This window comes from Syngnathus typhle, linkage group LG5, assembly GCF_033458585.1.
Source record: "Syngnathus typhle isolate RoL2023-S1 ecotype Sweden linkage group LG5, RoL_Styp_1.0, whole genome shotgun sequence".
NCBI classification, from domain to species: domain Eukaryota; kingdom Metazoa; phylum Chordata; class Actinopteri; order Syngnathiformes; family Syngnathidae; genus Syngnathus; species Syngnathus typhle.
Genome location: NC_083742.1, coordinates 7,792,107 through 8,327,803, shown reverse-complemented (window position 1 = coordinate 8,327,803; position 535,697 = coordinate 7,792,107). Strand labels below are relative to the sequence as shown.

Below are 535,697 nucleotides of genomic sequence, written 5' to 3'. Positions count from 1 at the left end.
AATGACATCCGAAGTGATTAAGGTTTGTCTTTTATTGCAGGATGCTTGGTCTCCATGTGTTGAAGCAGTTTTGAATGCTTCATTGCCTGGTTAGTTAGCCTGTCGCCACATATTAGCTTTGCGGGCTCGACTGGGGAAACATGTCTCGTGACCGGGACGAGTGTCTTGACCTGAATTAATTGATCGTCGATATTTTTTTTTTTTCTGTGCGGTTTAGCAGCCCGGTACCAAGTGACCCACGGACCGGTACCGGTCCGCGGCCCGGTGGTTGGGGACCACTGCTCTAGGCTATACCACCCATTTGAGATATGTGCAATATCCACTTCTATGTGCACATATTTTCTGCCCCAGTAACCCCACCCGCTCAACACACAAATGTCAAAAACAAAACGTTATTGGAGAGCTTTTCTGACAAAAAGTGACTCTCAGTGACTTTGAAAATGTAAGCTTTTAAAGGTACTGCCACGTTTAATGCAGAATTTGAACCCAGAAGCAGACAGCAGACATGAGTGAGAAAAGTCTTTACGTACAAAAATTTCAAAGTAACAATAGAGAGCAGAGTTGGACAAAATCTTGCGGACAGTGTAAGCGGGGTGACCAGTGGTGGTGGTGGGGGGCTCGGAAGTAGGGCTGAGGGGACTCGAGGACTTCAGGAGAGAGACATGAAAAGTGGGGGGTGGACCCAATGTGTAAAAGTTTTTGTTGAGTTGTTCACCTGTTGATTTTCATGTTTGTCACCACCATGTGGCTATTGTGTAGTTTCGTTCAAACAAAAGTTTTCCAGCCCCTCGCAAACAACATGCTTAGGGACAATTTTTAAACAGCCAGCTCTATGTTAATCTTTTGATATCTAGAGCTGAACATTGTCAAAACCACCACATCTGCAAAGTACCGGCTCTTCGCAGCTAATTTCTTATCTCATTTGTTTGGCTTTTAATAGTCCATGAAGGTAAACATGTAGAGTATGTTATGGTAAAATGTAGAAAATTAGAAAGTGCATATAGTGCAGAATTACACACAATCATACATTCTGAATTTTGGATATTAAATAATATATGACATGTGTTATTGTATTATGTTTTATTATGTATGAATTTACCCGTCCCACACACACACAAACACACGCACAAACACACTTCAGTGGTTTGCAGAAAGTTTGGCTGCTCTAAACAGAATTATTGAAAGAAAAAGTTGCAGTATGCATAATGCAGTTTGGATGGGAACTGTCAGCACACAATTCAAATTCCCTTCTCGTCATAAATCTCCCATTTGCCTTTGCAATCTTTCCATCCACATTTCCTCATGAATTATGTGTCTAGAAAATCATGTATTCATGTATAAATATTTGCAGAGCCTTTTTTTCAATCATGTAGAAGCAGACTTGCAGGCTGCCCAAAATGCACTTTGATCTTACAGTATTTCCCACCCATGCCAGGATCTCAAATTTAATGCATTGGATTTGTTTGCTGCATCAATCTAATCAGAAGACAACAAGAAGGCCACAGTGACCTCACAGGTCTTTTTAGGGGACATCTGGCAGCCGTAAGGTGTAGATTTACACTCACAGTAAAGTAATACTGCTATTAAGGAAGTTTTATAATTAAGGGTTAGAAAATATTTAACCATTTTTAATTTTCAGCTTGAGAGCTGAAGAGACTGGTATACTGGTGTACAGAGTACTCTACTATAAGTACAGAAAATTAAACATGCTCAGCTGCAGCAATGAAGAGTTCGATGGTCCTTACATTTCACCAAGTCGCAGAAATTATTGTAGCCAATGTTGAAGTGTGTGAACCAAAGTCGCTTTCTTTCCATTATGCACCCTTTGTGTTTTAATGATGTAGCTTATGCATTTCCTTCCTAGCTTTGCAGCTCTCATGTCTTTCACCTACCGTATATTCTGATAACTTTTGCCTCAGTGGAGTGTTTAATTGGGATTCCATCAGCATGAGTTCCACTACAAAAGCTGCAGATTTGATTTGAGGTCTGCAGAAAAAAAAAACTCAGAATGTGAGGGGAAATGGCTGTTACAACCACATCAGCTGCAGGGCCTCAGCTTAGCAGCTTAGGCAGCAGCTGCATACTCACTGATCCCTGTGAAAGACTCTGAAGATGTCAGCCTTCTGCATTCAGCACCCTGCTTGCTTGCGAAAATGCAGGGACTGGCACTCAAGTATTTTAGCCACATTAACCTGGGTCAGTGCCAGCTATCCCTTAGTCATCTCCCTAGCTAATTCCACATGAGCCAATTACCATTCAGTGGTAAGGAACATTTGTGCATCATATTCCACTGCACGACAGCAGGAAACCTGCATGGACATGCATTAATTCCATCTGTTTTGATTAAGAACATCTATTTTTCATTGTTAAACACGTGTAGTGCAAATTTAGAGTCTTTGTCATAGAAAGTAATAGTCACTTCAGTATAAGCAGAGGGTCTACAGATCCTCCAGGCTTCAAAAGATGATAGTAATTGAAAACTGTCAGACTGACATTAGACCCTATGGGCCCTACTTCCGTGCTCAGTGCAAGTCTGCCATAAAGTCTGCTGCTGTTACAAATGGGCATTTGCGCAATTGTGGGTGTGAGCACGGCCAATCTGCTTCCTGGCCATTGAAAGCAGCTCTCTTCCTTCTCTTTAAATTGAGCACAGAAGAGGTGCACACTGGAGTTGGAAGTGCAAAACGTACGTTTTCACAAACCATTATCCCAGAGGAGCACTGTCAAACCAGCAATGAGAAGCAGAAAATGGCTCTCCTGACTACTGCAGAAGAGCTCGATAATGTTAATCAGTAAATTGGTTGCTGGCCATTACCAGTACACACGGTGTGACATCAAACAGGTAAAACAAGATACAATATAAGTTAGTTATGTGAACAAAAAATAATGATAAGCATCAACACATCGTTACAATTGTCTACTGCGCATAGATTCATTCATCAAACATGTGACATGGATGTAATCAAAACATTGTGTTTTGTTTTAAATGTCATTACAAGCAGTAAAGAAATATGGACATCCTTTGTCTTGTTACTTAAAAATGGCCGGAAATATATATCTAAAAAAGTCTGATGATGTCATGATATTTTATTCATGAATATAACAACAGCCTGCATCAAATACTCTTGAATTATTGTTGAAATAAACTAACTGAACACGTCATTATTATTATTTGGATTATCATTTCAGACTCATCCCTGTGGGAAATGTATGGGTGGGGTGTGGAATGTGCGGTCACATGCATGACTGGGGGTGGAAGGCAGTCTCCATGTGCCCGTTTCACAATGGCATAACCTACATAACGTCATACGCAAGAGGAGATCTTTCAGTTCTTTCGAAAGGTCATTCACATGCGTTGATCTCCTCATGCACTCGAGCAAGTCCATTTAGGCTACCGCCATGTAGACCATGCAGCTCTCCTGCACTGATTTGAAAGGGAATAAGATGAGGCGCTTTTCATTAGCTGAAAAGGGCAAACACAATCCACATGGTTAGACTGTCCTTTGCGTTTGACTTGGTACTGAACAAAAAATTAGGGACCACGGTCTGCATTTATTAGGAAAGAAGACAACATGGATAAGGCTCTTATGGATTTTTCTAATGTGACATGTTGCTATAAAGTGTACCATTTTGAGGATCCAGTGTGCAATGAACTCATTGTAAGGATCCATCGTCACGTGCGAACTGGACGACTCGTTTTGTTCTGATTGATTTGGCTTTATGGCCGATGAATTATTATTAAACAAATATTTACCATGGTATTTCAAGGTTACTAACAGAATACAATGCACTTGTTTACACATGAATATAGGAATTAAACAGCTGCATAAGGAGGCTGACTGATTTTCATTTGCTGGCGTTGTACTTATGGCCTAGAAGTGTTTTTACTTTAATTACTGCTATGTTGGCTTGGGTGCAAATTCAAGCTATATTGCCACCATAGGAACTTAACTATGTTGGTAACCCAGGAAAGCTTGTATCCTGGCATCACAACCACGTTAAGAACTCACAGTGTGACCAGGTAGGATTGTGACCTTTCAACCCCTCTTGAATTCCAGTGACACATTTTACATCTTCAGTTCCATTCCACATTAGCAAAAAGGGGCTAAATTAGAGCTTCGAGCAGTAAGATCTGTTCTTGGATTGTCTTACAACATTGCATTTTGATGTACTGCAGTGACATCTTTGCATATTAAAAAGTCACACTTTCTCTTGTGAGTCATCTTTAATTTTACTCCTGGAATACACTACAGGCCAATAAAATAAAATGAGCTGCAGGCCACAAGTAGCCACACTTTGGTAGGCCTAGTGATATAAATAAATAAATAAATAAATAAATAAATAAATAAATAAATAAATAAATAAATAAATAAATAAATAAATAAATAAATAAATAAATAAATAAATAAATAAATAAATAAATAAATAAATAAATAAATAAATAAATAAATAGTTGTCTGTGTATCGTTGATTTTCTTTTTCAATCCAATAATGTCCATGATTGAATTGTTAAAATGGAACTTAATTTTAAATGTTGTTTTCATACAAAACATAAATAATAAACACTCATTTATCTCGCAGTGACATCAAGGTCAGTGCGACCAGTACTGCAAATTGCACCTGTCAATCAAGCCAACAGCAGCAGTGGTACAAACGTAACAAATCTTATCAAATAATTCATGTTTGTTCCTGATGACCTGCGTGCAGATTGGGTTCGTCACACACCGGCTGAATAGTAGCCACCATCACACTTGCCGGTCACTTATGCAGCGCTGTCGCCTCGCCCGCCAGCGTTAAGTTCATACATTATCACTTTGACCCTGAGGCTAACAGCTAAGCCCCAGTTCTGTCTGCCTCAACTTAACTCATTCACTTTACTCCTCCGACCACTTGGCCTCACTGCACTGCCGTAGGAGTTGGAGATTTGCTTAATACCTTAGCTAAATTAGGATAATAACCCTGAAGACTAGAATATTTAGTGTGCAGCTCTGGGAAAATGTTGAATTATTATTTTTTCGATCTTTGTTCGGTTATTAATTTTCAGCACTTGATTCACCACTGTATTGATTGGAATGGGAATGGTAAGTACAGTATATATGGAAAACCCACCCATCCATTATCTGAACGCTTATTTTAATGAGGGTCGCGGACTTGCTGGAGCTATCCCAACTGACTTCGGGTAGTAGGCAGGGAACACACTGAACATATAGATGAATAACCATTCACAGTCACACTCACACCTAGAGACATTTTGCAGAGGTCAACCAGCCTCAGAGTACCCATGCAGGCAAAGGGAGAACATGCAAAGACCACAAATGGGGACCGGAATCGAACCCTGCACTATGAGGTGACGTGCTAACCATGTGCTTCACTATATATTAAATTGTTCTGGACCAAACCTAATCTAACTGTATCTATGTGTTATTTGTTGAAGGATGGACAAAAGCCAATTGTGGTTTAGGACTTACCAAGACACAATGGGGCTCTTGACCTTGGCTGAAAAGTGTGCTTGTCTCCATAATGAATGACCCAGTGGCATCCGACAGATAGATGAAGCTGAGCCAAATGTTCAAACTACAACCAAGAAATTAAAATACCAACAAGTCAGAATGAATGATTTTGCAAATCGATATGAACGTAAGTGTTCCTTCTTGTGTTATTATACGTAATTGAGAATGAGCAGTCCATGTTTCTTGATTTATGACAGAAGTAATTACATATTGCCAGTGTGCCCATACTTGATGAGTGAGCCTGTGCAGGTAATTGGGAAGAATAATGAAAGAGGGGACCAAGGGAATGTATCCTGGCAGAAAAAAAACTAATCAAAGATAACAAACTATCCATATTACTTATGGTTGTGATAGCTGGAGGATTATTTAAAAGAATGTGTACGGGGCTCACGAAGGAGTCTTTCTCTTACAAAAGCCATTACTCTGCTGCCACCTCTGACTTGTTTACAAACAGATTGATATTCCACGGTTTGTGAGCCATCTTTCAATTTGTTTTCAATTTCTTTATGTGACAAAGGAGGCAGTATTTTCTTGAAAACAAAATGGATTTGCAAAACGGCATAGGAATCAAAATGTATTAAATCCCAAACATTAGAGAGCAGACACAGGATCAGACGTACCCATACACCCACAAAGAAACAAACAAGCATGTTTATTGGCAAAAAAAAAAAAAGACACGTTCATAGCCTGATGTAGCCTAACAAATGTGCAAAGGAGTGTGTGCTGCCCTATTTAAATAATCTCATTAAATTCACCATTGTAACTTCTGAGAGGATTTCTATACTGGGACAACAAATGCATTTAAAGTGGAAACAGCTCCAATTACAATCAATTCCCCTATAATATATCCAAATGTTGCTGCTGCTGGAAGAAAAACACAGACCGTATTTTCCGCACTATAAAGCGCACCGGATTATAAAGCGCACCTTCAATGAATGGCCCATTTTAAAACTTTGTCCATATATAAGGCGCACCGGATTATAAGGCACACCTTCATTGATTGGCCCATTTTAAAACTTTGTCCATATATAAGATATATACATTTGGCCCGCAAGCCGGACTTTGGACACGCCTGCTGTAGTGGCTAAATATTGGCGCACCTGATTATAAGGCACACTGTCGGCTTTTGAGAAAATTCGAGGTTTTTAAGTGCGCCTTATAGTGCGGAAAACACGGTAATTTGTTTTCAATTCTATACAGTTTAACAATGTAATGTATTTGGATGATTGAGAATTTCTGTAATGAGGGAACAAGTTTGCAAACAAGTGACTAGATATGAGTGAGCTTTGTTCACAATGCCCTGATAATCAAACATCAGATAGTTAGCATTACTTTCCGTTTTTAATAAATACAAATATACACTACCGTTCAAAAGTTTGGGGTCACCAAATTGTTTGGGTGACCCCAAACTTTTGAACGGTAGTGTATATATTTATTTAGATAATTATTTATAGATTATATATATAATCTTCTGTGTAAAAAATCTTATAATATATTTGTATACTTGTATTCATAGATTCTATATAATCTTATACAAATATAAGATATAATTTATAATATTTAATTCATAATATTTTATTATAATAATATTTACACTACCGTTCAAAGGTTTGGGGTCACCCAAACAATTTTGTGACCCCAAACCTTTGAACGGGAGTGTATATTTAAAAACTGTGTTTTTTTTGGAATTATTTTCAGTTGCTTATTGACATGGCAAAACTATGCTATTATCACGGTCCATTAGAAAGGTGCAAAAGGTTGTGGCTTATCCTTGTCATGGGTATGAATAATTTTGAAAATATAATAAATGGGGTCAGGCGGAACATCTGGTTAGCACATCTGCCTCTGTGTCAAAATGATTCGGGTTTCGATCTCGGCTCAGGCCTTGTTAAAAGAATTGTTCTCTCCACAGTTTCATGGGTAATTGCCGGTGCTAACTTTCTTTGACCCCCCCCCAAAAAAAAGTAATTGGTTTATTGAATGCTTTAACTCATAGGAATGAATTATTTTTATATTTACAGTATGTAACTGGTAATTGGCTGGCAACCATCTGCCATCAACTGGGATAGGTTCCATCCAGCTCACCCTTGGCACTAATAAAGATTACTGGTATGAAAAATCGATGGCTGGGTAAATCTGTCAAATTTGTATCCTGCGTTTTGTCAAAAATACATGTTGTCATCCCTGACTTTTTCGCCACACCAATAATGTGGGTTTTGGCCTTCGTCAGCCTCATGTCACTGTTCGCAAACCAGCCCCAACCAGCCCCAAAATTTCTTAATCTTTGGAGAAAGATGTAATGATCCCATGCCAACACTGATAGCAACTAGATAATCATCTATGGTCAACATTATATTGGCATTTTGCCATTTTCTGAGGGAAAACATAATGCTGGCCAAGAGCAGACAACATCAAAGCAGATTGCCTCCTCCCTGGAGTCAGAACCCCTTTTGCAAGATTGTAATTAAAGATAGAGGGCCACGCCGATATGTCTTGCAGAGGAAATAATTATATAGGTCTGCCAAGGAAAGAGGAAATGTGGGAGGAAGCAGAAAGAAAAGGAAGGTGTACATGAGGATGGCTGTGTTGTGCATAAGGTGCACACGCAGAAGGAGACGAATTGGTGATGGCGGTGGTGTGAAGGCCGAGGTCAAAGCGGGTGCAGAGAAGTGCGGGTAATTTGCACAGCTTTACATTCATAATCCTACAATACTCACACACGTACGTGCACACGCATACACGCCACACAGGCTGATTAGAGGGCAGTGAGGGGCTAGATGTAGAACTGCAGGGTGTGCGGTTGTTAAAGATGATTGTTTTGGTGGTGAGCTGTTTGCCGCAGCTGTGAAGAAGAATTTCATGTGCTTTATTTCCTTATGGTTGGCGGTGAGCAGGAAACATCATTTAATGTGATCAATAAAAACCCACATGAAAGTTAATTTAATACATTTGTGGCGTTGGGTTTTCATCGATTTCTTCCTCCCACAGCATACCAAGATACAGGTCATTGAAAAGAGCCATAATGAGAACACTTGTCAGATAGTGATCCATAATGGTAACCAATTAGCCTAGTGGAGCTACGCAGAAATCCGTCAACCAAATAAGGCCCGTGCTCTCTGGAGTGCAAAAGAAGGACAAGACGCACAGCCAGCCAGCTATATCTACTATGATTCTCCTTCAATATATATATGTAATATAATTTTTTTTTTTTTCTCAGCGGCCTCCAATCTTTCTGAATGTTCTTCAGGTTTCGCTTTTGAAGCAGCCCTTTTAAAAACTCAGGATAAAATGATTTGAACACATCTTTAATTCCTTAAAGGCATTTCTTCTCCTGTACATTGTATTGATCATTGATGCAAATCCAGAATGCTTTTGTGTCTTCTACGGACGTGATGATAAATTAAACTAGCTTTGTCATAATCCTAATTATTTGTGCTGACCAGATGGCATTATTTCAAGAGCTCACATGTAAAAATTATGTAAAACCCTGAAACCAGCTAATGGTTGGTTACGACATTAAAGATCTAAGATCATCCTGCCCCTAGAATCATTTATTATGCAGTTCACTGTGGAGAATCCTTGCGAAATAAGTGGACTACTGGTGCTCAAAATTGCCTCATTGCTTTTAAAGCAAAAAGGGACTGGAAGTATTTCTTTTTTAAACTAGTTTGACAAACTCCGTTAAAACCACAGATCGCTTGCTCTCTCCATTTTTCAGCCGCGACATCAGTTTTAATGCAGAAGAGTACGAAAGTCAATTGAAAGGTAATTCCAATGTGTTTGATTAATGGGCACTGGAGGATGCTCTGTAATCTCTGCGCAATTCAACTGTTTCGCATCAAGACGCTCAGAGGTAATTATTCTTGCCGTTCTCCTGGAGTAAATGTTTGTGCTGCATTATCTTCCACTAACATTGCATGTATGGCATCTTAAAATCTTCATAGAAAGATCTGCTGCTAGTTTAGTATTAATCTGAGCAAATTGAACATTGACAATGTTCATAATTACATTGTGATCTTACTTCTCGTTTTTTCTTAATAAAAATAAGGTAACACTAATAGCCTAGTTGATGCGTTGTCACTCAAGAAGCCGGTTTAATAGAATCCCTGCATTGCCTTCTTTCTATTATTTGATTGATCAGGGTTCATCACAGTCTTTAAAGTCAGAATACTGACTTTAACCACTTTCTGAGAATAAAGTCAGAATTCTGAGAATAAAGTCAGACTTTAAAGTCAGAAAGTGGTAGTCCTGACTTTAAAGTCAGATATCTGACTTTATTCTCAGAATTCTGACTTTAAAGTGGGAATTTTCACTTTAAATTCAGGATGCTGAGAAAACCCATCGAAAACCAAGTCTGAATCCTGTCACTCCCCTTTTCTTTTCTTCACTTGCCCTAATCTACTACTGAAGAGGATGAGCCCACATTGTTTTATATAGTCTAGAAGTAGGCAAAGGTACTGGGCTCCACACAGGCTCCATCATGAATTTGTAGGCGTGCTTGAGCTGAGTAAATGTTAGAACTGCCTGGACATCACCTGCCACCTATTCCCAATCAGCAGCTATTGAAGGGCAGTTTCAGAAATTTGCATCGCTTGTTTATTCTCAGAATTCTGACTTTAAAGTCAGAATACTGACTTTAACGTGAGAATTGCCTTGTAGTTTTTGAGCTCAGTTCTCTCGTGTTCTAAGCGGTGATTTTTGTATGTTCCATGGATTTAGTTTTGTCTTCTTCTTGCTTTCGTAAGTATATATGACTTTTTTTAAAAATTGTTTGTCTAGTGGTGCCTCCTTAAGATATCATTTTGTCAATCCATCTAACCTTATGTACATCCTCGCCTTTGTTTATTGTCACATTTGTTTACATGCACCTTAGTTTAATAAAAGTACTTTCCTTATTGGATCAAGTCTTCTGTCACCTGGCATTGCCGTCCTAGCACGTGACTACACCGAAGCCACCAAATTCACTTGGAGCCCACTTGGGCCTACTTGGTTTGTGCTTAATTTGTCCAGTGGGACCCCACACAAGGAACATTCAGATCTCCAGTTCAACACCTGTAGTCAAATACACATGGGGCTTAGGTGGGACGGAATTCAAATTCCCCATTTGGAAACCACCTACGACTCAGTTGGAGACCATGTGGGCTAACACAGGTGTGCCTCTTTTAAAACCCAAGAGCAAAACCAGATGACGCATCATAGGTTTTAACATGCCCATAGCTCATGTTAAAACCTATGTTGTATGATATCGTGTTCTATCATGCCAAGATGCAAAACAAACACCCCCTTCCACAAACTCAATGTGTCTGTTATTCTTGTTTTTATTCTCACATATCAGAACATGCTGGTATCAGTAAACAATGTTGGCGAAAAATCGGTTTTATAAGTCAAGAATATCTATCAAAAAATAAATTTGACAGAAAACTAACATTCAATTGCTTGTAAATAGTTGGTCTCTGGAAGTCATGTCCACCACCGATCAACATATTTGTTTAAAAGTTCATGCTTCTAATTAATATTTATGGTAGTTAAGGCCACTGATTAAGTAATCTTGGTGATCATGGCCTTTTTAAACATTTCTATTGCAGTAGCTTATCTCAGGCAAGCAGAAAATGCTTCCATCCTTTGGGGTCTACAGGGTATCTTCACTGGTTTTCTAGATGTCTTTCAATTAGCAATTAATGAAGACAGAGCAGAAACGGTTCGACTAATCAATTGTGCACATAATTAGATCAGGGATTAATGAGAAGTGGAAGTGAAGCTGCAATGAGGGAGAAGAGAACTACACAAACACTGTTAACGTGCAGCCGTCAAATGTTTTCCAGATCAATTCCAACATTCAACTGTCAGCGGCTCATCAAGTTCCTTATTGGAAGAAATTAAACTGAACCTGGAACAAAAGTGCAAGGATGCTCACTCAACAAGATTAACATGACCAATAAAAGAGCGAATGCAAAGGAAAATACTGCCCTCTGCTGCAACAACATTGTATTTGGTAAGACATTTATTATTATTATTATTATTATTATTATTATTATTATTATTATTATTATTATTATTATTATTATTATTATTATTATTATTATTATTATTATTATTATTATTGTTGTTGTTGTTGTTGTTGTTGTTGTTGTAGTGTTTTTGTGCTGCATGCATGCTCATTGTAATAATATACAGGATTTTATTTTGTATTTATAGTATCAGTGTTGCAGGAAGGATGATTTTCAATTGTTTTCATGATTGGGATTTACTGTTTAAATTCAATATGGAACATTGCATAATCATACTTTAATGGGAAAAAAAATGCTATAAAAATTTAAAAGCAATGCACAATCATACTCTAATAATTAACCAAGTACTTTAGAAGCACAAGAGAGGGGCATACATATGTCATCCTTTTATGTAATTATTTGGACTTTAACAGTACCAAACGTATTTCTGTAAGAGATTAAAAATATAATTAGGGCAAAAAAAAGAAAGATCCTCGCAATATGACCAGTTTACAACGTCTCTGCTGCCACTATTGAATTTGACAACCACCAGAGGCCACTGTTGCCTTGGCAATGGCTAATTCATTGGCAAGAATACAATTGCTAACAAATAAGACATATCATCCACATCTCAATAAATTTATTTAAAGTACTTCAAGCAAAATAATTGTATTACATACTTCTAAATGATTCACCGTATGTTTCAGACTATATTTATAGATTATATTTATAGATGCGTAGGTTTAGATTACAATGTAACACCAATTTCTTGTGATTCAAATGTCCTGTATACATTGCATAAAATTTACCTAGCAACTAGTTAATTATTGAAATAAAATACGTATTAACATAAAAAAATCTTATATATTTTTGAGGTTTTCTTCATATTTATGTTTTTACAAAACATGATGATGATGATGCCTGCTTGTGGCATATCACACCCCCTGGAAAAGAGATTAAATAAGAGTCGGAAATGGAGGTGTTTTTGTGCGACAGAGGGAGAAAGAAACTAGCGGGCACTTCCTTCTATAAAAAGATAATGTTGTTAGACTTCTCTGACAATTTTGTCTAGGAGATCTGGCACTTGGCTGATGGGGCAGAAACCTTAATCAGACACGACCAGGCTGCCTATGAATGTTTTGAAGATATTGCACTTCTCATTATGAAATGCTCTCTGGCTTGTCAAGATGGAAGCAACTCAATTAAGTTGTAGACGAAAAAATTGATGCATAAATCACATACCCTTGTAACAATAAGAAGGCTTACAACATTTCTTGTCTAAAGATGCGTACCAACTGGATGTGTTTTATGAATGACCTGCTTTAAAAAGTGGGCTATGTTATTGTCCAGAAAGCTATTGTGTTGAGAAACCACAAAACAGACACTCAGACCAATAAACACACACCATTTTTGAAAAAGATAATGGCCCCCGAAGCATTTGATTACAATGAGGAGAAAAACTTGAAGAGACAGCTTTACATTACATGCAACATGCAGCCTTTATGAATGTCCAAATTTAAATTCTTCTGGTACAACTTGGCTCCCTTACAAGCAAGCATCACAGTGCTGAAATGTTTTATTCAGTGTCAAGTGTAAAGGGAGAATGATGTTGAATACATTTGACACTGCAATCTGTGTAAGGTATTTTTAAATGATATCGAAAGACTGCTGTACCTTTCTCTCTGTCACCTTTAATTTATATTTGTCAAACTAAATGTGTGTGTGTGCGTGGGGGGGTGCATTACATCGCAAGTCATTTACATTACACTTAAGTGTGAGGATATATTGACAGAAGTTGTTTTGCAATGAAATCATTTTGTTCTCATCCTCAATCATATCTGATCCATGAATTGCCGTTCCTTTGTCAGATTTTTACCATCTTCTCCTTGTGGTTACAGTAACATTTCGATCAAACAATTGACCGTTCCAATTATGCCCAAAATACACAATGTACAATAATTTTGATATGCAGTGGAACCTCAAATTAACTGGTTTGTAACCTGAAACGTTCATATATTGCAGGAAAGCTTCCCATTGAAATGAATGGATATGCAAGTAATCTGTTTCAGCCCTAAAACAATGTTGAGTTTTTTGTCTCAGTCCCCTACAATACATCGAGTTGAGGTCCATAATTGACTTGACCAGTTGAAGACCTGATTTTTTGGCAAACAGAATGGAAAATTGCCTTTCCTATTATGTTCGTTAATGCATGCGCAGGTATGAGCATTGGTTTTAAATAGCCTGTGTGTCTGTGAATCAAAGTTCATACAGGAAACCACATGCATGATAGAATCACAAAGTGGAAAAAAGCTCAATGTCTCCTCTTGTATCTCACAGAGGAAGTGGTTCCAACATAACACTACAGTTCAACGTGGCCACAGGCTGTTTGCAACATCTGCATTGTGCAGGCACAAATTGCTCATGACATTACCGCTGTTGTCGATTCTCTATGTTCAGCTCATAAGTTTTTCGCTCACCTTGTTTTAAGTATTTTGTTCCAAAAAATAATAATTCATGATTCATTCACCAAACTATATACCTTTATCCTGGGTCTCTTGCTAAAACAGTCATAAAATGGGTACAAACATGATGCTTGTCTCCTCAAACGGATACTTATTGTTAAGATTATTTCTCAGATGCTTATCGGCGAAAATTTGATAAACCAAAAACTGGACTCTTTCCCTTTGCTATTTTTTGTTTATTTACATAAACAAGACTCAAGGTCAGTAAATTAATACAATGTGCTTGGAATATAAATGAAGTTGCTTGCCTCTGGGATTCTACACTATTAAAATGTGCTCGTCTTCACCAGAGTACTCTAGATGACCTGAATAACAATTAAAAAAAATAGCCTGGCTTCTTGTTACACATCATCCTATTGGCAATGTTATCTATTCAATTTGGTTGTTTAACAAGAGATGTTGAAATAACTCAATGGATGCGTTTGAACTGGTAATTCTATAACAAGTAATTCTGCTACATGTTCAGTGGGCATTTGTGGTGCGGCAGGTTTAGTCTGAGCTAATCATCCTTTGTCACAATTTGGGTTAGACACCGTTTAAACATACCCTGGGATCAATTATTTAAAACATGAACAAAAAAACTGACCAAAGAGTGCAAAAAGAACCAGGAAATTGAATAACCTAAACACTTGAGTTGGGTTCGGTGGTAAAAAAAAACATTGGTGACTCGTTTTCACAAGACTGAGTGATATTGTAGGTGGTAAAAATAGAACCATATGAATACAAATACAACAAGGGTATTTGTAACACAACACACATTTTTATTTTTTGTTGAGCCCATTTTTCGGACAAAAGATGTGTTCTAAGAACGGTTGATTTTTTTACTCAGCTCATTTAGTGTAGTCACACTTGAGCAAACTGAACATACCGTGAATTTTTTAGTGATTTATCACAACAGTTCTTTCTACTTAAATAAATAAATAAGTAAATAAATAAATAAACAATCTTCTCCATTTTAGGTTTTTTTTCCACGTATCATATTTATTTTCTCTTTAAATCCTATAATGTCTATGATATAATTGATGACATTGTAAAATTTTTACACTTACTGTTTAATAATTGGCAGTAAAGAGTTAGCTAGGCCTACATGTCACTCCTCAACTCACTTCACAACAAAGTTCCTTGGCACCAAGATGCCACAAGATATGCAGTATTACGTTATTGGTTTGGCCTGAGCACAAAAACCTAAAAGAAAATCCACAAATGGTTCTTTAGGTAATCTTTATTTAACCCGGCGTGGCATTTAAGAACAGATTCTCATTCACATTTCCCACATGGCTTCAGACAACAATTTGCTAATGTGGAACCGTAAATATGCGGTGGCTCACTCTCCCAGCCCTTTGGTACATTTCAATATGCCGTATTTTCCGGACTATAAGCAGCAATGTTTTGCACAAGCTTTGAACTCTCCGGTTTATAGTCCAGTGTGGTTTTATTATGGATTTCTCATTACTTTTATGATATTGTATGATTTGTGCATATTCTCTTACATATGAAAGTTAAACATTAAAACACCTGTGGCTTATAGTCCAGTGAGGTTTATATATGAAAAAAGCAGGATTTTCCCAGAATTTTAGCTGGTGCGTTTTATATTCTGGTGCGGTTTAAAGTCCAGAAATTACCATGCTTGATCTTTGATAGGAAAGCTGACACCTTAAGTTTGGCATATTTGTGGTGAGCATATCTTCTGAAAACTCTCTTCATTTCTTTTGGCAATTGTAATTTCACCCACCCCCAAAAAATAACCAAATCTGGGAAGGAGAAATTGAATACCCAGTAAATTGTGGATATTTAATTCTGGTGGATTCTGGAAAAAGTTGACCTGGGGACATGCTATGGATATGTGACGAAGAAAGTTCTTCTAATGATTTGGTTAGTTCAGATTGATGCTTCAGAGGTGTTTCCAATCCAGAATTTGGTCATTTCGGACCAACACTTGACTGCAGTTGTCCACGCATTGATTGGCTAAACTGAGCCCAATCACCCTTAGATTCTCTTGCCTAAAACTATACTTATTTCTATTCAACATTACTTTTTTAAACTGGTGAATTAAGACAGCAGAGGCTTGTGTTTCTCTTAGTATCATGAAACAGCTCTTTGACATCTGCACTTGTCTTTTTTGTTTGACTGCTGCCACTTATGGTTGTGCTGCAAATTACTAACATTTTTGCGTGCTATTGCAAAACAAGGATCCCTGACAGCAATTCACACTTCAAGTTCTTCAGAGACGCTTTGATGCAATAGTTATAAGAGTTATAACCCCAAAGTAAGGTCAAATTAATCACTAAAAGGCAGCTTCTCTAGCAGTGCAGCTGGTGCAGATGAACAAAAAACACAAAGCAGATGTCAAATGGTATCTTGGCAAAGATAATGCGACTTGAGTCCAGTATGAAGATGCCTGCCTTGGTATCATGAATACATACGCATGAAAGAATGTGGCTCCTCATTCCTATGTGCACATAACCTCCTTTTACTGTTAAAAAATGCAACAAAACAACAACAAAAAATGTCTTGATCTGTTTCAACATTGTGGGTGGGTTCACGTCAGCGGATAGATGTTGTTACGAAAATGCACACTAGGTGGCAGGCCGAGTCTTCATCTTGGGCTTCCCCATCTTTTACACAAACAATGATGTAATCCTTCTAAGGACATTTTACCACATGGATGTGCATGGCAACAACCATCCCCCCCCCCCCCCCCCCCCCCTCCGTTCATAAGGAGCCTTGTTGTGTCTAATAAAATCAAAGTCATTGCTTATTTTGCACAACCGCTCACATCCGGCCACATAGCCACAATTCTCCTCTCTTATGGATTTTAAATATGGCTGTGACCTTAACAGTAATAAAAAGCAATTCCCGCCGCACTAATCCTCTGCCCTGGTCTCACTAGCTCTTAACCTTTTCTGCCACCACATAAGTGTACTGAGCTGTAACGTCTCGCCCAACAACCATGAACAACCCCCACAAAATCAACACCTAATAACACTGCCTCAGTGGCTGACAGATTATGGCAGGAGAGCATCTGCCGGAGGGAGAAACAATATGACTGCTTCTTTCCCTTGGGGGCAGTGGCTGTAAAAGACAATCAGAGCAAGTGAGATGGGGATAGAAAGAAGCAGGGGTTCTCAGAAAAAACATGTAGGAGTCATAAACACACGAAGGAGGTAGGCAGCCTTATTTGTCACATAATTGGTAGTCTGTTATATTAAGTGCTACAATTAAATTAAGAGTAGAAGAATTCTCACAGAGCGCATGCTTTTACCAAGGCTTAAACATTTACCATTTCTACATGTTGTGAAAGACATTGGTATATGGTGGAAGCACTAAAGTCAAACATAAAGTGTACTAGAATGCTGGTTAATAACAGTGGTCACTGTATTGCTAAAAGGAGGACATGCATCTACACAAGATTAAAAAATGAAATGTTACTGTTCACAGGAGCAATTCATGAGGGCATAGTATTTTTAAAACGTGGTTAAAAAAAATGGAATTGTTTTCCATGTAAATGATGTTGTGACTTTCTAACTGAGCTATTAAAGAAACTTTACATTTTAAGAATTTCAAGTTAAAACTGCAGCTGGTGTGAATGAAGATTCTTTTTTTCTTTTGCTGTACATGTATCAATTACTTTCTCGCTTAGTGGGACTCACAGCTCGCAAAGGTTAATGAGCTCAAACACAGCTCACCGTGAAGCTCATTAAGGCGACCATAGAGAGCTAGAGGACAGCTAGGGTGGGAAGAAACATACTGTTAGGGTGCAAGGTGAACCACTGGACTTGAAAGCAAGTACATTATTCTGTTGAGGTGACTGACTCACAAAAGTGGCTTACAAAGAGCTACTGTATGTTTTATGGAACTTTCCACATTTTTACAGGGTACTCATTAAAAATAATAATGTTATGGACTTCCATGCAGCTGGTTGGATTGCTTTCAACGTATAGATATTTTATTTATAACCGAGGGATATCTTGATACCGATCATGCAGCAAAAACATCACTGTTATCTGATTAGCCAACAGATGTAGGCGTTCCTTAACCAATGCATCAAGAAACGTCGCCCCGTTTCCTACCTGAACCCAAAGAGAAAAAGGCAGCCTCCATCACGTCATTAAAATGCTCTTTATACAGTAAATTACAACAAAATTTAAATTTCAGCAAGTATCAATAAATGAAATAGTGAAACACTTGTTAAAAATGTTATCGAGTCTCTCCGAGTTGCTGTCTCACCATAATTTTGTAGTTAACTAAATTGGAAAAATTAGGGCAACAAACATTTTTTTGTGCTGTTAATATCTATACAGATTTTACATTAAAATTTCCTGTGATTAGTTCAGACTTCATATTTTGGAATACAAATGGAGAAAGTTTAATCACGGCAGTACCAATACTACCACCTATACCCCCCCCCCCCCCCCCCCTCAATTTCAGCGCACCTTATTCTCTGAATTGATCAACTTGAACACCATACAACAGATTGTATGTTGCTTTTTGTCTTTAACCCACACATGCGTGCAGACATACATGATAAAAAATGACAAGTGCATTCAGTCATAAATATTGATTCTAGCTCTTGAGTCAGATCACAGCATCTATTTGCGGGCAAACAGATAATTGCAAGCAATTCACAGAAAAATACTTGTTTTACAACACACTATAAATTCCCTTTGAACTACTTGCAGTGTTGGAAGCAAAGGAGACTTGGGATCTAATTAATGTACCCATCATGCCGGAATAGATACCGCAACAGTTGACTTTCCAAACATGAAAAAAATGTTTAAAACCTTGTTGGCACAGTCTGAGATTTTTGCCAGTGGTCAAAAGGTTATCACATGCACTAATGTGATGGCAACTAAAGCAAAGTATGAAAAATAACTGGACTATTACGCTGATGATAGAAGATGAGACTTCCAAATTTGACATATTCTACACAATAACATAGTCTAACTGCAATAAATAATGTTACATTTCCTCAACATAACCACTTCTATATATTGCCACTAAACATATAGTAATGGTGGATGGCATAATGCAATAAACTGCCTCCAGGCAGAGAGAAAACCAACACCAGTGACAGTTTGACATAACTTCCTCGCCAGAGTTGATAACAAAGTGGTACAATATTAATTTGAGATGTGATAGTTATGCAGTGCATGTACTAGCTGGCTATGTAAGCAATCTATCAAAGAATAAGTCTCCAAACACCAAAAATAATGAGGATTCCAATTACCGTGGCTTGTGTAAATCAAGGCAACAAATGTTTTTTTGCTTTTAAACATGATACCACATAGACACCCCAAATTAATAACATAATTCATTTCTTACAAACTGTACCAGTTCTGTCACCAAACCATATATGACTGTTGTTTGCGATCGTGTGTATTATGGAATATATTACTGTACGGTGACCGAATATATTTATGTATAGAGTGTATAGTTATATCTATATACACACACACACACACACACACACACACACACACACACACACACACACACACACACACACACACAAAGTCTAAAGCTCCAAATCCTGACATCCATTGATGCTAATAGTTCTCGATAACAGGTGGAGATGTGTCTCCAAATAGAGTTTGGACTCAGATATGCCTTCCTGGTCTGACAAATCTATTTTCAGCTTTTTCAGGGTGAGCAGTGTAGCTTGACTTGTCACAAAATGTGCTCAACCATCTGTCTCTGTTATTTCAGACATGCTGTTGTACCTTGGAATCTTTGGTTGCATATTTGTACAGCAGTGATAACTTTCCCGCATTCATACAAATGTATGCAGTAGTGTGATGAAGTGCTAGCAGTTAGTTCCATTATTTTATGATACATTTATTTCATTCAAATCTACTAACTGTGGTGTCTCACCCTTTCCAGGAAATGGACTCAAACAAGATAGCTTCTCTCGGCACTAATTTGCTGCAATGTAATCTCTTACTGTGTTAAATGCCTCGAGAGATGATCTCACAGCTATAAGGATTTTTCACATTTTACAGCTGCTATAGAGAAAATGAAAGCAGTGATTGAGTGAAATGGAGAGAGAGAGAGAGAACATTCCCAGTATTTGGGCCCTAGTATCGTAATTATATAGATTCATCCTTGTCGATTCAATTAGTCCAGTAGGTGTTTGGCTTGTGTACATAAACCTCCTGTTTTCTATTGTTACTGAGGATTTTTGTCATGAGATGGGTTTATGTTCAAAATGTACACTATTTAATTGAATGCTTTGTTTTTTTTTTTACATATTCCACTAAGAGTGCATTCAATAACTGAATCACATTGAAACTAACCTGATCACCTTAATCACCTGAAAACAAAACTATATATATATACGAATAGCTAAAGTGGCAATGTAGAGAGTTTTAATGGTAGCTGATTATTTTATTGAGTGATTATCAGAATAAAATAAAAAACGAAATGAATGATTTTACAGCTGCTGTTTTGTAATGAGCCTCCAGCACTGAGGTGCTGTCAATCTCCGCCGGTTACCGCTGCCTCATGCCATCTGCGTCCCTGCACCTAGTGAAGAGGATGGGGACAAGTCAAAAGCAGGAGGAGTAAGGTCATGTGCAGACTGGTCAACATACTGCCTTTGCTTTGGATTAAAACCTTATGGACCTTTTTTTGTTTTGTTTTTTGGGAGAGTTAATGGTGGTGATAGAGGAGATTCTGTCTTCAAACCCACAACCCCAATGAACTCCTCAGGAAATAGATCAACAATTGGTCTTTAAAACAAAACCAGAAAATTTTAGTACAATCTGTCCAAAAGCTGCATTAGATGATTTGTATCAACTCATTCCACTACTAAATGTTAGGTGTTTGTGTTGTTAGGGAGGCTGCACATTAAAACACAAAATGAGAGCAGTACCGTAAAGCCTGTTTGATTAACTAATGCTGATCTAAACAACCCCATCTGTGCTAATGTATTCGTAACAGTCTACTAATGCAAAACACATGAAGCCATAAATCTCACGCTCACTCACTGTGACTGCATATTTTTTTCGAATAAATGACAACTGAATAGAAACTTAAAAAATTGTAAAACAACCCCACATTCAAAGCATAATTATGCAAGCATTTATTCAATGAGTGATAGAAGCAATTAACGTATGGATACTCATTACAATTTTATAACTTACTACATCAGTGTTTATTGGTTGTGCTTACAGCTAAAATGCATGTTTTTTTCCCGTTTTTGTTTTTCACTAGTTAGTATGATTCTGGAAATTAATTTTATCAACATAAATATAACATACTACAAGAGTAATAAGGGAGGGAATATGATGAAATGTCACAAACCTCTTGTATTTTCCCTAACAAAAGCATAAGACACATGGGGCTACACGATATGTTGAGTTCAGTCTCAACCTTGTATAAGCCTTATATATACTATATGGAGCCAATTGTTGTATTATCTTATTTCTGTGTGTCCACAAGAAGAAGAAAAGGTCAGGGGGGAGGCGGCGCGTGGCACACAAATTGTATCGAGGGAGAGGGCAGTGTGCAAAAGCACATTTACCAAATACAGCCAGTCCTACATTGTTCCGACATTGGTTTTAGATTTAGTATGGGAACCTTATTGCAAAACATGTAACTGTAAATTGTCAGGCATAATAAGGGATGGGTACCCAGGCTCGTGGCTGAATTTTTGAAAACTGCAGGATTGATAAGTAGATGTGGGCAACGCGTTCCCGTGACGGAAAGGGTTCATCTGTCTGTCAGCGACCATTTTGCGGCCCAAGGACGAGGGATGAGAAAAGGACGGATTGAGGACAAACGAAGGTGGCAGAAGCTTTTTTAAAATATTGAGCATGGCTGATCATATTAGGATTGAGGATGGATGGACGAGGATGGAAGGGTGCCCACATCACTGACAAAAGACGGAAGATGGACCGGCAACATTTGGCAAACTGCCCACCTCTGTCGATAAGCTCTACCCTTAACTGTTCTATTGACAGTCCTGCAGAAATTACTCACTTAAGTTTCCATTTACCTAGGGTGTAAAATGCATGTCCATAATCATCAAGTTATCTCACACCACCATAGTGCTGTGGTGACTTGTCAACCATCCAAGCCCCACTTACTGAGGCTTCGAAGCCACGTCGTAATCACATCATTGGCTTGAGAGCACAGATGGTTAGTCAGCGTCTTTGAAAGCTCCATGACGTGAGGTTTTACTAACGTAAAATCAGACGCAGCACAAGATGGAGTCCTTCACATCAGTTAGCTCTTGCTATGAACGTCCAAGAGTTAGACTCTCTAGTCACGCTTAATCGATTTACACTCATGGCAACCATTATATGCCCGAAGTTTGGTGTGATAAGCCTCCGCATGCATGCATCCCTTGTGAGGAGAAGCAATTCAGAAGATAGACGGCTGGATGGAAGTTTGGTGATTCTTGGTTTGAGTTGTCATTCCTGGAGTGGAGCGGATGGCTTATGTCCCAATGTCTGTCTTCAATAAATAATGCAATCAATTATTGAAATGTCAGGGGGAAACCCAAGCAAGTTTGTGTTCCGGCCTTCCAATACTTTTATTTTAAACTAAATAATTGTTTAAAAGGTGACACGATGGTACATTGATTCACACATCTGCCTCACAGTTCAGAGGTGCAGGGTTCAATTCCGAGTATGGCCTTCCTGTGTGGAGTTTGCATGTTCTCCCCATACCTGCGGGGGTTTTCTCCAGGTACTCCAGTTTCTTCCCACATTCTAAAGACGTGTATTAGTAAGCCGGTTGTCCACTGCAAAGTGATGATGGGGTGGGGGGGATTGTAAGTGTGAATGGCTGTAAGCCTATGTTCCCTGCGATTGACTGGGTGTACCCTGCCTATTGCCCAAAGACTGCTGGGATAGGCCTCACCACGCCCTTGACTTATAAGGATACGCGGAATGAATTCTTCAAAACATCTATCTTTCTATAAATGATTGTTTTCCTTTATTTTACATTCACACAATTGTAGTTGCATGACAAATAATAACAGTGATATTTATTTTTATTTTTATAATTTTGCTTTGGTGTACCGATAAAAATACCGATAAGAATACTGTTAAAGTAGCGATTTGACGAACAGTGTCATTGATCAAATTTAGTAGTAGTGTTAAAATCTAACGAATATCCACCCCTTGAATGGCGGAATAAATCAGCGTCTTTCAGAGTTGCCATCTATTATTGTGCACGGACCCCTAAAGCTGAAGTAGTTTGTGAACATAGACAGCTGGATAATGAACATGCCCTCAGATTTGCCTTTAAGCAGGGCACAACCCTAAAGCCCACCCATCCCTTTGCTTACAGTAATTATGCACGTGGACTAAGCAGTCAGTCTTTCTCCATGCTGCTAAAACACTACTGAGCTGCTTGTTCGAGCCGTACAAGATGATTATGTTGCTTTGGGAGTCCAGCACTTTGAATTATTTACCATAAATCTCTGTTAAGATCGCAGTGCATACAACATTGGAGGACGTGTTTTTCCTCTGGCTTTTCACCTCACCAGCAACTTCCTCTGAATAGCGACAAGCATGCTGTGGAAATGACAACCCAGACCCTTTTGGAGGAAATAGCAGTTTTAATTCCCTCCTGAAACACACTGCTTTATGGATGTTTTGTTTAGTTTCAGAGGGGATGAGATTACGCAGCTGGACTATTGATTGTCACTCCGTAAATAGGTCCAAGTAGAGCACTGTTGTGCATCCAGAATCAGCCACCCTGGAGAACAGGGCTTGTCTGCGGCAAAGTGGTTTCCCAGTTCATACACACCCCTGAAAGAAAACACAATCAATGTCCTGCCGCATGCCTCCTGTGCCGATAAATACACTGTAAGACACTGTAGCAGTGTAAAGAAATGAAATAAAAATAAAGTTGCTGTGTCGTAGACAAGGTTCAACATATGTTACATCCAAACAACTGTAATGGTGTGTATGTGGTTTGCTTTTTGCAAATTAACATAATCCAACGGACGCAATGAGGAACAAAAATAACTGGTATTCATGCAGGAGTGTTTAAGCTTGCCAATTGTTTCTTTGTGCATGCTTGCTTCATGTTGGCAGCTGCACGTTAATGTCAAGCCGGGGAGTAAAATTCCGTGTTCTTCCTGTCAGCTCATGCTGAATTACAGTTAGGGGGTAATACAACAGAGGAGCTGTCTGTCAGCTGAGGACGAGAGGGAAAACGAGAGGCTAAAAGAGTGACATGCTCATAGTGAGTGAGAGATGATAAGAAAAGATCTTCAATTCACTCTCAGCCTGCAACTGGAATACATCCATGCATCCTCAATTGCACTATTACTGGATAGAGAGAAAAGAAGGGTTTAAGTGCTTTTTAAGCCACCAAGGGGGTGTGTTTGTCTGTGTTTTACTTATCTTTTAGTGTTTCGTAGTGATGATAGTCTACTCTGTTGTATGACTATGTTTATCCTATCCTAAGTGAGATGTACCGTGTACCTAGTCTGCATGTAAAGGATGTCTGGCAAACACTGCACTCACATTCCGATGTGATTGCAAGCAAAGCGGCTCAAATGTTTCTGCACAGTTGGAAATATTGCTTCATCGCTGATATGATTTTAAACCCACTTCAATCAAGTGATAAAAAGATCACATACAAAGACAGATACATTCCGCAAAATACTTAATTTATTCCCGGGGTACTAACACTGAGAATATTCAGCAGTCTGTCATATACACCCAAATTCAAACACACCAAATGAAGTTATTCCTCAATCATTGGTTGACTCCCTAAAGCCTCTGACAGCTTACTGTCCTTGTCTGCTGCCAGCTCTGTAGACTGACAGGTGATCTATGGCTGCTTGAAGTCAGGGATCCAAATCTGAAATGAGCTTAGCCACAGCAATGAGAATTGATAATCAAATGATGCTGAATGAGGAGACCTGTCAGTACATTGTAAAGCAGCTGACGGATTTAGTTAAGGGAGAAGGAAAGCGTAGCAGATGAATTTTGGCAGGATAAAGAATTGCTCAGCGCTGAGAGAGAAGCTGATGGCTGTGCAGCTTTCTCATATATTTTCATGGCTTGTTAGTATACAAGATGAATAGCTGAGGAGAAGAGAACAGCATATAATCACGGATACGAACACAACATGGTTCATTCTTAGTGAAGCTGACCACAAAAGTTGTCCATGGCGAAACCTTCCATACACTGTTGATTGCGTCTCAGGGAATACTATTTTTTATAGTATCATTGTAATCACTCAAATAAAGCATTTATACTATCTCTTCAATGAAAACATTACACTCTATACCAGGGGTCACCAAATCTGGTCCTTCAGGGCTCCTATCATTAATGTTGTATCCTTCATCCAACACAGCTCATTCAAATGATCAGCTCACAAGCTATGTACAAGCATGATAATTATCCTGATCATTTTAATCAGGCGTGTTGCAGGAGTGAGACATCTGTGCCCTGCTCTATGCATTGTTAATATGGTGAATGAATACCATCATTTCTGGACTATAAACCGCACCAGAATATAAATCGCACCAACTAAAATTAGGGGAAAATCCTGTTTTGTTCATACATAAAACGAGCTGGACTAGAAATCGCAGATGTTTTAATGTTTAATTTCCATATATGAGAGAATATGCACACGCCATACAATATTGTTAGAATTATGAATAACCCATAACCACACTCTCTGGAACTCTCTCCCCTTGACCATTCGTAACACTGACTCCCTGCACTCCTTCAAATGCCATCTCAAGACCCACCTCTTCAACTCTGCATACGACGCCTAACTCATCGTGTGTTGTTGTGTGTGTGTGTGTGTGTCACAATACCCGCAACAAAGCCAAAAACGTGACTTTATTTCATCAGGACCCCACTCTGTAATGTCGCCAAGAGTAGAATCAAATTGAAGTCGGTTATTGCGGCGTTATACAAAATATTCGGTCAGCAGCGGCGGCGTAAACCTAAGCAGACATGCTCTCCGGTGCAAACTGCTTTAATTTTTTGCCATGTTGTGTCGTGGGAGAAGCAGAGGTTTCCTCATTCAGAATAATAAATATTTAAATCTCATTAGCTGGCTAATTTTATATTCACATCCACTTAACTTACGGTCAGTGGCACACACTTCATGGTTAACATTTATATTCTGTGGTTTGTTTCCTTGTTCTTTTAGTCAATAAATACTTAGTATATACATAAATCATCAGGAATGAAAACAAAAAAGATACACATACATGCAGTATATATTCACGTATATGTGTATTTCTAACTATGGTTAACTAAGAATTATATCCGAATATGTATATTTCTAAAGTAAACCCCCCAACCGTGGCGACAGGCCAAACCCTTGAATGCAATGAAATGCAATATTAGGACCAAAAGGCAATAAAGAGCCCTTTTTGAGCTATTGTTGAAGAAAACAAAGATGAGATTAAACAGCTCCTACCTACATAACTACTTGTAATAATGGCTGTCAAAATCTTTGTACCAACTGTTGGCAGTGATTGTTCACTGTTTATCAGAGTGCATTTCAGTGCCATTATTCTCCCCATCATCAACCAGCCTGAAGTAGCCACCCTTCTCAAGAGACTGAATGCAGTCCTTTCATCTTCAGTGTGTGTTAACAGCACCACTGAGGATGCCCAATCAATCCACGGGGGCCAGGAGGCTATTCCTTCTTAGCAGGTTCATAAATGGTGTAATTACAAGAGGTCAGCGGAGGTGTTCAGACACAAGAGAAGGTTTGATATCGGTCTGTCTTGCTCGACTGTTAAATACACACATCTTTCTGATAAGCTTTCAGTGGTCCTTCGATTGAATGGGTGGCGTTACGTTTGATGGCCCATGAGATTGTGGTATTAGTAGCAGTCCATTATGTTCCACTTGAGAGTTTCCTTAATCAAATTAAACCACCTAAGATTATTCTAATCTGTTGAAGAGTAAAACAATCATTTTTTTTTTATATACAGCACCATATTACATCAGAAGTTGTGTCAGGATACTTGAGCAAATCTAAAACCACTCCTTCCGTACCGTATAACATTTTTACACTTTAAAATTGGCATTGGTCTAGACTAGAGTCACCTCGTTTGAGAGATCACATGACATTCCAACTTTCACATAATTGTACTATCCAACAATGTCAAACACAACTAACACTAGCAGCACCTTGCCCTAAGGACCCCTGAAATAGACCTGCAGCTGTATTTTTAGACAGCTATTAATACACTCAGCTAATTCATTTCATCTCTCTGGGCACCTCACATGGCCTCTCAATAATGGATGAGGCGAAAGTCGTTTGATGCTCTGTGCTCTGTGAGGATGCTGACTTAAGCGACAATGTCAGGGCACTCAACAGATTGCAGAAAGCTTACGGATAGCAGAGACAAGACCGGATGGGTAAAGGCAATCACAGTTTTGAAATGTAATATAACCTGAGTAGGACTTATTTGAAGATCTGTGTAGAAAAGCAATGGGGCTGCACTAATGCCAGGCAAGTCCCAGCTCATAGCACGTGTGGACTTTGTAATTACATGATCCCTGTACAGCCTGTTATATTTTTAGGATGTCTTCAGATTGCTATGACATCCATCCACCATCTATATTGCTCATCCAGGTCATGGTCAAAGCAAGGGGGCGTGAGTCTATTCCGACTGATTTACAGCAGAGTGGGTCTGCACTTGGACTTGTCACCATTCAATCAAACAGCATTTATGGTTAGAGCACTGGGTGAAACTTGATCCCATTCTGCTACGCTAGATGCATTGTTTGGTCACACTTATACTTAACTTACGTTACTTAATAGCTTACTTACATACACAATTACAGAGTGAAATGCGGGATGATGGATGAGAAGATAGCAAGAAAGTCCCTGCTTTGTTTCCAACTTGAACCATTCCAAACACCAAATTCAAGGACCTTTCTGTTCACAGTTTGCATATTCTGTCAATTTCTCTGTTGGTTTAAGTTTCCCCTCCAATTTTTTTTTTCCAGTCAATTCCACTGAACAAGAGGTTGAAACAAGCTCTGGATTTGGTCTATGGTTCCCACTCCTCACTCTTAACAATATTGATTGTATACTTATACCGTATTTTCCCGACTATAAGGCGCATAAGGCGCACCATTAATGCATCATCCAAATCAAATCATTCTCCATTTTATCTTTTTTATTTCAACTTCAGACGCAACAAATTACTTTATAATCACAAAATAATGAGCCGTAGTCTTTTTGATTCATGATTCATAGTCTTCAGCGGCCACTTATGATTGATTTCATGACACATTGCTTCGGGGCAGTTTAAATTTAGGAATTTGGTCCATATATAAGGCGCACCGGACCATAAGGCTTACTGTCGTCTTTTAAGAAAATTTTAGGTTTTTAGGTGCGCCGTATAGTCCGGAAAATACGGTACTTGAAAAGGACATTTAACTGTTGTATACATGGTACCAACAAGACTGCGTGGCATAATAAAGTCAAGAATACGTACAAATCCGTTTGGATGTATTGTGTAACAATAAAGCTTGGCTGTTATCTCATTTGCCTTTTGATTCATATTTGTGCCTCTCCAAACAGAGCAGATTTGTTTTCTCAGACTTCAAACCAGATCAGATGAGTTTGTTTGCCTTACAAACATCTTCTTCTTCATGTGGGGATACAAAGTCTAAAGCAAAGAGAAATGCTAACTACAAAACAAAGTCTATACTTGCATGAAAATGAATCAGTCCAAGGAGTACCCTGTTACATTCATCAGCAAGAAGAAATGCCTGCCAACTGCTTCTCAGACGGGGCTCTCCTGGTCTGCTATCAACGTGTTCATTACTCTTCTGGGCAACAAGGAGAGCATGTGGGTGAATTGGGTTTAGCTCCTGACCTTTTGGGTTTGATTAATGGCCATAGCACTTGGTAGCTCCAGCACAGGTACGGGAAGCTTCTGTGTATTGAGAGGAAGAAGTGACAGGCGAAGGAACAATACACAAAGCAATACACCCTCATTTCGGTTATTCGTCTTAAAGTGAAAAGGCCGGATTTATTCAAGAACTGATCTGAGGGATTGGGTCTATCTGCAGATTTCTTCAATCACCCAATAAGTCTTTGGCATAGTTTTTATATTCTCATCTCATCTTGCAATCTACATTATGACAAGCTGGTTGACTATGATTATTTCTATGTTCATGCCATCTCTGTCAAATTGAACAGTGTGAGAGCAACAAGGATGATTTTTGAATATCAGTGTCACTCGGTGTTAATGATTTGCTTGTAGTTTTTATTCTAAGGGTGTTCAGGGACACAAACACTTGGGAGCCTGACTAGCGTAAAACTGATTACTAACGGTCCAAATTCCAAATCGAATCCAGCTGACAATAGAAAACAGAAGAAGGCAGCAGGCCTCCTTAAGTAAACTCGCTCGGCTTAAAATTGTCACACAGTAGGAATCGGAGACCGAAAGCAAGACAATTATGTTTGCTTCCCCGTGTCTCACTATTATGACAAATTAAGGATGCCTGGAAGCCACATTTTCTTTAGGTCGGCTGTTTTTTTTATCTGTTAACAGACTGACAAATTGATTACTATTGATCTTAACCACAGCTTTGCTGCTGGCTGTCTTGCCTATAAATAACTATTATACACATACTTAACATGTGTTTGTTTATTTTTTTCAATGAAATCCACCCAGGTCCTTAATTAGACTCATAGCAACGTGCTTAACAACGAAAATGCATATGTTCTACAATCTCCCTCTCCGATTTCCCATGTCTTAGGCATCGGAAAAATACATCCAGACTGAAGTCTAGCACGCTCCAAGCAGATAAGGAGAACCTTATCCATGCTATGTCACCAGTAGATTTTATTATATACTTTATTATTGCAATGGCCTTCTGACTGGACCCCCTATAAAAAGCTGCAAATCACAGAATGCCACAGCTCAGGTTCTGACGAGAACAAGGAAAGGAGAACGTTATTTCAGGGTTTACACTTGCTCCCTGTCAGTTCTTGAATCGATCTTAAGATTCTGCGACTTGTCTTTAAATCACTCAATTGTTCTGAATACATTAGGGAAATGCTAATTGAATATACATAAACCCCATAGGCTCTTCAATTAGTGGAGCCCAGGTTTCAAGGCAAACATGGACAAGCTTAAGAGAGCATGGTTCAGGTCTCCTGTCTAACATATTCAATTTCAAGTGCCCATTCAAAGTTTGAGGCAGAACTCTGCACTCCACGCCACTCCTTTATCTATCTATTTGGTACAAACACGCAGTGAAAGTCTAGGTTTAAAAATATACATTTAGATGTGTTGCACTTCAAAACAAACACCTGTTATATTTTATTAAAATTGATGTGTAAAGAAAGAATACAGCGTTAGACCTACAGTGGGTTTTAATGTAAAGTGCAATTTACAACATTGTGGCTTTCTCATGGGTATTCATTGGCTTTCACATTTATCTTGAACTAAAATAAGTGTCAGGGTTGTGTGTAATTGTCGTTCAAATTGTCGTCACATTGAAAAGCAGATCAATAGCTGTGCCTTCTAATGATATAAAAATGCTTCAGGCAGAGATTCCTTTTTAGTTGAACAATACCATGAAGGTCCTCGACGGAAAACCTCATCACTGCTCGCTCTCTGCAGGTGCAGCTAATGATTATGTTCATGAGACAAGTTTGGGAAAACGAGTGGAGGGTAATCTAGGACCAGACATTCCTCTGGTTGTCATGGTAACAGCAGCAAGCCATTTCAGGACACTGCAAAACATCCCGGTGACTCAATATAAAATCCACAACAAATTTATTTAGGTACATAACAGACAAAGTGAAACAGAGTGTAACTGAGCTGAGTAAACAATCTGGTTTGGTGTGACTATTTTAGGCAATTCATGCACTTTCCCTTTCAGTAATGGGTTTAGAGCCGTGTATCAACCATTTTCCTTCCTCCTTCCTCTTGTTCTATATTTTTAGTTGTTAGTGCATTCAATTGTAATGATCAGTCATTTAGTAGTCATCACAACACATCATTTCATAGTTCCACAATTCCATTGCAATTTCTTTTTCTTCAGTTACATATTTTTGGTGTCTGTTCAAGGCAAATTGAAATTTCTGGCTACCGTCAATATGGAACACACCATGACACATAACTGTTTTTGTGCTTGGATTGTAGATGTGTTTATTTCAAGTTATTATGCCACAATTTTCTGTCATTTCCTCAAATGACAGTACTTCAACTGCAATTTTGTGGCATTACAGGAGACTAACTTTTTTTTCTAGGAGCACAGTGGTCCCTAATTTAAAATTTTAGGGGTGGAAGCAGAAAATTTAGGAGTGTACATCAAAATAAATTTCGTGTTTTCCTATCATATATATTTTATTACTGATAACTACTTTGACAATTAATGCTGAAGCTACAAGCTTATACACGCTAAAACAGCTAAATTGGACAATATGATATTTTGGCTATGAAGACGGTGACCATCTCACAGGTCACATCATGTACCAGCAAAGTAGACGCATAAGAATGAGTGGGTTATTCTTTTATTTATGTGTGCATATAGTATTTTTGTGTCTAAGACTTTAATGATGTCCATGTATATCATTCACTCACTATAAGACTAATTATCAATGCTGTTATGATGTTTCTTTTTGACTGTAATTTGAATTTATATTTGAAACACTCTTCATAGAAATTTGGATCAGTACAAATACTGTTTTTTGAAATGTCGCAATAATACGCTTAACGTAGCAGCTCTTGCGCAATGCATCTGGTGCTTCTTTCAACTCCACTGAGGCACAGAAAGAGAGAGTGAAATGCTGCTGACACAGCTGGAGCAGAGAATACATGCTTGGTTCCTGTCATTGTTATTATTTTATGATGGACATCCACATTGCCTGCTCACTCAGTGACGTTCTCTTTATCAGGTATAAATTGTTTTTAAAAAAGTATTTACAAGATATACTAGCTTGTTCTATAGAAATGGGGGTATGAATCATTTGACATATTTTCGTCGTTTAATCTCATATCTTAACTTTTCTATATGCAACACTCTTATAAATTCCCTAAGGCAGGTTTAAAATTGAGGAGAAAGATTTCCGTAATTTTAAGATGCATCTTTTGGCTATCAGCATAACATTGCCTACCACAAAAGTCACACAGTACATACAGTACTTAAAACGCATCTGGTTGGGGGTCAATGTTTATCCTGCATGCCTGGGAGGACCACATAAATATTGATGACCAAAAGACTTGGATGTGATGACTCATTTCTAATGAAGATTCTCCTGGATAAGAAACCTCACACAATTATCATTATTATTATCCATCCATCCATCTTCTGTACCGCTTATCCCCACAGGGGTCGCGGGCGTGAGGGAGCCTATCCCAGCCGTCATCGGGCAGTAGGCGGGCGACACCCTTAACCGGTTGCCAGCCAATCGCAGGGCACAGAGACAAACAACCATTTGCACTCGCACTCACACCTAGGGACAATTTGGAGTCTTCAATCGGCCTACCAAGCATGTTTTTGGGATGTGGGAGGAAACCGGAGTGCCCGCAGAAAACCCACATCAGGGAGAACATGCAAACTCCACACAAGGAGGGCCGGAGGTGGAATCGAACCCGCACCCTCTGTACTGTGAGGCGGACATGCTACCCAGTGCGACACCGAGCCGCCATCATTATTATTATTATTTTAATAGCAGTTTAGTGACAACCTACTTATGTACTACAAAAAAAACAGTTTCCGTTGTGATAAAGGTTTTACATTTTCCTCTTAATGCCTCATAAGTCCTGCGATTGGGTGGAGACTAGTTCAGGCTGTACCCCGCCTAACACGCTGCTAAGACTGCTGGGATAGGCTCAAGCATCCCCGTGACCCTCGTGCGCACATGCAGTTTGGAAGATGAATGAATGAATGCTTGTATTGAATTGTGTGTGGTGAATTCTGCAGACAATACTGTTCATCTGTGTCTGCCAAGGGAACAGCATGTGTTCCAAGGCTGTCTCAGGATTTTCATCCCCTCGATTACACTCTGTAGCTGCAGCAGCGTTCTCATTCCGCTCTGCTGCCATAAAGAACATTCCAGGTCATTTTGTTCTCCACAGTCTACATTTATTTTACTTGGTGCCGGGTTAATGTATTTCGTTAAATTTGCTGTAACAAAATAATCAAAGCAAGGACGTTTAGGCTGGCTACTCCTGAGCACTGTTGAATTGCTTTTGAGTAACGGATTAAAAATCCAAAACAGCTCAGGGGTGTAACATCATTAAACTCCCCGAGTCCCACACGCAGATGTGAAATAGTTATTTGTTTATAGCATAATTTGTATGCATTCCATACAAATACATTATAGTCTTGAGGGTGCAGAATAGACTAGAATAGAATAGAATAGAATAGAATAGAAAACCAGTAACAGTTGGCAGTTTTGTGTTTGTGTTAACTATTGTTAGTATTCTAAGAAGATTGCGATCGTAACTGAAGTAATTCAAATAAAATGCCATCTATTAGTTCTCTCTTTCACTGATCTGCAGCAGTGATCTACACTACATCACCACCAGTGCAACGGAGCAGGTACTACGTATGTTAGCACACAAACCCACCTCTCATCTGACAAGGTTCTGCATCTCTATTTTGCTATACTAAGCTCTATGAAGCACTACACATACTGTCAAGTTTAATACAAAACCCAAAATGGCCATGTTTTTGTTTCCCTGTGGCCCTCTTTAATGTTAACGTCCCCGTGAATTATTTATCTGTGTATGCTCTTCGCCTCTCAAGTTCTCTGAAGGAATAAATCACAAGAGCGAGGCACACAGAAAGGAATAGACAGGCGAGATTTATCATGGGGAGTATTGTTTACCATGGTGACCTCCAGGCCTTCCTATATCCACATATCTGTGCCATGCATTCAGACAGCCATCTTTCCTCACTGAACTTGGGGAGAAACACACACTTGCACATGTACACACATAGTATATGACTAAAATCAATATATTTAGTTGAGTGTGGCTATTATTTCTTTATTCATCGACCTATTGAGTACAGAAGAAATATTGAAGACCTCAATTGATTCATTATACTTATATTGTGGCAGAAGTGAGGAACACATATTTATTCCATGACTGACTGCCAACCAGTGATGGAAGTCAAGTCTTCAAAGCAACAAAGACAAGATGATGTAACAAAAGACAAACATATCACCACACGCCTAACTGCAGGCCTGCTGGGTGAAAGGCCTGGTCCTGAGGTAGGTAGGTAGGTAGGTAGGTAGGTAGGTAGGTAGGTAGGTAGGTAGGTAGGTAGGTAGGTAGGTTAGTAGGTCGGTACTTTAATGATCCCTGGGGGAATTAAATTGCCAGCAGTATTAATGAACAATAACTACATACATAAACAGTAACAAGACAAAAACGACAAAAAACGAGAGAGGAGAATAGATCCGCAGTACATGCAATAGATATCTGTGATTAAATAATTAAACAAAAGCAGAAGAAAGTGTCAATATATGAACAAGCAAGATTAAATAAACAATAAACAGCAGACAAAAGTGTGTATAAATAAACAAGATTAAATAAATATACAAGCAGTAGACGAAAGCGTCAATATATAAATAAACAAGATCACGACCGTGAACGCACCCCTAACCCTTGCGATGAGTTAAAAAGTCTCACGGCATGGGGGAGAAATGAACCCCTCAGCCTTTGCGTGTTGCAAGATGGTGTCAACAACCTGTCACTGAAGCTACTCCTCCGCCCGGTGACGGTGCTGTACAGTGGGTGGACGGGGTTGACCATGATGGACAGCGGCCTAGCCAACACCCGCTGTTCTACCACAGACATCATCAGATCAGGCAGTTCTGCACCCACAACAGAACTCGCCAAAGTTCTATCTTGGGATGAGAGCCTAGACTAGATGAGAAAAACCAGTATGCAGAACTCCTTTGTTAAACTGACGAATGAAAATGTAAGGAGCACCCGCTTGAAAATGTCGGGATATTGTCAAAGACTAGATTTTTTGTCTAACAAATCATGAGCCCTGTAAATTGGCTTCCCTCTATCTGCTGACATTGTGGCACATTTGTACCACTGTCATGTTGAACAAGTGTAAGGGTAGAGTTGAGAGTGCAGGAGAATAGAAAGTTGAGAATGAGCGAGGGTTGGACAGAAGTGAGGGGGGAAAACACGTTTACACAAAGTACAATTCTGAGTTCTTGCAAAAAGAAAAAACAGCACTGAAAACACACATTTCTGCCTCTCAAAGCACGCTTAACATGCTTTTTACTGTAACCTCTGCCTGAATGCTTTGTGATTCCTGATATTTTTTTCTATCAAACATTCTATCAGGCACATTTTTTATTGATCTTGTATATTGCGGCTATTGCGTACATTCTGTTATTGATTTATTGCCCAGCCCTAGATTGTTTACTTTGCACAAAAAATTATTAAAGCCTTGACATTACTGATTAGAGGTCTCATCCCCAGGCAGGCACTTCACATTCTGGGAACTAACTATTACATTAGAAGGGGCCTTTTAGGCACTGCACATTATTTAATGACATATCTAGAGCAGGACTCTGTGGGGCGGTGAAACTTCCAGGTCTGACGTTCTGATGTTACAGATCTGCCAGGCAGGCTTTGCCAGTAGAGTGGAAAAGAATAGCAGCTCATCATCACATGTACTGGCCTCTTTTCCACTCCAGCTCAGACCAGCCAATCCCAAAAGTCTGATTGGCCTACTTTAACAATTACCTTCCTGTGGTAGCCACTCTATTGCAGTGCGCACAGTTCAGCTGCCATAGAGCTTCACAAAAGTGGGGTGCAGATATAGGCCACTGATTTCTAACAACAGGATATTCAAAATATGAGAGACCACACATGATGAAGGGGAAAAAAAGCATCCATTTACTACACTTGTAGTTTATAGTGTACTTGATATGACCGACGGCATATCACACATATTTCACTGACGACGGTGAGGCTCTTCCCTTACACCTAACCAAATAGGCATGTAGGCACAGGGAGAACCTGCAAACTCAACAAACGAAGGCTGGGGCCATTTTTCTGCGTGCAATTATATATGTGTGTGTGTGGGTGTGCGTGTGTGTGGGTGTGCGTGCGTGCGCGCGTGAGTTTCCTAAAATGTACAAATAATTAAAGGGGTTATGAACTATGTATTTAACCTTTAAACAACACAAATCGTTGCTGGTGTGTGTGCGTGTGCGTGCGTGTGTGTGTGTGTGTGTGCGTGCGTGCGTGCGTGCGTGTGTATACGTCTCTTTGTAGTGCAGCACAATAAAAAAATGTTGGTAAGTAATACGTAACAAGTACAGTATATCACTGGTAGTATAAATAAATCAATGTTGTTAATATCATAACATTATATAGTCAATAGTCGTGTTACAGAAAATGTATACAAGTACAAATTCTTCAACAATGAAATCTCACATTCATGTTCATTCATTTTACTGCTGACTGAATATAGTTATAAAATCTGAGCGGTTCTAAATCATCGGGGGAACCTTTCGTTTGGAGTTTCTACTATTTGTTCTTAGTGTGACTCGGAGGCTCAGAAATTCTGGTCATAAAATATTACTGATCTTACATATTCACACAGGAGCAGCTAAGCTAATAAAAATACTCCTACGGCAATCAAGATCAACTTCTTCCGGGGTTTGGTGGGAGTTATGTCTCCTGCTTCTTTCCTTCACTGTATTGCTTTTTCTCTTTTTGTCTCCTTGTTTATTGATTCGACTGAAGGATATACTGCTGGGTCATTTTATTAGTTTGGTTGAAGACAAATGTAGCAGTATTCTTGGCGCAGAGAAAGCTTCCTCCACCTTCTGATTCACTTTCTTTTTTTATGTTGAATGCCGTCGCTGTTCAGCTTATCGCTATTCATGCGAAAAAGCTTCTCTCTCTGCTGTGCAATGGAGACAAGTTTGAATACACATAAAAAAGTAAACATTTCAAAATTTCAACTTGACCAGTTTGACCTTTTTTATATAATGTGAATGTGCATACTGACTACAAGAAGTTCAGGCCCCAATGATGAAATGGTAGCACTTTTATTTATTTGTTTTTTTGTTTTTTGCTGTACTGACATTAAATAAAAATCAAGTTTTGCACCTTTCCTCCCTCTCTAAATTACAGGGAAAAAATGAAAGCAATTTTTCTCATCATTAGTATTGTAAATAAAGGGCTTTCAAACTCTACAAATTTAATTGCACTTTCCCTGGAGAGATTTTTCTCGTATCAAGTCAATCACGGTACTCCCAGTAAAAGTAAAAATACACAAAAGAGAAATTAACTGAGAAACTCACAGTTGAGACATTCAATTCAGTGCTGAAATATTCTGGAGGATGGCTTCTTTCCGTAAGGAATTTGGTGGATGTGGCATTTTTGGGGAATTTTGCAGACTTTGAATAACAGACATTATAATCCTCCTTATGCACTAACCCACTATCATGGAAGAAAGCAAGCCACGCCATAAAGGCTGATTACGTACAGTAGTTTACCCACCTTCTGCTGACATTTTAATCAATGTGATATTCATTGCTATCCTTTATTCAGTGTCCCCTGTCGTCAGGGTGTTCTTAACAAGAAGAATCGTCAGCCGCAAAAAGCTTTATTCTCAGTTTAATTGAGTATATAGTCAGTTGCTGTAGTTTGAAGCAAACTAAAGTTTTGATGAGCTGTGATCAATGTTGAGTGTTGCATGTAGTGCTCATTAATTCAATCTTCATTTCCCAGAGCGTTGGCTAAGATAAGATGAGGGGAAAAATTATATTGATCCTTCTCTGGTATTAGGCCTGAAAGCGCACTGAGTGCACTCATATGACCAGACAGCAAAACAAAAGCACACAATAATGACCCTTCTTAAATGTTGCTTGAAAGCATAATAAAAAAAAAATTATTTGCAGACTTGTCTCGTTCTAAATACTCTAAATGTGGCATGAAATGCATTTCATACTTGTGATCATTTAGATCTTCATTCATTTTCAATAGCGGTATTCCAAATAGCCTGCAAATGACAAGACAGAGCTAAATGGAAAAGGCAGAAAATGCATCATGTTAGACATACAGTAACTTAGATCTATTTTAGTTTATCTTTTTTTCAGTGATACAAAAGAGGACACTTGGAGATGTGAGGAATAGACCATAATATAGCGACTATAAATTGTAGTAATAGTAGTAATGTTATCACTACAAAAATTAACTATGCTTATAATGTCCTGGTCAATACTGGCTCTGTTTGGAGCTGCAAACATAATCACAAAAGGAATGATGTGCACATAAAGATTAAGAGACAGCAAGCATCCACCCACTTACCACTTTAAGAGGATATCTTACTGGGTGTATTGAGGCACATCAAAGTATGATTCAGCTTTGACTGAAGTGATATAGAAAATGGATGGATCGTCTCAGCAATGGGATGTGACAGCAAAGATATAGACTGTTGCTGACATGCCTTCTATCATGGATTATCACTGAGTAAGGCTGTGCGGAGTTAGTTTTTTTTGGCAGTGACTCTGGACGTGAGCCAAGGTAAAATAACTTCATCAGCCCACACACACACCTCTCCTTTCCTGAATGTAGTGCTTCAGAAACGTGAAGCAGTTATATCCTGAGAGCTCTGGGTTTATACAGGCATTTTTCTTTGGAGGGTGTGAAAGTGACAGCCAGAGCCACTTAAAAAGATGGCTCACATATTGTGTCTTGGATACAAGTAGCCTTTAATCCAGTGCTTCTCAAATAGTGGGGCGCGCCCCCCTTGGGGGGCGCGGTGCTATTCCTGGGGGGGCGCGTGTGACCTTGGGGAACAGGCTTTTTTTTTTGGCAGTACTAGAATAAAGTGTAATTGCGCGTTTACTACAGCAGGGGGCAGTGGCGCTCTCATTGTTACTTCTGTCACGTTTGCGACAGTGCAACATTTTACGATTTACAAGACAAGTTAGGATAGTCACGGTGGGGAGGGGGGGCGCGAATAGTTTTCTTCTTGCTAGGGGGGGGCGTAACAGAAAATAATTGAGAAGCACTGCTTTAATCTGACAAGATATCTGAAACAGAACCAATGACATAACAAGCCTGCACAAACATATCTAACCTTTGTATTTTCACTTGTCATTGTCTAAAAAAAACATGCAGACTTTCAATATAGATGACAATTAGAATACGATTTGCGCAGAACAAGGAAATATACAATTTTACAGCACTTCATAGACATTTTGATCTTTCGAGAGCATCAATAGTAGAGCTTGTCTTCTTCTTTACCGCCTTATTCTTCTTTCTTCATTTTGTTGTTTTTCTTCTGTATGCAAGCTGCGAGGAGCATTTATCTCTATTTTGTAACACAAACGTGTGTATTACTAACCGACCCAGGTAAGCCATTTGGAACAAACGAAATAAAACCCCGTCGTTATAACAGAACAACGGCAATTTGTATGCTGATTAGATTATTACGTTTTCAATATATGAATATGTTTTCAAATAATTGAATGTCTGGCTATTTAGAATGTTTTGGGCAAAGTATGGCATAGTTTGACTGTCTCAAACTCCACATTGGATTCAAATGATTAGGATCATGATCAAGCTTTTGAATAATGAAGGTGACAAGGGTACAGTATAGTCTTTTTGTAATTTTTGTAATAATTGTCTGGAAATAACTTGTCATCTTTGTGATTCCTGGAACTTTGACACTTTCAAATCCAGTCAATGACAACAATTTGTTCTAAACAGTCAATGGGGTACTCAATTTGAGCAACTCTGAAACCCTGGAAAGACCTCAGTAACAGGAATAATTCACATCTACAGCGAATTCAAAGTTTAGAATTAATATTGCAATCTCTTTCAGGCTGGACGAGGAAGAAAGAGTTCCAGGAACAAGCATATCCCACAAAACATTGAGATTCTTCCTGTGTTAAGATTTCAATCCAAAATGTGCTACCAAAGATTAATAAAGCATCAGTATGGGAAACGTTTTTTTTTTATTATTAATCCACAGCTGTCAAGACTTGGAATGAATGAAATCACTTTATTGGGCAGCCCCCCCCCCCCCCCCCCCCCCCCCGAAAAAGCTTTTTTGGTCAGAGCAGTGTTCTGAATAACCTTTAATGTCCAGTGGTGCCCATTGCGTCGATCACGATTGACCAGTCGCTCACCAAGGGAGCATGGGTCGATGTCATGGGATTAACTCAATGGGGCTCAGTTTTATGGTATTGATGTAACTGTCTATCAACCGCACTGAATGAGTTTTTCAAAAAAACTAAACATCACCTAGCATCCATTGTAAATGTTCACTTGATTGATTTCCAGGGCAGCCAGTCAAATACCTGTTGTACGCATCACCATGGCATCTGGGTCTAGACTGAAATTGTAATACTGCAAAATAATCCAAATTTTTAATCAATATAACTGTAATCTGATTACATGCTTTTTATTGTAACTGTAAAAGAATCGTTAAATGTTTTGTAGCATGAATACGGAGTGGTAGTACATGTATTCCGTTACTCCCCAAGCCTGCAAGCAGCCATTGTGTTTAGATTGTAAAGTGGTCTTTTGTGCCTGCACGTAAACCTCTGTGTTTTTATGAAAACAATAACATTGAGTTCAATGAGAGCAGCCTCTTACTGAAGAAAATTCAATCAAGCAGACATTAATAAATATGCTAATGTTGTTTTGCTTTTCATTCTTTGCAATGAAAAACATATTTTAAAGCAACTAAGTCAAAAACGTCACCACTAACAATTTACACGGCGCACTAATTAGACAGCCTCCGAAACAGAAATTAAAATAAATTTTTAATCAAATAGGCAATCTGACATATTATAGTAACTTTCAACCTTGAAACCTTGTCATTTCTTCGAGTAACAATTAAATATGCGAAACCTCCTGGAGTCTCACAATCTGGTTTCTTTAAAGTCTACCTTTGGAGAATCCACATTGAAGTCTTGGTGGAGAAAGGGAGCAATATTGTAGGTGTTGTAAATTTGATAAATATCTGGTGTTCCCATTTTTTGTGTCTAGTCAAAACACTCCCCCTGGTTACCGTTTAATGCACGGCGACATGTTGGGCCCTTTTTTTATAGGGCAGTTTATTAAATTCACCTTGAATAAAAATAACCTTATTCAGTAATTCTTACAGATCTGAGTCAGTCTTACATTTTTTACAGCGTCAATACTGATTGAAGGTTTGTCAATCTGTACTTGAAAAGCTGCCGTACAATTGGGGGTAAAAAAAGGTCACTGCCTGCCACAAGGGTCTGCGCCGCCGTCGTCTGCTTCCTCATTCCACTTGAGATATCCCCGGCCAGTAGACAATACATGCTTCTAGCGTATCTGAATTATTCTCGCAATTTTGCAGCATCAATATTGACGCAAGGTCCGTTAATCTGTCACTGATGTGCTCTCTCAGTCACTCTGTCAGTATCAGACAAATGGGTGCGCCGCATAAATATTCAGCCCCGCATGAGTAATAAGCAAGCTCGTCACCGCTGCCACAACTTCTGTTTGCTTCCTCATTCATGGGCAATCTGTTGAATCTTCATTGCTGGAATTAGTCCATACTTTTTTATTCCACTACACTGCAGTCAACGTCCAGAAGAGTAGCCTAATATCATTAATATCCCAAATCAAAGATGAGCATGAAATCTACTCCACTAAAGAGAAAATACGCACAAGGATATCTGCTGTGGTCGTATCTTGGAATAAAAGATGTGCTGTGTCATTTTAAGCTGTTGAAGACCTCAGATACTGTATATCATGAGTCATCGTTCTCACTTTTATCACCGCGGTCCGCGAGGGACTCACAGAGAATTGCCCAGGCTGCCTTTCCTTCTCTTTTAGTATTGAAGAAAAGAGAAGGGTGCCATTCTCAAAGGCTGCAAGCGGAAATTGAAATACGTACTACCTACAGTAGGTACGGGCAATGATGTTCAAAATAATTTCGATTTTTGATGTGGACGGATGGCTGGACAGACGGATTACACAATACAGTTGTACATATTGTGTCCTTTTATTGGTGGGGATTGCCTCTTGCCTCTGCTGCTGGTAAAAAAGAGGCGCATATAGCAAGAAACTCATAAAGCAAAAGTGTATCGTGTCAGCATTTTATCCCAGCCGAGGAGTTGGAGGTTCAAAGGTCAAACCCATTGCGTTTGGAGACAATCACTACATTGTAGTGACAGGGCTATCTAAAGCAACATTCTCTGGATCAGCCATCAGCCAATACTCTTAGATGGCTAATGGAGCTGCCACAGCCAATGGGAATACAAACTGATGGATTTATTGAGCATCCCGTTTATAGCACTGCCAGCAAAATGCAGTCGAAGGGTGTTTTCACTGTGCGCCTTTTTGCATTTTGGAATATATCACCAAATGTTCTGTTGGTATAATGGATATTTTTATGTTACATTTTATTACCTTTGGAAATGAGAAGCTAAAAACAACAAACATGGCTATTTTGAGTGTACGTAATGTACAAGAATCTAAATAGCTTTATTAGAGCTTTTAATGTGTTGTTTGGGTTACACAACTTAGTTTATTTCTGCACTAAACAAATCCTGGTCATCCATAGGTATAGTGTCATCAAATTTTGCCATTCATTAAATCTTCTCATGCGTATATCAGTAACAATACCAGCAACATTTTCTTTTCTTATTTCTGTCTGGTGCATGGTTATGCAATCCTGTAGACCAGGGACAGGATTAAAGGCCTAATTTCTCTTCACAAATGAAAGATTGCTCTTGATCATTGTGTGGGGAAGTTGCCAATTTGACATAGCCTACCACCATTATTGGGGATCCATCATCTTTCTAATTGGTGGTCTTATCATCAACAGTGTTTATGCCAAACATTTAATATACACAAGACAGACACAAGTGGTGATTGTAGATTTGAATATGATGTTTGATTAAAGCATTAAAAAGTAAGAACATGAATACATTACAGATGATCAAGCAGCAAATCACATATTGTGAAAAGACACTTTTCAGACTAGAGGGAAATTTCATTTAAGGTTTAAACAAAAGTGAACCTCTGCAGTACTCTACAAATAACATTTGGCGCATTCAACTTGATGTAACGCGTGGGGAAAAATTGCACAATGTGAATTCCATTACAGCAGTAGTCCCTGATGCATCAATAGCCTTTCTCTCTGATTGAAGTGTCTGTGTCGTTCTTTGCTGAATAGGTTGTCCTTTGAAAGTGCCTGCAATGCCATGATCGTGCGTGATCGAGGGACACCTCAGGGCTGTCACAGCAGTTTCACTCCAGATGGGCAGAGGGAAACGTGTAAAGAATTCCCTTTGAGATTAATTTAATACCACTATTTTGTACAATTGTGTTCATATAGTTGTTATATACACACACACACACACACACGCACGCGCGCGCAATTGCTGGTACCTCTGTTACAAAAGACCAGAACACCAGATATCATGAATAAATAAATGAAACTGGCCTTGTCTGCTCAAAAGTGATGGTGCCCTATACTTACCTCATTGGTGGCTATAAATGCCAAATATGCTTTGTAACTGGGAGAGTTGGCAGTGTATTTTGTGCGTGCTTGTCACTGCAGATTGCTGCTAGAGTAGCAAACAACATAACCAAGCTTCCTCTGCTCTGTGTTTACACAGAGCAGAAGTGAAAGCTCCACTTTTGTCTCATCAGTCTGAAGCACATTCTCCCACAGGCTTGTCAATATACATTTTGGCAATTTCCACTACCACTGGTTGCAACTTATTTTGGTGACCTTTGAGGGGTTTTGTTTCTTTAACAGAAGGGTACCAACTATTTCATCCACATGTAAATGGGGTGGGGTGGCCCAATGCAAATAGTCCCATCCTTCCAGTATCAAGGGATTTTGTGCGGATTCATTTACTGGCGCAGCAGAGACTGAAGAAATAAAGCACTAAACTAGAAAAAAAACTGTTGAGATTTTCTTTAATCTAAATGTGTGCCTAGGCTCAATAAAGTGGGGAACGCTACCTGTGAGCTTCATGAAATAAGGTCAAAATACCATCGAGTCAGTGTTTGCCGATTGTTTACAAAGATTCAACGTTGTCTTTAAATGTCACCTGTCTGTTGTCACTCACGTTTCCTTCTTGTTAACTTGATTCCTCCTTGTCTGTGTCAGCCAAAGCAAAACCTGTTCTAGATCTAAATCAATCATGCTTGTCCTCTGAAGCTTCAGTCTTCCAGAATCGTCTGACACCCGTGAGCATAAATTTTCTTAACGTTCGTTTAATGAGCATAAAATGTAATCCATGTTAATTCATGATGTTTCTTTACTAAACATTCAACTAATTGACTGAATAATATTTAACGCATTTTTTTATTTTAGACCCAATTTATAGATCATGACCTCACTATAGTTAACTAACAATTCAAGAATGCACATGAAACATTGTATTTATGTCGTTTGTGTTATATGGATTTGGTCAATGATTAAAATTAAGATAGTGCTTAATCATTTGTGGTTTCATTTCTAGGAATCTTTTGAAGACCTATAGCTTTGGCATACACATTTAAACTATCATGTTTTATGCCAGTTGTTCATTTCCCCGTGTCCACTGTACAGTAAATAATTCAGTGCAACATTTATTTTAATCTTGAGAAAACACTGAGGGCAAGCTCTAAATTACAATTACTCCATTGAGAGGACTTAGGGGAGACACAAAATAACAAGAAAACAATATTATCAAAACAGTTTTATTTTAAATCAAAACAGTGCTTGATTATATTACGGTACACCATAAAAAAAAATTATATGAGTGTTCCGGAAAGATGCAGGAGAAAAACTAACTGTATCTTGTTGTACAGATCAAGGTGACCATCCCACCTTCTACTATAAAGTGCCATGAGGAGTGACTAGGGCTATAGTTTATGTTTGATGTGTTTTGCTAACAGGGAACTGAATTATAGCCCTCCTTCAGGTGGAGCGGCTGTTGCCATTTATAATTTAATCTAACTAGTTTTAGTGTGATGGCATTTCCACAGATAATCTTGCAATATTCCAACAATGATCAAGAGAATGCCATTTCCAACACACAAGGTAAACATTTATTTTGTCTTTGTGTACCTTGTTTACCTTAATTCTGAGTGTATTGATAAGACTTTAAAATGTGAATGTGGGGTCTGCCCGAATGCCCAAATATTTGGGTTCTGTTAGCGAGGTGATGAGTACATTTTTTTAAAAATAATCCTTGCGCTTGACAATACCATGGATTTGGTCTTATCTTCATCAACAACCAATTTCTGGCCACCAGAGATTTTTACAGTTTGCCAATGGCATGCTCGAGGATGTAATGACAGAGTTTGTGTTTGTGCAGAACTACTTCTTCTGAGCTGAAATGAGTGTGGCAGCCCGTTACGGAGAATGTGATATTACTGAATTTGTCAGTTTTTGGGGGAAATCCACTGATAGTTGTTGAAGTTTGATTTTTGTTTGTTTTTATGAAGTGGCACGACTGAAGAACTACAACAAAACGATGTTTTACTCTCACCAGTTGATTTTCGGCTCTTTGTGCTTCGTAGAGGCTTTTTAACAGAAGATGACATCAGGAAAGAGTAAATTGATTCAGAAAACCAGACCAGAATATATCACTTCAAACTGGTTTCCAGTTGCCATCAAGGTGTATTGAGAATTATCTAAAAGGCGAAAAAAAACTGAGGGATTTTTTATTTTAGAGTGATTATAATTTAGGCCTGCCTCAATTACAAGGAAGGGAGGGACAGAGCCAAAAGATGTTTTTTTTTTCAAATTTATATTTACCACCATAAAAGATGCAGTGTTTTGTAAGACAGCTAGGGATTCATTTGATGTGCTAATGTGGTAATTAGCCCTGGCCACCTAGTGTGCACCGCACGCCACTAAAGAATCAAAATTTCATGTTCATTTTGTGAGATTGCGTGCGCTGTTGGTGGACGTGATTTACTAAAATTACAATTTATATGCCCATTAGTGGGTGCTCTAATGGATTTGATTCACTTCCTTTCCCCCCTTAAAGCGCTATAGAAATAAAGTTGGGTTGATTTGAGTTCACATATACAGTACGCCCACATTATGTTTCCCTTGTCAAATACTGTCAGTTTTCCCTCCAGGACCTTTGTTACACGCCTCTGTTTTCCTGTTCAGCCCCGAACATGCCATCCTGTCTGGTGCTTAAGCAACTGTGACAGATCAACACTGCAGGATTTGTTCCTCTTATTTCATCCTCTTTTAACCAGACTGCTGTTGGGGCTCAACTCTCTCATCTGATTCTGATCTATATCACTGAGGTGAAGAGTTGGCACATTTTCCTTATCATTTTGATCAATAGTGTCATTAGGTTCTTATTGTTTGACCATTTTTTTCTGATGAAACATAAGGTAAATTGTTTGAGCTGGCTGTCATGGGTGTTCCAGGAGTTGAAGCCTCTTGAAAATATGCATGCATTCATTAATAGTACAGATTCGCTCCGCTATCTTAGTTTCAGCATTAGTTTACAACAGTCTGTATTAAGCCAAGGCACCCATTTTCTATTTGAACATTTTCATGGCACATTGCCAACCAAAAATGGTGCGAAAGTAATAAATAAATGATAATCACATTTTAATTTACTCACAAATTAATTTTTTTCCGTGAAATAAAGAAGTATTTGTAATTAATTAATATAGACTACATTTTTTGAGAAGTGGACTCCGATAATTTATCACGACACCTACAGTAGGATGTTGATCAAGTTGATTGATTCTTAAATTGATTAATTCTTAAGTAGCCAGATCCATGTGAGAGCTGTTTACTGCTTGTTTCAGTATTACATATATATTCCTGTGGCGTGTTGGCTCATTGTTCATCACATTTTGCCTTTGAATTATTGTTCACCATCATTTCTTTATACTTGCATGAGACGCACTCGCATATGCATTAGCTGAATGAGATGTACTGTAATGCACTGTAAATAAACATAATGGTCCTACTCTCACTCCCGCTCTCAAATCAAGCACCAATGGACACATTACCCCCGCTGGTGGCTCTGTAATTAATTACCTTTAGCACCATACAAATTTCATTATAAACTCCTCTTAGAGCACTAGCGTAGACGATCAATAGAATGGCAGAGGCCACAGAAAAAGTCTCATTTAGCTCTCTGTAAATGAAGCATGCAGAAAAGCTGACCCTGGGTGAAAATATGAGTCATGGAGAGCAATAAAAAGTGATTCTGCCAATAACAACCCCATTTCAATGGGTCATTACTCTCCCATTGTTATCGTGTTGCTAATCTTAATATGAGATATGGGTACAATCATCGGCTTATGTTTTGTGTAATTGGTCTCATACAAGCTCTAGTTTATTGCCTGTGCAGGTTTCCGTTCTGCTTTCAGTCCCAGGAGTCCGCGGGTATATTTATGTGATAAAGTCACAGCCCTGAACCCACCCCTATGAGCAAGCGAAGAAAGACAGCAGGAAAAGAGACAGTGCTGCCTTTTACCAGTCAGTTGTTACTGTTGGCCACTTCAGTATAGATGTGCCATTTGAACTGATGGCCGTTGTTGCCATTCTTATGAGCGAAAACAAATGCTCTGTTGGTGAAGCTTGGAGGTGAATGTCCACGGCAGACAATGTAAACGTTACATAATTTATTTGATGCCTGACAACACCATTGAATGAAGGAGACAAGCATTGTGGCATGCTTGATTTATTTTAGTTTTCACCTAGAGTTGGAAATCATTGACCAATCGCCACCAGATTTTATATACACAACTCTACTTAAGTCTACTTCAAAGAGAATATTTTGTGTATTATTGACAGGAAATGTGAGCCCTTGTGAGGAATTAGAAGCATATTGTGCCAGTCGTTTAGTGCAGAGGATGGATGGATGGATGGATGGATGGATGGATGGATGGATGGATGGATGGATGGATGGATGGATGGATGGATGGATGGATGGATGCATGGATGGAGGCATGGATGGAGGCATGGATGGAGGCATGGATGGAGGCATGGATGAAGGATGGATGAGGGATGGATGAGGGATGGATGAGGGATGGATGAGGGATGGATGGATTTTGTTCATTTAAATTTTGTTTATGATAGATAACCATTATAAATAGTAACCATGTTATAAAACGGTAACTCGGAGATTATAGCACAAGGTCATAGCGATTATAATTTAGGAGCAAATAGTCGAAGCAGTTCAATAGCTGTCACTTTAGTGTTTGTCTTGGCTGTTTAAAGATTGCATGTATTCATGATCCCGACTACGTTTTTTCTATTTGCATTTTCGCCCCGTGGCCTGCATGGGTTTCCTCCGGGTACTCCGGTTTCCTCCCACATCATAAAGCATGCATGGTAGGCCGATTGAGCACTCCAGATCGCCCTGAGGTGTGTGTGAATAGTTGTTCATCTCTGTGTGCCCTGCAATTATCTGGCAACCGATCCAGGGTGTCCCCTGCCTACTGCACAAAGTCAGCTAGGATAGGCTCCAGCACGCCGCCGACGCTCTTGAGGATAAGCGGTTCAGATAATAGATGGACAAAATGCAAACAAAAACAGGTTTGTATCCTTTTCATTTACACCACTCACAGTCGTATTGGGATCAGTGGAATGTCTACCAGTAGTAGATTGCGATGGACCGGTTGTGCACCACTGGCCATTGGCACTAATAGATACAATTTGTCAACCTCCTGTGACACAAAAGCACAAGTGATCAGGTTCACTGTCTTCAATTTGCTTCAAAACGAATAGACGAGAACAAAATGAGTGGGTTCACTTCCTCATTTGTGGTTGAACTGGAAGCCAATCTTACTTTCTGCCTGCAGGGCTGCCAGTAATTATAATGACAAACCCATTCACCTTCTGCCATGTAGTGTAAAACAGAAAGGGCTTATAATGGGATGAAATTCTCCATGAATGAAGCATGGATACAATTTGAGTGAGGTGAGGTTGTGAAAGGAGCAAAGCACGAGATTAATTTACCTGGTAGTATCGACAGACAACAGACAGAAGCAGAGGCTGATGGTGACTGAAATATCAAAGCTAGTAGTTTGCTGGGTAGGCTGGGAAGCGGCTCCAGCTGCTGTTTGATCCATCACACTAAAAGCTTTGCAAGAAACCTCTAGGACCTAGGCAGAAGTGAAGTGAGGTGGAGAATTCATCCAGTTTCTCTCCCTCGCTCTGTCACTTTATCTCTTCCTCTGCTTTTCAACGTGTACAAATTGTGAGAACTGCTTTAAGCACAGCTGGAAACTAAGCATATCTGAGACAGCACTCGCAAGTATATTCCTAACAGAACCCCATGTTCTCTAACACTCTTTTGGCTTGCGTTTATAAAAGTTTGAAACCAGCAGAATGCCTAAGAGAGTAGATAGACTCATCTTTTTCTGGTATAGAACTTTTCGTACAGAAGATCCCAAGAGACAGGCTATCAATGAGCGGAGCGCACACCAGAACCACCAAATGAAGACATCAACAAAGCCCTCTATTTGCACTTTTTCTTTTTTTATACTATATATCCGAGTGGCCAGAAATCAAGTATTTCAAGGGATCTGACTCATTATGGATGTCTATGCTTAAAGGTTCATTTTACCATAGTGGCAAGTCTTGAGGTATAAGTGGACATACATTTTGTTGACTTATCAATGCTTTAAATTCGTCAAATGTAATGAAATATATTAACACCCAGAAGCTCCGTGGTACAGGAAGAGTAGAAAACCCTCACTCAAGTGCTTTACAGTTCAAGAGTAAAGACTGAACATGCATACGCACACACAAACACAGACACACTATAAGCATAATCACTTGAGTCAAGGAAGTCCCGTGAAAGGTTTTGGACATAAAAAAGCTCCCCAGAGAGCCTTAGCTCTGAAAAGCTCGTCAGGCTGCAGCGGAAAGTAACTCTATTTCTGTTTCTATCCTTGTCATTTCCTCCCACAAGGGACATCCATGAGATTAACTACAGATCAGATGAGAAGCAGCAAACTCACTGAACATAAACAGAGACATATTGTGGAAGCGTGTCTGTCAACAACTCGGCTTCACACTTTAATCACGCTTTATTTACTTGCTCTGTGTGGACAATATGTGCATCTTTCTGCCTAAATTATTGGGCCATATTTGTCTGGGTGTCTCTTAGTGAAGGGGTTTTATTTATTGAGCATACCAACGCATGTCTATCAAAAAACTGTATCTCAAGAACAGAAAATATAGCAATTGCTGATTAATGTGATGGTACACACATTAGCTTGGAAATGACAATCAGCAAAATAAAACTTTATTCATCTTACATAGTGTTTGTTTTGGTCTCTTTGTTAAACCCCATTCACATGAAAGAAAACCAGTGAGCCTTGTGCTCTCATTGCTCTCAACCTCATCATTACCTTCTCAATCCAGATAATTTCCCTCACGGATCCCAGAGCCACAATGCCAAGCTGCTGATTTCATCCTTATCTAGACCATTTTGTTGGAAGTAATGAGGCAAGCACTAAAAACACAGAAATCGTGCTGGATAATTTAAGTATTGAGGAACAGTGCTGTAGTAGTGCAACACAATGAAAGATTCCGCCTCCAGGCAAATGAACTTGTAGTACATTAATAGGTTTCACTTAAGAAATTTCATAATCAAGTCTATCCGTTCCCCTCTACCTCCCTCCCTCCTTCTTGAGCCTATCCCAGCAGTCTTTGAGCAATTGAGGGGTACACACAGAACTGGTCGCCTAATCACAGAGCACACAAAAATAAAATGGTTACAATCACACATATTGGCAATTTGGACAATCGATGCATGTTTTTGGAACGTGGAAGTAAATAGCTCATTGTAACAAGTAAAGCGAGCAACTCAGTCAAAATACAGCAGTCAGGTGATTGACAGGTCACGTCACCTTGAATGGTGCGGGATTGCTGGAATTACTACAAGAAAGAAAAAAAACATCTTTCAAGTGAGTGACGCATATCCAGTGCCAGCTAACGTTGTGAAACCCTACACTAATGTTAGCCTTAGGATAGCTAGATTTGGAAATAGTGTAATTGTTGAATTTTAGTAAGTGTATCATTTACACAATTTGTAAAGTGTGCAAATTGTTCTCTTCGTAATATTATTGCTTGGTGCTGTAAACGGTGAATATCCCTGCTGTACCGTCACAAGAGTCTTCTTCTTCATCAATATAAATATTTTGGATTAATTAGTTGACTCATCAGGAAATATGAAACAATTAAGGAGCATTGAAAAAGCGGCATTGAAAACAATGTTTCTTTATTTGCCTGGAGTAGATAGCTTACAGTGTGTGAAAAGCCGAGTCTCTTTACATGCAAATCCAGCCGTGCCTATGAGTGTGTTTTATCTCTGGGCTGCTGTTTGCTCATCAAAAGCCTTGTGAAAGCCAGGGGAGCTTTCTGAGAAGCTCAGCATAATGGTCCTTCTCATTGCCTCTCGCTCTATTACAATACACACTCATGTTTATAGCATTTTAACTTTCAATCTGCGCATTGTTGATTCTCTACTCACTTGTTTGTTATTCTCAAAGCCTCTCTCAGTTGTTTGCCCAGACTCAATGAGATCATGTGTGCTATAGCAATGAACAAAGAGAAAGAGCAGAGTGAGGTGCATTGTAGCAAGTGTTTTTTTCTTTGCAAAGCAACCGTGACACACATTCTGTGGAAAACTTTCAACATGCCTGACAGTAAGAATTAATGAACGTGACTTGAAAAGGTGGCATGGTAGCTGAGTTCTTAGTGCAACTGCCTTCATTTCTCAGGTTGGGGGTCTGGGCTCCTTCCAATGTAGCGTTTGCATATTCTCCGTGTGCGAGCAAGGGTCTTCTCCAGATGCTCTGGCCTGATCCCAGACTCCAAAAAAATGTTTCTTGGGTAAATTGAAGACGTAAATAGTTCAATTAAATCCACCCTGAGCCCTCACATTATCGTGGTAAAGGGGTTTGTGTGTCCCAGTGATTTGCTCGGGGCTTTAGTGTCTGGCACGGCAACCCAAGGCAAGCAGCTTCTTGGTGAGGGCCCATACAAAGACCTCTTATAAATAAAAACTGTGTCCAGCGTTTTCCCTTGCCTGGATGCAGGCCACTGGGGCTTCCATCTGGAATCACCTCGATGGGGGGTGGTGGCTGGTGCCCAGGCCTGCACCAGTGTACCTTCTACCAAGGGTGTCAAACTCATTTTAGTTGCAGGCCGCATCGTAGTAACAGTTTTGGTTGGAAGGAAATTATGACCGTCAATCCAAATAAATGTATGAATGCCTCATATTATATACAGTATAAGCTACAAAACAAACTGACAAGTAACTCAATTTCAAATCAGACTACCGTAATTTTCGGACTATAAGTCGCACCGGAGTATAAGTCGCACCAGCCATAAAATGCCCTAAGAAGTGAAAAAAAAAACATATATATGTATATAAGTCGCTCCTGAGTAGAAGTCGCCCCCCCCCCCCACCCAAACTATGAAAAAAAAAACCCGACTTATAGTCTGAAAATTACTGTAGTAAAAACTGTTCAAATATTTTAAAAGGATGATTTTTAAACGTGAAGACAATTTTCAATTTTAATAATGACATGAATTTGATACATAATATGTCTTTGGAGGCCACATAAATTGATGTGACGGGCCGTATCTGACCCCCGGGCCTTGAGTTTGACACCTGTGTCCTAAACCATTTTCACTCTTTGGCGGTGGAAGTCTATCCTCACAACATTCAGAATGGCACGTGGGAGAAACGGTAGTTTGTTTCATTCAGCCTTAAACTGAGTTTTAAATTACCAGAAACACACAGTCATTCAAACTCCAGCAGCTGATGGCACTGGAAGAATTTATTTCAAAAGATGTGGATTTTTTTTTTCCTCAACATCCTGTCAGCTCTTCATTGATTGGTTCCTTCGCTGTCTGTTTGCTCAGGTTTACTCTCCATGGGGTTGCTCACGTTTCTCACATTCTGCTCAAGGGCTCACGCATTTTTTAGATTCTCTTGAGGCTTTCTACAGATGAAACATGAACACGAGGCTTTTTTATAGCACATTTGTGGCCGTGGCAGACTCAAGCTCCCATGCCTGCGCCCAGATTTATATCAAAGTCACCTAACTGGAGGAAATACATCATCATTATCTTCAAAAATGCCAAATTATATCGCCAATATAGGATCAATTAATAATCATTTAATAATGTCTTCACAATATTTACAATAAATTACATGTATGAGAACACCAGATTATAACAATCAATGGAACCTCTAAAGATATTTCCTAAGCAATGACAGTGACAGACAGAGATGGATCTTAAGAATGAAAAGAGCCGAGTGGTGAACACAATTCTAAGAAACAACTTCTTTCTTATCGTGACATTTAACATGACATTCAGCCACATCAATTTCTGCGCTCAAGTTATTTCGCTAGAATAGCAGGTCACACTGCTAATTTCCCTCTGAATCATGCCTGCAATAAAAAGCCCGCAACCTCTTCGATGGCTTCTAATAAATTAAACTCCTCCATCCTCACAGCTCAGAAGCCGATCGTTCTGTTTGATTAAACTTTGCACCCAAGCGGTTCAAAATATCCAAAGGCTCTTAGATTTACAATCTATGTCTTCAATTATTGACACCTTGCTACTTTGCAGTTGCCAGTTTCCTTCCTCGCTTTTTCTTGCTTCCTGACTTCTTTGAATTGATCACTGTCAACGGACTTAGTCCTCAGTGGCAACAGACATGTTTACATTACTCAAGTTAAGTCAATTTTATTTATGGAGCGCTAGTTCACAACTGAAGTTATCTGAAGGCACTTTATATATTGAGCAGGTCAAGAACCACACACATATACAACACCAGGAATGGGCAACTTAAACAATGGAGGGTTGGGTGAGGGGCAATCTTTGTATGCCAGCACTACTACTACACTTCCTAATCAGATATATGACAGAAATGCCATTTTTAATAAGCACAAAATATGTACACATCTGTTGTATTGAATCACTGTACAGAACGGTGTTTTAATATATTTTAATTTCCAAAAGCATAATATATGAAAGATGGACTGCTCAACAATAACAAAAAAACATACTTCGATTTTTTTTTTATTATCCCCTGTGCAAAGGGAATCTCACTCGAAGATGGCACAACACATCTGAACAGCAGACCCAAAGTTGTTGGAAGAACTCATTTTCCATGTTTTTACAAATATCAAGTCACTGAGAAATTGCCGTGAAAACGAAATGAGCCAGGACAAGTCAAGCCACCCCTGACTGTAAGCTTTATTATTAAGCAAAGTTTATTTTGAATAGAGTGTCTCTACCCTCCAGACTGAATCAGAAAGATGGCTCCCTAGAGAAGAGCGTGATGGCTGAATGCTTTACTTCTCATTCTTGACCAAAAAAAAAATGCATGGACATTTAATTGTAAGCTCTTTGATTGTGGCATTCTACTAGGTTGATAAGGCACCATGCGGTCTTGAATGTACAATGGTGCTTGTGTATGTAGTGCTTTTTATGTCAATTCTTAATTTTTTTATGAAGTCAGTGCAGAGATGCTACAATAGGAAAAATATGATCCCTCCTCTTGGTTCAGTTTAGGACTCTTGCAGCAGCATTTTGGATCAGCTGGAAGGTCTTCAGGGACTTACTATTTAGACAAGTTATTAGCAAAGAGTTGCAATAAACCACCACAGCAGGGTCACAAATGTATGAAAATAGTTTTTGAGCATCAGCCAGTGAGATGATGAACAATTGCTGTATGCCAAGATTCCTTACGGAGCTCCTGGGGATTATTACCAAGCATTCTAGACCAATTATATCATTAGAGATCTTGCCTCTGACTTGCTGTGAGTCAAGGACTTTGATTTCAAGTTGAGCTTGGTTAAGTTCTAAGATATATTAGAAGTCATCCAGTTTCTTGTTTCTTTGAAGCACACCTGGAACTTGGGTAGATGAGAGTGTTAATTCAGTTTCATTGTTGATTTCTGTGAAAAATCAAAAAGTAACAGAGTACTTTCCAATGCGTAATATGTCCTCAAGGAAGCATTTTTAGTCTGAATAGTAGTGGTTCATGTATGAATCCCTGCGGAATGCCATGGGTGACATCTACACACACACATTCTTTATTACCAATAGATACAATTTAATGGCAACCCCGTGTAATGATGTTTGTTTTTGTTGACTTTGTTTTGATTGGATTTAATTTTGATTCATGTTTTTCCTGTGTTCCTATGTCATGTCAACTGACAACAGTTCTTCTCGGTCCAGCTTCTTGTGTCGACTAATCAGCTTCCACTATTCATGTGTCGTTCAGGTGAGCCTTGTTTTAAACGGTGTTTAGAAATCTAAGATGCCGTACTTGCATTTTCAGAGGATTCGTATCAAAAGACGTGGGTCCCAAAGTGACAACAGTTGAGAACCACTTATTTAGCAGCACATGCACAAAAAACATAACAATGACTGAAATTCAAACCATCCATTATCTGAACCTCTTATCCTCACGGGGGTTGCGGGTGTGCTGGAGCCTCCCCCAGCAGTCATTGGGCGGTAGGCTGGGTACACCCTAAACTGGTGACTGAAAGTCTTCAAATTAATTATTTCTTTCATAGAAAGTCATTTAACTGTTTGCTAACTATTTTTTACACTCTTTGACAGAAAAGGAAGGTTGGATATTGGTCTGTAATTAGCCATCACATGCATCTTTTTTAAGAAGTGGTTTGAGTGTACAGAAGATAAATGACTGTAGTATATAGCCTAATCAATAACTATTAATCATGTTGAGTTAAATAGTACCAACCACTGGCAGAGTATTTTTGAGTGAGAATGGATTCGCTCTGTTACACACAGAATATATTCTCAGCTCATCGTCAGTCAGCCCATCTGTAAATGACTGCCAGCATTCAACATTTGACAAACTGCTGTTGATTTTGAACCAAAGATCTGCAGCACAGACAAAAAAAGTCAACATAACACTGGACAGGCTGTGTTGACAATAAGAAAACAAGATAGAAAAAAAGGAAGAAAGCCTGATACTAGGAGAAAGCAGGAGAGAACAAGAGAGGTAGGGAGGATATGTAAGGTCGGCTCTGTGGAGTGAGGAGGTTAATTTTTCATGCTGTGGTTTGCAGTGTCCAGACCAGACCAGGCCAAATGTATGGCTTGCTGCAGTTTCTCGAGAGAGCACTTGTTGTTTGAGGCCCCCCGGGCAGGTTTCTTGTTGGGTCTCTCCATAAATTGCTACCATACAAGTGAATTACTCCATGATGTGTCAAGGAGACAGCCAACAGCCCTATAGGCATTAAGCCACACACTTATTTTCTTTCCCCCTCATAGTAATTCTTCAATGACAGCTAGTTCAACAAACTGAGATAGCCAAGTCCAACAGTATGCTGAGCTAAACTGGGTTTGTTTTTGTTTTTTGGTGCTTAAATTTAACACAGCACTGAGATGTGTGTACCGTATTTTCCGGGCTATAAAGCGCACCTATAATTTTCTCAAAAGCCGACAGTGCGCCTTATAGTCCGGTGCGCCTTATATATGGACCAAATTCCTAAATTTAAACTGGCTCGAAGGATTGTGTCATGAAATCAATCATAAGTGGCCCGCTGAAGACTATGAATCATGTATCAAAAAGAATATGGATCATTATTTTGTGATTATAAAGTAATTTGTTGCGTCTGAAGTTGAAGTAAAAAAGATAAAATGGAAAATGATTTGATTTGGATTAAAAATCTGACATGATGCATTAATGGTGCGCCTTATAGTCCGGTGCGCCTTATATAAGGACAAAGTTTGAAAATGGGCCATTCATTGAAGGTGCGCCTTGTAGTCCGGTCCGCCTTATAGTCCGGAAAATACGGTATTCAGAATAATTAAAGCAATCTCAAAAGCTCAAAGTAACACTCTTAAAGCATTGGAGCAGTGAGGCTAATTCTACTACTACGGATGAAAGACAAAAAATTGCAGTACCTGCAGTTTATTTACCGTAATTTTCGGACTATAAGTCGCACCGGAGTATAAATCGCACCAGCCATAAAATGCCCAAAAAAGAGAAAAAAAACATATCTATATAAGTCGCTCCTGAGTATAAGTCGCCCCCCCACCCAAACTATGAAAAAAATCGCGATTTATAGTCCGAAAATTACGGTACGTATTATCTGACACTGAAAAATATTTCATTTTGAAAAATGACTGGATTCTCTCCCTTCCATCCGTCTATAACTTACTCTTGACATATAGGGTGGCTCAGTGGCCGTCTCCAAGGTTGTGGGTTCGATCCTCAACCCTGGTGACCCTGTCCAAGTGTCCTTGAGCAAGACGCTCAACCCTAATTTACTTTCAGTGGGCCTGCAGCCTCCCTTTGGTGTATGACTGTCTGTCTGAATTGGTTAATGTGAGTAAAGCACTGGACTGTAAGGCGTACCTTCAATGAATGGCCCATTTTAAAACGTTGTCCTTATATAAGGCGCACCATTAATGCAACCTGTCAGATTTTTAATCCAAATCAAATCATTCTCCATTTTATTATTTTTTATTTCAACTTCAGACGCAACAAATTACTTTATAATCACAAAATAATGATCCATAGTCTTTTTGATTCATGATTCATAGTCTTCAGCGGGCCACTTATGACTGATTTCATGACACAATGCTTCGGGCCAGTTTAAATTAGGGAATTTGGTCCATATATAAGGCACACTGGACTATAAGGCGCACTGTCGGCTTTTGAGAAAATTTTAGGTTTTTAGGTGCGCCTTATAGTCCGGAAAATACGGTACATAAGTGCAGTCCATTTACCATTAACCATATGTCATTTGTCATAGGGAAAACAATGTCAACATTAGAAACGGAATCCAAGTCTCAGCCACTCATTTGCTCATGATTTGCTTTTAAACGGTTGCCTGTGATCAGTATTTGTGCAATGACTCTGTTCCTCATTTTCTCATCCTAGTTTAGCAATTTGTAAGCGGAATCTTTCACCCATAGACAGTTTTCTGGTTTTCATGTAGGTTACACCTCTAACTGTATCCTGTGTATGCAAAAGTCCAAAGTCCTAAACTGAGTGTAGACATTCAGCACTGTGTATGGTTAGAACAATCAATAAGATATAGGACCAACCAGAACAACAAAAGACCCGTCTGTCTCAGTGCTTTAGCTCAAATGATAAATCTGGGTTCTAACAAAAGGTACTTCCAAGTTGTCTTATCAGATGCAGAATCAAAAAGATGAAATGCTGATTCATCTATTGATACTCAATCTGCAGTATAGCTAAATAATTAAATAAATAAACAAACAAACAAACAAACACAAACACAAACAAACAAATAAATAAAAAAATAAATAAATAAAGGGATTTTCTTTACTCAGAGTTGGAAATGTGTTGCAGGAACCCATAGATTTATTTTAATGTCTGCAATGTTGGCTGACCATCCACTATTCCAGTGTTTCCTCACCTTTATTGAGCCAAGGCACCCATTTTATAGTGGTAAAATCTTACAGCACACCATCAAACATGTCATAAAAGTACTTAAAGTTGAAATCCAACTGCAAAGGACAGTCTGCCGAGATGATAATTGGCATCCCCGACCCACCAACTCTCGAAGACTTGCCCTCTGTAAGAACTAAGACAACGGCTATCAAAATTCTATTGGACATCCTGGTCACTACATTTTCCAGCTTCTTCCCTCAGATAGGTGCCATTGAACCTGCAAACTAAAAACAGCAGACATTCCAAAAGCTTCTTCCCTTTTCCCATTAACTTCTTAAACAACAGACTTAGAATTCTTTTGTGAGTTTCCCAGTTTTTGCCCATTATGCACATCTTTGGTGTGATATTATTAGTATGACCACACCACTGGACAATTATCTGCATTATTTGCACAGTTTTATTAGCATTACCGTTCAACTGGTCCCCTTACATTGCTCGCTGACTCTATTTATGTAAAAGTATATTTTTTCACTTAGTGGTCTGTTTGCTGTTCAACTACCAGAGATACATTCCTTGCGTGTTTAATATAATTGGCTAATAAAGACGACTCTGATTCAGGTGATGATAATCTCATCTCAATTTACTCGCAAAGTGACTTGGTGTGAAATCTGGGATTTTTTTTATTTATTTATTTATTTATTTATTTTTTACATGAGGCTGCTACATATATTTACAGAAAGACACAAGTTGTTGTCTAAATGACAATGGATAAGAGCATAAGCTTATTGTTTTTTTTAACCAGGGCTCAATAGGTGGTTCAACAATGAAAATGTGTGGGTATGTAATCTGGTGTGGAACATTTGACTTTAATGCAGCCTTTTAGAGTTCATGTACGGTCATATTTTTCTCAACTGTAATTTTTTATAGTCTTGCGAAAGATTTTTGGTTGACGAACCTTATCATTTATTTCCCGTAGCCATGCTGTAGTTGGCAGACGATACTTAACCTTAGTTGACCAAAATCCACAATTTTACACAATACTTGAAATGAAACATGGATTTTTGGCCTCGATCTGTTACATTCCGGGTGTGGACAAATTGCTGTATATGTTATCCAACTAAATGATTGATGTCAACAATGACTTGCTTTGGCATATTTGTAATTTCTTGATGAATTGTGTGCAGTGTGTAAAAGCCTGGTTTCTATATTTTGGTGTGTGCTTGAAACAATTTTCTCATCTTCTTCAGATTCCCGCCCCTCAATCCAGAATCAACACGTTATGCTGTATTTTTCCAACCAATTTTGCATGCTAACTGTATTAACTGCATTAAATATTGTGACTATGGGAACATATTGAACCCATACCATGGAGGAAGAAGCAATGAAAAGCTGTTCTTGTACGCGAATATCATACAGCACGAGCATGACAGGCTTCCTCTTCTCAGTTTGCAGCACAGCTGAGACTAAGCTTTTGAAAGAGACTAGTGTTTGAATGGCTGCAATGTGGGGAGCTCTGAGTCTCTAGCTATGGATTAAGCTCAAAGCAAATAGTAGCATTGAAGAAAATCGAGGTAATCTCTTTGCTCTCCTCCATGGCTTGCTCTCTATACCTGTTCCCCTGTTTTTTTTTTAATCTCCTTACTGAATTAGTTTTTACAAAGCTGTTCCGAAAAGGGTTTGAGTTGCAGTAGTTACAGAGGTTAGCTTAACATGAGAATGATCTCATATCTGTTTCTCTTAAAGTCCATTTGCCAAAAAATTGATGCACTATTCATGTAGCGATTTTCCTTTAAAAGTAACATCATGGAAGATTACAGCGTGTTTTTGATAAATATGGCAGATCTTGAACCGAAGCCAGCAGACATGAACATCAAAGTACGGACAAGTAGCATTTGGAGATGTGCACTCCGCGACCCGACTCAGCGGTGTATCAGAACCTCTTCATCATACTCACTCACTAACTGTCAAATCCAGTTTAATCACCTACAATGCTCGAGATGATTTACCCCACAGCGCTCTGTATTAGCATAAAAGTACTTTCGTTTTGCATCTTGATGCGTTTCGTTCCTGTTTCACAGAAGATTCAAGGCGTAAAAGGAAATTCCCTCCCAGGAATCAGCATACTAACTGCCTAAATATTGCTTCTCTCCTTGTAGTACTGTGATGATCAAATAATAATTAAAATCAGTGAAAACAATCTATTCCCTGTTGCTTGCAACTCTTTTAATGAGATGATTAACAGTAAAAGCGTTTGATGTGAACGCTTCATGATTCACAAGGCGGACAACTAATGATGACTCAGAAGCAGAGGTGGGAAGAGGAGCAACAAATTCAACTCGAGAGGACTGTTGTTTCAGAATAATCGGACTCAAGCAAAAGTATTCCTCTTGAGTAAGATTAAATAAGTATTCTGTGAAAAAAAAAAACTCAAGTACCGGTAGGTACCTTCAGATGTTTATCTTCATCAGAGCGAAAAATACAAATAAAATATTGATGTGTAAATTCACCCATTGTCTAACAATGACTAAGCAAATGAAATCTTTAATGAAAAGTAACAATGGCATTTGTTATATTTCCATTCATCATCAAAGAAGGGGAACTTCTGTGGGATTCTTTTAAGTCTGAGTACTTCTTCAAATTGTCGGGTTGCATAATATGTTGACAGAAAAAATATCAAGGAGGCTACAGGGGAATTTATGACAGTTCATTGTGAAACTGTTACTGTTTGTGCACTTAAATGTAAACATGAACCTTATTTCACGCCAGAAGTATTCTTCCTGAAAATAAGTCAGATGCTGGTGCAGGAGTCTCCAACGTGGTTCCCCCAAGGACCACATGAGTAGCCTGTTTAAAAAAAAAAAAAGCTACCAATGATTTCTCAAGAGTGTAGTAAAAGTGATCGTTTGAAAATATAAACAAGGAGATTTATAGAAACAAAGTGGGATTAAAATGTTATTTCCTGATCAAGCATATCCTAATACAGTCCCTGACAAAAGGTCTGTCACTAGAAACAAAAGCCTACTACATCCTGGATTGAAATGCATCCATTGCTTTTTTAGAAATGACTCAAGAAAGCTGAAACTTTCCCAAATGAGGTGTGATGTATGAAAATAAATTTGCTTCACTGCAGAAATATTGATCATTTAATGAAAAACAGAAGGGCCAGATTTTGGCAAGACAAAGGTTTTGTGGCCTTGTCAAACAATGCACCCGTAGTTTACAGCCTCACCTGTACTCACTAATTGAATGGTTAATTAGTTGGTGTGTATAAAAAAATAAAATAATAACTGTCAGTTCGAATATTTTTTGTCTATTTGTGTCCTGTGATTGGATGGCAACCACTTAATTAATTAATTAGGAGTGTACAGTTCTTTCACCCAAAATCAAATGGGATAAGCTCAAGTGTCAGTTTGAATACGTTTTTGTCTTTTTGTGCCCTGTGATTGGATGGCAACCACCAAATTAAATTAGGGGTGTACACTTCTTTCAACCAAAATTAAACGGGATGAGCTCTAGCACACCTGCAACCCTAGTGAGGACGGACGGGTGGACGGACGGATGGATGGATGGATGGATGGACGGACGAAAAATGGATGGATGGATGGACGAATGGATGGATGGACTGTTCGACTAACTGTCACACTTCCCACATTTACTGCTTCATGCTCCCGGATGAGGTAAACAGAGCTAGGGACGAATAAGAGCATGAAGTAATTCTGTACAGGAAATGCACTCAAACTAGTTTGAACGAGTCGATTGCACGCGACTCAAGCCCCATTTCCCGCTCCCCTTCAAAAATGTTTATATTATTCCTTAAAATGGAACCGAACTAAATAAATCATTCAGTCATTGATACATCAAACTTGCTTTAGCCCAAGGGGGGCGCGCCCCACTATTTGAGAAGCACTGCTTTAGCCCAACATTTGTCCACTACACTACCGTAATTTCCGGACTATAAGTCGCACCGGAGTATAAATCGCACCAGCCATAAAATGCCCAAAAAAGTGAAAAAGAAAACATATAAGTATATAAGTCGCCCCCCCACCCAAACTATGAAAAAAAAAAAACGCGACTTATAGTCCAAAAATTACAGTATATTTTTAAAAATGTTCCCATCAATTAAATTTTGATACACATGTTATACAGGTCAGCAAAATGTTTGATGGTATTAATTTACAATATGGCCGATGACTGCTGGGATAGGCTCCAGCACGCCTGTGACCCCCGTGGGGACAAGCGGTGTAGATAATGAATGGATGGATCTAAAAGGTAACTCAACTGTTGCATTAGTGACTTAACACTGCAGAACCCTGTCCTGACACTGTCCCCACTGTCCACAGGTAAATAAATCTTATTCACATGGGAGGACAAAGTATCATGTTGACTTTTTTTCTTCCAGAAAACCAGACAATAAAATGCCACTTTTTGTTTTCGGCTGGGAAACCAGCTCCGAGGATAGGATAATAGTCAACCATTAAAAAGAGCTTGATAGGTTTGTGCGTGTGCGTGCAGGCGTGCCACCACTTCTGACAGTTTAAAATAGTGACATGTGAAATCTCGGGGGCGACAATTCTCGATTATGTTGTTTTTAATTACGTTGTATTCAACGTCAGCAACCTTCTGGTAAAGTGCAATCCATTAAAGTGCTGGAATTGTGGCTGGTTTCTATTAAGATTGACTGTCTCTTCATTTTGGATGAAAGGATGCGATGGGAGGCGAGAGAGAGAGGGGGGGAGAGAGAGAGAGAGAGAGAGATTTTAATCACTCCTGTCGCTTTAAGGACTCTTATCAAACGCTTATTATGCGAATAGAGAGCAACGTGAGCCACTGAGCAACCAAGGGACGGACTGGAGTGGATTTGTGGGGGAAGCCAACATTATCCGAGCTGGAATGGACCGCTACTCTGCCGTATGGAGTTTGATTTCACACTGGACCGCTGTCTGATTCGGACGCTTCGGATCGGTTCGGCTATATTGCGCACAAGTATCACGCAACACTTGAAGTACAGCGAGGATTAATATCTTCCAACTCAACACGCGGGGATTATTGAAGGACCACATCAGACCTCGGTTGACCACCAGGGGTTTGGTCTCGACCGGATAGTACCCCGAGCTCTTTTTGACATTGAATCATGGATCGGGGAGGTGGGGAAACAACAACGGCCAGAGACATGATTTCTCTGCACTGTTTGCGCCCTGCAGCGAGGTTCGGCGTTGGCGCTCTGTCAATGTTCCGATGCAACAAAAGTTACAAAGCGAGTCTAATTCGTGGATTTTGAACTGGATCTGCCATTTTGCACCTGCTTTAGCAGATAGCGCCTCGACACAGTGCAGATTCGTGACCAAAAGCGTGTGGCTTTTGCCTTCCCCTCCTCACGCTTATGTTTATACTTGCGCGTTTGCTTGTCGTAATGGAGATCGCCGAGGTTTTTTACCCAAGGTCATTGAGCGTCCAAGGCTTGAGTTACACACACGATCATTTATAGTCGTTGCAGCGTAGCCAAGGATCCTTCACTGTGTTTTGTTTGTGATTCCACGGCGCACACAGACAGCGTCTCGCGTGGAGTTCTGTTTGCATTGGTTTTGACACTCCAAGACCCCCCCGCCCCCTTTTCCTCCGCCCGCCTTTCCCTCCTCTTAACATGGATGGGAAATTGAAGAAGGGTCGGAGATGCCGACCCAAGAGGGAAACGGTGAGAAGGTTGCAAGAGACGGGGAGCAAAGACCCCCGCAGCCCCGATCCCAACTCCACGTACTCCGACAGGGAGGAACACAGCCCGAATAGGGACGCTAAAAGGGCGTCGCACCCCACAGCGGCCGCCAGATCACCGCGCACTCCCCGGCGGAAGAGACGGGAGTCCAGCTCGCAGGAAGAAGATATCATTGATGGATTTGCTATCACCAGTTTCATCAGTCTGGACAGTCTGGAGGTAAGCAGGATGCACGTTATTATCTCCTGTCTGCTCACAAAAAAGTACATTTCTCCTTTGGAGGTACAGTGGCTCTCCACTGAGGTATATTATTTTGCTAGACCAAGGAAGGCCAAACTTTTTCCACAGAGAGCCTCAGGAAAATGCAAAGAAAAGGATAGTCCATTCATCCTTTGTTGTGCAACACTCTAAAAGCATATTCTAAAATCCACCCAATATAGCCTACATGTTATCAGTGCAATGCAAAGGTTATCATTAGGATTAGTGTCATACCTGAAGTTAATGTGCAAAAGTTGTGTGGAGCAGCATGGTGGCCAATGTTGAAGTTGGGTGTTCAAATGCAGGCTCTTGAAGCTTTCAAGTTTTTCTTGTGCTTGGGTGAGTTTTATTTAGGTTTTCTGTGTGTGTGTGTGTGTGTGTGTGTGTGTGTGTGTGTCGTGTGGTGTGTGTGTATGTATGGTGTTGTGATATGTGTGTATGTATATATATGTGTGTGTATATATAGATAGATGGCTATAAACGTATATATATACCGTAATTTTCGGAGTATAAGTCGCACCGGAGTATAAGTCGCACCAGCCATAATATGCCCAAAAAAGTGAAAAAAACCCCACCATATATATGTATATAAGTCGCTCCTGAGTATAAGTCGCCCCCCCCCCCCCCACCCAAACTATGGAAAAAAACGCAACTTTATATATACATATCACTTTATTATGAGACTACACAGCTGTCCAACAAAAATTGGCAGTTGGCTGCAAATGGTCCCTGGGCTAGACTTTGGACACCCCTGATCTAGAGAGATTCCACTTAAAATTTATTAGAGTATATTGGATAAAATTGTCTTTCCCCCTATCCGTCCTTATGTCACAGTTTCTTTTCTTTTTTATAGTAAAAGATTCTCAGAAAGTCATTTATGGTGTATTTTTATTAACAGACGTGTTTTGATTTATGATGTGTTTACCGTTAGTCTTTAAATATGTCTTTTAATAAACGTATCGAGTGAATTTCAGTGCACCCTGCAGTTCAGTTTTTATGTATCAGTGTGAATGGTAGTTGAGTTTGGCTGCCACTGCACCAGTGAAGTCTGCTGCCTTGTGAATGAGACGTTTTGTACTGGCAGCACACGGGCCATTAAGGAAAACAAACAAGTGGTGTCGCTTGGATAGTATTGTATCCATGTTCACTCAGAGCTGGAAATGCATTCCTGACATTTTGCTCAGTGATGAACACCCTTTTGCAACAGTTAGTTGTGACAGGTTGATTGGCAGGTTACCGATAACTGCTTCTGCCATTACTTCTCCGTCTTTCTAAATGTTAGCAAAATGCTTTCAGGATTGAAAGACATTCTCCTGTGACATTCTCTTATTATCTCATTAAGTGGCAAATGAAAAATAAATCTTTAGTCCCAGTGGGATATCAGTCTTCCCGACAAGGCTGAAGTGTGCCTGTTTTGATTTTCCATGGCATTAAGGGTTGCCTCATTTGAGCTGAGTTTTTTTGGGCAGGATCTTTATAATAAAGACAGCATGTCCTTAGAGATCCATATTTTAAGATGATGACCTAATTTACAAGCCCAATGATGATACCACAAGTCACCTAATTCCAGCAACTGCCACCCATGAAGGCTCAGCAAAAGAATTAATCAGTCATGTCTCTTTACTCCCACTTAGTTTGATATGGTTAATGGCAGGGTTGCTGCAGAATAAGCTCAGGAGTGCACCACCAGAAAATAAGTCGATCAGTAGAATTTACCTGATGATGATCATCAGCTGGCCATCTGTTCACAAGTTTAACCTGCTCAGGTCACGGGTAATTCAATTGTTTCTGCATTTAACTGAACCATTCCACTATGCTTGGAGTGGCATAAAGGCAGTGAAGTGAAAGTGCTTGAACTCTAACCACCACCAACTACTGCGGCACTTTTGAAGTCCTGGAAGAAAGCATCTACTCTACATCAAATATATTACACCTCATTAAATCTGAGCGTGCAATTACCATTAAGCAGGATGAGCTTACTATTTAGTGCCACGCATGTCATAGCCGTGCTTACATTGTGACATGTTTATGAAGATGTGTGAAGATACCCTCATGTGCCATATCTGTGATTATTTCTGCCCTCTTGAGCTTCTTACAGCTGCTGTGTACTTTGAGGATGTCAAAGCAGCTAAGTACTTTCTACTGGCTTCTCCTCTGCTCTATGCGATTGATTTTTAGGATTCTCTAGCATGGTGCAATTTTATATTCACATTTGCCATTCTAGTTCAGCTTGTCTTAAATCAAACCGTGCATTATTTTGCCTGTACTATTATTATTATTCCAAGATTCCTGGAAAATAACGTTGAGATAATTTATTCTCAGTGAACTGCCTAATGCATACTGAATGAGAACAGAAATCAGTGCACTCTCCAACCAAGCTTTCATTTCAAGGCTAAGTAAATGAAGCAAGATATGGCTGACTACTTGTGGGTAATTGTTCTGATTTTCATATGAACAGCTCTGCTTTATTAAACGATGTAAGTGGACTCGGAGCTGTGATTTTTGCTTTTCCCTGATTTCCTCTGAAATAACTTATTATAATATCTATGGTTTAATAAACAGCAATCATTATTTGTTTACAGCTATAAACAGCAATATTGTTAGCGGATGCACTTTAAATGTGTTGATCATTAAATGTATGTTGAGCTCGCTTTCACCTTCAAAGTAGATGCCCGAAATGAGTGCGTGACCTACGCTACCGGTGCTAATTGCTCATGAGGCTGCTACTTGCAGCATTCTAGCATGGAACAGTGCTGACCTATTGCATCATGCGCCGAAAAACTGGTAAGAGTGTGTGGTTCCTTTTGACCCAGTCAAGGTGATCGACGGCCAGCATGATTGTGTTAGTGTAAGACTTCTGTCCCATTAGCATTCTGGAACATTTATTGAGGCATGGCATAAATATTTCCCCTAATTTCCTTTTTAAAGCACCTCAGTTTAACCTGTTTGATTGTTCTTGTTAAGGCCATCATCACCTCATTGTTCTGTTTTAGCCTGGGACCCGGGCAGAATTGTTACCGAACGTTCAGTAATGTAATGCCGTTGCCCCACCCCCCTTTCTTATTGCACATATTGTATGCTGTTTAAAAACTGATAGGTTCCAGCTCCCGAGATGCTGGCTTAGACTCGAGCATGGCCTGCCTTGATCTTGTATCCCAATTCATTACATCTGAAAGCCATTTTCCGCTATGCCTACATATGATATTCAGGCCATGTTTATATTTTTGCAAATTCCCCGTCTGTTAACCTGGAAAAAATGATGATACAAAAACAATTGTCATGGTTTGACATTGAATTGAATTGAAGAATCTGCTCTCTTTGAGACTGTGACGTTTCAATCTGTGTTCCCTCTTAACAAACTCAAATAATTGTGCCATTACCTGTGCTGAGGAGGTTTTCCAAATGCTGAGCAGTTAATTCCCATGGATAGATGAATTTCACCCGAAAGCAGTGTTCTGAAACAATTACTCTCTGCTTCTGCTGCTTTGCTGCTGGTATTGAACAAGTGAGTAGATGATAAATAATGTCACAGCATTAAAGATTTTTGATTTGTTCTGTTTGCTCTCTGAGTAATGTTGGAGTCACTAATCCCCTCTCGTTAATCCCAAATCCCGCTTTCCATCTGCTTTCAACATAAATTTATAGTGTAGATTATCTTGTGTGTTTTCTTTTTGTTCTGCAGAATAAATTGTTAAACCCACTCGGAGGTTTTAGGTTTATTTAATTGCATTTTAGTAGTGGTCCTTGACACCACTAAGACCTCTGAGAGTGAGGCAGACCATTTTATTATAGTGTCATTTCTTCTTTTGCTCGAAAACCTGTATTTTATAAACCTTTCTTTTTATTACTTCCGATAAGAGCAGTTAAGTGGGATTGCTCTTTTTTCCTTAAGGTTCTGTTTTACACAGATCATCCATTGTTGGCCACAATGCAGCTCTATAGAGTATCATGGGCAAATTATGTTTTCTGCCCACAGGGATCTTGACAGTAATGGTTAGGAAAGCTGAGAATTGCTGCTTCGCTTTCTGCAGCCATAGTTTCCCATCTGGTCGTCAAATTTAAGCTAGCAGCATTGCAGTTATAATTGTTTGTCTTTGAATGTAATTAGGACTGCCACTATTCAATATTCTATTCCAGACATTACTGGTAGTCATGATATGGGGGACATAATAACTTTGTCCACCGGTAAATTAGACTCATTCAAAGCACTATGACAAATACTGGGTGGTGGAATAGGCATGCCATGGAAAAAAGTGCCAAAGTAAACATAAACGTAATGAGTTGCATTAAATTTCACAATTTATAAAACAATCTGTTTTTTATTTATACTCTTCATATAACTTATAATTTTCAGTAGTACGTGGCATTAATTTAATTGATGGCAAAAATCTCATAAGCCCACAGCAGCATTAGACTTCTTTATATTTGTGTACACTGTTACAAATCTATTGTATTTAAAAGCCTATTGCATTGAGTGACAAACACAAATGTTGCATTCTCGTCTGGGTTTGTTCAAGGTCGCAAACGCTCGGCAAACAGTTGCCAGACGTTCGCACACAATACAATACATCATTACTCTTTGTAATTTTCTCAACACTGCATCGCGCAGCATTATCTGACCTACGTTTAGTAACAGAGGAGGTCGGACTGCTTGCTGAATAAATAAATCAAGTCGATGAGTTTACCAACTTGATGTAATGCGTGCTTCCTTAGGCTTGAATGGTTAAATAGGATGCTTTTTTTATGCATGCCATGATCTTCCATGCACTACAGTGCAGATAAATGGTGTACTGCATGTACTTACTCTCCAAGCTACGTGAGTCACTGTTGATGTTCATGATCAGGCAGCACTTTAGTGCCACCAGTCTTGTCTGATGTTGTCACTTTTCCCATTGGTGATAACGTTGATAAACAACTGGGCTTTAATTAAACAGGTAACCTCCCCAGATGCTCTTTTTCATTGGGTCAGAAAGTAGAAAGTGCTAGTGGGGTGTCCCCCAGCTGTCGCGTATATTAGCCGACAATCTTGCTGATAAATGTGCCATCATATACACGGGATTTTTTGTGTAACAGCGCTCAGCCATTAAACAGTGGCCTAAATACACACCACAAAGATTCCAGTGCCTTATAGAGGCTCAACAGGAGTTTAATCACATGCACGACCGCTTGCGCTACATTTGTGTGATATTCAGAGGTAGTGTATCATTTATATTGATTGTTTCCAAAACTGTGATCAGTCATTACAGTATGTAAGAGTACCCTCAAACTCATTTGGTTATGTCTTGGCAAAAAGTCCCTATGGTACTTTTTAATGTGTTTAATCAATCAATATTTTTTGTTCAATAAATACAGAGCCTGGAGTGTCTCTGGAAGTTGACCAGTAAATACATGTTAAAGTACTTCATAAAAACAACTTTCAAAACATTTAAAATCAATCATAAGGTGAAAGCACATTAAATGGGCAACATGAAAATATGATATTGCCCAGAGGCTGATAACATCATAATATGTTAATTTGTGTGTGTGTGTTTTCAATTTGTATTTCATACACAGGGCAACTCAATGTGCTTCACACAAGAAAGGGAAACAACATCTCCAAGCATTTACCAACCCAACAGTTAATGACATCCAGAAGCAAATAATTAACACATAAACAGACTAAACAGATAAACGCATGAACAGAAAACCGTTGAAACATTTAGAAGTAAATGAGAAAACTGCTTGGTCAGATGGAAATCTAATCACACAATAGAACCCACATTTGTTTTTATCTATTTAATGTTTTTCTTGACACAATATGGATTTATTTATTAATGATATCTATTTGTAGGTAGTTCTCACATTTTTTTTCCCAATTAGTGGCGTTTGTTTAGGAGGCAGTGGAACAAATATATTCGATTTAAGAGTTCTATTTTAAGCCATTCTATTTGTCTATTTTGAGGTTTATTTACATGGGACTACAAGCCCTCCAAATAAGACTCTGTTTTCAGACAGCTTAGCATATGAGGAATTTCTAAAGAGTACAAAATCGACAACATAACAGACACATATTAAGTGGTACATAAAAGCATGTGGGCAGCTTGTTGCAAGCATGTATATTTATATCCATTTCCTTCTTGTCCTCCCGGGCTGCCTTACATCTTCCTGCTTGTGTTTTCATTGCGGTGAATGGCAGGATGTAATTACGCTGTGATTAAGATGCTCTCTCCGAGCCCAGCTTTGGCGCTGCGCTGTTTGAGGGTTGCCTGGTAATTGTTCACTGCTGATTTGCCCCTCTTGTTTTGCTCTTTATGACTCTTAAACTGCTTGATAAATCTTATTAAAGAATTTTGAAAATAAACATTTCATCTGCTCATTTGTAGAATTGTACATTAATTGCATTTTTAAAAAAAATATATTTTACTTTGTCGCTTAGCTGTTGTAATTTACAGCTTTATGATGTACCGACTTAATATTCCTCAAAGTCTTTATGATGACCGAGTACATAAGGAGTGGAGAATTTGTAGTAGAAAATAATTCATGTGAAAGGCCACTCTGTATGTTGTTCATGAAGAAATGTCTGGTTTCCTATTCAGCAAAGGCTTTCATTGACATAGCAAGAGAGATGTTTAACCTTCACCATTATTTAAGTTCCTTTTTGACATTTAGCGTACTTTCAAGCGTGGGTGTCTTTTTCTAGCCTTGCAGACCTGTCGTTTGGTTTAATTGTGGCGTGTGCTTTTGAAGTGGGTGTTAAATGTGAGAGTTTTGAAAACTAGCCACTTTTATCAATGAAGAACATTTTTCCACTTTTCCTACAAAAGAGGAGCAACAATATATTTCCCTTTTTTTCTGTCATCATAGATCTGAAATATCATCATAGTATCAAAAGATACAGGTGTCAAACTGGTTTTTTTCGCGGGCCGCATTGTAGTCATAGCTTCTTTCGGAGGGCAATTATGACTGTCAACCCAAATAAATGATAAGCACCTCATATTATATACAGTAAAAGCTACAAAACAAACAAATAACTTGTTTTCAAATCAGCCGAGTAAAAACTGGTCAAATATTAAAGAAAAAAGATATTATTAAAAGTGAAGACAATTTGCAATTCTAGTAATGACATGAATTTGATGCACAATTTGTCTTCGCGTGCCACATAAAATGATTTGGCGGGCCGTATCTGGCCCCTGGGCCTTGAGTTTGACACCGATGTTCTAAAGGGTAGAATAATAAAACTAGACACACAGTGTGAAAAGCAAACTGTAGTCCGCTTTTTTTTTTTCCCCGCAATTTGGTAACAAGCTGTAAATGAGCCTCTATTAGACATAATCACTTGTTTTAACAATGATTCCAATGTTATTAGCATGACTCACACAGTCAGGACTCTTGTCTGCTTTAGTCATTGTTTAGTTGTGCATCTTCCTTGTTAAAACAATTAGTGATAACAGTTGTCGCCTTTTGCTTCTACAACTTGCCACCAACACCGGCTTGTTTTTTTCAAACACAATTTCCCCGTCTCCTATTGTATCTACCTCACTCCTTGTCACATTTTTACGAGTTGTTTTGTTAAGTGTTCGTTGAAGCTGAATGTGCATTTGGACCCGGAAGCTGCGAACAAATTGCCTACATAGGGATCAATAAAGCTGTCTGAATCTTTATCTCTTCACAGCGATGCCAGTTTGTCAGTCAGTAGCTAATTACACTCATAGTTAATTGATGTTGTGATTACATTTAAAGAGATGTCTGTCACTCTTTCTGAGTGTATGTGCCATCATGGCCAAGTAAGGATTATTGCTTCAGTGTTTTGCGTGACAGCTTTGGCAGCTGTATAATACACTGTGGCCAAGATAATAGAGCACAGAGGGTAGTTATGCAATGCAGATTTTCTTCCTTTGCCATTGCCACTTCCATTTGCTGTCTCAATGACATTTGCTTGACAATTCAAGGAGAAGCTGCCACATTCACTTTTCTTGCTGGATTGAAGTGCTTTGTCACCATTCCTAGCTTTACTCATCGAAACTAAATGGATGTTGGGAAAGGGGACTTTAAGGCAATATCAGATCAATTCCACTTGTCTGACATCTGCCTTACAACCATCTCATTACTCGAGATGTCCCAATCAAGATTTTTTGGATTGAAAGTTTTGACTTTTTCAAACTAGTTAAGATTTGGTGGAGCTGTCTTTTTATTCAGTCCATTACGGTACCTTTTTACAGTAATGGATATATGCACGTATATTTACCGTAATTTTCGGACTAAAAGTCGCTCCGGAGTACAAGTTGCATCAGCCATAAAATGCCCAAAAAAGTGAAAAAAAAAAAACATGTATAAGTCGCGCCCGGAGTATAAGTCTCATTTTGGGGGGCAATTTATTCCACAAACTCCAACACCAAGAACAGACATAAACGAGCAACAACAAGCTAAACGATAGGTATGCTAACGTAACATAAACACAAACAAAGAGCTGAGAGCGGGCCTGACGTAACATTCAGAGTTATTAAAAAAATATTGCATAAATAACACGTTTATAAAACCATCTGTGTCACTCCAATTCATTAAACCCATCGATCGTCCTTTGTCAACAATGGGTGAGCGCCGCTGACGGCGCTTGCACTTCAAAATATTCCACAGGCCCATATAACGATATATACATAAATTAGATATCAAATAACTATTATATAAGCAATAATATTATCAAACCAAGCTAATGGGACGTCAAATGCTTTGTGTGGCGGGCTCCATCTAGTGTGGAACCTGAGAAGTGCAACAGAGTTGAGCTCAAGCTTCTTGTGCGGGCCATATTCAATTATGTTTTCAGAATTTGCTGCGGGCCAATAAAAACTGGACCGCGGGCCGCAGTTGGCCCGCGGGCCGTATTTTGGACACCCCTAATTTAAACTTTAGCAGTTGGGTAACGCTTTATTGATTTTAGACCAGTTACTTTATTAAGACCGTGTCAAAAGGAATTTCAGAGTCATCCAATAAAGAATTATTTACATCTCAATTCACATTGACATCATACAGAAACAGAAGACAGATGGACTGACAATAGAGGCATCAGATGTTTCATTTTACCTTTCCCAATGTGCTTGTAAGTTGGAGGCAAATTCTGTTGTCGCAACTTAATGATTTGACACCTCTGTGTCACCGCTAAAGGCGTATTTTCCAATATCTTCTTATTACACCGCACCCAGAGGGGTGGTACAGTTGTGGGAAGAGGAGCACCTTGTTATTAAGTGCTTCCAGAATAAACAATGTTTCAGGCCCTGGTACATGAAACAAACATCCACTAAACTCACAAATCTATATTATTTTTAATCATTATAAAAATAGTGGCAATACATATTTGTAGCAGCTTAATTATTGTTTAAACTGTTTTAAAATGATATTCAGTATTGCATATTTCTAAAACCCTGCAGGGAACTCCAGCTTTAGGTGTTATGTTTTTGACAGGCTTGAGCGCTTGCCAGCTCTAATAGTGAATCATGAATCATTCAATAATCTTTAAAAGGCAATGTTGCATCTGTGTGCTCACCAGGAGTGTGTGCTAGAAATGCAATGGACTATACAGTATATCGTGATGCGACATATATGTAAGATACCCTTTGCAAGAAAATCTGCAAAAACATGACAAGCTCTGTCATCCATGGTTAAATCTACCATGTAAAATCATGCATTCTTTGGGAATGTCAATCCTTTTACTCACTGCATTGCTTATCCTCTCCAGTCAGCAATGACTGTTTTTAATCTGCTGGTTGCTCATGCATATATCAAAGAGAGTAAACTACATCTGCTTCCCTCCTGCAAACAGGCCACAGCTTATTTCAGAGCGGCCACTTTGTCAGTGTGTCTGAAATGAGGGCACACATCCCGGAACCAGCAGGATTTAAACCAAGCTGTGGAATGAGATCAAAATTACACGCACGCACGCACGCACGCACACAATGCCGGTCGCTGAGTCAATAAAGAAAACAGCCAGTGAATGAGAGAACAAACAGTATTCTGTGCCCAGATACTGTTATCAATCCCAATTTCAAGGCCTACTAAATAATCCCTGCATTACCGACATGCACTGTAGGTATGACTTGTGTTCCAAGTCTTCATTAATTTGACAAGATCCCAGGTTATGAAATTGAGTGAGTTAATACTGTAGGCACTGTCGGTATTTGTATGACTTGTGTTGCAGGTCTTCATTAATGTGACAAGATCACAGGTTATGGAATTGAGTGAGTTAATAACAAGGAAAGCCCTCAAGTAAGATTACTTTAAAGAGATTTGATTCTATGACTTGATGGAAATGTATTCTTTACTCTTCTTTTTTGGCTTTAGGTGTTGGAATGTAATAAAGTTAGACAGAAATTGATTCTATTGTTGAGCATTTATTGTTTATTATTACCTGTAGGAACAGCCCACCTTTAGTCATGGCGGGAATCTAACGTTAACACAATGTGCAAAATGAATATTTCACTGCCATTTGCCATAAACCTTAATAAAAGCGCTAATATTTTGTACATTGTTGTGTTGAACTGCTCAATGTGCCATCAGAATAGTAAAGGCTTGCTAACACCGGGCCTGGAGCCAAAGGAATATTGAATAGAGGTTCAGGTGGGGGACATTCATTGGATGTCTAATTGTCTCTTAGTATTTACATTTGGACATTCAAAATCCCGTAATAGCTACTTTGTTTTCAAGCCCCACAGTAGCAGCATCATATGAGACTTATAATTGTCTGAAACATCCATTACAAGACAATCAGCTCAATAAATACTTTGTAGAAAGGTAAACAGCTGAGCTGCCAGTGTCTCTTGCTTAGGTCAGTCAAGAGAAAATATTTTCCATCAACAATAGCTACTTTTACTCCGCTTAACCCTTCTCCTTGCCCAGTTCTGATAAAGCTACTATCTTTTTACATCTATTAGCTTCGCTGAGCGAATGGCCTAGCGATTAATGTACCGTATTTTCCGCACTATAAGGCGTACCTAAAAACCTTCAATTTTCTCAAAAACCGACAGTGCGCCTTATAATCAGGTGCGCCTTATATATGGACCAATATTGAGCCACTACAGCAGGCCTGTCCAAAGTCCTCACAATTCCCATGGCATGACTTCAAGTCACATGGCATTTGAACTTTGGGGCACACTATTTAACAAAATGTAAAATTACACAATGCAACTTTGGGGGGTTTTGAACTTAAAATACCACTGTAATATTTCTCAGGTCTCTTTTGTCTAGTACCGCATTATGAGTCGAGCACATCGTTTGAGCACATAGACAGCAACCGGAATACCATTTTAGTTATGGTGAATCAAAGAGGATAGTATCCCAGTTTGCTTGTTAATTGCTTCCTGGCAGCAGAGGAAAGCTTGTGCTCCGTACATAAATCCTCCTGTTTTCATTCATTTGCTTCAGGAGTTGATAAAACAATTCCCCTCCTGGATAATCATACTGTATTTCCCCTCTCTGACTGCCAAGACATCCAGCGGAAAAGGAGGAACTCCCCCCTTCTCCCGACTCATCATAGACTCCGCTAAGTTGTATGTGTGTGTGTGTGTGTGTTGTGAACTGCTTTCCCTGAATCAGTGACCACGTTTTTATGTTTGCGTGTGATTTGTGCAATGTCCCTCATGGGTCAAGCGCATTAGCTTACGCATCACTTCACATTTCTTTCAAATGTAAAGTACAACTACATTAATCATTCTGTGTAATGAGAATGTAAAAAAAAAAATGCTACATTTAATGATATTGTTTTTCTTTTAATAAAACTACTTGAAAAATGATATTTGATAATTATTAAATGCAATTGTGTCTCGACAACTATTCAGTTAAAAGCACAAGCACTTTCACAATAGAAGAAAAACTGTCAAGTGAAAAAACCTTGAACATAACCATGACTCAGCCGTGTATTGTAGCTGTCAGTTTCCTTTCTTGTGTTGACTGATGAAATGAAATGTTTTATGACCGTTAGAACAAGCTTTTTTAGTAGCTGACAGTCATTATATAGCCTTTGGCATTGCCTTTATTGGCTCTATAGCCCATAAATGTAACTCAGGGTCATATACCTCTGAAAGCTTTCCTAAGCCACTATATCCGTCAGAAGGTTGGTTAAAACGTGTTATAGTTTAGGTCTACCAAATATGTCAATCACAATCAACCACTTGATCGCAAAAGTGGTTTTGGTAGATTGCACAGAAATGAAACAAATTTGACCAACCATTCTGACTATTACCTTTACTACCTGATTGACGTAGTGCAGGACTCCAGACTAACATTTATTTACTAGGTGCACACTAGCCCCTCATTTTCTTAGGAGGAAGCAAATGTAGTGGTCCTCATGATGAAATGACACTGATACTGATAAATACTACAATGTTTTTAACGATTCAACACCATGTATAAATTATACAGCTTAAATGCTAAAAATGTAAAGTCAACGTTTTGGCTGACAAATATCAGCAAATTGTATAGCAATTTGAATACAGTTTGTTCACATAACGGAGGTGCAGGCAATGAGGGTTCACCCTATTAATCTGTCCGTCCATCCACCCACCCCGCCCGCCTGTCTTATAAAATTAATAAAGTATTTACTTTGTCAGTTTTATTTAGCATATTTAAACAACAGCAGTTGCGACTAGAATAATTGTATGTCATATAACAGAACAATGTCTGTGCTGCTCAATATCAAAATATCTGGATGTTTTGCCTGAATGCTGTGAAAAATATTTTAGCTCACAATAAAATTGAGCGCTGAACAACATCCTCATGTTTCATTCATTTATGTATATTGTGTAGACCGTATACAGGCAATTATGGTTGGAAATGTGTTTCCACAAGTACTTTACCTTTGGAACAATGACAATATGAAAACAAAGTATGTTCATTAGCGACTATATGAAACAAAATGTACACCTAAATCTTGATTTCACACGTACTTTGGGGTCCAGAATTTGGGAATCCTGTGCATCTGTGTGTCTTTTGTATACCCACTCTGTGGTATGGATACTGCTGGGGCCTGAATTACCCCACCCCTGGGGATCAATAAATATTCAATCAATCAATCAATCAATCCTGAAATCGTGTTGCATAGAAAGTTGTTTTTTTTAGAAAGGTATGTTTTTAGGCAGCCGAAGGGGTCCTTTGTTACGTTTATTTAGGTCAAGCATGTTGTTTGGTCTGTTTGGTGTCTGTCACCGTGATTTCTCCACGCACATCGAACATTTTATTAAAAGAGAAGCAATACGCAAATGACAATATCAGGCGGATGGAGTAAGTCATTTTGTAAATTGGATGGAAGAGAGAATAAAGCAGCCACTTATTCTACTACTGTCCGGCCATGCTCTTTGACGCGGAGTGAGTTTGTGGATGAGGTGCTTGCTCGAATTTCCCCCTTTCCGAATCAAAAGCAATCCTAGCGATTACGCCTTTAAATTGGTCACGGAAATTCATCAAATCACCAGCGCTAAGGCTTACGCGCTAGTCATTTAGCTTCATACGGTCCTCATATCATCCACTTAAAGTACTACTTTTTTGGGATCCATGACCAAACCACATTAGACAGAACGCCGCGTGGAATCGAAGTGTGTAAAATCGAGGTTCAGGTGTATTTTTCCTGAAATGCTTTGGTAATAGCATTATTCATATTGTAATGTTATTTTAGTGAATCCCCCTGGAAGTAAGCTTGCATGGGAAGACTGTTCTGCGGTTGAAATACTGGTTTTTCTGCTGCTTGTGTTGTGGTGGGTCTGAGAGGCAGCCTGTCAAAGTCAATCAGCCCATGACTGTTGGCTAAAAGCAGACATCCTGACTGCATTGCAGTTCTTTCTCATGCATGCACGCACGCACGCAATCCTGCACACACACACACACACACACACACACACACACACACACACACACACACACACACACACACACACACACACACACACGCACGCACACGCGCACACATACACGCACACACATTGGAAAACATGCAGATGCTCATATACTACATGCACAAAGTCTTGAAAAAAAGAGCTGCGTGAACAGATTAATACTCTCCTGGCTAGTCATTAGCATATGGTTGATTACATTGACTGAACCTGCAAAGATAAAATGTTGTCCTTAAGCTGTCTGACAGTGTAGAAAACCATTCAAATACACCGCACCATTAAGCAAAACTCATTGTAACTAATGGGAGGATTTGACCAGAAGTCTGTTACCGGAAGTTCTTCCCACATTCATTACAGGGTTGGGAAACACTGCTGTACGACATAAAAAGGTGTACTCACAAACCTAATATGCTAAGAGAAAAAAATAAAGACTTGGAAAAAAAATGATTGTATAGTATATTTTTAAGGGTGCATAAAGCCATCGCTGGTGAAAATTTATATCAGTGAAGTTAAACTTTTGAGTGCGTCTTATGCTACGGAAAGTACGATAAATATACATATACATAAATACAGTGGAACCCTGGAAGTCAACTGCCTCGGAACTCTACATATTCAGTTTTCAACGCAAAATGTCAGGAAATCTTTGTCCCGGTTCTCGGACAAAGCTTCGGAAACCTACCCGACTCACGTGGCTATTGTAAACAAAATAGAGTTTGTTCCACCTGTCCCTTGGTTGGCGTTGTTGTTTGGTGGGTTGAAGACCCCTGTAAGGCTGCACTGTACTAGAGAGAAGACATGGGTCCCAAGAAAGATGCCGGAGAAAAGCACAAGAGGAAAATGTCGAGAACGATAGAGCTGAAAAAGGCGATCATAGACAAGTATGAAAGAGCCGTTTGTGCGATGGACTTGGCAAGTGCTGAGATTGACCATGAATTCATTTTTGAGGAATACAAATCGCGAGTGTTGCTAAGGGGGTTATGAGGGGACCAGCTAGGTCCCAGTGGAAGAAACAAAGAAAGGAAAGCACAGACAAAATGCAGCCACCAGATTTTTCTCATTGGAGGAGTAAACCCCCCCCCCCCCCCCCCCCTTCGCATTTATAGAGTCAGCGCCAAATCAAAGTAGATCAAGAAATGTAAATCAAGATATGTAGATGTCAAATTTACTGTTTTACTGATGTGCTTCTTATTTCATTTATATTGCATATATAAAATGGGCATTTTCGCTCCGCAGTTGTGTAATAAAAAAGGCAACATTAGGGTAAAAACTTGGTGGCTGAGAACAGAGTATTTCGTTTTCAGTTATTTCTAATGGAGAAAATTGCACAAATTAGCATTGACATTCGATGTTCTACTGTCTAGAAAATTATGTGGAGGGACAGATCTGGCCCCCAGGCCTTGAGTTTGACACCTTTGATGTTTTTTCTGGCTGTAAATGTATATATAAAAGTATACTGTACAAACTTTCAAATACCTCACAAGAAATAGTAACATGTATGTCATTGCTGCTCATAAATTGAACAATGATGCTAATTAATTTTGACTGTAAGCTTAATTCAATAATATGTTGATAGATTTGGCAGTGAGATCAGAGCAGTGCCAATTATGACCAGAATTAATCACACATTCACCGTGAATTGGTAAAGCAGCGCACTTAATGGCTGAATTTACACTGTGGTTCAGTTGACACAATTCCGATTTTATGCTCCCAAGTAGCAGAACGGGTCAGATAAGTCTCATGGCACCGTGTCAAAAAAGAACCAACCAACCGCACAAGTAAAAAAAAAAAAAAAAAAATTTAGCATTTGCGTAATGCAGATACACTTTGATTGAATTCCAGCCTCTTTCAAATCTGTAACAAATCTGATATGCATTGGATATCTTGTTAGACATCTGCAGTGTAAACAGACATATTGAATGTACATCATCAACGTGAGCCCAATGTCATCCAAATATGGCAATGCTGCATTCAATTGTAATAAATCACTAGAACAACACAGACATGGACTATTAATTACGATGTCATTGTGGTACATCAGAAGTCCACACACCATTAAATACAGTAAACAATCACCGAGTGTGGGCAGTAGGGTAATTCTACATTATGGAGTCCATCATCTTCATATGTAATGAACATTGTGCCGTTGCATGATGAGCAGCAAGAGTGGCTAGTTCTCCTGCTTGTACATGCATTTTGCGTGAAATGGAAACGAGTGACTTTAACCTGAGGCTGAATGTGCATGTGAATCTGCATGTAGTGCACGCACTCCATCAGGTCACCCTCTGCTCCAGAGGAAAAGGAAAACATCCCCCAGTGTCCTTCCAAAACATCTTGTTGTGTTGCCGTTAGTCAGCTACTAATTAGAATGCAAGTCAGGAAACACTGGCATTAAGGGAGATAACTCCTCTATCTAAATATCACCACAAGAAGTGGGGTGAGCAAGTTTATGTAGATCTACTGACAGTAATTATGAAAGTGAAATTAAGTGGCATATGAATAATGTTATTAATTACATTATCCATTACCAAACTTTGGCCAATTCTGGGCAATTATTCTTTCGAATCTGGGGTTCATGTCAGTTAGCATGATTTATGCATCTTCCCCTTTGTCAAAAGATTGGACTTTTTTCATCTGCTTAAATATTTCATACTAATAACAAGATTCTGGTAAAACACTGATTAGTTGGTTATCGTAACTTCTTTTTGCCGAATGTCAGAATCAACATGGGCCTCAAAAAATCCAAACCAGTCGGGCACTGGTACTTTTAATAAATAGACACTAGGTGATAGTTCATCTGTTATCAATTTTGTCCATTGTGATTGGGAACTTTTTACCAAGCCTCGGTGTCCAAAGTTGGGCCTGGGGGCCAATTACGGCCCATGTTCAAATTTCCACCGACCTGCAGCCTCTGGTCTAAAATCCATAGGGTAGGCTCCTGTCGTCTTTGTTGACCACAGTTTAAAATACACATGTATAAAAAAGGTATTCTAATTTTCACTGGAAGGTGGCAGCAGACCTGTGTCTGTGTTTTCGCATACTTTCGGAAATGGGTGCTAAAAATGCTCTGCCTCTCCGAATACGCTACTCAGTCAGGTGAGGCGTGAGAGTGATTTTCTGAACGCACCCTTCAGTGTATGTATGTCCTTGTGTTGCCATTTTCATCCTAGTTTGAAAATGGAGACTATAGCAAAGGGAAGGGAAGTTGACACATGGATGCTTTCAAGACAAGTGGAAATTGGCAAAAAAAAAATTACTGAAAGAAGAAACAACTGTGTTTGCTGCCTAATTTGCTGAGATTGTGATTGTTTTCAAGGAATTCAATATTAAGAAGAACGCCCAGGTAAAACATGCAAATTACGACAAGGTGGAGTGACCACTTATCTATTCAACATAATTACAACATGTTGTCAAACAGTATGCCAACAGTTGGCTGTCATATTATATAGTCACATTGTGAAGCACAGGGAATTAAATGAAAATAAAAGTCCATTAGACGAAATGCATTTTTAATGATCCTTGTGGTGAAACTGGGTCATCACTGCTGCAGGAAAGAGGATAATGTTGTAGACAGGAACAAGACGAGTATTTATTTAACATGAAGGTAAATGCACAGTTTGAAGAGTAAACCATCGTTCTCCAAAGAATGCAAATGTCAGGGGAGGTCTAGTAAAATCTAAATAAATAAATAAAACAAAAGAGACCGGTAATAGAAGTGTAACTGGTCTTATATTGCTTTGTGCTACCGTGATTGCCTTTCTCAGATATGTGAAAGATAGAGTGCAGTGCTGATAGTGCAGAACAGCTTGCAGTAAATCCTTATCATCCCTGAAGGGCCATTTGCTTTATAGCAACCAAGCTGTACACACAGCTGAAATAAGTAACCGGTACAAAGTTGCACAAAATGAGCTCATTTTGTCTATTGGTGTGTATGTCTTCATTAGTTAGACCATGAATAAATTTGTCATTTGAACTTGTTAATGCTAGAATCAACTTAATTGCATTCTCTCTCTCTCTCTCTCTCTCTCTCTCTCTCTCTCTCTCTCTCTCTCTCTCTCTCTCTCTCTCTCTCTCTCTCTCTCTCTCTCTCTCTCTCTCTCTCTCTCTCTCTCTCTCTCTCTCTCTCTCTCTCATCATGCACACAATTCATAAACGTACTTCTGCCACGCTTTTAGTTGAAAATATATAATTGTGAGAAGTGGCTCATGTTTCACAACTTGAAGGGTATTTTAGAGTTTATTGACATGTTTCTGTATGTGTTGTGTGAAGGTGGATGGATATATTTAACACTTCAGTAGAGGTGTCAAAATTGAAACTGCTGAATAGACAACAAGTCAATTATGAAATTAATCACCTCGTGTTTTAATAATAATCGTGTCAACGTTTAAAGCGTTTGTTTAAAGATTGTCCAAATTTTCAGATTTTGCACTCTGAAAAGTAATAACTCCCAGATTTCTCTTGTCCTTCATGAAAGCAGAGTGATTTATCCATTGTGTTTAATCCAAACAAAACATTTGCAAACATCCGTTTTTACTTTGGAAAACAATGAGTATCAATGAGACAGTGTGTTCACTTACTCAGAGAGTGCTACATTCATGTGTTCCCTACTTTTTGATAATTGTTTGTATATTAGCTGCTATGAAAGACATATTGTGATAATTTATATTTTACATCTAAACAGATAACGCTGTATTACTTACAGTACAATTTATTATGAAGAAAACCTAAAACTCAGGGAGTAGTCAGCTTTATTGTGCACTTTTGTTAATTTATTACAAACTAATCCAAGATCAGGGTGCGTTTATTGTGTTTCATTAATTTATATTCCAAAGTGACTCCCCTGCTTTTTGTTAGAAATAAAAGACTTTCTTTAAAATTATGTCAGTGGTTTAATAGAAATTTTATGACTCGAATCTTCGAGTGGTATCGGTTACTTGGTATCGATAGGTTTTGGGCAGTACTCAAGAATTGAGCAATCATACTGGTATTTGTCTGGAAAAAAGGTGCTATAGAACATCCCACACACAAACACACACACGCGCACACACACACGCACACGCACGCACACGCACACACTCTCTCACACGCTCCCTCCCTCCTTTTCTCTTGGTACCATCTTGTATTCTATCCTTGAGCGTCCTTGTCAGTGTCAGAGTCAGCTGGTGCTATGGAGAAATGAAGCAAGGTCAACAGTTTATCTACCCTCTTTATAAATAATGTGACTGACTCACAAGCTGACACAATCGGTCGGGGTTGGAGGGGTAAAAGTGCTAGAATAGCGTATTTTGCTGAAACTCTATCTTAGCTTTATTTTGTTTAATTTCGTCTTCTTGTATTAAGTAGTTCCAATCCATTATTTTTCCATTTTTTTAAGCTGTTTAATGTAATTATACTTCCATATGTCTGAACCTCCCACCTATGTCAATGTGCCAATTTAAATCGTGTGTTTGAGACTTTCACACAATATTGCATTGCATTGCATGGGGACCTACTGTATTCAAATTAACAAGGAGGTATATAGAAAGACGCACATTGCTACAGAAAGAGGACGTGAACAATAATCATGTAGAAATTGTGGAAGGCAAGACTTGCTTGAATGAACAGGCATAGTTCATATATTTTTACTGGCCACAAGCTTTGCGGTTTATCCACTACTACATGTAAAATTATGAATATAGTCACCTTCTGTTGTAAAACACAATATATGAGCACCATACTATGTGCTTTACTTTATGGCTTGAATGTAAACAGCTGTCTCGCAACCACTCCCTGAATCACAAGTGGATTTCTTGTGGGTATGTTCTTCAGCTGCGGCTGCATGTGTCCATCGCTGACTTCCTCTCTGAGAGATAATTGTCATTGGCTGGCTTTAGCGAAAGCAGTTCGGATGGATGGATGAATGGACGGACGGATAGATAGATGGATGGATGGATGGCTTTAGCTGTCCATCAATACCAAACCTAAAAGGGCATAAGTTGATTGGGCTGAGCTTTACATGTAACACAAGCATAGAAAGTTCACGTGACTAATATCCCGATTTTGAGTATTAAGTTCAATTTTTAACATGATAACAATATATTGCCCAACCCTACTACAGGTTACGTACTATATGTTCCTTTTTGAGTTTTGCAGAGCACTGCTTGGTGTTATGGAGAGAAAGCCCAGGATATGTCAACTGTGATACTGAGCAGCTCATGTGAGTGGTGCGGCGTGAGGTTGGGGGCAGGTGATTTCCTGTGGAGGCCAGTCAGCTCGGGGTGAACACTATAGTGTTGTGTTACAACGCAATGCAGCACTGCACTTTTATCCGCAGCAGTGATTCTGTCAGGAAATCACATGCAAGTGTAATTACTAATGGTGTGTATGATGTGGGTGGTAATTAGTCACAGTACATGCACATATATACTGGAAACAGAATCGTCACAAGATTTTCTTTATTCTTCCTGTTTCTAAACAAGCTATAAAACCTTTTTCTCAAACAATAATAGAAATACTGTCTTTTTTTTTCTACAATGTAAAAACATTTACTTCCTCTTGGAAAATGACCATCTGCACTCCATTATCCCCTCACAGGCACCAGCAAGGTAAGTTTGGGTAAACTTTAACATTTTTCAAACAGTTGCCGACTTTTAAAAGTAAAGTAAATTATATACAATAATCTTGTACTGTATTGGATGGCTTTAGGCCACAAAAAAATCCTAACGGACATTCGGGTTTAACAGACAACCTGAACACTCCTTAAGTTTGTGAAATCACTGTGCCACTGTACTTCTCCCAAAATTCTCTTATGCTGTGATAGATGATGGTTACTTGTCTGACTTACGCCCGAATGTGCTTACAATGCCTATTCACCCCCCCACAAATACAGTACAAGTCAAAACAGGCATCAAATACAAGTGTCACCTTTGTCTCCACGTCTCATCATCTGCAGATTTTAGTCACCGCATGTATGTTGTTTTTTTTTTAAACTAAAATCACCTGCTTTGTGCTTCCCAAAAGTGCTCCCTCAGACAGATTCTACATGCTGTCTAGTTTGTGTATTCACTTGAGACTGAGTAGCATGCTTTTTTTAGTCCTTAGCTCCATTTCCTGCTACATTTGAAGTTATGCACTTGAGATGATGTTTGCTTGCAGATTTATCCAAACCAGTGGCTTTTGAGGTGCTTTTCAGTGGCTAGCGTCAACTGTGTCATGTATTCACAGCAGGTTTGATGTAACACATCCCTCAATTTGTCATTGTGAGTTTGCAGCAGCTCAGTCAAAGCTGCATTTTAAAATGCTGGATGCAATTTGTCTCATCTGATATTCATGACTAAGAAACATATTCAAAAGCTCGATGAATCAAGCTTGCTTGATTTTGTGTGTTGGTGATGCACAAAAAAGTATTTGAATAAGACCATCTACTTTGAACTCTTTGTGGAATGGTGAATCATGTGCCACTACAATTTCTGCAACATTAGCTCAGCAATATTAGAAAACTATGCTGTGGTAGCTGAAACAAGTAGTGGAAGCAGAATACAAAACTCCTGATTCTATTGATTGAGTAGAAAATGGTTGTGTGCTCGAGTCAAATCCATAATTGGCAAACCCAAATTAGTCATCTTATCCTTCTGAGAGTTAGGGCTTTTTTAGTATTTTACTGAGAATCAATAGGGTGTATTGAATTACAATTTCTAACTACGTACATATTTAATGGTTCCAATTAATCAGTGTAAATCATGTTTTTTTTTTTGGTTGTCAAATACATTATGCACGAATAAGATTAATCTTTAAATCAGAGTGGACCACCCTGGTAGAGAAACAGGTCAGTCAAAGCCTAGTTGTGATCTGTGAATGGTTTCAGGGAGCCCTGCTGCTCGGTTGCTTGCCCTGCGGCCCAACATCTGCTCAGCGCAGGAAACATTTGGAGAATAATTAAGAGGACCAGCTTCAAAGTCATTGTCATACTCCTATTGCTAAACAGCAACATGCTGCTCAACAACTGCAATTATTAATAGAGCGCATGAATATCAGTTTCAAATGTGAACAAGTTGATCATCTTGTTCAACACTGAAAGGGGTCTGATTGTTTTCTTTTTAATTGGGCTTCATTTGTGAAGAGTATTAATTCAATGTCAGTGGGTTGCGCTTCACACTGAGAAACTGAGTCGTCCAAGCTTTTTCCTCTAACATTTGTGGTCAAAGGAAGAATAAAACCTTTATTTTGAGATTATTGTCACTTCCTCTACCACCTGAAAGCTGAAACCGTCCATTGGCTTTATGAATTTCCTGTAGAAATTCACTGGTGGTTTTACACTCTGTATTGGTCTTGGCCTAACTGCAGAAATTTTACTAAGTTCGTTTTTGGTTGTGCTAAGATTGTCCAATTGCTGCAATGCTTGTGTTTGAATAAAGTCCGGCCAGCAAGCATCGCTTCAGCTTTCCTCCTTTGTGGGACACCAATGACAGAATAGAGGGCCAGCTGTTCTCTTCCTGCCAAGTCATGTGCAAGTCACAAAGCTGCAGCAGCACTTGAAAGAGAGAGCAATAATCAATTTTATAGTTTCCCTCAGAAAGCGTTGTTTTGTTTTCTCGGCCTGAAAATTTAAGACCGGGGGGCCAGCAGTTGTGTTTGCTGTTTAAATGGAATACACTGCGCTTTATTGTCCTAAACCCCATGCTGTCTAGTATAAAAGTCAATGGCGGGATTTCTGTATTATGCCAACTCTTTTTAGGAGCCCCAAATTTGGAGTCACATTATGTTTGCTGCTGTTTTGGCAAGTCAATGAAGTTTTATTTAACAGCTGTTATTCAAGGGTAAGACGCCATCCTGAATTTGAATTTTCCACAGTATATTCAGTATTCAGTAGGGTACTAAACAGAATCTAGTATTTTCTGTAGGTGATATCTGCAAGTGTTTATGGCTTCCACAATCGCCTTTTGTTGGAGAACACGGGTTGATTTGTTCTCAAACTTCAAAGTCTTTTGTTCAAGCCACGAAGCTCAAAGCACTGCTCCATTTGTGAGCAAGACAACAACTGCTCGTCTACTTTACAGGGAAATGGTCTGCCTGCTACATACCAAGAATAAGCCTTTGCTTATTTAACCTCCTACATATCTGCCTCTAGTAATTTGGCATTTAGAGAATTGTTTTGGCGTGATGCATACTGTCTTTTCCTGCGCAACCAATGTCTTTTCAATTGCGCAACCAATGTCTTCTTGACAAAATTAATGAACCCTAAAATTACTCCTCTCCCTTGTACTCTTTAAATACATGCCTATTATATTAACATTGTTTTACTAAGAAACAAATATATCTACCATGCAAAAATAAATGCTTCTTTCTAGGGCTACAATCACAACACAGTCATCGACAAATTGAGAGCTATTAAACATATTTACCATGGCAAAGCCTTGTGTGCACGATGTGTTCAGTGACCTTTGACCAATTGCCTTCATTTAATTACTGTGATCACTCATGCATTGTCTAGGGTATGATGACACAGTGTTCCCCAGGGAGCTGGTTCTGGATCATGTAGGTCACTTTCTCAATGACGCTCCTCCTCAACCTTTCTACTCTGCCAGTCATACTCAATTGGTGGCCCTGGGATGCATCTGGTGGCCCACTAGATGCTTATTTGTAGGCCCTGGTCAAACCTTTCAAGTTAAGTCCTAAGTGAGATTTTATATGCCGCCCTCTTCCATGGACAATTAACTTAATATATGCTTATGAAAGAAGTCAAATGTTTAACATTGGAAACATGTAACGCCATTTCAAATATTAGATGGGTGATTTTATGTTGTTTTTTTGTTATTGTCAAACAAATCATGCAAGCAACTTGCCTACTGTAATTGGGAAAACTGAAAGGAGCTGTAAGAAAAAGAACTTTAGCAACGTCATAAAAAGGCTTGTTTTTCAATTTCCAATTTTTAAGACAACTGTAGGATTGCTTGCCCTCATTCACTAGAGACAGCAACACTGCAGAAGGATGGCTTTTCAACACAAAAATACCTGATATCGATGTGCGAGTGGAAATCTTGAAATGGCATGACAATTGTGCAAAAAATAAATGTGCATATTTGGGGATTTGAAAGTCATGCGCAAATTGCAAATGTATCTGTGTGAATAATTTTGACACAAATCTCATCTTAGTTTATAGCTAACGTTAGTAAACCGTAAACCAATGCAAAACCAAGGAAACCTTCAACAGTGGTACATTAAATATTATATATAGACTTGGTTGTTGAAATATTGTGTATTCCTCTCCATTGCTTTTTGTCAATAGTTTAAAACGGAAAGAAAAAAAGGACATTATGTCCTAGTTCTGCGCAGTAAAGATGAATAACAATGAGGCAGACATTGAGACAGAGCCAAAAAAGATGAAGAAATGAAAGTTGAGAGCACCACAGAGAGACAGCCAGAGGACTTGGAAGACACTGTTTTTTTTTTTTTTTTAGACAGGATACAGAATAGAAAAGAGAAACGGAGATTCCGAACGTGAAGAGGATGAGTGTGAGATACAAGGAGTGTGTGAGACAGAGACAGAAAACACACAGGTATGTGCTGGATAGCATAATATTTCATTCATACAAATGCCAACAGCGTGCATTTCTAAACACTTGCAGATATCACCTCGAGAAAATATCCTCTAAATCATCGCAAGAAGAAATTCCTTGAATGTGTTAATATTACTTTTTTTTTTATACTCTTTTAAAATCACCCCACTGGCTGTGGCAAAGCTGTGGAGGGTGGGAGTGTAGCTCACACAAGACACGTAAAATCCATGTGGAAGGCGGCCTCCAAGTGTCCACCTCACAGATCTCTGATGACTTGCACCAAACACAAAAATAGTCTATAAACATTTGGCAGAGAGGTGTGTGCAGCTCTTCTTCAAAGCTCCTTTAACGCAATAAATATATTAAGTCAGTCCATCGTGTCTTCAAGCAATGAATAATCGCTATTTGAAACATGGTTCGGTCTCTCTACATTTTTACACTAAGCTTGTGTGTGCAATTGACTCTACTCACTATTCCACGTTCAGAGGGAACCTAATCTCTGGACAAGCATCCAAGACAGCCAAAAGGCAATACTACATTCATGCCAGACCGCAGGACACAAGTTGGATTAACTTTAAAAATTGAGAATGGAATGGTAATGGTTCAGTAAGATCTCCAGACTACTCTACATTGCTCTCCTATTATAGCTATCAGGTTTTCTAATTTATGTCATCTACACTACAATTTGAATTGCTACCTCACATTTATTTTAAAATCTGCATACAACAACTCAGTTTCCCCCAAGAGTGTTTTTTGTAAATTATTCACCATGTTTGTGTAGAACATACACAGCTTTCAGGCATCCACCATCTTTATTAATGAGGCGTCAGAGCTGTATATTGGACTGACAAATGTTGGCTGAAAAAAGGTTGTTGTGGGGAGTCAACACATGGAGAGCTTTTTTTCGAGAATTTTCCCAATATTTTATTCAATACAACAATTTTAAAGTTTTTATTTACATTTTAGCTACTGCGTTTTTTTTCCCCATCATTGCAGGCTATTGTGTTTTCTTAATTGCATCGTACAAGTACGGACGGAGAAATATCCTGCAGCTGTTGGAAGCTCAAAAATGTCAACAACAGACAGCAAATGCCATCACTGTTGTTGCACAGCAAAGCCTCAGTTTTGACACCGGTTGGAAATTAGTATAATTTGTGTGCGTTTAGGGTAGCACTGTAAAAAAATGTAAAAACAAACACGTTTTAATCATGTTATAGTGTAAAAGTTAGACGCAATCAACTTGACGCTCTGCTTCATATCGGTTTGATGTGCAGTCAGAGATGGTTTTCTCACTGTTCACTATATCTTTAAAAACACCACATTAAATTTCATCCTTGACTGCCTACATCTGGAGGGCTTTCATCTCCTTTAGCAAAGATGCATTAGCTGGGCTGTTATGAGCTTGAGCGTGAATAGGATATGATTTTGGAATGGCTTGTGGAAATGAAGGCGGCGGATGTGGATTAGATGGTTGGGTTCAAGTCCGTTTATTATAATAAATCTATCACGTGATAAATGTATACTTTGATGTACTGATGATATAATTTAAACCAGCTAGAAAGATCTGGATGGTATGGGTGTATGTTTTACTCATTTGTTTCCTAATGTGCACTTTTTAGCCATGTATGTGTAACTATTCCATTTCCGGTTAGGAATCTCTTTAGCAGACTTTTTAGTTTTGTAGCACACAACATCCCTCACAGTTGGTGCCTTTTCCTTTGACTCACAGTTACATGCTTCCGTACTGCAGTGAATGATTCTGGAAGTGACCAATATTACACCCATCATTTCCTCTGTTCTGGTTGTTGGCTCTTGGTTTTGAGTTGTACTCTTCCGAGCCGCAAGCCATCAAAATGCCTAAATGAAAGGAATGAGCATGGGACCAATGCAAAATGACATTTGGAAGCGTGTTTGTTTATACACCGTGGCTTGCTGCTATGACAGAAGCTTCACTCTGCACAGATTAGGACCAGATTGAATTAGCTGTGGGCGGAATGGAGAAAAGCTTTCAGCAGTTTGTTAGACACAAGGGTACATGTGGTAAGTGTTAGACATTTGAACGTCGAATGATAAAGAACCGCGTACAGTGTGTTAAAGAGGCTTCAGTATGTTCTGCAAAGCACATTTTTCCATCATCACCCTGTTGTCCTGTCTACAACAAAAACAGGAAATGCTAGACAATGTCTGGTATTTGGATACTGACTCCTTTTTGTCTCTATAGTAAAAAAGCAATAAGAGCTGCAGTGATTATTGATTATTAAATAGAGGTATCTTTTTCAAATTTACTGTTCTGTATCTTTTATTACTGCTTCCAAATAGTTCAAAGGTTGACAGGGAACATGTAGCAGCTGGAATTGATTTCTCCTGCATTATCCATGTTCTCTCCTCCAGTATGTTCTCATGCTTGGGAGTTACAGTCTTTCTGGCACTGAACCACTCTGGCTCCCTCCTCTAATAAATATTGCAGTCTCTTGCCATCATAAGCAAGACCTAGTCATGATATTGCACGACTTTTAGCACAAGAAGACCTTCCGGTTTCTGACTCTGTGGTGGTGTAGTTAAGTGACAAAGGTGTAATTGTTGGGCCGGGGTCTGCTATGTGCCGATCAATAGAAGATTCCTTTGACAGAAGAATCTTGTTTGGGGAGAAATAACTTTTGGTAACCATTGTAGGTTCCTGACTGAGGAAAGGAAAGTCAAGCTTGTTGAAACATTAAGATAAACGATGCACGTTGTACCCAAACAGCTCAAATTCCTGCAAGACTTATGGTACGATCAAAAGAATGCTCTTGGTCCATCACTCCATCTTAATTATGTCATCCAAGTTGGTCAGTGTTGTTTTGATATTCCTTAATGTGCCTCAGTGGATATAGTATGCCCAAAACGTACAGTACACCACACAGCTATTTGTTTTGAGTACCGTATTTTCCGGACTATAAGGTGCACCTAAAAACCTAACATTTTCTCAAAAGCCGATAGTCCGGTGCACCTTATAGTCTGGCAAATATGGTATGTATTTCTAAAAGGTGGTACAGTCCAGAGTGTAAGAAAAGAAAAACTGGCGATGGGTTTGAAAATAAGTGTATCCCACAATCCCTGACACATCATCCATAGTTGATGGTACAATATGTTAGCATACAGCAACAGGACATTGAGTGTGACATTCCATCCGACGCACATGGTAGTCTATACTAGGAGTGTAACGATTCATCGATACACATCGATGAATCGATATAATGCTCTATGATTTGTTGGCATCGATGCTAAACGTAAACATCGATCTATATTGCCCGTTTTTGACCTCGGACATTAGACGCGACTTTATTTTGAAATCCAGTTGATTGTTGCTTGCTTCCTCTTTCCGGGAGCAGTGCGCGTCGTGTTGTTTTGTGAGCTGAGCAGGCACGTGAAAGGGGAGCCGACAACTACGCGGCTCCTGGGCTGGTGCTATGGCTAGTGTCCAAGAAGACGAGGAAATTCGCTCCCCTTTGGGCTTCAAGTCATTCGTTTGGAAGCACTTTGTAATTTCCTAAATAAAGAGTTTGCAGTACCTTGTTGATTTTGCGTATGAATTGTTGTAAATCAGGATATTGTTCTATATCGATCGTAGAGCACTGTATCGTGATGTATCGTGAATGAATCACAGCAGGCTTTAAGATATCGGCAAATATCGTATCGTACTTCTGTGTATCGATATGATATCGTATCGTTACAAAACCCGCGATTTACACCCCTAGTCTATACGTCCTACTGTCGGCATCACACTCAAGTCATAATCAAGCAAATAAAACAATGAATATAACATGGCAATAATGAGCCAGCTAAAAAAGATTAGGTAATCCTAAATACTGTCCCAAGGCATTAACTCCAAGAGAGTATTTATTTGTGAGGTGTTTTTTTTCGCGATGAGATTGTATGAACATCAAATGAGGTTAATGCACAGATATACGTATCAGCGACACTGCTCAGGGGTAGCGTCTTACAGAAATAAGCATTTATGGCGCACTGCTGTAGAAGCATGGCAACATTCCACATTTCACTATATAATAATGTATACACAAAAATAATGTACATGACATGAAAATTACCAAATTCTTTGAATGGATATGCTTCCTTGATAGTTTTTTCATGGAATTTTTATCTTCAATCAATCAAATACTTTTTAACTTCATCTTTAGTTGATTGAATTATTTTTCTCAGTTTAAGAAGGTTAAGAAATACCAATTGTTTTGTGTAGTCTATAATTAATGTTGCTGTAAAATGCATAATCTCAATAGGTTTGTGTGATCTCAGTAAAATTGTGCTTTCATTGCTTATGAAGAACGGTTCTCTTCTCAATCCCTTTTCGCTACAATTTCTGTTTTCAGCTCATGCAGTCTTAAGTAGTTACTTAAGTCCCATTGTGCTAAGCTTTTGTTCATTTAATGTATATCGACTGTCCGGTGTATTTATTGTATGCTGTCAGGGTGAAGCACTGATTAGGTCACTACAAAGAATCACCTCTATCTCAAAAGAGAAAACGATTAACAGGCGTCACCCCAATGTAAAATGTTACTCCCATCAGTCCACATATATAAAGTGTGCTGTTAGCTGTTGAAACATATAAGCAGTTGGCTGAATGAGAAGAGCAACAGACTGCGTTATTGGATACACAGCTGGAAGCGCTGAGAGTCTCTCATTTGTAGTGCAATGATGGGAGCATAAACAACATTGTAATCTCTCCAACTGCAGTGATGTAATCAGCGGTAAAAACAGGGATTAAGCCTGCATTGCTGATGCAATATGGCTAGTTTCAATGATAGCACTTTGTTGTCAAGATCCCTTGCAGTAGCCTACGTATATGCGTGATGTCATCATCTGTGTCACGAGGGGCGTCCAAAGTTTTCCAGCAAGGGCTGCAGGCTGAAAAAGCAAAGGCTTCTGCTTAGACTGTCTTCATATTTATTTTATTAAACATGATCATTCTAATAAAACTGTGTCGACTTCAGCCGCAACATCTAATAATGTAATAATGTGTCATTCGAAAGCTAAAAGGGGTATCAATTTAATGTTGTGTTTATTATTGAGGTTCAAACGTAGGGGCGACTTTAGTGTCACCCCAAGACACAAAAGTTTTTGTGACTATAAATGTTCATTTTAGTAATGAGGTGTGCCCAGAGTTCTTTGGAAAACAAAACAACAACAAAAACATTTAAATAAAATATTTGCAATGGTGTTGCATCTGTGGGTACTTGTATCCCTTGGGACTGGTGTGTTTGAAACAGCCCTGAAGATTAGAATTAGACCTGCATTCTGAGTCGAAACCTTAACATAAAATGTTCTTCTTCTTCTTCGTTTGACACAGGCAATTGTTTTAGCCACAAATCCCTATCTAATGTTTGAAAGTCTCCGAGCACATTGTCAATAATGCATCACTTATTTTGAAATTCTCACGTCTGTCATGCTCGAAAACAAAATCCTGGTAATTCCACATACCAATGACAAGACCTAAAGAAGACGTATCAACTGCGCAACAGCCCTTCCGGCTCTAGTGGTTGAAACGTGGTAATGCGCCCTTATCTTAAATGGGTTAAAGTATCCTCTTTACACTGACTGATTATTGTGAGGATGTTGATCGGAGAGGTTGGCTGCATGGCCAATTTGTGAATTGGTTGTGCAAGGGTCCATTTAGCAGTGTGGACAAATCGCCAAGCCCTTCGTTAATATTACTCTTATGCCCAATGGTGGCCCCTGAAGCAGTTCTTGTTGAGTGAAAAGGCCCCCAACCTTAATGTGCTTGTATTTCTGATGGTGGATTGCAAAGGTTGGGAAGATCACAGAACAGATAAGTGCTACTTACCAGTCATTCCAACAAGATAATTAAATTCACCCAGAGACATACTCTATAAATAATCTCTTTCTGTTTCTTCACGGCTGGTTTAAGCGCCGGTGCTGAGCTTTAACAAGGCCGCTTTTGTCCTAGATAAAGCTTTCAGACAGTAACCATCAGTGCGATGTAAGATCGCTGCCTGCCTGAGCATAGAACGGTGCCGCAGGGGCATTTTATCAGTCCACCAGCAATCACACTTACCCGCAGAGATAGATGGGCTTCTCGGTTCTCTCTGTGGGATGTCCCTCACCCGAGATAGATGCCGTCTCTCTTCTGACTGGCAGCTTGGCAGAAAAATAAAAGGAACAATAAGCAAAACAAAACGGCTACTGACAGACACTTGCCTGCAATATATTGTCATGTTGAAACCTCCCCCTCAAAGTTCCAAAGATTGACACAATCAAGGAAAAGGCTGAAAGAATACTGGCATGCACACAACGCACACGTGAACATTTACACAATTCTGCACACGCACACACGTGTAATATTTATTTTTCCAAGACAATGGACGTTTGAACAAAGTCAGGGTGATAGATTAACGCAATATCATGTTGCCTGTGGAAGAAATGTGTTTTAAAGACGGGAACATATCTGGTAACAATCCACACCATCATCTCAAAGGTGTGTATCATTTCTTCCATTCTAGCTAGTGACAGTGGTCCTTATAGACATGACATTTGTAAACCGATACATTTAATGGAGTTTGGGAATTGGTCCATTAAGTTGTCATTTTCATCAGGGTTCAGGATTAAACTGATGTAATGGAGTGTGGTTTTTGAAATGCACTCTTAACTTTAACGTTGTTACACATAACAATCATCCACATGTGTCAAAACATTACGTATTATGACTGGGCGCATATATCAAATGAGAACTCCTGACTTAAACTGCGACGCCTTACAGTAATTTCATCATTTCGTTTGAATGATAAAAATACATGACATTTTACTGGTTCATTAGTTCAGGATGCTTCATATTTGTCCCATTTAAGGGTTGATGATTCTGGCACATTAGACAAGCAATTCTGTTGAGACTTGAAAGAGGGTAGAAAATACCAAACATCTTAACCATGCATGGGAACTGAATGCCCCAACACACCCACACCATTGCCACAAATGCGCAAGGTATCTGGGCTCATATTAACCTGTAACTTTCCTTTACATCACCACTTAGTGCATTTCCGTTACCCTCAGAAATGTGCAAAAGGCAAATCACAAACTGGTTATGGAAACAGAAATTTGAGAAATTTTGAGAAAAACGTTTTTGAGGTGTTTTTTGAGATTTGTAAAGATAGAAAAAGTGTAATGGAAGAACATGTTTTTGTTTATTGTTATCATAGTTTGCAGTGGTATGGAACTGCAGATCATGTTGTTTCAGTAATTTGATTTATTTGCTATTTTACTGCTGCATTGGAGGAAGAGCATATTAGCAACTCCTCTCACCACTGCTTTGCTATTTAAGAAATTGCATCTACAGGACTTTAGGATACTGCCATCATTAGAAATGTCTTATCATTTTACCTTAATTAATTTAAACTGTTGATTGTGACTGGCAGATGAATCAAGATTTTATTTCTTCAGTGTTAGTTTTAAGTCTGTGTCTATCCATCTATAAGGCTCTCTCACAAACTCAGTGAGTCTTGTTGGCATCTCACTAGATTTGTCGTGTGTTTTGTTGGGCCATTACTCAGGCCACGGCAATCACAGACACCAGATTCCAGTGATTCAGGCTTTTTTGAAGGAAAAGACGAGACGCTATGATGAATATATCACTTACCCAGCAGAAATAAGATAACATTTAAAGAGAATGAGTCTGGAGAATAGAGGACTGTTTGCTTAAAGGACAGTCAAGATGTTGCGGTGTTATGATTTGAGGTAAATGCCACACTATTGTCAACTCTATCTGAACTTATAAAGTGAGTCAGCTCGTAAAAGAGCAGACATTATTATAGGGCTCTCAAAGCGGACAAGACACCATTAAGCATAGACATAAAGTACAGGTACCCAGTAATGAAATTGCACTGGCCAAGAGAGTAGGTACACCCACACAATCCAAAGACACTCGGTATAATAACAGGACAATGAATTATGCCTAAATGAAGCTAAACACATGCACGCACACACACGCACACACACTGGTTAAAAATGACATAATGACCTGTGGCACAGAAAAGGATGAGGAAAAGCCATCTCAAATAGCCATCTACACAAGGAGCAAATCACAGAGCGTAGCCACAGGACACGGACGCAAAGCCCCTCATGACCACTGAGGCAGAACCATGTCCACGGCCCATTACAGCTCCCAATCCAGAGCGCACACTCCGAGGAAACATTCGAAGCTAATTCAATAATGTGCCCAAAAAGTATTTAGAAAAAAAAGCAAAGAAAACAGATGGTTTAAAACATACATAATAGACTTGAGCAAACAACTAAATTCAGAAGATAAGTCTTGACACTGAATTTGGAGCAAGGCCATGCTGTTTTTTTTTTTTTCCTCCACGGTAGCTTATGTGAACCCAACCAGGACACAATCAGAATGTGGCAGGTCGAGAGGTAAGGTACTGCCATCGTGTCATCTGAGCCTTGGGTACTTAGTAGTCCCCAATGGCTGACATCAGATACCGTGATAGAGTGTGAGAAATTTCACAATGACACACTATGTTTTGGCAAACGGAAGCATTAAGAATGTGTCGACAGAAGTCAACAAAGATCTACGTACCTACCTACAGTACCTAAAATAAAGTTGTTAGTTCCTGCTCTTTCTCCTTGTGTGGCAAAACCCACCCAGGCTGTGCTCAAAATATTGCTATGAAAAGTGTAATATGGAAAAAGGAGTCTTTCCAATGTTGCTCAGTCGGATTTATTTCCAGCTGTACTCCATTGATTTGCGGCTTGACTCTCCAGGAGCCAGTCTTTTGACTGTCAGTTATATAGATATTAATCATGTAAGAAGCAGATTGCCACGAATGGAATTGACTTTTCTCGCTTCGATCTGAGCTTTGGGTTTGGAAGGTGTGCTTGAATTGCTCTGGTGAAAAACAAAATGGGAAAACAGAGAGATACTACTTGGCTGAAAATTGGGATAGAATTGTCTGATCCAGGTTTATATAGTCTTTGAAAGGGAGTGGACCTTTTAACGTCCACATACTGATTTTTTATTAAGGACTCCAGGGGACGCCTGGTCGCGTCAGAATGGATGAGGTTCAGTGCAGTCCCCCGGAGAGCCAGTCAAGATGTGTGCTTCATCTCATTTTATGCTCATTGAATGTGATTGTTTGTGTGTTTTTATCGTGGCTTTAAAAAACACAATATATTGAGTCAAGAGACACAAAACCAGTTGAGCTGTGACCTGGGCTTGTTTTAGCAGGCCATGACACATGGCAGCTCAGCACTCGCTGTGCATACGTAAACACTCGCTCCAACTATGACTCAGTGTGCTGATTTAGTGCTCTGTACAATATTTTGGAGCTTGTCCGTGGAAATGTGTGTGCCATGTTCCAGAAGAATATTTGTTGGCTCTGAAGTCATTAGTGTTTGATCTGAAATTCTTCCACACCAAAGGCATCCAGCCTTTCCTTTATGGATCTTGGACTGGAACTCAATCATGATGGAACAGAAAATGATCTTCTCCAAAGTTGGAAGCAACGAGTTGTCCAATATAGCGCTTTATAAAAAAAAATCATTCCATCCATCCTTCCAGATTTTTTTTCTTAGTTAAATTGTTGTTTTCTGTTTACCGTATTTTCCGCACTATAAGGTGCACCGGATTATAAGCCGCACCTTCAATGAATGGCCCATTTTAAAACTTTGTCCATATATAAGGCGCACCAGATTATAAGGCGCATAGAATAAATAACTCAATGTTGCTCAAACGTTAATCCAATCACAATATAGTAACACTCGAAATAGTGAAAACAATAACAATATATCAATAACTCAACATTGCTCAAACGTTAATATGGCACAACACACAAAATAAACACGTCAAGCTTACTTTAATAAATTAGTCCTCATCCACGAATCCATATTGGTCCATATATAAAGCGCACCAGATTATAAGGCGCACTGTCGGCTTTTGAGAAAATTGGAGGGTTTTAGGTGCGCCTTATAGTGTGGAAAATACCGTACTTGCCTTCTTATGATTTTGGTTACTGTCCATTTGTGATGTATTCTCTTTTTCTAACTTTCTACGAGTCATCAAAATATTTATTTTTCCTGTGTCGATTGACTCAAATATTCTTTTGCGTGTGCTCCCCTTGGAGCTGCGGGGAAGACTCAGCTGTCAATTTCAGATTACAGCATCCCGTTGTTGAGGAGAGAAGGCATTGTGTTTATCTGCAGTGACAGCTGGCTGCAGGCAGCAGGGGAAATAGATCTGTCACTGCGCCTAGTTTGTCCGTGATCTGGCATCCGATCACACCGGCTATAGTTGGGCTGACTCCTGCAAACCTTGACACTGCCATGCTTCTCTTGTCCCCATACCTCTCTTTCTTTTCCTCTTTGGATGTCAGAAGGATTTCTTGAAACACTAGATGTAGCTTGTATTGACTGAGGTAGTATTTGTCTGTCCAAACAATGATCCATTTGCTATCTCAAATCGCATCATTTCCAAATACTGTATGAGTGCAATGTGGACAACATTGTTTGGACATTTGTACTCAATAGCTACAGCTACGTTTGGCTGTGACTAAGGCTTTATAGATGCTGAAACATTATTGGCCACTTCCATCAAAGCCTTTTGTGTTAGATTTGGTTTAAAAATCAAGCGAGCTAGTGTTCAACACTCCCAGCCTGTCTACCCCCAAAAAACATCATTATTGTACTTAATGCCTGTTGTTACTTCTCCATATATGAAAGACTTGGCAATCATGCAATGGGGAAAATTATTATGCAATTAATTGGTTAATTATTTTTCATTGACTGGCCTAACTGTCTGTAAATATTATTTTCCACTTTGCTGTGAATTGGGATTAGTGCCTCTGTGTCACAGTTAAAAATATAGTTTGTAACTCAACCAGATCAAAAGCTAAATCAAAAACATACATTTTATCCAGTTAAGCAGGTGGTCCAAATCTTCAGTATGCCTCGAGCATATAATGTAGGTCCAAGGAGTGTTGATTAGCTGCTATTATTATTCTCACCCTGAAGTGATTGGATTTAACAGAATTTAGCTTTTATGCGCTGCTTTCTTTATTGTAATGCTCTATTGGTGAAAACTATTATTTATAAAATGTTCAACTTGGGATTTTTCCAGATGTTTTTAAAATGTAGCCCACTTTTATACAAGTCAAGTCTGAGAGTGTTTATTCATTGTTTTTTTCAAGATGTTTGAATTTCTGCACACATGTTCAAACAATCCCCATTTATTATTGCGACACTAACGACTAAATGACACTGGCACTTGCACATACAGCTTTTAATTGTATTTTTAATATTCCACACTATATTTGGGTTGGAAACATGAGCTACTAATGTGTCTACACTGATCACAGTAAATGCACACTTGACTGATGTTATCAACCTCATTACTTTGAGAGGCACGCAAAAAAAAAAAACAGCCCCGAGTTCCGCTGTTGAACAAGGATGACAATAAAAATTGAAAAGAAATTCCTCATCATTTATTTCCTTTTGACAACTTAGAAGATTTTTTGTGATGATTATTATATTTTTCAATCCAGGATGTTTGATGGAGCTCTTGCATCAGAAATAATTATGGTTTTGTTAGGGACAATTTGCAATTTTCCCTCACGAGTCAGTCCTCCTCACGACCTCAGTCAAGGCTTCACAGGGACTGCACATTGCTGTCTGTGCTTGTTTTCTGCCTGTTCAGCAAGATGAATCACAGTTAGCCCCCCTGCTCTTAATTTTCTCAGATAGGGGGGCTCTTGTAATGAATTGCTGTCCCTGCAACAACCATGCTGCCCTCTTGTTCAGAGCTTCATCAGGCAGCCACATGGAGATTTGACACACGGTTCATTTCTTTTACTTCTTGCGGTCCATTTTTCGGTGCTTTGTCATGATACAAGTTGATTTAGCTCAGCCCAGTGTACCACAATAAAACACACACGGTCCTCTGGGAGTTTTGCAAGATCCACAACAGAGGAAATTCCTCTATTTGTAAACTCCAAGGTTTGTTTGCTTTTAGCTGTTTCACTAAGCACTAGCCGTCTATTCGCACTCTTACTGCAGCGTTTGATGTGTGTCTCTACTTGTGCAGCGTTGTGTTGACATTTGACCAGAGTGCCTCTGTAATCAGTTTTTCTCCTCTTGCTGCCTGTGAGCAGGAGCTGTATAAACATGTCTTTCCTCCACGGGAGGGAAATGGATCACTCCTCATTACGTGGAAGGCTAGGAGACGGAAGGCGCGCAGCTGGGTGATTCTGAGAGGAAGGAGGCGTATATGAAGCATGTGAAACATATCAAGATGCAGCAACATTTTGTGCAGAAAATTGCTGTCAGCAAAAATGCACTTCATATTAACTACTTGAAATCCTTATTTCAGATTGGTAATAGCAACCAGAAGTGCTACAGTACATTAAATGCTGTAATCTGCTATCAGACACATTATTCAGACCTACTTGGTTTTTGAGACAGGGACACCGGTGCATTGAAGGAACGTGAACCTGAAATGCCTGAACACCTATTTGGTTTTTACATGCTTTGTCTCTACTGTCGATGCTACAGGATTGCACCTAACCTGGCTAATGGGGAAGTAGTAATTGATGTCAAGGAAGTGTACGGAAAGACTAAATCCTTGTGTATGTCAGATAGTTTAGCCTAGGTTGTTAGTCACAGTTTAATAGAGTCTTTTCCATAAGTCCGTACATACATTCTAGATGTATAATAATAATAATTATTATTATTTAATCAAATTTATCAGTCATGGTTTTGTTGAAATATGACAAATATCTGCGGACCCCCGGGGGGGTCTGATTTTGAGAAAGTTTCTCGCCCAAATGTAAAACATATTTCATTTTTTTTGTCTCATGCCACTTTAAGGGCTTCATAGAAATCAGTCAAGGGTGTGTATATATATATATATATATATACGTATATATATATAAAAATAAATAATTTATAATTTTTAAAAATAATTTTAATTATTAATAATAATTATTAATAATTTTAAATATATATATATATATATATATATATATATATATATATATATATATATATATATATATATATATATATATATATATATATATATATATATATATATATATATATATATATATATATATATAAAGAGCTTTAAACTTGCCACTATATTTTGTCGTAAATGCAGTTACTGGAACATATCCATCAATCCAAATGACTTAACAAGAGTGCATCTATTTAATGAATTACTCAAATCACAAATTAAGAAAACTGCATTAATATTCAGTATGTATAAATGTGATTCTGGAATATGTGGGCTTGCTGTCCTGGAGGTGTTTTAAATGTTCATTAAGTCATTCACTTTGTATATGTAAATGAGGAGAATATGCAGCTTTGTAAAAGTGCCTTCCCAGCTGTTCATTTAATATAGATGAGAATGAAAATGTGGCATTATGCAATGTAAATAGGTGGCTACTTAACGTAAATGATGCTTTGCTTGCAGTAAATTATACATTAAGAACATTAAGGAAACAACTTGTTAGATTTACATAGTCAATTTATTTTCTGTAACATTGCTAATTCCTTGTGACAATTTCACCAATTCATTGTCCTGGTACTGCATGCCATACAAACATTTGTGATTTACTAGTATAAGTTCAAAGGGCAAAAAAAAAAGGGCAGCTCGGTGGAGCACTGGTTAGCACGTCCGCCTCACAGTTCTGAGAGTTTGAGTCCACCTCCGGCCCTCCCTGTGTGGAATTTGCACGTTCTTCCCGTGCTCGTGTGGGTTTTCGCCAGCCACTCTGGTTTTCTCCCACATCCCAAAAACATGCATGGTAGGCTGATTGAGCACTCCAAATTGCCCGTAGGTATGAGCGCGAGTGCGGATGTTTTTTCTTTTATCTCTCTGTGCTCTGCGATGGGCTGGCAACCAGTTCAGGGTGTCCCCCGCCTACTGCCCAATGACTGCTGGGATAGGCTCCCTCACGCCCGCGACCCCTGTGGGGATAAGCGCTACAGAAGATGGATGGATGGATGGATGGATGGATGGATGGATGGATGGATGGATGGATGGATGGATGCAAAGATCCAAAAATGCTAAATTGAGTACCGTATTTTCCGCACTATAAGGCGCACCTAAAAACCTCCAATTTTCTCAAAAGCCGATATATGTATCTTATATATGGACAAAGTTTTAAAATGGGCCATTCATTGAAGGTGCACCTTTTAATCCGGTGCGCCTTATATATGGACAAAGTTTTAAAATGGGCCATTCAATGAAGGTGCGCTTTATAATCCGATGCGCCTTATAGTGCGGTAAATACGGTAACTAACTGTAACAAACTGCACGTGCGGCCTGCTCAAGGTCCAGTTTGCGACAGAATCAGGCTCTTGGTCTCTGCCTATCCCTCTGGAATGAGTTGTCAGGTGGTTGCGTTGCCAGCCTTGACTGCAGACATCTCTTTCCTCTTGACACCCTTTGAATATGTTTCTCTCTCTCCCGGCTGATGAAATGGCTCCATTCCAAGGCCTCTGGCAATACCTTTCTCTTTTTTCCCCCACTCTCTCATCCCATCCACTACTATACCTGTTAAACACAGGATTAGAGTGCACTCGGCAGGGCACAATTATACTGCAAGCAGTGTTACATGCAGAGCCAAACACTCTGCTCAGTTGTATGTCACTACCTGGCGGTAATTGTATTGCTGTTGGCCTCTGGTTGATGAGTTGCCAGGGTAATTGTTTTACTGTTTGACCTGATGTTTTCCAAAAAGCACTCTGGTCAAGGAGCATAACCAGCCAGATGATATTTGAGATGATGTCTACTATAATCTTCTTCCTGTTTGTGTTTTGTAAATACTGGATGAATATGATCAACTCTCGTTTTGCGGGTAACGCGGAATAAAGGTCACGACTGCTGTTAGAAAAGTAACGCATTATCAAAAAGTCAAAGTCTGCTTTATTGCCAATTTCTTCACATGCCATCGAAATTACGTTCCCACTATCCCACGGTGACAAGACATAGTATACAATATACAAACAAGTAAACAAAGTTATATTAATATATTACATTTAGGCTGTCACAATTTAATACAACAAGATTTTCTACATTGTTTCTGTAACATTATTATAGTTGAGTAACGTGAGAGTTTTGGGACCACAATAAATATGTAGACACCAATTGTGGATTGCAGTCGAACAGATGGTTTACAAGATGTTCCGTTTATGATATAAACCACCCTCTACGATTTCTTGCCTCTCAGAGAAACTCTCATGGGAATTTGGAAATGCGTTGGAAAATTTTGTTCCGTCAGTTGCGGTATGAGAAATGTTGCTTGTTCTCCCTTTCTATTTATCTCAACCCAGTTAGTAGTGGCAGACGGCCACTCTGCACTGAAGTTTGGGTCAGCTTGAAGTTTTTTCTTTCGAGATTTTCACCTATTGTTTTCTCATGTGTGATTTGACTTGATCTGTTGATAAAGGCAGCAAGTGATTCTAGAGAGGTTGTACTGTGCCTACGAATAGTTCCATAGTTATTTGACGCAACATTACATACTGTAAATAAAAGTGAAATCAATTGAACTGAAATTGAATTTGATAAAAAAGCATGCAGACCACTGCAATTACCGTGATGTATGCTGTCTGTGCTGAGGCTTTTTTATAGACTCAAATCAAGGAGAGTAGTTAGAGCCGCAACGTTTTTTTTTCTTCTTCTCCTCCCCTGTGTTCTCTTTCCAGTTACGATCTCAGAGAGCCATCTTTGCGAATGCTGACAGGCCTGCATCCACTGTCTCCCCATGTTGGTCATTGTTTTTATGTTTCTTGCACAAATAGATCCTGTTAAGTACGTCTTACCTGGAAATGGGTAATGACAATAAAACTGATTGATTAATTGAATATCACCAATGTTTAAATTCACATTTCTTCCCTGTTTTCTGACTCTGATTTTCTTATGACAAATTGTACATGAGTGTACTAGCTGGTGGAATGATTGATTTTTAAGGTTCCTACCTGGATTACACAGAGAGAGGCTTTTTCTCTTTAAGTTCGGTCAGAGATGCATACTGAAAGAACATGACGCAAATACTGCAAGTGATTCTTTTATATTTCTAGTTACAACCCCATTAGTCCTATAAATCCTGTGATGAATGACATATAACAGAATGCTGTGACATTTAGAGTTTTTAGGGATTAAAAGACCAAACAGACTGAGACAATTACAAAACTAAATATGTTTGTTGGGTGTATGGTAGTATTTTTTTACTTAGGAGTAAAGATTTCACAATATATTTGGAGAGGCCTCAAGTTTGACCTGTTTTCCTTAGACAGGATCAGACGCAGATTTGTGAAGAAGAGAAGGTATTTTCTTTAGATGGACACAGGACCATTTCCAAGTAATCCTGCCTCTTCTTTGACTGTGGCTGAAATTCTTCAGTTGTCTGAGTCAATTTAGACCTTCTTCAGCTAAAGATCAAACACTTCTCTTATCCTTTGTAAATACTAAGAAAGGATCTTATTTTCTCATTTGGTGTTTTAGTGAACAGAAATTACAGTGTCTGTCAAACTGACAGAAAATTAAATAATGCAAGGAAAAATAAAAATCTAAATTGCACTCTTCATATGTGCAATTTCCAACTCTGCTGTCTCATTTTCCTGACAAAATTCAGTCAGTTTAGAAATATGTGGAACTGATTGTTTTTATTGAAATGTATGTTAGTCATCATCAGTAGGGATAAGAGTTGCCAAGGCAACACTTCCTCTCCCTGGAGAGTGTGTGCGTTGGAAATGACACCCGACTGTATTTTGGGCTGCGGTGTGTGGGCCCAGTAGCAAGCAGGGGGCCTCTTGTGACAGTGGGTGGCAGGTTCACAGGACATATTGGTCACAATGTCTTTCTACTCACAGCAATCTGTCTCCATGGAGGGCCTTGTTTAAACTATGGAGAAAACTGATTTTTTTTGTAGAGGGGAATCAATCAGATCAGTGAGTTTATTATGAAGTGGTGTCGAAGGTGTGCGACTCAGACTTCAAACAAATTCTAAAACTTATGTTTAGTTTATTACTATATGTAATAACTAGTAATTTGCATTAATCGTACATGTAGTATGTTTGCTATGGCTATGCCAAGGTCTGGCAAGAAGCAACAGGTTGTGATTCAATGTTGCAAGCTCATTTAGTTGACGTTACCCTAGTCAATATTGTGTTATCTTACATGTTATTGTTATTTGAAGTTGGAGTTTTTGCCATTGTGTCATATGCAATATTTGTAATATACCCTAATTATTTTGTGGTCAAGTACTACTGATCACTTTTAACAGAGGCTTAGGGGAAATCGCTACTGTGGTTGCGACGTCACTTCACGAGCAAGTGGAGCGTTTACGGGCTCGTACATTACAGTACTCCGAAGTACTTCTCTGTCTACAGCAACACTCAACAATAAAATGCGAAACATTTCATGACACCACAATATGTTATCTGCTTCTACAGCCAGTTATATAAATAATTTAATTAGTCAAACACAGTTCAATCATCTTGCTTCTTTCGCCGCTCCCGCATAATGCATTGCAAGTAACTATATTATTGATTAAATAAGCATCCACTCACAGACACCCTTACTTGTAAAGTCAAATGAACAGGAACATATACGGCATTGATTAACAAAAGTTAAAAAGGATGTACTTCATTTAATCTTCTTGCAGGCCCATTATTCAACATTGATCACTGACGAAATATCTGCCTTCTCTTGTTCACAGGCTGATAAGCCTTTTGACACACAATGTGGTTTTTTTTTCCTCTCTCTCTCTCTCGCTGGTGTAAGCCACTGATTATGTGCTTTGAGTGAGACAGGGAGGAGGGGTAATGAGTGTCTTAATCAAAGGGTTGTTTGATGAACCTGACAGCAGCATCCGCTGGTAAAAGTATGCTTTGGTGTCTACGTGCTTGTGTGCTTGGCCGGGACTGCATGATAAAAATCAATCCTGTCTAAAAACATGACAAGTCCCTGAGCTGCTGTAATGTGTACACAATCAGTCTGACAAGCGAGCAATAAATCCATGTACTTACTCTTCAGACATCTAAAAAGTGTCAGTGGTGATAGAAGACTAAAGTCAGTTGCATTTTCTCTGCTGTTAAATTGTCACAACCGTGCCAGAGCACGGGCTGCCTGCACTTCCCTCGGCCACACCCCTTTCGTTACCGTAATGTCTGTCACCTGGTTCCTCTTGTTACCCTGTGTATTTAAGCCCTGCCCGTGTATTTCTCCCTGTCGGTGTCTACTGCTGTGATCCGTCCCTGTCCGCGCCCAGTGTTCCTGTCGTTTGGTTTTCCTCGGTCTGTCTGGAGGCTCACGGTCAGAATTTTATCCTTGTCCAAGTATCCATGTATCCAAGTTTCCAAGAAGACTTCTGTCTGTTTGCTGGCCGTGAGTCTCTATCCCGTTTGTGTCTTCGTTTCCCCACCTGACTCCCTTCCCACTCCCTTTCCCTTCAATAAATCCAAGTTCAAGCTGCATTTGGTCGCCCTGGCTCACCTCATTCCTGACAGAAGACACCGACCAACACAGCGACCAGCGCTTGGACCCCCCCTCCACCACCAGCTTCCGTTGCCGTTGCCGTTGCCGTTGCCAAAGCCAAAGCCAAAGCCAAAGCCAAAGCCACAGCCAAAGCCACAGCCACAGCCACAGCCACAGCCACAGCCACAGCCACAGCCACAGCCACAGCCACAGCCACAGCCACAGCCACAGCCACAGCCCCGAGCCCCGAGCCCCGAGCCCCGAGCCCCGAGCCCCGAGCCCCGAGCCCCGAGCCCCGAGCCCCGAGCCCCGAGCCCCGAGCCCCGAGCCCCAAGCCCCAAGCCCCAAGCCCCAAGCCCCAAGCCCCAAGCCCCAAGCCACAGCCACAGCCACAGCCACAGCCACCGCCGAGCCAAGCCAAGCCCCATCTGCGACGCCATCGGACCCGTGGCCGCCATCGGTTCCCCAAGTCACCGCCCGAGTGCGGTTCATGTCCCCCAGGTCGCCGCCCGAGTGCGGTTCATGTCCCCCAGGTCGCCGCCCGAGTGCGGTTCATGTTCCCCAAAGTTGCTGCCGATTGCGCGTCAGGCCCCCAGTGTGTGCCGCGAGTGTGGCCCTGGGCCCCTGACCTCCGCTGAGTGCAGTTCTGTTCCCCAAGTTCCTGCCGATTGCGCGTCAGGCCCCCAGTGTGTGCCGCGAGTGTGGCCCTGGGCCCCTGACCTCCGCTGAGTGCAGTTCTGTCCCCCAAGTCGCCCCCGAGTGCGGCTCTCTGCCCCTAGTTGCCGCCGCCCGAGTGCGGCTCTCTGCCCCTAGTCGCCGCCGCCCGAGTGCGGCTCTCTGCCCCTAGTCGCCGCCCCCTGAGTGCGGCTCTCTGCCCCTAGTCGCCGCCCGAGTGCGGCTCTCTGCCCACCCGCCCCCCCGCGTGCCGTCGTGAGGGATTGGATTTTGGGACGTCGGGAGCCGTCCCTTGTGGGGGGGGTACTGTCACAACCGTGCCAGAGCACGGGCTGCCTGCACTTCCCTCGGCCACACCCCTTTCGTTACCGTAATGTCTGTCACCTGGTTCCTCTTGTTACCCTGTGTATTTAAGCCCTGCCCGTGTATTTCTCCCTGTCGGTGTCTACTGCTGTGATCCGTCCCTGTCCGCGCCCAGTGTTCCTGTCGTTTGGTTTTCCTCGGTCTGTCTGGAGGCTCACGGTCAGAATTTTATCCTTGTCCAAGTATCCAAGTTTCCAAGAAGACTTCTGTCTGTTTGCTGGCCGTGAGTCTCTATCCCGTTTGTGTCTTCGTTTCCCCACCTGACTCCCTTCCCACTCCCTTTCCCTTCAATAAATCCAAGTTCAAGCTGCATTTGGTCGCCCTGGCTCACCTCATTCCTGACATAAATTCCCTAAAACTCTGATGTGCTGAAGTGTATCCCTTGAGTCACTGTTGCTGTTTGCCACTGTGTTGTGTCACAGTGGGGATTTCTTATAAGGAAAACTCTCATATGACTAGAAACAACATGGGCCTTGTATCGTAATTGAGTTACACAAGTAGGCTTTGCTGTTCTGTTGCTACTGGTAACACATGTCTTACTCTCTGTTGTCATATGTCTTGAGTATTTGGAAAAGTTCGCTCTTTAAATTTTTGCTTGTAGAGGAGAAAAGTGTCTGTTTTTGAGTTGCCTCCTTTTTGTGATGCTGAATATAAATGAAGAAAATAAAAACTTTAAAGGAATGTCCATGATGTGCCTCTCGTGCATGATGGTGAGTTGGCTCGCCTCCGGTTGTGAAGATGCATCTTACACAAATATAAATCATTTCATTGCCGTTTAAGAACGAGGTCAGAGAAGTATAAGTTGCAAAAACATATAGCCTATAGCGCATACGTCCTAAATACATTGAAAATTGATTTGACTAATTCCAGCAACACCGTTAACCGAACCCTAAATGGTGAAGATGATAGATACCCCCGTTTTTAACAATTCATCCCCAGGCCCAGTTTTTGATCTTTGTCTTAGATTCTGATAATTATCACACACATTATACAATGCCATATGGTACCAGTCACAAGTACATACCGTATTTACTGGACTATACGTGACTTTTTTTTCATAGTTTGGCCAGGGGTGCGACTTATACTCAGGAGCAACTTATGCGTGAACTTATTAACACATTATTATATTATTACACATGTTATATTCACACAAGACCGCAAGAGGGCGCTCTAGGCCTGTAGAATAATTGAAACTGCAACTGATAGTCTGACGTAAGCGACATAAAAGAGGAAGAGCCGCATCGTCTACATCCGGTGTTAGCGGAGTTGTTTGAAAGTGACACAGAGGATGAAGATTTATATTATTAGATTTCATTGGATTTAGTGATTTGGAGTGACATGGATGGTTTGGTAAACTTGTTAGCATGTTATTTATATGCCAGGCACGTTTTCAGCTCATTGTTTGTGTCATCTAATGTTAGCATACCGTAAAATTATTCAGCCTGTTGTTGCCTCTATTCTATTTTTATTTTAAATTGCCTTACAAGTCGACATCTGTTCTTGGTGTTGGATTTTATCACATAAATTTTCCCCAAAAATGTGACATACTCCACTGCGTCTTATACGTGTCTTTTTCTTCTTTATTATGCATTTTATGGCTGGTGCGACGGAGTAACTTATAGTCTGGAAATTATGGTAGCCACCATGTGAACTTGACCTACGTGAGAAAGAACCACAGAGCTAAACAGTTCGTTCCTGGCCATTCAGTAACATCATGTTTAATCTGTAGTTTGCAGGAGTCCCCTCTTGCTCTAAGTGCAAATCCAAATTTTGCTGCACTGTTTATCAGGAGCCATCATGGTAACGCAATGCCAAGCTCACGCTGGACAATAGAAGGGTGGTGGTGGGGGTGAGGAGTGGTTACCCTGACCAAAAAGTACTGCTCCAAACAGGGCTGTTTGAAATTATAATTATGATGTAATCCTTGATTCCAACACATGTTACAAGACATGTGGCAACTGTTTCAGTTTGAGGAAAATTGGCATAACACATCTCCTTTAATGTGAGAGAGATGTGCTGATTGCAGCGTGTGACTTGAATAATGGCTTACGTCAGAAAATGTGCTACATGCTAAAAGTGCACCGCTTTCTACAGACTCTATTATGTGCCATTAGGGAGCGTATCCCAAATTTACACTCACTATTTATTCAACTTAATTTGAATTGTGCAAACACATTTCTCCCAAAACGGGAATTTATATTCACTTTTGTTTTCCTTACACTAGGCTCATTTTTTAGATTCTTCTGGCTGATGCTTTTTTCATGCCTCGTGAACAATCCTTGCAAATAACTTCAGTGCTGTTGACATTCCTCTTTGCAGAAAGCTCTAAGCTTATTTTTTCTGAGCTGGTTCTGCACTGAAGTCGCCAGCAGTGGTAAAGCCACAAATAGTCGTACATCGTTTTGTTGCCTTTATGGACTCTTTGCAGATTTTTTTTGTCTTTCTTCAGCCAGAGTGATCTCCTGTACCGTTGCCAGAGCAACATGATTAGGTCAAAGTAGTTGAGAGGTCTTTTGTACCCTCTCCTTACCTACTTTTTCTTGTCTCTCTCATCTGTGTGTTAACCCAATCTGCCATCGCCTGAATTGAGATCGACGAAGGGAGATTCACAATTGTTCATGAATCTGCAAAATTGTTTTGAGTAACAGTATTGACTTTACATTTTATTTTAATTTAATCCCTCTCGCACCATGAAGCAGAAGTGGACATTTGTGCTGGACCACATTTACTAAATACTGTGTTGAGAGTAACGTTGTCTCTTCTGTTGTGCATGTGAGTCACTATAGGGAAGCAATTAGTTCACACTCTGACTTTGATGAGAATGAGGCACACCACACGAATTGGTTGGGATAAAACTACTTCCTTCCATCCATTTCACAAGGTTTCAGACGGCCGATTCTACCAGCGCAAAGTCCAGCAAAGGGCCAAAATAAAGAAAACGTCACCCATGCCCACATTTACACTACCGTATTTTCTGCACTATAAGGCACACCTAAAAAAACTAACATTTTCTCAAAAGCCGACAGTGCGCCTTATAATCAGGTGCGCCTTATATATGGACCAATATTGAGCCAGTACAGCAGGCGTTTCCAAAGTCTGGCCCGTGGGCCAAATGTATATATTTTATATATGGACAAAGTTTTAAAATGGGCCATTCATTGAACGTGCGCCTTATAATCCGGTGTACCTTGTATATGGACAAAGTTTTAAAATGGGCCATTCATTGAAGGTGCACCTTATAATCCGGTGCGCCTTGTATATGGACAAAGTTTTAAAATCGGTCATTCATTGAAGGTGCGCCTTACAATCCGGTGCGCCTTATAGTGCGGAAAATACGGTACTTTGCACTAGTCTTGCGCCTGGGAAGCAAAATATAGCCCCGAAAAGTCTACTCAGGCCTTGTAAGTTTGTGTCGTTTGTATGTTCTTTTTTTATGTTGTGTTATGTTTTTCATGTTATGTACGTGTGTGTGTGTGCGTGCGTGCTTGTTTTGTCAATTTTTCCGACATTTTCCTGCAGTCATAAAATATATATGCACTATGTTAGGTTTGTTGACAACTCCAAATTGCCCACTGGTGTGGATCTGAGTGTGAATGGTTGTCTATCTCTATGTGTCAGTCCTGTGATTTACTGCCAATCAGTCCATGGTGTACCTTGCCAGCTCGAAGAGACTGCAGTTTACCTGTCACCCTGAACAAGTTCAGTGGTACAGACAATGAATAGATGATGCTGCTGGAGTGTACCTCCTTCTGCTCATGTAATAATAATTCTCTTTGACCATAATCTGGCACCCTTTCTTCCATATAAAGTGCTGTTATGTTCTGTCTGAACACATCAGACAGGAACTGACTCATTGTACATTATTGCTTCTCTATGGTCTTATGCGGGCATTAGAAGTGCACTGGAATGTCTTGTGTGGGGTGAGTGGTACACATGAATAATTCAGAATATGTATGTAATAATGTTGTGTATTTATATAGATGAGGTAAATCTGTGATGATTAGCGTATGATGACTTATAATTAATATAGGTCTGTGATGCATGACACCCTTTCCTTAGAAACACAATAATTGCTTGTGGTAAAGCTTTGTTACTTTGCTCTCAGCCTTTCTGAATGAATAATGTAGGTCATTACACGATGAGCTTAAGTCTGAGGGTCACAAGTGGTTTCCATTTTGCTCTTGACTCAATTCTCTGTAAGAGCCAAATTACATTAATGGCAACCAGAGTGATTTTTGAATTGCTGCTCTGATATTAGAGAGAGATGTTATCCATATGCATAAGATCATGAGTGACCACATGTTTAAATATTTGTTTAGAACTAGATTCCTGGTAGAGGATCCACCTATGGGGTAAAACAATTTCAGTGCGATTTGGAATTGTATACATTTAAAAAAATATACATTATGTATTGTTGTAGTTACACTAATTGACAAAATAAGAGTGGCAAACTCTCAGTATGATACATTGCACTTTTATTCCACGGAAAACAACAATGACAGCTTGACACATCATAGCCTGCTAGATGAAGATAATTAGACCAATCACTACTAACAATATTTCAGGGGGTGAGTTTGAGGGGAAAACTATCATGTAAGACACCCGACTGTTACAAATAGTGTTTGAATTCCAATAAACAAACGGCATTTCTAAGCAGGCCGTGACTGATGCGTGAAAGGAATGATTAGTTAAGGGAACTGGCTTGGTCACAGTCAGTATAAGTGTACCGCGAGTGTATTTTCGTAGTGTGTAAGAAGCAGACGTTCAGTTCATATCATAAGCTCATTATATCACAGCCATAAAGTGATTATGGCTCCAGTAAAGCATTGTTCTGCTGTTGACAGGATTAACCACGACTTTAGAGAGATACTGATTATGGTAGCTTTCTGCTCAAGTCTTTTCTTGCTTTGTTGAAGCAAATACTAAATCGGACTGTTTGCAGCTTGCCGTTTTACAGTTGTTAACTTCCTTACTGCTGTTATCATTGTCTTTATTCCTCTTCAGATCGTATAAGGTTCCTGCGATGTACATTAGTTATTTCGGTTCATTGAATCCACATTTAATTTATGTAATGGCTGAATAAACTTAATTTGATGAACTCATCACACACGATTATGAGCGACACATTACAAATGCACAATGTCATGACACTTGAATGAAATATTTTGTTTGATATACCGAGATAACAATTATAGTCATTGGAACATGTGGTCTCTGTCCAGTTTGAATTATCCGAATCATTCTCTAGCTGAATGATTTTTTTAAAAGGTCATGTCCTCGCACGGCATTGTTATTGTATCAAGGTTACTAATGTGCTCTCCGTCTTTTTTCCCAGAAGAAAACAGGGCTTCTGAAAACACAAGAGAAGGAGCGGTGGAAGGAGAAAAGGGTCGTGAAACGGCCCAAGGAAGATGAGGAGGTGGAAGAGGAAGAGGAGAATGTTCAGCCTATTGTCGATCCACTGGAGAATAGATTCTTTCATCATGCTCAGCGAGAACAGGAGAGGATGAACGAGAGGCTGCTCAAAAAAACATATTCCAAGAAGAACAAAATGGTCAGTGTCCTCTTCTTCAGATTTTTAGTGGGCATTTGCAAAAACTTGGCGGTTCTGCACTACATACGTTACAACAGGGGAAGGTATTTTTCATGTGAACTCGTCACCATATGGTCCCCAAATATTGTCCCCAAATCTTGTCCCAAAAGCAGATTGTTTGAGTTAATGCTACGACTCATAAGTCTCTTTAGATAACGTCCTACCCCACGACACGGCTTTGTCCCTTTGAGGCCAGCCTTTCCCAAATTTATAGGGAGACTTTTAATTTGGTCACATGTCAGGATAACATGCTTTAGGCTATTTTACTATCAAGTAAACATTAATTTTCTTGGCAGGGCTTGACAAGGTGATCTCCAGTGAATGTTATTCTTTGCATCATCGTGTTCATGCGTTGGTATTCATAGCGCAGAAATCTAAGGCGCCCTTGCTGTGATGTCGCTGATATGCAAGGAAGTCACCTATTGGAGCCCCAACCAGACATGAGATGAGATAAATATTGTCAGACTTGTAGTGTGGATGGGTTTGGTTTTGCATCACATGATGCAGTTGACTGACATCAATATGTAGTATTCATTTTGCAAGAGAACCTACAAGGAGGAGCAGAACACACACCTGGATGCGCATTTTCAGTCACCCAAAGTTAACTTAATATCTTATGTGCTGTTCTGCTCATGTACCAACTGCCTTTATTTACCCAGTCAATCAGTATATTGCTACGTGCCATCACATTTTATTTTTATCCATCCATCCATCCATCCATCCATCCATCCATCCATCCATCCATCCATCCATCCATCCATCCATCCATCCATCCATCCATCCCTCCCTCCCTCCCATTTTTCTTCACTGGCATGGTCCGATTAAGCGACCACAAAGTCAATCATCGAACTGGCTCCAAAGTTGGGGTCACCAGTGACCTATATCCAGGCGAGGAAAAACAGTTTGTCTGGTCTCATACTTAGGACCTTTTCAGAATGGAATGAAGCCCCAGACATTTTTTTTTTATTTCTGTAAATCTTACATTATTTACTAATCAATTATTGAAAGTTTAATTTGTTTTCATAATTGTAATTTCAAGACAGTTGGTATAGGCTCCAGCACGCCCGCGGCCCTTGCGTAGGTAAAATGGAATTCATAATCTGCATCGCAATGCATCGAAGAATGGATTGTTTCTCCCACCACTACTGACTGCTAAAATGTGTTTATGCAAAAAGGCCCTGTCACTGTTCCCGTGAGAGAACTGTCACTGTTAACAACTTGTTTAAATGGACGGATGTTTTCAAGTTCCTGTCTGAGACCATTATCCACCAATGTTCTATTGAGGAGGAGGGGAATTAGAGCAGAAAAAGCCAACAAAATAAAACAACTAATAATGTAGACTCTGAGCCTCTTCTTCAGATAGAAATATCCCGTATAGTCCCTGGGGAAGTTAACATGTCTGCAAATTGGTTTGGCTGCAATATTTAGTTTGTCCTAAGTCAAAGATGTCAAACTCAAGGCCCGGTGGCCAAATACATCAAATACATTCATTTTATGTGGCCCGCGAAGACAAATTGTGCATCGACTTCATGTGTCAATACTAAATTAAAAAAAATTGTTATTGCTAGCAATTTTTAATTCCAATTGTTTTTTTAAATATTTTAACAGTTTTTACTACTCTGATTTTAAAGCTAATTATTCAGTAGTTTGTTGTGTAACTTATACTGTATACAAAATAAGGCTTTGGCAGTCATAATGGCCCTCTGAAGAAAACTATGATAGGGCCCCGCGACAAAAATCAACACCCCTGTACTAAATAGACATATCAAGCTGACAGAATTGTGGCTCTCGGAAAGATTAAATAGACTGCAATGACTAAATCACATCTATCTGTACAGTGCATTTTAAATCATAGAAAACATTCTTGTCAGGACATCCAGCTATTGCCATAAATGAGATGTGCACAGAGACTGGGATGTGTAATAATTCATATTTAATATGGAGAGAGGACTGATTATCTGTATTATTACTCTCAATCTCATGATAATTATGTGTGAATGAGCTCAACTCGTTATTCACAGGCCATGAACTTGCACAATTGTCATCTTTTTGACTATAAACACCAGCACACTAGATTTCTTCTGAAAGGAAACAGATGTGCTTTAATTGCAGACTTTCATCTTTATTTTGGGGGGATTTGTGCTACATCCAAGCCAGGTATTGCTGTAGGTATTGTCACAGTCACGCCGGCGAGCTGGATCATGCACCCTGCATGCTAACATCCAATCACAGTCATTTGTAATAGGCATTTTTAGGGATAATACATTTTGAATGCAAGTTCTGTAAAAATATGTGACCAAAGCTTAATTTGGATCCCAGCACTGAATAGATGTCATTGTAATGTTTTATGCTTGCTGTAAAAAGATGCTTGTAGGATATTCAGCGTCATGCCATTGACCTTCAACGCGCTTCAATCGAGCTATGAATAACACATAACGCTGACCCGCATAAGCGACACACACGCACGCACGCACACACACACACACACAGACCACTGTTGTCCATTAGTGCTACGCTACACACACGCTGCCCCACACTAACAATATTACATTTGAAAACCCTCCAGACACCATACTCTATTATTCCAACCCTCCCTCGGGCGAACCTCTCACTACAAGTTCAGCCTGTGGACAAAAAGGGGTGGCTTGAGAGCTATGATGAATGCAAGAGCACTAGTGGCCATTGGCAGTTGGGGAGTGTGATCAGGATGACTGATACTGCGAGGCGTGCTGTTGCCTGGCATGGCGCCTGAGTGGGTGCAGCTCAACTCAGGATACTCAGAGCCCATTTCTAGCCACATTCATCTGCCTGCAGCCCATTTCACTTGTTGATCAAGTCAATCTGCACCATGAGTCATATTCACTAAACTTGGAGTCTTCTCTGAACAAAGGGTGTTGTAATGCTTTTGTAGCATCGTGTTTTCTGTAAATTTGCCAACATTATTGTATGCCACCTGCAAACATTAGATTTACTGATTACCCTGGATTATATTATTGTGTTTTTACAATCGTACAGTTTCGCAAGGCTCAAAGTAAGCGCTTTCGCATCACTGTTTACGACGTGATTTGTGTATATTGCCCTTGTGATGTTTTTACATTATTTGGCCTGTTGTAGCTCAGAGGCTTTAATTCCACATGCGTATGAGACTTTCAGACTCCGATAAGTCATCCGTTATTTTTCATTCAATCCCTCCAGGTCAAATGGCCTGCGGCTCGCATAAAGGAATTAAAACAAGATCTTGCGACGCACCTACTATTAGATCACCTGCAAATTTCACCTCCTTGATTTAATTACGGGCTTGAAAAGACTGTAAGTGGTAACCTCATAAAGGAGGCCTCCACTTTGGTAGCACAAGGATTGAACTGCAATTTAGCTAAGAGCGTTATTAGATACACAATAATAGGGAGAGCATGTCAGTAGTTGGGGCGGAGGCTGTGCTGGAGAGAAAGCGTGACTCAAAATTCACCTGCACGAGTCAGTTAATTTGTTGAATATATGACTTAGACGATTTTTTTTTTTTATCGCAATCAATTGCCAGTTGTAAGAGTACAGTCCGAACTGTCAAGCTGCCCTTATGCACAACTATGACACATTTTCTCTTTTTTTCTTTGGGGGAGAAGTGTTACACAATGGGCAAAGAAAATGTGAAACACAGCCACTCTTGATTTTTTTTTCACTTCTTGTGACGTACATTGAGGTCTTAAGATGTTATGCTCATGAATGATGGCGATTTAAACTCCTCGGAAATTCTCTCTAATATCATAGGGGGTTTTACCATAGTTATTAATTGTACAACTTTTGTAATGCTTGTCTTTGGAGGCTCCCTGCAGTTTCTAGAACTCTTCATTTTTGAAAATTGTATGCTTCCAAATATATGGCAACTGTATCAATCCTATATCCAATATCATCAATATAATCCAATATGAATCATTTAGAATCCTTTAGGTTGAACTAGAAAATAGACCACTTGCCTTTATACTCTCATGCAACACGAGTGACTTTCGTCACAGAACAGAGAAAGCTGTTACAGCTGTAAAGAGAGACCAACTTGTCCTGTTTTAAGTTCAACATTTTTTTCCTCTGGAAATTTAATGTGACAAGAAATTGCGACTCAAATAACATTCATACGCCAGAAATAGTGTCTATGAATTTTATTACAGTATTGTCCTTCAGGCTCATAGACACAAGACTGTGGGAGATGGGAAGAAAGACAAAGATACATCAATTAAGCAGGAGAAAAAAACTGTAGAAGTCAGACAATATCTGTGCCTGCTGTGCTTCTTCAGGTGAATACTGCATGGAACAGAGAGCAGTGATTAATGAAAAGACATGCAAGGCACTTGATCCACACACACGCACACATCTCCAGTGTCACAGACAACTAGCCATAATCATTGAGATATTTCAGCGCTAGCTCAGAGCAAAAGCTCAAGGGATGAATAAACTCGGGAAGATTAAATTAGCAGAGATCCATGGTCATGCTCGATAGCGAGCACACTATGCTGGCATTAGATTGAGAAACAGAATTCTCCAGGATACGTGACGAACAGATTGCCAATATTATTTTTATCGTGATTTCAATCCTACACTTACATCAGATGCATATTTTTCTGTGGTTATGAGACTTTGCCCATAGTGGGGAGGTTTTAGCCATAATACATGTAGTATGTGTAGAGACATTATTTCTTTGTGCTTGGCTGGCAGGGTCCTTGTGATTACTTTCTTTATTTACCTAATTTATTAAAAGTGAAACCACCCGGGGCTACATCATATCAGTTTTGTATCAGGTGCAAAATATGTAACTATAGCAACAGATACGTATACTGCCCCCGGTAGACATTTAATAAGAGAAGACAGCGGGGAGAGACTCTTCATTAAAATCAAGCCTCATGATTTACATGATCATTGTGGTGCAGCACAGAATAATGTGCGTTGTGTAATGTTAAGTATCAGAGGTGCCTACAAAGGCTCTCTCACTAGCTGGTTATCACAGTTCAGGCTGGAGTACAAATGAGCTCATGTTTTATTCTCAGCAGTTTTCATCAAAAACATCCATACACAAAGTCCACTACAGATCATTAAAAGGGTTGCCAAATGTTGTGATTTTCACTGAGGGAAATGACCGCATCAATTTCATAGAGAATGTCTTAAAGCAGCAAAACATGCAAATATAACCGCTTTCAAAAGCAGCGTGTCGGTTGCCTGCAAAAAGCACACCAGGCGGTAGCAAGTAAGCCGACGTTTGAAGTCAATCAGGTCAACCGAGTAGGAGAAGGAAGCCAAAGTATGACCCCCTGTTGGTGTGAAAAATGGGCCAAAATTACTCAAATACTCATAACTCACTTGCTAACCTCCAGTTTTCATCGCACCGGGACAGGGCTCCGATAAACCAATCTAAGGGGGCGCTACAGACTCTGGAGTCACGGCTTGTCCGCCCCTGCATTAGGGGTTGCATAGGTTACTCGACTAGTCAACGAAACACTATTTGTTCAGTTCTTCATGTCAAGTAGTTGCTCATTATGTGTTTTTGCCCTGCTTGATGAGAAGGCAGAGAGCCGCTTACAGCAAAAGATGAGAGGATTGACTGTCACCATAATTGATTTAAACGGTCCTCTTTTTCCGAATATGTTGCTTTGGTAAGTAAGAGTGACCATTAAAGCAGAAGAGAATAGGCTTGAGTGGGATTTAGGAGAAGAAAAAAAAAACATTTTGACCTGAAATATCAAACTCCAAGGAAAGCAGGAAATTATTCTACTGCCCACAGATGTCAATGATTATTTGCAAACGTGGTAAATCCCCACCATGCGAGGGTCGTTGCTACGGTGGGCTCAAGACTAGGACAGGTTTCCCCTTTTGGTCAAATTGTGCAAACATTACACAACAGTAGGTGGGTATTAACCCAGCCCTTGTAAACAGCTGAGTTGCCGTTTGGTGTTATATACGATTCTCTATCAATTTTGTTTATAAGATGTCTATTCTCAGTGACTATATTGCCAAGCATTCTTTCATTCTCTAATGTCTGAAAAGAAAAATCAATGACATCACCAGAGATGAGTCGATATCGACCTGGCTTTCATCGCAGCAATGTCGATTTGAAAAAATCTGCCATATAACTTCTTTTTTTTTTTAAATGGGAAAACATTGACGGACCAGCCATTCAAAACTTGATACTAGGCAATTTTGATATACATATGTCAGTGTCACAGCTGTATGGCTTGTATACGACAGAAGGAGCAGTTGTTTCAGATGTGCTGTTTCAAACTTCATGTTGCTTTCCACCATCATATGGGAACCCCGATTTTCTCCTTGTTAGATCTGCATCAATTTGTTTAAGGTAATTAGCACATCAATTATCAGCTTTTAATTGCCGCTTGGTTTGACAAATGTGTTTTTGCACAAGTGTGCCTGTTCAACATCTTTTGCACATTGCTTACTCACACTCACTGTGTTTGTTTATTTAAACATTCACTATCTCTGTGCCAGTGCCTTTCTTGCTGTGAGGAAATTAGCACATATAAGGCAGGATCTAACCATGTAAGTGTCATCTTTGCCTCTTCAGCCCATTTGACTCTCACATTAATTGGATCTGCTGTGGCTCCTGCCCTTGTTTTAGTAACCCTGTCTAGAGGTGCATTGCAACCAGCAAAACTGGACATTAACTCAGATGGATTAAATGGGATTAGATGTGTCACAGAGACAGATGTGATCCTTTGCATCTACTGTTCTTTGTTAAAACAGATTTGCCGTGGTACAATACTGACCCCTGCTGCTTGTAAACCGCACATCTCACATGCAATGTGTTGCTGAGTTGTATAACGCTTAGCCTGTTACCAAGTTGCCCAATATCGTCCATTGGGGGTCGCTGTTCCCATTTGGAAAAACATGGAGGGGAAAATATCAGCCACAATTCCCCCCCACCTCTGCCATCTTTGCATTCGGCTGAAGTCTGCCTGGCTGGATTTGCAATATTGAGCCCCGGAGGGGTGGGTGTTTTGCAGGTTCCATCAACATGTTTCCTGCAGTGTCTTGTAATGGAGGCTTCATGTGTCCATAGCCAGCATATTGCCATGAAAATATCAGCTTCGGAGATATTCAAATTCCGCCGGAACATGGAACTCTTGTGTGGGTGTTGTTGTTTCCACCATTTACTTGCCAATTTAAATATCAAGCAGTGTTGCTACACAAGGTCAAATATATGTATGTGCATGTATTAAGGACACTAATTAATAAGATGACGAAGAGATGAGATGATATAGGATTTACTTAAAACAATTTAAACAGTGAGGTTCAGATGACTCACATGCTTTTGCTGTACACCTTCACATAGCGTCACTTTTATTCTTTGTGAAGTGGTGCCTTGTTTTTGATACCTTGCACCACTTTTTAAAGGCAATTCACACAGTAGCAATTGTAGCAAGGTCTATAATTGTGTTTTCATGTAGTATAGATCCTTCCATTAGGCCCCTGGGTCTGCAGGCAGTTATACGATGACAGCTGACAAGGGGGTGTGGCTCCTTTGAGGGAGAAGTGGCTTGTATATGCGGTGGGGGGGACCACACGCACAAAAGCCACAATTACTTCCTGGAAGGTCCCCAGAGCTCAGTTGGAGTGTGTATGTAAAATGATGTGGGAGAGGCCATTTGTAAAACAAAGAGAGAGGAGGTGTATGTGTGAAAGGGGCATAAGAATGATTGCTTTTGCACAATAGCGCATGTATAGCCTGAGGCGGGGGTCGGGGTGTGGGGCTGGCTTGACGTGCCAGACGTGGTTTTGACATACCCCCTGGCAATCCCTAAAGTGCAGGACCAGATGGAGGTGTGGTTCTTGTGGTTGACCCCTTCGAGGGAAGCGGGTTAGAGTTTGTCCTCTGAGCCATGAAGGCAGGCGATTCCCCATGGGCTTGACCTCTCAACACATATGAGTCTGAAACTCTCAGTGGGTTCCAGATAAACTCACACGGTTAATATGTTGTTGTTATTAGCTTGTGTGCATGTGTTTGTGTATACTTCTTCTATATGCACTTATACACTATATATCTAGAGCAGGGGTGTCAAACTCATTTCTTTCGCGGGCCGCATTTTAGTCATAGCTTCTTTCGGAGGGCCATTATGACCGTCAACCCAAATAAATGTATGAGCACCTCATATTATATACAGTAAAAGCTACAAAACAAATAACTCGTTTTCAAATCAGACGAGTAAAAACTGGTCAAATATTTAAAAAAAAAAAAAAGGTATTAAAAGTGAAGACAATTTGCAATTCTAGTAATGACACACGAATTTGATGCACAATTTGTCTTTGCGGGCCACATAAAATGATGTGGCGGGCTGTATCTGGCCTTGAGTTTGACACCTGTGCACTAAATAATTCCTATGGCTACATTCAAGGTTAACAATGTATGTACACTCTTAGGCAACGTTCAGACCAACTCAAATCTTATTTTATGGGACCTGTATTTGATTTTTTAAAGACAGTCTGAATGGCTCAATTCCGTTTCTTTTTTCAAATTCAATCTGGGCTTGGCTCATTTCTCGCAAATACTGTATTTCCACCTCTTCCTGAATTGCTTCTCTGTGGATATGAGATAATAAAGAGACACTCCTGCTCATTAGCCCACATTTATTTCCACAAGTACTACACTGAGAGTAGCGTCTTATTCTTGTGCGCATACGGGTCACTTTTTTGACGCATATGTTCACACACTAGATGGACTGAGGGCGTATCTAAATATAGAATGTTTATGCTTATACACCAAAAATTCACAGTTCATTAAAAAAATTGATCATTAAGAAATGAGGTGCGAATGTAGCTTGGATAGTACAAGAAAAATATCCTCTGTGATGTAAACACTCTTACCACAAAACTGTGTCAGTTACAATCATACACATAAGACAGCACAGGCACATTGTTCATATTTCCTTTCCACTCACTCTCAGATGCAGTGAGCCTTGCAGAGGAGCATACACTTGGTTGCACTGTTCATCTATGTGTCTGTGCCCTTCAGACCTGACAGCGGGGCATTAAATATTAGTGACGTTTTACAGTGGGGTTTCTAACATGGTTATTCCAGTCAGTGGGCTTGTCTTCCCAGTGTCTGCACCCATGTGGGGCTTTGGTTTCACAGCAGTGGAGCCAATGTAGCTTCAGGGGGTCTGCTTGCAGCCATGTAGTTAACACACAAACATGTACAATGTTAAAACGGAAGCATGAGTGGGCACAGAAACACATACAAGTACAAGTAACGCGGATGCATCTTGGTACATTCTTAACTTGAGGCACACACCTGGCACTCAGTCGAGCACAAATCCCCTTGCGCTTTCTGTCTCAGCTGTTCTCATGTACCGTCATTTCCAGACTATAAGGTGCACCTAAAAACCTAAAATTTTCTCAAAAGCCGACAGTGTGCCTTATATATGGACCAAATTCCTAAATTTAAACTGGCCTGAAGCATTGTGTCATGAGACTAATCATAAGTGGCCCACTGAAGACTATGAATCAAAAAGACTATGGATCATTATTTTGTGATTATAAAGTAATTTGTTGCGTCTGAAGTTGAAATAAACAAGATAAAATGGAGAACGATTTGATTTGGATTAAAAATCTGACATGATGCATTAATGGTGCACCTTATAGTCCGGTGCGCCTTATAGTCCGGAAAGTACGGTAACTTGGTATAATCAAGTGACATACAATATTATGTGAATCCCAAAAAATAAGTTTAGTCATTTAATAGTTTCCAAAACAAAAGTAATTATCGCGATAGAGAACCTATTTTAATTATCGCTGCCTACCTGTGGTGAAAAACACGAGACTTCCCCCAACTGCGGTCCCTTCTGAAGGTTTCTTATGTTTCCCCAGATATATATTTTTTGTTTTTCCTTACCCTCCTGGGGTTTAAGATTATGGGATGTCGTAAAAATTGTCAACCATGGGCCCGTGAAGCCCTTTGAGACTTTTCTGCGTTTAAGGGTTATATAAATACATTTGACTTGACTTGACTTAGCTCCCCCACCCTTACACCTTGTTTCCCGGTCACGTGTTTGTCATTAGTGTGTTTATTTACTTCCCTTTTTAACTATGTCTGGGCATTGTAGGTGTAAATTCTCTGTGTGGTCAGTCTCCAATCCCCCACTCTTACTCTGTCTTGCCTGCTCCCCTGTGCTCGGGTCCACCTTGCTTCACTCTGGCATAACCAAGCCTCATTAAAAAAAAAAAGAAAAAACATCATGTTTTTGTGATTTGTGAAATGGAAGCCTGTAACCAGCAATTGAGTGTTACACTTTTAATTTGTATGATGTTCAGTTATGTGATTTATCTTTCACCATTTTCGTTTTAGGGTTATTCAGAGTCTGAACACAAGCGATCAAATTACTATTTGGATATTCACTTCACTTTTTGAGTGCAATTGCCGGCAAATCAAGGGAGAGTAAAACACATGAAAAAAAAAAGACTTTGAAGGACAGTTTAGGGTTGTGTTTAATATTTGAGTGAGTTATTCACAAGGAATTGAGGCAGTGCTTCGACACGGTCATTTGCCAGAACCTTTTTACAGGAAGTGTCAATTAGTCGCTTATTTTCCACTATTCATGGCAGCGCTTGACTTCTACTCACCATGAAGAGAGATTTCTGTCATCCGGTTTTAAAAGTGGTTTGGCGAAAATAATGATAGCGTAGAGCAGAAGAAATTCCATAAAAGATAGAGGTCATTGTTCCAGCTACTCTTTTATACATTTGGTGGGTTTGTCACATATGCCTCCTGGTGTTTCAGATGTTTTTTTTTTTTTCCTTTTTCATTGACAAACGTCCTCCCCAGTGCCACCCCAGCCACTCCTGACAGAATTGATCAGGCGTAATTGGAGGGAGTCAGAGCTCAGGCAAGTGGCAGTAAATAAATTTGCCTAGTGTTAATTGCAGATTTTACTATGTCAGTGTGTGGCAGTCTAAGGACTAGCAAAACACTTAGCCACTGGCTGACAATAGAAGATTAATTGGATGCCTCCAATGAGCATAATTAGACTGATTGTTCAGAGAGATAAAAGAAAGGTTTTATGTGTGCTGCAGCAGTCTCATCAGCGCTTACGTTCATCTTCCTCCCTTACAGTGAACGTCCCTGAGAGGCAGCTTCTCTTGTATCCTGTACAGTTCTTCCTCTCTAACTGTAAGAGTGTTGCAACCACTGCACACAGGCAGATTTACTGTTATTGAGCCCACTTGATAAAATCCCTTCACAGGAGAATGGTCCAACCTTGTGTTCTCGGTATAGTACAGCTTATGTATCCATGATGCGTGGGCATAGTGAACAGACCTGGAAACTACCAAGTGGTTTGTGCAAGATTTCCTATTCATTGTCCAGTCTGTTCCAGTCTGAGGCCATTCATTTACCAAGCACAAATTATTTGGAAGCCTCACTTGATTGTCTGGCTTTGCCAGAACCATCATCAGCTGCAGCAGCCAGAAGTGTTGGAGCTATTTCGCCATTTCACAAACTCTCTGGTGCTGGGATACACACAGATCTGACAGAAATATCTTGGACAGTATCCAACTAGAGAAGAGGCCTTCACACATTACTTCAAAAGAGGAAGGGAGAGCCAAACTAGTACAGGAGTCATGAGTGCTAGTTACCCACAAGTGGCTGTGTGGTAGCTGATACAATACATATAACATTTGAAGAGGAAATAATATAACACCACATAAAGATATCTGATATGTCATCTACTTTTAGATTGTAAGCTTTCCATTGAAATATAAATCAACATTTTGATAAGGTAGAATTTCCTTGGAAAAGAGGTGTCAGGGGTGCTATTCATTCGAAGGTTTTAAAGTGCTCACTTGCTTACTATAAAGTCTGCTGATGGGTGAGTGAATTCTGTGGGTCACAAATAAATAGTTTATAAGCCCAGAGAACCTGAGTGGCAACCCCATGACTGCCAAAGATAAGGGTTCTATGATTTAAAACAATACAAATACTGCTATAAAATATATTCATTTTTCTATCCGACCGGCTAGCTGTCTAGCGAGCCTAATAGTAGGGATTTGCCTAGATTTCCATTTTTAAACAAATCCAGTCATCTATTTTATGAACCATTTTAGGAGGGGGACACCCTGAACAGGTTGCCAGCCAATGGCAGGGAACACCTAGACAAACAACCATTCACACTCTAAATCACACCTACAGAAAATTTGAAGTGGTCAATAGGCTTACCATGTATGTTTTTGGAACGTAGGAGGAAATAGGAGTACCCGCAGGAAAACCACGCAAGCACAGGGAGAACATGCAAACTCCACACAGGAAGTCCGTAACCTCCGTAAAATTCTTATAAATTAAACGTTCAATAAGTGGCTCAACATAATCTGAGCAATATCCATTTATTGGCCTCTCTGTTCTAGTGAACAATGTGGTTGTCCTTACTTAAAAATATCGTCTGACATCTACAAAGAACCTTTTGGTCGTTGGTTGTTACCATGGACACCTGTCATGTTTCTGCCGCTATCAGAGTGTGAAAATAATGTTGGGTTTCTGACCTGAACAAAGAGACTTAAAAAGTCACCAACCTTTCCTGCTTGATAAGTAGATAGCCTGGGGGAGGTTGGCTGATCTGAGCAGGGCTGCTGGGTGCCGTGGGTGCCGAGGGTTGAAGACCTTGACTCCTGCACCTGTGACGTGATGGAGGGATTTGGCCTTGCAGCAAAAAGAGACAGAGGCCTTTGCTCAAAGCCAAAAGTACCTTAGGGAGACATTTTGATGCATGATGGATGGAATGAAATACAATAAAATGGGATCAACCAGAGCAGCAGTTATTGGTGAAGAGGAGGTGATTGCTACAGCCGTTGGCAATACTCCACTAAAGGCTGCTTTCTGTCTTACGCATTTCACCATAACGTATTCCCTCTGGTGCCTTGAGAGAAAACTGCCTGTTTTAAGACGTTCCGAAATACAAGCTCATCGACATCTGTTTTACTCAGTCGAGCATAAAATGGGAAAGTGTATCTCCTTCGAAGAGAATACTGGCCTTGGATAAAAGTCGGAAATATTAGAACGGCATTCATGGCTTTAGCGTTTTATCGTTGTTGTGTTTATGTTTTAGCTCATTTATTTAGTATTGTCTTTTGGTCATTGGCTTTGACTATATTTCTGTAACATAGCACCCGTATAATCTGCGATAAAAATAAAAAAGTTTGACATTTACCTATACTTAGCTCCAGAAGTTGTCGGACAATGAGCAACTTTGTCTTTATGAACATAAACCGGGATTGATTTGGGTGGAGGCGGAGGGATGAGGGTAGGGGTATCAGTTTAACATTACAGGCATTTTATAAACAGTAGCTTCATTTCAAGGTGCTCAATAATAACTGACATAATTGTAATGAAGAAAATATATATATATATATAAATTTATTTTGCTGAGATGCTTCGCTGGGCTTTCACTTGAGCAACCCTCAGTGGCCTAGTGGTAGAGTGTCCGCCCCGAGACTGGAAGGTTGTGGGTTCAAACCGGCCGGGTCATACCAAAGACTATAAAATTGGGCCCCATTGCCTCCCTGCTTGGCATTCAGCATTAAGGGTTGGATTTGGGGAGTTAGATAACCAAATGATTCCTGAGCACGGGACCGCTGCTGCTCACTGCTCCCCTCTCCCCCAGGGGATGGATCACAATCACACGGGGATGGGTTAAATGCAGAGGACAAATTTCACCACACCCAGATGTGTGTGTGACGATCATTGGGACTTTAACTTAACTAATTTGCTACTTGATTTTGGCCCTTGCTGTATCCACATTTGACTTTTACTTTCTGAGACTACATATACCCTTAAAGGTGACACAAGTTGCTGTGTTTGTGGTTAATTCCACATAATGTGCAAGCATTTAAGGAATTTTATTTTTATACCCATTTTTACATTTACCCATTTGCACAGAACAAGACACAAAATACTATACACAATGTCCGGTAAAGACACGTGAGAACAAAACATAGAACAAAAAAATAAGATGAAATAAAAAAATAAAATAAAATAAAACAAGCAAAATGCTTATTCATGCTTTGAATGTGTGCAAATACATTGAGGCTACAGATTTTTTTTTGAATTAGCAGACAGCTTCCGGAAAGAATCTTTTCCTCAGATTCGTAGTCTTGCTCCGTAACCTCCTGCCTGAGGGGAGAGGATGGAATTGTGTGGGGTCGGTTGGGTCCCTGATGATATCCATTTTCCACATTTACTGGTGAAGAGGTCTTTGATTGTGGTAAGGTTGTACTCTTTTGAGCAGCTTTTACTTTGTGAAGCCCTTCTTTCTTCAGCCGAGCAGTTCCTCTGCCACACCTTGCTGGTTCTGAGGATACTGTTCTGAGGTCCACCACTATCTTCTTGATCTTCTTGACATTTAAGCAAGATTATCTTTATACCATTCCACCAGATGCTCTACCCCTTCTCTGACTCTAACTCATCGTTCTTCGTGATGAGTCCCACAACCACTGTGTCACCTGCACACTGCACGTTCAGGAATTTCAGTATTGTGAACAAGAAAGGGTGCGGCACACAGTCCTTGAGCAAGCCAATGTTGAGGGTTGTGGACCCTGGCAGTCTGTGGTACATTGGTCAGGACGACCACAACCCAGTTCCACAGTGATGGACTCAGTTGTGTGGAAGACAGAGGAGAAATCAAGGAAGAGCAGGTGGCCATAGGGGTTCCTGTTTTTTGTTGGACCACTGACAATATGGTATTACCAGGAGAATGTTTCTTCATACAGGCGTACTGGTGAAGGTCCATAGCGATCACTAAATCTTAGATTTGACAACATCGTAGTTTGTACCAAGAGTTTTGTATTCATAAGGTGAGTGGTAGGGAAAAAAAACAAACTCTAACACATACCTGAAAGTCGTCAGCTCATGGTTTTGTCTCAAATGTTGTTTTATTTTGTCCAGCGGGCGTCCCCCTTCTGGTCCCACTTGGCTTATGACCACTAGGGTTGGCCGAGAAGTCACGGCCACTGATTAACTCTGCTATTTATGGCTCAAGCTCGTCTAACTGCAGCTCCAGAGATGGGAAATATTGCTCACTTAGCAGGATTACTGGGTGCTGTAATGCCCCAAAGGCCTGCTTTATGGCAAACCATAAATGTTCCCAGGGAGAGGCAGCGAGAGTCGGATTGATTAGTGCGGCGGAGAAAAGTCGATCCGTTACCCACGCCCTACGAGGGAGCAATGTGATGGATGCATCTGGGAGGTGGAGAGAGGCACTGAAAGCAAGGGGAGGGCACTTTGCTCAGCACCGTGCCACTTCTGGATACCCCCACAGTGACACAAGATTGAATGCCATCATTGGTTGCACGGCCCGCAGGAGCTTGTCAGGCAGTCACGTAGCTATAGCCCTGCTGCGCAGTGACCCTTCACTTTTCCACTGGCAGAAAAAATATGGAGACGACCTTGCTACGTTACGTGCTCCCATTTAGGAAAGTCCCCCATGATTTTTTGCATCCTGGCTGGATATGGTGCCATTGGAAAGCTAGATTCCAATGACAGTAGAGGTGACATAGACCTATTTTTTGATAGAAACTATTGGCCTGATTGTCCGGTTCAGTCGTTCTTTAATCATCTGGACTCAGTGATTCTTCAATCCAGACTTCGGATTTACCGCGATTAAGATGTGAAAGAAGAAGACTTTACCGAAGAGCTGTGGTTTATTGGCAACAAAGGCATTTGTTTTGGCTCTTTGGACATCATAAAATGTGGACTTGTGAATGTAATAAAAATATGTGAAAAGTCTAAAGCACACTTTAAATTTGAAAAGGTCTTTCAGCATGTTTTTATCTTTTATCAAATAAATCAAAGTAATTTAATCAGAACGACATGTTAATGATGACAGAGTTTTCTATCATGCTTTAGAATGTAGTTTGTTGAAATCATTGACACACATTAACACACTTAACCGATTAAGAACGTTGTAATGCTTTGCTACTAGCCAAAACATTGTTCAGTTCAAGTATAAAAGCATTTTAAATTTACCAGAGGAATTTAAGATTAAATGTTTTCATTTGTCATATGCACAATAAAAAAATTGCAAAACAAGTTTTTTTTTTTTTTACTGTAGTTCTGCATTTAGTCTCCCTTCTCTCATAAAAGATTACAAATGATTTTTAGAAAGAGCTATTTTAAGCTAAATAATGCCGGAAAGGAGTGGGCAAGGCAATGGACTTAATCATTTTAGTGACTTTTGCAAATGATTTTTAAAAAGAGTTACTCTAAGCTAAATAATAAAGAAAAAGGAGTGGGCAAGGTACTTAATTATTTTAGTGATTTGTTTCTAAATTCATTAAATACTATCTGTGCATCCTTAAAACTTTCTGAGCAGTCTGGAGGGAATTCCAAATGTTCTCAGTTTCCCTACAAAGTATAGTCCCCCATGAGCCTCCCTGATGATGAGATGTGTGATGTGGATAGCAAGGAGTTTAAATTTGAAGGTTTTCACCCTCTCCACCTGATGACAAGCGGTGCAAGGTTCTCTTTCTTGCACCTTGGGTCGATAGTAATCTCTTTAGTCTATAAAATTTGAAATGAGATTATCTTCATCGCTCCATGACACCAGCTGAGCCACCTCATATATGTAGGCTGTTTCTTCTCCACTGGTGACCAGTCCAATGACTGTCATGTCATCAGCAAACTGGATGATATTGGTGTCATCCTGGGAGTAGTAGAGATTACAGGATAAGGCTCAGCACAAAGACTTCGAGGCTCATCGTTGCCAACTCCGTCTTTTGTGGGGTCCAGCACCCATTTGGAGAGAAAATGTTAGTCTTCATGTAAACAGCATCTCAGCAAGCCTGCTGAGCTGATGCTGAGCTACAGTCAAACAGCAGTTGAACAGACATCTCTCCATTTATTTTCTTTCTGTGATGGCTGTATGGACGACTGTGTTACCAACATGGGGCGGTTCTCATGATGAGCAAACTGGATGGGGTCTAGTGACTGCCTTCTTTATTTGTGTCATAACTTCTTTTTCAAAGCACTCCAGTTGTACAGAAGTGAGTAGGATGGGGAGGTTGTTCTTCTTTTTCTATGGTGGTGATTTAGAAATAGTTGGGCCTAGATGATTAAACGAGGAACAAATTAAACATTGAAAACTTCAAAATAATTGTTTTGAAAGGTGGTGGAGGTGCTGGTGCAGTGTTAAAAGCAGTTTTGTTTGGTCTTTTGTTTAGTCATGCAGTTTTGTTCGGTCTGCAAGTGCTGATGACTGACTCAATGTAATGTGGACAAACGATACAGAAAATGAATAAATGAATGAAGCCTGTAACTATTTCATGCCTGGCTTTCAGAAAGTGGAATTGAAGATTGGATCAAAGTTGTTGATGTGTCCAGATGCTGTACTACAAGTCGTAGTTTGGACCCAAGTGTTAAAGGATTTCCTGTCCCTGTTTATTTGCTCATTTGTGTAAAAACGAAAAAAGAGAAGAAGCACACGTGTTAAATGATTTCCTGTGCCCATTTATTTTCTCATTTATGTAAAAACGAAAAAAGAAAAGGAAAAACAGATTTACGGTTTAACAGCATCGATAAATTAATTTTAGTGGCGGACATCAACCAGCTCAGTTAACACAGCTTCCGTAAGACCTGAGGGCCAGAAGCAATAAATACTACAAAAATAACAGCATGAAAGCTAAGTGGCAGGACATAATATACCAGCTCTTTCCCGGATGTAGTGATTTCTTTTAACATGACGCCTGCTAGACCTCTCACCTTATCCGTCTGGCTCCCTGCTGTTGTCCAGATCCGACTACAGTGGTCCCCTTTGAATAGCTTAAATGTTTTACAGCTGTGTTGGCTGGACATGTTTGGTTAGAAATCTTCAGTTTAAAGAATTTGGTTGAAATCAAAGTTAAAACACTACATAACATCAAAGTGGGGTATTTAGACTTATAAACCATGCTGTGCACAGTACATGGTGCATTTATTTGCGTCTTTATGTATGCTGTTTTACAGCTTATGAGCCCTACACATTATTAAGAAGAATTTATGCAAATTCCACGTGTCCTGCCACTTTTTTGGATTATGATCAAAACCATGTAAGCAGGTGTTTGTGGGGTTTTTTTTGGGGTTGTTTTTTTAACTCAAGCCAAAAGTGTCCATTCCATTTCCATGCTGGCTCTTAGTTCTCTCCTATCAATTCTCTCAGCATTAGAGACAAATATATATTTAGCCACACGTATTTGTCATTATTTTCTAGCTACTAATTCCATACGGTGTGACCCTTCTTTTGTCTGTAACTGACAATCCAACATGTTTTCATTTCATACTAAGTCCTTTTTCTTGTTTAACATGGTAAATCATAGGCCTGCCACCCAGCTAAAGCTGATTACAAAGCTTATCTGATACATGCAGACAAGTATGGCAGTAATGCAAATAGGGCTGGAGTCCAGATAATATAGAGCCCATCCACCATCAAAAAGCCTAGCAGGGGATAAGAGATAGCATATGGTCATAGCATTTAATACGACAGCCCATTATAGCGAGCTTATTGCTGTATTTCTCCTATGTGTCTAAATCAAAACGTTACACACATTAAAAATGTGGCACAAACTATCTCAGGTTTTAGGGATTTAAATTGAAATCATTTAAATGTCTGCTTTTGGAAAAAAAAAACTTTTATTTATTGGTTCAAGCAGTCCAGTAAAATTGGATGTGTTTGCACAAAAGGCAATTTGTAATTCACTTTGGTAGTTAGTAAAAAACTTGAATGATTGGAAAGAATAACAGCCATCCTCAGTCCCACAGTTGATGTAACACAACCTACTACTTCAATCTAGGAACATTTGGAGGACCATTGTATGTATGGACCACAGGAACGCTTGTTTAAATTTGGCCCTGAGGTAAGTCAAAGAAAGACCCTGCTCAGCTGATGCTTTTTTTTAGTTTGGATTTGTAGAGCTAGACTAAGAATAGACTTTGCTTTCAACGTAGGTACAGTAGAACCTCTGACTTACACCATTATTCGTTCCAGAAAATTGGTCCGAGTGTGATTTAATTTTTCCCCATAAGAAATAATTAAAAACTGATTCACTTAATTTGTTTCGGGAACACTTGGGGACGCGAAGACGCCGTCGGCTAGCCTCGACCCAGCTCGGAAAGCTGTTCAGGAGTTCGGTGTTTGGTTTGGTTTGGAGGGTTCAAAAGCTTCCAATTTTTGGTTCGAAGCACAGCTTAAAAAAGCAATCACGGTTTCAAAACTGGTGAAACTTTCCATCAGTGCTATGATTTTATTTTTGAGTTGTCAATGCAAGCTGATACGAGCCCTGATCCAACCTGTGCAGATTATCATGACCTGAATAACTGAGCATCAACAAAGACAGAAAAAGCAACCACATTGTTACTTTTTTTATATCATGTCAGCAAGTTCCAAATTACTTGGGCAATTATGCTATTAGTATAAAAAAATGCCTTCACGAATATTAAGTAAATTATAGAGCAGCAATGAGGATTTCAAGGTGTATGATCTGAGCTTGGCATTATTGTTGACACAGCACAGTCCAAGTAAATGTCAAGCAGAATCAGGCTTCCTCGTCTGCTGCTCCCTAGCTCGCTCCACTGGTTCATTCCTCCGTTGCTTTGTTATTGATTTAGGGCCAAATGTGGTTTCTGTAGATAGAGCCTAGCTTGGCAGGTGTAGAGAGCTGTGATTTGAATAAAAGACAACCCCAGTTCAAACAGCAAGTGAAAAGCCCTGGAGCAGATCAATCAGAATGCTGCATCCAAAACACAAATGCCCAAACATATTGCAGTAAAAACATTTAGATGCTTTCTCCAATCGTGTAACATCAGCACAATAGATTGCATTTTAAAAAGCATTTACAGGATGTTCCACAGTCGTCTTTGTTCTACATTTACCTCTATGTATATTATGTATAAACGACAACAACAAAAAGTATTGTCAAATAATACTATATTTTGGTAAAAACAACCAAAGACTAAAGACTACTTGTACATTTTTACAACAAGCTCTGCTATTTTATCCATTGGGGCACTTGAAATTATAAATACATTCACGTAATGTTGTAAAACACAATGTATATTTTCCATAACTGACATCATATGGAGGGGCGCCACAGTGGCACACTGGTTAGCACGTCCGCAGGTTCGATATTACCTCCGGCCCTGCCTGTGTGGAGTTAACATGTTCTCCCCGTGCCTGCGTGCAGAGTGTGAGGTACAGAGCTCAAATGAGAGAATAAGTGAGTGGTCACACAAAGTAAATGTAAAAAAGTATCTGGCCTTCTTTTGGGTGCATGTAACACTGGCATTTTTTGGTTACCGTTGTTAACTCTCTCCAGCTTCAGCTCCAGGCTCAAGCATTGACGGCTTGCTGTTGAGATTCAGCAGACAGGCACCTCCTCTAGGGAGCTGACATCATTAGAGCAGAGAGCAGCTCCCAGCTCCTCGTCAGTGTCAGTAGGGGAAAGAAATAGAAAAGTGTTGAGAAAGTAAGAGTGGACAGTGTTTTAAAGCAGTTAAGGTCAAGAATGTGCCACAATTACCCCGGCAGAGCCATACCTTTGGAGCGCATCTTGCTCCGGAATTCCCAACCTGCCAAAGTTGCTAAGGCCTCCCCTTAAAACAATTAACAATATCCCCCTGCCATTCCCAATATGAAGCATGCACAAATATTTCAGGTGGTAGATACAGCTGTCTGTCACAATTCTGTACATAATAAAGAAAAAAACTCAATCAAAAACACCATTCTCCATTTCCTTAAATAATATATAATTTTGGATAAAGTACGTAAAGGTTTGCGTGACTTTGGTTGAACCACATTAGATTCTACCAGACAACGCATAAAAAACAAACTTGCTTTCCCGGTTCTTTGTGTTATAAGATAACAAATGTATTTTCCTTCTGTATGAGATGCAGCAAGATTTCAGGTGCTGCTCTTCCATGGGTCTATTTAGTATACTGTACATTCTCTTCTCTGCATATTAGGAGACCAAGGTGACACGTGTTTTCTTGGGCAGTGGTTATGAAGGTGTCAGCATGCATTCATACTAAACGTTTACCGCTTCAAGGAAGAGTCAGTTTGCCAAAAAAGACTTGTGGTGACTCAGCGCCATCTTCATTTTCTTTAACCCCTCATGTCGGACCTCGTGTGGGCGGCAACATTTAAGGTACTAAAAGTGGGTGGTCCTTACTGTAAAAGGTTGTCCAAAGCCATGAAGTGGGCCCCATGCATTTCTCAAAAAAACACAGTGAACACTTCAGATTTCTCAGAACTTCATGAATTCTGTTATAAGACCCCACGGTAGTGATTTGTACATTCCAACAGACAACATCTTTCAGTAACAAAGTCATTCCAAAAAGAGTTGAACGCACCACAAGGTTCAAAAACCACATGTCAATGTTTTCAGGCCTCACGTTGATGCAAACGCAGCCACGTCATTAAACATAGCAAATCTGCATTTTCTAGGCAAGCAGGAAGTTGTCGTGCAGATGCCATTTGCTTTTCATCTTTTTTTTCTAACTAGGCCTGATTTCCATATAAAACTTTAGGTTCCTCTCATCGAATCGGCTTCCCTCCACTTTTTCTTCTCAATCCTCTCCTCCAACCTGTCACCGCAGGTCCAAGGAAGAATGATGGAAGTGACAGCCGAGAGGCAAATGATCCCCTTATGACAGGGAGAGACTTCCAGTTAAATGTTCTCTTCTCCTCCCCAGAATCATTTTTCTGTTAATCTTTACCAACTCTCCTCCAAAGCATACTAGAGGAAGAAGCTGATAACTTCTCAAAATTATGCCTCCCTCTTTCTTCAAGGAGACAAAAGTTCCCTTAAGAAGAAAAGTAATGATAGAAAGATGCGGGGGTTTTTTTTGTAAATATTATTTTTAATGTGTTGGATTAAAGCCAGCATTGCATTGAACGGGATCCTGCCCAGAGAGCTTTCCATATCTGGCCTGTATTTATTTTGATTGCCAAATAGTTTTGGCAGAAACACTAACACCTTGACTTTTTGCCTCAGCTGCTTCCACATTTGTTTAATTCCACACAATAGCCATATTTAAATGAATAAATAAATCAAAGCCTGAGACAACCCTATTACCATATTTTCTGATTCAGAATTCAGCATCTACGTAATATAAGACGCATATATGACTGATAGTAAAGTACTTTTAATTGTGACCTTTCCTGTAATTATTCCTGAATGTTTTTCAAATGATACATGAATATCTATTGAAATATTCCTCCATGAGTCGTCACCTTATCGTGGTGGAGGGGTTTGCGCGCCCCTATGATCCTAGGAGCCATGTTGTCTGGGGCTTCATGCTCCTGGTAGGGTCACCCATGGCAAACGGGTCCTAGGTGAGGGGCCAGACAAAGCACGGCTCAAAAAGCCCCTTATGATGAAGAAGAGATATGGAAACAGATTTCCCTCGCCCGGACGCGGGTCACCGGGGCCCCCCTCTGGAGCCAGGCCTGGAGGCGGGGCTCGAAGGCGAGCGTCTGGTGGCCGGGCCTGCGCCCATGGGGCCCGGCCGGGCAAAGCCCGAAAAGGAAATGTGGGTCCCCCTTCCCATGGGCTCACCACCTGTGGGAGGGGCCAAAGGGGTCGGGTGCAGTGCGAGCTGGGCGGCGGCCAAAGGCAGGGACCTTGGCGGTCTGATCCCCGGCTGCAGAAGCTGGCTCTTGGGACATGGAATGTCACCTCTCTGGCTGGAAAGGAGCCCGAGCTGGTGTGCGAGGCAGAAAAGTTCCGACTAGATATAGTCGGACTTGCCTCCACGCACAGTTTGGGTTCCGGTTCAAGCCCTCTCGAGAGGGGCTGGACTCTCTTCCACTCTGGAGTTGCCCACGGTGAGAGGCGTCGAGCAGGTGTGGGTATACTTATTGCCCCCCGGCTGGGCGCCTGCACATTGGGGTTCACCCCGGTGAACGAGAGGGTAGCCTCCCTCCGCCTTCGGGTGGGGGGACGGGTCCTGACTGTTGTTTGTGTCTATGCACCAAACGGCAGTTCAGAGTACCCACCCTTTTTGCAGTCCCTGGAGGAGGTGCTGGAGAGCGCTCCTTCTGGGGACTCCATCGTTCTACTGGGTGACTTCAATGCTCACGTGGGCAATGACAGTGAGACCTGGAAGGGCGTGATTGGGAGGAACGGCCCCCCCGATCTGAACCCGAGCGGTGTTCTATTATTGGAATTCTGTGCTCGACACGGATTTTCTATAATGAACACCATGTTCAAACATAAGGGTGTCCATGTGTGCACTTGGCACCAGGACACCCTAGGCCGCAGTTCGATGATCGACTTTGTAGTCGTGTCATCGGATTTGCGGCCGCATGTTTTGGACACTCGGGCGAAGAGAGGGGCGGAGCTGTCAACTGATCACCACCTGGTGGTGGGTTGGCTCCGATGGTGGGGGAAGATGCCGGTCCGACCTGGCAGACCCAAACGTTCTGTGAGGGTCTGCTGGGAACGTCTGGCGGAATCCCCTGTCAGGAAGAGCTTCAACTCCCACCTCCGGCAGAACTTTTCCCAGGTCCCGGGGGAGGCGGGGGACATTGAGTCCGAGTGGACCTTGTTCCGCGCCTCCATTGTTGAGGCGGCCGACCGGAGCTGCGGCCGTAAGGTCATTGGTGCCTGTCGTGGCGGCAATCCCCGAACCCGCTGGTGGACACCGGCGGTAAGGGATGCCGTCAAGCTGAAGAAGGAGTCCTATCGGGCCGTTTTGGCCTGCGGGACTCCCGAGGCAGCTGACAGGTACCGGATGGCCAAGCGGAACGCGGCTTCGGCGGTTGCTGAGGCAAAAACCCGGGCGTGGGAGGAGTTTGGCGAGGCCATGGAGAATGACTTCCGGACGGCTTCGAGGAAATTCTGGTCCACCATCCGGCGTCTCAGGAGGGGGAAGCAGTGCAACGTCAACACTGTTTACAGTGGAGATGGCGTGCTGCTGACCTCGACTAGGGACGTCGTGTGTCGGTGGGGAGAATACTTCGAAGACCTCCTCAATTCCACCGACACGCCTTCCATTGTGGAGGCAGGGCCTGGGGACTCTGAGGCGGACTCTCCAATCTCTGGGGTTGAAGTCACTGAGGTAGTTAAAAAACTCCTCGGTGGCAAGGCCCCGGGGGTGGATGAGATCCGCCCGGATTTCTTAAGGGCTCTGGATGTTGTGGGGCTGTCATGGCTGACACGTCTCTACAGCATCGCGTGGACATCGGGGACAGTGCCTCTGGATTGGCAGACTGGGGTGGTGGTTCCCCTCTTTAAGAAGGGGGACCGGAGGGTGTGTTCCAATTACAGGGGAATTACACTCCTCAGCCTCCCTGGGAAGGTCTATTCAGGGGTGCTGGAGAGGAGGGTCCGTCGGGAGGTCGAACCTCGGATTCAGGAGGAACAGTGTGGCTTTCGTCCTGGCCGTGGAACAGTGGACCAGCTCTTCACCCTCAGCAGGATCCTCGAGGGTGCATGGGAGTTCGCCCAACCAGTCCACATGTGTTTTGTGGACTTGGAGAAGGCGTTCGACCGTGTCCCTCGGGAGGTTCTCTGGGGGGTGCTTCGGGAGTACGGGGTACCGAGCCAACTGATAAGGGCGGTTCGGTCCCTGTATCATCGATGCCAGAGTTTGGTCCGCATTTCCGGCAGTAAGTCGGATTCGTTCTCAGTGAGGGTTGGACTCCGCCAAGGCTGCCCTTTGTCACCGATTCTGTTCATAGTTTTTATGGACAGAATTTCTAGGCGCAGTCGAGGCGTTGAGGGTGTCCGGTTTGGGGACCTCAGCATCGCGTCTCTGCTTTTTGCAGACGACGTGGTGCTGTTGGCTTCTTCAGGCCGTGATCTCCAGCTCTCACTGGAGCGGTTCGCAGCCGAGTGTGAAGCGGTCGGGATGAGGGTCAGCACCTCCAAATCCGAGTCCATGGTCCTCGATCGGAAAAGGGTGGAATGCCCTCTCCGGATCGGGGATGAGATCCTGCCCCAAGTGGAGGAGTTTAAGTATCTTGGGGTCTTGTTCACGAGTGAGGGGAGGATGGAGCGCGAGATCGACAGGCGGATCGGTGCAGCGTCGGCAGTAATGCGGACTTTGTACCGGTCCGTCGTGGTAAAGAGAGAGCTGAGCCAAAAGGCAAAGCTCTCAATTTACCGGTCGATTTACGCTCCTACCCTCACCTATGGTCACGAGCTATGGGTCGTGACCGAAAGAACGAGATCCCGGATACAAGCGGCCGAAATGAGTTTTCTCCGCAGGATGTCCGGGCTCTCCCTTAGAGATAGGGTGAGAAGTTCGGTCATCCGGGAGAGACTCGGAGTAGAGCCGCTGCTCCTCCACGTAGAGAGGAGCCAGATGAGGTGGCTCGGGCATATCATCAGGATGCCTCCTGGACGCCTCCCTGGGGAGGTGTTCCGGGCATGTCCCACCGGTAGGAGACCCCGGGGACAACCCAGGACGCGCTGGAGAGACTATGTCTCTCAGCTGGCCTGGGAACGCCTTGGGATCCCCCGGGATGAGCTAGATGAAGTGGCTGGGGAGAGGGAAGTCTGGGAGTCCCTCCTGAAGCTGCTGCCCCCGCGACCCGACCCCGGATAAGCGGAAGAAGATGGATGGATGGATGGATATTCCATTAAATAAATGTAGCATACGCTCACAAATGCATGCATCCATTTCTCCCTCTTCTTCCACATTCCTTATTTCCTCCAACCCATCACTTCTTCCAAAATCCATTGGCAGTACGTGCTGTGCAGACATACGATAACTTCTGAGACATTTTCCAAGGGCAGTACAAGCGCTCAGACATCAGACAGCAGGCACGTCAAGCCAAAGCTGATTCATTACACGTGTTGCATCTGCCTCCTGTTAAAAAGCCCAAAGCACTCTGGCTGTCTCTCTCGGTCTCCCTCTGTCACTTTCTGATTGCTTACCATCTTCTGAGTCTGAGCCCAGACCATCATCATTCCTTAAAAAAATAAAATAAAATAAAAATCCCTCCATCTGTCCTCTCTTCTTGACATGCATAATGCCTTCATTAAGTCTTATGAATTAGCCCTTGAATGAAGCGTTACGGTTTGAAATTGGACCATCTCTCAGGTTCATGCTGTATTATAGAATCCAAGATGTAGATTATTTGAAACATTTTGACGTACTGTCCACTAGATAATTGTACTCACTCATTTGATCACATGGAAAACAAATCATTCAAATGTGTAGTAAAAATTTTTCAGTAAAGATTTTTTTTTATTTCTATCCCAAAATAGCTTACCTTAACTAGAATCCCACAGTACATTTCAGCCAAAACCTAGTGGAACAATACAAATTTAAACCTATGTTGTTGCTGTTATTGCTCAAAACAAAAGTTGGCAGCCATGATGGATGCTCATCTTGCTTCTGCTTCTTCTTCTTTGATATCTTCATTGTCTTCGGTGGCAGGCGATATTTTCTTCTTATAGCCTTCATTGGCGCATTGTTTTGGGATTCGTGGAAATAACGGCAAGAGGCTGATGTTTGTAATTATTTGAATAACTCCTGTACTGCAACCTAGAGTCCTGTCATGGTTGTAAATGCACTTAGTAATTCACTTATGCAGTGACGTGGATGTTTTTTATATTTCTTCAGAACAAACAGAGGAAATATTTGTTTTAAAACAGATTTACCTTTAAAGAGCCATGTCCTGTGTCGATTGAAGAGCACTGTATAAAGTTAGATTAGAAGTTTCAGAGTTCTTCATCCTGCATTTGCTCATTTCCTTCACACCACAATCTTATCTTCAGTGTTTAATGGTATTGGGTGAATTATTGCAAGTTTCTAGGTGTGTATGTGTGAGGTTGTGTTCGTGGCCTTGTTAGAAGGGACTTTCTTGCAATGAGTGTGTCATTCTCAGCCGATAATTATTTCAGATTTCATTTGAGGATATTAAAAATGTCATAAAAATGTGTGAAGGTGACAAAGTTGTCAGGTGAAAGTGCAGTAGCCGTCACGAGTGTGAATGTTTCATTCCCAAAAATTACAGGCTGGTAAAAAGACCAGATCCAAGTGTTAAAATCATTAATGATGTGAGATACTGAATGTCGCTGGTTGTGAAATGTGGTGAAACGGACTTCATGAGTGTCGTGCTATTTTTCCAAGCGCAGTTGAGTTGCTGATCTCAACATAAGGAGCAACTCAGTATGTAATCCAACTGTCAGGATTCAGAGTGTGGAAATGGAGCAGGGCGACCAAGTGCAGCTTGGACCAGGGTTTATTGACAGAACTCAAAATACAGACTCGAAACCAACAACAGGACTGACCGGGACGTGAAACAAGAAGACAGCAGGACATGACGACAGCAACAGGAACCAAGAAGACATCGTGACACTAATACACAACACAACAACCCAATGATCCGACAGGGAGTGACACACAGACAGGACTTAAATACAAGACAGGTAACAAGAGGCAGGTGAGAATGATCAAATCATGAGCATACAGGAGGGGAGGGGCGAGCACACAGACAGAAACCACGGACATGAGCAGACAGGAGGGGAGAGTCGTGACAGATTGTGGGTTCAAACCGGCCCGGGTCATACCAAAGACTATAAAAATGGGACCCATTGCCTCTCTGCTTGGCACTCAGCATTAAAGCTTGGAATTGGGGGGTTAGCTCACCAAATGATTCCCGAGCGTGGCACCGCTGCTGGTCACTGCTCCCCTCTCCCCCAGAGGATGGATCAAAATCACACGGGGATGGGTTAAATGCAGAGGACAAATTTCACCACAGCCAGATGTGTGTGTGACGATCATTCGGACTTTAACTTAAAACTTTAACTCACTGACAAGAGTCACACCAGACTACAGCATCATGAAGGATCTCAATGCGCACACCAAACTGGGACCAGAACAGAGAGCAGGACGCCTTCTCAGATTTTCTTCTATCTTGAACAACGATACTGAAGCATTGGGAGAGTTGACCAAGTGGGGACTAAACTCTGACAAGCAGCTCCTGAAACTGACTGGCAGAGTCCTCCCACCATAGAGGCTTTTCCAGCAATCAAGATCGTATGGTTACAACCACCGGTCGAAAGAGATGCGTGGGTTACCTGTGATTCACTCTCCACCTCTGCAAAATTGGCTGCTGCTTTACACATGACAGAATAGCAGAGAAGCTCAAGGCCTCCTGGAGACTCTGTATAAAGCAGGGCTGTGGACTCGGTCGGAGTCCAACTATAACTCCTGTTATAAAAACGTCCTGTGTTCATTGTCATATATTCGTTTAGCTGTGCATTTTTTTCTTGCCATTTTGGCAAGCGTCTTGTCAGCTTTTCTGGACCTAATGGGCCCCCGTAGTCACAGTCGCCATTCATCAAAAAGCCAGCAAAACCAATCGCTCTGTTTGTCCCTCCTCCTTTGCGGGATTTCCCCTCACGCACATGCGCGTTTGACCAAAAACCATATTGAACTCAAGCGAAGCAAATACGCACGAAAAATAAACACAAATGTTTATTTTTTTTTATTGTCGGACTCGGTGGACTCGGTCAAAATCAGCACCGAGTCCGAGTCCGGCAAAAATTACAGAGTCCGACCGAGTCCGAGTCCCAGTCCACAGCCCTGAGCAACACCGATAAAAAGCTTTAAAAAAAACAAACACTTAGCATTCTGACTGTGCAGTCCGGTGTATTATGTATCTCACATGTCTGCTGCTTCCTCCCGCATTTGATAAACATGCATGTTAGGTGAGGTTAATTTGCGTGTGCGTGTGTGTGCATGTGTTGAATTCTTAACACCATTTTCTCACCCCTTACTTGTCTTGCTTCCTTACAACAGACATATGGCGGGGTTGATAGAGCGACCCACGGTCCGCAGGGAATGCTCCTTTGCTGCAGTTCGTCTGTTCTAAATGGCATCCCAGGGGACTTTAGGCTCTCATGGGGTCATTGCTGGCTGAGAATCAGACGGGGAAGGTGATTTCATTTTATAGGTTGACTGCGTTGTTATAGTAATAGTCACCAGCCGACCCAGTCAGACTTTCAAAGTGCATGATTTGACCGGCCTAATCCACCAGCTCTTCTGTTGTGAACCTCACTTGTACTCACTTTACTGTTATCGCATTTGGGTGTTGTTGCCTGATTGCAACTTACCACAATCTCTCATGTCTCATATTTGTGAATCATCTTACAAATGTATTGTTGCTCTGGGTTCACAAAGGAAGAGCGTTAGAGAAGCATTATAGGCATTGTATAATATGTGTATCATTTTTTACGTGGACATTTATTATAAGGCGAGCTCTATGAATAATGCATGGTTAAAAGGCGTAATGGATGCACTGGGACTCGTCAAAATAAAAGCAAAAATCCATTTGCTCTCCCTGTAGTAAATCCACTAGCTTGTCCTTGGGCTAATTTCCAACTTGGGACTTGTGGGGGGAGTGAGTGCACGCCTTGATAGCGATTTCAAGCGATGGAGGTGTTAGTGGTGCTGTAAAGTGAAAAGGGGAGGGAGGGGGAAAGTGAAATGAGACATGGATGAGGAACAAAGCCAGGGATACCGCCTTCTCTTGATGCCTCCCCTTCTTCATCTCACTCTCTTTCTCTCTCCTTCCCACACTCCCGTCTGTCTCTCGCCATAACTCCTTCCCCCTGCCTCTGAGCAGCTGCCACTTCTGAGCCTGAAGAAAATGAAGGCAGATGAATCAATTTGGCCTGTGGCCCTAAAGTGCACTTGTCTGCACCCCGGCCCAGGCGGGAGGGGTGTGTGTGTGTGTGGGGGGGGGGATAATGAGCCAATAGATTGGGCCCAGCATCAAGGTGCCTCAGCCAGCCGCACCACCGGGACCCTTCGCACACACAAATCTGATGCCTCCCTGAGTAGTGGTAGCCGGCTGTCACTGGGTTAATGGGGGTGAGGGTCCATTGCGCAGGACACTTTTCAGAACAAATTAGAGGAAGTATCCATATCTGTTCTTCTCAGCCCATCCCCCTATCCGTACTTGTCCCTTGAATCTACAGCACCTTTACGTTCAAACACCTGACGAGAGCATGCTAGAGTTGATCATGTGGGTGGGGAGAAAGCCCAAGATTAAAGGTAATGAAAACTGACACCGACACAAGGGTGAAGCACAACCTCCCTTACAACTGCTGACAAGTGATGGCTGACAAGGGAGAGACGAGAGAGTAAGAGGAGATGGAACTGGTAGGAAAAGCCCGGTTGGGGTAACAACTTCTTTCATCCCAGGGGAGGCGATTCTGGAAGACTGTGTAGTCTTCAAGTGTCCCGTTAAACCTCCTGCAAGGTGAATGAGGTTGTATAAGAAAAGGGGTGGGACAACAAAGAACCCCCCGGCAGCCTTGAGCCTACTTGTAAGGCTTCAGAGTGATTTGCACTGCCAAGACACAGTGAAAGGGAACGGAACGTTTTCCAAGCCTAACGTGAAGTGACGTGGACCTCCAGTGCCTCTGTCATTGCCTTGACAAGACCTTTGTAATCAGGGGGGAATTGTGACTTCACCCAGGGTTAAAGTATAAATGAGCAGACAAAGTCAGCACCACTCAACTTGGGGGTGTGGTGGGGGATTAAGATGCTGGAGGGTCCTTTGAAGATAATTAAAGCGCACAGAGTAGCAGCCTCCAGAGAAAGACTGGAGGCATGTTCAATACCGAGACTAATGGTACTAATTTCTTGTACATTATTCATGTAAAACACAGGTTCTCACTTAGCTAGGTGTGTGTGTATGTGTGTATGTGTATGTGTGTGTGTGCGTGCATGTGCGCGCATGCGGAATCTACAGGCCAAATACATAAACTAATCATCTTGGCATCAACACATCCTGTAAATGTACCTAAATCAAGATTAAAAGGCCCAATGCTCTTGGGCAAACAGGGTTTGATTTAGAAACACTGCACTACTTATACAACACATATTGGGGATCTACAAATGAGTGTTTTTTTTAACCCTAACCCCTAATTTCATTGAAGCTGGGACATTCCCTATTGAATAGCACCAACAGTGCAATCACAAATGCACTAGACTCTAGGAAACGGTACACCAACAATCAGGTCTGCTCTTATAACCTGACAGCTATGACAAACAGAAAGGTTTTAGGAACAAAATGGATCATTGGCTTTTAAGCATTGTCTTAAGTCTCAAGGAAAAGCCCTTGCCTTTGACTATAACAATATCACCATTACAACAAATCCCCTTCCCCTGTGAGCTCTTTTTTTACATAAATTATTTCAGTAAAGCGCATACCAACATACAACAGTAATCCATTTGGGATGTTCCAGGGCATATTAAATACCTCGCAAAATAGAGAATTTGTCCAAGGCTTAATCACAGGCAGCCGGAGGTGCCAATCCTTTGTCAGAACTGGTGAATTTCTGTAACAATCAATTGCTCTCCTGTGTTCCGTTGAGCAATTGCTCAGGGAATGGTCCATGCAGTCTGCATGATTAACTTTGATGGCTAATTAGATGCTTTGCTCTGATCAATAGTCAGCTCGATTGCTGACTGGCTGTTGTTGCTACTAGCCAAAGCGAAGATGGAAAATCTTTTTGCACCTTTTGGAAATTGCCAGCAGCACTGATGTTGGGTCAGCAAGATAATCCACTGCTCTATGTAATGCTGTTGTGACTTTGTCACTCTGGGCTCTATTTTTTGTGACTAGTTCAAATCTAGTGCCCAACGTGGCCTGAATCACAGAGGAAGATCTGTGCTTGTAATTTTCCAAATGTGCAGAAGGCAACATATTTAGAAAAGGGTGGTTTGCGCTGTTGGTGGTGTAATCACAGGTGACTCTATATGCTGCCAATCAAAGCATGAAGACATCTCTGTGACGAAAAGACCACATTGATCTGTGTGTGATCGGTGACAAGACAACGCAAGTAGGAGTTATCGCTATAATTGTGGTTGAGTGCCAAAAGAGAGAGAGATTGACCCGTACAACAAGCAGGTTGTTAACTAATTAAAGAGTGCGAGAACTCTTAATATATTTGCTAATGTCGAAAGTGTTGGTGTCTAAAGAAGGTTTTTTTGTGCCTTTTCCAGAGTGTGTCAATGAGAGTGGCAATTAATGTGTAGCATTCATTTGGTACCGATGGACGGCGCAAATTTTCACATTAACTGGGACTAAATTGGCCCAGCACATAATAATATTTGTGCATATTTATTATTCCTAAAAAATGTATAGCGTATTGATAATCACTTCCAAGTTTTCCCCAGTCAACAATGATGCTTTTCAGACTTTGTTTTCTCCAATTGTCATTCTCATCTCTTAAATATAGAGGTGTAGTCAGATCAGAATGACAGCTACAATTGCTTTCAGCACAAGCAGACATGGCCAGTGTGTTGTGGGTGTTAAACATGACACTCTGAACACGGGTGCCGGTGTTATGCCTCTCTTACACCTCTCATGCTATGTCAGAAGCTGGGAAACCCCTCATCCTCGATGAGTCCCGTGTACAAAGGACAAAGAGGTGGGAAAATCCTGGCATAGAAGGTATGCAAGATGCTAGTCTTGCCTCTGATTTGCTTTTTCTCTGCCTTTCACATTTCAAACCCATCATGTCATTCCTGACCTCGAAGCACTCTTCACGCCCTGTGGCCAATCGCCATGCTTGCCCAGCAGCAGTAATGTAATTAAAAGGGAATCACATCTACTTGGCATGTGAGCTTGTGGGCACAAGGGTAGATAAACACTCTCTCTCAGCTGCTTTCCCCACCTGCCAGGTGGCAGCGTTCGGGACCTGTCAGATTAGCTGATGACCCTTTTAATTCTATCCCAGCCGGGGGCCATAATTGATATTTACTGGGAAAGGTTAATTGTAGCAGTGATCTGCTTAAATTACAGTGGAGATCAGGAGACCAAGGCCAGTCGGAGAGCATGTCACCACGGGAGGTGCTCCATGTAAATAGCTAGTTGAATCAAATACACCCCGCAGCCATTGCCACTTTAACTCCAAGGTGGCAATGTAGCACGGGACACTGTGATTGGCTGGTGCTGTAGTGGCCCAGACACTTATGTGCTTAGCTTGCCAACCTTGCATCTGGTTGGAAATTTGGATTCATGCCAGCTGTGGGTCTAAATAGTCTGTAATAAAACAAGCCATCCACAATAGTATTTGGGTTACCATCATATGAATGGCTAAACACTGCTATTTCCATTTATCCTCAAAAGTTAGAAAAGTAGATTTTAAACCAGACGTTTTTGCCATCGTATAAGCATAGGTGGGATTTGACTCACACAGCACTGGCAAAATTACTAGTTGCCTTTCATTAGAGAAAGAATATCCACAGTGGTCACCAAAATAACCGATGTTACTAGAATACAGTGTTCCCTTGATTATCACGAGGGTTAAGTTCCAAAAATTCCAAAAAATGCCCACAATAAGTGAAGTACACGATGTAGAGGTTGATTTTATAATAAGAAGAAGAAAAAGAAGAAAAATATTTTTTTATTTTATTTTATACCTGGGGGGATTTACGCCTCTATTACGACATTACAAGCCCCCTCCTACCTCCAAACTGTTTCCCTTCCTTTTAAGTAAATTTAACTCCTAAAATGCTAAATGAAGAATAAATAACGAGCTGCAAGCTGTGAGAGGAGCATACTCTGCCCCCAGGCAGCGGACGAGTACGACGGAGCGTGGGCTTACTACTGTTAAGGTTTTTAAGTTACGAGCGCCCACCCACCCTCAAACGGTTCTCTTCCCATCGACTACGTTTACATGCAGTCAATATGCAGTCTCTAACTTCAAAAGCAGCATTAAAACTAAAGCATTCTGAAAAGAAGTGTGTAATGTCAAAAGGTTTGGTCACCACAGGATCCTACAAATAAGTACAGTACACAGAAAAAAACATACTGGGAAAAAAATGGAGGACTACACCATTTCAACAAGTTTGTGTTGTTTTAACGATAGTCCATAAATAGACATTTGATGCCATTGCATTGTTGCCCACTGTATACTGCGCTTCAATGTCGGGAGGAAAGGCATTTTAATTAAATTGTTGTTTTCCCTTGTGTCCTCCAGATCAAACCAATATTGCTCTGTCCAGTCAAATTTTGTAAGGATGAAACAGTGCCAGACTTCAGCCTACCTCAAAGGAGCTGCACCAAGGAGCCGCTGAATGAGGTGAGACACTTCCAAGGCCTTTGTGTTGTTTTTCTCATTTTCTAGAGGGAAACAATTGTCATTTTATAGGAATAGGCCCAAGGAAGCAAACCAATGGTTAACTAAGACAACAGTTTCTATAGTGTCCCACGTTTTATTTTCAACTTTTATCTCCTAAAATATATATTTGTGAAATCACAATTTAACTGGATGACCACAAAAAGTTATTAAGCTTGTCACACAGCATCTGGTTCATCTATTTCAACCATGGCACAGTTAAATATGTTGTAGACATGACCTAACAGGGTTTGCATGGCCTGACCTTGGCATGGAATGAGTTAAAGAAACTGTTCCAATTATCACTGTGACAGAATTCATATGCCAGCTCATTTAGAGGATGAGTAAGTGGCAAAGGAAAATTGAGGCCATGCACTGGTTCAACGTCAGGCTTGAAATAATGCAATTTAGGTACTGGAAAAGTAATGAGAATTTATGCAAAATCCAGAGCAGCGTTTTAAATGAATGTAGAAATATGCATCCCAACAAATGCCAGTCAAGAAGCACCCCAGTAGCCCCAAACTAAACTCAATCAGAGTGTTCATTTATCTGTCAAAAGCAGGAAGCGAGAAAGCAAATTCAGGCTTCCTTCTCCAGCGCTGGTGAATTGATGGAAGGAAAAAAGGTTTAATGAACTTGTTAAATACACTGTTTTAAGATATTCAGTGTTCCAATTGAAAATCCAGCCCTATTAAAATCCCTAATCTGTCACTTCCTCATAGTCATTGTTTCTACGTCTGTCTCGAGACTGACTCTCTCTCTCTCTCGCTCTCTCTCTCTCTCGCTCTCTCTCTCTCTCTCACTCTCTTTTGTCTGGTATAAAAGGATGTCTCTTAATGAAAAACTCAGACGGAAGAGCAGAACTTGTCAGATAAAAACACGACGTTGGTTGACAGCTCTGACAGGGATCTATGACAAGCTCTGAGAAGGAGGGGCAAGAATGAGTGACGGTAGAAGCAACGATGGTGGGGGCAGCGGAGGAGGGGAAACTGGAAATTGCCCGCTGCAGTTGCTGACACCGTTAGATGTGGAATATCTCTCTAATACGCTGCCAAATAGATGGCGCACAGACGCCGGTGTTGTCACCATGCCATCCACATCTACCCATGTCCAACCATCTGGCTCTCTTGGTATTTCTCATGTCTGTCCCTCCATGTCGGAGCTGGAGATTGTATTCTATTCAGCCAAGGTCATGAATCACAAACCTTGAGTCTTTCCTTAATTTTTTTCAGCCACTTAAAATCACTGGTACTGAACCAAGAACACAAATTTGTATAACACATGCTCAATCAGATCAAAGTCTCAGCAGCTTTAAGAGCTTCTAGCGAATAACGCCACGTCGACGACAACTGAAATGGATTTCTCTTGTCACGTCGCCAAAAAAAAAAAAAAAAAACTAGACAAATGTGACGTGAATGTTGTTGCCTGTCTGCGTTTAAAAACAGTCATGCATCAATTTGGGAGCTGAGAAATGCCAGCGATGCTGTTTGTTCATCGCCATGGTTGGCTCTCTATCTGTTTATTTTGACGAGGTAATTGTGCTTGCGGTAGAGTGCGGTGCCCCAGCACTAAGCCACGTATGGATTAGGGAAATATGGGGGGTTGGGAGGTTATTATGCTGAGGGCTATGCTGCTGTTACGGTCTTAACAAACTCCTGTTTCCAAATACACCCATCCACCTGATTTGAATAATTTCCACCGATGACATCACTTTCCTAGTTATTTCACTGGCACCTATGATGGCTCCACCGTTAAAATTCTCTAACAATAGGAACAATAATATAGGATGGGAAAATGTTAACACCGCCCACTCTTCTCTCCACTCTTTTATTCTTTATGCATTCTGTTTTTGTTTTACTCTTGGTGGAGGAGGGTGCATGGAAATGTGGAGAGGATTAGGGGGCGGATTTAGCAACATTTCTCTTCTCCCGAGCTCTTAGTTAACCCTTCCATGGCGCCAGCATCCGCCCTGTCTCTCTTTCTATCAACGGACATCGATGGATTCTCTCTCTCACATGCACACACACACACACGTCCCGTCACCCTCCCCCAAATTCTCACTCTCTGGGGCGGGTTCTTAAATCCTTTTGAAGTCCTAAGCACTGCAGAAATCCATTGAGAGCCATGTATAATGGCTTTTAAGAGAGAGTGTTTAGCTATATGCCGACCCTATGGCTTATGAACCGCTGGCATTTTAATGGATCCCCCTGCTCCCACCCCTCTTTTTCTCCCTTCCCCAGTACTAAATCCAATGGATTGTCCCTCATTATCATTTAAATAAGGCTCTCTTTTTACCCAGGATGCGCCATGTTGAGTGAAGTCTACATAGTTCAGCTAATTCCAAATGGCCTTGGCCCCCCCATCACCTAAGGCTTATGTCCTAAACACACATGTACGTATATGCAGGCTTACTTACACAGATGTAGGCAGCCTGTTTAAACTTGGCATATGAACACAGACACACCACAGATCTAATTTTTGCCAGAAAATACTTCTGTTTTTGTCCACACAATCTACCCCGGGTCTCGTTCGTCATCCCTTCCTCTTCTCCCCCTCCCCGGTTTGATAGTGAAGGGATCAGAGAGTTTGAGATGGACATGGAATAGCCTTTTGAATCCCGCAGAGCCTGCTTTCCGGTTCACGGCGGGACTTCTCCCTAATCATCACCACAGGAGCTGTCCTGGAAATCAGGGGCGCACACAGGCGTTGATGAGTGCTGAAGGCTAGAACAGGTGTGGAAGAATGGATGAGGGGCACCAGGAAAGGAAACAGTCCTGCTGAAGGTATGGGGGAGGTTGTTTGGATTGAAAGTAGACCCATGGATAAAATTGCTCGAGCAGAAAAGTTCCCTCCAGAGGCCAGGGGGACAAATTGCCTATCTAGACAGAAGAATAAAAGCAGAGAAAAGTGGAAGTAGAGGGAGGGATTCCAAGATTGCCGCTCCTGCTGGGTAAAGGCGGACTGTGCAAGAGAACAGAACAATATCCAGGCTTTTCGGTATGCATGCTATTCTTGCTTGGCATTTAGATAGCAAATTGCAGGATGGGGCTTAATGTATCCTTGCAATGTTTAGCTCTGATTATAGTTATTACTATATATTTTCTACTTCTTTGTTGCCCTTCTTGTTGGGTGTTTGTGGGGAGAGCCCTCCAATGACGTTCAATTAAAGTAAAAATGCCTTTGGAACACGAATCTTCTTCGGCTATTATTGTGTTTTATTTAGGTTTGCCTTGTGGAATATCTTTCTTTGTCACTGCTGATGGCATAGTAATGCTAGGGGAAGATACAATATAGCTCTCCCAAATACTTGTTCAAATTCAATATTTGCCTCTGGGTTAGACTGTGATATGACCTGTTTTCTTCACAAAAATCTGATGTCCACTGGATTACCCCCCTCCAAAAACATCTATTGACAATGACGTTATCAAATAAATTTTGGTTCCCTCACCCCCGTTGGTGAATTCATTTAATCCTGATACCAGCCAAGTTTTGATTTTTTTTCCCCAGCATTCCCTTCCACAGAAATTATATACTGTAAATACACCTCTTTTTTCCTTTTTGTCATTTTAAATATTTAACATTTTAAATAATTTAACATCGTATAATGGAACCTCAACCTGCATGATGTGACAAGTGCATGTTTGTCTTTTCCCATGTAGAGTTGTACATACAGTATACAAGGGGACCTATGCAAAATATTTGTGGCTTGGAATTTTATACTTTACCTCTGGTCACCGTGCGTTGGTAATGGTCAGCACGGTCGACTCTCAGTTTGCCTTCCGCCTCACTGCTTCAATGTCATACAGAAAACAATGTGAAAATGACTCACACTCATGTCTATTCTATTTTTGAAATGTCCTTGAAAAGTGGTCGCCAGAGGGGTCAGAAAAGTCCCAAAATATAGTGGTGGCAACTGCGGCTCTGCTTTTATTAACAAGCACATCTTTGTTCGCAGTCATGTTGTTAGTGTAAGCAGTGAACAAAAAGAATTGAAAAAAAATTAATACAATGGGAAAAAGAACCCTGATACAATCATCCATCCATCTATCCATTTTCTGTATCGCTTGTCCCCAAGAGGGTCACGGGGGATCGGGCAGTTGGGCGGGACACCCTGAGCCGGTCGCTAGCACACAGAGACAAACAATTATTCACACTCACACGGACGAGCAATTTGAAGTGGTCAATCAGCCTACCATGCAGGTTTTTGGAATGTGGGAGGAAACCAGAGTACGCGGAGCAAACCCACGCAGCCACGGGGAGAACGAGGCCGGAATCGAACCCGCAACCTCTGAACTGTGGGGCGGACGCGCTTACCCAATGCTACTCTGTGCCGCCCTGGTCAATTGCCTAATTATACGACAGGGTTTGAATTATTTTACCGCCCTGGTCAGTTGCCTAATTATACTACAGGGTTTGAATTATTTTCCTTTTTCGTTCTTGCATGGTAACACATATACAAGTCTAAACAATTTTGTATTGCTAATTTAAATAAATATTTAAAGTTTCACTCATTTCGCCTGCAAAACATACCAAGATCTATGAGCTGAATATAACTCATAGCTTAGCGCCATTGTGGAGGCTAGAACTTAGGGTAGCAGTCTGCTGCCACGGCATACATGGCGGGCTGGGTAAAAGGTTAACGTGAATATTGATATTAAAGCGGCGCTGCTTCATCATGTCTGTGTCAGGGAGTGAAATGCTCCTTAAAGGTCATTCTTGTTCTCTTCTCTCTCCCTACAGAGTTCCACTCACTCGCTGTCAGGCCGCGACTACTCGGTAAGTGACATTTTCATGCTTCATAGCTTTATGGCGGAATTACAATCTTCAACGACCCGCTTTATGGCCCCAGCGCTCCACATTTTAATTATATTAAATAGTGTAATGGAGAAATCATGATATTAGAAACATTAATTTTGTCTGACTGATTATATCGTAGCAAGGTGTCCTGCAATACCTTGGCAAAAAGAGTGTGGTTTCATTAGCATCTCTCTTGGCTCCTTCCACGTTTTAATTTTGCATTCAGTTTATTTTTACTTTGAATTCATGATTCCCTTGCATATAGCACAACATTGTAACATCAGTGTGAAACTAGTGTGCAGAGATTGTGGTTAGTTATGCTTTTCATCAAGAAGAAAAAAACAGCCACTAAACCTTCAGCTAATTCTTTCACAGGAGTCACACTAACAATTTGTTAGCAGGCTATTTTTATCCTGTTGAAACATCAGTTGTGTCGCCCCTTTGAGTTTTGGGACCGCACATTTGTGCTCTCATTTCGGTGATGTGTGTTGTCTCCTGGTAACAGAGACAGCAGTTGTCCTTTCTGTCCTTTGCGTAAAAATGAGCTCATAAGAGGAATATTCTTTAAAGCGTGCTACTTTTAGCTGATGAGTGACATATGGCGATTCATTTTGCAAACTGAAAGCAGCCATCCAAACAAACAAAACAACTACAATGGTTGACATGGTTTGTCATTGTTAATCGGCCTCAAAGCACTTCTATTAAAGCCCCTAACAAAATGTAACTTCAAAAGACATTGATCTCCATGCATTTTTTGAAATGTTGTTTTAATAGAGCATGTCACATTTCCCCGGCGGTTCACAGATGAAAACAACTATGTCCTTCCAAAAAAGCACGTGGAGGCCTTTGGCTCAAGCTGTCAGTTTGAGTCGGCATAGAGCGAGGCTTTCTCTTCATTTGAAAGGAGGAGGGGGGTCGGATATGGATGTGGCGAAGGCTCGGTGGGTGGTGATTTGAAGGCGGCATTGTGCAAGCAAAAGATAGACCGGTAAGGAGGGCAGGAAGTCTCATGTTGTCTGTCTCCACTTTCTGGCTTTCCGACATTGCTATCTGCAGTGTTTGTAGCCTCCGGGCATCTCCTGGGTACTGAGCTCTGACTCTCAATCTGCTCAGCTGCCGAGCCCACTTGATTTCTGCCGGCATCTTATCTGTAAGTGCTTCGGGCCTTACAGAATGATGGTTTCAAAAAGGGGGGGCAGAGGTTGTGGGGTCGGGGTGCTCCAGGGAGATTCCAGGCAAGGCTGAGTGGCTATGGGAGGAGGAGAAGGTCTTGGAGAAGGCCAGCGGCTGGACTGAATGTTATGACTGGAGGAAAATGGAGAGAGAGAGAGGCTATGCATGTGGGTGGAGGGCTATGTTTGAGATGGAAGGGTAGTGTAGGAAGGTCAGCCCAGCTAGTACAGTGGGGGGGAGGCAACCATTGCGACAGAAAAGACGGTTGAGTGCTGCTGCCTTTTGGCGTTTACTGCTCTGACTTTCGACAAATTTTCAAGCTTGTTTGGCAAGTTTTTAAATAGTTAACTGCCAGTGAAAAATGGGGTATCGTAATGTTTACGCTGTAATAATAATAATAATAATAACAACAATAATAGTAATACTAATATAATAATAATAATGTTTCAGATTTGTGGACACTCAAATATGCTTTACAATGAATACATTATTCATGCGCTCACACATTCACACTCTGGTGGAGTTAAATGACGTAAATCCCCTGGGGCAGGCCGACAGAGGCATGACTGCCAGTGTTCGCCTCGGCCCCTCCGACCACCACCAAACAGGAATATACCAGTGTGAGTGGCACTATAGCCAAGGTGTGTGGTGTCTTACCCAAAGATACAGTGACCCATGATTCGGACAGAGCAGGGATTTGAACAGACGACCCTCCGGTTACTAAACGCCCCGCTCTACAGCCTGAGCCAGGACCTCCACTCATGTTTTAATATTTTCTCTGGCTCCTTGCCAAGTTCAAAGCTACCTTGAAAAAATATTTAAATTGATTAAAATCAAGGATTGCAGACAACCCAAGTACAAGTATGAAACCCAATACCAATGAAGTTGGGAAGTTGTGTGTAATGTAAGTAAAAGGGAAGGTTTTGCAAATATTTCCAACCTATATTCAATTGAATACACTACAAAGACAAGGTATTTAATGCTTAAACTAATGGACATTGTTGTTTACTTTATTAATTTATTTAGCAAATGTTTGCACTTTATTATTTTGTTGGGCTTCTAAGTAATCACCTGACTGCTAATCAAGCTCCCAAGTGCTATTGACTCGTTTATCTGCTCATTGATATGAAGCACCAGTGGCCAAACCCAAACTGCGGCATGTTTTCTTTTCTGGACCTGGATTTGACATTTCTTAAGAAGCACAGGAGACACCTTTTCTTTTTCTTTTTTTAAATGGCATCGTATAATTAATCATGGAAAGCGTGGGACTCTATTAAATGCTATTGTGTTGATATTATACATTGATATTCTGGCTGTTTATTGGTAACAACTGTTTTTGAAGCTTTTAAAAGTAGAAAGAGCTCTTAATTACATACTTGTGTTGTAATGTCGAAATGGTCGCGACGGCTGTTTGTACCCACTCAAAATACATTCACACGAAAGCAACACCACAAATCTCAAATTGTTGATTTTATCCCTCCAATATGTCTGCAATATTGCAAGCCATAAAATCCAGCGATTGATCGTAAAAGAAAGAAAGTAATGACTCTGAGTCAGAGTTTGACCATGCAATTTGGACCACAGTTTCTGAGAATCATCCATTTATATTGAATACACATGCTTGTATAATTTAATGCCTAGCAGATTGCATACAACAATCAGTGCTTCTTTCCCCCCAAACAAGTTGTAAAGCAAGTTGTGAGAAAGACCTAGATAGAGAATTAAGCTGCACATACGTGTATAATTTAATACCTAGCAGATTGCATGCATCAATCAGTGCTTCTTTCCCCCAAACAAGTTGTGGAGCAAGGTGTGAGAAAGACCTAGGTACAGAATTGAGTTCATACATGTTGCCGAGACATCCTTATCCTGACCTTTCATCTCTGTCTCAGGTTTGATTGCTAATAGCGGGTCTGTTAAGTCTAGCAGCGATATGTCACAGTGGGACTGACCTCCTATCGCGCACCGTGTGAAGGGCTGGATATGGAATTGTTTATCAGGGCGACTCTATCCTGTCTGCTTTGCGCAGGCTTCATTACAGTGTCTGCCATTTTGGGGAGACAATATATGTGCCTTGTTTCCTGCGCTGCTACGGGCTTGTTGTTTCAGAGCGGATGGGTCTGGACTCAAGCGATTTATCACTCTCTCAGGGGCTTTTTGATAAAGAATCCAGCACCCTCCTCTGTGTCTGCGAGATAGGAGTTACAAGAAGCAGGGAAATTGTCAGAAAATCTCACTCCAACGATCTGCCCATTCTCTCACTGCCGCTGGGCTGGATATATACTACAGAGGAGGAAACAGTTAAGCTCGGCAAAAAAACCAACACCCCCCCGTTTCCTTTCAGATTCATTGAGTTAGTTTCCCACCTCCTTTCTTTTTACCTCCCAAGGCCAAACTATGGTTTATGTTTTCATGCACAATGAAAGCGTCAATCTTTGTCTATGCAATATAATCTCACTTGAATGTTTTTGCAAGCTTTATCTTTTGCAGACATGGATTTAAACCTCAGCTATGCAGTTTAGTTGAGTAAAGCTTACCCGCAGCTTCATTTCCACTGCTTGGGGTGTCATAATCACATTTAATGCTCAATGAGTCCAACAGTTTTGGAGGTGTGTATGTGTGTGTCTGTGCCTTTTTTTAAACAGATTTGTTGAAGTTGAAATTCACTTTTCTGTTTCAGGGATGATGTATTTTACAAATTATGCTGTAAATCAAATTTGGCTGTTATTAGCTAGAATTCAGTTCATATTCACTGGATTAGTTGTTAAACCCAGTAAGCTGAAAGATGAAAGAAAGGCTTCAAGGAACTGTCTTGCTGTATGGGAACTTTCTTAAACATTCTCTCTCGCTCTCTTTTTTTCTGTCTATAAATGCCTGTCTCTGTCACTGATTCCTTGTCAGGGAGAGAGGCGTGCAGGTGTCTCCACCATACGGGCTCTTCACATGGTGAAAATTAGTGCAGGGAACCAAGAGCGCAGCAGGAATGGGTCGGGGCCCTGACATCGTGCTGCTCTTGGGGTTGGGCACCGCCTGTCAGTGGCCTCTCTATCAGGGCTGTCTGCCATGAAAACCTATTTGTTTATCCCTGTGTGTGGTCCGGCTCCGGATTCTGGGCCCCGCTGCTCTCTACACATCACAAACCTGGGCTGTTGCCGTTAGCAACAGATAAAAATTGCTGTTAACCGCAACAGGGCCCACAACACATCAATCAGTGGGTCTGCAGATAAAGGCTTTGGGCTTCTGGGGCCCTGGCTGAATGGCTTGGCTGAAAATCCTTTTCCAGTGGCTGAGCACACACAGCTCTCTGGTAGTGGCGCTCTGCAGACATTCAGAGGTGTGGAGACAAGTGCGATTTTAAGTTATGCTGCTTGGGTTTTGACATAATGGAGATGCATTAGAAAGGCACAAATGCAAAGGGCACTGGGACAGGTCATTTAAATAAAGTGTGACATTTTGAATTTCTGTTGAGTCGGCCTCTGGAAAATACCCCAAGTTGCTCAAAACAAACTCTTAATGCCTTTGCCAATTGGTGTTTCTCTTAAGGCTGCTCATGAGTTGGTACATTCAGTTCTACATGACCTCTTTGTTAGATCTACTAAATGAAAATGATTAGCAGCCATTCTTCCAAAGGAACTATTGACATTCGTGCAAAAATATATTTTTTCCTAAAGGTGCCTTTGGTATTTCATTTTTCAATCTAGTTTTATTACTCATGAAGTAAATGTATGGTGGTGGCTTTGGACCTTGTTAATGGAAAAGAACAATACTAATCTTTCATTCTATTAAATCCAGTTAATGTATTTCAGCATATACCCATGTTGAAGTTGATCCAAATGAAACACGGGCTCTCATGGGTGAAAGCATTAGTTCTACCCCCTAAGCTAGTCCTTGAATATCATCACTCTCAGTTTGTCCTGGATGCACTGTCCCCTAGCTCACATTTGGCCCACTTATCCCCAACCTCCCGAAAAAAGATAATGTTGTAGGCCAACAATGCTCTAAGGATTGGTTTTGTTTAGGCTTTCTGCCCATTAAGTTTCACTGACACTGTAGACAAATAAAGTGGTAATTCCACTTTATCATATGTTACATATACCACAATCAAGCAGCAATTACATGCTTCTTCCATTTGTAAGCGGTCCCAATGCCGATGCGGATGTTTTAATGAGGGCTGTAATGAACGCTCAGGGTGTTTGGCAAGTCTCCGAGATTGCGGAGGCTTTTATGGCTCCCCATTATACGTACAATTTGCATCAGCAAATTACAATGCTCCATATCATTATCCTGCACCAAGGTTTGAACATAAATTAGAGCTCCAATTACAAACATCTATCTGGGAAAGGGGCACGCTACCATAGCAGCCCACCAGAGATAAGTTGAAGGGAGAGAAAGCCTCCTGCGGATTGCGAATAACCGTTCCATAGAGGTGGGATTGTCTCATATAGTGCACTGATGGGAACTTGGGGCTTACAAAAGGAAAATACTCTTTTGAGGAAAAAGAACATCTGTTTGTTCTGTTTTGTCTCTCCTACAATACACACGCACGTACACACACACACACTAGAAAACCCTCTACCAGAAAAGCATACTATTACTGTGCTTCAAGGTACTCTAATTTCCCTCATGGTGCAAAATATTCAACTCCATCTTATGTTTTCAAGTACAGGATTGTACCTTTTGGGATAAAATGGCTTTTCATTGGGTTTCATTCAACCACATCAAAGCAATGGAAAGTGTGACAATTTTGGAACGAAGGATCTATTTATGATCCAAGGATACAAGTCCATCTTTGAAACTCAGTGGAAAAGATGAAGGCGAGCACATTTTAAGTGACCTAAGATCCTTCACGCAAAATGCATGGGCTTAATGAAATGATATGTTAGGAGTGCCATGCTAGCAAAGCAGCAGCTTTCGTTTACCACCAGCCCAATGCGATGGAAGATTCCAGTGGCGGATTGTCAGGAGAGACTTCTTGTGGCATTGATGCTGGGAAAAGCAGCGTTGTAAACCCCTATTGATGATGCAAAGGATTGTATAGATTGCTATTGGCAGAGGTGGAAGTTAACAGCTGGTCAGCTGATAAAGGCTTGTTCAATTTAAGATGTAGTCTGTGTAGCAATATATCAATATAATAATTATATATAAATATAATAATTTGCAATGTGCTGTAGGTACATATTTTAAAATATATCATCAAGTCAAATATATAATTAATGGCTAATAAGAAAATAGTATACATAATAAAATAAAATGATAACAAAGCATGCAAAACTGTCAAGACCTTGTTGCAGTTATTCCTGCTATGAAACTTTACAACATTCATGAGTTAAAACATTACTCTCAAACAAATTACAGTCCTCGGAGGCCGCATTCCTGCATGTATTCAAAGTTTCCCTTGTTAATCACACCCAATTCAAATGATCAGTTCATCCTCACATCCTGCAGGAGCCTGATAATGATCCTGATGAATTGAATCAGGCGTGCTTATCGAGCGAAACTTCGAAAACATGTCGGAATACGGCCCCCCGAGGACTGGAGTTTGACACCCTCTAACTCCTATAGCATTGTTACCTTTTCTGGAATCTGCACAAACACATTGTACTAAGTAGGTCATGTTCTGGCACTTGTCTTCTAATCACTCACAGAAAGAACATCATTTCCCTTCACCGGAGCCCCCGAGCTTTGCTCCTGGGATTTCAGTGAACAACACATACTTATTTGACTTTTTTTTGTCTTGTATATCCTTTTGCTTTTATTTCTCTCAATATATTCCGCTTCTTCTCTTGCCAAGTTTGGATCTGACTATACAAAAGTAATATTTCAGTGTCTCAAAAGGCAACACACACAGCCCGCATCCCCTCTGGTGCAAGTGTCTGACAGGAGCAGCAGGTAAGCTATAAGATTACAGGAGAAGCAGGAGCAATTATACCTCCAGCTGATGCTGGTGTGTTTTATAAAGAGAGTAACTGTTAATGACAGTGTTTTGGTTCTTTCCGAGTCGGGTACACGGCGGAAGAAGTCCTACTGTTTTTGTCATCATGTAGCTTTTTGTTACATGGTTGTGCGTGAGGTTTTGTTTTTGATGCAAGGCGTTAGAACAGCTACTGCGATTGTATCTTTTCAGTAAACCAAGACACTAATTACCGCAGCCATATATTTTGCACGTAATCTCTCCATTGTATAAAAATGGTCCATCAGTATGATAATTCTTAAAGGGCTGATTAATCCAAAAACCAACCTGTAATTCATATTTTTTACCAGCCCATTATATGTTCAACAAATCACATTTAATATGGTTCATGTCAAGCCTGCATTCTACTTAATACTTTTGACATTGGGTAGAGCCCACTTAAAAAGCAGGACAAGACCAAAGGAAGAAGAATGGTAGATTTAGTCACTGTGAACCTGAAATGTACTACACGAGTACATAAAATGCGGTGGGGGGAAGGTATGACTGTTTAATATGCAATGCCATTATTGCTTTAAATAAAAAGCAGCCACGAATCATGAGTCTCGTATCGCAAATCTCACATTCTTTCAAGTGATCGATCTTGTATTTTTAAACAATCCCATCCAGTTTTGAGAACAACACAGCAGACATGCATAAGCTCGGGAAAACGTTATTCTTAGCTTGCGCAGCAGGCTAGTAAAATTTCATTTACCAGTAGTGACCAGCTGAACGTTTTCAATGTATAAGAGCAAACCAGCCCTTCTGTCTTCAGTGCTCCACCATCCGCAGTTTACGCGGTGTAAACTGCCACTGTGCCCTCAGTATGTGGTTGGCCTTGGCCCTCATCACACCGGGGCACATGGGAGATTAACTGGGCCGGTTTACTCGCTCAGCAGGTTCCCCGACTCCCTTGCACTCATCCTAACCCAATCTGCCAGCTAGCCTCCTGCTCCACCGAGCCATGGCAGCAGGGCACCACAGGCCCGGGCCGCCTTCATTACGCCTGCCAGATGGTCTGAGAATTAGATTTGAACTCCCACCATGGGAGGGGGGTGAGGTGAGAGATTGAAGAGGGAGGAGAGGAGGACATTGGTAGGTCTGAGGAAACTTGGATGGATTAGAAAGTAATGCTTTTAATTTTGCTTTGTTTTCATTTATGTTGCAAGTTATTCCACATTAATGCAACACCCTTGGGATCTGGCCGCATTAAAAGCCTGTCATTGAATAATCAACGCTAACTACAAGCAAATGCTTGGGAGAAATGAAATTAGCGAGCGCAGCAATTTGGCACCGTGATTATCGTCTCCTTGGAGGCACTTCCTGATGATTTAAGAATGCTAACATTTAAGCAAGTCAGATCTGATTACTCCTCAAGGTTAAATCGAGCTGTGTCGGAGGCAAAGCTTGATTAGGAATGTCTGTGTCTCCCTTCATCCCCCTCTCTTCATGCCCGTGTTTCTCATTTTTTTTCAACAGCTCTCTGCAGACAGAAAAAGAGCTCAGGGATGAAATCTGTTAGATCCTGATGGCATTTTTTGCCAGCTCTTAATTAGATAAGCGATACTTGCTTTCTGAGGTGTAATTTCTCCTTCACTAAGTACCATACCCATAAATGATACAAACGGTGCTTTGCTCACTACCTCGGTCAGACTCAACGTGTGTACGTATACCACACTTATACACTTTTGAATCTACCAAAAAATGTGTATTACATTCCATTCGGAATGAGAGAATGGATTGGAAACACAAACAAGGATCATGTGCAAATGAAAATGATGCAATGCTTGTCACACATTTTCTCTCACTCATTTTCCCTCAGGGTTTGTTCAAGGTCGCAAAGTTTGCGAAATACTCGCCAGGCGTTCACCAACAGTTTTAGTGAGATCTAGGTTGGACAAGTGATTGGTGATGAGAATGAGGATGAGTAGGACCAGAGGGGAGGATGCAGAAGCATTTTTTTGTGCCACATGTGCAAAATCCTTCTTTGAACGGTACTGCACACAGCAAAGTTGAGGAACAGAAGTGTTCTACTTTTATATCTACATACTCAATACTCCATAAATAAAAACACTTTTCACAACAGTAATAAACTGTATTTAAAGTAACACAGGAGCAACAAATCGACTTTGGGGAATCGGTCTATTAGTTTTTCCAAGCTGTTTTCTTATGCAGGGGTGGGAGGAAATCATTGCAAGTCAAATGTAATCATCCTGCCGTTGGGTTATACACTGTCTGGAATAATAATATTAGCTTGGCTGTATATCAGGCTTGCGATTTGAATTTGTGCGGTACACGTAAGGAGGCTGATGCTAATCCCAACCAATCACTGATGTTATCTGACTTGTTTTGACTTGTTTATAACAGTTTTTTGGGGGGGGAGTGCATCTTGAAATTTTGCAGAATGAATTCATTAGCTGTTGTGCTTCATGTAGTCAACAAGGGTGTCTGAAATGTGGCATTCTAATTTCTCCCATCTACAGGCTATTGTCACAGTGTAATATCTTCTCTGTATTATGTACTTACAGGGTTAAACATTTTAACCAGACTTTTTGACATGAAGCATACATGCTTAAGTACGATTAGAAGAGATTAAGGTTTGCCTCTGAGAGGACCCTGTGACAATTTTGAAAAGGATAGAGAGAAACCTTTCTTTTCCTAATCCCACGCCAAGTGTTCATGCTCACTTTTGTTAATTATTTATATTCAAGTTTTGGCAGAGTTGGTGACCCAAAGGTTAGTTAAACTTCAGAGGCCTTGAAGTGTTGAAAAGGACACACGTTTTTATTGGAACGTGTTCAATGATGTGTTTTGATAGTGCCGTTCAATAAACTACATTCATTAAAGCTTTGCATTGAGTTTAGAGACACTGACATCTGATTGCAGCAGTCACTTACACTTATTTTATTCTTCAGAGTAGACAAGATTCAGAATACATCCCCAACCAACAATGTGAATCCAAACCCTCAGTCAAGCCATTTTGTGATCATGTATCCTATTTCCATATCATCTACCTATCATGTAAATAGGCTGTAGGCATTGAGTGTTCTCCTTGGTGATGTGATTCAAAGATAGATTCATTTGTGGGTAATGATAAAAGATGGACTTGAACAGGGCTACTTATTTGACAATGATGAAAGTGCTACTGTGATAGATGGTGAAGAAGACCAACTCCCATTCTTCTTCCATACCTTAACCAATGATTCCTGTTCTGATCCCTCCGTATTTATTTTGCTCGTCCCAGCTCAAAGTCTTACCTCAGTTAAAAAGAGAGCAATTAAACAGAAATAAAATTCCTCGCTCACCCAAAACAGAAACCTGTGTTCCTTTGAAAACAGAAACCTGTGTTCCTTTGAAATCACACATCTGTTCCCACAACTCATAGTCACAAAGCCAACCCCCTCTGTCTCCCACTGGCCATGAGGTAATGTGAATTATTCATGCCAGCAGCGCCATGGTGTGCTTCATCATGTTAAAGTGCCCATGATAGCACTGATGTTGCCACTGATGCCCTCACACTGCCGCGCTTTGCTAATGCATTAGGAAGCGAGAGATAAAGGAGATGCACGGACACTGAAGACAGGAAATTATGACTACACGTTAGTGTTTTAGTGCATTTAGTATTAGATTATACTATTGTTTTTATCTATCTCTATTTTTAATCTATGTGAGTGTTCCTTTTCTAGGTTGAGTAAAGGCCAGTAATAAACTATGAAAAGTAATGTGCTGTGTTAAAGAATCTCAAAAATGGCATTTAAGAATTCACAATAATCTCCAACAGAGAGAGAATAATGATTTTTATTTTGCACATTTTCACTGACGTTTATTTTTCTTAACAGTTTTTGATGAACATCCTTCTCATCAGGATTATCTTTTTTGTCAGAGAGAGAGAGAGAGAGAGAGAGAGAGAGAGAGAGGGAGAGAGGGAGAGAGGGAGAGGAGAGAGGGGAGAGAGAGAGAGGGGAGAGAGAGAGAGAGAGAGAGAGAGAGAGAGAGAGAGAGAGAGAGAGAGAGAGAGAGAGAGAGAGAGAGAGAGAGAGAGAGAGAGAGAGAGAGAGAGAGATAGAGAGAGAGAGAGAGAGAGAGAGAGAGAGAGAGAGAGAGAGAGAGAGAGAGAGAGAGAGAGAGAGAGAGAGAGAGAGAGAGAGAGAGAGAGAGAGAGAGAGAGAGAGAGAGAGAGAGAGAGAGAGAGAGAGAGAGAGAGAGAGAGAGAGAGAGAGAGAGAGAGAGAGAGAGAGAGAGAGCACGTCTCAGTAGGATTTAGGGATTACTTTGTTTTAGTGTGCATTCATCCTGGGAGGTCTAAAGTTGTGTCCTATTCATCTGAAGCCTAGAATTCAAAAAGCCCAATTGAACCCAAGTGTCAAGAGGCCATGATTACAATGGTAAAAGTAGTTGCAAGAAGAATAAACTTTCACACTATAGTGGCCATATTATAGTTTCACTGGGAAAGACCATCATTCAGCTCCATTTTCTGTCCTCCGAATGTACGTTGTCGGGTCTGACTTATTTGTAGGCCAGCAAAGTCTCCTAGCTTCCCTGTACTTGCGCCCAATCCATCCTTCCAAACAGACCCTCTCAGAAAACATTAGCTGGCTGCAGCAAATCTTAAAACGAGCCAAAGAAGTCCTGCTGTACCCCAAAACAAGATAAAAAAGATCCACAAAAGTCTTTTGTGCTGTCATTCAGTGTAGTGTCAACCCCTGAGATTCACTTTGTGAATCCTGTCTGACTTGTTTAGAAACCACACATTTCCCTGGAAAAGAGCTGAGCGAGATGAGCGCAACTGATTGTGTGGTTCCCATCATTTAGCCTTCAACTGACAGAGGAGGCCGGATAAAATCTCACCTTATTGAAAAACAGAGAGTGAGACAAAAACGTATTGGCTTCATAATGACTCTCAGGTTTACCTTGATTTCAGTTTGGCTGGCAGCAAACAATCCACTCTGCAAAAGTGGGCCAACAAAGTAATGTGTGGCTTGATTGTCTGATGACAAATTTGAGATGAATAAAGTCGGGTTTAATGCATGCAACGCGATACTCTTATTTTGCAACACACTTTATTTAGTTGCATGGTGGTAGATAAGAACATGCTCCCCCATGAACTGGTGGATGAGCCAGGCACCACGTAGGCAGACTGTTTGGCCTGGAAATAGCAAGTGTCTGGCTCCTGGGAGCTTGTATTCTTTTACCCAAGAGATGCTATCAAAGTGGACAAGCCGTTGTTGTTTGCAGACAAGAGAAGAGAGGAAGGAAGATGGTAGATGGCATCATCCTGTTTGTTCTTTTTCTGACTTAGTTGTGCCTTGTTTGTTTGTTTTTCAATGATTCAATGTGAGGGATTCATTTGACCTCAAAAACAATTTGAAACTCATGGGAATGTCACATGAAAAAAATAAAGACTCAATTATTCTCAAGAAAATGTGGGTAATTTTTTATAGACTGTTCAACATAATGTAAAATGAAGAAATGTGATTGTGATTGTTATCATGCCCAAAACAATATTGTCGCAACAATAAACATGCACAAAAAAGTCACAAATACACACACTGAACACACTGCATGCAACAAATCAGCAGCCATATCTTATTTTTTTATATTAGAACAGTGTTTAGACTAGTGGGGACAAACACAACAAATTATTGTGAAGACTTCCCTTTTAACCGCTGAAATATAATCCATTTGTCAAAACTATATCGACCACGTCATTTGAAATATTCACAGAGCAAGCTGCTGCGGGTGTGACCATGTTGATTGACAACCTGGATGCTTTGAATCCCTCTTGGCCCTAAGTGCTGCATGTAGCTCGGAAATCTTCACATTTTCCAATCAAGATAATTGGGATTTTTGTTAAGCCTGTCAAACGTCAGGAAATTGACACCCCATGAATGGCTGTCCCCAACTCCCCCTTTTCTCCACCCATTAAAGATGCTTGTTAGCTGACCTGCCACAGGTTCTCATGGCTGTGACGGCTCAACAGCAATCTATTACACTGACTAGGAGCCCAAACATCTCATAACTGGCAGCAAATATTGGTTTTGCTGATAAATTCTTTGAAAAAAAAAAGAAAGTGCCGCATTAATGAGGAAAATACACCAGCAGGCATGTTGGCAAGATGTGGGTGGCTGTCCTATGGGAGAGGAATCTCTGGGATGTATAAATAGTTACAGCATCACCCAACAGGGGTCCTACCACCTCCCTTTCACAATCTATCCTGCATCTACAATTCCTCGCAGCTGACTCGATACGTAGATGACGGCAAGACAGTTACGCTTAGTACCATCTCCACAGCCCCACTCCACAAGAAAGCCTTAAGGGTAATGTTAGATCTTTTCATAAGTTACAAAGATGTAATTAGACAAATTAGCTTAGCAGACACCAAGGGTTGTGTCTTTAATGGTTGTGTGTTGCCAAATTTGTAATTAGCAAGCAGACACTGCTTTAAACTCCCATATTGCACCTGAGGCATTGCATCCATAACCTGACAGCCCGGTAATGAAGGCTTATATATCCCACAGGCTCCGCTTGTCTCTTGCCAGCCAGGTTTGTTGTTGTGTTTCATGCTGGGATGCTGTGAAGACATATTGTTTTGCCCAAGTATCCTTTCTTCCCATTTTTTCAGGCAGTCCTTTCAGCATAGTGATAGTCAGTTTTTGGTTCTTTTTCCCCTGAGAGACAAAGGTTTTCATTTTGGTCATTCACCTTAATGGCTCAATTCATCAGGGCGATGGCCCATCTATCCGGGTCTCTGGTTGTCGGTAACACCTTGGGAGATGACGAACCCTTCCGACATTGTAAGCGCCACTTTTAATGACTTGACGGTAGTTATTTTCACCTAACACTTATTAACAGGTAGGATGAAATCCCATATATATCGCCCGAGATCCTCTCTACGTACTTCCATTAAAGATTAAACGCATGCTTTTTCATTTTGGTAAATTGGATCCAAATAATGCGTCAACATAGTTTTCCTGCTCTCTTTAGTCTACTTTCAATTTAAAGATAATTAACACCACTCCTCTATTAAAATCTTAAGTCGTGGACCATGTGGCCTAACGAGAAAAAAAAATCTCATACAAAGCCCTTTGTTGTACTGTTCAGTTGTACGTAAAAAGAGGTCAAAGACAAAAGCTTTCTTGGTCATATTATGTACTAGACGGCCCCACTAGTCTAAGCACAACATTCTGATTCATATTGAATTTGCAGAATATGAGTTAAGCAGTTTTTAATCCATCTCAGGTGACTGCCTCACAAGAGCTCAGGTACGGGTGGGCGATATGACCAAATAAAGAAAAACTTGATACTTTTTCAAAACCTTTTCAATAATTTGACAATATTCTACAAAACATACTGTCAATTTGCACTTAGTACACGGAGCAATTATGACTAGACAGTGAACAACAGCTCTTTGTATATATTTTGAATTGCTTCATACAGCTGCAAAATGTTGCTCAATGATATTCTTTAATTCATGCTTAATTCATATTCCACAAACAATCTTAACTAGAATAACATTTTTACGATAAAAAAGTACTTAAAAAATCTCACACTCTCTCAACTGTGACTTTTGGTTCCATCCATCCTTTATGATGCCTGGAGATACTTTTAACGGAATCCTGCGGCACTTCTCTCGCACGGGCCATACACACATTCATGCAATTGGCCTCTCATCTCTGGTTTTGCCTTTGGCATAGGACTTGCTGGATCATTTGATTCCAGCTAATAACCAGAGTTAGCCCTAAGAAAGACATAAAAGAGTTTTGTTCTTTCTGAACCCCCTGCTGTTCAACTGAAGTGACAACTCAAGGCTCTCAGTTTGAGGGCTAATTGTGTCATCACGAAGCTGATGTAAAGGGCATAATACATTTATTCGGCCACCGACAGTTTCATAAAAATGAGAGAATGAATCATTTTCACCTCAACTTCAGCTTTCAAACTGAGTTTTATGCCCAGCATTTAGCCAGTTCACTGTCAAGCAGAACCATGCCATTAAACGTACCACTCAACCTCTAAATCTTTGTAAATATCTAAGCACATTGGTAATATTGCATGATTAGGTTTTGTAGTCCTACACAGTAAATTTCATAGAGAGCATTTTACTACTCAAAATACACCCACAAGAAATGAAAACATAGAACGCACAGCTCTAAAATCAGCAGAAAGACTGCCGCTAATGCGATGAAAACAAGTGCATCATAGACATGCAATAATATGAAAGGGAAATACAGGTTATTATTTTTGTGTCATCTCAAGCTTACCGCTTTACTGTGTCCGTCGTTTTCCATATATTGAAGGAAACGAACCATCAACGGAAGTGGATTTTCCATGATAAGTCTCAGATGTCAAATTGTCAGTGTGTGTTTACTAAGCAATTAGAACTAGACCAGAAAATTGTTTTAAAAGCAAAACAAATTTCAAGGAACAGTATCAAAGGCAGCACTGAGATCAAGTAGTAACACTAATGATAATGTTTGTGGGTTTCGTAGTAAAAGAGCTTCATCCACTTTTGTGAAGGCGGTTGCAGTAGAGTGATTGAATCAAGACAAACTGATTCAGTCGTATAGTATAGATTTATAGAGATGATGGAATCGTTAATTGGTTGTGCTGTGATTTTTCTTTTCAAGAATCTTGGACATAAAGGGAAGACGTAGCTCTTGTCTATAATTGCCGAGACTCCCAGGGTGGAGGTTGGATCTTTTAAGTAAGGGTCTAATCATGGCTGACTAACATTTGCAGGGAGAGCACCAGAGGAGAGGTAGGAGAGTGGGAGGATGTGAAAGAATGTTGAGTGCTTTAAGATTTAGACTTATTTACCAATGCAAAGCGTTGAAAATGTTTTTCTTTCTGATTGCATTGTCAAAGACAGGGCTCAACAAACATGGTGTGGCTCAACAGACATCGTTATTTTAGTTTCCTGAAAAGTGATGGTTTTGGATTCACAAGGTTTCCGCTTGACTGTTGTCTGCAAAACAATTTTGATTAGTCCTTGCAGTTTTCTCGTCCTTTTGCCTTTTGTTCATGTTCAGTGACAGAATGACTCCTTTCATTTTCTCTGCAGAGGATGGTGATATGAATGGTTATGGAAATCTATGACATGATGATGCTTACATTTGGCTGTTTCTGTTGCTTTGTTGTTGAGTGTTGGGATATTATATTATACTTTAGCTTCTGAAGAAATGTATTTCACTTTTTTTAGGTGTGCAGTATTGTTTGCAATGTTGCATATCTTTAATTTACCAACATTTAGTTATAGCAGTTTCTGGAAAAAGTGTCATATTTTGGCTCTTTCCTCCCCTGCAGAAAATGCAATAACTCTTTTGCAGGAGACGTGGTGTGTAATGTGCATGACACTGTATGTTTCCATCTTTTGTCATTTTTAATACCGCAGTCTTATCGGAAGAAATGACAAGCTCAAATGAGCTGGCGCGGCAATTACCGCAGTGTGAATAAAATGTGTGTGTGCCAGTCAGGTAGGGGGTGGGTGCTGATGGGAATATGTTCACTATATTTTCGTATCTTGTATTCTTCTAGAGATCACACTCCTCGGGCAGGAACTGTAAGCGTAATACGTATCTTCGTTTGGGATTCATTCAAGGGTCCTGGAATTATTTCCAACATATGCAGACTTTAGTTTTATATTATGTGTTTTGTTTTCATCAAAGTAAACAAGTTTTTTTCTTTTTGTACAACTGTTTTACTGGACCTCACTATATTCAGTATATTGAGTATATTAAAAATGTTGAGTCAATCATATTTGTAGCAGTATTGAACATACCTAAATAAATAAATAATAAAAGATGATGAGCTCAATAATAACATCTCCGTCCTCTAAAAAGGGAGTGAGGGACACATCAGCAAGAAAAGCCTGCATAAGTCACAACAATCAGTGGATGGGGATGTGTCAAACATGGAAGTGTCAAACAGTACCCACTCCCCTCCCCGACTGCATGTGTACGTGCGTTTAAAAGGGCCGAATGCGCACAGTGTGAGTCCGTGGGCGGCTGTCACCTCTAAACAGCAAAGTTTCCACATGACAGGTCTAGGCGATGACAGTTCGGCTACTGCCAGTGGGCAGGTTAGAGACTGTAGCCGCCCCCTCGCCTCTCTCCTTCCTTCCCCCGAACTGCTCCAACCACCCACACTGTCTGTTGTGACCACTTGTGACAACACTCGCAGGTTGTTGCTGTTTTCCTCTCTGCTTGTTTATTATCTCTCAACATGTTCTGGTGTCAAAGCACAGTAGACTGAAATTATTAGTAGATTAGCGATTGCCAAGCATGTTCAAGGAGAACGGGATTGTTTTTTGTATTTGATATTAGCTCTGATCGACATTTCAGGGTCATGTTTGTGGAGAATACTAATACTATGATGTTATGGTTTAAAAATGTGTCAAATAGCCATCATCTGTGTCTCACAAATCACCAACTGTTTCCTGTTAGTATGAGTTTCTTTTTTTATAAACATCAAGACCAAAACTTTAAGTGTTGCTAGTGTTGATCAGTTAGACATTTGAAATAGAAATAAACAATGGTGTGTTTTTTTTTGATTGCTCTGGGGCAGAAGGATTTTTGTTATAGTAGCAGAATGTGGATCTGAGCATTCAAGCTATTAGTTTCTCTGAATCAACAATATAGGATTTCCCTACGTGAAACTGCATATGCAAGTCATTTTTACGCTTGCCTTAGAATGCGACGCTAAGGCCATCCAATCACAAAACTCATTTCATGCTTGCTGTGGCACATCAGCTGAAGCCAGCCAATGACAGATATCCGAGGGCGGGCGCAACGAGTGAGACACGCATGGTGAATTGAAACGGAAGTCAAGCAGCGTGCAGAAAACATGTTGATGGATTTACTGTATAAAAAAAAAAAACATCCATTATTATTTTGAGCTATTTTGGATGGAAAAATGACATGTTGTGCAAAAATTGTGACCGAGCAAGCCAGCACAATGTTATGTTACTGTACTACACTGGAAACAAACACAACACAACAATGTTTGCAGGGCATTGAGGAACAGTGTAAATTGCAAGAAGGGGTCCTGTCTAAAGTCAGAAATTGTTCATGAGATACCGTATTTTCCGCACCATAAAGCGCTTTGGCTTAAAAGGTGCACACTCGATTCCGGGGCTTTTCTGTACTTAATCCAAAAATAGGATTCACCGCATTATAAGGCGCATGCATGCCATGACTTACGGTAAAAAAGAAAAACCTCACTGGATCAAGGCAGTCAGTTCCGTTGTACTTTATTCTACTATTTAATCATGTACTGTAACATAGTCACATTGTTAATCGATATTAATAGGCAAATCCATTATAATCCTCATCTTCTGTATCCAAATGAAACAGTTGGGCAAGTTCGCCGTTAAACATGCCAAGTTCCCTCACGTCATTGTCTCGTCTTTGTCACGTTGCTCATCTGCAATGATTCTGGCTTTCCAGAAAGCTCTAATTTTGCCTTGTCTCTGTCTATGCCTTTTGAGAGGGTCCTAATGCTGTTTGCTTTGCACAAACAATGGTATTTATCAATGGCGGCGGAGGTACGTACTCTACGTATTATGTACAGTCCTCTGATTGGTTAAAACGTAATGTCCTCTGTTTGGTTCATCGGGTCTACATATTATTTTTCTGTGTGGCGGAAGCCACACAAAACAACTTTACAAATTTGCACAAATGATAGTATTAATTTATAAAGGGCGGCGGAGGTACGTACTCTTCGTATTATTCGTATAAAAATATGAACAAATGAATCTATGCAGTGTTTTCTGTTTCAGATTTGCATGTTATGTTTTCAAACCGAAATATTATTACCTGTGACAATCACACATTTGAACATGCATCATGCATGATTTTCCACTAGACAAATTAGCATACATTACCATTTTCCGACTTGGCATTGCATTAAATGCTTGTCAAACACAACGCTTTATGATTACTACTTCTGGGTTATTTGTGAAACTGAAGTAATATCTCGAGAGAATTTTGGATAGAAAATACCATTAGCTACTGACAAAATTATACAGAATTTGAATTACAATAAATTATTCATTTGCCATTGTGGGTGACCTAATAGAGTAATAAAATTGAATCAGTATCCAAGTCTGCATCCTTGATATTGATGAAATTGGGTATGAAACTATGAGATGTATTAAAATTATCATACAAAATATACAAATGTGGTTTTGTTTTTCAAATCTTCTCTAAATTAGTCTATTCTCTCTGTCAATTATTAAGTAAAGGAAAAACTTGAATTATAAATTCATTTTAACTCCATTGAAAAATAAACATTTGACTGATGGCAGTCCATGATTGTTTAGTTGATTCTTAATTATAAGGGGGAACACAACCTCGAAAGCAAATGACCTGTCATTTAAATATTGGAAGACTGTGATGTATTACAACTGCTAGCATGGGAACTGATTTGAAATCTTAACAAAGCTGGTAAAAGAAATGGGTGGCTGGGTGGTGACAGATGTACTTGGAGACCTGGTTCTGACCTCAGTGACACAGTAGGTGAGTTGACTCAACTGATTGAGGAAGTGTATGGCACACAATGTGACATTAAGCGATGTCCAGCTCTTCAACTCCCAATGTAGTGATGTGCTGAATGGGAAAGTAATGTGTGTACCTTTTTTCTTGTTTAGCATGCGTTCTGCATCAAAGCTGGACAACTCATTGTACATTACATCATGTTGTGTTACAAGATGAGGCTCAATAAAGCTCTTGCACACATGTCCATCTGTGAATATAAAGTTATACAAGGTTAGCGTCAATAAACTGTGAGGTTACAATGCATTCACAAAGTAGAATACCATGTCAAAGGGCATTGAGATGTTTTTGTACCTCCATAAATAAATACCTTGTGTAATCTTGTGTGCAAATTCATTGGCTTTCCCATGTTTGTTATGTAGTAAGTGGAAATTTTGAAAAAAAATCACTACTGTGATTTCGAGTGACCATGAGCTACACCAAGCCTTGTCAAAGTGGATCAAACTAAAGAGGCGATTTCCTTATTTCTTTTAATTGGAAAAAAAGATACCCTTTGCTATCCTGCACACGCTACTCAATTGCGCTGCAAATTTCGAAAGAATAGAAAATAATGTTGTTGCTCCAGACAAGTGTCCTCGCCCTGACTTTTACAATGATAGGAAGGTTAAGTTAGCACTGTATTAGATTTATACTGCCTTTCAAGCATCCTTCATTTCCACTTACTGGGTATTGCAATCCCCAGCCAGTCTATAAAATCCCACAGCTTACTTTTCTTTAATTAAATGCCACTCGTAATGCTCCCGATGCACCCTGTATATCTGCAGCCATAGCCGATGTCTTTACCAGCACAGAGCTACCTTTAATACAGTGCCGTCAAGCTGAGCTGCTCCGGGGGACAGTCCAACCAGGCATTCAGCTTAACAAGGTCACACCGTTTGATTTTTAATATAACGGTCAGTGCGGAGGCCCCACGTCCTCCTTTGAAATATTAGCACTCATTACTGATGTGGAGGCTGGCCCGCCTTGCTTCTCCATCAGCAATTCTCGGGTATGTGCCGACTAATGTCCGCCTTTAGACCTGCTCCCACTCACTGCCAGAGGCGGTTCAAAAGTCTGCTTTATAGGCCCGCTTTATGGCATTCATTATGCTCACTTAACAGGCACTGTAATTCTTTCCTGTGGGTCGGAGAAATGAGGCGATTAACCATTAGGTCCAAATGTGGGTTGCCTGAGAGTTTGGTCTTTTGTTTTGGATATAAAAGACAATGTCCCTGCCTTTTAACCCTCCAAAGTATTTGCATGCCTATTTTGAAACCATGTAGTCAGGTTTCAGGCAAAGATGGTGTCTTTGTATTTTATTTATAAGATCTTGTTTCTAGTGCTACTGAAAAGTGCACTAACATGTGACTTTTTCAGAATATGGGCCATCTTGCTTTGTTTTGCTTCATGTTGCAAGCCAGAATTTGAGTTATGACAGAGATATCTGGCCGCTCAAGTAAAGCAAAAGTCTTCACTGCACTTTCTTATTTAATGTGACAAACAGACAAATACAAAATGAGAACACTGGCAAAAAGTAAAGCACGCCAAAATTCACCTCCAGACACTCAGACTAACTCAGTTTACTCATTAAATCCTTGTCCGAACATACTGTCATTATAAAAAGTCCATGCGTTCTCTTTTATTCTGTTTTATTTTGCGCTCAATCATTCATTTCCTGATTCTGTTCACGGTCATGAGCTGTGAACACCACATTCTTACAGAGGCAACATATACATTTTTGTTGACAATAAATTCTCTACCTTATACAAGTTTGTTCATTTTAAAAATGGGAGTGAAATGATGTTGTAAACATTCCCGGAAGACTCCTAGGCAGACTTCTTTGAGCAGAATTAACCTAACAAATTACATTAGCACCTTAACATTGCGTGAGTTATCCTGTATGGATTCTATTCCCTTTGTTGCGCGATTGTGTGTCACTTTGTGTAATTCCTCTAAAAGGCCTCCACTGGTTTTAAGATCAGCAAATGCTTAGGATTACAGGGTAGGGTTTTTTTTTTCTCTCCGAAATAACAGCTGCTGTCATCTGAAACGTTGGTTGTAAATCAGAGGCCCATGACCTTATAAAGGTGCTTGACCTTTCAGATGAAGAGACTGAATGGGCCACGCACCATTAAGCTGTGCGGATTTGGATTTCAAACTGTATGTGGTCAGAACTGTGCATTGAACATGGCTTTGATAATTTCATTGACATGAAGGACCGTAAGTAGGTCATACATTACTCTAGTTAATAGCTATGTAAAGTTAGACCCTCCTCAGGAATTAAGTTTGTGCAAAATGGGAAATGTCTGTAAATAAAGTTTTCTTAAACAAAGCCAATTAGTAAGTAAACAGCTAAACAAATAAATGGGAGAAAAGTCCCTTGTGATGATCTTAGTCTGCAAATTACCCACATTCCCCAAAGTTACTTGGGTCGGAGCATGGCAAGAAGTGTTAAACCAGGCCATCATCAGCTGTTGGCAGTTGTCACTGCTTTTTAAGAGGCCCACTTCAGGTCCTTTTTGTGGCCCCAGATGTTTTGTGTGGCTATTTATTTAGCTTGTAAAAAGCAACAGGCATAATGATGATGAGGAGGGGGAGCTGCGGTGACATTGGAGCTGGGTCTTACAAAAGATATGCCATATGCTTAATGTGATTTAGAAGCTGGTTCGGGGTTAGGGACTTTGAGAGGGAGGTTACCAAATTGAAATGCTAATCTTAACATTTTGAAATTCATTACGGTTGACACAGCCCAATGAAAAAGCAACAACAAAATGAAATGACATTGTTGAAGAGGGGCATGAGGGATGATGCAGAGCGCTCATCTCTCTCAAATTCCTTTTTTTCTGAAAGGAGTCCAGAAGAATGAGTCTGACCTTCCGACTCTGTTGATTATAGTGCAAGGTTTCCTTTCTAGCATTTCTTCTTTTAACGTCGCAGTGAAGCCAGACATCACCACAGCTACAATGAGTTTGCTTTGCTTTACTGCACTAATTCATCGAAATGTGAAAAATACTTTTTACGTGACAATGAGATCATATAGAAATATCTAATATTGTCTGTACAAACTAGATAGAGCATCATTATTTGAGTTCAACTCTGTGAAGATATGACCAATAAACATTACATATCTTTCCTCCATTAACCTTTTAAATAAACAAGAGCCGGCCGGGCCTTGTGCATGATGCACGAGCCGAGTTTGGCGGAACAAAACAGAAAAAAAGCCTCTGGTAATTTGGTTCACAGGAAACTTGTAATAAGTAACAGGAGCTGCTGAATTTTGCGAGCTATTTTGTGACCTTTATTGGTCCAGTCGTGCTCAAATGGAACACAGCTGTACCATGCAGCTTCATTTGAAACTATAAATCCAAATGTCATTTACAATGGGGACATTGGAGCACTTGAAGAGCATTCAATCTAATCCTTGCTTGACAGGTGGTTGAATAATTAAAGAACCATTTGACATCAATGTAAATTGTATTCAAACAATATATTTGTAATCCAAGTCCAACAAATAACACGATATACGTACAAATCATTCAAATCTGTGATTTGGCCAAACCATATGCGTTTTCAGGAGGGAAATACGGATTTTTTTATGGCCGTGTTTGACACAAACAATCTAGGGATCAACGGCAGATGGTTGTAGTTAGAAGGTTTTAGGCTCAAGGGATCCCAGCGCCTCAGAATCAATCGCTCACTCACACACAGATACCACATTATGAAGGCTCCGAACCTGGATTAGAGCCTAATCCCATTGTCAATTTTCCAGCTATAGCCTCAAATCTGTCTTGGAGAAACATGGAAAGATAAAACCGATAGTCTTGCTTAGTCATAGTCTTGTCCTTTGGGTCCAAGAGGTTTAGCTTGTGTGAGCCCAAACTGTGCTACTTCTTGCATAATGGAACTAAACTCTGAGCATGTCTCACTATTGTGAAATATTAAAGATGATAACCATGTCATAGATATAGAGTAACATTTTGTATCTTCTCTCTAATGTGGTGCACATTGGACTTCAACATGTGTGTGTTACCTTACAATATTTAGCTTTTTGGTGATTTCAAGCAGGTTCAGCATTATGCTTTCTGTACCTTGTCCCTTTAGCCTTGTGGCTTGCCATACTAAAATTTAGATAAGGACCCTGCTTGGGTCTTTTATCACCGCTTAATTGTCATTCAACAAACACGGTCAGTGCACAATATCAATGAATGTAATGGTTAGAATGAGATTTAAAAAAAAATACAAGATACAACTAAATAAAAACAAGTTATTCTTGATTGTACTGCACTATAAACAGTTTAAGCAACATTACAACACGTGTAGCTCAATGCCATTCTCGTGGAGGAGTGGGGAATAGAAAGTGGTGGCTTTTACAGTATTTATCATGTACTGGTGTTGAGCATTCTTTTGGCCAAGGGGAAGTAACTGAATCTGAACGTCCTGCTGCGGAGACTGCGGAGCCTCCTGCCTTATGGAAAGTCCATAGTGGGGGGAACGTCGGATTGGTCCAAGATTTGTTGGACTCTGGTCATGCTGGGATGGAAGGGAGCAGGGTCCTGATGATTTTCTCCATTCTACTCAATACTCTCAACTAAGATATACAGTCCAGGGCCTATTATGTCCCAAACCAGACAAGGCAAAGGTAATTTAAGTTTCTAACTTTACCAGCACAGGCATAAAAACGTTTGGAGGAATTTATTTGAAAATTAAGATCCTGGTCATTTCTCAGGGGCAAAATAAGACCCTGGTGTTTGCGTAATACTTTCATGAGACTAACTTGTTAAATGATGTAACATTAAAGTCCCTGCAAAATGGAAATAAAAATGCCATGTAAATTTAGAACGCCACAGAGAAAAGTGTGGTTAAAAACCACGCTATATTTTAATGGTTTAAAAAAAATCACGAGTAATATAAAATCAGGCTTCAAAATTAAGCCCGTCCCTCCACTCTGACAACTATTAATAATAATAATAATAGGGTGGTGCGCTGGTTAGCACGTCCACCTCACAGTTAGGAGGGTTTCGTTCTTCGTTCTTTCTCACATTTGTAGTCTGCAAGTAGCCGATTCTGAGAGGAGGGATTGAGCCCTACATTGTTCTCCTGTGCTATCCTGTTGACCCTCCCACCCCCAATACATGCTGTGGTTGTTTCCAGGCTTGCACAAAACCATGAAGAGGCATGCATAGTTAAATAGGCAACAATTTTCTGTGCATTATTGATGAACATTTCAAGGACATTCTATTCATGACTTTCTCATGTTTCTACCTACCATTATTGTCTCTGCTCTAGGCTCGAGCCTCAGTGCTCCAAGATTGCTACTATTATTAAACCCAGGGTGCCATCTGATGGAGTTATCAAAGTAAATGTGTAAGGTGTTTGATAGCATTTGAAATATCCTCTAGTGATAAAGCTCGCCAGGGAGTAATATGAGCTCTCCTTGTCATGCAAATACTTGATTTTCTGATATCACACAAAGTCAAACTATCTGCATTTACCGTTGCGATAATAACCCTAATAACCCCTTTGTGTCAATAAACCCATAGACCTCTTGATATATGGTCGATGTCAATGTTTGACTTGTTGAGAAAAGGAGGAAACTATAACTGTCATGCCAAGGACTTCACTACTTTTTGCTTTTTTTCATTGCTTTATATCATGGTTATGCCATACTATACACAATATAATTAAGATTTTTTTTTACACAATACAACAGCACATATATTTAGATTTTAATAATAATAATATAATAATACATTTTATTTATAAGGCGGCTTTCAAGGCACTCGAGGTGGCCGAATTTTACATGATTGCAAGTAACATGTACTTCTTACAAACATTCAAGCCACGCAACATGTATTGAAGCGACAGCACCGACTGTTTGGTTTGACGTTTTTAATAGCCATAACGTTATGCATTATTAAAATGTGTCTTACAGACATTGCCATTCCTTCATTTGGTTTATTATTCATTTAGCGAATTATCATTCAGAAGAGGAAGGTTTTCTCACCAGCCACTAAATGAGTACAAGATTAAAAGCCAATGAGAAACATCTGTGTCTTCGACTGTGCCTCGAATCTGCATCTCATTCTTACGGCCGGCATCCAAATACCGTTGTACAATGTAGGGAGGGGAAAAGTCAAACATCAAGGCTGGTGACTAGTGGGAGCGGTTGCCATGGAAACGCACACCTCACAAGTGTTTATGAGTTGCATCCTATCACATGCTATCAGGAATTACCATAAATCTTCTGGCGGTGGTTAAGGTGCACCTCAGTAGTGAATGACAATGTGTTGGTCTTCAGATATCTGCAGACACAGAAATTGCCTTCAGATTTTGCTTGTGACAATAGAAAACAACAAAATGGCTCTAATGTGTTTTCCTTTCATGCATGCTCACAAATACTGAAAAGTGGCTGAGGCGGGCTGTCTCTTTCTTCTGTGTATTTATGTCACTGTTGAGATGAATGGTCGTAAACCCAAACTTAGTGGGAAACAATACACAAAAACGTGCTACGTTTATGCCGGATAATCTTTGACCGGCTGTCATCACACTCATTGCATTTAGCCATCATGCAGCTGTGTGCACGTCAAGGAATTATCTCTGAGCACATCTCGGCAATCTTCACAAATGGCATCCTTTCTCAATCTCCCATCCTCTTCACCTCAGGCACGATGCGATGTCGCTGGGAGCATTATCTGATGTGTTTGAGCAACACCCGCTGGCATGACCCTTATGGGCAGTGCAGATATCGTGTGACCTTTCTGCATGACTCCTAGATATTAGTGATCTCACAGTTCCTTATTACCAAGGGAACGTTTCACTGAGTATTAGGCTTAATAAATGACTTTTGCCTCAATCACTCTTCTCTCTTTGACAGCCTTCTCCCCGTTCTCTCCTTCTTTGCTCCCCTCATTCTCTTTGCTCCTGAGCCCATAACCCAACCTCCCCAGCGGCTCGGCCTCCATAATCGCATCAGTTCACGGCCCTCTTATTCTAGCAGAATTGCTTAATTGGTATGTGTTCTACATAACTGTTGGAGTATTAGACTCACAAATGAAGGTTAGAACCTCACTCCTTGTAATCGACTGAAAGAAATTGATTTGTGCTCAGCTGCCCTTCCGGGACGAGACTTTATGGTTCTCTGAAGAAATGAGGCTTTTATAATTGTGTTCTCTCCCCTCCCATCCCTCCAAAGCCCCCACCCACCCCTTCTCTCCTTTTCTCTCTATTTTGTTGACATTCATCAAAAGGCAAGACACGAGAAACTTGAAGGTTATGTCTGGTCTTTCATGCTGCAGTGCATCTATACGCTTAGTGTTAAATGCAGGGAAACTAAACAGTGAATATGTATCCACGCCCGACAACACCCCAAAGGAAATCTAATATAGGACACACTAGGACTGCAGGAGTCAATCGAAATCTGATTGCACAATGGTATGGATGAGATATGCTCTGACATATATCAATAAATAGTCTTATGAGTGATCTCCTTGGACTACGTGATTTTGCCGTCAATTGGTGTCCGATTAACAAGGGGCCTGCTACAGATTTGTGCTTTGCAACTGAGCTATTTGACGTTTTGTTATCATTACCCTGCCTCTTGTCCCCAAAGACAACAAACGAGTGACGCCAGTGATGGAGCGGTAGAGGATGGATGGATAAATGGAGGGATGGATAGATGGATGGGTTAATGTCAGCTTTTTTGTTATTTGTGCACTTTAGGAAAGCTTTTTAACCTTCTGAACATGTAGTTGGGTAAACACCCGTAGAACATCCTGGTTGATCAAATTTTAATTCTGCACAGTTTCAAAGTGAGCTTTGATGTCCTATAAGAGCAGCACAGCTCAAAGCCAACCTTCTAATCAACCTGGTGATTTAACTGTGCATCTTCTGCATTAGTATTCAAGAGCTCGATTTTGCTTGGATCCGGGCTAGGATTATCCAAGCTCTTAACGTCTTAGCTAAGCTGGTTAACACCTGTTTTTATTGACAAGAACACCATCCTAAGGGCTTCATCTTCTTTGGTGTTAAGATCCTCTTTTGCTCACGCCAGTAGGCTTTTGCGCTCAACACAAATGACTGGTTTTCCCACCACAAACAGGTAAGAGGTCAACAACCTTGATGAGGAGATTCAGGTGCTAGTCAATACCTTTACAATAATTATAAACGTGGCAGACTATTTCTCATACAGTAGGTCTTAAAGTGTGAGGCAAGTGTTTTCACATCCACTAAAAGAATGGTAGACGTGAGATTCTTTTTAAAATACATGATAGTGCTATCTCGATTGTATTTCAAGAATCTTAAAATATTCCATAAATTATATCTTGTTAGATGTGTGATTAGCATCTAAGATGTGTGAGCAGGAATTGGAATAACAATATTCTTGTAGATCGTGGACATGATATCCCCACTGTAGCCAATATTTGATGTGACACTGTAAAATATCGGGGTTCAATGTTTTTTATTCTGTTGGGTCAATGGCACCAAGTGGATACACAGATTGATTTTGCCATTCCATTGAAGAGCAATTAGACGGTCATCAACAGCATGAAAATAATAATAATTAATAACGATGGTGTACATATACTTTTTAACCTAACTATACAAAACATAATTGATCGACCTAACCCAAAACGGTGAGCACATAACTATTCCAGCCCTACTAAAATAATACAAATATTATGGCCAATTCCTATTCTGGTCAGACTGAGTGTACTCTAGGTCCAGTTGCTATTATATTAACTTAGATTTGTTTTGCTTTATTTTTCCTATACAATAAAACTCATAGATATCTTCCTTATTCAGTCCATCATAGGCTCACACAGCTTTGTATTCAATTGAACCCAAACACGGTTAACTTGTTTGTTTACGTCACAATGTGACACAACATACAAATCATAATGAAATGTCTCCAAGCTTGATGCCAGCATAGTCGAGATGAATCGAAGGCAACATCATAACAACTCTCAGACTTTATGGCAAATATAGAGTCTGCTGTGTTTCATTTAATTATGTTCAGATGGTCGTTTAATTGAGCTGCATCCATAAGAAGATTACAAGACAGCAGGAGGTGAGGGATCAATTATACTCTACTGTCTACACTGTGTATACATGCAGTTACACAAGTGACAATATACCGTGCCAACTACTCCCCTTCCAAATTAACAAGTGTTTCCATCGTATACGGATTGTGAGTGCGATAAAGAGCACACACTACTTGTGAAACGATCCAAGTCAAATGGGACAAGCGTACTTGAGCATGTTACAGACGTATGAAGCTATCCAAGAAATGTATTTTTCCAACTTTAAATATGGGGTGGGCAAGCTGAATTTCTATACCAAGGTATCTCTGCCAATACTAGGTATTAGTGCTTGCAATACGGGTATCTGCTACCTTTTTGTGACTGTTTTCCAATCAGGAAACAGAGATTCATGTAATAAAATAATATAATATAGTAAAAGGATAGAGAATTGTATCGTCATGCGATTTTAAGGAATTCTGCTATTTTGAGATATGTAAGTCTTTAAAATCATCTGTCATTGTTTTTTGAGGGGAAATTATTATGTATCAAAGTACTAGTGGTATTGGTGCTTGGTATCAATATCAATGACTCCTCAAGATTTGAGTAAACGTACTGGAGGAGAAATAGTCCCAAATAAACTAAGACTGCAGTGTAACCTCTGTCTCCCTGTGGTGTGTGTTGTTCGCCCGCTGGGCTTCCCCTGTTCAAAATGTGTGACAATCGTAACCCCGTAGGCAACTCTGGCCTTGGAGAAACATCACTCTCCGTCTCCTGACTACGGTTATGCAGCAAGCAGGAATGGATGGACTTTGTATATACACTACACCATCTTTACCAAATTGAGTTTCTTATCTGTTGGACTATGGCTTTTTCATATTTTTCCACAACTGACGATGGCTGGACAGTTGGATCGGTGACGGAAAGCTTTTCAAATAATAAATGGACGGAAGGATGATTGTTATAAAAAAGGACGGACGGACAAGAATGGAAGTGCCCACCACTGATAAAGCACACATTTAGGTCAGCATGTTAAATCGTGATGTTTTGGCATCTGTGTTCAGTTACGAAATTAAGCAATTTGAGTGATCCCTCGCCACTTCGTGCTTCACCTTTTGCGAATGCGCTACTTTGTGGGTTTATAAGTGACGGGAGAACGGCGTTTAAATACACGCTGGTAGCGCAGGATGTGCCTCTGAGTAATGCGCGTCGCTGCGGACAAGCGCGCAAACTGCGACAGCCAGCCTGTCACAAACGAGGCAGGACAACCATGCGCATTGTTTAGGAAATGCAAAATGCGGCAGCCAGCCACGCGCACCAACCGGTGCAGAAGGAGTCGGTTGGGACATGTGACAATATCACGTGTTTGCTCTTTTATTTACTGTAAAGGTACAATACAAGGACAAAATAGTGTGGGACATAGTTATTAAGGCAATGGGAAAGATTTATGTAACCTAAAAGTATTGTGAAGGATTTAAAAAGCTTTAATATTGTGTACTGGACCACAATGCAATAGAAGATTTATGTGCAACCGTGAGTCACTTTGGCTTCGCTATGCATGATGTCCCCCGGTTTAGGATAGTGTAGTAATTCTCAAGGTGGAGACTGCATTGCTTTGGGAGTTAAATATTTCTAATTAACTTAGTATAATACAACCATGTCATCCTTTGGCCAATAAGAAACACTATGTGTCTGAAATTTCAACACAGTGATATTTAAATTTCTAAATAATGTATATACCATTTCTACTCGTGGATTTTTGTTTTTCGCGGGTGGTTCTAGAACGCATCCCCCGTGAAAAACAAGGGATCACTGTACTTCTACTTACTTTTAGATGACTGGTGGAGCCTAGTATAGGTATTTGTGTTTCTTCTTTTGAAATATTTTTCTTTATACAGTGTTAGGAGTTAACATAGCTCCCAGCTAAAGGTCTCCTCCCTTATTCAAATTTGAAAGCCAAACGTGTTAAAAAGCGATCACTTATTATGTTAAAATTTGAATGGCAAATGCATCATAGATGCTAATGTGTTTTTTTAAAATAGATTTTGGGAGGGTTCCAATTTTATTACATTTACCTTTGACCATCAATAACTACAAGAGTCACAAAATATCTGCATAAGGTGGAGAGAAAAGAGAGAAACAAGTGTCTGCCTTCATTAGGACAAAAGGCGGACGAGCAGGAGTGCTTCTGACAAGCCCGTAACGCCTCATTGTCCCTGATCTCAAGTTTCATAAATTTCCATAGCGCTCATTAAAAGAAGAGTTGTCGCCGTCACCAGGCGCTAACTCGTTATCTCCTCAACACTTTAAAATGCTGTAATTAATCCAACATTTCTCCTCTCTGGCCGCTAATTGCCACACATTGCACTTGATCACGAGTTGGCCTTTTGTATTTGAATTTGTGCAAATTAAGTATGTTTTTGTCCTTTGGCCTTTGGCCTTGAAAACAGATGAGAGAGTAGACTGGAGCTGAAAATGATTGAGAAGGCTTTTGTTGATGCTTAAGTACACAAAGATATACAATGAATAAGTTATTTAAACACTGCAGACATATTGATTCATATTGTGATCGGATTGACGATAGGTTAAATCAAATTCGATCAATAATCCATCCCTTCATTCTTTTTGCTATTCTGATATGGAACACAGCTTACTTATGTCTAATCAAAGTCAAGACGGACATAGTAATCCTTGACTTTGGCAAAACAAAAATTAATTGGCAGGGGTTCGTGCAAGAATTTCGAAACTGCACGATCTCTTCGCGTTTGTCGTAGGATGAAATTAGCCTTTTCCCAGCCAATTGTGTCAGCATCCTTCATTTACATTCAAATCAAGGTGGTTGCAGTGCAGTGAACTCACGTTAGCCGTGCTTGACCTCACGGAAATAGAAACAGACTTGCTGGAGCCTCTGCGTGACATTGGCAGTAAATTTTAAGATCTCCCCTTGGGGATAATGTAGTTGGCCATCCATGTGACATGGACAATTGGACACCGTGATCTGCACCTGCATGACTTTACGTCCCTGTGTGACCGGCAACCCCCACCCCCAAATAGTGACCGTTGTGCTCTGAAAATATTTTTAAAATGATAATAATGATAATTTGTTCAATGATTTAAATGATTCAAAGGTTTTGTCCCACACTGGTGTCATATTTACCGCATGAAATCCACTGACATCCACCACCGCCAAATTGATCTGCCTGCGCCAAAATTGCATTACACCGCTACGCTACACAAACGACCCCTTCTAGCTCATCTTAAATATAGTGAAGTCAAGTTTATTTGTATAGCCCTAAATCACAAGCAGTCTCAAAGGGCTTCACATAGACAGAAATTGACAATTATTCTCAAAGCATCCCCTGATCTTAAGCTCCCAAAAGGGCAAGGAAAAACTTAAACACCCCTACCGGGGGAAAATGAGAAACCTTGAGAAGGGACCACAGATGGAAGGATCCCCCTTTCAGGATCACCAGGTTGAAATGGATGCATAGTCTTTTTTTGTTACCATGATTGTGAGATATGTCCAGGCGTGTGGAAGTAACGCCCGGTGACCCGAAGTGTCTACTAAATTCACAAGCACACCAAACTAGATTATTCCGTTGACCAAAAATGGCAGGCCCGTTTTTGGGATGAGCGCGGACGAGCTTCTGTTACTAAATTGTCGGGTATGAGGCAACACCTTCAGCCAGAAAGCCCAGAGAGGCACAATATGGCCCCAAACACCTGGACAAGACTTGCGCTGCCACAGAAATGAGAGTACCACAATTTTTACGCTGATCACACAAGCACCAATCTATGAATGTAGATGAATGTATTGGTAACTAGATGGATATATATCAGGACAATGTGACATACCCATGAGGGAATTCCAAAATAGCATATAGTTTCTATGCTGGTTGAACTGCAAGTCTGTCTGTTTCATTCTCAAGGGATTAAAGGGAACGTCGGGGTAGGTTTTCTCACACAAGGCCCCAGGAGTATTATGAAAGGCACATTTTTGTGTTTTTAGTTGTTCCGGTTTATGTTTAGGTCAAAGGATACATCTTGCAGGAGTCTGGGGATTTAGGTGTGTATACTTATAATATAAGATACATGTGAAGAATACAAATTGATGTCAGTAAAGTTTCCACTTGGCCGTTTGCCAGCTAGGCTTCAATACTCACAAGTGGTGGTCAGGGCCGTTTTTGTGAAAATGCTAAGAGGCCAGCATAGCTACACAATATGGACCACTCTCGAGAGGTCGGTCAGCAATAAGTGGTGTAAGCCCAACATTTGATTGGTTCAAAACGATTGGACTTTCTGTGCAAGATCATGAACAAAACCATGAGGTTTTTGTGTACTCTCTGCCGTCACACTGTAGACTGGGTTGCATTAACCACATTACTGCCCACATTACCACCTTCCCAAGCCCCAAGGACCACGGAGCTAAGTTTGGATACGCAGTTAATTTTTTTCTTTTAAATACCGTTTTTTTCCATGTATAATGGGCAAAATGTAACTAATTTATTGTTCTAAAATCTGGGGTGCGCATTATACATGGGTACAATTTTTATTATTATTTTTTTATCCGGATATCATACGGAGGCCGCCATTACAGATGCGCTTTCTTCTCTGCTGTTCACTTCAAACACGCTCCATACGAACACAATGCTCTCGTATCAGACGCTTGCTCGATCACCTGCTCGTTTGCTGTCACAATGTACCCTACACAAATCCGAAACATTTCTTCGCTATTGAGTTTGCTATATCAGTGATACTGACCGGCAGAATAACATCCGGTTGTTCCCAAAGATGATCTTTTTTCTGAAATAATTTTATGTTTACGGACTTAAGTAGGAGTCAAAATTTGGGTGCGTATTATACATGGGTACAGGCTTTTTTCCAGCATCAACATGCCATTTTTAGGGTGCGTATTATACATGGGGGCGCGTTATACATGGAAAAAACGGTAATCGCTAGGATCCTATTATTTAAGTTTCATAAATAATGATGAATGAATTTTGTTGTCTGTGCAATTTCAGATGTTGCCGTTGACCAAATTTGAATTAACACCAAAGTACTGAAGTACTGAAGGTTCTGATAGTTTACTAATTTGTAAAAAAAAAAAAACAGGACAGACAGCTAACGTTGAAGCTATGATGACTGCATTCAGGATAAAAAATGTCCGTTGTCAGCCTTGCTCTTGTTTTACTCTTGTCGTACTCTCTTGGATTATTTACCAGATGCATCAAATTGCAAGAGGTGGGGGCTTGAATAACCATGATGTTTGTTGTCCCGTTGTGTAAGTCTTGTTATCCGGAAAAAGAAAAACTTTATCAGAAAGTTTATCAGAAGAAACCTTGTGCCAAACACTGGACTTAGACGTCTTTTATGAGTTTCTTATCCCTAGGCTTAAAAAGGCAATCATGTCAGCTGATGTGTAGAAGAAAGACAAATACATGTATTCATCATCAAGCAATAAATTATGTGCTTGATTCATTTCCATGCCTGTACTGCCTCAGATTTTATCAGTATCATTACCAAGACTATCTGCTGTCTTCACACTCAAACTTGATTGGACATCCTAGATATGCAAAAAAACAAATAAAATCTGTGACTGTGACATTTCATAAATGAAAAAGATACTGGTGCATCATTTAAAACGTCTTTTTGCAAACTCCATGAATAACGAGCAATTTATTCATCACTGGGGGTTTTGTGAAGATAGTCGGCATAAATGAGGGAAAGTGTCATCTGTTTTTTATTAGTTTGTTAAAGATTGATCTAATTTTAATTTTGGCTAATGCGAGGAACACTATCATCCATTGACCAAGGGTGTCTTATGACTGACTTGACGTACTTTGCTCAACAGTCTTGTGCTTTTAGTCGGCTGATTCGGTTCAGACAGCAAGTCAGATGAAGGGACAGGTTAACCAATTTTTAAAGTCCCCCATTCTTCTGGAAGGCTAGCTATTGGAGTCATCAAGAGTAAGTAATATGTCGCTTTTGGTTATGTCGTGTTTTACTGTCGTTATTCAAACAATGAGGGTTGAATTGCAGTTTTTTCTTGAATTCACTTTTCCACAGTGATGCAGTTTTGTAACGTGACATCAATTTGGAACAAAAGAGATGTACTAGAAATGTGTTTGTACCCTTTTTAGCCCTTTGATTCACCACGTATTTTTGAATGTGTGCCTGTCTAAACCGCCGACCTCTAACGAGGTGACGCATGCAAAGATCTGGTTTTCCGCCTGTTTCACTGCAAGGTTATCGCAAAATGAGCTGAGCTGTGTGGGCTCATCGCTACCTAATGTAGCAAGGATGAGGCAGCATGATTTAGCTCACATAAGACTGATGGCAGTTGTCTCAGCTGCACATTAACTCATGCCAAAATCTGACATCAGAGGTCACAACCATGACTTGGAAATACAAGCATCGTCTTCTCTTTCTTCAACATAAGAAATGCAAATACAAAAAAAGAAGGAGGGTGTCAATGGTGTTTCCAAAAAAATTAGCTGATCTGAATTAGGTCTGTTTTGCCGTGAGAGGCAACTCATTACGAACGACTGCTACTACAATTTGGCCTTGTTCGGTGTTCATTGTAATTCATTGACTTAACTCATTGTAATAGAGTGGTTTCGATGTCACAATTCAAATTCCCAGGCATTATTGTCCTGCAACTGCCCAACAAACTATTTCATTTTAAATTACATCTGAGAAAGGAGTTGAGGTCAGAGGTCAAAGCAGCACAGACAGCCTTTTTCAGGCTACCAGTCACAGTTTGGAAAAGAACTTTGTCAGGGATTACACTTCTGTCAGTGATTCTAAAGATGTAGATTTATAAGCCTATGTCTGGGTAAACTCTGACAGTTTTATAGATTGAGTTGTGTGGATCTAGATGAGTTTTTTTTTAATTTACTAATCATTGATTATTTTTCCAATCGTGTAAAACAAATGTTTGAAACCCCACCCGCGTCTATGTAGTAAATTTGCTGAAGACTGAGAGTCAGCATGTTTTTAAATGATCTTCTCTTTGACTTATTTTCCCTTTATTGTATTTGTTTTTTCCTCCACTTCTGACCTCTGTTTACCCAACATCCCCCTCTGTAATGGCGAGCCCTTTGTTCATCTTCCGTGTGTAAACTGCAGACAGGAATTAAAATGGGTCAAGACTGGACTTGCACAGTCACCCATGTGCTCTGCTTCCAAGCGGCTGATCGACGCAGCTCGTTTAGGTTACCTTGGCTTCTATTCCCTTTGTCCCCAAGCTCTTCACCGCCACCGCCCCCCGCGTCCTCATTTTGCCTGACTTAATTGAGTTCTCATATTTTGTGAGAAAGCGAACAGGAGGGTTGTGAAAAGAGACAAGTGTGTTAAAAGAATAATAGAGATTGGTGGCAGAAGCTATGGAGGTGTAGCTTTCTCGGGAGTTGGCAGTTACCATTTTCTTTTTGGACGGTGGTCTCTGTGACATGAGTAAATGTATACACTCATACTCAAAACTGTCAGCATTTTGTTCTTCAGGAAGGATTTCTAAGTCTATTGCTTGCTTGGTTGCCAAGTTGTCAACACTGAATCCATTTTATAACTGCATTTGGTACTTTGCATGTAGCTGAGCAAAAGAACCATTAGATACACCTCTAGAAACTCCAATTCTACGCCAAGGTTTATATACTAGATGAATATATGAGCCTGCCAAATATCTCACTTGCCAAAGTTTTTTTTTTTAATTGCGCACACTCTCCTGCTGCTACTGCTGCTGCTGCTGCTCCTGCCACGACTAAAACAAGATGATGACAGACTAAATTTGTGCGTACATTTTCATCAAGGCAAAGCTTGAATGTAAACATTTTCGCAAAAAGTGTGCTTTTGATGCACACTTTCAATGTGCAGGGGTAGAACCACCAAAGCTCCACTGACTGGCTTGGGGATGTTGATGGTGTTGTTTCAATGGAAACAACCAGAGAGCACTGTATTTTTCCTCCGTGAAATGCAAAGATGGAAGGGGCAAGAAGGATCCACTCTTTGAGACTTTAGCCGCGGCCTGAACCCTTTCAATTATGAACCATTACAACTTCTTCCTGTGCAATATTCATGCCGCGGCAGATCCCTCCTTCAGACGTCTTAGGTTGCTGTAAGTTGAGATAAACACTTGCTGAGGTGTTACAGCTAGACACCTACCTCTATTCATCAATGTCACTGCCTTAGCACTCAATAATTCAAAGCTGGGCGGTAATGAGCTCCCCACAGGCCGTGTCCCAGAGGAGTGCCTCCCACCCCCCTATGTCTCTGCTGTAATGTAGTTATATCTTGTGTCAGCTTTCAATTCAATTACATTTCTTTGTGATGGCTCTGTAATTGTGTCTGATTAAATTTTTTTTGGTAGGCCCACCAAATGTGAGTTTTTCTTACTAAGAAAAGTGAAAAAACTTTTATATCCAACTCGGGTGGAGGCTGTTTGGATCTTGATCCATGCAGTTGTGATAAGGACAACACCCATATAAGGATGAAATGTGTTTGCTATTGTTTTCCCCAAATGGCTTTTTTTTTTATTGCTTACAATCAAAAGATGTTTTAATTCGAGGCAAGGCAACTTTCTTTGTATAGCGAGCACATTCAAATGCAAGGCTAACCTACTGTGTATGACAAAGGGGGTGGTTAAAAACAAGAAACATGACAAAACATCAAAATAACATCCCAATCTGAAAGTAGGTTGCATATATAGATGAAACAATAAATCATGTTCAGAATTGAATTAAGAATGAACCCTACATTCCGATTTGGTTTTTGAATTGCGGTGACACATGGGGAGAAGAATTGCAATTGAAATTTGAATTGCAGGAAATAGAAAAAAAACTCTACCCCAAAGAAATTCAACAAATATGACACATCTTAGGCTATGTACACCATTGTAGACTTACTTAATAACTTAAGTGTTTATTTCAGAGAGTGATAATTAGATCAGGGATTTCCAACTTGTGGACCCAAGGCACTTATTTTACACAAGAAAAAAAACATACCGGCTTGGCCCTACTGGATTCGTAGTGCATCTGGGTATAATGTCTGGAAATATTAAGAAAACCTGCTACAGATTGCCAGTTGCCGAGGTCAGGGAACTATTGTATGTCACCTCATTCATGGTAGAATCAAATTTGCTCACTGAATATTATGATAGATGGGTGGGCAAAAGAAACCCGACAACGGTTTCTTGTGTGTACGGCCCATCACCAGACAGATGATGGATGGAGGGATGAAGGGATGGCTGGATGCACAGATGAATAGAAAGACAGACGGGATAACACAAAGGGATGTGAAGTGGAATTGTGATGTATGAGGACAACGTTGAGGTTAGGTGCATCTGCGACTGAATAGTTATGCATTTTGCTTGCACTACTAAGTGTACCAGACAGTTCGTCTTTAATCAGCTATCCAACTAAGTCTAGCAATCTTGGCTTCTGCACCTCAGTTTATCATTTTTCTGGTTCTATTCCTTTATTGTTGGCATTCTTGCCCTTTCCGCTTTTCTTCATTTTTTTACAAGGACTTTACCACCCCCCACCCCTCGTCTCACACTGTCTTTTGTGTTAACAGCTTTCCATTTTTGTGCAGTTGCTGAGCCACTGGGTGCACATCTACAATCTTGCCTTTCATTTCATGCTTCTGGAAATGGATGTTTTACTGCCTTCATTAAAGCGTGCAGCAGTCAGCACCGTGTTTTCCCTCTGAAGTTTAGCTCCATGAACCTCGCCATTAGAGGACATTATGGCCCCAGATTTCAGGACACAGAGGAAGACTGTATAATTTGATTAGTGTTATTAATCAAATGGAATTCCGCTTACCATCTCCCTCTCGGTTCAGGTCTTCAGCCCCTCTCTCTTTCCAATCGCTCTTTTCCCTACCCTCTTTTCTCGTCCACGCAAACACCTCTCTGTCATTCAGGAAGCAACCCACACACATTCAAAGTGACAAATACCTTGGTCCTTCTCTTTTAAAAACAATGATTTACCACTTGTTTTTCCCTTCCCTTTTTCGAGCCCCACCCGCCTTTAAGCCATGCACCTCCCGCTCCTAGCCGGGGACATAAATCAATTGAGATGAAAGTTCCATAATTGTGCTTGCTGGGAGGGATTTGAGCAAAATTGCGCTATGAATTTTTTAAAGGGTTTTTTTACTAGCTCCCCATCGGGACTTGGCCGGCGAAGGAAGGTGAGGCCACAAGGATTTATGGGCCTAGATTCTTCATTACTGAAGTAATTTTCCTGCAAATGATAGTGTGTGGGACTGATGCTCCATTTGAGACCATCTAATCCTTAGCTCTGTCTGTGATTCCTAGTAATTGATTGTTCACATTATATTCAAGGGTCAGTACACACTTCTATTTCATTACAGTGGCTAGTTTTATCGGGGCTGTGATGACAGTACACCATTTTAGTCAAATACTATGTACTGTACATTTCATCAGCAAATATTTGTTTTTGTTATTTCATTACAATTATTGTTTTAATTGCGAGTCTTGAGCTGGAATTTTTGAAGTGAATAACAATGGGAGTTTACATTTGAGAGTGGATCTTGTTTGAAAACATAATGATTTTATTTACTTTTCTTATTATGGTCACACATTTGTAGATGTGTGTGCACATGCTTATTTAGATGGGCTTGGTCAAGCTTTCTTCTTCAACTATGATCTTCCCTCCCTCCTCATCTTTACCTTCTGTTCCATCCAAAATGGCTGATATTCTGTCTCCATGTCTTTAGGTGCCGCCAGCAGCAGTGACCCTCCTCAAGGTTAGTGCGTCCACAATGCCAAGTTTCATTTTGAATCTTGCCTAGCCTCAACTCAATTTTACAGCTCAGTAGTTTGAGAAGCAGTGTGGGTAAATCTCCTGCAAGAAGGAGAAAGATAGTGAGCCAGGAGGTGAGTGTGAGAAAACTGTGGGCCCTGTCACCAGTTAAAGTAGATCTCATCCCTGGCATATGAACAACCCAGGACAATTAGTCACTTTGCACCATCTCAAACTTGGGACTCACTTAAAGACAAGGAAAATGTAGTGGACCCACAGGCTTTGCTAAGTGCTGCGGCTACAGTACCTTGGGGGAGAATGATGCACAATCCAACTGGAATAATTGCTTGATGCCTTTAGAGCAAATCAAAGACACAAAGAGAATAATTTGAATAGAAAGTACATAGTATATGGACTAGTCACCCTCATCATAACACTGAAACATGTTGCTAACCATTTCAGGGTTAATCAGTGACCCCTAGAAAAGTTTTAATGAAATACGTTTGAACGTTTCAATTTGTGATGTTTGATACCTTTTTGTTTCAGACCGATTACCAGTATTTGTACTGAATCGTTGAGTAGTCACCAATACCAAGTAGTGATACCAATAGCACTTTTGATACAAAAATGTTTCCTCCAAAAAACACAATTTTAAAGAAAGACATATGTATCTCAGTGCAGCAATTGTTCTTAAAATTGCAATAAATGAATGGCAATTTCATATTTTCCGATAATTCATAGTTCTTAATTGCAAAACAGCCACAAGAGAGCAGGTGTTATGAGTATGCATCCTTTTTGTCAGGAATGAGGTGAGCCAGGGCGACCAAATGCAGCTTGGACTAGGATTTATTGAAGGGAAAGGGAGTGGGAAGGGAGTCAGGTGGGGAAACGAAGACACAAACGGGATAGAGACTCACGGCCAGCAAACAGACAGAAGTCTTCTTGGACACATGGACACTTGGACAAGGATAAAACTCTGACCGTGAGCCTCCAGACAGACCGTGGAAAACCAAACGACAGGAACACTGGGCGCGGACAGGGACGGATCACAGCAGTAGACACCGACCGGGAGAAATACACGGGCAGGGCTTAAATACACAGGGTAACAAGAGGAACTAGGTGACAGACATTACGGTAACGAAAGGGGTGTGGCCGAGGGAAGTGCAGGCAGCCCGTGCTCTGGCACGGTTGTGACAGTACCCCCCCCACAAGGGACGGCTCCCGACGTCCCAAAATCCAATCCCTCACGACGGCACGCGGGGGGGCGGGTGGGCAGAGAGCCGCACTCGGGCGGCGAACTGGGGGACAGAACTGCACTCAGCGGAGGTCAGGGGCCCAGGGCCACACTCGCGGCACACACTGGGGGCCTGACGCGCAATCGGCAGGAACTTGGGGAACAGAACTGCACTCAGCGGAGGTCAGGGGCCCAGGGCCACACTTGCGGCACACACTGGGGGCCTGACGCGCAATCGGCAGGAACTTGGGGAACAGAACTGCACTCAGCGGAGGTCAGGGGCCCAGGGCCACACTCGCGGCACACACTGGGGGCCTGACGCGCAATCGGCAGGAACAGAACTGCACTCAGCGGAGGTCAGGGGCCCAGGGCCACACTCGCGGCACACACTGGGGGCCTGACGCGCAATCGGCAGGAACTTGGGGAACAGAACTGCACTCAGCGGAGGTCAGGGGCCCAGGGCCACACTTGCGGCACACACTGGGGGCCTGACGCGCAATCGGCAGGAACTTGGGGAACAGAACTGCACTCAGCGGAGGTCAGGGGCCCAGGGCCACACTCGCGGCACACACTGGGGGCCTGACGCGCAATCGGCAGGAACTTGGGGAACAGAACTGCACTCAGCGGAGGTCAGGGGCCCAGGGCCACACTCGCGGCCTGACGCGCAATCGGCAGCAACTTTGGGGGACATGAACCGCACTCGGGCGGCGACTTGGGGAACCGATGGCGTCGCAGATGGGGCTTGGCTTGGCTCGGCTCGGCTTTGGCTCGGCTTTGGCTGTGGCTTGGGCTGTGGCTTGGGCTGTGGCTTGGGCTGTGGCCCGGCTGTGGCAACGGAAGCTGGTGGTGGAGGGGGGTCCAAGCGCTGGTCGCTGTGTTGGTCGGTGTCTTCTGTCAAGAATGAGGTGAGCCAGGGCGACCAAATGCAGCTTGAACCAGGATTTATTGAAGGGAAAGGGAGTGGGAAGGGAGTCAGGTGGGGAAACGAAGACACAAACGGGATAGAGACTCACGGCCAGCAAACAGACAGAAGTCTTCTTGGACACTTGGATACATGGACACTTGGACAAGGATAAAATTCTGACCGTGAGCCTCCAGACAGACCGTGGAAAACCAAACGACAGGAACACTGGGCGCGGACGGGGACGGATCACAACAGTAGACACCGACAGGGAGAAATACACGGGCAGGGCTTAAATACACAGGGTAACAAGAGGAACCAGGTGACAGACATTACGGTAACGAAAGCGGTGTGGCCGAGGGAAGTGCAGGCAGCACGTGCTCTGGCACGGTTGTGACAGTACCCCCCCCACAAGGGACGGCTCCCGACGTCCCAAAATCCAATCCCTCACGACGGCACGCGGGGGGGCGGGTGGGCAGAGAGCCGCACTCGGGCGGCGACTAGGGGGACAGAACTGCACTCAGCGGAGGTCAGGGGCCCAGGGCCACACTCGCGGCACACACTGGGGGCCTGACGCGCAATCGGCAGGAACTTGGGGAACAGAACTGCACTCAGCGGAGGTCAGGGGCCCAGGGCCACACTCGCGGCACACACTGGGGGCCTGACGCGCAATCGGCAGGAACTTGGGGAACAGAACTGCACTCAGCGGAGGTCAGGGGCCCAGGGCCACACTCGCGGCACACACTGGGGCCTGACGCGCAATCGGCAGCAACTTTGGGGAACATGAACCGCACTCGGGCGGCGACCTGGGGGACATGAACCGCACTCGGGCGGCGACCTGGGGAACCGATGGCGGCCACGGGTCCGATGGCGTCGCAGATGGGGCTTGGCTTGGCTCGGCTCGGCTCGGCTCGGCTGTGGCTCGGCTGTGGCTCGGCTGTGGCTCGGCTGTGGCTCGGCTGTGGCTCGGCTGTGGCTCGGCTGTGGCTCGGCTGTGGCTCGGCTGTGGCTCGGCTGTGGCTCGGCTGTGGCTCGGCTGTGGCTCGGCTGTGGCTGTGGCTCGGCTGTGGCTCGGCTGTGGCTCGGCTCGGCTCGGCTGTGGCTCGGCTCGGCTCGGCTGTGGCTTGGCTTGGCTCGGCTGTGGCTTGGCTCGGCTCGGCTGTGGCTTGGGCTGTGGCTTGGGCTTAGCTTTGGTTTCTTGGGCTTGGCTTTGCTTGGCTTGGCTTTGGTTCCTTGGGCTTGGCTTGGCTTGGGCTTGGCTTGGCTTTGGTTTCTTGGCTTTGGCTTGGCTTGGACAACGGAAGCTGGTGGTGGAGGGGGGGGGGGTCCAAGCGCTGGTCGCTGTGTTGGTCGGTGTCTTCTGTCAGGAATGAGGTGAGCCAGGGCGACCAAATGCAGCTTGAACCAGGATTTATTGAAGGGAAAGGGAGTTGGAAGGGAGTCAGGTGGGGAAACGAAGACACAAACGGGATAGAGACTCACGGCCAGAAAACAGACAGAAGTCTTCTTGGAAACTTGGATACATGGACACTTGGACAAGGATAAAATTCTGACCGTGAGCCTCCAGACAGACCGAGGAAAACCAAACGACAGGAACACTGGGCGCGGACAGGGACGGATCACAGCAGTAGACACCGACAGGGAGAAATACACGGGCAGGGCTTAAATACACAGGGTAACAAGAGGAACCAGGTGACAGACATTACGGTAACGAAAGGGGTGTGGCCGAGGGAAGTGCAGGCAGACCGTGCTCTGGCACAGTTGTGACACTTTTGTCATTTTGCTGTTTTGTTGGTATACACCTGAATACCCAACTTCCAGGTTTCTTTTTTTGTGTAGTGTTTGCATATTCTCCCCATAACGCGTAATTGACGCTGACACTTGGGGTGAAGGAGCTCGGAGAGGTTACCTGAGGTGAGGCCATTTAACGATTTGAAAACAAATAGAAGTATTTTAAAATGAACTTTAAAATTTATTGGGAGCCAGTGTAGGTGGGCCAGAATTGGGTTGTTTGTGCTCCCTCTTACAAGCTCCAGTTAGGAGGCAAGCGGCAGCATTTTAGATTTTGATTGGAGACGCTTGAGGGAAGACTGGATGACTCCAAGATAAAGTGCGGTCGCCTAGCCAAGATGGTTTCTTTCTCTCACGGGGTCTGTAAGGAGGCCACAACACATCCGTTCCACAGTCAATGTGAATTAGTTGTAACATTGCGGGGTTTTTTTTCTCACTTCTCAGTTTCCTCCCCAACAAAATATTAGTTGTCAAGTTTCTTAGAACAAATTGTAGATTTTGTTTTCTAAGGAACACTGCAAGTTTAGTTTTTTTAACCACATCTAATTTCCCCGTGGAAATTAAAGTGCCTTCACTTCCATCCTAAAGATGTTTGATGGGGTTGAGGTCAAGGCTCACAAGTTTTCTCTCAACCGACTTGCTCAAAACCTTTCCCATAAAGTTGTATTTTTTTAATGTTACTAAAATGAATGATTTGGATGAAATAAGATGAATAACCGAGAACATTTTCCAATAAATTAGCAGTCCAATCCAAACCTACTGAACAGCAATTCTCACCCTCAAAACCAAACATATGCAGTATTCTTGCCTAGAAAATGCATCATCCATTAATAATGGTTTGCTGTCAAAGGTTTACGCCAAAGTTTCAACCAGCACATGCTCGAGAACTAAGATTAAACATGACTGAGGTGAGTGGTGCGCAGAAGATCAGGAAGTAGAATGAGGGAAAAGTTTGTCCTAGGCGCTCTAAAGAGACTCAGTGTGACCAATGGAGGTGAAGTGGATGAATGAGGCCATTCACCGGGTATAATGAAAGAGCTCCTGCTGGGCTCTAAATGAGGGTGGACCCATCTGCACCACATAGGCGTGCACAAACCAGTGACCTTGAAAATTACCCAGGAAGCACTTTGGGATAGTCACCCCAGCAACAGACTGGGGTTTGCATGGTAACCAGGCCCTTCAGTCAGTGCTTGGCACTTTCTTAAACAGGGCACAGCTTTTATTGCATTGAATAAACTCAGTGAAATCCAGCTGGAAGGGCACCCCAAGTTGTTTTTTTCATTGGCAGGGAGACTTACCAGTTATCCCAAGTGGATGCTTTTTGTTACACTTCTCAAAACATAGCTACCTGTATTTGCTGCCTGTTAACAGGCAAGATTTACACACAATGATGTGGTCTTAGACATTGTGATTTGGACGCGAATTAACTCCAGGCACTGTTTTGATAACTTGTGACTTGACAAAAACTGAAACACTTGAGATTAAAATCGGACTTTGGGAATTAAAGACTGCAGTCTTGACTTGAGACGTGATGACTTGAATGACTTGATTGTCGTTCATTTTACGTTTGTGTTGAAAAATATATATACATATGAGATCGATGATGAGCATTTGCCTGTCAATTTGGGAATGACAATGATAATTCCAGGACTAGCCTGTCAATCATTCAAACCTTATGCAAAGAAATGGATGGGTGGATGGATGGACGGACGGACGGATGGTCGGTCTGCCTCAAGTCCTCTATCTAATTATTAAGAGGCCATTTTGAGAGAAGTAGTTTCAAAGCAATTGATATAATTTTCTATGTGATTCTGTAGGTCACATGCAATCATTTTTCAATTTTGTCTGGGTTTAGCTGGACAAAATGGTTTTCTGCATCCCAAGACTGATCTGTTTGATACACTAACAGAGTGACTCCTCAGGCTCATGTTCAACTGCCATCAATTGCACCTAGATTTGAGTGTCATCTGCATAAATGTGGTAAGACACTTTGCAGAGTTTTAGCTGACCTAATTAAAGCTTGTGCAGATTTAAGATGTCACCTGGCTCACAGCTGTCTTAGTGCTGTGGTGTGCCCTAAAGCCTAATTAGACAGTGGATTGTCAGTAAGAGATGTTGTCATACAACAATTCTAGAACTCTGGTATGGGCCAGTAATTTATAAGTACGCTGCTATCCCACTGAGCGGCAAACAATTGTGAGGTTTCGAAGGCAGTAAATGTGTTCTCGTCAGGGTTTGTTGAAAGTCACAAATATTCACTAAAAATGTTCAAAATTTCCTTCAATCACAAACATTGCAAATGTTTGCAACCTTGAACTTCAATGACTTGAGACTTACAAATCTATGACTCACTCCCATTTGTGTTAATTAGGCCCAAAGCTACACAAACAAGTTCAGGAGGCGGTGAAATAGATCCATTGTCTAAGTTATCAAATGAGAGAAATCCCTCACTCTTGGGGGACTGAATATTCATTTTACAAGCATTCTCAAACATCAGGTCCATTGCATTCTGTGTGTGGTATTTGGCCTAATATATTCAGTCTCAATGAGCACGAAACATGCAGGTCATTGAAGTTCTATTCCCATTGCCAGTTCCCCTCACGGAACTTTTGACAGCATGAAATGACAATCCGCCCCTGCATGCATCTCCCACGTCAAAGAGTAATGAGATTGTGCTGCTGGAAATATTACTACAAAGCATCAGGCCCACACTCGCTTCTGACTGCACCTTCAAACAGTGCTGCCTGCCAGCTTGCCTGCCTGCTGGAAAGAAAAGGAGAAAAAAAACACAATAAAAATCAGAAGCAGAGAAATGGCAAGGGAAACTCCCTATGCGGATACAAACGTACACACCAAGGCCTTTTATCCTGAGAGTGATTAGAAACCTGAAATCATTTTAAAACCTTGCTTTGAGTGTTTTCCTCAAACGAAAGAGTTGCTCACTGTTTCTCGCCGCTAACCGCCAGTGATCTCGTCTCTAATTGTGGTGTCGTTGACAAGTCTAGTGTGGCTGGGAGCTTTTTAAACTGAGCTTTTTGCTAAGTTTCTTGTCAGATCCCTCACCAAAGGAACGGTGGGGCGAAAACTTCCTGATTCCGAATCTTATATTCCTACAGATTGCTTTATGCATAAATGTACGCCTAATGTCGACACTAATGGGCCATGCGCTGGCCTAATATGGCCACATAAAGTCTTCAAACAATGTGGAGAACTAAGTCTTTAGAAATCAGAACCACGTGACACCTTGAAAATGTGTTACAGAGTAAAACCATAAAAAAAGCAATAGTTTGGCAATTGTTTAAATGTGAATTTGGTGTTATAATAGGAAGGCTTTGGGCATTTTTACATTCCTTGCTGTTCAAGGGCTAAATTGTTGAGCATCTGAGGAAAGGAAAGAAAAGCAGCTTGAAGAACCTGCAGTGGTAAAAAGAAGAAACAGTAAGGATTAGTCAAGACAGCAATGCAGTGAAAGCATAGCTCATAAAAATCACTATCATAACAACATTAATTGATGCTGCTGAGTGCCATATGTGGCGCCATATGGAAAGGCTGCCCCCAAAGGCCCGCTTATAATAGACAGCCCGCACTGGTGCACACAACTTGGCACATTTACAAACAAGGAACATCCCAATAATATGAGCCACACAGACTGAGCAAAAGGAGTGAGAGAATGGTGGAGCAAAGATGGGTGTGTGTGTGTGGGGGGGGGGCACTTTTTTCCCATTTTCATTCATTTTCAATGATTTTGAGAAACAATTAGGTGTTCGGTCTGGATCTTGTATGCCTCGACATTAGTGAACTTGGCTGCAGACAGCAAAGCAAAACATTTTGATTTGATTTGAATTTTTTGAACTAGTTTGAGCCAGACTAAACTGGTTTCTGTCCCTGCATGTATTGAATATGTTTTGTGCCAGACGGCTTCAAACTGTTTTGCCATGTCTAGAAAAAAAAAGAGTTGTCAACCATCCTGTTGAGTTTCATCGAATGTGAGGTGAAACTAGAATAGCATTCAGCTGTTTCCTCGCTGCCACAAAGGAAGGCAGATGAAGAGGAACCCCAAGAAAACGGATGCACACTAAGGGAAGAAGACGGAGAAAGCTTTCCACTCTGTGATGTGCACTGATGTAGCTCCAGCTCCAGGTCAAACGCTGCCAGTGTTTTGTGTTCATCTTCATCTCATCTCCCCAGTGCTCCTCTAAATTATTCACAGCCTGAAGATGTGCATTGTGGCTCCCTCTCTCTTCTTTCGCTCTACAGAGCTCTCTGTCTTCCTCGCTCTGCTTCATATCATTTCCAGTTTGTGTCATGTGGAGGCTTGTTCCAGAGGCAACAAACTCCTCACACAGTGTGTTAATCTTCCCCTCATCTACCAACCACCATTCACTTTTCAACACTACCTTCATCCCTCAAACTCCTCCTCTCACTCTTTGTCTGGTCTCACATGCATCTTCAAGTTTCCTGTTTAATTCGAGACAGTAACTTTTTTTCTTAGAAAGTAGCAGTTCTTCTTCCACAAGATTTCCATGAACATTTCCATCTTTTTACTCACTCATAAAATATAAATAGTTTTTAATTTCCAGTGGGGCTGGCCAAACATGTGCCTGATTTTTTGAAAGACCTTTCAGAGAAGCTGCAAGGGACAGAATCGTGCTTGTCGATCACTATCATTCACGTTATGAACACTTGGGCCTGCTTGCAATTAATGAGATATCTACCAAATTAAGATGTCCTATTTTTTATTTTTAAACTGTATCAACAATGTTATTCTGATAATTACTAAATATTATATTGACCTTTATTGATATATTCTTATTGCATAGCTTGTTAGAGGAACCGCATTTAGCTTTGTGGCAAAATTCATAGCATCACTTGAGAGTTTTTAAAACGAATCATTTATTTATCCCGATGTTCAAATAGTTTAGAATGCTCAAATTTGTTTTTATTTTATCATATCCATCCATGCATTGTTCATACAACACACTATGCAGGTTCACGGGATGCTGTTGCCTAGCCCAGCTGACTTAATAATACATATATCAACAAACATTCACGATAGTGATTCCATGTTAACTCTGATCAAGTCTTGCTTGATAATGAGTACAGAGCAATCTTTGGAGAGAAGTGAACAGGAAGGCAAGATGTGTCCATTGCCATTGCCACAGGTTATTCATTTGTAATTCCACACCATCCCCACGATGGTGTTTGATCATTGCCGAGTGCAGGCAGGAGGTACAACGGAGGGGGTGCTGGTAAGTGGACCTTTCTGCTGGTTTCCTCAAACCAACTCCCCAAACTACCTACATACCCTCACAATTGCTGTCGCCCAGTATGAGGCCCCCTCTGGCCTGATGACAAGCCTAGCGTGAAATGCTTGGCTGCCCCCTTAAATTAGCGGTAGAGCCCCCCCGGCGACACATGCTTCTCATGACCAGCGCGCAGTGGGCCACCGCCAGATTCTTTTCATTACAACTGCAGCCTGCCAACCGCCTGACTCCCCTTCTGCCTCCCAACACCTCCCTCTCCTCTTGCTTTCCTCCCATGTGCTGGCCTAGCTCAGCGCACAGCATCTGTAGTGCTCATCATTTTACAAACAAAAAGGGGAGTAATAAAGAAGCATACATTTTTGTGGATCAAAACGTTTAATGGGGAGGCTTGGTTTTGTACTTTTTACAGAAGAGAGTGTTTGTATGTGCACGTATTGATAGTTATCATATCATGTATATGTACCATTTGATTCATTTTAAGACAGTGTGCTCTTTCTCTGGTTTTTCATTGACAATAAGCATACAAAAGAACTTTAACCACTATATTGGGGTGGTGGTACAGTAACAAAAGGGTGGAACTCGAATCATAATTTGCTTGTGACAAAAGAAATTATGTAGAAAAGCTTACCGAGTACATATAGTGCAATATATGTATATCGTAAATGAGTGCACCTACTTTGAAAACGAAGCTTTGTCAAAATCTTTCTAGACTCTAGAAAACCAATTTTGTAAAAAAGTCCCCTGTGGTTGAATCCTTGTAAACTGCATTTATATATATATATATAAATTGCACTCTGTAGTTTCATTGATTGTAGTGCCCATTGACGCCTGTTTGTCCGAATCTCCATCCATTGTCCAAACTGCTTATCCTCACGAGGACCGTGGGTACGCTGGAGCCTAATTTGTGGAAATATTCGACCAAAATTGGTTTACAAAAAATCTGTTGGGATGCACTTCTTTTTGCTGGCCACTTTAGTGGGTTTTATGGTTTAAAAACTGTACCTTATCTTCACAGAATTCATTGGAAGATTATACTTTTGTTTTGGTGTGACGTTACACTACTTATAGCTCTTAAAACAACTATCACCCTGTGGTGGAAACCGAACCATGTCAGGGTAGGGATTAACTGAAGTGTACTGCTTGGTGAAAATGTGATTTTAATTGTGAGCTCACTTCTCTGCCTACATTGGCATCACAGAATCATTGAGAAAGAGAGAGCCAGTTGAAGTAGCACAGAGTGAGAAAGAGAGCAATGAGGGTAGTAGCAGTACAGAGCGATGCCCGGAGGCTCAATATGTTTCTTGCTGGGCTACATCTGAGCTGTAGACGGCAGCTTGGGCCGCAGGGTACCCTCCACTCACTCCATCAAACTGTCAGGCATCCAGCGAAGCTGTGCAGGGACACTCTCTCAGCTGCCCCCAGGGCCAGTTCAAGTCAACATCCCATTTCCTTGCCTCCTCGCCTAATTTCTCCTATGCCCGACTTAAATTTCCAATGCCCGGTGTCTGGCTACAGCACTAGGCCTGGGGCCATGTCAAAACAGTGGGAGCTGCTAAGGCTAGCACATGTGCAACTGTGAGCGTTCACATCTGAAGGGGACAAAGCTGCAGCCAAATACAAATACATACAAAACACATAAATCACGATTTTCTTTTTCTTACTTGCATTCTTTTCCCTCTATCCTCAGCTTTATTCATTGTACGCTTTCGAATTCCCATGCCTTGAGAGATTCTTGCCATTTTCCCCTGTCTCTGAGCGAAAAAGATTTTCCCAGCTCCCTCATACATCTGCTATTACAGTCTGTTTTTTCTTTTGTTAAACTCCTCTAAGGATCACACCTGCAGCCCAGCCGATGTTCCCACTCCACCGCAGTGAGTGCTCAGGGATTTTATCTTGGAAATGAAAAGACAGTGTTTTACTTAAGTGGAGTAAGCGAAAGTAAGTAAGACGTTCAGGTTTAGCTCGGCCACTATTCTTGTCAATCCATGCGTACACTCTCCTGCCTCCTGACCACATATTTTGCACGGAAGTCAAGCAGATTGCTGCCAGATCTCAGCGCTGTTTACAGGGACTCTGGGTAATGTTAATGTCTGTTTGTTTGGCCTCAGGTCAGGACTATATCCATCCTCAATTGACTTGATTTACATGGCCTCCATTGATACTTGCCTTAGGTTTGTCAGCTTCAAACCAGAGGCCAATGTGTGTCTGGGTAATACAAAAAGCATTTTTCTTTGTATCGAAGCCATTGCTCTGTTTGCAGAGCCAGTCTGAGGTGCCCTGATGAAATATGGTTTCTGAAGAGGATGCTGAGTTCTATTCTGCACTTGCAATCATTTCTATGTTGGAAACGTCTTTAACCTTCATTAGCTCACACGTGAAAGCCAGATCTGGAATCGAACCTTGTGCCTCTGAACTGTGAGGCGGATGTGCTAACTAGTGCTCCATTTTTCCACCTTACCAGCATCAATATTTTCTAAATCTAGGAGCTGCTATACTCACCCCACTTTAATCATGTCTTTCTATGCAAAGGTCAGATGGCTGAGACAGATGTGATACTGTTAGCAAGTCTCATTGCTTACTTGTGCTTTCACAACTAATGGAGTCAAGTGCAACCACTTGTTTTTGAATTCTGTTTTTACTTTGAGCACCTACTTTGTGACCTGTGGACGATTGTAGTCGCTTTGCTCGTTTTAAGACTCACATGGTTGCATTACTGTTATTGCTGTTGTTATAATACATTCCTTTCAAACATTCTCTCTCACATGGATCTAACTTTTCAGTCTGATTTTTTTGACTTTACATAGACATCTATCAGTGGCCACAGCCAAGCTTTCTGCATTTCTGTGTCCACAGGTGGGAAAATGCTGTAGCAAATGCTTTTTGCTGCTATTATTCAAAAATTGTTGTTCTTCCAGAGTTCTCTCTCTGTCCCTGTGGCACAACTGATGCCTGACTTTCTTCAGACTGTGACAAGTGGAACTGTGCGATTAATTTGAACTGGTCGCTTTAATGTGTTCTGGGATGTGCAACGCTTATTGTCTTCACTCTACACGTCTGTCAAAACCTGGCAGAAAAACTGTCCACAGATTGGGATCAGGGGCTGCCTAGGTCAAGACATGATTATAATCAGATTTACTGGCGTAATAATTCTCTTGTCTGCAAAGTGTTCAAAGTTGTGCAAATATCAAATGCATCTTGATGTACTGGCTGATGGGAGAGTGAATCTGAGGTCATGTGTGCGCAGGGGGTTTTATGAGACATCCACTGAATCTGGTCCCAGTATATACAGGATGTGCAGTTTGTATGTATTTATGTATCTGTACCTTGTAACATTGTACACTCGCACAATTAACGAGCCACCTACAATAACATGCCCATTTGAACAATGTCCACACATTGCTCATGGCTATGTCTGAATGAATGTCTTTGTTATGAATGTCTTTGTTAAATTGTGCTTCCCATCCGTCAACAATCTGTCTTTTATTTTCAAGCAGGGGACAATCAAATGTGTTTGGGGCTTATTATGTTATTCTCAGCCATGGCAAATAGTTCTACAAGGCAATTGCGCAAAGCGATGGGAAAACAACTCAAACACCACTTCCACACAATCATCCCTTCATCTCTACACCACCCTCCTTGCCTGTTCTTATCAGTGTTGTGTTTCCCCGCTACATGTCTCTAACCCCTGTTGGGATCGGTCTTTTAGCTTTCATCTAGTGAATACCGTACATACTACCTCACTAAAGGTTCAACTTGTCTTCAGTGGTAGAGGTTAGCTTAGACAAGGTGGGCAAACGAAGATGCATCATCTCATGTACATTATGTCCTTGGGACTCAGAAAGAAATTTGGTCAAGAACAAAATTTTGGATGTGTTACTGAAGAGAGTTATGAATAAACACCAGAGAATAATTGTAGATTTAAAAAATTGTGAATTAAAATTGTTATTCCCTTCCTTAAGTTGTGTAGAAAAGTCTGGCAATTAATTTGCCCACAAAATAGTCTGAATGGAGACCTGAGGCAACTATACTCTTGGATGCTCAATTGTCTTTGGTAAAGATCTTTCGACAAAGCACCAGTACTATAAAGATTTTTGGGGGGGGGGGGGTTTTGCACAGAAAACTCTTCAATCAGAGTAGAAACCTGTTGTAAGAACTCTTACACCAAAATAAGAATGAGCTTGGACCAGGATTTTATTTTCAATAGCATAACAGAGACTGACATTCTCTGTAAACTAAAATCAACAGCATTCACCAAAACGCGTGAACAGTCTGTCAGTCTGTAATTCTAGCATACGGTTTTATCCCATGTTGTGAATTACCTGCGCAGTATTAATTTTTTCATATATAGACGTATATACACTTAATTCCAGTAAAGCAAGCGCCATTCCTTTTCTTTGCTAAATTGAATGCCTCACAAGGCACAGAGGCTCTCTGCTTCACCACTCCACCTTTGAGAGATCTTGGCCACTGAGCCCTTGCACTGATTACTCTTGTTACTTAATTATACATTTGGACCCACCACATTGGCCACAAAAGGCTGCTGTGCTTCCACTGACCCAGCTCCCTCCTTCAGATCCCAACTCATGAAGGGAATGAGACCAAATAAAGAGGGTCCACTTAAATCTTTTGCCAAAGAGACTAAATTGACAGATTGAAGGTGTTTTTTCCACGGGGGCCCAGCCCCCCTTCCGTTTGTGCAAATTGTGCTAATTCTCATGTAGCCTGTGAGTGTGACAGGCCTGCAGCTCACTGCACAAGTTACTCGCACAAAGCTGTTTGAAAGCGACTCACAGAGTTAAAAGGCAATCAAAGATCCATCAGTGACAGATATAATGAATGGAAGTAAGGAAGTGGTTTAATTTGATCAAACTTGAGAATTTTAATGTGTTTCTCTTCTAAACGGAAGGCCTCACTTCACTTTATACTTTATTTCAGATTCACTCAAAAATATCCTTTTTTTTTTTCCAAAATATAATATTTTTCATTACTGTACTGAAGACTTCAGGTACACCAGCCAGACTACATCCTTCAATTACAAATTAAATAGAAGACAAATTGTCCTTTGACCATGCCAGACAAGGCATATTTTTGAAAGCAGTTCCTTTAGCGTTTTTCAGACGCGAATACAACTTAAATGCTGGTGTTTGTCGCAAGGTGGATTGGTAAATACCACATTTAATAGGCTCTAAGGACACCGACAGTCAAGGCTCTGTGTCCTTGGGATGCTATTGTCCAATTTAAAAGCACAGTTAAAATGCTAAATGAGAAGCAGCCACTGAATGTGAAGTCATTGAACAGGCTCTTTATAAAAGAACTGTGTTGAATGTTTCACTTTTTTTATCTTTTATATGTATACAGTACAACATTGAATTTGTTACAAAAACATCAGAATCGCTCTGTACGGCTCTGTTGCTTTTGAAACTTGAAGACCTCTCAGAGACTACAAGACTTTTCTATCTCCGTTCAACCTGTCTTTTGTTCTGAAAGCTGTCAGCGAATGAGAGGTTGTACACAAAAATAACATCCGCATTGATTATGAGCTGCATGGGGAGCCTAATGAATAATTCCCTATATATCCTGTGTCTGTTTCTTTTGTCTTATAGTGTGATGGTGAGAGTGACATTGACAGCAAGGTAAGGCTGCATTCCCCGTGTTTATGCAACTGACAAAAAGTCATCTCGAAGTGAAGAGAGGAAGGAATTCATAGTTTTGATGAAAAGAAAGATGAGAAGCAATAGGCGTTCTGTCAGTCGTACCACTGCTGATAAATTTACAAGACTCTGATGTGAAAAATGCAGGGCTGTTTTTGGGATTAGCATTTCTGTGTGTAGAACAATATGGAATTTGTTGCTTTTTAGGTCACACGTCCCTAAATAACTTATGAAGAATAGTTTGTGATTCTTAACTTAATATGTTAGCCTCATTCCTAATTAAATTACTCTTTTTGATTTTCTGATATTATTCTAAGAACATATTGTGTACACGTGGTGAACACGTGGTGCCAGGTGGGCAAGTGAAAGCACTGAAATGGTTTAGATCCTATTTGACTGGCAGGACTATTTTGTGTTAACCTTGATTGGCTAAATCACACTTCTCCCCACTGTGATATGGTGTTCCGCAAGGTTCAATGTGTGGCCCTTTCTGTTTTTAATTGCTGGCCCTGGGTTCTATCGTAGGAAGGCGTGGTATGTAAGTTTTTCAGTGCTATGCAGGAGACAGTCAGAGCCACGTCCTGCTAAGCAAAAAGAATATTTGTCCTTAAGGTCACCTTTGTCCTGTTTTGAGGACAAAAAGTTAAAAAGAAAACAGAAGTTATGGTGTTGAGTTTCAGTCACACCGTGTTGGCTTGGGCCCTCGGCGTCTTATCTGAGGCCAACAGTCTCAAATTTGCATTTGAAATTGGACTGGCAAATTGTTGCTGTTGTCAAATTTATGTTAATTCTTTCAATTTTGGGCAACAGTATTTAGAACCAGTAATCCATGCCTTCATTACATCTTGGCTGAATTACTGTAATGTTTTTTATTTTGGAGTCGGCCAGTTCTTGCGCAAACATCTTCAGTTGGTCAAAAATGCTACTACTTGCCCCCAATCTGGAGCACGTAGGAAATTAAAGAGTTGATTTTATGATACTATTTTTTGTCTTTGCCTCTCTGAGTGCCTCATACCTCTACATACCTGCAGTGCCTCAGGTCAGCAGACCAGACACTACTAAAGAACTGTCTTTGGTTTTATCCATCTAAGTTTTACAACACTTTGTATTTTGTATACACTTGGTTTTTAAGTATAATTTTAAGTATATGTATGTATAAGAGTGCTGACCATCACCAAGGCATAAACCTTTATCACCAACGGTAGCATCACTGAGTAAATATAAGATTCTTAGCTAGTTTTAATGTTCGATTTCAAAAGTGTGCTGCAATATTTAGATGAAATATTGTTTTTATTCTTTAGCCTTTCCTACTCAAAGCAAATTCGAGGCCCAAAATTTAGATAGATACCTGGGAAAACTTTTTATGCTATGTAAATATCCAATCAAATGTTCCTTTTCACATTATCAACTCTTTGACATTTGACATCTGTAGTCAGTCACTCAAGCGTTGATGTATTTGTTTAGCACAGACTCGGTAATGGTTGGTTGGTGGCAGCCACCTGTTTACAAGATGCATTGCCTTTAGGGAACCTCACTACATTTTAATTATTTTACCATTTAGCAATTACTCCCGGGTAAATGAATGAGATAGCATGGCTGTAACCTTTGCTCCCAGTTCTGTAGTGCTGTCTACAGAGTTCCCTATAAATAATAAATTGATTGCTGGCCCAATTTACATTATGTGTAGTTCGGCGTGTCAATATTCTTTTATCTCTTTACTGAAGCAAGAAAAGAGCAAGGCCGCAAGCTAGGTCATGCAACAGTCACGACACAAGCCTGTCAGTCATCATGCAGCTCCCTGTCATCACTGCAGGGGTTGAACAAGAAAAGTAATGCAAGACGGAGGCTCTGAATGTTTTATTTTATTTTGTTTTGTTTTTACCCTAATGCCACTTCTATTTATCATTAGAAATACCATGCACAAATAGTGGGAACAACATCAAGTGTCAAAATTACTCAATCAAGTAAGAGCCATCATTTCAATTAAATAATCCGTTAATATTCCTCTGATTTCATCCTCTCAAGTTGATGTTCTCTGACTTTATTTTTTAATCCTTCATGAAAGCACACTTATACATAGTCTTCTGTGTTTATTTAAAACAAGATCTTTTTAAACATCTGCTTTTACTTTACTAGAAAACAATGACTTTTTTTTCCCCTGTTTTCTGATTTGTTATGGACCAAACCAGTAAATGAATCATGATAAAATTATTGAAAAAATTATAGTCAGTTTAATCCGTAGCATATATCAAACATGTAGCCCCTCACATAAATCAATGTCCAAAAAGCTCTCAGTTTCAAAAATGGTGAGTACAACAACCCTCTCTCTTGTGTAATATCTCTGAGTTGTTGTTCGGCTGATTTTGTTTCCTCATGAAACAATGCAAGATAAAGAACTATCATAAGCATAATTGGGAACATAATATTGTGCACATTTTAATGTGAAATATTGTCTCATACAATTATCTGAGTAATTGATGGAAAAAATCAATACAGTTATCAACTTTTGAAATACGAGTGACAGCTAGCTGGCTGTATAATAGACAAACCATTTATTTTTCTTTAAACTGTGGTTTTTCAGTTTTTATCTTCCATCATTCTTTTTGTACCTGCACGATTTAAAAAAAAAAAGCAGTGTTAATGATGTGACATCGATAAGCGGTATCATCAAGAATGTTTATACCGATACCGTCCCTTGTCACAGTCCTATTTTTCACTCCAACAAACAGTGCCCTGTTGGTGAAAGTGTTTACCACTTTCTAAGATTGTGATCTTTTACTAAGATCCCAATTGGTGGGTGCTAAATTGCCTGCTTGCTTGCTGTAACAGATTGTGCTGTTGGCAACAGGTGTAAAAGTGGTGAAGACTGCTGACTGCTGACTGCTTTAGGTTGCAACAATGGAACATTTGGAAGTGGGCCGTAAGCACAAAACGAAATTTGGAGCGATGGAATCGGAAGAGTTAGGGAAGATAAACAAGCATTTTACTGAGATGTATAAATCATTCTGATATTTCTTGGGAAGGCAATAACCAAATCAAAGCCATGTTTTCTTACTCATCCCAATAACTCATTTTGCGTAACCGTTTGTTTCAGACTTGGGACAGCACAACTGATCTCAAAGATGCCAGAAATTTGGGGAGCACTGCAAATTTGCATTGTGAAAGAGCCCATATATCCCATATTTTTTATGTGGCCTGAGTGGAAAAGGGCTAAACCCTCTATTGCTTCTCATTTAGCTAAATTTGACTTTTGGGCCCCATTCTGTTTAGTAAACAGACTGGGATGCAATTCAATATTTGGCCACCTCTGCCCCCAAGCATTCAGCTGCTGGATTGTCTAACTTTGTCGCATTTATTAAGCAGTTCATTATTATCTGTTTTGTCTGCACTCATCTGATTCGTCTGATGACTCATCTCTCATAGAAGGCAAAACAATACTTATTACTGAGTAAATTCAATTAAATTCCAAATATGCTTGTGCAGGAAAAACACATCCTGTTGCGGTCTGAATTTTTGCAAGGGCATTCCGGATCAACTTGAGAGTCTTTTGAGATTTCTTTGAATAGCAACACCTCAAAAAGATTGATCAAGCCAAGATATAATCGACACATTTTTCTAAATGACATTTTTATATAGGCTTAAAGGAAGTATCCTTCATGACTCAACTAGCTCTGAAAAGGTTATGATCTCGGACAAATCATAAAACGTTCTCTTTATTGAGGTTGAGGGTCTATATTACTGTTGAAAATCAAGGTTTCACAAAAGTTGTAATGTCTTTAAAACATATAGACAGCTGACTTTTAGCAAGCCTCATGGGGTGTCCTCAGCTTGATGAAAAAGATCTTTGTTGTTTATAACTCGTGTTTTAGAAAATGATGAACAGATTCAACATTTCTCTCTGTTTAACTCCAAGAGATGGGCTATTTTTCCATTCAGTAGTGAATGAAATATAGATGTGAAAATGAGGGGAAACTAATAAAACCCATGCCAAAGACAACATACGGTAAATTTTTTGTCCTGATTCAGTTTTGACTGAGGTCATCAGTAGCACGTTCACTTGTGCTTGCATATTTTTTTAATGCATTCTAGTTGGGATTGGAAATAAGATAAATAGATAAGTTTGATAAATGCTGTAAAATTAGAACGGGGATTTATTGTAGGCTTTAATAGCCAGAATGCTATTGTCAAAGTAACTCATGAAATAATTTCTTGCGAGAGTTATGTGATTACATGGATCAATAGCGCTGTGACTTGTTGTGATAAGAATTAATGTGACTTTTAGGTTTTATTAAAGAATATTAATACAGCAGTCCAGGGTTTATGTGTGAAACAACATCTGGGTAAAGGTTAAACCATTAGTGGCCTTTTCATTTCTTCAAAAACAGATATTACTACAGTACAATAACAGCAATGAAAACCATGACCCATTCACTGAAAATTGCTGTGAAATGTAGGGCATGGGTGACATTACTGAGACCAGCTATCATTTCACATGGAAAAAAAGTCAAGAGTGAAACAATGGATTCCACTCGATGGATGATAAAGCCTCTCATTTGTAATTTGGAGTACTCAAACTAAACCAGTTGAGATTATTTTCTGAAGCTGTCCACCTTTAGACTTCACCTCACTGCCATGCACACTCCAAAGACGCCTATTTTTGACACACTCGACCAGTGTTTGGCTTCGCTGCTAGTCAGTCTGCCTTACAGTCTACATAACATGACTTATAGAGAGAGCTCTTTGCTCACTGGCCTCTTTGTCTAAGAAAGAAATATAGTCTCTCTGAATATTCATTTAAAGGCCACAGCGGATTTAGGCTGAGATCAATTCCATGCCAAAGGGGATGTAATGTTTCTTCAAGGAAATTTTAACTCTAATGACAACAGGGACTTCTATATTTAGCCACAATTGCACATGCCATTTTGTGAAGGAAAATAAAACCCTCCTGTATTAGGGAGACCGCCTCAGCCAAGTCATGTCGGGAAAAGCCACGCAGTGCCAGCGCTTAACACACACAGTCTTGCATATCCAGCCAGGAGAAATGTGTAAGTCATTACTGTCTATCCATGTTTATTGAATAAAACTCCACTTAAGTGTTATGTTTATGCACGGTCAGAAACACTCAAATCTTACATCAATGCACACAAAACCATTTGTGTTTTTTTTCCTACTTGGTACAGAACATCTGGAGCCAATATTGAGTCAATTTTGGTTGTATTACTCTTGTGGAAAAATGTATACAGTGTTGTTATTCAATACGCCACTTAAAATAAGAACATGGTGTTGTGTCACTTTAAGACACTGTAGGCACACCACACGGGTTTTGTCTTGAGTTGCTTGTTTAACCGCACTCACACTGCTTCACTGGATGCGTGTTGCTTAAAGGTTTTATTGCGGACGAATCGAGACTGCATGATTCAAAGTGGGATAATTGGAGCTGTGTTTGTTTGATATTTGAACTTACAGTGATTCTTTTTACTGACAGCCTATATAGACAACAAAACTCACATTAGATTCATAGAGGTTTGGATTATATCGAATTAAAAAATAGAGACACGTTTTGTGTTACCACGACCAGCAGTGTTGCCACAGTTACCTTGAAAAGTAACTTTGTTTCATTACCGATTACTTAATTTGAAAAGTAATGTACTTTACTGGTGATGGGATTTTACTTAAGTTCGATTACGAGTTACTGCTTTGGTTACCTTCAGCAGCTGGTGACAAGTCTGCTTCAACATACAAATGGCAGCTGTTGTTTTCCATTTTATTGAAGTACATGTTTAACAATAATGTTTTTCTCAGTAACATTTTTGTTTTTTAGGTAATACTGACATCACTGATAATTAATAAGTGTACTGTGGTTTAAGCCCTTGTTACTCTGAGTCTTGAATCAGAATTTTACATTTCGAAACAAAAGCGAGTAAACACAGTACATTCTGGTAAAGTCAGTAAAAGTGTGTATTCAACTTAAACTTCATCACCAAGTCAAGGAAGGAAGCTCACTTTTCAGTTAGTCTTCAGATCTGTGGACACGATGCTAAATACAATGTCGATCGTGAGGTTTCAATCGGTCCAAAAGCTGAAAGGCTTGCTTCAACATACATTTTCTAACATAGGCTGTTCAGGGAAAATGTCCAACTTTATCTGTGGTCAGGCATTGCCCAAATCTGGGTTGTGTGTACCATGTCTGCTGCTCCACCATAATATCTTTGCAGACCATTTACATTATGATTATGTGTAAGCATCAGAAAGAAGCCACACTTGTTCATTGAGCTTTGCTCATATACTGACATCTTGGATAATCTACATGCTTTATAATGGTAACCTTCAGGCGAGTTCTATAAACAGGCTGTGGGTGCCACGTCACAGTGGTGCTGCTGCTTGTCTCTGTATTGCTTCATGAAATACATTGCCAGTGACAAGCCATCTTTGCTGATGTCACTTGGCTGTGTCTGCTCCATGACCCTACAGAAGCTACAAATCTTTCACTGGCATCATGCCTCCCCCTCTCAACTTGCTTTGGGGCCAGGTTTCACTGTTGAGCATGCCCTTTGACTCAGAGCCACAAATACGGGCACACATCACACCACTGACTGTGCAGTATTCCTGTCATCTAGATTTCAGAAACAAATTTCCTCTCTCTTCACTTCCTAGATACACTCTAAATGCACAGCAGATGTACAATATATACAATATATGTTCTTATTGTGAATAATATCAGAGCAACACCTGATGCAAATCTTCATTCATGCTCAAAGGTATAGTTGACTAGTAACCAAACTACTTTTGACCTTGCTGTTCTGAATTAATGAAGTCCCCGGGTCTAAATATTATCTTAAGCAGACTAAATCACCCTTGGGGGGGTAGAGTTAATCTTTCATACTGTAATTTGTCTTACTTGTCTTTTTATCGTTAAGTTAACCAATGTGAAAGAAGGAATACAAAGAAATAGACCAAAGGCTGAGTGTGCCTCAAAGTCCACATCAAGAAGAGAAAAAAAATGACATCTCCATATTAAGGCCTGTGTTGCTGGTGTCAGTTCTAATTTCTCAGAGCCTGTGGGGAGCTGAATGCAACCAGGCAGCTCGGGTCTCATCTCGTTCCTCCTCCATTTTGAATCAGGGCCGGCAAATCCCAAGCTGCGGGCACAGGAATATTACTGGCAAATTGGTTTTAGATTAAAGGAGGTGGTGAGGCTTTCTGCTTTCTCAGCTCTTTCCCAGGTGAACTTAATCTAATTTCATTAAAGAGATGAGGACGGATGATCACTTGTGTCGAAACATTAAGAAGGTCCATTTTTCCCATCCATATAAAAACTGTCAGAAGTTGACAGCGGCCTGGTGGGTATCCTGTTTGTTGTACAAGAGAGAATGATCTGCATGCATGGTACACTACTCATAAATATCGGAGTTAGGAACATTCCGACAAACTGACTGCTGTGTAGACCAAAATTTTGTTCGGAATTCAATACTACCACATTAAATTGGATACAAGATCATCTTTATGCTTTAGCTGTTTGTAATGTTTATTTGTGTCTTGTATCACTCCAAATCACTAAATCCAAAGAAATCTTCATCCTCTGTGTCACTTTTAAACAACTCCGCTAACTCCATAAGTAGAAAATGCGGTGTTTCCTCTTCGACGTCGCTTGAATCAGACTCTTCGTCAGACGCAGTTCCAATTATTCCAGCCTTTCTGAATCATGACACACAGGCCTAGCGTGTCCTCTTGCGGTTTAGTGTGAAAATAACGTGAAATGATATACCGTAATTTTCGGACTATAAGTCGCGTTTTTTTTCATAGTTTGGGTGGGGGGGGGCGACTTATATACATATATGTTTTTTTTTCACTTTTTTGGGCATTTTATGGCTGGTGCGATTTATACTCCGGTGCGACTTATAGTCCGAAAATTACGGTAATGTTGTGTTAATAATTTCGCAAATTAGTCGCTCCTGAGTATAAGTCGCACCCAAAATATGAAAAAACTGCGATTTATAGTGCGGAAAATACGGTACATCTTTTGAATCTGCATCAAAAATATGTTTAAAGACACATGCATCTCTGATGAAAATTTGCAGTCGACTAGTGTTAACTCTCCAGCGAAAATGTTGTTTGTTGTGATACCTTCAATGTTGGACTGTGGTAAACAGCAAATACCTTTCCATACTGTCAGCTGATGTTCACATGTGCGGAGTCAATTAACACCAAATCGCGTCGAGCTGCATATCCGTTTACTTCAGAGACGAGTGCCAGACCTAAAATCGTGCAAGGGCGAGCATCCCTTGGACTCTGGAGGGCATATTATGCGGTTGAACTTCTATGAAAAGTGGAAATCCGAGAAAGTGAGATAGCATGCTCAGAGGCAGCTGCCTTTAATTAAGCCCAAATCCTCGATCGATACGCTCTCTTATGCGCATAACCATGCTGCTTTGATCTCAACCAACTTGAAAAAAAGTACATGGCTCAGAAGATTAGTAAAATAATGTCTCCTTAAGTAGGAACAAGTTACTGGGGAGCAGAGGTGGGAGTCACATACTATGTGCCACCCTTAAGCAAGCCCAATTCGTAACCTTCAAGTTTCAAACACCAAGGTACTGTAGGAAAAAAAAGTCGAGTCTCCTCCAGATTTCAGGCAAGTCAAGTCAGGTCTTCACTTATTTTAAACAAGTTGTAATTTAAGTCATACAATTTTGCTCAGTCACATGTACAGGAGTGACAAAATATATATTTTCAGTGATCATAAGAGAAATGTTCATATTCCTAAAAATAAGTGCATTTACATCTTTAAAAATTAAAATCAAAATAGCATTCAATAAACGTGTACTTATAGGAATGCATGCTGTTATTATTTTCTTTGAAGAGCAATTTTTCTAATAAATGACTTCATTTAAGGGGCAATTTTATATTTTAGGAGTATTTTTTGCAGGTTACTCCCAGTGTCCTGAAGCAAGAGTTTCATTGAACAATACAAACAATATCACAGTATAACAGGAGTTTAATTGGGGGCTGCAGCTATCAAATATCTAAATATTCAAGTGTCCTACTAAAAAACTGCTGTTTTTTTCTTTCCAGAAACATTTAACGGTTGGCTAGATTGTCTCGAGGTGGTAACACTCCCATAGTCCGTACAAGCCCCCTTGCACTTATCTTTAGCACTGCCAAATCTATCAATGTGATGCCGTAGTGTACATGCCAGCGAGGTCAATATACCTTCAACGACACAATGCAAATAATCACCGGATCTCTTCGCCACACTTCCACTGACCCCCTAACAGTACTCGTCGGAATAGGCCTCGTCGATCACGTCTGCATCATTCAGGGGGACATCTGTGTAACCGAAGCAGATATGCTTGTCAGCCTGGGCTTCTGCAACTCTTCTCTATGAGGACTGAAGTGGCAGTCAGAGCAGCACGACTAACACAGGCAGCATCGACAGCCATTAAATTAATTTGACTTCATTAGTGCAGACCTGCTAAGCTTGGGATGCCCACAGCGATGCCAGGAGGAAGGAAGTAGGGATGCAGGGTTTTGAGTGACATCAGGCGCTGTGCTGTGAGGAGAGCAAACACATGGCACTGACGGACTGAATATGGCCCCAGTTGTTATGCTGGGACATGTGCCAAAGGAAGGGAACATGCGTCACTGGCTTTAGGGGAGCTCAGTCAACACGCAGTCGACGCTTTAATGCCATGCACGCTATGACACATCAGTGAGAAGGCCTGAGGTCAACGAACAGTATAAATCATGTTACAACACACAGTGAATTTGGCAAAGCGATATGACACAGAGACACTGCCATCACCTTTGTATCTCCTGACAGAAGCCCTTATGTTATTAAGTTACAAGGACCGAATTTGTCTCGTAAAGCAGTTGCGTGCCTGTGCAATATTTGATCAGAACAATTACTTATCATTCAAAATGTAATGTCATTTTGTAGATGCTCTTGATAGTTGAAGGATTTAAATTTTACATCTTAGAATGGGTGAGTCACTGATGGTGTAGCATGGTACGGACGCCAAACCTGGGTGCAGACAGTGTGGCTTCAGTTTCCATTCAGTGACGGTGTGAATGGTGTAGATAAAGCTCTATGTACCGTATTTTCCGCACTATAAGGCGCACCTAAAAAAACTCAAATTTTCTCAAAAGCCGACAGTGCGCCTTGTAATCAGGTGCGCCTTATATATGGACCAATATTGAGCCACTACCGCAGGCGTGTCCAAAGTCTGGCCCGCGGGCCAAATGTATATATCTTATATATGGACAAAGTTTTAAAATGGGCCATTCATTGAAGGTGCGCCTTATAATCCGGTGCGCCTTACATATGGACAAAGTTTTAAAATGGGCCATTTATTGAAGGTGCGCCTTATAATCCGGTGCACCTTATAGTGCGGAAAATACGATAAGTCTTCTGCAATTACTATTTGGGAACATTTGTATTCATTCTTTGGAAATACATCAAGGGTGCTGTGCGCACTTTAATTATAAAATCTGCACCACAATAAACTTAGCGATCCAGCTGCAATCACATGCCAAAATGATCCAACCGTATTCAAAACTAACAGATAAGGACCTTGATTTGCTTCAATGTAGTGCTGTTTATCGAGAGCAAACTGAATAGACAATAAAAAAAAAACTGGGTCAGTCTGGCTTGGCCTTTTTGCTTCTTTCTTATAGTTTAGTTATTATTATTCACCATTTATTTTTCTGTCTGCTACCAAAGTTGAAATAACTAATCATTTTCATGCTTGGCAACACTGCTAACCCCCTTCCTCCTTGTGCACATAGTAAGTTTTCTAACTTTGGAGTTGACCTGAGTTTTGAGGCAAGATAAACAAATAAATAAAATAATAAATAAATGAATATTGTGAGTATTCAGTCCGGGTAAGACTGGAAGGTAGCCTGAGGGTGGTAAGTGTTGTGCCTGACAGCAGCGAGCACTTTAATCAGAGGGCCCCCGTCTGAAGATCGTTTCCACATCTGCACAGGGGGAACGAGCTGTAAACTGCCAAGAAGCATTTTAATGACAGTTGGATTATAAAATGAAAGCGGGCTCCAGATGGCAGGCAAGGCAGCGGCTGTGGTTCTGGGGGGAGGCTGTTTAAACATTTTTTTTTTTTAATTGCTAAAATACAGGGTGAAAAATTGCACAGGGCTTATTAGGCATCCCACTGTGATGTTGCTCTGCTCGCAAAGCTGTTCACTATGGCCACCTTCCAAGCATGCCTCTATAAATTTTTATCTGCACCTTTAAATCTCAAAGATTCATGTCTGTTAAGTTCACCCAGGCTTCATCAAACCTCCACATCAGGGTTGTCCTTAGAATGCTTTCTGCTCTATTGTTTTTATGCTTTTTAAGACCAGCTGGAAGAAAATGGTACCCATTCAACTCAAATCAAAACTTATTCTTCAAATTACATTTATTATGTTTTAGTTTTGCTCTCCAAGTCAGACGAGGCTGGCCTAATTAATAAAAAAAAAAACGGTTGTTTTCCATTTGGGTGAAAGACAATGTGGCTCTTGACACTTGATAACTTGCTCCAGTAATGACCAGAGAGGAGACCCAGTTATACAGTACTTAGGGTGAACTCACTACCAAGTTGAAGTTTTAATTTATTCAATAGGCCCCACAAGAAAATGTCTGTAAATACTATGCTAATGAGTTCTCTTTTAGGATATTATCTATGGGCTTTATAAGTGACTTTTACTACAATACAAGAACTACATAAACTTTATAGTGATTGTACTATTTTATGAAAATGGAAGGAATTAAACAATGAATTAGCTTCATGGGCACATGGCAGGACTGGCCCCCTCTGTTTGGGCAGCTGGGTAGGTGTTTGGGCTCCCTAAACTCCTTCCCCGTGGCAGCCCTTGCGGGGCCCGTCTCCTCTCTTGTACCCCCCCTCCCACCCCACTTGTCCTCTTTTCCAGCTGTCATTGGTTACTGGTTTGCCAGTTGCCTCTGGGGTGCTGGTCGGGCCCCATTGGCAGGTGGGTGCTTGTTTGTCTCGTGGGGGGATTGGATTTGAGTTTGGCCGTTGCTCCGGGCGCTGGCTGCAATTGTTGTAAATTGAGGGTGTGGCTGATTGGTCCCCTTGTCTAAAAAAAAAAAAAAGAAAAACATGTACGAAGCACTGCCAATACCTCTCACATCCTCCATAAAAAATTCAGATTGTAAATGTTCACTTCCATGCGACATGAAGAATGACTAATACTCTTGCTGAACACCACAACACACGCAATTGACTTTGTTTACAAGCATCTCCAGTTCATAAATTTTGTTAAGTTCAACATTTTTCATTTGTGAATTATGGCTTGATCAGCATCCTGATCATTCCCAGCGGCAAGCCATTTTTTATACCAATTTGCATATATTTATGGGGGCGTGGAGAGGGAGGAATCTGAAACTTCATCTATTCTGCATTTGAGATTTATGAAAGAAGTCTTCTTGGATTCATGAGTATGCACAAATTCATGCATCTGGATTTGTGTGTGTGTGTGCTTGCGTGCACTAACAGACTGTGTGTGTTCCATCAGCGCACAGGGCGTGTGATGCGTCAGTGCAGTAGTGTTGGAGTAGTAGTGCCTGTAGTTTGTGCATGCTGCATGCTGCCTCTGCTTGCCACTTTTCTGCTTTCAGCTACCGCCACCGGCTAGCCCTCTGTTTCCGGGGGTGAAAAGAGGAGCCGAGTGTGTAAGTCTCCTCAGCCGGTACACAGCCTCTCCATTGCCAAGACTTGCACACGCCTCCTCGTGGCCACACACGGTAACTGGCACCTTGCGGTCCCAGGCTAAGTTGTGCAGGATCTCGGAGCAGCAGTGGGCCCCAGAGATGTGGCATGTAGGCCCACCGGTGTGTGGACACGCCCTACTGCCCATCAACCACTGTCCCGGCTGTGGGTAAACAGCTCCAGCTATGGGTAAATAGTGAAGACCTCAACGGTGGACCAGGCGGAGGATGATGGCTGACCTGAGGGGTGGCGTCACAACGGCTGGGAAGGCGGATGAAGGCTGCAGCAGAAAAGGGTCACCAGTCGTCTTGGTCTCCTTGCCACTGGACTCTGACCCCGATCTGTCAAGGACAGTGTGGTGACTGTCTGTGCACCAGTCTCCCCACTTTAAACAAAGTCACGCACAGGCGTCTTTTTCAGGGAATCCACCTTACATCCCGGATTAAAGTCCTGTGGCGACCAGTAAGTGGCAACGGGGGCAGGATTGTGAAGTCTGGAAGCCCCTAGTCACAAGCTGGCACATCAGGCGGTGGATGTTAGATGATCGTTGGGCTCCTGGACCGAGGCAGATAGAGCTCTTCGGTAGCTGCATCCACGACTGAGCAGCCCTTTTTAGGATCCACTCTGCTCACCCCTGATGGGGAAGGGGCTAGAAAAGGTGCCCTAAACATAGCCTGCCTCAAACCTCCCGACTGGATTACCGCGTTCAGAGGGATCACCAATATGCGGTCGAAACCACAAAAACATGAATTTTGGAGCATGGAATGTGCGCACACTAATGGACAGTGTAACCAGTGATAGGCCGGAGAGGAGAACCGCCATCATTGCCAGGGAACTGAGAAGATGCCGGATTGACATAGCTGCTCTTTCAGAAACCCGGCGGGCAGAGGAAGGTCATCTGAAGGAGGAAAAGGGTGGATACACTTTCTTTTGGAAAGGAAAGGCCACAGATGAGCCTAGGATCCATGGGGTTGGTTTTGCCATCAAGAACCAACTGATCAGTCAGCTCTCTGAACTCCCTGTGGGAATCAGTGAGCGCCTGATGACCCTCCGTCTGGTGCTGGTCAACAACCAGACGGCAACAGTTCTTAGTGCTTATGCACCTACCCTTGCTTCCGATGAGGACAAAAAAGAGGCCTTCTATGCCTGTCTGGATGATGTATTGTCAAAAATCCCCAAAGAGGACAAGATTATTATACTGGGAGATTTCAATGCCAGAGTGGGCCGGGACCACCACCTCTGGAAGGGCACCATTGGAAAGGAAGGCATTGGAAACATCAACTCCAACGGGGTTTTGCTTCTTAGCAAATGTGCTCAATATGACCTTACCATCACAAATACCATCTTTCGCCAGAAGAACAAACTCAAGGGTTCATGGAGACACCCTCGCTCTAAACAATGGCATCTTATTGACTATGTCATTGTCAGAGCCAGGGATCAGCGCGACGTGACCATCACAAAAGCCATGATGGATTCAGAGGCCTGCTGGACAGATCACCGCCTGATACGATCCACGATGTCCATCAGACTCAAGAGGAAGAGGAGACTCCAAAAGAAGCTGAGCCGGCAGAGACTAAACCTCGAGGCCCTGAACAACACTGCCACCCTGCAGCTGTTTCAGGCCTCTCTTGGAGAAAGCCTCATTCAGGAATACCCTGAGGACATCGAAAAACACTGGAGCCTGCTCAAGTCTTCCATCCTCGACACCTGCCGTGCCACTCTCGGGTACAAGGCCAGAAAGCATCAGGACTGGTTTGATGAGAACGACACAGAGATAGAACAGCTCATCTCCAAGAAAAGGGAAACCTTTCGTGTCTGGCAAAATGACATCACCTGCACAGCAAAGAGACAGGCCCACTCCAAAGCCAAGGCTGACGTCCAGAGCCGGGTGAGACAGATTAAAAACTCCTGGTGGACAGAAAGGGCACTGGAAATCCAGAGTTTGGCAGACTCTGGTGACACCAGAGGCTTTTTCAGCGCTACTAAGGCTGTCTACGGCCCAAGCCATCGCGGCCAAAACCCCCTACGCTCTAAAGACGGGCAGGAGCTGTTGAAGGACAATGAGTCCATAAACAACCGGTGGAGAGAGCACTTTCAGGAACTCCTCAACCGTGACAGCACAACTCAGTCAGATTTCCTCAGTCACATCCCTCAGAGTCCCATCAGGGAAGACATGGGTGAACCTCCCACTTTAGTAGAGGTCCAAGATGCCATCAGGAGCCTGAAGAACAACAAGGCCTCTGGGCCAGATGGGATCCCAGCTGAGGTCCTAAAGGAAGGTGGACTAGAGCTCCAGCGCCACCTCCATTCCCTCTTTCTGAAGGTCTGGGAAAAAGAAGTACTCCCCTCGGAGCACAGGGATGCTCTGATAGTGACCATTTTCAAGAAAGGGGACAAAGCGGATTGCGGAAACTATAGGGGCATCTCGCTCCTTTCAACAGTTGGCAAAGTACTTGCTCGTGTTCTTGCCAATCGCCTACTGCCACTGTCTGAGGAAATTCTCCCAGAATCGCAGTGCGGTTTTCGCCCATCTAGAGGCACTGCAGACATGATTTTTACAGCACGCCAACTCCAGGAGAAATGCCGTGAGCATAAACAGCCTTTGTTCATGGCTTTCATAGACCTTACAAAAGCCTTTGACACGGTGGATCGCCAGGCCCTATGGAGCATCCTCCTGAGGTATGGTTGCCCGGACAAATACGTCAGAATACTGCGTTTATTACATGACGGAATGACAGCCACAGTGCTCAATAACAGCTCCTTGACTGAGCCTTTCACTGTAGAGACAGGGGTCAAACAGGGATGCATTATTGCACCCACCCTGTTCTCTGTCTTCATTGCCGCCATACTCCACCTCATCAACAAAGAACTACCACACGGAATCCCAATATGGTACAGGACTGATGGCAGGCTCTTCAACCTTAACAGGTTCAAAGCCAAAACCAAGATCAGAACCACCACGGTCGTGGAGCTCCAGTATGCAGACGATAATGTCATAGCAGCACACTCTGCAGAAGACCTCCAGGGCATCCTGAACTCCTTTGCTAAGGCATACAGAGCCCTGGGTCTGACCGTGAACATCAAGAAGACCCAGGTGCTACATCAACCCCCACCCAACCAGCCATCTACTCCGCCCATCATAAATGTGGACAACACTGCACTTGATTATGTTCACCATTTCCCCTACCTCGGCTGTTTTCTCTCCTCCAAAGCGGACATTGACTCCGAGGTCAACCATCGCCTGAGCTGTGCCAGTGGAGCGTATGCCAGACTCCGGAAAAGAGTCTTCGAAGACCGAGACCTCCGGGTTGACACCAAGCTCCTGGTTTACAAAGCTGTGGTTCTCCCCACCTTACTTTACGGGGCAGAGTCATGGACAACCTACAGCAGGCACCTAAGAGCTCTTGAACAACACCACCAGAGAACCTTGAGGAAAATACTCCGGATCAAATGGGAGGACAGACGCACAAACATCAGCGTTCTGGAGGAAGCCAGGATACCGAGCATCACCACCTTAATAATGCAGCACCAACTCCGATGGACAGGACATCTCATCCGCATGGCTGACACCCGCCTCCCCAAACAGATGTTATACTCCCAGCTGGAGAGAGGTCCGCGAGCCCCGGGCGGGCAAAAGAAACGTTTTAAGGACAACCTCAAGACCAATCTCAAGAAATTCCAAATAACATCTCGGGACTGGGAGCGCATCGCCTTGAACAGGAACTGCTGGAGGGCAGCGGTGCAAGAAGGTGCAGCACATCACGAAAAGGAACTCCGCCGTGTCGCAGAAACCAAACGACAACTCCGAAAGGAAAGACAAAAACTGGCTCCAGCACGACCACAACCCACCGCCACTTTCCCCTGCCCACACTGCACAAAAATATGTGGATCCCGGATCGGCCTCTACGCCCACCTGCGGACCCACAAGTAGACGACCCTGAAAAGAAGACCGTCATACTCGTTCCGAGTGACTGCCGATGATGATGATGATGACTAACAGACTTTATGAACCTTGCGTTTCTCTCTATCTCCGCCCCCTTTTAGAGCTACATACTCCATTTCTTCATTGATTCAGTCAGCAGGCAAGTTTTGACATAGCATAGTTCTGCCCAGTCAGTATATGAGAAGTCCATTAGGCATAGGTAAAGACAAACACACCCTTTTGATAATGATCCCATGGATGAAAGTGCAGCATTACTGCACAGAGAATTGAATATTTGTCGGGAGATGGCCGCAGCCAGTTAATATTAAGCAGCTGTGATGCACTTCTTCCTGAATTTTTTTCAAACTATGAACGCATTATTATTTCCAGTTCTAGTGGGGTGAAAAACGCAGCCCTCCTTTTCCCCGTTGCCATGGTGATCGCCAATTCAGGGCTTCATTGAAGCTGCCTTTTCATAAACTGATTCAAATCAGCTGTTCTGAAACCGGAAACTCGAAGTTTTCTATCTCAGAGATCAATTCTCAGTTTAGGATTCCACTCAGAGTTTGTTGAACCTGCTTTATAAAACGGACCCCAGGACCCTGGATACCGTTTTTGGGGATCTAATGACTTTAACTTGAACTAATTACAACCTGAGTTCCTGCCTTGCTTCTCTTGTCTTGTCTCCTCACTTAACCACGCAAACCCTGCACCATGACACGTGTAGGGAAAATTAAATAGGTTATTCATCACTGGTGGTATTCTCCCATTCTTGTATGAAAGTACACGTGATAGATGCTGATTTTCACAAGAACCATTGATGTCCAGGAGGAGTTAATCAAATGTACTATGTCATTGAAACACAGACCTATTCAAAGACATAAATAGTCTTGCTAAATCATATGGTCGTCTGTTGTTATGGATGGAGCTGTGTCTTGCCAAAACTCCTTCAACAACGCGGCGTCAACCACTGCCCCGTTCTGCATTGTATTATGCAAGTGAGCGAGTATGGATATTTATTTGAGGATTTTTGAAACCGTTAAGTGAGTAGATTTTTGTGGGAAAAAAATGCACTGAATGAGATTGTGTACTTAATGTTGGTTTTGTGTGCAGCAGTTTTTGTGCTTTGTATGGGAATTGTGAAGCACAAGAGCCCTTTGCACTGATTAAAAAAAAAAAGTCAATTTGTTTGATTCACACTTTGTTGATGAAGAGTGGACCTTTCACACATGTATTTTAGCATGAACAATATTACGATACTAGCATTAGTTCATTGAAGGAACAGACATGTTTTGGTTTATTTAAAATAACATTTTAGCTAGTGTCAATTCCTATGTGGCCCTCTGGTTAGTGCTGGCAAAAAAGTGTGCCCCCCTCCATCTTTAAGGTTACCCATCCCTAGCCTATAGAATTTAGACATCTGTTCTGTCCTACTTGCTACATACATGTTGTGTTTCTACCTGACTGGGTGTGGCAATGCATTTTGTTTTTCTTCACAGATGACTGTGTAATGTTATAGTAGTTATATACTTGTATTGTTCTGCTTTTTATTCATTATTGTTCTCTGCTTGTTCTGTATGACTGCATCTCAGATAAATATCACAATACAAACAACCACAGAGAGAATATTTCAAACAGACAAATTACCACCAAAAATAACATTCTGCATGACCAAGCAGCTGAACAAGACGGCTTTAAATAATAATAATAATAATAATAATAATAATAATAATAATAATAATAATAGGGGCGGATCGGTGACGCACTGGGTAGCACGTCCGCCTCACAGTTAGGAGGGTGCGGGTTCGATTCCACCTCCGGCCCTCCCTGTGTGGAGTTTGCATGTTCTCCCCGGGCCCGCGTTTCCTCCCACAACCCAAAAACATGCTTGGTAGGCCGATTGAGCACTCCAGATTGCGAGTGCGAGTGCGAGTGCGAGTGCGAGTGCGAGTGCGAGTGCGAGTGCGAGTGCGAGTGCGAGTGCGAGTGCGAGTGCGAGTGCGAGTGCGAGTGCGAGTGCGAGTGCGAGTGCGAGTGCGAGTGCGAGTGGTTGTTCGTCTCTGTGTGCCCTGCGATTGGCTGGCAACCAGTTCAGGGTGTCGCCCGCCTACTGTCATTTTACCTTTGGCTAGATTGATCATCTGCCAGCGAATACACACATTAAATATGCTTTAAATGTGATGAGTTGCAACCACAAAGCCAAGAGTACATCATTTCAATAATATGGATCAGTGTAAGCCATCAAAATGCACGTTACACATTTGCAGATTGTGCTCTTCCCATCTGAGAAGTGTTGTTAGGCCTGCTCTCACTGCTAATTTAAAATCAATTTAAACTCATAGGGTGTTGCCTTAAACACATTGTGATGGCCTAACCCAAAGCAGACAGTGTTATTTTCTTCCTTCAGAAAATAGGCAAGGCCAATTTAGTTTCCATAACTATCACTTCCAAGCTGAGCCGCCGCAGCCCAATTCCACCTTCACGCCTCCCTGCGGCATCAAACGCAATTACTGTCGACGTCACATCAAATTACAAGTGTTGGTTTGTTTGTTTGGCTCATTATGTGACGTGAAAACTGCCATCTCCCACCTAAGAAACATCCCCTCCCATTTACTCTCCTCATACTACACTCAGAGGCAGACGGCAGCCTAATGGACTCATTTGTAATTGCGATCGAGAAAATTTAGAGTTGTTGGACGTGCTGTAATTTGACTGACAGGTTACCGCTTTGCTCGGGACCTTGACTCCTCCACAACACATTTCTCCCTCCAACAATCCCTCCCACCTTCTTCCTCTCTGCCATAATTTGATTCCTTTCTTCTCTCCATGGAGAATAGTCAAAAAGAAAGGTGACGGGAGACATGCTTTTGGCACATTGTGCCACTCAAAGCTACTGCTGCTGTCATTTCTTTTCTTTTGCACACCCCCCCCCCCCCTCCCACTCTCTCTGCCTTCACATGGATCCCATAGGATAGAATACGGAAAGTATCTCAGAGCATTCAGATGTGTTTGAAGTGCAGGACAGATGGAGGAGGGGCTCTAGGGACTGTAAAAAATGAATCAAGACAAGTAATAGGAGAGATGTTTTGAATCCTCTCTCCCATAAGTTATTTATCAGTGGCCCTTAGTGGTGAAGGAAGACTTCAGAGTGCTGCCTTAATGTAGCATCTGATGACTGGTAGGGGGCTGTTCCAGGAAACACTGCTGTAAAACAGGAGGGGAACATTAGCAGGAAAATCTCATAGGGCCGAGGCAAGGGAAAGTAACAACACGCAGGGTGTCTCTTTCCCAGCATGCAACGCAGGGTACAAAAGTGTACAACAAAATGTCCCGAGACCTAAGCCGCAATGTTACACAATGAGCAAGACATTGTATACTACAATTCCCAGGACGAAAAACGTATTTTTGTAGACGCTGCTCTTCAAATAGGTCTTATGATAAATAACACAAAGCAGAAGCAAATTAAAAAGGGTACCATTCTCATTTAGCAGTTAATTACAGAAAACATGAAAAGTGTTTTTAATGTATTTAGAAGCTAATTACATTAGGCAAGGTCACGTTTCTCGGGTAGTAAAATTATACCAAAAAAAAACAGTAGGACATGTTTTGAAGTTGGAAATGAAGACACCAAACTTGTACAATAATAAGAAAAAATTTGCAAAATGGGACCTCTTTACGGCATCAAGTAGAAATCATCATTAGTTTACTCTTGTGATGTTAATAAATATTAGAACCAAGCATTGACTTTGAGTTACTAGACAGGCGACATCATGAACTGCAGTAATGGCTTGAGTCGACCAGGGACATGTCTGATCACAGGAGACTAATGGCCTCTGAACCGATCACCGGGGCTAATAAAGACTAGCTAATGACACGGCCGCTTCGTTTGTGTTAATTGCTCTCCCTGGACCTTCGTTGTGGTCCGTCTCTCCTGAGCACTTGATACAATCGCAGACCTCGATTTCAACCTCAAAAAGGTGCTGGTGCCTTGCATACATTATGCATGCATGTTGTTTCTTGATTGTGATTCAGGCCTGCAGTTACTTATATTTTAAAACTCCCAAATTTCCTCTCTTCCTTGCTAAAATCCATCCATCCATCCATCCATCCATCTTCTTCCGCTTATCCGGGGTCGGGTCGCGGGGGCAGCAGCTTCAGGAGGGACTCCCAGACTTCCCTCTCCCCAGCCACTTCATCTAGCTCATCCCGGGGGATCCCAAGGCGTTCCCAGGCCAGCTGAGAGACATAGTCTCTCCAGCGCGTCCTGGGTCGTCCCCGGGGTCTCCTACCGGTGGGACATGCCCGGAACACCTCCCCAGGGAGGCGTCCAGGAGGCATCCTGATGATATGCCCGAGCCACCTCATCTGGCTCCTCTCTACGTGGAGGAGCAGCGGCTCTACTCCGAGTCTCTGCGGAGAAAACTCATTTCGGCCGCTTGTATCCGGGATCTCGTTCTTTCGGTCACGACCCATAGCTCGTGACCATAGGTGAGGGTAGGAGCGTAAATCGACCGGTAAATTGAGAGCTTTGCCTTTTGGCTCAGCTCTCTCTTTACCACGACGGACCGGTACAAAGTCCGCATTACTGCCGACGCTGCACCGATCCGCCTGTCGATCTCGCGCTCCATCCTCCCCTCACTCGTGAACAAGACCCCAAGATACTTAAACTCCTCCACTTGGGGCAGGATCTCATCCCCGATCCGGAGAGGGCATTCCACCCTTTTCCGATCGAGGACCATGGACTCGGATTTGGAGGTGCTGACCCTCATCCCGACCGCTTCACACTCGGCTGCGAACCGCTCCAGTGAGAGCTGGAGATCACGGCCTGAAGAAGCCAACAGCACCACGTCGTCTGCAAAAAGCAGAGACGCGATGCTGAGGCCCCCAAACCGGACACCCTCAACGCCTCGGCTGCGCCTAGAAATTCTGTCCATAAAAACTATGAACAGAATCGGTGACAAAGGGCAGCCTTGGCGGAGTCCAACCCTCACTGAGAACGAATCCGACTTACTGCCGGAAATGCGGACCAAACTCTGGCATCGATGATACAGGGACCGAACCGCCCTTATCAGTTGGCTCGGTACCCCGTACTCCCGAAGCACCCCCCAGAGAACCTCCCGAGGGACACGGTCGAACGCCTTCTCCAAGTCCACAAAACACATGTGGACTGGTTGGGCGAACTCCCATGCACCCTCGAGGATCCTGCTGAGGGTGAAGAGCTGGTCCACTGTTCCACGGCCAGGACGAAAGCCACACTGTTCCTCCTGAATCCGAGGTTCGACCTCCCGACGGACCCTCCTCTCCAGCACCCCTGAATAGACCTTCCCAGGGAGGCTGAGGAGTGTAATTCCCCTGTAATTGGAACACACCCTCCGGTCCCCCTTCTTAAAGAGGGGAACCACCACCCCAGTCTGCCAATCCAGAGGCACTGTCCCCGATGTCCACGCGATGCTGTAGAGACGTGTCAGCCATGACAGCCCCACAACATCCAGAGCCCTTAAGAAATCCGGGCGGATCTCATCCACCCCCGGGGCCTTGCCACCGAGGAGTTTTTTAACTACCTCAGTGACTTCAACCCCAGAGATTGGAGAGTCCGCCTCAGAGTCCCCAGGCCCTGCCTCCACAATGGAAGGCGTGTCGGTGGAATTGAGGAGGTCTTCGAAGTATTCTCCCCACCGACACACGACGTCCCTAGTCGAGGTCAGCAGCACGCCATCTCCACTGTAAACAGTGTTGACGTTGCACTGCTTCCCCCTCCTGAGACGCCGGATGGTGGACCAGAATTTCCTCGAAGCCGTCCGGAAGTCATTCTCCATGGCCTCGCCAAACTCCTCCCACGCCCGGGTTTTTGCCTCAGCAACCGCCGAAGCCGCGTTCCGCTTGGCCATCCGGTACCTGTCAGCTGCCTCGGGAGTCCCGCAGGCCAAAACGGCCCGATAGGACTCCTTCTTCAGCTTGACGGCATCCCTTACTGCCGGTGTCCACCAGCGGGTTCGGGGATTGCCGCCACGACAGGCACCAATGACCTTACGGCCGCAGCTCCGGTCGGCCGCCTCAACAATGGAGGCGCGGAACAAGGTCCACTCGGACTCAATGTCCCCCGCCTCCCCCGGGACCTGGGAAAAGTTCTGCCGGAGGTGGGAGTTGAAGCTCTTCCTGACAGGGGATTCCGCCAGACGTTCCCAGCAGACCCTCACAGAACGTTTGGGTCTGCCAGGTCGGACCGGCATCTTCCCCCACCATCGGAGCCAACCCACCACCAGGTGGTGATCAGTTGACAGCTCCGCCCCTCTCTTCGCCCGAGTGTCCAAAACATGCGGCCGCAAATCCGATGACACGACTACAAAGTCGATCATCGAACTGCGGCCTAGGGTGTCCTGGTGCCAAGTGCACACATGGACACCCTTATGTTTGAACATGGTGTTCATTATAGAAAATCCGTGTCGAGCACAGAATTCCAATAATAGAACACCGCTCGGGTTCAGATCGGGGGGGCCGTTCCTCCCAATCACGCCCTTCCAGGTCTCACTGTCATTGCCCACGTGAGCATTGAAGTCACCCAGTAGAACGATGGAGTCCCCAGAAGGAGCGCTCTCCAGCACCTCCTCCAGGGACTCCAAAAAGGGTGGGTACTCTGAACTGCCGTTTGGTGCATAGACACAAACAACAGTCAGGACCCGTCCCCCCACCCGAAGGCGGAGGGAGGCTACCCTCTCGTTCACCGGGGTGAACCCCAATGTGCAGGCGCCCAGCCGGGGGGCAATAAGTATACCCACACCTGATCGACGCCTCTCACCGTGGGCAACTCCAGAGTGGAAGAGAGTCCAGCCCCTCTCGAGAGGGCTTGAACCGGAACCCAAACTGTGCGTGGAGGCAAGTCCGACTATATCTAGTCGGAACTTTTCTGCCTCGCACACCAGCTCGGGCTCCTTTCCAGCCAGAGAGGTGACATTCCATGTCCCAAGAGCCAGCTTCTGCAGCCGGGGATCAGACCGCCAAGGTCCCTGCCTTTGGCCGCCGCCCAGCTCGCACTGCACCCGACCCCTTTGGCCCCTCCCACAGGTGGTGAGCCCATGGGAAGGGGGACCCACATTTCCTTTTCGGGCTTTGCCCGGCCGGGCCCCATGGGCGCAGGCCCGGCCACCAGACGCTCGCCTTCGAGCCCCGCCTCCAGGCCTGGCTCCAGAGGGGGGCCCCGGTGACCCGCGTCCGGGCGAGGGAAATCTGTTTCCATATCTCTTCTTCATCATAAGGGGCTTTTTGAGCTGTGCTTTGTCTGGCCCCTCACCTAGGACCCGTTTGCCATGGGTGACCCTACCAGGAGCATGAAGCCCCAGACAACATGGCTCCTAGGATCATAGGGGCACGCAAACCCCTCCACCACGATAAGGTGACGACTCATGGAGGGGTGCTAAAATCCAATGTTATTATTTTATATCCATCCTGTCAAGCCTATAATTTATTCTCTCTCTGTCTCTCAAAATTGTTTTGGTCTAAGACAAGCCTCATATGTACATGCGTATCATGGCATTTCAGGAAGTCTGTTGTGTTATTTTCATGTGCATGTAAAGCCAACGGTGGCATTTCTTTTCTAGTAGTTAAGAATGAGTGACGACTTACAGTCCAGTCCAATACCATGTCAATGTTCTGTTTGACTCCACATACACTCCCATGCTCAGTTACAATGCAAGATATATCACACTATATCACTATTAAATAAAAAAAATTAAAATAAGTTAATTTAGAAAACGATAGAGCCCCAGTCGTTGTTGATGCTAATGGGAAGTTACGATGTCTTTTTCAAATCGCCTTATATTCCATATGAGGCATTTTTGCATGTATATGTGTAACATAATGCCTATATTTATTTTCCATGCTTCAAGCTTGAAGGTACATTTTGAAGCAGTGGCCATTTTGAAGCACCGAGGCATGATGTGGCATTACAATGGCAGCAATTTGCATATCATTTCATGTTGGAGATATTAGATTAATGGCTTGTGACTGCTGTGATGAATACTAATTTAGCCTTAAATCATAGCTCTGTGCAGACATCAACAGCTTGGCCAACAGGCAGCAGAGCAGCCAGACATTTTATAAGGTCAGCTCACTTCTCGCTCCTCCTGTTTGTCATTTGTTCTGACGATCATGGTGCTTGCTATAAATGCTTGTATCCCTGGGACTGTTGGTTTCATTGTGAAGAGTATATATGGACCCACCCATAGACCATTTGCCCTATCACACAATAAAATTTGTGGCAGGTCAGCAGATCTTTCTCGCCAACGAGCACATACCTTTGGTATATTGCTATTTTTATCGGTTTGTCAGGAGGAGAAAAACTAGATCGGCTCATACGTGTTTTTTGAACTACAACAGCACTGTTTAGATTTGATGTCACCCCAGTGCAATTAAGCTTGATATATCTGCGTTTGTATCACTGCATTAGGTCTGAGATTATTATTGCGTGAGTTTCTAAACGCTATGCAAAACAACTTAATTTACTGCATCGAGGATGTGTGTCCGTGTCTGTGTGTGTGCTACAATAATTCTCCTGAGAATCGATGGCTAGCCAGGAGTATGGAGGGAGGAGGTGGGAGGTTGTCCAGAGGGAGCTGTTTGATTGATGTGTTTTGGGGGTAGTAGAGGAAAATAGAGGAGGGAGGGTCGAGGATGAGGAGGGGACAAGAGCTTGATGGGACACCGCAGCGGGAGAGGAGGCAGGGCACTTAAGTGGGGGAGGAGGGGGAAGGGGGCTTTAACAAGCCCTAGATTGTTAGTGACAGGCAGATACTTCAACACTTAAAGGAGAAGGTTTGATTTAATCACAGAGCTGTCATTTGTTATTTGTCTAGCTTGCTCCACCGGGGCCATGGCTGATCAACTGCCTAGTCCCAAGAGAGCCCTTTTTCCTCTGTAATGTCTAAATCCCCTGCACAAATTACAAACCAGCACCACCTCCCATCATCAAACCTCCATTCCCCTCCCTGTTGCAATCCTGCCATGAAAAGATGGGGACACAAGCGAAGCACTGAGAAATTTTCTGTTTTACAATGAGAGGGAGAGGAATGCCATAATCGGAGGTCGGCAATAGGACTGTAAAGTTGCTGAGCTCCACATAAATAAAAAAAATAGCCCCTCACAAATTCATGAATAATGTTTGCTGTGGCTATTCTGGTGTATCTTCCTTCAAAGGGAAGGTAATGCAAGGGATGGAGGAACACTTGGTGGTGATGGGGGGGGGGGGGGGCAATGCACCTTAATGTACTTCTGTAATCATGCAAGTAAAGCTTCCATATAATATTGAACCTAACAGTACAATGAAGATCCCATTCAGTGAAAAGAAATCAATTTAACATAGCCATAAGAGAGATAAGAAAGGATTTCACTAGTTTACCTTGCGTCTTATTAAAGTATATTTCCTCATTTCTGAAGGGGACAAGGTTTTTTGGGGGGTTTTCTTTGCCCAATATCTCTTGGGAGCTCAAGTGAGAGGAAAGAAGTCATCAGACGGACAGAAGAATGTGAATTGATGAGAGTAGTGGCTTGATTGTTAGAAGGAGATGGGAAGCAGGTTCAGAAGGGTCAAACGCCAGGTAAAAGCATTGCCTTTTAATTAGGAGGAAAGGATATGATTCTTTTATAAAGGCCAGGGGCCTTGGCACCGTTGGGGACGATAGCAGTCACTTGCGCTCATTAACCCACCTTCTCACGACATGACTCCAACGGAGAGGGCATATTATAAAAAGCTTAGCCCAGCCACAAATGACACGAGGCTGCTTTGCTTTCTGGCGTTGATACTCAGGATCACGCAATGAACCCCCTTACCCACTTTTGTCTGTCATGTATTGTACTTCAAGTTTGGTTTTCTCAGATCTGGGGTGTCCTGTGATTGTCGTGAATCGGAAAGTTCTGTAAAGCAGCAGCTGAACTGTTTTTTTCCATATAGGTCCCATATTAGCGTATTGTCTCGCTGGCCAATAGGTAACCCACAAAGATCCTTCTTATATGTTGAAACCGGATCTTTTGAGTGAGCGTGCAAAGGCAGAATAAGAGGGACAAACTTGCAGGACAGTAGCCAAAAACCATTATGGAGATTTTTTTCCTTCATACACTCTGCCCTTGATTAGGGGCCTTTAAATGGCCATCGATTGTCCTGCAGACTAGTCTCCAATCAAAGCCAGATCCTCTACGAGTGAGTAAGAAGGAAACATGGAGGCATTGACAGCATGTGGCTGTGTAGTGCACAGCAAGAGGTTGATTCGCCATAAGATGGACGGCTAGGGAATAGTATAAAAATGGAAAGGATGTCTTGGGATGGTTAAAGCCTGTGGCACAAACAATCATGCTCACAGGTAAATGAATTTATACATTTGTCTTGCTCTAGTTTTCCAAGCCAAATAGACTATAGCAGGTCATGCTTTCAAACAAGATGCATCTACACAATCACCAAGCCCAATCCCTTTCCACACATCAACATATCTTCATATCAAGCACTCATACTGTATTTAATACCTCTTGCGCCTAATCACAACATCCATACTCTTGAGATTGCACTCAGTCTTCAAGAGATGAACACACTGCAAGCAATTTATGATGCCTTGGATCAAGCCTCCATACTGGGAAGAGTTTTTTTTCCTTAAGACTTCCCTTTTTCTTTTTGGGGTACTGCCAAAAGAACATTCTGATATGTAATCTCTGGCGGGATTAATGGCAGACAGACACATGTGCTCACCACACATTTGTTCTCGACTCTTGACCTAAGATTGACTGGAGATGTGGTCTGATAGAACAGATGTTTCTTCTTATGGAGCAAAGATGAAACTCTTTGTGTAACAAATGCTCTTTGGACTTATTTGAGACTGATCAGTTCAGGCTGGTTGGGGCCAAAATAACGGCATCGGCATCAGCTATATGCGCACATGCTTTTTACCGGTCTTCGTGCTTGAGGTCCTTTTTTTTTAGTTCCAGGTCAAGCTGACAAATTGTTCTTGTTGAAGTATTGCTGTTTGACATCTCATATAGCTGCCTTAGGACTATAAAATCCAATAAAATAACTTTAAAGAGGATTCAGGCTGAAGTAGACTTATAGTGGGACCTTAGAACTCAAACACAATTCCTTCTGGGAGATTGTTGGATCATAAATTATCTCTCTTTTTCAGATTGTCAAACTAATGTTCCCCATGACAAATAGGAATCAGAAACATATTTCATTCATTCTCCAAACATGCTAGAGCCTAGCCCAGCTGTCTTTGGGCGAGAGGCAGGGTAGAATTTGAAGAAAAGCGTTTTACTACATAATCCCAAAAACATGTGAGAACCTTACCTTTGCTCTATAATTTATTTAGATTTTTTTTTAAATTATTTCACCATCATTGCAGTACTATTTTGGACTTTGTTCTCCATTGTGTTGCCAGTAAAGTGCCATTTAAGAGCAGATACAGAATTAGTTAATGTTAGCATGAGACTGAATAATCTACCATTATTACGTTGACCTTAACGGGCAAGTCTCACTGAGCAGTCTATTAGGATAGATATTCAAAGCTTTTGATGTTGGATTTCAAGCGAAAACAGAGTAGCGGCTCCCTACGCCCCCCTATCTCCCCACCACCACGAAAACGGAGAGGGGGGTGAAGAGGAGCAATTGCGTCCCAGCAGAGTGATGGCATCACTTCTCAAAGCACACTTGTTCCAGAGAAGTAAACTGAAATCATCATTGATGTTATTTATTTTCAAATGTTCTCCGCTTGACAGGCAACATCTTGTTCGGCACATGTCCCACGGGAGGCTGTGGTGCTCAGCAAAACTTGGCTCCATCACATGTAGACAGCCGCTCGGTGTTGACACCAAAGCAGTGCCACTCGTGAGAGACTTGCTTTGGAATTTGTCACAATCCTGCATCACATTAAAAAAAAAAAAAACAAAACATAAATGCACTCAGCTCCTTTTTTACACTCACAGATTTGTTGCGAAGCTTGTCTCTTACCTTGGTATTTGCCACCTCACTAGAATAAAGGATTTGTGGTCCTTCAAAAAATAAATATTTGATATTTTGAAGTTTAAAAAATTCTGCCAGAGACACAGGCTTCCTCTCATAGCCTGTCTCATTTTGATGTGCAGAATAGAATTCACCCACATGACCGAAGCTTATATTTTAGTCTACATGTCACCGTTTGCACTGGAGAAGATTGTGAAGGTTGAACCTTGCCAATTTTGCATTCTAATCTATCACAATAGTGATTCCAATGGCGCAATTCTATCTACCATCCGCCTCAGCCCCCCAGCATCACCCGTCTTAGGCATAGTGCTTGCACATTTGTGTGTCTTTGGGTGCCTGGTCCATCAATTCATCTGTACAGGGCCTCATTATCAGTTGCTGTCTGTGTGCAGAGGAGGCAGCGTAGATGAATGAGTGAGCAGGTAAACCATCCATGAGCTAACACGTGAGCCCAGATCCCCAGGCACAGCCCTGCTAAAGTAGTTCATTTGTCAAAAATGCCTCCACCATGGCTCACCAGGGAGTACAGCACTGACTGCGGTCCCAGCAGGAATGACTCCCAGCCACATTCACTCACCGGGCTTGCCGCCCAAGGTGCTCCCTAGCAGCCCAAGCCTGCACTCATTGGATTGGCTCATTAATAAAACAGCCCCGACCCCAGAGCAGGGGACATGCTCCAACGCTCAGGACATCGCTCTCCTCAGCTAATGGGTCAGCCGGGAGAGGCCTTTGTCTGCACCCGACTTCCTCACATCCTTCAACATGTCAGACAAGACAATGCCAGAATGGATGGAATGTATTGACTATGTTAAGCCCAGATCATGTTGTATGTGAGCCTGGGCTGGAGCTCAGTATTCACCGTGGAGCTCCATGTGTCTTCACCTTGGACAAGTGCCTAAGCTTTGCAGCATCAATTCCTCTTGGCTTCCCTTGGCCTTAGCCCCTCAATTGTGTTTCTTCTCCTGAAGATTATGGACTGTCTTACACGTGTCACTGCCAAAAGCCTCGCCACAAATTCTGTAATTGTTCACAGATTTTAGCACCTCGGTTATATTTTATTTGGCAGTGATGTTGGTTATTTTGTTTCTCCCCTCCCATTTTCCAGTTTCACATCATGCACTTGGATTGAATCTTGTAAGATTCACGGCCAGGGTCTTGTGGGATAAACATGAGTTTCGTATCTGTTGTTGTCCAACATAAATCTAGTCTTAGAGGTGGAGAGGGGGAAGCGAGGCATGCGGTTCCCTCTGGAGTGTTATGGACCTCCTCACTAAATAAATTCTAAATCGAAAATACATATGGACTTGTAAACCGTCCGTATAAAGGGATGTTTGTTCTTTTGTAGGAACATATTGGATTTACTGTCTTCACAATCTGTCTCCTGGATTCCACCCTCAACAGATAAAAACAGGCAAGACACTTGGGAGAAATTCAGTTAATGTACATAAAGTTTGACCACTGGTATGTTTATGTTTTCTGTCAAGTCAAGCGTAGTGCAAGGAGCTCTGTTTTGACATCCACCGCTGAACCGCTGCATGCAGTGTTGGTCGACCTTTTCTAGAACGCAGTAGCAACGTTTCCCTCAATGAAATCTCCCCGGGACCAAAGCCTGGGGCTGTTGAGAGAGCAATTTTGTTACCACTATTATCAAGGATATCTACTTCCCGTTAGACAGGGAGAGGGAGACAGAGAAAATTGGTGTCACTAGAGTCAGACACAACATGGGATGAGAGATGGTTTTCCCGAATCATTATCTTAGGAAACAGCCAAAAGATTTATGAAGCTCCCCTGGTGATTTAGAACAGGTCTAGTCACTTCCATATGTGACCCTAAGACTGAATGGTTGACAGGGGGCTTCCAGGCCGATTAGCGTTGCAGGCATTACCCGAGAGGCTCGCCTTGGTGGCAGCTCGGGGCCAGGGGAGCATAGCCTCTTGAGCTCGATTGGTAAAGATCACAGATGGAGAGGCTCAATGAGGACAACCGGTTGGTGGGTCGCCACAGCTTGAGAGACCCCATTCCTTGACAGTAGATTTACTGTTTCCAGAGCCCCTCTGAAGGAGAAATTACTGTGAAAGTGAGGGATCCAGTAGTGTTTGTTGATGTTTTTCCTTTCCTTAGTGAACCTTAACTCTGCTTCCCATTCTGTGTCTCGAAGTTACTGTAGACTTCTAATCAATTCCCAATACCTTTGCAACCAAGGTTCAACCAAATCTCACCATGGAACCATTTGACTTATTTTTAATTACAATTAAAAATATCATCGCCTACATTTTTACTGATGTTTACAGTGGAATGCAATTGCTACTTTTTCTATATTGGGCCAAATATGTTCTTCTTGTTTTACAGCAAATCATGTTTGTCTGTATTTCCCCTCCTTTTCTGTTCCACTTAAGTGTAATGCAATGCAGCATGCACTAAATTCAGCCATTTCTGCGTTATTTAATTTAGATAATTTCCAATGGGGAGAGCGCATTGTGCCGTTTTGTCTTTGAGGAGGGGAAACAAGTAATAAACTCAATTGGATTACAACCATCTCACATTTGAACGCACGGGGCATATTGTCTTATTCTAAGTTTATGACTGTTTGCGTCACAATCTTTTTAGTCCATCAAATAAAGCTAAGAAATGACTCTATGTTCAGTGTACAGGGCCTAGAGAAATTCGATGACAGACGACATTATCAATCTATAAGTAATGTTTAAGGCAGTCAGCTTCTGTCTCTGGGATATACTGTTATGATTAGCATTGAGGATACACAAATCTTTGCTGGCTCCGGAAACGGAGGGCCGGGGCAGACCACTTTGGGTAATGGGAAGAGTGATGTTGATATCCCATGAGAAGACAGGGTCAGAAGTCATGGCAGGCTTGTGGCCAGATGAATGTGATGAGAATAAGCTTTTCCGGGCATCATGGTTGAGCTGCCTGAGCTAAAGTACCTAATCCGTATGACGGGCACAAAGACTCTAAAGATAAGCAGACGTCACCATCAAAATTAATTCAAATTCATGAAAATTTAAGAGTCTACAAAAAAATGGAGTTTTAGAAGAATATGCTGAGTGAACATTTTCTTTTCAGGTTCTTTGTAGGTTAAGATATTCCGGGTGAGGAGAACCGTAACCCCTTGTGTTAAAGCCATTAGTTTAGGGGGCAAGGGTCCTCTAGCTAAGAATATTGGATTTAAGGAAGCGACACACACTGTTATGGGCTAAAATGGAAACCATGTGACTGGTGTTAATGTCGTAACTAATTTTAGGTGACTCTTTCCAGACTTTGTTTAATAACTAGGCTGGAAGTTAAACTTGATCTCCCTTGTTGTTGTTCCCTGAAGTAATTTACAAGAAACAAAATACAAATATATAAATATATAATAGTAGAAGTAGTTCACTGTAGTTTGTGCGTTTCATGTAAACATTTTTTTCTTTTAAACATGTCATGCTGAAAAGGTCCGCCACATCGTGGTTCACCACATGCATCGTTTTAAAAGTGGAATTAATTGGATTATTTTGTTAAATTTACCGTTTATGCAGTATATGCTTGGTGTTCAGATACACAGAAATATTATAGGGATAATAAATACTGGCAATTGCATGTTGACGTGTAAATATTGTCTTTGCCATTTTGGTCTTTGAATAAATACAATTTTGTATTTGGAGCATTTAGCATGAATGAAGATTTCTTCAGGAATATACCAAACGTGGGTGCTCATAAAGCGATGGAATGAAAAGAGTGATTCACAGAATCCCGTTTATACGTTGACTACAGTGAATAACTTCATTGGGCGGTTTTTGACGCTCATTGCTTATTTAATGACCATGAAATTCCAGCCTACCAACTATGCCATATATTCATTTTATCTTTGACGCTTGGTTTCGCAGGCTTCTTACTTCAACTGACTTCATTTAGAGTTGCAGACGTGTCGGTTGTTTTCCTCCAGTTTTCCTAATAGACCATGTGACTGCAGTAGCAGGCTGGCGTCTTTCCCTTGATTACCTAAAAAAATCTAACTGGTGAAAATTGTATTTGGAGATGATAATATTGCATTCTTAATTCAGTTTCAACTAATTTGTTTTTGGATTTGTATTTTTCAACGAATGCCAAGTGATGGCTTGATTCCACTCCTGACTTGATACTATTAGATTAGCTAATTTCTATTTCTGTTGTGTCACATTTAGCAACTGGAGCCCAACCCTGGACCTCAAAAGCATAATTACTCACTTTCCTCGCGACAGTCTTTGTAAATTGAAAGTTTAAAACCCTTGCTTAATCCATTACTTACATTAGTAATTAATTACTTATCTTAATTTATTTAGTTTCAAAATGGGCGAATGTCAAACCAGGTTCAGAGACAGCTGCAGCATTTCAGCGAGAAAGAAATGCCATATACACACAAACAACAAAGAGCACAATATCTCTGTTCCAAATCCCTTAGGAGACCAACATGAATCAATAAAATTGCATAGGGCATGGTTAATCTATCCACCACCATCCCGCGTGTATTTTAACCGTGAGACAGCAGCCATTTTGTTTTTCTAGTACTCCTGAATGGATTCTGTGAAAAGCCACCACTGGTGCATGCAGTTAATTAAGCTATAGTTTTTAGAGCCATAATTGATTGAATCATAAAGTCGTAATGAAAATCCCAGCAGCTGTGTCTGGCTGAATTGGAACCAGTGGCATCCTCTGCTGCTGCATAGATATGTTAATAAAGTACCGGTGCAATCAGATGTCGTTGTTTTTGTCATTTTTTCAAGCCTGGTTGGTTCTTCTTCCCCTCCCAACATTTTTTCTCAAGAGGTCTTATTATACTCTTCCCTAGCACGGGAGAGAGTGAGCGTACAATGCAGTGGGGAACCAAGAGACCCTCCCCCAGTTACGATAAATCTATCAAAGCATCTGCCTCTTGCATTCTTATATGTCCTGTGATGACTGGGGCTAAAGAGCTAACCTTGTACCATTCATGAACGCAGGTGCATTTCCATGCCTGACTCTAGTCTGACGCACTCCTGTGAGCTCTTGTATCCACATTCAGACCTTCACAGCAGCTTATAAATTGCTGTTTTCATGCCATAAGTACAACTAGGAAATACCGTATTTTCCGGACTATAAGGCGCACCGGACTATAAGGCGCACCTTCAACGAATGGCCCATTTTAAAACTTAATCCTTATATAAGGCGCACCATTAATGCATCATGTCAGATCTTTAATCCAAATCAAATCATTCTCCATTTGATCTTTTTTACTTCAACTTCAGATGCAACAAATGACTTTATAATCACAAAATAATGATCCATAGTCTTTTTGATTCATGATTCATAGTCTTCAGCAGGCCACTTATGCTTTATTTCATGACACAATGCTTCGGGCCAGTTTGAATTTAGGAATTTAGTCCATATATAAGGCGCACTGGACTTTAAGGGGCACTGTCGGCTTTTGAGAAGATTTTAGGTTTTTAGGTGCGCCTTATAGTCCGGAAAATACGGTACTCGTCGATTGCATGTAGCATGTATGCTTTCAACCGTTGCGCTTCCTTTCAGCACTATACCCTCCCAAGTTGACCCCTTTTTCAGCAGTGTTGTCATACTGTGGGGTAATGATGAGATATGGAGTTATAATGTCAGTTGTTAAACCTCAGGCCGTGCAACAAATGCACTTTGGAGACCCGGCATGTGTCTCTTAGTGGATTAAGTCTTTGTCGTGATAACCCCGAGCTCACTCTGCTAGAAACACCGTCTTTTCTCTTGGCAGGAAATATTAAGACCATGGTTCAACCTTTGCTACTGAAGTACATTTGTTTTCTCTTGATTATACTTTTCTCTGTCATGCAAAAAGAATCGAGGGGTTACCGAGGAGTTGTTATCTTGATTTTTAGGACTCGTTAGATGTTAGCAGTTGCTCTTATTTATAGCTATCTCTTGGTTAGCATTGTTCATTTTCTGGTCGCTTACTACACGACCAGACATTAACCTTTTTTACCATGTGCCCAGTTTATCTTTATTTTCATCAGAAATTTCCGTTTCCTAATGGGCTTTTTTATGAACTCAAACACCCTGACAGTTACAGCGATTTCTTCCAAAGAGCATCAGATTATAGAGTTATTATTCTCAGAGAGCAAGTCATAGAATGTTAATAAACCGGTGCCAGTCTGTACTGAATTATCAATGTGCATGAAAAATTCATCTCCAAACGTCTTTCACATTCTCTGAGTACCAGCACAATTCACTTTTATCTTGTTAAAGGAATGGGAATTTTATTACAGGGGGAAAATGTCACTTGTTTTCCATTTTATGTTTCACATCTTAAGCAGGGAGAGAGATGCGAGATGGCTCAGAATATTGCTTGGAGTTTTCTCTTATTTATCGCCATGCTTTGTTTGACCTGCATATCTCCGGAACGTTGATGCAAGCGACAAGTCCGTCCCTGATGAAAGCAACCTTACAATGAGGCATATCACCTTGTTATTACAGGCACGCTGTTAAGTGCCCATAAATTACTTGAAGATCCACTTTTTTACATTCCAATTGACATCTTTTTATTTCTCTGTGTAAATTATTCCCCTATGGCTACACATCAGATAAAATGCCAAGCAAGAATGTGGCATCTGTTTGTATGTTTACTCCACAAGAACAGCAAACTGTAGCTTTTGCTTCTGTCAATCTTCTAAACATGAAATAAAATCCATAGGTCAATAAACAATTGTGTATCAAATGCAGGATCTCGTTTGCACATTTTCTCCCGTCTTTGCTGCGAGCAAGATAAAGAATGTCAAGGTGACACATCCATGCTTTTGGTGGAAGAATAAAGACAGCAATGTCCTTGCTGATTCTATCAGTGGAAGCCATTCTTTAGCTTGTTCACTGAATGTAAGGGATGGGTGAGGGGAAGGCAGATGGGGATGAGGGGTCTGAGAATAAAAGAGAGAGAAAGCATAACAACCCTCCTACAAATGCTGGTCAATTTATACACTGTTATCAGCTCCCGACTGCTTTTTGTTCCTCATCGATCAGCGGCGTTGGGCGATGCAAATGTTTGCAGCTAGCCCAGGGTGGCCCTAGCATCAATGGAGAGTAATTATCTTTGGCAACAACCAATATTGGATTGGTGAGCCTCTGGATAAAGTAGCCAGGAGAGCCTTCAAACAGTCACTCACCTCTGCAAGCTTGAAGGCTGACGGATGGATCATCTGGGACGCGATGCTAGAGGCGCTCCTGAGGCAAACTAGCATGTTAGCAGCTCTCATCTCCCTCTGCCCCAGCAGTGCAGCCCTTTGAATCGCTGAGAAAATTCATTTTTAATGTGCCTGGCGGAGGGTGCTTTTTGTTCTACATAGCCTCGATCAATCAGGACGACTTTTCATGTCGAACAGGAACCTTCAGAAACATTTGTTGGGAGGGCTTTGATGAGCACTACTTCCACAAAGGTTCTGAAGGACCTGCCTGGGTACCTTTTATATGCAATGTGTTTGGAAATATGCTTGCAGAATAAAAGAAAACCTACTTATTCACCCAGCCACTGCAATGTTTTCAGAAAGTATCGAAAATTTCGCTTTCATCTTTTGAGTCTGCCACAGTGTCTGAAATCCTTGGTCTTTGTTTGCAGTGGCACTACTTGTATTCTGAAGTACGCCAGCACGTCAATGGATGGCCTTCAAATACAGTATTGTCCATATTGAAGAATGGTATTCATTGAAAAGGTGCTCATTCTCACTTCATTGGACGAGGCTACTTGAGCCCCTGTAATGAATAAATCATGGACTCTGGAAGGCCCTCTCCAGATAGATTTTACAACATACAGCTGGAGAAATGGAATAAAACATGACTGTTCGGTTCCCGTAGTGACATCTATGTTGTGCCTCTCCACCCTCATTACTTAGAATAGTCAGGGTTCAAAGGGGAAATAGCTGGGGTTAAAATGAAAGGTTTCGAGCACTTAAATGCCCCCGTTTGGATGGAGTGATAATATATATATATATATTGCCTGTTCTTGAAAAAAATATATAGTGTACACAAAACTGGTCAGATTAGAACTTTTGTAAGATTTGTGAAGTGTTACTTTTTCTTTGAGCCATTGTAAGGTCTCCAAGGCAATTTTTACTCATATTCATTCATTTGTTTTCCAAACTGCTTATCCTCCCAAGGTTTGCAGGCATTTTATGGACAACTACACACTGCAAAGAATATTCATATAATTTAACATTTCTTATCATCATTCATTCGGGTTGAGATACTTCTGTCTCCACTTGCTACTGTTCAGGCTTCTATTTTCGGACACTGCTGAGGAAGGAGGTGTACTATGGCAGATGCTATTTCCACAAGGCTCATATTTGGATCAGGCCTCAAGATCAAGTCAGTAAGCACAGTCTTATGTGAGATTAAGTGTTCTCCTGAATGAGAACGGTGGTATCAGTGTCAATACTGAATGGGCGTGAAGCGGAAAGCTGGGACACAAAATACACTCAAGCCCTATCCCCAGCTGGGTATACAGGTACAGATTGAGCTTTCACCATAGAAGTTACTCATAATACCGTCAACCAAGATGGAAATAGTAGCCTATTTGGCGTCAGCCATGGTTTTATAACAGTCACTGGCCACCTGATTGACTAATGAAGTTCATAGTTTTTATTTTACCGGTGTAGCGCACACAAAGCAGCTACATTTGTATCCTGCAATCAAACCCACGCGGAAACTGTGGGGAGTAGCCAAATTTTGTCTTTGTTCTCAACTTGACTTTAGACTTGCGATAAAACATTTTCCATGCCATCAGCTGTCAAATAACTTAAATATACACTACCGTTCAAAGGTTTGGGGTCAATTAGAAATGTCCTTGTTTTTTAAAATAAAATCGCCATTTTTTCAATGAAGATAACATTAAACGAATGAGGAATACACGCTATATATATATTGTTAATGTGATAAATGACTATTCTAACTTCAAACGTCTGGTTTTTAATACTATGTCTACATAGGTGTATAAAAGTCCTAGCAACCATCCCTCCAGTGTTCTAATGGTCCATTGTGGTTGCTATTTAAAACTCTTGAAAACTTTGCAATTATGTTAGTTTTCATGAAAAACACTAAATTGTATTGGTGACCCCACACCTTTGAATGGTAGTAGTACAGTCAAATTAAGCTCCCTGCGCACTGAGGTCCAATTACATTTTGGAAAGTACATCAGGACTTTAAAAATATTTTCTAAATTTCAGCGACGGCTCTGTCACAATAATGCGATCATCGCGGTGCAGTTGCGCGGTGGGTGACGCGCTACGTTTGCGCGTTCGGCGGTGCGCTTCAGTTGCGCGATCGGACAAAATTAAGCTCCCTGCGCATTTAGGTCCACTTAAATTTTGGAAAGTACATCAGGACTATAAAAATATTTTCTAAGTTTCAGTGACGGCTCTGTCACAATAATGCGACCATCGCGGTGCAGTTGCGCGGTGCAGTTGCGCTGTGGGTGACGCGCTGCGGTTGCGCGTTCGGCGGTGCGCTGCAGTTGCGCGGACAAAAATGTGGAAATGAAAAAATGCTTAAAAAATGCGTCGTTTTTTTTTTACTTGGAACGGTTAATTTTTGTCCCATTATTATGGGAAAACATGATACGGAATTCGAACGATTCACTTCTCGAACAGCCTTCTGGAATGGATTGTGGTCGAAAACCGCGGCTCCACTGTATATTGATCGCAAAATGATATAACAAACAATTGTAAATTGTATTTAGCTTTGATCAGGTGTTTTTCTTTTCTATAAAGTCATGATTTTAGCCAAGCCAAACACAATAGAAAATGCATGTCAATTGTTAGATGAGCTGGGCAGACAGTGTTTATACAATACAATAGATCAATCCCATCGATCTATCAATCAGTTTTCTGAACTCAAGAGGGTCGTGGGCATGCTGGAGCCTATCCCAGCTGTCATAAGGCGGCAGGCGGAGTACACCCTTAACTGGTTGCCAGCCAATTGCAGGGCACACATTGACAAACCATCCACGCTCACAAATCACACCTATGAACGATTTGGAGAGGTCAGTCAGCCTATCATGCATATTTTTGGAATGTGTGAAGAAACCCGCACAGGATGGGGAGAACATGCTACACACACATGCTGCACACACAGTATATAATAAAACTCATGTTATTTCATTGTAAACAAGACTAAATAATAGTGAAAATAATCCAGTCAAGCAAATTGTTACAAGATTGAATACCTAGATTTGTAGAAATTAAAAAAAAAACTCCATATTTGTGATCAGATCAAGTGCTCAGGCATTGGTTGCTCTGGTCTTGTCATGCAACAGCTGCTTCTCTCTCTCTCGCTCTCTCTCTCTCTCTCTCTCTCTCTCTCTGTCTCTCTCTCTCTCTCTCTCTCTCTCTCTCTCTCTGTCACTCGCTCGAGCCTGCGCACAGTCACGCGCAAACAGCGTCAGTTCTGACGCTCAGCGGTCCGTAGTCAGTCTCTCGCCGTCGTTGAGCTGAAGTCGGTGGGCGAGCGCATTCTGCAAATTTTTCCGGGACTTCATGTGTGTTCCATGGCGGCTGGACCTTCTGGATACCGGTCCAATGACACTCGCTATGACCATGATGGCATTTATTTGGCTATTGGATGTACACTGCGTCATAATGTCTGATTGAGACCGACTTGGGGAGTCTATTTGCGGACTATCTGTCATCGGCGTGTTTGCCTATCCCGACTGGATAGTCCTACACAGAAGATCAAGAGGCAGGACCAGATCCACGGTGTTTTCTCAGACCATAGTCTAGCAGAACTTTCGTCAAGGAAAAGAAAGAAAAGGAAAAAAAGGAAATTGTGATTTTTCTATTGTCAACGATCTCTTTCAGTTTTTGAGAGACGGACGAAAGCGCTGCCATCACTTTATTCATGTAATAGTTTTCTGCATCGTCCGACCTTCGATCCGTCATGCTATTTTGGTCCAAATTGGATTAATCAATTTTGTTTGCGTGAATCTCTTCATTTCTGCGCGTTCGGGTTCCCTGCAGTCTGGCTTTGGATATCCTTCACTACCACTCTCAGCGCACTGGACTCGGTAAGGTTTTCTATTATTTGTTAACAAACCGTCCGAGGTCGTACATATCTTAAATAGACTGCCGAGGTATTTTTCCCCTCCCATAAATTAATCTTCATGATTTGTACATTGTGGTGTTTACGCCGTCTCCGTTGGTGGCGGGCGCACATTTTAGTCAACGCTGCTTTTCAAGGCAAACAAAAATATTTGCAGATAGGATATACTCCCAAAAATTACTTACGGGATCTTCACTCTCCTGTTTTTTTTTTTTTTAATAAATAAATAATTTTCCTGTTCCGTTCCTGTTTTTTAAAATCAATTCTTTTAATTCACCCTCAGCACTCTTGGCCGTACATCAAGGACATGTAAACAAGTTGCAACTTACCGTTTGCGTAAAATGACATTTAAAAAAAAAAAAAACGCTTTGTGCGTTTTTGTTTCTCCTCGGTTTTTACCATCACTTTAACAGTTCCATTACTTATTGTGTTATATTTTAAACCATCATCAAACTTCGTCATATAATGCAGATTATAATGATGCGTTGTACAACTAAAATGCAAACCATAGACACTGGTTTATTTGTGAATCACAGCCTCATAGGGTTACTTTTTTAAATGCTCATATTTGCCTTCAGTCATGCAGGTTTTGGCATATATTATATTATATTATATTATATTATATTATATTATATTATATTATATTATATTATATTATATTATATTATATTATATTATATTATATTATATTATATTATATTGCATTATATCAGCTTTTTATCTACCCATATAAGCATATGGAATTTTAATATTAAAAGAGCATGGTTTTGGTCCACTGACAAAATTGCTTGTTTTTGAGCCATCCCGGAATTGAAATATTTTAATACATGCATTTCATTGAACACCCACCATTTGTGTTATAGGTTTTTATTTTGTGTGAATGGCGCTATTACTTTAAAAAATGTATTTGCTACGTGATTTTTTTTTTTCAGTTAAAAACATTTCTATTGTACTCTGTTAAACTTTGATTTCATTTTTTAATTCTGAATTATCGTTTCCAGATGTCATTTTCCATGCATAAAGAATGACTTCTAGAGTTTCACTAGCTAGTTATGTTGTAGATGTCAACTTCGATCATGCGGGCCTGCGTAAAAGAGGAAGTGTAACCAATGTGGTCAATAACAAAAGTCACCACATATGTAATGTTCTCACTCCATTTACACTTCTTATTACCTGTTAGCTCTTAGGCATTACGAGGAAATGACATTGTTACACTAAAATATTCATTAACCTGATACTCCTAGCACCTACATATTAAAAGATTTATATATTTCTCTGCCTTCCAGCACCTATCTGTAATCTTTCACAGATGGGACTCTGGAATTAGTTTGCAAAAACCTCTCTTATTCCCGTCTTCAAAAACCCATTTATCTGTAGGGAAAAGCTGATAAGAAACAGGCCTGCTTGGCAAATGTGATAAGAGGGTGAAAAATCCTCCAGCTATTTGTAAGGGAAGAGTTGGGGCAGATCACAGCTGGGGAAAGACATGACAAACCCAGCATCATGAGACTAATACCTTGTGCCACCTCAAGTCTGGTTACCAGATAGAGGAAAAAATGGAGATTTATTTTGTGCGTGACTGCAAGCCAGGAATAAACAAGGGAGGTTAAAAAAACACTGCACTTATGAGCCACAAGGATTACAGTCATGATAAAATACATTAAAACAAAGTGTATTTAGTAAAAAATGTCGTTCAAACTTTGCATAGGTTGTGACAGCTCAAATATATTGTAAATCCCAATTGGACCTGTTTAAAATGTGGAGCTTATCCAAATTGGCTTAAACGCTGAGACTTAAGCTGCCCTTTGAGAGAGGCTTCAAGAATTATGAAAGGGGGGTTGTGCTTGTGAACTGAAAAACAACACTCCTAACATTCTGCAGGTCTTTTGGGGCCAGGAGTAGGCTACTGGAACATCTTCACATTGTTTCTCACACTAGATTGGCTTCTTCACTTGACTTCAATTTGATTCTGATCCAACCATTCATAATGCGCTTTACATTCAACTTTAAGTTGTTGGTTGGAGCAGATTGTTCCTAAAACTAGAACAAACCATTAACTCTATAAGTTTGTTATTTATACTTTTTTCACACAATCATCTGACAGGGAGGCCAGTCGTTTTGTCATTCAGAAAGACTTTAATGGGCCACGAGAGACGTGGATTCTTCAGAGGACATGTCATTACTATATAACAGATGACACCAAGCAAGTGATGTGATACTTCAAGGACACTCCCTGAGCTCCACCATTTTGTAGTCCACAGCGGGAGATGGAGAATTTATGTTCGTCCCTGTGGCACTTGGATCTACATCTCAGGCCTGACAAGGGACTTGCCATAAAACACTCCCCCTACACCCAAAAGGAGAGGAGGAAGCATTTGGCAGGCTTTCTTTTAACGCACACTGCAGAGACGTCTCTGTTTTTAACATTTAAGGTTATAAATAACGCAAAGAGATGCTCAAGGCAAGCAGCTGTAAAGGGAAATGGAGGTGTTGGCGAAACAAAATACTTTCTTTTTCCCCCACCCTCACTTTTTATATTGCACGACAGTTCCCTCCAACCTGACTGTGTTATTAACTGCGCCAGACAGCATGTGATGGTCCAAATGGAAGTGACCAGCGATATTTTCTGCGGCATTTGGCAGCCCCCAAATTGTCAGACAATGGGCCATACTGTGACAATGAAACACAGTTCTTTCGTCTGTCATCTCTACTCGTGCATTGGTATTTCCTAAACATGTGCATCGTCCCCATAGGCTCGTGTTTTTTCTTAATTTTCCCTCAGCTGAAAATGTCAACCATCCAAGGTCTTTTGAATACCTCCAGGTGCTACTGATGTCATAGGTCAGCCTCTCACTCAGTCGGTGGGTAATGTGTGTTTCATGCTCTTGGCTGAGTGTGATGAGCTCTCTGCATTGGCTGCTTTGCGGGGCAGAGGAAGCGGAGCAAGTCGCTCCGCCAGGCAACTTAACAATCCTTTTCCTGTGCTGCTGTTGTTGTCGTTGTTGTTGCTGTCCCCGTAACAAAGTCCCTCTTTTCTTCAAAGAAGCTGATAAATCTGGTACTTGCTTGAAAACAGCTATGCCTTTTATCCTGCCAGCACTTCTGCTGTTCACCATTAACGGCTGTAGGCCCTTTGCGGTATAATAGAAGACAACTCGAGGTCCTTTGATTCTCAAGTACAGAGCTGCTTCTTGCTCATCGGGCCCGGTCTCAAGGACATGTGTAGACAAATTTGGCCTCTTTTGAAGCTTCTTGCAGAGGTCAACCTGTAAACCCGGCAGCTGTCCGGCTCCTTGCCTTTGTCTTGTTGCTGTCTCCCCTTCCGATTTCCAAACGGTGCTTCCCCAGGAGCGGCCCATGTCTTTTGTTACCTTTATGAGGCGTAATTAAATGTGCACGGCATGGCACAGTGTTTGAGTAGGAACCCCAGACGTGCCATTAGCCAGATGTGTCTGCTCAGACCTTAATGATAGAGGAACAGAGGCGGAGGAGACAAGCCCGGGAGTCCTTCATCACGCCATCCCGAGGTGTCATGTGGGCCTAATTGCCCCATCGTTTTGTGCACCGTACAAGGCCCGGTGACACCAAGCTTCATGCATTCATTATATAATCTCCCAGAGCTACTTCAGGCTGTGTTGTTCATGTGTAAGCGGAGGTGGGTGGTGCGCAGCAGCGAGGCTTTTAGCCATCAAGTATGATTCATGAGGGGAGTTCTTAACATCTTTGTTTTCAGCATTGCATGCAAGAAGTGGGGTGATGTACTGCGTAATGGAGTGCATTAACAGTTTACAGTGTCTCACTGGAGAGGCCTCATTGCCGTTTACGTTGTACTGTTAGAGGGATAAAAGGCACTCTTCTCTGGAGCTGCTGCAAATCATTAAGCAAAGTTACACATCATGGTTTGTTTTCAATTTAGCTTGAATCGCTTTTGGATAGAATCACATCCAGCAGTAGTGGAAAAGTGATGTACTACAAGCCAGAGAACTAAGAAGCCACTTTTCCAGAAACCGACCTGCTTGAAGGCTTTGAAAGACCTAAAGGATCACACTGACAAACGCTGACGGATCGTCTCACGTTCAGCGTTTCTTTCCAGCCTTGCCTGGGATCTTACTATTGAGAGGTCTCATATTTCCTTCTAAGCTCTTTCACCCGCGGCACATTAAAGCCTTCCATCCTACCCTACCTCCTTCATCGGCTTTTAATCTGGCTCTCGTGTTATTTCCCCCCTTCGTAAGCAGATTTGAGTCAGGGGCTTTAATTAGATGCATCTTTTCCAGGATGCGGATGTGTGTGATGGTCCGTATGCTGCCTGGGGAGCGTTAGGTGGAAATGGGCCTACATACCAAACATACGGCGCTCTCGCTGGAAAGCAGTCCCCTTCGTTAGTGAGGAACTCAAGAGCCGCTGCTCACATTTGGGTAATTAACACCGCCACAGATTGTCGAACAGCTGTGCAATTTAGCACTGTGGCAACAGCGGCGAGTCAAAAGAGACTCTGCGAGTGGTGCACGACTATGCGGGTGATTCATAGAGAACCTCGCTCAGGCCTTATTCAACTTCTCTCCAGTGGCCAAACATAGCCTCAATTACTTTGCAGAATAGCAGGACAAAATCATTGATGATATCCAACACAAGAAAATGAATGCTGTGTGTGCAATACAGAATCTGAGATATATGTGACGAAATGTAGTTTATGAACACTTTAGAAATAGAATATCATGACCATGCTTGAATATAGTAAAGCACAACTTGAAGCTACTACATGAACAGTATGTTGGTCTATTTGTGCAACATTTACAGTAATTTGGGAAGAACTGACCAAGCCGTACGAAGCCACTGCCAGTAATTCAAGTAGGCAGCATTTGAGTTGCCAAATTAAATGTGGGAAGTACATAAATTAAGCATTCAGTTGTTTTTGCTTCTTTGTGATTATGCTTGATGCGTTCCATGGCATTTATTTGGCCATTTTTATCCTTGCAGGTTTGGCTATATCTATCAGGCAGAGACATCATCATGTGGATATGCCACATTATTAGGTAGGGGTTTGAGGAAAAAGAACCTTATGGGTCAGTGTCACTCCTTGGGTCTTGGAGTTTTGAGCCTTGTTTGCTTCTCTCTCTGGCCCACCTAGTGTCAGTGACAGTGACATGCCCAGGGGTGTCTGCAGGCCATGTCTTGCTCCATCACTGTAAAGAGCCCAGGGAACTTGTTAAATTTCTGCTAACCTCGGATGTGCTGACTGTGACGAGACAGTCCCTCAAATCACATTCAAGAGCTTGGCTGCCATCATCAACCGCAATTCATTGACTGTACAGGGAAATTAGGATGATGTGATGGTAACAATGTGAAAAATGTCCATGTGCTGCAACGCCGAGTAAAGTCAAATGAATAGGTGGGTAGTAAAGCTCTGCTACGTATACCAGAGAATTGGACCAAGGCTCTCCAGGGCTGTCAGTAAGGAGAGATAGCATATGCCTTCCTCTACGGGTGGGGGGTGGACGCTTCTGGAGGCGCAGGGTATATAATTGGGCTGCTCTCACTCTTGACTATGACACAAATCAGACACATCCCCATTTCACCCAGCCATGTTGCTGAAAAACATCATACAGAAGATGCATTAGTTTTACCCTCTCAAGCCCCAAGCAGCGATGACCCTAAACAACACTTGTCATTTGTGCTTACATGGGCATTTTCATGAAATGAGTTTTCTGCTTCTTTCCTCGGCTTTCCTTCATTCCCACAAAAGCTTTCTTTTAAGTCTGAATACAGGAAGTCTAATACAGGATGTCTACTAATACAGGAAAACGTCAAACAGTTTGCAACTACTGCTTTACAAAGTCAGTGCCATACTACCATAATACACAGGTTAAACCAAGTATCTGTGATTATCAAAACACCTCAGTCATGAACATTTTTAGCAAGTTGTAATCCTATGTCATCCTTTTTACAAGAGATATCCGAGCGGACCAAACAGAACGCAGACGAACCGAACTGAAACTGTCGAACTTAACGCTTTTGACGCTTCTCGAAAATCATTCCACCCTTAATATGTATGAGACTAGCTGGATTGTACTACGTCTGCTGCCTGACACTGGCGTCCCACCAGGCTTCTGTCATCCCGGTTGACAGCATGGCCAGAGATCTGAATACTTAGTCATGTTAGGTCTGGAGCAAAGCATACTGTTTCCAGTTAATGCAAATGGGTGGGTTGGGGTGAATGCCACACAAGTTCACGATATGCTGGAATCCACCCAAGCGTGTGAATAAAACACTTATAGCTAAAGTCCTAAATGGAGCTGGAAAATCATCTTGCAGATATAATCGCTCATTGACTCATGGAAAAACAAGAACTCTTTGAGTAAGGTATAAGTAGAGTTAACCCCCTTCACCGTCCTACTCTACAATTGCAATATGTTTGTTCATGAGATGTCTTCTCACATACAAGGTGTGGAAACAGGAAATTCACTTTCCAGTGGAAAATGAGTCTACATAGTCCTTTTGGCTGGAACGGTCACTCTTATCATGTGGAACTACCGTATGTTTTCAAAGACTTCCTTCATCCTTCCATATGCTTCTTTAACACTGGAAGATATAAAATGCAAACACACTGCTTCTCTCTGTTCTAAATGAGTCACATGCTCTACAGACTTGAGGCCCTGGGGCCTAAAACAACTACTAATCCAAGGATTCTCTTAAATATGAGAAAAGGCTTCTTGAGCACACAAGCTGCTGCCTTGACTTCAAATGTTTGCACAACTCTTATTCAAATATAGACAGGAACTATCTGAGCTATGCTGACTATACCTCAATGTGCAGACATTAGAATTAAGTTGGAGCCCTGCCGTAGAATCACTATACAAAAACAAGCTTGATTTTTCACATTAGAGGTAATTAAAACCATTTTCCTGCCTGGCTCAAATACACTTTGCGAGAGCATGTGAAACAATGCAAACAGACTACGCAGCTTGTAATTGTCATTTTTGAGGGTGCTTTATTAACAGAGGACTGGTTTGTTTTGCTGAACAGTGGCAATTAAGAGTTTAACTATGATTTCCCCCTCACTCAATTAAAATCTCATGCAATGCATTATGCATACACACTTCGGTAACTTCACTGGAACAGGCAAACCAGAACAGGAAACAACTCTCCTCAGTACTGTATGTGGCTTGACATCCTTTTTGTTCACTTAGTGTGCTCATATGCAGATACTGCAAACAATAACAAAGTGCTAAGATATTCATTCTTGCCAACACAGACAAGCCCTCAAAAAGCGTATAATTGCTCCAGGGAATATCCTTTGCTTGTTGATGTTTTTTCTTTCACTTGCATAATTCAATGAGTTGTGTGTAAGACAAAGTTGCATTCACTAACTTCATTATAATTTAATCTCAATATAATAAGCAATTGATGCTCTGCATACTTTTGGCAAGGACGGAAACATTCCCTTGTTGTCCTTGCCATGTTGCAATGTTACTTGTCCTTCCCTCCTAAGTGTTTAGAAATTCTTGTACTGGTGCAACATGGTTGTGATGACACAATCGGTGGGTTTGCGCTGTATTGATAAAGTAAAGGGACCTCCGAGTAAGCGTACAACATATTCATTCATCTTCCAAACCGCATACCCTCACGAGGGTCGCGGGCGTGCTGGAGCCTATCCAAGCAGTCTTTGGGTGGTAAGCGAAGTACACCCTGAACTGGTCGCCAGCCAATGGCAGCGTACAACATTTTATTTTTACATGCAAATTCAGTAAAAGTAGGTCACTGTTTAATCGTGTCTGGTAGAAACATTATCCCCAAGTTTGAATGTCTGTTCATATCACTATACCTGAGTCCTACAGAGTCCATCAAGCATGTCTTTGCACTTGCGCATTTAAAATATAAAGTAAATATTTTTGTAATTGAAAGCCATTAAAGTATGGTAATTGTTACAGTATTGTTGTAGTCTGGGTGTTGCTGAGAATTAAGTATAAAGTCCAAAGCCGTACATTACGTTTGTTGGGTTAGTGGGAAGCAAGTTTTTGCTGGATTCATCTGAAGAAGAAAGTTCTCAGCACACTCCACTCAGTTAGTCCTAGATGCAAAATCATGACTGCGCTCTGCCAATTTCCTCATCGGCTTCTAAATGTAAAGGAATTCCAGTCAATATAAAAGAGGTGCTTCAACTGAAAATGGACCCTTGGATAGGCAACTGAGCAGTGAAGGTATTTCTAGTAGAGACTGGCTCTGCAATGGAAGTTCAGTTCAACCCTGCAGGGAGCAGCTTGGATTACACTCACCAGAAACCTGAAGCCTGATGTATACATCAAAAGTAACTTCCACTTAACGTGCCACATCCCTTTCGAACATGACCCCGAGGCTTTGGAGGTTTCAGTCTCCTTTATATAGTACATACTAATTTGTTTGTTTGTGCTAGCCTGATGCATCATGTCCCTTTGGGGGCGCAGGGGGACATTTGGCTTTGGATGCCAGTCTTATCCTGCCCCATTTCCAGTTTTCCACTCCCCCACTTGCACTCCCTGCCCTCCCTTCATTCCCCCACAGGACAAGTGGCTGTATTGATCCTCCTGCTTGGCGGAGGTTCATGCTCGCAACTGACATATGAGCAGGAGAATTCCTAAATCCCCAAAGATTCATTCCAGCTGCTCTTGTGGTTAAAGAGAGACGATGGCTCTAAACCAGCATCAACAGTTTCACACTGCACTAGCTAACTGTAACCTCACTCGTGAGCCAAGTTGAGAGATCAGATGTGTGTGTGCACAGTGTTGGGAGAGGCGAGTCTCGGACATTAAATCAATGTTGTGCTGCCTGGTATCATTTTTATAGTATTTATGTTATAGAGGAGGTGAGTCATATCGCTCAAATTGCCGGCATGGTACAGGAAGGATCTATTTCCACCTAACTATTTTCCTCTCATTCGAGATGTCCATGCCCAGCCGAGAAAACTCTATTTGCGGTACGTGGCACAATTCTATGCAACGCTGGCTTTGCCTTTCTTTTTGCGCTGTTGTACTGTAGGCAATTTGACTGTGTGTGGGCTGAGGTAAGGGAAAGGGTCACCGCTTTTTATCCCTGCATTATTTAACATCCCGCTGAGTTTGTTTTGTTTGCCCTGATGGCAAATTCATCCAAGTCAAAAGTGCAGAGTGATCTTAAAAAAAGAGAAGAAAAGGAAAATGTAACTTACATCGCCCAAGGTGGTCGATGACTCACCTCGACATTTTTCACATGGAGTGGGAGAAAAAGAGTTGAGAGTTTCTATTGAGCGCTGCTTAAAGACACCTTTCTCTTAACAAGCTGTAGTGAGAGGTGGTTTGCCTACCAAGCTTGCCTGCAGCTCTCCGCAGGGTGATTATGTCACAGTGGGCGAGTCAGAATGATGTGTATCTCTCTGTTAAAAGGCAACTCTACTGTGGCTATGGCTCCGACTGGAAATATTATCTCCTCCGTAATCCTCTCCGGAGCAACAACACTGGCTCCACTGTGAGTGCACCAAAGAAAGCTGGCTTTGTAAATCATTTTCCCCGTATTGTTATCCTGCTTCTCAGACAATAACCACCCAAAAAGGCTTGTCTGTCAACCGCACTGACACTGAGAGTAAAGGTTTTACAGCAATTGGATAATTTGGATATTAGGACAGTGTGACCTGTGCAATCTGAGCTCCCTGCAGCTGCCCCAATTGAGCCGTGATTTGGTTGTGTAGCTGTTTTACCAGCCAGTCAGGACCAGTGATGCGCTATCTGCTATCTCAGCTGCTGAGAAACCTGGACTGGCAAGCCAGTCAAGCTATCACGTTTTATTTTTTCCAGAGCCTGAGAATGATGCCAGACGGCTCCTTGATTCCCTAGGGAGATATCTTGTGGTTCTTATCATTGCTTGCACATATTTATGATATTAGAAAGAAAAGACACACACATTCCACAGAGAACTCAGGTATGCCAAGAGGCGCAATACCGATAAAAATATATAAGTTGTGGTCTTTGATAAACTTTATATAATGTATATTTTTTCCATTTCCGGGAAGGACTTCCAATTGCCTGAAACTGCCTGATAGTTACAAGTCAACATGGCACTTGTTTTGCTGCGTTATAGCTTGTATACATTTTCATGTAATACTAAGATTGTTTTAACACTCGAGTTCTCCACTCGACATATATAAAAAAGAAAATAAAAAGGGTTTTATAGTCTGGCTTTGGCTCTAGTGTTGGATTAATTGACTTAAATGAATCAATAAAGCTGATTCTGATCAGGAGTCACGGTGGTAGAGATGACTTTTATGCAATTTAGTCTGTGCTCCATCGCATTCTGCGACTAAATGAGAGCCCTTAGCAGCTGTTTTGGCTTTACTGATACTAACATGATCAGGTTCACTTCACAGGACAGTGGGAGCTTGCTGGCCTTAAAATCTTGCCAACTTTAGTTGTTAGCAACTGAGGGTAGGGTTCAGATTGGGTTAGTCAACCCGATGACTCAATTAAGAGTGTTGGAGAACTACTGACAATGTCAAATCAGTATATAAATAAAAATAAATCTTCATTATGTTCATGAGAAATTACAAATTGTTGTTGTCCTACTTGAGATTTTCTATTTTTTTGCAATGAACGTACAAATACGTAAGTTACTACTTGTACTAGGTTCATCTTGTTTTTCCTTTTCAATTACTTCACTGGTTCTTCTATATCAAACAATTTGTTTTAGGTTTATTTACCTGACATGTTTCGGCGGGTTCTTCCGCCTTCCGCCGAAACATGTCAGGTAAATAAACCTAAAACAAATTGTTTGATATAGAAGAACTAGTAACAATACTGACCAGCGTAAAACTGAAATGTCAATAATGTAAGATCCTACACTAGGGCTGTGCAGATCGATCCAAATATCCAGATTACTACAACGTTCCACATTGCAACTTAAAACAACATTGAAGATATTATGGCACGTATGGTTAAGAACTCAAGAAAGAAGAGAAAGTTCAATTTGCACAAACCATGATATTTAAAGGTGCCGGTATTCACTTGGTGTTTATCAATACCAAAATCTCAGGTATCGCACAGCTTTAACCTACTATAGTCCAATAGTACTATGTAGCAGGAAAAACAAAAAGTCAGCTTTTCATGTTAACACAGTCAAACCTCTCAGCGCCTCTAAGATACAGTGACAATAAAAAACTTTTTATTGATTATTTCTTTGTAATTTTTTTCTCTGATGTAATTTGTTTAATTGCTCTCCGTAATTATCAGCAGTATTTATGAAGGAGTTATCGTTGTTTTTTTGGCTGTGGAACGAATTAAACGAATTTAAGTTTATGCATATGGGAATATTTGATCCAACATACGACTATTTCAGCATATGAAGTAGGTCCCGGAACAAATTAAATTAGTATGTAGAGGTTTGTGTCTCCTAATTTCACGTTTTTCAGTACTGTACAGCATACAATAAAATGTGTGTGCATGCAGACACGCTTGCATATAATTTCGCCTCCACTTCAGTGTAATAGATTTTGTCCTAGTTCCTTCATTTCTTATCTGGTTAGTGCTGGCTGTAAGCCTTCTGCAGTTTTGGTTTGTGACCATCTCTGTCCACCGCAGCGAGATGAAACAGGCATTTGTGTTCCCCTGATAGACCGCTAATTTGTATACAAAACCGACAGGCAACCTTGATAAGTGCTAGCAACTACTGCAAGGCCCGGGGAGAGAAGAAGGTGAGCAAGAGGATGTGTAGTATTTTACAAAAAAAAAAAAACCTCAAGCCCCTGCCCCCTGACTACCAGCTTCTTTCACACCATTCATTTTACCCAGTCTGTTGCTAGGGCAAAAGCGAAGACTATTTGTCTGCTCTGCTGTTCTGCACACACTATAATAGGTGGCTGTAAAAATGCCACCTTTAGCTAAGCGTAAAGACGTTTATGTGTGCAGAGGGAAACCAGTGTATTGTCCATGATCACTATGGAATTCATTATCATCTTAATGATTCTACACTTGAGGCGAGTATCCATTGGCTGACAGTTGCGTGGGAGATTCTTGTCTTTTTGCTCTTTATGTTGTACATCCTATCCTACTTGCTGGGGGGTTGCCGTCTTGCTAGCCCACATCTGCTCTGGCACACGGGCAACCGTGATGAAATTGTTGATGCTGGGTTGAAATTGCATGTAAGCCCGATGCTTGCTGCCCTTCTCAGGGAATGTAAAAACCTGCTGAAATGTATAATAAACAACCGCTTGGGAGGTCATTCAGTTTTCTGGAACAGTGGGGAGGACAAATGCAAGCGAGATCATTAATTTGGTGTCTTCCATTGCTGGCCTGGAGCTGTGGGCTAACGGGGTGTTTATTGCTTAAAAGAAATTGTGAATGTCTGGGGTTAAAGATGACAGTCGTAGAGGGTGCTCTGAGTGGGTGCTGATAAGTGTTTACTGAAACACTGATATACATCCACAAGAACACAGAGAATAAGACCTCCCCTACTTTTACTGATAGTATTTCGTATATACTTGTAATCAAACTCGGCATTCCAGACAGACGCTGCAAAATTGGGAGAACAACTGTTGTCTACTGCCCGGGCCGTGTGGATTTTGGGTACATCTCAAGCCGAACGAGGAAGCAGCGTTGTCGAGTTTACTCGGCGGCTTGCTTGGCATGCAGTGGACCTTTTTCCCTCATATGGCGGTCAAAAGTCACCGAGTGGGGAAGAAAAGACGGTTTCCACCCTTAGGCAAGCAACCTACTCAATATCAGGTGGTGGGTGAAAGTGACGTCCCTGTCAACATCATGACGTCACTCGTTCCAACATGTCTCTGTGCATTAAACAGAAGAGAGGGAGGTTATTTTGGCAAATACAAGACTAGACACTAAAATGGGGACACAGATATCGACCAAACTATTGCTCCCTTTCCCTGACCTCAATGTGGCACCTCCACGGGTACACGTTAATCAGTGAACATGACTTACTTTATGTGTCAAATGAGTGTAAACTATGGTCACTGTCACATTAACACGGCTAAACCTAACGCGTTTCTTTGTTTTGCCATGCCAGCTGTGGCTATAACTATGCCAGACTGTGAGTAAAAATTGTGTCTTGAGTAGAGAGGGAGGGCAAAAGGTGTACATGCTTGGTTTTATTTAGTCTACTTTTATCCAAACTCTGACTGGCTTCCTTTTGGAGGTAATAATCACAGCTCCAATATAAGCTGTGCTTGCAAGATAGATGGAAATCCTCAGTATAAAGCAAGATGGGGTTTTGGTGAAGAGAGAAATGAGTCTCTCAGCAGTGTTTAGGAAATGGGGTTAATTGAATCTGGGTAATTGCTGACCTTCCTGTCTTGGAGAAATCACAGGCTTAACTGATCAATGCCTTTCATAAATTCATGCCTTGAAGGTCATTCAAGTGATTATACCGCTTTCCCTCAAAGTCTGCCTCGCCTGGCTCAGTCAGCTCTCTGCGCAATAATGCCGAATGGAAGTGGTTTAATATTTCCAAAAAGCAATTAGGCATGTGTCAGATTGTCGAAATTGATTAGCTTGCAATGTTTTTCAATACACGTTATCCAGTCCCCCCCAGCCCCCTCCACTCGTACCAACACTTGCTTCTTCTTGTCAGCAGATGGCTAGTAAAATGTAACCTCTGCTAACTGCTATTATCAAGACATTTATGCTGTCAATAAGTCGGAGGTATTCTGGGAAGTTGGGGGATTTTTAGAAACAAGCGGCAATGTAATTTGGCAATCACTAAATCTTGGAACTATAGTTCAGCTTGGGGCACCTAGACAAGTTAGCGCATTTATGCTTGCTTTTCTGGCCCAGATCCCGTGCTGCTGCAACCCCCCCCCCCCCACTTTTCTTTCCTTTCACGCCTGCTGAGGAAACAGGAGGCTTTCACAGCTGCTGAGAGATGGGCCTCGGCTGGGCCCTATGACCTCCTTCTTGCTTTTTTGCTCCCCTCCCTCAGCTTCATCCCTCTCCAGCAGTCTCTTTCCTCAGGGAGCTCTTGTGTGGCTCAGAGGAAGCTGAATCATAAAGCACAGCTAATGAATAGAACGGGGAAGGAAAGCTGAAGCCTGCTGACGGCCCTTGAGAGAGGAGGCCAGACCCCTGAAGCCCCAGGCCTAAATAGCAGACGGCCTACAAAAAGGTCAGGCTTCCCGCAGCCAACTCCAAAGACTTTTGGCTCCCAGGCAATGTGGCTTAAATATTTCCCATTAGTGCTTTTAAATGGGTAAATTACCATCCCTACCAAACTGAACTATTTATGTCTCCTTTTCCTAATACCAAAATCTGCCATCTACCCCAACCCTCTGTGTTTTTAATGGCAACAAAGAGAGTGAGAAGAATTTGTTATACATTAACCCTGTTCACCACAACCGCAAGCTGCTTCAATTATCAGCTTGGAGAAAAAAATCAACTTGACACGCAGAGATTTCCAAAAACAGCAGCGGGCCAAATGAAGACTGTGTTTTGACATGCCTTTTTAAACACGCTTTTGTAAGCCGACCTTGTAATTGTGAATTATAGTACAACTGACTCATGTAGTCTTGGCAGGTTCAAAGCAAAGTAATAAAGTCAAAGTGGTGGTTGATGATGTTGTTTAGAATCTATTTACAGTTAAAAACAAGTAACTGCAAACTCATGCACAGTACAGTTAACTTTGTCACAGTTATTTGTCATGTCTGTAGTGCTCTCAAGATAGCCGCTGCAGTCAAAACACTTATTTGAACTCTTGTCAATTCTGGCATTCCCCTACCCTCACGGACAAAGCAAGTCTCTTGGCCAGCCCCTTTTGTCCATTTGACAACCTTTGTCCATTTGACAACCTTCATTCCAATCTGAGCCCATATTTTTCCTGCCAGGATCCTCCGGGTCCATGATTCAGGGTTGAAGTTGCTACTTTAGTGCTGATCCTCAGTACTGGTATGTTTAACGTCATCCAAAGTTAACAAAGAGCTTGTGTTGTAACCTGGCACCCTGGTTCTGGAAGAATGAAAGCAGGCAATGCCTAACAATTTTTTTTCCCCCTCCGTAGTCTCTGACCATACTGAGAAACAGGTTTGAATGTCAAATTTTAGACACGCGGCCTCAAATCCTGAAAATTGTAAATGTCATTGACGCCATCGTCATTTATTTTTGTTTCCCTTTTCTTCCAGTTGGAAATATTTAAACCTGTCTTTGTGATATGACTAAGTAAGGCAGTAATTTAACTGAAAACTGTGTTGTCGCCCTCTGTTAACATTTCCTGTTAGATGGAGCAAAACAAAGCGTTGCTTTCACACAGCTTTATTTTGGGTACTGTGGTGGTTAGCACTGAGACAAAACACATACAGAGACAAACACTGTGGAGAAACGCAACACCAGTGACAGTGTAGGAGAAATTGGGAATTGTTGAAGAGAAGAGGACACCCTCAAAACATTTGTGAAAAACTAACAGGGATGCCAAGGACAGCCATCTGTGTTTACAAAATTATTTGCTTCCCCTCTCTGTGTCTGTCCCTCTAGTACTCTGATTCATTGTTCATTTGTTACATATGTTCCCTTTGTGCTAGTATGTAAAATACAAGCACAGCAGTCGAGGACACTTGCAACCGATGAGTGGAACATATGCTACCTTTTACATATGCAGCCATTCTAGAGGAGTGTTTGTGTAAAGAGAGTCAATGAATATGATCACAAAATCAGCTGGGATCTTTTTTTTATTGACTATTTGTTAAATTGGCAATGGAAGATGTGTGTGTGAATTTTGTATAATCAATTTATTTGATGCACAGGGCCATTTATGAAACATTGTAGTTCAATGTCAACTTGAAGGGAATGTTGTCTTCACACTTTGAATATTAAGTCATAGATGATTTTGCTTTTTTTTGACACCATGCATTTGACTGACTGCATTGTGAAGATATGCTAACAGATTGTGGGATAGTCTGGGATGTTGTGATTGATATTGGATTGCATGATCTGTTGCATAAAATTTAATTACTGGATATATCCAGTCATGTGCAGAACGAAAGATTTTTGAGCAGTTTCCTGTATTTCAACCATGATGATGCAGCATAGCTGCCTATCTGGGTATAGCATTACTTTTTTTCCAGGTGGCTCAACAGTGCCACCTAATGTTACCTCACCAAAAGCAAGTCAGGGACCATCAGGTACACAGGGAGTGTTCTTTGGAAAATTCTGACCACTTAAACCATATTTGTGACTGAATAACACTCAGGATTAGGGTTTTGATGAATAAACTAATTATCTAAGTGAGGGTTGACTGAAGTTTGCCACTGATTCATCTGCGTGAACTAATCTGCTAAAGCACTGCCTCTTCTTTTTGCAGGTGTCTGACGTAGGATCAGAGAAGCTCTTTTCTCCCACCACACCCAAAGGTAGGAGCCCACTTCTTTGTCTGTTCCCCCTCCTGGGTTTACGTCACTGTCTAAATCATGTAAATCCTTCTCCCCTATGAAATCCCACAGCTAACATTCAGATTTAAATAGGAGCATAAACAGAGCTGAGCAAATGCAAATGCCTTCGTTTTTTGCCATGGTGAGGAGTGGTGTTTCCTTGCTGACACTGCCAGAGGCTTAGCCCTCTTACATATTGGTTCATTAGAGGGGATTTAGAGCCTCTCTGCCACATGCTCCCTCAAATGGGAACTTCCCCTCAGGCAATACAAGCTCTCCGACAGCAGGCCTGAGCCATAATGGATGCCAAAGGAAACGAGAGCTCTTTTAGACGCTCAGGCTGTGTGTATTTGCCAGTACGTGCTTTGCCACTGCAATGCACGAAATGCAAACTTCAATCGTAGATATCAAGTTTGAGTGAGGTGTTGAATTGTTAAAGACTAGGGATGTCTGATCAAAATGTTTGGACTTTCGATCTGATTTTAGTTAGGTGTGTTTTTTCCAATACTGATCCCTATTTTTATTCTTTTTCTTTTGCTTCAACCTTAAGGAATCATATCTGGATTGAAATGATTATTTGTGTTTTGTTACACTTAAGCAAACCTACATTGTGAGGCAAGGTCATAATAAACAAAACAAAAATAATATATTCTAATCTTTTGCATCTTAAGGCTGAGCAAAACTCTAAACTACTTCACTGGTTCTTCTATATCAAACAATTTGTTTTAGGTTTATTTACATGACATGTTTCGGCGGGTTCTTCCGCCTTCATCAGAGTGACACTCTGACAAGATGAACCCAATACAACTAAAACGCTAAACTGTACATTGATAAAAGTGCTGGAGCACACTCGCAAGTCTTGTTGTACAGCTTCGTTAGCGCCATTCTTGTAATGTAATGTTGAGGAGAACGTTCATACCTTGGCTCCAAAAAGCCCATTAACAATGAACGTCATTGTTTTCCACGAGAGATGTTGGTTGATCGTCTGAAGCAATGAAATGACTCCACGAGAAACCGATTGTTTACAGCGTTTGTGTGTCACTGTTTGTTTTCATTAACAGCAGGCCAGTAAAACTCCTTATCAGAAGGTAAAACATACTGTAATTTCAGTTTAGACGATTCATGGCAACTTTTTTCTTTCTGACCCAAGCTTTCACAATGAAAACATAAATGAGAGATGCATTTAAATAAAATGTATTTTCTGCTGAGAACTACATGCACACACAAACGCAAAACCATTCTCCATCACATACACTATTTCAGTGTTAGCCTGAAACATAAGAAATCCAGGATCCTCATAAATGTGCACCAAAGGTTGGATTAGGACACTGACATTACGGCACTACAATCCAATCAGTCGCTTGCGATTGTGACTCCAATCATGTATGTATATGTGAATGTATGTAGATAGATAGATAGATAGATAGATAGATAGATAGATAGATAGATAGATAGATAGATAGATAGATAGATAGATAGATAGATAGATAGATAGATAGATAGATAGATAGATAGATAGATAGATAGATAGATAGATAGATAGATAGATAGATAGATAGATAGATAGATAGATAGATAGATAGATAGATAGATAGATAGATAGATAGATAGATAGATAGATAGATAGATAGATAGATAGATAGATAGATACTCATAACCATGGCGTACACTAAATGCATATTTAGTGATGTGATGTTTATCTGTTTTGCTTTGCTTGCTTCTCTGAATTGTGTGAACTGTATTTTTATTCCCAGCAATACGTGCAAACAAGTGGGAACAACCTGAACTGTTCCGAAGTCCATATTCTGTTTGACTAATGAGACAGACCAACATTGTAATCATTGGCCACAAAACCCCGTATTTACGCTCAAGGATGCTGGTTTGGGGGCCAGACATCATAGCCTTCAGTCTCTCATATTATTGACTTTTTGTCATGTCTGCTGTTAGTCTTTTGACAACTTGCTGTAGTGGAAAACTAATAAAGGAAGCAAACCATTTTCTTGGGGTGTTGTTACCCAAAGGCTTACACATTATCTTCTAGATTTTGTCTCTTCATTATGGGGAAGCAGAAGCCAAGTAAAATTAACTGGTGTTTTGGTTACCTTCTTTTTCTTAACTGACGGTCAAATATGGATATCAGGCGTATGCTATACTTAAAGTATGTAATGGAACAAAGGGCTTTTGTTATTGTATTGTATTTCAATTGACTGTTTTCACTTGCTCGAAGGTGAATGAGAAGCGAAACGTACTTGAGAGTAAGTACAAGGCACCATACATACATACATACATACATACGTACATACGTACATACGTACATACGTACATACGTACACACGTACACACGTACATACGTACATACGTACATACATACATACAGTATGCACTCCACTTCAAGGCCTAACATTTCACAAGGGTGTGCCTTTGGAAGTGATCGGAAGTTATCACCTACCTTACAGTGGCCAAAAATTTGAAAGGAATTTTTTCTGAACGTGTTGAATGATGTTTGCTTCGGTGCTGGAACATACATGAGAAGCAGGAGCTTTGCGGGCCCCACGAAATGCTTTGATAACAATGAGGCTAAGTGCCGTTTTTTGCGGGAATCATGGAATCTTGTGATGTTTTTTAAACCATGTCTTTATCACCAGCAGACATCCTGAGAAACATTGGGGGATAGTATCAGTGATAATGTTAATGCTCGCATGTATCCGTTATTGCAAATGCTACACATGGTCACGACAACAGTAAAACCGGGGGCATCTTGGGATAGTGGTGGAGAAAAATTGGTAGAAAACTTATCTCTGAAGTGGATTTGTGGCCTTGTAATCCTGATTAATTTTGACCCGTTGTGCTCATTTTAAACAGAGCATTACAGTAAGCGTGAACACAGCAAGCTCTGGGGTGAAACCGGGAGCTTAGCGGCTTTGGGAGGCTTAACTGCAGATGGCATTTTAAGCCGGACTTAATAAATTGTTTCCATTAAACTTACCGGCCCACACATACTGGATTAGAAGAATGGGACAAAGGAGAGAGAGGTGAGGGAGATGCACACAAATGCCATCATGCACATCTGACTCAGCTGACATCTTCCAGAGGGCACATGAGAGTTGAAAGCTGAGTAACTGCTGTGTATGAGGTCTCATTTCAGATTTCATGCTTGTCAGTGTGACAGATTTGTTTAACGGACATACTTCGGTTAAAATAATTGCGCAAGGCATTCTTCTCTGCCTCACGTAGCCTCTTATTTATGGGAAGAATTCAAGACGTCACTTTGTCTCATAGACCAATGACTATGGAGAGAAAATACATTTTTTAAAGAGGAGGGTAGTGTACTTCTAAGAACAGTTTTAAAAATGGAAACCAGTTTGTTCTGAAAACTGGCAAAGTTTTTATTTTCTTCTGTGTTTACAACGAAGAGAAAAAAAGGCAAAATCCATGGTCTCTGTGTCGAATCTACTGCCTATCTGGAGGTATATGGCCTTTGTTCGAACATAAACGTTTGCTGCATGTTAATAAACGTGTTATGGTCTCCCCCACTCATTGTTTCCTCCTTTCTTTGCAGCTCAAGCTTTCAGGAAAATGAAATGCCATTTTCACCGTCTGGATTGTGAATGCCAGAGAACAGAGTAGGGATCGTAAAAAGGGAGCAGCAAGGTCAGGTGCAGGGGGATTGAGAGCAACTCAGGCATATTGAAGTAGATGAGAGAGCATGTTTGTATTCGTAGGAGCAGCTCTCCCCTGGCCAGGTCAGTGTAATGTTTCACTAACCTCAGTGGTCATGATTCACCTTTTGCAGCCTCTCATCTATTAAAGACTGAATGGAAGATGACCTCTTGACCAACTAATCCATTTTTATATTGCCTCATCCAGTTAGAATAGAGCAAAGGTAGATAGAAAGTGTGGGCTGACGGGCAAGATTACTTCAGAGCAGACATGTTGAGCAAACAAACTCCCCAAAGTGTTTTAACATAGACAAACTGATGCATTCTGAAAACTGGCAATAATTTATCAGGAAGAGGTCATTGGTAATATTTGCTCCATTGGCCATTTTTAAATGGCTGTCCATCTCCTTTTGCCACTGGCGTTGTAATGCAGGCTTCGGTGTTTCATCTTCCAGCATGAACTGGTAGAGGAGGTGGGGTGTCCAAAGTTAAACTCAGTTGAAGGCAAGTGCTTAAAGCTGATCTATGGGCTCACTCTCCTCTATGGATTCCTCACCACAGTGGCTTTAGACTCTGGGTCAACCCACAATATCTTAGGGATTTACGAGTGTCATTCAAAAACCTTCAAATCAAATCCTCCTAGAAAAGACTGGAATAGTTCTTCTTCTTATTGTCAGAACAGAACAAAAATATCCGACTTGCATTTCTCTTTACCGTCAGGCTGCCTCCAGCAGGTACACAGCAATACTCTTCCTCCTCAACCTCCCGATGCACTCATCCAATCAGTCACGAATACCTTCAGGGTCACAAAGGAAAAAAACTATCACAGTCTTGCAACAATCCACCAGCAGGTTGGCGAAAATACATTATTCAAATGCATTCTCCTTATTTATTTATTTATTTATTTATTATTTATTTTTTTATTATTTTTTTTTATTTTTTTATTTATTCATTCATTCATTCATTCATTCATGCATTCATTCATTCATTCATTACTATATCCTATTCTTATATACTGTACTAGAGACGTTACAGTTGTGTGCATGAGTTTATTAACTTAACCCCTGCTCAGTGTACTGGGTCATACTGGGATTGAGTCACGACGTCAGTCAGGTCAATCTATTTCAGTGGCTGTTAGGTATTACATGTCAGAATACTTGACACCCGTCAGTTACTCCTATCAGTCTTTGTCCTCCATCTAAACCTGTTCACTGTGATATGCTGTTGTGACAGAGAGGGGTGACAAAAAGGGAAAATGATTAGGCCTCTGCGTGGCAGTGTGTTTATCGATTGTTATATAGATCCACATTTAGCTGTGGAGAAAGCGCAATTACACAATAACGAGCCATGAACATATTTAGGCGAACTTGTAGCGGTTGTGACCTGTGTGAAGGAACTAATCTAGCTACATTGCTGTACATACAGCCTTGAGATTAGTGGTGGGACAATTCATTAATCGACAACTAATCGATTAGCAAATGTATCGACGAGTTTTGAAATTAAGAAGTCGTTACCAGTAATTGTTTTAACATAACATTCTGCAAATCTTTAGAATTTCTGCGTCTCAGAAGGAAACGATCTCACATATCTCTAGTCCTGGTTTATGCTCGTCCATAAAAAAACAAAAGAAAATCAGCTGAACAACAGCATTGTTTCTTGAAAAACTCATAGACGGGCTCATTTCTGTCATGGGGCCACTGTATCTGATTTTTAATTAACGGGTGATCAGTCCAGGTTACCACCTCTTCTGGTTCTTCAATGAGACTTGGGAGTGAAACTGATTAACTTGTGTGAAGCAACAATGAATTGTTGCAACAAAAAAAAACAATATATATGTTTTTTGTATTTGTATTACATTTCCCCGCTGCTTCTATCCATCCATGCAGAGACTTTAGGCTTGTTCACGGAGTTGATGCTACACTGCTATGAAAGAAAGGACTTCATGTAAACATGCAAGTGCCACCTGCTAAATTGAATAGAACACTGCATTTTTTGGAGGATTGTATACAAAGATAGGGGAGAATTGAGAAAGGATAGCTGCAGAGAGCACAAGCTCTGCACATCATCTGTCACATCTTAATCCTCTTTCTCCTTCTTCTTCTCAGTCGAAGCTCAGCCAACTGCAGCAGAGAAAGCAGTCATTGTTTACTTGGAAGAATACATGACCAGTATCTGTCTTATCATTGCTGTCAGGCCTTACATGTAAAATGTTGCCCGTGATCGCTTTAGTGTTTTGTCTTGATTATACAACTCCACTCCATAAGATGGTGTTTTCCCTACACATTACTTTCAAGTCGTATTTTCTGCTGTGCACTAGAGATGCACCGATCCGATATCTGGATCGGATATCGGCCCCGATATCAACAAAATAGATGGATCGGGTATCGGAAAATACAGCCGATCTGTGAGCCGATACTTTCCTTAATCTATTGGGACGCGGGCTACGTCATACGTCAGCAGCACGTGTGCCGCATGCCACGAGAGTTTTCTAAACAAACGCAAACATGGAGCGAACGTTCGCTTCTCTTCCCCGGGTTGCTAAGCGGACGTCAAACCCTGCGCGTTCGCTTCTCTTCGGGTTGCTAATGGGACGTCAAAGGCTGCGCGTTCGCTTCTCTCCCGAATGGAAGGGGGGGGGTGGCGGAGGCTAATCGGATGTCAAACGCTGCGTGTTCGCTTCTCTTCCGGGGGGGTGTTAATGGGACGTCAAACGCTTTGTGTGGCGGGCTCCATCTAGTGTGGAAACTGAGAAGCTGAGCTCAAGCTTCTTGTGCGGGCCATATTCAATTATGTTTTCAGAATTTGCTGCGGGCCAATAAAAACTGGACCGTTAGTTTGGACACCCCTAATTTAGAGCAAAGAACTGTGTAGTCTGCCTGATGCCATTGCCTTTGGTCTTTTCTGTTCCACATGTAGAGTTATGTAGCTTGTTAAGTCAACCATAATGTCGGATCGGTATCGGGTATCGACCGATATGCAAAGCCACGGCATCGGTATCGGTATCGGAACTGAAAAAGTCGGATCGGTGCATCTCTACTGTGCACGTTTTAAAATCATTTTTGTTAAGTGGTACAGAACCACTGTTATTTGCAGATGAAGCCTCAACACCCATTTATGTAGACAGATGGTGGGAAATTGTGGCCAAACACAGTGCTTGGATGATGTTCAATCATTGGCAAAGGGACGAGTGTCAGCCAAGACATACTTGTGATGATATGAAAATGTTAATCCGCTCTTCTCAAACTCCAAATTAGAAAAGCATTGGCTTGAACAGAAAGGGTATACATTTCTTTAGATTTTATGATCAAACCCATACGTTAGAAATCAGTGACAAAGAGGTGTCAGGAAAGGAGTGGAACCCACTGAGCAGATCCCTAATCAAACAGACATTCCACCAGCCTGTCCATAACATACTTTCCAAGTATCTCCAGATGGGTGGTGGTTGTTCACTGTTTGTTTCGTATTCCCTAGCGCCTAGCATTACACCTTTCCAGTTGTAACATTAACATTCACGTTTCTGTCAGTAGGCTATCAGAGCCGCTCAGTCTGAAAGGAATACCACAGGCTTGGACTTAAACTGTATGCTTGGTGGTGGTGGTGGTGGGGGGGGGGGGGGGGGGTAAGGGAAGGTTTACTGCAGAGCCCAGCCAAAGGCCTGAACTTAACCCATGGAGAAAATAGTCAGCCCCCATGCTACATAGAGAAAGAGCTTATGTTTCGTCCATATTTCACTTGGCCAATGCATAATTAATCATCCTTGTGTTTGTTAAGTAGGTTATGTGGTAATTCGTTCAGACACACGGGCCTCCATTTCGGCCAGTTCAGGGAAGGCTTTAAAAAAGCATGCACCGTGTGGTCTCCTACAATAATCAAACAGTCATCTGTTTTAGTGTTGTTTTTGGCTACCGTTAAATTCCCCGCTCTGCGCCTTGGTGGAGGGGCCCCTTATGGCTTTGGACTATCTGTAATACCCCAGTCAACAGAGCATAGGGTCCAACCTCCATGGGGGTCGGATTTTTGCTGCAAGAGTGTGATTACAAGGCTGTTTGCTTTGGGAAGCAAAGAGGAATCATGGAAATCAGAAGCAGAGGGTTTGATCTAAAACGGCTCTCACTCTCTCTTTTCCACTCGTCCTCCCTCTTTCTTACTTTGTGCATGTGGCTTTGTCTATTAATCTATTATTCAGTCAAGATGACTCTCTTCAAGGGAGCAATTTGGGGAACAATCTCTAAATGCAGTGAATGTGTACATTGGCTATTGAAAGTGTTAGAATAATTAGTTTTGCTGAAGCGCTGGTCGGCCTGAAACCGGAGGTCACATATCTTCGCTCAGGTCAACATATGTGCCAGCTAGCCTTGGAGAGTCCTTATACTCCCTTCCTTGTCTTATCTGTGAGAGCCCCTCACTAGTTAGGAACAGAAAGAACATCTTTGTTCTTTGTTAGTTCAATAGAAGTCCTTTCTCTGTTAATTGTTTTTGTCCGAGACAGTTCTTAGTTATCCCATATTTACTCAATGTTTGTTTAAGTAGACTTCATGCAAGTTATCTCACATCTACTTAACGTTTGTTGGAGTGTATGCACAAGAGGGACATGGCATCCAGGTTTAGAGATTGCAGCCGGGAACGAGGCTGCCAACCATCTAAGAACAGACTCTGCATTCCTGGGGTCACAGATCGGCCAAGGCCGTGCGGCCTCGCACCACACAACATTATTAGCTAGCTGAACAGCGTTGCTACAGTCACACTCTCCCCTCCCTTTAGTGTAGCAACGCCTCTTGTAACCAGGGCAACCCAATATAAAAAGAGGAGATGACGGTAGGGCAGGTCAGAATTGGTGGAGGACTGTGAACTGGGCCCTCTACCTAATTCTCCTCGCGAGCAAAAGAATACTGGTTGTCTTCTCCTCTTTGTTTCCAGTTTGTAAATAAATGTCTGATGGTATTTAGACCTGACAGAAAGCCAGGGCCTCTCATCCAACATCAGTGACCTCTGACCATACAAATCTTGTTCTGGCTGAGTAGACACTTGAAATCATGTGCATCAACTTGCCAGAGGAGAGAAAGTAATTGTTTCTGCAAAGGATGGCCGATGCCATATTTTCTTTCATTCCTCTTAGCTTGTATTGCCAGGTGTACTATGAAGTTAAACCATGAAAACCATAATATCCTGGACTTTCCAAAAACATTTAAGGTATCACATCTCCCATGTATGGATGTTGACCCCTCAGCAACTGCCAAAGAGTCATAGATTCCTTACCGCATCATTTGCTGGCAGGTTGGCCTATTGCTGACCTAATCCCAGTAGCGGGTGCCATTGGAGTCTCAGAAGTGCAGTGTTGTTTTTCAGACAGAATGGGCCACCTGGGTCTCGATAGTTTATGGTACTTAAAACACACTCTCAAGTGTGACACTCCCATCACGTACCTTCACAATAATCTAAGAGCTGGCAGCAAAACAGAGAATGGAGGCTTTGACAAGAGTTTACAAGGTTTGATGTGGTGTGGCTCTCCGCTTCGACACAGTTTCATGAAGTGAGTCACACGCTCTAGGGTTTCATTTGAAGCCCTCTAATGCTTTCAGTGTTGTTTTGTCTTCTGCTGTCTGAAATATGTCAAGCGAATTTGTTTTGTCTTGTTTTTTTATTTTTGTTTTGGCATCGCTTTGCCTGGTTTGACGTTTGTCAGAAACGCTATGTGTTCGTGTGTGTGAGTGTTTTTTTTTCTTCTGGCGTCATGTTTCATCTTGCACAGAAATGGGTTCTTCTTCTGTTTTACTTTGCACCCTGCCCTCTTTGACCATACTCACACATATGTTCACACATTTCTTCATACTGTCATGCCACCACACAAATCAATCAATTATTCACTTAGCATCACACTTGGAATATCACAGTGAAATATGGTGCCCTTGAAATCAATCGACTGATGTGACTTGGTTTTCAGAGTAGAACGTTTGGGTCTCGTTTCTGTTCATTCACCTGACACCACCCTCTGCCCCACCATTTCGCTGGATTAATTCATGTAGCTCATTCTCCTTTATAGTGTTTCTGTCATTGTCTCTTTTGACAATCAAGATAGAGAATGGGGGCCTTGCAAATTTTTACTACCCTGACACATTATGCGGCAAGCCTTGAAATAAGCACTTTCGCATCTGAATTTGTGAGTCCAAATTCATATTTTGCACCCCACTCAAACATTAAAATTCAAAACTGGCATTTATGTGGGATAACGCAGAGCTGTCAAAACTTGTGAAGATACCTGAACACTAACTTGTTAAACACGTTTGTTCCGGAATATATATTTAAAAAAAAATCATCAGTGTGGCCACTTTAGATTTTACTCTTGTTTTCGCTCTGATCTGTTCCTCGGTCAATTCCTCATAACGGAGTGAGAGAATCCCGCTCGTTGTGAGCCTGTTTTTGCACCGAATTGAAATATACTGTGACATACGTAGGTTATGTCCATGGTCAATGTATTGTGCAATAGACATCAGTCATCACGAGTACTAGCTGCCTTCTTCAATTAGTTAATCCCCCCCCCAAAAAAAACACAATTGAAAACGATGGTAACATCTACATTCCTCACTTTCAAAAGTCATCAAAAAAACAGGACTTGCCCAGGCACAGCTTGTGATACTCAACACTAAGTCCGTAACGGTGTTTATCCTGCTCCACTCTTCCTTTTGGCACTATATTGCAATGCCTGCTTATGTCAAAACAATGAGCGAGATATAGTGAATGGTTTGGAGCTGTCAGCTCCCAATTGTTGCGTTGCTTTCAGACTGTGGAGTGAAAAAGGAGACGTGGGAGGAGGAAAAGAAAAACATGCAGGCTCTTTCAGGCTACTGTCATGCCACTTAGGATTTGTTGATGGATTTTCAGCCAACCATTTCCCTTCCATTGATAAGTAATCAGTATGGCACTGAAAGATAATATTATATCTACTTAGTGGCATGTGGGCTTTATACATGTTCATACACGAAGGAAGACTGAAAAGCAACATTTGTTTACATAGCTGAGCACTCATCCTCTCCACCTTTGCTTCGACTTGCAGGTAAACGCTCCCTTTTTTGTAGCTTTTACGTATCATTCTTTCTTCTTCCTGTCCTTGCTATCGTTTTTCCTACTGCGTTCTTTGCGGATTGTGAGCCAGCTGGTGGGCTAATAGTGGATGCTTTCCTGTGGAGGACCAAAGTGATCCTGCTAAGGCGTTATGAAAGCTTAAGTAAAGCTGACACGTTGCTGAAGAACTACAGCCCACACGGTGCTCCGCAATAGCCTGTGGAGAGATTCTGAAAAGGTCTTTAAATGAATAGGAGACACAGGGAGGCTGCCACTGTCCTCCCACCGGTGTCCCATGACACAGGAGGCTCTAGTTAAGTCCTTTATTAGAAGCGGCATGCGCTGTCTCCAGTCACCTTCATAATTGTAGGACCATGTTCATTGTCATAATCAATTGAGACAGCTGTCGCCGCGGCGTTCAAGTCCACTGGGCAGCCGTGTCATGCTAATTAATGAAGTGATAAGCTAGTGTTTTTAGCATTTAACAAATAACTCCTGAAAAGTCCCCTTCTTTTCAAAACAAATGTATCCCCAAAGTTCAGCAGGCATCAATCTCCCTGGCCTCTGGCGATCAACCCACAGAGGCCTCTAGGTAAGAGGGATCACTGGGGTCAGTGACAGTCAATTGGGTCAAATTCCTAGCTGGCAGGGTGGGCCATGCTGAACAACCATCCAACCGTGCTTTTCTGTTAAAAGTTGGAGGATGTACCCCTATTATTTCGGCGAGCATAGTGCCACTGACCTCAGACGACCTGACTATGTTCATAGGAAGCTGAAACTGATGCCGATGTCCCTGGAGCACATGAACATTGCTGGAAACTGTCCTTCGGGGGGAGGGGGAGACAGCGATTAAGGGTTGAGCGGGCAAGTGAAGGGAGTGTGAAGATTTATTGCTTGTCTGCAACACTTCATAGCAAGGGTTAATGAAGGTTTAACTTTGCTTTTAAACCCACTGGACTGTGTATGATATAAAATGATTTGGACGGTTAACATCTCCGCCCCTCTTCTTGTCTCTCTCTCTCTCTCTCTCTCTCTCTCTCTCTCTCTCTCTCTCTCAAGCTAAATGTATTCCCCGCCCCCTCCCGCAAATGCACTATGAGAGGTGGATGGCATCTGTGTTGTGCACCATATGGTCACAGTTAGAACTCGGATCTGATATGAGCCTGAAAAGCGGATTCAGCCCAGCTTGTGCTGCCAGCTCTCTAAAATGAACATTGGATTCTTAATGTATGCCTGGGCTTTGACTGCAAACGTGTTACAGCTTAACACCCGTCTCCATTCTGCTGCCAACTGACAAAAGGAGTGTATCCTTTTGTCAGTTGCTGTGTAAAGACAGCGGAATAATTGAAATGTCCCAGCTGTCCCTTGTCTTTAGCTATCTTGGCCAGATTCCTCCTTGTCCATTGTCCTATTAATGTAATTTGAAAAAAAAAAAGAAAAACATTGTCTTGGTGCAACTTGTTATCAGCTTGGGAAGATTAAATAGTGTGAAGGAAAGCAGGCCATCGCACAGTTCTCTAATGATATCAATATCGGCATTATGGCCAATCAATGTTGCTCAGCCCCTCTGTTCGTGTAATGTTAAATTCTATGGCTGAACACACTCACATCTTTCATATGGGTGTCTTTTAGCGCTTAGTGTTGACTGGGAAGTTCCGTGCCTTCTTCTACTCTAGGAACTGAGCTCTGTGCAGTTCATGCCAAGAGAGGAGCATAAACCAAGTCATCGAGCGCTCCTCCATCAAGGAGCATTAAAATATTCTGCCAACCAGAGCAGGCAGGGTAGGGATCAAGGCAGCGTGACTTCTCACATACTATTCAGCAACGTCTTTAAGCCGATATCCTAGTTTATTTAAATATCTGTCCGCTCATGGCCTCGTCTCATCAGTGCTGCCATGAATGGAGTCAACCACCTGTTTGCCTACTAAATGAGAACGCCCGGTGGCCTTAAGCCTCTTTTGACTCTCGGTGTTCTCACCCTCTCTTTTCAAAAGGAATCATTTCCATATGGCCGTTTCTAATCGGGGGAGAAAAAAAAGCTATTTGCATATAGGTTGTGTTTCCCTGTCTTTTGTATGAGACAACGTGGTGTCAACCGTGGACAAGTGATTTATGGAATACACTTATTTGCATGCTCAGCTTTGTTTGTAAAAGCTTTCATTCAGAGGTACATAATTATTCTCCTGCAGCTTTATTCGTAAGGTCGTGGGGTCCTTTTTCTAGTTAGCAAGGTGTGTGTTGGAAATAAATTGAAAATTGCTTCAAAAGGAATGCTTTTCAAAGGCAACCATTTTGGTATTCAAAGCCAGGTGAGTGGTCGTGTGCAGTACTGCCCTTCGGGGCTTTGACCTTTTGTTCTTGAAATGGAATGTGGCAGCACGCCTTTAAATTGATCTATTCTTGATGATAGCTACTGGCTTATCATAGTCTAACTGAGGCGCAGGACTTTCTCAATCGTTCGAGAGAGAAAATTTGCTTAGGCAAAGACAACATTGTCCTGTATTTGTGCAAGCTCGTGCATCTGTACCGCAGGGATAAGAGGGGGTCACAAGTGAAGGGTGTGGAAGGCTGGAACAGCTGTGAAGCAACACGGGGCTCACGTCTCCCGCTGGACACATTAGTCATTCCTAGGGAAGCTCAATGGCCTGTTGTCCGTCTGCTCCTTTCATTTGTCCCCCTAATCTTCCCACCCTTGCTATACTCTTCCAAAAAAAAGGCACGTGCACATAGGGCAAAGGCCCAATTCCCAAGTGCACAGCCCTGGCAAAACTATGAAAAGATCAATACTAGCATGAGAAGTCATCTGGTGGGCAGGCTTGCAACATTCCCCAAGGGACTTTTCGTTGTCCCCTCAGTGCGCTAGCCCAGCTCACTGGAGGGCTTCAGGTGACTGTGACAGGGGGGCATTCTGTTTTACCCACTCCTACCAGCTGCTAGCTGCTTAGGTTTACAGAGAATTCATTCAGCATTTGTATCGCACAACTGTCGGCTGCAATACGTTTGCTGTTTTATCAGTACATGACCTCAAGGAAGGTGCTTGTCCAGAGAAACAGAGAAATGGAACAATGGCAAATTTACTACTTTGGCAAAAGCTATGAGTGCTATTTGACAGTTGGTTTAGCTGTGAGTTATTAGAACATTTATCCCAGATTACTCCTGAAATGATAACATGTCAGGGATAATTTTATCCATATTTGAAATGATGCTTGATATTAGCAGTAATAATGTAGCTTACAACTGTAGCCCCATTTTTGTCTGTACTCAATTTTGTCCCCGCCTGTTTGTGGGTGTCTTGACTTGCAGAATGATTTTAATGAGGGTTATATTGCCTCCTTGCCTCTATTAGACCCCATTAGAATCATCGTTACGATATTGCATTGCTCATTGTGGCTTCACATTAGTATTAGAGCTATTTCTTTCTGGTGAGACTTGCTTTTCTAATAGTCGCCTTGCATTGTGTCTGGAAGATCACATTGCCATGGCAACATCTCCCAATAAAGACGTTTTGACCAAGAATATTTGCTTTTTTGCCCCTTATGTGCCATATTATGTCTCTCGTGATGTTTTGCTGTGTTTGTCAAACTAAAGAGTTTGTTCATGTGCGTAAAACAAATTCCAATTGGAATTTTGATGTTACGGTCTAAAACTTGGTTTCTGTTTTTGGTTAATCAGACTGCCACATATGTTTCATTATGATTCAAAGGCTTGGTAATGATGAGAAAGTGAAAGGTGTATAGACATGGCATGTTTCTCATGCTGGTATTGTAGATAATTCTAGTGTTCAATTGTAGCAATTTAAGAAAGGTAATTTGTTGGAGTGCTGATTATAAAGGCTCGCTGAAGGGACAGTAGTGAAGAGTGAAAACACGCTGGTGCAGTTCTAAGGCAGTTCTCATAGTGCTCGAATGCCATTTCCAAAACCTTCTGAAAGATCATATCCGGGTACACGAAGAAACGTGGACAGTAAGGCCACAATGTCTCTTTACAGCACAATCGAAACATTATCGTTTCATGCCTGATTTTGTGCTCAGCAAAGCTACGAATAGGGGCCGACATTTAACTTTAATTAGCTGTGATTTATTCATGCTGACTGGATAGCAAGGAGAAATTGGATCATCTGATTATAGTCAAGCATGAAAATGACCTGATTAAACACTTAACAGAACCAAAGAGGAGGGAGTCATGAGGAATCTGGAAAAGGAGACATTAGGGCATCAGCAAAATTACTAAGTTTTGCTCATCGTTGGTGTGGTTCTCTGCATCCACATTGGAACAAAAAAGTCCTTCCTCATAAAAATGCATACTTCGAGGGACATTTTAGGGGAGGCAGTTTGTTCTCCAGCAAGAATCAGAGTTGGTTCTCATTGTACATTGTTGACCTCTGACTCCAAACAATCATCAGCTGCAGCCCTTTTGCCCATAATCAGTCGAGTATGTGTCTACATTTGTTTCATACATTTTATTCTCACAGTGGTTTTGTGTCTCTTCTCAGGTGTGCCAGCGAATGAGAGTCTTGAGTCTAAGAGTTGTAGCTCAACCAAAGCGTCTGGTCTTCAGCGCAGTCGGGAACAGAACAATATTGAGGTGCTATTTGCACCCCCGCTGCCCAGCCCTACCCCGGCGTCAGCGCCAACGGGCTCTCCGGCCCCCGCTGCAGCTGCGGCGCCCCCGGAACCTCCTCGATCTCGCCTCCTGACCCCGTCTCCTCTTGGTGTCAAGAGAGAGCCGCAAGGTCCACCCCCTGTCCCTTCCCCTTGCCTGCTGAGGGCACCACCCCAGTTCTACCCTCCTCACCCACACTCACAGCAAGAGCCCTGCGTCCATCCACCCCCACATCCCCACCACGCCCGGCAAATCCTAAACCATCAAGTGCACCACCCGCTGCAGTACAACCTCCACGACATCAGGTAGGTGTTAATGAGGTGCAAATTGGTTACAGAGCTGTGTCAAAGACAAGAAGCTCTTATCCTCCATCTATGACCTGAGCAAATTATTACACAATAACTACATCATATATTTAGTGGAGCTCTTCACCCTCAGTATGAAACAACCCTTAAGTCTTCAAAAAGCGTCATGATCTTATTCCATTATACTTGCTGTGCATTACAGCCTCAATTTCATGCAATGCAGTAAAACCATTACATTTTCCAGTCGTGTATTGTAGCGGCGAGATACTGTAAAATCACATTCACCACACAATATTGACTTTTCACATCAAAATTGATTTTCAGCCACCCGTGCAAGATTTACTGTTTTTCATTTAACCGTTTCCTCCTTTAAAATGTCAGCGCAGTCTTCCCTCACCTCGGAAAGAGGCTTTATTGCATGATCTTTCTTGTCAACTCACTATTATCATTTGATTGAAAATGTTATCGATTTCCACAGAAGTGCATCATGCCAAAAATTTGAATGTAAAGTCATTTAATCAAACATTTGAACTTGAATCTTTGTATTCTGTCACCTTTATCTTCAGCCACCAGAGCAGTCCTGTTCTGCCTAAACACCACCTCACTCCATCTCAACATCACCCACTCAGTGGGCTGCCCTCCTCGGCCCCCACCTTGCCTCTGTCCATAGCCAACCTCTCTACCTCGCACTATTCCTCCCTACGGAGCCCGGCACATCGCCATTCGGCCATGTTCGCAACCCCAGCCACACTGCCTCCACCACCAACCTTACCTACCAACAGTTTAGTGGTGCCCGGGCACCCTGCGGGTACCCCCTACCCAGGTAATATTGCAAACGCCTCACAACAGATAAAAACACAGTTTATTTTGGGGTGTTAGTTTGTATATTTAAACATATTCCCACTACATTGAATACTCACAGCAGTGCCCTGCTATGCCTTTTACCTTTTGGGGCTTTTTGAGGCCATGCAAATATTTCTAAAATAAAATCTGACAATGCATGTCTAGATTTTGATTGCAAATTTTCAGCAATCCTCATCAAATTGTAAAAAAAAGAAAAAAGTACATTTAGCAACAACAAAAACTACTGGTTCCAGTACAGGTGTTTAATTAGTGTCTGAATGTCACATTCGTAAACCAATTACCACCATCCAGTTTGTGGATTACTTGTAAATGTTTTTAGGTTAAACACATGGCTCCTAAAACCTTCAGCATTTAGACTAATTCCTATTTCAAGTTTAAGGTAGGAGTGTAGTTCTCATCAAATGACACTTCTTCCCTCCTTTGGAGATTTATTCTTTTACGTGTAACAACCACAGCCTTTCTTTGTCAGGCCTAAACATAAACACAAGTTCTATAAATACCTGTACAGTAAAGTTGAACAATCTCAATTTCATGAGAGTAAATTGTAAATCAGCACATTATGTCTGTATTCTATTCTATTATCCAAGAATGATTAGTTGAAAGTGAGTTGCAAAGTAAGTACCAAAAAAATCAAAATCACTTCTAACTCATAAAAAAGACAAAAAATATATCTAAATAAAAAAGTAATGTGAAATGGATTTAGAGCCTCGGGCTCAAAATTCTTCAATTTACCAAGACATTTGACATATGATTTCAACTTTGGAGAAATAATTGATGGCTCTTTTTTGCTCCAGTGCGTAAACATGTTCATAAAGTATGAGTGGATGTAGGGAAATAACCCTTACCACAAACTCATCAAACATATTCAAGATGAACTAGAACATCTGAAAATGCCGTTGTGGATGAATGAAAACATTGGCCCACAGACGTACTCTGACATCATCTCAAGTCTTCTCAGAAGTGTGAAAGCTGTAACAGTTGGTGTGATGATGACTATCAGGAAAAAGTAAAACAAAACAAATACAGTAATCCCTCGCCACATCGCGGTTCATTTATCGCGGCTTCAGTACATCACAGATTTTTTTTCCAAATTAACCAAAAAATAAAAAAATGAACTTCTAAATTGAGGAATTATGGCACGAACGTTGCCCACACGCAAGCAGAAGCCAGGGAGTGCCCACACAATTGCAGTAAGTACACTACAAAAAAATTGTTATTATAATAATAATAATAAGAGTTCTAAAAACATATTTACAGTATTGCACCTTGTTGTAAAAAAATGTTATAATAATATAGTAATTCTAAAAACATATTTACAGTATGTACACTTGTACCTTGTTATAAAAACGTTGTTATAATAAGAGTTCTAAAAACATATTTACAGTATGTATACTTTAGCTAGTACATCTACATATGTTACACACACACACACACGTATCATATTCATATTTATATTATTTAATCATTATTTTCTGTATGTCATTTATACTACATATTAATATAGTATTTACATGTTTGAAACTATTATTTAATCTTCTAATGATAACATATGCACTTATATGGTTTAACGTACAATTATTGATACAGAAAAAAAATGCATGTATGTTAAAAAAAAGGATGACACTACTTTGCGGATTTTCACATATCGCGGGTGGTCTTGTAACCAATTATTCGCGATAAACGAGGGATTATTGTACTATGGCTGTGTATCACACAGTGGTTATAAAGGAATTCAGTAAATTATTTGGTTATTTTCATTCATAAATGTATTACTTTGAATACTACGTTTTATGTAGCTGCTGTGCTGATAACCAAGTCATAAGTAGGAAAGTAGTCTACCACTTTACACAGATGGAAAAGTACTTAAAAAGTATAGCTGTACCAATTTAATTTTGTGGACAGCTCTAATACCCATTGAGTTGTTAAAAATATGCTGTGGATCACAACATTCAAAATCACACACTGTGTTATATCCAAAGGGCATTTTATATGGGTGGTAATGGCACATAGTATCCAGGGTGCAAAATTGTCACTGAAACTGGACAATCATCCAAGCTGGAGAAAAGCAGCACTTAAAACACACATGCTGAAAATGCGCTCGATCAGCGACCTAATGCAACCACAATATTTAATCTCGCTAGTGATTGGTGGTTGTAATTCTTTCCTTAAATGCTTTGAAAACATTACCAAAAACAAGGACAGAGACAGTCGTCTCCAGCGATGATGCTTGTCCGTGAATTCTGCCTCACCGTGCATTCCATTCAACGGCAAGTGTGTGTGTTTTCTGCTGGGATGACTCTTGGTTCTCTCCTGTCTTTAGATACCAGCCTGTTGATATCATTCAACCAACCTATCATGTATTGCCAGCCTCATTCGGGGATTCTGATTGGCACATTGTCACAGGCAACTCTGTTACCACCACCAATGAGTCCCCACGTAGAAAATCCTCACAGCATGAGCTGGAGAAACAGAGAATGCCAGGTGACTATTTTCTTTCTCTTCTACCCTTGTTGTGAAGACTGACTGGGCGCCCGTGCCTTTTTTTTTTTTTCTTGTGTTCCCACCTTTCCCCCTCTCCCTGCCCCCCTTTTCTGTCCTTTTTTTGGGGGGGTTTTCCTCGCTCTCCTTTCTTGCAGAGCATGATCTACTGCGGCAGGAGCTGAACAACCGATTCCTGGTTCAGAGTTCAGAGCGAGGCCGGGGGCCACCCGCCTCGCCGCTGGCCCCCGTGTCGCTCCTGAGGGCAGAGTTTCACCAACATCAGCACATGCACCAGCACCAACACACCCACCAGCACACCTTCACGCCCTTCCCCACCAGTCTGCCCCCGGCCGCCATCCTCACCCCGCCCACCGCACCTCCCATGGTGCGTAACCAAGCCAGAAATGTGAGGATAAGTAAAAAACTAAAATTAGTAAATCAAATTTGAAAGTTCCTTCCCTTGCCACAAGTCCCAATCCCCTTCTTAATCAGCTCCCGCTATTTATTCACCCCATAATTTACCCATTACGTCCCGTTGCTGTAGGAATCCCACCCTTCAACAAAATAATCACCTAAAATGATCAGTTTAGATTTGTGATCAAATCCACACTGCTTCCCCCTTATTTGATTCACACACGCAACCATGCACAAAACTACATTGGACGTCAAATGTGTGTATACAAATTTATGTTACGCTTGCTTTTGTTCATTTCCATCACATAATTTACCATGCGTTGCGTTTCAAAGAGACTGTGTTGGGTCTGCTAAACAGGACCCCAAGTTTGTTCTGAAATGTCAGTCCAATAATATACATTATATTAAGGTAAACTTTGTGTTGACATGTTTTGAAATTGTGGAAGCTCTCATTGGCATGTTCAAAGTACTAACAGATTATCAGATAGGTGTACACAGAGGCACAATCCAGACGTCGCAGTTTGTAGAATGCCGCCACAGTTTAGGAGCTATTTTGATCCTGTGGTCGGGTTGCTGCTGTTGCTGCTGCTAACAGACTGCCATTAGGTTTAGCATGGCAGTTTATAGGGGAGGGTTAATCTGTATTTCCCAGACTAGTACTGAGGAAAAGAGTTTATCACTATTCATTCATCATTCCTCACATGCAGCAATTGAGGCGGGAATCACAATTTTCCTCTCATGGCACAAGTGTAATAGATGTCATCCGTCATCTCCCGACCTCTGATTAAGAGCATGCTGGTCCCATTAGTAGCTCACTTTAAAATTCCCTCTATCCTGTAGCTTAAATATCAAAGCTCCGGCATGGTCTCAGATAATTACTGAGTGATTTTCTGTTAAATTATTTGCCATTTGGTATGTTGGTTATCTTTGACATGTCAGGAATTCCATACAGTACACAGTCTCTGCTTTCATGATGAAGAGACTTGCTCACAGTCCAACATCTTGAGTTTTTCCTTTTTTCTGTGTTTCATCTTAATGTGTTTTCCTCATCCCTCCATGTTCGTAACAATGATTCTTCTCTTTGGATGCATGCAGAGAGCCGCGGGATTAATGATGTAGTTGTTGTTGCTGTGTTGTCAGGTGGTTTAACACAGTTTCTCTCTCCTGTCTTCTCCACACTCCTCCTGTTGGCTCTTGTATAATTTCAGCTGTTACACTCCTTGGCTAATGGCAGTAATTAATGAAATTACACAGCATCAATATTTGTTTATTGTTCAGTGGCCTCAAGCAGGTGGCTTACCAAATGGCAGCATTGACCCACACTGCCACTAACCAACCCAACCACCCCCCCACCCCCGCAACGTATGTGAGCAAGAAATATCGATGAAAGATAAGCTGTTTAGAATCAAATCGACAAGCATCGTAAATTCCATGGGTGAATTTCCCCCCTTTTCCCTTTACAAGGCCATAAAGCGACACTTCTAGCGTTAAGAATTAAGCAGGCCGGCACTTCAGTAATGCAGAGGAGGCATTTAATGAGCTCGAAAGCTGGCTCGAGGTTTCCTCTCAGTTGGCTGTCTGTCTTTGATTTGGGCTCATTAGGACCCATGAACGAACACTGCCGCCGCTGCTGCTATTTTTGTGCAGATGTGAATGTCCATGCCACACCAGAGGGCCTCCAAGTCCAAAGCTGTGTCCTCACAAGGAGTTTAGCCGACAGCTCAACCACCCGTCTCGCAGCACACATTGCAATATATATGTCCCGACTCCCCACTAAGTTTTAAGTCAACTAAAATATGTCAGTGCCCGCCAAGAGAATTTATAAACACACTCGCCAAAAGCACCTGCAAATGGTTTGTGTATTTGTGGAGCGGAATAAGTTACTGGCACTTGTAATTAGTGTGTTTAAAATTTTCGAGCCTGTATTGGCACGAGAACAGATGTACAATGCCGTTATTCATGTGTGGGACAACGTTTTCGCTGTCTCCTCCCCGTCTCAGCTTCATGATGAGTTCCTCGTGCGTCGAGGGCATGATGAAAACAACATCACAGTTGTTGAATGGCAAATTACTGATGTGGCTATTCTCCTAGACAAGAGCTCTCCTGCTAAAAAGCTTTCACCACATCACTTTAGCGTTTATAGATTGTTTTTTTCGGTGTATCAGTTACATGCTGATCTGTCTTGAATCAGCTCCTAACCATTGCTAACGGTGTGTGTTCCACTCACGTCAAATCCTAAAAGACAGACTGGTCACACAGTAGACTCCTGATTGTCTTTCTTTTCTTTTTTTCGATTATTCACAAAGATTGGATTTTTCCCTTCCTTAAATCACTGCTTTCAAAGTCTGTGTTGCTGACAAACAACTTTGTTTTCCTGCTGCCTTTTCAACTATATCTGCGGGGCCTCTTTTAAAAGTCCTTAGTAAAAACTATTAGTTTCACATAAATTCTCCAGTGGTCTGGTATATAATGATATAATTCCCATGATGAACACCCCCAACTCCACCCAACCACCGCCACCCTCGCCTTGTATGCTCAGTTGGATAATTTGCTCTTGTCCTGTTAATAATAATTTTACTGCCTTATCTGACAATTCAATCTAAATAACCCCATGACTGGTGAAAGCCAGCTGCTTCACTTTAGCGCTTAATAGTCTGAATCAAATCCTGCTCTTTGCTGTTTTGAAGATGGTGATCATATGTCTTGTTTGTTTCCCTAAATATCACAAGATGTAATGATGATAGTGTTATACAGTATGTTGGACTGAGTTAAATTGATCACGTCTAATCCAATTTTGTGTTTTTTGTTGTTTTTCTCTTTCAGTTTGACAAATATACTCCAAAACTGGATAATCCGTTCATCAGACATCATTCAAATGTAAGTCATTGTAATTTATCGGCATTTTAAAGGGTCAATATTTGACCTGTTTGTTGTGCCGTCCGATGATCATTTTGTTTTCTCCCTCCCCTTTCCCCCTCAGTTCTTCCCTTCCTACCCCCCTACCATGCCAGGTATGCCCCCGCTGCTCCCTCACTCAGGACCCTTCAGCTCACTGCAAGGAGCCTTCCAACCTAAGGTCAGTTCTTTAGTCAAATCGCATCCATCAGCTGAAAGAATTCCACACAAGATCACCTGTTTTGCAATTGTACATTACAATGCACTCACCAGCTATTGTGCAGTCAAAAAAGTTGTGTATTCAAATATACAAAGTACAGTATTATTTTCTGCTATTTCAGGTCTACATAGTCTGACTGGGCATTAATTTAAAAAATAAATAAAAGAACTGACGATCAACAGACTATACTTAAAAGGCATAACACCATGTACCACCAAAATACATTTAGTGGAAGAAAATGATGAAACGATCTTATTTCACGTGAATTTTATAATATTCTATATGGCAGTTATTCAACAAATTGGTGTCATCTCCTAGTTATATTCGATGCAAAATGTGTTGTCTGAGCATGCGGCAGCCAGAGCTGAGCATTGACCTGAGCCATGACAGGCAACATAAGATAGAGCATAAGATAACATCTGTCTGTCTAGGCGAGACAAGCCTCCAAAAGCTGCAGGGGAGGTAAAAATGGGAGGGATAAGAAGATGTGGGAGGAGGGTGTGGTTGTGTCTGGCAGATGCCCAAAGGCTCTGACCCAGTGTAAGCACCAATCAAAGCTGGCCTAAATCCCCTGGCCTTATTCCCGGTGGGTTCTGTCATGAAGAGGCCCTTTTGTTAAAGGCCCCTCCAGATGGGTCACGGAACACTCTTATATGTGGAAATCCTCTGAAAAGCATTCTGCGTGAGGAGCTCGGGGTTGAGATACGCGTGTGTGTGTTTGGATGTGTGCGTGCTGGAGAAAACCGATGACTTAGGTCAACCTGCAGGAATTTCCCCATCTGTGATTTAAGGCTGGATTAATACGGCTGATCCAGGCACTCTGATGACACGAAAAGAAGATCAGAGAGATCCGAGATGTGTTAGCCTTGCGCGGGTCAACAGCTCCAGCTTCATTGCACTTGTACTCATCATCAGCTTTGACACAGCAGTAGCTAAAGATTAGAGAGTTGAAAATGATAAATGGAATTGTCTTCCATTCGTTTGGAAATAGAATGCATTTGTGCACTTACATACTGCACCTTTGACTGTTGTTTCTTACCCTTCACTAGTACGCTTTTCCGGTCACCTTTTTCTGCTAATGTGTAATCTCTCTCGTTCTCAGGCATCCAATCCCATCGATGTTGCAGCACGTCCCGGAGGAGTACCTCACGCACTCCTTCAGAAAGATCCACGGGTAAGCATCGAGCCATCCATGAGGGACGAGTAGTTGGCAAAGCTGCTGTGTAGTTATGAAGTTGTGGGTTCAAATTTGCACTAGGTTTACAGATTGGCGTTTGAATATTCTCCTTGTGCTTGTGTGTGTTTTCTCCTGGTTCTCTGGCTCCTTCCCACAAACGGCCAACAAATACGGTCAACTAAGGTTAATTTAAGGCTCTAAATTTTGTGAATGTGAGCTTGAATGGTTGTTTGTGTAAATGGACACTATTATTGCCTGGCAACCAGTTCAGCGAGCATATAGAGATGGATGGATGGACGGACGGATACAATGGAAATGAGATGCACATGTATGTTTAAGAAATGGCTTTGTATTTAAGGCTACTTCTAACCCACCGGACATTTATCCATATGAAACTAACATTAATGCCATGAGCTGTTCAACAGTACCACTTATTTCTTCTTCGTAAAGCTTAGATGACAAGTATTGTCTGCTTCTCCACACAGATAACGGACCCATTCAGGACCAATGTTCGAGTAAGTTACAACTTTCTGTTCTTCCCGTTATAATGTTTCATGTCTCTGGCCAGGCCACAAAGTCAAACATTCCACAATAGTGGTTGACCAAGAAAATACAAGCTGCTGCATTTAAGGATAGCATTGAGATCGCTCTGGGTTATAGTCGTCGGGGTTAGATTGTGTTAGTCATTGCTTTGTTGAAAGCCACAATGACTTCCCACTTTGTAGTTTGGCCAGAAATTCTCAATACCGATATCCAATTTTAACTTTGCCTATAAAGGCCAGCTGGCTAACATTGGTTTCTCTTTAAATATGTAGAAACCTGGCAAGTGGTGTGCGGTGCATGTCCAGATCGCGTGGCAGATCTACCACCACCAGCAGAAAATGAAGGTGCGTGAGATGGAAACAGTTTTTGCTGTCACAAAAACTAGACGTGTAAATGAAACAAATCACACACAAAAAAGGTCATACAGTTAAGTCTCGATGTTAAAATCTGGAATTATGTTATTGAATATACCAAATGCAGGTGCTTTGATGCTCTGAAGAGAAATCATCAGTAACCATCACAATATTGAATAAATCTAACAAATTTGGGACGTCACTGATATATGTGGGATCTTTAAGACCCCTGCGCTGCTGGTGACGTGTCAAAACCTTTGTTGTAAGATGATACTTCATCATTGGAGATGTAGTTATTTGTTGCCTAGCAACCACATTTTCTCCTCTCTCTGTTTGTGCCTTGCTCTAATCTAGCAAATGCAGCTGGACCCCCACAAACTAGACATGAATGGGAAGCTGGATCTGTTCAGCCGACCCCCAGTCCCAGGTGTCTTCCCAGGATTCCCATATCCTCACGACCTGGCCCGACCCCTCTTCTCCTCTACAGGTCAGTGGGGTCCCTCAGCAGCAAAATACATGGAGGAATAATATCAAGAGACATCATTTGAATCATCGTGACTGACATCCATGAATAGCTTTGTTGCTTCTGGTAGTTGTACAGACAGAGCCTGTATGTGCAAACTATTTTTTGTTTTGCAATCGCAAAATAAAGTTTGCGATGTGAAGGGATGGATTTGGAAGTTTTTGTGAAAGAAACGAGCAAACATATTACCAAGTGACAGAAAATAAATTAATCCGTCAGACAGTTTTTGGCAAGCCTGCAGTCACAGAAAAGCTATGTTTTGTTTGACTGAACTGGTCCAGAGTTTCATAGCAATTCAATCCTCTTCTGCTCCAGGTACAGCGAGCAGTTCTATCTCGCCTTCACTTGAAACTTTTAGAAGCCTGTGTCTCAAACATGTTTTATCGATGCAAAACCAGGAAACCTGTAGAGACAGAAATGTAGAGTTGAAAGGACCTTTGGAATATTTGATATGACATAACTCTGAAGTAGGGGTGTAATAGGGGTGTAACAATTCATCGATACACATCGATTAATCGATATAATGCTTTACGATTTATTGGCATCGATGCTAAACGTAAACATCGATTTATATCGCCGTGTTTGACCTCGGACATTAGACGCGACTTTATTTTGAAATCCAGTTCATTGTTGCTTGCTTCCTCTTTCCGGGAGCAGTGCGCGGCGTGTTGTGTTTTGAGCAGAGCAGGCACGTGAAAGGGGAGCCGACAACTACGCGGCTCCTGGGCTGGTGCTATGGCTAGTGTCCAAGAAGACGAGGAAATTCGCTCCCCTTTGGGCTTCAAGTCATTCGTTTGGAAGCACTTTGGATTCCAAAGAAAAGATGTTGTTGATTTTGCGTATGAATTGTTATAAATCAGGATATTGTTCTATATCGATCGTAGAGCACTATATCGTGATGTATCGTGAATGAATCACAGCAGGCTTTAAGATATCGGCAAATATCGTATCGTGATTCTTTCTATCGATATGATATCGTATCGTGACAAAACCCGCAATTTACACCCCTACTCTGAAGGACTTGGATCATTCAGAAACTTGAAAATTGCATTACTGAATAGATATCTCATAGTCATTGTTCTTGTTTTTCTTTTATTTTGTTTCTTCCTTTCTTCCTTTCTTTTTATATTACAAACATTAACGTTACAACAAGAAAGCAAGAACAACATCCTTACAATCAAAAATCCAAAATAAAACAAAACACAACCACTGCAAAAAAAAAAAACAGACAGACAAAAGACCACATACACAAAAAATCAATGCAGTAATTAACAAAAGAAATGTACAAAACTAACAAAAAATGTAGTCTGTAAGTGGCACGATGAAGTTCAATAAGAATTTAAGTGCAGGGTGTCCATATTTGTCCTTATCCAAAACGTGTATGCGTAACAACCTGTCTGCACGGTGGTGAGAAGCAATGAGTTCCTAGTAGGTGTATGAATGATCATTAATTTTTTTTATTGGCAGAAAAGGTGAGTGTCAATATGGAATTTCGCCTAGGGGCATGGGGGCGTGGGCCGGCTCTGTGTCCAACATCAGATTTCATTTAGGTAATTGTGTTTTATCCTGCACCAAGGGGGATACTATCTGTTAATTATGCAGTCGAATGAGAGATATACCATTTCATGGATTTGCTGTACAGTCATTGATTAATGCAAAAATCCACTTTAACTTGTGCACCACTACCCAAACCTGAGGTAATTATCAAACCATCGAGTGTCTGATTGGAAACTAATAATCCCCATGTCCTCTTCTCTGCTAGGCTCAGGCCACCCAGCTCCCTCTCCATATGGTCCTGCTCCCCACCCCAGCGGTTTCCTGCCTCCTAGCCATTTGGCAGGTAAGTGTAAGTAACTCCATGTTATAAATGTCTTCTTTTCCATCACTCTCACATGGTGCATCCTACCTGAAATCATATCCTGTATTGACCAAGTAACCAAGAGTCAACCCTTATTTGGGTCTTTGGATTATTGAAAAGGAAAACAACTGGAGGTGACAAAGGGCCCTTTGTTACCCATATGTTCCTTATATGTTTGTTGATAAATAGTATCAACCATAAGCGTTAATAATCCCCCAACTCCTTTTTGGAGGGAAACTTGATCTGATGGTAAAGGTGTGGGAACACTAAGTGTATCAAATCTTTGATCTGATTTGGTCCAAGAAAATGAACACAGCCTTCAATCCATGTTCCCTCAGCCTTTCTACAGGCACTTTCTGCTCATTCCCAAGACCTCTTTTGCATAAAGTGGTGTTGTTGTCCGAATCCAAGAGTGACAAGCCACTCCAGTTAGGAGTGCTGGCCACTGCAGTATCCAGAGGCCTTGAGCTAGGGTGTCAGCGCTAAACAAAACAGCTCGCTTGTAAGAAAAAAGCTGAGTGGAACGGGTCGGTGTGGTGGTGATCACGGTTCGCCAGTGCCCCACTCCACCCCCCGTTTTTGCTAATCCCTGTTTGGCATTTTGCAGATCCTTTCAGTCGCTCCAGTTCCTTTGGCGGCCTCGGCAACCTTTCAAGCAGTGCCTTCGGAGGATTAGGCAACCCCTCGCTTGGTAAGCGCTGGCCCCCTCTGCTCCTCCAACGCTTCCCTCTTAAATCTGGCCCCTGTGGCCGGTAACATAACAGAGTAGGGAAAGCATTAGACCACAGGGAGAGTCAGCAGGGGGAGGAGAAAATTCAAGACACTTAGCTCTAGTTTCCGTGTCAAAGCAGCCCTGGCCAGGGGAAGCTCAACGGGGCTGTGCAACACACCGCAGCAGACTTCTTGCTGCCATTTCATCTACCAACTGTCCCCCCCCAACAGCCGGGGTTTAATCTCGAGAAGCCACTGCCAACGGATTCTCCCAGGTCCTCTGTTGGTGGCGATTCAAATATTAATTATTTGACAAACCCCTTCTGCACCATCGTGGAGTTTTGGCTGTCTTTCCCTTCATCATTCCATTTTTTAACTGCCAAATTAGTCGTTCTGTTGAGAAAATGGATGTGACTGGAATAGACGTGCTTTGGAATGCTCAAGTCTCTCCCTGAATGTTCACAGCCCTCAGCTACAGGGGAGCAAATGAATCGTCAGAAAGCACACCCTTTAATCCAACGGAAAGTTGTTGTTATTATTATTTGTATCCTGGGGGAATGCCATTAACCTGAGTGAGCATGAAAAGAAAATGAAAGAGAAAACTTTTAATGCTGAGTTGTTTCTATTTTGTTGGTCCCCCAAAGTGTGTGAAATGAACTCACAGCAGGTCAAATGTCTGTCTCCGCCTTCCTTCCAGGGTCCAACAGTATGTTTGGCCCCAAGGAGGGACCCGGAGGACTGCCCCCTTTTAGTAGTCCACAACATGACACCTGGAACAGGCTGCGACGCACGCCGCCATCTTTCCCTACCCCGCCGCAGTGGCCTAAAACTGCAGATGCCGAGAGGAGCAGCTCCGCCAACAGCCATGAGCGAGAACGAGAGAGGGAGCGAGAACGGGAGAGAGAAAGAGAGAAGAGAGACTCATCTATCGGAAAAGAAGAAAAGGATAAAGACCGGTGAGCTATTTTTTGTTCTTTGATTACTAGTAGACAGGCATTCACTCATGTGGAATTATTTACAGTATAATCAATAAGCAATGAGCAAGGTCTAAAAATAAACAGTTTAAAATATTATACAATATCATACAAATCCCAGTAAGGCGCAGGGTTCAAAACTTGTGCAAAAAGTTGTGGCTTATAGTCTGAAAAATACGGTATAAATTATTCCACCTGGGGTTTTTGTTTGTTTGTTTGTTTTCAACTTTTTACACCCACTTTTTGGTGCATACCTTATCCTCAGTAATGGTAAAAAAACAAATAAGAAACATTTTCCTACTCCTTTTTAGACTGGATAGTCCATAGTCAGGGTAGGAGGTTTATCCACCCACCCATTTTCTAATAGCGTTCACTCTTATTTGGGTCAAGGTTGCGCTTGTGCTTATTCAAGCTGCATCCCAATTGCAGGGCACACATAGCCAAACAACCATTCACACCCACATCCACACTTAAGGATAAATTCTTTAATTAACCTATGTTGTATTTGTAATTAAACCATGTTTTGAGATTTGTGGAGTAAAGTTTAAAAGTCCCAATGATCGTCACACACACATCTGGGTGTGGTGAAATTTGTCCTCTGCATTTAACCCATCCCCGTGTGATTTTGATCCATCCCCTGGGGGAGAGGGGAGCAGTGAGCAGCAGCGGTGCCGCGCTCGGGAATCATTTGGCGATCTAACCCCCCAATTCCAACCAGTAACCAGTGAAACCCCACGCACGCATGCATGCACGCACAACGTGTACTGTAAACTCCACGCAGGAAGGCCATGTCTGACCAATTACTTACCGTTTCTTCAGGAAGTGCGGTTTTAGTGTAATATTGTTAGTAGATTCACTCAAAAGATTTGCAACACAACTTACGGTTTGCCAATAGGCTTGCCGACGCAGACTCCAGAAGCAGTGATGTATTCCGACTTGAATAGGCACCAGGCTGCTTAAAGCAAAGAAATCTCTCAAATTAAAATCTCTTCAGTTGGAGACAGAAAGCATGGCAGCCCAAACTGAAACCTGATTTTCTTATCATCATAGAGATTCGGTGGAACGCAATCGCCACTCCAACCGGTCATCTCCAGCATCTGCACCAGTCAGCTACCAGATCAGCAACTTGATACGCTCCACCAGCCAGAATAGTGATACAGTTCGGCATCACAGTGGCAGTGTGGATCGGGTCCGCGAAACAGAGAAAGAGCTACTAGAGCGCCATAGAGACTCCTCCGCCCTAGTCGACATTAAGATAAAGGAGAGCCGCTCTCCTGGCAAGGAGATGCTTGAGAGAAGATCTTCAGAAGACTCTATCAAGCCAGTTCAGCGTTCTCCTTCTCCGTACTCCAAGGCAGTGACCAATGAGCAGAGCATGAAGATGGCGGGTGGGCCTATACTCAAAGACGGTGAGAGGAAAGAGCCTCCAAGCGGGGAACAGTTCCACAAGGTAAAAAATGATGACATGAAGATCAAGGAGGAGAGAAAAGAGGAGCAGGAAGTAATGGTGGTGAGTTCTGAGCCAGCTAACCAGCCACCTGCACAAGTGCAGCCAGCTCTTATTAGCCAGCCTGGAAATCCTCATCACCACCACCCTCCGCTGTCTCAGCATCCTCATCTTCCCTCCCCGCGTGGCAGTGACATTCCAGGAGCGGGTTTGCATGCTGTCCCCATGGCACACTCACTGCCCCTTTCCATGAGTGCCATGCCCCAAATGGGCAGCCTAAATGTTCTGGACCGGGCACGCATGGCTCCCTTCATGGGAGTCAGCCCGCTGGCAGGAAGAGAACGTCTCCCCCACCCGGCATTTCCTTGGGACCCTCTTCGAGAGGCCTACCGCAGCCTGGACCTGCAGAGGCGCATGGACTTCCAACTCAGGGCCGAACAAGGGCATCGCTTCCCCAGTATGTACGAACAGGAGCGTGCCTACCGTGAGCGAGAAGCTCACGACTACTCTCACCACGAGCACCTTTTGGAAGTACGCAGGGAGCACGAGAGGATGAGGCAGCAGGCGGAGGAGCGAGAGCGCCTCCACCTGCGGGAAGAGCTGGACCGAGCGCGGCTCCATCAGCTGCACCAATCGCCCATGGAAGGCCACCTACCGCACATGCCTTCGTTTATGCCCCACCTTGGTGGAATGCCCTACCCCAGACTCAGCCCCTCCACTGGGCACAACGGCCTTCTGAACAGAACCCCCCCTACTGCTGCTCTCAGCGCCCCCCCGCCACTTGTGCCAGCTGGTAGTGCCAGGCCAGCCTCCCCCAGGAGGACTACACCCCTCACGACCACCCAGGACCCACGGGACTATTCCCCAACTCGCAACCCCAAAGAGGTTGAGGCACGGTAGCTTCTTGGACGGAAAACTGCACTCACAAGCTCCACTTTCCCAATCAGAAATTGTCCTTTGAACTAAACGCACTCCTCTTCCACACAGAAGAGCAGACTTCCCCAAGGGAAAGGGTATGTATGTACAGTATCTGATTGAGCACATGCCATGACTCCTTTGTTGATTGAGTGTTTGACTCAAGATATTTGATGTTTGACACATACTATGTTTATAGCCACCGTAAATATTTGATAATTATTAATATATTAATCAAATGACTTTTTTCAGCTGTAAGTAGAAAAATAGGCTCCGAAGTGGTTTGTACATTTGCTATCCTTGTTCCATGTGAAGATACTATCATTTCTATTAATTTGATGTAATTTGTGTGTTTGTCACACAATATGTATCCCCATTGGTTGTGTGTTATATCCATTATGACTGAAAATACTAGATTTGGATTACCCTTGGGTAATTTAACCTCATGGTACCAGGATATCCTCAAAATGGCAATGTACAGTGTTATATAACTAATTTGTTTTGCCTCTGAGATATGCAGACAAATATATATAATAAGGTCTTTGTTCAGTCTCTGTACAGAAAGCTGATGTATATAACCTGTTAATATCCCTTTGCTGCAAAATGACGGTGTAAATTTACTAGGCTTTTTAACCATTTCTTTAAAAAACAAAAAACAAAAAAAAAACACAATTGAGTCCAATTTGTGGGATTCATCCTGCTTGAATATCAAGACAACAGACAAGCCATGCCAATAGATGTGAAGTGACGGTAGGTGCCGGGAGGGAGCCTAGGAGGATCATCTGCTATCTATGCAAAGCAGCAATGGCACACTAACTAGATCTCCTGGAGGCAGCGTACTGTACTGGTGACACCGAGAGGCTTGGGTAAACTATACCAATGATAGAACAATGGTATTATTTAAAGACTTCCATGTCATTAACTGGGCCCGAGCCAGACAGAAAAGAAGGACACTTTAAAGTGAGCAACAAAAAAGACTTTCTCTGTCAAACTTGTGGTTATGTGCAGTTGTTTTTCTTAGATTCTTGTATACAAAAGCAGTAGAGTTTTAGGCGTGCAAAGTAAAAAAATGAACATTCATGGTTTAAAATGTATGGAATAAAGTTTGGACCTAATGTCACATGTTTTCTGCCTGTCCTTTTATTACATACTGTGAGCTGCACCTGTGCAATGTTAATGTGATTTTTGTAGTTTTGCCATTAATTGGTGGCTTTTGGGATATCAGTATTTTCTCATCAGTTCATTACTTTGCAACCTTAATGATAGCGTATTTTTACCGAGAGGCCTCACCATCCGATCAACTGACCACGATTTGTCAAACATTTGATGCGGAGCTGTTCAGTGGGATCGATGAGCTCGTGGCCTGGCAATCTGGTGGGGAAAAATGGGTCATTGATTTTGTATGAAAGCAGGTTTTGAGTGTTTGTGTTTCAGGTAACCAGTATTGACTGGCAGCCCAGCAGCATATTGACCCACAGTCTGGGCTCATTAAAAGGAACAATGCCTTCGAGGCAGGCTATTGGTGGGTGAGAGGCTCTCTCCTAATGCGCAACCTCTCATCTGCCTTTCTAATGAGGCCCCAAGATGCAGTGGAGTGGCTGCGATGGGAGCCCCGAGGTGCCCTGTCTTTTTATCGACAAGACCTTGGCTACACTTGCCTCCTGTCCGGGGACGGCCAATTCATCCCGATAATGCCCTCGCTACTCATCTCACTGCTGTGTGCCGTGAGATCCAGCGATCCTATCCCATGGTATCAGCACATAATGACAGCGTGGGATCAAACTGGGGCCAGGTCATTAGGGGGTGTTATTGAAAATCCATGGCACCTCTGTGTTCCACACACTTGAGCTGAGTTTTTTTTAAAGGCTTGTTGCAACCACAATGAAAGGATTGAACCGGTGTATTGGGGAGGCTTAAATTACTATTGCTTTCAATTTAGGCTCCCAGAAATCGAGCCATGTATCGCTTAGATGGGTAGCATCTGTCCGCAGACAGCTTCACTTTACTACTATGTGCTTCTGGTCCTAATCATCTCGTCAGCAACAGGCACTTAACCCTCGTACTTGTTACTGCTTACTGATTTTTCCTGTAAGCATTATTTACCAAGCGCGCTGGTGGACACAAAAAAGACGCACCTTCCATTTGGGCTGCCTCAATCGCTATCTTGTGCTCTATCCATTTTACAGAGTGGATCGGACCCTCTGGAGATGAAAAGCTCCATCAGTTTCATTCATCATCTGGCAAGGTCAATTTATTTCGGCACACAGTCCATCATCAGAAGGGAATCAATTCACACATTGCCTAGGATGTCCAAACCCAGACGGGTTATTGCGCCGTCGGCAGCTGTCAGCCCTTCTCGTAGCTCTTTTGTTTCTTCCCTGTGTCGGGGCTTGAAGATCTAAATACTGCTTTCCTCCACAATTTCGTCATTGGAAAGATTTCTTTTAGTGAATTTTAAAACTTTTGGTGTCACGGGAAATGTAACAGTGATACGTATCTTGGCTCTACATTGTCTGGTATGCTGTATGCCAGTAATACGCAATGAGATTTATTTCATATGCTGGTTGGAAAATAAAAAAAACGCCGGTAAGATCTACTCGAGACACTACAAAAAAATCATAACTTGCAGGTGGACTAATTTTAATCGTCTCAAATCTTTTCTATGCACATGACCAATTCGACTGTTCCGTTTCAGTGCTTTTTGCACAAATTGTAGATGAACAGCAAAATTAACAAAAGGTTAATTGATCCATGAGTGGATCAGTAATTTTTCTGGTTCAATTAGAATGAATATTTCAATGATTATGCCTTAGAGGTATCAAGAGACTGGAAGAGTCACTGAAAGGCAGAGACGGAGACCTCATTTGGAAATGTTTATGCATCAAATACCTCTTATGAATTTTGCTCATGTATTCAAACAATGAACAGTTTGAATGTGCTTTAATTTTTTTAGAGAAGGTCAAATTCATGTTGTTCATGTAACAGGAAAAACTATATATGAATGTATTGGATTCATAACACTTTTTGTGTTTGCGCCGTGAAGAAAACGTCAAATGACCCAACTTCCTGAGCCGGTCCAATTTTCAACCCAGCAGTTATGAGTATTCTTTACAATGGTGCAAAAAGTATTTTTTTTTCCTATATTGTCAAAGATGGTACACTCAACATTTTGTTGGCCTCTGGCCAAAACCTATGTCACAAGTCCATAATTTATTTGTATTTTTTCCACAAATCTATACTGGTCAGTCTATCCATGTGGGTGTTATTTATACAAATTATTCACCAATCTAAAGTGTTGAGAATGCCCTCTTTGATGATGCAATGTCAATGGATGGACAAAGTTTTTGGGGTCTGCTGAAAAATGATCATTTCAGAGGTATAAGCATTACGACCAATGCCAGAGACTTAAAAAATTTTAAAAAATTGGAGGACACTCAATACGGCATATGAAACTGGTGGGGGTCGGTATCTCCAATAAGATTAAGAACCACTGGTCTAGATTGTGCTGGTGAATTTTATGACACAGCCGTGCAATATAAACTATAAATCAGTGAGATCTGTGGTGTCAGAGCTGAGACATTGTCTTACTAAGCTTTTTCATTTATCCATCAGAAACCTCAATGCTTTTGGTTTAGGATTGAATTTTCCTGCTCTCAAATACCTTCAAAAAGCTCTTGGCACAAAGCTCAGATTCAGCAAACAGCAGAACAGGCCTAAGGAGCTTTTGTGGTGCACAATAGCAGCTAATAACACAATGCCAAGCTAATAAGATGGGCAGTAAATGAATGGTTGAGTCCAAGCTCTTTTTCACTCCCTCACTCTCACATGAAAGCCTCCTGTACTGCAATGTAGTGCATCCCAAACAGCTGCCAGTGTATTAGTTCCCACATGAGGGCTGTTTTCAAATAGAGATTGATAATAAGATGCAAAGATCACATTAGGATACTCTTTTGGGGTTGGTGATTAGGGAGATTGGTGGCGCTGCTTGAGTTGACGTCCATGTCATTGCGGGGCTTCACAGTTCCCGATAAAAGCCAATTCAAAGCACTAAACTATATCTCAACTGGGAACCAAGGGAGTGAGGACTAAGTCAAGGGCCTTGGCAGCATATCCCTGTCACAACACTCTCATCGATCGGACAACCTAAAAAGGCCATCAGTGTTCATGCAGCCATATTGCCACCTTTTTTTAGATCGCATTGTCAACATCTAGGCGGCTGACAGAAACCAGACCAGTGAGCAGTTAAGGAGCAGACTTGGAAAGTGTCAAATGGTGTGAATTTTAAAACCTAGTGAGTGGTGACAAAGAGCTGTGACTGTGTAATGTCTTTGCACCTTTGGATCTATGACAAATATCCTGTCTGTCTTATGTCACCACCACACTGTCTGAGTGAGGATATTTAGAAATGAAAAATTGAAGAAAAACCTCAAAGGCTTGATATGGAACAAAACGGTTTTGAGATGGAAAACCAGGAGTTTCATATTGTTGCAGCCTTAGTACATTTGCCATTATAATTTTCCGACCTTTAGACGGAGCCTTACACTCTCCCACACTATAGAAATGAGAGAGAGTAGGCGTATACGGGATGTGATGTTAAAGGAAGCTCTTACGTGCTTGAAACTAGTATGCAATATGGAAAATAGAGGCCATATGTGATATTCGAGTTACTAGGTACAGCAAACATACATAAATATCAAAGGAGTATGCCCGAAATGCTTGTGTTCAAGAGCAAGGATGAGATGAGGTTCACCATTTTGGGAACACATGCAACCGTTTAAAAATGTGTGTCTGTGCACAATTGCAAGACATGTAAGAACTCCATCACAGTCCATAATATCATGAAAAGAGTCGCCGACTCTGGAGGACATAGACATGACATATATGTATTTTGGCATTATTTATTTATACAGATGAATATTGTATTTGTTGAAGTAATTATGGTACCGGAGGTTCCACATGTTCCAGAGTCTGGCTTTAGGTGGATCCTTATCATCACATTTGTAAACATTATGCGCCAAAGGTGGCTATAATAAGATGGTAAAGGTCAGGAAGATCATATCCTGACTGGCTTCTCAGCATTCCATTCCAGGCTTGGACTACCTCCCGAGCTCCTTTGGAAACGTGTCTGGCAGCAAACATGCTTTGAAAGGCTTATCTCCTATCGCAGCTAAGTTCCATGCTCCGAGATAACAATCCCCGTCTTATCTTGTTGTGTTCGTTAATATCAGAGCTTTGGGGGCTTGTTCTTCCACTTGCAATGGGAGCTTGAGGAGCGGATTGTTTGCAGATTAGTCAACATCAGCCTCAGGAAATTCTAGCCTTGCTGTTTTGTTGCATACATTGGTGAATTGCCTGCTTCAATTTAAGAATTATCATTCACTGGTTGGTATGCAACATTGTGCACGGTATGGTCGACAGTAGTTCTTGTCACATCATCCTGTTGTGCAAGCCAAAACAACCAACCTGAGGCTAACTATAATTTGTTGCTGTTTAGCACAGAACTATAATCAGCGTTTCATTCCGGAAACATTTATTCCAACTAATCAAATTGGGAAAACATCCTGGCAGGAACGTGCAGTTTAGTGTGTCCACATTCACAATTGTGGCGTTTGTGACAGACGCATGAGAGTAGGCAGAGTTCCATAAACTTCAACCATCTGGCTATCTAGCACAACCCTTAGCTACACAGTGGCTCACTCAGCGATTGATCGAGGGTGTTGAAGACCAGCTATTTAACACATGAGAACAACAAGTACTGCTATCAAGCTGGCCCTTCTCAAAACTCGTTTGTGAGAATGTCTCTTATCGCTTCCCTTCTGCTTGTCACTTTAGGCCATAAGGCATATGCGCTATTTCCCCACGTGATGCACCATTGGGCTTTTTGTTTCACCCTTACAGATACAGAAGATTGTAGCTAAGGGCTGTTTATGTAACACTATTCTCAAAGGGAAAATACATCAAAACTCTGGCCATTTATTTACACCGCATCTTGGAGCCCGTTATTGTCAAACTGTCCCCAAACGACATTCTTTTTGTTTGTGTAACCACTGAAAATTGTGCTTTCAACACCCAGCGTTCAATCTAACCATACGTGAACAGCAAAGGTGTATCATAGTAACATTTCATAATACGTCTCAGTGAACTGCACCACGAACGTGGCCGTTACTTTACATAAATCAAGATGGAGGGATGGATGGATGGATGGATGGATGGATGGATGGATGGATGGATGGATGGATGGATGGATGGATGGATGGATGGATGGATGGATGGATGGATGGATGGATGGATGGATGGATGGATGGATGGATGGATGGATGGATGGATGGATGGATGGATGGATGGATGGATGGATGGATGGATGGATGGATGGATGGATGGATGGATGGATGGAAAAGTGGAAGGTGAAATGTTTGTCGCCCAGTATCTCGTGACATTGTGCATTTTACACCATTTTCTGTCCATGTGAATAGGGTTCATGTTGTCAGTGTTTTCATATGTGTATAAAATGTTTAAAACCCCAAAGGAAAACCTTTTTACAAGACCTTTTGTGTAAATGTTGGTTCATATAAAACAGAAGAGAGAAAACCATTGTAAAAAAATGACCCTAAATATCCCTCCATATTGAAGCTGTAAATTGATCAACTATTATTATTATTATTTTTTTAAATCTCTCCCCTACACTGTTCACTATATGGAATGTCTTAGGGATGAAATAAAGCCTCCGTACCCAATATCATTAAATCCTCCACTCTCACCTGATTACATTCCTATTCATGCCACTATTATTCTGCCATTATTGTTACTTCTGGTGAAACAGGCCAGATAATGTGCATTCAATCAGTAGCTACTACATAACCTGCTCATTCTCATCTCTGATTCTTTGTTGCCATCAAATGTTTTTTAAATGAAAATTATGAGTGCGGTGTAATTATAATTCCGGTGGTATTATGAAATCAAATATCACAATGAATGTAATTTTATTTGCTTGTAATCTCTCTCACCCAGGCTAATAGGCATTTTCAAAGGGCAAGCTCAGGGGGGTTTAAATGGCCCTTGTATAAATTGAATGGCTGCTCTGCTCTCTTGCACTCCGTGTTCTTTTGTCTTTGATATGCAGGCGGAGCTTGACAGTCTGGGAGACGTGGGAGATTTGTCAGCCTCTGATCTCCATACCTCTCTGACAAATGAGCGCCTTTGGCAGGAATGCAAGTGGAACCTCTTCTCTGCCCTGCTATGGAATTCTGATGAGACTTAACTGCATCTCTTGGTGAAGATGTCAGGGCACACAATCATTCTGGAACCAGGAAAGAGGGTCAATTTGCACATATGTGGATCGAGTTTAAACAACCTACACCCTGAGCTGGATCCCTGTCACACCAGTCACACCGACAATTTAGTGTTTAACTCGCCTAAAATTTTCATTTTTCGCAACGTGGGGAAAAAACAGGAGAGGTTATTAAAAACTGCACAGGAAGAACCAGAGCATAGATTCAAACCTTGAAATGAGATTCCAACTTTAAGCACTACCTTTGTGTTGGAGCTTCACAGACCAAGGTTGGAGTACGATCAGAACTTAAGACCTTCCCAGCTCCAAATAGTCACAAACTAACTGGGATATAGTCTCCAGCTTCTCTGTCGGTGACTCTAAATAGGATAAGACGTTGTGTAGAACGCTGGTTCTCAAACTAGGGTCCCCGGATCACTCGGGGTCCATAAGATGTAACTTGCGAGTCCGCAAAATCCTTTGTTATATAGTATTATGTCATATCATTTGGTTGAAAGGGTATGCAAACAAACCTGAACATCTGATATTTGGATGTATTTCCCTGAAAGCATCAAGCATTTCCTGCTCTTTGACACACTTTTCTTATGTAGAGTTGCACATGTGACGCAAGACAACCTCGGCAACTTATTTGCTGCTTGTGAACGTTTCCAACAGATTGATAAATCTCTACTTTTGCAATGTATAAATGGGTATGACTTGGGTACGGGTACGGAAAACGATGTGAAAACAATTCTGCTTTTGTAAACTGTCTCCCCTCTGTTCACAGTCATGTTGTTTGTGGAATAAGTCCACATCAGTTCAGGATGATTAGTAAATACTAAAATGAATTCTGTTGAAGTTGGTTCTGTTTCTTTCTTTTAAGCAAGTGAGGCATTTATTGGTTTGAATTTTTAACAAATAAATGACATCTAGGGGTAACATGATTTTTTTTTCTCGGGTGGGGGCTTGACTGGGGTCCTCGTTCAAATTCTCCTCTGTTAGGACTCTCTGGATCAAAACGTTTTAGAACAAGTCATACGTTTGCAGTACATATACCAAAATTGTCATTTATGTTTGACAATATACAAACCGAATAAACAAATAAACAAACCCCTGCTACAGAAGATAGATAAATGAGTGGAGATGAGGAAAAAAAAGCACATAGTTGCTGGGGGCATTATTTGTTGTAAACATCGCTTGAAAGCATGAAATAACTGTAATCAGGGATTTTCTTTTGTTTTATTTTGTCTTTATTTTATTGTTTTCTTATAAAGAATGTGGTAACAATTCATTCACAGTTCATTGTCAACTCAAATGTATTTCTGTACAATCTATCACACATTAAGTTACATTTTCCTAGTAAGACGTTAACAAATGTGAATCATTCAATGACTAAGCTGCTCTCTGGGCTTCCTGTTGAGCATGAAATGTGTGTATTGATCCTTAGCATTCCAAATTTCAATCAGAGAAGTCTCAAACAAAAAAAAATCATCAAGATTCATAGGAAGTACAAGCACTACCCCTTGTGGCCTTTTGGGGCCAGTGCAGCATGTGGAGATGGAACCTCCGGCTGCTTCTGGGCCCCTCCTGATAAGTTAACCTTGTGATAACAAGCTAATGCCCGATTAATGTTGCAGTAATTAGACACAGCTTTTCACACTCAGTTAAGAGGACATCCTCCAGCAATTAGCCTGCACTGGAGAAAGATCATTTCGGAGAGCGCCGTGGAGTGATTCCTCGGCATGCTTCCATTCCCGCTTGGGTGCATTAAGGTTCATTTTCTCATTATTCCATCTAATTACTTGTTTGATATTCTATACAGCTGCCAACACCAATCTTTGATTCAATTATGAAATGCTGATTGATATTTTGGGTGTGGGGATTTAAGAATCTGCATTCGATTTGCAATGGTGACCGTATCAGAGGTTGGATAATGGTTTTACTGTACAACACTGAATGCCAAGTGAAAATATAATTTCCCTGAAGAATGCATTCTGAATAAATGGCTCATCTTTGTGTATATGTAAGAGACTGTGCAAGTGTGTGAGAGCTTATCGCGTGTGCATGTGAATGTCCACTAGACAAGTAATGAGCAAGACCCTTTTACTAACCACACAGCTCATAAATGTTCCACAGAAAGTAGACAAGGGGCGGTTACTCTGATTAGTCCTGCATTAAGGGACATCTAGTTGCAAATTGGTTCATGTGAAAGATCAGCCGGCTGTATGATAAAATGCTGGACCATCCCAAAAACTAGGTCTGTAATTTATTGTAAACTTGGTTATCCTACAATGCTTTACGTCTAAATTCTTTTAGTCATGCTATGACAAACTAAGCAAAACAATGCTGACACTTAAAATAGTTCAGATTGCAAGTACAGCAGGTCCGTTGATCTGGTTCGCTCAAGGCAACTTGGACTTGATCAGGCTGCTCCAGCGAGTGAACACACAACTTCCCTTCACTGGCTCCCTGTTCATTTTTGCATTTATTTTGATTATTTTATTTCTCTTTAAATGGTCTCAGCCCAGTGAACCAGACACAACTGGAGATACAGAGAACTAAGCAGAGCCTCAGAGGAGGGTGAGCTTCTTCCGTTCTCGCTTGCGAATGGCTTCTTGTTGAATGTTAGGCAAGCTCCCTCTCTGTCCATCTTTAGAAATCTTCTTAAAACATATTTTTATCATTATTTTTTTTAATTTATTGATTTAACTGTCTGTTTTTATATCTCTGATTTTTACTTTTGAACAGCACTTTGTATGCAGCTCTGGTTGTTTTTATAGTGTTCTATAAATAAAGTTTAGCTGAGTTGAGTGGTGTGAAGTTGTCTATAATTTCAATTTGTATATTTTGAAAATCAAAACATTAATAAATAAGTGGATATTTTCTGCATTGTGAATGTTATTTGCTCAATTAGGACAAGTGGTTCAAAGAAAGAAAGAGAAAGAAAGAGAAAGAAAGAAAGAAAGAAAGAAAGAAAGAAAGAAAGAAAGAAAGAAAGAAAGAAAGAAAGAAAGAAAGAAAGAAAGAAAGAAAGAAAGAAAGAAAGAAAGAAAGAAAGAAAGAAAGAAAGAAAGAAAGAAAGAATGAATTAATTCATTTAAATCACATGATTTTATTACTGAAGTTATTACGCCAAATTATTGGGATAAAAATGATCGTGATTTTTTGGGGCACAGTTATCCCTAAAACGTTTTGAACAATGCAAAATGCAGGTTTGATCCATAGTAAAAGCAAACTTGGATTACGTGACATTATCCAATGTCAAAATCAGTTTTTGCTTTTGAACAACACATTTTGAAGAACTGATCCAATCCATTGTCCAAAATCAGTTCAGTTTACTTTTGAACAACCGGGCCCGGGTTGTTAATGCTTGCCACCAGACCCTGAACTGATCATCCAAAATATTATGACCACTTGAAAAAATACCCGATACATAATCTGTAATTTTCTTAATACATTTTTTTTTATCAAAAGATGCAAGTACTGCAAACCTTACTCGATTGTTTTTCTGCGCTGATTCCGAATCTGCAGTCGTTTTTTTCTAGCACATCTGGTTTTCTAAATAATGATAACAATGATACAAAAATTGTAATATGGAATGTAATAATATATTTAGTAATATTAAATTACGGGTGAGTTTCAGCAAAAAGTGGACTTTTCCTACATAAACGTTATGGCTAGAAATGACAACGCACTGCGTGACGTAATGGAGTTAGTGTTTGGACTACAAATCCCAAGCATCACGCCTCCACGGCTGATAAGGGTAACAAACGTCAAAGCAGCTTTACAGGAAGTGGTGCCTGCTCCGAGTTGGAAGAGGCAAGTTAGAATTGTCGACCAGACTGTCGGGACAAGAAGCTCATCTTTTGACGGTACAGTAACAATTTCAGAATACGTATCACCCCAGCGTTGCGTTACGTATGATGCCCGATAAGTTTGTGTGTCTTGACATATGAAGGGATTGACAATAAAGCAGACTTTGACTTTGAAGTTAAACGACACAAATGGGTGCTAACGTTAGCAAACACCGTAGTTTTCTCTGTGGACGGAGTTGTTTGTACTCACTGATGCATTTGTAATTGCGACACAAATGCAAAGACTTTCGATTTGGGAGCATGTTTGTTCCTTCAGCTTGTCGTGGATCGTTTTTGTTAGAAAGTGACTTCAGGGAAACTTGCTGTGTTTCGAAAGCATAACTTTTATAAAATATGTTTTAGATTGTTGCGGTAAATTCATTCAACTGTGTTCTTGAATTAATGTCTCATTTAAACTTGAACTTAAACTCTGATTTTTGTCCACACCAACTATTACCCACGTAACCCCTTATTTAGTTCCAAATATCCGGAGATGGACATTAGAAGGCGTACACCATGGGGGAAGCTGGTCAAAGTGGATTCCAGTGCATCTGAAGTGCTGCTTTTCAACAGAGAATGCACCATAGGCCGGAAAAAGGGTACGAGCTTTATGTTAAATAACAGATTTGCTTAAAAAACTCTACAACTCCAGTATATTGGCTCAGTTTTGCTCCTCTTATTTATTGTGTTATTTGTTTATTATTTATTCATCACTCATTATTTATTATTTATTGTTTGTGCCTTCTTGTTTTTATTTTGTGTCGTCTACTTGTATGTCTATCGTGTACTATGTCTCGTCACCGTGGGTTAGGGAAACGGAATTTTGGTTTCTTTGTGTGTCTTGACATATGAAGGGATTGACAATAAAGCAGACTTTGACTTTGATATTTTGTGTGACTTTGACTTTGATATTTTGTGTGACTTTGTGACTTTGATATTATGTGTGACTTTGACTTTGATATTTTGTGTTTTGCTTTGACTTTGATATTTTGTGTGACTTTGACTTTGATGTTTTGTGTTTTGCTTTGAATTTGCCAATTATTACCGAAAGACAACTGTCTGTAAAGCAGACATCTCTGTCGGTGTTTGACCCCCCCTTCCTATCTCAAGAAACAAAGCCTTCAGTCCAGCAAACTTAAGACAGCCTGTTGTGGGTATAACAAAAGGCATCCATTGAGAACACGCATGCAGAATTTTAAGTAGGCATTTTTTTGTACGGGCCTGTATTTCATTGCTTTGTTGTTGAACAGTTTGTGGGGGTCTGTGCTTTTTGCTATGCAAAATGTCTACCCTTAATTGGAGAGCCTGCCAGTCTAGACATGAGTTACAATGACATGGCAGCTCAGTCAGAATAACTTATAAAGCTTTTGATAGTGACTGTCTCTATGGTGGGAGCATTTACAATGGAATTTATTCCATGCATTTTTGTGATGTGTTGTCTCTGTGTCAGGATGTGATCTGGCCTTTCCTACCAACAAACTGGTTTCAGGGGAGCACTGCAAGATTGTGCAAGATGAAAACTCAGGGCAGGTGTTGCTTGAAGACATGAGGTATGATAACTAGTCAAGCATTCATACTTTACATTAGAAAACTGGCACCTGTCCTATTTTCTATTTGCCTAACGATATTTGCTTTCACTACAATGAAATTTGCAAGCTTGCCTGTTGTCAGCATCCCTGTGTGGATTATCAGCGGGTACTGCTGTTTCTTCCCAAATATGCATTTAGTGTTAAAGATTGTCCTTGTTTATGCCCTGTGATTGGCTCAGTCAGGGTGTACCCTGCCTGTTGCCCAAAGTCAGCTGAGATAGGCTCCAGCATGCCTTCAACAACTGAGATGAGATCTACAGAAAAGTATATTATATGTATAACGACAATGATAAATAGTGATACTAATATTTTACTGACAGTGTCAATCAAAAGTAAGTATTATTATATTGCCAATAAGGAATTTCAGAGGAAAAGCTAACTAAAGCTGTTTGACTAACCAACCTTTGATAATCTCAAATGTAATACATTTATTTACTTCAATGACATGCATATATTGGCTTCCCTTTAGCACCAATGGTACAGTGATCAACACGGTCAAACTGGTCAAAAAACAAACTTGCAGTCTTCAAAATGGTGACGTCATCTACTTTGTATACAGGAAAAATGAGCCTGAACAAAGTAAGTTTTTTTTTCTCACTGTACTCCATATTTTCTTGTTATTCTCGATTTTTGATTAATACGAATTAAAAACTTATATCTTCTTGCAGATATTGCGTATGCTTACCACACAATCAAAACAGAGCCTGTAGTTTTTCAAGATCGTCACAGTAAGTAAAGTCCCGGTGTGACATGGTGTATCTTGTAACATTTCCAAGAATACTTTGAAGTAACTTTCCGATCTGCATCTGAACATCAGACATGTCAGCCCAGAGTTCTCCCACTTCTTCTGAGATGACGCTGTCCGTGGAGCCGGTCATGCTCACAAAAGCGCCTTGGGATCTTAATCAGGAAGAACCTCAGCCATCCACCTCTACATCCCACCTCTGTTTTCAGCAACCTTTTACACCCGGACCTCCATTAGCCAGAGGGTGTCTTAACTCTGGTGGGTTTTACTGAAATACTGCTTCAGCGTACTCCCGTGTTCTAAAACAATCATGTTAGGTTAATTGAAGACTACCTCGCCCATAGTGGTGAATGTTTGCCTCTCTATGCTGTGGGGTTGACTGTTGCCACTTGTTGGTGTTTCATGCTTTCATTGAACGCGTTGTCACTTCAAATGTACATTAACTTTACTGTTTATGATGAGAGCAGCTCAGATTATGTGAGCCTATAAAGCCTGTACACATGAAATCTGACGCCTGATTCGGATATTTCTTGTATCCTAAGTAGGCTGAAAAAAGTCTTGTGTAAATCCACCCTAAACACCATTTAGCAAGCTGGTAAAACTATTTAATGCAAGGATGAAGTCTGTTAATATCTTTTTGAAATTCAGTCTCAACAGGTAGCCACTCTAGTGATGATGTCCAAACACAAGAGAGAGCCCTCAACAATTTGGAGCCAGAATGCAAGAAGCAAAAAACCGGTGTGTTCGTTGCTGGCCTATATCCGCACGCACGCACAGTTTAAGGAAAAATATATTCAGTAATTATGCATACTGACTCTATTCAACTCTGTGCGTATGCACCCGTATAATTTGTTGATCTGGTGACCATTAAAAACAAGCTGCATTTCTTAATATATATTTTTTTATTTTTTTTTAGAAGGCAACATCTCTCGCATATTGATTGCTTTGTTTTATTTCCAGAGATAGGACCTTCAGCCATTACAGGAACAACGCTGCCAACTTTGTCATCAAGTGGAAGTCTTACAGTCCAAGCACCAGCAGAGGAGACCAAGACAGATAGGATGGAGGAATCTCTGAGTTGTATTATTTGCCAAGACCTTCTATATGACTGTGTCAGGTAAAACCTGAATTGCAGTTTGTGCATATTTCCGTATGTGCTGAAAAAACAAATGCTTCTGTTAGCCTGCAACCCTGCATGCACACGTTCTGTGCTGCCTGCTACTCTGGCTGGATGGAGCGATCTTCTCTTTGTCCTGCGTGCCGCTGCCCAGTGGAAAGGATCCGTAAGAACCATATCCTCAACAACCTGGTGGAGGCCTACCTCATCCAACACCCCGGTTAGTATCAAGAACAATTAATATACTGTACGGTTGTTTGTCGTATTAAAGCCCGACTGATATGGAATTTTTGGAGGCTGATGCCTATATTTGGAAGAGGGGAAGAAAATACACATTACAGAGTAAGCGGCCAGTTTTAATTTTAAAAATATATAATCTCTTTTTTTGGTCCCCTATACTGTACATAAAATGAATGACACATTTATTTTATTTTTCTCCTTTATTTTTAAAGTACAGTATTATATGGAGGACACACAATACAATGAACTCAAAGAAACACAAATCTACAATGGCTGAAAGAAAGTCCCAATCAAAATGTGGTTGTACAACTTCTTGGAATGCAGTGAATTAAATTGAATACTTAAGTACTTTAATAACATTTATGAGTACCTGCAATTTAACCACAGTTTTAGTTTTAAAGGCATATTTTTCAACTGTGTGGTCTCTGTCTCTTATTTATATATTCAAAATGCAGATTAATGTATGTACCGTAATTTTCGGACTATAAGTCGCGTTTTTTTTCATAGTTTGGGTGGGCGGGCGACTTATACTCAGGAGCGACTTATATACATGTATATGGGTTTTTTTTTTCACTTTTTTGGGCATTTTATGGCTGGTGCGACTTATACTCCGGTGCGACTTATAGTCCGAAAATTACGGTAGTGTGTTGTTTTTTTCCTTTTAATTTAATCTAGTACAAAGAAAATGTGATCATCTGGTTTACAGAAAAGTGTCGGAGTGAAGAGGACCTGAAAAACATGGACAGCTGCAACAAGATCACTCAGGACATTTTGCAGCCAAAGGTTGAGCATTGTTTATCTGATGACGAGGGCAGCTCTGATTACCTTTTTGACTTCTCTGACGATGACAGCGACACCTCAGACATTAGGTATACGTTTTGGGTATTCATCAGCTTTATATTTGGTTTGTAAATTCTCTTTAAATGTCACCTACATTTCAACACCAAAAATGACAATCGCTAAATTTGTAAATGTCCTCGTTAAATGTAGTAAACAAAAAAAAAAAAAAAGACTGATATATTGCAACAATTTCTTGTTTGTTTTTCAGTCAGCAGCCTCTAATAATATGCAGACAATGTCCAGGCTATAGGAGAGAGGTCGGTCAGATGCTGTTTGTCACAGGCTCAAACTACTGGCTTCCGGTTCTGCCGGTCCTGCCTTCTATGCCTCCATCTCTTCCACCTCCAGTCACACCAGCTGGAAATGAAACTTCTGCAAAGTCTTTCGGAGACGAGCCCTCAACGTCATCTGATAACCCAGCAGGTATTAGCAAAGATCATTTCCTCGAACCTTTGGGGGGAAAAAAGGTCATATCTCTGTCACGGTCTGCAGCTCCTCTGGAGTACCGCTGTCAACCTCAAGGCTATCATCTTTTTTGTGCCTGCTGCCTGCAACCAATGCCAGACAGACGGGCCGAGTTGAACAGCCAGCAGCAATGTAAGTAGTGTATTAGAAATGTATTGCACCAGTATGTACAATACATGAAAAGCTAACTTTTAATGATTTCAATATTAAACGGGCCATTGTGTACTTTTGCAAATAACACTTAAGTGTGGGTAGTGCAGGACCATTTTTGCTCTCAAGCATTGAAGACTAAAATTTACACAGAGCTGTGAATCGGGATTGTCTGATATTTGGGATTTTATGCAAAATTGGTGAGTGACTAATGTTATCATGTCCCTCCAAATTGCCACAAAATGGATACAAAACAATACGTTGATTGTGTTGCATTGACCACAAAAACAACCAACTGTTGAGTTTTTCAGTGAATAACGGAGAAAATCTTCCCAAAGGAAAAAAATGCAAACGTGAATTTGCAAATGCTGAGCAGTGAATGTGCAGGGATTCATTGCCATCTTCTATCTATGTTGAGTGAACAGAAAATGACTGAATAATTCAAACAGAACAGCCAGTTTTCCCTTTTTCAATTTTAAGATTTCTTTCTTTTGCTTTCACTTTATTAAAAACTCCTTTATGAGTGCAATCGACTTTTCATAATCACTGTATAATGCTGTTTAATATAATCGTAGAGTGCCATTTTTTGTGTGTAACTTTATTGTTCTGTCCAGCGTGCAGGTGTGATGTGTTGTTTGTTGGCAGGTTTGCGGTGCCAGCGTGTTTTTTGTCACATTTATTGGGGTTGCCAGAGGATTGGCTGTCAAGGCTGCCTGGTTCGATTCAGTGGTATGTGTCTGTTTTTGACGACATATCAATCTGCTAAATATTTGCCATATGCTCCTTTCATAAAAACATGCAAAAAAAAAAAAGTGTATTTACTTCCTAAATGTCTAATGTTACAGTATACAACACCTGCTTAGAACATGACTGCATTGCACATGCTGTATATTTTTACAATAATAAGATTTTATTATGTGCTGGGGAGCTTCATAATGTAAATGCAACTCAAGTTGATTAAAAAATAATAATAATAATGGGAAAAAAATGCACAACTGTCAATCACCTGTATGGACTAACCAGAAGTATTGGACTCTTCCTTTTCTTGCAGAGCTCAATCTGACAGACAAATGTCTGGATGGTGTGCTGAACAACAATAATTATGAATCAGAGATCCTAAAGGTGACATTTACTCATGTCAATTGATTTCCCAATCCTTACTGCGGGTGTAGTCAATGCTTGCTGTTGTACCATTACATGAGCAATACAATACAACTTTATGTAGACGTGAAAGAAGCACAAATCATTTTTACGCACGTACTTTGAAGTGGACTCTGGAGACTTGCATCAAACTGGTACAAGAGGTCGCTAGTGTTCCCCTTTCGAGTTTATTTTCAAGTTATGGTAGTTAATAGTTTACCTGAATCATTTTATGAATAGAAAGTTGTTTCATGTAATGCTATAACCCTTTAGTGAATTAAAACTTTTTGTAATGAAATCCATAATTGTAATTGCTAATGTGTGCCTTCATGCTTGCGCCAGAACTACTTGTCCTCCAGAGGCAAGACATGGAATGATCTACTCAAAGAGGCTCTTAATGACTTGCAACAGGGGAAATTTTGCCTTTCAGGTGAGCCTTTGAATCATGCTCTATTTTTGACATTATCTGTCAAGAAATGTCATCCACATGCCACCATCTCCTTAGATCCCCACATTTCTGCAAATACAATCCTTTGTGTGTGCTGCGGCCTGATGGTCTTCAAGGAGTTGGCGTACAAGTACAGACAAAATGTTCCTCCGTCTGAACTACCAGGTCAGGTTTTTGTGTGTTATTGTGTGTTTACATTATGAGGACACATTACTGAAGTCCTCAGACATACAAGAGGACACCACAAATATAATCCCAATTGCAAATGCGTTTTCATCGGAACCTTAACAAAATGTTACTTTGGATGGTTCGGGCTTTGGAGAGCTTTATATTGGTTGATGCATATAAATATGAACACGACAAACGCTGATTTGCCACATCGAATCGGTCTGTAATTCCCACTGAATTTTCTCTGTGATAGTAGACTACTTGTAAACCTCTTGAAATGAAAAATCTCCCATCCTTCAGCTGCTGTATTGTCTCGTCCCAACTGCTACTGGGGACGTAACTGTCGTACACAAGTGAAAGCCCATCATGCAATGTAAGTCATATATAACTTATAGTATAATAGACCTGTGTCTTTTCTGCTCCCCTGACATTACACTTTTTTCTTCGACATGTTGCATTATTATTACCTTAAGCATTTTGCATGGGCGATGTGCGAATTAATGATAGTCCTCGCTTTTTATCCAGTGTACCACTAGAGGGGGTGCTTGTATTAACGTGGGTCATATGCACCAAGTGGACAAGCCCGGAAAATGCTTCCTTTGGTCACTGTTGAAATTGTGACCAAAATACCTTGTGTATATGTTCATCATGTTCATCATTTATCTTGATCTCAGGAAATTCAACCACATATGTGAGCAGACCCGCTTCACGAGCTGAGCGACCAAACTGGTATTCAATTTGCAGCAGAATGGAGACGCGTCTCATCTGGTAGCTTTCTGCCTGCTGGATTTGACCTTTATAATGCACACAAAAAACATTATCCATTCAAAATGGAGTCTTATCTAACATACAGTTATATGAAGAAGTGTCATGCACATTACATTTTAAGCATGGAAAAAATATATATCTTGATTTTAGTCACTAGTGGCTGGTACATTTTTTTTTTTTTAATTTAGGAGTAAACCAGCAAACACCTTTGCTTAGATTATGGGCAAATGTGTGTTTTATCTCCTAGTCCTGATCTAAACCTGCTGTATTGTGTATTGTTTGTGATATTACTGTCAAATGAAGTGCCTGGCTTCAAATTCTGCACACTCATTGCAAAAATGATGTAAGACACAGCTTTTATGGATATTATCAGAGTACAGCTTCCATCATAGTGTAGTTCATTGCATAACACGATAGTAAAAGTGATGCTCTTAAGGTTTATTTTGTGCAAGACACAAACTGCCATGGGCAGTGAGAAATGTGCATCAGCGTGTTGCTGCATAAGTACACACAAGGTTGCCATGTAATAAAGGCTAAGCTGCAAGTAGCCAGGAGTGCTGCATCATGCTGAGGCTGGCTTTAGGCTGAAGTTGATTACTTTGACAATAGTTTTGTTTTACCTGAACGAAAAGCAGAATCAGCACAAACCATGTCTATTTGAAATAGAAATATGTTCTATTTACCAGATGCAGTTTCTTCACATTGCTTATAATGCAAGTTATGCTCATTGGAGTTTTTTTTGGTTTTTTTATATATTGATACATTTGGTTTCTGGGAAAAATTGTGATAGTTTAAATGTTATCTTGTTTCTCAGGTTGATGATGATGCTGCTGTAAAAGTTCTTTCTAGTTTAGCAACTAGAAAATATACATCGTGTTTGTGACAAATTATCTATACTTCTCAGCCAGGAAGCAGTTTCAAGTAGCTCCACATTATGCAAAAATGCATCATCATTATAAAATGTTTCTGAACATTGTAACTTTACTAGTCACTACCAGGTTGTTATTCTTATTAGAGATAGGACAGGTAATAGATTCAAAAGGCCTTAAATGTTAAGAAATAAGTAAAATATGTGGTTTTCTCCCCACGTTTGTTTGTGTGTAAAGTCCAGGTGAACATGAAGAAACTGTTAAAAACAGTCTAGCTGGCATTCAGTCAATTGAATATCGACTCTTAATCACCTTATGTTTGTATTAGTTGACCAGGAAAAAGTCAGATTTGGTGTTTGGAATAAAACTTGGAGATTTGCACAAAATTCTTTCCTTCATGCAACTTTATTTTGTACGCTGTCCTCAAACATAATTACAAAAAGCACATCTTTTTTTTCTAAATAACATATCTATATGGACCCATAAATTGGGCAGTTATAATAGTCTGCATCATTTTCATTCAAGTGTAACCAATAATTGGTTTGTTTTTAACCTTCAGGTGACAATATTAATATCCCTGATCCGGCGTGTGAACTTATTTTGAATGTACATTTTCTTCTGCCACAGGATTTAAATTAGTTAAGGCGTTAAGGTTTAGTTTTGTTTTTCTTTTACCCCCTTAGTCATGGTGTATGGTTCATTCGAGCATTCCATAGCAACTCAGACCCTCTGCACGAGTCCAGTCGATCCCCCGACAGAAGGGCTGAGTTTTAATTATTCCCCACCGGTGATCTGGCACTCTAAGCCAGTGCTTCTCAATTATTTTCTGTTACGCCCCCCCCTAGCAAGAAGACAACTATTCGCGCCCCCCCCTCCCCACCGTGACTATCCTAACTTGTCTTGTAAGTCGTAAAATGTTGCACTGTCGCAAACGTGACAGAAGTAACAATGAGAGCGCCACTGCCCCCTGCTGTAGTAAACGCGCAGTTACACTTTATTCTAGTACTGCCAAAAAAAAAGCCTGTTCCCCAGGGTCACACGCGCCCCCCCAGGAATAGCACCGCGCCCCCCCACTATTTGAGAAGCACTGGCCTAGGTGACTGATTCACAATTTGGTTTTGTCTGATATCAGAGATTAAATAAAGAAAACCAACTGGCTGATTGATTTGTTTTAATTGAGAGGGAAAAAAAACAGCAAAAGCATTTCACTAGCTGACCAGGAGATGGCGACAGCGTGGCATCTGAAGACCATGGATTGTTTGTTCTGCTATAGCCTAGGTGACTGATTCACAATCTGGTTTTGTCTGATATCAGATATTAAATAAAGAAAGCCAACTGGCTGATTGATTTGTTTTAATTGAGAGGGGAAAAAAACAGCAAAAGCATTTCACTAGCTGACCAGGAGATGGCGACAGCGTGGCATCTGAAGACCATGGATTGTTTGTTCTGCTATAGCCTAGGTGACTGATTCACAATTTGGTTTTGTCTGATAATAGATATTAAATAAAGAAAACCAACTGGCTAATTGATTTGTTTTAATTGAGAGAAAAAAAAACATCAGCAAAAGCATTTCACTAACTGACCAGGAGATGGCGACAGCGCGGCATCTGAAGACCATGGATCGTTCTGCTATGCCGGTTTAAAAAAAAAAAAAAAAACGTAATTAGCTAGGGGTCAAAGGTCAAAGTTTATGGTTCAAAGTTCACCCAGGGGTCAAAGGTCGGTTCAAAGTTCACGGGGTCATGTGCACATTTTCGATTTTTAACTAGAGTTGAAAGTTCAGGATTCAAAGGTCACCCAGGGGTCACCACGGGGTCACCACGGGGTCACCGCGGGGCCACGGGGTCACCACGGGGTCACCGCGGGTTCAAAGTTCAGGGTTCACTTTTTTTTTTTTTTTTTTAGGTTAACCTTTATTTAAACCAGTGCTTCTCAATTATTTTCTGTTACGCCCCCCCCTAGCAAGAAGAAAACTATTCGCGCCCCCCCTCCCCACCGTGACTATCCTAACTTGTCTTGTAAGTCGTAAAATGTTGCACTGTCGCAAACGTGACAGAAGTAACAATGAGAGCGCCACTGCCCCCTGCTGTAGTAAACGCGCAGTTACACTTTATTCTAGTACTGCCAAAAAAAAAGCCTGTTCCCCAGGGTCACACGCGCCCCCCCAGGAATAGCACCGCGCCTCCCCACTATTTGAGAAGCACTGGCCTAGGTGACTGATTCACAATTTGGTTTTGTGCACTGCTCTAAGCCAACAAAGAGAACCAAGCCGCTCCAATCAGGAATTGGTATTAAAGAGGCTTTGGAGTGGTATTTTGCAGTTGCCCCAAAGCGGGAGGTATATTGTTAACTAGCGAAAATGTTTACTCACAGTGTAGAAAGTTTTTTACCTACTGTAGCTGGATGGAAGAGCCATTGCTCACTGTACCTCATAGCAGCGCGCAGGAATGACTCGACTGGACGGGCATTTTAGATGCCTTCACTCAATAACAACAAAAGAGTCTCAGTAACTTTAATATTTGATATAATATAAATATTTGGATTTTACTTTGCCATGAAGCCCCAGTTAGATGCTGGTAGAATACAAGACAACTATTTAGCATCATTCCCTTGTGTTGTACTGTATTGGCATAGCTCAGATTGTTTTTCAGATGATTCTAATTTGTCTTCATAACATAGAATTAAAAAAAAAAAATACTGACAAACTGACTTGTTCCTGTCATATTTGCAATATGTCTTCAATGCACACTATCACCAAACATTTCCACATGAGAATAACAGCCTTTATTAAAATTTCATACTCATTTCACATGTGAAAGTTTTATAAATACTATAGTGATTGCTATATTTTCCACAAGATTTGTCTACTGATGTGCATATATTTTACAGTATTTTGATTTCCCTTTTATAATCCAGTAAAAGTATACACTATGTTTGCGAGCAATAAATGCATGTCCTATTCTTTGTGGAACATTTTTGGGAAATGAGGATTGGGGAGGGGGAAGACTAAGACTTTTATGACGATGATTTTACATAATACAAAATCCACACTGAATGAGTTATTGACAGCTATTGAAGTGTGATGGGTGTAATAATTAATCAAAATGCATAAAACTGACAGGAATCTGCTTTTAAAAGTGGTCCTAAAAGTTGGGGTTTTCAGAAACACGTTTTTCTGCGTCACAAGCTTTTCTTTTTTTTAAACCTCAGCAATAAGGACTTTAGCATCTAGTGAGCAGCATTCAGAAAAAAACAATATATTCCATAAGGTAGCAATCAATTTGCAAAAGTTGATTTCTTCCATTAAAGTAGGTAACATACAAACGATGGTTCAGGAATGCTTCACAGTCTTTTCAGCATTTTGAAGGTCACATGTGGTTGGCCACACTGCACAACACAGCAGGCTGGCTGTGTGGCAACTGGCAGTCATTGATGGTGTTTGGTTCTGTCATGGTGGCAGGTGTATTGGAAGGGAATGGACAAACCCCACCCGACACTTGACTCCCCCATGGCCGCCACTCCAGCCTGACCCTCTCATTCTGAGGGCTGAGGCTGTAGGTGACACCGGCAGGTCTTCTGCTATCAAATGTTCCCTGAACCAGTCCATTCTGAATGGTGGTGCCAGTGGTTTGGCCCAGGTGCTCAGCTGAGACCAGAGGTTGCCGGTCCTCTTCCTCAGAGATGGCAAACACTGGTACATTTATGTGATCGCTCTCCCCTGTGAAATCACGCCTTTTTGTTGCCTGGTTGCTCTCAATGGCAGCCTGGATGCAGGAAGAAGAGACAGAGTTGGGCTCTGGGTGGGAGCTCTGGGTGGAATTGAGATTGATCTTGCTGGTAGGGTCCGCCGTCCCAGAGAGCAGACCAAAGTAAGGCCCTGCGAAGCGGGAACGCCATAGGTTGCTCGCCGAGTTCAGGCGCCGCTGCCTCTGGGCCCCCTGAGCAAGTGGATAGGAAGCATTGCTGATGGACGAGTCAGAGATGGTACTCGTGTCAGTCTTGGTCGCTAGGTGAACATCTGAGAAAACCTTCCTGTTGTCAGACCCCAAACTGGGAGGTGCCTGGAATTGTAAGAGACAAGAGTAGTATGTCGTATGTAAAAACACAGCAATGGTTCTGGTACTGACGCTGTTTATCAGTTTGGTAAAGGGACTGGTAGAGTTCCAGCTGCACCACTTCTTATGGAGTTGCGGCATTGGAGGGAGGAATTCCTGAAAGGTGCGTACGCTCCACGCTCTTGGTCTGGCACAGCTACCACTTGCATTGATGGTAGGACCAGAAGGTGAAGAGGTAGAGTCAGGTGGGGGACTGGGACCAGTGTCACTGTGCCTCAGGAACCGCTCTCTTTGCTAAGACAGCAAAATGTCACGTGAGTAATATATACACAATGCAGGTAGGAAAGTTGTCCAAGGAGCAATTGATTGTGTATTTGTGACAAAATGAAGTGAAACACATCAAGAACTAAGTCAAATATCAGTTGGAATGAGAATAGGAAAACTAGCAATTTAGCCATTTACTTGCATGCACACAAAGCAACAAAAAGCTAATGTTAACGTTTAGAGCCATCATTTCCATCCATCCATCCATCCATCCATCCATCCATCCATCCATCCATCCATCCATCCATCCATCCATCCATCCATCCATCCATCCATCCATCCATTTTCATGTTTGAAGTTGAAATTACAAGAGCCAAGTGGAATTTTTGCTACCTTGCAGCAGTTGTTTGGGCAGCACAATACAAGACACAAAACAAGGGGTGAAAGATTTCATTATGTAGCACAAATATTTGCAGTGGCATTATGCCCAAACATTCAACTGCAGCTACAATGGTCAATGACCTGTACCGTGCAAAAGACTTGTGATTGAAGGAAGCACCCATCTCTAGTAACGAGGTTGGACATTAAGATCAGAAAGAAGTGACTGCACTGATCTTTTTTGAAACTATAACAATTGCCAATCCAACTATCACTAACCTGACTCACTTCGTCCTTAGACCTTCACTTCTCCGTACAGGCTGTTTTGTACTCTGTATTATATGAATGGATTATTGAGAAGGAAGTGCACCAATTTGCTTGGCATGCTCAGTGAAAAAGACGGCCAACTGAGTATGTTTGGCTCACAGTCAGATTCATTATTTATTAAGCCTTTTAAAAATGTCAAATGAACAGAAGGTGCCTTGAACTCTTTCAATTGCTGCGTTTAACAGAAACAGTTCAACTTTGCTGAGTCATTTCCGTACATTGGGTTTCAATTACACTTGTGTTTTATTTACCTTCTGACCCGTTTGGAAAAACATTTGTGAATTGAGACTTTTATTTCTAATACTGTATGAAGATACATGATATACTAAATGTATGTATATGTGCATGTATATTTGTATGTATATGTGCATGTATATTTGTATGTATGTGTGCATGTATATATTTATATATGTATGCATGTGTGCATGTATATATGTTCATGTGTTCATATGTGCATGTGTGCCTGTATATATGTATGTATGTGTGCATGTGTGCATGTGTGCATGTGTGCATGTGTGCATGTGTGCATGTGTGCATGTGTGTATGTATGTATGTATGTACGTACGTACGTACGTACGTATGTATGTATGTACTCTGTCATTTTCAGTCAACTGAAAGTGGCAAAATGGCCACTGCTTGAAATGGGTAGAATTTGCTACTTATTTTATATCCTACAAGTGCAATAACTTGGCCGAGTGAATACCTTGCATACAGATGTGATATATCCACTTCAATTTCCATGATGAACGTGTGATGCTAAACAATCCAACAATCTAGTTTACTGTTGAAATGATTTTGAAGCTATTAATTATTCAATTCAGCTTTATTTTCAAAGTCTAATTATGATTGACAGGCTGGACGTGTGCATGCTACATTATCCTTCGTGATCGGTCAGCTGCTATTATTCCGGGGAGGGTGAAGGTTTTAGGGGTTGCACCCATCAATGGGAGAACAAGTCCAGAATAATCCTTCCCACAGAGTCACTAACAGCTAGCTTTGTCTAGACAAGAATTAGCTGGGGGTTTAAATAAAGTGTTCCTCTGGTCACCAAAGCACCCAGAACACAATGAGTACTTTTAGGTTCGATACCCCAGGTGACAAATCAGCCTCAGACCGGAGTTTGCGTGAGAAATATGGGAGGGAAAGGGGTAAGACATGGAAGATCTCTGTTGAATTAAGGGCAATCGATGGAATGTGTTGGTAACATGCAACATGTTTTCAAAGAAAAAACATGGTTCCATACATTAATTCTTGGCTTGATAAAAAGGACAGATACGCCGTCGAGAAAGTCCAATTTGTCACCTCCTTGCCACCGTTAACCAGTGCAACTTTATATTATATTCAGGGGCGTCTACATCGAGGACACACACAGACAGACCACACACTGTGTGCCAAAGCATGCAGGCAATACACGCACACACAAACACACGCACACACACACACAACTGCTGCTGGGAATCTGGCTCTGTAGATAATACTCCATTAGCCCAGGCGGCAGAAAAGCTTGCCAGTCCTTCAAAAAAGCTGCCAGAACTGTTTATGCCAACGCTTATTCCAGGAGAACACAAAAGCAAGCACGTTTTCCTCACCATATAATGACAGTGTTTTCTCATTGAGGGCTGCAGAGGTTTTTTTTAATAAGTTTAGGCACATGTAAGCCAGTACCATTGTGTGAGTCTTTAACCCCTACCCCACTGAGGGGGCGATCATTTGCCACTGTTGGCAAAGGTAGCAAAATGCTCGTTCATATCAGCGTTTTTTCAAGGTCGCAAATGTTTGCCAAACGCTTGCTAACAGTTTTAGTGTTTTTTTCTTTTCGCTGGGACATTTTGATCATGGAAAGTGGCGAACGACCTTGAACGAATCCTGACAAAGGCAACATTTGCTACCTTCGCACTCGTAAATGTTTGCCGCTCAGTGGGATGGGGGCCTAAATATAAGCGCTGGGTCAATACAGAGCCACAAACATGAACATGCCTTTCGAGGGACGCTGTGTAGAATGTTTGTGATGACATTTTGCTTGCACCTCTGCTGAAGCGATTGTGGTAGGCTTATGGCGTGTAGTCTCTTTGTGGCATCGTAGTGCTTCAAACTTAGGTTGTTGCATTTATTAGTGAACCACTAGATGGCGCAAAATTCTACAAACTGTCCCTTTATTCCACAGAGCCAGGCCGAGAATCAGATTGCAAAGTAAACTGGCATAGGTGCCAGCTCGCCCAAGACCAGGGATGTCAAACTCTGCCCCGCGGGCCACATTTGGCCCACAGTGTAATTATATTTGGCCTGCCAAGACAAATTCTGCATTGACTATGTGTCAAGACTAAAATTACAAATTGTCTTCACTAATAAAGATGCTGCGAGCAAGTTTCATTACCATTTATCTTCGTTTCGTTTTGTTTATTTATTTCAAACATGTGAAAAAACATGTGAAAAAAGAATAAGCTTATTGTACACAATAAAAAGACATGACAAAATACATGCATATACATAAATACACATACAGACATATCTACATATACATATATATATACATATAAAAATATACATATGCATATATATACATATACACATACACATGCACACATCCATACACACAAACTACAAGCGTAGCAATAAAGATATAACCGCAAAAGAACCATAAGTCACATTCACATGTCTGAAAAGGAGTAGGAAGAAGTATAACTTATATAACTTAAGTATAATTTATCTTATTATCAATTAACAGTTTTCACTAGTCTCTGATTTCAAAACTAGTTATTCATCAGTTTGTTGCGTAGACTATACTGTATATATCAGGGATGCCCAAGTCCTCAAGAGCTCCTATCCAGCTTGTTTTAGATGCATCCCGACTGCAACACACTTTTTCCAAAGCTTGCTTATGAGCTGATCATGTGCTGTAGTAGGGCTTCACCTAAAACAGTGTGGATAGGGGCTGTCGAGGACCTAACTTGGGGACCCCTGCTGTATATAATATTAGACGTTCATACATCTATTTGGATCGATAGTCACAATGGCCCCCTGAAGGAAACTATGACTAAATGGATACTCACTTCATCAAGATCGGAAATATGTGATTCAAAGTTAAGGCTGCAAATAACCAATCAGAATTCAGATAATGTGTCAGTGTTTTTCACGCTATGTCTAAAAGCCATACTGCCATGAAAGCAGGTCTTACTGTGCGTGGGGAGAAGGATGGACTATTTGGGCTCGGTGCTGATGATATGATGAACACCTCATCTGGACCAATATCAAGCTCGGCCAAACCATTGGAGGAAATGTCCAATTCTCTATTCTGGGAAGTGTCACCACCAACACTCACTGAGGAAAGAGTTAAATATCATGCAGAAATACAATATAATATAGCATGTACAAAGAAGGATTTTTTTTATCCCTTTCAAATCCTTTTCAAACTGTATTCAATTGAATAAACCACAAAGACGCTACTGTATTTAATGGTCAAGCATTAGGGTCGCTGTTGTGCCCCCTCAACTGATCATTAGCAAATTGGAGAACTCATGGCGCCAAACAACCATTCAGACTCACACTTAAGGACAATTTGGTGGTCATAGGTCACACTGGTTGTTCTCACCTGTGTGCGGTGGGCTGTACTTGTTTGCCTGATCCCCGATCAACTCCTGGTTGGGATGACTCTCAGCCATCGGTTGTAGCTCACTTACCTCCACCCTAATGTTCTGAACTGCCTCTGGCACCTACAGCACAACACGGCAGGTCAAGCTGAAACCGCAAAACTGGCAACAATGCTTTAGGGTTTCTGTATGGTGAGTTGCTCAACACAACATAGTAACCCTTTGAAAGTACTTTTTTTGCTTTTGAATATTCAATGCATGTTTGAGCAAGTGAGAGCATTAAAAAAAATGTGCCACGACCACTCAGTTTATTCCCTGTTAGACAAATACGGTTTTGTTTTGGCTGAATTCAATTGACATTAGTAAAGCGAGGAAACAACAGAAAAAAAGTGTCGTGTTGTGGATGTACCTCAGTGCTGGTGGATGTGCAGGAGCTCTCTCTTTTCAGACAGAGTTTGGGCCTGTAAGTAAAAACAACTTCTTTTTTTTTTTTTTCAAAACGTTTCGAGCGTCTTTGTTTTGTGTATATAATCGGATTTACGGCGGTTTCATTGAAGCAATTGGTAAAATGAGATTCCTACACCATTTTCACTATTAACAGTAGATACAGTACACGTCTAATTTGATTACACTTAGACTAGGTGACATCTATGGCAACTACTAACTAATGGGGTATTTTCGATAACATTGTCAACATAACTGCCCATCTATTCACCCATTTTCAGTTGCGTTTTCATCCCTTTCTTAACTCTCAAATGAGCAAATGAAGCATGCTGAAATATTTGAACAAGTACCCTCTTATTAAAAATTGCTCTTACAGCTGAATGAGTCCATTACCAAACACCGGTCAACTGAGGGGAACGCCTGCTGCGACTCTTTCCCACCTTTGGCTGTTTTCTTACCAGAAGGGGCCTTGGGCGTTAATCTCAGCACCACTTTGCAACAGTCAAGACCTTGCCGCTCTCATCATCTTCTACTGATTTGTAGGAAGTCGTTTAAAATAATAAGAAACACTTCAAGAGGAAAAGGCTTTCACGGAGGCTGCTCGTGTGCTTTCATTAACATGCATTTCCTGCCTTTCAAATAATTTGGCTTGTTACTGTTGATTGTGGTTTCATTTTATTGAACATGTGCTTTTAATTTCCTCATCATAAATAGTTTGAACCTGAGGAGTTACCTGGCAGATTAAACACACTAGCCCTGATTTACTGAAGTGCTCAAAAAGGATGCAAACTTGTCTTGGCACACAAACTGATGGGGTGTTGCGTGTTGTGGAAGGAGTATAATTGCTTGATTTAGCATGCAGAATGTAATTGATCAAATTTGACGCAAATTGCAGTGGCTGATAGCACATCTGTGATTGGCTGTCGGCCAGTTCAGCGTGTACCCTGCCACTTGCCAAAAATCAGCTGAGATAAGCTGAACTGAGGAAATGCCATACAGAAGATGGATGGATGGAGCCGTAAAAAGAACATGTGAAACGCCGGTGTATCGCAACCACCAGATTAGTGCGGGGGGGAAAGAGAGACGGGAAAACTCTTTCATCCGTGGAAACAATTTTGAAATGCCACCGAAAACGATTGACACATACCACCTTCTATTTAGGGAAGGCGTTCTGAAGCTTCTGAATGATCCAAGGCTGGTGATCATGAGAGCCGACTAATGCATACTGATTATTGCAAAGGGCTGCCAGTTTAATATTCACTTCAGAAAGAACAAATTTGCTCACATTACCTGGAACTATCGTTGTTGGAAAATCAATGATATGTGAAGACTCTCATTATGTTAATCATTTCTCATAATAGTTTAAAGATGAATTAAGTAAGTTGAAAACAGATATCACTATACAACACTTTTAGAAATATAAACCTCGGCAAATATTTAAATTTTACCTCCACAACACCAAGAATATCACAATGTATCATATGATGATTATATGGTGATTTCAGCGCACTGTTGCACTGGTGGTGGCTTCTCCCTGAGCAGTTTGCCAGCTATAATGTCCCATATATCAGCTTATGTAGCATGGGCACATATGTACATCCAATTGCCAGGCACTACAGACGAGTTAAATGAAACAAAGCATGGCTTTTAGGCCTTTGCTGACCTAACTCTACACTCTCCTTGCTCTGGCTCAGAAGGGAAAAAAAAACATCTTCTTCAAACTAGTAATAGTATTACAAACCACTTAGCTCCCACAATTTGTATATCATTTTTAATCATGTTGATCTCTTTTTAAACGATTTTATTACGAGCGTATGTCTTCATAATTTGTTTTTCTTTTCTCTAATGCTTTAAATGTTTTATGTAAGGCACTTTGTCTTGTACGTGCTCTACAACTAAACTTGCCTTGCCTATTGTGTCTTGCGATGGACAAGCTAGTAAATTATACCCCTTGACTATATGACAATGCTACTGGCACCAAACCCAATTTTCTTTCTCCGTGTTGTGCATTTTTCACCTCAGTTCCCCGCCCATTCAGTTTCAGGCGGCCTGTTTTGAGTGCAGGAATTGAGGCCAGGTGCTGTACCTTGAATGCCGCACTGATTATGGTGAGAAAGCTTCACATCAAGAGAGCCGCACTGTTGCTGCCAAACCGAACTAATCACCACATCACGAACTGGGACTTCCAGCTGAGTCAACATTACACATTTGTGTATGTGCTAGGCTGAGGATTTACTATTAAACCAGCACACTTTCAACCATGGAAGAAAAAGAGATGCCTTGTTAAAAAACAAAAATAAAGGGGTAGGTCACTATCGTGTTTTCTAAGTTAACAGATATTACCTGAATATGCCGCAGAGAACACTGGTAAGTATCAAAGTGAAGAAGGCAGCTCCACTCACAGCAGCCAGTAGAAAGTCTACCTTGGCAGATGTGGAAACAAAGCTTGCCCGTTCCCCACCTGGCTTGGTCAAATTGTTGTAGTGGAAGAGAAGAGCAAAGCCCCGACCCCAGTGAGTGGTTGTGATGAGCTCCATGATTACCTCCACCATCTCCTGATTAGAGCCAAACATCAACTGGCTGCGAGGAGGTCGGTTTGACCCACAGAACCTTGAGGAAAAGGTGATGAGATCAGAGATATAAAGGACATCATGGGGACAGGCGTCAAGCCCTGACTGCTGCGTCTCAGGGCTCACAGGTGTCGTGTCAGTGGATTGTGGCAAAATCGTGCTTGGCATGGAACCAGGGTTGAGGTCCATGCCAAGACGAGAAGAGGAGGCCGTGTTGATGGCCTTATCTGTATTTGACACGGCTCCAGGATGGAGAAGAGGAGCCGTAGGGGGGAATGTAAGGCTATAGGAACCATCTATAGATCTTTTGGCTGAGTTTGACACTTTGGTTGACTCTTCGTGGACCACCACCGGCTCCATCTCACTGTCTTGAGAGGACTGCTGAATCTCTGGGGCATCCCTCTGATCGATCTGATCACTATTTTCTGATAAAGGCTCATCCAATGCCAAACTGCTCGGGGCATAATTCAACTCATCTCCATCATCATCCTCATAGCTAGAAATGACTGAGTATTGTGGGGAGGGCTTGTGGCTTTCAAAAACGTCAAAGTCAAATATTTCAAGAATAAGCTGATAATCCACAGGTACAAAAAACTGCCAAACACAATGGGTCCCAGAAGAGTAGTTGTAAGGGAAGCCAGGAGAGAGTATCAGTCCTTGTGCATCCACCACATCCACCTTGGCTCCACAGTCAAAGTACACCTGCAAAATAGATTATGAGAGTCAAAACCCTTCCCTAATGTTGGCTAGTTCTGAGGCGCATAAAGCTATGTTCAACAACTTGGAAATAAATTTGAAGCAATGTGAATAATATTGCGCTAACTAAAATCAAACTGTTACATAAAAACATGCCAATACTTTTGATGGTAGCGCTTTAAAATCTCAGCACCACATTTATCTTACGGCGTCTGTACAATTTTGTATTCAAAGAAAGCATTTTGGACTTGCTTTAGCTATTTCTTTTCCTGCAGATCTTTGAATATGGAAGTTTGTCTGCTTTCCCGTAAAAGGAAGAATGCTTCCTTTAAGTGGTAGGACATGTTTTTATATATTCTATCTACAACGGTTTTAACAAAATGTACGGTAAACTTTATACTGTTTACCATAAAGACTGAATCTAGTCATTTTCTCTCTCAACAAAGCATATGCAACAATCTACAAGGTTAACGTGAAAGGTTTGGATACCACAAATCATTTATTTTGGGCTCAAATATTTGACTGTTCATCTACACAAAGAGACGTTGTTTAATGGAACTTCACCAACCTCCGTTTGTATTTACAATTTTATTAAGTATGTTGGCTATATTACCCTCCTAAAGATGATTAATGTTTTTTCAATATTGGTCACAGTGTTATTAAGTTCTCAATGTCGATGGTACAAGCAACCAGGTTATATCATCAAATAATACCCTTGATTGAAGTCTAATAGTTCCTTAATATAAAGCAGCTTGGAACTGAACTATTCAACTGTTCTGCCTTTATATTAAGGCTCAGGGCGGGTTGCTTGGGTGACCTGAGGGATCTTTTTTTTTTTTTTTTTCTTTTTTTTTTTTTTTTGAACACACTTGGAGTAATTCTTTACAGGTGGTTGGGGAAGGAGGGAGACCTGGGGTCTAAGCAAAGGCAGATGTGTGGCTGGGCCAGGGAAAAAAACATCAGCACTTTGTAGGAGACTTTGTGTTTATGAGTTTTCAGTTAGTCTCACTTTTGGTCCGTGGGAATAACCCAGATCGACAAACCCCGAGACCAGACAGGTAACAAACAATGTGTAATTTAGACTGGACTAAAGAAAATGGATGGATGGATGGATGGATGGATGGATGGATGGATGGATGGATGGATGGATGGATGGATGGATGGATGGATGGATGGATGGATGGATGGATGGATGGATGGATGGATGGATGGATGGATGGATGAAGGCATACTGTATCAGACCGACCTGAGAAAATAATTTGTTTTGGGGAGTGGGAGAGGGCAAAGGGAAAACATGAGTCTCGAGTTATGAATCTAGAGAGGCAAATTAACAATCTCTCAGTAGATACAATTTAACAGAATGGTGAAACACTTTATCTGCACTTCCACCTGCCTTAGCTCCCGTACATTGTTTACCCCAGTGAACGAGAAGATAGCCTCCTCATGTTTACAAGTGGGGGAACAGGATCTGACTTTGGCATGTGTTTATGCACAAGGGCTGCATGATATTTTTCTGCCAAAACTAACATTACTGTTGTCCCACTTGTCACTGTCCAGTTGATGGTGAGATAGTTTTGTGGCTTCATGTGTAGTATCCTAAGTGGATGACTGTTTACCTAATAGCCTTTATGGGTTCAACTAAGCCTCAGTTACTCAGTTACCCGGCTACAAGCCTGGAGTGCTACTGAGTGGGCAGTGCAAGTGCAGCATGTCATGCTCTAATGCAATTGCCTCCAAACGTCAATTACTAAAGTTATTGACTGAGAAAAACTTCAATTAGGGAAGGAAGCTGATATTATTGATACATTTTCCCCAAAGGAACTCTTGGTTACGCTCTGCAAATATATAGTTTGTACTTGTAGTCAACAGTTTTTTTTTTTTGTTTTTTTGTTTGGATACACCACCTCAATAAATTTGATTGAACAATTATGATGAATGACATTTTCAGTTCATCACACTAATATCTCATTTACTATTTGAGAATTATATTATTTTTTGTAGAGTACCTCCATTGTATGGGGGGGTTAAACATTTGGACATATAATCGTTTACACACTGTGTTTAGGGTCATTCATAATTTTCATTGTGAAGTGCAGTATCATTTAAATCATTTGTCTGAATGTGAGAAGAGAGTATAGATCCAACACTTCACAATTTATCTTTTTTTTTTGTCATCTTCACTGCCTCTCCAGCACACCCTCCAAGAACTCCAAAAAGGGTTGATACAATAGATATATAAAAAATATATCTAATTTAGTTGCAATGAATGAGAATAAGAATACACTGAGATTCTTATTTTGCAGCAGGAAAATTTTAATTATTTCATTACGTAATAAAAATGTAATTTCTTCAGGTAGACGTTAAATATCGCAGTAAGATAGGCATTGCTTCAATCAACAACCATATTGCACATTGCACATTTTTCCAAATATCGTGCAGTATAGGCACATACAACAGTCAGGTCCTAGTCGTGTGGGAGCAAGCTATTTCCTTCCATTTCCTTCCAATGTTACCTCATTTGTGAAATTCATACTCTGGGCAACACTTTGATTCAGAATTTCCATTATTGCATCGATAATCTATGTAGTCATGCCAAAAAAGCCAGTTGCATTGAACTATAAGCCGATTTGAGTCTCGGAGTCTTTGGAGCAAGGTTGCGCAATAGGGTGAACCTATTCACAATGTGTCAAGAAGAGGAGTATAGTGGTTCCATTCTAAAGCTGAACTAGACAACCTCTAGTAAGTTATTCAATTGGATGATCTATTAGTTTTCATTTTTACTAAGTATAGCTTTTAAAGAGGCTAAAAATGTAAAGAAATGTTTAAATGACGAGAATGTACTGTCTCTCCCACTGTGATAGGGAGCTGGGAGGTCCCCTGCACTGGGATGTGCATGGTAGACTACACATGAAGGGGCCCCAGAGTGCAACAGTGTCCAATGGAAATGGGACATTCTTATAATGCCAAACATCTTAGTTCTGTTACATCACAGGTCTCTCTACTGGCGGGCCGCTAATTATTCAAAGATGCCTTTTCTCATGGCACAACAATGGGCTGCAGTGCCGTTTTGGTGAGCGATAATATTTTAATGAAGTGATGCTAATCAGTTGAAGGCAAGCTGAAAGTTTATATAAGAACCAACAGGTCATTGCGACCCAGTTGTGAGATTGATCGGCTGGCTCCTCTGGATGGATGGAAGGAATAGTTGGAGATCAACTGAAAACAATGATATGAAAAGGCCAGACTTGTTAAGTGAAACCTAGGACGAGCTTGCCGTTGGCGGGCTTGATAAGAGGCAACGTGTTAAAATTTTTATTTTAGATCATTACGTATTAAAATCAGAAGAAATACATGTAGTCCGTAATGAGGCTCGTAAAAGGATGTACCTATTGGTAAAAATGAAAACAATAAAAATAAAGTGTGTATTGAATGTAAAGCTGGTATTAGAAAAGCGTTGGTGTAATTATAAAGACAAACAAAACTATGGCTATACGGTATTGGACCTCTGACTTAATAGGATTAAGCCACACGTCGGCAATCTGACAGTCTAAATGTTTGGCTGCAAAAGGGATTTTTTTTTTTTCTTTCACCACCCAAGCTGACGACACCACTGTGAAAACTTTGCAACATGAGCTGGCTTCTGCTGAACCACACACACTCATCTGGCTCATAAACAGGCTGGCGGGCCTCTCAAAAGGGGGCAGGAATCCTCACCAGGCCTGTTTACTGGAGGAGAAAAGTGGCACTGCTTCACAGGCTAGCGCTTCAGCAGCAGCAGCAGTCCGTTCAGAACATCAATCATGTTGTTTTTTTTCTTCAGTGATTGCTCAGGACTGCATAGCACCCAACTAACTTCAAATTTTGTTAACCTCTTTTCTTTATCTTTTAACCCCCAAAAACATTTGCATTTTGACAGTAAAACTTACAAGAAATAAATCATAATGATTCTCAGCAGGAACAAATACAAAATGTTGTACTGTTTATACACATTGAAAATGTATACATTGAGTGAATTTGTGACTAATAAGCTAAAACTACTCAAAAGCTGTTTTAACTGTGCTTTAGTGTCAATTTCTAACGAAACTTTTTCTACAATAAATACTTCCATGTTAAATTGTGTCATTATATATTGAACTGATTACCTGATCCTATATCAGAAATTTGGACGTATCAGATGATTCCAGAAATTTAGAGAAGTTTAAGTAAATTAACCCACACATCAATATTTTGTGTATCTCCTTGCAATATGCCAATATCAGAGATGACAGAAAATATATAAAGTCTTACAGCTGTGGTAAGCACAAAAACACCTTTTTAACACACACACCTCGCCTGTGATGTCAATGACCCCCGAGGTGGGCATGTCAAGCTCGGAGTATACAAACAACCAAATTAAGCCCTGGCATTTCCAGAGTCGCCCTCGGTGTCCACTCAGGAGAGGGAAAGTGCGGGGGAGACAGAGGGACATAGAAAGAGTGAGTGAGTGAGTGAGTGAGTGAGTGAGTGAGTGAGTGAGTGAGTGAGTGAGTGAGTGAGTGAGTGAGTGAGTGAGTGAGTGAGTGAGTGAGTGAGTGAGTGAGTGAGTGAGTGAGTGAGTGAGTGAGTGAGTGAGCAGATGCAGGTTCTGCCTTTCATGACTGCAGCATAAACCTATTAAAATATTTTCTCTAGGAGCTTCTACTGCTGTGAAAATGAGCCGGTGAAACCCTGTAGAGAGTAGTTATCATTCACACACATGGTTAAAAGCAATTTTAAGAAATTGCTTCCAGATCTCTGATTATAACCTACTGTATCAAACAACACCTCCACTGAAAATCTCTACTGTGTAGTTCCATACTCTTCTCGTGGACTTAAAGTTTACAACATCATCATCATCATACAGATCATTATTCAGTCTTTTGTGTCCTCCTGATAAAAGTGTTGAAATAAAGGCAATTGTGTTTTTGTATCTTATGTCAATCCCAATTTTAATCAAATTATCAAAAAAAGAATGGATGGATGGATGGATGGATGGATGGATGGATGGATGGATGGACGGACGGACGGACGGACGGACGGACGGACGATCCTATCAGTGGAAAGGATGACTTGATGGACGTCCACTAAGGATTTCTGCCAAGGCTTATCCTTTCGATCGAAAAAATCGATAGATAAAAGAATTTTGCTGCAGATACAGGACATATGTTATAATTAAATTCTTCATTGAATTCTATAAATACAAAATCTATCAAATGTGCATTAGTTTACAAACACTAGCACCATCTACAGGAGGGGAACCTGTGAACTTTTGTTATCATTTTTGCATATTTTCAATTATCTCCCAAGCCTTCCATTTTAGTCTGTTTCTTGCTCACACACACACACACACACACTATGTCCAGTATTGCATCAGTCGGTAATTCATGGAGTGAGACTGCTAGCACTACTAATTGTTACATAGAGCTTAAACAATGTCCAATTTTGCAGGTCCATTTCAGTAGTTAGATTAAAACATATTTCATGCTCCAGTGACTATTTGCATGTGGGGTTTGGTGAAAGCAATCTAGAGAATGTGTGCTCATGGTAATGAAGCAACATGTCACCCAGTACAACACTTTGGCTCATTGATGTGTCTTTGATAGTTTTTGAACAATGGAGCTCTGTAGCAAAGGGGAATCCATCAGACTCTGGATGCACTTGTTAGTCGCTTCCACCCAAGATTGGAGTTGGCCTCGTCAGTAGATTTGCTGACAATAGAAACACTATATAACGCTGAACTTGTGTTCACAAAACAGATTTATATGATGCACTCACAATGACCTGGATGGGTTTAAAAGAAAAAAAAAAGTCTGCCTCTAAATTCCGACTATTGTCTTCATGACACAAGCTATCAACTCAGTGTCCTATAGCCTTTCCAGGATCACTTCATCATGTACTAAGAAAGTAATGTTACAAACCTTTCTCTTTTCAAGCGAGATGGTATCTTAGTGCCCTATTCATGTTCAACTGTGAGAGACTGATTTCAGTTCATTCAAGGGAGGAATCATGACAAACAAAGTTCACTCAGTTCAACCGGGGATGAATGGCCCCCTCAATTGTAAATCAAGCATTCAGACAACCACTGCAAGGCATCATAATAAAATCGGTACATACGTATCCCTGAAATAAAATGAACTGACAGTGACCACTGTTTCTTTCTGATGGGGATTGAGTAAATCCAGAGCTTGTTTATGCTGTTCCAAAAATCAACTTAATACAAAAGGGGAGCAGTGGACAAAGCCGTCATTTAGCATGCCCCCTCAGGCAGAAAATTGCAAAGATAGTGAGCACCCTATACATACAGGAACTAAAACTGCTGCTGAGCCGCCATTGCCCATCAGCGGAAAGGACGACTCTTGACAGATGGAAACCCTCTAAGGATCTCTGCCAGGGTTTATCCTTTGGTATGTCGACACCAGTAAACATGGCAAACATTAAATCTCTACCACATAAAGCAAACTAGTGGAGCAGAAAGGACCTACTTTTGAAGCAAACTGTACGCCATTAGACAAACACACCTCTATGTTTGTCTCATCATCAAGACCTACGTACAAGTATTTAGTGGCAAATTAAGGAAAATGTTGAAAATGTAATCTAGGGATATCGCTATCAATATATATTTAGAATGGACTTTTTTTTATCCATTAATTGAACAATCAGATGCAATTTTATTAATATTCAAGTGTAAAAGCACTTTCCTTGATTTACTTTTCATTGAAAATATTTTGTTTATTAGATATTATGTATTAATTAAAAATAACATCGAAACTCAGAGTTACGTAAAATCACATAAGAAAGAGTTGTTGTTTTCCAAAGTAAAATCTGAAGATTTGGGCAATGTTTTCTTGAAAATGTCTCCTGAGATTACTCAATCACTAAAAGGAGGAGATTTGACAATTGATTTGTTGTTGATTAATTGTTTCATTTTGACACCTCTCATGTGATCTTGCAATGTAAACAAGTAGTATAACAATTCCAGAGTGACCACCTTGAGCCAGATCCCCATCCAAATATATTTAGTTCTTTATCTAAAAAAAAAAAAACAATGTAGTTTTAAATCTGAGTAGTTTTCAAGACAACAAGAGTATTCTTTGAAATGACAATTCAAGTGACTTTTTTTCAAAAAGACAAACAATATGCCTTGTGACATTTCACCCCCCCCCCCCCCCCCCAAAATGAGATTGACTGTATAAAGCTTAGTCTGGCATCATAGCTGTGAGCACACTTGACCCAATTGCTTAAATGACTCAATTAAGGAGTAAGATTAATAAGATATGCAATGGAGTGGGAGAAATTGTAATTTCTACTTTATTGTTTTAACCAAATAAAATGTTAGAGATTCCAAGTTAGAAACACTTCCAACTTAAGTGGCAACTGGCTCAGTGACAAATAAATGTGACTCAGAGTTGACCCCTTACTGTTTACACAATTGTTGATCAAAGATAAATCTTTTTTAAACGCAATGTTTTGGAGCTTGTAGCAATTAGGTGTGCACAACATAAAACTGTTCACATTACAGTTTTCATTTCATTCAGCAAATAAAACTTTGGATTCTTCTGCTCAAATATGGAGTAGGGAAATAAAACAATAATCCTAATCAAATTCATGAAAGTTTTGGCAATTTTAGATTTTGTCAACATGCTCCGATAGGATTGGAATTCAAATTATGCTGGCACTGACACTGATTTGCAACGAAGAGCATTCATAAAATGATGGAATCTCACATTTTGAAAACTAAACTAAATAAAAATTGATTTAAACGTGCCACTTAAGCAAAACTCAAGAAAAAAGCGTTTTCCTATGTAGTTTCGCAATTCAGCGTGAATTTACTTCATGACCCCCTGCACACTAATCCTCGAACATTTAAAAAAAAAAAAAGAGGAAAAAAAAGCACATAATGAATGAATATTATCTTTTGAGTGAGCGTCTTTCTATTAAGATAGCGGTTGTAATTTCTGGATTTGGAATGTTATGAAACAACAGACAAGCACTGAAAATGAATTGAGACAAGTGCTCTGATTCGTGTAGTGCATGCCATGCCTACTTGTAATGTGCTCGCTGCAGCTTCCTTAAACGCTTATTTTTCTTGGGTGGATAGTGGCTATAGTTATTTTTTCAAGGCGCAAACAAATGTTCAATATAAATATTTACGAATTGAGTTAATGCCTTCTCGGTGCAACAGATTCTTAAGTAGGGCGAAAAGATCAAACTTGACAATACGTTTTACACTGTAAAATTTACAGTGGCCATACTTACTTTTTGGGCAACGCATCCCATCAGGAAAAGTAGATAAGCTGTGATAAAAACATGCGCTCCAATGCTAGTAGTCATTTTTCTCCAATAGTTTTGAATTAATGCGACGCACAGTGATCCGTCTCCCGTTCCTCTTCCCTCTCGTTCACCTGAAGTATCGGGAGCGCGCTTCCATCGTTCATGACGCCTACACAGAACCCAGACCCCCCTACCACTCAAATATGGCTTGACCACATCCTTTACAACAATGCAATTTGAAACCCACAAACACTAAGTTTGAATTGGATTGAACGGGTTATGATTTATAGAGTTCTTGCAATATTCTGCAGGAGATGCATGCATCATGCATGAGAGGTTGCAGCACCTGTCACTATTGACTTTTGGGATCTGTAGTTGTCTGACTTAGTTTAATCTTAAAATGAATGAAATACAGTAGATAAGCGTGGGGTGATGACAATTTGAGCTCTGACAAGAACGGTTTACGTGTTGTTGTTTTTATTTTGTTTGCCACTATAAGCCTATAAAATGTGTCCCTTGTTTGTTGCAATAAATACTAGCAACATAGAGTTACTCAGTGTTACACCGAGGTTTGGTCAGCAAGCAATAAGAAAAATACTATTTTATATTATGTCAAAATAATTACATATCGTCGACGAAACTATGCGTTATATTTTAGTACGTGTGGTAACTGTTTTATATGTGTCGTAGGTCTTTTTTTTAAATACCGCTAGATGGTGCCACCGTACACTTTGTAATATTTCTAAAGCATTCAAACGTCAGAAATTTACATTTTAAATCCATCGACAACCTTGATAGATTGGTTTTTTTTTATTTAATTTTATTTTTTAGGCTACTATTGATGTGCGTTTTACCCTCCACCCAGATCCCCCTGTTTGCATTGAGTGCAGTGGATGACAGGCCTACTCCCGGTTTATACGTCAGGCGTTATATTTAGTGATTTAATGTTTCCAGTCGGACATATTAAAGGACGGAACCCAAACAGCCACGTAGTAAAAGGCGAAGCTGGTTAGGTGAGCTTTCATTATAATTTTAATGCATTTAATGAATTTGTCATTTTATAGTCAGCCCGTGGACATTTAAATCCCGCTGGGTTGAACATGTTAATTGTGATATTTGTGTGATGATTTAAAAATCTAATCCACACTCGAGCTCTCACGATCGCGTTAGCAACTTTGATGTTAGCTTGACAGGTCCCCCGCCGCAAACATATTGCTAACTTTTGCGAGCACTACAGGCTAAGATGTAGTGCATATTATTTATGGCTGCCAATTACGTCTTTGGTAATTACACTTACTAAAGAATACATGCCGTTTACTTACCTGTGAGATTGTAGCTGTTGTCTGTTGATATCTATCTTAACTGCGTGTTTGTCGACTAGTGTAGTTCGGAAAGGTTCGATAGGACGAAAATTGACCATTTGCAACATCTTCAAAAGATGTTGCTAGTTTAATGGAGCATTGCTGCCACTCGTAAAGAGGCATTGCTCGAGCTGTAATATGGGACGTTTTTCTAAGTGTTACATTTGCTAAACTCAGTGTGATTTTTCTTTTCCGTGCTGTAGTACATCCTGGATCTTGAAAGGCACCTAGTTTCGATTGTTTTGGTGCTTTTCCAATGAAGACCCAGAAATATAATCTAAAAGCTATGGACATTACAATCTAATACACTGTTCAAATGGAGATGAATACCGAGCAATCTCACAGCACTTTGAAACTCCAAAGGACTGAAAGTGAGCAAAATTTGAAGCAACAAGGGCCTGATGGGAAACCAAACACAACTAAAGGGATTCACAACGGTGAGTGCTGATGCTGGTGGAATATGATAACAAAATGTCTGCCATTGTTTGAGCTCAGTGCTCGGGGTGGGAGGGAGGCTAGGCATGCATACCTTGTGTACACAGCCATTTTTTCCAACTGTCTTGGCTTACAATGACTGGTCTTAATAATAAAAAATGTATCCAATTGCACATGGTGTTTTAGTAGCATGGGGAAACGAGGTGTGAATAAAATTACTTGAGCAGCAGAGCCCTTAAGACCAACGGGTGAATTAGATTGTTGTCATAGTTGCTCAGCCAGTTTGCCAAGAGAATCACATTCACTATGCATTCAGGCCCACAATACAGACTATGACTCACTGTCACGTTCCTTGGGACTCATTCATTTCAGGTCCCATCAGCTCGGATCTGATGCCAAATGGAGACGAAAAGTCAGAGGGCATTGGTGCTGCTGCTGCTGGGAACTCCCATGCTAATGGGTCCCTGTCTCCAAACGCCCTTCTGCTTAGCACCAGCCCCCCGGTCAACTCCCAAAGTCAAGAGGGTTCTCCAGGTGTGACTGCTTATCCACCCATGATGCTTGAACCTGAGCAGGCTGTTGCTGAGGTCACGGGTCACACGGGTGATGCATTGCAGTCACTCAAACTCAGTATGCCTATGCAGGAGACTGATTTGTGTAAGCATAAATTTGTTGCGCGAATGCCCCCTCTGTGCTAAGCCTGTTTGTAACCCTTTCACCAAACTCCTATTATTTTACTGGTCTGTTGTCTTTGTTCTCTGGGTAGATGGAGTCAAGCACATGACTTTTGTTCAACTTTCATAGGGTTAATTAAAGGGTGTTATGGCATATTTTCCTTTTTTTTCCCTTTTGCTTTAAGGGATTCACAGTTTGCCTCTTTTCACAATGCTCACATGATGTGTGAGTATATAATTTAATTAATGTTTCCTTTTGGATGAATACTCTTGCTCTGTAGCCAACCAGAAGCCTTCATTGGAGCTGGAAAATGAGGAAAAGATTCGTTTGGAGGCTCGTCGGCGCCTGGAAGAGCAGCTGAAACAGTACAGAGTGCAAAGACATAAGGAGAGGGTGAGTGAAAAGTCAGTCACAATCACCTTCGTTAAATATTGTTTGTAGTTGACCTTTTAGACAACATTGTCACAACCATCATAATTTATTTTTTAAGACAACACTGTTAACGTATTGGCACCCTCCTAACATAACGGCCTAAGTAATTTTTTTCCGTTTTTTTCATAAACTACAAAAAACTGAATCAAATGCTGATGATATTTATTGATCATATTTATTTCACGGGTAGACTTGAATGAACTGCTTGACTAAGCATGAAGTCAGTTTTAGAAGAGGGAGCCAGCATTCCCAGGAAATGTTTAAGAAAACAATAAATAAAAAGAACACTTTTGTTTAAAGAGGGTGGTAACATGTAATACCTAGTACATGGGTTTTTAAATTTAACTGAAGCATTTTCTGAGATAACGCTCTTCATTGATAGTGTACAGCAGGCTTAGCAACTTGAAAGTGGCCATATTGCTAGTATAACCACCCAATTTTTTTCAGTCCCACCGCAGCACACCAAAAAACAGACCGTTCAGCACCCTGGATCCAGAGTTAATGCTGCATCCCGAGGCTCTTCCCCGGGCCAGTACACTCGCAATGACCAAGGAGTATTCTTTCTTGAGGACCAGTGTACCCCGTGGTCCTAAACTTGGGAGCTTAGGAATTCCCCCCACCAAGGAGAAGAAATCCAGATCGTCCCGCACGAGCAAGATCCATTCCTTGGCTGACTATAAATCTCCAGAGGACGATGTTGGAGGAGAAAGAGGTGGAATTAAGACTGCAGACAACACCATGGGCTCCGTCCAGTCCACTATCAGTGCAGTATCTACTCTTTCTGAGGTCAACGTGATGTCACAGTCAGGCACGTGCGAGGGAGAAAGGCGGTCTGGTGTTTTGCTGCAGGTGGGGGAAAGTGTCTCTGAGGTTGATGGTGGTGACTCAGGAGCAAGGACTGGAAATGATGGCAATGACAGTGACAGCTCATCCTACAGCAGTGCCTCTACCAGGGGAACCTACACCATGTTTTCTGCTGCCATGGACAGGCAGCAGGGGACCTACACGGTTGAGGGGCGGGAGATTGCGGCGGAGGCCATGGGTCAGTTTCCCTCCCTGCATGAAGTCTTGCAAGAAGCCAGTGATGAGCAGCATCTTCAGGAGTTGGAGCGAGAAGGCGCCGTAGAACCACGCAGCCGCAGAGACAGCTTCTCCAGCAGGTATTTCTGATGACATGCAGTGATTGTTTTTTTTCTACATATAAATTAAAACCAGTTAGAACAATTAAAGCAGCTTTTTTTATTATTCTTTATTGTAGACCGCTTCTCCAGCAGGTATTTTTGATGACATGTAAACTAAAACCAGTTAAAAATAATTCCAGCAGCTTTTTGATTGTTCTTTTGGCTTGTCAAATAACTGATGTTGTTTACATTGTTTAGTGTCTCTTTGGAGAGTTCTGTAATGGGCCACGATGAAATGCTGCAGGTGTTGAAAGAAAAAATGAGACTAGAAGGCCAACTGGAATCTTTATCATCTGAGGCCAACCAGGTTAGTGTGAAGTACTTACAAACACACTGACCAGCCACAACATTTTGGCAAAATACAATATTAGAGCATAGTTTTGAGTGAAATTGTCAGAGGTGTACTAATTATTAACAGTGTTTATTATTATTGCTATATTTTGGGGTGGGCTCCAAATGCACTGCATCATAATGAGTGTTTTGTTTTACTTCCTGTTAGTGTACACTATATTAAAACGTGTTCACCAAAGGTTCTCGATGTTTGACTTGTTACTGCTGTTTGCTGCAGACAGACATATTAATCGGCAAATGCTGTATCTATCATTCAGTAAACATTTTAATAATCCTGTCCTGCCCACCAGGCTCTAAAAGAGAAGACGGAGCTCCAGGCCCAGCTTGCCACCGTGAATGCTCAGATGCAAGCTCAAAAGGCAGAGGTTCACTTTAGCCAGGAAAAGCAGAATGTCCTCACAACAGAAGTCAGTACTTTGCGGCAAAGTTGTAGCCAACTCGAAAAGGCAATGGTGGAGCTCCAAGGCGATTTGGAGAGCAAAAATGCCAATCTGGCATCGTTATGCAATGACCTGAATGTGGCTGAAGACCAATACAACAGACTAATGGGGAAGGTGAATGAAATGCAAACGACTCTCGCATCAAGGGACAACACAGGTAAGCCTCCAGTCAGCCAAAAGTCCAACCTGACTGTTCTTATTTATATCAATATATCATGCAGTTCAGGAAATGCGACTGCAAATGGGTGGTCTTCAGAACCAACTACAACAGGTCCAGCTGGAGCGTAGCACTCTCCAGAGTCGACTGAAAACCTCCCAGGCAGAGATTGACTCACTCCAGCAGGTCAGGCAGTGGTACCAGCAACAACTTGGCCTGGCTCAGGAGGCCCGAGTGAGACTGCAAAGTGAAATGGCTAACATGCAGGTAATATTATTTATTTATTTATTTATTTATTTATTTATTTATTTATTTATTTATTTATTTATTTATTTATTTATTTATTTATTTATTTATTTAAAGTTCAAAATGTATGTCAAACAAAAAGTCTGACCTTCTTTCCTAGGCTGGCAAAATGACCCAGACTGGCGTTCTGGAACATCTGAAGCTAGAGAATGTGACCTTGTCCCACCAACTGACAGAAACTCAACACCGCTCTATCAAAGAAAAAGAGCGTATAGCTGTTCAACTGCAGAGCATTGAGGTACATTAAACATTTCGTGTTTGAACGTATGTCTGTTGAAACAGACCAGCATATTTGGACAAATCTAGACTGTGGATGTGAAGTCTACACTCACTGTTCAAATGCAATTTTTTTGTAATAGGGAAATAAATAGTTAAAAAATAATAATAATAATAATTTCAGAATGTTTTCCACTATGTACAACTCTGTCCAAATTAAGTAATTTTGTATTTTTTCCACATATCTATATTCTGTCTGGTGTTTTTACAAAATATTGGCCAATCTAAAGTGGCATACTCTTTGACGGTCCAGGTTGATGTGTGTTCTCAGATCTTGTTTGATTATTTACATGATTGCGATCGGGACCTTCTGCTCTTTGTGTTGTAGGCTGACATGATGACTCACGAAGCTGCCTACAAGCAGATCCAGGATGCCAAGACTATGGTGGAGGATGACCTGCAACACAAACTAGAGGAGTTTGAGGAAGAACGGGAGCGCTTAGTAAAATTGGCCAACACAGCCAGTAACTTGGAAATGGAACTAGAACAGGTTGCAAAATCTGCTTTCTTGGATCAATCCTTCATGTCTGTCTTTCAAGAGCATTTTGATATTTTTAATTTTTTTGTACCTAAATTGTAAATGATTTGCTTACCCAGGCCTGTTGCACCAAACCGCTAGCTGCTATGCAACAGTGCCAACCATTTTGCCTCTGTGTTGCTCTGATCTGTGGTTCTTTTTTTTTTTTTTTGTGTGTGTTCATTAGATGAAGTTGAACCTTTCTCAGAAGGACATGCAGCTGCATGCTCTCCAGAAAGAACATCTGGAGCTTATGCGCCAGCTGACCACCACTCAGGAGAACCTGCATACCAAAGAGCAGTCAATCAACCAACTGGAGGCTCGATACCTAGAGCTGGAAGCCCAGCTAACTGAGCTGCAGGCAGAGAGCAATAGCAAAGATGACAACATCCAGTACCTCCAGAATGAGAAGATTGTTCTGGAGGTAGCATTGCAGACGGCCCGAGCCGACAAGAACCAACTTGATGAAAATGCTGAACGGCTTGGAGAGGACGTTTTGGTGGCCTCAGATGTGTTGGATCATCTCAAACAGGAAGTGCAGGTCAAAACCAGTCAGGTGCGAAACTAATGAGTTGGTTGTGCTTTTGGGTATCAGATGTACATAGATATCAACTGAACTGAATTCAGTAGATATACAATTACTGTGACAAAACAAAAGGTTTTTGGTTTGTTTTATAAATCTGCAATATATTTGATGAGTGTTATTTATTTTTGTGTTTGATAATTATCTTTCAAGTAATCTGTTATGATTGGCATTTGCTTTCTTATAGATTGAAAAACTACAGCAAGAAAATGGTTCCTTGAAAAAACAAGTTCAGAAATTTAAGGAACAATTCCAACAACAAAAGGTAACAATTCTAAATTGTCGTAATGAATATGCTACATGAAAATATTGACAGAACTGTTGGAGAAAACTGTTGGTAGAATTTCATGGAAAGGTCTTCACAGGATTTAGCATTACAAGCAGAGAAAATAACATTCTCGAGACTTTGTCCGTTATTGCAAGACCTTGCTCACAAAATTGTAAACAAAAGGCCAAATTGAACCACGCAATTTAATTCCCTCCAACTATGGTGTGTGTCAACAAAGTTTTTGGAAACTCTTGAACGTAGAAGAGTATTTCCTACAGAATATCCCTACAAGAATTTCATACAAAATAATGTGAGAATGTTTTCATAGGAGGCTTTATTGTGCAGCTGGGTGGCTGTCACAGATAGAATGGTCAGCTGAATTGAAAAATGATAGATGCTGCTTAGTGCACGACTGATGAACAATATTACAGAATGATCAGTGCCTCGCTGAATGGAAAAATGATAGATGCTGCTTAGTGCATGACTGATGAACAATATTACGGTACGTCTTCCTTCACAGGTGATGGTGGAAGCCTATCGTCGGGATGCTAACTCTAAAGACCAGTTGATCAGTGAGCTTAAGTCTACGAAAAAGCGTCTTCTAGCAGAGGTGAAGGACCTAAAACAAGAGCTTCTGGATGTACACGGGGAGAAGCAAAAAGCTGATTTGGAGCAGGGCCGGTTGCAGAAAGAAGTACTCAGAGTCCAAGAACAGATCAATAACATGGAAAGTCATCTGCAAGACATTCAGAGAGAACGCGACCACCTCGAAACACAGATCCAGGTAATTGTGAATTGCTTCTATTTCTCCTATGCTAAATTCAGTTAAGGTCAGTGATGTTTTTTTTCAAGTCTTTCTATTTCCCTTCACAGTCCTTGCAGTTTGATCAGAGTCAGCTTGTAGCTGTGACAGAAGAGAATGAAAGTCTCAGGAAAAGAGTGGAGAAAATGGAAACAGAAGCCAAAAAGTGAGTCATGCTTTTAATAAAGCGAAGTAACAATTAATTAAGTCTGGCCTAATTTGTTTGGGCAATGAGAAGTATTTCTTCAAATTTATTTCTAAAATTAAAATTTCTTAATCAGAGGGTCTATTATCCTGATTAGCGACAGCACAAAGATTATTACGTTTACACACTTTAGCATGTCAAGTTGCATACATTCAGTTAGGGTCATTTCAGCTTTCCCCTTGACTTAGTTTTATTATTTTCCCAAAACAGAGCAATCTCGGAGCAAAAAGTGCGTATGAAGCGGCTGGGGACAGATTTGACCAGTGCTCAGAAGGAGATGAAGGCCAAGCACAAGGCATACGAGAATGCTGTGAGCATCCTGAGTAGGAGGCTGCAAGAGGCCCTAACTGACAAGGAGACGACTGAGGCCGAGCTGGTCAAGCTCAAAGCTCAGTTTTCAGATGGAGGACGCAACCACATCTTGCAGGTATAAACCTACCAGATCTGAACACTAAGTGAAGTACTTACCGTACTTCAGTGCTGTAGTTCAAGATCTGCTTGCTGACTTATCCTCATTGTTTTTAAAGGTACATGAAAAATATAGAAATGATCAAATTAATTATGGATAGAATATTAACCTTTTATTGATGGAATGGCTAAATAAGTGCACTATCCCTTAAAGTACAATACAAAAATATTTGTACACTACATTTTGTGAATTAAAGCAGTGCACATGCATGCATGCAGTGTGTTAGGTGTCACCAATATAAAAAGGTGACTAAAAGCCTTTTGTATTAAAATGCTGTTCTGATGACTATTAATTGCTCTTTGGGGGGGGAAATCATCCTGTAATTGCCATTGTTAAATACAAGCATTCTAAATGCCACAATAACCTCTGTTTGTTTGTTTACCCAGGAGAAGATTGAATCTCTTCAGACTGCACTGCAGGTTGTGACTAAAAGCAAGGCAATGTTAGAGAAGGAGCTTGAGGAAGTCATATCCCTCACTTCCACGGAGTTAGAGGAGTACCAGGAGAAGGTCATGGAGTTAGAAGATGAGGTGGGCCATATGGGGGACCGTGTTAAAAGTTCTAAATATAGCACTTAATACTTTCCTGGCTGGCCTATTCCGTCTTTGGCCTCCTTAATGGCTTTGTGATTTTTTTTTTGTCAAAAGCTTCAAGAGTCGCGATGCTTCAAGAAGAGGATCCGAAAACTAGAAGATGCTAACAAGAAGCTCGCTCTTGAGCTGGAACATGAAAAAGGAAAATTGGTTGGACTGACACAGTCCCACAGTGCACTGCGCGAACATGCCAATATCTTGGAATCTGCTTTAGCAAAGCGAGAGGCGGATCTTGTACAGCTCAACTTGCAGGTGAAGCACCGATTGCAACGAGTGTTGTTTGGTTAGAGTATTTAATGTGCAATGTATTGAGATTAAAAAAGTGTAAAAGATTATCTTCCTAATAGTGAAATAAATTGTTCTTTCATGCACCTACTTATTCAGGTTCAAGCTGTTCTGAAACGCAAAGAAGAAGAGGACCAACAAATGAAGCAGGTGGTGCAAACTCTGCAGCTTGCCTTGGAAAAAGAGAAAACCAAAGTCAAAGATCTTAAGGAACAGGTACAAGTTCTCCTGCACTCTGGGGGTGCCGGTTTTCTTTTAACAAGAGTATCTTGAGAGTCTTTTGGAGTTCTTCCAATAGCAGTTGTCTATGCACTTTGTTGAGTTTCTAGTCATTATTTAATTTGTATGTCCAGGTGGCAACGGCAAAGGCTGAAGCGGCACACAATAGGAGACACTACAGGGCTGCAATGTTGGAACTGTCAGAGATCAAGAAAGACCTTCAGGCCAAAGAGGACTTGGTCAAAGCTCTGCAACATGAAGCCCACAAGCTACAGTATGCACACTAATTTGTTACAGAATACAGATTTCGATGGAAATGAATTACATGCAGTAAATAGTGACTCTGTTGGAAATAACAGCTACGTAGAGTGGACCCTCGCTATTCGCATCCCCCCAGCTGAGAAAAAAGGAAAATCCTCAAATAAGTGACATTTATCATATAGTGTTGAAAATTTCTATTTATGAACTTTGCATGCAAATAAATGCCAAGCAGGGTACACAGTGCTCAACAAAAATAACGGTACAACTCATGCAATTAGAAAGCCTTGACTTTCCTTTCAGAATTTTTTTTTGATGGCATATTGTACTACAACTATTTCCATTATGTTATTGATCACTACTGAGATTTGTCGATCTGGTTACATAATATTTTCTAAAAATGTAATGTTTCAAAAATGAGTAAACACTGTTTAGGCTAAAATTTAGATTTCAGGAAATCTAATTCACAAAATGATTGTATAATCCATCAAAGCTCAAAACTGATTCCATTCAAAGCAACATGCACACAAAGCTAACGGCTCAAATGGGATGTGCGGATTTATGGAGCGCACTGCATGTGGGTATTAATAGTAAAAAATAGATTTGCGTAATTTCAGGTTTGTGTAAAAGAGACTTAAACGTTATCATCAACAACATAATAATGTTTTAAGTAAGTCACCGTTGCCACTATCAGCATTGTTTTCCACAGAAGTGTCATACTTCCTCAAATAAAAAGTCAAGTCACTTTGCTAATTTTTCCAAAAGGGATGGATAGATTTGCAATGAGAAGTTTTTCGAACTCTAACACTCGAACTCGAACACTATTGACCATCGACTCTATCCACAGATCTCAGGATGAGAAGCATGCTCAAGAGATCTCCAGTTTCCAAGAGGAGCTGGCTGAAGCCCATTCCCGCCTCCAAATCCTCCAGAAACAACTAGATGAAGAGCTGTCAAACAAGCCCCTCACTAACCAAGAGGTAAGGAAATGATTTCATTGTTTGAATTATTTTAATATTATTGGGAGACTGTTTTATTATCTGAAAGAAAAGCTAAGTTTTGCAGTCTACGTTTTTTACAGTTACAAATACCTAAAGTTGACTATTGATGGAAATGTGTAGCGACTAATAACACATTGTCTCGTCCAACTTCCCCACAACTCACAGGTTGAGGACCTTAAGTGGGAGGTGGAACAAAGGCAGAGGGAGATTGAGGATCAAAAGCAGCAATTAGAGATGATGGAGGAGTGTCAGCATAGGGAGCTGGACAACCTGCAGACAGCTTTGCAGGCAAGTATTTATTTAAATGAGAAATGTCACTTAAGTAACACGATAAAACAATGGCAGGGAAAAGAGTTTGCAAAGCAGTAATTAATATCATGATCGGCTCCTATTCTTTTTCAAGTGATTGGATTTATTTTAAGTCTGTCTGTCACAGAACATTAAGATCGAGTTGGAGACCATCCAGGAGGAGCTGAATGGTACAAGGAAGGACAAGTTTATGCTACAAGCTAAAGTGGGTGAGCTGAAGAACGGCATGAAGACCATTTTGCTACAAAACCAGCAGCTCAAACAGGACCTCAAACAGATCCGTCTAAGAAAGGTGATACAGCCTTTTGCTTGACTTGGTTTCATTGGGTTCATTTTGGTGCAATGAAGGATTCACTCGATGAAAGCATTTTTAGCATATAGAATTGAGCATATTAGCTGCATACTGTTTTGAGTTATTGGTTCTCTGCCGATGCAAATAATAATGACTAATACTCATTCATATCAAAATACTGGACTATACATAGAACAATAATTTTTGATTTTTGTTAGCATTTTAAATTGACAGAAGTGTGCACAAGTTAATCTCGTTGAAGATGAATTGCCATTAAATTATGACGTTGGAACAGCAACGGATGGAGTTGAAGACTGAAGGGACCCCATCCAACCCAGTGACGCCAGTAAAGATCCCCGACTGCCCAGTGCCTGCCTCACTTCTTGATGAGTTGCTGAAACCTTCAACTTCGGTCAACAAAGAGCCGCTCAACAACTTGCACAACTGTTTGCGGCAGCTCAAGTAAGATACTCTGTTGTACACTCGTACTGGGTTTCCCAAAATCTTACAGCAGAGTAATTTTTCCAAGGACCCCATATCCTAACGCCATAATTTAAACCAAACAACCATGATTGTGCACCTCTAAATGCCATACCTGTAGATCTTTTTTTTTTTTTTTTTAATTGGCTGTGTTCCATGTCTCTCAATCCCAGGAACAAAAAGGAACAAAATTTCCGCTTCAAACGCTTCAACTATTGAGGTGCAGTTGCCTGATTTCGTGAACTGCATTGACTATACGTATATGGAAACGGGCCACCGGGAACGCTGAGCACGCCTTTGGTCTGCACATAGCATAACTTAATAGCCCCCCCAGTTTGAAAACCACATGTCCAATATATTTTGCTCTTGTACACTTTTTTTTTTTTTTTCTTTTTTTTTTTTTTAAATCTCCATTTGAGGTGTGGAATACTGTTTCCAATGCTAGTCTGAATATGCTGTGATGTTTTTCAAATTATTTATTTTTTTGTCAGGGAGGAGATGGACAGCCTCCAAAAACAGATGGAGGAGCACACAGTAACAGTGCATGAGTCAATGAGCTCATTGCCAAACTCAGAGGAAGGACTGGCTCAACTGGGACTTGAAAACAACATATCTAATGCATGGAGCCCGCTGAGCAATACAGTGGTGGAAAATAACAGCGAAGCGGAACAGCAGCAGTCCTAAAAGCAACTTTTTTCAGACCATGACGACAGTGGAGTTTTATCCACAAAGGTGTTGTTTAGTCAATTTTTCCGTTTTTCTTTTAAACAACGGCTGTCAACATTTGGCATTTTTCTCCTATCATCACAGGTGTGCTTTTGCAGAGTAAAAACGTAAATCAGAGCTTTTTTCATTTTGCTCTTTTGTTATTTGACGTTTGTTTATACTGTTATGCCCTTGTGATATTTATTGAGCGTTAAAGAATTAGAGATGAACCACACCATTACAAATCCTAACCTTATTTGTTGAATCAGATGGAGCATTTATCCAGGCACGTTTAAGATAATAATAGAAGCTGTTCAGGTTTTCGGTATGCTTCACCTTCAAATTTGTAAGATTGATTGATTGACCATATGTAAAAAGATGTAAGCCACAATGGCTAAGACATGTTCTTCCATATCTTTGTGCCTGTACTTGGCTGATGTCATTCATTCAGGATTTAATTAACATAGTTACGCTAGTCCTTGACAGGTTAGCGTCTTGTCATAAGGTCATGCACACTAAACCTTTTTATTGCCTTTGTTAAAATGCAGTAGGTCTTCATTTTTATTGTAACCATTTGACCGCAGGTTCTTGGAGTCTCGGTTATGTATGAAGGTGTCTTGTCGAGCATGAACTGTCATAATTTGTGTGTGGGGGTATTTACATAATCTTACTATACTGTCATGGAATCTGGTTAAATTAGTATCTTATTTTGCTGAGGGTATGTGCAAGATGTAATATATTTCCAGTGTGTAAATCTGAAAGTATGCAGGGCACTTTTAACCGACAGCATGCCCATTGATAAAAATGTAACTGAAAGAAAGCAAGTAATGTTGCAACATAGTTACCACTAAAGGCAGGTGTCTCCATTTTATTTGTATACTGTACATGTTGATGGATCCATTTTATTTGTATACTGTACATGTTGATGGAAGGTTACTACAGTATCACATACTAATCTTGTATGAAAACTGGGTTAATTGTTTCCAGACGTTAATATATTTTTTTCTTTTTGTATGATTGTAAATTGATCATAAATGTTCAATATTGTAAAGGAAATACAAGTTACGGGAAACAATGTTTCCTGGCATTTTATCCTATTTCTAATACTAACGGTGTTAGAATTCATGCTGTCACACAATGGGGGAGGGTTATGTTCCTGTAGTTGGTGGGTAAGTACTTTAAGATGTTCTTTCTGTACGCTTGTTTAATTGAAAGGGAATGGCTTAAAATTCAACACAACTACTGCGTTTTGAATCTTTCAAACTTACTCATTTTCTATAAAAAGTACTGAGACTGTCTGTTGGAATGTTATTATAACAGGACAATTACCTTGCCGTAACGTTTTATATTCGGGATTTTGAATAAATGTTCCACGTATGTCATTATCTTTGTTCAGGCACCATGTTGGGCGACAGTGGGTCCTTGGTGTCTGAATTTTGAATATGTTAGGGATTTTTGTTCAGGCACCACGTTGGTCAACACTGGGTCCTCTGTCTGTATTTTGAAACTATCTGGTCGCGGAGAGAAGGAGGTGGTGGTGCGCGTGGTTCTTTTATTTTTATTTTTGGGGGGTCGGTCGCTTTCACATTAAATGTGTTTTGTTTTTAACGTAGAACAAAAACTGCGCTAGAAAATAACTGCGGATGAACGCGGACATTGAGGAGAAATTTATGTCGCATTGAGGCTAACGTTAGCAGAAAGGCACGCCTCAGAAAGCACACGTAACTTTGATCGTTTTAAGTCTTATTCTGGCAGCCAACTTCAACTATTCACAGTATGTCTTTTGGAATGTTCTGAGAAATGTCAGGTAGGTACCTGTCTTGCGTTTCGGCTCTTGAATGTTTACTTGTGTACTGCTTTGTAAATGCTGTACACTCTGAAAGTTGGGAGATGGATTGATTTTGACGTATTGAACAATAAACACATTACACAAAAGCTTACATTTTTGAGAGAAGGAAGATAAAAGCTATCATACGTCAAAGCTATTTAGACGTTCAAATGGAGTGTGGGGGGGAGTACAATTAACTTATCCAGGACCATCCCCGATTTTTACTGTTCAATCGTTTACGGGTTTTGATACGTGCTCTACTTATGAGCGTTTCATCGTGTTTCAATTAATTTAGTGTAAGGACGAAAATATCACCGAAAAAAACAAACTAAATGCCAGTATATTCGCTACTATGGACTCTAAATACCATATATAATTACGGTAACATTGTTTAAATGACCTCTTGTTACTGTAAATAGAGTATATACCTTTTCAAAATCCAAACGATAGGGAACGCAACGTTAGTACTGTTGAAACTGAGCATGCGCAAAGTACGTTGTAAACAATGAGACGAGACTATCAGACCGTCCTTAGCTTTGTGTCTGTCCACCACCTTGTGTATAAAACTAACGAGGACTTCCTAAAGCTCATCGTAAAATGCAAAACACGTTGCTCTGTGAGTATGAGTACTCGTTTGTTCAAAGATGTCAACAGATGCACTTTCGGTTTTATCGCCATCATCACTCCGAAGACGTATCAAATTTGGACGTTGCAGCCTGAGAAGCCTCATATGACAGTTGGGTGTGACAGCATGCGACGAACAGACCAATCCATCCGTTTATTGCAAAAAAATGTGTATAAAATTATGTAATGCACATATATTGATAGTCTCCCCAGATTGGTAACGTTTTTGCTTTTTTTGACCAGAATTTCATCAGAGCCGATTCTAGTATGCTAGCCAAGCTCACTACCCGGCTGCAAACTTGCTAGCGCAGGCTAGCTGGACGTGGTGCTTTTTTCTTTTTTTTTAAATCGATAATAGGTTTAATATATCAGAAGGTTGAAAGTGTCTTAACGCCTCTATTAGGGAGTGATAGTAATGACTGAAAAGCGGATAAGCACTTTGCTAAGAGTGTGATCGATATGTAAGTGCACAGTTAGGTGGCGAACCTCAACTAGTATATGGCTGTAGAAAATTGATAGCAATTGTTATGCAAACTTCCAGTTTTATGCTGTGCTTAACTCATTTTCAAACTTCCAGTTTATTTGTAATTGCTGTATTCAAATCAGATGTTATCCTGGTCAAATTTGAGTTTTCTTTTGATTCTCTCTTTTTATGATTATGGTAGTATTATGAGTAATAATGTAGATTGTGTGTCTGGCAGTGAAACCTTGGTTGTAATCGAGACGGGACCAGATAAGAAAGATTGCTTAAACCCGCTTCCCTTTTCGACAAGTCATGTAAAATGAAGCTGTAATAAGTGTGTTGTACTTCCCGAAACAAACAAAATCAAATCAAAATAAAAAAAATATAATGTGCTTATGTTTATAAAATTCTCGATTTGCTGTTAATTAATTAACTGTTGAAAAATCAAAATGCTTTTTTCATAGCTTCTGTGGAATTGGTGTCAAGAATCATTTAAACTTGCTCGTATGAAACCTCGTGTGTTGCTAAAGTAAAAAGTCAGTTCGGAGGGGGCATACTCATTGCATGTGTGCTGCTAGAATTATCAAGCCTTTAGGAACTATTTCTTATGTCATAGCCCTGCATGTGTTTGCAAGCTAGAATTCAACTTCTTGGCTGAATTTTCTAGCGTGCGATTTAGTGATTATTTTGTGGAAAGTGCACATAGTCATTTGTATTGTTTATTGTTTGGATTTACAAATCAAGATACATTTATTGATGTTATTGATTGGTGTTTGCTTGTCTTGTGTTTTCCAGTGGGCTGAAGCATGGAGGCAGTTTTAACCAGGCTGAAGGGCCTGACAGCGGATGAACTACGCGAGGAATTTGCCCGGGCAGACCTGAAGTGCGTCGCCATCACGGCCTCAACCCGATCGATCCTTGAAAAGAAGTTGGCGCGCAAGCTCCTTGAGTCAGCCAGTGATACCATTGAAACGGGCAAGAGTTCCTCTGCAAGGGATGCAGACGACGTAACTTCAGCAGCTGACCGTGACAAACCTCAACCGTGTGCCAAGACAAGTGTTGCAGCAAGCGGCAGCCCAAATGAGGAACTGGACTTTGGTTATGGTGTGGGGCTCAACCCGCCAGAGGAAGAGGAGATCTCTAACTCTCAATCCAAGATGAAAACGCCTTCAAAAGCAGCACAAGTATCCCCAACCTATTATTATGGAGTATGTCCTCCATTATGGGAGGACATGTCAAGAAAAGGTAAGAAAGCCTTGCTTTTTGTTTTTTGGAGACAATTGCGGCTTGTCCCATATTAGTGTCCTATTGTTTCACTCTGTCATCTTCGCCATACATTTTTTCACCTGTGTTGTCTATGTCCAACCTTCCCATTTGAACACTTCCTTGTTGCACAATTACTAAATGTATTTAGTGTTTTGGAAAAGCGGCCATAGGACCAGTCCCATTTAAAGCGAATCACAATGCCTCCTCGTTACCTCGGTGCAACTCAACACGTTGGTTAGTTCCGAGAATGTGCTTCCAAGCATTGACGTACTCTGTCTTTGAGCATTAGTATTTGTGCCACTCTCCCGTGTCAATGTTTATATTTTTCTAAAACTCCGTTTTGGTTTTGTTTAGCGTCAGGACAACCAGTTGACATTCAAGAACGACTTCACGTATAGCTGAAATACACATGACAATAAATAAGTACTCATGCTGATCATGGTTTGCCCATAGAAAGAGGAGATGTGTATGCAGATAAGAAAGATGCCCTTCAAGCTGTAAAGGCGAGAAAGGGATCACGTTTTAAAGCCTTTTCCAACCGTGAGGATGCTGAGAGGTTTGCCAAGGGAATCTGTGACTATTTCCCCTTTCTCAACAAATCCATGGCATGCGTATCTCCTGTTGAACCAGGCCAAATCATCAGCAAAGGTACAGTCTGTAAATCAGTATTTGGCTGAATGCTTTGTAGAATTGCAAATCAAAGCAAAGTGTCAAGCAGAAGTTTCACTGTTCACTTTGCTGAATATCTGTGAATTCCAAATAACCTTTCTATTGCTGCTTTTTTTGGCCCTCTGTTCATATTAGTAATATACGTGAATTGGCTTTATTTAAAAGCAATAATTAATCCGTGAACCCGGATTTACTGGTTGTTTAATCTAGCAGCTAAGGAGTGCTGGGCTCTCATTCAGTTGTCTTTTTCTGCACACAAGACACGATGGATGTGGATACCATTAGCAGGGAACGGGCCAACACTTTCAAGTGCCCACGCACCCAGGACCTTACGGCCAAGCTGAGGAAAGCCGTGGAAGAGGGAGATGAGAAAGAGTTTCATGCTAGTGTCTGGGGCAACCCGCGCTATCTCATTGGCTCAGGGGATAACCCCACTATCGTTCAGGTGAGTTGTGCCCAAATGAAACTCGTTATTTTCAACCTAATCTGTTTACCAACACTTTCTGGAATGTCTGTAAATTTTGAGGTTCACTGAAAATGAAGCTCAGAGCCATGCTTTCTTGGATCTTGTTTTGTGCAACAAGAGCCATTGCCAAACTGTTAGAACATGTTTAGTTCCAATCAAAGTGTTTTAGTAAATTGAAAAATAAAGATTACCTGTAATTTTACCGGTATCCCAAGATTTGTTGTCCTTGTTGCATATCGAGTGGTTAAATTCCAGTTGAATGAGGCTAGGTGAATGCTGTTTTACATGAGGCACTTCATTGTTTAGAAGAGTCAAAATAATCCTCTTCAGAGCATTTGATTGTAATGTGTGCTCAGGAGGGCTGCAGGTACAACGTAATGCATGTGGCGGCCAAGGAGAACCAAGCGGGCATTGCCCAACTTCTCCTGGATACTTTAGAGGACCCAGCGTTCATGCGTCTCATGTACCCCGATGACCAAGAAGAGACGCTGCAGAAGCGGATTCGTTACATTGTCGATCTTTACCTCAACACTCCAGATAAGGCGGTAGTTTTTTTGGTTTTTTTTTCTCTCAGCCTATCAAAAAACAAAGAAGATCACAGAATTTGTTTCTGCCTGTGCTCACACTGTATTGTGCTGTATGCCTATGTCAGGGTTGTGAAACGCCGCTCCACTTTGCCTGCAAGTTTGGATGTCCAGATGTTGTCAACGTGCTGTGCACGCATCCTGACACAGATAAGAACTGCAAGAACAGTGACAACCAGAAGCCTTGTGATGTATGTGACTATTCAAAATCGTATTCCCTGCTGGTTTTAGTCACAAGCCAACAGAATAGGTAGACATACAAAGTACACGGGATTTCAGCGAATCCTTAAAAACTCTTAAACGGCACTGAATCCAGAAATTTAAAAACAAGGTCTTTAGTGGCATTTTTCAAATGTCTTCAATGGTAACATGTTAAGTATGATTTTACGATTGCAAGTACTTTCAAACTTCTCAAATAAATTAACCTTCCTTTACCGCAGTGCTTCTCAAATAGTGGGGCGCGCCCCCCTTGGGGGGCGCGGTGCTATTCCTGGGGGGGGCGCGTGTGACCCTGGGGAACAGGCTTTTTTTTTGGCAGTACTAGAATAAAGTGTAATTGCGCGTTTACTACAGCAGGGGGCAGTGGCGCTCTCATTGTTACTTCTGTCACGTTTGACACAGTGCAACATTTTACGACTTACAAGACAAGTTAGGATAGTCACGGTGGGGAGGGGGGGCGCGAATAGTTTTCTTCTTGCTAGGGGGGGGCGTAACAGAAAATAATTGAGAAGCACTGCTTTACCGAATGACTCGAGGCAAACTAGCATAATCTTGATAGCAAAACCACCAAAATAATGATGAGGCTTTAGTCTGGATTGAAGAGTAGATGCATGTAATTTACGTGCAGTTTGGGACATCGTGTCTCTGGCCATGTTGTAGTACTGGGCCATTGGAATTAGATTATTATTATTTTATTTTTTTAAAGAAGAATTGCAACACTAATTGAGTTTTTGTGCATGTTTACATTGCCATGCAAACGTTTTTGGGTCAAAACGTCAGAGCTTTGTGTTTTAGTATGATTTTTCAGTCTTAACACTGTTCTGGTGGTAGATCTGGTTAGCCCGCTAAATGGCAATTGTCAACGAGTTCCCCAAAACCCCTTTTCTCAGGTTTGAAGTTAAATTTTGAAAAACGTCCTGGATGAAACAACTGGTCCAGAGCGCTCTTGTTCTCAAAGAGTGATGTATTTTGGTTCAGCTTCAGCATGCCAATGACCCTAAACACACAGGTGCAATATAAAAGGTGTTAGTTGGGGACAACTCTGTGAATGTCCTTGAGTGTCCCAGCCAGAGCCCAGGCTTGAAATTGAATGAATCTGAAAAAGGCTGTACACTGATGCTCTCCTTCCAACCTGGTAGACCTTGAGAGGTGCTTAAAAGAGGAATGAGTAAAACCTGTTCAAATAAAATGTGCCAATCTTGTTCCATCATAACAAAGTAGATTTGAGGTCATAATCACTGACAAAAATGCATCAACAAATTCAACATTGTGTTCTGTATTAAATATTATATAATATAATATAAGCATCTTCGGGTCCTTGAAAAGTGCTATGTAAATTGAATTAATTATTATTATTATTATATTGGAATGAGGCTTTATTGAAGGGGGGGGACACTCTAAACTAACTATATACTGTACGTGTTTTCAACTGAAGCAAAGGGGTGCCATTGTGGAGCACTCGTGTGTGAGTTTGAGAAGTTCTGACCTTAGGGCTAGCTCTCCAAATGTTTCCAATCCCTTCTGCACATTGTTGACTAAATTTAGACGAGCATAAGCACTAAGCCAGCAACAGATGTATTTTAACAGCTGTCTGTCTGTATTGTGAATTTTCGTTTCCCCCTTTCCATAGATTATTTGTAGCAGAAAGGACACAAGCCCAGAAGTGAGAGAGAAAATAAGGGACTATTTGGAGGGTAAGAGCAAACACATTTTGAACAATTTATTTCATAATTTAATGTCCATGCTAACATTTTATTATTTCTCAGAAGCCTGGCTCAAGACGGGCAATGTATTTAATGTTGTGAAGTAGAAATTGCAGTCTCCAAAGACAAAAAATGGATTGAGGACCAAAACATAGTGTGTCAACTGTCAATACATCACACTGGCCAGAGTAGCAGGATGACATCAGCACATCATGTTGCTATCTTTAAACTAGCTGACCTCTAATTACGCTTGCATTTTCTTTTTTGAGTCTTTATCTATTGAACAACGCTGCTCCAATTACGCACAGTTAAAAGAAGGTAAACAATAATAGAGAAATGTAACATTATATTTAAATAGATAATACTGAGGTGGAAGAGCAAAAGATCACTGGGAGGATTCTTCTGTGTGATGCCATCTTTCTGCTCATTCCACAGACCGCTGCTACATCCCCTTGCTTAGACCAGCCGATAACACGTCACAGCCCATCATAGGTGCCCCATGGTCGCCCGAAGCCTCAGAGAGTCTCTCGCTGATCCAACGACATGCAAAAAGCCCGCTGGATCCACTGATGGCTGTCACAGCCTTTGCTGGTCCACTGAGTCCCTCTAAAGTAAGAGTTTCCTTCACTTCTTATTTGCATTCACGTCATTTGTTTCTGGAAAAAGGTCAAATGTAGTATCATACCTAAACGACAGTATAATCGTCCACCTTAGGCGGGGGATTTTCGACGTTCCTGGAAGACCCCACCTCGGAATCGAGCAGAGCATTTCCACAACATTCTTAAGTCGGATCCTGACCGTGGTGCAGAGCGGGTTGGCAGGTAAGACAACATTAGTCATTGTACAACTGTACACTGTACTTTAATTCTAGTTGTTAAGTCATTGTGGTAGTCCTTTCATGCATTCACGTTGGGGCTAATCCATGTGTTGCATGTTTATTTGTCGCTTCACAGTAGAATTCTTAAAATTACTCGGCTCGATATTGATAGCATTCAAGTGTTATGGATGAGTTGTCATTTGAATATTGGGTCCAGTAGAATAGAATGAAATCAAATCAAAATGTGTGCACTTTTTATATGTATTTTCTAGTAACAGTCTCAGTAATTAATATTCACATCCTACAGAGATTTGGCTCACGAGATGGGTCATCCCTGGGCAGAATACTGGGACTTTCTTGGCAGTTTTGTAGATCTGTCATCAACCAAGGGACTTCAAAAGCTGGAAGAGTACCTGCGTAAGAGGGATTCCTTTCCACATACTTGTGAAGAAGGGGAAAATGAGACCAGCAACAGATTTAAAACTCCTTCCCCAGGTACTTTTACATGTTATTGATAGAGAAAACACATTGGTCACAAAAAAAGGGAAAATACACTATTCACTCAATTACTCCAACCTCGGATGTTATGAGCATGGAAGCATGAGGGGCTGGGCACAAATGCGGTGTTGTGCCTCACTCATTTGCATATCACCATTTCAGGAATCAAGTGGCGCCTCTGTAGCAATGACTCTGTTTGTAGTTTGTAAACTTGAGTCTGTGAATTGAGAGAAGTATATTTCTGCCAAAATTAATGGCACCACTTTATGAATTGATTAAATCTGTAGTTCTTTGGAATTGCACAACAAATTGCACAGAAATGCAAAGTTCTACACGGCTTTAGAACTTGAATGGAACACAACTCACGTTTTGTCATCGGCAAGAACTGAACAATGAGGCTAGCAAATGCTGGACTTCGGCATTATCTGTCTTTGAATGAACGTCTGTGCTTGCAGGGAAGCCCAAGAAGTTCTGCAACTCCATCTCTGTTGGTGCCTTCTTGGACGAGAGTGAGGACATCAGCCTTGAGGAGATGAAGAATAGGCAGAATGCAGCACTTACTTGCATCACCTCCTCCGCCGCATCATTGGACAACCTGAAAGGTGCAGTGGGAGGTCACGACTTCCACATCATGCCAATGGGATTGAAGTATCGTGGAGGCGACCTGATCGAGACGGCAGCCGAGCAGGATTTGCTATCACCCAGCGTCTGCATAGATGGGGTGTGCTCCTCCCCAAGAGATGGCATTTCCAATGGCGACACCATATGCCCTCGGAGCTCGCCATCTGCCTCCAACTTACTCTCACCCATCTCCAACCTCTCGGAGGAATTTGAGCGCATGTCGCTACAAGAACTGCCGGACAACCCAGACCGATGCAGGGAGCGAAGGAGCAGTGGCGGGAACCGACACCGAGACACCCTTGACTCCTACGGCTCCTCCATTAGCGTAGACCTGGGCGCTGAGCTGAAGCGGCTGTCCCTTGGTCACAGCACCCAAAACAACGAGGCCCTGAAGGTGGCTGAGTCAGAGGAACGGTGCGGCGGCAGCAGCTCCGAAGAGTTCTTTGAGGCAGATGAGGACAGCCTCGAAATGATGTGCAGGACAAGGGGGCTGGCCTCAGGGGTGCGCAACTTGTGTGCGAGGTCCAAATCGTGGGATCATGGCGGGAGAGACCTGAGCAGCTCGGGGTCATCAGGATCCTCCTATAAGTCTTTGGATAATTCTCATGAGTTCCTTCCTCGGACCCCACCTCACAGTAGAAGGGGACTCTTCATTGATGGGTGAGTATTTCTAGTTGGGGGCTTTTCTTTGGAGTTACTTTTTATTTTGTTTTGACTGTTGTTGTTTTAAATCCAGTTAGTTTTAATTAATTTTTACAGGAAATTTGTTAGCTTTGTATTTTCATGAAAAAGCTTGATTTGGGTTTTTTTAATATACAGAATATTTGATGAGTGCTATTTAAAAAAAAAAAAAAAAGGTCAGCAAGTAATGCATGATAAAGTAAACTACAATTGTCATTCGTTTGGCCTTCTTTCTGTAGGTACGGATGTACAGCAATATTGAAATAAACAATGACAACACCAAATAATATTAATTGGCAAAGACAAAGGACATGTTCACCATAATTGGAGTTAGTTTTAGTTAGTTTTGTAGACGTAAGAAAGTCGTTTAAATTACTTTTATGGAAAGCATTTTTGCTTTTATTTCATTTGTAAAACTGTATTTGTTAATAATAGTAGGTTGAAGCACAGGATACGCACTGAAATAAATAATTTCTAAGACGCCTTGTGAGAAAAAGGGGAAAAAAAATCAACCACAATTTTTTTTTTTTTATGCTTGCTCGATTTATGTATTTTAACAGCAAGTTAACAATTTTATCAAGTTCGCTGTAGCCATCTGGTGGCAGAGTGTCTTAAGCCTACTCGTAAGGCGGATTTTGTCGATCAACGCAACAAAAATTGAATGAGAGATTTCCCTGTCCCATGAAGAGTCTTAAATATAGGTGTTATTTACTGACGATTGAGGTGTCACAGATAAGAGGTCAGCCATATCGTCTGATGTTTTCGCAGGGATTCGCCTACCAAGTTGGACCGGGATGTGTTGGCAGCAATCGGCGATGTAGAGGTGGATCTCAAAAAGTTTCCCAGTATTCACAAGTGGATGAGCACAATGGAGTCCTACTCTTCCTCAGACATGAACAGGTTAGGTTTGTATGTGTCGAGGCGTCCACATTAATTGATTAATCCACAACAGACCGATAATCAAATGAATCGCCTTGATTTTAATAATCAAGTAATTGTTTAGAGTATCTATTAACCAAAGATTGTCCAAATCTTTCAATTTCAGGCTCTCAAAAGTAATTGTTTTCTCATTTCCCATCATTTCAGCAAATTCAACAAATGGCTATTTGCAGTTCTTTGCAAACTATCCAATTTGTATTGAAACACTGCTGTACAAATCATTTTGTTTTCTTGAAAAAAAATAGTTATGGTTGGGGGTGGTTGTCTGAAAACATTCCAATTATTCTCCTATGCTGAGTGACGTTTGCATCGACTATTTTAAAAATAAGAGTGAAAACATAATTTGCATAATAATTTAGACCGTGGTGTTAGTGTTCCTCAGTAAGCCTTTTACTAAAAGGAACAAGTATTCTAAAAATAGAATGTTGACCAATGCGTCCAGTTGGCCGAGCCCTGTGGTGGTAAAACAGCGACTCAGGGTGCAGCATCAGACTCCCGGCTCGCCGTCCGGCATCCTCACGTCTCCCTCGGGTCACTTCAGCCCCGCCCGCCAGGCCGCCTCACCGGATTTCAGCCCCAGCCGCTACAGCCCAGCCAACATGAGCTACATCCAACGCCTTCGCCTCAAGCGCTTGAACGAGTCGTCGATTTAAAGGGTCTACTCCACCGCCACATCATCCTCAATCTCCCATAACAAGCCTAAATTGAAGAATGGAAGAGCCTAGAAAAGTTCTCTTATTGAGCTGCAGCACACACAATATTTTAAAAAAATATTTAAAAACAAAAAAAAAGAAACTTCAGTAATGAGTGTACTTTCTCAGTGCAGACCGTGGATGTTATCTGTGACAAGTGTGGAGCACCTGCCCAAGTTGATGTTTTTTGGATATTATGATTACAAGCTCCAAAGTCTGTAACAAAAACACATTTCAGTGTGGGGTTGTCAGCACTACAAATGTTTTTAAATAGAAGAAAATATTGTTTGTGTATGTTGGTCAGTAGCACAAAAATGTTTTGTTTTTTGATGTTAAGCCGACTGCCATTTCCTGCATTTTCCTCAGTTCAGTACTTGCCTTAATGTTCAAAAGTAACGGACTCCTTCTGTCCTCTCGGACACATAATCTAGCTCACATCTGGACATTACTGGCTGTAGCAACACAGCAAACCCAGGAATACTAAATGAATCTTCCATGCTTTTATTTGTTCAATAAATAGAGTTGTTTTTATCTTTACTCAGTGGATTCAGGACATCTTGACTTTCCCTTTTAGAAACATGTTCTCATGGTAAAGTTTCAAGCCGCTTCCTATGGGGGACTAACACACGGACACAGGAGTCAAGTGTTATATTGCAATAAGAGATCAGAAGAAAACTTTTAGGACTGGCGAGTTGAAAGCTGATAACTGTCATACATTTTATTCATTAGTTTGGAGAAGTAATCTCTGGCTGACACAAGTGTGGCATTTTTTCACTTCCAATATACGCGCTTGTATTGGAGGAAAGTGTAAAAAAACAAAAACACAAAAAGATACCTGCCATAAGACAGAAAAAACATTTTGATTTAAAAAACAATTTCCACTTACACTTGATTTGTTCTGAATGTAATTTTTGGTGAACTCAAACTTTCTCAGAGAGCACAAACAACTTTGCTGAGGAGATTGTCATCGCACTTGTGCTCTCAGGTTAGAAGAGGAAATATTTTTCTCTGAATGTTTCTGAATGTGTGGAGCGTTTCAAATGTGCCCCTAAAAACTTCAACCATGCTTCTTGTGCTTTTTGCATTATCTCTCTTTCTGTATGTCACGGACGTGTTTGCTTTCAAGTAGTCAATAAAACATCACTCCTACTTTACTTCTATGATCTTTTCAATGTGACAAATTGCTCAGTGACAAATGTTTGTCATTGCAGGTTGAATTTCTTCCAACTGTGCTGATGAATGTTTGTACTGGTTCAGTTGCAATGTTCTTGTGCAAGTTATGTGTTGAGCCTGATCTACTGAAAGAATTTTTAATCTTGTGCACTCAGTTGGGCCAGAACAGGTATGTCCAAACCCAGTCAGTCCTCTGATGCCACTGCCCTGCATCTTTTAGATGTCTCCCGCCCCTAACACACCTGATTCAACTGATCAGGATGGTTATTAGGCTTCAGAGCTTGCTGATGAGTTGATCATTTGTAGTTCAGAATATGTTACTTCTCAGTAACCTCCCTTCTCTGTTAAATTAAAAATAATAATAATAATAATAAAAATTGACAGGTCAACGTCTGTCAGCGTTGGGATTGAATTACGATGTTCTGATCCGCTAATAAAGAGCTTGCTGATGAGTTGATCATTTGTAGTTCAGAATATGTTACTTCTCAGTAACCTCCCTTCTCTGTTAAATTAAAAATAATAATAATAATAATAAAAATTGACAGGTCAACGTCTGTCAGCGTTGGGATTGAATTACGATGTTCTGATCCGCTAATAAAGAATTTAAAAAATGCAAGAGGGTAAAATGCAAGTAGTGTTTGTTTCTGGTACGGTATGTGCAAAATGGGACCTGAAATGGTTTTCTATTGAAATCACAAGATGGTGTTTGGATGGGGAATGTGCATCCTCTTCTGAGAAGGAATGGAAACAGGTTCTACATAAGTTTTTTTTTTTTTTTTCATTATTTATTGAAGAAAAAAGGTGCAGCAACGCACACGCTTGCAACAGCACAATTAAGTGAACAACATGTCAGTCTGGTCAACTGAGGTGAACTTAGGTGGCTCGCATGATATGCTGAAACCACAACTGAAGACAGCTCCAACTTGGGTGAACAACCTCTGGGCTTGTTTGAGCTTCAATGTATCACTGTGCCACACTTGTATGTAATATTTATTGATTGATTTATTGATTGATTTAACTCCTTATGTTTTAACACCAAGAAAGTTGCTAACTATTGTTTGCTCTGCTAACAGTGACAATAAAACTACCCAATTCAATTCCAATGCTTACAGCTACAGAACTTTTTGGTTTGGAATTGCTCTCGTATAAAAAACATAAATTACATTCTGTTGGCGTTACTAACAGTGCCTCAATCACATACGGCGGCAGTTTAACAACAACACTTGAACGTCAGAAGAAAGACACTTAAGGAGAAAACTGAGCATCAACCCTGTGACCAGCCCGTCATCCTGACTCCGGTCCCGGAGGTGCGCCGTATTGGCCAATCAGGTTCGTGTTAGTTTGTCCGGGGGCATGAATCCAGCATCTCCTAGAGTTCGGAGGGCCACCCGGCCACTGGGGCGAATGGTAAGCCACGTGATGCTGCCGTTGTTCAATCCCATGCGTAACCAGCCCTCAGGTGGAAACTGCAGGGCCCTGAGAACAGAGGATGACACCTTTACTAACAAACAAGAATAGACTTAATCTTTAAACACAAGACGATATAGAGTACAACTGCACTGCCAAACAAAATCTGTTACATAGTTATTAAATATACACTGCTCGCTAAAGTTAGGGATACTCAACCTTTGGGTGAGATTTCAGGGTGAACCTGTAAATGCACTATTATCATTATGGTTTAATTAAATATCACCATGTTTTTACATATACTATATTTTGGAACTTGCCCTACCTTCCAAGGTTGAGTCCGCCCTCCTACACACTTACTCCTTTACTATTATTTGTTTTGTATGTAAAATATCTGTGAGTGTTTTTAAATTGTTAAGAGCCATAAGGAAGGTTTTTACATTTTGTCCTGTCAAGATACTTTTTGGAAAGAGATGAACTCATACACTAATAACAAGATAACAGTTGGTAAGCTAACATGTTGGCAGACTGCAATCTCAGTACAAAAAGCAAAGCCATAAAGTATTTTGCTCACATTTACTAGTGTGTGCTTATAGTGCAAAATAATAATTATAACATGGATAATAATGATGATAATAATAAACCTAATTAGACAGCGTAACAAGATTCTTATTGTAATACTTGTAACATCTAAGCTGGCTGCACAACCACACTGGACAAGCTCAGCAAATGACACAAACCTGCAGACAAAATAGCGTATGACATTGGCATGACACACTATGATCTCGTAGCTGTCCTCCTTCTGCTTCGGTTCTGCTCTGTGGATGTAGCGGCGGAAGGCTGCCTCGATACGTGCGCCATCTTCGTGGTACTGCTAGAGGATGGCAGAGAGGTTGAAAGTCACTGTGACGTCAGGATGGCAAGAGTGTTCTTTATTCAAGCCTCTTGTTTGCAAGTATTTGACCTGACGTGCACTGAAAGCGAACAAAGACCAAGGAAGGGGGCTTCTCTCACCACAGCATCAGGCTTCCAGTGAGTGACTGGTGGAACTGGCTCGATGGGTGCGCCCTCTCGGAGCAAATCACAACTCAGCAGCTCCACACCTAAAACACAGGAAACGTCCGGTGGATAAGGGGAAAACACAATGGTCGTAATGAGCATGAGCTGAAAACCTCATGATGCGTCTCCACTACCTGGAAGGTGCTTGCTGATGATGTGCGCCGTTTCTGTGGCTCTAGTCATGCTGGAGTGGATCAGAACATCGTAATTCAATCCCAACGCTGACAGACGTTGACCTGTCAACTCTGCCTGCTCTCGACCTGAGAAGACAAACATTGGGAAAGAAAAGCGGCGGACATCACATCAACTGACTTGAGGTAGAAAACAAGGAAGAACCATTTGTTAAGCATGTCGATGTCTCTAAACATCATGTAAAGGAGTCATGTGAACTACTACAACCCAGATACAACAATCTATTAAAATGCTCACTTGAGAGCAGGGGTGTCCAAAAACTGTCCTCTAGAACCACCATCTTGCCAATTGTACACATGTGGCTGTTTCAGAAGTATTAATTTTCTAAATAACGCGATTGATTTAATTAAGAAATGTTAGTGTTTGCTAGTGATTGCAATTGCTTCTCTCTTTTTTGTACCACTCAATCACGGGCCGTTAGAATCATCACTTTTTGCCCCCTGGCAGGTTCCCTGGCTCGTGATATATTAATGTAATGTGTTTTCATCCAAATAACATGAAGCAGACCCAAAGGAGTGAGGAATCGCTCTTTGTCACTGCTCCCGCTTAGGTTGTACTGGGAATGTCTGATGAGGAGGATGTTGCGTGTGGCTTTCGGTTTGCCGTTGTCCTGCTCTGAGCTGGGATCTTCGGTTACACTCTCCTTCTTCTTGCCATTGGACAGCGTAGAAGGTTCTCTCCTGAAAAATAGTGGTGAGCTTGGATCAGGGGCTTTGTCTCGTATGGTTATTTCAATCAGTGACTTAAATCGTGACAGCGACACCTAGTTTTTCCTATTGTTAAGCAGCGACCCACTTTTATTGGAGTGTTAAAAATACCCTTCAAAAGATAATGTCTGTAAATACATGCTACAGAGCACACCTAAGAAACAGAACTGGTACCAAATCTAGCAGCATCATGGGATGTATTTGATTTTCCCAGTGACATTATTTTACACTACTTTTCAAGCTATATTGTGGGTAACATCGAGTGCACACTATATAGTGATAAAGTACGAAGAGTGTCAGAAAGGTTTCAGGTCTTTTGTCAGGAATGAAAATTGCAATTACGGACTCTAAACAAAACAATTTTTCTGGAGTCTAACAATGTGGACAACGTTGCCTGTCACAGTCTTACGGACAACTGGAAGGATTTCGCCACAGCTCACTATAAATTCAAGACCACTTACAAAATGGCTAAGCCCCAGTAATGAACAATACAACGACACGCTCTTACTTGTCCCAGTTGACGTCCCACGCGTGTCCAGTCGGGACTGGCGTGATGTTCGCAACAGTCCACGCCGGTTGCGCGGCTTGAAGCACGGACAGTTTTGACCAGCGACCGTCTGCCTCGGTTCTTCTTTCTCCGAAATAGCCACGAGAGTCGGCAGCTGCAGCCGCCAGTACCAGAGCAGCAGAACCTCCGGCGAAACCACAAATTAGTTTGAGAGTTTTCCTGTAAGACATCCTGTCACTAGTTCCCCAAGATGCTATCAATTGCTAGCAAATTAGCTAAACTGAACTTGTGTCTCGTTAACGTTTCGTTACGACTAAAGGACAATTTTCTAGGTAAAATAGCAAATATTAGCTAGCCGAAGGCACCAGACACGTCAATATCAGTCATTCGACAGCCGTGCCACAGAAACTAAAAATACAGCAGCCAGCAAAAAGCTAAGCTTTAGCAGGTTTGTTTTACGTTGTACGGCAGGCGATTTGGGTCAAATCAATTTCGCTGAACGACCGAAGTTGATTGACTTACTGCAGAAATTGCACTGCGAAAAAACTCCCCTATTTCTCTCCAATGCAAAACATTTACTTGAATATTTACCCTGCTATTGCACTGTAAAATCGATTGAATTTATTTAATGCGTCGTGAAATGTGGAAGGATGAGATCAATTTGGAAACCGTATATAATTGTGAATTACTGTTATCCAAAATGTGTATGCAATTTTGGTGGCGAAATAAATGCGCTCACTGCCACACAATTTAGTATAGTAGTATTTTAATCGGTCACTTGATGGCGGTCTTATCCATACCACTAACAGGATGACAGCATAGCTCTGATTGCTCGACTTTCTGGTGGAAACAGCAGCGAGTGTGTATATGAGAAGGATTTAGATTGAAGCATACTAGTGACCAGCATTTCCTCTAAAATCAAACGAAAAACGCACGATCAAGGAAAACAAGGGGGTAAAACGTCGTTGTTGTGTAAATAATGAGTAAATAATGAACTAATGTGTTTGTTGCAAAAGGACATTGGCTGATGAACTGAGTTTGGTTTAGCTGCATCAAACTAATCCGTTTTCTCCGTTTCTCTCTTGGAATGCAGGCTACAGCGCCGTCTGGTTCCCGAGGACACTTGCGTGTAGGCTCCACCTTTTCTAGCGGTCCAGTGACCTCACCAGTGGGTTGGATTGGAAGGGTGGGATTTCCAGGTTTTCAGTCACGGATCCGTTCCTGACTGCAAGGGTCTATGCGGCTTCAGCGTTAGCAAGGACCGGACTGCCCGTACCAATGATCCCACCCAAAAGGCGACCCTGGATCATTTTTTCTCCACATGCTATTGCACCCGGGATAAACAATTAAGGAATGTGGACATTACAGAATGCCCACCAGCGCTGCAAAGAGATTTAAACCCACCAAATACATCCCGGTGTCCACAGCTGCCACTCTCCTTGTGGGATCGACGACTTTATTTTTCGTTTTCACGTAAGTTCCACTTGATCTTTTCGTGTATGTATATATGTTGACGTTTGCACGCGTGGATTGCAATCACCAGGGCGGAAATAATTCAGTGGAGTGTATCTGTCACAGTGGGGAATAGCATTGCGCTTTTGAGGTTGGGTTGCAAAAGCCTTCAGTCAGTCTTAATATTGAATGTGGAAGACAAACTTGCTATGAATGAAACATTTGCAAGTTGAAGAGTGCAGCCATCAAACCTGTGTTCCATATGCTCTCGTTAGACGTCACCAACTTCCTTCCCAAAAAAAAAAAAGCTTTATTTTTTTTCTTGAGTTGAAATGGTCGGGTTGGCTCACCGCGTTAAATCCACGTATTTAGAATGGTTACCATAGTCACTGACGGTGTTTGAATCCTCCTCACATCGCCAGCCAACGTTAGATATAATGAATGGCTTTACTGCATTTGGAATGAGGTTTTAGTGATTTAGTCGGTCTCGATCAAGGATGGAAAAGTCCGTTGAAATTTTAACCTCTCTGCCTCACTATTATATTTGAGACCCCCCCCCCCCCCCCCCACACACACACACACACCATCTGCACACTTCTTTCGCTATTTTGCATACAAAATATTGTTAAATTAGGATCGGCATTGTCAGTGTTCATTGTCTACTGCAGTGTGTTTCTAATATGTCAACCCACTCTAGCTAAGTGGTTCAGAAACTCGATGGATGGATGTTAGATCTATCTCGGCTGTGGCGTGTTGGCTCAACTAGTAAACCCACTGAAGGCATGCAAACTTAAGCTTTGAGGAGATGTTATCCAGCCTTCCCCATTATCACAAATTAAATGGTTTATTGGGATTTCTCCCCATCCAGAGCATGCATTGGGAGATGATTTGCTCCTGCATTTCCCTACTGGATTTTTGACTCATAGAAGTTCACAAATCTCTAGTGGGACGCTATGAGTCATTGTTTGTGTGCTTGAAAATTGAAACTGTTAACTGTTGTTTGTTGGATGCCGGAAAAACTGAACACACTTGATGTGTACCCCTGCTGTTTTGGCAGTCGTCAGTCCTTAAGACCGAGGCAAACATATGGTGTTTGTGATTTATGCAGGTAGCTTTGGACTGCAGCTTTAAAAGTCTAAGTGGTTTGCTGCCTTTGCATAGACAAATGACCTCATTTGCAAGCTCATTTGGGTTGAATGTGCTGTGATTTTTATTTGGCGAGGAAATGATTGGGGGAAAAAAAGAAATACTTTTTATTAGTCATTTTAAATCAGTATCAGAATTTCGCAGGTCACTTAGTGTCCATAAAGGTTCATGCCACAGCAGATGGTTCAAGGTTGAGGATTAAGACTTTACTCGGTTGCTCCTTCATTTTGTAGTTAAAGGCCTAGAGGATTGATTTGAGCAGAATGGAACACCCTGGGGAGCAGGCCACATCCAAACTTGGCCATGTCCCTCCATTGTCAAACACGTACCTTGGTCCCAGACATACGTTTACAATACAATCAATGGTTCATTAGTTAAGTAAATTAAATAATGAGTAAATAAAGTAAAAGTCATTATGCTTGTGGGAAAACAAATACCTTTTTACCTTTTTTGTTTCACCCCTATGTGTCATATATATATATACTATTTATATGTTGCATATAATACTATATATATATATAAATAAAATGCCACAGCAATGCATGATAAGAAAATCTGGAAAAAAAAATCACAGAATTGGGATAACGTTATCTCGGCTTTATCTGCATCGACTGTATTACAAGATTGTGTTCCATGGTAGAAAACTTGCTAAATGTGTTACTTATTGCTACACTTGGTGATTCCACCCGGTCAATAACCAACTAGAAAAAGAAATGTCGTTATCATTTGTTTGCAAGTCTAATAGGCCACATTTAAGGGCACACAAGGTTAGACGAATGAGAGCTATAAATTCGTCATTTAGAAATAACCTTTGTTCAGCACTTCTTGCACTCTGTTTGTGAATTATGAGAGCAGTAGTGAGTGTTGGCATATGGTACCAGTCAATCCTCCACCCTGCGAGCAGAGCTTTGTATGAGCATGGCCTGACAGGAATCTAATCTTCAGCTTCCACATCTGTTTCCTCCTTTTCATAGTACATCCATTCAGTCACACTTCATTCAGATCCTACAGAATGCATTGTTTGCCACAGAAACTCTTGAAGAGTTTTAATCTTTAGGAATGTCTGGCATGGTAGTTGATCGACTGCAGAGTGGCAGAAATAGGTGGGATCAATATTGTTGCCATTTAAAGTGATTTTGTTCATATTAATCTTTTCCTGGGTTCTGATCCGCTTCTTAGCATTGCACCGCCTTTTTTTTGGTAGATTTAAATATGAATGGAATTTCTGTAGTTTAAACCGCTGTTTACAATAAAATATTTCACTAACACTTATTTGGATATCTGCTGTTCCTTTAAGACAGAGTCACGCTCCTTTTAACGATCATCAGCAGTAAAAAAATACATAAAAAATCATACACGTTACTGCTCATTGCAGAGCAGGGATGGGCATCTGCCAGCTTTCACTCTGAGTGTCCCCTCTATTAATAATAAACCATTATATGTATGTCTCCACTTCTACAGTGGACCAACGCATACTCATGTTTCAGCACTAATGGATTGATCTATTTTCCCCCCCACAATATATTTTTCCATTGAAAAATTATCTTTAAAAATATATTCAAAAAGTCAGTTGCTGTATGAAGATCAACCAACATATTTATTGTTTCTGAGTATAATGACTCATTCATTGTAAATAATCCAGCACCTAAAATATATTTGGAAATAATAATTAAAGGAACGGTGCGTAGAATTTTTTCTATTTTCCATGTTCATTCATTTTAAGAAGCCACTGTGTATGTGCAACATATACACTTACTCACTTGAGGGAATACTGATTTTGCTTGTGCATTTGCTGAAGAAATCTGTGATTCTAATCTGTATCCTGTTTGTGCTTATATACAGTACTTGCTGACTTGCTGTCATCTTTACATCAAGAGATTGGGTAAAACAAGATTGTGATTAAAAAGGCTTGACTTTGAAGTATTAATGTCCATTATAGCGGTTCACATCCTCTCATGTGACGTTGACTGTAGAGCCCTTTGTATTTGGCTGGAAGTAAAAAGATGTTTAGTTGAGCGTTGGGTTTCTCTCAGTCAGATTTAATTGTCCATTTTTAAGTGTTGCTCATATGACATGGCAGGTGTGATATGTGATGAAGGTGTGCTGTGAATTTACAATGTTAATAGGGAGGAATAATTTATCGATTCAATCAACTTTTACTGTTAAGCTCGGGAACACACACTGGGTGCTTTTATATATTTTATATATGTATATGTATATGTGTAGTATATATATTTTATATATATATATATATATATATATATATATATATATATATACTACACAAAAGTGTCCTATATATATATATATATATATATTTCAAGATTCATGGAGTCATCCACAATAATGTAAAATGAAAATGAATTTCAATTTGATTGAAGTGGCAGGATGTGAATTTGAAATTGACGAATTTGTGCTGATTTCTGAATGAGGTGCAGTGACATCATCCAACAACCCAAAGACAAGGTATGTCCATGTCGTGTCTTGTGGATCTGTACGTGTGTGTATGAAGCACTTTCTATCAATGAGTCATAATTACAACAAAGGTCACAGAATTGCCTACGGCAAAAGCGTTAATGGCGTAGTCTTAACGTTATTGTTGCCTTAGTAATGTTTATTTCTCAGGCCTTTATACTTGATGAGCAGGATGATGTCATACACATAAGGGACTAGTTATCTCTCATGCAAAGTTAGACCGCAGCAATTCATTCTGAGGCTGGGCTCTACTGCTAGTAAAGCTGTGGTGCAATCACAGCAGAATAACGATATTGGTGCACAACCAGCAGCTGAATTGTTGATTATTGTCCCAACCAAAATTAAAAGTTCATTAAAGTAAATTGTCTCTGAGGAAATTCATATCCGTTTGTGACCTTTTCAGTTAGGTCAGTTACAAATATGAATGGAACATACTATGTTGTTGGGGTGACTTTCTGCTTGTCCTGTCTTGGGTTGCCATAGCAACAACACTTGGATCATATTTTTGGGGCACTGGATGATTTTCCTGGTTTTTACATTAATGTTACTGATAATGTATTGAATTGTAGTTCTCAATGTGAGCAATGTTTTTACTCTCATTAGGGGAAAAATGTTCAAGCAAAGCCCATAATTGCACCTGAAAGGTCAGGAATATATTCACTGGGGTAGGAAATGAATAAGATATTACTGTTTTTAAAATCATAAAATAAAATTGCTATGCATTGTGAGTTTATGATGAATACAAGCGTGTACTTGTTTTTATGAACATGTGCTCAAAGGTTGCACAGGGCCATAAGAACGGAACATATGACAGTTTTCAAAATCAGATGAAACCAAATTAGGCCTAAAGTAAACACAGAAATAAAAGGGAAGTCAAAAGAGACATGTTTTTATCTTTAATGATGGGGCATTGATATTTTATATTCACATCATTGTATTTGTACCTTTTCCAAATATTGCCTTGTGACAACATCCTTACATAAAGTAGATCAATATGGAGTTTGTGCACATTGTGTGTGTGTGTGTGTGTGTGTGTGTGTAGGAGGGGGGGGGGGGGGTGCGGGAAAGTCCAGCGAGGTACTTTCCGCCCCAGAAAGTTCATAGACTGGGGCCACCTGGAAAGTGTCTTCTTGGTCAGCATGTGGGAATCATTTAGTCTCCCACCCTCTCCCTCTACGGTCTGTCTCCACCCTACTTCCCCTCACACAATCTTTCAGCAAGAGTGAGGCAGTAGGTGGAGACCAAGAAGAAATTCTCTCAGAGAGAAAATAGGTAGATATGGACAGTGATCAAAAGGGCAGGTCGGCTTGGTCTTTGATACTTTTTGATGTGGATTGTATTTTAAATGGAAATGAGTAGGCATCGCTGACCAAACCTTTTATTTTTGTGGTCAAGTTTCAGACTAATCTTGCCATTTGTAAATACAAATAATTAAAGCCTTGTTAAATATGTTTTATATACATATATATATTGCTACACAGCCAGAAATTCAGTTGGACTGTAAAAAGTTGCTCCCTAAAACCTAGCATATTATAGTCATGAATTTATCTGGCCAATACTGCTTCTGACAGAGCTACTGCAACTTGGCTCATCTTTTGACATTAATAATGCAGGACACGTTGATTGACATTTTCACATTACGCCATCAGCATGATAGTAAGTCATGGGCAAACCTGTCATGCTGGGAACGGTGAATATCCAACAACCTGATTTATTGATCTTTATTACACAGCTCTGGACTAATTTTCCACTCTGCCCCTTCTCTTCCTCTGATTTGTGTCTGCCAACATCCCTTCATGTTCTTCCATACATAGAGTTGACTTAAACGCTTAAGAACGCAAGAATAATTTTCATGTCACGTTTTTTTCCTCAGGCATAAGGTTTTGGTTGTGCTTTAATTTAAGCATGTGGCATGCACTTTGTTGCCTCTCAGAAAATTTAAACTCCTCTCATGCATGCCTGTGGGTTTAGTATGCCTTGCATGATTTAGCCCACTTTGTGATAAGATTCAGGGTGCTTATCTGACAATGCTTCTGAGTAAATCCTTTCTCACACTAATGTGATGCATGTCAGGAATCGAGATGCTCACCCTAAGAATGTGTGCGGGATGATATTAGTGCTGCTATGCATTCAGAGACCTCAGTTGGTTCTGCATGGTAGAGACGGAAGTGTTTGTGGCTTTTCTAAGATGTATGAGTTGTATAAAGCATAAGACAGTCATTGTTGATGATGGAAACTTCAGTGTGATTTTCCAGGGTTCCCATGGATCTTTCACAAGTCCTAAAAGGCATTAAACTATAAATCTAAGAAGAAGGCTTAAATCAAATCAAATCAAAAGTCACACATAATAAGTAAGATTTTATGATTGTAAATATGAGGGCTTAAAGGCTTATGATAATGGCCATCACCTATGTCCATGATGGGAATTGTTCAATTTAATATTTTCTAATGACAGTTGAGCTGACTTGACAAATTGCTGATGGAAGAAATGTCACCTGTCTCTGTGAATCTCAACCAAAACAATTGCTGAGGGTGGTGTTGGCTGTAGGGCACCACAGCTGTCTCGAAGTTAAGTCGAGACCCAAAAGGGTGCCAACTGAATTGCTCAAATATCACATTTTCGTTAGCACGAAAAAGTGCCAAAATGTCAGCTCACCACAGGCAGTGATGGAGGATGGCTTGTTGTTGTTGGGTCTATGGAAGGCAGGAAAAAAAAAAAAACTCAGATGGATGGGGTGGTGGGAATGTGACAGCAGCTGCATGCACTTCCAAGTGTCATGGTATGCGGTTGAGGTGTGGTGACAGCTGGAAGGTGGTACTTGTCTATTCAGCACCTTCTCCATCTTTTAAATGAGATATTTTTACATACATTTTCACTATACACAGACTGCACTTCTGGTCGCTGGAAACCTTTTTGTTTTATTTTTGCCTGTTCGCCTAGTTTTTATTTTGCATATTGATGCTGATTTTGATTGTCTCCTGTTAAAGAAGTCACAATGTGTGATGACCAGTCCTTTCTTGATATGATTGTATGCCTTCATCGTTTTGTTTACTTTTTATTAAAGGGTAATAAGCAGACGTAACTGCGCTTCATATTCCATGCACTTTCTTCAATTTACCCCGATTGCTTGATTCAGGCCAAGGTGGGTCAACGGACCACATTTTTGAATTGGAACGCATTGCTTCTTATTTCAGCAGCGCTCGAGCAATTGTTGAGATTACCTGGGAATTGCATTTTCACAAATGAAAAACCATGGTTGTACATTCCCATGCTGCTTCCCATCTACCCATCACAAATATAAATCAAAGCATCTGCCTGTTGTCATGTTTTATCATGTCGACCTTAGCAAATGTGTCTGTCACAGCAGTCTGAGGTGTGTAAATTCTTTATGATGCATAATTTATCATGGTTACAGAAAAGAGGAGATGCACGCATGGAACATGTTAGCCCTACTGGTTCTATTACTGCGCATATTCGAGCAGAAAGGAGAAACAAAACATTGAAGAAACAAATAGAACTTGTCTGAATTATTCAAATTCAATTTTGTTTGAATACATACAAACATTGTTTCCACAGTCATAATTTCCTGCATTCACACGGCTTCTTGCATAATTAAATACTTCACTTTAAAGTAACCAAATTTACTTTTCTCAGCAACAATGGTTCGTTTCTGTTAGACCATAGAATGCAACCAAGCGAGACTGCAACTGAGTAAACTTCACTTTAAAATTAATTCAAAGTGATGAGACAATTCACCATAATGTGACTTTGCTGACCCAACTCCAGAGAAATTTTATGGTTGGCTTGTCAGAATATAGTGAGCAAAGGTCATTGCAGCAAAAAACGACAACATTTTGTTGAGCGTATATTACTAAATCGATTGGATAGAGTAATGTAAGAATCGTGTGTGTCTCAAAGCTTGACAGTTAACTCAAGTGTAACACTGCAGCCCACAGTTGCTATTTTAGGATTTAACTTCCAGTTGCACCATGTGGCAGTTTAACACGTGTGACTCAATTGTTTTAGTGGTACAATTCATAATCTTAAAGCTGCGGTTCATTTTCCGTGGCATCAACAGCAGCTGACATTAGCTTGAGTGTCTGAAATGAGCCACATTTTCTTCAAAATGGCTTCCTATACAATGTTGATGATGTGATATAGCGTGTTTAACTACTGCAACACAAGCTTTGTCAAGAGAATTGCTACGAGTTCATAGTGTTGCAGAGGAGATTCAAGCTGCCGTTTTAATCTTTAAAGTTGGAAAGAGCGGCATTAAAATCTTCCTTCCGTCGTCCCTTTAGCTCTTGTGTGGTCTGTCAAACATCATTACTGCTCTTCAACTTCAGCCCAGCAAAGAGCAAAAATCTCTAAGTTGTCTTGTGTTTTGTTCATGGATTGGACCATAAGAACCTTGAGGTGTTTACTAAAGCAGAACATATTCAACCGCTGTCCTTATCTGCACTGCATGCAGATGCTTAGCATGATGTGTATCCACACGCTGTTAGGAGTCCTACTGCTTTACATTCACCGCGTGTGAGCCGGCGACAAGGACCACTATTCAAGTACTTCAGTGTGTTCATTTACAATCTGCTCTCCGCATTGCCTGACTAAGTGGTGATTGATAATCACTGAGGCCTATTTTTAACTCGCCACCACTCCCTCCACTGTAACTGGAGCGCAGCGTTGAGGTCTCTTTGAAATGAGTTGCAATGCTTCACTTAGTTATAGTCAATCCTTCCCTCTGGGTTTCTAAAACAATTTCTCACTTATACTTTTGATGATTCTGCCGGAAACGTTTAGAAGTTCATCTTGGCAGTAAAACTTTGGACTCGCCATCTGTCACTCTGCATGTTCACTAGCTTTCCTCAATGGTGAGTGCACCTGCGCAATCTAATATTAGTGCAAAACACAATTCCAATGAAGTTGGGACGTTGTGTTGAATAAAATAAATAAATAACACAATGAAATTGTTTGCTAACCACATTTAACCTATATTTAATTGAATACACAACAAAGACAAGAAAAGTCATGTTTAAATCGTTAAACTTTTTTTTTTTAGCAAATGATCATTAACTTAGAATTGTATGGCTGCAACACATTCCAAAAAAACTGAGACAGAAGACAAAAAAGAACATTGACGAATGTTCATTAAACATCTGTTTGGAGCATCCCATGGATGAACAAGTTAATTGGGAAAATATGGAATTAAAATATAATAAATCCTTTTATCAGCATTTATTACTGAACATCACCCAGCTGATGTTGTAATTATTTGACAGCAATGATGTCATGATTGGCACTCACAAGTGCCGTACAAAAACAATTTTTCATTTCACTCATGACTGAACTACTGTATATACGTAGTTCATTAATAAGTATAAAAATCATAATGTAGTTATGAGGGACGAGAAGGGGTGTCAAACTAATTTTTGTCATGGGCCGCATCATAGTTATAGTTTTGCTTGGAGGGCCATTATATACATACAGTATAGACTACATAACAAACTGATGAATAACTAGTTTTGAAATCAGAGACAAGTCAACTTTTTTCCAAAATTTAAAAAAGGCGAATGGTAATAAATATTGCTAGCAATGTCTCTATTTTTTTAAAAGTGAAGACAATTTGTAATTTTAGTAATGACACAAAGTCGATGGAAAATTTGTCTTTGCGGGACACATAAAATGATGTGGCTGGCCGTATCCGGCCCCCGGGCCTTGAGTTTGACACCTATGGACTAGGGAATGAATAAATGATCCCAATCACTGCCTGTATGTAAATTAACACAGCTACGAGACCTCCTACAAACAAATCATTACACGACGTCAGTGCCAGCTTCTGGTGTGATGTATACAATTCGTGCAGGGCTGTGACAGTTGCTTTCAACGCAACAAAGCCATAATTGTGAGTCTTTGGTGTTAAACTTCACAGATCCCTGTAAAAAAAAAAAAGTAGGCTTTAGAGGGCAATGCAAAAGGGGCTGAGATGTTGGCTTGTCATGTTAAAACAACGTCAGAAGAACACAGTTTGAATCCAGTTTGAATACTGCTGACTTTTTAGTAGGATGAGGGAGCGTGTTCTCTCCCCTTTTACTCTATTTGGCAAATGGATCACACGTGGGTAGTTGCTGCCAAGGCTCGATCACTATACAGTAGCTTGACTGAGATAATCAGGATCCAAGTTGCTCAGCATGCATGCACTTGGCGTAACATCTATATGTATTACATCTATACATTTGTCGAGTTGTAGCGGCTGATTATCCTGTCAAAGCCAGAGAAAAACAAATTGGAACATTTTCTGCATTGTCATTCTATTGCCCTAGCCAAAATGAGATTAATTTGTTAATAGTACATTAAAAAGCTATAATGAACCATCATGATGCCGATGGATTCTGTCAATTGGAACTGTTTGTCTTAGTAAGTGATTTTGTTATTGGGACCATATAGGTCAGAGGTGAACTTTGGGCCTAAAACAGAAGTTGTTGAGAGAAAATAGCAACTGTCCTTTGTCTTTGCCTCGCATTTGTAGTCATTTAGACCCAAAATCGACATTGTTGGCAAGCATGTGTGAAACCGCCGGGTCATCAAAAGTCAACAGTTGAGTCACAATGCAGGTCAACCTGAGGGATCTGTGCTCAACCAGCTTGAGCTGGCCTCATTTGTGACGGTTTATGCAAGTGTGCGTTTGTGCGTGACCTGTGACGGCTCGATGTTAAAACGTAGCAAAGAAACACTGAGGGTTTTGTTTTCCCTGACTAATACCCATGCGCAGTGTAACTATCTTAAAGCGGAGGTCAACTCCCAAATTTTCTTTCCAGTAATATGTTGTATGTGCTCCCACTAGTTTAAACATGGCATTCTGATGAAAATTCCGTCTGTGCAACATGCTGCAGAAAACTGGTGAGCCTGCTTTTCAAAATAGGACTTCTTTCAGACTCATACAAAATGGCTGGTGCCCACCACCGGATGGCCCAGACTGACCATTTCAGCATTTGCTTCTCCTTGGCCTGCATATAGATAATTTTGATAGATAGTTTTTTTCGGTCTCTGTATGGCCAAATGACATTTAGCCTTTTACCAGTCTGCAGCCTCACAGTTTGAAACTCTGTTATAATGGACTTTTCTTCAAATTGCTTTCATTAGAGGGTATATGTATATTTTTAGTGTCGACAGTTTCTAGGTCCAGCATCATGAAGTCTGTTTGCACAAATCAACCACTACCACTTCAACCACATCTCATAGCCAGTCAAATATTGTTTTGCAATGAGTATTTCTGAACAATCCTTTTTGCCTTGAATAAACTGTGTTACTATTATAATATGACTGCTTTTTAATTTGATTGAATCTTTTAAAACGTAACTACTGATGGACAATCCAAGGTGTAACATCCTTGTGGCTCCAGCTCAACAATAACCACAAACAGAATAAGCAATAGAAAACGTGTACGTGGGTGCCTGCGTGTGTTGAGCAACTGATCTACAAAACCGGGGATTCCCATGATGGCTGGATCTGATCTTCCGTGTGTTTTCATGCTTCGTACCACCGATAACTCCCGAAGCGCTACAGCCCTTGATTGCTCACCGGTGGGCAGCGCATTTTGCGTCATCTGCATGTAATTATATGAGAATTATTGAACTCTTCCATTATGTCACTGGGCCGGCATAAATCAATGTGTTCACTGCAACCGCTGTTGAAGTCGGAATGCTTCATGAACAGGTCTGCTTCCTCATGTGGGGTTTGGATTGAAGGGGTCTTAAACTAGCTCAGCAACACCTCTTGTGATGTGGTCTAAAAGTGCTTCGTTGCATGCAAGTGCCTGAATGTGTGTCAGTTAAATATTGCTGAATGACAGTTCAGCCGGCCGACTGAAATAGAACAAGGTCCTCTTACATTTAGCAGATATAAATATTCAGTGGAAACTTTGTCTTTGTTCTTTGTAGCTGCAACAAGATAGATGTTTTAATCCATTTTATTTCAATATTACTAATTTGACTGTTTAGGCTCTGGTTCAGACTGCAACAAAACCATACTATATTGTCAGGAGAATCCTCTCGGCATGCTTGTACAAACAGTAAAATGACCAGAAAACATTAGTTTCACTTTTGGATGATGTTGTAACCAGGGATGATATCAATAAATGGTGTCATAAAAGTTCTCTGATCCTGTCCGCACCGATACCACATCACCAGCCTGACACTGTATATGTAACTTACTGGGAGGAATCATATAAGCCATGAATGACAACACTTTGAGGCAACTGTAAATTTAGTTCCGCAAAATGAATAATTACCAGTCCGCCCCGTGAGTTGCGGTGATGACCGCCAAGCTTAAAGTTTTCCAAGGCCTGTCAACCCAGCCACTCCGTGGGCGCACTGTGGTGAGTTGTCTTCCGTCTATGGTCCAGAATAGTTATTAGATGATCATATTATCTGCACTTTTTCACTTTACCATGCAACGTGCTCAAAATAACTTCCAATAAGTGTTTAACTTTTTGAAACTTTTTTTCCAGTTACTCGTGCGGTTATTATTTTCCATAGTAAAAGCCAATGTTTGTTTTGATGAAACACGAAAGATAGTTTGTTTCTTTTCATGAAATAATACACATAATGAATAATTTCTGTTGAGAGCCTGACATTAGAGGATTTGGAAGATTCTGAAATGGCTCTAAACAAACACTTGATTATTAAAGCAGTTGTCGGTTACTTTGATAACCGATTAATTGCCGATTAATTAATTTGATTTTGACAATTAAAGTATCATTGTATTTTGTTCATTGCTACATAATTTATAATCTACATATAATAAATGTTGGCTTGTGGTCTACTGAAGTTGTCATTATGTTTACACAAGCAGTCCCGTAAACAGTTCTGTGACCTACAATCAGATAGACTGTAAAAAAAGTATTTAAAAAAAATATTCTGTACAGTATCGTACAACAAATTAGAAAGGGAATAAACCTGTATTGGAATGCTTTATTTTGTAAGTTATACATTCTTGTAGTTTTAATTTTCATTTTTCTGTGTATGTTGTCCGTTTGTAATGACAAGTTGGCCCTCAAAAATGTGCAATATTTAAGTAAAACACATGCCATGTTCAAGAAATGTTGTGTTTTTGAGTTACATTTGATTTAAATAAAACACATTTTCATCCTGTCTGCAAGACATAATGGCGTTTTCAAGTAACAGTACTCGTTATTGCCAAACTTTCAAATTTGAAGATTTAACAAAAGCTCTCAAATGTTAGAGCTAGACAAAAATTTAACTGACAAAAGCGGTATCGGTGCATCCCAAGCTAAGCTCTTCTTTATGTAAAACACATTTTGCCATGTTATATATAGACGTGCGCCTTCCTAATAGCGTAGGGACCCGGTGACACGTATACAAGACCTGCTTGTGTGAATTACCATTAAAGGCACTTGAGTGTGCACTCTTGGGGAAGTGGAACTGAAAAGAACGCGACTAGAAGGCTTGGTGTGTTACAGTAGAAACTCACAGGGTGTTACATTTGTAATTTCAATTTAATGAGTGAGCTCTCCCGCATGACTGTCTGGCATTTTCCTTCAGTTCTGACAAAGTCAAGCTTTTAGAAGTGACCTTCACACTTTCAACATGGCATTCCACTTTGTGGTCCTTTTCCGATATTTGAATGAGGAGGAAAGAGCTACTCGAACCGGCTTTGCTGGCATTTGTGCTTCTCCACTGAAGCTTCAGTTGAGATGAAAAGAAAAAAGTTTAAATGATGTTAATAATCTCCATCTGAGGAGTTTCATACATTTGCTGATTACCACTGATATGTATTGCTGCTATATTACTCTATTGCCTGCATTCAAATAATACGGACCTGTTGTCATTTTCACAGCTGAGGAGCACTTGATGGATGCTTAATGGTGCAAACACTAGCACTGCACTGATTGAATTAACATATTAAGTTTATTTTTTAAGTGACTGTGTATGAATCGACAAAAGGGATTCCAACTACAGTTGTAGGATTTTTTTTCTAAAGGAGAATACGTCAGGCTAATTAAATACAAAGAAGTTACTAAAACAACTTCCCTATGAAAATGAGCCTTGGGGGCTCATGAATTCTTAAATAGTCACCAAAAAAATATATAGTCGAGCAATCGTCACTTCCAGCAAAACTTCAGGCTGACTTTATTTCTTCTCGCCTCACCTGTTGTGATTTCGTCAGTTTTAAGAGCAGCTATAACCTTTGGAACGTGAAAATACTGTCATACAGTCATTTAACATTTACGAGGACACGGAATTTGTTTGAGCTTCACATCCCTCTCATAAAGCCTGTCCTCTGTAGAAGCCTCTTTCTCTTACCTGCTGCTGGCGCGTCATATTTTCCACTGTGGGCTGACCATCCGGCCTCAATAGTACCTCCATTCATTCATTTCAGTGAAGGAGGGGCTGCGTCCTGACGTCTGCTTTTCTCCTCTACCGGCAAATAAGTGTGCACTTAAAACGTTCAGACTCATGAACCGTTCACTTTCTTCATGGCGCAAAAGCAACTGGGCTAAGGGGATAATCCAGACTCCCGGAAGGTTATGCAGAATGAAAAAGAGACTTGTTGCCTCGTGAAAGACACCGTGTCTACCGTGCTCTTTAATAAGAGCCATCATTCACAAAATGTTTACAGTAAAGCTTTCATGCTTGTTAGTGTGAAGTGAGGAAGGTGCCACATTGAAGAGCATACTATGCCGGTCTAACGTGCATATCCACAGATGGAAAAAAGCTCTTGTCTGATGAAATGAATCGAGCCACAAATCAGTCATGTATAGGTGATTTTAGACCTATGCACAGCTCTCTCATTATGATTTATGGCTCAGAGATGAAACAAGCGCCAGAGGCTGAAAGAGGAACAATTAGCATCGCAGACCGAATGAGCCTCTCACCCTCCACCGCCAGCAACTGTCAAAAAAGTGCTGAGCATTGGCAGTCACGAAGATAAATTTTGCTCCAATTAAGTCTTTTTTTGGGCTCGAGATTGTGCTATTTATAACCCAGCAAGGTGGATGCAAACTGATCAGGATTCAAAGGCATCCCATCATGTGACATTTTCTCTCCTGAACACAGAAATGCTTATGAAGACCCTCACATCGCACACACGCATGCAGACGCACACAGTATTCTGGAATGGAATATTTGTTCTATTTCTTGATTTTACATATATTTGTCTATGTTGGGTTGTCAAAATGGTTATAGTGTCTTCTTTAATCGTTGTATTTGTTTCTGTCACATTCTACATAAATTCAACTAACCGATTTATACTCCCATATAGTATATTTATTTATACTACTATTCTCTTGACCCAACTTGTCATTCTTACAGCATTGTACCTTTTGTTCAAGGGGAGTCATTTAATCATCGTAAGCTTGACTTAGATTACATTTTAAGAAGTGTGAATGGCTCTTATCAGTATGTGTCTTGCTATTGGCTGGCACCCAGTTAAGAACCACTACCGATATTGGGTGCATATAAAAAATATGATGAATGGGAAAATGTGCAAACTTTAGATTTGCAGAAAGAGGCATTCTACAGTTAGTACAGAGCAGCATCAATGCCTGAAACTGTTAAATCTAGGTCTTGACCTCTTCTCTTCATGGTGAAGTCATCAAGTTAGGCCACAGAAAGCTAACAGGGCTTTTTAGTCGGCTTGGAACAGCATCCCATACACTCTGTCCTTTTTATCCTTTGTGAATGTTTCTGGGTTGTTGCATTGCAATGGATTTTGAGTACAAAAAAAGCCATAGCACAAAATTCATATCTAGAAAGGTTGCGATTGTGCTTGTGTGAATAGCTGCGTTCTCAGACGGCCCCCAGGGCTCTGTCAACCGTATTCCCACTTAACATTTGTACCGCTACAATAGAAATTACAGTATGTCTGCTTCTTCCTTGACACATCCACACATTTTTAACATGCTAGGAGTAGTGTGGTTATCTTTTCTGCATTCAAAGCTACATCCAGACCCAACTGGTTCTTGGGAGAGCTTTCAAACCATGCCTTGGGCCTTTCTGTCAGGGTCAGTGGAGAAGCTTGGAGATACTGGAAATGAGACAAATTGCTTTCTGGATCGGGAGGGAGAGTATTATATTGAGCAAAGTTCTAACTCGGCTGCTTCTATAAAGAAAACGGTGTTTCTCCGCTGTAAGCAAAATATATGCATGTTTCTTTCTGAATGCACAGGTCAGCAAGCATTATCATTAGATACATCAAGGCTATGTAAACAGCTACTATACGATTAATACTGCGGAATTACAAGGGCATGTATTTGCCGTGTCTGTATGTACGTATGTTTAGCTCTCTTTACACAGCGGTGGTGTTTTCGAAACAACCTTGTATTTGTACATCCACTTTAGGTGTGATTATGCATTTGTTTCCATGCATCATTTTTATTTATGAATATGTGTCGCAGAAGGTAATGTGCACTTCACAATCTGTGCTTGGGACTGAGTTATAATGCAAAATATGCATGTAGTGATATTCTGCCCTTTAGCTTACCGTATTTTCCGCACTATAAGGCGCACCTTCAATGAATGGCCCATTTTAAAACTTTGTCCATATATAAGGCGCACCGCATTATAAGGCGCACCTTCAATGAATGGCCCATTTTAAAACTTTGTCCATATATAAGATATATACATGCCGCGGGCCGGACTTTGGACACGCCTGCTGTAGTGGCTCAATATTGGTCCATTTATAAGGCGCACCTGATTATAAGGCGCACTCTCGGCTTTTGAGAAAATTTGAGGTTTTTAGGTGCGCCTTATAGTGTGGAAAATACGGTACTAATGTTCCTTTTTAATTGAGAATCAAGTCTCAAGTATGACGCCTCAGCTTCCTAAGGACAAGCTGGGCTTTTTGTTTCTGTGATTGTTGACTTTGTATAACGGTAGGTGATGTTGATAGAGATGATAAAACAGTGCTGTTTCAATACTCTGACTAGATCATTGCCGTCCTTAATTGGCTCCCTGGTTGCACCAAAAACCTCCTGATAGTTTGTCACTAGTATGTGAATGTTACTGTCCTTACATGACCACATGCATCATAATCCTTATGAGGATGCATGACTATGGCGTCCTCCTAAAAGTGCTTTGGGTCACATGAAAATAGAAATTTGTTACGTAAACATTTCATCATTGTTTTTCCCAGCATTGTGAGACTGAGACTGATTTGTTTGACTTTCCTCACTAATCTTGCAGGACGTGGCGCTTTTGTCTCTCAGTTTGAGAAGAAGTGTGCACACAATGCTGTTGCTGGAAGAGCGAAAGCAGTGGCATTCTCGTGGGTGGATTGGAGAGGATTTGGTCCTTGAAATAGAAGCACCTGTTCATCTGGGATTAGTAGGGAGCAGAGCTCTATTTTGGTTCAGATGGGACGTACTCCCACCACACCCTATGCCCTAATGACTGCCTCAGAATGTACGTATATACTGTATACTATATACTTTTAAGTGAGTGGTTCTCTGGCGTGAGTCTGTGGGCTGTAGCGCTAATTATCCTTCCCTCGACCAACTGGGAGAAAATGCTGTTGGTAAAATTCTTGTTTGCTATTTGCCAGCTCAGACATGCAAATGCTTACGTAACTGTGTTAATTACTACGACAACTAGGCTGAAAAGCATTCACACTGAATGAAACCAGGATACATTAAGAGGTGAAAGGCCCTAATAGGAATGAGCCTCAGGCAGGGTCTAGTGATAATGAGGTGGCTCTGACTGTGCAGGTGAGAATAAGGTCAGAACTGTATAAACATGTTTAAATTCCAAGTCACAATCATACGCTTGAGTAAACTTTGCGAAGTTCATTTTTGGGCGAGGTAGTTGGCTTTATTCATCTCTAACTAGTTTCATGGGCTGTTTGCTGACAGACTCTTGAGGTTAAGCTCAAGAATGAATACTTTGATGTCTGCATCTAGGCAAAGCTCTGGTTTTCCATCTCCAACTTGTCATGGTTACAGGGACAAAAATACCTCGGCACCTTGATAAGCAGATCAGACTTTAGACATTGCGCTAGAATTTCATTAAAGCACAATTCACCAGACTGTCAGCACCTTATTGAAATCAAGCAGATGGCATGGCCCGAGTATCGGGGACATTGAGTGGAATCTTCGTAATAAGGGAAGAAACCAGCCGGCAGCTCGCAAGTCAACACCTTTTCATAAACTGTTTACCGGATCCTCTAATGCCTCAGAGCAGCTAATAATCAGGAAAAGTCAGCCTCATTAAACTGCTTGTAATGCATTTGTTTATGAAGGCAGCAATTCTGTATTTTTGAAAAATGTACTTTCTTTCTTTCTTTCTTTCTGTCTTTCTTTCTGTCTTTCTTTCTTTCTTTCTTTCTTTCTTTCTTTCTTTCTTTCTTTCTTTCTTTCTTTCTTTCTTTCTTTCTTTCTTTCTTTCTTTCTTTCTTTCTTTCTTTCTTTCTTTCTTTCTTTCTTTCTTTCTTTCTTTCTTTCTTTCTTTCTTTCTTTATCTATTTATCTATTTATCTATTTATCTATTTATCTATTTATCTATTTATCTATTTATCTATTTGATATGGACATCACAATAACATTGGACAAAAATCAGATGCACTGCACAAGTGCTAATTTTCAGCATAATTAAGAGTAGAAATCCTTTTTAACCGATTTGTGGAAGAATGGAGGCTCTTTTTTGCACACTTTGCCCCAGTGGGGGTTTAGCACAAACAGTCTATATTTACTTACACAACCTATATTTACTTACATCCCCTGGCAAAAAGGTTTGAATCGGCTGGATGATCAGCAGTGGCGTGTGAATCGGCTCAAGTTGTGAAAGAACATACTGACGGTCTCCCGTTATTTGTTAACACTGTTGCAATATCAATTATGGAAACAGTTTTGACGTGAATGCCCCCACTCATGTATGTGCACTTGTGCTGTCGAGAGCTATAATCTGCTGTATGCTGGAGCTACACAGCCTCCATTGACAGCAGGTCATCCAAATTTATTGACCGCACCCCCCACCTCAGTCTGGACCCCTCTTTGTTCCCACGTTCCCATAGAACCCTGGGGAGACCCTGCCCAGTGCCGCCAGCCACTGTGGCCTAAAAGAATCATTGTTTTGTCTTGGTGCTTGCGGCTCACTATATCAATGGCTCTCTTTGTTTCCTCTGCAAGCTTGTTAGACGTTGAACCTCATCCCAACATGTCCAAGACGCGGCAGACTACATTTGTTTCTTCTGCACCGCTGGAAAAGCTTGCAAAATATCCAGTCGCACATTACAAACAATCAAATAAAGGGGAGCTACAGTATGACATCATCGCCAAGCTGCCATACTCCATCTCCTCTGAGACTCCGCGCCCTGATTTTCTATTCTCCGGCTCTGTAAACGGACGTGCGCGAGATCCACAAGAGCAAGTTTTGCTCGTGCATATGATGTTTGCATATGATTATTGCAAGGTGTACTATATATGCGTTGGCATGCCATGCATGTATATGTATGTGAGACAAACCTCCCATCAGCTGACTGACGTCACCATCCTTCAGGCATTGGGGGGGAAAAAGCCCAGTATGACAATCTGTAATTAAAATCCCTGAAGAAGATGTGAAGGAGGCCACTGATGAGTTATGTGCAAGGGGGGGGATGAAGGAGGAGTGTTTAGACAAGGTGGAAAAGAAGTGCTCCGGGGAAGTAAAAGCACCTGCCTCCACTTCAGGAATCAAGATGGATTAAGGGGAACAACTGAGGAAAGGAATGCTGGAAGGGAATAAGAGCGGTTCTGAGCTATAATTGAAGAACATTTTTATCCTCAGTAAATTTGTTGCTACAGCCCGTTTGGCTACATCAATGTAGCACGGTCACAGGAGATGACGTTGATTCATGTTAAATCCGCGCAATTGAATAATTTCCGCTCAGGATTTTCTAAATTAATAAAATTCTATGGTTTAATCCTCTAAAACTAGCGTTACCGGATTTTCATATTTAGTGGTTTTGAAGTTGCTGGTGTAATTTGAATGGAATAAATCAGCACCGCATTTTGACAGTGTAAGTACTTCACTTGTGAAGATTAAAACCAGATTGACAGCTCATGAATCTCAATTGGATTTTACTTTTCATGCCAAATGGATGCTTTTTTTTTATGGAAAGTGGGGTTAAGTCGAGTTACTTGCTAGCACAATTCATTAGAAATAAAGAGGATGACGTTTTTAAGCATTTTGGAAGCAAGGAGTTTGGTGAACATCAATAGTCATCAACTATTAGCGTTCATTTTTTCTTCACACTCCCATGAATTATACGTTTAGAGAACTCTTCTACTTTTGTTGTGCATTGCTAAGAGTCAATCATTTACATAGAAATGCTTCATGATTATCATTTAATGAGTCGTAGTAATGTCACCTAACCATTTTTTTAAAACCTTTTTGTTCCAACTGTCTTATCTAAAAGGGAATATTTGGTGTTCTATAATTAATACTATTGTAGGCTACACACTCTAAAAGGATTGGATGATGTATCTTTGAACAAATGACAACACGAGACATTTGTCAGACTTAATTGACACAGCTAATCTTTCCATCAAGCAGTCATCTTAACAACCATTTGCATTTCAATTATGTGTATTAGTAATACCGGTCTTAAAATTTGTCATCGAACTGCCCCAGTTAACTGCGACATTTCGACTTAAATCAATATTCAATCTGACAGTGACCTCAATCTTTCAATCCACGCACTGAGCCTTATGGCATCGTATATGATTGCTTAGGGTTAATCATTTTTATATTACAATTTTTCTTATGACCCAGTCCAACAGAGTCACCGGGCTTACTTTGAAAGCTCTAAATCAGAGAGATGGAGGAGGTATTTGTCAGTGCAGCTTTGCATAGAATTGAAATAGAATTGTCGCATGTCACAGAAAGAGTTAAAGCTACATACTAAAATTAGCACTGTGGAAGTTGCCAAGGTTCATACAACTGACATTTTGGGAGCTCTCTTCTCACTAGTTGTGTGTTGCAATTCAGGGTTGATGTTGCTGCAGTGTACCTTTCCTTAAAGCGGCAGTTTTTTCTTTACATTCAAGAGAGGGACTTTGTGGATTTACGATTCTACAGTAATGTTGCGAGGTGCTTGGCAGAGTTGCTCTAATGTGCTGCTTCAGTCATTCTGTCTCGCCTAGGCACAGTGACCCTGTCTGGGTGATGTCCTGTTCTGAGACGGGACCTCTCCGAGGGAGTATGAATCACGCTGGATCGTAGCCCGGTCTCAAACACTAGTGGCGACACAGTAAAAATAAATGACTTGCAGTCTCCACCGCTTACTCTGGGTTACAACTTAAAAACAATACATTGTTGTCCATGTTCAAGCATGAATGTCGTGGGCACAGACCTTCATCGAGGCTTTAACGCAGGGGTGGGCAAACTTTTTGACTCGCGGGCCGAACTAGGTTCTAAATTTGGACCGGAGGGCCGGACAAGGAGCAGATGGACGTAGGCGTTGTGTGAAGTCATATAAGCGACCTGTAAAGGTCATTGCATAAAAGATCTTGGCCTTTAGTAGGTAGTAAAGCATGGATATTCCAAACAATTTTTTTGAAAACAAATGCATTTATTAACAGCATTAAAAAAATAATAATTCACTAAAAAACTGCTATCAGTGATTCTCATAAAATACGACACTGTTATTATGAATAACAATCTCCATCACTTCAGTGCCTGCAGGTCAGATTAATGAAAGATGTTTATCTTATTAGATCACATCAAACGGCAAACATTCTGACCAAATATATCATCTTGAAGAATCGGTGAAAGCATACATCCAAATAAAGTAATCAAAACAGCAACACGGTGAGGGGTATCTGAAAATCAGAGCAGAGTTTTAACTCGCAAACACCTGGTAACAGAGGTGAGGAAACGGGAAACACCTCCTTAAAGTAAGCCTTAAGAACTTTACAGGTTAAGATTAGTCGCAAATAGGTGGTGCATCAATGTCCTTGAGCATCCTGCATTGTTTGAAAATGAGAATGGTCGCTAGTTTCAATCCCTGCTATGTGTACAAATCATATTCAAAATGCATTTTTTTACAATAAACTTGAGAGCCTCCCGTTCATTTTCAGTGGGAACAGTGTTGTTGGTCTCCCTTTTTTGCTAGTGCGTCATAGTCTGGAGTAAAATTTGTTGTGGCAATTCTTAGGCGAGATCCGAGGTGTTGGTCCGTTTACCTTGATCTGTGACGGGTTGATGTTGATGTGGCTGAACGTCACGTCGCGTACGTCGAGCCAAATTGGCCACTCTTTTTTAACATTCGGCACTCACTTCTTTTTTTCGGGCCACTCATTTTAATGGAAGGATTCCAGGGGAAGGTTTGTGGGTGGCTGTAGCGCAAAACTGCATCTGAAAGCTCAGCGCGCGGATTATAAGAATGCTGTCGTCAAAGCCCACGCTCTAAATTCGGGACTGATACGAATAGAGCGAGAGTGCGCCAAGTCCGTACTACTGAGTACGTACACGCACTTGTGAGTGTGCACCGAGCTTTCTGACACGGCTTCCGGTAGTAAATGCGCAGGCGAGCGCTTCGCCATCTACTGGAAAAACGCAGTCATTGCAGGCAAAATGGCCAAAAAAAAAAGGTTTAATAATACAATTTGTTCAGGGTTGGCGGGCCGGATTAAACGGTCCCGTGGGCCGGATGTGGCCCGCGGGCCGTAGTTTGCCCACCCCTGCTTTAACGTAATGCTTGCAAAAACTTCACCAACTATTCTTGTAGAAAAAAATATGAGTGTAAATTGCGAAAAAAAACAACAACTGCATTCCCCGATGCTGGTCGTCTGCTTCAGTAATTACTTTTATTATTTATAAATCAAGTATCGAAATAATCAATTCCTGATGCAAACTGTTGTCATCACAAAGTATTTATTCACGGGACAAGTAATAAATCAACTACCACTATGATAAGACAGAAAAAAGTACAGCAAAATTTGAATTCAAAATGAAACTTTTGATAGTGAACATGGAAATAATGACTTTTTTATTCTTAACTCTCATACAAGTCCAGAAATAAGTGAAGCATTTGTGTAGTTCATTTCTTTGGCCTTTCGCTGACAGAGCTGAAGTTTCATAAAATGTGTTAAAATCTCATGATATTTCTGACCTCAAAGTTTGTGCGAGACCTTTTTTTTCACATATTTTGGTTAAACCCCAAATTATATGACTTCGGAAACATTCAACTTTGGAGGTTCCACTCTCGGCATGGATGAAATATGACGTATGACGAAAGATGTGGCTAAATGGTTGGAAGAATATTTGCATTTGATAAATTCAGGTTGACATATTAAAGAACTTTTCCTGTTGCTGCAGCCAGTTACGACCAAGTCTATAATTCTTTGCACTTTGCAGTTTTAACCAAGACAAATTCAATGACAATAAAAGTTTAGTGTTTAGTAAACCCCCAATATCACGAGTCGCGATATGCGGTTTTGGTGTGGTGGTGGGGGGGCACGTGCATGTTTGTTTTTCGGCCAACCTGCCCCACACAGGATTTGGCCTAGTGCTTTAAACTGATTGACGAATTGTTCATTAAGCTGATTAGTCGAGCAGCAGCAAAAATGTTCAAATATATCAGGGTTGATAGCAGTGGTAAAAAAAAGAAGGGAGCTGTGCAATTAAATGATTTGCTTTTTTTTTTTTTTTTTTGCTTGGCTGATTGTTATTTCAGTAAAAAAAAAAACATTGTGAACGTAAGGCAAGCAGCTGCTCCGTTATAGTGCCAGCATTGCTCACCAAGCAGCACATATTTGTGCCCAATGTCATTTATAATACAGTCTAATCTTATACTAGTGTGACAAGGAAGAACAAGTATGGCTCTTTTACTCGACAAGTTTGTTGAGAGAACTCCTATTTGTCCCATTTATATTTAACGCAAGTCACATCGGTGATCGTCAGCTTTTACAAACAACACGCTCAGCCTTATAAAAACCCGTCAACATAGTGTCAGCTGCAGGCTGAGAGGATTGCTCTGTTCTCTGGAGCGCGTGTGTTTGCGCCATGTTTATTCAGTCCCGCTCAATCTCGGCTTCCCGTAGGAGGTGCGGAACGAATCGGACTGACCTCACTGGTTGGGATTGAAGCGTGTGCAGATGGCACTAGCAGATAACAGCCAAAACAGTCTTGCACTGAGTTGAAGAGGTTTGGACTACATGGTGGTTGGTCATTGTTCATTTAGGCTCGTCCAATAAAGGTCAACAACCTCAGTCAGTTACTCTTCCCATCTTCTGTCGATACGGACTATGTCGATGGGTTCTTACTTGTCAAGTCCTGGCGAAGAATTAATGTCATGACATTTGATGATAAATGTAGTCAATGAGATTAAAATTGATGTGTTCAACCATTTGTAACATCTAATGGTGAAACTCGTTTAACTCGAGTTTTGAAAAAATAGTTTTGTTGTCTCCATTTCATTAAGGTTTAGGACTGTAAAATTTAAGCCTGTGTATAATGTCAAATGAATCCAAAGGGAAACTTATTTACCCATTTAAAAGTAAATATTATGGTGATTATTTAAACATTTTGCATTCAACTGAAAATGTGCTCAAGCAATGATGGCATAGCTTGCAATTTTCACATGGGTTGTGATTGCTTGTTACCTAAAGCCAAGTCGACAGTAAGTGGCAAAATGTTCTTAAAGGTGTTAATTGTACATGAAAACTAATGTTATCTACTTCACAAAATATTAACTTTTTACTGCTTAAAACCACTAAACACGTATCCTGTTGAATAAAGTTGAAAAGGTGCATACATTATGTACTTTATGTCTTTATAAACAATCAAAAGGCAGAGAAATGTACATTTTAGTGAGGAGTATTGCCATCTTTAATTTACTACTGTATTTGCAGTACAATATTAACAATACAAGTATATATATATACCCTGTTTGAAACCTCGTCAGACACTGAAAGCTGCGAAGGACGGTTACTATAGTAACTGTGGACAAAAGAAAGTATCAAAAGTAGTGTTTCTTTGTGAAGGAACGTCACCAACGACTGACCTTTCATACGTTGTTTGCCAGTTATTTTCAAGTCTATTTAAACATGGATCTTTATAAAAAGATTTTTTATTTTATTGATTGTTTTTGTGTAACAATACTGTGGGGGGTTGTGGTAGTCATTGCAACAGTCGTTTTATAACTTAATATTTATGACATTTACTGGAGGCTATATATTTTTCTGGGTGCCTTATGTATGCAAAAGCTATTGAATCCAATCCCTTATCTTTGTGGCACACTCTGCAAAACAATTTATGAAAGAGCCTTGGGGGCTTCCCCTGTCTTGGCAATGGCCCCACTTGCAGGTTCTGTTGAAAGAGAGGTTTAGGAATGTGACACAAGACAACTTCTGTCGGATTTACTTCCCTGAGTGGCCCAGTCTGAGCACCGCTTATGCACCTAGTCACAATCCGGCTTCTCAAATGTAATACCCAGCTTGGGTTTCACACGGTTACATATTTCTGGCTGGGAGAGCTTTACATTTACACACAGATTCCGGCACCAGCTGCACTTTAGCAGTGTTCAGTGACCTTACTACTGTGGTCAAGATACCAGAACATAGTAGCTGTACACCTCGAGTAAAGCCTTTAGTTCTTGGCTTATGAGCCTCATTCATTCCGGTTGACCCATGGCTGTGCTCTGAACTGAGTTTGGCAGCAATGAAGATGTGTCCTCTTGTTTGAAATGATTGAATTGGAAGAGAATAGTATGTTTCTCATGCTACACAAACATGGATGTTAGAGGTACCTTGACACAAGCATTTACAAGCACACACCCATTGTTCCCTCAAATGGGATTACTTGCATTAATTATGGAACGTTTAAAATATGTCCCGTCGACTCCCATAGTGCTAACTCAGATTTCACACTCTGACATCAGGGACTTTGGCTCGTGTTTTGTTCCTGAGTGATGAAAGTCAGATGATCATCAGCATCATTTCCAGCTACCCTTGAATCACAGTTTTGCAATTCACAATATTTAACGAGTGTGTCACTTAATAATGGCTTCAAAATTAGTACAGACATTTCCTGGACACACCATGTACTAATATTGTGGTGTCCAGCACTGCTGTCTACAGACAGACTAAATCCATCCATCCATCCATCCATCCCTCCATCCATCCATCCCTCCATCCATCCATCCATCCATCCATCCATCCATCCATCCATCCATCCATCCATCCATCCATCCATCCATCCATCCATCCATCCATCTATCCACCCATATGTCAGGTGAGCTCAGACTATGCCACGTTCTTGGCCCTCTCCTCTTTGCCATTTATCATCTCCCACTAAGTCATCCTCAGAGGATTTCCCAGGCATTGCTTCCATTGGGGGAATTACAACCACCTACATATCTCCTCAAAACCTAATGTATGTGATAGACGGAACCTTGAAAAAAATAATTGGATATTAAATGATGATTGCAATATTGAAAGAAAACAAATCGAAATTAGTTCATAATTGTTTAGCACTAATTCTCTTCCACCATCTTCCCTTACCAAAACTTGGTTCAGTCTCAAACTGAGCTTTTGCTTATCAGTTCTAAATCCACTTTGGCAAAATCAAACAAAATCTATTGCCCTGCCTCCCTTCAAGTTAAGAGTCAAAGCACATATCTAAAACATTACGCAGTTTGTATACTTTTACATAAACCTTTGACTGGTCCAAACCCCTTTTCTTCACAAGACTTTTCTGAAGCTGAATTGTGATTGGTTGTGACTTGAGACTTGAATATATTATTATAAAGAACATTTTGGGGGGTGAGTTCGCTGATAAATCAGGTCATTGAAATGTGAAATGGTAGCATGAAGGAGCAAAGCACTGCATTTCATTCTAAACAAACCTCTAATGCAATTACAAGAAAGCAGATTAGCAGTGAGCCAACGTCAGATGGAAATACGTACAGTGAACCTTGCTGCTCCAAACTTGCCTTCTCAGTTCTCTTGTGTCATTGTTCTGTCAAGTCTTCATTTTAGTTGGCAGAAATGAAAAATGCTTTTAGTAGTGTTACAAGTGTACATACACTAGGTTCTATCCTGACTGAATATTTCTGAACATTCTGAAGATGTCATAGGTACATTAAATCTTTCACAAATTGCTTCCTTTCTAAACAAATGGGTATAATCAAAGGGTCATTTATATTGAGTAAATCCAGCTTTCTTATAATTTGCTGGCTCATATCGATATATCATATCTGACTGTTTTTCACACAGAGGAAATGTATCACTCTGCCAGCATGAGAACCAAGATGCCGATTAGACTTCTTTAATCCTAAGTACTTTTGTCTGCCTTTCCTCTTGCCCTCTTCAAAAGCCAGGGATGCAATATGTTTTTTCTGAGCTTCTTTTATATTCTTTTGCATCAGTGTTGTTTATATGCTCCTCTTTTGCCATCGAGGCAATTTCAATGCTAATCATATCCGCTTCATCCTATTTTTATAAACATTTTGATTACTGCAGACAATTCTCCAACATAAATAATGTTCAATGTTCTCTATAGTTACTTATACCTGCAAACCAATTAACCAATAACTGTTATGTCAACTATTTTCTCAGTCGCTACGCTGTCTGCGGGCTGAATTCAAAATAGATTCTGGCAGTTGCACTTAATTTTCTCATCTCGCTTCTGGCTCGTCTGAAGACACAAATCCTGAATTTTTAGCTGCCAGAAAAATTGCTTTTCTATCTTGCTCACTTGTAACATTTTTCACTGTGTAAATGGTAATCTTTTAGAAATCGACTGAATCGATTAACCCATCGCCTATTCCATCAGTTACTCAGGTAATACATGTGGTTGACTTTATTCCCTTTCCCATAAGAATCAAGTCAATTCAAATCAGGTCCAGCATCAATGCGTGTATCATTCAGCGAGGGTACCTGAAAATACAACCAAGCCAAAACATTCAGTCTCAAAGCCAAGAAGCATGAAGCAAGTGTGATTCTTTTCTCACTCTGTGTCCATCCATCATCTTTTGATTTGAGTTTTGACCTATTTTGATCATGGGCGGAACTCACACGAATAACATTGCTTGAATGACTGAGGGGCGGCCTGCGGCCAAAAGAAAACGTCCGTGCTCATGCAAATTGTAATCATGGCTCGGGCCGGGCTGTATATGGTGAAAAGGCAGCAGAAGCATTAAAGGACTAATTGATCCGCACTGTGGAAATGATGTAATGTAAATATTAACAAGGAAATAAAAATTTCTGTCTTTTTTTGTCACTGCTGTATCATGCTTGTTTTTGTGAAATCAAACCACATCACCCTGTACTACTTTGCTCCCAGGAATCATGTTACCTGTGATGGTTATTGATTTGTTTTTTTTAAACAAGAACAAAGGCTCACTTAAGATTGCAGGCTACGCAGAGATGAAAACACAACACATAGAAACCAAGAAATTGAGCTTTATTTGTTCCTTCAGGTGCCCCTGGTTGACCAAGGTGATTTCACCTATCGTCCCTCTCTACAATGGCTTTGTCTTCCTCTTTGTCTTGGCCAACTTCAGCATGGCGACCTTCATGGACCCTGGTGTCTACCCCAGAGGTTTGTGTGCAGCCCTCTGCAACGGTTCCTTCTATTTTTTACAGAGGAAATTTGACAAAATGTTAAGCAATAAGCTTTACGCAAGACTGATTATTTTCCAAGAACATAAGAATCACTGTGGATCTTTTGGTTTACAAAAACACTGCTGTCAAACAAGCCGCTGAAATCATTTTTTGTAAGAACTTGTGTTTGCGGAGAGAATCGCTGAAGTCATTCAGCTTTTTGAATTCAGAACTACAAAGCTGATGTTAATTTATTTTATCGTTAGCCATTTGTTCTGTTGAGATATTTGACACAGTGACTAAGGGAATTGCCACTTTGGTGATGGCAAGCCGTCACCGTGGCATACGTAGTTAGTTTCATGCTTGTATTTCTATGGTACATGCCACATACTATCCTCCAACTCCCCAAGCAATTTATGATGTGCAGCAGATAGATGCCAAATGCCATTTCACTGAGTTTGCTGCATTTGCTTTATGTATACTCAATGGTTTGATTTTTTTTTTTTTCCACCAGCAAACTTAATCCTCAGATAGAGTTATTGGGAAAGGTTGTAGCTCTATGAATTTATGCTGTGCAGCAGAGTCCATGTTCATGACTATAAATATAATACAGGGGCTGGAAGGGAGAAATTTTCCTTTTTTGAAAAATATTACAAACAGCTGCTACTATAAATATTATTTTGTTGTTTGAATAATTGTCTATGTGTGACAATTAGCCTAAAAAGCACATTAGAGGTTGTGTTTTTGTTTAACTGTAACAATAATGACTGCTGTTTTTTTTTAATAACCTAAAAAGCGCTCCAAAATCCCTTGCCTGACTTTGTTCGTGTATGCACAGCGGACGAGGATGAAGACAAAGACGATGATTTCCGGGCACCTCTCTACAAGAATGTGGAGATCAAGGGCATTCAGGTTCGGATGAAGTGGTGTGCCACCTGTCACTTCTACAGACCACCTCGCTGCTCACACTGCAGTGTCTGTGACAATTGCGTGGAGGTGGGTGTCGAGAAATGTGTTTGAGAATATGAATACATATTTAACCACAGCAAGGCTCTCAATTGTAGTACGCTGTGGAAGTCCTAACCACCGCACCTCCGAACAGTGTGTGCTGGAAAATGATCCTGCCATTTAATTGTTTTGAAAGCTATTCATTAACTTTATGCAATTAGTGTGGTTCAAGTGCAATTTTTATAAGAATCTTAACACAAAAATGTATCAATGCCAAATGCATGTATTAGGCTAGAATAGTGTTTAGTGTCACTCTTTACTTTTCTTCACATTATTTGTAGAACTACACCTAAATCTCGATTTTCCTCGCTTTGATCCTACGCGACTTTCTGTCCTACGCGGTTTGGTCATGGACCTCTTCTTGTTTTTTGTGATAAATACATTTTCAAGTAGTATTTGAAATGGACGATATTAGGACCATATGAAGCTAAACGACTAGTGTGTAAACCATGGGTGTCAAAATCAAAGCCCAGGGGCCAGATACGGCCCACCACATCATTTTATGTGGCCCACAAAGACAAATTGTGCATGGACTTGATGTGTCAATACTAGAATTACAAATTGCCTTCACTTTTGAAAAATAGATAAATTGCTAGCAATTTTTTATTACCATTCATCTTTTTAAATAATTAGAACACTTTATACTAGTCTGTGATTGTGTGGGTGACAGATGGCAAAAGGACCCCTTTGGCTGCCCAACAACATGCCTAGATAAAAACAGATAAATTTTACTTTTTAACTCGTATCCCACAAATGCAATATTAATCAGACTGCCGTGTTTAAAGTAGTCCATGGGCACATGCAACATATCATTGTAAAGAACTTTTTGGGGTTGATTTCCCCTTGAAATAAAACGTGTCTTTCTTATTCTTAGGACTTTGACCATCACTGTCCTTGGGTCAACAACTGCATTGGACGCAGAAATTACCGCTACTTCTTCCTCTTCCTCCTCTCTTTGAGCATCCACATGATGGGAGTTTTCACCTTTGGTCTCATTTTCGTGCTCCACCACCAAGAGAAACTGGGAGCTCTGCACACCACCATCACGTATCCTTTTAACAATCCCTTTACCACTTTTTGATCAGTTGTTTTGTGAGCTAATATTTTTTGCTTTGCTTAACCGTTGAACACTCAGATTGGTGGTGATGTGTATCGCAGGGCTTTTCTTTATTCCTGTCATGGGTCTCACGGGTTTCCACATGGTGCTTGTGGCGCGAGGTCGAACCACAAATGAACAAGTGAGGGGACACATTGGATTAATAGGGCTCCCAAATACAATAATGGAATAGAAAGAAAAGGAACAGTCGATGTTTGTCATAATACCGGTCTGTGCTGAAACATGATGGTCAAAACTCTAAACAATGGTTTTTGTTCCTCAGGTAACGGGCAAGTTTCGTGGAGGAGTAAATCCCTTCACTAGAGGTTGTTGTGGCAATGTTGAGTATGTCTTGTGTAGTCCTCAGGGGCCAAGGTAAGATGCGTGGGTGTGTACGCGTGCGTGTATGTCCGCGTGTGTGTGTGTGTTGCATGCATACGTGTGTGTTCTAAAATGGTAGACGATGAAAGGGATCACGCTTTTTGTCTTTTACAATGCAGGTACATATTTGACCCACAAAAGAAGCCCCACCTCAAAATTCAACCTCCATTTATTCGACCAGACCTCTCAGACAGGCAAATCGCCGTCAAGGTCAATGACAATGGCATCCATGGCACCATTATCAGCTCTAAGGTGAGAGTTTTATACTCAATCTACAGCTTTTCCCCCTTTTTATTGCCGCATGAGATTAAATTGCAGCATGTGCCTGCCCGATATGCTTGTGACTGCGATTGCGCCACCAAGACAGATAAATTTCTCCCGCCAATATCCACACTATCACACCTGTTGTTCAGCCACCTGCTCAAGGATGTTCTTGACACTCTGTTCTTGTCCGCATAGTCCAAATGTAGCCTCGATGGCCTGGATGAAAAAGAAACGCAGCCGCCATTGCCACCGAAAGCTGACAGGTACAACCAGCTGAAAAACCATCTGACCTCCAGTGAGGGTAAGAACCACCAAAATCCCACATCCCAATTCTCCGTCCAACTCGTCAATTACTATTTAGACTTTACACCACTGCAAAAACTACAATCTTGGTAAATAATGTTTTCAATGTTGCTCTTGTATTGGATCATATCACAGATTGTGCAGGTATACCTCCATCAAGTATCTGTGGAGTGTCCCTTAAATCCCAGCCTCTTTGGCTCTGTGCGGTCATTGTGTTGTTTATGCAGCGGTCCCTGTGCAGTTGTGATTTGTTGCTTTTAAACCTTGTGAAATATCAACGTCATTAATCTCGTGTTGGCACACATGCTCGCACGAACACATGGTGGGTTCCCTCCAGAGACCCCGTGTCTTGGTGCATTATGTCAGGGAGGGAACAGTTTGCCCTGCCCCAAGGAGCAACACTGCAACCTGGTGGTAGTTTTATGTACTGCAGCAGCCTGCCAATCTCTTGTTCAAACACATCAACAATCAAATTCTCTCTCTCTCTCTCTTTCTCTCTCTCTCTCTCTCTCTCTCTCTCTCTCTCTCTCTCTCTCTCTCTCTCTCTCTCTCTCTCTCTCTCTCTCTGTATCACTTTGTCTGTATCACTCTCTCTCTGCATTGTACTGAGTAATTCATTTGTCAACAGCTGATATAATCTTGGTAATGTTCACAATCTTGCTTTTCTCTGTGTTTATCGATCTGTAGAAAGCTCACTGTCTGGTAAGACCCACCCGTCCACTCCAGCTATGTACAAATTCAGACCGTCCTTTGGCACCATGCCGAAAGTCCACTATCATACTGCAGGGGACAAGGTAAAATTAAGGCAAACTACAAATAAAGGCATCAAATAAATGCATCTACTAGTCATGCCTTGTGTTTTCTCATCAGATTGTCATGTCCGATGACCAAAATTCCTCAGCCATCTTGGAAGAGGGTGCTCGTGGCCACGACTATCGATCTGAACCAAACTTAGATCTGCCAGAGTACACTAATGCTCCCCTTCACCGCACTTTCAAGTCCTCCCCTTTCCAGCTGGACTATGACCCGCTCAACTCTCGGACTCATAGCCTGAAGCAGGCTCACCAACGATTGGAGAAGGGTCAGCTGGTGGGTCTGCAGCCTCAGACGGTCACCTCAACCCCTTATAAGAACGTCTTTTCTCCCAACACGCTCTCCAACCGTAACGGAAGTCTATCCTATGACAGCCTGCTGAACCCCAGTAGCACCCCACCCACCGCCAGTGAGTGCTTGGCCCACCGCGGTGTGCCTCCAGTAGGGTTCCACTCACCCTACCTGCCCACTAAAACGTGCCACAGGCGGGATCCTGAGATGCAGAGACAACAGGTTACCGCCACCTACAGTCCAGTTTTGTCATCCAGGGTGGTGGGCCGTCACTCTCCTCACCTTCGGGACAGGGACTCATCCCCAGTGCGCTACGACAACCTCTCCCAAACAATCATGGCCTCCATCCAAGAGCGGAAGGAAATGGAGGCAAGAGAGAAGCGCCACATGTTACACGGGCATTCCCAGACGCATATCTATGCCCAGGACTCTGGTGTGTTTGAGGGCCCCGGGGGGTATGGCCTCCCACCAAACCCCTGCTATCCGGATGGCCCTCGCTGTGCCGGTTCCAGAGGGCCGACACCTCCGGCCTATGGAGGCTCCAGGGACAACCTAATGGGGGTCGGGCTGAATTACGGCCAGAGAACCCCTGTCCTCTGCCAGGCCGGCTCCACTATGGGCCGAGCACCTCGGACTTCATCCAGCTCTTTACACACAGATCACATTAGTACCAACAACAACCTTGGAAGGGTCTCAGGCCCAGAGGGCTTTTATCGCTCCCCTGCCCACCGCCCCCACCCCCACTCCCCTGCCATGCACCGATCGCCATCCTACTCCCAGCAGAAACTCTCGTACATGAGTGTCCAGGAGAGGATGGACTCACCTCGCCTGGGGGGGGCAAGGTATGAATCCTAGCCCTCTGGTACCGCATGCATGCCCTGAGCCAGGAAGGGAAGGGGGGTTGGGCTTACGCAACTATCCCCTCCTGCCCCCATTGACTTCCTGAGCTCTAGTCTGTACCTCTTTCAAGCATGTAGCATTAAGTGTACAATGTTTTTGTCTTACTGTTTATTTATCCATGAAACCCTTTACCATTCCAGTTTCATGTGCTTCCAGCTGTCCGAATTAAGTGCTCGCTGAGTCTGCAGATATAATTGTGACGTAGAATATTAGGCATTATTCAAGTCTCCAATAACTCGTTTTTTAAAAATATTGTATTGTATGACCGGGCAAGTAGCCACAAGATGACGCAAAACTCCCCGGCAAACTCTATATTGCTGTCCGGCATACCGAATCCTGGAAAGTTGAGGAGTTTGCGAGGGATTTGCGCCACCTTGTCATGTAATACGCCGTTCCAAAACTGAGTTCCTGGACATTTTAACATTCATTTTAAGATACAATCTGCAGGCTCAGCGAGCACAAAAACACGAATGGTAAGGGGTTAAGTTTCATCTAAATTCATCAATGTGTTCTATGAATGGATTATTTTCTGCCTTAGAAAAAAGTTTTGTATTCTTCAATGACTGTCAGATTAATAAAGTTGCGACTTTCCATTCCTTCTTCTTTTTGCATGTCTTTACATATTCATGTGCAACACTCTTGCTTCTGCATTTCCATTCCATCTGGACAACTGAGGCATGTTCTTCCAACCCTTCATCTCTTATTCTTCACTCTCCATAGACCAATAACCTTTGACTTGTGTAGCATCTCTGAGTTGAACCCCATTCTGTTGCTTTTTTCTTTCCATTCAGAGAGGCCATGAAAGTTAATGGCCAGATGGATTGCCACCCCAGTGCCAAGGGTGTCACAGGCAGTCCCAATCGTCACGGTAACGTCAAAAAGGTGACTGGGGTGGGAGGCACCACCTATGAGATTTCGGTGTGAGCAAGCACGCCGGATTCACCTTCGGTGACAAGAACCATGTTTAGTTTTTCTTATCCTTTGTAAAGCAGCTCAGTTATGTTAATTGTTCAAACACAGGATCTGTCTGCTGCTGTGTGGTTGTCATTTGTTTGACTCCAATTATCAGTGATCCTCTGTATGGGTGAGTTTTCTTTTTCCCCCCCGTTTCATACTTTGGTCATTTTAATGGACCAAAAGATTGTATTCTCTTAGCTGTAGTGATGTGACCGGGTCTAAATGTCCTATATTGTGTACATGTTTATGCTCCAGCTGGTGCTTCAGTTGGAACAAAATGCCACTGAAGGGGGCAGGGGGGAGCAAACATGAACATCATTGTAAGACTATTGCTCCTCAAAGACTGACACCCTCCCTGCTTGGAGAAGAAGGCAACAATTTAAGGTGCTTCAAAATACCAGGCCCCTTAAAGTACACCTGGCACCTTTGCTTCATATCCAATGTATTTTTACTTTTTTTTAACCAAGAAGGTTCAATTTGATACAATGTCTCCCGCTGTGACTGAGTTACAAATACTTAGCTCATGTTCCTTTGGACTCTAGAAGGTGAAGGTTTCTTGTGGACCATCAGATTACCTCATACTTGAGGAGTTTAACAACCCAACATTTCACTGACAAACTTGTTATGTTTGTTGTCTGGTTCAGTGTTGGCTTATCAGAGGAATGGAAGACGTACAGTACGCTGGTAGTTAAATTATGACCAATTCTTTATAACCAGTAGTTTAATATAAACATTTGAATAATTGTTTGGTAAATTTTGTAGACTGTATGGCCAACATATCTCAATTACTTTTCCATGTGATCAATTATACAATTCAGCCAAAAGGGCTCATAGACCTCCATGTAAAATGGTATTCCAGCACAAGATTATAAAACAATGTGATGTGATATATCATGTATATCATACATATATAATATATATATTTAGTGTATATCTAATATATATATTAGATATATATATATTAGATATACACTATATATATCAGTTCTTGGACAGCCAAAGTCCACATTGGTTTAGCACATCATCAGTGTTCTCTTCCTCGAGATTTGTCATGAGATGTTCGGTCAAGTCTTTTCAGTTTTCTTTTTGAAAATATGTAGACCAGTAATGTGATGTACACACACAATAGCTGTCTGGTACAGCAAGATATCAAACAGAAAAATGCTTTGGAATTAGGGCTAACTGAATTTGATTCAATATGACAGACTTAAATGTTTGGTATGTTAAAACTCAGCCATTGTTGCCTTGTAGTAGAATGATGTAAGGCCACACCAGGTGCAGTGATGCCACATATAGCACATTGTGTGAAATGTTCATTTGAATTGTGTTGAATTGAGAGTTAACAGAGTGCTAACATTAAAAATAGTTTAAGAACTCATTCGAACTTCCAAACCAGTTGGCGCATACACAACACCGGTGTCCTTCCCTTATATACGGTACGTACTGCCATTGGCCCAACTGTATTTCAGAGAGTGGACCTCATTAGTACACTTCCCAAAATACTGCCAGAAGTCAACAATTACCCTTATTCCATCCACTCAGAGCTCATTTACTTTTGATAGACTTAAAATACAGAGTTCATCGTATGAAAGCCAATACTATCTATGGATGTTCCTATTTTTGTGAAGAAGAAACCAGATATGTCAATAAAATGTCATTTGAGCAAATTATACTTTAAAATGCGTTCATTCTTTCTCTGGGCAAGACAAACAAAAACAGTGGGGAAAATTATAATGCAAGGAATATAAGCAGAGAACGCCAAGCCCACTTGTTATAATAATGCTTAAGTGGATGCAAAAGTGGTTGACAGTGTTTTATTCAAAGCTGGAAGAAACATTTCCAATCATTTTGAGTGCAAATGAGAAGCAACATTTCATCCATGTACAAGTATTTACAGATGCACTGGCACTTGGATGCATTTTTGAGGTTCAGAAATGGTTGGTGAGAAGAAATAGAGGTGAGCAGGAAGGATGGCTGGGGACAGATTTCACATGCCTGAAGTAATCTGGGAATGTTACAGAGAGAATTCCTGTTGATGAGAAACTTCAGCTATGGCAAACCGTTGATTTTGGACTTACTAACGTTCAGATGTTTGAAACAAAATGACATTTAGACTAAGTGCATCTGATGGCCCTAAACTGCAGTGACCCTAAGCTGATTGGCCCCACATTTATGTAATGTCACAATGGGCCTGAGCGGGGAGAAAAAACATCTACATGTCTCCACTGACAAAAAATGTATTTACTTGATGCCAGGAACAGCAAAAGCATGGACAGGTCAAGAAAGCCCGTTGAAATGCATCATGGGATGTAACAGACAATGCTCTTCTATGATGCCTGGTCCCTGACCCTGTGCTGCTAACAAGCAGGCTACATAATCCTCTTCCTCACAAAAATAATAATAAAAAACCAAAAATCCTAAATACCCCAATGTGGGAATCATCTCTATCACAAGCCTCTTCACAGTTTGTCACAAGTAACATTAAAGTGTTGATGAGCATAATTGAAAAGTGTGGCATTCCAAGATAAGGGGTCAGAAGAAAGGTGGCTTCATTTTGATACTTTGATTATTTTACTTGTTTGTTCAAAGTGGTATTAAGGACTTGTGAGGCAAAATGGATCATTAAAAAAACTAATATGTCAAGTGTCCAAATTCAGTTCACTTAGAGTCTATTGTAGAAAAAGAGGAAAACGGTTCAATTGAAGACCGGTATAGAAAGTTCTTGCTTCTCAACTCTTTTCCTCAGCCTTCACCTGCTTGGTCTCCTCTTCTTCTCAGTCTTTTTCACCTTCGTTCTTGTCTTTTACCGACAGCTCTTCCAGTTTCTCCACCACTTTGATTGCACTATCAGCCTTGTCTGTGTTGAAAACGAGTCACAAAAAGTCAAGTTTGTCTCAAACGCGTACACACACCGGCTTCATCATTTCCAACAACGTTTGCCTGCTGGCGGAAGGTTATTTTACAACCAGGTGTGATCATTTTGTTGTAGCAGAGCAAAGTGAGACAGGATTTGACGCAATCCAGTCGGGTGCTCCACTCTGCATGTTCATGTAGCAGACATAAAAAGTCCTGAGCTGGAGTCAGCAGCAAAGAACAGAGTGTGTCTGCTGTTAATATGGATAATAGAGCTAACTTCAACCCGGTTCACACATCCGCCTCAGAAAAAAGTACAATTGTTGACTCAACATGAGTGTTGGTTAAAAAAAATATTGGCGTTGTATTACAAAAATATTAATGTTAGTGCTATTAACACTTGGTGAGTTGCTACAACGTAGGAAATGAAAAATGCTTATATACCTGATCCATCTTTGTTTTTGATCACACCTTTGCATTCATCAAACTTCACTTTGAACTTCTGCGCATCTGCGGAGAGAATAGGATTAATTCATTCAAATCACATTACATTGACAAAAACGAACTTCTAAAGAATGCAATTCCGCATCTAGAGGGGGATTTGGACCAAAAGCAGATTCAGTTTTGGACAAAAATTTGTGTGTGGCTTACTTTCTGCATTTAAAAACCGGATGGCCAGAAGTTCGGGTTTGGGTTCTTCATCAGCATAATCTGCTAGTGTGTTCCACACCCAGGCTCTGTCGCTGCCAGCGTTGGGCTTCAGCTCCATCATTGGTACAACTGGTATTCACAAGGAGAACCGCATGAACATAGATTAGAAGCAGGATGAATGACTATAGTGACATAGCTGCATTTTAATTAGCCAAATATTTTTCCATTTCTTTTCACTTGCACCACTCCAGTAAAATCATGCATTCTGATCTGAACAGACAATATACTTTTTGACATGTGATGAGTTGTTGACACTATAGATGTCACTGCGTGTGCGAGGATTGCAAAAGCATACAATGCAACATAGTTAAGCATTTCTCAAATTTGTTTTAAGCACTTTCCAAATTCGCTACTGATATGAAATGCAATGAAATGAGGCCCAAACAGTCATTAGACTCACTCTGATGATTGGCACAAAGCTTCAAAGTACGATCTCTCCTCATCAGAAGGCGGATTGTGCCCTTGTCTTTGTGTCTGAGCAGCTTGACATCACCAGTGCCTCTCTCCTTCCACTCAGGGGGATCAATTTCAGAGGCAAACCGGTAGAGTTTAGCTCGCCTGCAACAAAAAAAAAAAACCATTGATATCCACAATAATGACAAAATGCAACACATGAAAGACTGATCAGACTAGTATTGCTACGTACATTTTGAAAAGTTCCTCTTCATCTTCTTCTAACGTTTTCACTTCCTGCTCAGGAAGGTTCACGATTGGTTCAAACTGAGGGTCATGATTGGTGTCTTCTGGAATTTCTGCAGTGGTTTCATGCTCTTCTTGGTCCTGATGGTGACAGACAAGAATTTATTATTTCTGACGCCTGCTGCGAAACTGTTGTAAGAGTTGGACTTTGATGCTCATTTTTTAAAATTAATCAATAAAATAAAAGTTTATATCAGTCATATATCGGGCAAGTCATGGTGGACAGAAAACCATCAACTAAGGAGTGGCCAGCAGCACTAACAACCCCCCCCCCCCCCAAAAAACAACCCCGAACCACTGACTACAAAACGTAGACATTTACACAGTATATAAAACAAGTGGGTTCCTTGAAAGGTACACTAATTTCCTTTATTTATTTTTAAAGTATGTGTAAGGGATAAGTTACTCTAAAGTTAGCTCGTCTAGAAATGAGGCCTTGCGCGACGATGCTAGCAATGTGCTTTAGAAACGTGTGATAATAAAAGTCATTGACCGGCAAATTGCATGTCGTGAATTTATTTAGCCAGTCTAATCGTATAATCGAGATTGCGTAATCTGCCAGGTATTGTGAGAAACACGCTGATACATGCTAACATTAGCTTGATTGCAGCTAGCATCTGTTGTGCCTGCGGACAATGGCAAGGAAACCTTGCTAAGGCCAGTTCATACAACCGTCATAACCCAAACACTTGGTTGTACATAAGTGCGACATGTAGCTCAAAGGACTTTGGCAAGCTTGTCAATATTCAAAGAATAATTTAACATCGATGTAGCCATTAGCATCCAAACACGTTAGTAATGAGATTTGTCAGCTAGCGGTGACATGCTCACTGGCTGCACATTTGAGCGCTCTCACGAAAAGCACCTTAAAAACGCTTGAAAGTCAAGTCAACCCTCACTCACGGAAAAAGTTGAGCATAATATCTTATTCTTTTTAAAATGTGGGTAACGTATAGCATGAACTCCGTCAATTAGCTTTGGTAGCATCGCCAACTCATTGTCGGCAGTTTGAGTCGCAGAATCCTTTCCAACTTCGGCCAATTAGTATTGGTTTACTCCACAAATTCTCATTTCAAATCAATCAGAACCCTTTCGATGACAGACTAATCATGACCTCACCTTTGGGTCAGCCATAATATTGTAGATGTTTTCAGATTTTGAAGTTAACTTGAAGATTCAAATCCCAAACTGGCCGCCGTTTTTCCTCAACTCCTCTCACTTCCTGTTGCAGGTTTCGCGCGCCGAATTTGCCCATTGCGTCATCACCATCCGACGTACGTCGGGTGGCCAGGAAATACTTTTTCTGTAGTTACACATTCCCAAGAAACAAAACATGAGATATTCTTCAGTCAATTATAGCAACACCGTTGGTGAGTTTGTATTGATTGGATCTTATTGTTATGTAATCTGTTTTCCATGTAAAAAAAAGTTTTGTCTTATTAATCATCATCATCATCATCATCATCATCATCATCATCATCTGTTACTCAGATGGTCGAGTGTAATAATACTGTGCCCGTCTGAACATTTTTTCACATTCCTACCGTTCCTATATAGAAATAATAATATTATAACATATGTAATATATTACAATATTATAGTTTCAACAGGCCCCCCACTTTTGAAATACATGAGAAAAAGAGACCTCATCGGAAAGTAGCAAATGCGTGTACCACTTTAAGAAAGTTCAAAGTTCACAGTCAACGCTAGTGTTGACTCGTCAGTGAACGATCCGTTTGAATGAACGACTCCTTTCAGTGAACGAGAGCGAACGAATCATTTCCTAAAGTGATTCGTTCTTTTTTCAGTTCGTATGCCTTCAACCAGTAGGTGTCGGTAATGCGCATTGAAGCTGGTTCCACCTCGCCGTAAAACAAACTGAAGAAATTGACGTCTTCCCGTTCACGAACGAGTCGTGAATTGCATTTCCCGTTCACCAACTGAACGGATCTGTGAGTGAACGAGTCAGTGAGTGATTTGTATTTCTAGTTCATCGCGAGAACGGATGAGGACAGAGGCGTAGCCAGGAATTTTTCCAATAGGGGCGCACGCCCACAGGAAAAAAAATCTAGCATCACCCACGCCGTTCGCTGATCGCTAAAACAACATCCGGGTCGGGGAGGCAAACGGTGAATGGATAACATCGCGCACATAGAACAGCGCAAGCACATTCGCGCAAGACCGAAAGAAAAAAACGGCATGAAAATGAAGAATCGAAAAAGCTCGATTTTTTTTAACCGGGGCGCAGGGAGTCCGAACCGGGGCGCCGGCTTAGCTACGCCTCTGAGTGAGGAAACGAATCCTGACTTTCCAGTTCGTGAACGAGATACTGGGTGAACTATCTTCCCGTGCATCAACGGATCAGTCAGTGAACGTGTTGAGTCTCCTGGCGTGAACTACATAAACCAGAATGTAGATTTACGATTTGCCAAGGAAAGAAAGAACCACTCACTAAAACACCACTTCTTTTATGCACGTTTTCTCCAAGCTAACGGCTAACTTTATTGCATGAAGGGATGTGCCGTTATGCAACAACGGGGAAATTAGGCTTCTCTTTGAGTAATCTTGATTTTATAACACTTCGATTCCTTGAACGATCCTTTTGAACGAATCTTTTGAGTGAACTGATTCTAAAGATCCAGTTCACTTAAAATAACTGGAATGCACATCACCGGTCAACGCCACGTGGTTTCAACAACATGTCGGCTACCGGAATCTTTACCGTGTGATGAGACGTACCACAAGAAGGTTTAAGGTACCACTCCAATTTTGCTGATATTCTGTTTTGAACAGCCAACTCTGTTGCTTTCCAACGCTAATGTATTAAAAGTCTTTTTTAAATGAAATGTTTACCCCCATGTTTGTGTTGAGTTACATTCGAAATATAGTTTACTCGCTAAAGGTAAATGACAGATGATCGTGACAAAAGTTAACACCTAAACAAGGTGAATTAAACAACTTTTTAATATCATGAATGTGACCTATAACCTGCACAAATCAGTTGAATCAAAATAAAATCATTTTGAGTGGGGGTGTTGCTGTGCTCAGATGTCACATTCAAACTCGTGTTGAATGGGAGTCAGCAGAGTTACCAGGATTTGGACAACTTTAAATTCAACTAGGTCTCATAAATCGATCATCAAAAACGGTTATTGATTAATTTGCGAATCATTTCGTAGTTGATCAATTCATCATTTCAGCTTGAATATTCACTATGTTTATTGTGTGTTTCTTATTCTTAAAACGAGTAAATACTTTTTCCCCCGGCAATAGTATCATGGCAGACTGTAGTAGCAACCCTGTGACTGAAAAAGCCCCCCCGGAGGAGAGGGACACAGCTGACCTCCCCACTGACTCCTCAGATAACGTTGGCACTGCAGGAGAAGGTGAGGTGGCATCGGAGCAGAACATATACGGCTACATCAAGGAAGACCTTTTTACGTCCGAGATTTTCAAAGTGGAGATCCGGAATCTGCCCAAGTTCGTTGGCTTCAATGACCTGAAGAAGTTTCTGGCCAAGCATGGCCTCAACCCACACAAGATCAAGCTGTTTGGCAAGCAGACGTTTGCGTTTGTCACCTTTAAGAATGAGGAGGAGCGTGACAAAGCCATGAAGATGGTGCACGGCATGCACTGGAAGGGCCAGGTGTTGAGCGTCAGACTGGCCAAGCCTAAAGCCGATCCCATTCAGAGGAAGAGGAAGAATGAGGAGGGTGAAGGTTTGGGAGGGCAGCCTCCTTCCAAGCGAGCAGAAGGTGATGAGAAGGAGGAGCCGCTTAGCGTCCAGATCGCCAATGCGGTGACTCCCCTGTGGAATGTTCCCTATGAGGAGCAGCTCAGGACGAAGGAGCAAGATGCCGTAGCGGTTCTGCAGAGGCTGGCCAAGTGAGGGCATGTCATCTGTTTCTATGGCAACCTCGGAAAAAAATTAACTGACCACTATGTTGTTTTCCCATTAGAGAAATTGCAAGCACCAACAAAGCCATGGTGCCCTTGCTTTTTGATGTCAAAGGAAAACACAACAGAATGTGCTGTCCACTGGAAGCAATTCATCCATCCCCTTCACAGGTTTGTGTCAGAACAATATATGTTGCGGAATTTCTGTAATGGACATATTGTGTTTTCAGCTCAGGTGCAGTCTTTGTTTGACGGGGAATTCAACTCTTAAATTTTCTTTGTATTAGGTTCTATGCTGTGCAACTAGTAGTCAAAACAGTGTGCTGATAAATGCTTCATTCGTGGAATATAAATTAAACATGCAAATCCATCTGCTTTTTAACCACTAAAACATTTTATGTTTTGCAATTCAACAATTTTGCATTTGAATTAATAAGTGGTAATGCCTATTACATTCGATTTTTTTGGGGGGGGTGACAGTTACATTTTCAAAATCATTATATTCATTATATTTAATTATTATATTAGTTTCTTTTCATGCATCCACATACTGGTGTATTTAACATTCCAGAAACTTAAGTTATTATAATTAATAATATAATACCAATGTAGTTAGTCTAGAGGGGCCAATGGGGCTCCCGTACTGCACATCATCCTCCAATAGCACTTCCCAGCAGAATGTAAGTCACACTGTCTAATATCTAAACTATTGTAGATTGTTTAAGTCCAAGCACCATTTATTGGAATGTCTCACTCTGCTTTGGGGATACCTTTGTGGCTAAGTTTGATCTTAAATATTTTGTATTCAAATACAGTGGTGTCTAACCCTTGTGTACGCCGACAGACAGAGTACAGAAACAAGTGCGAGTTCCTCATCTCAGTGGGCGCGGATGGGGAGGATAAGACCGTTGGCTTCCGTCTGGGGAAATATAAAGGAGGCTCCTGTGATGTGGTGGGGCCGCAGGAGGCGTGCCACGTCTCAACCCAGGCCAAGAAAGTTGTCCACGACTTTCAGAAATTCATCAGGTGTGTGAAAAGAATGTTTCATTTCAAGTGTTCAAAAGTGAAACTCCTATGTATTAATTAAGCTCAAATAATACTGTTCAGAATAATCGTGCTTTGTGACTATAACAATATCCTAATGAATAAAAGATAATCCAATATGAAGAAGTTTCATAGGTTTTGTTGACTAAAATATTTGTTATTATTGTTGTGGTAATGTTGTCATTTTATGCTTTGTGCTTGATTCCGTTTGTGATACTAATGTGACCCGTTGACATAGGTCAACTCCTTACACCGTGTACAGTCCCGAAACGTACGAAGGACACTGGAAGCAGCTGACTGTTCGGACCACCAGGACCAAGCAAGCCATGGCTGTAGTATTCTTCAACCCGCAGGTAATGAGTTTTGTTCGTAGGATAGGCACTCACATGAATTCACTGCTGTTTCCCTGGAGGTTCTGTTTCTGACTAATTGCACATGTTCAACAATTCACTAGAAACTTGACGAAACAGAACTTGATGCATTAAAGAGCTCCATGAAGAAATACTTTTCTGAGGGAGAGGGCAAAGACAGCGGCATCACCTCTCTCTATTTTGTCAAAGAGGGCCAAAGGTGAGGCGATGTAGAACACACACACACACACATACGCAAGTAAAGTCACTACTCTAAAACTGCGTATCATGTTCACTCTGGGTATTTATGATGCTCACATGTTTCATGATCTTTAACATTTAAGAGAGGAGACATAGCAAAACGGTAAGAATTTGACAAGAGGGCACGTGATACTGCGCTACAATTACTTTGTACTTCGTTTATTATGCAAGCTGTAAAGGCATCTAATGTTAAAGTTGCAGGTTTGTGATTTGATGACAGGTACATATTTATCAATAAATGAAATTTCTCTTTGCGGCCAAAGGAAATCTCCTAACATGGAAGATTTGCCTTGTGAGCTGGTGGCAGGAGATTGCTGCATCCATGAGGAACTTCTTGGTTTGAAATTCAGAATATCTCCTCATTCTTTCTTCCAGGTAAGAAACCTTTCTGCCTATTACTTAGTATCCTTGGTGTTCCTGTCGACGCTTTGAGGTCACTTTCTCAAGAACAGTTTCAAAAGCTCATGTTGATTTTCTTCTATCTTTTGTGCACCCTGGTAGATAAATACAGCAGGAGCAGAGGTTCTGTACTCTACTGTTGGGGAATGGGCGCAACTGGATCAGGACAGCACGGTTCTTGATGTTTGCTGTGGGACAGGAACTATCGGCATTTCTCTGGCTAAGGTAATGACTGGGACATCCGTGTAGTTGTGTAGACTCTGCAGCTTTGTGGCGCTCATCATTTGAGAGGCCAGTACAATTATACAGACTACTGCTAAACAATTGCTGAGTGACAAATGTGATGCCCAGAAACAAAAATAACTGGTGGTTGTTTTTTTTTTTTTGGGCAGAGGGTCAAGAAAGTAATTGGAATTGAACTTTGCCAGGAGGCAGTGGAGGATGCTCGAGTTAATGCGAAACTCAACGGTGAGTGTATGAAAAGTGAATTTCAAGTGCTGTTTGTTAGAAATGCTTGCTTTTCATCGTTTTCAACTGAAGGGCTCAGCAATGTTGAGTTTCACTGCGGGAAAGCTGAAGTTTTGTTCCCAAGTATTCTCAATGCTCACGTGTCGCCAAACCTGACGGCCATTGTGGATCCACCAAGAGCAGGCTTACGTAAGTTTAGAAAACTTAAAATGTCAAAATGGGATGGTTAACTTTTAAGGGGGTGCTGTCTTAATTACAGATTCCAAGGTGATACTTGCCATCAGGAGAGCGGAGAATCTTAAGAGGCTGATTTATGTGGCGTGCAATGCCAAGGCGGCCATGAATAACTTCATTGAGTGAGTTTTTTAACATTTTCATATAGCCAAATCCTCCATGTTTACTATCAGCTAATTTTTAAACAAAATGCTCTATAGCCTGTGCAGGGCACCCTCCAACAGAGTTCATGGAACACCGTTCCAGCCTGTACGAGCCACGGCGGTGGATATGTTTCCTCAGACGGCGCACTTTGAGATGGTTCTGCTCTTTGAGAGAGTGGAGTATAACTCCCAGCGGCAGACCAACGATCCAGAAGAATCCATATGTTCATCTTGAAAAGTTCCCCTGCAAATGATGCTCAAACATGCATGTCTAATGAAACTGAACAGCTTTTTTTTTTTCTGTTCTATGTAGAGCTTAACAACAACAAAAATTGCAGATATTGTTCTTTTTCCTTTTACTACTTAATTTGGGCTGTCTATTTTTTTTGTAATAAAACATTTCCAAAACATTGTTTTGGGACCTACTAAATTATCATACAACGTAATAATATTTCTATGGTCTTTTGAATACCACAGACATTAGTCAATACATTTTATTTTGCATAACAAACATCACCAGTCATGAAGTTCCTGTTACAATACATACTATACTTCATTCTGTAGGCAACACCGGCCCAAAGAAGTCACTGGTGCAAGTCAAGAAAGAGCATAACATGTACAAGCAATTCTCACACTGAAACACTTAACACTTATACATGATGAAAGAAACAAAATCATTAAAACTAACCAAAATCTCAGCCTCACAACTGAAATAGAGAAGCCAAATACTTTAATGCACAGCAGTTTTCTATTTTAGCATCTTATCTTTTACAGATATTCTTTAAATGGTAAAGTTTGCAGCAACATTAGGTAGTCTATAAAATGCATATGACTGGATTTTAGGCTTTGGTATACAGTTTCAGAAGCTCGTGTTGGACTAAAATGACGTGACAGCCTTCCAAGTAAAATTTTCATGGTTGCATTCTGCACAATATATTGTATGTATACGTACTGTCCTACGCAGTCAGCTGTCAGCATAAAGGTAAACATACAAAACTGATACAAAGTAGATAAATACCTCAAGTCATGCTGTGGACATACTTATCTTTTAAAAATAGTAATTTGCTAGGTAAATGCTTTATTTTGGAAGTGAGGACTTGGTCTTTTCACGCAAGTTTTAGGTCCAATCAATACACCCAAGGCCCTTAGTGAAAAGGATTAGCTAAGGCAACATGTAGACCATTTATTTAAGTTAAGAACACCAAAATACAACGCTAACGAAATGTTAATTGGTGTGCACGGCTTAAATATCCAAACAGTGTTGACAAGTCCCGGCCGGGTCATACCAAAGACTATAAAAATGGGACCCATTGCCTCCCTGCTTGGCACTCGGCATTAAGGGTTGGAATTGAGGGGTTAGTTCACCAAATGATTCCCGAGCTTGGCACCGCTGCTGCACACTGCTCCCCTCTCCCCCAGGGGATGGATCATAATCACACGGGGATGGGTTAAATCAGTGCTTCTCAATTATTTTCTGTTACGCCCCCCCCCTAGCAAGAAGAAAACTATTCGCGCCCCCCCTCCCCACCGTGACTATCCTAACTTGTCTTGTAAGTCGTAAAATGTTGCACTGTCGCAAAGGTGACAGAAGTAACAATGAGAGCGCCACTGCCCTCTGCTGTAGTAAATGCGCAATTACACTTTATTCTAGTACTGCCAAAAAAAAGCCTGTTCCCTAGGGTCACACGCGCCCCCCCAGATATAGCACCCCCCACTATTTGAGAAGCACTGGGTTAAATGCAGAGGACAAATTTCACCACACGCAGATGTGTGTGTGACGATCATTGGGAATTTAATCTTTAATCTTTTAATCTTTAAGTAAAGACTGGTAAAGAAATGACTGTGGCGGGGGAGGCGGGCTAAAAAGTCAGCAACAAATCTCTTGGACAAACACAAGTGCATAACAATTGGTCAATTGTTATACCTACTCATCACACCACATCACGTTTTCAAGCATGCAGACCAAGACAATTTGGAAGGGGAGCGAGGAAAAAAAAAAAAAAAAAATCATGAATCAATAACGTACTCCACCATACTAGCCATAACTAAAGCCCATAAAATGCAAGTCACTTGTTTCCCAATAATGGCATAAATACAAGTAGTCCCTTTCAAATTTGTTACACACTAATAAAAACACAGGTGCTGGTATTGAAATGAAGCTATTAAGACACTTGAAAACAAAGCCATGGTAGGTAGTGGTTGTTACAGTCTGATGTGCATGCATTGTATTTGTACAATGTTTCTAACATGCCATCTTAACTGCACCCAGGGTGACTTTCTCCTTGTACCAAAGATGGGATGGATGCATCTAGAGAGGTAGATGGTAATTGCGCTATGGTCGGTTAGTGCATTTTGTCCTACCCTGATGTCTACCAGCCAATCTAACTACACACAGACGAGAAGCAAGCAGTATGACGTAACATGGTCTACCATCCTATATGGCAATGACGATGGGAGCGCTGAAAGAGAGTGAGTGTGGAGCCTGGCTAGCTTTCTGGTTAGACATCAACAGTGCAGAGAGGTTCACTTCCCGGCTGGGCCGATTCCATGATGGTCATCTTGGGTTTTTTCCTTGTTTCCTCCTAAAAATACAAACATACAACTATGACGCTTATTCTTCAGTCAATACTGAAGGCCCTATTCTAATCGTAAAATCGGTGTGTGTACTCTACCAAAATCAGAAAATGGACTGACAACAGCAATAGAAGACTTTTGGGGTCATTAGCACCCCATTCACCCAAAAGTAGCAGGAAAACGTGTGTAAGGGCCATGTCACTGGTGACGTGCAGAGAACAAAGCCGGGACTGTGCCATGTTTGGATACGCATTTATGCAAGGGAGAGTGAATCATGAAGTTGGATATTTAGATGTTCTGAGCAAGATTGAGGAAGGAAAAGAAAATCTCCGAGTTTTTGTGATTAAAAACAATGAAACCAAGATATTTCAAAAACGTTCATCATTGTGACATACGACTTTTACGACTCAGTAGAGAGGGGATCTAAATGAATATTTATTATTAATAATAAAAAAAAAAATCTAGCTAGCCTTTGATGGCTTAGGATATAGTTTCAACATTGAACACTTACCCTTTGTGCTGCCAGTTTCCTCATCTCTTCTTGCAGTTTATTCAAGATATGAAGGTTTGGTTTATTTTTTTTAGCAAACTGCTGCAGCTCAATCACACTTTTGTCTGAGCTCTCCTATACAATGGAAGAGGTAGAGCAGCGTTACTGAGACATTTACGCAGCACGCTCGCCTACTAAATTGTGGTGAGCAGCCGCATGCCACAGTGAGGTGAGTGACCGTAATGGACTGTGAGCAACAGTGCTCTGGACAATAATATGAATTCAATCATTACTCTATGATAATTAAAACCTACCTTCTTGACCATCTTATTACTCTCTCGGCCATACATTCGTAGCAGTGAGCCCCAGTTCTTCACATGAGGATGAAGCATTTGCAAAATCTTCTGAGATGCTAACTGTTTGCCAACCCTCTTGTTCTTGCCTGGTTGCAGAGATCAAACAAACGTGAAACGTGTGCACTTTAGTCATCTGACGTGCAAAAGTGTCAGCAATGTAAGCTTAACAACACACAAAAGCCATCTTAAAATGACTCCATGTATTGCAGTCATCACAGAAAATGTGTCAGAAAGGAAATCACTTACACCAACCACGCACAGTATGCTTCCCACAAGTCATGACATATTCACTCTTCTGATTCTTCCCTGGTATGACCTCAAATTTTATGCTAGTGTCTCCCATCCCATGGTTTCTAATAAAGTGAAAAGAAAAACAATAGTTAACGTCAAGAAAGTCACAACCATCTTTTACTCAAAGGCTCACGGAGTGTAGGGAAAAAGTTTACCAAACACATCATATTGCTTTCAAAAGTACTAAACTATTGACTTTGTATGGGTGCAATATTTTCCACCCACCTTTTAAGGCACTCATGAAGAATCTGATACGGTGAAAGAAGCCCCGCTTTGTTGGTCAGCTCATACACTCTCGAGTCTTCTATACTGATATGGTTAAAATACTGCAGGGGGGGCGGGGGTAAAAAAAACACTCACATTACTCCTGCTGTTGTTTCTGATAAGAGAAATTCACCTCTACACAGTTGACGATATGCATGTTGCTAGGGAAGGGTTGGATGTACCTCAAGTTCATCTGCCTCAATTGGCTTTTCCTCAGAAGTCTGCTTCACAAAGTCAGGTATAAGGATTTCCAGTGTGGCTCTTGCTGCAGGATGCATGAGATTGTCAGAAGATGATTAAAGCCATATTTAAATCGCACTATTGTGACACCACTTTATATTAGGGATGTAACGATATCCAAATCACACAATACTGTGGGGATGTTGGCGATATTAAAAAACTTTCATGATACTGGTATATAAAACCCAATGACATTGTAGGGGGAAAAAAAACCTCATAATAATACAATATTGGCCCTTATTTAATACTAATAACTGTAATAAATGTTAGCATTTTGCGCAAAAATTGAGCATATAAGTATGTAAAATCACCATCGGATTCACGACGCATACTTACAGGCCTACTTTCTTTGCACTTGCATAATTATGAATCAAACCTCATCCGAAATAGCAGCACATTCCTGTGACTTCTACAAAACGTTTGTGCTTTTGTGCCAAACACCAGTGATGAAAAGATAGGCTTGTCTAGTCATTTTATTGTCACGTGTTCCTCTTGGCTCAGCGGCATCAAATATCACTCACAATGCTGTGGTTGTCTGAAGCGAGTGAATTTTTTTTTCTTTTTTAAGAGAGATGCGCTACTTTTAATAGAGATACGGCTGCCATCGTTACATCCCTAGTTTTTATGGTATTATGATATGCAACATCCCACAAAGTGTGCAGTTAACAAATTACCAGCTTTATTTTTGGCAAGTTTTTTGCTACTTGCAGTCCCTACGCCATAGGTGACTCCGTCTATAATGACAGATGCGCCAAAGGGTTCACTTGGGTTCTCTGCAAGGGACAAAAACATTGTTCAATGACTGGGGGGACGGAAAAAGAAGCTTTAGTCTTCAATTTATGAGTGTCAGGGAACTTTTAGATATTTTTTCCTCAAGGCAACACTTACCACATTCAAAGAAGTTGTAAACAGGCCGAACCTTAAGGACACGTTGCATGTATTCATGTAAGATGCAAACTTCAGACTTCCCATTGGGATTGATGACGAATTCTGATAAATATAAAGTGAGTTAATACACAAGAGCATGATTACCTTCATCGCTCAGTCAAAAACAAAACCGACAGAATGAATACAGATTGGAACAAAACTGGCAGTATTTTTCATTTTAACACAATCAATTTTAACACTCAATATCATTCAGCAATTTACCTACCTTTCTTAGTAGGTGCATCTTGGACTGACAGTGTAATGAGTTTCTGGTTTGCAGGTAGGATGGGTCTCTCTGATTCAGCCTGTTTCCTCTTCATATCTCTGTTAAACTGCCTTCGCTCAGCCCATGTGCGGAACTTCTTCACAGTCACTTGTTCAAAGTCAAAGCACTTTTCCAGGTATTGTCGGAAATCTTCAAGTTCTGTCAAGTATTTATAGCGTTAGCTCTGTGGTTTATTTAAAACCAGCTTGGAAACAAAAAATAAAAAAACTCTCCCTTTCAAACACCCGGGACCTACCAATGGACTCGTCCTTGCACACCTCCACTTTGGCCTTGACTTGTCCTAGGGCTCCTTGAGCGAAGTCGCAGTGTGGAGGCCCTTTAGCAGGCTGACTGTCTTTGGTGATGCCCTCACCCTCTAGGGCGGTGTCAGCAGAATTGGAGCCAGGAACATTATCAGGCAGCTCAGCTGTGTTGTTGGAGTTCTCTACATGGTCGTCACCATTTAGCCCCACGCTGGACTTAAGAGGAAACTCTTGTGCTTGACGATCCACGACGCCATTGAGTTCCTTCTCCTCATTTTCCTTCATCTTCTTATAGTGCAAGCAGGGGATGGTGCTGGTTGGAGGATCATGTTTCTAGATCATAGTGGCAGACAAAGTGGTTTAAGACAAATACTACAGTAAAGAAAAATACCCCATACCTCATCACTAAGTTTCAAAGCTGCAATTTTTAAGTTTGAAACGACTACTTTTTCATTATAGAATAGTGTGTAATATATGTGGCCCTAGATCGTATACGTATCAGATGTTTTTGTAATGTGAATACAGCCAACCAATACTCCATCCAAAGCCCAGAACAAGCTCCAAGCAGGCGTAAATCAGTGCTTTGAGGGGAAATTGAGAAATTTATTTAATCCCACTTAATACATGCCGCATAAAATGGACATTTAAGTCGATAGTAGGAATTAAGCAACACAAATGCTTCATTTATTGAGGTGATATTTAGTTGATGTCTCTGAAAATTGAAAAGACTCATCACAATTTTACAAAACACTCTTTCCAAAAAAAGGAATTTCCCGCATAAAATCTGAATTGAGCATCAAGACCTGCGGTGTGAATCTCGCCTTAGTTACCCTTATGCTGCCTGATCCAAGGAAGTAGGGTCGGGACCAAGTTACGACTCTGGTCTCTCTGTGCAGGTAGACTGGAATGCCTGAGTTGTGGAATGTCATGATCCATCCATCTGGAAGTGGCTCAGTGGGTGGACGTCCCCGGCCTAGAACGTATACATACACACACACATCACAGTTAGCAGTGATTCTATACAAATTTTTGATGCAGACAGCAGAATACTTGAGTAAGTCTCACTAAGTTTCTGTGTGGTAATTAAAAACATTGAACAGTGCATAATTAAAAACAAACAGTTGCCACTTACTTTTCATGACCGTTTTAATTTTGGTCATCATGGGTTGAACACTTCCGTCACCGTCTGATTGGTGATCGCTGTCGCCACTAAATTTGTCCTCTGCTGGACGCATCTTTTTGGGGACTGGCATGCCCTCCTCCAGCAGAGCGTCAACGTCATTGTCGAATTCCTCCTTTAAAGTTTGAGATTGCCCAAGAAGTTCGGGATAGACATCACAACATGGGACTGAGGGGACATGCGTATGAAATGCCACGATTAAACCTTGAAGAACTTGATTATTGACGATGAGGAATGACTTGACCTGTTAAAGATTTGAGGTTTGATGCCTTAACTTGAGTATGCTTCAAAATGTTTGGGCTACTGATGATGATGAATGCCATCGTTTTTTTTAAGACATATGTAGGCATCAGTAGGAAGATGTCTTGAAAAAAACTTGTTAAACAATAATCACACTTATTGTGTGTGAGATTTAAGGAAAGACAAGACACGTTGAAAGTGGTAGGAAGATGAACTTACCTCGTACGTGTAAGCCATGGACTCTCCATCTGCTTGCTCCTGTTGAATTCTGACCTCTGACTGAAAGCCGCCATTTTCTTCATCATCCATGAAATTGTCATAGACGTCATCCAACTCATCCAGAACGGCATACTCTACTTTGTCCTCAAGCTCTGTGTCAGCCTCCAAAACCCTACCATCTCCATCTGCCGTTCCTGAGCTACCTTGGCTTAGCCTCTGATCACTGGAGAAATCCAACTCACCATTCATATTGTCTAAACTATCATCAGTAACTCGCTCTTTCTCTTCACCTGTATACACAACCTTCCTGTCTTTGCGACAGCTGCTTTCAACAAAGCTAACACGGACCTTAACATCCCTTAGCAGCTTGCTATCTGGTAGAAAATTGATTACAGGGGGAGCGTGACGAGCTGTTCTGGGGCACGATGGATTGGAGTAATTGGCCTCATTTGAGGGCTGGCTACAGAAAGCAATTGTGCCAGTGCTGAGGGGCTGCTGTGGATTTGCTTCGACATCCCCTAGGGTGCATATGCATCCATCACCACCAGAGCTAACGTCCATTACCTCTGCGTCACTGGACGTTTGCAGGGGAGGTGGTGGAGGTGCTCTGCCCTCATCTTGGCCAAAATCATGAGGTGGCTCCAAAGGGAGAGGTGGTAGAACATCATCTATTTCCATTGTTTCTCTACAGAGTCTAAACTTCTTTCAAACTTACGAATCAGCTGATATGAACTAACTTGATTTGTTCTTGTAGAATGCATGCAGAAGCACATCCAGAACAGAACACGTATCAGAGATGGATATGCTAAGCTGACTACATTGTTCTTTTCATTAATGTAGACAGCTTTCAGAATCACTGTCTCAATTATTGGAAATCACAATGCATTCAGCCTAATGTAGGCTCAAGGCTGCGATCATCATGCTCCAGCGATTCCTCTGGCAGCTAAAAAACAACAGTGAGAGCATAATCAGCAAATATATAGGTCACAACCACCGTCAATGTTATAATACCTGGATAAGAATACTTGATAGTCGTGACTGAATCATATTAACACGCAACCAAGCCACATACGATGAACGTTCTCCAGGTTAGCTACAGTGAAGCAACGGGGCCCTGCTAGCATTAGCGTCAATGCTAAGTAGCAAACAAGCGACAAACAATACTGCAGTCCACATACAGTAAACATCTTAATATCAAAGCTTTTTGAGGTTACATGAGCTTGAGTGAATACTCACCTTTACATATAATGTAACCATCTCATCAGGACCTCACTACCTACGTAACGATTCACTCAGACAAATTTGCAGTGGCGCCATCTTGAAGTGCACAACCGCACACGAATTTAGCTCGGCCTCTCCAATGCCGGCTTCTTGATTATTGGTTACTGACGCTGTCAATCAAAGCCGTCCACTTGGCGATTTACATACAGTACGTCTGCATACCACCAGTGGCATTTTATTTTATTATTTGCTACAGGAAAACAAAGACAAAAAAATTCTAAATCAAGAAAAAAATTAATTATGCCGACCTTCAAATCAGCTTTTGTTGTGTGATTTAATTTTGCTCTACGCGTTGGACTTTGCAGATCCATTGCTGATGATGTGTCCCCATTATCTGCCTTCTGCACTTATTCCAAGTAATGGCGTAATTTGTTTTTAAATAGTCCAATTAGATAGCATTACACTGTCATATTTATTAGCTTTGAATTGAAACAAATATGTATCGTAGATAGTAGGGGTGTAAATCGCGGGTTTTGTCACGATACGATATAATATTGATATAAAGAACTTCGATACGATATTTGCCGATATCTTAAAGCCTGCTGCGATTCAATCACGATATATCGCGATATAGTGCTCTACGATCGATATATTTTTTTTTAATAAAAAATATAGAACAATATCCTGATTTATAACAATTCATACGCAAAATCCACAAGGTACTGCAAACTCTTTATTTAGGAAATTACAAGAGTATTGTAGTATACAAATTGCTTACTTTAACACTTAACTTTGATGTCGTGTTTTTTCTTTAAATGTGCGGCGAGATTTGTGCTCCCTGAATATTTGATCACCGCATGGCAGGATTTACAAACTGCACGTGTCTTGTCCGTTGAGCCATCTTTTCTTTGGAATCCAAAGTGCTTCCAAACGAATGACTTGAAGCCTAAAGGGGAGCAAATTTCCTCGTCTTTTTGGACACTAGCCATAGCACCAGCCCAGGAGCCGCGTACTAGTTGTCGACTCCCCTTTCACGTGCCTGCTCTGCTCACAACACAACAACGCCGCGCACTGCTCCCTGCTCCCGGAAGAGGAAGCAAGCAACAATGAACTGGATTTCAAAATAAAGTCGCGTCTAATGTCCGAGGTCAAACACGGCGATATAAATCGATGTTTACCTTTAGCATCGATGCCAATAAATCGTAGAGCATAATATCGATTAATCGATGTGTATCGATGTATCGTTACACCCCTAGTAGATAGCAGTACACAATGACAAAAAATATATATAATTCTGAGCACTGCAAATTAGAAACGGGTAAATGTTTGACTGCCTTTTCTTCATTGCAAGTTTAATTGTATCCGCCTTCCCCAATTACGTATTTTCAAGGGTTTTTGTATAAATTGTCTCATCACTACTTTTTTTTTCCAAAGATGTTGCAAACATTGATGCATAAAAGGACTAAACAACAAAACAAAATGTAATCTGAGTTTTATTTGCTGTATTTTATATATCCTGCCCCAAAATATATACATGTGTTGTAAAGCAAATCAATTGCTATTAAGAATTAAGAAGAAAACAATCACACATGCGAAGATGCTTTCCGTTATCGGTCAACAGATCTGTACATTGCTGATAACGCCATTGGGTTTAAGAAAAATGCAGCTGCATCAAAGGTTATATGAATGATCAACCAACGCTGTTGTCATCTGTTGACACTGCAACACATTTGAAATATTTAAAAACATTTTAATCACACAAAGAAGTCTTTGGTAATCTTTTAAATAATCTGCAGATATCATTTATAGCTTAATCAAAAATAAAATCTGAATAACTGTCGTGGTAGCTGCTGCTGCTGCTGTGTTGAGTGCAACAACGGCTACTCTTAGTTTCCATGGTGACAGGGGGGGGGGGGCTTAAACACAAAATTATTTGGTGATGATAATGCAAGAAGTAGCGAAGCTCTGAGGCACAACGTGAGGTTTCTCCAGAACATCTTCATGTGGGCAACCTGAATCGGAAAGAACTGGTGCACCAGTTGTTTGGATCACAATTGAGCATGCTGTGCTCTGTGAAGGTCACGTTCCCCTCCGCATCAATCAGGATAATTGTATTGGTCCTGAAAGAACAAATAATATGAACATGCAAACAGAACTAAGACAGGAACAGGTCATGTTGTTTGGTTAATTTGTTTAATTTGAAGCGTGACGTCAGGGACTGTGCCTGCACCTGAGCCTTAGCCAGGGGGATGCGTGATATCTGGTGTTAGTAGTAATCGTAACCAACCTGGTGCCATAATCGGGAGTGCGAACGCACACGGCTGACAAAGCCTGGATCATGGACTTGTTGTAACCATCACCTTGGCTCTCCTGAACTGGATCAGGCAAATTTCTGTTCATCAGACGCACAATACAGATATAGGTTATTAGGGGGTGACATTTTTAAGAATAGGTTCAATGTAGGTTAATTTTTTTTATATCGAAGCTCATGCATGAAACATATTTCATGAGTTGAGCCTCAGCTGCAGTGTGGATTCAAGTAGTGAGACAAGTGGCAATAATAATTACAGTAAGGGAAACCAGAGGCTATGGTTTAAACAGTTTTCAAATGTTCAATACGATGTAAATTAAAACCACGCCATAATCTGGTGTGTTTGGATTTGTGAATGTCTGGTTTGCACGTACAAATCTTCATTATTAAGTACACCCAGGAGCTCTTGCACAAGTCCATCGCAGGAGAGTGACTGGTTGTTGACAATGCGGGTGAACTGTCGCTTGCCTTGCAGCACTTTCTTCCACGGGGTGTCCAGAAGTGAATTACTCAAGCTGTAGATTCCTGTGTAATGGCACATGAAAAATGGGATGGGGTGGTGGCGGTTAGGATACGTCACTGTGATTGATCAACTCAACAAAAATACAGGCAGAGAAGAGGGTAAAAGTCAAAACCCTTTCTAAAGCAACACACACAAAACAGACCTGATTTCAGATGGATGGGTTCAGTGCTGCCTCTGTTTCCATAGTAACACAAATAATCTTGCAAGGTTCTTCATGGGACATCATGAAACGAAAAATCAGAAATCATATACTTCATGATAGTTGCGAATGGGTGCTGTGACAGAGTCTCTGAGGTTTTCCAACTACAACAAAAATAGAAAGATTATGTTAAAGGAGTCACCTGACTGGAAAATGAATTATTTTTATGAACGGCAGAATCAGTTGGGTGCTTTAAATATGTTTGAGACTGAAATCCAAGGGAAATTGACATGTGAAGATGCTAGAATTAGGATCACTGCCCAGTACAAATAGTCTAAAACTACATTCAAATTACACTTAGGTGCTTTGAACAACTTTTAGACTACAGTGGACCACCACCATCTGCAAGGGATAAGGACCGGGTCAGCCCGTGAATAGGCAAAATATGTGTGTATTTGATGCCCATTCAAGAAAAAAAATAAAAATAAACGAACCCCTCCAAATGCTGATAAAACTCTAGTATGCAGTTTTCATGAGAAACGGAGAATTGGGGGAACCCCCTTAAAAAAGGAAACAATAACTGACAAAAAATACGAATAGGTACATGCAGAAGCACAACTCTGTCAGTCTGGATGAGTCCACTGTATTGGTATACAAAGGTATAATGTCTTAATGGACAGGGTCAACTGAGTCAGAGTTACTAAATAGAGGGGACGAAATAACACATGGCCGAATCCTTTGATGAGGAAAAACATTTTTTTTTTATGTGAATTTAGTGACAGATCAACTATTGTCCAATCAATGTGAAATGTGGCGCCGCAAAATCAAACTGGAAGACAAAATCATAATCTGTTGTGATGTGCGCGACCTATTATTTCAAATCTAAATAAATCAAATATCTGACACTACAATTTCATCTTGCTATAAAACAATCAATGAAGAAAAAATGTGACACAATTTATATGAATACTTACAAAACAATCAAACAACATCCATTCACTGCATTCCAATTGTGGTTCATCACCCAACAGAAAGTAATGTATCAATTCAGAACATAAAATAAATAAATAATAAAAATAAACTAGAATTTTGCAATTTCTGGAGAAATTGCGTGTGAAGGCGAAATGTATGAATAACTTCTTCGGGGAATGCTGCCGAACGATGTTGAAACGTGTTGAATTACTTGAGAAATGTAGAATATTTGGAGAATTTGTGGTGAATTTCAAAATAAAAGATGTGAAGTTTTTGGTAAGTGGGAAGTTGTGGAATAGGTAGAAAAATGATGAACAGTTGAAAGTTGGAATGGGTTGAATCGGTTGAAAAATGTAGAAATGAGAAGGGAAAAAGGAATTGGGTGTGAATTTCAAAATAAAAGATGTGAAGGTTTTGGGAAGTTGTGGAATAGGTCGAAAAATGATGAACAGTTGAAAGTTGGAATGGGTTGAATCGGTTGAAAAATGTAGAAATGAGAAGGGAAAAGGGAATTGAGTGTGAATTTCAAAATAAAAGATGTGAAGTTTTTGGTAAGTGGGAAGTTGTGGAATAGGTAGAAAAATGATGAACAGTTGAAAGTTGGAATGGGTTGAATCGGTTGAAAAATGTAGAAATGAGAAGGGAAAAGGGAATTGGGTGTGAATTTCAAAATAAAAGATGTGAAGTTTTTGGTAAGTGGGAAGTTGTGGAATAGGTAGAAAAATGATGAACAGTTGAAAGTTGGAATGGGTTGAATCGGTTGAAAAATGTAGAAAGGAGAAGGGAAAAGGGAATTGAGTGTGAATTTCAAAATAAAAGATGTGAAGTTTTTGGTAAGTGGGAAGTTGTGGAATAGGTAGAAAAATGATGAACAGTTGAAAGTTGGAATGGGTTGAATCGGTTGAAAAATGTAGAAATGAGAAGGGAAAAGGGAATTGGGTGTGAATTTCAAAATAAAAGATGTGAAGTTTTTGGTAAGTGGGAAGTTGTAGAATAGGTAGAAAAATGATGAACAGTTGAAAGTTGGAATGGGTTGAATCGGTTGAAAAATGTAGAAATGAGAAGGGAAAAAGGAATTGGGTGTGAATTTCAAAATAAAAGATGTGAAGTATTTGGGAAGTTGTGGAATAGGTAGAAAAATGATGAACAGTTCAAAGTTGGAATGGGTTGAATCGGTTGAAAAATGTAGAAATTAGAGTACAAAAACGGAATTTGAGAGAATTTTGGTTGAATTTCAAAATAAAAGATGTGAAGTTTTTGGTAAGTGGGAAGTTGTGGAATAGGTAGAAAAATGATGAACAGTTGAAAGTTGGAATGGGTTGAATCGGTTGAAAAATGTAGAAATTAGAGTAGAAAAACGGAATTTAACAGAATTTTAGTTGAATTTCAAAATAAAAGATGTGAAGTTTTTGGTAAGTGGAACGTTGTGGAATAGGTAGGCAAAAGATGAACAGTTGAAAGTTGGAACGAGTTGAATCGGTTGAAAAATGTAGAAGTTAGAGGTGAAAAACGAAATTTTGTGAAAATTTGTCGGAATTTTTAACGTGAAAACGTGAAATTTTCGAATTTGGGAATTTTGGGAATATCGAGAATCCTTCCGAATGTGATTAGAATGTGCTGAATGATGTGAATTTCAAATTGGAACGACGTAAATGTGAAATGTCGAATGTGCCATTAAGAATGAATGGGGAAAAATTTGTCGGAATTTGGGGAATTTTGCGGAATCGGAAAATATTCGGAATGAGAAAAATACAAGCCACCCTTTCCTGAATATTTGGAATACGTGAAAAGTGGAATGGAGTGAATCGGATGAATTATGTGGACGATGAAACGGGACAAAAAAGTGAGGAGAATAAAATAGAAGAATAACTAGAATTTTGCAATTTCTGGAGAAATTGCGTGTGAAGGCGAAATGTATGAATAACTTCTTCGGGGAATGCTGCCGAACGATGTTGAAACGTGTTGAATTACTTGAGAAATGTAGAATATTTGGAGAATTTGTGGTGAATTTCAAAATAAAAGATGTGAAGTTTTTGGTAAGTGGGAAGTTGTGGAATAGGTAGAAAAATGATGAACAGTTGAAAGTTGGAATGGGTTGAATCAGTTGAAAAATGTAGAAATGAGAAGGGAAAAGGGAATTGGGGTTGAATTTCAAAATAAAAGATGTGAAGTTTTTGGTAAGTGGGAAGTTGTGGAATAGGTAGAAAAATGATGAACAGTTGAAAGTTGGAATGGGTTGAATCGGTTGAAAAATGTAGAAATGAGAAGGGAAAAGGGAATTGAGTGTGAATTTCAAAATAAAAGATGTGAATTTTTTGGTAAGTGGGAAGTTGTGGAATAGGTAGAAAAATGATGAACAGTTGAAAGTTGGAATGGGTTGAATCGGTTGAAAAATGTAGAAATGAGAAGGGAAAAGGGAAGTGGGTGTGAATTTCAAAATAAAAGATGTGAAGTTTTTGGTAAGTGGGAAGTTGTGGAATAGGTAGAAAAATGATGAACAGTTGAAAGTTGGAATGGGTTGAATCGGTTGAAAAATGTAGAAGTGAGAAGGGAAAAAGGAATTGGGTGTGAATTTCAAAATAAAAGATGTGAAGTATTTGGGAAGTTGTGGAATAGGTAGAAAAATGATGAACAGTTCAAAGTTGGAATGGGTTGAATCGGTTGAAAAATGTAGAAATTAGAGTACAAAAACGGAATTTGAGAGAATTTTGTTTGAATTTCAAAATAAAAGATGTGAAGTTTTTGGTAAGTGGGAAGTTGTGGAATAGGTAGAAAAATGATGAACAGTTGAAAGTTGGAATGGGTTGAATCGGTTGAAAAATGTAGAAATGAGAAGGGAAAAGTGAATTGGGTGTGAATTTCAAAATAAAAGATGTGAAGTTTTTGGTAAGTGGGAAGTTGTGGAATAGGTAGAAAAATGATGAACAGTTGAAAGTTGGAATGGGTTGAATCGGTTGAAAAATGTAGAAATGAGAAGGGAAAAGGAAATTGGGTGTGAATTTCAAAATAAAAGATGTGAAGTTTTTGGTAAGTGGGAAGTTGTGGAATAGGTAGAAAAATGATGAACAGTTGAAAGTTGGAATGGGTTGAATCGGTTGAAAAATGTAGAAATGAGAAGGGAAAAAGGAATTGGGTGTGAATTTCAAAATAAAAGATGTGAAGTTTTTGGTAAGTGGGAAGTTGTGGAATAGGTAGAAAAATGATGAACAGTTGAAAGTTGGAATGGGTTGAATCGGTTGAAAAATGTAGAAATGAGAAGGGAAAAGGAATTGGGTGTGAATTTCAAAATAAAAGATTTGAAGCTTTTGGTAAGTGGGAAGTTGTGGAATCAGTAGAAAAATAATGAACAGTTGAAAGTTGGAATGGGTTGAATCGGTTGAAAAATGTAGAAATTAGAGTAGAAAAACGAAATTTTAGAGAATTTTGGTTGAATTTCAAAATAAAAGATGTGAAGTTTTTGGTAAGTGGGACGTTGTGGAATAGGTAGGCAAAAGATGAACAGTTGAAAGTTGGAACGAGTTGAATCGGTTGAAAAATGTAGAAGTTAGAGGTGAAAAACGAAATTTTGTGAAAATTTGTCGGAATTTTTAACGTGAAAACGTGAAATTTTCGAATTTGGGAATTTTGGGAATGTCGAGAATCCTTCCGAATGTGATTAGAATGTGCTGAATGATGTGAATTTCAAATTGGAACGACGTAAATGTGAAATGTCGAATGTGCCATTAAGAATGAATGGGGAAAAATTCGTCGGAATTTTGGGAATTTTGCGGAATCGGAAAATTTTCGGAACGAGAAAAATACAAGCGCTCGTCGCGTGAATATTTGGAATACGTGAAAAGTGGAATGGAGTGAATCGGATGAATTATGTGGAAGATGAAACGTGTCAAAAAAGTGTGGAGAATAAAAGAGAATAATAATAACTAGAATTTTGCAATTTCTGGAGAAATTGCGTGTGAAGGCGAAATGTATGAATAACTTTTTCGGGGAATGCTGCCGAACGATGTTGAAACGTGTTGAATTACTTGAGAAATGTAGAATATTTGGAGAATTTGTGGTGAATTTCAAAATTGAAAGTTTGGAATATTTGGTAAGTGGGAAGTTGTGGAATAGGTAGGCAAAAGATGAACAGTTGAAAGTTGGAATGGGTTGAATCGGTTGAAAAATGTAGAAATTAGAGTAGAAAAACGAAATTTTGGAGAATTTGGTTGAATTTCGAATTTGGAATTTTTGGTAAGTGGGAAGTTGTGGAATAGGTAGGCAAAAGATGTACAGTTGAAAGTTGGAACGGGTTGAATCAGTTAAAAAATGTAGAAGTTAGAGCAAATGTTGAATCCCCATAGAGAATGAATGGGAAAATAAAAAAAAGCAATTGCGCCAAAATCTTTCTAAATTTGGAACAAAACAAAAAAAACGGCCTCAGGAGATTCACTTTTGGGGTAAAAATGTTGAAACGGGTTAAATCAGACAAAAAACGAAAAAGTTAGCGCAAATGTAGCTATTTGGGCCACTCAGTGTTGAAATAAGGTCACTTCCGGTTTGATTCGGGTCACTTCCGGTCTAGTTTGGGTCACTTCCGGTTTATTTGGGTCACTTCCGGTTTAAAACAGGTCACTTCCGGTTTAGCTGAGGTCACTTCCGGTTTATTTGGGGTCATTTCCGGTCTAAAAAGGTCACTTCCGGTTCATTTTGGGTCACTTCCGGTTTGATTTGGGGTCACTTCCGGTCTACCAGAGGTCACTTCCTGTCTATTTGGGGTCACTTCCGGTCTACTTGGGGTCACTTCCGGTTTATTTGGGTCACTTCCGGTTTAATTTGGGTCACTTCCGGTTCGTCTAAGGTCACTTCCGGTTTATAAGGGGTCATTTCCGGTCTAAAAAGGTCACTTCCTGTACATTTGGGGTCACTTCCGGTTTGATTTGGGGTCACTTCCGGTTTACCTGAGGTCACTTCCGGTCTATTTGGGGTCACTTTCGGTTTGATCTGGGGCACTTCCGGTTCATTTTGGGTTCATTGGGGGCACTTGAGGGTCAATCCAAGATGGCCGCCACACTGGAATTGGGGGTCAAGGGTTGAATGTGTAGGCGTAGTGGAAGTGGGGGTGAATGGGAGTGAATGTGGGAAGCATAAGGTGAATGCATTTGGAATGGGTTGAATCGGTTGAAAAATGTAGAAATTAGAGTGGAATAACGGAATTTGAGAGAATTTTGGTTGAATTTCAAATTTGAGAATTTGGAATTTTTGGTAAGTGGGAAGTTGTGGAATAGGTAGGCAAAAGATGAACAGTTGAAAGTTGGAATGGGTTGAATCGGTTGAAAAATGTAGAAGTTAGAGGTGAAACACGAAATTTTGTGAAATGTGGAATGTGCCATTAAGAATGGATGGGGAAAAATTTGTCGGAATTTTGGGAATCTTGCGGAATCGGAAAATTTTCGGAATGAGAAAAATACAAGCGCTCATGTCGTGAATATTTGGAATACGTGAAAAGTGGAATGGAGTGAATCGGATGAATTTTGTGGAAGAAGAAGCGGGACAAAAAAGTGGCGGGAATAAAATAGAATAATAATAATAACTAGAATTTTGCAATTTCTGGAGAAATTGCGTGTGAAGGCGAAATGTATGAATAACTTTTTCGGGGAATGCTGCCGAACGATGTTGAAACGTGTTGAATTACTTGAGAAATGTAGAATATTTGGAGAATTTGTGGTGAATTTCAAAATTGAAAGTTTGGAATATTTGGTAAGTGGGAAGTTGTGGAATAGGTAGGCAGAAGATGAACAGCTGAAAGTTGGAATGGGTTGAATCGGTTGAAAAATGTAGAAATTAGAGTAGAAAAACGAAATTTTGGAGAATTTGGTTGAATTTCGAATTTGGAATTTTTGGTAAGTGGGAAGTTGTGGAATAGGCAGGCAAAAGATGTACAGTTGAAAGTTGGAACGGGTTGAATCAGTTGAAAAATATAGAAGTTAGAGCAAATGTTGAATCCCCATAGAGAATGAATGGGAAAATAAAAAAAGCAATTGCGCCAAAATCTTTCTAAATTTGGAAAAAAAACAAAAAACGGCCTCAAGAGGTTCACTTTTGGGGTAAAAATGTTGAAACGGGTTAAATCGGACAAAAAACGAAAAAGTTAGCAATTGTAGCTATTTGGGGCACTTAGTGTTGAAATAAGGTCACTTCCGGTTTGATTCGGGTCATTTCCGGTCTAATTTGGGTCACTTCCGGTTTATTTGGGTCACTTCCGGTTTAAAACAGGTCACTTCCGGTTTAGCTGAGGTCACTTCTGGTTTATTTGGGGTCACTTCCGGTCTAAAAAGGTCACTTCCGGTTCATTTGTGGTCACTTCCGGTTTGATTTGGGGTCACTTCCGGTTTACCAGAGGTCACTTCCGGTCTATTTGGGGTCACTTCCGGTCTATTTGGGGTCACTTCCGGTTTATTTGGGTCACTTCCGGTTTAATTTGGGTCACTTCCGGTTCGTCTGAGGTCACTTCCGGTTTATTAGGGGTCATTTCCGGTCTAAAAAGGTCACTTCCGGTACATTTGGGGTCACTTCCGGTTTGATTTGGGGTCACTTCCGGTTTACCTGAGGTCACTTCCGGTCTATTTGGGGTCACTTTCGGTTTGATTTGGGGCACTTCCGGTTCATTCTGGGTTCATTGGTGGCACTTCAGGGTCATCCAAGATGGCCGCCACACTGGAATTGGGGGTCAAGGGTTGAATTGTGTAAGCATAGTGGAAGTGGGGGTGAATGGGAGTGAATGTGGTAAGCATAAGATGAATAAAGGGAATAAATGTGGAATGGGTTGAATCGGTCGAAAAATGTAGAAATTAGAGTGGAAAAACGAAATTTTGGAGAATTTGGTTGAATTTCAAATGTGAAAGTTCGGAATTTTTGGTAAGTGGGAAGTTGTGGAATAGGTAGGCAAAAGATGAACAGTTGAAAGTTGGAATGGGTTGAATCGGTTGAAAAATGTAGAAATTAGAGTGGAAAAACTGAATTTTGGAGAATTTTGGTTGAATTTCAAATTTGAAAATTTGGAATTTTTGGTAAGTGGGAAGTTGTGGAATAGGTAGGCAAAAGATGAACAGTTGAAAGTTGGAATGGGTTGAATCGGTTGAAAAATGTAGAAATTAGAGTAGAAAAACAGAATTTGAGAGAATTTTGGTTGAATTTCAAATTTGAAAATTTGGAATTTTTGGTAAGTGGGAAGTTGTGGAATAGGTAGGCAAAAGATGAACAGTTGAAAGTTGGAATGGGTTGAATCGGTTGAAAAATGTAGAAGTTAGAGGTGAAAAACGAAATTTTGTGAAATGTGGAATGTGCCATTAAGAATGGATGGGGAAAAATTTGTCGGAATTTTGGGAATTTTGCGGAATCGGAAAATTTTCGGAATGAGAAAAATACAAGCGCTCATGTCGTGAATATTTGGAATACGTGAAAAGTGGAATGGAGTGAATCGGATGAATTTTGTGGAAGAAGAAGCGGGACAAAAAAGTGGCGGGAATAAAATAGAATAATAATAATAACTAGAATTTTGCAATTTCTGGAGAAATTGCGTGTGAAGGCGAAATGTATGAATAACTTTTTCGGGGAATGCTGCCGAACGATGTTGAAACGTGTTGAATTACTTGAGAGATGTAGAATATTTGGAGAATTTGTGGTGAATTTCAAAATTGAAAGTTTGGAATATTTGGTAAGTGGGAAGTTGTGGAATAGGTAGGCAAAAGATGAACAGTTGAAAGTTGGAATGGGTTGAATCGGTAGAAAAATGTAGAAGTTAGAGTAGAAAAACGAAATTTTGGAGAATTTGGTTGAATTTTAAATTTGGAATTGTTGGTAAGTGGGAAGTTGTGGAATAGGTAGGCAAAAGATGAACAGTTGAAAGTTGGAACGGGTTGAATCAGTTAAAAAATGTAGAAGTTAGAGCAAATGTTGAATCCCCATAGAGAATGAATGGGAAAATAAAAAAAAGCAATTGCGCCAAAATCTTTCTAAATTTGGAACAAAACCAAAAAAAACGGCCTCAGGAGGTTCACTTTTGGGGTAAAAATGTTGAAACGGGTTAAATCGGACAAAAAACGAAGACGTTAGCGCAAATGTAGCTATTTGGGGCACTTAGTGTTGAAATAAGGTCACTTCCGGCTTGATTTGGGTCACTTCCGGTCTACTTGGGGTCACTTCCGGTTTATTTGGGTCACTTCCGGTTTAATTTGGGTCACTTCCGGTTCGTCTGAGGTCACTTCCGGTTTATCAGGGGTCATTTCCGGTCTAAAAAGGTCACTTCCGGTACATTTGGGGTCACTTCCGGTTTGATTTGGGGTCACTTCCGGTTTACCAGAGGTCACTTCCGGTCTATTTGGGGTCACTTCCGGTCTATTTGGGGTCACTTCCGGTTTATATGGGTCACTTCCGGTTTAATTTGGGTCACTTCCGGTTCGTCTGAGGTCACTTCCGGTTTATTAGGGGTCATTTCCGGTCTAAAAAGGTCACTTCCGGTACATTTGGGGTCACTTCCGGTTTGATTTGGGGTCACTTCCGGTTTACCTGAGGTCACTTCCGGTCTATTTGGGGTCACTTTCGGTTTGATTTGGGGCACTTCCGGTTCATTTTGGGTTCATTGGGGGCACTTGAGGGTCAATCCAAGATGGCCGCCACACTGGAATTGGGGGTCAAGGGTTGAATGTGTAAGCGTAGTGGAAGTGGGGGTGAATGGGAGTGAATGTGGGAAGCATAAGGTGAATGCATTTGGAATGGGTTGAATCGGTTGAAAAATGTAGAAATTAGAGTGGAATAACGGAATTTGAGAGAATTTTGGTTGAATTTCAAATTTGAAAATTTGGAATTTTTGGTAAGTGGGAAGTTGTGGAATAGGTAGGCAAAAGATGAACAGTTGAAAGTTGGAATGGGTTGAATCGGTTGAAAAATGTAGAAGTTAGAGGTGAAACACGAAATTTTGTGAAATGTCGAATGTGCCATTAAGAATGGATGGGGAAAAATTTGTCGGAATTTGGGGAATTTTGCGGAATCGGAAAATTTTCGGAATGAGAAAAATACAAGCGCTCATGTCGTGAATATTTGGAATACGTGAAAAGTGGAATGGAGTGAATCGGATGAATTTTGTGGAAGAAGAAGCGGGACAAAAAAGTGGCGGGAATAAAATAGAATAATAATAATAACTAGAATTTTGCAATTTCTGGAGAAATTGCGTGTGAAGGCGAAATGTATGAATAACTTTTTCGGGGAATGCTGCCGAACGATGTTGAAACGTGTTGAATTACTTGAGAAATGTAGAATATTTGGAGAATTTGTGGTGAATTTCAAAATTGAAAGTTTGGAATATTTGGTAAGTGGGAAGTTGTGGAATAGGTAGGCAGAAGATGAACAGCTGAAAGTTGGAATGGGTTGAATCGGTTGAAAAATGTAGAAATTAGAGTAGAAAAACGAAATTTTGGAGAATTTGGTTGAATTTCGAATTTGGAATTTTTGGTAAGTGGGAAGTTGTGGAATAGGCAGGCAAAAGATGTACAGTTGAAAGTTGGAACGGGTTGAATCAGTTGAAAAATATAGAAGTTAGAGCAAATGTTGAATCCCCATAGAGAATGAATGGGAAAATAAAAAAAGCAATTGCGCCAAAATCTTTCTAAATTTGGAAAAAAAACAAAAAACGGCCTCAAGAGGTTCACTTTTGGGGTAAAAATGTTGAAACGGGTTAAATCGGACAAAAAACGAAAAAGTTAGCAATTGTAGCTATTTGGGGCACTTAGTGTTGAAATAAGGTCACTTCCGGTTTGATTCGGGTCATTTCCGGTCTAATTTGGGTCACTTCCGGTTTATTTGGGTCACTTCCGGTTTAAAACAGGTCACTTCCGGTTTAGCTGAGGTCACTTCTGGTTTATTTGGGGTCACTTCCGGTCTAAAAAGGTCACTTCCGGTTCATTTGTGGTCACTTCCGGTTTGATTTGGGGTCACTTCCGGTTTACCAGAGGTCACTTCCGGTCTATTTGGGGTCACTTCCGGTCTATTTGGGGTCACTTCCGGTTTATTTGGGTCACTTCCGGTTTAATTTGGGTCACTTCCGGTTCGTCTGAGGTCACTTCCGGTTTATTAGGGGTCATTTCCGGTCTAAAAAGGTCACTTCCGGTACATTTGGGGTCACTTCCGGTTTGATTTGGGGTCACTTCCGGTTTACCTGAGGTCACTTCCGGTCTATTTGGGGTCACTTTCGGTTTGATTTGGGGCACTTCCGGTTCATTCTGGGTTCATTGGTGGCACTTCAGGGTCATCCAAGATGGCCGCCACACTGGAATTGGGGGTCAAGGGTTGAATTGTGTAAGCATAGTGGAAGTGGGGGTGAATGGGAGTGAATGTGGTAAGCATAAGATGAATAAAGGGAATAAATGTGGAATGGGTTGAATCGGTCGAAAAATGTAGAAATTAGAGTGGAAAAACGAAATTTTGGAGAATTTGGTTGAATTTCAAATGTGAAAGTTCGGAATTTTTGGTAAGTGGGAAGTTGTGGAATAGGTAGGCAAAAGATGAACAGTTGAAAGTTGGAATGGGTTGAATCGGTTGAAAAATGTAGAAATTAGAGTGGAAAAACTGAATTTTGGAGAATTTTGGTTGAATTTCAAATTTGAAAATTTGGAATTTTTGGTAAGTGGGAAGTTGTGGAATAGGTAGGCAAAAGATGAACAGTTGAAAGTTGGAATGGGTTGAATCGGTTGAAAAATGTAGAAATTAGAGTAGAAAAACAGAATTTGAGAGAATTTTGGTTGAATTTCAAATTTGAAAATTTGGAATTTTTGGTAAGTGGGAAGTTGTGGAATAGGTAGGCAAAAGATGAACAGTTGAAAGTTGGAATGGGTTGAATCGGTTGAAAAATGTAGAAGTTAGAGGTGAAAAACGAAATTTTGTGAAATGTGGAATGTGCCATTAAGAATGGATGGGGAAAAATTTGTCGGAATTTTGGGAATTTTGCGGAATCGGAAAATTTTCGGAATGAGAAAAATACAAGCGCTCATGTCGTGAATATTTGGAATACGTGAAAAGTGGAATGGAGTGAATCGGATGAATTTTGTGGAAGAAGAAGCGGGACAAAAAAGTGGCGGGAATAAAATAGAATAATAATAATAATAATAATAAAGTAAATGGAGTAGAATAACATATGTGTGAAGGCCTTCGCCTTCACACAACTAGAATTTTGCAATTTCTGGAGAAATTGCGTGTGAAGGCGAAATGTATGAATAACTTCTTCGGGGAATGCTGCCGAACGATGTTGAAACGTGTTGAATTACTTGAGAAATGTAGAATATTTGGAGAATTTGTGGCGAATTTCAAAATAAAAGATGTGAAGTTTTTGGTAAGTGGGAAGTTGTGGAATAGGTCGAAAAATGATGAACAGTTGAAAGTTGGAATGGGTTGAATTGGTTGAAAAATGTAGAAATGAGAAGGGAAAAAGGAATTGGGTGTGAATTTCAAAATAAAAGATGTGAAGGTTTTGGGAAGTTGTGGAATAGGTCGAAAAATGATGAACAGTTGAAAGTTGGAATGGGTTGAATCGGTTGAAAAATGTAGAAATGAGAAGGGAAAAGGGAATTGGGTGTGAATTTCAAAATAAAAGATGTGAAGTTTTTGGTAAGTGGGAAGTTGTGGAATAGGTCGAAAAATGATGAACAGTTGAAAGTTGGAATGGGTTGAATCGGTTGAAAAATGTAGAAATGAGAAGGGAAAAGGGAATTGGGTGTGAATTTCAAAATAAAAGATGTGAAGTTTTTGGTAAGTGGGAAGTTGTGGAATAGGTAGAAAAATGATGAACAGTTGAAAGTTGGAATGGGTTGAATCGGTTGAAAAATGTAGAAATGAGAAGGGAAAAGGGAATTAGGTGTGAATTTCAAAATAAAAGAATTGAAGTTTTTGGTAAGTGGGAAGTTGTGGAATAGGTAGAAAAATGATGAACAGTTGAAAGTTGGAATGGGTTGAATCGGTTGAAAAATGTAGAAATGAGAAGGGAAAAAGGAATTGGGTGTGAATTTCAAAATAAAAGATGTGAAGTTTTTGGGAAGTTGTGGAATAGGTAGAAACATGATGAACAGTTGAAAGTTGGAATGGGTTGAATCGGTTGAAAAATGTAGAAATTAGAGTACAAAAACGGAATTTGAGAGAATCTTGGTTGAATTTCAAAATAAAAGATGTGAAATTTTTGGTAAGTGGGAAGTTGTGGAATAGGTAGAAAAATGATGAACAGTTGAAAGTTGGAATGGGTTGAATCGGTTGAAAAATGTAGAAATGAGAAGGGAAAAGGGAATTGGGTGTGAATTTCAAAATAAAAGATGTGAAGTTTTTGGTAAATGGGAAGTTGTGGAATAGGTCGAAAAATGATGAACAGTTGAAAGTTGGAATGGGTTGAATCGGTTGAAAAATGTAGAAATGAGAAGGGAAAGGGAATTGGGTGTGAATTTCAAAATAAAAGATGTGAAGCTTTTGGTAAGTGGGAAGTTGTGGAATCGGTAGAAAAATAATGAACAGTTGAAAGTTGGAATGGGTTGAATCGGTTGAAAAATGTAGAAATTAGAGTAGAAAAACGAAATTTTAGAGAATTTTGGTTGAATTTCAAAATAAAAGATGTGAAGTTTTTGGTAAGTGGGACGTTGTGGAATAGGTAGGCAAAGGATGAACAGTTGAAAGTTTGAACGAGTTGAATCGGTTGAAAAATGTAGAAGTTAGAGGTGAAAAACGAAATTTTGTGAAAATTTGTCGGAATTTTTAACGTGAAAACGTGAAATTTTCGAATTTGGGAATTTTGGGAATGTCGAGAATCCTTCCGAATGTGATTAGAATGTGTTGAATGATGTGAATTTGAAATTGGAACGACGTAAATGTGAAATGTAGAATGTGCCATTAAGAATGAATGGGGAAAAATTTGTCGGAATTTTGGGAATTTTGCGGAATCGGTAAATTTTCGGAACGAGAAAAATGGAAGCGCTCGTCGCGTGAATATTTGGAATACGTGAAAAGTGGAATGGAGTGAATCGGATGAATTATGTGGAAGATGAAACGTGTCGAAAAAGTGTGGAGAATAAAATAGAAGAATAATAATAATAACTAGAATTTTGCAATTTCTGGAGAAATTGCGTGTGAAGGCGAAATGTATGAATAACTTTTTCGGGGAATGCTGCCGAACGATGTTGAAACGTGTTGAATTACTTGAGAAATGTAGAATATTTGGAGAATTTGTAGTGAATTTCAAAATTGAAAGTTTGGAATATTTGGTAAGTGGGAAGTTGTGGAATAGGTAGGCAAAAGATGAACAGTTGAAAGTTGGAATGGGTTGAATCGGTTGAAAAATGTAGAAATTAGAGTAGAAAAACGAAATTTTGGAGAATTTGGTTGAATTTCGAATTTCGAATTTTTGGTAAGTGGGAAGTTGTGGAATAGGTAGGCAAAAGATGTACAGTTGAAAGTTGGAACGGGTTGAATCAGTTAAAAAATGTAGAAGTTAGAGCAAATGTTGAATCCCCATAGAGAATGAATGGGAAAATAAAAAAAAGCAATTGCGCCAAAATCTTTCTAAATTTGGAACAAAACAAAAAAAACGGCCTCAGGAGATTCACTTTTGGGGTAAAAATGTTGAAACGGGTTAAATCAGACAAAAAACGAAAAAGTTAGCGCAAATGTAGCTATTTGGGCCACTCAGTGTTGAAATAAGGTCACTTCCGGTTTGATTCGGGTCACTTCCGGTCTATTTGGGGTCACTTCCGGTTTATTTGGGTCACTTCCGGTTTAATTTGGGTCACTTCCGGTTCGTCTGAGGTCACTTCCGGTTTATTAGGGGTCACTTCCGGTCTAAAAAGGTCACTTCCGGTTCATTTGGGGTCACTTCCGGTTTGATTTAGGGTCACTTCCGGTTTACCAGAGGTCACTTCCGGTCTATTTGGGGTCACTTCCGGTTTATTTGGGTCACTTCCGGTTTAATTTGGGTCACTTCCGGTTCGTCTGAGGTCACTTCCGGTTTATCTGGGGTCATTTCCGGTCTAAAAAGGTCACTTCCGGTACATTTGGGGTCACTTCCGGTTTGATTTGGGGTCACTTCCGGTTTACCTGAGGTCACTTCCGGTCTATTTGGGGTCACTTTCGGTTTGATTTGGGGCACTTCCGGTTCATTTTGGGTTCATTGGGGGCACTTGAGGGTCAATCCAAGATGGCCGCCACACTGGAATTGGGGGTCAAGGGTTGAATGTGTAAGCGTAGTGGAAGTGGGGGTGAATGGGAGTGAATGTGGGAAGCATAAGGTGAATGCATTTGGAATGGGTTGAATCGGTCGAAAAATGTAGAAATTAGAGTAGAAAAACGAAATTTTAGAGAATTTTGGTTGAATTTCAAATTTGAGAATTTGGAATTTTTGGTAAGTGGGAAGTTGTGGAATAGGTAGGCAAAAGATGAACAGTTGAAAGTTGGAATGGGTTGAATCGGTTGAAAAATGTAGAAATTAGAGTGGAATAACGGAATTAGAGAGAATTTTGGTTGAATTTCAAATTTGAAAATTTGGAATTTTTAGTAAATGGGAAGTTGTGGAATAGGTAGGCAAAAGATGAACAGTTGGAATGGGTTGAATCGGTTGAAAAATGTAGAAGTTAGAGGTGAAAAACGAAATTTTGTGAAATGTCGAATGTGCCATTAAGAATGGATGGGGAAAAATTTGTCGGAATTTTGGGAATTTTGCGGAATCGGAAAATTTTCGGAATGAGAAAAATACAAGCGCTCATGTCGTGAATATTTGGAATACGTGAAAAGTGGAATGGAGTGAATCGGATGAATTATGTGAAAGATGAAACGGGACAAAAAAGTGGCGGGAATAAAATAGAATAATAATAATAATAATAATAATAATAATAATAAAGTAAATGGAGTAGAATAACATATGTGTGAAGGCCATCGCCTTCACACAATAAAGTAAATGGAGTAGAATAACATATGTGTGAAGGCCTTCGCCTTCACACAATAAAGTAAATGGAGTAGAATAACATATGTGTGAAGGCCTTCGCCTTCACACAATAAAGTAAATGGAGTAGAATAACATATGTGTGAAGGCCTTCGCCTTCACACAACTAGAATTTTGCAATTTCTGGAGAAATTGCGTGTGAAGGCGAAATGTATGAATAACTTTTTCGGGGAATGCTGCCGAACGATGTTGAAACGTGTTGAATTACTTGAGAAATGTAGAATATTTGGAGAATTTGTGGTGAATTTCAAAATAGAAGCTGTGAAGTTTTTGGTAAGTTGTGGAATAGGTAGAAAAATGATGAACAGTTGAAAGTTGGAATGGGTTGAATCGGTTGAAAAATGTAGAAATGAGAAGGGAAAAAGGAAATATTGGAGAATTGGGTGTGAATTTCAAAATAAAAGCTGTGAAGTTTTTGGTAAGTTGTGGAATAGGTAGAAAAATGATGAACAGTTGAAAGTTGGAATGGGTTGAATCGGTTGAAAAATGTAGAAATGAGAAGGGAAAAAGGAATTGGGTGTGAATTTCAAAATAAAAGATGTGAAGCTTTTGGTAAGTGGGAAGTTGTGGAATCGGTAGAAAAATAATGAACAGTTGAAAGTTGGAATGGGTTGAATCGGTTGAAAAATGTAGAAATGAAAAGGGAAAAAGGAATTGGGTGTGAATTTCAAAATAAAAGATGTGAAGTTTTTGGTAAGTGGGAAGTTGTGGAATAGGTAGACAAATGATGAACAGTTGAAAGTTGGAATGGGTTGAATCGGTTGAAAAATGTAGAAATTAGAAGGGAAAAAGGAATTGGGTGTGAATTTCAAAATAAAAGATGTGAAGGTTTTGGGAAGTTGTGGAATAGGTCGAAAAATGATGAACAGTTGAAAGTTGGAATGGGTTGAATCGGTTGAAAAATGTAGAAATGAGAAGGGAAAAGGGAATTGGGTGTGAATTTCAAAATAAAAGATGTGAAGTTTTTGGTAAGTGGGAAGTTGTGGAATAGGTCGAAAAATGATGAACAGTTGAAAGTTGGAATGGGTTGAATCGGTTGAAAAATGTAGAAATGAGAAGGGAAAAGGGAATTGGGTGTGAATTTCAAAATAAAAGAGGTGAAGTTTTTGGTAAGTGGGAAGTTGTGGAATAGGTAGAAAAATGATGAACAGTTGAAAGTTGGAATGGGTTGAATCGGTTGAAAAATGTAGAAATGAGAAGGGAAAAGGGAATTGGGTGTGAATTTCAAAATAAAAGATGTGAAGTTTTTGGTAAGTGGGAAGTTGTGGAATAGGTAGAAAAATGATGAACAGTTGAAAGTTGGAATGGGTTGAATCGGTTGAAAAATGTAGAAATGAGAAGGAGAAAAGGAAATATTGGAGAATTGGGTGTGAATTTCAAAATAAAAGATGTGAAGTTTTTGGTAAGTGGGAAGTTGTGGAATAGGTAGAAAAATGATGAACAGTTGAAAGTTGGAATGGGTTGAATCGGTTGAAAACTGTAGAAATGAGAAGGGAAAAGGAATTGGGTGTGAATTTCAAAATAAAAGATGTGAAGCTTTTGGTAAGTGGGAAGTTGTGGAATCGGTAGAAAAATAATGAACAGTTGAAAGTTGGAATGCGTTGAATCGGTTGAAAAATGTAGAAATTAGAGTAGAAAAACGAAATTTTAGAGAATTTTGGTTGAATTTCAAAATAAAAGATGTGAAGTTTTTGGTAAGTGGGACGTTGTGGAATAGGTAGGCTAAAGATGAACAGTTGAAAGTTGGAACGAGTTGAATCGGTTGAAAAATGTAGAAGTTAGAGGTGAAAAACGAAATTTTGTGAAAATTTGTCGGAATTTTTAACGTGAAAACGAGAAATTTTCGAATTTGGGAATATTTGGAGAATTTGTGGTGAATTTCAAAATTGAAAGTTTGGAATATTTGGTAAGTGGGAAGTTGTGGAATAGGTAGGCAAAAGATGAACAGTTGAAAGTTGGAATGGATTGAGTCGGTTGAAAAATGTAGAAATTAGAGTAGAAAAACGAAATTTTGGAGAATTTGGTTGAATTTCAAATTTCGAATTTTTGGTAAGTGGGAAGTTGTGGAATAGGTAGGCAAAAGATGTACAGTTGAAAGTTGGAACGGGTTGAATCAGTTAAAAAATGTAGAAGTTAGAGCAAATGTTGAATCCCCATAGAGAATGAATGGGAAAATAAAAAAAGCAATTGCGTCAAAATCTTTCTAAATTTGGAACAAAACAAAAAAAACGGCCTCAGGAGGTTCACTTTTGGGGTAAAAATGTTGAAACGGGTTAAATCAGACAAAAAACGAAAAAGTTAGCGCAAATGTAGCTATTTGGGGCACTTAGTGTTGAAATAAGGTCACTTCCGGCTTGCTTCGGGTCATTTCCGGTCTAATTTGGGTCACTTCCGGTTTATTTGGGACACTTCCGGTTTAATACAGGTCACTTCCGGTTTAGCTGAGGTCACTTCCGGTTTATTTGGGGTCACTTCCGGTCTAAAAAGGTCACTTCCGGTTCATTTGGGGTCACTTCCGGTTTGATTTGGGGTCACTTCCGGTTTACCAGAGGTCACTTCCGGTCTATTTGGGGTCACTTCCGGTCTATTTGGGGTCACTTCCGGTTTATTTGGGTCACTTCCGGTTTAATTTGGGTCACTTCCGGTTTAATTTGGGTCACTTCCGGTTCGTCTGAGGTCACTTCCGGTTTATTAGGGGTCATTTCCGGTCTAAAAAGGTCACTTCCGGTACATTTGGGGTCACTTCCGGTTTGATTTGGGGTCACTTCCGGTTTACCTGAGGTCACTTCCGGTCTATTTGGGGTCACTTTCGGTTTGATTTGGGCCACTTCCGGTTCATTCTGGGTTCATTGGTGGCACTTCAGGGTCATCCAAGATGGCCGCCACACTGGAATTGGGGGTCAAGGGTTGAATTGTGTAAGCATAGTGGAAGTGGGGGTGAATGGGAGTGAATGTGGGAAGAATAAGGTGAATTAAGTGAATAAATTTGGAATGGGTTGAATCTGTTGAAAAATGTAGAAATGAGAAGGGAAAAAGGAATTGGGTGTGAATTTCAAAATAAAAGATGTGAAGTTTTTGGTAAGTGGGAAGTTGTGGAATAGGTAGAAAAATGATGAACAGTTGAAAGTTGGAATGGGTTGAATCGGTTGAAAAATGTAGAAATGAGAAGGAGAAACGGAAATATTGGAGAATTGGGTGTGAATTTCAAAATAAAAGATGTGAAGTTTTTGGTAAGTGGGAAGTTGTGGAATAGGTAGAAAAATGATGAACAGTTGAAAGTTGGAATGGGTTGAATCGGTTGAAAAATGTAGAAATGAGAAGGGAAAAGGAATTGGGTGTGAATTTCAAAATAAAAGATGTGAAGCTTTTGGTAAGTGGGAAGTTGTGGAATCAGTAGAAAAATAATGAACAGTTGAAAGTTGGAATGGGTTGAATCGGTTGAAAAATGTAGAAATTAGAGTAGAAAAACGAAATTTTAGAGAATTTTGGTTGAATTTCAAAATAAAAGATGTGAAGTTTTTGGTAAGTGGGACGTTGTGGAATAGGTAGGCAAAAGATGAACAGTTGAAAGTTGGAACGAGTTGAATCGGTTGAAAACTGTAGAAGTTAGAGGTGAAAAACGAAATTTTGTGAAAATTTGTCGGAATTTTTAACGTGAAAACGTGAAATTTTCGAATTTGGGAATTTTGGGAATGTCGAGAATCCTTCCGAATGTGATTAGAATGTGCTGAATGATGTGAATTTCAAATTGGAACGACGTAAATGTGAAATGTCGAATGTGCCATTAAGAATGAATGGGGAAAAATTTGTCGGAATTTTGGGAATTTTGCGGAATCGGAAAATTTTCGGAACGAGCAAAATACAAGCGCTCGTCGCGTGAATATTTGGAATACGTGAAAAGTGGAATGGAGTGAATCGGATGAATTATGTGGAAGATGAAACGTGTCAAAAAAGTGTGGAGAAACGTAGAGAATAATAATAATAATAACTAGAATTTTGCAATTTCTGGAGAAATTGCGTGTGAAGGCGAAATGTATGAATAACTTTTTCGGGGAATGCTGCCGAACGATGTTGAAACGTGTTGAATTACTTGAGAAATGTAGAATATTTGGAGAATTTGTGGTGAATTTCAAAATTGGAAGTTTGGAATATTTGGTAAGTGGGAAGTTGTGGAATAGGTAGGCAAAATATGAACAGTTGAAAGTTGAAATGGGTTGAATCTGTTGAAAAATGCAGAAATTAGAGTAGAAAAACGAAATTTTGGAGAATTTGGTTGAATTTCGAATTTGGAATTTTTGGTAAGTGGGAAGTTGTGGAATAGGTAGGCAAAAGATGTACAGTTGAAAGTTGGAACGGGTTGAATCAGTTAAAAAATGTAGAAGTTAGAGCAAATGTTGAATCACCATAGAGAGAATGAATGGGAAAATAAAAAAAAGCAATTGCGCCAAAATCTTTCTAAATTTGGAACAAAACAAAAAAAACGGCCTCAGGAGGTTCACTTTTGGGGTAAAAATGTTGAAACGGGTTAAATCGGACAAAAAACGAAGACGTTAGCGCAAATGTAGCTATTTGGGGCACTTAGTGTTGAAATAAGGTCACTTCCGGCTTGATTCGGGTCATTTCCGGTCTAATTTGGGTCACTTCCGGTTTATTTGGGTCACTTCCGGTTTAAAACAGGTCACTTCCGGTTTAGCTGAGGTCACTTCCGGTTTATTTGGGGTCACTTCCGGTCCAAAAGGGTCACTTCCGGTTCATTTGGGGTCACTTCCGGTTTGATTTGGGGTCACTTCCGGTTTACCAGAGGTCACTTCCGGTCTATTTGGGGTCACTTCCGGTTTATTTGGGTCACTTCCGGTTTAATTTGGGTCACTTCCGGTTCGTCTGAGGTCACTTCCGGTTTATTAGGGGTCATTTCCGGTCTAAAAAGGTCACTTCCGGTACATTTGGGGTCACTTCCGGTTTGATTTGGGGTCACTTCCGGTTTACCTGAGGTCACTTCCGGTCTATTTGGGGTCACTTTCGGTTTGATTTGGGCCACTTCCGGTTCATTCTGGGTTCATTGGTGGCACTTCAGGGTCATCCAAGATGGCCGCCACACTGGAATTGGGGGTCAAGGGTTGAATTGTGTAAGCATAGTGGAAGTGGGGGTGAATGGGAGTGAATGTGGGAAGAATAAGGTGAATTAAGTGAATAAATTTGGAATGGGTTGAATCTGTTGAAAAATGTAGAAATGAGAAGGGAAAAAGGAATTGGGTGTGAATTTCAAAATAAAAGATGTGAAGTTTTTGGTAAGTGGGAAGTTGTGGAATAGGTAGAAAAATGATGAACAGTTGAAAGTTGGAATGGGTTGAATCGGTTGAAAAATGTAGAAATGAGAAGGAGAAACGGAAATATTGGAGAATTGGGTGTGAATTTCAAAATAAAAGATGTGAAGTTTTTGGTAAGTGGGAAGTTGTGGAATAGGTAGAAAAATGATGAACAGTTGAAAGTTGGAATGGGTTGAATCGGTTGAAAAATGTAGAAATGAGAAGGGAAAAGGAATTGGGTGTGAATTTCAAAATAAAAGATGTGAAGCTTTTGGTAAGTGGGAAGTTGTGGAATCAGTAGAAAAATAATGAACAGTTGAAAGTTGGAATGGGTTGAATCGGTTGAAAAATGTAGAAATTAGAGTAGAAAAACGAAATTTTAGAGAATTTTGGTTGAATTTCAAAATAAAAGATGTGAAGTTTTTGGTAAGTGGGACGTTGTGGAATAGGTAGGCAAAAGATGAACAGTTGAAAGTTGGAACGAGTTGAATCGGTTGAAAAATGTAGAAGTTAGAGGTGAAAAACGAAATTTTGTGAAAATTTGTCGGAATTTTTAACGTGAAAACGTGAAATTTTCGAATTTGGGAATTTTGGGAATGTCGAGAATCCTTCCGAATGTGATTAGAATGTGCTGAATGATGTGAATTTCAAATTGGAACGACGTAAATGTGAAATGTCGAATGTGCCATTAAGAATGAATGGGGAAAAATTTGTCGGAATTTTGGGAATTTTGCGGAATCGGAAAATTTTCGGAACGAGCAAAATACAAGCGCTCGTCGCGTGAATATTTGGAATACGTGAAAAGTGGAATGGAGTGAATCGGATGAATTATGTGGAAGATGAAACGTGTCAAAAAAGTGTGGAGAAACGTAGAGAATAATAATAACTAGAATTTTGCAATTTCTGGAGAAATTGCGTGTGAAGGCGAAATGTATGAATAACTTCTTCGGGGAATGCTGCCGAACGATGTTGAAACGTGTTGAATTACTTGAGAAATGTAGAATATTTGGAGAATTTGTGGTGAATTTCAAAATTGAAAGTTTGGAATATTTGGTAAGTGGGAAGTTGCGGAATAGGTAGGCAAAAGATGAACAGTTGAAAGTTGGAATGGGTTGAATCGGTAGAAAAATGTAGAAGTTAGAGTAGAAAAACGAAATTTTGGAGAATTTGGTTGAATTTTAAATTTGGAATTGTTGGTAAGTGGGAAGTTGTGGAATAGGTAGGCAAAAGATGAACAGTTGAAAGTTGGAACGGGTTGAATCAGTTAAAAAATGTAGAAGTTAGAGCAAATGTTGAATCCCCATAGAGAATGAATGGGAAAATAAAAAAAAGCAATTGCGCCAAAATCTTTCTAGATTTGGGACAAAACCAAAAAAAACGGCCTCAGGAGGTTCACTTTTGGGGTAAAAATGTTGAAACGGGTTAAATCGGACAAAAAACGAAGACGTTAGCGCAAATGTAGCTATTTGGGGCACTTAGTGTTGAAATAAGGTCACTTCCGGCTTGATTCGGGTCATTTCCGGTCTAATTTGGGTCACTTCCGGTTTATTTGGGTCACTTCCGGTTTAAAACAGGTCACTTCCGGTTTAGCTGAGGTCACTTCCGGTTTATTTGGGGTCATTTCCGGTCTAAAAAGGTCAATTCCGGTTCATTTGGGGTCACTTCCGGTTTGATTTGGGGTCACTTCCGGTTTACCAGAGGTCACTTCCGGTCTATTTGGGGTCACTTCCGGTCTATCTGGGGTCACTTCCGGTTTATTTGGGTCACTTCCGGTTTAATTTGGGTCACTTCCGGTTCGTCTGAGGTCACTTCCGGTTTATTAGGGGTCATTTCCGGTCTAAAAAGGTCACTTCCGGTACATTTGGGGTCACTTCCGGTTTGATTTGGGGTCACTTCCGGTTTACCTGAGGTCACTTCCGGTCTATTTGGGGTCACTTTCGGTTTGATTTTGGGCACTTCCGGTTCATTCTGGGTTCATTGGTGGCACTTCAGGGTCATCCAAGATGGCCGCCACACTGGAATTGGGGGTCAAGGGTTGAATTGTGTAAGCATAGTGGAAGTGGGGGTGAATGGGAGTGAATGTGGGAAGAATAAGGTGAATTAAGTGAATAAATTTGGAATGGGTTGAATCGGTTGAAAAATGTAGAAATGAGAAGGGAAAAAGGAATTGGGTGTGAATTTCAAAATAAAAGATGTGAAGTTTTTGGTAAGTGGGAAGTTGTGGAATAGGTAGAAAAATGATGAACAGTTGAAAGTTGGAATGGGTTGAATCGGTTGAAAAATGTAGAAATGAGAAGGGAAAAAGGAATTGGGTGGGAATTTCAAAATAAAAGATGTGAAGTTTTTGGGACGTGGGAAGTTGTGGAATAGGTAGAAAAATGATGAACAGTTGAAAGTTGGAATGGGTTGAATCGGTTGAAAAATGTAGAAATGAGAAGGAGAAAAGGAAATATTGGAGAATTGGGTGTGAATTTCAAAATAAAAGATGTGAAGTTTTTGGTAAGTGGGAAGTTGTGGAATAGGTAGAAAAATGATGAACAATTGAAAGTTGGAATGGGTTGAATCGGTTGAAAAATGTAGAAATGAGAAGGGAAAAGGAATTGGGTGTGAATTTCAAAATAAAAGATGTGAAGCTTTTGGTAAGTGGGAAGTTGTGGAATCAGTAGAAAAATAATGAACAGTTGAAAGTTGGAATGGGTTGAATCGGTTGAAAAATGTAGAAATTAGAGTAGAAAAACGAAATTTTAGAGAATTTTGGTTGAATTTCAAAATAAAAGAGGTGAAGTTTTTGGTAAGTGGGACGTTGTGGAATAGGTAGGCAAAAGATGAACAGTTGAAAGTTGGAACGAGTTGAATCGGTTGAAAAATGTAGAAGTTAGAGGTGAAAAACGAAATTTCGTGAAAATTTGTCGGAATTTTTAACGTGAAAACGTGAAATTTTCGAATTTGGGAATTTTGGGAATGTCGAGAATCCTTCCGAATGTGATTAGAATGTGCTGAATGATGTGAATTTCAAATTGGAACGACGTAAATGTGAAATGTCGAATGTGCCATTAAGAATGAATGGGGAAAAATTTGTCGGAATTTTGGGAATTTTGCGGAATCGGAAAATTTTCGGAACGAGAAAAATACAAGCGCTCGTCGCGTGAATATTTGGAATACGTGAAAAGTGGAATGGAGTGAATCGGATGAATTATGTGGAAGATGAAACGTGTCAAAAAAGTGTGGAGAAACGTAGAGAATAATAATAATAATAACTAGAATTTTGCAATTTCTGGAGAAATTGCGTGTGAAGGCGAAATGTATGAATAACTTTTTCGGGGAATGCTGCCGAACGATGTTGAAACGTGTTGAATTACTTGAGAAATGTAGAATATTTGGAGAATTTGTGGTGAATTTCAAAATTGAAAGTTTGGAATATTTGGTAAGTGGGAAGTTGTGGAATAGGTAGGCAGAAGATGAACAGCTGAAAGTTGGAATGGGTTGAATCGGTTGAAAAATGTAGAAATTAGAGTAGAAAAACGAAATTTTGGAGAATTTGGTTGAATTTCGAATTTGGAATTTTTGGTAAGTGGGAAGTTGTGGAATAGGCAGGCAAAAGATGTACAGTTGAAAGTTGGAACGGGTTGAATCAGTTGAAAAATATAGAAGTTAGAGCAAATGTTGAATCCCCATAGAGAATGAATGGGAAAATAAAAAAAGCAATTGCGCCAAAATCTTTCTAAATTTGGAAAAAAAACAAAAAACGGCCTCAAGAGGTTCACTTTTGGGGTAAAAATGTTGAAACGGGTTAAATCGGACAAAAAACGAAAAAGTTAGCAATTGTAGCTATTTGGGGCACTTAGTGTTGAAATAAGGTCACTTCCGGTTTGATTCGGGTCATTTCCGGTCTAATTTGGGTCACTTCCGGTTTATTTGGGTCACTTCCGGTTTAAAACAGGTCACTTCCGGTTTAGCTGAGGTCACTTCTGGTTTATTTGGGGTCACTTCCGGTCTAAAAAGGTCACTTCCGGTTCATTTGTGGTCACTTCCGGTTTGATTTGGGGTCACTTCCGGTTTACCAGAGGTCACTTCCGGTCTATTTGGGGTCACTTCCGGTCTATTTGGGGTCACTTCCGGTTTATTTGGGTCACTTCCGGTTTAATTTGGGTCACTTCCGGTTCGTCTGAGGTCACTTCCGGTTTATTAGGGGTCATTTCCGGTCTAAAAAGGTCACTTCCGGTACATTTGGGGTCACTTCCGGTTTGATTTGGGGTCACTTCCGGTTTACCTGAGGTCACTTCCGGTCTATTTGGGGTCACTTTCGGTTTGATTTGGGGCACTTCCGGTTCATTCTGGGTTCATTGGTGGCACTTCAGGGTCATCCAAGATGGCCGCCACACTGGAATTGGGGGTCAAGGGTTGAATTGTGTAAGCATAGTGGAAGTGGGGGTGAATGGGAGTGAATGTGGTAAGCATAAGATGAATAAAGGGAATAAATGTGGAATGGGTTGAATCGGTCGAAAAATGTAGAAATTAGAGTGGAAAAACGAAATTTTGGAGAATTTGGTTGAATTTCAAATGTGAAAGTTCGGAATTTTTGGTAAGTGGGAAGTTGTGGAATAGGTAGGCAAAAGATGAACAGTTGAAAGTTGGAATGGGTTGAATCGGTTGAAAAATGTAGAAATTAGAGTGGAAAAACTGAATTTTGGAGAATTTTGGTTGAATTTCAAATTTGAAAATTTGGAATTTTTGGTAAGTGGGAAGTTGTGGAATAGGTAGGCAAAAGATGAACAGTTGAAAGTTGGAATGGGTTGAATCGGTTGAAAAATGTAGAAATTAGAGTAGAAAAACAGAATTTGAGAGAATTTTGGTTGAATTTCAAATTTGAAAATTTGGAATTTTTGGTAAGTGGGAAGTTGTGGAATAGGTAGGCAAAAGATGAACAGTTGAAAGTTGGAATGGGTTGAATCGGTTGAAAAATGTAGAAGTTAGAGGTGAAAAACGAAATTTTGTGAAATGTGGAATGTGCCATTAAGAATGGATGGGGAAAAATTTGTCGGAATTTTGGGAATTTTGCGGAATCGGAAAATTTTCGGAATGAGAAAAATACAAGCGCTCATGTCGTGAATATTTGGAATACGTGAAAAGTGGAATGGAGTGAATCGGATGAATTTTGTGGAAGAAGAAGCGGGACAAAAAAGTGGCGGGAATAAAATAGAATAATAATAATAATAAAGTAAATGGAGTAGAATAACATATGTGTGAAGGCCTTCGCCTTCACACAATAATAATAATAGAGAATGGTGTAGAATAACATATGTGTGAAGGCCTTCGCCTTCACACAATAATAGAGAATGGTGTAGAATAACATATGTGTGAAGGCCTTCGCCTTCACACAATAATAATAGAGAATGGTGTAGAATAACATATGTGTGAAGGCCTTCGCCTTCACACAATAACTAGAATTTTGCAATTTCTGGAGAAATTGCGTGTGAAGGCGAAATGTATGAATAACTTTTTCGGGGAATGCTGCCGAACGATGTTGAAACGTGTTGAATTACTTGAGAAATGTAGAATATTTGGAGAATTTGTGGTGAATTTCAAAATTGAAAGTTTGGAATATTTGGTAAGTGGGAAGTTGTGGAATAGGTAGGCAAAAGATGAACAGCTGAAAGTTGGAATGGGTTGAAAAATGTAGAAATTAGAGTAAAAAACGAAATTTGGGAGAATTTGGTTGAATTTCAAATTTCGAATTTTTGGTAAGTGGGAAATTGTGGAATAGGTAGGCAAAAGATGTACAGTTGAAAGTTGGAACGGGTTGAATCAGTTAAAAAATGTAGAAGTTAGAGCAAATGTTGAATCCCCATAGAGAATGAATGGGAAAATAAGAAAAAGCAATTGCGCCAAAATCTTTCTAAATTTGGAACAAAACAAAAAAAACGGCCTCAGGAGGTTCACTTTTGGGATAAAAATGTTGAAACGGGTTAAATCGGACAATAAACGAAGACGTTAGCGCAAATGTAGCTATTTGGGGCACTTAGTGTTGAAATAAGGTCACTTCCGGCTTGATTCGGGTCATTTCCGGTCTAATTTGGGTCACTTCCGGTTTATTTGGGTCACTTCCGGTTTAAAACAGGCCACTTCCGGTTTAGCTGAGGTCACTTCCGGTTTATTTGGGGTCACTTCCGGTCTAAAAAGGTCACTTCCGGTTCATTTGTGGTCACTTCCGGTTTGATTTGGGGTCACTTCCGGTTTACCAGAGGTCACTTCCGGTCTATTTGGGGTCACTTCCGGTCTATTTGGGGTCACTTCCGGTTTATTTGGGTCACTTCCGGTTCGTCTGAGGTCACTTCCGGTTTATAAGGGGTCATTTCCGGTCTAAAAAGGTCACTTCCGGTACATTTGGGGTCACTTCCGGTTTGATTTGGGGTCACTTCCGGTTTACCTGAGGTCACTTCCGGTCTATTTGGGGTCACTTCCGGTTTAATTTGGGTCACTTCCGGTTCGTCTGAGGTCACTTCCGGTTTATTAGGGGTCATTTCCGGTCTAAAAAGGTCACTTCCGGTACATTTGGGGTCACTTCCGGTTTGATTTGGGGTCACTTCCGGTTTACCTGAGGTCACTTCCGGTCTATTTGGGGTCACTTTCGGTTTGATTTGGGCCACTTCCGGTTCATTCTGGGTTCATTGGTGGCACTTCAGGGTCATCCAAGATGGCCGCCACACTGGAATTGGGGGTCAAGGGTTGAATTGTGTAAGCATAGTGGAAGTGGGGGTGAATGGGAGTGAATGTGGGAAGAATAAGGTGAATTAAGTGAATAAATTTGGAATGGGTTGAATCTGTTGAAAAATGTAGAAATGAGAAGGGAAAAAGGAATTGGGTGTGAATTTCAAAATAAAAGATGTGAAGTTTTTGGTAAGTGGGAAGTTGTGGAATAGGTAGAAAAATGATGAACAGTTGAAAGTTGGAATGGGTTGAATCGGTTGAAAAATGTAGAAAGGAGAAGGAGAAACGGAAATATTGGAGAATTGGGTGTGAATTTCAAAATAAAAGATGTGAAGTTTTTGGTAAGTGGGAAGTTGTGGAATAGGTAGAAAAATGATGAACAGTTGAAAGTTGGAATGGGTTGAATCGGTTGAAAAATGTAGAAATGAGAAGGGAAAAGGAATTGGGTGTGAATTTCAAAATAAAAGATGTGAAGCTTTTGGTAAGTGGGAAGTTGTGGAATCAGTAGAAAAATAATGAACAGTTGAAAGTTGGAATGGGTTGAATCGGTTGAAAAATGTAGAAATTAGAGTAGAAAAACGAAATTTTAGAGAATTTTGGTTGAATTTCAAAATAAAAGATGTGAAGTTTTTGGTAAGTGGGACGTTGTGGAATAGGTAGGCAAAAGATGAACAGTTGAAAGTTGGAACGAGTTGAATCGGTTGAAAAATGTAGAAGTTAGAGGTGAAAAACGAAATTTTGTGAAAATTTGTCGGAATTTTTAACGTGAAAACGTGAAATTTTCGAATTTGGGAATTTTGGGAATGTCGAGAATCCTTCCGAATGTGATTAGAATGTGCTGAATGATGTGAATTTCAAATTGGAACGACGTAAATGTGAAATGTCGAATGTGCCATTAAGAATGAATGGGGAAAAATTTGTCGGAATTTTGGGAATTTTGCGGAATCGGAAAATTTTCGGAACGAGCAAAATACAAGCGCTCGTCGCGTGAATATTTGGAATACGTGAAAAGTGGAATGGAGTGAATCGGATGAATTATGTGGAAGATGAAACGTGTCAAAAAAGTGTGGAGAAACGTAGAGAATAATAATAATAATAACTAGAATTTTGCAATTTCTGGAGAAATTGCGTGTGAAGGCGAAATGTATGAATAACTTCTTCGGGGAATGCTGCCGAACGATGTTGAAACGTGTTGAATTACTTGAGAAATGTAGACTATTTGGAGAATTTGTGGCGAATTTCAAAATAAAAGATGTGAAGTTTTTGGTAAGCGGGAAGTTGTGGAATAGGTAGGCAAAAGATGAACAGTTGAAAGTTGGAATGGGTTGAATCGGTTGGAAAATGTAGAAATTAGAGTAGAAAAACGAAATTTTGGAGAATTTGGTTGAATTTCGAATTTCGAATTTTTGGTAAGTGGGAAGTTGTGGAATAGGTAGGCAAAAGATTTACAGTTGAAAGTTGGAACGGGTTGAATCAGTTAAAAAATGTAGAAGTTAGAGCAAATGTTGAATCCCCATAGAGAATAAATGGGAAAATAAAAAAAAGCAATTGCGCCAAAATCGTTCTAAGTTTGGAACAAAACAAAAAAAACGGCCTCAGGAGATTCACTTTTGGGGTAAAAATGTTGAAAGGGGTTAAATCAGACAAAAAACGAAAAAGTTAGCGCAAATGTAGCTATTTGGGCCACTCAGTGTTGAAATAAGGTCACTTCCGGTTTGATTCGGGTCACTTCCGGTCTAGTTTGGGTCACTTCCGGTTTATTTGGGTCACTTCCGGTTTAAAACAGGTCACTTCCGGTTTAGCTGAGGTCACTTCCGGTTTATTTGGGGTCATTTCCGGTCTAAAAAGGTCACTTCCGGTTCATTTGGGGTCACTTCCGGTTTGATTTGGGGTCACTTCCGGTTTACCAGAGGTCACTTCCGGTCTATAAGGGGTCACTTCCGGTTTGATTGGGTCACTTCCGGTTTATTTGGGTCACTTCCGGTTTAATTTGGGTCACTTCCGGTTCGTCTGAGGTCACTTCCGGTTTATTAGGGGTCATTTCCGGTCTAAAAAGGTCACTTCCGGTACATTTGGGGTCACTTCCGGTTTGATTTGGGGTCACTTCCGGTTTACCTGAGGTCACTTCCGGTCTATTTGGGGTCACTTTCGGTTTGATTTGGGGCACTTCCGGTTCATTTTGGGTTCATTGGGGGCACTTGAGGGTCATCCAAGATGGCCGCCACACTGGAATTGGGGGTCAAGGGTTGAATGTGTAAGCGTAGTGGAAGTGGGGGTGAATGGGAGTGAATGTGGGAAGCATAAGGTGAATAAATTTGGAATGGGTTGAATCGGTCGAAAAATGTAGAAATGAGAGTAGAAAAACTGAATTTTTGAGAATTTGGTTGAATTTCAAATTTGAAAATGTGGAATTTTTGGTAAGTGGGAAGTTGTGGAATAGGTAGGCAAAAGATGAACAGTTGAAAGTTGGAATGGGTTGAATCGGTTGAAAAATGTAGAAATGAGAAGGGAAAAAGGAATTGGGTGTGAATTTCAAAATAAAAGATGTGAAGTATTTGGGAAGTTGTGGAATAGGTAGAAAAATGATGAACAGTTGAAAGTTGGAATGGGTTGAATCGGTTGAAAAATGTAGAAATTAGAGTACAAAAACGGAATTTGAGAGAATTTTGGTTGAATTTCAAAATAAAATATGTGAAGTTTTTGGTAAGTGGGAAGTTGTGGAATAGGTAGAAAAATGATGAACAGTTGAAAGTTGGAATGGGTTGAATCGGTTGAAAAATGTAGAAATGAGAAGGGAAAAGGAAATTGGGTGTGAATTTCAAAATAAAAGATGTGAAGTTTTTGGTAAGTGGGAAGTTGTGGAATAGGTAGAAAAATGATGAACAGTTGAAAGTTGGAATGGGTTGAATCGGTTGAAAAATGTAGAAATGAGAAGGGAAAAGGAATTGGGTGTGAATTTCAAAATAAAAGATGTGAAGCTTTTGGTAAGTGGGAAGTTGTGGAATCGGTAGAAAAATGATGAACAGTTGAAAGTTGGAATGGGTTGAATCGGTTGAAAAATGTAGAAATTAGAGTAGAAAAACGAAATTTTAGAGAATTTTGGTTGAATTTCAAAATAAAAGATGTGAAGTTTTTGGTAAGTGGGACGTTGTGGAATAGGTAGGCAAAAGATGAACAGTTGAAAGTTGGAACGAGTTGAATCGGTTGAAAAATGTAGAAGTTAGAGGTGAAAAACGAAATTTTGTGAAAATTTGTCGGAATTTTTAACGTGAAAACGAGAAATTTTCGAATTTGGGAATTTTGGGAATGTCGAGAATCCTTCCGAATGTGATTAGAATGTGCTGAATGATGTGAATTTCAAATTGGAACGACGTAAATGTGAAATGTCGAATGTGCCATTAAGAATGAATGGGGAAAAATTTGTCGGAATTTTGGGAATTTTGCGGAATCGGAAAATTTTCGGAACGAGAAAAATATAAGCGCTCATGTCGTGAATATTTGGAATACGTGAAAAGTGGAATGGAGTGAATCGGATGAATTATGTGGAAGATGAAACGTGTCAAAAAAGTGTGGAGAATAAAATAGAAGAATAATAATAATAACTAGAATTTTGCAATTTCTGGAGAAATTGCGTGTGAAGGCGAAATGTATGAATAACTTCTTCGGGGAATGCCGCCGAATGATGTTGAAACGTGTTGAATTACTTGAGAAATGTAGAATATTTGGTGAATTTGTGGTGAATTTCAAAATTGAAAGTTTGGAATATTTGGTAAGTGGGAAGTTGTGGAATAGGTAGGCAAAAGATGAACAGTTGAAAGGTGGAATGGGTTGAATCGGTTGAAAAATGTAGAATATAGAGTAGAAAAACGAAATTTTGGATAATATGGTTGAATTTCGAATTTGGAATTTTTGGTAAGTGGGAAGTTGTGGAATAGGTAGGCAAAAGATGTACAGTTGAAAGTTGGAACGGGTTGAATCAGTTAAAAAATGTAGAAGAACTAAACAAAGAAAAACGGCCTCAGGAGGTTCACTTTTGGGGTAAAAATGTTGAAACGGGTTAAATCGGACAAAAAACGAAAAAGTTAGCGCAAATGTAGCTATTTGGGCCATTTAGTGTTGAAATAAGGTCACTTCCGGTTTGATTCGGGTCACTTCCGGTCTAGTTTGGGTCACTTCCGGTTTATTTGGGTCACTTCCGGTTTAAAACAGGTCACTTCCGGTTTAGCTGAGGTCACTTCCGGTTTATTTGGGGTCATTTCCGGTCTAAAAAGGTCACTTCCGGTTCATTTGGGGTCACTTCCGGTTTGATTTGGGGTCACTTCCGGTTTACCTGAGGTCACTTCCGGTCTATTTGGGGTCACTTCCGGTCTATTTGGGGTCACTTCCGGTTTATTTGGGTCACTTCCGGTTTAATTTGGGTCACTTCCGGTTCGTCTGAGGTCACTTCCGGTTTATTAGGGGTCATTTCCGGTCTAAAAAGGTCACTTCTGGTACATTTGGGGTCACTTCCGGTTTGATTTGGGGTCACTTCCGGTTTACCTGAGGCCACTTCCGGTCTATTTGGGGTCACTTTCGGTTTGATTTGGGCCACTTCCGGTTCATTCTGGGTTCATTGGTGGCACTTCAGGGTCATCCAAGATGGCCGCCACACTGGAATTGGGGGTCAAGGGTTGAATTGTGTAAGCATAGTGGAAGTGGGGGTGAATGGGAGTGAATGTGGGAAGAATAAGGTGAATTAAGTGAATAAATTTGGAATGGGTTGAATCGGTTGAAAAATGTAGAAATGAGAAGGGAAAAAGGAATTGGGTGTGAATTTCAAAATAAAAGATGTGAAGTTTTTGGTAAGTGGGAAGTTGTGGAATAGGTAGAAAAATGATGAACAGTTGAAAGTTGGAATGGGTTGAATCGGTTGAAAAATGTAGAAATGAGAAGGGAAAAAGGAATTGGGTGGGAATTTCAAAATAAAAGATGTGAAGTTTTTGGGACGTGGGAAGTTGTGGAATAGGTAGAAAAATGATGAACAGTTGAAAGTTGGAATGGGTTGAATCGGTTGAAAAATGTAGAAATGACAAGGAGAAAAGGAAATATTGGAGAATTGGGTGTGAATTTCAAAATAAAAGATGTGAAGTTTTTGGTAAGTGGGAAGTTGTGGAATAGGTAGAAAAATGATGAACAGTTGAAAGTTGGAATGGGTTGAATCGGTTGAAAAATGTAGAAATGAGAAGGGAAAAGGAATTGGGTGTGAATTTCAAAATAAAAGATGTGAAGCTTTTGGTAAGTGGGAAGTTGTGGAATCAGTAGAAAAATAATGAACAGTTGAAAGTTGGAATGGGTTGAATCGGTTGAAAAATGTAGAAATTAGAGTAGAAAAACGAAATTTTAGAGAATTTTGGTTGAATTTCAAAATAAAAGATGTGAAGTTTTTGGTAAGTGGGACGTTGTGGAATAGGTAGGCAAAAGATGAACAGTTGAAAGTTGGAACGAGTTGAATCGGTTGAAAAATGTAGAAGTTAGAGGTTAAAAACGAAATTCTGTGAAAATTTGTCGGAATTTTTAACGTGAAAACGAGAAATTTTCGAATTTGGGAATTTTGGGAATGTCGAGAATCCTTCCGAATGTGATTAGAATGTGCTGAATGATGTGAATTTCAAATTGGAACGACGTAAATGTGAAATGTCGAATGTGCCATTAAGAATGAATGGGGAAAAATTTGTCGGAATTTTGGGAATTTTGCGGAATCGGAAAATTTTCGGAACGAGAAAAATATAAGCGCTCATGTCGTGAATATTTGGAATACGTGAAAAGTGGAATGGAGTGAATCGGATGAATTATGTGGAAGATGAAACGTGTCAAAAAAGTGTGGAGAATAAAAGAGAATAATAATAATAATAATAATAACTAGAATTTTGCAATTTCTGGAGAAATTGCGTGTGAAGGCGAAATGTATGAATAACTTTTTCGGGGAATGCTGCCGAACGATGTTGAAACGTGTTGAATTACTTGAGAAATGTAGAATATTTGGAGAATTTGTGGTGAATTTCAAAATTGAAAGTTTGGAATATTTGGTAAGTGGGAAGTTGTGGAATAGGTAGGCAAAAGATGAACAGTTGAAAGTTGGAATGGGTTGAATCGGTAGAAAAATTTAGAAGTTAGAGTAGAAAAACGAAATTTTGGAGAATTTGGTTGAATTTTAAATTTGGAATTGTTGGTAAGTGGGAAGTTGTGGAATAGGTAGGCAAAAGATGAACAGTTGAAAGTTGGAACGGGTTGAATCAGTTAAAAAATGTAGAAGTTAGAGCAAATGTTGAATCCCCATAGAGAATGAATGGGAAAATAAAAAAAAGCAATTGCGCCAAAATCTTTCTAGATTTGGAACAAAACCAAAAAAAACGGCCTCAGGAGGTTCACTTTTGGGGTAAAAATGTTGAAACGGGTTATATCGGACAAAAAACGAAGACGTAAGCGCAAATGTAGCTATTTGGGGCACTTAGTGTTGAAATAAGGTCACTTCCGGCTTGATTCGGGTCATTTCCGGTCTAATTTGGGTCACTTCCGGTTTATTTGGGTCACTTCCGGTTTAAAACAGGTCACTTCCGGTTTAGCTGAGGTCACTTCCGGTTTATTTGGGGTCATTTCCGGTCTAAAAAGGTCACTTCCGGTTCATTTTGGGTCACTTCCGGTTTGATTTGGGGTCACTTCCGGTTTACCAGAGGTCACTTCCGGTCTATTTGGGGTCACTTCCGGTTTATTTGGGTCACTTCCGGTTTAATTTGGGTCACTTCCGGTTCGTCTGAGGTCACTTCCGGTTTATAAGGGGTCATTTCCGGTCTAAAAAGGTCACTTCCGGTACATTTGGGGTCACTTCCGGTTTGATTTGGGGTCACTTCCGGTTTACCTGAGGTCACTTCCGGTCTATTTGGGGTCACTTCCGGTTTAATTTGGGTCACTTCCGGTTCGTCTGAGGTCACTTCCGGTTTATTAGGGGTCATTTCCGGTCTAAAAAGGTCACTTCCGGTACATTTGGGGTCACTTCCGGTTTGATTTGGGGTCACTTCCGGTTTACCTGAGGTCACTTCCGGTCTATTTGGGGTCACTTTCGGTTTGATTTGGGCCACTTCCGGTTCATTCTGGGTTCATTGGTGGCACTTCAGGGTCATCCAAGATGGCCGCCACACTGGAATTGGGGGTCAAGGGTTGAATTGTGTAAGCATAGTGGAAGTGGGGGTGAATGGGAGTGAATGTGGGAAGAATAAGGTGAATTAAGTGAATAAATTTGGAATGGGTTGAATCTGTTGAAAAATGTAGAAATGAGAAGGGAAAAAGGAATTGGGTGTGAATTTCAAAATAAAAGATGTGAAGTTTTTGGTAAGTGGGAAGTTGTGGAATAGGTAGAAAAATGATGAACAGTTGAAAGTTGGAATGGGTTGAATCGGTTGAAAAATGTAGAAATGAGAAGGAGAAACGGAAATATTGGAGAATTGGGTGTGAATTTCAAAATAAAAGATGTGAAGTTTTTGGTAAGTGGGAAGTTGTGGAATAGGTAGAAAAATGATGAACAGTTGAAAGTTGGAATGGGTTGAATCGGTTGAAAAATGTAGAAATGAGAAGGGAAAAGGAATTGGGTGTGAATTTCAAAATAAAAGATGTGAAGCTTTTGGTAAGTGGGAAGTTGTGGAATCAGTAGAAAAATAATGAACAGTTGAAAGTTGGAATGGGTTGAATCGGTTGAAAAATGTAGAAATTAGAGTAGAAAAACGAAATTTTAGAGAATTTTGGTTGAATTTCAAAATAAAAGATGTGAAGTTTTTGGTAAGTGGGACGTTGTGGAATAGGTAGGCAAAAGATGAACAGTTGAAAGTTGGAACGAGTTGAATCGGTTGAAAAATGTAGAAGTTAGAGGTGAAAAACGAAATTTTGTGAAAATTTGTCGGAATTTTTAACGTGAAAACGTGAAATTTTCGAATTTGGGAATTTTGGGAATGTCGAGAATCCTTCCGAATGTGATTAGAATGTGCTGAATGATGTGAATTTCAAATTGGAACGACGTAAATGTGAAATGTCGAATGTGCCATTAAGAATGAATGGGGAAAAATTTGTCGGAATTTTGGGAATTTTGCGGAATCGGAAAATTTTCGGAACGAGCAAAATACAAGCGCTCGTCGCGTGAATATTTGGAATACGTGAAAAGTGGAATGGAGTGAATCGGATGAATTATGTGGAAGATGAAACGTGTCAAAAAAGTGTGGAGAAACGTAGAGAATAATAATAATAATAATAGAGAATGGTGTAGAATAACATATGTGTGAAGGCCTTCGCCTTCACACAATAATAGAGAATGGTGTAGAATAACATATGTGTGAAGGCCTTCGCCTTCACACAATAATAGAGAATGGTGTAGAATAACATATGTGTGAAGGCCTTCGCCTTCACACAATAATAGAGAATGGTGTAGAATAACATATGTGTGAAGGCCTTCGCCTTCACACAATAATAGAGAATGGTGTAGAATAACATATGTGTGAAGGCCTTCGCCTTCACACAATAATAGAGAATGGTGTAGAATAACATATGTGTGAAGGCCTTCGCCTTCACACAATAATAATAATAACTAGAATTTTGCAATTTCTGGAGAAATTGCGTGTGAAGGCGAAATGTATGAATAACTTTTTCGGGGAATGCTGCCGAACGATGTTGAAACGTGTTGAATTACTTGAGAAATGTAGAATATTTGGAGAATTTGTGGTGAATTTCAAAATTGAAAGTTTGGAATATTTGGTAAGTGGGAAGTTGTGGAATAGGTAGGCAGAAGATGAACAGCTGAAAGTTGGAATGGGTTGAATCGGTTGAAAAATGTAGAAATTAGAGTAGAAAAACGAAATTTTGGAGAATTTGGTTGAATTTCGAATTTGGAATTTTTGGTAAGTGGGAAGTTGTGGAATAGGCAGGCAAAAGATGTACAGTTGAAAGTTGGAACGGGTTGAATCAGTTGAAAAATATAGAAGTTAGAGCAAATGTTGAATCCCCATAGAGAATGAATGGGAAAATAAAAAAAGCAATTGCGCCAAAATCTTTCTAAATTTGGAAAAAAAACAAAAAACGGCCTCAAGAGGTTCACTTTTGGGGTAAAAATGTTGAAACGGGTTAAATCGGACAAAAAACGAAAAAGTTAGCAATTGTAGCTATTTGGGGCACTTAGTGTTGAAATAAGGTCACTTCCGGTTTGATTCGGGTCATTTCCGGTCTAATTTGGGTCACTTCCGGTTTATTTGGGTCACTTCCGGTTTAAAACAGGTCACTTCCGGTTTAGCTGAGGTCACTTCTGGTTTATTTGGGGTCACTTCCGGTCTAAAAAGGTCACTTCCGGTTCATTTGTGGTCACTTCCGGTTTGATTTGGGGTCACTTCCGGTTTACCAGAGGTCACTTCCGGTCTATTTGGGGTCACTTCCGGTCTATTTGGGGTCACTTCCGGTTTATTTGGGTCACTTCCGGTTTAATTTGGGTCACTTCCGGTTCGTCTGAGGTCACTTCCGGTTTATTAGGGGTCATTTCCGGTCTAAAAAGGTCACTTCCGGTACATTTGGGGTCACTTCCGGTTTGATTTGGGGTCACTTCCGGTTTACCTGAGGTCACTTCCGGTCTATTTGGGGTCACTTTCGGTTTGATTTGGGGCACTTCCGGTTCATTCTGGGTTCATTGGTGGCACTTCAGGGTCATCCAAGATGGCCGCCACACTGGAATTGGGGGTCAAGGGTTGAATTGTGTAAGCATAGTGGAAGTGGGGGTGAATGGGAGTGAATGTGGTAAGCATAAGATGAATAAAGGGAATAAATGTGGAATGGGTTGAATCGGTCGAAAAATGTAGAAATTAGAGTGGAAAAACGAAATTTTGGAGAATTTGGTTGAATTTCAAATGTGAAAGTTCGGAATTTTTGGTAAGTGGGAAGTTGTGGAATAGGTAGGCAAAAGATGAACAGTTGAAAGTTGGAATGGGTTGAATCGGTTGAAAAATGTAGAAATTAGAGTGGAAAAACTGAATTTTGGAGAATTTTGGTTGAATTTCAAATTTGAAAATTTGGAATTTTTGGTAAGTGGGAAGTTGTGGAATAGGTAGGCAAAAGATGAACAGTTGAAAGTTGGAATGGGTTGAATCGGTTGAAAAATGTAGAAATTAGAGTAGAAAAACAGAATTTGAGAGAATTTTGGTTGAATTTCAAATTTGAAAATTTGGAATTTTTGGTAAGTGGGAAGTTGTGGAATAGGTAGGCAAAAGATGAACAGTTGAAAGTTGGAATGGGTTGAATCGGTTGAAAAATGTAGAAGTTAGAGGTGAAAAACGAAATTTTGTGAAATGTGGAATGTGCCATTAAGAATGGATGGGGAAAAATTTGTCGGAATTTTGGGAATTTTGCGGAATCGGAAAATTTTCGGAATGAGAAAAATACAAGCGCTCATGTCGTGAATATTTGGAATACGTGAAAAGTGGAATGGAGTGAATCGGATGAATTTTGTGGAAGAAGAAGCGGGACAAAAAAGTGGCGGGAATAAAATAGAATAATAATAATAACTAGAATTTTGCAATTTCTGGAGAAATTGCGTGTGAAGGCGAAATGTATGAATAACTTTTTCGGGGAATGCTGCCGAACGATGTTGAAACGTGTTGAATTACTTGAGAAATGTAGAATATTTGGAGAATTTGTGGTGAATTTCAAAATTGAAAGTTTGGAATATTTGGTAAGTGGGAAGTTGTGGAATAGGTAGGCAAAAGATGAACAGTTGAAAGTTGGAATGGGTTGAATCGGTAGAAAAATGTAGAAGTTAGAGTAGAAAAACGAAATTTTGGAGAATTTGGTTGAATTTTAAATTTGGAATTGTTGGTAAGTGGGAAGTTGTGGAATAGGTAGGCAAAAGATGAACAGTTGAAAGTTGGAACGGGTTGAATCAGTTAAAAAATGTAGAAGTTAGAGCAAATGTTGAATCCCCATAGAGAATGAATGGGAAAATAAAAAAAAACCATTGCGCCAAAATCTTTCTAAATTTGGAACAAAACCAAAAAAAACGGCCTCAGGAGGTTCACTTTTGGGGTAAAAATGTTGAAACGGGTTAAATCGGACAAAAAACGAAGACGTTAGCGCAAATGTAGCTATTTGGGGCACTTAGTGTTGAAATAAGGTCACTTCCGGTCTAATTTGGGTCACTTCCGGTTTATTTGGGTCACTTCCGGTTTAAAACAGGTCACTTCCGGTTTAGCTGAGGTCACTTCCGGTTTAGCTGAGGTCACTTCCGGTTTATTTGGGGTCATTTCCGGTCTAAAAAGGTCACTTCCGGTTCATTTTGGGTCACTTCCGGTTTGATTTGGGGTCACTTCCGGTTTACCAGAGGTCACTTCCGGTCTATTTGGGGTCACTTCCGGTCTAATTGGGGTCACTTCCGGTTTATTTGGGTCACTTCCGGTTTAAAACAGGTCACTTCCGGTTTAGCTGAGGTCACTTCCGGTTTATTTGGGGTCATTTCCGGTCTAAAAAGGTAACTTCCGGTTCATTTTGGGTCACTTCCGGTTTGATTTGGGGTCACTTCCGGTTTACCAGAGGTCACTTCCGGTCTATTTGGGGTCACTTCCGGTCTATTTGGGGTCACTTCCGGTTTATTTGGGTCACTTCCGGTTTAATTTGGGTCACTTCCGGTTCGTCTGAGGTCACTTCCGGTTTATTAGGGGTCATTTCCGGTCTAAAAAGGTCACTTCCGGTACATTTGGGGTCACTTCCGGTTTGATTTGGGGTCACTTCCGGTTTACCTGAGGTCACTTCCGGTCTATTTGGGGTCACTTTCGGTTTGATTTGGGGCACTTCCGGTTCATTCTGGGTTCATTGGTGGCACTTCAGGGTCATCCAAGATGGCCGCCACACTGGAATTGGGGGTCAAGGGTTGAATTGTGTAAGCATAGTGGAAGTGGGGGTGAATGGGAGTGAATGTGGTAAGCATAAGATGAATAAAGGGAATAAATGTGGAATGGGTTGAATCGGTCGAAAAATGTAGAAATTAGAGTGGAAAAACGAAATTTTGGAGAATTTGGTTGAATTTCAAACGTGAAAGTTCGGAATTTTTGGTAAGTGGGAAGTTGTGGAATAGGTAGGCAAAAGATGAACAGTTGAAAGTTGGAATGGGTTGAATCGGTTGAAAAATGTAGAAATTAGAGTGGAAAAACTGAATTTTGGAGAATTTTGGTTGAATTTCAAATTTGAAAATTTGGAATTTTTGGTAAGTGGGAAGTTGTGGAATAGGTAGGCAAAAGATGAACAGTTGAAAGTTGGAATGGGTTGAATCGGTTGAAAAATGTAGAAATTAGAGTAGAAAAACGGAATTTGAGAGAATTTTGGTTGAATTTCAAATTTGAAAATTTGGAATTTTTGGTAAGTGGGAAGTTGTGGAATAGGTAGGCGAAAGATGAACAGTTGAAAGTTGGAATGGGTTGAATCGGTTGAAAAATGTAGAAGTTAGAGGTGAAAAACGAAATTTTGTGAAATGTCGAATGTGCCATTAAGAATGGATGGGGAAAAATTTGTCGGAATTCTGGGAATTTTGCGGAATCGGAAAATTTTCGGAACGAGAAAAATGGAAGCGCTCATCGCGTGAATATTTGGAATACGTGGAAAGTGGAATGGAGTGAATCGGATGAATTATGTGGAAGATGAAAGTGGACAAAAAAGTGTGGAGAATAAAAGAGAATAATAATAATAACTAGAATTTTGCAATTTCTGGAGAAATTGCGTGTGAAGGCGAAATGTATGAATAACTTTTTCGGGGAATGCTGCCGAACGATGTTGAAACGTGTTGAATTACTTGAGAAATGTAGAATATTTGGAGAATTTGTGGTGAATTTCAAAATTGAAAGTTTGGAATATTTTGTAAGTGGGAAGTTGTGGAATAGGTAGGCAAAAGATGAACAGTTGAAAGTTGGAATGGGTTGAATCGGTTGAAAAATGTAGAAATTAGAGTAGAAAAACGAAATTTTGGAGAATTTGGTTGAATTTCGAATTTGGAATTTTTGGTAAGTGGGAAGTTGTGGAATAGGTAGGCAAAAGATGTACAGTTGAAAGTTGAAACGGGTTAAATCAGACAAAAAACGAAAAAGTTAGCGCAAATGTAGCTATTTGGGCCACTCAGTGTTGAAATAAGGTCACTTCCGGTTTGATTCGGGTCACTTCCGGTCTAGTTTGGGTCACTTCCGGTTTATTTGGGTCACTTCCGGTTTAAAACAGGTCACTTCCGGTTTAGCTGAGGTCACTTCCGGTTTATTTGGGGTCATTTCCGGTCTAAATAGGTCACTTCCGGTTCATTTGGGGTCACTTCCGGTTTGATTTGGGGTCACTTCCGGTGTACCAGAGGTCACTTCCGGTCTATTTGGGGTCACTTCCGGTTTATTTGGGTCACTTCCGGTTTAATTTGGGTCACTTCCGGTTCGTCTGAGGTCACTTCCGGTTTATTAGGGGTCATTTCCGGTCTAAAAAGGTCACTTCCGGTACATTTGGGGTCACTTCCGGTTTGATTTGGGGTCACTTCCGGTTTACCTGAGGTCACTTCCGGTCTATTTGGGGTCACTTTCGGTTTGATTTGGGGCACTTCCGGTTCATTTTGGGTTCATTGGGGGCACTTGAGGGTCAATCCAAGATGGCCGCCACACTGGGATTGGGGGTCAAGGGTTGAATGTTTAAGCGTAGTGGAAGTGGGGGTGAATGGGAGTGAATGTGGGAAGCATAAGGTGAATGCATTTGGAATGGGTTGAATCGGTCGAAAAATGTAGAAATGAGAAGGGAAAAGGGAATTGAGTGTAAATTTCAAAATAAAAGATGTGAAGTTTTTGGTAAGTGGGAAGTTGTGGAATAGGTAGAAAAATGATGAACAGTTGAAAATTGGAATGGGTTGAATCGGTTGAAAAATGTAGAAATGAGAAGGGAAAAGGGAATTGGGTGTGAATTTCAAAATAAAAGATGTGAAGTTTTTGGTAAGTGGGAAGTTGTGGAATAGGTAGAAAAATGATGAACAGTTGAAAGTTGGAATGGGTTGAATCGGTTGAAAAATGTAGAAATGAGAAGGGAAAAAGGAATTGGGTGTGAATTTCAAAATAAAAGATGTGAAGTTTTTTGGGAAGTTGTGGAATAGGTAGAAAAATGATGAACAGTTGAAAGTTGGAATGGGTTGAATCGGTTGAAAAATGTAGAAATTAGAGTACAAAAACGGAATTTGAGAGAATTTTGGTTGAATTTCAAAATAAAAGATGAAGTTTTTGGTAAGTGGGAAGTTGTGGAATAGGTAGAAAAATGATGAACAGTTTAAAGTTGGAATGGGTTGAATCGGTTGAAAAATGTAGAAATGAGAAGGGAAAAGGAAATTGGGTGTGAATTTCAAAATAAAAGATGTGAAGTTTTTGGTAAGTGGGAAGTTGTGGAATAGGTAGAAAAATGATGAACAGTTGAAAGTTGGAATGGGTTGAATCGGTTGAAAAATGTAGAAATGAGAAGGGAAAAGGAATTGGGTGTGAATTTCAAAATAAAAGATGTGAAGCTTTTGGTAAGTGGGAAGTTGTGGAATCGGTAGAAAAATGATGAACAGTTGAAAGTTGGAATGGGTTGAATCGGTTGAAAAATGTAGAAATTAGAGTAGAAAAACGAAATTTTAGAGAATTTTGGTTGAATTTCAAAATAAAAGATGTGAAGTTTTTGGTAAGTGGGACGTTGTGGAATAGGTAGGCAAAAGATGAACAGTTGAAAGTTGGAACGAGTTGAATCGGTTGAAAAATGTAGAAGTTAGAGGTGAAAAACGAAATTTTGTGAAAATTTGTCGGAATTTTTAACGTGAAAACGAGAAATTTTCGAATTTGGGAATTTTGGGAATGTCGAGAATCCTTCCGAATGTGATTAGAATGTGCTGAATGATGTGAATTTCAAATTGGAACGACGTAAATGTGAAATGTCGAACGTGCCATTAAGAATGAATGGGGAAAAATTTGTCGGAATTTGGGGAATTTTGCGGAAACGGAAAATTTTCGGAACGAGAAAAATGGAAGCGCTCATCGCGTGAATATTTGGAATACGTGAAAAGTGGAATGGAGTGAATCGGATGAATTATGCGGAAGATGAAACTGGACAAAAAAGTGTGGAGAATAAAAGAGAATAATAATAATAATAACTAGAATTTTGCAATTTCTGGAGAAATTGCGTGTGAAGGCGAAATGTATGAATAACTTTTTCGGGGAATGCTGCCGAACGATGTTGAAACGTGTTGAATTACTTGAGAAATGTAGAATATTTGGAGAATTTGTGGTGAATTTCAAAATTGGAAGTTTGGAATATTTGGTAAGTGGGAAGTTGTGGAATAGGTAGGCAAAATATGAACAGTTGAAAGTTGAAATGGGTTGAATCTGTTGAAAAATGCAGAAATTAGAGTAGAAAAACGAAATTTTGGAGAATTTGGTTGAATTTCGAATTTGGAATTTTTGGTAAGTGGGAAGTTGTGGAATAGGTAGGCAAAAGATGTACAGTTGAAAGTTGGAACGGGTTGAATCAGTTAAAAAATGTAGAAGTTAGAGCAAATGTTGAATCACCATAGAGAGAATGAATGGGAAAATAAAAAAAAGCAATTGCGCCAAAATCTTTCTAAATTTGGAACAAAACAAAAAAAACGGCCTCAGGAGGTTCACTTTTGGGGTAAAAATGTTGAAACGGGTTAAATCGGACAAAAAACGAAGACGTTAGCGCAAATGTAGCTATTTGGGGAACTTAGTGTTGAAATAAGGTCACTTCCGGCTTGATTCGGGTCATTTCCGGTCTAATTTGGGTCACTTCCGGTTTATTTGGGTCACTTCCGGTTTAAAACAGGTCACTTCCGGTTTAGCTGAGGTCACTTCCGGTTTATTTGGGGTCATTTCTGGTCTAAAAAGGTCACTTCCGGTTCATTTGGGGTCACTTCCGGTTTGATTTGGGGTCACTTCCGGTTTACCAGAGGTCACTTCCGGTCTATTTGGGGTCACTTCCGGTCTATTTGGGGTCACTTCCGGTTTATTTGGGTCACTTCCGGTTTAATTTGGGTCACTTCCGGTTCGTCTGAGGTCACTTCCGGTTTATTAGGGGTCATTTCCGGTCTAAAAAGGTCACTTCCGGTACATTTGGGGTCACTTCCGGTTTGATTTGGGGTCACTTCCGGTTTACCTGAGGTCACTTCCGGTCTATTTGGGGTCACTTTCGGTTTGATTTTGGGCACTTCCGGTTCATTCTGGGTTCATTGGTGGCACTTCAGGGTCATCCAAGATGGCCGCCACACTGGAATTGGGGGTCAAGGGTTGAATTGTGTAAGCATAGTGGAAGTGGGGGTGAATGGGAGTGAATGTGGGAAGAATAAGGTGAATTAAGTGAATAAATTTGGAATGGGTTGAATCGGTTGAAAAATGTAGAAATGAGAAGGGAAAAAGGAATTGGGTGTGAATTTCAAAATAAAAGATGTGAAGTTTTTGGTAAGTGGGAAGTTGTGGAATAGGTAGAAAAATGATGAACAGTTGAAAGTTGGAATGGGTTGAATCGGTTGAAAAATGTAGAAATGAGAAGGGAAAAAGGAATTGGGTGGGAATTTCAAAATAAAAGATGTGAAGTTTTTGGGACGTGGGAAGTTGTGGAATAGGTAGAAAAATGATGAACAGTTGAAAGTTGGAATGGGTTGAATCGGTTGAAAAATGTAGAAATGAGAAGAATCGGTTGAAAAATGTAGAAATGAGAAGGGAAAAAGGAATTGGGTGTGAATTTCAAAATAAAAGATGTGAAGTTTTTGGTAAGTGGGAAGTTGTGGAATAGGTAGAAAAATGATGAACAGTTGAAAGTTGGAATGGGTTGAATCGGTTGAAAAATGTAGAAATGAGAAGGGAAAAAGGAATTGGGTGGGAATTTCAAAATAAAAGATGTTAAGTTTTTGGGACGTGGGAAGTTGTGGAATAGGTAGAAAAATGATGAACAGTTGAAAGTTGGAATGGGTTGAATCGGTTGAAAAATGTAGAAATGAGAAGGAGAAAAGGAAATATTGGAGAATTGGGTGTGAATTTCAAAATAAAAGATGTGAAGTTTTTGGTAAGTGGGAAGTTGTGGAATAGGTAGAAAAATGATGAACAGTTGAAAGTTGGAATGGGTTGAATCGGTTGAAAAATGTAGAAATGAGAAGGGAAAAGGAATTGGGTGTGAATTTCAAAATAAAAGATGTGAAGCTTTTGGTAAGTGGGAAGTTGTGGAATCGGTAGAAAAATGATGAACAGTTGAAAGTTGGAATGGGTTGAATCGGTTGAAAAATGTAGAAATGAGAAGGGAAAAGGAAATTGGGTGTGAATTTCAAAATAAAAGATGTGAAGTTTTTGGTAAGTGGAAAGTTGTGGAATAGGTAGAAAAATGATGAACAGTTGAAAGTTGGAATGGGTTGAATCGGTTGAAAAATGTAGAAATGAGAAGGGAAAAGGAATTGGGTGTGAATTTCAAAATAAAAGATGTGAAGCTTTTGGTAAGTGGGAAGTTGTGGAATAGGTAGAAAAATGATGAACAGTTGAAAGTTGGAATGGGTTGAATCGGTTGAAAAATGTAGAAATTAGAGTAGAAAAATGAAATTTTAGAGAATTTTGGTTGAATTTCAAAATAAAAGATGTGAAGTTTTTGGTAAGTGGGACGTTGTGGAATAGGTAGGCAAAAGATGAACAGTTGAAAGTTGGAACGAGTTGAATCGGTTGAAAAATGTAGAAGTTAGAGGTGAAAAACGAAATTTTGTGAAAATTTGTCGGAATTTTGAACGTGAAAACGAGAAATTTTCGAATTTGGGAATTTTGGGAATGTTGAGAATCCTTCCGAATGTGATTAGAATGTGCTGAATGATGTGAATTTCAAATTGGAACGACGTAAATGTGAAATGTCGAATGTGCCATTAAGAATGAATGGGGAAAAATTTGTCGGAATTTTGGGAATTTTGCGGAATCGGAAAATTTTCGGAACGAGAAAAATATAAGCGCTCATGTCGTGAATATTTGGAATACGTGAAAAGTGGAATGGAGTGAATCGGATGAATTATGTGGAAGATGAAACGTGTCAAAAAAGTGTGGAGAATAAAATAGAAGAATAATAATAATAATAATAATAATAATAGAGAATGGTGTAGAATAACATATGTGTGAAGGCCTTCGCCTTCACACAATAATAGAGAATGGTGTAGAATAACATAAGTGTGAAGGCCTTCGCCTTCACACAATAATAATAGAGAATGGTGTAGAATAACATATGTGTGAAGGCCTTCGCCTTCACACAATAAAGTAAATGGAGTAGAATAACATATGTGTGAAGGCCTTCGCCTTCACACAATAAAGTGAATGGAGTAGAATAACATAAGTGTGAAGGCCTTCGCCTTCACACAATAATAAAGTGAATGGAGTAGAATAACATATGTGTGAAGGCCTTCGCCTTCACACAATAAAGAAAACTCCAACTGCAACCTATTTTAAGCGTCAAGCAACCTTTTGCATTTATTGTCAATTTCACTGAAATGGACAACCAGACACACTTTCATTTGCAACAAATGATTAGGTTGAATCTTGGCACCGTGAAATCTGTCTTCACAAGATCTCGTGTGCAAATTGCATGTGCAGCCTCAGCTGAATATTGTCATGTGGGAACACATCACATACATCGCTACCGTGGTCAATTTATCTTCAAGTATGATTACAGCACATTACTATGGTTTCTATGACTGCAGGCATCAAATGAATTCATACAGAACCCACTGAATGGTCAAATATGCAAGAAGCCAGTGCAAATAACTGAAACACAATGTAAGGTGCGAACAAGGCTTTACTAAAAACCAGAGCAGGTCAAGGTGCCTCAGACGTATCAAAACACATCACGTGGAGCTGGCCATTGAATGAAAACATGAGCCATTTCTACTTATGAAACCCATGAGAAGCAGCAGAGGGCCATATTTAGGCTTCCATGAGTGAACAGCAGGACGTCAAAGTCACAGAGCAGAGGATCGGGGATGAGTAGGGAAGACAAGATAACAGGCTTTTTACCGATCTCTGTGAGCCAAGCAATCGGCATGCTGCCTGGGAGACCTTGAATGAGGGGTCCCCAAGATCGATGCAGCAAAGCAGTTTCTTCATTACTATGTGTCAAGTTAGATACTATATCAGACTAATAGTGTTTTATACTGTGATCACTGCAATTTTGTCCTTGCTCCATGATGAATTCACATTTTAGCTAAAATGACCCGAATCACCCCAGAGATCATTTGGAGCAGACTAAAGGTACGATTGCTGACTTTTGAAGGTTTCAAGTGACTATGTGGATGACTCCATAGCTTCATCCATGACTTACATGTACGTATCGTAGAATGTTTAGGACGAAATAACCGTTTATTTTAATCTCTTCAGAAAGAGTATCACTAATGCGAGTCCCGTAAGCACATCAGAAACCCCCCCGAAAAAAACGGAGAAAGGAAAAAACAGAATTATCTTTCAAGAGCAGAACTGCATGAAAAAAGTAATAATAATAACCTAACCCTAACCCTAAAAAAACTAAAAGGATTTTAAAGGTGTGGTTTTGTGAAAGTACAATTCATCCAAACAACAGCAAATATTTTACTTACTTGAACTCTGCTGTGAGAAGGTTGAAGCCATTATACAGGTGACTTTCTGTTGAGACCTTCTTTAGGTAGGAGTAGCAGTCCAAGTCCTTGTCTACAAGGTAGTTGGAAACAAGGAAACCTGTGGAAGGATAATGATAGATTGTAACTCTATTTGACTACGAGGAACTGAACAAACGGAGGAATGATGGGTGGAAAAAAAACAACCAAAATGAACATCACCTCTTCCTTGCGCATCTGGGTTGGGCCGTCCTTCCATGTAGTTTGTGATTGCAGCTAGCTTCCCGTTCTTGGTGATCCCTAGCCATGATCCACCTTCTTTACCATATTCCAGATCAAGACCTGAGTTATGGGACATGAGTGCGAGAATCTTAAAAGCAACATTTCTTCGATAAAAATACCAAAGCTTTGTAGTCATAGTCAGTTAACTTGCTCTTAAGTTCTACATTCATTTATCCTTTTCTTGATTTATGTGACAGTTACTAACACACAGCTGGTTCGCATAAAATGAAACAGATACATATCACTGAATTCTGAGCTGGATAAAATTCCAAATCATTAAAAGTAAAAGTACACAGCAACATTGGAATATACACTTACGTGCATCCACGAATATAGAACAAAAATGGACAATCTGCTTGACACGTGATACACACAATGAATCTTCTTGCTATCTTGAAGAATACATATAAATCAATAAGTGTGCTTTTTCATCGGCATGTTCCCTGACAGCTCATGTAAGGGGAAAGGAAAGGTCGTTTAAGTCTACTGCATAGGCTGGTGATCAATAACCACAGGCCACTTAAACTGACAGTGACCAGTGGAGCCAAATGATCTTACTGCTTGAAAGGGTTACAGAAAGCTACCCCAAGTGCCCCCCGGGAGCCGTAGCTTACTTCTGCTCTCGTCATGCTACGCCTCCTTCAGGACCTCCCCCAGTCCCACGATAAGGCAATGCCATTTATTCCTGTCACACCGCATAAAAGCAGACATCAATTAAAGGACCCAAGGCTGAAGTCCTGACCCGTCTATTACAAAGGGGACAAGGATGCCATCGCTGCACGTCCTCCTCCAGAGGAAAGAAAAGGAAGATTGATTTCTCCTGCTATCGGCCATAATGTGTATTGAACATTAGTCAATTAAATATAGTTTACTGCAGAAGGGGACATCCTGTGACAGTGGAGAATTACTAGTGCTAGAGAGACTATTGCTTCATGATTTAAAGCTATTAAGTTTTGAATAAAGTTGCAGTGAAGGAGAGGTCAAAATGTATATTACTTTGCATATTCTCAAACATTCTGTTTGGCTTACTTTGTATTTGGCATGCCATTCATCTACAAAAAGCACAAGATCTGACTGCCTATTTAACTTTATCAGCAGACCTTACCCGAGACTAATCAACACTAAACCAACTGCTTATCAGGGCATAAACTTGGGTCACAGAGAAATGCACTTTAAAAAGTACCTCAGGAAAGGACACTGGACTTTGCTCTCCACTTCCACTATCGTCAAATTTGTGGCTCCATTAAAGGGATACTTATCCATTTGCGGCAATGCAAAGTAGTAGTTTGTCCATAATTATTTTGATAACCTCATTATTTTAGATGTACATTTAATAACTTGTAAATGATTATAAAAATAATATAGCTGGCCGCCTTGTTTATTCAACACGTTACCAGACAGCCGTCACATGTACGTTGGACTAAGTTGTACATTGATTCACAGCTTTGCCGGATGGAATGCATCTAGTGTTAATCCTGCAAGAATGAAGCCATATTGTTCTGAGCCAACACTAAAAAATGCGCCTACCGAGTGAGATTCTACTTTTAATGTGGAAGCGAATCTTTGTAGGCACAAAATAAATTTGGAGAACAATTTCTGCTTCTTACGGCTGTCAACACGACTGTTTGGAATCCCGTGACCATTCAAGGTAAAGATCCATGATGATCCAAATAAATTGTGACCCCTCTCTGTGGCTGCAATGATTCTTTAAATCCATATTGACCCCTTCGTGTGGTTCGGTGGTACGCAACTGATTGAAGTTGTGACTTTATTGGTTCAAATGACTTACCGCTGAGAATGTCACTATTGGTCCCCCAAAAGTCTGCAGCCTTTGATGGTCTGTTGTAGAGCTCATCTCTATTTGCAGCCAAAATTAGCCTTGGGAGAGAAGAGAGAAGTCATGTATTTAGTATCTGTTCTGATTTAGGAAGGCATTTGTATACATTTGTGGAATGAACTTACAGGTGAACCCTGGTGAAAAAAGTTTGTTACATGCGCAAACACTTGCAAGCTATCCTAAAAATGTAGGATCGTGCTACATCAAACGGATGCGGTGGTAACATGAGATATGATAGTGTAATGAACTGTTTTATGTGTGATTGTTTTGTCATAGGTACCGGTAAACATCTTTACAGTGTGACTAATTTCTTGTTTTTTAACAATTTTGAATACCTCCCTTTGCTTCTGGAGGACTTAAAACAAAATGCCTGTTATTCTCTGGAAATTACAGTCACTGCACAGGAGGCGCCTCATTAATCTTGGGCAATGGGAGCATACATTTTCGGAGAAGATAAATATCAGCCCCGACTGACCTCATAGAGGTCAACCTCTGCGCAGCTAAGGCTAATCATGATAGCTTGTTGGTACGGTGCCATCTGAGCCTGTGCTGCTCCAGAAAACAAATTCTAATGATGCCACACACAGAATCTAGTGTTATCAGACCCGGTGGGCAACATCACATTTGAGCAGAGATGAACAGTGAAATTGCCAGCAGGACATTTTCGACGAAGCGAGCACAAATCAAATATCGTCACATCACAGAACGTGTCTGCTTTGCGACTGACTCGTAATCAATGTTTTTTTGATTTGTGATCTTTCATTTTGTAACTTTTCAGTATGCAGCATTGCACATCAATGCTGTTGTAACTACTAGTCTATATATATAGCACTGCTGTAACTGAATGAGGACACACTGTTTCACCTTTCCTCGGGTTGATGTCTGAGTCACTGCACAAACACCTCTGATCTGATCTTCTTAGGCAGGGTCAGAAACCCAAAGACAAGGACAGCGATGGACTTTTTCCAGGTAGGACATTGGCTCTCAGCGTTTGGGGGATTTAAATAAAGCCCCGCTCCACATTACACCCTAACTCGTACAGATGGCTCATTGTGCAGTAGTGCACACGTTTGCACTGCTCACTAAAAGGTCACACTTGCAATAGCACCAACAACAGTGTCGACAGTGCATTATTCATCTCATTACTTATCAGCCATACGTGTGGAACAAGAATGGTGCCTAAACAAATAACTTCATTACATTAAGATAGCACCTGTGAGGAGACAGTTGCTCGATTTGTCAATAACTAACAACACAAGAGTATAAAAGCATAACACTTTGATCAGAAAATTCATTTAGCATTAAAAGTATGTTGCCCACCAGGCTAACGTCCCTATAGAAGTCTATTATAAGTCCATCAGGGGTCAGCAAGGACTACCAGTGGGGCGTATTCTAAAAATAGCTCACCGGTGATGGGATGTTGAGGATTTCTTTGGAATGTTGTAGAAGAGATTTTTTTTAAAAATGTAAACACTCACAGAGAATTAAAGAAATAATTTGTGGCATAATAATATGTTCTATGCAGCCCCACGTCTAAATAATACAGTATTCAGATTAATAATGCACATGTGGAACATGAATCCATCTGTTTTTATCCATCTCATGGGGCAGCCAATTTCCCACATGCTGTCCACTGACAATGGCACCACAAACAACAAATCATAGGCCAGTTTGTGAAAGTCACATGACCAAATTGCAGAGAACATTGCTGGTTGGCTTTTTCTAACCCGTAAATTAATTTTAGACTACTTTCAGAGCAGTATGTATGAGGGCTACAACTATATTGCTGCTGCATCTCCGCTGAGCACAATATATTTTATTTAGGTTTTTACAATGATAGACATTTATTGTAAACTGGTAGCTTTAGTGTCATGTAGAGATTTATAGAGTAGATGACAAAGGCAACTTTCTTGCCTTAGTAATAACACACATCTTCAAATATACTTCACAAGTCAAAGTCAAGTGAAATCACACGAATACTCTTGAAATCAAGTGCCCCGGCCTCTGCTTATTTAGCATTATAATTTGTGTAGTATTAATTAGGCATTGCTTTAAATCAAAATCTAATACAGCGTTTACATTTTATGAGTTAATTGTAATATATATATATATATATATATATATATATATATAAAAAGTATATAAAATAAATCTGAAAATTACCTGTAGGCATTTTTGGATGCAGGCCGGGGGTCAAATTTAATAAAAATGATACACATGGATGCTGTGGGAGATTGATGACAGACACCCCTGTCCACTTCTACCATCAAAAAATGGTCATGTCTGCCAGGAAGAAGACAACAGCAACAACAAAAATGAAACAAGCATTTGTTTAGAGTGGTCAGACGTACGTATGCTTTTGGTATGTGGCAATTAAGCTTTCTATGTAATTGCTTGCGTTATGTTTTTCTTATTACATTATGTGGACCTAATTGGAAATGCAGAGCACTGTAAATAGCATGTTCATATTTCAACTGATGAACTTCAATGTTTGTGACTGATTACCCTTTTCCAAAACTGCACATCATTCTGTGGAACTGGGAACTATAATGTTATTGTTTTGATTTTTGGTTTAACGAGTTAAGTACAATGGGATATTGATGCGTGTATATCGAACTGCAATAGTAAGCTTTCGTATTACTTTCGCTATGAAGATAAACCAGCATACTAGCGTTATGTTTTTATTTTGAACGATCAACGATACCAGCTAACGTCAGCAACACTATGGTTAATTACTGCATATTACTTTGGGTAATAAATCAAGGAAACTTATTTGTCATTTCTGCAAAATAGTGGCTCGTGACTCACCGATAGTAATATTCTGGAGTAACCCTCTGTGCAAAGTGTACTAGTTAAGTAGCCTCTCTCTACTGCCAAATGGCTCTGGTTAGGGTAGGTTTCCCAGTGGTTATCTCGGTTTACTCGTTGCTCCGTCCCTTTTTTTTGCGTCGACTAAGGCGGATTCGGTTTGCTATTGACGTCCCGAATGTCGCCCACTCTTGTCATGCAGGTAAATAAAACGAGCGCATCTTTTTTCCAAGGTCCTCTGGTGACGTTGATTGGCCAGTTCAGTCCTAAGTCAAGTGAATCATTTTCATTTCCGTTTCCTGTAACTGTCAAAACAAAAGAATCAATATATCGTGAAAATAAATATTTTATCCAATAAAAGTTAGAACGGTATAAATTACATTGAAGGTCGTGCATAATGCTTTCAGGCAGTGTCACATTCCTGTAATACAATACTGTATTGAGGGAGCTCATCACACTCGTAATCACGCCTTTGGATAATTTCGAGGCCAGGGTTCGATTATTTTTTCTTAATAGTATATATGCATGTTTTTGGAACGTGGGAAGAAACCGGAGCACCTGTCGCCCAAACAATCACCCCCCCCCCCCAATATGTATATGTAAATATAAAATATGTATTAACTGTACAACCTGTCTGGCTTTTACTTTAGTAAAAATACTACGATTTATGTTTATCATAAAATATCTACCCATCCAGCAATCCCCGAATCGCTTATTCTCATTGGGGTCGAACAGTTTTTCTTCCCCCCCAATCTCGGATTGAGCCCTGCATTGCATGGACATTGAGACACTGGCCAGGAATTGAAAAAATACTTCAAATGAAAGACTCATCAATAAAAATCAAGATGAAGAAATGACTGGGGATCTGTAGAGTTTAAATTCCTTTTGTTACAGAATATATTTTTAACAATAATAATTGAAAAAAATCATAAAAATGAACATTTAGAGCAATTCCTTGATTACTTCTTTAACATAGTACGTAAATGTTTACAATCTACGTATTCGTGCAATTCTGTGCGGTTGGCGATGGGCGGAGACACTAGACTAGACTGTGTCCGACAGCATCCACTGTTTTGAATGAAAGGGGATAGAGGTTGCCTTTTATACAGCGCGACGACACTGTCATTAATTGTCAATTATTCACCAACGCAACCAAGTTGCAACTTTCCAATCAGTAATTATACATTTTCGTGTGTTTTTGCGCAAGTACTGCATTACACCGAAGGCAAGTGAACGCACCAATATCTGAGATTAGGCAGGTTGACAGCGAAGGTCCGCAGCAGCTCAACTGCATCCGAAAAGCTACTCATTCAAACCACCGGAACTACTGTCCATCATCTCGGAGGCTCTCGTCGCGTCCGTAAAGGAAGATGGACTGGACGAACTGAGGTAAAAGCAATACAGCACATTGTACTGTCGCGCAAATCCATGCTTGCACCACCAAGTTGTAATCTGTGCTTTACAACTCACTATAACCAGGGGGGCGTCATGAATGCAATTGAGAGATATTAGGCAATGACGCATCTTGACGAGATGTACTACGCTTTTGTCTAACGATCATTCATATGAGACAAAAACCATTTAGTTTTGTAGCCTCTATATTTGTACTAGCTATTCTATAAATTCATTTGTGGATCAATTACCCTATTGATCCATTTTTTTTTAGAACGAGCCACCAATTAACTCATCCTTTATGATGACATAGTTTTTGCTCTTACCGTTTTAATGAGTTGTCGAAGAGGTTGCATGTCATTATCGGCAGATTGGGAGTCTGTCGGTGGCAGGACGTGTTGTCTGTGTTGTAATATCATATTCAGACTAATGTCTTAAAAATGTTCTTAATAGCGTTATCTGCATACTCTGTTCATGCTTGCCTAATACCCATCTTTGAAGTGAGGGGTGAATTCATCCAATTAACTTAATTGTGCTTGAGCACTTCATTTACAAGTATTTCTCAAGACTCAGTCAAAACCCACATGCCGTGGCCTGTATTGGATTATGTCCGAACAAATGTTCAGTTTGTTGATGATTATAATAAAAAGAATCACAAAACTCATTTCAGCACCCATGTTAGGTAATATGACAGATACATGTTATTATGAATATAATGTTAAAGGGTTTGCTTTTTCTTTCTTTCTTTCATTAAGTCATTAGAGTTGAGACTGAGCAATAGCATCATTATTTTTTGCCTTGCTAAAAATTCTTTAATCTCAGAAACTGGAGTAAAGTCATGGCAAAAATGCAACAGAATGTGTTGATTTTGTCAGAATTTCTTTTAATCAAGATGGCTCTGTCTTCGGGCTTTCATCATCTTCACCCTGTGTCACTATTGGCCCATCTTAAAGGTTAAAATGTCATTTTTGTTGTGGTACTGATATGACTTGAGGCTTGGTTCAACCTTGAGTTCTTTATTGTGCTAATTTACTTCGAAACATGGTCCCTGAAGAAGATGTGGTATTTGAAACTGTCAGCTCTGTGGCATGGTTGCTCATTCACATTTGAAAACACACAATGACAGTTGGTTAATGTCAGATCCATTTAGTTTATTATGTGACAAGTAAGTCATGGCACCATCAGCGTATGACTCCCTTATTTGAGTGACTTTTGGACATTTTAAGCGTCCTCGTGTATTGCTTGTATGTGGCTGCCATTTTGCATTCATAAGCACGAATGATACTGATTTAAGATGTGTTAGTAGTATTATTTGTCTTCACGTGACATGACGGACTGCTTCTCACACCCCTGTGAACTTTTCATACCTCCCCTTTGGACCGAACACTGATATCACGTTCCTTCATCAGAAGATAAAAAAATGACTTGAAGGAATTCCTTTTTTATTTGATTTTTTGACTCAGTTTTTCTTCAACAAACTCAAACAGCTGTTGCAAGGCATGGAAGAAAATTTCAGGCATTTTTTTTTTCTTAGTGTCATCACATTATGCAAAACAGATCTGAATGATAATTTTACACCATGTATTCCAGTGGAAGAAAACACTTTTTTTGCATGAATAATTTGAGTTTTTTTCCCCTTGGCTGCTTGACAATGAAATCCTGGCTGTTTTTCACCATTATTGGAAGGAATCATATTTTCATCATAATAGTGTCTGTAATGGTTATTTACTCAACAGAAGACACTACCATACATTTGACAATGTTATCTCCCAAATAAAAATATTCTTCTTCTTGTTTTATGTAATTTTGTTTCTGGATTTTATTGACAAATATTCACATTTCATGTTTTTCTTAATTTCTTTTGGTGAATTTTAGAATGTTTGGATCATTTAAATGATCCTTACTCTTGTTTTGCTAAACTCTTTGTTCTTAAACTAGCTTAGCTTCATATCAGTTTTACTCTGCCTCTTGTGTTTCCTCATCAATGATGTCCGCTGTCAGTTTTATCATCATACATACAGTCATGCAGTTGTTTGTGTGTCCAGAGGCGCAGCCAGGGAGTAACATAACTCTCTGGGCCCAACCTCATCAATGCCACAAATTGAAAATACTATTTTCCAAGGCCCCTGTTAGTCTTGGATCTTGAGAATGATCATCACTTTTCTTCTTCTTACAGGGTCGTTTTGTGTGCGCGTCATACATTTGATGACTCTGCTTTTTATTGTGGAAAAGCACCATGTTATACAAAGTTTGCATGAGAATTTGTGAATTTATTTATTTATTTGTTTATTATAGAGGCCCATTTTTTGAGAGAAGGCCATAGATATGCTTATGGGATGTTCGAGACAGACATGATGCAATCTTTTTATTGATTGACATAAAATATTTAACTCTCTCAGGCTGTTCCTTTCTCTTGTGTCAATTTACTCTTTGTTTCCTGTCTCATTACGTAGTGCGGGTTGAGGCGGAACTAATAGTTTCCTAATTACTCCCTCACTGTCACTTATCATTGACATACCTGTCTGAACACGATGCTCTGGCAAAGTTACGTCTGTTCCAGGTTGCATTTTCAAGACCATGTTGATGCGTAGTTTAGTGGTCACATCGCATTAACTGATGGTTCTTCATAAACCGGATTGTTTGAAAAGGTAATATTGCCTTTAATCTTGTTATTATATGTGATTATTAAAATTTTCATTTACTATATCAATAATTTCGCATTGATAATGTTAAAGATATCTCACAATAATTAGGAGATGATTATTAATCTCCAACACTTTTATTTATAACATTGTGCCAGTGTTTATATTTTTAAATTTCAATTTTCCAATGATCACCTCTACAAGATTCCTAGAAAATTCCAATGTCCCATCACTCGTGAGCCATCTTTAGAACAGGCCCGCGGTATACTCATGAGGTCCTTGGGGGCTACCTGGTGCCGGTGAGCATCACGTTGATGGCCCCTGCTTTAATTAATTACAATTCGGGAAGTTTTGCGGAAATGTCATCATTGCTTCATTTCATCACTAGAACTGTTCTCACTGTTAATTTCACTGCCCATGATTTGGAAGCTTGGCTGAGGGAAAAACAGCCATTTTCAAGCCACACTAAGACTTGCATTGCTACACCAAAAGTATTTGTGATGTAATGCAGTTATTTTAAAATGACTGATGCGTCCCCCAATTAGCACAAAGTAACCAAAATGAAAATTTAATGGGCAGGTCACAATAAAACAAAACTCATAGTAGAGGATTCTCATCAGGTATTTAATGGTTTGTGATCCATTAGACAGGTTTTGACCTTGTTGTTGTTCCTTGTCTGCTGTAGAGGAGACTATTAGAATCCCCCTTTTGAAATCATCACAAATATTACAGTGCTCTACACTGTTAATCTTTTTCATCTTACCGTTATTCCTACCTCATTATAGTTTCATGTTCAGTGTAGCATTTCATTAGCAAGGTTGCATGGGGGTTGTTGAGGAGCAGCGTTATTACTACAGAAATGCTATTATGCATTTGCTATTTCATTTAGAGCAGGTATTAGTTGCCTTAAACACTTGAGTACTTAATACGTGAACTGGTGATCTTGGGCTTAATGAATATGATATTCATACCGAACAAAAATGACATGAGCTAAAATCAAAGATCTTTCTGTCTGTTTAATATGGTAATATTTTATTTTCTCAAATATTGTTCACAAATCTTGGACTGAGTCCTTAAATCTGTCTAATTCTGAGTGTGTGCGCACTTTTTCCAAATTATTCTGGCAAATTTACACGAGTTGCATATTAAGATGTATGGCATGTAGTGCAACACGTCTTCTTTGCTCACAGTTGCTTATGATAATGAATGTTGGTCCACTTCTCTTCAATGGCCCTGCAAAGTTGCTGGATACTTATTTGCGTTTTCATTAGCACAGTGCCTTTAACTAATGTCTCATCTGATTTCACTGTCTTCTACAATTGAAAAAAAATGCTTGATGCCTGAGAAGAGTATATGTTTACAAGTATTTATTTTTGTATATTTAAATAATTTCACAACATTCATGGTGCAACTATGCATAGTTTAGTTTTTTGTTCTATTTTAAAATGTACTTAACATGTACCACCAAAAATGTTAATGCCACTGTACCACCTTTAATTTAAGTTGCACCATTTTTTTATGAACATGTCAGGAGTGTTCGTACAAGCTGCCAAGTTGAATAAAAGTTGAATATATTATAAGAGCAGCTTCTTGTAGGTCCAATATGTTGTGATTTACATATGATCCATTTAGTCAACTTACCAGTCCATCCATCCATCCATCCATCCATCCATCCATCCATCCATCCATCCATCCATCCATCCATCCATCCATCCATCCATCCATCCATCCATCCATCCATCCATCCATCCATCCATCCATCCATCCATCCATCATTTGATCCGCTTCCACACATACAGCAAATATAATGTTGGTCATGTTGCACATATGATGGCATTTATTTTATTTTTAACATGGGCAAGATGTTTTCTGGTGCCAAACTGAAATGGCTTGTGATATTGAGCAGTCATGGAAAACAAGTAGGAACCCCAAGTGAATGCCCCTTTGTTGGTCTGACACCTGCAGAGCTCAGCCTCCTGATCTTAATGTGATTAACATGCACCTCCAAGCTCTCTGGCCCTCCCGTTGCACACCCCCTTGGCTGCCCATGCTGGCACAGCGCTGTTGTCTTGGCACACCACATTGCTTCTATTGCTAAGGAGATAACTCAGGTCTTTGTCCGGGATGGACCAACATAATTGAACTGCAGTAAAATATAATTAAGGCAAGAATTTTTGAATTTCAATGCAGCACAACTTCATAAAAAAATACTCCATATATCTCAAATTATTTCTGGAGTTTGAAGCAGCTGATGTATGCAGCACCTTCTGCTATCATCTGCTATTATCGACAATAATCACTCTCCAAGGCCTAATTCTTACCAGAATTAAAAGATTAATTTTGCATGCGTCCTATGCCTCTTTTTCTTTGGCTTTTTTGCTACACTTTTATTGAAAGAACAGGGGAAAGCTTACCATGAAATAAGTGGATGGAAATTCTCATCAGAAAGGACTCAGTCCAAGTGCCTTTGCCAATGTGTGTCTCAGTGGCATGTTTACCTGGAGATGATTGCCCGTAGTCATGTGTATGACTAAAGTGTTAGTTGTTTTTTTTTTTTTCGAATGTTTAGCATTTTGTTTTGGTTGGCTGCCACTTCCTTGTTTTCTCTTCCATTGCTGTTGTCTTGGTGTCGAACTTCCAGCTTTTTGTGGATTTGGATCTTCTATACGTGTTACATAAGCCCACATGGACTTCATTAAAAGGCGCACCTTTGTTTTTTGAGAAAATGAAAGGCTTCTAAGCGTGCCTTACGGTGCGCAAAAGTACTTATTCTAGTGACTATTGTCACGTTTGCTTTTTTTTTTTTTTTTTTTTTTTTTTAAAGCAGATTCAATGAGCTGGTACCAAAATTACATAGGTATCATTTTGAAAATATTGTCTGTCTTGCTTACAAGTCTACATCATGATCTTGTCTTTGTCTTTCTTTTTCAGTTTGTCTGTCTTTTTGGTTTTGTAAAGATACTACATCTCTCAACAAATATGTATTTTGCTCTCCTGAATGTGCGCCAAGTCCCTATGTGGAACGATATGTACACCTCCATTTGCAAAATACACACAGCCACTATACTAAATATACATGGCGTGCTGTGTTCACGGTGTCTCTTGGCTGCAACTTTAGACACAGAATAATAAGGCCAGTCTTTTTGCTCATCTTTCATCATGTCCACACTCCTCACTTTGCATCTATGTGTTCCTCCCTCCACCCCCAGACCTGGCTCTGTGTGCTACAGGAGGATTAAACAGGCCTCAACATTCTGGTGCGCCTTGATTATGTCCAGGGATAAGAGCTGCTTAATTGTAATCACTGGAGCTGAGCTATGCAGTGTAAACATGGGAATAGACCACACACTTCAGACATATATACAAACACAGGGGTTGCAAGGATGAGGGCAGAATTTTATGTACTTTTAAACAACGTTTAATGTGTTAGCTGAGCTGTTAAGTTATTTTGCAGATCAGTGTGCAGAAATAATGGCTGGAGCAGGTTTTCTACTGCTTTTAATATTGCACCAATGGTGGGCCTATGGTATATGGCAACCTCAATGTTCCTTGAAAAAGAAAAAAAAAACTTAAGGCATTCTATTTTTTCTGCCTGAGCGACTTGTCCGTTTGCAATTTTTTTGACCGAGTCCCCGTAATCAGTCTACTAAAATTATACACTAAAATTGCACTCACATGGGCAATTTGGAGTGCTCAATCAGCCTTCCATGCATGTTTTTGGGATGTGGGAGGAAACCGGAGTGCCTTGAGAAACCCACGCGGGCACAGGGAGAACATGCAAACTCCACACGGGGAGGGCCGACGGTGGAATCGAGCCCGCACTCTAAACTGTGAGGCGGACGTGCTCACCAGTGCTCACCAGTGCCTCACCGTGCCGAGAGAGAGAGAGAGAGAGAGACAGAGAAAGAGACAGAGAGAGACAAACGCAGATGTGGGGTCAGCGCTCGGTGACCTGTCCTTGAATACCCTTTGTCCCATTCTTCTTGGATGTGGTTGTTGAAGTAGCAGTTTAAAGAAGGTTTTGCTCCATGTATCCAGCTACTCATGTGAAGTTACATAAGCATAAATTACATATTTTCTGACAAAAGACAAGGCAGTTTTATCTCAATGGAATCTGCATCGAATGGCTGTTGCGGACTCTCAGGTCTGTTGTGTTTCATTGTGCCTGCACTGTAACTCCACTAGCTAGCTCTCCTGGGACACACGCCTATGGGATTTTGTTGCTTGGTGTGGGACTACTCACTTAATTGCTCTATACTGCCCTTGTGACTACATTATCTTCCTGGACTGTCCTCTCATTTGCACTCAAATATTTTAGCATGATTGGCACTGCAGTCACTCCCACCACACACCGATACCAAATATGTGCTGTGGGTTATTTGGAAATCACTTGCCAAAGCTAAAGTTGATTGCTCAGATAGCATGTCATGTCAGAATCGTATTGAAGGAGATTCTGGAGTCAAATAGTATTGTAACTTGTGTATATATGTAACACAACATGTATTTTCTCTGTATGCAGTACTTGTGGCCAAGATCATTTTCATGTGGAGGTCATGCGAGAAGACCTCTCAAAGAGGCTGTCAAATGAAGACAGGAAAATGTTTTCCTCCCCTTCTTAAGAGCTGGCAGTAGATATAAAGGGACACTGTCAGAAAATGAATGTGGCAGAGAAGATGCCAGCGTATTCATCAATGCGGGTCTTTATGTGTGGGAGGCTTTTTGATGTGCTGCTATGGCTCCCACTGCATTGGTCTTGTGTTGTGGTTGAAAGCCAGGAGCTTTACCCAGCTGGGACACAACTATGCTATATGTAAGCTGTCGCCCCAGTCTCACAATGACCTGCAGACAAGTGACCTACAGTATGTGTGGAGAATAACAATATACAGCCCAGTAATGTCTTATATTAAGCAAGATTTTGTGCTTGATTTCTGTTGATGATTCCGGTAGCCACTGTTTTGTACTTTTTTTCATCAGGTTTTATGTGATCAGTTGATTGTGATATTTTATTTTACAATTCTCAATATGCTTCTGTTGCTGTTTCCCTCGCTTACCTATTCGATATCTGTCACCATTGGTTTTTGTTCTTTTTTTGATCCATTCCAAATGGTTGCACGTAACTGTGCATTGTGCAATTCCTTTGATTGATTTTCCATCTTGTATCGGATTGTTTATTTCTTCAACCGTTGACAGCTGTCTGTTCACACCACTCTAGCTAATACAAATGCAGTCACTTACCACAGGTAAAAAAAAAAAAAAAACACATCTGAATGTAAGTATTCGGTTTGGTCCATGTTTTGCTCAGGCAAAAAAATAGGTGGGTTCAAACATAAGGGGGCTTTGAAATTGTGCATCAAAACCTTATGTAAAAACCTGTAGAAGCATGAAATGTATTTCTTGTGTCCTACTCATATTTTGATGGGAAACCCATATGTTTTACGTTCATAGCAAAAATCAAGGAATTGGCCTCATTGTTCCAATACTTGAGAAGGAAAGGGTGTGGCGTGTCCTCAAAGTCTTTACTTACCTGTCTCCATCTAATGCATTAAGTTTTATTGAACAGTTTAATTATCACATTTGAATTTATCCTCAACTTAGGCTGCCATTATATATTTGAAAATGTGTAGAATCACTTATTCAATGGGTTATTCCACTGAATAATTGAAAATGATAAAATTGTATTGTGCGTATTACTAAAACATTTGTGCCGATTTCTGTTTGGTATTGTTAGTGATAAAAACAACAACAGCAGTGTCATGAGAAGGATAGATCAACATTTTTTAAACTGATTCAGTCACTTTTCAGATATTTCTAAGTTGAAGATGACTCTAAATGATTACTCGATAATGAAAATAATTGTCAATTAATGTGATAAGCAATTAATTGTATATTAATTGATTAGTTTTGACTTGTGTAGCACCACATGTTGTATAGAAAGTCTAATCATGAAAATTTGAAGATTATTTGAGATAAGATAGCTTAGTATTTATCAAAAGTGTCAGCAATGTAGACCCGACCTTGCCAGAGCTGCTTGTGCTCAAGGTAACGCATTACTGAACTGTGTGGAGACCCCTGTGTATTTTAATATAATATCCTAATAGATACGCTCATCCTCTTTTGAGAATTGAGCTAGAAAAAATCCACCAGAGCTTTACCTGCTCTGCTCAACTGAAGTAAAACATCTGTGAATATGACTGGATTCAAAATACATTTAATGGTTACTTATACCTTGACCTTCCCATTCAATGTTGTTCAAGAAAAATAGACATGATAAAATGTGTGCGTGTGTGAACGTGAGGAACATGGTTGAAACAGTTTTGCACAGCAGTGTAGCTCTTTGTTGTTATCATTTACAGTCATTTTTGCAAAAACCTGAAGGTGCGCCTTTTAATAGGAATCCCAAAATCTGTAAATGTTGTGCGGCTCCCGCCACATGCAGGACCGTATAATGTAGACGTAATATGTAGACCCGGTGAACCAACCAGAGGACATTACTTTATATGTAAAATGCGTAGACCAGGCCGATAAACCAATCAGAGGACTGTACGTAATACGTAGAGAATGTACCTCCACCACTATTGATAAATAAATTCTATCAGTTTGTGCAAAGCAAACAGCATTAGGACCCTCTAAAATGGCATCGACAAAGAGACATGCTTACGAGGCACAATTCAAGCTTTCTGGACAGCCGGAATCATAGCCGAAGAGCGACGTAACAATGAGTTTGACGAGACGGAACTTGTCATGTTTAATGGCGAACTTGCCCAACTGTTTAATTTGAATACAGAAAATGACTTTGATGGATTTGCGTATGAATGTCGATTAACAGTAATGTGAGTACAGTAGAGTACATGCTTACAACCGAACTCACTGTCTTGCTCCCGTGACGTCTTTTTCGGAACCAAAAGTCACGGCATGCATGCGCCCTATGATGTGATGCGCCCTATGTGTGGATTAAGTACAGAAAAGCCCCCGCAATTGAGTCTGCGCTATTAACCCGAAGCACCTTATAGTGTGGAAAGTACGGTAATTAAAATGATCATCAACTATATAAACATTTAACCTTGCTTTGCATTTACTTTAGTGAATCCTTAAAACGAAAATGTTTTGGGCATGAATACGGTCAGCGCTTGAAATGGCCTTAAATAATATCTTGTCCTAATATGACTGAGTCTGTTAATCCGTTGTTTCCTGTCACAGCTGCTATATACTACACCGCTCACAAATAAGCCATCCTGGATGCACCACGGGGATTTAGAAAGTATATTACAGCACAGCAAAATCAATTGGCTGACTGGCTGTAGCCAACACAGATATCCAAATGTCTGAAACCAATTACAAATTCCCGCTTTTTGCATGTAGCTACTGCTGAGTTGCATCCAGCTGTTTGAGGCAGGATATGAATATCAAATCACAAACACACCCTAAAAATTATACAGCATATTCTGGTAATGGTAAAACCAAACAAAAAAAGTTGTGAATGTGTCTGTTTCTGAATTATTGAAAGAACACAAGCATGACTGAAGCACTTCTATATTTGAGTTGGAAAACCATGTGTGCCGTCCTCCCCCTCATCTTCGCCCCCCTTTCAGTTCCATCATAATCTCCTCTTATGGGCCTCAGCCCATGGTATCTTAAACCACTTTGTCTGCAGCAGCTGCCAAGGCTCAGTACAGAGAGGTATAGAGAGATTAAAACTGTCTTTGCAGCCTCCTCAAGGAATCCAGCATGCCTCTTGCTCCCGTTGTCTTTGATGGGTTCCAATTCATTTCAGTGCTGCTCGATGCTAGGAGGCTCCTACTCAGGTTGGTCTGTACACAGGCCTACGATTGGCATTATCATGACTCATTCAGATACAATAAAAGCCTGAGTGCTTTGGTGAACATGCGTTGGGAAGTGATGTACTCCAGATGTACACAAGGGAGATGTTCCTAAATAAGAAGTCTTGACATTAGATTCTCATCACTCACTGTGTAATGCCACTCTTTGCCTTCTTCTGTGACCCCACTGCAATTCTTCCACTTTGTATACCAGTGCAGAGCATGGATACATCAGTGGAATTAGTCATATATCCATGATGGATTGGATGTGATGGCCAAGCTCAGGGGAACGCCTGCCACCTTACATTAGCTGTTTGCAATGAATGGTTGGGATTGCTCATCACACAGGCAACGAAACATCAGCCCTATCCATGACCTTGTAATGTCATGCGTGGGTAAATGCCACCGACCTGTACAATTTCAAGTGTATAATTAGTTAGCCCCCCCTTCTCATGCAACCTCCTAAATACAAAACATGAAATCCCAGTGTCTCAAGATTTCTACTGCAGCCACAGTGTTTTGTTGTCTTCTTCAACAGGAAGGAGCAGAGTTGCCACCACTTGCTGAGAAGGATGAGGTACTTTGATGTAAGTATGGCCTTGCTAAGGACACTGTGGTGGTTCAGCATTGTTTCATGTCATTGTGTGTTGGATAGGAGGCTTCGCGTATAGAGAAACTTAAACGAGTGGTTAAGAAATCCAGCTTTGTCCTGGCTGCCAAATGAACTCCATTGAGCCGGAGGTGGCAGACAGATGGATGTTAGTCTGGCTGACATCCATCATGGACAACACGTCTCACCGCCTGCATTACACTGTAGAGTCCCAGAGCAGCTGCTTCAGGGGCAGACTTCTACACACTAGGTGGAGGAAAGCGCACCACCACAGGTCATTCAATCCTGCCCACAGCAGTAAGACTGTTTAAATGAACGAAATAACGACACCATGCCGCACATGCACACACAAAAAAGTCTCAATAACATTTATGAGGATGTGGTGAGCGTTTAATGAACTACATTGTTTTGAGTAGCTTAGGGTCAAAGAAAAAGAAGAAAAGTGACCTCAGGGTTCGTGGGTTCCATTCTCTCTTGGGCAAGGCACTGAACTTTAAATTGACTCCAGGTCAACTCGGCTTTGTTAATGAAAAACTGGTTTCGACTGCATTACCTGGTTGAAGGAACGAGATTGTTTAATCATTAAAAACATGGGCCGAAAATCATTGTAATTATACATAACTATTTGTTAGAAGTTACATTTCTTTTCCTTCCAAATTGGATTCTGTATGACTATGGAAAGAAACGATGTGTGCTAGTAAACACTGACTAAAAACCACTGGCCAAGAATTAGCGATTAATTAGTTTAATGAAGAGAGCAAATTATATGACCATTGTTGCATAATTTACGCTTGACCAGACAAGTACGCATATCCACCTTTTGAGTTCAATTTGAATTCAAGAAAGTGATACATTCACCCTTGTAGTTGCTGATGTTGAATGATTTCTAAAGAGGACACTTCTCATTTGTCAGTGGCCATCTTATATCGTGACTGTTGTCAAAGGTTTAGGAGTGATGTGCTCAAACAGCACAATCACACACGCATAAAATGTTAATGTGCCGGGCTGCTGCCCCTTTCTGCATGTCCTAATTTAATTCTCCATGAATGGCCTTGCTAGTTAGTTCAGTGAAAGTGAGCTAAGCTTGTTTGGCTTCTTTTGGAGTCTTGCCTTTACACTCCCCAGAGGCCATGTGGCCATATGTCTTCCTCACACTGGCTTGGACAGTTGGACTGTGTCCAAGGGTTGATAGGCGTGAAACACACAAATATATCCCCTGTAGGAATGTATAAACACAGAAATGACGCTTCTTTTCTGTTTTGGATGAAGAAAGAAAAGCACATGCAGATTGCTAATTGTGCACAACGGAGGAGATTATATTACATCCAACTTCACCCAAAGCCTTATTTTGTGGGTTCACTAGTTCTGTCAATATTGGTCTCTCCAGTATGTGACCTCCACATTCCCAGCTCAAAGTCTGTTGCCCGTGTCCAGCTCCTGTTGACGAAGTTGTTTAACAACGTTGACTCTGACTCTGCTCTCCTGTTTGCCCAGCAGCCATCAGCGTGGCCTGTCTGTTAATATTGAGGTCAGGCTAAGCCACGATGCAGCAGTTTCTAGGACACAACACATATCTGGATTGCTGGGAAGTTGAAATCAAGCTGAAACTCCTGAAGGAGAGCGGGCAGAGTTACGCGACACCCCTAAATACGTGTCCTCCTCGCTCACTCCACAATTGGAATGGAATCGAACCCGTCCGCACCGTCCGAACTGTGAGGTGGACGTGCTATCCACCGCATCACTGCGCTGCCTTTTTTCCAAACACCATAATGCTAATTAGTTATTGACACTTAAAGAGGTATTGATTGTTTATTTTACTTAGTTTGGGTAATTTATAGAACTGCACTGCATCATACTGAGTGGTGTTTGCAGTTACCTTATTGAGGTACACTACATGAGCAAATTACAGTAATTAATTCTGATAATATTGTCAAACAGGATTGTATTGATTTTCTTTTCCTTCCTGCAAATAAGACTCTCACTGCCTACTATTTCCCGAAAATAAATAGATTCATGAAGGGTATAACTCCCCACCATTTTATGACCCTGGAAAAGATTGCAAATCAATAAATGCCATTACTGTGAGCCTCACTGTTTTTGAACTGTGCTCTGCAAAGTGTATTTTCCTTCTGCATTATTGCTTCAAAGCGGAGACATAATAATCTCACAGAGACTCCACGTGTGAAATTATTCTTGCTCATACAGAGTACCGTTTTTTTCCGTGTATAGTGCGCAATATTTTACTAATTTATTGTCCTAAAATCTGGGGTGCGTATTATACATGGGTACAAAGAAAAAAAATGTTAATTTTTTTTTTTTTTTTTTTAAAAAGAAAGTCATGGTACAACAAAACCAACAACAGGACTGACCGACAAAGTCGTGGAACAAAAAGACAGGGTGACATTACCAAAGACAGGAAGAGAATGACAGTAACACATGCAATGATCCAACGGTGAGCGAGGGGCAGACAGGACTTAAATACAAAACACGTTACATCGATTGAGGTGACACAGGAAGAGCGGGGTGACACGAACAGAAACTATGGCAACCTAGACACATAGCAAAACTGGGGACGAGACATGACAAATCTCCCCCGAAATAAAACTCACCTTTCTTCTTGTTTGTTGTCAATCGCGCATCGCATTCAGCCATCCTGCCCAACACACTTAGTAAAATTCATAATTGACGACACATCGTTTGATGCGATGGTGCAATCCTCGATGGTGTGTTATTGTCAAATATTGTTTGTTTTTTAATCTCCATCGCGGACCGGACGTCATACGGAGGCCGCCATTACAGATGCGCAGAACGGTTGCGCAAGACACGTCAGCTATATAAAGAGCGAGAGTTCAGTTCTCCACCTATTAGTTTCAATTCACAGTTTAATTAGCAGTTTCAATCAGCAAATAACAAAATGCGTATTACAGGTAATATTTTATTTCACAACACTTTGCCTTGTTCCTTTCGTCTCTGCTGTTCATTTCAAACACGCTCCATACGACCGCAATGCTCTTGTATCAGACGCTCGCTCGATCACCTGCTAGTTTGCCGTCTGTCACAATGTACCCTACACAAATCCGAAACATTTATTGCGGCTCCGAGTCACGACGAGGGGCAAGTTTTGGTTTCCAAGATTGTTTTTATTCCTCTTCAACGTCTCTCCCATACAGAGCCGCCTCTTTCCCCTGCGCACGGAGCGCGGTGGTGCGTTTAGGGGCAGTCGGAGAAATCAACGCCAACAAAAAAAATGACATCCAGCCTAGTTAAGACCATACCAAAGACTTTAAAAATGGGACCCATTGCCTCCCTGCGTGTGTGACGATCTTTGGGACTTAAAAAAAAAAAAAAAAAAAAATTAAAATTTTTTTTTTAAAAATTCATAAAAATTGGGTGCGTATTATACATGGGTACAAGCTTTTTTCCAGCATCAGCATGCCATTGTTAGGGGTGCGTACTATACATGGGGGCGCACTATACACGGAAAAAAACGGTAATTGTTATTGGCCTTGGGACTTCACCGCTGTCTGGGAGCAAAATATGCTGATTATGTCATTGAATCAGGTAGTGTGCATACATATATCCTCCTGGGGGAAAAAAAATCTCATTAAGTTACATGAGTCAACAAGTCTTTACCTTGGTTTGTAGCACATCAGCTTTTTATAATTACAAATAAAATCTGTTTTAGTCAGCAACAGGTTGATTTTTTTTTTCCATAATGATAAATACCTCTATACTGAACAATAGCTCAAACTCAATCATCTGTGATTAAAATTTGTTGTCAACCAGCATAATTAGAGACCCGTACAAGTAGTCTTTCTTGTATAGAGTCTGATGAGTGATGTTTCCCACCATGGTTTCATATTTATATTTCATATAAAAACATCTCTTCTTAATGACCTAAATGCATCACTCTTGACAGTAACACTCCAGTGACAAGCTATTATGCCCCCTTCATGCACTAACCAGCATACAAAATCATTTTCCTGTCAAAGTATGAGATTATCAGACTGTCTAGTAACGTGCGGACATGCAAAGATATCACGTATACGATTGAATGTGATGAAGATTAGATCGGTAGCATAAGTTTTGATGGATTTGGCTATTCAAGTTATATGAAACAATACATACTGGGTCACTGACTTTGACTACAATTTATACTTCTTGGCTGCTGGGAAAGGAAAATAGAGGGTTTAAGGGGAGTATTTTTGAAAATCTTAAAATTAAGATTTTCATTTTAAAACTGTCGGATTACTCAATGCTGTTGGGGTTTTCTGAAGGCTGATATGGAGGGAGTAATATTATGCAAAGGCACATTTCATCTCAGTTCACATTTACTTTGGGGGGGTCGCATTCTATCTTTTATATTGAATTTGAAACTGAGACATATTTCTTCCTTCGCCCAGAATGTTTCATATGTGGACATTGAAGCACTTTAGGCCAGGAGGACACACTCTTCTCCTCCCTACCGCTCAATAATTCGACAGTTCGTCTTTCAGATGAGACTAACAGTTTTGCACCGGAGGCCGCTTTCAGCCAGGAAACGGCCGTCGTCCCTGTGTGCCCTAATCGCCCCTCATGTCAAACAGATTGCCTGCAGTCATGGAAAAGTGATAATCTGGCACAGCACATTACTGTTGCAATAGCCAACAGCTTTGCTTTGCAGGATTCCACATGAGCAATGTCCTCTGACATTGCTCTGACTTGCTACCCAGTACACATACAAGGTTTTATAAACAGTACCCAACACACATTCTCATCCATCATCTGCATTTGTTGAAGCCCATCCCCCCAAAAAGCACAACATTATACTGAATGCTAACAGTCATGATTCATTTTGTGCATAGATTTAAAAATAAGAAACATTCATGAAGTAAGTGCCATGATAATATTACTAGCTTGTCATTTAGATGTGCTCTTAAACTGATGTAGGAGTGGCTGCTCCTTTCTCCGGCACGCAGTACTTACATTGCTTTTCAGCCCTCCTCCTCATCCTGGTGGGTCTTTGCCATGGATGACATGTCACAGGGAGCAGCAGCCAGTGCAAATCTGACCTCCCTTCTTTGCCTGCTGCTCTTTCATAATGGAGTTTATGCCAACTTCCTGACAATGGGAGAGAAAATTTGCTTCATCTCCTCACTGCTTGATATGCAAATCAGCTTAGGGAGCTTTCTAACCAGTTTGTTTGTATTGGGTCACTGCAGCATGTCTTCTTTTTACTGTCATACATTAAATAGTTTTAATGATTCCAACACATTAGGAATGCATATTGTGCAGAATCAATATTCTCAGCACATAATACTCAGATAAAAATGGCATGCATGTTTAGTACCCATTTTTAGATTCTGACAGTTGTAAAGCTTTGCAACATGACACTATCTTGCATTAAAAAATATTTCACCTTTAAAGATTTATATGGTCAAGGAAAAATACTACATTAATAGTTTGTTTCCCCTAATCTCATTCCATTTACTTATTTTGTGTCAAAACTCCTCTACCCACTCTTTGCATGGTCATTTGTTTGCCATACAGACAGTTCCATGACATGTTTCCTATCAATGTATATGGCATTTCTGGACTCTAAAAATGACAATAGCCTTTTTATTTCCGAAACTTCAGACTTTGATTTTTCTTATATACTGTAAAAAAACATGTCTCTCTCTTTCTCCTCTCTTTTCTCTCTTTTCTCTCTTTTCTCTCTTTTCTCTCTTTTCTCTCTTTTCTCTCTCTCTCTCTCTCTCTCTCTCTCTCTTCTCTCTCTCTCTCTCTCTCTCTCTCTCTCTCTCTCTCTCTCTCTCTCTCTCTCTCTCTCTCTCTCTCTCTCTCTCTCTCTCTCTCTCTCTCTCTCTCTGTATATCTATATATGTGTGTGTGTTTTTTTACAATCCAGTAACTGTAAATCGGTTATTGCTAGGTCACTTGACCCATCATGCTGGTTGCGATCAGTGAGTACTAGTGAAAGATTGGTATGGTTGATGTTATTCAGGCTCCCTCTGGAGAAACATGTTTCTATCATCTCTTGGGGTCTCTGAAGCGTATAAACCAGTTGACAGCAAGGGACGATGAGGATAAAGGAAATACTTTTTAAATCCTATATTGACTTTGGCTTACAATGAGTTGAACACTCTTCATGAAGATGAGGAAGGCTCACTACTGCTGGTGTTGCATTTAAAGTGCAAACAGCAATGAGGTTGTCAAGATAAGCTGAGTAATTAGTGTGAAAACGTCAAAACTGCCGCACGACTTTTGTCTTTTATTTTCTTCAGCCGTGATGCAACAGCACGTACTATACACATATCTGGTGAAAATGTGTGAGAATGTGTTCATACCCATAGAGGGCAGCTGTGCTCTCCACAACTTAGGCAAAGCACAAGCAGGGGAGGTTTATCGTGTAACTGGCCCCCTGCCCAGACATATTCATGTGTGGTATGTTGTTTATTAGGGGGATTGCGTTTGAGTATATGCAAGGTAACATGAGAATCCTTCAAAAAGTTGAGTATCTGCCAGAAGGCAATACAGAAGCTGGCTCAGTTGCTTGCTCGTTTTCCTTTCTATTAGAAAGAGAAGATATTAATTGCTTAATATGCCTTAAGAGAATAAATATGCTGAATTGTAGTCCAGGGAATGATTCTTCCAGCTCTTTGTTTGCAGTGTCACTGATGCACTCTGACTATGTCATCTACCCTGCCACTAAGATCAATTTGTTTTTCAAGCGGTGGAGGCAGGGCAGAGAGAGAGAGCAGGAGAGCGGTAGTGAGATGCCACAAGGTCTGTGGAAGTTTCTGACAGGGATGGGCAGACTCTCCATTGCTAAACATAATAATCAATTGTTAGTTAATTGTTGTTTTTGTTGTAGGAGTTGGTAGTGTCCTTTTTTTTTCTCTTTGCACTGAATGGTCTGCACGTTACTTTTCGTTGCACTGATGACAATAAACCTGAATTGAATAAGTAGAGTATTCATAGACTTCCTTATGCTTAGCTTGCTTCAAGTTAAAGCTCACGACAAAACATAACCTTGCTCATATGCAACAATGAAGTTTGAATAAAATGACAAAAGAAAGAAAAGTAAACATGGCTGGTCAACATTGATGCTATGCAAATCCATAGTTGCTACCACTAACAACTTCACCCGAATAATTACAACTGTTATCTGCTGCTTCTGAAAATGGATTGTTCTTGTCTGTTACCATTAATCTAGTGCAGATCATAAAATGTGTGCTCTGCATTTCATCCCTTTCTTCTGCAGTAAATGGAGTCAGTTACCCGAGGGGCAGGTCTTATTAACTGTACTCTACATTACACATGGTGTTTTTTTCCTGAAAATGAGTCACCCTCAAAGTTTTTTTTTCCCAACATCATCTAAGGAAAGAGGACTACATACATATGAATGAGGCATCGTGTACTAATTAATGCTCAATTCATGGCACAAATAAAGCTCATGCTGTAATTACAGATCTTAGTCAAGAGTCCATGATATGTAAATGCATGGCTTTGCATTTTGCAGATTTAATCATGTCACTACATGATTAAATTGAAATAAAATGAAAATTTGTAGCCTACAAATAATGTACAGCATTGCAATGTAAAATTATGATAATATTGTAGCTCAAAGTTTGCGCTCTCTGGGTTCCTGACCGCCCATAAATACATTTTTCATCTACTCGTGCATGTGCAACAAGTAAATTTGTTGATTTTTTCTTTTTGTTTTACGTTCTTGTTTTTTTTATTTTTGGTGTCATTTTGGAAGTGTGTATTGGAGGATAGGAGGACTGGTTTGTCTCCAAGTGCTCATCTTAAATTAGAACATCAGATTTACATGTCTTGACCTAATGCAGAGGTGCAACACAGAACTGGAGCTTTATGGGAAGATTGAGCCAGAGCACATGAAAAAGCAAGAACTGGCTCTGGAACTAGTGTCAGGGTGTGAGTGGGCGGCGAGGGACCAGGGACTGTTGGTGTAAGCAGCCTTGGAAAGGTGACATTGAGGGGGCGCACTATTGGCTGAAACACTTGACTGACTGTGGGTAGATGCGCTGGGACGGTAACTGATTGTATGCAACAAGACTGAAGGCTCGGAGGCTAGAGCATGGCTGACTTTATGCAAGTGTACTGCCAGACTTGCTTATTCAACAGGGAGGTATGCTGCAGGGAGCTTGTGATATTTCCCATTTTATCTGAAGTCCTTGTTTATTTTTGTTGAGAACAATTGCACCGCTTGAAACATTCTTCAACCCAGTCACATACAGCCCAGGGATTAAATAAATATTTGTTGCTTACCAGTCCAATCACCCTCGTCATGTTGCCATTCACGAGGGGTGCATTTTGTTTGGTCTGATCCTTTTTGTCGCAGAGTGGGGTGACATGGAAGTAAATAAATGGAAGAAAATAAAGCATCTTAAATATAAAAACCCAAACAAAGTACTTAAACCCAAGCAAAGTGCTGAAACCAACAGTCCAGTGCACACGCTTGCTCTGTAAACGTATTGCCTGTTCAAGACAAAATAAATAATTAATTTGAATCAATATATTTTTTACAGTTCTTAATATGAGTTTGCTACTTGATTTAATGTCATATCTTGCTTTTGATTGATGACTACTCCAAGGTGTTTGGTCTACCTCTTCTATGATCTTAATGATAATAATTAGAAGGCAGACTATTACAGGCTCTACTTTGTCCCCCGCTTCTAAGTAAGTGCCCTTCTAAAGACGTGCAGTGACCTGAAAAAAAAAGGTAGAAAAATTGCATTAGCAATTGGTTGAGCGTGGCTGAGTGTTTGTCGTGTAAATGTTGTTGTCCTTGCTTATTGTATTTATTTACAAAGTAGCTAGATCATACTGTAGTGTCTGGGTTGATATAATGATAACCACACATAACAACAGGCGGTCTCAAGTTCTAAAAAATATATATCATTATGAAATCCCAAGTCTGCCTCTTGAGGTGTCCAAATACCTTCTAGCCACTCACAACAAGCTTGTGGTCTTGCACAGTGGGCTACAAATTGCACTAAAACACTTTCTCAACTTGTATGAAGACTTGGAAGTCCCTAACAGCAGTTTGTATTGTGGTATTCTTTTTCCCCTTTTCTCTCTCACCACACTGTCAATTACGAAAGCCACAGTGTTCGCCGGTATCTTTAGACTGGCTGAGCAACCCCACGGTTCATGCTCTAAATTCCTCACCATATTGTTTTGCATGGTTTAATTTCATTCGTACTCTTATTCAAACAAACAGTATTGGTAGGGCATTGCTTCTTCATACAACTTACCAGCAGTATAATATCAAATGTATATCAGAGGTCACAAACTTGTGATCCAGCGGCCGTTTGCGACTCGCAGGACGTTTTGGCCCCATCCTGTCTTTATTGGGCTTGGGGGACAAGCAGTGTGGTTGATCTCTTATGGCCTACCATTTCTCAGGCTCCTGACATATTCAGAGCAGCGTAATTCTAACGTGACACCAAGTGGAAGAAAAATATATCTTGTTACCCAGTCCCATTCATGTTTTGGTGCTCAAGAAATCAGATATCATTACTCAAATAGAGATGCCGAGGAGCATGCAAAGAACTAGGGAAATGAGAGAGAGAATCGGGACGTCAATCTTGTTCATGTTCTGAAATGTTGTCGAAGATTGTGAAGCTTGGGTTATTTTTTATTTTTTATTTTAACTAATAGTTGAACCTGCAATTTATGTATTGGCACATGTAATCAACTCAGAACAGCTCACATCAGACCAGAGATCTTCAGTCGGAATTATTTTGACCAGAATGACAAAAGAAAATGTAAACTCCGCTATTGATTCCATGCCGTATATATGTTTGTAAAGAGTCCAGGACAGTTTGTTTTGCATTTTCGAGTGTTGGTGTGGGCTAGATTCCCGCAGCATTTAGTCCATCTGAATGGCTTTTTAATGAATGCTGCTTCATTCCAGTTTTTATAGTAGTGTTGAATCATCTTTTCCATGTCTCTAATTGTTCCCCCTCCATTCATTGTAGGCAGCACACTTGGCATGTTTTGTATGACATATTTGTTGTGCCAAACCAGAGAGTGCTGTGAATCTTTGATGGTTTTTTTTTTCTCCAACTGCTCTGACTGGATAGGACCTAACGGGAAGTTATCATGTTATAGCATAACTCATCAGGTGAAATGAAATTGACATTTTGTTTTTATGAAAAAAGAAGTAATAGGTGGCAATTGTGTATTTACTTGAAGTGTTGATGCTTATTTCTCAAAATAATTGCAATGTAAAGCATTGAGGTAAGAAGACTGCCGATTAGTGAAGCACTAACATTTACAGCTCAAAGTACTACTAGGTAAAAATAAATAAAAATAATTACAGATATTTCCTCCGCATAAGACGCTTGCAGCTAAAAAAATCATGAATGAAAAACCAGGGAATTTTTCACGGCACACCTTTTATCCCTTTTAATCGCTTGATTGAATTGTTTAAAAAAAAAATTCAACAATAGATTTTGGTTGCGGTGACCTGGTGTTAATAATAGTCATCCAAACAGAAGCCCGCTATCTGCTTTGAATGGCAGATGAGGTAACAGGATGTCTTATGGGTTTTTAGTACTCTCCAGATGGTGTACTACTCCGTTGTGACTGAAATCCAGTAAGACACCCCCATCCTCCACAACAACATAAGCACACACACATGCACTCCCCTTCTATCACTTGATCCCATTTGCTGTGACCTCTGGGGATCACTGATCAACCTTCAGGAAGGTCATTGAGCAAGTTACTCTTTAGCGGTAAAGATCTGCAAGCCTATAGCTCTTATTTGCATATGGCCCTCTTTTAATTTACATCGAGCAAGACTGCACAATTTTGAAATTTAAAGTGCAACATTTATTAGAATTCATGCACTACAAGATGCTATTTTCATTTTCGTCTGCAACATATGGCATATATCTTTAGGAAACGAGAATCTTGGTGCACACTCTGCCTCTGGGAACACTCTCAAGGTAGGATTGTGCAGCGTACAATCGGAGAATAACAGTAGTACACAATTTCCAAACACAGCCTATTTTATAAACCAATCAGCAATTTCTGCTTGGACTGCTTCCATCTGTGCTGCTTGGTGCTCTGGGCGCTCCATGTCCCCAGTTGAAGTGGCCAGAGTGTCCTCCTGTACTCTTATTTTGAGGCACTCTGGAAAATCAAACAGCATATTTGAACAACGCTTTGAGTTTCAGAACTGTTCGAGTGGAGCTCGGAAAGTATTTTTGAGGAGTAACACCCTTGTAGCGATGCAGCAGCCAATCAAATTGCATCGGGGCAGCATTACCATCATTAGCCACCTCGTACGTTTTTCTACCCTCATCACGGACTCTCTGCTGCATAAAGAATGACTCGGAATTATAACTTGCTGTTTGTAATTGATTGTTATGATTGTCTTGTGTCATTTCAAATCCTTCGGGGTGGTATTTAGAATCAAATAGGTAAGAATTGTGTCCGTGCCCTATGAATGAAGAAAATATATTTAATGCATGAGCTCATTTATGTGTGATTGTCATCAGGAAGATAATAATAATAATACAATTAATATTCATGCACAGCTCTGTCATTATGGGATATGAATAACAAAATCTGTCCATGTGCATCATAAAAGTCTTATTTAATAACTTGATCATTTATTTAGGAGAGTGATGATTAGATCAGTGTTTTTTTTAGCCCGACCTTTGTGGAGGCAAGACATCTGTTTGTGGCCAAAAGTAAGAAAACCACCAGACAAAATGATCTGGACTGAAGTCGTTATCTTGTCCCAATTTAGTCCGTACTAACTCTGTGTTCAAACCTGGGCGGGCACTGTTGAACACAAAGGTGATATTTTTGCAAGATGATATTATATGCATATTGCTGCATGAATGACAAAGATTAATTGTACATTTTGACATGCAGTTGGAAAGTGTTTGTTGGTTATGCCTCTCACTATAACCCACTAGAATGTATAAAATAGAAAATAACATGCAGTCTCAATATATGCCACTGGGATGGTTAAAGTAAAAAATAACAGTAAAGTAATTATGATTAATGCCGTGAATATACACTTTTTGCCTAACGATACAAGACATGATTGGTATACCAAACCAAAATCCATGAGTATCTAAAATAATATGCCAATAAATATTTTCTTTGTCTATTAAATAATCGGCATATATCACTGAAAAGTCATATGAGTGACCACGTGCCACTAAGACGCTTCAACAGAAGTCCCTCTAATGTCATCCTGATGATGGTGCTCAAGGAGAATTCTTAATTAAGTAGTCTGCCAGAACCATTCAAACTCTCATGACTGCTTATATAATAGTTAAAGATATCTCAGTCTGGCTGTCCATTCCCTCAAATGATCTTGAGACGATAAAACACAGCATTCTGCCCCGTCTGTCTGCCATAGCCATCATTACCTGCGCTCCCATGGAAACAGAATATTCATTGGCGAAAAAAAAAACGGTGTTTACCTTTTTGCTTTCCTCATGGTTTTTCATACATATCCTGCACTCAATGATTCATCATAACATCTTTGAGAAGTTGATAAATACTTTATCTAAACCTGAACCTGAAAAAGAGGAATGGTTTCTTCGCACACAATACAAAACTGCAGAGAGGTATCTTTAGTTCAGTCACACTTAAACTGTGGAATAATTGTTTAACAAAAAAAAAAAAAATAGTGACAACAACATAATAGTCTAGTATGTCCTTGTACAGCATCATTGCTTGCAAGGCCGCCATTAGCCAACTGTGCCTGTAGCCTGCCCTCCCCAACTCCCATTTTTACCAAAGTAATGTTTGTAGACCTGGGCTGAACTCCAGCAGTCCTAATTTGATAGTCTTATTTTTATACACTCAGGAAGTGGCAATTTGGTGGTTGCAATCGCAAATAGTCTTCTATGTATAAAATAATGAGTGTACTTTCTGCCCATTTTTTTTTTCCTGTTTCAGCAGCTCTAAACCAGGAGCATAGAATTTAACGAAAATGTAAGCATGTTGTAGTAGCGCATTTGCACACACACTATACACTAAGCAGCAGAATGACCAGTGCAGTCAACCAAAGAAAATTAGAGTTCATGTTTCTACAATGGAAGTCATTCATTTCCTGTGTGTCCATTCCTGGCTATTGTTTTCAACTTTGTCACATGATCTGTGATGTTGAGTAATATGTCAAGGGTTGCCTGGATGTTTCTGCCTGGTCAGCTCCAAGGTGCCCACTAGACTATGACAAAGACTTTGGCATTGGGGTCTAGGATTTGTGTGAGTGTTTAAAGTAGTGGGGTCTTTAGTGTTCATGGGAAATGACGCGCCGGGTAGGCTAAATGGGCTTTGGACCAGGCATGGGCAACTGTTTGTATGCACTCAGTGTAGGTCATTCCAGGTCCAAGTTCAGATGATTCAATGATTCGCAGACAGTCAGAGTCGAATCACAGACAGGGGGAGATGGAAAAGCTGGGCAATTTTAGCAGCCGCCGCAGGAGTTGGCTTGTCTGTGTGGAAGTCAGTTGGTCAGACAAGGTTGTTGTTGCATGGTGACAGCTTGATGCTAAAACTTCACCAATCTCGCTGCTCTTGTGGATTGCTCATCCCTAATCAGGACCATCATTCATCAGGTTCTGGCGTATTAAGCAGAGGGGCAAATTGGTTTTCAATCGATCATATTACGAGTACAGACACTTTGGATACTTGGCTCTCATACATTCGATTAATGGGAAGGGGCGTTGTCTGTTCTTTGTGTGCCTGAGGGAGTCCGTTAAAAACTCCAAGTGCCTTTCTTGTTTATGAAGAGTCAAAAAGATACGGTTGAACTTGAATGCATTTCAATCCAAGGTATAACATCACAATGACCTTTTTTTCCAGTGCAGAAATATGTCCGATATGCATATTTTGGAAACGAAATTTGTCTCTCTGGCATCACTTTTTTTCCGTAAAACAACTAAAAACTCATGCTGTCACATAAACATGATGCGGAGTGAGAAACACTTGGCATTTTTCACTTGCAGCCTCCCAAGTGATCTAAACTTTCTTCATTTTTTTTTTTTATAAGACGTGACATCTTTCCGTCACTTAGTTTTCTTCTTTCTCTGCGGTGTGGTATACATCCGAAGGACACATTTTGTATGTTTGAGATAAGTTTGAGATGTATCCAAACTTTCTCTGCTTTAAACCGACAACACTGTTTGTAGTGGTGTAAAACTGCACTCCATCATAAATGGCTTCCATTGGACACGTGCATTAGTTTGTATTATTTGCTAATCAATGTAAACCAGTTGATGAATGCTGGTTGAGCAGTGGCGGCTCACCAATAGGGGTCATAAGCGGCGCGGTGTGCTGCAGAGTTTGAGTCTTCACACTTCCTCAACACAGTTCTGCCAGCGCACACCTACTTTTATGTAATTCTTGGTCAATGTTATTCATAATTCATTGGGTGGTGTTTCAAGTTACAAGAGACTGGTTCTCAAAAATGTCCGATTCAAAATACTGCTGTTTACTAAAATAGATTTATAGCCTGAAACCTGAAATCAGACAAAGGTCTGCACTGAGGTTCCTATTATCTTGAGTGCATTGATAAAGTGCTTATCTTCTTTGAAGGCAGACTTATGTTAAATCTCTGTCTGGCAGGTGGAGTGCGATCCTGGTCTGATGAATGTCCTCCTGCCCTGATATTTGTATGTGCCTTTCTCCTCAGCCCAAGGTGAGAGTCCTTTCTCTAGTCAAACATGTGTTTTGAGTTATCACATTTTATACTGAAATATATAATAAAAATAATAATAATAATGATAACACATCAACATTTATAAATGGCTCCATGAGAGGTTAAATGTAAGATTTCACTCAATAGAGCTGAGATGACAAACAAATTTGAACTGTTGATAAAATGTCACATCATCAAACAGCCATCATAACTCTGATGGATCGAGCGGTCCACTGATGCAATAGTGATCGGTGACTGTTTTGTTATGATTGATGTCAAATTACTTCAATCTATTTTCTACTCCTATTAAGTTAATGGTTTTGAATGAGTTGGAGCTGAATTTTGGGCAAGAGGTCATGTACACCCTAGACTTGATTCCAGTCAATTAGGGGGCACATAAAGAGAATCATTGACTTACATTCTCAAGTCAAATCATATATGAAATTAAATACAAATATTCAGTTGAAATGAGGGATATTGCCTTGAATCTCTTTACACTGTTGCTTTTCTACTCAAAGTGTTTGTCCTTTGAAAATATTGTCTGGTTACCACCGACTACTGCTTTGGTCACCCAGGTGCTAGAAGCTGAAGTTCAACTTATTCGTGGTAGCTTGACTAATGGTCTGCCTCTTCTTTAGTGGCTTGGACAAGAGAACCCTCTGTAGTTATTTTACACACACAAAAAAAACCACAGACTTGCTAAAGTTTGTTGTCCCTTTTTGCTTTAGAGAATACTCTTGTTTGTGGTGGCTAAAATGAATTGTACTTAAATAGTTTGGCAGTTGATTAATTGGATCCCAACTTCAGGTCATGACTTGTTTCCTTTGTGGTCTTCTGGGAATGAACTACTTTGTTGGCTCTTGGTGGAGGAGTGCTATATCACCGGATATGCTTCTGTGCAGCTCAATGAAGTGGCCTGGCCTTGGCCTTGGAGAAGATAATCACCAAGGTTTGGCATGAGGGGGAAATTATAAATCTTGCAACATGTTATTGTGAGGAGAACCTGACTCAGACACTATCTGCGGAGATCACTTTATCTCCAACACTTCTCATAAGCGGTGAATCTTCCTCAGTTGGTTCCTTGTCTACTATTCTGCTAAAAAAGCAGAACTGTAGGGATTTTTTTAATATTTTCTTTCTGTATTGAGCTGCTTCATTGCCTGAAGTTATGCAGTCCTTTCTTTTGTGTATCATCAAGGTGAGAATACCGTTTTTTTCCATGTATAATGCGCCCCCATGTATAATACGCACCCTAAAAATGGCATGTTGATGCTGGAAAAAAGCCTGTACCCATGTATAATACGCACCCAAATTTTGACTCCTACTTAAGTCCGTAAACGTAAAATTATTTCAGAAAAAAGATCATCTTTGGGAACAACCGGATGTTATTCTGCCGGTCAGTATCACTGCACATGCGCTAGCAAACTCGATAGCGAAGAAATGTTTCGGATTTGTGTAGGGTACATTGTGACAGCAAACGAGCAGGTGATCGAGCAAGCGTCTGATAGGAGAGCATTGTGTTCGTATGGAGCGTGTTTGAAGTGAACAGCAGAGAAGAAAGCGCATCTGTAATGGCGGACTCCTTATGATATCCGGATAAAAATAAATAAATAACTAAATAAAATTGTACCCATGTATAATGCGCACCCCAGATTTTAGGACAATAAATTAGTTAAATTTTGCACATTATACATGGAAAAAAACGGTAAGTGGCCAAATCTACTGACAGCAAATTGGCTTTAAGAGAGGTCAAAGCACACTTTGAAAAGCTCCTTGAATGGCCTATAATTCTAGCAGGAATCATTTAGCGTCGTCCTTGTGTTGGATTACTCCCTCCATGGGAGATTGAACTTCCTCCCACAGGTCATAAACATGCAAGTTGGGTTAATTGGACACTCCAAATAATTCATTTTTCCACGTTCAATAGAACAGAATTTGCGATCTGCATTTATGCTCTTTGTGTGTTGCTATCAATGTCACTTTTATATTATAATACCGTGTTATCGAATGGAATCTGAAAGACTGTTTTATAATTTTCTTTAAATCCTAGTGAGTAATAAATGTTTGTCATCAAGGTGAAGTGCACTGAAGAGAGGAGCTATCCATCCAAGAGCCTCTCCTCCTCTCTAACCAAGGTCATTTGAACTTTAAATCCTCGCCTTTCCAAAACGTCCCCGGTTTAATTAACTCTCTTGAGCGGCACGATGAAAAGCCATTTTAATAATATTGGAATGCATATTAATCTACTGGCAAGGGGCCAATTATGGTTGACAGTCAATGTGTGTGCAAGCAATGCGTGGACTAACATGACCTACCCAAGCTCGATTTATTTATTTATTTTAACTCTCATAGACTTACTTACCAGAAATGTTCTTACTTTTTGTGCTTTGTCATAATAATTCCAATGTCATTATGACATCACAAATTGTCATAATTTTTACATAAAATTCATCACATGAGTTGCTTCTTGACAGGTTTGTTGATATGTGAGTATATAAAATACTATATAAGTTCACATGATGTTTTGGGAGAAGCTTGACAGTGCTGTTGGAGTGCATTGGGATATGAGTCTGAGGCAGTTGAATGTTCCCGTAGACAGGGAGCAGCCAGCGTGACTAATCTGGGAATCTCCTCTGTGGCGAGCACGGGTGGCCGTCCTTCACGCCTCGCTGATGGAAACTCGTGCCCCCCATCACAAAACACGCATGCACTCAACAAAACAAACTGATGCCTAACTAGTTTTGAAATCAGAAACTAGTAAAAAAAAACTTCAAGAGTGAAAACCTGACTTTTTGTATTCCCAAGAAGACAAATTGGGAATATATGGCGGCTTTGTGAAAACAGGATTGCTTTGTTTATGCTGCAATGAGGTAACTTGAGGAAAGCGCCTTCATGTGTTTGCCTCCCAGCTTGCTGGAGCTCTGTTGTGTTTTCTGTCAGGGTTTTCTTTTAAGCACCACTCTAACATTTTCCACCACAGTGGGACAAATGAGGAATTTGTAGGTCAGGTGACAAGGAAAAGTCAATCCATAATACATTCTTCTATTAAATATTTTTAGAGAAATGGCAGATACAAAACAGATGTGACAAGAAATGCAAGATAAATATACTGTTGGTCACTGTCCCTAAAATATACATTTAAGCCTGCAAAGTTTGATTCAGGAATGTTGTATGCAAATATTAATTATTTCTTTTCCAAACACCGTACACTTTCTGAAAAGGACTCTTTAAATTATATACACAGTATATAAAAAAAAACCTACAGGAGATCTTCCATTAAACATTGTAAAATATAGCTTGAATGATTTTCAGAACATAATTGTAGTCAAAACTCCGGCCGGGAAGACAATTTACATATGAACAGAATATAACATCCGACTTTACAACACAAAATTAATACCATCACTAAGTTTAGTGAATTATAATAATTGTAACATATTCACTTATGCTAAATAAAAAAATCAATAAAAATAAACAATGAAATTTAACAACAGTCCCATAAATTTCTCCTTCAAGATGAATTTAATGTTCAGGTTTGATTTCTGATGGCTTTGAGAGAGATGAGCATTTATTTTAACGGTTGTATTACGGGCTATTAATTTGTACTGCTGAGGTCCATAGGACAGAAGTGGTCCTTCATCAGGGTACTACCAAGAACTATCTCATCTTTGTGATTTACAGGACTTTTAGCACCTTGGATCCATTTGGGCACTTTTCTTAAGATGACAGTTGAGCTTGCAATTGAGCTATGTTCTCCCACATAGCCAAATTATACTTCATATGCATCATGTTATCTCCAATGCATTAAACATACTACTGGAAATACAAGTAAAAGACCACTTTGGGCTGAAGTTTGCCTTGCTTCCAAAGTCAGCTGAGAAAGTCTCCAGCTCCCCACAACTCTGAACGGGATGAGTATTTAAAACAAACAAAAAAGGATGGCTTCTGGTATGTTCTAAAGCAGATCAAAGCAAATACAGCCACATCTGAGCTATCCACAGCGTTTCATGGGCGGTTTTTAGGAAGTAAAAGTATTTTTTTCTAATTTGAAAGTAGTACCTTTCATGTGCACGTGTCAGCATTACAAGTGAGCAAGAGCAAAGACATTTTGACCACGTTGACTTTTTTTTTTTCCCAAAAAGGTGCCAAACAAGTCAACCTCATCTTAACAACATTACCATTTCCTGAAGGGGGATATACGAGGGGAGTTTCCTTAATAATGATTTGTGGGTCCTGAATCTGTGGTTGTGAATGTGTCACCCACCTTCAGTCTGGAAGTGTTTCATCCAGAATACCTCAATTTTTAGCGGGTCAAAAGTAATTGCACAATTGAACCCAAGTGATTAATTGGCCATGTGTTGTACAGTCCTATTTCTTCATACTTTGAGACAAATGGATTTGTGCATTTTATATGAACTATTAAATCAGCATTTTGCAACTCTATGACTTGAGAAACCAATTCAAAGTCCAAGAGGCTTAATGCGAGTGAAGGAGGTTGTTTGGCTGAAAAAACAAGACAACTCAAGAGTGAACGAAAACATTAAATTAACAAATCAGTGCGGTTAATTTTTTTTCTTGTCTTTTTCTTCCATGTCATTTCAGATTAGATTTAGAAAATATCCCAAAACCTTTTTTTGTGCAATGACGGCAATTCAAAAATATGGTGAAGAAAAGGAACAACCCATGAGCTACGTTATACCACATCATGGTTATTACTGTTATTTCAGTGGAACATGTGCCAGTGTCTCAATACCCAGCCACCCAGCTTGGGTGAAAATTGGGCGATTTGTGTGAGGAACGACATCCGCTGGGAAGACTGTGACAAACCAAACCATGCAAGTCACTTGCTATGCTGAGCTTTGGTGGGACTAGCTGCAAGTCACAAGCAACATTTTTGGAAAGCCTCTTAAGGTCATTAATCACATTTCCATTTTTTACATTTTAGCCCATTAAGGTGGTAGAGTATCAAGGTAACATCATAAACCATTGTCTTCATATGTCTGAACCTAACTGCAGTTTGAGATTTCCTCCCCCTTTTCTGACTAATGAATCCTTCTCATAATATCTTCAGTGAGAGTATCAAAACATCTCAGCATGAGGCTTTCAAAGCAAAAGCAGATTTTCTTTGATTGCTTCAAGGTGATTTCTTTCTAGGCTGAGTCGCAGCATGGGGCCACAGGAAAACCTCCGGGTGGCGGAGGGACCATGCATAGATCTGGGAGGGAGTGAAGATGATAAACTGGGTGTCAAGACTTGTTTTTCTGTTATTTGAGATTAACACAATACACTATATTATAACACGTTGTTCTTATCAGCACAAGTATGAAACTATTGTTAATGTCTTAAACCTTTTGTTCCATTTTTAAGAGCATTTCAAGTTTTCATAGTTATAATGAGCAAGTTCTGAAGATAACCTGAAGATGACCTTCATTTTGGTGAAGCAAAATGTGAAGTAGTAATTGAATTGGATGGTCTCTCTCTTCATCTGTTCTCGCTTTCCTTTGTTTCCCTTTAGTGCCAAATCATTTGCTACTTGCACATTAGTTTGACTTTGCCCCTTGCAGCATTTGTGACCTTCTTTTTCTACGACTGTACAAAAGGTGAGCGGGGAATTGTAGTAACCTAGTGGAAAAAAGTGACATATTGAACAATCACGTTAATTCCAGATATATTGTTTACCTTACATTCTTTTACAATTTTGACTGATAAAATACACAATTGGGGTACAAAAATGAGTCTGGATGCTGTTGCCTGGTGACTATAATTGTAGTAGGCGACTGGGGCAAATGATGAGTTAAATAATTGCGGCAGAAAAATATTTCCTCATCTCTTGCTCACCTCAAGCGTGCCATGCTATTTCTATTCATCCATTTATAATCATATTTCATCATTTCCAATGATATGCTCCTCTTCCGAATGTATGATTCATTCCAAAATCTCAATCAGAATAGCTTTATTCTCACTGACTATGTTTACATGGACACATTTGTTTGGATTAAAAGCCCGATCGGAATAAAAATGCTTCATGTACACACTGTTTGGAAGATTTTGACACGATCAAGCCCATTCTGATCCAGATTTTTGAGGTGTGGTTTATATTGATTGGTAATCCGATCATTGTGCATAAAAACACCTATTCTGAAATGCCGAAACAAGCCGTTTTTACAGCGCGTCTGTGACTTCAGTATACATCTTTCCTTTATTTCCAGAAGTTAGTAGAAGCAAAGCGAGCGGAAGACACGGTGGGGGCAGTAGTTGTACTCCTGGAGGATAAATTCCAACTCCAATATAATGCATTAACACGGTGTAACAGTGCAAACAGGCAAAAAAATGTTGTTGCTTCTTCATCAAACTTTGTAAGATGTACCAAACTATTTATCAAGATCCAGGAGCTGCTGTGGATTGTTTCAAAGAAAGACTCAAAAACACAATTTAAAACAATAGTGAGTAGGATCAGCAAAAGCCATTTGAATTTCTTGACATATGTCAGACATGTGTCAGCATGGTACCATTCCAACTTTCTTTTTTACGGAATTCATCCGTGAATTGGGTCACGCTTTAAAAAAAGGTGACACGTTTAGAGTCACCTCAAAATTGTATTGTTTCAGTCTAGGCATCGCGCGGACCTACGCTCAGAGAGAGAGAGCGAGAGAGAGAGACAGAGAGAGGGAGAGAGCGAGAGAGAGAGAGATGGAACATGTGTTGACATGGCTATTGTCACAGTCATGTCGCTGCCCACCTGCCATCTCCTTTTTAAAGATTGTGTAGAGCTATGTTGAACAGGGAGTTGCTCTTCCACAAAGGCAATGGAAATAAAAGAGCACAAAAGCAAGAATTATTTGTCACAAAAAAAACTGGATAGCAAATTGCTTCAAGTCATTGTCGAACAACTAATTGAGAGGCGATGAAGGCTGAAATTGAGCCAATGATTAACAAATAATGCTTTATTGTTGCACATACAATTCTGAGCAATAGACACTATTATATGCTTGTAGTATTACTTTCCGCCCACAAAGGCATCTGAGTCTCTTCCACATGGGGCCCATAATCAACAAAGAAAATAAGCTGCTGCTACATTTCCCCATCACAATCACCCACAAAGTAGATTTTTTGGAAGAGGAAAATGGTGACCTGCCAAAGCGGCTGGTGGCACAAGCAGCCATTAACTGGATGAATCCATCCAATGTCTCTGCATTCAGCTGGTGATGGTTTTCATCCCTGAAGGGGAGATGATGCTGGGAGGGCTGCCATGGCATTGCCATGGATCCAGATGGCCCAACACATGAGGATCCCGAGCAAATTATCAGCAGACCATATTCCATAAAGTACAGGCTGAACCCCAAACTGTATGTTAGTATGGCCGAATTTTCTTTCCTTTGTGCTCCACATATGGAAATGTCCCGTATTTAACATAGGGAAAATTGACACATGAAATCACAGGCAGAAGGGCTCAACTGACTGTCAGACAATATTTACTCTATGTATTTGATGGGGCGGCTCGGTGGCGTACTGGTTAGCCTCACAGTTCGGAGGGTGTGGTTTTGATTCCAATTCCGGCCCTCCCTGTGTGGAGTTTGCATGTTCTCCCCGTGCCCGCGTGGGTTTTCTCCGGGCACTCTGGTTTCCTCCCACATCCCAAAAACATGCTTGTTAGGCCGATTGAGCACTCCAAATTGCCCATAGGTGTGAGTGCAAGTGTGGATCGTTGTTTGTCTCTGTGTGCCCTGCGATTGGCTGGCAACCGGTTCAGGGTGTCCCCTGCCTACTGCCCGATGACTGCTGGGATAGGCTCCACCACGCCTGCGACCCCCGTGAGAACACGGGGCACAAAAAATGGATGGATTTATTTGATGGCCTTGATAGCATGGCTCTCAAACTTCTCCCAGCATGGACCTTTACAGCCCTTGCAGTCATTCTCCTCCTAGCATGGACCTTTACGGACTTTGCAGTCATTCTAGAAAAGGAAAGGGCTTTTGCTGTTTGTTAAAGATGTGTGTGTGTCTGTGTGTCTGTGTGTCTGTCTGTCTGTCTGTCTGTCTGTCTCTCTCATAATATATATTTGTGTTTTCTATTTTTTCTTAAATAACATTGTTTACTTAGCTTGAACAAACACAAGACATTATATTATATAGTTATATAGTTAATTATATAGTTCCTCGTCTGCTCTCTAACTTCAGAAATTACCAAGCATAGAAGTTGTCAGAGCTATTGAAAATGACTTGTTATCCATCCATCCATTTTCTGTACCGCTTAGTCCCCACTGGGGTCGCGGGCGTGCTGGAGCCTATCCCAGCCGTCATCGGGCAGTAGGCGGGGGACACCCTGAACCGGTTGCCAGCCAATCGCAGGGCACACAGAGACAAACAACCATTTGCACTCGCACTCACACCTAGGGACAATTTGGAGTGTTCAATACGGCCCGCCACATCATTTTATGTGGCCCGCGAAGACAAATTGTGCATCAAATTCGTGTGTCATTACTAGAATTGCAAATTGTCTTCAATTTTAGTATGTTTTTTTTTCTTCAATATTTGACCGGTTTTTACTCGTCTGATTTAAAAACAATTACATATGAGTGCATATATCCAACATTTTTTTAATTTATAGATACTTTTCAAGTGACACACAATCACCATTTACTGAACACCTGTAAAAACCCACATGTGCAGTGGTCTGAAATCCCCGTGAACTTCATAAGGATCAACACATTCTCAAGGGATTGAATCGATCGCAACTACCTGTGAATATCTGGTGTCAATTATCTATCATTTTTATCCGTTTGCATTTTCCTTGAATTTTTTTTTCTTATATATGGGCATTTATTGTCCGCCTGGCACATTACATATATTTTTCAATATCCAATTAGTGCACATGTGTCAAACTCAAGGCCCGGGGGCCAGATACGGCCCGCCACATCATTTTATGTGGCCAGCGAAGACAAATTGTGCATCAAATTCATGTGTCATTACTAGAATTGCAAATTGTCTTCACTGTTAATAATATATATATATTTTTTTTTAATATTTGACCAGTTTTTACTCGTCTGATTTGAAAACGAGTTCTTTGTCAGTTTGTTTTTTAGCTTTTACTGTATATATTATGAGGTGCTCATACATTTATTTGGGTTGACAGTCATAATGGCTCTCTGACAGAAGCTATGACCACAATGCGGCCTGCGAAAATAATGAGTTTGACACCCCTTCCCTAAATATTTAAAGCAGATGAAGCCGACCATTTATCGACAGCACTCAACTGGGTTCAAGTGGGGAGTGCATTGGAATGAGGAGCAAACCTCATCGATTCTTCTATGTCTGTAATACAGTGTTCACAGTGGAAGTAAGTCATTCAAGTCATTCAGATGTAATTGATTTAATACATCATTTTGACACAAAGAGCCTTCTTGTTTGGGGATTATTACAATTAAGAAGGTCATAGCAGTCATTGGGGCATCCTGGGGCATTTACTATGCTACTTGAACTCTCCTCACCTTGAAGCACTCACACAAATGCAGCAGCGTGAACGGGACTGCACATTAGAATGGGGAATTTGACAGGCTTGAGCCATGTAGCACACTGCTCTAAGTGCCCTGTGCACATGGGAGGATACCACAAAGGTGTGGAAAACGTTTATTTCCTTTTATGAATTCCTTATGCAGTCACGCATGATTGATGGTTTGAAAGTGATGGGGAACTGTAACTTCGCAGTAACATCGCGGTAACCCCCCCCCCCCCCCTATTATCTTTTCGCTAATTAAAAGTTCTTTGTTTGGATCAACGCACACTCGGGATTCACGTTGCCTGAGAAGTGTCTTGCAGATTTGACTGTCAGCACTTTGATCAAAAGGATTATAATGAGACATCCTATTGAAGGGAACGTTTTCACCCACACAAGCCTCATTTATGAATTGTTTGGGTGTAATTTTTTGGCTTCTGAGTATATAACAGAAGAAGGGACACTTTCCGTTAAAGCAGGGATTGTCAACCGGTGGTCCGCGGCCCTCTCGTGGTCTGTGGTAGTGGTGGAAATGGAAAATAATTAATGAAATTGATTTATTATTTAGATTTTAGATTTATTTGCCAGCTAATTTTGTGAATCATTCACCCATCCAAATTATGTCAAATGTAGCTGAGATTCCCAAAATAGAGATACAGATCCAAATAAATAATCTTTATTGGTCTATCCTCCTTCAATGCAAAATAAAATAATATTTCGCCAAAGCCGTTGCTTCTTGGTTATAATGGTGGTCCCTTGGACAAAACCAGTTGAAAACACTTAGGTTAAAGACTTTCTCTTCCTTAGTTGTATCCTCCCATGATAATTATGGTCGACCAGAGTGATGTGACAAACATGAAAATGAGTTTATTCTAGAGATAAACAATTATCTCTAGAATAAACTCATTTTCTTGTTGGTCTTCAGTGGTTGCACTGCATGACTGACTATGACTAGAGTGAGGTTGTATAGGCAACCTAAGGTTATTCTGTTCATATTTATTTCTTAAATTACATTAAATTATGATTTCCCCATCACTTGCAGCTCACAGCTCCTGTTATAAAGCAACATTTTATTTTATGGTGCTTTTCCCATCTGGCCATATTGCGCAGCTTGGGTTCAGCATGAGGAAACTTTACTTCTGTATTCCAATATGTATTCTGTTCTTTCTGATGCATAAAATTTCTATCTTTGCTCAGATCTGATCAAAGATGAAGGAAATGTCAAAAAATATTTCTACATCAGTTCTGTATCATTCATCAGGCATGCGATTCATTCCCTGTGATTTAATAGATGCTTGATTCAGATAGATGTTATCTTTCCTCCAGTAGTCTTGTTTCCCCTCCGTTTGTAATACAAAGAATTTATTTGCTAATCTGGTTCTGTGCCTCATGTGTGTAATTTGCTTTCTTGTAAAACACTGCGCTGAAAAATGGGTTTCGTAATCCCGTTGTAGCAAATAGCCTCCAGATTCTGTCAGTTATGAGTGATTAGGCCTTTGCTAGAGCATTTCTCAAAGGCATTGCTGGGATATGAGCCAGCATTGTGGTCAAGATAGAGCATCCACTAATGAGTGACAGGTCAGCCTTGTTTATGGATTAGGGTGGCCATGAACCTGTTCAACCAATGCCACTTATTTCTTGGCTCATTTCCTCCTCGTCCGCCGTTCCTGCAGGTGCCGGATGCTCTGATAGTAAACTCACAAGAATCCAGCTAATGACAGTACGGATAGCAAGTCTTACATCTTTAACAGTAAGATGACAGTATGTATGATTCTTTTATTCCTCTGTCTCGTTTTTGTTGCTTAACAGCTCTATTATGGAAATTTTAGAGTTTCTTTTTTTTTTTTAAAGAAAAAAACATGCTTGAGTGGATGAAAAGGTTTACGGATGGTGTTGCTTTAATTTACATACTATATATAGTTCCATTTTTATTGTGTGAGGTGAACGCTCCCATAATCACTCCACTTCTCTCACATGTCTACTAAATCACCCAGTGTGTTAAACCAAGTAAATTTCGATTTCAATGAAACTCGGTGTACTTGTTGATAGCAATGGCCTAAATCTCACATTTTTAATCCTAGCAGTGGTTTGGAAGCTACGGCCTGCTAAATTTGGAATTTCTTTGGTAAAAAGGGACATAGCCCTTTTCACCCATTATGTCTCAGGAACTGAGTTAGTCTTCCCAAAAAAGGCATTCATGTTGAAGATAGTACGTATTTGACCTCAGCATTTTTCATGAAATATGATATTTTACATGTTCTCTAAAGCAAACGTTTCAGAGATTAGATTTTCTTTTCGCAACAAAAAAGAGTCAATTTATCCATGAGGATATGGCGTCTACTTGGTTTCATTAAATCCGCTTGGTTAAACCCACGCGGTGATTTGACATGGAGTGACCCTCTATCTTTTTATCTATCCTTCGACCTTTTACTCTGACTCTCTATCTTACACATCCACCGAGGCAGACCGTTTCCACACAGAGCTAGGTTCTGCTTGATTTACTTCATTCATCACATTAAAACATGCAATTTATCACATTATAATGCAACATTGAACTTTTCTCAAGTTTCTCATTTCATTTTCTTTTTGGTACCAAACAGCCAGCAGTAGCCGTAAATTGCTGCAACATCTTCAGTGTTGCTGTCATTCAGCTTTCTTCTCGTCTTTTCTGTTTGGATCATAATAATCATGACTACCTTCATTATACTAAATGAAATGTATTTGAATGTACTTTATATGTACTTGAGTAAATCATATTACTGTTTTTTAATTCAGTTAAACAGAAGCTGACTATAAGTACAAAGTACAATTTCCCCACAATTTCTTTGTCTCATTCCCATGTGCAGATGACTCCTCCATAATTCTTGTTAAATAATTCTGATTCCTGTCTTTCTTATAAAAGTTAATTCATTTCAGAAAGAAATGACAATGTATTTCATTTTTTAATTAAAGGGGCGTAGTCTTTTTGAGAGTGTATGTGTCCTCCAGCTATTACTACTTTAATCACTGTGTTTTATGTTTTGTCAGTTAAGTGGTATAACTACAACATCTCATTCTGAAACCCCGCTATTTCTAATTTCTGTTACATTATGTCGCACTAAAAATGTGTGCATATTCTGGCTACAACAAGGCAATGATAACTATAAAATGACAAGAAAAAAAAACATTAAAACCTCACTCCAAATATTATTAATGGTTTTAGAAAACATATCTATGAGAATTTGCTCATCCAGCATTCTGACACACCCCATCTTGTGTAAATTGTGAATAAAGGCGGCCTTTCAAAGATTTTCATGACATTTGAAGCTTTCTAAAAATTATGAAACAGGGAATTTCCCTGTGACCATGAGGCCAGGATGGACCATTATAGTCATTCAAAACCTATATATTTTTTTAAAAACAGAAAAATGAAACTAGTTAGCATTTCAATTTTAATTATTAGTTTTGGAGAAACCAGTAAGTAATTAACTTGAAGAGCTCTCTTTTTAGCCTGCTATATGGCTACGCAGTTTTTCATGGTCACGGAGCGCTGAAAGCCGACTCTCTCCAAAAGGCTACTATGTGGGCTAAAGTTGCTCATAATGTTGCTGCTGTCGGGAGGTGTAAACATGAAGCACCTAAAATAGAGGTGCCTAAAGACTGGAGTCGATGGGAGAATCCATGAAGCCATAAACGTGCAGCTGCTTGCTTTTACCTGCTGATGTATATGAGACAATGTGAGCCCATGCAAAAATATGTTTATACATTGGTGACCAATATAAACATGCTATGTCCTACAATTTACTCTTTCAATGTGCATGAGACAAACACGCTGTAGTGAGACTTACATCAGTTCATCAATATATCACTCCCATTTGTGTTTTCTGGGTACAAACGAATCAATTCAACAGGCAGACTGGCTCGTTCTTGGGTCATAAAGTTTATAAGTTACAACAAAAGATTGTTTTCCACCACAGCTGCAGCTCCACTATCGGTCAATATCCTATTAGACTTTGCCCTGACGATACAGTGTGCTGTATTAACGTTCATTTGTTGAAAAAAAAAAATCTGATAACATATTTTCTATATTCTTCTCTCAATATATTGTTGATGCAGTGCAAATTAAAACCGGGTGAATTCTTAAAAACCTGTAATTTGGAGTAATACTTGGTAATATCACTGATCAGGCTTCAGTGCCAACATTGAAGACAAGATCCAGATAAAACCATCCTTCTATCTATAGTGCATGTCCACATTGGAGTTTTGAGTGAGCTAGAGCGTTCCGGTTGACTTTGAGCAAGAGGCAAGATAAACTCTCTGCAGGTCACCAGTCATTCACTGCAGATGAAGTCAATTACTATCTATTCTACAACAGAGATGATGCTGGCTGGCTGGGTCGTCTGTATATTACTTAATAAATATGAAAGTACCTTGATCTAATAAGCTTTTATTTTTGCAATTTCGCTGAAGGTCGTGTTAATACACGAGCAAACTCAACAGACACCTGCAAACAGCAGCAGGGTTGAGACAGAATTGGGTCAGAAATCTGCTTCCTCCCTCTCACATTGTTCAAGATACTACTTTATTTGATGTATATATATATTTTTTCTTTTGCCAAATAAGTTGTGATGTTTTTTATCTCCCCAGTTCGCTGAATGTTGCCCCTGTCAATTTGTTCATAATTGTCAGCTGTAAAAGGAGGGAGGAATTTCATCAGTAAGGTTGCAGACCTTTCCCATCAATGTCAATGCACACTGGAGTAAAGAAAATGGCTGAATTCCTGGTTTAGTCTTTGACATTCCTTTTTTCTTTTTACCTTTTAATGTCTTTTATTTATGGTCACTTTTTAATCCGATGCAAAACTGCAAATTTCCGGCAGAACATTACAAAAGAGTGTACAATAGTGTCAGCCACAAACAGTGGCTTTCCTTGAGTGATCTTTGCAAACATTGCGCTTCTGTAAAGCGACTTTGAGTACGTTAGAAAAGTGCTTTATGAATAACGTGTTCTTATTCTTACACCATCCTACTAAACACATAATATGATGACTGTTAAGAACCATTTGACAAAATGCTGCAGCATTCTCTAATTGAAGTTCAGACACAATTAAAAGTGACTGACATCATTATAATATGCTGTTAGGTTCTCTGTTCAGTAAGCTTTCCTTTGATACGAACATATGCATAGTGGTGTGAAGAAATTGGACGTCATGAATAGGACGGCGATTTTGCATACACGCTCAACTTGTGCGCCGAGTAGCCTACCAACATTTATATGCATGTTCTGAGAACTTTGCCTCTAGAACTTGTGAAGATTTAACAAACGGGTTCCCAAAAATAGTTCATCGTGCTTATGAGTAACAGAACCGCCAAACATTCGTACTTTTGATTGACGGAAGGGACGTTCAGGTAAAACTAAATCTAGGTCGCACTTATGACGCACACTCAATGTCAAAGATAAGTAGGTGCTGGGTTTTGGGTCTTTTTCAAGCAGCAGGGGAGGCAAGGGTTCAGTGAAAAGGTGATGGATTGATGCTCTCAGTCTTGGCAAGTGATGGCTCCGAGACGGTGTGTGTTACTCTTCCATCAGCCCTGATCTCTTTCCACACCCTTCCTTATAGCCGCTGCCGTCGGGATGGCAGTCTGAGAGAATATCGATAGAATTTAAAATGACAAAGCAGTTACTGTTCCCTGTTCCCCTTCTCGTCTGCCACATCTCAGTAAACAACTGTCTTAGACAGGAAGAACAAACAGCAGGACAAGCAATACAAAAGGAATGATTGTTAACATGGATAATTCAATATATTGACAGAATTACCACTACAATGTTCTGTTGTCAGTTATAATGTGTAACTTATTTCAAAGCGTTTTATTAAATCATCCTGTCTGGAAACATACATTATTTGATGTCTACAGCAAACGTATGCCGTCACTGCACGCAATGCTGAACAGCATTACGTCAGCATGCTCACACACGGGAGTTGCACAAATATTGCAGTCCATTGAAATAGCCAGTCTGGGGTTGCCATGACAATGACCGACAAACTGTACTTCTCATTTCAAGCTAGTTGAAGAAAATTGAAAAGATAAGTCCAGATCCAGACGGTTGTCGATGCATGACTACCGCAACACCTGAAACAGGATTCAAATTTTGCCGATGAACTGGTCATTGAATCGGATGTATACTAGTGGGGACACACTCCACGCTGCATAAGAAAGAGCCCTTAAGGACTGGATTTGGGCACCGCTGGTCTACAACATTAGTCTTCAAACACACACAAAAACACCACACTGCATGCAGCAAAAAAAGCTAAATAATGACCATGATCTGTTTCAGGCATCATTTGAAGGAAATGTACATTTAGTTGGATGTAATGGCTCCCTCATTATCATTATGGAGTAAAAAAGAGAAAAGAGGCAGGAAAACATGAGGGGCTTTAGTCAGATGCCGTAGAAGCCGTTTTGGTAATGTTCTCACAGTCTCTAGCGACCCGTTTGATTGCAGTGGACACACTTCTCGATGTCCAGTTCAGGAAAGAAGCACTCTTGTTTCTAAAAATAGCTTCCTGTTTTTGTATCCAGAAATGTGGTGATGGAAAATTACATTTGGCTGAATTCCTGTCCTTTCCCAGGGGAGAATGCAGTTTTTTCAGTTCATCCGAGAGGGCGGAAATGTGTTGAGTTAATGATAATTCTCAGCAACAGATTTTAGATGCACATTAACTCTGCCTATTTTCTACAATCAAGATTATTTCCCATTTGGTACAGAAAGTAATTATTTCAAGTGTTGATGCTTCGCTGATGACCTTCATGCTGAAAGCTCAGTTCACACACACACAAACAATTTCAAACTTCTCTTTGCTCAAATAGCTTTGTCGTTGTTTATGGTTTTACATGGTAACTAAGATTACATGTTAAATTGTTAATGATTGACTTGATTTGTTTGGGACTTTTTATCTGGTTTCAACAGATTTGTCCTTCATGATTCATGCAGTAATTGGCAGAAATAAAACGTCGATTCGCTTGAGATGAGGAGTTGTTCTGTGTTAAAAACAAGGTAGGAGGCCTCTGAGTATTTGTAGCATCAAGCATTTGCGTGTTTTTTTTCTTTTGCTATACGCTGCCAGAAGGTTATGGCTGCATTACAATTAATACCTAGGCAATCCTTATAGCAAAGACACCACAGAGCTGCATTGCAGGTATTGACAATCTATTCTATAATTCTGGTTTTGGATCACAATCATGCATTGGCCTTTTTCCGTGCAGATATACCAAAAGATTGGTCAACAAACCCGGGCCAATCTTTGATCTCTTAACAGCTTTGACGGTGCGAGGCAAACACCAACCTCAATCCTCTCTCTTTCCTCCTCTCATATACTCTTCCCCTTTTTTAAATGTTAGGGTAAAGAATGGTCTGAAAATGCCTCACACTGAAATGATTATATGCTCATGTTGTGCAGTCGTGCCTCTGACATTTTGTCCCTAATAAAAGGTTAGCCCAGCATCAGAGGTGAGACGAGTACACTCAAACTGAAAAGGTTCAGGGGCTAAAAGATTTCTCTCAGTGCATGTGCCCCTATTAACATCTTCCGTCAACCAGTCAACCAGCACCTGCTCCTCAGCAGGGATAGAGACACATGTGAGAAGAAGGCAAAACTACACAAGACAGACAGATATGTATTGTCTAGGGCCCATTACAGTACTTCATTTTTTCATTGCTCTGTGAAGATAAGTATACGATGCCGTATGCAAACTCATGTTAGTGATATGCGTTAAATTCTAACTTTTCAAAATCTTCATTGATGGAAAATGATTAGTCATCAATATGAGCTATTGCAACAGTGGTTTCCCCGAGAATTAGCCATGTGTGATTATTATTATTTTTTTAATCCAACTAGAACTATCACAAAAAGAACAGCTGGTCACGCCACCTGTTAACTTGTTTGCGTAAAAGGGGAGTTTATTTCTAAGATACTAAATGATGTTTAGTTTCAGCTTTCATTGTTGTTTAAAGCTGCTGTCTAATGCACGCTTTTTTAGTCACAGTTGTGTTGGTAGCACATGAATTTGTGTTTACATAAAGGTTGAATTACTGACACTGAAATCATGTTAGTGTGCGAGTAAACCAGGGGTCGGCAACCTTTTTTACTCAGAGCCATTTGGGACCGCCCCCCCAATGAAAAGAAAGCACCCGGAGCCACAACCCATTTTGACATCATTATATGTATATATTATCCATCTATATATTATGCTATGTACAAAAAACTATTGCATTTATGAAAATGAAATCAACAAACTGCTGCAGAGAACACAGAATTGTATTTCTGCATGTAACAAAAAGCATTTTACACATGGTTAATGCTTAATTTCAAATAAAATACCCAGTGTCTATTTGAGTCCTCGTATTTAAGAAATAAAAATCCAAACTAACCCAACCCACTGAACAAAAAATGCAAACAGCCTGCAGTCACCTGTCCTCTTATTTATGAGATAAAAATCCAAACTTATCCAAATATTATCCACCAGCACTGAAGGAACAATGCAAACCAAAAAAATGCGCAGTCTACTCCTGTCCCATCGCGTGAACTGGAGTGTGCAGCCAGTTGTCCTCCTGAATTAAAAAAAAGGACTACTTCTGCTCACATCAGCCTTCCGCATCAGCTCCGAAACGGCCTTTTTTCGCTCCTCTCCCTTGGGATATTTCTTAGCAAAGGTCGAGTGTTTGTTCTCAAAATGTCTCGCAACATTTGACTTTTTGTTGTTTGCCAATTTTTCACCACATATTAAGCAGACTGGTAAACCAGTTTCCTCAGCAGTGAAAGCAAAACAATCTGCCCACGTAGCATTAAACGTTCTGTTATCTTCAGAAATGTTCATTTTTTTTGGATTTATCCATCATTTACCTTCCAGGCAGGGGTCAAAAAATCACGCTGGTAGTGTGCTGGAAAAACGCCGGCTGCCAGAGGTGAGGGAAGCCAGGAATTCAAATGTCGCACATTGGCGGATGTGATGCATATTTTGGGCCGTAAAAATATTAAAAACGTTGAATTTTAATGTTACAAGTTTACCATAATCTTCAAATTCAGGATTATATTTTAAAATGAAAAAACTAAATTTTTATAAAATACTCATTATTTTCCAAAGTCACAAGGAGCCACAACAGAAGGATAAAAGAGCCACATGTGGCTCCGGAGCCATGGGTTGCCGACCTATGGACTAAACAGTCCCACAACACATTCTGCAAACACTGTGGACATGGAGTCCTTAAAATATTTTTTTGCGGCCCCTCCAGCATTTAAGTCACAGGTGTCAAACTCGAGGCCCGGGGGCCAGATACAGCCCACCACATCATTTTATGTGGCCCGCAAAGACAAATTGTGCTCATACATTTATTTGGGTTGACAGTAGGGGTGTAAATCGCGGGTTTTGTCACGATACGATATCATATCGATACAAAGAACCTCGATGCGATATTTGCCGATATCTTAAAGCCTGCTGTGATTCATTCACGATATAGTGCTCTACGATCGATATAGAACAATATCCTGATTTATAACAATTCATACGCAAAATCAACAAGGTACTGCAAAATCTTTATTTAGGAAATTACAAAGTGCTTCCAAACGAATGACTTGAAGCCCAAAGGGGAGCGAATTTCCTCGTCTTCTTGGACACTAGCCATAGCACCAGCCCAGGAGCCGCGTAGTTGTCGGCTCCCCTTTCACGTGCCTGCTCTGCTCACAACACAACACGCCGCGCACTGCTCCCGGAAAGAGGAAGCAAGCAACAATGAACTGGATTTCAAAATAAAGTCGCGTCTAATGTCCGAGGTAAAAAGCGGGCGATATAGATCGATGTTTACGTTTAGCAGCGATGCCAACAAATCGTAGAGCGTTATATCGATTAATCAATGTGTATCGATAAATCGTTACACCCCTAGTTGACAGTCATAATGGCCTTACAAAAGAAGCTATGACTACAATGAGTTTGACACCCCTGATTTAAGTTGTCCATCACTGTTTCACGTAATTACTGTATATCATGAAGTGCAATGTGGAAGTCTGTGAAATGTTTTACTGCTTTAGTAACTTTTCATGAGTTGTGTTGTTGTAGATTAATTTCCTAAATGCAGAAAATACCATCCAATATCAGCTGTCTCAAATGACTACACAATTCAAAAGCCTTTTTCGTCTCTCTTATCACACAAGCCCGTCTGTTTGTGTGGACTAATGATGATGGTCTCTAATGTTCTTTTGGAAGAAGCAATTAGCTGCTGCTCTCTCCAGACGCAGTCTGCACACACAAAGTAGAGCATATGCAAGAGAGTTTTTTTCCCCCCCCACACTCAGCTTTCAGCTGAGCCATTACCTGGCAACATAGAGCTGTCTGGGGCTTTGGAGGGAGCTTCAAACTGCCTGAAATAATTGCATGAAAATCAGTTTTATGACAGTGTTCCGTGTGAGACTAAAAAAAAAACATCCCAGAAGCTAAAGAGAAGATAGGATAGAAATATCAACCAGCCCTAAACATAAAATGTTGAAAACAAAAGCTCGACAAGAATGACATGCATATCATTTAGTTTTATTCCTGACATATACACCTTTTTTTAGAGGCTGATTTTTTTTTTCAGGATTCTGAGGAAATGTGGTGATGATTCACTCCCCACTCCTTCTTCCGACAGGCTAGATATGCCTCACTCATCATTTATTATTAATCGCAGAATTACTCTGGAGCATTCTCCAAAGAACGTGAGTTCAAAGGGAACACATCATGACAGAATATTCAATTGTCTGCTCAGCATGTGAAATAGCACACACAGATATAAACAAATATTGCTAGAGGATTCCGTTATTAATGTTGACCACAGCCAGCTTTTGAGATATTCTGTAGAATCAAAATAATCACGTGGAAATAGATTGACTGGATATTCTCATCCTTTAGATCTGCCAAATCACATTAATTCTTGTCATTCACCTGAGGAAATACTTTGATAATAAAATGCATCACTGTCATGCCACTTGTCATTAATGTCATTATCTTTAGGTTAATCACTCGCTAAACTAAATATGGAAGTCACTTCCAAGCGCATCACATCATGTTAACTGCATCCAATGAAACGTCCAAAAATCTCACTCTCACGGCGAGTTGTCCATCCAGGGGTATTACCAAGGTTTGTGCTGACGTAAAAAGAGAAACACTTTCCCTTTTGATGTTTGTGGCCGAGATCCAACGATCCAATTGATCTGTCCTTGATGTAAACTCACACTGGAGAGGAGAACACTTTCCTCATACCAAAGCATGCAAATGCCGTCCAACAGACAGTTTTCACCGATTTTCAGGTGATTACATTTAACTCGAAACGTGAGCAAAAACCATAAGGAATGTAAGAAATTCTTATTTACTAAGTAACAATCAGAAACCAAAGAAAACCAGCTTTGAAGAAACACTTCCTAAGACAAGATCAGCAAGTATATCAGCAATAATCTCCAGAGTGAAGGATGAAAGTCATAACTATGGGCAAAAAAAATGGAAAAAACGGTTTGGGCTTGCCAAGTGTCTTCTTGGATGGTCTCAACAATATTGAATAACAGGATAATGGCAGAAGCTAGTGTCAACAAACTCAGAAGTCTACAAAAATAGTTTGTCTGCTAATTAAAAAAAAATAAAACTAATTGCAATTGCACTAAAGAACCCTTTGCCAAGAAAATTTGTGCGCATTTGACAATCAATTAATTTTAAGCCTCCTCGGGCGTAAACATTTTATTTGGGGACCCAATTAAAATTGACCCTACAACCCCAAATGTTTTGGAAACAGTTTTCAGAAATATTCTACTAATCTTCTGCCCCATAACTGCAGATGCAGAGACTAATTTGGCATCATGAACACTCTCTTGAACACACTTTATATTTGCTTTGTGATGAATATTTCTTTTTCAAATTTGAACAGAGATTAGCTCAGTGTGCAACATATAATTTATCTCACATTAGGGTGTAAAAAGTATTTTTTTCCCCATTTCACTGTGGTGAGAGGAGATCTGCATAAGATGCAAATGACGTGATCATTAGTTGATCCGGTGTTTGGATCGTCAGCTTTGTTCCGTGCCATCAAAGGCAGCTGAGCCAGTGGTGTCTGACAGAATCATTTGTCTCATGGTATGAAACATCAAATTTCATTTGTGCTCTTGTATTGCTATAGGTCATTGATTCCCAGTCTCTGCAATGTTTATATTTCTGAGACACCACAGTGTATAAACAAAGGTCAGGCTGCACATAAGTTTGTTGCAGCAAGTGTTGCCTCATTATTATTGTTATTATTATAATTGGAAAGGAAAAATACACATTTGTATGTATTACACTTGATTGCCTCAGGCAGGATTTGTCTGTCGGAAAGCGCTGGTTTGTGTTTGTATTTTGTCAGCACAACTTTGTACGTATCTGCTGCAACAAAATGAAATTTCTCATGGGAGAGAAAAATTGCAGCGTAGCTGTTTTCTTTTCATAATTAAGTAGTACTCAGAGACGACCATGTAAACCATCAGTAAGGATTGTTTGGAGTTATTTTGAACTCCCGTCCTTAGCATCTAAAGGAATTCTATTACAACTGGAAATCAGTGCTGTATTTGCACAACAAAACTATTTGTGTTTTGCATCTCCGACTTGACGTCAGTCATCATGGCTGTTCTATATGAAAACAACCTTTGAACCCTGACCACACTTCACCATTCATTTTGCATTGGGAACAAGCAGCGTGCTTAGTATGTGCCGGTTGCTGTCACTTTGTCAAGTTCTATTTTCACTGCAGCATTGATGTGTGCAAACCAGAACCGGGTGGATAATGTTGCCATTACCTTTTTTTTTTTTGTTTTTGCCATACATTATTATTGACAAAAGGATCAATAGTCAAATATTGGTCACAGCACTTGGGGTTTGTCTGGTTCAACGTAATCAAATGATCAATTCACATCTGAACATTCATTAATAACCTCTTTTTCAATGAAGTCATGACCTAGTGGCAGCAACAAAAAAACAAAATACAGTTACATATTGAGCGCAGAATTTTACAAACATATTATGAAAAACAAATGCATATTATGGGATTTGCCTTTAAAAGTCTTTAAAGAAATTAAATCAATGAGCTTCCAGCCTACTTCCATGCATAAAGAGCAGAGTAAACAAAAGCCTTTTTACTCAACTTTGTCTGAGCATTGGGGACCAAAAAGCAACAAATAATCTTGTGATCCAAGAGAAGAGGATTCAGCATTTTTCAAAGTAATTAAGACACAAATATATGAAGGTAGTAGTACCAATATTGCCTTATAAATAAAAGTTTAGCCCTGATTGGCCCTTTGAGTGGCCAAAGCAGGCCATAATTCACACACAGTGCAGTGCAGTAAGTAGCTCTTGTGTTATTTCGTGGCCGGTGAGAATACCGGGATGAACCAATTATGAGTGCATGTTTTTCTGCATTGTATAAGACATATTTCTTAATATTGTTGAGTCAGCAAGTCGGCTGCATACTTAATTCCAACGCCATTCTATTTTAGTCACAGATCTCCCCTGAGAGACGGAACAATCAAGTCCAATCTATCAGCGCCTCGCCTTGTCTTGTTCCACTTGCGGTGTAACGGCACTCACCGCGACATCAAAGGTACGACCGCCTCTCCCGTAATACCTCCAGCCTCCGTTAATCACTTTGTTCAGCTCATCATTGCAGCAATTATATTTCCTGACAGTAGTTTTGGTTTAAACATTCAACACTTGCATCTCTCTGTTGTGTGTCCCCTAGGAACTGACTCACTCGTTGCTAGTTAGGTGCTTCATGATTGTTTATTCAATAGGTTTGTTTTTTCCACCCTCCAACAAACCATTAGCATATTTCACTCAATTAGAATGTGGTAAATATCACTTGAAGCTTTTCAATATGCTTCACCTGCCTAACAACTCAGTCAGATTCATTAAGTGGCTCTTTGGAATTGCAATTTGTATGCAAAGAATGTTGACGTTTTCAATATGAGACACATGGAGTCCCAATTGCGTCTTAAGGATACATTTTTACAATCATAAGCTATGTATGTAAATAGCTTGTCATGAGTCACATTTATAATGAATCCATTATTTGTTTTCCTAAAGACTTTTATAAACAACATCTGGGAGATTGTGCTTTGACCAAAGAGTAATAATACACATTTAAAATGAGTAAATTCCATGATTTTGAAGCTGTGCTCGTTCAGCATTTTGTACTGTGTAATGAATGTACAGTGTTAGTTTGACTTTGAGCTATAGTAGATTTTTTCCCACCTTTGAGAATGCAAGACTATAAGAAAAACATGAATTCCCATAGCAATGATGAATTCACTTATGTTTTATTAAATACCACACACACACACTTCTAATTTTGGTGAACCGTTTAGTTATTCATTAATAACGTTGTTTTTCATGAAACATGGAAACCTGAAGACAAGAATTTAATTTCTAAAATACCCTCTGGTTTTGAGAGCTCCAATGACAGAGAATCTAGGCAAGATGTATTATCCACAAACAGAGTATGAATTATTGTAATGCTGACTTTTCCTCCAAGTGACTACTGCATCATTTGAAAATCCACTTGTAACTGTGGCTGCGAGTGTGTTTTAATTATTTTGTAGATGTGATTGATACTTCAGTAAAAGTATAGGAGTACAGTAACTCCACTGTATTCCAGGCTAATTAAATGTATTTATGCCTTGAGAACACTTTCAACTAAACCGCTTCCCTTTGTAATGGAAATATTCTGTTCCCTTTTTCCTTTGATTAGTCTACACTCAAACTGTCCGCAAATGATATGCGTGCCTTCTGTGTTACACTTTTTTTATCTTTCTTTCATTTTAAGTTACATCTAAAGACAGTGAGTACAGTGTCGGAAAGGGGTCATCGTGCGGAAACGTTGCTGTATTTTTAATTCATGGCCATTAGTGAACATCTGCTAATGTAAAGCTAAAAAAAAAAAAAACATGACGTTGGAGAAGCAGATTGGAAATCTTCAAATGTTCGTCCTTGTGTGTTCTGGACTCCAAGTAAGTCCGATATGTTGGTGTTTAATGATAAGCTGTGAGGCGTAATTGATATGCCGACATAATATTCCCCTTATGCAATGGCTATATTGCTCGCCTTCTCCTTGTCAGGGTACAAATTACTATGGTTCCTTAGTATTTGCAATCAACATTAGCTGTGGTACTCTCTTACTGGTGGGTAAAATAAGCATTTCTAATTAGAGGAAAGGATATAAAGCAAACCGTAATTCACTCATCTAAATGTACTTTTTTTTTTTTTACCCTCTCGTCATGGTTTGCTTTGCAGGAAGGGTGGAAAGAGAGATAAGCAACAAAAAGCAACAAACATCAAAGCAGGATTTGCTACTTTAAAAGGAAATCGACTTTGTACTTATGATGACTTAGAGTGAGGAATGAATCCTGTTTGTGCTTAGAAACACATACACATAAGCACCCCCCCTCGCTAAATAAAAATACTCTGTTGAGATTGTGATGGCTTTGACTGCATTAATAAACGAAACTTAACTTTGAGAATCCTCGAATTTGTGTCTGTCGCACTTACTTTTATATAATGTGCATCCGAAATTACACTTACTATTTAACCAACCGGCAGCACGTTGGACAAGTGGTCAGCACATTTGTCTCGCAGTCTTGTGGTCAGGGATCCAAATCGGGATTGCATATTCTCCCTGTGCTACTTCTCCCACATTGCAAAAGCAGTCCCAAAAAAATGGCCAGAGAAGTTGAATCAAAACTGCACAATCTACAATTCACACAAATAAAGTGAACATTCAAGCATAAAATCCAAACTTGGTGATAACCGTCTATTAAGCACTCAATTGAGGGTTAACTAGATCTTATAGTAACTTGAGGCTCAATTTTTCATCTTTCATCATAATTTTTGGACATTTCCAGGTACGCAACTTTAAAGTGTTTTGTTTTTAATCAACGAGGCCCTCTAGGTATTTTGTAGCTCAATTAGCCAAAATGAGATTTTCTAACAAATCTGTTGGGGTGTACTCATTTACATGGAGTGTTGTCTGTCGTACGTAGCTGTTTGCCAAATACCGAATATTTCTGTTTCAAGAGCTTTTGTATGTAATATGTTAAAAAGAAAATTGTGTTGCTGCACTTAATATCTGATTTAACTTTTGGCTTTTTCTCTTCTTTTTTCTCTCCTTTGTGATTCCTTATTTTCTTCCCCAGCTCTTTCTCATTCTACCTGTATCACCTGTCTGTTTTTGTTTGCGTCGGGGATGACTATTGCCTAACAGCTATCAGCCTGTGTATCTATTAGGTGTGTATTCTTGTGAAGCGATATTTCCATGCCCGTTTATTGCAACCTAGATATCATGCCACCATCGCTTAGGGATATCGCTGCTTGTATGTGTGACAGTGACATGCAGTCAGGCTTGCAACTGTTATCTGGAAATCATCAGCTTCTGACAGTATGTGTGATATGAAATCAAGACATGTGTCTGAATGGCTGTGGGAACCCTGCATGTGTTGGATTTGCGCCTGCAGCATTGCTCGCATGTCAGAATGCATTACAGTTATGTGCATGACCATCAGGAATGACAGTGTCATCCATTCCGGCTATGACTGTTCATTTGCAGGAATTGCATGAGTGAAGTCTTCTTCATTATCAGGTGTCCATGGAAAAACAGGGGTTATTAGCATTTTCATATTGACTCAATGACCACAGGGAAAAAATGTCTAGATGTTCTCAAGAGTTGCTTTTTCACACATGGGAGGAGCTACTTGTTGTGAAGTTGTACAGGAAATCGCTGACATTCTGCACAGCATGCAGGACTGTGAAATAAGGTCACATTGTTTTCAATGAAATCACAATCCACATTAATCCCGCTCTTTGCTTTGGCAATTGTGACACAGTTCACAGTTCACGAAGGACCCCTAATTCCACATAAATTAATACGACTGAAATTTAGCTCATCTTTTTTCTTCTTCTTATATTTACAGAGGAGCGATTTGGGAGGGAGTAGGAATAATGACAATGGCGACGTCACATTATTGCTACATGTGATATTCATGTTTCAAGTGGGACTAAATTTAAGTCAAATATGAAGTCAAAGGGCAGCACGGTGAATCTGCAGGTGCGGGGGGTCCACTTTTTTTTTTAACTAATCAAGGGACGGCTCAGAGTGTCCTGGTATCTCCCATCCCCGGTATGAATGGATTAATTAGGTCTGAAAGAACTTAACTAAGCTACACAGAGCCCTAACGTCACTAACAGGTTAGGGATGAAGATTGTTTTAGCTGTAAAGGAGCAAGACAGTGTAAAGTTTATTTAGAAATAACACATTATTAAACATAAAACATATCATACTTTCAAGAGAGAATCTAAATCTAAAAATATCCTTCACATAAAGATTGGGTTTACTGTGCTTGTGTGAAAAAGCCCCAAAGTGTGTGATGTTTAATTCCCTTTATTCACAATTGGTGAATTATGCCTCCATTTTGTTCTGGAGCTATTTCGTCAAAACCTACACTGAGTGCTATCATTTCTACCAAGGTTTGTCGTAATTACCAAATGGGCCTCAAACTTCAGAACGCAAACACATAATTGGCACCCAGCAGAGTACCCTCATTAATGTGTCTGCTGTTCTGGGTTTTGTGAATCCAAGATGTCTCTGCACAGGCCTTGCCTTTATCGGAGAGGATTTAGACTTTTCCCTTTTGGCACTGGTGTCAGAAAAGTGCAAATGAAAGAGATTAAACTAGCACAGATGCCACTTTCTGCGCTATGAATCTCTCCCCCCCTGTGCTGTCAGCCATTTTAATTGTTTCTGTTTAATGTGCCATGTTGGTGCTTTTTATGCATGAGGATTAGCTAAAACCTTGTACAGGAAGTACCCTCTCCAGCCTTTCTTCTGCGTCTGGGTGTCTTTATTGACCTGGTACCCCTCCTTTCCCTTCTCTCCTCTCCCGCCTTAACCTGCAAGCTCAGGAGAAGTACAACTAATACAGGACATGGAGGACTATGAAGTTCGCTCAGCTGCCAGCATCTTGGCGTCAGTGAAAGAACAAGAGGCCCGTTTTGAGCAGTTAACCCGAGCCCTCGAGGAGGAGCGTCGCACTCTGCAGCTTGGGCGGGCCAATGCGCCACCCAATCCTCCCAGCAGCCAACCGTTAGCATGGCAGCAAGTGATGATGCAGGTAAATGTGTCAGCATGCTGGACCCATCCCTCTTGTCTATTTCAACCACAACGTAACATCCCAGCCAACTGCTCTAGAGCTACTTTCTCCTTTGTAACCGTCCCATCCGAGCAAGCTCATTCCATCATCACGTTAAGTCCTCATTGGTGGGAATCAATAACAATTCTGGCCAAGTTCTGGCATTTTGAGGCAGCAATTTACATTGCTTCAACCCTATCCTGGATGTTCCGTGTATTACTTTTTTGAGGCAAACTGAGTCTGCCTCTCCCTCTTGCTTCCTTTGCCTTTTTCCACTAAGCTGCTGCTTGACATCCAATTCCATCTCCTTTTACCTTCTGGTCTTTGATATTGTCTGGTGGTGGTGGTGATTGAATGTGGCCTTTCATCCAGATATAGGAGACCTGACCAGGGCTCCTCTGCTGACTGTATCCGCAAGTGCAGGAAATGTAAGTTGGACAAATGAGACAGCTGTAATCTTCTCAAAATGTCAGCAGACACATCAGTAGATTGATTCCAGGACTTTAATTGTCTGGTGAGAGAGAATCTCTACCTTTGTTCATGACTTCCAGCGTGAAGAAACATAAGAACTAACTGATGAGATATCCCTTTTTTTTTAGGATTCTACTAATGCATGTGTTTCTTTAACACATTTTTGGCCTTTGGACATTCCCTTTGCACATTATGAATTTTTGAACAGAGCTGTTCAAACGTTTTATTAAGCAGAAATCGAAAGCAATTTGTTCGTGCAGCACCTGCAATGCTTAGATGTGACATGTTTATTCACGGTAAAAGTGCAAAGGGCATTTATTATTGATGAAGTAAGACCTTCAGAAATGATTATACCAACCTTACATTTCCACTGAAGGGCCTCACACAAGTAGGAAGGAAAAGGTGAAAGAGTTAATCTTATAATCCTATTAAAATAGTGTACTGTATGTGTATGTATACAGTACTTGTGTTTGAAAACGGGACTATGTGTACTGAAATGTTTCCAGGATTTACAGTTTGAAATGTCCTCGCATTTTCCTGCATCATCAAACCCATGCTGTGACTCAATCCTCACTCTCTGCACATCCTTTCGATGTGATCTTGGATGTAACTGGAACTGATCACATAAATATCAATCATTTTACATCAGGCGTTCCCCAGTCAGTTTAGAAACCTTGAAAGGCCACACATACTCATTGTGTGTGTTTGCGTGACTTGCATCATTCAGGTCCTGTCAGCATTTCAGCTATGCAGTTTTCCCACAGATGTTATGCGGAATGATGTCGGGAAGATATAAATATACTGCAAAGCATATCAAAGTTTATATTCAAGTCAAGGCAGGTTAGCGAATACTTTGGGCAAAATAGTGTTGATCTTAAATGCCATAATGTGTATGAAAAAGTGATCGTCAAGTTGGTCACAGTGGTCTATTTTTCAGGAATGTATGAGATTCATTCTTGTCCTCATGTCAATTTAACTGTTTTATGAATCAATGCAAAGAACATGTTTATGCCGTGCCAGTCTGTGTAAAACATCAGAATGGGTCTGTCAAGCACGCCATTAGTGTCGCTTTGATGGAATCATCAAAAGGGATTCAGTGACACGGATCGAAAACAGTTTTGAATCTCCATCCATTGATAGTCCCTGCAAGCCACCACTCATACCATGACACCCTTTCTTCATTTGACATTGCACTCGCCTTTGCAAATTGATTTTTGCCCGAAGGTGCGTCACCATCAAGGCTTTGAAAGATCAAGTGATGTATTATGGGAAGTTCTATGTGTGGAGATAGACAAGACACAGACAGCCCCATCCCTCTGAGGCTGAGGGAGAAGGTGACCTCGTTTTACCAGTCGCCTCATCTCCCATCTCATACCGCGCCCATTGATAAGAAAACACTGGATACTTCCATGCACCTTGCTTATCATAAGCTGTTGGTTTCGTTTGTAAGTGTTATTATTCAGCAGGCCCCCCGGCACTACGGAGCACTGTCATCTTGTTTTCTGAATATAGTGGGAAGTTTTCAAAGACTTTTCAGCTCTAGAAGGGAGGGAATAGTGCAACTTTTGATCAGTGTTGCTGTCTGTGGTGAGGATGTACAGACCCCAACCCTGCCATGGCACTGCAGCACTCGAGCAACAATCGGCCCAGTCGCCCTCCACCCACTTTCATCTCCACACAGCCCCCAGCCCCGTCTAGGCACAATGCATACAAAGGGCTGAGGGTGATATAGTGACAGAAGTTCTATCCTTTTACTGGCTGGGCCTGGGAGACCTTGTACCCTCATAAATCAGCTTCCTAACAATCAGCCTTAGTTCCCCCATGCTCTCCTTTTCTATTCCTCCTCTATCTCTACCCTGTTTTCCACTCACTGTGCCATCAGGAACCTTCTCGCCCTCCATAAACACCCTAATTACCTTCGTGTGAAAGTGGCTCCTTTGGGGTTTTTTTCACCTCACACTGTTCCCAAGGTCCTCATTTACCACTTTTTTTTTTACCCTTATACTGCTGTTATGTGGAGTAGCTGGTCGAGAATGCCAAGAATGTCGCTGTTCATGTTTTGTTACGAAACACCTACTTATGTCTCCACAATAGTTTCAAGTGCATCAAATTATCTTTGGAGGTCGCGCCAAATAGATGTGAATGTGGCAATTGTTTTATTCCTTGCCAGTGGGTTGGTTTACAACTAGAGCTGCATGTTATTGGAAAAAGGTGATGTGCTATATGGGTGTTGAATATTGTGATGTGGATGTTATTGCCATATTGAACATGTACTGGTACCTAAAGAATTGTAATGACCTCCAACAAATTGTCTGCTTTGTCCAGCAGAGTCCCATGACTCAAAAGCGTACGTCTATAAAATCATACCCAACATGAGTATTCAAAAAAAGAATCAAACGCTGTTCAAGGTCATGTAAATTGAAAATTTGGCATTTGGAAATAATAGATTTAATTGTGTTTGTTTGTTTTGTCATCTGGGTTAGATGACACTGATATGGACAAAGACGAGCAATGAAGGAATATTTTATTTTGTGAGCTATTTAAATTCCTCTTTTGTGGGTTTCAAACCTTCAGCCTTTAAATCAGACCACTAGAGGACTTAATCTCCGTCCTAGTCCAAGTCCCGGCCATTTGATCATAATCCAACAAAGCATTAATTCACTAAAAGCATTAAGAATGGTATGTGGAAGCTGCTCCAATTTTCTTCACTTTTAATCTTCTTCACATGGATGAACTGACAGTGTCAGTGGCTGGAATTCCTGCCGACGGGAAGTCCAAGGTAGTCCAAACATACATTTAACCTTGGCTCTTTGATACACAATGCAAACTGCAGCCCATATGTTTATAATAAAGGCCCGCTCCTTCATAAGAACCGAGTGCCTCTTGTGGAATGTGACCTGTCCTCGTGTCCAGCAGGATAACCAAACAAGGCTGCGTGCTGATCTTATTATCATATAAAAAGAGGATACTGTCTGAAAACGTTCTTCTTCTAGTTTATTGCAGCTCTGAAAGTGTTCTTCAAAGAGTTTTTTTAAACAAGACTAGTGAGTTTCATATATCCATTTTAATTTTTAATCACAGGCATTTAAATCATGAATTTCATATATCCATTTTAATTTTTACCCACAGGCATTTAAATCATTGTCTACATTGTCTTGGTTTTGTGTTTCGATTTTGTGAGTTTTTGGATGTTTTTTTTTAATGGAATGACACATTTATTGGTCATCTTGGACTTTAACCAAATGTACCTGTCTGTTCTTCTGTCTAATCTTCCCTGGCAATAATTAAAAACTACTACAATGGGACATATGAGAGTATGTTCAGTGTTGGGTTGTTAGATTTGCACAGCCACATGGGAAGACTTGGGCTTTTCAAACCACAGTTGGAAATGTGTGTTCAGAAGCCTGAAAATACTGGAGAGTTAGTCAACTGTGGACCGTCTACCTCCACACTCAGATAGCGAATTTACCTGAGATTAGGATGCACATTTTTGGTGTTTGCGTTTTTTCTTTCTATAAGCTTCTTTTTTCCGATCACAGAAAGCCTATAATATATTCCTGCACAAATATAATTCAAGATATCAATAGTATCTTAGTAACTTTTTTAATGGTAATCTATACAAAATTGTGCGTGGATGTCATTTTCATTTAATTATTTATCGTTGGTAAATTATGTCTGTCCTAACATTGCTTAGGGAGGGGGGGAACCTGTTCAAATTTGCTACACTGGGCGAAAAGTTGTTGCTGAATTGTTCACAAAATTAACTCTAAATAATAAATACATTGAACAGGCTTTATCTTCTAGAGCGTGCTCTTCGTAGTCTAAAAGGTTAATTTACAAAATGTTAATACGCATTTTAATTCCGATTTTTGCGGACATGGAATGTTTCCCATCGAAGAACAGATACACTGAGATTTTTTAACCATACTCAGAGTGTTACACTTTATTTCAGTCACTACACAATACAATATATGAGATCTGGCATTGCCTCAGGGTGGGACAGACTAGAAAAACATACTGAACATCACACAGCCTGCAATTCCTCCTATTTCAGGTCACACACAACTGCACTCTTAAGTCATTTTTTCATGCTGGAGCCAGAAGGCATTTAAATGTTGATGCATTTCAGAAAGGCTGAAGTAAAAGAATTTAGACTTAGCATGTGAAATGTCTCGTTTTGTAGACGGGGACAGTAATGGTGTAGGAATGTGTGGAAAAAGTGGGAACTTATCTGACTTGCCTCTTTCGGCGAGTATTTCGTTCAAGCTTCAGTTGAATGTCGCTGACGCTCCAACCATTTGTTCTCTGTATGATTTGAAAAATGGAGGAATATGAATGTATGAATATAAATGTGACCAGAATATAATACCCAAACTGCGGCCCAGGGGCCAATTCCAGCCTACCGTCCATTTTCTAGCAGCCTTACGAAAAATAGCTTTTCGGTGTGGGTGTTGAAAGTGGGCGTGTCTTACCATGTAGAGCTTTTCTACAAACCAAAGAACCTATTTGAATTATTTCAGTTTCAGTAGCTGACATGCACTAGTCACTAGTAATTTGAGGTGTTTATCTTTGAGAAATAAATGCTATTTGAATAATCGATTGCGTTGGACCACTCATCAGTACGGTTGTATCCCACACTCACCCAAAGTCGGCTGCATACATACATGGAATTTTCACGTGCTTACGTTCCCCAGAGGGTGAGGATTATGACACAGCCCTGCGATTGGCCGAGTGACAGCCACTTTAGGGTGTACCGAGCCTTGAGCCCAAAGTCCTCAGGGCTCCAGTTCAACCATGACCCTGAACAGGATAAAGAATAGAAAAAAAAATTCTCCTGTGCTCTCAACACATTTGAGTTCCAATAAAACAACACACTTTCGGTTGAAATCGGCGATTCATTTATTTATCTCTTTTACTTTTATGTTATGAGTTTTCCACAGTTTTCAACAGGTTTTGAATGAGTTGCTTAATCAAAGGTTAAATTATTTGAATCGAATCATTCAAAGATATTTTGAAACTAAATGCATAAATGCCACTGTTTGGACGTATTGTGGCTTGTAACTAAATCTAAAAGCAGTGGTGCATAAGGAAGCTGTTCTTTCATTAGGAACAATTGAATCCGCAACACTAGGGAGATGAAACAACACTGCCAGTCTAGTGGAATGCTAAACCTCAGGCATTTCCCCTCTGCCTTGGATTTCTCCTTTCTCTGTTTATTTTAAGTCCAGTCATCCCATTCGGCCTCTCTTGACTGTCCAAACGTCTCTCAAAGTTTTTCTGTTAAGCTTTCATTGACGTTATTAGATTAACATTCCACCGTAGTCCTGGACACAGTACTTGATATTGGAGTGTGAATTCTTTCACGTACGTCTACCCCCCTCCCTGACATCCAGAGCAGTGAGGGGAACGGGACAAAGAGGTAGAGAAAAGAAGCTCCCAGTGTCCATGTGTATGTAGGGTGTAAAAATTTGCAGAGTGTGGGCTTGCCTTTGCCTCAATGGGGGCAACTTTTGTTTTGTGTCTGAGACCCCCTCCTCTTCCTCCTTTTCTCTTTGCCTCTCTCTCTATGCCAAAAAGGGGGAGGGGGCCTTAGGGTGAGAGACAGACAC

At 40.5% G+C, this 535,697-nt stretch overlaps 11 protein-coding genes, 1 long non-coding RNA gene and 1 other non-coding gene across 32 annotated transcripts; 7 read left to right on the top strand and 6 right to left on the bottom strand.

The window, feature by feature from the left end:
- Positions 1-63,123: 63,123 nt before the first annotated feature.
- Positions 63,124-295,164, top strand: fbrsl1 (fibrosin-like 1). 10 transcript variants are annotated; one of them, XM_061277968.1, is made up of 20 exons: positions 63,124-64,261; positions 113,540-113,758; positions 147,758-147,859; positions 152,636-152,671; positions 192,091-192,120; positions 206,910-206,939; positions 262,978-263,026; positions 278,255-278,669; positions 279,236-279,492; positions 282,170-282,399; positions 285,252-285,305; positions 285,409-285,504; positions 286,646-286,717; positions 287,206-287,235; positions 287,536-287,607; positions 287,971-288,103; positions 289,902-289,985; positions 290,605-290,688; positions 291,406-291,664; positions 292,733-295,164. In XM_061277968.1, the coding sequence occupies exons 1-20, from the start codon at positions 63,974-63,976 to the stop codon at positions 294,027-294,029; spliced, it is 3,837 nt and encodes a 1,278-aa protein (XP_061133952.1). In that variant the 5' UTR covers positions 63,124-63,973; the 3' UTR covers positions 294,030-295,164. The 10 variants fall into 10 exon arrangements, with proteins under 10 accessions (XP_061133952.1, XP_061133951.1, XP_061133950.1 ...); XM_061277967.1 differs by having other exon boundaries at positions 282,170-282,420; positions 289,902-289,979; XM_061277966.1 differs by having other exon boundaries at positions 282,170-282,420.
- A 9,882-nt stretch (positions 295,165-305,046) lies between these two features.
- On the top strand, positions 305,047-314,090 carry chfr (checkpoint with forkhead and ring finger domains, E3 ubiquitin protein ligase). Its single transcript, XM_061278681.1, has 18 exons — positions 305,047-305,183; positions 305,643-305,764; positions 306,616-306,715; positions 307,224-307,333; positions 307,423-307,482; positions 307,572-307,757; positions 308,148-308,237; positions 308,460-308,616; positions 308,682-308,836; positions 309,563-309,725; positions 309,905-310,119; positions 310,189-310,293; positions 310,957-311,040; positions 311,363-311,433; positions 311,794-311,881; positions 311,957-312,064; positions 312,368-312,440; positions 312,742-314,090. The coding sequence occupies exons 2-18, from the start codon at positions 305,659-305,661 to the stop codon at positions 312,782-312,784; spliced, it is 1,914 nt and encodes a 637-aa protein (XP_061134665.1). The 5' UTR covers positions 305,047-305,183; positions 305,643-305,658; the 3' UTR covers positions 312,785-314,090.
- Positions 314,091-316,465: 2,375 nt separating this feature from the next.
- On the bottom strand, positions 316,466-334,499 carry si:dkey-112e17.1 (uncharacterized). 2 transcript variants are annotated; one of them, XM_061278054.1, is made up of 7 exons: positions 334,300-334,499; positions 325,103-326,031; positions 322,725-322,776; positions 322,318-322,438; positions 321,904-322,046; positions 317,832-318,053; positions 316,466-317,765 (listed from the first exon to the last, which is right to left on the bottom strand). In XM_061278054.1, exons 1-7 carry the CDS (start codon positions 334,372-334,374, stop codon positions 317,073-317,075), a joined length of 2,235 nt encoding a protein of 744 aa, XP_061134038.1. In that variant the 5' UTR covers positions 334,375-334,499; the 3' UTR covers positions 316,466-317,072. The 2 variants fall into 2 exon arrangements, with proteins under 2 accessions (XP_061134038.1, XP_061134039.1); XM_061278055.1 differs by lacking the exon at positions 334,300-334,499 and having other exon boundaries at positions 325,103-325,369; positions 325,456-325,768.
- A 668-nt stretch (positions 334,500-335,167) lies between these two features.
- Positions 335,168-348,006, top strand: golga3 (golgin A3). Of its 3 annotated transcripts, none has more exons than XM_061278046.1 (24): positions 335,168-335,327; positions 335,879-336,112; positions 336,483-336,644; positions 337,066-337,178; positions 337,665-338,377; positions 338,597-338,705; positions 339,040-339,346; positions 339,411-339,613; positions 339,753-339,890; positions 340,257-340,418; positions 340,633-341,001; positions 341,216-341,293; positions 341,817-342,080; positions 342,170-342,264; positions 342,514-342,730; positions 343,159-343,302; positions 343,420-343,617; positions 343,750-343,866; positions 344,004-344,143; positions 344,975-345,107; positions 345,294-345,416; positions 345,565-345,729; positions 346,025-346,191; positions 346,701-348,006. In XM_061278046.1, the coding sequence occupies exons 2-24, from the start codon at positions 335,992-335,994 to the stop codon at positions 346,891-346,893; spliced, it is 4,431 nt and encodes a 1,476-aa protein (XP_061134030.1). In that variant the 5' UTR covers positions 335,168-335,327; positions 335,879-335,991; the 3' UTR covers positions 346,894-348,006. The 3 variants fall into 3 exon arrangements, with proteins under 3 accessions (XP_061134030.1, XP_061134029.1, XP_061134031.1); XM_061278045.1 differs by having other exon boundaries at positions 336,483-336,767; XM_061278047.1 differs by having other exon boundaries at positions 335,276-335,327; positions 336,039-336,112; positions 336,483-336,767.
- A 343-nt stretch (positions 348,007-348,349) lies between these two features.
- On the top strand, positions 348,350-360,138 carry ankle2 (ankyrin repeat and LEM domain containing 2). 3 transcript variants are annotated; one of them, XM_061278051.1, is made up of 13 exons: positions 348,350-348,721; positions 350,625-351,074; positions 351,549-351,743; positions 352,025-352,209; positions 352,587-352,775; positions 352,883-353,005; positions 354,664-354,727; positions 355,172-355,347; positions 355,451-355,557; positions 355,861-356,048; positions 356,507-357,332; positions 358,122-358,253; positions 358,735-360,138. In XM_061278051.1, the coding sequence occupies exons 2-13, from the start codon at positions 350,636-350,638 to the stop codon at positions 358,943-358,945; spliced, it is 2,835 nt and encodes a 944-aa protein (XP_061134035.1). In that variant the 5' UTR covers positions 348,350-348,721; positions 350,625-350,635; the 3' UTR covers positions 358,946-360,138. The 3 variants fall into 3 exon arrangements, with proteins under 3 accessions (XP_061134035.1, XP_061134032.1, XP_061134034.1); XM_061278048.1 differs by having other exon boundaries at positions 358,714-360,138; XM_061278050.1 differs by lacking the exon at positions 348,350-348,721 and adding an exon at positions 349,199-349,358 and having other exon boundaries at positions 358,714-360,138.
- Positions 360,139-360,939: 801 nt separating this feature from the next.
- Positions 360,940-364,520, bottom strand: pgam5 (PGAM family member 5, serine/threonine protein phosphatase, mitochondrial). Of its 2 annotated transcripts, none has more exons than XM_061278061.1 (6): positions 364,031-364,520; positions 363,323-363,495; positions 362,758-362,883; positions 362,579-362,667; positions 362,305-362,438; positions 360,940-361,633 (listed from the first exon to the last, which is right to left on the bottom strand). In XM_061278061.1, the coding sequence occupies exons 1-6, from the start codon at positions 364,258-364,260 to the stop codon at positions 361,483-361,485; spliced, it is 903 nt and encodes a 300-aa protein (XP_061134045.1). In that variant the 5' UTR covers positions 364,261-364,520; the 3' UTR covers positions 360,940-361,482. The 2 variants fall into 2 exon arrangements, with proteins under 2 accessions (XP_061134045.1, XP_061134046.1); XM_061278062.1 differs by having other exon boundaries at positions 362,305-362,435.
- A 603-nt stretch (positions 364,521-365,123) lies between these two features.
- Positions 365,124-401,850, top strand: zdhhc8b (zinc finger DHHC-type palmitoyltransferase 8b). Its single transcript, XM_061278053.1, has 11 exons — positions 365,124-365,503; positions 393,519-393,640; positions 394,481-394,638; positions 395,525-395,697; positions 395,786-395,888; positions 396,030-396,121; positions 396,247-396,379; positions 396,587-396,692; positions 397,382-397,488; positions 397,565-398,640; positions 399,490-401,850. The coding sequence occupies exons 1-11, from the start codon at positions 365,400-365,402 to the stop codon at positions 399,620-399,622; spliced, it is 2,307 nt and encodes a 768-aa protein (XP_061134037.1). The 5' UTR covers positions 365,124-365,399; the 3' UTR covers positions 399,623-401,850.
- ranbp1 (RAN binding protein 1) lies at positions 401,456-405,197 on the bottom strand. 2 transcript variants are annotated; one of them, XM_061278065.1, is made up of 7 exons: positions 405,038-405,197; positions 403,866-403,999; positions 403,620-403,777; positions 403,160-403,288; positions 402,953-403,018; positions 402,409-402,512; positions 401,456-401,660 (listed from the first exon to the last, which is right to left on the bottom strand). In XM_061278065.1, the coding sequence occupies exons 1-6, from the start codon at positions 405,050-405,052 to the stop codon at positions 402,430-402,432; spliced, it is 585 nt and encodes a 194-aa protein (XP_061134049.1). In that variant the 5' UTR covers positions 405,053-405,197; the 3' UTR covers positions 401,456-401,660; positions 402,409-402,429. The 2 variants fall into 2 exon arrangements, with proteins under 2 accessions (XP_061134049.1, XP_061134048.1); XM_061278064.1 differs by having other exon boundaries at positions 401,456-402,512.
- Positions 402,635-402,763, bottom strand: LOC133154874 (small nucleolar RNA SNORA77). Its single transcript, XR_009714555.1, has one exon. It is a non-coding gene; the product is annotated as a small nucleolar RNA SNORA77 (small nucleolar RNA).
- On the top strand, positions 405,164-411,126 carry trmt2a (tRNA methyltransferase 2 homolog A). 4 transcript variants are annotated; one of them, XM_061278059.1, is made up of 12 exons: positions 405,164-405,288; positions 407,281-407,803; positions 407,878-407,986; positions 408,660-408,841; positions 409,098-409,212; positions 409,314-409,429; positions 409,734-409,845; positions 409,972-410,094; positions 410,262-410,337; positions 410,410-410,526; positions 410,597-410,693; positions 410,772-411,126. In XM_061278059.1, the coding sequence occupies exons 1-12, from the start codon at positions 405,252-405,254 to the stop codon at positions 410,947-410,949; spliced, it is 1,785 nt and encodes a 594-aa protein (XP_061134043.1). In that variant the 5' UTR covers positions 405,164-405,251; the 3' UTR covers positions 410,950-411,126. The 4 variants fall into 4 exon arrangements, with proteins under 4 accessions (XP_061134043.1, XP_061134041.1, XP_061134040.1 ...); XM_061278057.1 differs by having other exon boundaries at positions 405,176-405,288; positions 407,192-407,803; XM_061278056.1 differs by lacking the exon at positions 405,164-405,288 and adding an exon at positions 406,525-406,673 and having other exon boundaries at positions 407,192-407,803.
- A 68-nt stretch (positions 411,127-411,194) lies between these two features.
- dgcr8 (DGCR8 microprocessor complex subunit) lies at positions 411,195-419,410 on the bottom strand. The gene is made up of 14 exons (XM_061278052.1): positions 419,260-419,410; positions 418,024-418,966; positions 417,517-417,679; positions 417,215-417,357; positions 416,378-416,717; positions 416,083-416,280; positions 415,818-415,919; positions 415,604-415,702; positions 414,872-414,954; positions 414,651-414,751; positions 414,381-414,487; positions 414,093-414,220; positions 413,800-413,913; positions 411,195-413,296 (listed from the first exon to the last, which is right to left on the bottom strand). The coding sequence occupies exons 2-14, from the start codon at positions 418,699-418,701 to the stop codon at positions 413,213-413,215; spliced, it is 2,340 nt and encodes a 779-aa protein (XP_061134036.1). The 5' UTR covers positions 418,702-418,966; positions 419,260-419,410; the 3' UTR covers positions 411,195-413,212.
- Positions 419,411-420,719: 1,309 nt separating this feature from the next.
- Positions 420,720-474,966, bottom strand: tango2 (transport and golgi organization 2 homolog (Drosophila)). Its single transcript, XM_061278063.1, has 9 exons — positions 474,780-474,966; positions 474,135-474,254; positions 471,924-472,012; positions 470,075-470,194; positions 469,856-469,973; positions 422,221-422,288; positions 421,930-422,080; positions 421,532-421,636; positions 420,720-421,364 (listed from the first exon to the last, which is right to left on the bottom strand). The coding sequence occupies exons 2-9, from the start codon at positions 474,236-474,238 to the stop codon at positions 421,244-421,246; spliced, it is 876 nt and encodes a 291-aa protein (XP_061134047.1). The 5' UTR covers positions 474,239-474,254; positions 474,780-474,966; the 3' UTR covers positions 420,720-421,243.
- Positions 474,967-475,780: 814 nt separating this feature from the next.
- LOC133153852 (uncharacterized) lies at positions 475,781-525,032 on the top strand. Its single transcript, XR_009714398.1, has 3 exons — positions 475,781-476,168; positions 501,851-501,923; positions 524,938-525,032. It is a non-coding gene; the product is annotated as an uncharacterized LOC133153852 (long non-coding RNA).
- Positions 525,033-535,697: the final 10,665 nt, after the last annotated feature.

Bases quoted from the DNA above. Each gene is read 5' to 3' on its own strand.
- golga3 (XM_061278045.1), top strand. From the start codon at position 335,992: ATGGAGATGAATACCGAGCAATCTCACAGCACTTTGAAACTCCAAAGG. The intron at 337,179-337,664 runs GTGAGTGAAAAG...AATTTTTTTCAG, and splicing joins TGCAAAGACATAAGGAGAGG to TCCCACCGCAGCACACCAAA. The intron at 340,419-340,632 runs GTTGCAAAATCT...TGTGTTCATTAG, and splicing joins TGGAAATGGAACTAGAACAG to ATGAAGTTGAACCTTTCTCA.
- dgcr8 (XM_061278052.1), bottom strand. From the start codon at position 418,701: ATGGAAATAGATGATGTTCTACCACCTCTCCCTTTGGAGCCACCTCAT. The intron at 417,680-418,023 runs GTAAGTTCATCT...CAAACTTTAAAG, and splicing joins CCATGGCTTACACGTACGAG to GAGGAATTCGACAATGACGT. The intron at 413,914-414,092 runs GTAGGTTTTAAT...TCCATTGTATAG, and splicing joins GTAATAAGATGGTCAAGAAG to GAGAGCTCAGACAAAAGTGT.
- si:dkey-112e17.1 (XM_061278054.1), bottom strand. From the start codon at position 334,374: ATGACTACTAGCATTGGAGCGCATGTTTTTATCACAGCTTATCTACTT. The intron at 322,047-322,317 runs GTGAGAACAACC...CTCTTTCCTCAG, and splicing joins GTACAGCCCACCGCACACAG to TGAGTGTTGGTGGTGACACT. The intron at 317,766-317,831 runs GTCAGTACCAGA...TTACAATTCCAG, and splicing joins TTACCAAACTGATAAACAGC to GCACCTCCCAGTTTGGGGTC.
- tango2 (XM_061278063.1), bottom strand. From the start codon at position 474,238: ATGGTAGAAGTGGACAGGGGTGTCTGTCATCAATCTCCCACAGCATCC. The intron at 472,013-474,134 runs GTAATTTTCAGA...TTCTCTCCCAAG, and splicing joins GCATCCAAAAATGCCTACAG to GCTAATTTTGGCTGCAAATA. The intron at 421,637-421,929 runs GTACGTGCAAAC...TCTGATGAACAG, and splicing joins GTACTTAATAATGAAGATTT to AAATTTGCCTGATCCAGTTC.
- ranbp1 (XM_061278064.1), bottom strand. The intron at 403,019-403,159 runs GTAAGCCACACA...TTCTCTCCGCAG, and splicing joins CCGGTTTTTAAATGCAGAAA to ATGCGCAGAAGTTCAAAGTG. The intron at 402,513-402,952 runs GTATATAAGCAT...TTTTCAACACAG, and splicing joins CAAAAACAAAGATGGATCAG to ACAAGGCTGATAGTGCAATC.
- trmt2a (XM_061278057.1), top strand. From the start codon at position 407,196: ATGGCAGACTGTAGTAGCAACCCTGTGACTGAAAAAGCCCCCCCGGAG. The intron at 409,846-409,971 runs GTAAGAAACCTT...GCACCCTGGTAG, and splicing joins CTCCTCATTCTTTCTTCCAG to ATAAATACAGCAGGAGCAGA. The intron at 410,338-410,409 runs GTGAGTGTATGA...TTTCAACTGAAG, and splicing joins AGTTAATGCGAAACTCAACG to GGCTCAGCAATGTTGAGTTT.
- ankle2 (XM_061278048.1), top strand. From the start codon at position 350,636: ATGGAGGCAGTTTTAACCAGGCTGAAGGGCCTGACAGCGGATGAACTA. The intron at 351,075-351,548 runs GTAAGAAAGCCT...GTTTGCCCATAG, and splicing joins GGAGGACATGTCAAGAAAAG to AAAGAGGAGATGTGTATGCA. The intron at 358,254-358,713 runs GTTAGGTTTGTA...TTCTAAAAATAG, and splicing joins TCTTCCTCAGACATGAACAG to AATGTTGACCAATGCGTCCA.
- chfr (XM_061278681.1), top strand. From the start codon at position 305,659: ATGGACATTAGAAGGCGTACACCATGGGGGAAGCTGGTCAAAGTGGAT. The intron at 307,483-307,571 runs GTAAGTAAAGTC...TCTGAACATCAG, and splicing joins AGTTTTTCAAGATCGTCACA to ACATGTCAGCCCAGAGTTCT. The intron at 312,441-312,741 runs GTAAGTCATATA...TCTTGATCTCAG, and splicing joins GTGAAAGCCCATCATGCAAT to GAAATTCAACCACATATGTG.
- fbrsl1 (XM_061277966.1), top strand. From the start codon at position 63,974: ATGGATGGGAAATTGAAGAAGGGTCGGAGATGCCGACCCAAGAGGGAA. The intron at 288,104-289,901 runs GTCAGTGGGGTC...CTTCTCTGCTAG, and splicing joins ACCCCTCTTCTCCTCTACAG to GCTCAGGCCACCCAGCTCCC. The intron at 291,665-292,732 runs GTGAGCTATTTT...TTATCATCATAG, and splicing joins GAAGAAAAGGATAAAGACCG to AGATTCGGTGGAACGCAATC.
- zdhhc8b (XM_061278053.1), top strand. From the start codon at position 365,400: ATGCCCACCAGCGCTGCAAAGAGATTTAAACCCACCAAATACATCCCG. The intron at 397,489-397,564 runs GTAAAATTAAGG...TTTTCTCATCAG, and splicing joins ATCATACTGCAGGGGACAAG to ATTGTCATGTCCGATGACCA. The intron at 398,641-399,489 runs GTATGAATCCTA...CTTTCCATTCAG, and splicing joins CCTCGCCTGGGGGGGGCAAG to AGAGGCCATGAAAGTTAATG.
- pgam5 (XM_061278061.1), bottom strand. From the start codon at position 364,260: ATGTCTTACAGGAAAACTCTCAAACTAATTTGTGGTTTCGCCGGAGGT. The intron at 363,496-364,030 runs GTAAGAGCGTGT...ACTATTTTTCAG, and splicing joins TGGGACGTCAACTGGGACAA to GAGAGAACCTTCTACGCTGT. The intron at 362,668-362,757 runs GTAGTGGAGACG...CCTGTGTTTTAG, and splicing joins CATCAGCAAGCACCTTCCAG to GTGTGGAGCTGCTGAGTTGT.